This window comes from Falco biarmicus, chromosome 5 (assembly GCF_023638135.1).
Source record: "Falco biarmicus isolate bFalBia1 chromosome 5, bFalBia1.pri, whole genome shotgun sequence".
In the NCBI taxonomy this organism is placed as follows: domain Eukaryota; kingdom Metazoa; phylum Chordata; class Aves; order Falconiformes; family Falconidae; genus Falco; species Falco biarmicus.
In genome coordinates, this window is record NC_079292.1 from 53,129,404 (window position 1) to 53,706,119 (window position 576,716).

A 576,716-nucleotide genomic window follows, 5' to 3' on the forward strand; every position below is an offset into this window, starting at 1 on the left:
CAACATAGGCTTCTCCCAAGCTCAGTCACCTCAAATGCACCCTCACATTAAAACAACAAGAAAAAAGCAAGAAAAATGCATGTACTTCAGCCTCTTACTTTGTTCCCCATTTAAGTGGCTCACTATTTAAAGCATTCAGTCTTTGTGTACAGTCAGTGTGAAGTTATTTGTAAAAATAATGTGTGGTAAATTGGCAGACAAGTACTGTTTAAAATATAGACAATCTGTTGAGTGATTTAGGATAGCTGCCATAAAATTTCATTTCTTGCATTATAATATGTTTAACATTTTATGCAACATAGTACTTCAAGAAAAATTATAAAATTAAACAGTAAAGATTCTTTGAAAATGCCTTCCCTGCAGGGCAGAGCACACAGGGCGACTGTCAGGGCACAGTGGGGCAGGGCTGGGGCAGCAGGGACTCCCACCCGGCGTGGCAGGGTAGGGGGTGGCACCAGGGTCTGTCCCAGCCCCCAGCCAGGAGTGGGGCAGCCCCAGCCCCAGGCATCAGGGACTGGCCGAGGCTGGGACAGGACAGGGGCCCATGGGTGGCCCTGGCTCAGTGGGCCCATGGCCGGGCCGGGCTGTGGGAGCTGGAGACCGGCCCTGCTGGGGCATCGCTGGGGCAGGGGCTGATGGCCCTGGGGGGCTGCCATGGGGTCCTGGGCCACGGGCAGGGTGGGGGAGCCTCAGGGAGCAGGCAGGGACAGTCAGGGCTGATGGTGCCCTTGGGGCCTTGGTTTATTGAGCTTTCAAGGGAGGAAGAAATATTTACAAACAGTACCATTTTCACCTTGAAGAAAAGAAAATCTATAATTTATAATCTCTCTATATATAAAATAATAATATATAATATATTATCTATCAGATCTATTAGATCTACTATGTATCCATTATATCTTTTTTATATATTTATTTATATATATATATATATATTATATCTATAAATCACAGAAAGAGATCTTCAGTGTGCTTTTCCATGGTGAAGTTGATAGTATTGTGATCTAGTGAGTTTATGAAATAATAAGGTTCCACTACTTGCACTGGGCTAGGAAGACTGCAGTTATCTTTAATATCTTTGTGGCCTGAGGGCCCTGACAGCAGCTATTAACAAATGCTGGTAACTTTCTACCGAGATACACCATTCCTTAAAATTCCAGAAAGACTCAGAAAACAATAATCACTTTCTACTCTCAGAAATTAATATGGGAGTCATCATACCAAGTTGTTCAAAAACACATGAAGAAAAGAGAATACCCATTGTTTTTGTAATTAATAATTACATAGACATAATGAATGATTCATTTGAACATCTAAACACCGTGAAATCCGAAGTCTGTTAAGGCTAAAACCCATGCCTACGTAGAGCCAGAATTCCACCCCAGTTCTTCACACCAATATCCAGCACACAATGTAGTCTCTTTGTGGTGTTGTCATTCTGTATTAAAAACTACCTCAAGAAAAGCAGCAATTACTTTAAGAAAAGCATTCTTACTTTATTTAGTTAACCTCAATAGGTTTGATTTTTAAGGAAAGTAAATGAACATTTTTATTCAGATGTTTATTAGTTTGATCTTAAATAATAAACACAGGGGGAGAGAACTTTTCAGGAGCTTTCACTACCTGCAAACTGTTTGGCAAAATACTTAACATATTTTTGAGATCTGCAGAAACTTTCTCCATGTTTAAGCATATGACTTACTATTGGTTAGCATTGACTCCATTGTTTTTCGTGTTCCACATGTATAGGTTTTCCTTTGTTGGTAAAATATTTTCTATGCCAAACTCGGTTTTCCTTAATCTTTTTCCTGAATGTTTTTCCCCATGTGCATCTGTAGCATTGAAGACCCATAGCAGGGCAGTTCTCAGCTTTGTAAGATCTAATTGGCCTCACCTACTCTTTAGGTCTGAGTTAATTGTTACATGAAGAGAAATTGTTTCTGATGAGATTCACACAAGAAAATGAGCTAAGGACAGTTTTTCTATGCCAAACAGCAGGAGATGCTTTTAAGGAAAACAGGGTTTAGTCTAGTATTTTAAAGGGGCCATACAGCATCATTGGGTGAGGCCTCCCAATAAATATTTATTAAGTCAGGGAATGGGGAAAAAGCATCCTGTGCTTTGTCAGTGCTTTGAACACTGAACTCTGACGCTAGTAGTAGTCATTGTCTTTATTCTTTCTTTCCCTAGCAGAAGGAGAATTATGACAGTCATCTTTTTAACACAGCTTTAATTAAATTGGAAAATAAATGACTAGTTTTATTAATCACCCTATGAATGATAATGGTTGGTTTTTTTGTTTCTGGGAATGCTAGGTAAGACATGCTCATTGGTTGACTACATATCTCTTTCAATTTCCTGTCTGGTGTTTGAAATAATTGTTACTTGTGCAGAGCTTATTTTTTACTTCAAACTGTGTATTTTTCTCCTTTGCAAATTTCAGATAGTCTTTTTCCTATAATTGGAAAGATTTCAATCTTTTATTATAGTTATCTGTGCGTTAGATTTTATTTTCTTTTATCTCAGTAAAGGAAGATAGAAATGGACTACATGGAAGGAAAAGGTACAGTTGCTTTTTTTAAAAAAATATTAATAATCAGTAATAGCTCTTAAGAGTAATCTTCAGCTTTCCAGTTACAAACTGGAAAATTACTCTTGCCAAAATGAAATGAACGCTAAAAAATGAGGAACAAAAAAAATCTCCAGGGTATAATGGAGACATGGAGAAATAGAATGTGAACAAAAGATAATTTCTTAGGTGTGTAAAAATTTCATTCTAAAATGGAACTTCTATTGGTCACATTTTATAATAAGATCTGCTCATTTTCATGTGTTTATATTGAAAAAATACTTAAATAATATTTGGGATTTTGATAAATTTATCTGGTAATTTTCTGGAGAATACTTAGTGCATTGAGATTTTGTAGGCATGATTTTTTTTAAAATTCTCCTGGGGATCTGTTGGTAGGTATGTGTGTATGTGTGTGTGCATGAAATGTGACAAGTCTCCTTCAGCTAGGATCTTGAGTTCTACAAACAATGGCTTTTTGTTCATATCGGCTCTTCTGCTTGCCTTTCCTTTCCTTCTTCTGTTAACTAATGGTAGCAGAAGTGTGAAGCTTGTCATGCATACAGATGTTAAGAAATCTTTGCCATGACTGAAAATAGTTTGGGAGCAACAAAATAAATTGCTAGAAGCAATGTACATAATTAGCAGCAAATATGACTCACATAAAGGGTAAAACTTAGAAATATTGCAGATACATGTATTTCTCCCTACTACTAAATTTCTAGTCCATTACTATTTTCTACTGTGAATTTTTATCCAGGTAATTGAAAAAAAATGAATTAATATTTTTATATTTTTCATTAAATATAATGGACATTAAATAGCACTAAAAGTGAAGCAAAAGTAACATATTTGACAATAATATATTAGCCAAGTGTGTTCTAGAATAGATTACCTTTTGTTTAACGTAATCCATAACAATCTAACATATAGACAGCAAAATAAAGAGTAGGCTCAACATAACGGAGTTTTATGTAAATTTAAATTTGTACTGCTACATGTTTAATGGCACCACAAGCACTCATAGTTCTTTGTTCATGGGTGGCTGATGATTCATGTTACTGTGCAAGTACAGAGTACAGAAAAGAGCAAATCTAAGAGCCCTGTGCTGATGTGCAGTCTGACAAGGGGAAGCAGCTGAAAACTACCAGCCGTGTTGCAATGTACTTAATGCTGTTTGGGCTACATGATGAAACACACTTTTCTGCAAGAACAGTAGCATGAAAGCCACTTTAATTTCTCTCCCTTTTTTTTTTTTCTTTTTTTTTTTTTCTTGTCTGTCATTTTTCTTATTATTTCAGATTCTTTTTCAGGTATATTTTGTGGACAGCAAACTCAACAGGTACATAATAAAACAGTTTGTGTATGAAAACATGTCAATACATGACCTACCAAAACAAGGAATTAGTTTTGGCTTTTTCTAGTCTCACACCTTCCACTGTTTTTCTCTTATTGATGACTGTGAACCTAAGCTTGTGCCATAAAGAAGATGTATGGTTCATATTCTGACTTTTCTTTTTCAGTTTTACATTAAGTAAGAAAATATTTTGTACAGATAGAACTTTCACAGTCTCCTTTTTGTAGCAACAAAACTGGAAATCTCTCCAAACTACCTGGTTGTTAGTTGTTAGAATCCACATTGAATAAAGAATCCAGTTTCTTTTTCTTTTCTCTCTCATTTGTTTGGGTTTTTTTTTTTTTTAAGGCCTGATTTCATAATTGGCCCCAATTACTAAACTGAATGAATTTACATTGTCCAGAAAGCAAGAAAACTACTTTATTTTCCTTTTGCTTTAATGTAATTCCTTTAACAAAGACAAAAAAAAAAAAAGAAAGACTAGAATACAAAATGAAACAAAACAACCCAAGCTTTAGAACAGTGAGAAAGAGCCAGTACATGTATAACATGTATATGCTACAGCTAAAAAATACCTTGGTGGAAAAAGATTTAAATTGTATTGCTAATTTTTGTATCATAAACATACGAATTATTTGTTTTAAAAAAAACACTAAAAAAAAAGTTATTTTGCAAATCTGTGATGAAGATTTCCCAGCCACAACACAGCCCCATAAACAATTCAGCGTTCTTTGAAACTTTTTACACACAGTAGGAATGAACAACAGCAGATATTGGAATGCAGTGCTGGAATCTCCCAAACTACTGCCTTTTTCTATTGACAAAGCAAGGCTTTATTCTGTTGGCAACCAATTACCTTGTGAAGCTCTTTCCTAGCACCTGAAGTTACCATTCTCTTCACTGTACCAAAATCGAAGTGGGCATGCTTTGGCTACACATGAAAGCGAATCGTTGAAAGGTGGGGAAACATTTTTAAAGTAAACAGATCATTTTTTGTAAAAATCTGTTTAACGTTCCAGGTAAGGTATTTAACCTGTACAGTTCCTTATATCCCATTCTCTAGTATAATATTAATGTACTTTTGAAGAAATTCACAAAGTGCTTTCACTAACAATTGTTTTAACTAGCATCTCTTGTGCATTTTTCTCTTTATCTTGTCACAGACAGAAGGTGCACAATGAAGTGTCTTACTTCAGCATGTTTTCATCTGTGTCTTTGTATTGGCATGTTTATACACTGATACATTCAGCAGCTAAGAAAATCCCGTGAGGGTCCTTCATTTTACTATTTTTGCTAGGTAGATAATATTTTTCCCAATAATGAAACATTCTGTTGTAATAAAAGAACATGTGTCAAACCCCAAACTTTAATTAATCTAAACTACAGACATCCCAAAACCCCACAGAATATTTAAAAGTACTGAGAATCATAACTTGTTTTAAAATTCTATATCCCCATGCTTAAAATCTGGAACAAGGAGTGTTTATGTTTGCTTTCTCTGAGTAACTTATCTAGCTGAGGAGCCATATTGCATGCACCACAGCGCAGTATTGCATTTTCCTGATCATACAAGGATTTTTATCTAAATGAACAGCACTTTTGTAACAAAGCTGAAAGATTATTAAAGTCTAAGTAGCTGAAGCTATCTCATTGACATTACACTGAGTAGAGTTTACTAGCCATTTAGTGATGGAATTTTTGATTTGGATACTGCTTTCCATGGGTTTAGTGTAAACAGGTTCCGTTCACATGTGTGAAGGAGCCAGGCATAACCTGAAACACCTGTGAGATGACTCAATGTCTTGGTATTTCCAGACAGAGAGGTCATTCGTATTTACCTTCTTATCTTTTTCGGGTTCCTGATGGAGCAAGAATCTTGGGGTAGAAAGGTAGACTAATGGTGTCAGCTAGTTTGTCATGATGCTGGCTATGATGTCTGTTTTCTTGTCAATGGTGTTATAGATTGGATTGTTTCTTAATGGTAAGATTCTTCATCAGCATTAGTTGTGGCTCATATTCTTTGCTAATTCCTCTCGTCAAAATCTACTTTGTGGTCTTCATGCTTGGCTTTGGAATTAGTTCCCCCTTTAACTCACACTATGTAAGGAAGTGGATTACGAATTGAATGACCTTTAAGAAATGCATTATGATCACAAACTTTAAAATGTTTAAAGTATTTTTAAAATCATGATACATTGTTTCTTGGTCACAGTTGCACTTTTGATAGTTTACATGTTTTTACATTTCCATGGATGAAATGGAAGCTCCTTAACTGAGCAATCTGCATGGGACATGAATTTCTCTCTCACATACCTGGATTTCAATGGCTTTTAAAGACATCACTGTTACCCACTCAGATCTGTTCCATGCGCTTGGCAAAGACCGATTCAGACCAGTCTGTAAAAACCCTGAAACTAGACAAAAGGAAAAACTATGCCAAAAATGGGAATTTTTTTTCTTGCCTTCTTGCCTTTTGCTTGCACCTGTATATTAAAGATAATTAAAATAATAATTAAATTGTAGTCCAAGAAACTGATAGCACAGCTAGCTACTCTCAATACAGCTGAATGCCATTTTTATTTTTTTATGGTAATCATGTTAGAGTAAAATTTTTTCTTACACCTTAAGTATTTCAGTAGCAGACTGAACTAAAATGTTTACTCATATCTTATGCCATTTTAGTTATAAGCAACACTTCAGCTGAATAGCATGAGATATAGTGGAAAAAAAGCAGAATGACTGCTCTTAAACAATGTTCCCCATCTCAGATCACACACACACAAAAAGTTCCTTTTCAGTTTTCAGGTCTCATATACAACACCATGTGAGTAACTGGGATTTTCAAGCAGGTCTTATATCAGCCCTTAAATCACGTCTCCAGAAAAAGCAGCCTGAATGAGTATAATAAGACCAGAAGATTCTGGTCCAATCAACCATTTGGTAAGCAGGAACTAAAGCCTGCTCTGCAGATCAGACTGAGACAGAGATAAAAGCTCTTCTTTCCCAGCTGAGGACTTTCAGCTGTACTGAGAAGTGCTAACTATGCTATCAAGCTCTCAGGCTTGTCTTTTATTGGTCTTCAGCTGACTTTGAACAATTCACATCTAAGCTAAAGGTATGTCCCTGTTCTAAACTTTCTCTCTTCCCCCATCAAATGTGTGCAATGAGAGATTTTTAAGGTTATCATGATGATTTTTGAGGCCATGTGTGGAATAGTTTTTTTGTGTGAGAAAATCAAGTTTATGACAGTCTTCTAGTGAAACACAGCAATCAAGTTATGGAAGGTAAAGCCCACAGCTGAAACAGGTAAGAAATGTAAAGTGAGGAACTACAGAGGAACCTTAAAGCTATGATAATATGCAGAGAACCTTTGGGAAATAAGCATGACTGTAATTGTAAAGTACAATTGGAATTATAACTCCAGTTACATTGGAATGTAATTTATTCACACGATATTACATTTCTTTTTTCCAGTCTTAGCCAAGATCCTCTGAACTTTATTTTTGCACTCCTCTCTTAGTCTGTAATGACTTCTTTATCAAGGGAAGACTAGCTCTAACTATTGCAGCTTTTTTTTTTCTTTCTATGTAACATTTCTAAGACAGGTTCTTCTTTCTCCATCTTTATCTAAAAATCTTACGCAGGCCTTCATCATGCTGTAGTAGCCATTGGCAGGCTTTAACAAATGAAGTGCTACATCACTGATATTATTCAAAACAGGGTTACAGGAATCACTTTCCTTTCTTATTGCCTTGACTACATCACATATCTTTGCAACCATTACCTGCTCCTCAGTTTGCACTGTATGTCTTGAGAGTAAGGCAAATCTCTTCCAAGTTCTTCACCTCCCTGTATCATCAGTTATTCCTTGAGAGTGCAGTGGTGTCAGTTCCCTCCTTTATCTTATTCATAACAAAAGGTTTCATATGTCTCCCCATTATCTTAGTTTGTGACAGCATGTGAGAAAGACCCATGGCAAGACTTACACAGGGGTAGGAAGCCAGCTTTCAGATGTGTCTTTAAGGTATTTTTTATGTCATAAGATTGTATTTTCTATTTTGAAATAACCTGGAAAATAGTAAGGAGGACTTCCTATGGTAATAAAGAGTATAGTTCTCACTGTACTCTTCCTACCTGTCTTTACCCGCTTGATTTATCTCCTAGAAGTTCCATGTGCTCAAACGCCAGCCAGCTGAAATGCAGCCAGCTGACAGAGACTGGGCATTTCTCACTTTGGGAGTAATGAATAGATTTGGTTGGCATACCTGGAGCTTAGATAAGCAAACTGTTTTGGAGATCTGATGGTCAAATTTGATTCAGGGGAAACTTAAGTTCATTATTAAATGGTACATTCAGCATCTTTCACTACTGCAGTTTCTGTAAAATATATCATTATGCTTTTATGCTCTTGATCAAATTTTCCATGCAGTTAAGTTCTACCAAAAGATGCCCTCTGCTGTAGGGAACATTACCTTATTATGGCAAAGCCCAAAGGACTTGCTCCATCCCCATTTTTGTGGTTCCTCCATAGTTCTTCATTTTCTATTCTTTAGAGTTTTTCCTTCTTCTTCTTCCATATCATTGACCTCAAAAGCCTACATGCTTGAATAGAAGGAGACTCCTGTTTAAATTGGTACTACAAAGCACAGGCACTAATTAGCAGCTTCTGCACTAAGCAGTAACCTCTGCACTGTGAAACACAATACTTAGCCGCTGACTCATCTGTGAATCTGGCAAAGGAGAAGCTAAGGGCAGCAGGTCAACTAGGACCGCACTATCAGTAGCAAATAACAGTCTTTCTGTGCTGGGTTTTTGCTTTAGTGATTGAAAGGCAGTAGAGAGGATGGGCATGAGGAGCTGAGAGGCCAACAGATCTCCCAAAGTATTCCACAAATGTTTATAAATCAAATTACTGTGAAGGAGGCCTGTCTGCTATACAGCCTTGCAAATAATTGACCCCTCCAGTCCATGGAACAGGGACTGGAATCTTGTCCAAGGAAAGTGCTGAAAGCAACCATCTTGGGTGAACACAGTGAGCTCAGATCTCCCACATACTTGGCAAATGCTTTTATCAGTAAGTTCCCTGAAAGAGGGGGAAAAAGGATGTCATCAGTGACACTCAGCTTTATCAATACTTAGACGAATTTCCATGCATACAGATGCTGTTATAAAAAAGTGCTGATTCTGAAGCTGCAGATCCTAATCTGACCTACGTACCTTATTGTACAGAGAGTAGTGTGTTTTAACTCCAACAAAAGGAAGAAAACCCTCAATTAATGGAAAAAACCCTATCAGATATGCCCTTCTTTGAAGAAGTTCATACTAGCCAGCCTATGTGGCTGCTTGCTGAATGTGCTCGCTCTCACAAGCACTTTCTGAGCTGCTTAGTTTTTCCTCACTCATCTAACTCAAAGCTCAGATTTGTTGTGATAACTACGTGTATAAGGCTCTGATGGATGATGGATCTTGCCCTCAGCTACAGCCTGACTGTCAGGCGACTACTCTAATGGCTTGTATGCTGAAGATAAATTACACCAGGATAAGAATCTGAAATGGCCAAGAAAAGTGACAAAAAGCCACTTGGAATAGTGGCACAGTTGTAGAGGAAGAGGTATTTTATTTTGGCTCTTCTAACCCATGCATTGCACTGTAAGACCAAGCTCTGGCAACACACTGGTGTGGCACTGGTACTTCCCTTGCACTTTGTTTTTCTTTGGGTTTTTTCAAATGTTCATGTTGGCAACTCTTCTCAGCTATTTGCCTTCTACTCCTGGTGCATCCTCTGCACGTTTACATTTTCCACAGTACTGTGTCAAACCTACTGTGAGGCCAGCAGAGCAGCAAACATTGCTGGACCTGGACCCGCTGCTGGCTGTGGCTCCCCCGCCTCCGAGCCGCTTGCTGAAGTGGCCGGGCAGGACCCACTTTGGGCTTCTGAAGCAACAGTCACCTCACGGAGGAACCTCTTTTTGGAATGTGGGAGAAACATAAATACTGAAGTATTTCTGTCAAGAAAGAAGCTTGCATCGTTGACACCTGGACATCATCCTCAAACTGGGATGAACCTAATTTTGAACCAACACGCTGAAACCCGCGCTTTAAATGGTTTTCTGGTACTCATTTATTCGCGACGCCCAGCTCCTCCAAGCAGCCCCGCCAGCGCCCCGCCTCCCCACACCTCCATCACCCACCCGCCTGGGGCGGCGTGGGCCGGCGCCGACGGGCGAGGGGGCGCACCCCGGGGGCCGCGGCCGCCCACCGCCGCCCGGCGCCCCCCCTCCCGGGCCGGCACGGCGCGCGACACAGCCGTTGGGCCGGGCGGGTCGGGGGCTCGCGCGCGGCGCCGGGCGGGCAGGGAGCGGCGGGGGCGCCCCACGGACGGGCACGCGCCCGCCCGTCCTCCCGCTGTTCCTAACGGCCAGAGAGGAGCGGCCGCGCTGAGGAGAAAGCGCCGTTCTCCGGTTAGAATCGCGCCCTAGGGTCCCTTCTCCCCGTTCCCCCCCGCTTCTTTTTCTTTTTTTTTGTTTTTCTTAAAGGAGTGGGCGTGAGGGAATCGGGGCCGTGCGAGCTGCGAAGCAGCAGTACCAGCTGCATCTGGGGAGCCGCCTGCGTGAGGCAGCGGGAGCAGACGTGATTACTTCAGAATTTATTTAAGGACTGGTGGAAACCACTGCAGCGGCTTCCAGGGGAAGTCCCCACCGAGGAGGAGCGCGCCGAGCCCAGCAGCGCCCGTAGCGACTCCCACCGCCTCCACCCCCGCCTCTGCCGCGCCCGCCGCCGCCCGCCCTGCGGCGGGGCCGCCCGCCCGGGCTTCGGACAGGGGGAGCGGGACGCTGGCCCGCGCCCGGCGTATGCAAGTGCGTAATATTAATTACACGCCTAGACTATTCAGATTAGAGCACATTTTGCCACTGCTTTGTCACGGTCGGATTACAGCAGATGATACGTTTTATTACACTGTACATTCGATTAGATGAGGCGTACTGGCGTTTGCCTGAACTCTTCACATGCCAGAATGCAGCAGTTCGCGCTCTCGTACCGCGCTCAGTACAGGCATCACCGAGCAATCGGCCCGGCCAGGGCTGGGGCAGCGCAGCGGCCGGCGGCCCGTGGCGGGGGCTGGCGGCGGCGCCCCCGGGGCGGGGGCGGGGGGCGCAGGCCGGTGCGCGGTGTGCGGCGTGGCGCACGTGCCGTGGGTGACCTGCCGGGGCTGTCCCCGCTCCCAGTGCCGCGACGCCGGCGCCACGGCTTCACTCTGTACCGCCGACATCAGGCTCTACACGGTGTCTGGCCAGGCTGTAGGTTCCTGTCTGTAAAGCGGAAAACCGCGTTCGGTTTTCATCACGCAGGCAGTCGTTCGTGCGTGTGGACTTCAGTCACGCACAGTACCGCAGTTAGCTTGGCAGGTATCGAAGAACCACAGATGCCAGATATCGCTCAGTTAAGTTCAAAAAAAAAGATGGGAAATAAAGGAAGGATGCTTTTGCCCTGGCCACTCCCCCCTGTAATCGCTTGCCTCCAGCTGCAAAGATGCTGTTGCTGGAAAGGGGCTGCTGGAGCTTTAAGAGCCGTCCCCCCCCCCCTCCTGCTCCCAACAATGGTCTGAACCGAGCTCTGCTTCCCAAAGCAAAATTTGTAATATGCCATTTTCCCATGGATGCTTCTCCTCTTGGCTGCTGACGAAGTGACCGAAGAAAATGCTGAGGTGCCACGCAGCCAGTCTTGCCGGAGGACGGGTGCAGGGGCTTGGGGTTTCTGGGAGCAACGCCTGTGTCACCATTGCTAGGAAGACGGTCCAGGAGGGCTCGGCTGTGTGAGTCCCCGCTCGAAGCCGGTGGAGACTGCGGTTGTTATTGATCAAGTGAAAGAGCAGACGCCGAAATAAAAGCCACTAGGTACTGAACGTTCTGAGTTAGACGTTCCCTCCTTAGCTCTGATACCCTCTGGGAGGTGAGGTGCAAATGCAAAATCTTGCTGTCTGCCTCTTGCTGTAGTACTTGCGTGGTATTTAAATGCATTTCTGTAATGGGAGTTGGGGAATTTCAGACTAAAAGATGTGAAACCAACTTCTTTTTTTTTGGTGCGGTTGAGAGAGATACGAGGCTGGAGGGATGACATAAAGAATAATAGTTGAAATGAGTGCTTTTTTTATGGTACTGTGTTGATCACTCCTCCTGTGTGGAAGGAGTGCAGGATGCTTCTGTTAAAGGTGATATCATAGTTTAGAGGAGACTGGCAGGTAAGGAGTTAACTAGGAGGAGGAATATGCATGTAATGCAACTCAGACAATAGGAAGGATTTTCCTTATGGAATTACACTGTGCTGCCTAAAGAACAATCTTGCCGAGAACATCTGAGAAGACATAATTGCAGTAAGAAATTATTTTATCAGCCACCGTATCTATTTAACGATGGGGGGGGGGGGGGAGAAGCTTGTAGATGCAAAATATCTGGAATGATCCAATGAAATGAGTTTTCAAGCTGATGTCACTGTGGACAGGCTAGAACGTATGGTAGTTAGATTTCTACTTCTTTTTCTGCAGCAAAATTACAAGTAACTTGAAATGACTCCTCAACCTTGGTGTGCAAACCAAACGTCTGAGTATACAGAAAACATGCTTTTAAAACCAGTTATGGACAGAAAGGTGAGGGAATGAAATTTGATTCACATCTAAGGTGGTAGCCTTCAAGGTGAGCAAAATGAATGCTTGTCCAAGAGCCTTTGTCAGGCAAAAGCCAAGTAGTATTCAGTCTTCTCCTTCCCAGAGCTTGCCCAAGTGAAAGAAGTCCAGCTGGTAAATTTTCCCAGGCTACATGAGATCATAGAGGTGTTTGTTACGACGTTCACTTAAAAAAAAAAATTAAAAATTCCAAGTCTCTTGGACAATTGAAGTAACAGGCAATGTCAAATAGGGTGGGGTCCAATGAGAAGATGAAAACTTTTTTCATTTTCCACCTTTATAGGATAAGTACTACAGAAATTTCAAGTAGTTTTAGAAAAAGTCAGTATTGAGGATGCACTTTTACACCTGGTCCATACATGGTTATCAGCTTCTGTAGATAGAAGGTAATATATGAGAATTGCTATCAATGTAGTTGTTAATGGAGTAGCTGCAGAAAAGGAGATTTATATAACACTTAACCAAGGGTGGGCATATCGTGTGCTGTTTGTTGCAGTTTTTGTGCATTCACTCATCTGGATGCAGAATTTCAAATTGAGCTAATACTGAGTTTACTCTTGATGGAGACATAATGCAGCTAACGCTATAGATTTGCTGTGACATTTTTTCATACAACCTGAATGATCTTTAATGCAATGACAATGAACCACATTCTTACCCTCTCTCATAGAACTGATCACTTCAAACAGTTGTTGCATTTTGCCAGGTCAATGTTGTGTGGTTAGAGGAGAAACCTGTTCATGATTTCTCGCAGTACTGTAGCGCTGGTCAAGTCACATCCTGCATGCTCCCTAGTCATGTGTAACATACATTTGTGATTTTTATGCTCCTGTTCGGAGGTAGTGAAATGATAGGATGTTGATAGCTTGCCTATGTTAGTGACTTTTCCAACCATTTACACTGATAACAAACACACTGAAGTCCATGGTAGAATTTCCGTGAATTTATGCAGTTGTTGGATTAGGCTCCATGCAAATGATTGGAGAAAACACTGAACTAGGAACCAATCAACCTGGAATATATTTTGCAGTAGATGGTGTGGCAGATACACAGTGGACAAGGAGAAGAACTTTAATGTGGTGCTTCACAGGCTGCCATTGTGTATGGCTATGATACCTGAGCACCTCAGGTCTAGAGCCACTATTAAAATAAGTGCTTATGCTTTGTTTCAAATTGGAAGACTTCTAAAGTTATTACATTGCCTAAAAGTCTTTTTCTAGGGAGCATGTATGTGCTATGTGGATTTTAAGGGAAGCAGTAATTTGTTAGTATCCTGCTTTTCCTTCAGAACCTCTGAGAGGGTTTGGGATAGTTGCAAGATGCTACACAAGTTCAGTATTCATTGCATTCTATGAAATTTTTGGGTACTTCATGTGCTCCCTGAGCAAGGGAATTGCTCATGTCTGCTCCATGGCTCCTGATGAATCTAAGAAACAGTGTGTATTAACAGTAAAATGTTGGTGACCTAAAGTAAAACGTATTTCATTGAGGGATTGATTTAGTTACATTCAGAATACTGGGTAAAGTGGTAAACTTTTTACTGCAGAGATACTAAGTTCAATATCAATGGAGCTTTTGTTTTTAAAGAAAGGGAAACATTAAAAACTTATTCTTGTTGACTTAGATCAGTCAAGCACAGCTTTAATTAAGATATATTTTATAGGGCAAGTCAGCCTTTTTCTGGCAAGGGAACACTTTTTTTTTTTTTTTCTTTGAATAAAGAGGTATATAATACATGTTTAGGTATTAAGCATAGTTCACCTTGTTAAACGATTTCCTTCTACTCCTTCCTCTTTTTTGCAGTCCTGGCTGTATGAGAAGTATTGCATAGAATAATGTACTTGAGGGTTTATTCTGTTATCATGGACTTCTGTGGTCTTGAAGATACGGGACAGAATTGTTTAATCTACCACTAGCAGTTACTAACACCCACTGAAAGAAATTCCAGCTCCTGGATGCCTGTGTCCCCTCATATATAACTCGGCATGCCTGCTGTCATCATCTGACAGGGTGAGATGGCAGCCGCTTAGTAGTGGGTTACTTCTTTTGTAGTTATATGACCTGTTCTTCACTTAACCCTGAGGACCAGCATGGTTAATGGTCTTCATTATCTGTTCCCTCTCTACTTCCATTCATCCCCTAACTCCTTTTCTAATTCAGTTTTCTGGGGGCAACAGCCTGCAGTTCTCCTCTAGTGGCACAAAGAGCTGCTTGCCGTGCTAGGTGCATGGTTGGGCACCACTGCTATAATTTAGGATTTGAGGTACCAAATTAGGAGACTAAAGGTACCAAATTAGGAGACCAAGCTGAATGCCTGAAGTACTCCTCCTTCATCTTTTCCTCCTTATTTCGTGTGTCCAGATGCTTGGTAAAGAAGTGCTTAGTAAACTACTTCAGTGGGAATTGACTCAGTGTCTGCAAAGCTTACTCCTGATAGCTGGTTAGATTTCTGAGTATACTCAATTCAACACCATGTGTCTTTCTTTTCAGAAGAAAGCAAGCCTGTGTTTCCTGTGTTTCTCGGTTCTTCAGTTTAATCGAGGGTTAGATTGTTTGATTGATTTATTGAATGTTTTTGAGAGGATGATGTTAAGAAAGCTTTTTTTTTTTCCTGATGAGAATACGGTGTAGTCAGATTTTTATTTCTCATTAATGGCATAGTCAGAAAACTTCCTAAATGTACCAAGCACATTATTCCTTTATGTATTTTGTAAACATTGTCCTGGTAACAGATTATGATCTTGAACAGGAACAACTTCAACATTGGAATTCTGGGCAAAAATATTTATTTATATTTACTGTCTCTTCCCTTTAGATTCTGGAAGGAGCATATACCACTTAACTACTGCCATACTGTATATATGTGTTCCCCTGCCAAGCTACACTTCAATAGCTTTTCAATCTTTATTCTAAAACCAGTTTTTCATTATTTCCTTTACTGTGATTCACTGGGTAGGTGGAAAAATACAAAGCATTGAAATCTTTCTTCCAACCTTTCTTTAGTTTAAGCAAATTGATCGGTGAGTAAAACCAAAATGTGAGGCCATACAAGTTGCGTTACAAGACTTCTCAAACTTTTAAATTTAAAATGTTCTGAGACATGGCATTTTATCATCCAATATAATAGTTTATTTTTGTGTGTTTATTTTCTGACAAAGTATAGTTTCCTACATTTCCAAAAATAAGCACAGGGTTTTGTTGAAATTTGAATGTCTAAAAAGTACATGTTCATTTCTCATCCTCATGTGGTTATGGTTGGTTTTTTTAATGACACTCAGAGATTAGGATTTTTAGTGTAAATAGCAATATCTGAAAATGTGGCTATACTTGTAAACCCTTACAACTGAAGTTTATTTTTTATTTTTTAATGACAGTTTTCTTTACTTGGAAGACTTTGACAAAAGTGTATAGATCCCCAAATTTTCCACAAGGCAGGCCGTCCCAATTAAATCTTTTTTTTAATTTTTTATGAATGCAATGAGATGAGCCACAATGTGGGGTTTTCTGGGTTTTATTATTATTATTGTTATTTGTTTCAAATTTTTCTCCAGTCTTATTTAAATGTATATTAAATTTCAGAATCTCTCTGGTAAATGAGTGAATTCTTTGAATGTAAAGCTTTCTCCAGGCACATGGAATTATTGAGTATGGAAGGGACCTTCGGAGGTCATCTGTGCCAAACCCTTGCCCTGTGCTGGGCCACCTGCAACGTAAGATCAGATTACTCAGTGCAGGTTTGGAAAATAAAAAGAATATTCAGCGATCACTGTAAATTTCTGAAGTTTAAGGCAGATATTTATAGACTCTAATTTTGGTTATATTTTTTCACATTACCTGAAAATTACAAGACATGTTACATTGCAATTAACAATTATGGCAATGAAATTCAAACTTTCTGTTGTAAACCTCAGGGAAGGGATTTCGGTGCTTCATGCACATTGTTGTCTTCACTCATCTTTCCTCTGCTGTTACTGTCAGCTCTGAATTCTTCTTCCCTAATAGGACTCATCAAAGTTATGTGACTGTAATTGCCTTGTAGTAGATGATAGGAATGTATTGATTAGTGAAAGGAATACTACCCTGGGATAACTAAAATCTTAATATAGGAGCTGGCACATGCAGACTGAATTCAGAGATTAAAATATATGCACAGACTCAATGAACATATTGTTGCATCTGACTTTCAGTGTGCACATGGAGTTGAATGAGGAACTAACAGCTTATTACACCGTATAAAACGAATTGAGAAGAGTAGAGGGCTGGAAAACTCCCATCCTGATTGTTGATCTTTTGGGGCTGACTCTGGTTATATAGTTATATGCGGTCAGTTTTATGGCAGGGCAGCAGGATTTCAAAGCATTGGCTGATACAAACAATTAGAAAATATGGAATATCCAAATATCAGTTTATGACTGTATTTGGTCTACCCGATAGTTTTGGTTTAGAAGATCAAGTCCTATGAGCCTAACCAGTCTTTGAAGCAGTAAGAATGAAAGGCAAAAAGGAAGTTTAGAAATGTCCATTATTTAACCTGCTGAGGTCTGTTCCAGGTAGAATTGATACCTACATGAATTAGTAAGAACTGCGTACTTGAGGCAAATACTTGCCATATATGCATGCATCTGTTATTGCTGTATAGAATGCAGTCAGTCTAGGATGCATCTGACCTGTCTATATGAAAACTGATTCATGCATATATAATGAAATGTATCTGAGATGTATCAAAAGTTCTGCAAACTCACAGATCAGCCACAAAAATGCATGTGTCATGGTAGGTCTAAAATGTAATAGAAGTGGGCCTGGCATTAGCCTTATTCTGAGCCTTTAAGAAATGCAGCATTGAATGTGGCTGTGTCTTCCCTATAAATACAATTGGAAAAGCCATGTATTTTTCACAGAAAGCATGACTAATTCTGGTTATTTTACAAGAGAGATCACTTTCAGTGTCTAATGGTTGAAATCCTTCCTGTATAAAATATACTTTCACTTAACACCGATTTATGGTCTGCGGTTAGTGAGGCAAGAGTAGGTAGTTACAGTAATTCCTTCTGATTTCAGTGTATGAAATAGTTGATTATATTATATAAGGTTAACAGTTGGACTTGGTGGTGTTAAAGGTCTTTTCCAACCTCACTGATTCTCTGCTTCTATGTAACCAGAGTAAAAATTGTTGGGGTTTCGGCATTTTTTTGTAATCACCAAAATTTGGTTTAAAATTCAAGGTTACATAGAAGGAAAATCAGAAGTTGCTCTCTTTCCCTGTTGGAAATTTTAAAATGTAATTAAAATTACTCAGGTTATGACCACATTAGCAAACAGATCTAACTGTTCATAGCAATACTTTTTTATGTTTTAATATGAACCCCTCAGTTTGTTACCATCTGCATTGTGTTGGCGTGTCTCTATGTGCTTTTGGTGTGTACAAACTAAATTCCTTTCACCTGTATCTAAACTGGAAGCTTACTTTAAATCTAATGTCCTGACCCCATGTATGAACCCCATTATCATGTGGTTAACCAAAGGTTGTCTAACACGTGCACACACCTTCAGAAGGCTCTGGAAACTTCAAGACCTTGTAACTCCCTGACGTTACTAATTTCCTATATAAAGATCCAGCCACATATGTGCACTCTATTTGTCCTCAGCTGCCAGTCTTCCACTACTAAATTGTGATCAGCCTGTTTGCTGACAATCTTCCTTTACTTTTGTTGGTTTGAACTCCTCTCAGTGCTTTACCTACCTTAGCTTTTGTTGCAGACCCTCATGATGAACCTCCCTTTTCTCCTTTTTTCTTCCTTTTAAAATTCATCAGATATTCTCATATTTTGATTCCTTCCTGCTGTCAAGCAGAAAATTCATAAAGGTTGCAATAAGGTCCTGGGGAAGTGGCTCTATTCTTGAACATGTGCTGGAAGAAGGCCAGCATTTCTTGGGAACAGTCTTAAATGGTGGCAGCCTCAGGACATTGAAAGCATCCCATCTGCTGGCAGGTATAAGAGTGATAAATGCCAGATAAAATTTAAAAAAAAGGAAAAAAAAAAAGAATGCTTTTCTAAAGGCAAGAAGACACAAATCATAGTAAATCAGAACAGCATGACATATGTGTCTTTCACAAAATGCTATAAGAAATTTTTCTTTGGGAGCCCCACAGCAAACCTGCAGTTGTTTGAAATTTTGTTCCTTTTTTCTGGGTTGATGAACTAGGAACACCCTGAGAAATCGAGCTCACTTCAGAATTGTTTCAGGGTTCTTGTTGTTGGCTCCCTCAAAAGATCCATGTGAGGACATGGCCCAGGATTCCATTTTTCCCTGCTCCTCACTCTTGCAGGTATCAGTGCATCCCTTTCTGGCATGCTCTCCCAGCATTTCTGATCTAGTTTAGGGTAGCATACTGCTTTTCTATATTCACCTCCAACTGAGGGTGGGAAAGGGAGAGGATGCCTGTGGTTTCAGTGGAATCATGGCATTGATCTCTGAACTGCTGGAAAGCAAGGTACATCATCAGTCTGACTGCAAGAACTGCTGTACCTTCTAAAGATTCTCCTGGGGTTGTGAGCTATGGCAGAAAACTTCCAAACAGCGACTGCCTACAACAGGAACTGCTCACCCATTCCCTGCCTTCTCTGAGGTCTTACTCACAGCCCAAGCTTGTTACTTGTGCCGTGTTGGGATAATGTAGCCCAGGCTTTCAAAATAAGCATGCTGCATGGACCACTTCCCTCCCAGAATGCAGCAGCTTAGAGGGAGCAGATGTGGTAATACTGCCATGAACATTCAACTCATGGATTCCATTGCTGCCCCACAACCACCTATATCTATGGCTTCCCACATCCCCATAATGACTACAGAGGAGATATTCTATCTAGTTTGGATACAAAGTGCTAAGGTAGCAACAGCTCTCTGCACAGAGGTTTCCTTACTTGTTCCTGCACGCACACCACCAGCATGTGTCAAAAATTGCACCACTCTCACTCTGCCACTTCCTGTGAGCAGTAGTAGTGTCTGCTGTGCTGTTCAGAACATAAACTTGATCTGCATGTGCAGGACATTGGAGGTAATTGATTGAATGATGCAGGTTTACCCATGAGAATCCCCTGGGGCAAGAGGCATGCCTCATGAAATCATGAAATGTTGATGATCATGAAGCAGGAAAGGTTCAGTGACAATCTGAATTGTTTTCTTTGGTCTTGGAGAATGGTTCTTGGAGAACCTTGGTCTCTGGCCACCTGCTGCATACTGAAAAGTTAGGATTAAATTCAGCAAGTGGCAGATGGGCTTGGATGTTTTAGTTATGCCTTTGCTCACTGTGAACTTGACCATCCCAAACTGGTTAGCCATGAGTGGGGTCTGGGTGGAGACACTCGACAGAGCGATGTCCACTTCCCAAGTGAAATGTACTCCCACAACATTGTCGGAGATTCGTGGAGGCGGGACAGTGGCTCCCCCTGCTGATAGTCCCACATCTCAAGATACCTGTGGACTGTGGACAAAGCAGTTAGATAAGCAAGAGCTCCCCCAAAACTCTTCTGTCTTTGCAGGGAAATTGAAGTGTAGGAGGATGGGTGCTCATTTATTCAAACTGTCTTTTTGCTGATGCAGCTGCAGTTTAGTTACTCCCCATCTGTGGTGCCTCACAGTACACACTGGCCATATTCACAAGAGGAGGTGGTAGGTACCATGAAGGTCTTGCACCATGAAGTGGTGCAAATGTGTTTAAACTTGAAGTTTTTCATGGTGATGGAGGCACTGATGTATTAACATCATCTCAGTAAGAAAGGACAATGTAGTGCTTCCTAGTGAAGCCTACAATTTAGGAGGGACAAATGTTTCTGGAATAGAAAGTTTTGAACCTCATGAGTAATGGAAATATGCAGCATCAGATCGGATAATCCTGGGTAAATAAACCTGACCTAAATATATTGGAGATGTGAGGAACTTCTCTGTATCACTTCAAACTATTAACTGCTTCTCTTGCACCTAATTAATTAAGTGGATAATAGCCACAAGTAACCTTTACTTTGCCTCCAGTCTAGAAACTTTAGAAACAGGATCAAGACCTACCTCAAACCTCAGTAATGAAGCTATTGCCTGTGAAGGCTATGCAGAAGTAGCTGATAATTCACACTGAAATACCAGTGTTTGGTGACAACTTTGCTAGTTACCACATCTGCTAAAAAAGTGAAAATTAAGGATACTAAGTTCTGCCTGAACATTCAGAATACGATCAAGGCCAGCTAATCTTAGTGAAGCTATGTAATTTTCTCAGTAAATCTTAGCAGCAAGCAGTGTTAGCACAAGGATTTCTTGTGACTTAGTGATAGTAGGAGGAGTTGGTTTAAATGAATTAAGTACAGGTGCCTTATCTCTTTTGTTCCCTGGTGTATGTCCTGTCTTTAAGTTACATTCTGTAACAGCTAAATCTTCTGTTTTTCATAAATTCCACTTTTAGAAGTTTCATTTCCCTACTTTGGAAAGCAGCCCAGATTTATGACTATGTAGAGCTAATGCGTAATAGTATTGAGACTGAAATGGTGAGAATGTTACCTGATGCCACCTTGGGCATAGTGATCACAAAATGATAGAGTTTATGATTCTGGAGAAGTAAGGAGAGAAGGTCAGCAGGACTGCTACCTTGGACTTCTGGAGGGCAGTTTGGCTTGTTTAGGAGCCTGGTTGGCAGAGTCCCTTGGGAGGTAGCCCTGAAGGGCAAAGGAGTCCAGGAAGGCTGGACATTCTTCAAGAAGGGAATCTTAAAGGTGCAGGAGGAGGATGTCCCTATGTGCTGAGAGATGAGCCAGTGGGGAAGAATGGCAGCCTGGCTGAATAGAGAGCTTTGCCTGGAACTCTGGAAAGAAAGGAGAGTTTATGACCTTCGGAAGAAGGAGCAGGCAACTCAGGAGGACTACAAGGATGTCATGAGGTTATGGAAGGATAAAATTGGAAGGGCCAGAGCCCACTTAGAACTTAATCTGGCTACTGCCATAAAAGACAATAGAAATGTCTCTATAAATTCATTAGCAACAGAAGGAGGGCTAAAGAGTATCTCTATCCTTTATTGGATGTATGGGGAAACACAGTGAAAAAGGATGAGGAAAAGGCTGAGGTACTTAATACCTTCTTTGCCTCAGTCTTTAATAGTAAGACCAGTTGTTGTCTGGGTACAGAGCCCCTTGAGCTGGAAGACAAGGATGGGTAGCAGGATGAAACCCGCATAGTCAAGGGGGCCAGTCAGCGACCTGCTACACCAGTTAGACACACACAAGTCTATGGGGCCAGATGGGATCCATCCAAGTGTACTACTGAGGGACCTGGAAGAAGTGCTCACCAAACCACTTCTAGTCATTTATCAGGAGTCCTGTCTTAACTGGGGAGGTCCCAGTTGACTGGAAATTAGCAAATGTGATGTCTGTCTACAAGAAGGGCTGGAAGAAGGTTCTGGGGAGCTACATGCTTGTCAGTCTGACCTCAGTGCTGAGGAAGGTTATGGAGTGATCATCCTAAATGCCATCACATGGCATATACAGGACAATCAGGCCCAGTCATCATGAATTTATGAAAGGCAGGTCCTGCTTGACAAACCTGATCTCATTCTCTTGCAAGGTGATCTTAATGGATGAGGGAAAGGCTGAGGATGTGTCTACCTAAACTTCAGTAAAGCCTTTGACTCTGTTTCCCACAGCATTCTCCTGGAGAAACTGGCCACTCATGGCTTGGGTGGGCGTGCTCTTTGCTGGGTAAAGAGCTGGCTGGACGTCGAGCCCAAAGGGTGGTAGTGAATGGAGTTACCTCCAACTGGCGGCACGAACAAGTGGTGTTCCCCAGGGCTCAATATTGGGGCCAGCTCTGTTTATATGTCTCTATCAGTAATCTGGATGAGGGTACTGAGTGCACCCTCAGTAATTTTGCAGATGACACCAAGTTGGGTGGGAGTGTTGATCTGCTTGAGGGTGTGAAGGCTCTTCAGAGGGGTCTGGACAGGCTGGATCAGTGAGCCTAGGCCAGTTGTATGAGGTTCAGCAAGGCAAAGTGATGGGTCCTGCTCTTGGGTCGCAACCCCGTGCAACACTACAGGCTTGGGGAAGGGTGGCTGGAAAGCTGCCTGGTGGAAAAGGACCTTGGGGTGTTGGCTGACAGCTGGGTGAATATGAGCTGGCAGTGTGCCCAGGTGGCCAAGAAGACCAACATGATCCTGGCTTGTATCCGAAACCGTGTGACCAGCAGGACTTGGGAAGTGATTGCTCCCCTGTACTTGGCACTGGTGAGGCCGCACCTCAAATAGTGTGTTCAGTTTTGGGCCTCTCACTACAAGAAGGACATTGAGGTGCTAGAGCGTGTGCAAAGAAGAGCAACGAAACTGGTGAAGGGTCTAGAGAACAAGCCCTATGAGGCGTGGCTGAGGGAACTGGGGTTGTTTAGTTTGGAGAAAAGGAGGCTCAGGAAGGACCTTATTGCTCTCTACAGCTGCGTGAAAGGAGGTTTAGCAAGATGGGGGTAGGTCTCTTCTCCTAAGTAACAAGAATAGGACAAGAGGAGATGGCCTGAACTTGTGCCAGGGGAGGTTTAGATTGGGTATTAGTTCACCGGAACAGTTGTCAAGCATTGGAACAGGCTGCCCAGGGATGTGGTTGAGTCACCATTTAAAATACGTGTGGATGTGGCACCTAGAGACATGGTTTAGTGGTGGACTTGGCAATGACAGGTTAACGGTTGGACCTGATGATCTTAAGGTCTTTTCCAACCTAAACTACTCTATGATCCTGTGATTCTATGATGGCACTCTCAACAGTGCAAGTGTGTCAACGACATGTATTGTAGACAGAGTTCATGTCTGGAAGGTCCACAACAAACTCCTAAGTAAAATATTTTTAACTTCCAGTAGATGAACCAAAAGCACCTTGATCCCACTTGTTGAGACAAAAGGCTTTCAATAGTTACTACAAGAACAGAATTTCCAGAAATTAACTCTTAATTATTTATAAAGTTGTCTGCTGTACTTCTCGTCATACTAGAAAGACAATTTCTGATTCTTTGGGTGACTGTCATTGGGTAGATTTCATCTATTATTAACACAGTCTTTTTATTTTTTAAAAAAAGTCTGAGCTTTGAGATCTGTCATGTCTTTGGTTGTTTTTTTTTATTTATTTTTTTTCCCATCTGCTGGACCCAGTATTTCACAGCATAAGCTTCTCCACATGCACGAACTGAGATTTAGAGATTTATGTAAGAAGCTTTATAATCGAAGAATTTGACTAGATATTATTTACTCTTCTCATGACTTCTTTTAGGAAACCACAGTGATTCTTTCCCTGGTAATTCAGTTTGCACAAGATATCACAGGGATGGTAATTAGAAGAGAGTTTCTAGTTCTTGACCTCTTACTAAACGAGCTCACTGGAGAATAATTTCCCCTGAGGGTGGGAATAACTAAACAGAAAAATAGATTAACCTGGTATTGTTAAGGCAGTATGATACTGGATCAATGGTTAGCCTGAGCTGTACTGTAGAAATGCCTAGAGCAGGAAAAAATCTGGCAATTAATGGCAGCTATTGGTGTCAATACCAACAATTCAACAATGACATTAAGTAAGAGAGGGGAGAAAATCAGTGATAAAGGAGAGTACAATTGCAGAGGAGGTATTTGCTGTCATTTTAAGAGAACATTTTTTGCAAAACTGTTAATTTAAAATATTCTTTTACCTGCCATCTCCTTCCAGGCATTCTTCTCTCACTTTGGGAAGCACATTCAGTCTTTACTGTGTGGAATTAGTCACTGTATTTAATCCCTCTCTATCGACCATCTGATTAACATTCAAAGCACAAAGTTGAAAGAGGGAACAATGCAATAATCTACTACTGTGTCCATGTGACAGAGTTAATTCCTCTTATGAAGACCCCTCAAACGTTTTTCTACTGAAGAGCTTTTCCTTGATTTGTGTTTTTTTTTAAAGAAATGATGTGTGAAGTGATGCCAACGATAAACGAGGACACCCCGATGAGTCAACGGGGGTCCCAAAGCAGCGGCTCGGACTCGGATTCTCACTTTGAGCAGCTGATGGTGAACATGCTGGATGAAAGGGACCGTCTCCTTGATACTCTTCGGGAGACACAGGAAAGCTTGTCACTTGCACAGCAACGCCTACAGGATGTCATCTACGACAGAGACTCCCTCCAGCGACAGCTTAACTCAGCACTGCCTCAGGTATGCAATTTATCAAGATTTTTTTTTAGGTTCACCAGTTTTCTGCTTAATGTCACTTACTTTAACCCTAATCAGTATTTATTCCTTGAGGCCCAAATTCTGCTCCCATTGAGGTCGGCTGCAGATCTCCTATCAGTTTAATAGTACCTGGTTTGACCTTTTGGGGACCTGTCTTCTCTTAAAAGTTAAGAGTAGGAGTAATGCTGTTGACTTCAAGGAGAGCAAGATGAAGGCCTGTAGCTACTGGTTCTTTTGGCTGTTGCTCTAGCATTTACAACAGATGAGGGATCATTTAAATTAAAGATCTAATGGTGGCAATGAAGAAAAAAGAATGAGGATGTGTCCTGCAGACTCTGTTCCAGATACGAGTTTCTAACTAGCGTTGCAACAAATAAAACTAGCTTATGTAGGTTAAATAAGGTACTACACAAAACCACAAACACAACTGATTATTTTAAAATAATTATATAAATTTCATTATCTAAAATTACCTTGGTATTTTTTAGGAATTGCAAAAATAATTACTTCAGTTAAAATAATAATATTATATTAATTTCAAAATTATATATCAACATAACATTATTTTTCAATATACCAGAACTAAAAGCAAAGAAACATCTTAGTTCAGTCTGAATATCTGTCCAAAGGTTTGAAACATACCATGGTTCACAATGCAGTTTTTCTCCATATTATTTTCTTTATGTTTCCCAGTTGTCACATACTAGAGAATTTGATTGTAGCCATGAGGGCCTGGATGTGCTTGCCTAAGCAAAGTTGTATACCTATTAGACAGTGATTAGAGAGGAAGGAAGAGAGATTGAGCTGTGTGTTGTGAATAAGGAGGTGGTACGGACGGATGAATCGAATGAATGAGAAAGTTCTTAAAGACAGAAAAGGAAAAAGGCACCCACTGAAGCAGGGACCAGAAGCAGCTGCGCTAACCCCAGCAGGTTATTGGAATATCTTGGGGTAGGGCTGAAAAAGAGAGACTGAATCATTTGAAGAATAGCATTAGCAGCTTCAGTATTAGCTCCAGGCAATAAAAATGACTACACTTGGCTCAGGTCAAACAAAAAGGAGTAGTTATGATCTTGATATACAGTAAAATCAAGGGTTCTTTTTGTTTTTCTCAAATGTGTGGGCAGTTGAACTTCTTTTCCAGTGGTGTCTCTTTGTAGAAGAGTGTAAAACAATACGTGAAAAACAGCATAGATCATTTCTTCAAGGACTTACTGCTAGAAATCTGAAGAAGAGAGGAAGTTCTGCATCTGTGAACCCATATTCGGTGTGCCGCTTGGTACAGAGGCACTCTCCACTCAGCCCACATTGAAGTATTTCTGTTGAGCACTAGCAGGTGTCTAAGCTGTAATGTTTCTTTGTGTCACGTAAGGAAAACTCCTGCTAAAATGCAGAAGACTAGCTAAGGAAAATAATATTCAGCATAAATGTGATACAGAGTCTAAAAGAAACAGAAATTATAAGGAACTGGATTATGATATGATTTTAATCTTTATTTTTTGTGGTAAATGTGGGTGGTTTATGTTTTTGAATGAAAGTCAGTAAACCCCCTAAAAGTAATTAATCTGTAAGGTGAACACTTTGCACTGCCATGTACCATTATGAATGTATATTTCAGGTGGTGTTCATCCATATGACATCTGAGTGGAGATGTGAGTTTCCTGTGTGAGAAACTGTGTGACACACTCCTTACACTTTAAAGCACAACCAGATTTTTTTCCCTTCAATTAGGTTGTCTAGATCTTCATGTAAGTAATTAAATTCTGTAGTAACTTTTGTATATTTGTATATAAGTACAGAACATATAACAGTCTAGTAATACAGACTTCCAAGAAAATAACTTCCATATGACTGCCATACTATTTAGCTTCCTATCTGGACTTGAGATATTCTACATAGTACTTTTATCATTGTCTTTTTTGCTTATGGTTTCATGAATGGCAAGTTTACATTGCTATCTGCCTAACATAGCCCTATGACAAAATGCTACCCAGTACTTTAACCGTGAAGAGGAAGAATTCTGTGTTGAATCGATTTAAGAGAATACACGAATGTATGAGAACTACATGATAATTTTTAGTTATAATGTGACGTCTAATGAGTCTTACTTTATCAAAATATGATGGTTTTTAGCTCTGAATTTCTTGAGTAGTTTTCAAAATTAAATTATTTCTTAGCATTTACATAGTGCTTTGCATATAGAAAGTGTGCATTAACACAGTTATATTCCAAAGCTTTTTTGTTAGGATGTTGGTTTTATTTATTGTCTTAAACAGTTAAAAATATGATCTGGAAAAATCATTGCACTTTTCATAAATAGAATCTGAACAAAAAGAAACTGCTTGAAAACTGGAGTAATGAATGAGCCATTGAAAAATCTTGCCTGATTTGAAATAGGAAACAATTAATAACCTTAAATATGAAGCTTGAGCTATTAGTTATGCTGTTACAGCTACAGCTGTTAATGCTGTAGCCAAAATGCAAAGTAGGACTGTAAATGGCTCTGAAGTTTTTATGCTGATCTATACTGCAGCAGCAAATTGTTTAGTTAACTACATCTTTCAGATCTGACTTACAGATAGTTGTCTTGCTAACTGCTTCCACTGAAGTAATTTTTCTTTCTGTTAGATTAGCAGTCTTAACTTTATGAACATCTGTGATTAACTGAACAGCTATGTTTAAGGAAACAAGGAAAAAGTGAGCAGGCAATCACAGACCAGTTAGCATATAATAATAAGAGAAGACATCAAAACTTATTTTGGAGAAAAAACTAGTAATAAGTCAAAAAGTTAAAAATACGAAAAGGGCTCACCAAAATTATCTTTATACAGAAAAACTCAACAGTACTCTTTGGTACCAGAATTGTTAAACAAGGGAACTATGATATTGCTAAAATAGACACCTTTTGAAGTGGCCCCATTTAAATTACTAGTAGATGTGAAGCTAGGAAGAAAAAGTAAGATAATTGCTAAGGTGAGCAATAAAAGTGAGGGAAAATTTTTACTTACAGTAGACATTGACAGGATGAAGGAGGCTAGTAGTAGCAGTTGATTAAGAATGTGTTTTGAGACCAATTTTTGTTAATTTTGGCACAAGAAGGAGAAGCATGCTAGTGGAAATTTTGGACAACACAAGTGTTGAACAGTCAATTAAGGAAATGAATGTGATAGTACACAAGAACAAAAGTAACAGGTGGGATGATATTGCATGGTACAAAGATGAGGGCCCTACATCTGTCATTTAATAACAAAAATTTATGTTCTGACATTTTAGGTAGCAGTAGTAGAGAGGAAAAAATCTATGTTCATATATGCTTATACATGTTATACAACAGTTGTAGGCAGCCAATGGTGTGTATCATTCTGAAATATATTATGTAAGAGATTTCTATTAGATGTAGATAAGTATTAATGCAGTTAAACCAAGGGGTAGTTTGAACCTTATTGTCTGGGTTTTGGCTCAGTAGTGATTAAGAGTCAACATCAAGCTGGAAGAGATTCAGAAAAAGACTGCTAGAGAAAAAAGACAGTAACGCCTTTTGCATGAAAAGACAAAGTGAAGTTTCTTACTTCTGGGCAAAACTGAGTTGAGAGGCAATATGAGTAATTTCATAAATTTTCTTGGAGAGGCAGGAAGATGGAGCAACTAGGTAAACATGAAATAAATGGTTTAAGCCAAAAATAATGTTGATGGAGGAAAAAATGAATGTAGAATGCCATGAATAAAGATATATCATTCATCAAAAGTTCTTGAATTATCAAGGAATGACATTCAGGATCCATCTTTCTGAGACAAAAACAGGGTGAAAACTCCAAACTGTTTTCAAGATGGCATTGGTGTGAAAGACATTATATATCATAGTACCTTTGGTTAACCTCTGAACTTGACTCAGAACACCCCTTCCTGTTCTTTATTTCAGACTCACAGTGGTGAGATTCTACTTTGTGTGGGATCATTCACACAAAGAATGAAACATGAGACTGAATAGTTTTACTGAAACTATGAGAATTATGTGACAGTAAAGTTGAGAAGTGTTCTGTGTGTTGTAATAGGTCTTCTGATACTAAGAATCTGGTTCACAAGTAGTCTTGTTTATTCTTTCCAAAGCTGCCTTTTGACAGTGGAAACCTCTAAGGAAAGTGTATTTGGGTCTGCACTGCATGTTCCCTTAGAATAGGAGTTTATTGTATTTAGGTCGTGACTCTTGAGTCCAGCAAAAAAGTAATAATTGCTGAATACAATACAACTCTACTGTAATGGTGAAACATAGGAACTAAATACTTAGCATTACGGTTTTATTTTATTGGAGTAAAATTAGGTCTTTTACTGTAGCATAAAAAAGTGCTCTACTAAAAAGGTTAGTAACTGTAGTTAGAAATTAACTCCTGTGTTAAGTGGTAGAAAGAGGAAAATGTTCAGTTACCACTTTCTGAAGCACATTTCATCATAATCTTTTCTAAGCTGGATTGTCTAGAAAGTCACCTATATTAGTTGCCTTGTAAACAAACACTGAAAAAATGCAATTTATGTCATTGTAAGACTTACAACAATCATAGGAATTACAATAATTATAAATGTACTCTGATAAACAACACTGAACTAGGCTTGTTTAATGGTTATTTTGTTGTATCTTTTAGTCTTTCAAAAATAAGTTTCAAGGTATGGGAGATGCTGAGGTATTATTTTTATGAAGATGTTCATAGGTCATCACTCTCTAGTCAATTATGTGTGTTTTGTTCATTAATAATGTACTTGCTCAGTGATTTACTTGGAAACTAATCTAATATTCACAGAATCACAGAATGGTTGAGGTTGGAAGAGACCTCTGGAGGTCACCTTGTCCAACCCTTCTGCTCCAGCAGGGTTACTAAGAACAGGCTGCCCAGCACGGTGTCCAGATGTCTTTTGAGTATCTCTGAAGGTAGACTCCATGACCCCTCTGGGCAACCTGTGTCAGTTTTACTCACCCTTAGAGTAAAAAGTGTTTCCTGATGTTCAGGAGGGACCTCCTGTGTTTCAGTTTGTGCCCATTGCCTCTTGAATATTACATTACTGGAAACGGGCATAACAGGCCTCTAGCTGTGCATGATGATAAAGCAGAACGAGTTTGCAAGCACTTTAAAAGACTTTAAGATGCTAAAATGGATCCTGATGATTGTCAAAGTCAGGACAATTTCTCTGATAATTGTTAGTCTCTTTCCCCTGCCCTGCACTGGGAATTTAGCTAGACATCACTTTGCTCATTATTAAAGGACTGATGAAAATGTGTAAGATCTTTTCACTTTGAGTGAGTTACTTTCAGTTTGAATCTGGACTAGCAACAGAATTATATAATGGGTGATTCTGAGAAAATTACAAATTAAGTTTTCAAATACAGTTGTTTAATTTTCAATTTTAATGTTTATATAATTTTAATAAAAATACCAAATTCTTTTAAAGTCTTTTGAATAGAAAGAAAATATTGAAACTTTTTTTACAAAATTTAAAATCAATAATACTGCCACAATTTTTTAGTTTTGTGCTTATTTCATAAAATCAGCATTTTAAAATTTTAAATGTTGCTAAAGAGTTTTTACACTTCAGAGTCCAATGAGCTTAGAGAAATGCTGTTGCAAGGCTGAAAAGCCTGTGATAATCACAATTTGTAATCAGACTTCACAAGTAAAATATTCTTCCAATTGAAAATGGTAGATAATGACCTGCATTCTTTGACTAGTTCTTTGGTATTTACAGTCATACATTAATTTTGTTCAGTCTTTAAATAAAAAATCTGGTTTTAGAGAAAATTCATAGATAATGGAAATGTCATACCATCACTAACATTGCTGTAGTTAGGCTGATATTTTCAAGTGGGTAACAGATGTTGGTACATAGGTTTTGTTACTTTAAACAATACATAAAATATCTAATTCGTTATTTACCAAATCTTCCCTTCATGTGTTTTGATCTCCTTTTCTGTGCAGTTGCTGGATTTTTGTAAAGAAGGTCTAAGTTCTGAATGCACTGAGCATTTATGCTAGCAGATTTTTTTTTTTTTTCATGGCTATAACTCTTTTCATGTTCTGATGATTGGAATCTGCGCCTATGCTCTGTCTTTCATGGTACAATTCATTCTGACTAATAAAGCTGTCAAAAAGTTAATAATTCAGTCTTAATCATATAGCATCTCTATAAGAAAACGGGAAAATTAAGCCCTTCAGAAAGGGCATTTCATTCTGAAAGATGGGTAGGGTGAACCTGGAAATGCTCTGGTCTTGGTTTGTTTAGATAGCTAAACAGACATGAGGTTGATTCTTCTGTACATATGTATAAACCCCTAAATTTAAAGTGGACCTTTTAAAACTACAGCAGTCTAAATATGCTGTTCTTTGGTAGAGATCATAGAATAATTTATACTGAGAGGGACTATTGGAACTCAAGTGGTCCAAATCCCCTGCAAAGCAGGGCTAGCTACCCAGGTCTAGAAAGAGGGTGTTAACTGAAATACATATTAATCGATTCCATAGAATCATAGAATAGTTTGCATTGGAAGGGACTTCTGAAGGTCATGTAGTCCATCTCAGACAGCATCCTTCTCAGAGAAATCGTACAGCAATAATAAACAACTCTGTTAATACTAGCTAGCAAAAAAAGGTATAACTTTTAATTTGAATAATTATTTAATAAAAAATTACAACTTTATGAAAGACCTTCTAATATTACATGTAAAGTAGAACAATTGTCTTGCCTGTTTCTACGCTAGCCTCTTTAGAATTTTATTAGAAGTATCTTTAGTATGAATTTTTAGAACAGACAGGGAAATATCCAGTACCAGTTCAGAATTAGTCACACTTTTTTTTGTCTTAATAAGGAACATGGAAGGGAAGTGGCTCCAGTTTCTTTAATCTATGTTTGTTTATTTTTTTAATTTCCCACAACTTTGAGTAAATTGTCATTCCAGTGAATCACTCTGGTTACAGTTCTAATGAAGTATAAATTCTTCAAGATGTTGCAAAAATATTTTTTTTCTCTCTTAAGAAATATTATCATTAGCACTATTTGAAAATCTGTTTTTTCTGGATATAAATAGTAGAATTGTTTGGGGTATGGGACTGCAATGCTAAAAAGAATCCTATGATGTCTGCTAGTAGCCCATAGATTTCAGCTAAACTCTTAATTGCTAGCTACAATAATTCAGTAATAAAAACTAGTAATAGAAATATACTGGTAATCATTAAGGTTTCTTTCATCTAATAAGATACCACTTATTTAGAAATGCTTACTGGAGGCATGATAGAAGGGAAAATCCAAAGAGGGAAATGTAATGACCTTGCTTTATTGAACCAGTTTATGTAATTTGATCAATATTAAGCTTTAATAGGATTGTGATTAAAGAATTTTGATGATAGCCTTGCAGTTTCTTTCAGTACTGATGAACAATGAATGTTTTACTGCCAGGGACAAGAAAGGTATAGGAGGACAACAGTAAGTCAGTAGGGCCTTGTTCTGAGGTTGTATTTTCTGTTTATATGTGCATGTGTATAGTGCATAGATACAAAAGAGTGATATATATATATAGATACATATAGTGACATGGATACAAAAATAAAATAGCCCACCAACACACCCACCCATCCCCACCCCAAATAAATCTTGTCCATTTAAGACTGGACACTTGCTATGTAATTTCACGTATTTGCTGTTTGGTTAGACATAATAGTTTGATCCACAGAGTTGTTCATCACAAGAACAAGAGCTATTTTAAGAAGATGGAAGGGTGGCTTTTCTCCCCATTTTATTTCTTTCTGGCTGTGCTGAAGAACATGGAGTACCAATGATACCCTTTATATTTAAATGAATAATCAGTACTTTCTTTTTTGTTTAAGTACTGAAACCTCTTGGGTTTTGTACAAAGGGCTTTTGTAGGGCCTCTATCAATTTTCTTTATCTGGCAAAATAAAACATTTTTTCTCAGATTTCCACAGAATAATTTAAAAAGAATTTCAAGAAGTGAAATAGAGATCCTGTCCTATGGGTCTGAGGGGGAAGTTCCAAGTTTTCTGTCTCATAAATCCAGTGAGGCACTCAGTAATTCATATGTAAATATTAAAGCTTAATCCAGTGCTTGTTTCTAGCTCTAGATTTCCACTGTCTTAGAGAACAGTTGTTCAGTCCACCAAATAAAAATATTTTCATTTTCAAACATTCTGAATGCATGCAGTTCCCACTAAAGTAAGTGCAAGTAGCAATCTTCATGACTGCCAAAATCAGTTTAGATTGCTAAATATGAAAGTAAATATTTTCATAAACAAATTGGAAAGATGCATTTTTTTGCTAGTTATTTCAACTGTTCATATCATCTGAAGATATTAAGGGGAGTATATTGATATCTATGCAGAAGACTAGATATTAAACATAATATTAAATTAATTCTAATAGACTAAATATAGAGGTAAGTATATTTTGTTACAGGATTTAAATATATGATTGAGAGACAGAGCATCTGGAATTCAAAGGAGACTTGTCATTACTGAGTTACAATGCTTTAAATGGAATACAGTGCTGAAATACTAGTTTTGTCCAGCCTTAGAAACATTTAGGAAAAATTTAGGTGTTACCTTCCTCAGTTACTTTCAGAACATGTGTACATGGCTTTCTTTTTCTACATAAAAGAAATGTTGTTTGCATAGTATTAAATACCATTTTAATTAAGGTTGACAGTTCCTAACTAATATTATCTGTCAAAACAATAAATCAGTGTTGTAAGTAGGACAATGCTTTAGCTGGCTTCTTTCTAAGCTTTTTTTTTCTTCTCTTTTTAATCTGCCAGCATATTCCCAACAGAGCACAATCATAGGTATAATTGTACATATAAGTAATTACTTGAATTCTTTTCAAGTATGAGTTTATTTCCTTTCTCTTGTGATGTTCTGTGTATTCACTAGCATATTGCAAATATTTATAAGCAGGAGATTTTCTCTTGAAAGCTGTGGACTTTGTAATAAATACTTGATGACTGAAACAGACTGAGGTGACAGTCCAGCAGAAGAAAAAAGCTGAGATATGAGGAAAAAGACAGAAACATAAATATGTAGAGAAGGAGGAGCATGTGTTGAATGCCTGAAGCTAGCAACGAGAGACGGTACTCCCATTTCACTCTATGTCTGCTTCCTAAACATTGCTATCAGTTATTTTAGCTTGAACCAGGCACATCAACTGCTACATTAACTATTGATGACTCATTATCTGAATACATGACTGAATATGAGATAAAAATACAATGGTGCTGGTCAACAGAGTGGAGCACAGATGGTTATCCAAGTCCTTATAAATGAAGCTGTTCCCATGAAAATTGTAGACACCATAGTTTTCATAACAGCAATAGTCATGGGGGTTTTTTTCTAATTTTCGTAACAGCTATAGTCATGTCTGTCAGTGTTTAAGAGCCGTATGGACAATGGCCTTATTATTATTTAACTTGGTCAGTCCTGAAGTGGTCAGGCAGTTGGACTAGAAGATCGTGGTATGTCCCTTCTAACTGAACTATTCTATTCTGGTCTACAGAGGAAAAACTGGAAAAAATAAAGCGGTTTTGTATTTATAAATTTATATTTCTAAATCACTCTGATGGGATGCTCTTTGCTCATTGCCTTGAAAGTGGATGGTAGAGGCTCAGCCATTATCCAAGAACAGCACATTGAGACAACAATGCAAGGCAAAACTGTAGCTTCTTGAAAGTATTTATTCCTCCCTTAATAATTTTTCTATTAAAAGCAAAGAAAATGTAGAAAATATAAGAATCAGCTTTATAGAAGTGTCATATTCAGACTGTTTTCTATAGTAACAAATATTTGCCTATATGAACAGGTGTTTGCTCAAAATCATAAAATTCTATTAGGGACATGATTTTTTTCTAAAGCACATATAATTTAGCTCGCACGGAAGTATGTGTAGTTTTCCTGTTGACTCTGAAGAAAACAGGCTTGCTTGTATTGTTGGATGTGTATCTGTCACATGATCCCCAGGAATCTGAACTTTTATGGATAGAAGTTAAGGGCCAGGCAGAGCAGTAACCTTATTTTATATCATATTTCTACAGACTACTTAAGATTCTGCTCCAAATCATCATTTGCTGAGTATATCTTATCCTGTAAGTGTTGGCGTTTTTTTAATTAGGATCAGATTATGGGGTTTTTTTTGTTTGGTTGGTTTTTTTTTACATTATTATTGGTCTTCTATATTCTTTACCATATAAAAGTTCTAAAAAAATCCCCAATTAAACTGTGACAGTCAATTTGTTATGACAGTCAATCATCTGTCAAAACAAGTAATACTAAATAAATCTTGGAGACCTACAGTAAGGTCCTCTGTTGCAGGTTGGTTTATTTGAAATTATGAAGTACCAAAATTACAGATTTGGGTTTTTTTCCTAAATGAGGGTTTTTCTTGTGAGGCTCTAAGCAGAAGGGAACATAATGACAAATAAAAGGAAGGATTAATAATGAAAATGTAATGGACAAGTAGATAAACCATACCTGTGCATCAGAGTGGTAGAACTCATTAAGAAGGATAAAGCAAAAGACAATCTGCACAGGAAGTAAAGTCCTAGGCCAGAGTTCATGGAAGTAAGTATGGAAGTTTTTCCATTTATTTCAATCAATGATAGACTAGCCCTTAAAGAGCATGTAGTTAAGGAGCAAACTGAGCAAAGTAGCAGAGAGAGGCTGCAAATCTGTTCTCGTAATTTTTTCACTAGCTGTTTGGCATTGAAGTTACATTCATTATCAAATAATTGCATTGCCTGTTTAAACAAGTGCATACAATAAAAAACAGCCCTGCAGTTTTATAAGAAGAAATTCATCCCCTGTCTTGGAACAACCTTCCTGTCTATCATTCCTTTGGAGCCTGATCTGCCTGAATAGCCTGACACACATCTACAGTCTCAAGGGTTATGCAGAAGACTGGGAAAATTCATGAGAATACATTGCTTCTTGAAATGCATGCAGTTATTTCTGGAGTTCTTTGGACAGTGTTTTAGACATAGCCTAATGAGTTAAGGAAGAAATGTGCAGGGACTTCTGGAAAACATTTTGGTTGATCATGATGCGGCTTCTAGAAAATTTTTTGGTTGGGCAAGACCATTTGTGATTGTTTTAGCTTGCCTAGCTAAGCAAATGTGAATATTTGCACCGTGGCCACATCAAAAGTGCTCCTTGACATTGTCATATCCTGACAAGTTTTATGAGAGTAGTTGAGTCTGAGTGCAAAACTCTGATTTTTGGTTGTTTTGGTTTGGTTGGTTTTTTGGTTTTTTTTTCTGTTACAATGACAACTACTGTATAGGCATTGAATACTGAGATAAGTACTATATTCAGAAAATAGATTTTCTGATCTTCTGAAGAAAAGGTTACTCTTACTTTTGTACTAATAGTAACTGTGCCATCTAGACAAACATGTTTTAGAGATGGAATTTGGAAATTATATTTATACATTAAGTTTGTGTCTTATACTTCCTTTGCTTAATAGCATGAAATCCTTCATTGAAAATGCACAGAATGAATACCCAGGACACTAAGAAACACTGAACACATTTGTAATGTTTTCTTTACTAAAAGGTGAAGGATGAATACTATCTCACATAACTGGTGTGTTAGCACATTGTACATCTTTGGTAAAAAAGCACAGAAGACAGTATTTTTGAATTAATGAGCACTAGATAGATTTAATTGCCCATATCCAGTTAATTTGCCATTAGCAGTAAAATCTTGATATCAGAATATGCCAAGAAAAAATGAAGTATTTCAATAGAAAGTTTCTTATTGTTCAGTAATTACATTCATATCAAATCCAGATACCTGACTATTATTTGAGTTGATGTTTGTATCTGCTCTAAACTAACACAACTTATGTCAGCCAAAACACAACAAAAATTCTAACACTGTTTTATGTGGAGAATAAATCAATTGACTTGTCTCTTTTCTTTTTATCCTGTTTTATTGACTGTTCAAGTAAGTTCTGAGGCTCATTTTCCTTTCCATCTAACTCTGCTTAGTCTCTAGGCTGTAATACAAATTTAACTGTCTCCTGGATTAAGAAAGAAATGTGTATTTATTTTTGTGTGGTCCCACTGATCCATTTTCAGTGTGTACCACCACTACTTCTGGCCACAGCTGTGGCATGCACATATGAGCATACAGTCACAACGTAATAATATCTCGCATGTATTCTATAGATTCCCTACAGAGACCCAGTATTTGGATCCTATTTGTGGATTTCAGGAGGTATTGTTTGCTGAAAATAGTGATTTCAAGAAATCTGTTTTAAATTTCAAAAAACGCTTTCAAGAAGCACCACAGTTTCTTATAAAATTGAACATTTGATGCACTTACAAATTCTGAGAAAAAGTCTTCAGAAATAATACTGTGCATGGGCAGATGGAAACTTCTGCATACTTTGTAAGGATCAGTGAAGGTCATTTGGGAACCTAAATTTAAGTCTGAAAGTTGATAATCTGACTTCCGAAAACAAATGGTTACACAAGATCTCAAATAACCTGAATCACACTTGCTAAAATGTGTACATTTGCCACTAAAAATATCACTATATATTTCTAACTTCACTATTTCAGCTGGTTACAGTTCTTTATAATTTAGTCATGCTTGAATCTGAACCATACACTTAACAGTTATTTTCTGTTTGAATACGTCCTTGATAATTTTGCTTATTAATTTTGTATTACAGAGCTATGATAGCTAGAATTACAGGAAGATCAGTAACAATTTAAGGTAATAAAAAAATCAATGTTTTGATCTATGTTAGAAGATACAGAAAAGTAATTTTTTTGTTGTTGGTCATTAGTTGTATTCTTGGACATTATAGAAAGAGAAATGAGAAGGATCACTTTTGCTCTGGACAGAATAAAACAGAAAGTACTTGTCTCCTAGAAGAATACTAGCAGATAGGTATGAAACAACTAATATGCTATTTGTCCTAACCCAGTGCTGCATTGTTGAGACCTTTATGTCTCTTAAGTCCATCATGTTTCTTTATTTTCTAAAGTAAATTTTATATATTACCTAATTCATGATGATATGCTAATAATCCCCTCAAAGAAGCAACAAAACTGTTTCTTTTTACTCAGAACAAAGAAAGAGTTTACACTTGCAAATGTTTTCAGATGTGTTTTAAAGATGCCTACCAGATGAGAGTAACATTCTTATTTCTCACTAGTTATTTGAACATACAAAAAAGTACTTTATTTAATATGACACTGAAGTGAATGTAAGGCTGAAGTTTTCTAGGCATATACATTAAGAACTGTTCTAGTTTTACAGGGTTTTTTTAAAATTTTTTTCATAGATGGAAGAATTAGCCCTAGGTATAACATATAGGCAAGTGTTGCCCAGTTCATAACCCCGTGGTGTGCATTTCTATAGTGCACACACACCTGCTGCTCACAAAGAGATGTCCAAGCAGAGGCCTAGCGAGAGGAGTAACAACAGGACAAGCTCTGTACTGTGAGATCTCCAGAATGCTCTCCCAGACTTCTATCATTGCAGCTGAGGTCAGGTTTTCAAATTCAGTTTCTATGTTACCCTTAAGATAGAAGTGTTTGTCTTCCAAAACTGGTCGAGTCACTTTTGAGCCTATGTAAAATTTTAAAAAATCATAGCACGGACTTCCTACTTCCTCCTGCCTTTTTTTTTTTTTTTTTTTTTCTAAATCTATCACTTAGGACGTCACCAGCTGATATCCTCACCTTCACAAAGACCTCAATTATATGAAAAATCAGTGTTGCTATCACAATTTCATCAATAAAGAAAGTATTTAGATATTTGTAAACATGCCAAACGTACATGAATATACTTGTCTGCATGCAAGCAATGAAATAAATAAAATAATTAATATCTGTTATTATTAACTACAAGCTACTGATCCAGATGCACTTAAAAATCTGAAAACAGATGTGACCAAGTCCAGTAGCAAGTTAAATTTAGTGGACTCATCAATTCAAGTATTTCCTGCAAGTAAGAAGGAAAAATTAAAAGGTATTGATACTGCTAAATGCAAAATACTTTTTGGATTCTCTTAATGACTCTGCTTCTGAGAAGAGGAAGAGCACATTATACATTGTCCTTGCAAAATTGTTCTGTTGCCATTTTTTGCACAGAATATCATTGAGTAGGAACATAACCTGCCTACCTCCTGTTTTTCCATGAGTCAGTTGTGACTCATGACTATTGTACATTGTCCTCCAAAAGTGAGTTATTTGATGAGTATGAAGTTGCTACGTATGAAGAACTGTGGCACAAGTCAAAGTCACAGTAGATATTTGAATATTCAGAGGGAAGGTTGTACCTTAACAGAATGTTAAATGGCTTGTGACATTTTCTGGTTTGAAAAGAATGATGCTCTACATGCCGAAGATAAGTAATGTATTTGGTTTTCTGACAAGGTGACCATTGTATAATGTAGTAGTGTAAGTTACATAGTTTAGTTATATTGTGCCATTGGTAAATTTCAGGATCCTTCTTTTAATTTCTAGTAGTGAAATCAATATTATTATTTAGACTGTTATCAGAGATTTAGGTTTCTTTCCCCTATGTCCAATCTTTTTTCCCCAAAAAACTTCTGCAACTTGTTGCTTCTGAAAGCAATTTTTGCGCTCATAATATACACAATTGTAGGAAGCAATTTTAATTACTCATGAGAGTAGGTCTGTATGAAATATAGATAAAACACTGATGGCTGCACATGTCCAGTCTCGGATATACTGCCATTATTGTTGCTGTTCTTGTAGTAATAATAAATGTGTTCAATTAACTGAGAATTTCTATTAAAATTCAGTTGCTATTGCACAAAAGTTTCTACTGCTTTTTATTAAAAAAAATTCCAAAATTAATCTGATTGTGTAGTGATCTTGTAAAGTGTAATTTATAATCTAAAACATTATTTTAAAAATCATTATATTTGGGATTTTCTACAAAAGAGAAACTGTTTTAACTATTACCAGTCTTTATTTCCACAGTTTTAGAAGAATATTTTGGAAGCATTTAATATAAATGCAGCTTTGAAAAAATAGTTTACTGGGAAAAATTGCAATTTTAGGAGCAGAGGTTGCATTTCATGAAGAAAGAAATGATTCCTTAAAAATTATTGTTTTAACAGCCAGGCCTATTTTTCAGAGCATTTAATTACTGGGATATTTTTTTGTTAAGAAAAAAACTAACATTAGAAAAGTTAAAGACTTTTTCTTACATACACTGAAAAATTTCTGAACACCTTAATGAAATGTTTGTAGTTTCCATTTAGGAATATTATTCTGTTTTGATTTGCCTATTTTGAAAGAAAAATATTACTTTCAGCTGGGATTAAACATTGCAGCTGAAATGAAAAGAAGGTTTTGGCAATTTAGTTTTTGTTATCAAGAAAATTAGGGAAAAAAACCGTCTGTAGTGTAGAAGGTAAACACAGTTTATTAGAAATTAAAATTTGCAAACAGCAAATGGCTAAACTTTGATTTTAAAGCAGTGAAATCAACATGAATATTTTCTGTTATTTACCATTGTCTATTTCACTGAATTCTTCTTACTTGTGTAAGTATGATGATTTCAGAAAGAGGAGTAGCTAGGAGTTTGGCTAGCCAGTCACATTCCACTTTTGGTAATGATTACTTTAGGAGGATGTGCCACATATGTGTTGTTTTTTATTTTGTTTTGTTTTGCTTTTAAATGAGACATAAAATAGATTGATATTTCTTGAAGGTGTACAAATTCCTATCTGTCCATTTCTCTTCTGTTTTACTAAAACAATGAATGGCGGTTATTTTGCCTTCCAATAAAATTATGTCTCTTGTTAACTTTCTTCCTGGAAAACACTTCCTGGGCAAACGTCAATTCCAACTTTACTTGGCATTATTCAGTGGTAGGGTTGATTGCCTCTGTTCATAGCTTGAGAGAAAAAGAAGAGGAAATACTGTGGTGTGATTTGATCTTTGTAATTCTACCTTTTTTTAAAAGGCAAAGTATTTGGAAATAAGGAGGGCATGCTTCTATTTAATTAGCTGTTGTTCTGTGGTTTAAAATCAAATATGTTTCCTCTTTGTTTTTTTAATTGAACTCAGCCTGTATGCCCGTATAAATTTCCAATATTTAGATATTTTGCCCCTAGTTTATTTAAGAAACTGTCAGTGGATTATTTAAGGAGCTTTCTCTGCCCTCTACCAGCTAATCAGTCTAGTCTCCTAACCCTTTTTCTCCAAAGGTAATTAGTAGACTACATTTGACATGAGTGGATTTATTATTGAGTCAAATTCTAATGGGAAGTCTTTTCTACAACTACTGTGGCACATACAAAGCTTTTGTCTTGGAAATCTAATTAATATTCCGTTTCAGACTTCAGAGACAATTGGCCTTTAGGACCTTTGGGAAATGGGTAGGGTCATTTCTCATTGAACTTTCAGTAGAGATCTTTTGAAGATTATTTTACCACATTCTGTAAACCTGCAGTTCAGTGAACTAAAGCGATACCTTGCAGTTCCTTCCACATTTTGGTCATACTGCCAACCTTATTTCTCATTTAGTAACTGTGGGGTACTCAGCATTACTGAGGACTTGAAGAGGAAGGAAGGAGAACAGTTTATAGTTGAAAGGTTTGCAACTTCAGCAAAGCGATTGGAGTACGTTGGGAATAATGCATAGGATGTTGTCTTAAATTTTTGCCTTATAGCATTTTTGTAGGGAGCTTACTTTCAATTAATTGAAGCAGGTTGCCAATTTACATCTCAAAATATAATATGAAGTTTAATGCAACAATGTTTCATACTTTTTTCAGTGTTCTATACCAGGGTAAAAGATTATGGAAATTAAAATGCAATCTTTCTACAGAGCAATTTACTGGTTTGTTGTTGGGTTTTGGTGTTTTCGTTTTTGTTTTTGGTTTTTTTTTATTTTTATTACAACCTATTCTTGGTAGGAATGCCCCTGAAACAATTAAATTTTTCATTTGTCTAGCTGTCCCCTATAGAAGATAGCTCTTTTCCGTCATAGTAAACTGCTCTGAAAAACTGAAAAACTTGTATTTTTTCCTATCTTGAACACATAGATGTCGCTTCCATGCTTATTTTCATTTTAAATTTTAAAGTTTTGAAAAAGTTAATCTGCATTTCTACGGTAGGAATGAGGGGACAACCCACTGTAGATAATTTCTTACTTTCAGCTGGTAGAAACATTGCAGGAAAATCGAGAGTCATCTTGCAGCTGCAGTTAGTCAGTGATGAACAGATTGCCTTTGTAGATTGCAGATACTCTTTTCTTGTTCTAAACTGTCTACTGTCTCCTGCAAAGTGAAACTGAAGACAGTGAGGCAGTGCATTTTTTTGAAAGGAAAAATGTCTTAAATGTCCAAAAGCCTATAGGTCTCTTGTATTATATGAGTAATCAAACTATTGACCACTTCAAACAATGTTGCATCATTTCTATTTAGTTTTTAAATTATACTGATTTTTAAAATTATTGAAACAAGACAGGTACCTAATTAGAAAACACAGGGGTTTTAATTAGAAAACATAGAGGTTTTTTTAATTAGAAGTAAGAGTGGCCGTATTTTGAAAGAGCAGCCTTCTATGGAATGTGTAACTTGTGCTTACAGGATAAAAGTACACATATAATTCTTCATGGTAAGTTACAGATAATGTGACTTTGTACTTCTACCTACGTATTTACTAATTTAAATAGAGCAGTGAGGATGGCAGTATTCACATTTACTTCTACTAGTTCAGTCCAGAGGTAGTTTGAACATTAAAAAAAAACCAAAAACAAAGTGAAACTTTGTGCTTGGGAGTCTGTACTTGGGATATGAGTGCAGAGCAAGAAAGTGAGTCCAAGACACTAGACTGTGATTTAGAAAAGCTCAGGAGTATATAGGTTTGCCTCTGATGCCCTATGAAACCATAGGTCAGTCACTTAAATTTGCTGTTTGTCAAATCTCTGAAACATTTTCCTTTTTGTTTCTTTATCTTTTTTAATGTTTCTTTACCTTTTTAATGTTTCTCAGGTATAGCCCAGGCTTTGATCTAACTAGTCACTTATTTCTGTGTCACTCAAGGACATGCAATCTCTTCATACACCAAGATGCACATTATTCTAGTTTCTTAATATTAAGCTCTTCTAAGGTATACAGTAGTCTTCCAAAGAGATCAGCAGAGTGGTATCCACGTGTGCTGTGTGAAACCAGGCTGCAAAAGTATTTTAAATAAAACCTTGAGCTGGCTTTTGGAACAGACTGTGTAGACCTTCTCATATCACATTTGAGTACCTTTACTTGATACAACAAAGGAGCAAAGTTTTACTAAGAAACCTGTTATAATAAAGCTTTTAAGTTACTTTTGAAAGGGGAGATGGGGAGCAAATTAGTGTTAGCAAATAGGGAAAGGTAACCTGTGCAAAACCAGGAAGGTTTAATGCCGGTTCTGGATGACACTTAAGTGAAGCTGATGCTTCTGATTTATGCTGCAGGCAAATGAGCACTGTAGGGTTTAGGTTATGGAAACTACTCAAGAGATAGCTAAGAAAGCAAGATTTGTATGTCATAGCTTCCTTGGTTGGTTCATTGCACAGCTGAGTATTTTGAAAGATATACAATACATTTTGGAACATTCAGTTTTGCAGCAAGTACTAATATTTGTGCAGCAGTGACTCTGAAGGAATGGAGCTCTGTATCTTTTATTAATATATGGTAATGAAATAATTTCAGTTTATAAATCAATACACATTTTAAATCCATCTTTATGACCACAGGGAAATTTATACAGCATATAATTCCTACTTCATATTAATACTGATTCAGTCATTGATGCCATTCAGGTTTATAATAGGGCTAAATAAGTCTTTGCATTACTTAGTATCCCAGTATGGGTGTATACTTTTCACATGTTCTTCCTTTCATCAAGCTTTCTCAGAAAAATGCCACTTGTTTTGAAGACAATTTGCAAACATCTTTTCATTTCACATCTTTTAACTGTTCCATTTAGATGTCCATCAATTTTCTGCTTATTTTCAGACTAGAGTCTTAAAAAGAGGGAACTGTTTGCTGTCTTTTCTTAACATCACTTACTTCTAAGTTTAGGTGTATAAAATTTCTAGCTGCCTTAAAGCAATAAAAAAGAGCCACAGATATGATATGCTGAAATAATTGAGTAACTGTAATAAAAAGCAAAGCTTTAGCAGCATGGGTTAATGCAAAACTGTGTGGGAAAATAATTTGTATTCCTATTAAATGGGTGCATTTAACATACTAATTCATTTTCCTGATACATTATCTTGCTAGATTTCTATGATCTCTCACTCAGTATTCAAAAGCAATGCAAAAAATACAAGATGAGCTTTCAAAGTTATATACTGGTGTCATTTATATAATATTTTTTGTATTTTCAATATTAGCAGTCTTCGTATTTAGTGTGGTTCTGGGGTGTATATACTGTAGATTTTTTTTTTACCTTATTATTTTTAAAAAAATATATAATGCTGTAGATGTTTTTATGATATGGGCATATCGTGCCAAGGTGATACGAGAGCTGGGGGCTCCCAGGGATCCAGAGGTCCATCCCAGTCCCAGCCAGGAATGGGGCAGCTAGGGGTCACTGGTGCAGCCCCTGCCCGGTGCATCAGGGACTGGCCGAGGCTGGGCCAGGACATGGGCTCATGGGTAGACCCAGCTGAGCAGGGCAGGGCTGTGGGGAGCTAGAGGCAAGCCCTGATGCAGCATCACTGGGGCAGGGCTGATGGCCCCATGGGGGCTGATATGGGGTCCTGGACTGTGGGTGGGTGGGGAGACCTGCAGGGAGGGATCAGGGACAGTCAGGGACAGTGGTGACCTAGGGGACCTGATTTATTGAGTTTTCAAGGGAAAGAGAAAAATGCTATCATTTTAGCCTTTAACAAAAAATTCTTTAACTGTTACTCTGTAATTTACAGAAATAAAACTTCAGTGTATTTTTGCAGGGTGGAGTTGATAGTATTGTGATCTGTTGAGTTTATGAAATACACTACTTGCACTGGGCTATGAAAGATTGCAAATATATTGTGAAATGGGAAAACCTCTTTATTTTGCCTATATCAATGGCTCATGCTTTGGGATTAATATATTTTTTGTGCATTTATCCCCACATTTGAAATACACAATTCAGAAGGAATTTACTAATCAAGTTTTTCCACTGAGTTATATTCAAAAGCTATGATTTTGCAGGTTACAGCAAGTGGTAAGGTCTTCTATTCAGCCCATTTGTCTTCAGCGGGCTTCAAATAGCTGGTAGGGCAGTGCTCTTTTGAAGAAGCAGGGGGCCTTGGGGACTGCAGATAGGTAACATTATTAGAAGTTTAAGAAAACTTGAGTTCTGCCACCCAGAGACTTAAAAATTTGGCTGTCTTTAAACTCTGCTAGCAGGAAGATGATGAGCCAAATTATATGTGCCCAGGTGACAAACCAGTATAAATTAGTGTGATTTGTTATCAATACCCAGTTAGGTCATGTTTGGTTTGTTAGAGATGACGATTCTTACTGAGATTTTAAAACAAAAAAACTTTTCAACTGAGTCTTGAAATTCCTTCATATGGGATATAAATTAATCATTAATATACAAGTGAACTTGATCACAAATTATCTAGTGGTTTAGAGCTTAATGATTTGGAGGTGTTCCTTTTACTATACTAGAGATACTTCATGTAATTACTTGACTGAAGGCATGTAATATACTTAGGTTTATTAACCATATATGATTTTTACAGTCTTTGTTACTTCAGGGTTTTAGTGGTTGTCTAACATGCAGAAAAAAGGGCGCTTCCTTTAATACGGAAAAAGAAAATCATAGGGAAAAATACAGTATTATTGTCCCTATAAATGATGGTTAATGCATACTTCAACACTTCAAGATAACTGCCCTTCCCTTCAGAGCATTTATGTTGGAGGGATATGGTCTTAATGTGACAGCCCTAATTATAGAAGTGTCACTTCTGGAAATTAATAAAAAATTTCATTAAGAGTTCAGTGCTTGTATTTGTGAAGATTGTCTAGCTAATTTAAGTTACAAAGGTACAGGATGCTATTAAGAAATTGGAAAGCAGGTATAGGTTAAATCGCTTGAGAGGCTGGGTGATTAACCTAGTTATAAGGCTCATACAGTCATTGCTGCTCCACATAACAGCAGTCAGATGGGCATACATCAGTAGGGCGACTTTGTGTCCTGGTGGGACAGATTGCCCTCATTCTTTGGGGCATCTGCAGCATCCCTGTTAGTTTCACTGACTTTAAAAAATGGCCTAGATCCTTAAAGGTATCTTTTGCCTAACTGCCTTTTATTTCTCAAGGAGGTTAAGCTTCATATGTACTGTTAAGCATAGACAGACTTGTTACCCAAATCTCCAGTCTTCCTCTGTGAGCCCTGTACCTCAACTTTCACATCCACTGGCTTCAGTGAAATATTCCTCAGTGTGCCAATAATAAGCTCAGGGAACCTAGCAGCTGCAGTCTCTGCAGCCAACAGCCTACGCTGCTGCAAGTTCTTGAGCAAGGAACCTTGATTCTCATCTAAGTCATTGTCTGTTTGGGGAGAAATTAAAAACCTGTAATTTTGCTTCATTGCTTTAATGCTAAAAACTGCAAACCTTTTATAAAGTATAGGTCTCTAGAGTACCATATGTTTTTTTGTTATATTTTTGTTTTCTACAGGCTGGCCAACCACCTATAATTGGCTGATTATAGGCTCAAAACTGATGCTGAATTGCATGTGAGAGAGGTCACAGAAAGAGCGCAGTATTATGCTGGCTGTTCATCTCCTTTAGGTAGAGTTATGCAAATATAACTGCACTCTGTCATCTTTCTTTTGAGTAGATTTATTTCAAAAGAAAGTGGTCTTTTCTGATCTGTAACCATGACTTAGCTTGTAGTCTAGGTCACTTATTCTGTGACCAGCCTCTAAGGAAATGCAGTTGCATGTAAAGTAAAACTAACTTTTGGGAGTAGTATCATCTGAACTTGTTTTCCTAACTTTCGTGGGCTTGTAGTAATATTCACATGAAATGGAACCAACTAAAAGGAAAAAAAACAAAGCAAACCACAACAAATAATCTAGCTCACCACTAATGAACAATTTTTCCATGTCTTCCTTCTCTCTAGAGGGAGAACTCGGTATCAGGAGTATATAACTACTTCTCATAATACATATGTGTACAGTTGTAACAGAAACATGCTAACTGGACTGTTAGCATTGTAGAGCGCTGGTGAAGCAGTAAGTTTTTCTCAAAAGCTTTTGAAGTATAGGCTTAGGTTTACAATAACAGTTAGCTGAGTGTTATAGAATCTGAACTGATAATCTAATTTATGAAACACATTAACAGGCCGGATATGGTCATCAAAGTCAACCAGAAGATAGGAAAACATCTCAAAGCAGCATCTCTAGTAATTTTTTTTTTTCCCTAGGCTAGGGTGGGGAGCTGAAGTCACTAGGTCAGATGTGTTAACATGCTAATGTAAAATGCATCAAAAAACACACCGAGAATTATTTCTTTTTAATTAGTGGTTCATTAATAAGCCAGCTCCCATTTTCAAAATCTATTGAAATTATCTGTGTTTTAGATGCTAGAAGGATATTTTAAACAGGAAAAAAAAATATTTCTTGGATTGAGATTAACCTTAATCTGTAAAAAGAAATGCAAGACTAAGATTTCTGCTTTCTAATGGAATCACTATAGTCTCCTAACAAGACCTAGAAGTTGATGTACAGCTAATTCGGATGAGGTAGAATTCTTTGAGTACAGTCAGTGATGACAATACATCATTGGTGAGATAGTAAGAAAAATTGCCAGGGAATTTTTTTTCAGTTAAAGTGCTTCTTATTGAAAAGGAAAACTTCAGCATTTTTCAAGGTTTCCTCAATAAAAGTTTACATTGCATTTAAAAGCATATTGCTCCAAAATATTGGGAAAGTAGTAAGAGGATGAAATAATATGAAGTTATGTCAAATGGAATTGTAAACTGGCCATATAGCTAAGAGATGCTTATTGAAGGATATTTTACTTAACAATGAAAAGTTAGGAAATTACATCATTCATTCTCAAGTACTTAAAATGAAAATGTAAAGAATACAGTTGAAAAGTGACATCTGTTTTGAAGTAACAAATGAAGATTGCAACTGATGGTGGAATATGTAATATGGTATGAAATAGGATTTTTTTATTACTATTTTAAAGTAAAGGTAGAAGGGGATCCTGTGGTATGGTGGTGCTTGATATTGCAAAAGATAAAAGGCTAGAGAAATCAGATAACCATAAAATTTAGAATGTACATGAACTTTGAATATTCATGAAAAAAAAAATGATTTGGGTTTTTAGACTGGGTGGGTTAGTCTGCATGCAAATAAAAGAAATGTATCAAATAAAAAGAAATTTTAAAAAAAAAGAATGTAATGGAAATACTTTGTATAATACAAATATTCTGTTGAAAAGAATGTGTTACAAAATCATGTATAATAAAATGCAGCTAGTATCTTAGCAACTAGATGAGTGAAAATCAGAATAGGCGTGCAAATTTTTTTTTTGATTGTTTATGATGATACATTGTGGGTAGGAAAATGAATCAGAACTTCTTTCCAAAAGGTTGTTACATTTCTTCACCTGCCTAAAATGATAAAAATCTCCACCCTGAAGTTCTGCATAACAAAATGATGTTGGTTGGCCTAAAAGGCTATGTAAGGCTTCTGTAAAAAGAGAGATTTTGCAAAAATAAGGTCCATCAGTAATAATACTTTGCACAAAATCAAGCATTCAGTTCATACACTGTGAGGTGGAATTGCCTTGAGAAAGGCCTACAGGGGGAAGACAGTAAAAGTAACAAGTGAACTAGAAGGAAGTCACACTGATACTTAAAGGCACAGCTTAAAGCATTACAAAACAAAAATAATGAAAAAACCCTGATGCGTAAAATGGTTCCTTTGTGGATCAGTGGTTCTTTCTGCTGTTGATTTGTAACCAGTTTGGTTTCAGGGCCCTGAATTTATTAATGTGTTATAATAGTAGTCTGCATGCACGTTTCCATATTCTATTCCTTTTGTTTCTCTGTTATAAATTATGTATCAGTATTAATAAAATAAAGCTTTTCTCCTTAGGCCGTATTTTTAACACAGTGTGAGGACAGGAAAGTGGTGAGTCTGTCTCATGCACCAACCCTGCTCCTGCCATCCTATTGTACTTCATGTGTGCTTAAAGCAAATCCCATGGACCTATGTATAAATAGAAACAGCAGCTTCATGAAGTGTTCAGCCTCATTTCTTTCTTTGTGATAAATGAGAATGTGACCTATTCCAGAGACACAAAATTGCCTAGTTTAGGAGGAATGATTTTGGAAATTAAGTAATTTTTGATAGTTTGGTCATTTTATTCATTTTATATTATTATCTTTGCTTTTTATGGAAGTAAAAAGGTTTCTGATTTGACACATTTTATTCATTTTAAAACTGACTGCAGAAGTAGTGGACAATCAAGAAATGAACAGAGGGATATTTGACATTACTGATTTGTATCTCAGCCTCACTGACTGCTTTTCTTTCTCAGACTGTTGATTTACTGCTTTCAACCCACATCAACAACTGTGTGACACAGTTACCTCCAGGTCCCTTTAAATTATACATATCTGAATGTTCTTTTTTAAAATAAAAAGTGCTTCTGGCACATAATATATAGATATACTCCAGTGCAGATAAAATTTTGATATATTTTGGTTTGAGAGAAAGTTCTTTGCATAAAAAAAGCAGAATCTGCAAATGTCATGATGTATTAATTAATATTAATTAAAACGTGGCTGGTGATGGAGTAAAGAACCAATGATAGAAAATGATTTGGAATGAAATCACAGGTGCTTTTTTTTTATTTTTTACTCATTTACAGAAAACAGACTTCTTGCATCCAGCGAACTCTTGGTTTGCATGTTCTTGAAAAGTGAAAAGGTACATGGCAGGCTAGCTACACCTGAGCAGTTCTGATGTCAGGGGGAGGGAGACAGTAACCAACTGGCAAGCAAAAAACAAGGTGTGCAGCTGGGTGTGGGAAGTTCCTTGGTGGGTGGCTGGTTGCAGACTTGCTGCCTTGTTCAGGGAGAAAGCTGGCTTAGCCCGAGTCACCGCTTTGCAGAGACTGTTAGATGGGTTTCCACTGTCAACAGGGTGGTTTTGCGCTCAGTGTACTTGCAGATAAAGGAGTTTTGAAGTGGGATTCTGCAGCACCTGAAGTTAATTTTCCTTGAAGAAGTTACATAAAAGTAGCAGGAGGAATAATGGAGTGGTAGTAAAATGGTTATAGCTGCTCTCGTCTTGGTTATAGAGCAAACTTGTGCCTCTCCGCTGGCTCCTATGGGACTGGTTACTGAAGTCTGAGTAATACATCAGGGGTGATGTTGCCATGAGGGCCGGAAGATGCTGCTGGAGATCTGTTAAATTCCTTATGAACTACTGGATGGTGACATGGTAACATGGTGTCTTGTTGCACCATTGTCACACTTCTGCAACAAGTTAATACCTCCTCTGACTTCCCTCCCCCCCCCCCCCCCCCCCCCCGAGTACTTCTCTGTGCTAATGGTCTCTTTGCTTAATCTCTCATTTGCTTTCTTGTGACAATGCTGATATTATCATTAGTTTAGATTAATTTAACAGTGCTCCGCGCTGATTTAACTATAGTTACTACAATTTTTTAATAAAAGTTCTTAGGCATGATTTTTCAGGTATAAATCCACAACCCTATGTTTTAAAAGCTCTTTTTTTTATTCTGACCTTCCTTACAGTAAAGCCAAAAAAACCCCACCTATATCTGTGTTCTGTCAGCCTTGTAAGTGACCTTCTAACTTGTGGAGAGAACTTCTTATTTCGTTCCCTGGGGAAGACAAATTACCCATACCTAAACTTCAACTACCCTTTTTTTAATGACTTATTGATCATCCCAATAATTTGCCATTCTTTATGTTAAACTTGTAATTAAAAAATCTTGATGAAGTGTTGTTTCTGTTCAGAATCATCAGACAAAATCTTCTGTAGGACTATCCAACTCCATTATGCTGGCCTAAAACATGTCTAATTCTAACACTAGCTGGCTATATGCTGGTGGCAGTGAATTCAGAAATGTGTTACTTCCTTTTACACACAAAAGAATTCCATTAGAAGAAGAAAAGTAGTATTAGGATGTGCCCGTCTGTCTCTTTCTTTTCTTTTTCTGTTATAGAACAGTTGTTAGCCTTGCCTCTAATGACAACAGTATGGATACGTGCACACTCTTAAATTTGTTACTTCCAAAATGTGCTAGTTTCTTTTTTAATTTTCAGTTTTCCTTAAAAAGGACATATTCAGTTACCTTAAATTTTCTTCTTATTGTCTGGACATATGTATTTGTTTCATGCCTTATTTTAGTCAGGCAGCGACAGCTGTCTGCTTCCAATGGTCTGTAGAAATACATGCATTTTTTTCTAATATCACCTCTTTTAATATTTCAAATTAGTATTAATGTTTAATATCAAATTAAGAAGCTAAAGCCTTGTAGTCATATGTTTATGCTACCACTGAATTTCTGAAAGAATTAAGTATTTGGGATTTTGCTTACTGATGCAGTTTCAAGTGCTTTTCTAGAAAAAGCATTTGCTCCGTATTCAGTATCTAGTTCTCTGGAAATAATTCAGTAAGCACTGAAATGTCCTTGTGGAGCTGATGCAGGTTCTACAGTTTTACGTTGTATTATTTTGCATATGTGCCATGCCCTCCAAAGTTGTTTATTTTATTCTGTATTGTCATTAAGTTATAAAACTCCATTAATTAGCTTTATTACAGTAAGACCTTTACATAAAGTAAACTGCTTTGGATGATGATATAGTGAGAGGGCAAATGGAAGGGAGATAAATTTTATGTTTTAAGTGACTGTTCCTGTTAAAGATAAGTATAGATTATTCTCTGAATTTATCCTTACAGCAATCTAGTATTAACAAATTAAATAATGTAAAAAGCTTGATTAATCTGCTGTGCAGAAAAACAACTCTAAACTTAAATTCTGGTCATTTTGTTACATTTTTTCTATCTGTTTGTTGTAGAAATTTGTATTCAGCTGAATTGTACCACCAGGATAACTTTCTGTAGTATAGTGAAAGGAGGTTTTCTTACTGTTCACACTACAGCTATGCAAACCTGTAAGTAATGAAGTTAGGTTGGTATGTCTAATAAAAAAGTAAATCACTGTAAGTTTCCCTCTGGTTCGTAATGGAAATATTGGGGGATGCTAATTCTGATTTTTATATTGAAGTTGTTCTAGATTTGTATTTTGAAAATATCATGCATACTGCCACTGAAGGTAGTGGGTTGATGCACACCTAATATCTTGTTATGGAAAGTACAAAAGAAGAGAAATACTTAAACTGAACTGCAGGTTTGTAACAATGATACCTAATATGAAAGAGTCCAGTGAAAATAACCTAAAGAAATGTTGAAGAGAGCTTTTGGATTTGGCAGCCTTTTTCTTGTGCTTCCTCAATGTGGTAAGTAATGGACTCATAATTCCAAGGATTCTCCATTTTGGACACTGACATAATTTTTCATAAGGGTTTGTGGGTTTTTTTAGCCACGTAAAAATAGGCACTTGAAGGTGTTTCTATTGACTTATATTGGAGTCTGGAGTTCTGATAATGAAGCTTTCTCACAGAATGTAGGATGTTTGCTATCCTATTGAAACATACCACTTAAAAGATTGTTAGTGCTAAGCAGCAACCTGCATGTGTGTTATCAGGAGGTAAGCAAATGAAAATGCCTTTGTGAGTATATGGCTACATGTTTTTTGTTTTGCCCTTTTGTTTAGCTGCCTGTTGGTACATGGGGCAATTCTGAAAAGACTTGATTTCCCTTTTTGATTGTTTTACACTTAGAAATCTCGGCGATGTTGGGTGTTTTCTTCAATGAAATCAGCCTGTGCTTTTACCTCCAAACCTACATTGATACATTGAAATTTAAAGAATCAAATACTATCCTGCTGCTTGCAGTGAACGGGTGGGATGAACAATGCGTTCAGCTCTTATTAAAGCTGATAGCTTTTTGCTGAGGAGGACCATATCCAAGAAATTTCTTCCTGGGGGGAGTGAGGCAGTGGGAAGAAAACAGGAGGGTAACATGTCTTAGACTCAGTGGCTAAATAAAGTTCTGTTTTTCCCTTTCTGTCTTAATGTGCAGATTATGCATATTTGCATAGCTGTGGACAGTGTCAGTTCTGAATGATCGGGGAATGCAGGTTGTCTATTTCAGTGACAAACTTCATTCTTTCCCTGTAGTGTATTACATTAAAGTGATGAGATGCATAGTTTGTCTAAACTATTCTTGTTCTAATAAGGTACTATCCACAAAACTTACAACAGGAAGAAATTGAACCATTTTGTCTCCAACTGTCTGCCTTTCTTACTTTAACAAGATTGTTTAACAACAAATAACAAATAAAAAAACCCCACTGGGCTTAAAGGTGCGGTAATTTGTTCCTCAGTTCCTGGTAGGTAGCTTGTCTAGCATATCAAGTTTCTTAGATGTCGGTGAACTGAGAACACTCAATAGTGCTCAAAATCAAAGCCAGTAGCATTTTACCTGAGGCTTTTTACTTGCTCTTGTTCTCTGGTTTCTTTAACTATGGGAGGGTTTTTTCAAGGCCCATGTGTGTTGGTATATGTTACGTATATGCACAGCAATATCTTAAATTCTGGCCCTGATCAAAATTACTGTGGATACATCTATTCAGCTATGAACATATTTAATCACAGACTGGTTTTTTCTGTCTTTTTCACTTGGATCAGGAATTGTACACTGTGTTCCTCCTCACATCTAGTAGTATTTTAGTCATCTGCTCATTCCTACTAGCAGAACAGACTTATTTCCTTAGGAGGGTCTTTGGCTGCAGAGAAGAATGGTCAGCAGCCTGTGCTGTGTACTCCATGGCTGTCAACATTAAATCAAAACTCACTTTACTAAAAGCAAATCAGATGGGCAATTCAGACACTTTGGGTCCGAACTCAAAAAGACCTCGGAATTTTTTATTGTTAGAAATCGATAATGTCTCAACAACAACAACAATAAGTGATTGAAATTAATAAACCCACTGGATAAAGCTAGAATCATAGAATCATTTATATTGGAAAAGACCCCATTTAGGTTGGAAAAGACCCTTAAGATCTTCGACTCCAACCATTAATCAAACTGCCCAGTGTACTACTAAATCATATACCTAAGCACCATGTCTACACGTGGTCTTTTAAATACCTCCAGGGATGGTGACTCAACCACGTCCCTGGGCAGCCTGTTCCAGTGCTTGACAAGCCTTTCAGTGAAGAAAGTTTTCCTAATCTCCAATCTAAACCTCCCCTGGCACAACATTAATCCATTTCCTCTTGTCCTATGGCTTCTTACATGGGAGAAGAGACCTACACCCACCTGGCTACAGCCTCCTTTCAGGCAGCTGTGGAGAGTGATAAGGTCTCCGTTGAGACGCCTTTTCTCCAGGCTGAACAGCCCCAGTTCCCTCAGCCGCTCCTCATAGGACTTACTCTCTTAGACCCTCCACCAGCTTCGTTGTCCTTTGTACATGCTCCAGGACCTCAGTGGCTTTCTTGTAGTGAGAGGCCCGAAGCTGAACACAGTATTCAAGATACGGCCTCACCAGTTTACCTTATGAAGGATGGAGTGAGTGGCAGTATGTGTCAAAGCCTGATGGTTTTGATTCCCTAAGGAATGCTGAGAAGTTTGTAAGCACTGGAATGCAGCTTAATTTTATTTCTCTAATACTAAAGTCATTCTGATTATTTGTTTGGCATGCAGTATAAAGTGCCCTGTTTCCCTTCTTCCTGCACATCTAAACTATAGCTTGGTTTTTGTTGTACTTCAGAAGCACTAAGTCTATCTGTTAACAATGAAACATAGATTATCATGGCCAGAACTTGTCTAAACAGATGACACACAAGTGCAATTTTGTTTGTTGAAGCAGCTGGGGTTTTTGCATAAGAGAAGAATTCCAGCTTCCTTGCAACACTGAAAAGACACAAATTGCAATGTGGTGGTTCTGTTACCTTCTGAAATTAATACATTTTGACATAATATTTGCATAGATTCTAATGTCCTATAAAGCATAAACATTAAATATCTAATCATATGCAAGTTATGCTATGCTGACTGGGAGCAAAAAGTTACATAGCAGATGCTCTTGCTCTGCAATATGGGAATTCATAATACGCAATACTGAGCACTTCCTGAGAGGTGCATGAGTTTCCTCACTTCCTACTAAGTTCTTTTTAATGCATTCCAACTCTCACAACTTACCGTTCATGTTGTTCCTCTGTTTAGCATTTCTTCCTATCCCTAACCTTTTTATCTTGGAGATGCAATGACCCTTGAAATCTGATTTTATATGTAAAAATTTTAAAGGGTGATGTACACTGACATAGGAAAGCAGATCATGATTGTCTAGAAGACTGGAGATACTTCTTGTTGTCTTACTTACCAAGTTGTGTGCAAGGGATACAAGTGATAACTGCCAATGTGTTTCACACACATCATTACTCTCCCCCTGCCAGCCTTTACATGCCCACGACTTCCAGTTTGTTGACTTAGTAGAGAAGGTTACAACAGGATTCTGTATGTGGAAGTCAAAACAGGATTAACTACAGCTAGCAAATAGGATGTAGATCTATTTAGATTCAGAGTACCAAACTACCAAACAAATAACGAAGATAAATTATTGTGTGTCTCTTCAAACTGAAAGAAGACAATGTGTTTTAAACAGAGGGACAGTATTAATATGGTGCTAATAGGACTACCAGACAGACCTTAGAAATTCAGTCTTGTGGAGGCAGGGTAGTGGTGGTCAGAAAAGGTCACCTAGTACAATGTCTCCGATTCTTCACTGTTCAGACTTGATTTCATTTAATCAGGAACTGTTTCATGCTTCATTATGGTACTTGACTTCTGGTGAATGAGTAGCAGATTTGAAAGGTGACAGGCTCGTTCAATGTTTGTGATGCCATTGAGAGAAGCTCTGACCCAATAGTCCATTCCAGTCTAATCACAGGGTCCTTTCAGTCTAAGGGTGTAGAGTAACAGTGAAGGTGTGGAATGAGCAATGAAGCTTCATGGCTGCTGTGAGATAAAACCAGTGCAAACTGCACTGCAGACGAAGTAATTAATGCAGCTATGTCATATACTGGCTTTGCATTCTTCTCCCCCTACCCCTCCTTGACTATAAATTGCACTGACAAACCCAGAAGCAGAGATACAGGTCACCTGTATGCTTCTTGGCTCAAAGGCAGGAAGTCAGTTTGATCCAGTGTTCTCCTAAATGGGAGGTAAGGGATGATCATATACATATGAGAGCACTTGTGTTGATTTTGATGCTGCCAGTGTGGATTTTTTAACAGCTGTCCCCCCGCCCTGCAGTCACAAACTACAGTTGTGCAGAAATTCTTGATCTACATCTTATTATTCAAGGAGTGTGTTTAATTAAGCATTAACCATATATCCGTATCACTGCTTGACAGATCACTAATTTTATCAGATGTAATTCTCGCTCCTACACCCCCCCCCCTTAATTGAATTGTTCTGTATCTTGTGTTAGAAAGAGATACTGTTTAGAGCATAATCGAGGATTTCATAAAGCAACGATAAATAAACTGAACCTTTGTGTGTACAGTAGAGATTTACTGAATAGGAGATACTTATTTCCTGACTATGAAAAGTTTGAGGTTTTGGGGTTTGGTTTTGTTTTCTTTTTTTGGTGGGTTTTTTTGTTTGGTTTTGTTTTGTTTTGTTTTTTCCCAATAGAAATGGCTACATACTCCTCATGCCTTTAATTTATAATTCTAAATCATACTTGTCAATTAAAATTTGCTGGATCACTTAACATTAGCCTTAACTGTTTCAAGAGTCACAGGTCTTACCCTTCTTTCTCAGCTTCCAGTGGGTGAATGCCATAAGCTGGGTTAAGAGCTCTGAGCAGCTCTTTTTTATTCTCCAAGATGGTTTCTTTCCAGTTGATCTGTTAAATTTACCCCCTAATCATGGTGGCTGGGAAACAGAATGTGAGTTGGGAATCAGGGAAAGTTGTGTATGCATCTGTCTTTCTGCTCCTCATTTAAGAATTCTCATTAAGAATCTATTCTTCATTTGAAATGAACTTTCTTAATTAAGAAAGTTTCAAGTCTTAATTTAAAATTAGCTTTCTTAAGTTGCATGGTGCTGCTTTAGTTATAGTTGTCTGAAAATAGTATTAAAACATTATTTTTCATTGAATAGAGTTAATTGCTATATAATTATGTTAGATGTTTCTTCTGTAAGCTTCAGATAAAAAGTAAACGTGAGTTTGGGAATTGCTTCATTTAAAACAGAAAATTTTAGGCGCACTTTTCTGCTTCGTAAGCTACTTAAATCTTTCTTCTCTGCTTCTACTTATTATGTGATCTTAAAAAATTTGCCTTAGGCCTCTCTCATCCCACTGGGAATAGTAAGGCACTAAAGCAAAGGGAAGACAAGTCAAACGCCACACAAAATGGAAGTGTATCAGTAGATAATGCTAGCCCTGTCAGTTCATTTTTGTGGAATGAAGGGTTTATGTGACAGTGTTCATCACTGATGAATGCTGAAATATAGACAATTTGAATTTGGGCAGGGGAAGAGAGAGAGAGAGGCTCAGACTATATCTGGCCTTGTTCATTAATATTATTTGTAAACCTAACTGGGTTTATTCCTTGGAAAATGTTTCATAAGGTCTCACTTTTTTGAAATTGTTGAATGGTTATTGTATTTCTTGGTCTTTAACTGACATTTCCTGGTACATCAGTTTTGCAGATAAACCAACCTCTTAGTCAGGAAAATGCATTGACTGCATAATATTTATCACATTGTAAGAACAGATTGGTGTTATTGTCCGTTTTGCCTGACCATATGCTTGGACTTGAGCAGACTGATATATTCCCTGCCTTCTTAATACATTATATGTAAAAGTTTTAATGTGGAATACACTACAAATTAGGCAGGGAAAATTCTGAGGATTTTTTCTAAAGACATTTTAAACACAAAAGAATTATTGAAGTCAGGTAACCTCAGCTCATGTAAGCAGCTTGTAGGGTGAAGCAGTTGGATTGGCTGTATCATTCTTATTTTCTATGCATGCCCCTCATTTGTTTACCAGTAACAGACCTGGAAGTATTTTTATTTATTAATCTTTTACTGTCGTGAGCCATTCAGCATTGTAAATAGTTTCATGTTATGGAAGAATAGAATGGCAACTTTGTCAGTTGTTGGCTCCACTATGATTTGAGTACTTTGTGTGTATTGGTGTATTCTCCCACTGACAAATGAAATGGATTTGCTGCAGAAACTTTCATATTTAAAGTAAATCAAAATATTTGAAGGTGGGTTTTATTTACTTCAGTATAAAATTGTGTCTTTATTTCCTTATCCTGCATCTTTTTCACTATTAAAAAGAAATAGAAAATCAAAAAATCTTTAAAATCGGTAATTTTTGCTTTCCTGTAGAACTCTATAGTTGATTTTTAAAGACTAAAGATTCAGGTTCTACATTCTGTGATCACCTGTTGTTTGATTCCTAGGTTTGGGGTTTTTTTTACTGCTTCCCCCCACACACACCACCACCACCACCACCACCCCACCCCCAAACCTTCCCTCCCCATTAAATTAAGGACTGATTATGGTAAAGAGGATTCTGTTTGAACTTGTATAAAAAACTGTGGAATCGTTGAGGACAGAAGAGACCCCCCCCAGATTACCATCTAGTCCAATCACCCTGCTCAATGCAGAGTCAGCTAGAGCAGGTTACTCAGGGAAGGAGATTCTTCAGCCCCTCTCAGCAAACAGTTCCAGTGTTTTTATCACCGTTAGAATAAACCCCCCTTTTTTTTCCCCTCCTTATGTTTAAACAATTGTTTGTATTCCACTTTATGCCCATTGCCTTTTGTCTGTTCACTGTGCATCACTGAGTCTGGTTGCATCTTCTTTTCGCACTCCTGTTCAGTATTTATACACATCGGTAAGATCCCCCTGAGTATTCTCTTCTCAAGACTTAACAATCAAACTTTGAACTCTAAAAAATAGAGATATTACTGTTCATGTGTGTACCTTAGAATTTGCAAGTAACAATTTCAGGGAAAACATGATATTTTCATCTGTTTGGTAATTTTCTATTTGGCATTATGCCTGTACATTGTGGCTGATGTTTGCACAGCTGTTAGGAATTGCTTATAAAGAGACTTGCAATAGGGACTCTAGCTCATAATGTTAGATACATAAAACTAATCTTTTTAAAATCTACAGATTTTAAATCCAAAAAGATAAAAAGAAAATCTCTTAAAGTATTTTAAAGCCCATCCTTAGTAATGTTATTTCATTATATTCTATGAAGATTTTAAAAAACACATTAATATTTGCTGTGGAATTTAGGGATACTACTCACACCTGCTAGATGCTTTGCAAAGAACAAGGAGCTGATTTCTACACCAAAAATGTGCTATTAAGATAGGACAAGAGGGATTTAACTTGCTGGTGTTGATTGGCAGAAGACAATATTGATCATGGAGGAAATCCAGGTGTTCCCACATCAGCCCTTACATAAGTTTTTTATTCTTACTGCAACAAAACAGAATTGTATTAGTAGATTTGAAGGGAAGTAGTAAAGTCACAGACATTTGTGGGGAATTCCTTTCAAAATGAGAAATAATTTCAGATAAAACTCAAAGATGTAGATTATAGAACATCACAAATAAGCAGAGTTTTGTATTGTGGTATGCTTAATGGTCAGCTGTCACTGAACCCCCCACAGAATTCCAGTTAGGAATTTGGGTAGCTGTCTTACTAGTCTGTAGTTTGGGAGAGACAGAAGTCAAGAAAAATCATTCCTTTTGGAAGATAAATGCATCATGAAGCAAACTACTTTTCACACTTCGGTGCCCAAGAGAAGTGATGTGGGGGTTTTTGTTTTGTTTTGTTTTCCTCCTAGTTTAGGCAGTCTCTGTTATGGTTTTGTAGCCCAATTTAATGGATTGTTTTCTGTTGCGTTCAGTCTTCAATTCAGTATCTGGTATTATGGGATTGCTAACTTACTTACCAGTGGGTAATTTCACAATGTATTTAAGACGCTTCTCACAAATAAACATCAAAAAAGTGAGCGTGTGTGGGAAGGCTCAGCTGAAAACTGTGTCTGAATGTATTTGGTGTGCATATGAGACACGATTAGAGAGTTTCAGGAAGAAGTGTTTCTACTGATTCTGGGACTTTATTTTTAGTTTGATAACTGAATCATTTCCAGCCAAGTGGTGGAGGCTCCCTTCCAGTCTGTGTTTCTTGATGTCTTTCTCATGGATACTCAGAACAGAAAGGGGAATTTGAACATAAAAAATTCTTTCCCAAAATGAAACTCAGAAGCAAATCTGGAACTAAGTTCCTAGTTCTGCATGCTGGTGGAAAGGGATGGTTATATGTGATATATCCTTAAATTACAACTCAAAGTGAAAGAAAAATACAGTGTAAGGACAATCCATAAGTTGGTGGGTTTTTTACTTACAGATGTCAGTGTTCGTTTTTATAAAAGGAAGAAGAATTTGTATTCACAAACCAGTTTCTAATGCTATTACATGGTTGTGAGAGAGAAATGATTAAGCAGAAGAACAAAGAGAATTAAACATTAAAGGCTGCTGGGTGTTCTGTTTCTGTAAACATTTCTGAATTAAATAGCATGCAGCTTTTCAAAACCAAACTGTTCTAACTTCTAGGCCAGGTAGTGACAAAACTTAGTGAGATTTAGATATCATATTTGATGCAAAGTTCAGTTGAATTACATGTGTAATGGGCTGCCTTAGGGCCTGATCCAAGACCACTTTTGAACAACCTGTCACATCTCTTAAGATGTTCTGGCAAGAACAGCCAGATTGAATGAACACAGATTCCAGTCTATTGGAGAACATTGTAATTAGCATTTCTGCAATTTGGCCATAGATCTGAATTAAGCCCACACTATCTTTCTGTTATTTTCAGTGACACACTTATCTCTGCTCTGTCCTTTAGAGTTGTAAAAAGCTTTCAACCACAGAGTGGGCTCAGTGGAATATTCTTTTGCCTTAGCAACTTTGGCACTAATATAGAGAAAAGCATCAGAAGCAAGAAGGATGGAGTTGCAAACTCTTGTACTTGAGCTGTAGACAGCCCTGCTACCCAGGGGAGCCCGGTATTTCCTGCTGTAACTTCGATGCGCCAAAAGCCATTATGAGCACTGGAGCACACAAACTTAGGAGCATGCAACGACCTTGGCTCTCACCTCCCTCAGGCCTTTCAGAAACAGTAATAATACCATACAGTGAGATTGCCTTGTATTTCTGGAGCCAATACAGGCACCAGCTGACCTTGATGAGAGCAAGTGGTGCTCATAATGCAGATCTGAGTCAGGGAAGTAAAGGCTCTAGACTTGTTTTCACTCTCCATCCTCATCACTTAATACGTTAATCTATTCAAGTGCTGTCAAAAAACCCCATGGATTTAATCCCAGAACCTTTTAGTTCTGCTGTTCTATCTGTAAGCTATGTTCATTTGAATACGGGAAGACAGGCCAAACACAAATGAGTATTATGGGAACTTCCTCATCAAAGTTCCATTGTCCAGAGGAAAATAAGTTCAGACACTCTCTATGGGGCAGGTATGAAATGGTGTCTTAAAAAAGGCAATGATCATATATGTTTGTTTTTCTTGCAAACAAAAAAGAAGGAAAAAAAAATCAATTTAACTTCAAGATTAATTAGAGTGTAATTAATTAGGGTATGTGAATTGTCAATCATCTGCATTTTGTACGTTTTTTTGGATTTCTGTGTCTTTTTTCATTGAGAATCAAAATAGATTGCCTCCAGTTTTACTTGTCCAAAAATGTAAGTAATAAAAATTGAATGGGCATAGCCTGCTGAAATATCTCAGTGTAGGTATGTTCATACCCAATGAAGAATAAAGGACATTATATTGGGCAAACAGCCATGAATAATCAAACAAAAGTCTTCATGCATACTGGGACTTAATCAGAGTAAGAGAAAGAAAAAAATCATTAGCAAAAGAACAGCTGGCAGAAACACATGTTTATTCTTTATGTCTCTCATGAGATACACAGCTTTCTTCTCTTACTGGAAAAATTAAACTGATGCTGTCATTTGTAATAAAAACAGTTCATGTAACTTGAATTAATTTGATGTATATACAGAAAGATAGTAAATCCTTTACAGTTCTTCAGGATAGTAATATCTATTAATAAAAAAGAACACTTACTGCAAGCCACGTAGTGACAATTGCATACCGGCTCTTGTAGATGATTTTTTAAAAATGAAAATCTGGAATAAGTATATTCTTGTTCCTGTCTGAAGCAAGATGGTGTAGGGAGGTAAAATTATTTTCTCACAGCTTAGTGATTGAACCCTATTCATCTTTTCCTTAACCTATTCCACTTTAGTTACAGTCCTTCCCCGAAACTGTAAAATATGCTGAGACTGTGATTTTATTTTTTTTATTTGTAAAGATCTGTGAACTTATTTTTTGTAAATGGTCATGAATAGAGTTTCTATATTGATAATTGAACTGGAGTGACGGATCACTAATAAAAGACATTCTGTGCAGTGTCTGAAGGCTGTGATATTTTTCAGTATTAAAAAATTAAGAGGATATATCCTCTCTCTGTCCCTCATCTTTTAGTAGATACATAAAATGTAATTGAAGATGCTGGTAAAGTGAGAAGTTTGCTCTCTGTAATTTCTGTCATGTTCCGCCAAGATGGAAGAGCATGCTTGTATGAATAAAGTTTCTATCAAGAATTTATGATCTGGAGAGTGCAACTTACTGGACTGGTGGTCAAAAATGGTCAATTTTACATAACATAATTTCCCTAGAGTCCTGCTTGATTAAAGAGAATACAAACTATTTATGTACTTAATGTTTATTTTGTACATATTTTAAGGATGAGATGGGAAAATACTTCAGGAATTATTAATTTATCCTTCATTATTTAAAGTGGTATGACTTTTAATTACTTACGTTACTGTGCGTGACTGGGCAAAATCCAACTTTCATTTTTCTTTGCCCCAAAGAAAACCCCAAACACCTCCGAAATGCTGATTTTTAAGTCATTATGCCTCCTCAGTTTAAAATGCATTCTTTACTAGAAAGCAACTTAGTTATAAACGTTATTACTTTAGAACAAAAAGCCTTCCAAGAGCTATACTACATGACTGAGGATCCACTAGTGGACTTGCTTCCGCTCTGCCCCATCTGTTTTGCTGGTTATAGTCTGCCTGCATAATGCCAGTTGCTCTTATGAAAATACAGTTTAAAATTCCCCCAAAAGTAGAGAAATCAAGTCCTGAGAGTACTGTAAGGTTGGGGACCTTAGATCACAAGTGACTTTTAAGTCCCAGTCAGTGTTTCACTGAAGCACTAGAATAACACAAAGCAAATGTCTTATAAAGCTCAGAAACATTAAGCAGTCTCATCATTACTGAGTTGAAGAATGAACTCTAAAGTATGCCAGGGAATTTATGTTACAAGTTTAAAAGCAAAGGTAGTATTTTTTTAAAAAGCTGTCTACTTTTGAATATGTATTTTTGTTTACTTTCTATCACTTTTTCCACTGGTAAATCTAGTATTTTCTTTGTAAATGGAAAGTACTTAGAAGAAGGTGGATATGGAGTAGATATGTAAGACTTGAGTTTGTTTTCAGGATAGAAACAGCATGATCCTAAACACGTAAGATTCTTAATCCTATCTGTGGTATTTAAAAAATTATATTAAGAAGTGATCAGTCTTTAGCAAGTGTCATCTCTGTGAGAGGAGCAGAACTGATTATTGTCATCATACTTGAAGCGTAGTCAGGATAACTGTCTCCCCTTCACTCATCTGTCATCACATTTACATACCTGCAAAGGGCAAATGTACATACCCCCAGCATATGCAAAAATCAGGAAAAACCACACTAGACTGAATAAGTGGGTTTCAAACAGAAGCAAACCAGGCTTTAATTACTTCTTCAACCTTTTTTTTTTTTTTTTTTTTTTTTTTTGCAAGGGTTAATCTTTTGTTCTTTACTTTGGTGTATGTTTGTATTTCTTCTCAATTTTTATGTACTGAATGCCAGCTTTCAATCATATTTAAGGTGTTTTGATGAGACAAGTGAAACAAGAAGTCCAGCCTGAGAGGCAGTTTGAAGTAAATTACTATTTAAAGATGAAGTTAAATGTCCTACCTGGGCAATAGCCACTTTACAAAGGAGAGTGATATTTTTCTACCATATTACTGTGAAAGCAAAGATGTGAAACCCTTCAAGACAATTGGGTGTATCTTGGTAGATTATTTTTTCAGGATTGTAAATGCCATTGCTTCCTATTGATACTTGAAAGTGAGGATGATACTTAGTAAAGATTCAGCTAAAGAACTTTTGCCTCTTGCTGAGGCTTCTGGTGTTTTAACTGCATATATTTCAATACAAACCATTTAAAGGGAGTTTGGTTTTTTTATTGATGGGAGGCAAGATAGGTATCCCATTCTGTCCTGCTCTCCTTTGGAATTATTAACTCAAAAATTTCTGAAGTGATTTTCAGCACATACTTTCAAAACAAAACATTTTGGTGAAAAGAGCAAGTATGGAAACACGCAACTGCAGATGTTAATTTCTCCCACAATTATAAAATGGGAGAGGGTAAAAGAGCATTGTTATTAGAGGTGGTTTAATGTTGTTTGTCAAAGGCATTGTTCAACAAATTATTTGTTACTGCATAATTTGAAACACATATTTGATTATTTCTATAGCTCTTTGGAGGAAGTTCTCAAATTATTCAGTGAATTACAATTATGTAAATTGAATCCTTTGGCTGATTCTTTTTTTTTATTATTTTTCCCCTGCTATTTAATTTGTTTCATTAAAGAAAAAAAAGAAAAAAAAATATTTACATCCTTATTTATCAGGAGCTCCCAGGGCCTGTTTGAAATACATAAAATTACAAATGCTTTATATCTCCAAACCATGTTGTCAGTGAAGACTAATAACAACTGTTTCTTACAGTGGCAATGGTTTAGTTATTCTGATTCTTAAAGCAGAAGAAATGGACTGGTTAAATGATCTTTCCAAAGACACATAACTGAAGTAAGACCTAGATCTATGCACTAACTGTTGCTTTAAAAAGAGATCTGAATGAAAGGCAGAGTTTTTTCAAGTGTAATCTTTACGTTAAAATACTGTCATTTTCTGGCAAAGGTAAGCACCATGTTAGTGCCTCTGATTTCAAATGTTGTACAATGCGAACAAATATTAGATTATTCACAAATACTTTCATATAATATGAATGAAAAGTAAATAGGCTAAGATGGCATGCATATGAATCACTGAATCATTTAAAATTATTGTTCCTGTAAGTGGAGACTTTACTGTAAATTCTTCTCTGCTGCAGTCCCTTCCTCATCTGTGCCCTTGGTCTTTCCAAGTTGCCTTGTTACAATGACCCCACCAGTCTGCTCCTGTGCAGAGTGTTTGTCACGTGTTCGATAATTTATTTATTTTTTCTCCTGAGGAAGGTAACTTTTGGCATTTGATGGAAATTCCTCCTGGCTTGTTGGACAGTCCTGTACTGGGAAAGGCTGACTTCTTCATTTCCAGGCAGCTCTCCACCAAACTGATCTCTTGGTCATGTGTAGTTAGACCGTGCCAGGAGCTGCAGGCAGAAGAGCCTGTGTAGCATCCCTGCTGCATAAGCACTCGGGGGATCCTTTGGGAAAGGTACTGGGTGTTCAGCTTTCTTCCCTGGCAGTTACCAGGAGCTTATTTTTCCTTCTCAAAATATTTCTGGCCATAGCTTGGCAGTTTCTTCATTGGAAGAAGAGTATCGTCTTTAACAGTTCAGATTTGTTGGAGGAATTAGCAGCTCCTAAAACTTGGCTTTGAAGGCTGACCATGAGTCTGTTAAGTCGAGCAAATATACTACTCAGAGATTTCAGTGCGTTGTATGAAACATCTGGAATGAGTGACTGCTGTTGTGGCACAAGCCAACTGGGGATTACCAATGTACTGTGATTTAGATATGTCTCCTTCCAACCTTTTGTTGTCAGCAGCTGTTCCTGGGGTGCAGTGAGCCACTGTCTAGCAGTACCCAGAGCAGGATCTGCTGGGTTTCCATCACAAATCACTAGGCAGAAACTGTTGGCAGTGAATTGCACCTTTCCTTTGGGTCTACCATCATGGCGTGGAAGAGTATTATTCTTGTGTAGGTGGAGAGATTCCTTCTAAAGACCAATTTGTCTTCCTAACAGACTTTGTGGCTGTGCCAAAACTGCAGTGCTTTCTCCTAGTCAAAGACATGCCAAGACAGGATGCTCAAGGGTAGGATTTCATTGTAGCTAATGTTTTGGTTTTGTTGTCAGACGGAGATGAATTTCTATTTAAAGTTGTGTTTCCAGTGGTTTTTAATAACATGTAATGTTTGGGCTACTCTGAAAACTGTGCTGTTTTCTTCCAAATAAACATTATTTGCTATTTGGTCATAACTAATAAACACATAGCTAAGTTATTGGGAGACATTACTGAGAATTACACATGATTAGGGATTTTGTAATGCTGTATTTTTCTTCAAGTTGGGGCTTCATTAAACGCATTACTTCAGGATGCAATTGCTTTGTGCCTTTATACTAGAGTTCAGGAATACATACCTGCAACTTTGTCATTGTGGGTAACTTAGAAATACTATTACTGCTAAGACACTATAATATCTTCACTGCATTTGTATTACTTTGGTATGTCCTGTGTTTTCAGCATGAGACATTGATTTCTTATATTTTTCCAAATGCAACTGAAAATACGCACTTCCAAAAGAATTGTAATTTTATTTGCTGCTCTGCTAGATTATACTACATGGATTGATCTACCTTATAGCTTAATAAAAATAAGCATGAATTTGTTGTGGTAGTCTGCCTACATTCATTTTGCTTTCAAAATAGATAAGAAAATTAACTATTGGTTTGCATACATGTATTTAACAGTGTGGTCACAACAATCAACCCATTACAACAAATTCAGCCATAGTCCAGTTTACTTTTTATACACATTGGTGTTTATTTTAAGTTTGTGATTTTTTTAAAGAATTCTTTTTGGTTTTATATCTTCCCGTGTTTCCTTCTTTCAGTGTGAGTTTTAAAGACTAAGTAGATACTCTTGCAGAAACAGTGAAATTCCAATAGCTTTTGCAGTGTACTGTCTCTGTATGTGACACTTGTATTTAGTACATTTTAAAATATATATGCCCTGATTATGTATGGAAATACATTTTTAAGTAATTATGAACTAATATGTATGTACACTGTAATGGTAGTACAGTATGTTCTGAAAAATACATAAAAAGTGACATGGCTTTTCTGCTGGGTTGTTTTGAGGGGTGAGGTGGTGCTGGAAAACCTCGGTGTATACTACACTTCATTTGTTCATTTTTTAATGAATATCTGAGACCTTCTTAAATTGTGCATATTTAGATCAGCTGTATCTATAACCATGTTTCTGTTGCCTTCTCCTTTGAAGAAGATAACTATGGAATGATACTATAATGGTTGCACTTCAAGGATTATTAAATTAGTTATGAACCTGTGTGTTGGGTTTTTTTTCTTTAATCTTTTGTCATTTCCTAGGTATATGTATGTATCATATCAAATGAGTATTACAAATGGCTTTCTCTTGTGTTTTGTTTTAGCAACGTTCCTTGTTTGGCTGGTGTAAAAACATGTTAAAATAGATTCAGTAGTTTTACTATTCAGACAAGCTTTTTTTGCCTCGTGCTTAGAAAACACTTCCTTTTTCTCCTGCAAAAATTGTTAGCATCACTGTTACTGTTCTCAGTTATGCAACAATGTAGTATTTGAAACCTTACCATGTACTTTTCAGAGATCAATTTTCAAGCGCTAACATTGTAATAAGACACTACCCATCCAAATATGCATGTTTAGTATATAAAAAAGCATGTATAAATGGGTAAACTAGAGTTTATACTGATAACATGAAAAACTAATGTAAGACCATTTTCATCCAGTGCCTGCCTTTGTTGTGGTTGATATAACTGCATGTAAGTTAAAAGTTTTTGGGAGGTACTGATAAATCCGTGATACTAAGCCCTCATTCTTTTTTTATAAGAAATGATGTCTTATATCATATAAAATTCTATCATATAAGAAATCAGAGTCTGGATGTCTTAAATCATATAAATTCTATATCTAGTGAAAAAAATACTGGGTACTATTATTGGGAGGGGGAAAGAAAGAAAGATGGAATCTATCAGGATATTCATTGTTAAAATTGTTTTCCTGTGAAAGCTAGGAGGTATGTGATGTTCCCAGACCTCATGTGACTAATGCATTGATACAGGGAGAGGACTATTTGGTTAAAAATAAATTACAAAGAGCTGTACAGCAGAGCTCATTAAATATTGACTTTCTTTTGTGTTTTTAAACAGTGAAATGGTGGATAAGAGGATATTTAAAACTATATTGAAACTATCTGCTAGATTTTTCATCGAAAAATTCGAATTTTGATATTTCACTTTGAATTAAAAAATATACTTAATTAGATCCAAAACAAAAGCTTGTTTTAAACAAAGTGGGGGGTTTTGGTTTGTTGGTTGCCTTTTTTCTTTTCAGTTTAAGGCAGTTTTGGGCTAATGCTGATTAGGAATGGACAGGCAGATTTTTTTAATGAAGATTTCTGTCCTTCATTTCTATGAGTGTAATGAAAAAAACTTGTTTTCTATGATTCCCACTTAAGTTTTGTTACATGGCCATTTTGAATATTGAGAAAAACCATTAAGTGTACTCACTATACATCATCCAGAATGCATACATGCAATAACAGTAATGTTTCTGGAATTAAGATATTTAATTGGGTAGCTAACTATAGTTGGTATTTTAGAGTAGTTAATTTTAAAGCTTCTCGTGTGGTTTTAATGAAACCAAATGCACTGGCTTTTCTTGTCTGATGGGTGCTTGTTAACTCTGGACAAGTATACCTGGAGCTCCCCTCACACCGGTGTGAGAGAAAGCTGTTTCAATGTAGGACTAGTGAGGATTGTTTTAGTAGGAAAGAAGGCACAAGGTGAGGCCTAGGTTGCTAATTAACCTTAATTAGGAGCAATTTGTTTATAATCAAAAGTTTTATAGCCTACTTTTAAGTACTCCAGTTCTCTCTGTGGTGGCTCTTTTCAGCAATTTCACCAGGTGAGCCCTGTATAATGCTTTGAATGCATGTTGTATCTGAATGTCTGTGCATGTGAACATGTGCAGAGTACAAAACCTTCCATTCCACTGAAGGTAAACTATTTTTTTGTAGTAGTGACTGCTGCTATGCTGCATTTTTTATTGTGTTCTCTGTTACAAAGTTCACATCAGCACTGTACAAACATTTCAGAGGTAGAACTAGACTTGGTGCATGCTTATGCGTTTCAGTAAAAAAAATAATTTTAGGTAGTTTACAAAAGGTATTAAAAAGTCCCAAAATCTTTTGAGTAAGGACTCCTGAGTTTTTACAAGGTCTGAGATTTGGGCTGTGACTTTTATTTCTCTTCTTGTGATGTTCATTTTTTTGTACTTTCTACTTGTGAAGTTTGTAGTTGTGTCTTACAGAGGGTACTGGAGACCTTTTGAAAGAACAGTAGCTAACAGAGGAACAGTAGAAAACAAATGCAAAGACAGTGAGAGGGATTTTGGAGCTACGTGTAATCTGGCATATGTCATATCCAGATATAGTGGTTTCCATCCATGAAAATTTTCTTGAAGGGATTGAGGATGCTATGCTTTTATAGAAATTCTTTCTCAAAGATATGGGGTAAATATTTTAAGTACCAGATGTGAGGTACTGTAGGCACAGAAAAATGAAAGGGCATGTAAACTGTAGGAAAAAAGCTTGAAAAGAAATACAGTACTTTGTGTTATATCAGAGGAATGAGACCTGAAGAGACTGTTGTGTTTAAAGGATCCTTTTTTCTTTTCATTGATATCTCAGTTATCATCCTGTTAATCCAGATATAGGCGAATATCTCAATTATCTTGATTCCTGAAACCAGAAAATGCAAGCCAAGGAACAATTTACTTACCTGAATTAAACTGGAAGGAAAACCAATAACAGCTCTTTAGCACTTAAGTTACTGTTTTAAATTCAAAACTTATTTGGGAAAGTAAGAGTATAATACACATTTTATGGTAAAAGCAAACATGGTCACAAAAACATATACAAATATTTCTTCTCATTTTAAAAATGCTTTCATTTGAGATGGCACTGTAGTGGTCTGTCTGGTGCACAGTAAGAAACCCTGAAATGTTTCACCAAATAAAAATAAGAAATTAGGCTAAGGTTAAAGACTGGATAAAGTTGTATGCCTCTTTAGGGTTAGTACTGCCATTCATATTGCTACTTCCTTTTTAAATTTTCCTAATTGCTGTACCTTAAAAGCATGGGCTTTCATCAAAGTGTTTTTATGGGTGGAGGTGAAGGAACAGGAGTTAAGGCTTCTGGAGCTGAGACTTTCTGGCAGCAGATTTGAGCTTGCTCACCCTATGTGAGCTGGAACAATCCCAGCTGGTAGAGAGCATGCAGCGTGATTCCAGGCAAAGGAGCTGAACTGCAAGCTTAAACTTGGTCCCAAGATGCTGTCCTTGATGTCATTGTCCTCTAGAGAAAGGATTATCGGAACAGGAGTCATTGTAGTGCCCAGATCAAGACACCACCACCAAATTGCAGCAGTCAGTAAGCGCAAGCAAGAGCACTTCCACTGGGACAAACTGGCATGACACCCCACCGCACCCCTACCCCCACCCCGCCCACCCGCTGCAGTGATTCCGAAATCCAGTGTCAGCATGGCTGAACCTCAGAACGGACACCTTGCTTGAGGTGGAGCTGTCTTTTACCCTTTCTTGAATCATAGTTGGAGGAGCCTGCAGAGGGAACAGCCTTCAAGCAGATAACTTATGTTACAGTGCACTTACAGCCAGTGAGATAAGCAATGTCTAGCCCCAGATCTTCTCATAGGGATAGATGTCATCTCCCCCTCCAGACTGACCGACCCTCACAGTCTTACTCATATGAATGTTTGTGCATGTTTTAAAGTGAACTCAAGCTGCAGAGGAAGAAACTAGTACAGCCACAAGTAGATGGGAAAAGTACTAATGGAAATGTGAGCCAACAAGTTTATTCTAATGCCTCAGTCTCCTTCTTAGGAGGAGAATTGTCTATTACAAGGTTTGCAGGCAGACAATTAAAACAAGGTGGCTTTATGGAATTTCCCCATCCTATCATGCTTTCAAACCCTTGAAGCGCTCTTTATGTTATTGAGAATTCAATTTATTTCACAGTATGATTTAGTCTCCCCTGTCTTTTAAGGAGGATAGAGTAGTATGTTGACGTAAAGACTGTGAAATATTGCAATTCTATGTATGGACCATGGTGTTATTGCAGCACAGAGTAGTAAGATACAGTTTATCAGTTTTTCCACTACATATTCAAGGGAATCTCTACATTTTTAGGTGTATCACTTGTGTTTGTTTGTTCATTGCTGCTACAAGGCTGCAGGGTTTCCATTACTAACCCATCCCTGCTGCTTTCTCCATTCAAAATTCCTTTCTGTCACATCCCCATTCAAAATGCAGAGCTATATATTAAAGTACTGGTCTGTCTATTCCTGCTGATTGCCCTTCCTCCCAACCATTATATTTCTGTTGATGCAATAACTCTCACCTCAGATGACCTCCTGGCTATAATAAATGGTTCCTGTACAAATGAGAAAGTATTTAAAAAAATATTTCCTCACTCTGCTCTTTAGTCTGCAAAAGTCTGTAGTAATGCTGATTTCCTTGACTGTGAAACCCCTTGCATTATAATCCATTGGAGATCATCAGCAGTAAAGAATTACTTGTTTTCATCCTTTTCCTTCTGTAATCCCTTACATGCAACAGTGTCCACAGACAGACATGTCAGTTTTTGACCTAAGTAAACAAGAGAAAAAGGCAATTAGGAAATGATACGACAGTAGCCTGCCTCTGGAATATGCCACTTAATAGAGAAATGCTTCAAAATAACAATTCTCTCTACTCGGTCTGTCCACCAACAGAAACCAGAAACATAATGCTTGCTTACTGAGTGAAGAGATTGCAAAGGAATTCTCTGTAGCCTTGTAAGCTGAACTGGTGAATTAAATGCCACGTCTTCAATTACTCGAGAGATCAACAAACTCACAGGCAGGCAGGGCTAAAAACATGGTAGTCCAGATACTATTTCTTTGCCATCCTCTGTCTGAATAGATCATATATGGTCTAGTTTTAGGTAAAGCAGTACTCTCTACCAAAAGTCCTCCATATCCTGACAATAATTTTAAACATTGACATGGTGTTGAATTTATAAGAATTTCAACATACAGAATATTTTTAGTTGTGTGGTTGTTGGTTTTTTTTTTAATTGAATGAAAAAATAATGTCATAAAGCTTAATCTGATTTTAATGTATCATGTTTGTGTTAATGATCTTTTGTTCAACTTGCAGTTAAAACCTAAATATTGGGGAGTGTTGGTTTTCTTTGATGGCCTTCTGGAGCGACAGTTTCAGGCATTGATAGGGTACTGTCAGAAATTCATACGTTATCCCAGATCAGGGGTCTGCCTGTCTGGAATACCAGTAGATGGATATACAGATATGGAAAACTGACTGAAGATTTGAAACTTTGGGTGTCATATGTATCACAAATGGTTTTGTTTAAGATAAACATTTCTGTCAATAGCTTTTGAAGAAAGAAGAAAATAAACCAAACAAAAAACCACTTTCATTTTTTAATTTGCTATAACATTTTTTTCTTTTCATTTGACGGTAGAAATCAGTCACAGATATAACTACATCTCAGAAGATAATTTTGTCCTTTGAGGCAGAGGATGTTGAAATTGATGCTACATGCATTTTTCCTCTGCATTTTCTATGTGTGTGTTTTCTACGCAGATTTTTACTGTGGTAATAAATTATCAATATTGTTGCCTTTCAAATCTGTGTTCTTTATTTTTGGCAAGGTTCAGGGGTACTTAAAGAGATTAAACAGGGCAATTATTAAGTAAAGTCTCTCGACACTATCTATCTCGCAAATTATGTGTGCTTCAATTTAAATAAGAGATATGAAAACCAAGTTTTTAATATATCATAGTACCATAGAACATGATGTAAATGTGTTGGAGCAACATGATGGTATATTGAAAAAGGGAGTAAGAGTGGACATGAAGCAGCAAGATTGCTATGGGAATATCTATTCAATCTTTTCATTGCATGCTTTGTAGCCTTTGAGGAATTGGTGACCATTACATGGGACATCCCTGAATTTGTGTTTCTCCATTTTTTGGGAGGATATGAGTCCTTTCTCCCTGCCCTGGATGTGGAAGGCCTGATGCTGCAAAACATCAAATGAAGTAACTGCAGTTCTTGCAGTGCTTAAGAAGTATAAAGAAATCATTGAACACAAATAAGATCCCTTCTATGTCCTAGTAATTCTGACAAAATCAAAGAATGTAATGAGAGAAAAAAAAAGCTTCAATTTACAGGGCTTGGTCAGTTTATAAGATTATATAAACTGCTTGTCTTCATTGGCGCTAGGAGATGTGTCTTTCTGGCACAAGCAGATCTTGCGCAGTTCCATACTTTGCGGTAATATAGTTGAATTTTTGTCAACTTTTTTTAGGGCCAGGAATTGTGGTGATGGTTGCTTTTGTTCTGTCTTCTTTTTTTGCCCCCAGGGAAAGGAAATCAGATTGGTACCTAAATAAATAACACCCACTGGAAAAAAGTATGAGGTTAGAAGTTGAAAATATTTTTTTAAAAAGCTAAAATGGATATTATTTGTTACTGTTTGAATTGAGGAAGCATATATAATGTGATTAAGTCTATTTAGAGCTGTTGTGTAATAGTTCTTATTTATTAAGCTTGAAAAAAGAGTATAAATAAAAACTATTGCAGAGAATTTTGTAAGAGATTAAATCGTTGACTACTCAGTTTTTACCATGTCATGGTTTAACCCCAGCTGGCAACTAAATCCCACACAGCCACTCGCTCCCTCCTCCACAGTGGGTTGGTGGAAAAAATCAGAAAGGTAAAAGTAAAAAAGTAAAAAACCTCATGGCTTGAGATAAAGACAGTTTAATAGGTAAAGCAAAAGCTGTGCACACAAGCAAAGCAGAACAAGTTAATTCACTTTCTATCAGCATGCAGGCGTTCAGCCACCTCCAGGAAAGCAGGGCTCCATCACACATAACAGTTACTTGGGAAGACAGAGTCACTCCGAGCACGCGTGCACACACACACACACACCCACCCTTCAATCCCCAGCTTTATATGCTGAGCATGATGGTATATGATACAGAATATCCCTTTGGTCAGCTGGGGTCAACTGTCCCAGCTGTGTCCCCTCCCAGCTTCTTGTGCATCCCCAGCCTCTCGCTGTGGGGTGGGGTGAGAAACAGAAAAGGCCCTGGCTCTGTGTAAGCTCTGCTCAGCAATAATTAAATCATCCCTGAATTATCATCACTTTTCAGCACAAATCAAAAACATAGCCCCATGCTAGCTGCTATGAAGAAAATTAACTCTATCCCAGGCAAAACCAGCACAAGCCGTTATCTCCCCCTATGTCTGAAATTAAGTCTGTTTTAGATTATTACCACTACTTACTTTCACACTAGTAAATACAATAACACAACTTCAGTATTTTTAGCCATTAGAACCATAACATTCCAGCTAATTAAGGAGACAATCTCGATAATAGACAGAGTATTCAGTTCTGTGGATGTTGCAGCGAATATGTTGCACGGTTGAAATGATGTTAAAAAGCAGTCGAAACACAAAATAAATCCTTTTGTCTCATTGTTACATTGCTGCTTTTTTCCTTTGAAAAATTGAAGCCCAAATATCAAAGAAACAGAGTAGACAAAGGAGAAGAAAAATACTGCATTTAAGGAAGAAAAGAAGGGACTGTGATTACAGAAATTAATAAAAAGCAATCATACTTCTTGCTGTGCTATACTTCAATGAAATTGCTATTGTCATTTTATTCTAAACTTTTGGCTTTATCGAAGTTGTGCAAAAAGGGGGCAGTGCTTTATTAAGTCCAATGGTTGCGCTTACACCCACAAAATGGCCAAATAATACTTTGATAGAGAAATCTGCATTGTGGTAGTTTAACCGTTGTTTAAAGTATTTTCCATGTAAGCAACTATTAATATATTTAGGCTTTTTATTTTGAAAGGTTTGTAGTCTTTACTGTGGTTTGCGGGAAACTGAAAAACTTATTTCGCTGTAACTTTTCAGGGGAAAGAGAAGCATAGGAACTGTGTGCTCCTCCGTAGACTCTTTCTGTCGAAACACGAAGTATTTTGTCCCAAATGTTGTAATGTGTCTGGGTTTTTTTGTTTGTTTAGCCAAATGAAAGAAATATTTATGTATTTGACATATGTATTTCATAAATAAACATTTCCATTAGAGCACACCCATTTTCATTCCCATCCATAATCTCTCTGAATTTCTTTAAATATGCACGGGGGTCCGACATGTGCCCTCCCTAAGTAGGTACATTTATTTCACAAAGTCACAATGTATTTTTGAAATACATTAATTCAGATGTAAGAATTATGTGAATTATGTGCACAGAATAAACCTTTTGCAGAAAAGAAATCTGTGCCTTGTACAGCAGATGATGTTTACATGTTTACTGTGACACAGAGGTGATTGATTTTTAAAGAAGGGCGTCATCTGCTACTTACTTACATGCATTTTTTTCTTTTAAAGTGCTAAAATTATTACCGCATCAGAAACACTTCTTGTTAGCATTATGATACAATATTCACATGGAAAACTTGGTGCCGTCTTCAACACACTTTTATTTAGTAAATAGGACATAAGCTTCTGAAATTGATTTTTTTCCTATGCATGCCCCCTTGTCTATTTAAAAAATAAAAACACAAATTATTTTAAGATTCAGATAGCAATTAAATACTATGTGTTAATATTAATGTATTAAATAGCCTTGGAGCTGATCTAAAGAGTAATAATTTCAGTTATTTCATACTAACTTGATTTTTCAGGGATGTTTCTAGTTTCTGAGGGGAACCAGAAAAAATATTTCCAAATTCTATTCTGCAATCCTATGTGAGAGATACCCTGCAAACTAAGTACAGCTGAAGGATGCGCTTTGTTTCTCCTTTTATACTTTGATAGCTTTCTTTTGTTGTGCCTTATGTTTTACTTTATCATAATCAGTTATCTTTGTACCTGAGCATGAATTCTGTAACCTCTTTCAAAATTCCTTCTAACGTGTTAATGCCCTTTTTTAATAAAATCACAGTTATTGTGGATATGCATATAGTAAATTACTTAAGTTGTTAATATTTTTCTGCTTTAATTTGCAAGCAATTCTTTCCCAGTTTGTAACAACTTTCCTCTAGTTTGGAAGAGAGTAATGGGAGCAATATTTCTCTCTCACTTTCCCCCCCAGTAGATAATTTCAATTATGAGCAAACAAGTAATATGCTGCAGTGGAAATTCTGAAAATACGGATTTCTACTGTTTTTTTTAAATGTAGTACTTACTTCTTTAAAAGAGTGAAATACTGGAAATCACGGCAAAAGTGTCTACTTAACACGTACACTCATACACACACTTATTCTTACATCTGAACTATCTGGCATTTAGGCGAAGTATTTATTGTACCAAACTTTGTTAAAGTGAAAAAAGATTATTTTGTGGTAAACAAATTTTCCTCTGCATAAAAGCCACCAAAAGGTAATCTTGTATATGATGAAGTTACAATGATAGTGTGTGTTCCTGATCCTCAGTTAGGCAACCATGATTTTGCAAATAATTATTTAGAAAGAAATTTGAACTCCTGATTTTTGAACAGTATCTTTGACGCTTCATCTCAAAAGTTCTGCCAACCTTCTTTAAGGTCCTGGGCTTTTAGCCAATGAACTTCTCTGGTCTTGAAAAAATGTGATGGACTAGATTTAACTGCATTTGGTGACTAGCCATAGAGGAAATTGCCACTGTAGAAGACAGAAGTTTACAAGCAGTCCAGTTCATACATAAGTTAAAAAACAAGAAACCTCTTCTCTGCCCTGAAAGACTTTTAAGCATAGTTTGCAAGTAGAAATCAGTAGTAGAAATTAGTTAATTCAAATTTTGAAATAATATATTTTGTAAAAAGACAGGTGATTTTTTTTTTTTTTTTTTTTTTTTTTGCTTGACCCAATATCTAAATATTACATGATCTCTTCACAGCTGGGATATTATTAGACAATCTGAATTGTACCATTCAGGTAAATCAAAAAATCTGCTTTTCTCTGCAGAGAAAGAAATTGCATATTTTATGATACAGTGAGAAATAATAGTATACATTTATAGTGTGTTTAGAAGTGATTTTTGACAAAAGTGGGAAACTGCTGTTGAGGTAAGCAGCTTCCACTGAAATTGAATTTCTGATCCTCTGCTTGAAAGCCAGCTGTTACCAAAATGCAAAAAAACTGGGATCTAATAAAGCAAGTGACAGCCATTATTTTAATCAAAACACTTGGCAGAGATAAAACATTATAAATAAATGCAATATATATAGCAAAATCATAAATACCTACTAGGAAAACCAGATACCTGGTAACCTGGTGTAGATATGAAATGCTGCTTGTAGACTGTCACAGAACCTCAGGTCCTGCTTTCAAACCACCGATTCAAGAGAAGTTCAGGTAATTCAAAACCACTGCTATGAAGTCTAATTAATGATAGTTTCACAGGGCATTGAAGTGAGGATTTATGTTTGGCTGGTAGCTCATGTTTGTTGGTGAAACCTGAAGAGCATGAATAGAGCTAATGGATTTGGAACTTCCAAACTCTTGGCAGCTCCAGGAGGATGCTGTCCTGTTGGCAGAAGACTACACAGTGATTGAAGAGTCTCTTTAAAAATAGACAGAATGCCTGCAGACTTCAGCCTGTATTTTTAATTTTGATTGTAACATATATTTAATCTTTCTGTCCTTTTCAGAAAGACAGTCTGACAGAACAGTGTTTCTGTGGATGCTGCAAAGATCATGTGATACGCATTTACAGGAAACTCTGAAAACAAGGATAACTTTACCTTAAAATATGTCATGTCTTAAGTATTCAGCAAGACTTTGTCAGAGAAAATTACTTTCTCCCCTCCCCCTCCCCTGACCTCCCCTGCTTTGTGTCTAATTAGTAAGTGATGATGAAATGCAAATTATGAGTTAATAAGAGATATCTTATGCCAACTATAGCAGGTCTTAAAATTCACTAGCATTTAACTAGTTGTTTCTTTTCTCTATTGCATCCATTATCATGTACAGTATTTGGAGTGAATGTAAGGATGGATAAATATCAAGTGCTAACTTAATAATACATAACAGGAATAATAACACTACATGTGTTCACAAACTAAGAGCTTACTTGAATTTGTCTTTTAAGTAGCATAAAAGCAAGAGTACCATCTCTAGATTTGCCGTGCTCTGTAAAGATAAATTAGATGTTCTTTCTGTGTTGACAAATATAATAATGAAACACATCTGGTTTAGCTTTGCAACTTCTAAAGCCTTCATTAGATTTCTTCCTCTTATTAACAATAATAATACTCAAGATCAAATTTGCATAGAGTTGTCTGCAAAAAAATTTAATAAGTTCAGTCACTGCCATAATATGGATGCGTGTTACTCATGCATCTGCATAGTTTTACAATAGGCAGCGATTACTAAAGTGATCCTAAGCAGATTATTTGTCCTTAGACTCTTTGTTTTAACACCTTACTGCCTCCAAAAAGATCTCTGATATGGGTTTAAGGAAGTTAAATCATATAGAAAAGACATACTCTTTCTTTCAGTTTCCTGAGTTCATAATAGAATTTTATAGCTCTGTTAAACACACCTTTACTCTTCCACTTAGTGGCCTTGTGTTTTGATGGGAAAATCCTGAAGTATAGACTTGCACAGGAAGTAAACCATCACTGATAGACAGAAAAGTTTGGGATCTGAACATTCTAGGGACTAAAATTGTAACCTTTCTTGCAAATCTACACTTACAGAAGCACTTCAGTGTTACTCAATAATTAAACCGCTCAATTTTAAAATTAAAATATTTGAATTTATCACACTTCAAAAAATTATCAGTTATATATATTTTGAATTTTGTTTGCAGAAATTCAAAGTGTTTAGTTTGGAAAAATGTTAATGGAGTATTCAACAGCAAGTTCTGTGTGACCTTTCTGCTCAAAGTTCAAGTGAAGTAAATGTTGAAAATCTGTGTTCATATCAAATGGTTTATTTTCACAAACCATTTTTGGACAGAAGAATATCACAGAATCACAGAATTACAGAATGGTCAGGGTTGGAAGCGACCTCTGGAGATCATCTAGTCCAATCCCCTGCTAAAGAAACTTCACCTACAGCAGGTTGCACAGTCGTTTCAGGGTGGGTTTTGAATGTCTCCGGAGAAGGAGACTCCACAACCTCGCTGGGCAGCCTGTTCCAGTGCTCCATCACCCTCAAGGTAAATAAGTTCTTCCTTAATTCAGAAGGAACTGTCTGTGTTGCAGTTTGTGCCCATTGCCCCTTGTCCTGTTGCTGGGCACCGCTGAACGGAGCCTGGCCCCATCCTCCTGACACTCACCCTTAAGATATCTGTAGACTTTAATAAGATCCCCCCTCAATCGTCTCGGAAAATTATAAAATCCCCCTCTACCTAAATGGAGAATGAAAAAAAACCAAACCATTTTTAATCTTCTGGAGCAGTAGTGTCTCTGTTCTTGTATCTGCACAGCAGCATGTGATATACATTCACAATTTATTCTACTGCCCTCACTCCATCAAACAAGGTGTTTACGTTTTTCTCCACTGACATTATTTATTTGCACTTAAGTGATCAACAGCTGGGTTCTAATCTTTGCAGGAATCTCAGCGAATCAGTGCTTTGCTTATGCAGCTTGTGTATATAACACTATTCTCTACATATGTAGCACATGCTTTTTGCAACTATGAAGTGTGAGGTATACTTTGTGCTCTTCATCTGCACATACCATTTTTGTTTCCTGTCTCTTCACCCTTATTCTGCTGTACTAATGCACATCGTGATAGTATAGAAAAGTCCTCATTCTATCTTAAACAAACCTCTCTTCTTGCAACCATCTGTCTTAATCTGTGCCCATTCTGTGCATTGTAAGCAGTAGAGTTACCTGTAAAATAAACCTCCTGGGAGTTATGGCTGTAACACAAATTAAATTAAAAATTAAAAAGGAGAGATATTAGTGTAGAGCTATTAGTGCTCGTGGTCTCCTCTTCTAGGCTCCCAGTATGAGAGAATCTCTCCCAAGATAATTACAGCACTCTGAAATTGCATAAAGTTCATGAGTTACCAGCTAAATCTGCTACAAGTAAAGGAACTGCTAAGATTATTTTAAATTATATTGGCATTTCTGCTGTTACTGTTGCCTGGAGTTTCTCTCAGAGGTGTACAAGGAGTTTAACTCCTGGATGTAGCTTAGTCTAAAAGAAGTCTGAAAACATATTAGGACATATCTCTGACTGGCCACCTAGAGAAGGGTAAGCACAGAAACAGCCTGGTCAAAAGAGGAAAAACAGCCTGCAGCCAAAGAGGAAAAATGGATTTTTCACACTGATACTAACACAAGAAGCTGATGAGCTGCTCTGTGCTCATCAGTCTATTCCCTTATGTGAACCCATGTCCAAAGGGATAATGGTAATTTCTGCCTTGTCAAATTCTCCCCTTCTTCCTGATTATCTTTGCACCACTGATCCAGTCATCTGACATTCTGTTGCAGATTAATTCCCCGCTCATGGCTTTTTTTTTTTTTTTTTAAATGGAGACAAGGTATGGCTTCAATACAGAAATACGTGTTGAATAAGTGCAAGATTATAATTTCAGAAGATTCCTTTATGGCCAAATGCTTTTATATCAGCAGAATGAAAGCAGAATTAAAAGGGAAGTAGGAGGGAGACAAATTAAAGGACGTGACTAGGAAGGGACAATGTGATGGCGAAATTGTGTTCTGGATAAAATTTCAAGAGGATGGAAAGTTGCTCTGGTTGTGTCGCTTCCAGGATACTCCATGAAAGGATTAAATCACCTGTAAATATCAACAGTTTTGAGTGTTCCACCACTGTGAAAGGAGCACACACAAGCATTGAATTTTTTCAGTTATGTATAATTTCTTGTTTCCTGTAATCAATCAAAGGTGAGTGATGTCAATTAAGAAAATCAAGCAAGCTGTAGGCAATAATATACCTTAAAAACCTAGAGCAACTCACTGGTATTAATCACTGAGGAGAGTAAGACACAAATACAAAGGTGAAGCATGGATCTTCACATTCCATTTTTATGCATTCCTCTCACCAGTAGTATCCAAAAAGCTCAAAGAGAGAGAGACACACAAGTGTGGAAGAACTGGAGAAGGCCTGAATAACTGAACAGCTCCATAGATTATTGAGAGACTTGGGGTTCTTCAGCCTGGAGAAGAGAAGGCTCCAGGGAGACCTTATGGAAGCCTTTTGCTATATAAGGAGGGCTTCTAAGAAAGATGGAGAGAGACTTTTTACCAAGGCCTGTAGTGACAGGACAAGGGACAATGGTTTTAAACTGAAAGAGGGTAGATTGAGATTAGATATGTGGAAGAAATTTTTTTATGATGAGGCTGGTGAGACACTGGAACAGGTTGTCCAGAAAATTTGTAAGTGCCTCATCCCTGCGAGTGTTCAAGGTCAGGTTGCATGGGACTTTGAGCAATGTGATCAAGTGAAAGATGTCCTTGCCCATGGCAGGGGGGTTAGAACTAGATGATCTTTAAAGTTCCTTTCCAACCCAAACCATTCTGTGATTCTATGATTATTATGAGTGCTAGACATACCGCAATAATTTAGCTGTATTGTTACAGCTCAATACATACCGCAATAATTTAGCTGTATTGTTACAGCTCAATACAGTAGCGTATAGCACTGAAATTCGCAGGTTAGGTGATGCAACCATCTTTCGGGACTTCAAGCACAGCAGAAACTAACTGAAAAATTAGATGCCCTTTGAAAGCATTATCTACACATAGGAACTAACTGTGTATTTTTCTCTCATGTTGGTGGTCTCCAACCAGGAAAATACCAGATGTGTTAGTAAGCTCTGTCTCCTGATCTTATTGCTAAATCTTCATTGTGTAAAATCTTCACTGTATGTAACAAAGCTTTTCACCTTTTAGAGGAATTCAAGTGTAGGTATTGGAGAAGAGATTTAAGGATCAACAAGTATTAGTTCCATAAACTCCAGATGGAAAGAAGGCCCATAGCTCTTCTTTGGAATGTAGAACCTTCTCCTTTTCAAATACAATAGTTTGATTCCAACCAGAACTTTTTTAAACAAATATGTATTTTAGTCTTTCTTGGGAAGTATTCTTTAAACACATTAGAGGAGAATGATTGTCTTTTTACCAAATTTTTGGTGAAGATACCGTTGATAATAAGTCCTATCAAAAGGACCAAGCTGAAGATTTAATTTAAAAGTTCAGTGCCCTAAGTTATCATTCCACTAAAAGGGCAGCAGTTTTTACAAACATCTTGCTTAAGAGCTTTCATCTGAAAATAATTAATTACAAAGAATAAACACTACCACCCAAGAATGATAATAGGACTGTTTGCTTGCAATATACAGTAGATAAGGAATTTAAGGTAGTGAATGTATTGGTATAAAAATATAAAATTAATAGCCAAGTTTAGTGTCTTGCACAGGAAACTTTAACAGTTATGAAGATCTCACAGTTTGCATAGGCCCTCCAGATTTCGAATCCTTGTCTAATTAACCGTACTTTTCTGTAATCATCCCTACATGCACTGTGGCATCTGTCAGATAAATCGTGCATAGTATTGGGGAAGGTGAGAATAATTAAGTTATTAAACTATCAGGAATAAAATATTCCATGCATTAGGAGCACTGTGCTTTGTCCCAGTGAAACAATACAGTTATGAATCGAATGCAAGAGGGCAGTGTGAGATATTCAGCGTGGGAGATCCTCTAAGGACATAGGCTATAATAACTCCTGCAGTGAATCTGGGATGTTAGCTCTGGCCAGCAACAGCCACGTGTTGACAGTTTTAGGAAATCTCTAAGGCAGCCCATAGTATCAGCCCCAGAGAATATGGTAGGGGAGGAAGCCCTTTGCAGATCCTCTCCCAAGTTTTTCTGTGTGTGCTAGAACTTATATTTTGCAGTTAACACGGAAGGTTGGGTTCATGTGATTCTGCTATGATTCTTAATTGTTAAAAAAACAATTATAGCTTTTTTATTTTGATGTTTTTCATTTCCTAGAGAGATTTGTTCCCAAACATGATGAGCCAAAGCCATGCTCCCTATGAAGCTGCTAGTGCTTGCTTCAAGCCAAACTAGTGATTTGACTGACATTTCTCTTAATAATAAAATAAATTCATTTTAATGTATGTTTACATTAAATATAAATTTATTTATTTTATATTATTTATATTTAATGCATATTTACATTATAAATAAGTTAATACATTACATGAAAGGATTGTGAATACTTTATATGTTATGCATGAAGAATTGTTTCAATAATCCTTACTTTTCCAGTTATCCCACTTCCCAGTGGGAGCTGGGTATGTATTTCTTTTTGAAGAGAAATAAAAAATATTTCTACTTATGTATGATCTTCCTGATTTTGAATATATTTATAAATACACACTTATAAGGGGAATTTATAGAGTATCAAAGGAGCACATAATTTATTAAAAACAATGTAATATTATTTATGAAATCTGTATTTTTTTGAAAGAAAAATACAATTACATTTCTAAACAAAGAACTTAGGAACAGCTTGAAGCCTCCTATCTGGATTAAAGTAATTGTAATACGTAAGTGCAAAATATAAGGCAATGTTAGACACAATAATCAAAAGAGAAAATATGCCCAACATGAGGAAATTTTTGATTACTTCCTTTACATGCTCCAGACTCTTGCTTCTCTTCTTGTAAAGGACTTGCATTATTATTGCATTACTTAAACAAAAAATCATATTTTTATAACTGATCATCACAGGAGAATGGAGATAGTAAAATGCAGTTATATTTGCGTTCCTGCTGCTTAATTGCATATAGATATGAAGGGAAAGCAAGTTTGTACCTTTAAGACACAAACCCAAACTGGGAGAAGCACAGCCCCATTACCTCAGGGGAAATGCAGGGGGCATTGTGTGCCTCGGGGACTGAGAGACGAAAAGAACAGCTCATTCAAGAGGAAATTGCTTAGAGCAATGCCCTGAGAAAGGTGTCATCCACCGCAGGAGGTGATGGGGGAGAGGAATAGATTGCTGTCTCTAATGGCTTGCATTGTTTGCAAGACTACATTTCTATTTGTGCTACAACTCAGTGATCTGAGAGCTCCAATACTTACAGCTATCCTTCTGCCCGTGTACCTTACTTTTGACAGTGGCCTAAGAATGACTCCTGACTGTATAAAACACACAGAAAAGAACATGGCATGCCCTCCTCTGGTATTGGACCTCCTCTGTCATCAACAGCAGGTTGGAAGAATACAACAGGGGTGTTATAATTTGGGGGAAATTCACAGTATGACCGATCAGATTTTCTTTTGACATTTTAATCATCGTAAAGGCTCATTGCTGCTTTGTTGCACTGAAACCTTTGTTTCACTTTGTTGCACCGAAACCTATTCATGTAATAAATACATGTCATATATTTGAAGGATGACTCCTTTCCCTGAAATTAAGCTTGACTAAATGTTGAAAATGCTGCAGTGCTATCAGTTGGCAAATAGGTTTGTTTCTCAGGTGCTCTTAGACTGTACAACACATTTATTTTACAATACCATACGGCACTTATTTTAAAATCAATAGTGTGTATTTTCTTGACACTTAACTGCTAATGGACAGTTCATTTGAACAGGTAATTACTATGATAACCAACTTAATATACTATAGCTTTTCTGACAAATGGATTTCAGAACAATTTGCAGTGGATTTGGTAAATACTGGCAGGAAAAGAGATTAATGGCACATAAGGAGTTCTTCAAAAGTTGATTACTTGTAAATGTGGTAAAATATCTGAATAATTCTGCATGACATAACACAGCACCTACTCTGTAGATAGTCCTGTTCAAGCTACTGAGACAAGTAAACCAAGTAGATTTAATTTTCAGACATTGCTAACAAACTTCCTTATGAAAGTCACATAGGAAAGGGTCCTCAGACTGGGTGTCTTAAATCAGCAGATAGATTTTTGAAACTCAGGCTTAGGTGTTACTTTGTAGTTAGCTGTGTCTTGATTTATGAGTTGCATGTCTACAAGCACTGATAAAGAAATTTGGGCTTTATATTTTAATAACAAGCCAGACATTATTTCTAGAACTTGATATTTGCCATGAGCATTTAAGAGCAGTTTTAATCCCATTGTTTCTGTATGGTACTTTTTTTTTATATATATCCTGGTTAATATGTGTCTGCTTTGCAAACATATGTACACAACATACGTCTTTTCTGTTTGCTTCTTGTCCAAAACAGCTTTAGCACAAATTAGTACATAAATAGTGACTATTATTAATGTTGGCATTAGTCTAGGATAATTTGTTATATCTACTCATCTATATTTCGCATGCTGATCATGCTGAAAATCAATGAAGCATGTGAAATTGTAAACGACAAAGTGGAAGCATTTGCAATTCTATCCACTTCTGCCCACAGACTAGCTATTTTAATCTTCAAAAAATAAAATCCCCATGATACTGAAGGCCAACAATATGAGGTCTAGCCATGTGAAATTTGTCATGCCCACAAATGGAGATTTGTACCTGTTGTACCAAAATTTCACACCAAGGGTTCAAATTATAAAGTAGCTGTAGTGATGTGTACCCATTTCTGTTGTAGATGCTTTGCACACATTTATTTATAACCACAATGTTGCTTGTGTAGTATGTAAGTTTGTATTGGTAAAACAAGAGGAAAGAGAATGAAGCAGTGTGGCTGAATTGTTCAGGGTCACTTTTATGAAGTTAGTAGCAGAGGTGGGACTAGAAGTCAACCATTTTTGTAATTGTGCTGCAAAGCAGTCATTCCCAGAATCCTATCTAGGTGATCATATCTACCTTACATTACAGTGCCTTTCCTAAAGGGCATTGAACTCTAAGCTTGATTAATGGTGACACATTACTTTCTGTGACAGGAGCATAAGCTCTGAATGAACAATTATTTAAATGTTCTCAGCAGAGAATCATGCCCTCGTCATCCATGCTTGATGTACCAACATGGTCTCCTGACTGTCTACGCTTTTGCCCATCTGTTTGGATGGCATAATGCCTGTTCTCAAGTAGGTCATTACCTTGCCGTAGGGCATGTATGCCAGGCAACAATGGCTTTCAGTAGAAGACTGCATAACCCTGAAAGTGCCTCCACTTCTGCAGGAAGTCCTTCCTTTGGTGTGGGATTGAATCATTACTTCTTCAGGTTTATATACTTTCCTTCAGATATTGTAAAGCAGTATCTGAACAACAGGGAAAGAAAGGAGAGAACGGCCTAATGTGGTGGAAGCGAAGCAAGAAAGCATCTTTCTTAGTTTTTATCTCCTATGAACTCTGAGAATAACAGTATAGTTGTTAACGTTTTAAAGTATGGAACCTGCCAGGCCAAGAGGGATAATCTGGTATGGTGTCTGTTGCATTAAGTTTCTCTGTCTACTTCTACTCCACATATTCAGGCCCCTGATGCTGAAAAAAAGGGGGACATTGGTCAATGCACAGACCTCTGATTTCTCAAGACCACATACTGTAGGAGGTATAACATGGAGAACAGACTGTCTTAAAATAATTCTCATCCAAGAAATGACTGAGGATATGTACATAATTTTAATTAGTCTGACCTTGGGACTTGCCTTGTTTATATCTGGTATGTAAAAAGGCAGCACACAAAATGTAGTAATGGAATTGCTATGTCTTATGACTTGCTAATTGTATGAATGCTTATCTATAGACAGCAACATACATATGTCTTTGCAGGAGATAGTGAAATGAGTAAAATAGCTTGTATATGTTTGTCAGTGTTGGTCTTCTCTCAGTAGAGTAGACAGGAGTCGATATCCTGAGCCTAATGGCAGTTGTACCCTGCAAAATACAAGCTAAGCTCTTTTAGGTTATATTAAATAATGTTTTAAATTTTCTGTTACAAAATATTTGAGATGCTGTCACGTTTATTATATTTCCAGCCAGTGTATACTAGCATATCAATATAAGCATGAAAATAGTTAAAATTGTGGTTCAGTTTCAATGGCCGAAAGTCACTGAAAGGAGTTAGACTGGGCATCTGTCCTGGTTTTCCCCCTATGATTTAAGATCTTTGTGGTTTTCTCAGATAGATACTGATTGAAATTGATATTACATTAGTGTATTCATTGCAAAAAACCCCCAACAACACTAAAAGCGTTTGGAGTTCAAATACTGCAGAAAACTCCATACAGGTTATAGCGCACTAATTCCATGAAATATAAGGGAATAAGCAAAGTGTCCTCTAGTGTAAAAAGCTTAGCAATGCCTGGTTTTGGAGCAGGTATTTTATATATATACACACATATGAAACTGTCCACTCTATTTTTGATCTAGTAAGGGCATGGATAGAGCTGAACTTTCAACATTTTGCTGATAATTCATAACTGATCTTTTCACTAGCATGTTAAGTCTGATTGATTGATTGATTATAAAAGCAAATTCAGACCCACCACCAGGAAAAATCAAACAAAACAAGACTAAATAGCTCCAAAACAGTATTAGGCATATGCTGTCCTAAAGAAACATCGATTTCCATTATAAAATACTGCTGGTCTTTCTTTGAAAAATGTCAGTTTTGGTGGCCTCTGCCAATCTGTTGTTTCTTCCTCTCCTTCCGGCTTGCTCCATGCCATAAAGCTTGAGCTGAAGCTGCCAGTGTCGTTGCTTGTCTAGAACAGACGGAAGTTTGGGAAGAGCTAACATCACCAAGGTGTGTACCTAAGCTTCCTCATACATACTTTATAATTGGTCGGCTTGTTCCTTTCTACCTGTAATCCAAAGCAATGTTTTAGGTAAATTGGCCAAGTTCTCCATATGAACAATGGATACATAATTGTATAAATCTTCAGGTGCACGGTCCAAAGCACTTAAACCAAGAGCCCGAGTCTTAAGATTAATTTCACATGTGGTTTTGCTCTGTATCGATGCATCTGCATGCTGGCCTGGAAGTCTTAAGACAGCTGGTAGGAAATGTTTGTTACGTATCAGATATTTCTGTGCACACATGTGACTCAGTGTTTCTCAGAATTATTCAGGTCTTCAGTTACCTTCTGAGATGACAGGCTATTATTTAGTAGTCTAAAGACTAGAACAGGAGATCTGGAGTCTTGGTTCTGCTCAGCTTGGATTCATAACTGTGTCACCCTAAATGAATGACCTAGCCACCAGACTGCCAGCAGCTGTCATTAGGCCCCTCAGCATCCTGCCCAGAGAAGCTGCAAAACTCTGCAGCCACAAGTGCAAGGACCTTTCAGCTGGAGTGCAGCACAAGTCTGGTGAGACCAGCCAGCTGGGAAGGGGCAGCCCAACAGTTCCAGCAGCTGGTGCTTGGGCTGCTGGAATCACATAGCAAACCACTGAACTAACCTTTCAACCAAACGCCTGAATTTCTTATAGTGCCTTTGTACCAAGGTTCATCTTGCTGACCTAGTTTCTGGACTCTCGTATTGTTTTGCAGTCCCAGCATCAGCAAGAGCCAGGGAAGGAGCTCTCACACAGAACAGGCATTTGCCTGGAAGTTAAGGCTGTCTTCTTGAATTGGGAGCTCTGGTTCACAGCCTTCTAGGCTGTCTGAAGTATTTTTACCATTAGGACATGACTTCAGTAGAGTCACCTTATGTTAGTGTATTGTTTTGTCCATATACCTCATATACATCTAAACGTTTTTCAAGAACCTGCAGATGAAATCTGGCCTTCCAATAATGAAAAGAATAAAGGAGTAGGAAGTGCTGAGTCCTTGGAATTCATCACAGTATACCTCCATGAAACAGAAAACTGTTAGAGAATCAAAATCAAGTCAGAGTGAGTGATATAAATAGTTCCCTTGATGATTCTTCAGAGCTGCTTCAAAACCACTTGTCAAGCTTGAAGATATATGTAGGGGTTTGGATATTCTCAGAGTAGTTTAAAAGGACTTTACAAATTACCCTTTTGTCTGCTTTCTCTTGCCATATCCCAGAAATAACAGCCTCCAAAGAAGCCCAAACAGTTGTGCTCAAAATGTTAGACCAAATATTTCTTAACAAAATTCAGGAATGTGTACTGCAGATGTCTCAGGGTGCCTTAATAGTGTGTGGTCAGTAATGACGGCCTGTTGCAGCCCAGGGAATTGTTATGATAGACCATAGGAAATTAAACAGCCCACTCTGAAGCACTAAGGGAGAGCTGTTTTCTGTCTCGGTTGTCCTAATAAATGGTGGGCTGCAACAGATTTCCCAGTTTCATCAGAACTTTCTATAGGTTTATCTCTCTACAACTCTAGACCACCCTCCTTTAAGCTTAAGATTAATTCAAGTTACATAGTCTGGAGGTCAGTCTGCAGAGGAAGATCTATAGAGGAAGCCTTGGGAAAAGTAGCTGGCTAAATGTTAAGGTTAGGGACTGTGAATAATCCTCTAGTCTTTTCATCCTAAATTTAATCCTTTCAGTGGCAGCATTATAATAAGGGCCACTTACGGTTTGCCTTGCACTCCTGTTATTAATACTAAGTAGGAGCCAGCCTTTTTACAGATCTTGCAACTTCCCAGTCAGCAGGTCTGTATTTATGGATGCTATTCTGAGATACCTAATTTCCTGTGCACTCTGTGAAGCCTTGGTGCCTAATACAGGGTTTTGGATTCCACCCCAGTGACCAGGTGCCTCCAAGTTACTTGTATAAGCGCCTGACACTTTTTTTTTTTCTTTTTTTTTTTTTATGTGTGTGTGTGTAGTCATTAAAACAGTGAGTTAATCACTGTTGAAGTTCAAGGTGTTATGTCCAGTGACATGAGGCAGCTGCATGTTAGGAAACAATAAGGTGAAGAAGTTCCTGATCAGAGATAAACAAATTTTACATGAGGAAGCAAAAAAGCTGTAAGTGGAATTATTTTACTTTAAAAACTTCAGAATTGTAAAAATCAGAGTAGTACAGGTCAAATCTATGCAAAAGTGTGTCAGCCTTTGTTTAAACATATTATTAAAGAGATTTAATAGGAGTAACAGATAACGAAAGCTTGAATTGAAGAGCAACTCCTTTTAGAAGTATTTCACAGAATGTTGAAACTTTGTGTAGAAATCTGGCCTGAAAATATGCAGTACAGGTTTTGGTTAACACCACATTGAAACATGTGAAATTAATCAGTATTGATAATAAGGATTCTTGTAGATAATAAAGGAACTATTGTTCATATTACAGGAAAATCAGTCAGGCTCCTGAAATGGAAGCTTAATCATTCCTGGATTCACTGGGTATGTGATAAATCTGGTAAAATGTGATTTAGTTTCATGAAAATCATTCAGACCAGGTTGCTGGTACTGAAAATCAAAAGTATTCAATCTGTAGCCCTCTGTGGCGGAGAGCTCTTTGCAGTAAAGGTCAAGTATCCGTTCTGAAAACTGTCCTACTAAGTGAAACAACGCATGTTGTTGATATTCAGTAGCTGTATAAAATGGGGAAAAAATAATCATGCTGTCGTTATCAAGAAGCAGCAGCACAAACAAAGGCTTCTTTAAAAATGTAGGTTAAATCAAAACTCAGCAGGAAGGAGGTCTTTTATTTGGTCTTCCTGATACCATCCCTGCTACTTATGTTGTCTTTCCCCTTCTGTGCTGGAAGTGATGAAAGTTACAAGGTGAATCCCAATGTGCTGCATCTTTGATTGCTATTTTATTATATGCATCCCGTTTTCAGGATATTTTTTCCTTGCTGTTTATCTCTCAGCTAAATTTGGAAAGCTCTCTGCAGTCTGGTGTTCTGTTGAATGAGCTGGCTGCCTGAATAGATACGTGATGTGATTTTGCATTAGTTAGGGACTTTAAAATACTGTTCTCTGGCTTAACAAGGGCTTCTTTACATATATTAAATCTTGTCTCCTCATATCATGTGAAAAGGCAAACCTAACCAATAATCCATTTTTTTATTAATTTTCAGATTTAGCAGATAACTCATTTGGAGGTAGGGAGGAAGGGGAGATGCCTCACACTCTAAAATAGTGAACTCAGGACGTTGTTAGAAAGTAAGGCTAGAAAGGGACCACGAAGATCATCTACATAGATCTGCCCATCCTAGGTACAGTTCCTAGGTACTACAATTCCTCCTAGGTACTGTCGTATGTTGTGTCTGAAGTGGCTGAAACCTCTTCATTTTAGAGACTTAGACTGAATATACGAAATACTGTGGTAACTCTTTGATTTTTCATTTCTAAACAGAGAAGTGTTCTTGCATCTTAATTCTAGTCTCATATGTATACACTACAGTGCCAGAGACAAGAATGAAGCAAATGTATGTCATATTTTTTATTTTGCCCTTTTTTTTTGCATGACCAAAATTAACAAAATGCTTAGTTAAATTTCATATACATTTTCAAAGTTGTCCAAGCTTGAGTTCACAAAGACATACAATTTCACAAGCTTTCAACACAAAGCTGCTTCTGCAGAAAAAAATAAAGCCAAGCAAAACACAGGGCTAGAGAAGAGATGATGAGCAGGAGCAAATGATAGAGAAGACAGAAGCAGGGCAGAGCTCTGAGGCACTTGAGCTGTGAGGATCTTGCATGTGATACAAGAGTGAATCGGAGATGTCTTTGCCTGCCTCTCTGGCTAAGTTTAAAGAGCTATGCTTTTGAACTCCATACATGGCTCTGAGGGAGGTGCTTCTGGGAACCCTCTAATCTGTTCCTTTCTGGTCATACATTAAGCATCTTGTGAGAATGCCCTCATTTCTAGTCATCTTATTTTGAGAAATACGTAAAATACTGCTTTCCCAGTATTTCATTTCAGATACCATTCCCGTAATGTTTCCTTTATTAAGTGAAGGATCTATCATATAAAAGTCACAGTTTTATGTAATGTTGTTGCAACTCTATAGTACAATAGAAACAAAATGAAAACACATAACTTTTTAAAGGCATCAGTTATGACTACCACTGGCAGATACCCAAAAATTCTGCAAAGGAAACTGCCACATGGCTACCGGCAGCTCATAACAAGCATACTGAAATCTTTGCATAATATTTCCAATTTGAATATGCTACTTTTAACATCTGGAAGTAGTGCTGAAATTACTTTTCCCGAAATTTTTGCAGGAGAATACATAGAATTTTCCTAGTCCATGTTTGCTTTTCACATACTTTTAATAAATAAGTTTATTAACAGAAATGTTCAGAATATGAGCAATTTTATTAGTTATGCAAAGTGAATTTTGTAATTATAATTTTAAATGACATCATCAGAAATTGATTTAAGTTGTATAAAGATGTAAATGTGTCAGTTCAAAACAAGGGATGTCAGATGAGAATACTCATCCATTTTCAGAAAAAGCAACAACCAAGAGTTGTTCATAAAAATGATTAGAACCCTACCCAATATTAAATAAATACTGAAAAAAACTTCTTTTCACAGACTTCCAAAGCAGCAATATTATGAGTGAATAATTGTTCATTGTGTATTAGTCACCCTGCTGCAGTAATTATTATTACTAATAATAGCTGTCTCAGAATGTTTGGACCCTGAGTTTGGATTAACTTTTCCATCAGCTCATCAAATAAAAGCCCTTAATTAGGCAAAGACTTGGAAAGAATCATTAGAAACTGTTGATTAAACACAGCTAGGACTTTGTGGAGAAGTTCATACCTTTTTACTGTCTGTTCCAGAGCAAGGTCTACCCCAAAGTTATGGGAGATGTATTGTCATTTTCCCTATGTGGTAGCTGTAGCATTTCCCTTATCCTCTCTGGCTTTTGTCCCAAACAGATGTTCACAGTATCTCACAGGATAAAATTGATACTAGTAGTATGAGAGTTGTCTGCATCACACTGTATTGGAATTAGCTTCTAACCAAACATCATGGTTAGGAGCAGTATAACTTCTCATCGCATCATATGCAAAACAGCATCCCAAGTGATGTTTAAGGATTAAAGATTTCCTGTGCATCATGGCATACAACAATCCATGCATCCCCCACCAGCCCTGGAGGAACAGATCTATCCAATTACTTTATCCTTGTAAAAGGCACTTGCAGTTTGAGGAGAAAGGAAAGTAAGAAAATGTGTGAGTGAAGGAGAATAAAGGAGAATGGTTCATGGAACTTTTACTTTCAGCAGTAGAAAAAGAATTTTGTTTTGTTTTCTTTTGTTTTGTTTTCCAAGTCTCCAGAAAACAATACTTAAGATTAGAACCTTAACTTTAAACATGGGCCTGTGTTTGATTTCAAGAGTATACTATCCTAATAAAAAAATGTTTGTGTTTTGTGGTACAGCTTCAGACTGTTCTGTATTTCTGCAATTAAAAAAAAATAAAACATTTGGTTTTCATTGTTCATCAAAAAAATGGAAAAAAAATATTTGTACTAACTTCTTGTAGCTTCCTGCTCTCTCTCCTTGCTCCCTGTTTAATTAGTTTTCTCTTGCCCTCCCCAGCTGCTTAGAGGCTGTTCTGTCCCTGTGGTTTTGCTCCCTGTGGCTTCATGCTCCTGACTTGCTCTCTGCAGTTCTCTCCTCTGCTGCTCTGTTTTGCGTGTGAGCCACAGCAAACTGTCATGGGCAAATCTCAGAGAACATTAGAGGCTGGGATTTTCGTTTTTTCCCCTTGCTGTGCTTACATGTGGAAAAGCAAGAAAAAAAGGATGGGGAGCATGTAATGATGTTTTTTCTATTTCACCCTCTATCCTGTCTAAATGATGATAATGATTGTGCTTGTATGCGCCTAAAGCATAGCACAGTCAGGATACAGACAGCAGCAGTGTATTGAAACTAAATAAATGAGATAAAAGTTTCTCTCAAAATTTTTCAGTGATTTCCTTTAAAAGATTGCCATAAATCCCTATTTGCTTCATAAAAACAACTTTTGCTGCGTATCTGCAGCAAAGTTGCAGAGAGACTGTCTTAACACATTGCCAGAGGGTTTTTTCTGGCTAAGCCAAACCATGTTCATAGAAGAAAATTGAAATTATAATCATATTGGGAGATTCTGTGATCCATGCTGAAAGAAATTACATTTAAAATGTAGCATTTATGTTAGACAAACCTATTTCCACTGTTGATATTTTTATTGATACTATATTTCGAGATAAATGAATTGAACTTAATTTCATAAAATATGTTTGCTTAAATTTATTGAGAAGCAATAAGGTCCTGTGTGCTTGCATAAAGCTGTCTTATTTCTAGTATATTTAATTTAAAATGAAATAACACCCAAAACCTGTCTATAAAATAACATTCCTGCTTCGAATTTTTGCTTATGAATAAACATACTTCTCAGACATCAGCAATGCTCATTGCAGACAGTATAATAATATTAGGTGGAAATCTGGTTGCCAGAATACATGGAAAATTTAACTATATAAACTGTCATAGATTAAGGCAGGAAGTGACAACTAATTATTATTTCTGTGATTAATCTTTGCAGTTCAGTAGTGTAAAAAAATCTCAACTCTACTGTGCTGCTATATACATCTAACATGAAGACATGGGACTAAACCTTAAGTCTGAATCTTTCCACCCCAGACTGGAACTTTGAATTCTGATTTTCAAGAAGATTTAGTAATTTATCCATTGATTAATTCCCATGTTATTGTTTACACCTACTATGAATCAAAATGAATTTAAATTACAGTCTCAACAAGCATTTTGATGCTGATCGTCTATAGATGCAGCTGGACACAGCTCTGATGTAAATGGGGAAAATGAGCATAGACCTTGCGGTGGGGATGGCCCTTCAGTAGGAAACTTCAGTTCAACTTGGATTCCTCTCCTAATTCATGCTGTCGCTGAGCTGCCAGCACTCATGTTTACAAAAGCATTGCTTGATTTCTCTGTTATCTTGGCAAATCTGCGAACCGGCTGAAGCAGCTAGAGACCTGCAGTGTCCGCACAGTGTCAGGGGGTTGATGGGGGCAGCAGGGTTATAAAGTCCCGTTTCTCTCCCTCAGTATTTTCTGCATACTGTAGCTACAATGTTGGGAAGTTTTCCCGCCAGTTGAGTGCTCTTGGTACTGGAATTGAAAGCTACAGGAAACCAGCCACCTGCAGCATTAATTATTGAGACATTTACAGCTACTCGGAAAACTTCTTTAGCTTCCTGGCCCACATCAATGCTGTAATTTCAAACAATTACTGGGTCGTTCTGTTCACTGAACTAGTCGGCTTAGAACTAAGGAAGATTTTAAGTTAGCTGAAATTTGAGACACTGCAACTCATTAGTCATCTTGAACATTATTGATCAGAAAAGGATGTTGTAGTAAGCTTCCTGACATCTGACTTCTTTCAAAAAGAAAGGCTGAGCCACCAAAACACAATTCCCTTACCAGCAGGAGGGAGAGCAAAACTGCGAACAGCACCCTGTGGCATCAGAGGCAGTTGGCAGCTCTCAGCAACTGGCAGATGCTTGGAGCAAAGCTGCTTTCTTGAGGTCATGGAGGTACTGGTTGCATTCAGTGTTCAAGTGGGCATTTGTAATGGGTGATTGGGATGATCAGGTGATAATCCTTTCACATGCTGGCATCTTTTTGATACTTTCTTTGCAGGGAGAGGGGACAGGCAGAGAAAAACAGCATACATGATGGATAGAGCATACTGGAGCAGTTTCCTGCAGAATTAACTTAATATGTATTTCTCTTTACCTGGGTCCACCGATACAAGGATCAGATTGTTTTGTGCGAGTTGATGCAAGTTAGAGCCATCACAATAAAAAAGAAGTAGAAAGAGGCTTTCCTGTGTTTTATTTTTGCTCTGGATTACTTAACTCATTGATGCAAGTGAATCTCTATTACTATTTTTTTTATGAGGTCACCAAAGAGAAAGGTACAAGTCTGGTTAGAGGGAACTATGCCTGGGCAGAGAGGATGCAACTCTGCTTATTCCAGCAGGCTGCACACATTCCTACTGCTCTTGACGTGGAGATGCTGTGAAGAGAAGTGGAGCCAATCCTTGGTAGCATCAGAAGTGGAAGACATTGGTCTGTGGACTTCTGACTCCCAGTTTCTGTCCTTGCAGCTGCTTGTAAGCCCTATGAGAAGGAGATGGTCCTGTGCTGAGCCCTTGCTGACATCCCAAGGAGTCGGGTGCCTAGTGTTAGTAAGGAAAGAGGATAACATGGGGGAAGGTAGAGGAGGGAGGAGGGTGTTTTTTAAATGGAAAAAGAATTCCTGAAAGCGCACTTGTCTCCCAGTCTCCCTAGCTTCCCCAACACCTACCTGGCATACTTCTACTTCACATTCCTGTAGCAGTGTTTTACCCATGTAGCTGAGAAGTCTTAAAAGTATCTTTTAATTCTGCCCAGTACCTACTTTCAGTGTTGTGCAGTATTATTTGCTGTTTAACCTGCTTTTTCATAGCACTTTAACAAAAAAGTAGACTTTTGGCTGTGAAGATACGATTGCTACAGTATCTGTGTTTGTTACCAATTAGAGTTCAAGTTTATTTGTTGGTAAAAGAATTTTTCACACAGCTAAGGGCAGTTCAGGTCACAAGAGGAAGATTTTTTTTTTCAAGGAAAACAAATGTCAACATGTGCAAATGTTAAGTTAATGAACATGGGCTAAAATCAATAAATATAATATGACATATCCCTCACTGGACCAGAGGTTCCAGTTCCAGTGATGTTTGCACAATTCCCACTGAAGCCTGTCTTTTTCATCAAAAGTAGAACTTAACCTATCAATATTTTACTTTACTATGTATGCTTCTATTATTTATCTGTTACTGTAACTCACAAGTTTACTGGATTTGTGCTGACCTCATTCTCATAAGATTCAGACGTGTAATCATCTTACATTTCCCAAGCGAGGAAACAAAACGAAGAGAGATCAAAATCCCAGTTTTGACAATTCCGCTTACCCTGTAGAGTTCCTGACTCTGGAAGTAAGTCCTGTTGCTGCCAGTGAAGGTTTTCCACAGAGCGAATCACAGCTGTTACAGGCTTAAAGGGCATGTCTGAGTCTTTCTGGAACCCATCTGAGCCAGCTCCTTAGCGAAGGGTTCAAAACCAGCAACAGCAAATGGACTCCAAGTTCCTGATACTCAGTCTGATACTTTGAAACCAAGCAGCCTGTTTCCATCACACGGTTTTGTAGGCAGCCTGTGTTGCCTGTGAAAGGTGTGGGGAAACTCCCCAGGACACAGGAGAGCTGTCCGCGGCTGCTCCCTCTCAGCTCCACAGCCCCAGCACCCCAGCCCCACGCCTCGACCCCTGCTGCTGCTGCTGCGGGACCAGTGGCACCCTCCCTCTGCTTCCCATAGCTGTGCCGTGGTGAACATCATCTCGGGAAGTCAGGGACAAGGCACCTTTCATGTGATCTTGGCTGGATTGCCAAGAGGTCACTGGCCAGCACTTTAAATCCTGTTCCTGCAAGAAATTTAGCCTCCTTGCAGTCTTTTCCTTCGTTGTTTACCAGTCAAAACGTTTTATTGTCCAGGCTTCGGCGTCTTATCATTGAAAATACTTGCACAGGTAAAATGGAGTTGAACCTCATAGTTCCTTGGCATTTTAACGTGTTAGGCACATCGAAGTGGGATTTTTTTTAAGAAAGAGCACCATCTTGTGGAATACATGTTCCGAGCGTGCTGAGCGGCCACCGTCCTGTTGGGAGCTGTGTGGTTGCTTGGGCTTTGCAAATTTCAGCATCAGTAGTCTTTATAGTTGCAGTGTTACTGCTGAGAATTAAGGAAATAAGAAGAATCAAAAGGAGAAGGCGAGATAACACATTTCTTTTGTATTGTCTTAAGGAATAATGAAGACTAATTTGGAAGCATAAAATTAATTTTGGTTCATTGAAGCAGATAAACGTCAAGATTAAGTAAGGAGATACTTCTATACGTACTCTAGGATGACGGAGTGACAAAGCTATAATTGAGGTTAATTCCTGAGAATACAAACTTGGTGGTTATGATTCCTGCACAGAAATTATTTTAGACTGTAAGTTTAAGCTATACACTTGCATATAATTATTTGCTCTACCAAGGCAATAGCCTTAAAAGGGAAGCTATAGTACTGTCCTTTGCAGTAGAGCCTGGATTTAGGCCTATAGTTCATTAACTGTAGAGCAGTCGCTTCTGTACTTCACTATAAAGTGAAGTGCAGACTTTTTAGACCTTCTGTTAATGTTTGATATTTCTCTGTACCTCTCTGTACTCTCTGGCCTAGTTTCACACTTTGTTTTCCAGAGTCATTAAGTATAAAAATGACAAATAGAACTGCTACATTAAATGGAAATGAGTTGATAAATTGACTCTATTTACATAAACTGATCAGTTTACTCAAGCTGTCACTTATTTACATAAAATCTAAATAAATCAGCACTCAAAATTTACATTTTAGTACACTTTTTTTCATGTGTATGTGGCACTCTCAGGTTGTCCAGTGTAGTTGCTAGGGCTTTTAAAACAGAGCTGTCAACATAAGAATGGCTGCTGAAATCAGGACTGGTATTGTGTGCTTATGATCAAGTCTTTGTCCTGGCAAGATAGCATCATCCACCAGGCAACGGCATCACAGACACTGATCACTTGCTATGTCAGAAATAAAGCATAAGGAGCATAAAAGGATATTGCTTCAAAACTAAATACAGGATTTCTTTTGCCATCACTTAATAGCAGAAGAGATTCTCCTATGACTAATACTCTGTTGCACTGATATTATTTTAACGTTTTATATATATGCATACCTAAATATATATATAAAATACAGACATACATTTTCAGATGTATGCATATATAGACATTTATACATCTCTGCAGAATAATTCCCTAAAGCTGATTCAATGAATAAGCGGACAGATTTTTATTTTTATGCCTCTTTCCAACATATAACAACCGTGCAGTAACTTTTGTTGGTGGAAATGCAGTTCAAAATGGGTATAACTTAATGACTTGCAAAAGTACTCAGAAGTTGTGTTTCCAGAGCGGATTCATATTCATGAAAATAATTTTTATATCCCTATTAAATGTCCTAGTCATTTTATGCAGCCATTGATTGTTACTGTTATTTCATGTCAAATGGTGTGTGTTTAAAGCAAGTAGTAAATCAGACTGAAACACACACTTTCATATGTGAATCGCTCTTTAAGCAGAAAATTTCCTGAAAATTTCCATTTAAGCTTTTGAAGGAGTCTGATGATTTCCTGAAAAACTTCAGACTGTAGTTTTATTTTTAGAAAGCAGCTTGTTCTTATGATTGTTGAAAGGTAACAGGACTGATCATGGAGATACCTTTGTACCTGTTCAGGAGAGACAGGGAACTACTGGAGAGGGTCCAGCAGAGGGCTACAATGATGATGAGGGGACTGGGGCATCTCCCTGATGAGGAAAGGCCCAGAGAGCTGGGGCTGTTTAGCCTGGAGAAGAGAAGACTGAGAGGGGACCTTGCCAATGCCTGCAGGTATCTTAAGGGCGAGTGTCAGGAGGATGGGGCCAGGCTCCGTTCAGCGGTGCCCAGCGACAGGACGAGGGGCAACGGGCACAAACCGCAACACAGACAGTTCCTTCTGGATAAGAGGAAAAACTTTACTCTGAGGGTGACGGAGCACTGGAACAGGCTGCCCAGAGAGGCTGTGGAGTCTCCTTCTCTGGAGACATTCAAAACCTGCCTGGACACAATACTATGCAACCTGCTGTAGGTGAACCTGCTTATAGTAGGGGATTGGACTAGATGATCTCCAGAGGTCCCTTCCAACCCTGACCATTCTGTGATTCTGTCCTGGTAAGTGTGTTTTATCTGTGCTCTGGTAATAGCCGTGTGTGTATTTAGGATAAAAGTGTACATTAAAGCCTTAAAATTTGGTGTGTCTACCTCCGGTGAACACAGATCAAAATCAGCACAAGCTATACAATCCACTTTTATCTGAGAGATCAGTAAATGACACTTCTTGACCAAGTATGATAGAAAATCACAGGTGCTGCCTAGTAGAGGAGACTGGAGATCTAAGTCTGGTATGCCCTTTAACCATGCTTAGGGATACATACTTCCACAGAAAATGCAAGAAATTTTGAAGGAAATTTTGACTATCCATTTACTAATAGAAATTCCCTTTTTGCTGGTGGGGTTTGGGGGGATTTGGTTTTGTTTTAAAACTTTGAATTAAAGATAAAAATTAGCATTTTGCACTTGGGTAAGCTATGATTTTTTTCCAGGGTTTTTAAAGATCTATTTTATGTTACAATTCTAAATGTCCTGTGTATGTAGGTAAATTCTTCAGTTCTTTAACTTGAACTTTACAAAGTGCTGGAAGTGAGAACTCACAGAAATAGGCTGCACATACTCTAAATTCTCTGGGTTTGAATGGCTGTTCTAGTGGATTTGGCATTTGTTACCTTTCCCTTTTTAGTTGCTGCCACCTTGCAGTTTTGGGGAGAATTTTGTATCTTTTATTTTGCTCAGAAATCTATCAGAACGTGTTCTGAAATAAATGCCTGCAGCAGCTTCAGATATTGTCACCTCTCTACTTGGTGAAAGATACCTACCCTTAGTCTGGGTCACCTCATGTTTTGACAGAAATGAAGATGTACTTTTATCTCAGCCACTGCAATCACAATCCAGTGCAGCAGTGCAGATCATTTTTATTAGCTATTAGTTTGAGCTAATGTTGCAGCCTATGAAGTGTAATGTGTGTGAGTGAATTTCTCTTTGTGAAAAAGGCAGAATACTGTAAATGTGTGTTGTCATGACCGGGCAGACTTCCCACCTGCTACTCAGAGTGGGGAATCCGCTTCACTGGTTATGGGCCCAGGCGGTGCAGCCAAACACTAGGACTCACAGTGGATGTATCAATCTGTACACATGATAGATTTCCAGTTTAATTAGACATTCAGAACTGCTGTTCTACTCTGTTAGTCACATTTAAACTATATTTGCATGCAGCTGTCCCACAGTATTCCTGATAACTATGTAGGAATAGATTAGTATTGGAAAACAAAGAGGAGTAATATTAATTTATATCTACATCAAATACACCAAATGGTAAGCCTTTCCCAGAGCTGGTGGGCATAGTTAAACATAGCCCTTCCCCACTAGACATATTGGAGAACTTGTAGAAGCCTTTGATCATTTTGAATGACAGATTTTCCTGAGGTATAAAGATAGCCTTGAATTCCTGGTGTTTTCTTGATACATTTGGTTTAAGCATGATAATAACGATAACAAAAAAGATTCCTTGCAGGCATTCAAGTTCTGTCCACACAAGGCCATTTGCCCAGGAACAGTTGGCCATTATCTGCAGGGAGAACAGAACACAGCATCTTACTCGGTGGACATTGGACACCAGCTAGGTTAGAAAGAAGGGAAAATCCATCGGGTGTGAATTCAATGTGTCTTTCCCGATTAAACTTTTGCTTCCCAGCCATAAATATTTTTTTGGACTAATACCCTTGGTACGTTGCCAGTGTTAGGCATTTTTACAAAGACTGGTTGTCCAGGATGAAAAGGAGTAGGATATTGTCCTGGCTTGGGATTTGTTTCTAGAGTAGGCCAAGGAGCGTGGGGGCAAGGAGGCTCTCATTTTTGGACAGCCTCCACCACCTCCAGTGTTTTTCTAAATATACTGTCGTTGACAAGTGTAAATACCATTTGGGATTGCAAGTTTTGGCAAATTGCTTCACTAAGACATTTGTTATTTCAACAATACCATTTGCCTGAGGATAATAAGGGGTATGAAAATTCCACTGGATACTCTCCTCTTTGGCCCATTCTTGGACTACTGTGGCTGTAAAATGTGAGCCATTATCACTTTGAATTTCTTCGGGTATAGGTAAGGTACTGAACCAATCCTTTAAACACCCGACGGTGTGATTTCCAGCAGCAGCAGCAACAGCTGTAGCCATGCTAATACCAGATATTATTTCTAACCCTACTAATATATGTGTTTTCCCCTCAGAAGATCGTAATGGACCTACACAGTCAATTTGCCAGGTATGCCATAGTGTTTTCGAATTACTGATATGTAAAGGGGGTGTCTTACTCAGAGGATTTTATTGAGACATAAACAACATTGTGTGCAGGCAATGATTTGTCTGTGCATATAACTTTTTTGTGACTGGCCAACCTCGTGAAATGTCTTCCTGGTACAAATTAAGTAAACCAGAATGGCCACTTCTGGTGTGTAAGCACTCCAGCAAGCATTCCCACTCTTTCATCTTCAGCTACAGTTGCTGTGTGTATTCATGTGAGTTCATCTACTTGTTGGTTGTATTGGGCAGCTATGGTTTGTGAATGACAAGATTCTTTTACCCATCCTATATGTAGTGTTTTGCTTTTCCCTACTTGGAGAAGCTGTTTCCAACTATCCGTTTGCCAGCCTGGGATCCTGTTCACCTGCCAATCTTTAGCTTCCCAATGTCCAATCCATTCTGTGGCCACTTTGAAAACTGCATAGGAGTCAGTATAGATACAGTCAGCCTCCTTTTGAACAACTAGTAGAACTGCTTGGAGTTCTCCTACCTGTGCACTACCTTCTGCTATTTCTGTTAGCACCCCTTGGGTTTTAATTTGTAATGCCTCGGCTTTATATTTCCAGCGACCATTGTCTCTATAAGCAGAGGCATCAGTAAACCATACCCCAATCATATCACTGTATGCTGTAATTGGTGAGGCCTCTTTAATGGAGTATGGGGTGTTAGGTCAAACGTGAACTATTACATTCAGATCTATGTCCTTTTGTAGTTTAGAAATCTTAACAGGCCCTTCTTGAATAGGCATTGGTTCAGATATTCCTTCAAGGTGTGCATACAACTTTCTTACGGATGGCTTTTGTGCAATTGCAGCAGGTGGTGTGTGCTCTTTTGTACCACATCTAAGAGGTGGAAAGGTCCCCATATAATCATGTCTTGGTGGTATGTAACTGTTCAACCTGTTTTAGAGCTCTAACTAATGCCAATAGACCCTTTTCTAAGTCCGAGTACTGAGTTTTGGTAACCCTGAAAGATTGTGAGCTAAAGCCAATTGGTTTGCTGGGTCCTTGTGGTCCCTTCTCCCACATACTGCAGCACGAGCTGTGTTCACTAAATCCCCGTTCTACATGGAGAGGGTGTGCCAAATGTACTAGTCCTAAATGTTGAAAAGTTCTTAATTCTGATACTAAGGTTTATAACGCCTGATCGTGGAGATCGTTCCAGTCCTATTTATTTCCTTTCCTCAGTAGGTTATATAGACATCTTGTGATAATAGAGAAACCTGGGATATATGTTCTCCAGTGCCATAATTTTCCCAGTATCTGCTGTAGCTCCTCAACTGACTTGGGTATTTTCCCCTTTTCAGTTTCAGTTAGGGTGTCAGGGGGAAATGACACCTCTCCCTTTATCCACAAAACTCCCAATAATTTTACTTCTTGCCCAGGTCCCTGTTGTTTGGAAGTATGAATAATTAGGCCTAGAGTCTCCAACTTGTTTATTATTGCTTTCATGCTTTGGCCTACTTTTTTAGGATCATCCCCAGTTATCAAAGTATCATCGATATATAGATACACGACAATATTCAGGGGATGTTTAATTGTAGCTAGTGCCTCAGCAAGTGCACTGTGGGGAATCGTAGAGGAGTGTTTATACCCTTGTGGTAACCTGTTAAAGGTGTATTGGCTGCCCTTCCAAGAAAATGCGATTTGTGCCTTATCTTCTTTGTGTAGTGGGTTCATAAAAAAGCATATCTTTAACAACTACTTCCCTTATCATCGTCAGAGTCCCAAATGTCTCCATCCCATACACTTGTGACCAACTTTTGGATCTCTGTGGTACTGAGTGAAGGTGGGATTTGAGAGACTAACAGGTTTAATTTGTCCTGCAGTTGCCTTTCTCTGTTTTTGGCTGCAGCAAGGGCTATTCTTAATTCCTCCTTTTCCTTGTGTGCCGTGCCTAACTCTTTTCTTACTGCCTTATTGGTGGCTTCCAGACTTACAGTCTGTGTCCAACAACTGACTGCTTCTAGCTTATAATTTTCACACCTTTGCCTTTCTTGTCTGAGTTCCTCTGCTAGCAGTGATAGTTTAATTTTATCTAATTCCGCACATATGTCTCTGTATGTTGTGTTGTTAGGGGCTAGTTTCTGTTCCTCAGGAGCGCATGACAAACAAGCTCCCAAAATGGCACAAATTATCCCTTTTCCCTTGCCCGCCCTTTTTTTCTGCTCTTTATGGAGCACTTCTATCCTATCGACAATGTTATGGGGGTTTGTCCAATGATTTTTGGCCTACAGCATCCTCTCCTCCAAGGGCTGACACATGTATTTTTGTAGGGGTTTGCTTAGAGGCATGCTCGTCCTACTTCCAGTTTTCCTGACTTCACCCTGGGTACCACAGGAGTCAGGGTATGGCGAGTCCATGCTGGTTTTATGTAGAGGTGGATACACCGGTCGCGCTTTAGCAATGCCAGTCCACAATTTATTAGCACTATTAGCCCTCTTTCATCCTATGGAAATTTGGCAAGAGATGGACACCCTTGCATTCTAGCTGTTCCTCAGAGATTCGAGGGGCTGGGGGTGACTGGATCAATCTCTTGATGAGGTGGTTGTGGCACTAAAATAGAGGTTTTGCCTAACATCTTTCTTTTGATTGCCAGTAATGGATTCAGTGTCTGCACAATTTATAGCACTCTATCCGGGACAATCCTGCTGACTACGCCAATTTTCTGTTGTGACCTGACAGGCTTCCCACCTTCTACCCAGAGCAGGGAATCCTCTTCACCGGTTATGGGCCTGGGGGGTGCAACCAAACACTAGGACTCACCGTGTGATTAATGTGATTACTTTAATAAACACCACAAATCAATGCCCAGAAGCAAACCACTATCCCTATTAATATAATGGAGGCAGTGATCGTATGTTGATCACCCTTGACAGTATTATAATAAGCAGCACACAGAAAGGTAAAAAAATAGACTACAGATTTGGTTAAAACATAGTAAGCTACAAGCGACTATGTAAAATAAATAATGTAAATTAAATAGACATAAGACTGGCTCAGAGGGAAAGTGCAGCATGACACTGGTCGGGAAGCTGAGGCTGGCTGAGAGGGAGCTCCATCGAGCGCTCTCTGAGTCGAGATTTTATACGCTTGCAGTCATGTAGGCTTTTTGTATGGATAACTTTAATAGGCAAGCCTTTTTTATCAATTTAGGAACAACAAAAAGGTGTAACAACATTGGATGTGTGCTCCCCCTTAGCCAATATATAGTTTTTATCTTTAGGGTTTTGTTCCCTTTGAGATGGAGGGTGTTATAACACATGCACAGTAGGGCCTCAGGGCCTCAGAAAGGAGAAACTACCCGGCCTGCGCCCAGCCCGGGTCTTTTCTTATGGCTTCAGTGGCAGTTTCCCTTCTTCAGCACTTTTTTCGGCCGCCCCACCCCCCAACAACAGCCTGAACCTCAGAGGTATACATATCACTTTCTATAGTTTAAGAAAATCATTGCCTTTACTCACATATGTTCATGTTTAAGATGTGTGAAAAGTTTCTTAGTGTTAGGAACAGCTTTTTCTCTTTCGGTTGTATATGTGATGGGTGCCTGCTTCTGAAATCACACATCTAAATCCATGTGCCTGGAATCTAGCAACCACAGCTCTGCTGGAGACAGAAGGAAGGTAATTTTATCTTTATTTTGTCTGAGGGCTTTTTCTCCCGTGCCTCCTTGTTTCTTATTTAGAGGACTGCTTGAAGGTTTGTTCTGTTGTGTTGTCTTTTTCTCTTATGTATTCTGCAGATGTTGCGTAATATTGAGATTTCAGCGTGCACAGCAAATATACAAAAACAAAATTAGAAAGAAAACTCTTTCTTGTTCCCCTCCTTCCCCAAATATAAAAAAATTCGAGTTTCTATAATGATCCTGGATTTGTAGAGTTACTCAAACCCATAAAAGACTGTGGGATATGTATTCCTATCAAAAGTAGTTGTCAGCTTCCATTTATTCTATTTATCAAAGTCATTTCAAGAATCTGGCCCTGTATTATGTAATTTGTCAGGATTCATACTTGTCCAAAGAGGCCATTAAAACAATTACATGCAAGCTGACAAGAAAGCTATGTTTAAACATTCTACATGAAGCACTTACTTTTACATATGCTGAAGGAAATTTTTACTTGCCAAAAGCTGGGTCAAACTTTCGGGTGTGTTTTGATGAGGTGAATGTTAAGGTGGTGTCTGTTATTTGGTGAACAAAAAAAAAAGCAGTCATCAGCTGCTTAAATTTAAGTCATACTCTTTGTGTGGCCAACAAAACACAGATTCCCTACTGTACTGTGTGTTACCTTTGATAAATTTCTGTAGATTCGTGCCAGCCCTGGCAAGCACGGTCCCTGGTGCCACAGCCTACTGCTTCTCCCTGTTAGAACCTTGAGTCGATAAGCTTCACTTTGCCCGTTCTTGTATAGAGCAGTCTTTGCCCAATTTTTTTAAAATCACAGTTAGTTATGAGATCTATTTGCTTTCCAGTGGTGCCCACAAGTTCTTTTCCCTGATTATTCTTCTGCAGGCAGTCTGTGATTGCAGCTGGGCATTTGAGAGCTTTAAGAATATATGTAGAATACAACACATCTGTACATGTTTTATGCATAAGTTGATTACTTCTGGCTCCAACACAGCTAGAAGTCTAAGGAAACTGCATCTAACACAAATCACGCAGTTTCAGAGATCCCCATTGCTTCTGTTTTTTTAACATTCTCAAGTAGGGGTCTTCGCATTTCTTATTGGTTGCTGTAAGTTTGCTCAGTTCTGTTTGGCCTGGTTGGGTGCTGTGACGGATCCCCCTCCTGCGCCAAGCTGGTCATGCTCCATTTGATCCCATGACTCAGAGAAAAGGTGACTCCCACCCACATTTGCTTTCCTTCTCACGCGGTCTCATTGTATTTTGCCACCCACTTGCAGAGGAGAAAACTTTCTCCCACATCACCAGTCCATCATTTTGCTTAAGGTTACTGTAGGGATATAGGAATCAAGATTGATGGCAGCAAATGGCAGAGTCTGCATATTTTGATACTCTGGGATTGAATAATTCCACAGTAAGAAATTCAACAAGAAATGTCAGCACTGATCTTTCCTGCAAAGAGAAAATTTTTGAAACATACTCCTAATGCAGGGGCAATTCTGAGAAACTTTCAGTCTCATTGCACTTTATAGCACTGTCATATACAAGTAACATGGTACTACCTCTAGAGAACAGACATGATTATGTCTTTTTTACTGTGTATATTGCATGAAACAGAAGCACATATCATTCTGTACAGTTTTTTTCACAGGGGTTACGAATACTTGTCCCACTGAGGTGAGCTTTAAAACTCTTTCCAGTAAGACTATCATTTATAGTTGCTTTTTTAATGAGTTCAGTAGTCTCACAACAAACTAAGGAAAATTTATGAGAAGTACTTGGTATTCCTAACTATCAGTGATTTTGGCTTATCTTAAACCTTTACCTAAAGTATGTACTATAGACTACTGCTGGGAAAAGTTGCTTCTCTGCAAAGATGTTTGCAAAACTGAACCTCTGTAGAGAATTATCATGAGTTAATGTTTGGCCTTTTGACCAAACTTTAAAATATACAGAAATTAAGAAAACAATAATCTATAATTATGTCCCATATTTTTCTAAATTAAACATTTTATGTATGTATTAAAAATAGTTTACAATTTACCTTACTGCCTTTTTGCTTGAATGAGGCAACAAACCTATTTAATTGTGGTAACAGGCATAACACTTCAAAGGACCTCTGATTTACTTCCTCTGTAATTGCCTTCTGCTTCCATTAGAACTGTTTATCACTAATTTTAAGCAATACATAACACAAAGGGTTTCTAAACTTATTATAACTGTGTGCATTAGCTATGGAAGGACTATGAATTTGAATTAGCTAAAATGTTGGCATGCCTTTTTGGCAAAAAGAAATTAAGATACAGCTTGAAGAAAAGTTTTAGTTTGTATGTAGTTTGTATTTATCACCTCTCCGTTAAAGTAATAATGAAACAGTAATGGACCAGTGACTGAGTTAAAGCTTTAATAGTTAATATAAAGCTGCCATGCTGATACCAATGAGTCGGGACACACATTCTTAACTTTTTCCTGTTTCAGTGATCACCACCAACAATTATGGTTTGAAAAATCTGCATTATATAACAAGTGCCCATCTCTAAGCTGTGCATAGATTCCTTTTCCAAGAAGCAAGCGCTTTGCAGGGGAATGACGACCGGTGGAGAAGCCCCAAGATACGTAATTTTTTCCAACATTATCCTGGTTCCAATGAAAGACTTTACATCTCCCCAAAATTAATCTGTCTCCATTTCTCTCAACCCATTTTTCATTTACTGATGACCTGAAAAAAACATCCTTAAAAGATTTCCCCCTGCTGTGGAAGTCTGGGAGAAGACCCGTCGAGCAGCGCTGAGCAACACCCCGCCAGCACTCGTGCCCCCCGTAACAGCAACAACGCCCCAGCAGCAGCAGCACCCCACCAGCTGCCCCACCAGCAGCCGCCCCCCAGCGGCAGCGCTCGCAGGCGGCGGGCCGTGCCGTGCCGTGCCGTGCCGTGCCGTGCCGTGCGGTGCCGTGCCGTGCCGTGCGGTGGGGTGCCGTGCGGTGCCGTGCCGTGCTGTGCGGTGCCGTGCCGTGCCGTGCCGTGCTGTGCGGTGCCGTGCCGTGCCGTGCCGTGCCGTGCCGTGCGGTGCGGTGCGGTGCCGTGCCGTGCCGTGCCGTGCCGTGCGGTGCGGTGCGGTGCCGTGCCGTGCCGTGCCGTGCGGTGCGGTGCCGTGCGGTGCGGTGCCGTGCGGTGCAGTGCCGTGCCGTGCGGTGCGGTGCGGTGCCACTGCGTCATGCCTGACAGCAGGTGGCAGCCGCTGGAAGGGGATCGGGCTCGGCGCGGCTCTCGCCGTTCGTGGTGCTGCCGTTTGGGGCGTGCAGGAGCGTGCGGCCGATTTCAGAGCAGTCAGCCTTTCGGCTTCTCAGACCTGAAAACGAATGGGTTGCTTTCGTGCTTCAACATAGCATCTTTAACTAGAAATAATGCCTTATAATGTCTGTCATATATCTATATCTTACAGTTTATCGATGGTCACTTTAGGTTTAAATCTTGCATAAGATGCTGTATTTTGCTAGGAAGATGTCTGTTTTCTTCATGCCATTTAACGAGTAGCACTTGCCAGGAAGAAAATGAATCGTGCCCATAAATCCTCATTTCCATGTTCATTAAAATGAAAACAGGCCTCTAGCGCACCAGTGTCAACTTGGCTGTTCTTAATCTAAAGATTTAGTGCCTAAGTCCGTGTTAGATTTGTGACATACATTGCTGCATATTTGAGAAATCACCTGATTCACATGTATTGTGATGTTAGATGTTTGTAGATACCCGTTAACTGCATCCTGCTTGACAGTGATTAGAAAGTGGGCCCTAAGTTTTAAATAGGATATGCATATACTTAAAGAAAAGCCTACTTAGTGACTGAGTGGCCACTTTCTAATCTCAGATACATAGCATGGTCTGCCTGTTTACTGTACTTGGAAAACCATGATACTGAGCAGAGATTAGCCTGGCATTAAACCTGTGCATTCTGCAATAAATTACCTGTATGACAATAAATATTTTTAAGTAATTGGTTGAACTGTAGAGGTTTGGGGTTTTTTTCTTCTTTTTAAGTATATCAGCAGCTCACTAAGAATTTTCTAATACCTCTATTTAAAAGCCAGTATGCAATTGATGTGACCTTTGGTAGGATGATTCACAGGTTATTTCTGCATGAATAGTTTGATACCCACATGTGTTCTGCTTGTATCTGTAATTGCAAGTCATATGGGCATAATTAGTTTTCTTTCAGAAGCAACCCCAATGCAGTGGGGATGCTACATCTTTCACATAGGGAGAATTCCTTTAAAGTATCTTCCTTTTTCCTTGTTTTTTGCTTTGTTTTCCTTCCTTTCTTTCTGAAGACACATCCGCATCTTTCTGAAGACATTTTCAACACTGCAAAATCAGAAAAGGTTGATTTTTAAAATGCCTCAAGTGGTAGAAACCCAGTGCAAGACACAGGGGACAGCATCATATTTAAATATTTTAGAGTGTGATACAAAATTTGCATCAGCACAGAAGCCAAAACTTTAAGCTTTCTTTTCCCATGATGCCATCTTTCAGCAACAAGAAACAAAAAGTTATTCTGGATTTTTGGCTGGAACCTTGGGAGGAGCAGCTATTCACCCCACACAGTGCTGTTGTACTCATGTGCTGCTCCACAAACCCCGCCGCCCTCTGCTGCTTCAATAGTATAGAAAAAGACTCCCTCTGCTACCACTTTTATTATCTGAAATAGAAAAAGATACAGCTTCTTAACATTCATTGTGCCAGACAATTCCTTTAAACACCTATATGTACATTAAGATGCTCTATACTGAATTGCAAGGAAAACCCAATGCAAGAGGGGTAAGTTCTCACTTGAATGGTAGCTGAAGGTTTTTTTTTTTAGCGGTAACTGTGTAATTAGTTCACTGCTATTCCTTCATCCTTTTGTTTATGTAGCCTGGTTTCATGGAAAAAGCTCCTCATCTTTCAGTCTAAGCCATTTTTTTCCTTATGTCATCTTTACGATATCTTTGACCAATATTCTGTCAGCAGAAACACTGTTCTTGAGGCAGCCTTTGCTTTGTAACAGTTTTGAAATGTACTTATAGAGCATAACATTTGTTAAATGTAGCCTAGTTTATTATAATTTATTATGGGTTGCATTTGCTAGTTGTAGTGTTCAGAGGGAGAGAGAGTGTGCGTGTGTGTGTGTGTGTGTGGTATTTTGTGTATCAACTGCAGTACTTTCTTGTAGAGGAATGAAGCTGGGTTAATTAGCATTGATAAAATACAGCTGTGGGTTGGCTTCAGGGCCGGTGGGTTGATCAACGTAGATAAGGTGCAGCTGTGGCTGGTTCTGTTAGGTGGTTGAGAGCCAATGAGAGGGCAGCCAAGGAAGAAGCAAGAGGAGAGAGAACACATGTCCTGGATGAGGTGAGGTGAGGTGAGGAGAAGGCAGCAGAGTGACTGGTATGATGAGTATGCTGGTATGAGATGGTAAAAGACCTTGTTGCAGCTTGATAGTTTGGAGAGTGCTGTGACACTTTCTTAGTACTTTCTTTTCTCTGTGATGCATCCAGGGCTGATGTATCACAGTCTACCAGAAAGGGCTGCACAGGGCTGTACCATTTTGGACTTTTCTGTGGATAGTAACATGTCTGAAGAGCCATAGGCACAACTTCTGTGTTCTGCCATCTTCAGAACAAAACATCAAATGAAATCTGAGCAAACTACATTTTAATGAAGGCAGTATTTTTTTTATTGTTTCTGTAAAATCCAGTTCACTAAATCCTGGAGAAGCTGATAAGCAGAAGAAAGAAACCCCATGTTTATGAATGCCTAAACCAGAAGACTTGCATTGTATAACCTACCAAATCTATACAACAAAAACATTAATGTTGAAAATAACTCTTCTGGTGGAAAAAGTCCAGTGTAGTTTTGACAGCAGCATTTTTAAAGATGTTGTAGTTAATTGATCTTTTCTTACATGAATGAGCAAAAACTTTCAGTGCCCTGAATTTAGCTACATTATCCTAGCTGAAACTCAGGTCCTAAACTCCCAGCCAATCATGAAGTAAATTATTATGAATTCATATGTATTACAGCTATAAAGACTTGATTTAGGAAATATTGAAAACCGTTACATCATGAACATCCTGTCAGAAGTTGTTTACCATTATAACTGATGCAGAACTTTTTGTTCTGTACCTATAGATTTTTAGGACAATATTATTCACTACTGGAAGTTGTTTCTTTTAATGAAGAACTGATTACAAAATAAGAACTTATCAGTGAACACTTTTCATTTAGCACAGCTTGGCTGCCAGAGGAATACCTGTGTCCTCTCACTTATCATAGGTGCTGAGCACCCATCATTTCTGTGGAAGGTGATAGAATGATGAGGATGCTCAGCATGTATTGGAAGGGGTCTGTGGTCAGCAACACCTCCTGGCAATCATTAACTGAAACAAAAGGGGGAGAAAAAACAGGTTTTAATTAAAAATTGCTTCTCCAGAGTCAGCTGCTTGTAGCTGCATATTGCTGAAGGGTGAAATCATTTGTGAAACAAGCAGACTGAAAAAAGAAATTAAGTTAAAAAAACCCTCAACTTCTGCAAGCAGAGATGCCTACAGTTTTATGCAGTACTTCTGTCTGCAAGATTCAATACGATCTGTACTGTGGTGATTAAATCAGGAACACTTGGTGGAGGAGTATGTTGTCTTTTGGACTCTGCTGTGCCACTGAGTACAGCTATTCAGATGGTGGAGTGTGGCAAGAGAGCAGAATAACAGAAAGGCTGCTTTCTGGCTAAAACAGTTGAATGCCCTGCTGCTCCTGCTAGACTACTTGTGTGATTTTGGTCACATAAACATAAGTCTTAACAGACAGTCAAGAGCTGGTCTTGACACATGCTCTCCGTTCTTGACTCTTGACATCATCTAAGGTTTGCAGGTCTCAAGAACTCCCAGTAAGAATGTCAGAATTTCTTTGGGGATGTAATACTGAAATAGCTGAAAAAAGTTGTGTAGGTATGTCATGTTGGATATAAAATTAACTGGCATTATTTGCTGCAATTTGCCAATGTCACTCAATTTGAATTACTGATATGTACTGGAAACTTCAAAACAGCCTCATCTCAAGTTGTACAGAAGAACTGAGACTTTGAATGATTGAGATGCAATGACAAAATAGAGAAATACAGACTTTTCTGGGTGGGTGTTAGCAAGACCAAGTTAATTGTAAGACCAGGTCTTATGCAATTGAATACCTTTTCATTCAGAGCGCACCATCAGAATGGTGAATTTTAAATATTTTACATTCAATTTAAAATATGTAAAATATTTTTTAAACCCTGTCGGGAGAAAACAAAAGATATCAGGCCACAAAGAGTGTCATCATCCAGAGTAGTTCGTTATGCTAAATCTTCGGAAATTTTAAAAAGTCTGGAAATACATTCAATTTAGAAACTTTTCATGAAGATTTGTCCTGACAGGTCAAGAAAACAAGCCAACCTAAAAGCATTATGCAACTGCTGCTTTTTTATTTCCATAAGGTAATAAATACCTCCATATCACATGGATTTGATGCTTAGAATAGAATACATAAAAGGATAAAAATTATCAGAAGGAAAACACAGACAGGCTGGACCACTGGGCCGAGGCCAATTGTATGGGGTTCTACAAGGAGCAGTGCCGGGTCCTGCTCTTGGGTCACAACAACCCAGTGCAACACTACAGACTTGGGGAAGGGTGGCTGGAAAGCTGCCTGGTGGAAAAGGACCTGGGGGTGCTGGACAACAATGGCTGAATATGAGCCAGCAGTGTGCCCAGGTGGCCAAGAAGGCCAACAGCATCCTGGCTTGTATCCAAAACGGTGTGGCCAGCAGGACTTGGGAAGTGATTGTCCTCCTGTACTCAGCACTGGTGAGGCTGCACCTCGAAAACCGTGTTCAGTTTTGGGCTCCTCACTACAAGAAAGGCATTGAGGTGCTGGAGCATGTCCAGAGAAGGGCAACGAAGCTGGTGAAGGGTCTAGAGGGCAAGTCTTATGAGGAGCGGCTGAGGGAACTGGGGTTGTTTAGCCTAGAGAGGAGGAGGCTCGGGGGGATCTTACTGCTCTCTACAGCGTAAGAGGTGAAAGGAGGTTTTTATTGAGGTGGGTATCAGTCTCTTCTCCCAAGTAACAAGTGATGGAATGAGAGGAAATGGCCTGAAGTTGTGCCAGGAGAGTTTTAGATTGGATATTAGTAAAAATTTCTTCACCGAAAGGGTTGTCAAGCATTGGAACAGGCTGCTCAGGGATGTGGAGGAATCACCATCCCTGGGGCTATTTAAAAGGCATGTAGATGTGGCACTTAGGGACATGGTTTATTAGTGGGCCTGGCAATGTTAGGCGTATGGTTGGACTCAAGGGTCTTTTCCAATCTAAATGATTCTATGATCCTATATGGAATCTTTTATGGAAGACGGTAGCAAACCTTGGAATTTAAACGTTAGAATGTAGTTTATATGTATGGCTGTGTCCTGCAAGCCCTTCTGTCCTTCCCAAGGACTGCAATAGACTTCTGCTTCTGCAGGGCTATTTCTACGGTCTATGACGTAAGAAGTGCTATTTCTTGACCCAAACATATTCTGAAAGAATTAGTAGTTTTCAAAGGATGCCTTGAATAGGAACATCTTTCACCTTCTTGACCTGAAAAAAATGTGAAATGTTTTTATCACATATAGTAATTCTGCTCCTTTATTTCAAGAAAAGTCTCATTCCCTAAGAATAAGATCAAACATTTTAAAACTGAGCCAAACACCTTAAAAATCAACCAAACTACCACCAGCCCAGGAAGTTGGGTATGTTGCTCTTTGGCTTGGCTTTGGATCATTACATGATGATATATGATACACATTTTTCAGCCGTTTCTTTAGTACCTTATGCAACTGTTGTGGCATAGTTTTCAAGTTTTTTGTTATTTTTTCCTTTTTTATTTTTAGCATGTTCTTCTCATGTTTTAACAGCTTTATGTCATCCTTTTTTAATATTGCTAATACTTAGCTTTTCTAGGAATGTGTGCTTGTGACATGATCCCTCTTGGCTAGACCATGCACATTGTTGTATAAATTACATGTAATTTACATTAAAAAAGTTGAGTATTCTCCATGATCAGTTATTTTCCACACTGAACAACTGTTCTCCTATTTTAGGACTGAAATTTGCATCTGACTTCAAGATACTTTTAAGACATAGTCTTCCTTTGGCCAATTTTATTTCTCTATCATTAACTTTATTCACTTGAGTTCTGACATCTGATTACAAGGCACATGTAAACATTGTGCAATGTTTTATTTGTATCTTTATACATTTGGCTTTTCTTATGGGTTCTTTGAAAACAGGTTTTCTCTTTAACCGGAAAAATATTGTATTATCTTTTTAATTTGTATTCTTTCCTGCTTTATCTTCTCATTTTTGAAGATTACTAGGATATATTAGTTTCTAAGTACTTGCTTGAAATACAAAATATTTTCTGTGCTCTTGACAGCTCCTATATACCTTGCATTGTATTGGTTTGATTTGTTTTTTTCTCCTGCCTGTCTGTTGGGTTTTGTCCCTTTGCGTTTTCTGTATTTCGGTTATGTTTCTCATGTGCTTTTTAACTGCATAGTACGCATTATGTGCTTTGTGCTCTAGTTTGAGACCTCTGTGTGTGTTTCTCCTTATTTGCTGCTTGTGGTAAACTCATACCTGAATCCTGAGTCACCTTTCATATGCTGTTTCATTAACTGTAGTGTCTTCCAAATATTCTGCATGGATCAGCATATAAAAAATTGCGAAGTTTTGACAGCTTACACCTCCCCATTCTTTCAGGCTTTATTTCAGACTATGTGCACTCTGTTTTGAGGAGATATGATTGCAATATGTCTAGATAATTAACTTGTGCCATGTTTGTTCCAGATGACTTGCACATAAAGAGCCTTGAAGAGTTGGCAGCACAGCTGCCAGGAACCGGTGATCTTCTATAGACAACACAGGCAGAGCACATGCTGTTTTACATCAACAGCTAGGGATAACTAAGTGAATTAAAGATATCCATCATCTATGTGGTACTAATCTGCATTATCTCCCCAGTTACAATGTTGTATTCTTCAGTTAGAAATGCAACTACTACACTGCATCCAGTATGATTTATCTTGATTGAAGTATTAGAAATAACTGATTAATGTTGCTCATTCATATCCGATCTTTAAATATTACTATAAACACCAAATGGTTTTCAACAGCAAGACTGGAAATGCATGAAATCTTTTATTATATGCCATAACTTTAAACCTTCTGGAAAGGCTCGGTATGTTTATACGCTAGTAAATCAAAGAGTACTGGGAAATGTTTGTGGATGGTCAAACACAATCATCTGTAGTAATAATCTGCTGGCGCAGAACCCGGCACTCTTTTCATTCACAGATTTACACTTTTCCCAGGCGATTCCTAAGTATGGTGTGGGAACAGGGCTGTTGCAGGGACCATTCCCAGTAAACAGTTTGCATGCAGCCTCTTTGGACACTTCAGTGTTGACTAGCATATTTGTGTACTCTTCTGTGCCAGCTGGCCACAACGATTGGGAACTTTCCCAAGCACATGTAGTTTACTGCTATAAATAGAGCTTTCCTTTCCCCTCTAAAGATTTCACAGCCTCCATACCAACTTTGCTACCTCTTCTGTTTTAGCTTTGACAGGTTATGCCTGCCTCTTTCTTGCCCAATTAATGTCTTCAGTGACTCAGTGAGCAGCACCAGAAATGTGCTGTAACAGTGAAACAAAGTAATTTTTTGGATGGGATTGATTACGAGGTTGATCTTTGTCTAAACTGAAGAAACAACTGAGCTGAAAAAAGAGTCTGTGAAAGGGTTTCCATGAAACAGATTTGTGCTTGTTGAAAGTTACTGATAATTGTAAAAGCTTATTTTTAGCCCTCATGAAAAAGGAGAATTTTTAACAATGCAGCTTGGTATAACATGGCATTTTTAATCTAACATTCAGTGTTCCACAATGGACAATTTGTTCTCTAATAACTGTTTACCATTTTACCTTTTAGATGCATTAATTGCAGAAATGAAATTGCAGAAATTATGAAGAATTTTTCAAAGTTCTTGTAAAGCAAATGAAAAGTTCACTGGTTAATATGTGAACAGTTCAGAGACATATGAAGCAATAAAATACCTTGTTTAGCTTGAACAGAAACCAAGTTCATCTGTTCAAATATTATGAGGCGGAGTGTATGTAGTGAAAAATTATGGGGAGATATTCATGAATGAGTCATTTGGAATTTAAAAAAAATAAAATCACAAGTTTTATTTAAATTGTTGACTCATCTCTGATTTATTTTCCCAACTGTTCTATCTTGCTTGTCTGTCAAACCGCATCCATGGGTATTTTAGTTTTTTCAGTTAAAAAGGGAGTGCAATCGTAGAAAACTGTCGTTTACTGAATCTACTTTCTTGGTCAGTGTCCGAAAGCTTTCAGTTACAGTTTGTGTTTGTGCTTGTCTAACTTGGTTTGTATGCCACCTGTTTACTCTGAGGTGCAATGTTGTTCAATCTCAGCAAACCACTGTTACTGCAATTTCAGTGCTGTTTTCCGTGTGTCAACTAGAAGGTTTGAACTCTTGATAAATGGATGGGAGTAGGAGTAAGATAAAATGTTTTCTTTTGATTTCCATCTGGATGTATGGAGAAGGAGCAAGACATATTCTGTCATGGTAAGCTGCTATCTGGACATGTAGACGCAGATAGTGAAAGTAATTAGGGATAAGAAGGAATTTTTAAGTGAAAAGAGGCTGGCAGGATTAGCATTGTTTGGTTAAAGAAGAAATAAACCACAACATATTTAAGTAAAATGTAACTGCTCTAGAGGAGCTGCACCAAATATATCTATTTTCTTAACAGAATAGAGGCCAGTGAGTGAAGGTGAGATGAAAACATTTAAAACTGATGAAGTAAAATTATATTCTGTGTATTATTTTTCCATGGGTCTTTCCCATAAGATACTGTTAAGAATACATACTATGTCAGACTCAGGAAGGACTAAACTTTTATATGGTTAATACAAGTTAAATCTGTGGTTGGCTTGCACCATTTTTTTTTCCCCAAGTGCAAATTCTTCCTAATGCACTTCAATTAGGAAAATTTTCTACATATGGCAAATACTGTGATTTTACTCTTGTATTAGCCGTAGGTCCATATATTTTATATACATCTGAAGTTCATTATATGAAGATTAAATAAGCACAGTGAACATGAAATAAGCACAGATATAGTCCTAGGAATTAGGAACTGCCTGGCCTGATGTTGCTGTGTTAGTTAACCTTGTAGATGTGATTTGTTTGTGTCACATTATCTCCTTTTAAAAAACGTGCGTAATTTTGCAGTTAATTTTGCCATGCTCTGTAATGTTCTGTATCTTAGTCTAGAATGTTAATCTTGCATGTGATTATAACAGCAGGCTGAATCTGGCTAAGACTGTGAATTTGTTGCTGTGAATGTTGCTTTTCACATCATTTATTTTAGGAAAGTACAACAAGCCATTTTCAGGTTTGGGTTTTTGTTGTTTGTTTTTTTTTTGTTTCACATAGTTATAGGAATAGTGATTTCTAATATAGTAAATTTCCGTCAGGTGTACTTAACCAGTGGTGGGGCTTTTTGTCCTTGATCATAATATTTTCTTGTCATATTTTGATGACTTGTTTAACATTCAGTTTATGCTCCCAGGGTAGGATTCACTGCACCTAACTTCAGACACCTACAGTGTAGGCATTGCTGTCTTTATTGCCTCCCACCTCTGTGGTGTGATTCATTTCAAACTAAAATAGACATCTAAAATAGGTCAGAAGCAGTGCCCCTTGAAAGTGCCTGTCTATTGACTTTAAAGGGAGCCTGCGGTAACACACAAACTGGCACTTGTGCTCAAATAAAGCCCACCAGAAGATGCTGATGTTCATTCCTGCCATTGCTTCCTTGAAAGAAAGACATGGAAAAGCTACCTTACATACATTGGTTAGGAGCTTTCAATGTGGGGATGTAGTCCTTGCTTGACAGCAGCCACATAATTCTCAGCTTTCCGCCGGGTATCTCTCCACCTGAGGCTCTCTGTCCATGAATAATACTCTTTGTTTGATCTAGCATCTTTATAGTCTTACCGCTAAGCTTTCACTATTTTCAGAATGAGCTATGAGCACAGAACACCTGGCAGTAGTCATCTGCTACCATGCAGAAGGGACAAGATTCTGTTTAAAGATGAGAGCTGTACTGTGTCAGTACCACAGTGTTTAATTTAGGTTTGACTACATTTTTATGCTTTTGTCAAGTATCTATTTTTCCTGACTGTCCAGTCTGAGTGTATGTTTTCAGACTGTGATCTTTAATAATGACAGTTCTTTCTTCAGTTACTGGCACACACATTTCTTAATTATTGATCCATCTTCATCTTAATTTTCTAGCTGGAGATATGGCTTAAGCCATAAGAATGTTAAGAACATATATATTACACTGCTTATAGGTTTATGGCACTTTTTAGACACATGGCAAGATATATCGTGAATAATGCTGCTTAGTCAATTGCATGATGATTATAGAAAGGTATTTTTTTCCCCTTTTTATGTCATCTAGACTGAGTGCGGAAAAGGAATAAAAAATACTTTTGTTTTTTCGATGTCTTATAAATACTATGTTACTTAATATCCAGTCCCATTTTTTTTTCCAAAAAACATGTTTAATAAAGAACAAAGGTGGCTACTAAGATTAAGACTTATTATTTTTTTTAAGATTTAGCATGCTTTGAAGCCATTTAGCCCAAAGATTCAGAAAATGGTGTTTTTATGTTGTTGCCTTTCAACTTTTCTGTCAAAGTTTTCAGAAAGATAAATACGGTAATTGAAAACCAATATTAAATCAGCATTAATCAGCACAGCACATTGTATGATTACCCAAGTCTGAATTACGAAGGAAAAAAAAAATATTTTTATTTGAATTCACATTTCCTAACACTGGAAAAGTATCTTTCAGCTGTATTTGTATATCATAATTTTCTTCCCAGAAAAATGCAACGTTTGCTTCTAACTAAATGGGTATGCAGTTGCTGGATCATTCTGTATTTTTATAATAGCTTGTAAGGGGAAATGAAAGTTTGCTGAGTCAAGAGCTGGAACAGCCATTTGCCCTCAGGACAGTATTGACTGTTTTGTTTTATAATCCCATATCTTTTCTGTGTTGGAAAGATGATTTCTAGACCGCATCACTACACAAACACTCCCACTGACTTTTGAAAGGGAAAATGGCATCAAGAGGTTAAGGACAACTGCAGAGGACATAGGGTAAATTTTTAGAAGGGACAGGGTTTCTGCTTTCTGCCATCACTGCTTATCTCTATAAGGCTGTATGTATGACAATGAAGAGATGTGCACTATAGCAAAGTCTTGAAGTCTTTTCAAGCTAATATGTTATTGATTTGTGGTATGTACTTCTAGAAAAAAAAAAAAAGTGTTAGAAGGTTTGCATCATCTGTAGAAGACTACATTTTGTGAATAGAGCTGGAGCAACAGGTCTGACATATTCAGACTTGGTCAGTTACTCCAAGTAGTTGTCCTGTTACATGTACAACAGTGAGACCTGATGTTCAAAATGGCATATAATAGCATCAGCAGGGATGAAGGGACTTAGGAAGGCTGTTCAAAGACTGACCATCCTTGAAAATTAGAGGAAAGATGTCTTCAGTTAAACAACCTAATTAATTACTGCTTTTGGAAGTATGACTGCAAATACTGTTGTCTTTAACAGTCCTTAAGCAGATTCCAATTCCAAGGGTTGTAAACCCATTCAGAATCATTGCTCTACTTAGCTTCAGGACAGAAAAGGTACTAGGGTAAATCTACTTCTGGGAATTTTATTAGAGTGTCAGTGATATTTGAATTCTTGCACAATGTAAAAGAAGGCATGATTATGTAGTTTTATGGATTTTATTCTGGTTATTCATGTTCCTCCAGTTTATGTTCATTTCAATCAGAAATAAGTTCACTGACACTATGGAAGAATTATGAAATTTTAATCAAGACAGAAAACAAACAGACCTTTTTCTGCAAAGGCCTACTGATATCCACAGCCCTTATTCAAGTGAGTATTCCCAGTTCCCATGTAAAATACAGGACTAATCGGTTGTGAATTTTAGCTTTTGATTCAGACCTTTAAGTTCTTAGTCAAAGTACCAGTTTAGCAACCTGCATCACTCATTAAGACAAAAGATATTTTCCAGATGGAGCAGAAATAAATGACAAAGACAGTTGCCTTGGTACAAGCTTTCCTGACAACCTTTATTGTCTAGATATAATTCTGCTACTCATTTTCATTAGTAGTTTATTCTCTGAATAGTTTTTATACTTGTAGAACAGGATACATCTCACTGTATGTAAAGACTGCAGAATAGATATAAAATACATGGAAGGAGTGAAAATGAATAAAAACAATGCTGTCAGGAAGAAAAAAATCTTTTTTGAAGGCAGGAGAGGCAGGTTAGAGAGGATGCCTATTCATAGTGTGCTGCGCTAAATTGTAGTGCTTGAACACATTATCTCAAATTTGTATCTTCGTTTGTTTCTCCATCATAGGCCCTCATCCTATTTTTAACCTCATAACATAAGATGTTCATTTAAAAAGAAAAAAACCTCTCTGCTGAGGATGATACATAGACAATGATTATCCTCTCCTATGTACTTTCATAACTTCTCTCATCTTTAATGTACTGTGATCCTTTGCAGTAATTGATGTAATTTAGATTCTACATTTACTGGTAAGAAACAACGCTTATTTTGCCAAGTACAGTGTAAAACACTGTGTATAATGTTACAATATAAGCAACTGAAGGGATGTAAATAACAAAAGTGATACCTAAGTGATATGATGCAGGGTGAAATAACAAGCTGACTGTTTTCATTATTTCTTTGCAACATCTGGGATGACATTAGTTTGGAATTTTTTGGTCTTGATTCATCACAAGTTAATGTTAGATTTGACTGGAATTTTATTGAAAATACTCCAAAATGCAGTCACTGCTATGATTCTACATTAAAAAGTATCTTTAATTGCAAAGAGCCTCTAGACTTTTTCATGAAATATCTAGTTATGCCACAAAACAGAAACATAGTAATTCCTGGCATGAAAAGTGAATGGCAGACAACACAGGTTGTATACTAAATATAAGTAAGTATCTGTGCTTTTGGTAGTTGAAGCCCGAGTCATGGAGAAAAGCGTGTATCTTTTCAAATCAGGTAAGATACAACTTAGTGTAACACAGATAAATCTTCCCTCAAATTTTTTTTGTTTGTTTGTTTCATTACATATTCCTCAACTCTGCTATCCTCTCCTCCTTTAACTTTCACATTATGCTCAATGTGCAGAACACTTTTCTATGTTGAAGCATTATGTTTTCATTCAGTTTCTTTTTTAGATTCACTCAGTGAGTCACTGTCACCAACACAACTTAAAAATAGATAAAACCCAGCGTTTATATCAGGTTCATTTCAGTTACCTAATAAGCTTCTGTCTGTGTACAACCTTGATTTACTGGTGGTCAAGTTACTCAGAGAAAACACATATCCAGTGCTGAGAAATTGAAGTGTTTTAAGAAAAAACAGAATGGAACTTTGGATATTTCATCACAGCTTTGTTGAACCATGTGGAAAGTGAATCAGGTATAGAACTATTTAATCAATAAGCCTTGAGAGCGTGAAAATTTCTCACACCTGTGATGACCAGAATATTGTAGGCCACTGCTGCACAAGAGTCCTAGCTGTGGTCAACAATTGCCTGTCTACAATGCACAAAAGGAAGGGAAATTTTGCTTCTACTCAAGTAAACAAATTGCAAAGTCAAGCATTTTGGACTTATTTGCATTGTGGTTGCATTTGGTGATTGTTGATTATGGACTGCATACTTGATAAGTTGTAGAACACTGGATTAGCTCCTGTATTCATAAACTCACTTAGACATTGAGTCAGTGATTTTAATTTTAATGATGTGTTATAACATAGCGATAGTGTTAGAAAATGAATTCTGAATTTTGCCATTTAAAAGAGAAATTGTTATGAAATTTTGAAGTTGATTGGTCAATATTGACTCTGTTTTTTTGAAATTAATTGCAATACTTGGTAAAATGTCCCAGTATACACAACAAAGCAAGGGTACTTCAAAAAGGAATTACATTAATATTTGCATTTCTTCTCAAAACTTCAGTCACTGTACTTGTGCTTGAAAGGGAAGCCGTTGCACAGAATACACCTGTTGGGACATGTTTTATCCTCTGCTATTGCTGGCATACAGTTTATACAGCTAAAAAGATATTTTGTTCTACAGTGTACTTGCTTTCATGGGTTACACAAATCTCTGTTTGAAGATAAATTAGGGCTCAGAAGTGCATACTGACTTGGTACCAGTACTTCCTGTAGTAAGACGTGCTTCCTTGTACAAGCATTGGTATTTGAATATTCAAGATACAAAGAAGAATGATGGAAAATGTTGATAATCAGCTATTAATTACAGAAACAGGATGAGTAACAGACTTCACTTATCAATAAAATTAAACTGATCTATTTCTACAAGTCTTCCATTCTAGAAGTATTTTCTGATTGTACCAAAAGGCTGAAAGGGAGCAAAAACTTCCTTGTACTATGTTTCACTTTCCTTAATTCTCCCTCCCACTTCGCTTCTGGGAGCTATAGGAGTTGGGAAGGGTGAGTTTCTGAAACTTGATATGTATGAGTTTTATATGTTCTTTAAAGTATATTAACTTGTCAGAGAAAATGTTTTTTGCATTGCTTTTTTGATGGAAGAATGGAAATACTTTTGGTAGAACTTCATTAAATGAGTAAAAGGAATTGTAAATGAATTTGGATGTGAACAATTAGATGCAATGTAGATATTCACTGTAATTTGATATGTAATTTGAATATCTTTTGTCTGAACTGTGGTAAAGGTTTAACATCTTTTCAGCCACAAATAGTTGGAGATCAGAGCTCTTTAAACATTGCCAGTTTTCAGTTTAAACCAAATTCAGGGAATTTTAACCAGATGAATAATGTATCCTATAATACTCCTATATTGATGTCTATGACAGCAGATATTAAAGAAACATCAGTTGAAGTACAGTATTATAGATTTTAGCAGCTTAATAGGGTTTCTGTGACTGTGAAGTAGAAATGGTGCGGTCTAGGTTTAATGTCAAAGCTCTAATGTTCTGAAAATCACATGCTGTCTCTGCTCCCGGAGGAAGGCATGTTTCTTTAACACGGTTTTCCATGATAGTCAGAAATGAGAACAGTTTGTGATATAAAGTCCATGTTTCTGGATAATTACTCATCTAATTTAATAAGAGTTGGTGATTTAAATCTTAACTCAAAACATCTGCTTTTCTATTGCACTACATATTCTGAAGAGAAACTATATCACACAAGCACTAGCATATTAAAATGCTAAGTGTGTTTGTGAGTTTTAAAAAGTGCATCTTGTCTCCGCAGTCAGATTTCAAAGTACTTCACATAATGGTCTGATTGAATACATACACAATATATATACACACCTTTTTAAATGTGTAACTTAATGATTTTTCAATACATATATATCTACATGTGTCAACATATATTTATATTTTTGTATCTACTATAAAAGATAGTAGGCTATACATCGAAAAAGAACACCAGTTTTTTACAAGAAATTATACCCACACAAAGTTTTGGAGAGGGACATGTAATTAAAATGAAAAGTCAACATAACACATGTAATACAGATTCAGAGCTTGGTAAGTAATACATTCAAAAGTAATTGGAACTAAAGCCATCTCAGGAGCATTGCCTCATCTCATACTCTTAAACATGTTGGTTTACTTTTTATAGAGGAGATTTTTTCCTCCATTACAACTCTTCTACTTCATGTAATAATTAAATCATTCATTGGAAGACACCCTGGAGCAAGTATTTGAATTGGGAATACATCCTTTGTGAGCAATTCTACTGCTGAGCTGTGGTCATGGTCTATAGGCCTGTTTCTCCATTTTTCCTGTTGGTTCTCTTCAGTTTCCTTTATTCTCTTCCACTTTCTGCTTACTTTCAGGCTGTGTTGCTTGATACCCAGCTTAGTGGTTGTGGCATTCAATAAGACCTGGTAGACCTGGTTTCAGTTCCTTGTTTCGAGGAGATTGCTGAATCCCAGCTTGGGGCTGCTGGATTTTCTGAAATGTGACTGTCTTTTTCTGTAATCATGAACACACATTCCACCATTCATCAGATCATACTTTACTGAATTTACCTATACCCCAACTAATTCCTGAGAGGAGGCTGCTTGTAGGTTTTTCAGAACACCACTGTTTTGCACAATTGTTTTCAAGCTGTTTGAGTGTTACATCAAAATTTTATGTTCTGATTCTATGAGGGTCCTGCAAGAACATGGTGTTGGTCAGTTTCACAGTGAGCTAAAATAAAATCTATAGTCATCACTGGAAGCATTTCCATAATGAGGTAAAAGTTGGTGGAGAGATAGAACAACAGGTATGATGCCATGCCTTCTCTCCAGACCTATACTGAGTAGCTAGGGAGTTGTGTTTCTTGAAACTTAAATGCATGGGGAGGGGGTGTTGTTGGATTTTTATTGTTGGTGGTGGTGGGTTTCCTGAGTGCAAATTCTTTTACCTAAGCAGGAAAGCTAAATCAACAGATAAAAAGATTGGGAGCAGTATTTTGAAAAGCAGTAATTCTTCCAAAATAACAGGCAGCTAAGTCATGGTGAACAGTGATCCCAGTAAGAGCTCCCAGTGGCAGGCTGCAGCCAGAAGATGATATAAATTCCTTAAGGAACAAATAGGGAACTAGCGAGTAAAAATACAGCAGTAGCATTGCAATCATGGAAGACGTTATTGAGGCTTTCACTAGAGCACTTATGTTTAACTTTGGTATTGACCATTTCGTAAAAATGTTGACAATTTTTTTTTTTTTTTTTTTAGGAATGGATTAGCTTGAGGTCTAGGAAATGCTGATATGGGAAGATGAACTAAGTTTCCTATATCCCTTGTAGAGATGAGGATTAAAAAGTGAAAATTGAAGCAAGAGAAGATCAAGCTAATAGGCACCGTTATTTTGTAGTGAAAGTAGTTGTCTATTGGAGAAATGTACATGGGATTTTGCACATGAATTCTTCAAATTATGCATTTGATGAGGAAACTAAGAGGAAAATTTCTGTCATCTTTCAGGGCAAATGATCTTAAGTGACCATAAAATAAACTTTTCATTGCACTGTAAGGAAATAGCACACATTTGGTAGGTAGATTATAAAGGTGAAAGTATCAGCTCAGAACAAAAGATTGTATACTCAGATTACCAGCAATCTGGTATCTTTCTTTTGACCAGTTGAGAGGCCCCTTTGCTAATACCAGCATCTAGATCTTCTGGAAGAGAATTCAAAGAGGAGAGAATAATCTGTAATCTGAAATGTAGGTCTCAAGAAGATATTCCAGATATTAAGTTTTTACTTTAAGTAAATGTTATGGAAGCAGTATCATGATAATGATAAAAAATTGTTAGATATAACTAGGATCTAAGAAGATTTTTTTCTCTTTGCCTTACAAAATACAATTATTGTGATATGCACCACACTGACATATGCATTTAAATGGGCAGACATCTCTGCATCTATACCAACTCCTTTCATAGTCATTTTACTTGAGAAGCTGTATTATCTTCAGTTGCTAAAAGCATTAAGATAAAACAGAATAAAAAACAGAGGCAGCCTGGCAACTCACCAGGCTTTTAGATTTCTGACAAGTTTCATTTTGAAAGTGCTGTTTCTTAAGTGGTTTCTCTGTCTTTTAAATCTTATGAATAAAATACAAAGTGCTTGACAGAACATGTAGAGTTAGTTTTCCGACCACTTTACATTTTTTACCCTTTACTGAAACCTTACTTTTCAATTTTTGTAAATGGAACACTTATTTTTTTGTTGCTAAAAGGTGTCGAGTTCTTTGAATATAACTTTAACATCTTCACATAGTTCAAATTATCTGTGTGTGAAGAAAAAATGCAATGGATGTTCAAAGCAGGTTTTCACAAGTATTACTGAACTTAAAAAATAACTTTTTTTGAAGATACTGTATATAGCTAATGAGCTAAGCTGTAGGTCGATAGCTTTGTGAAACACTGTAAGGCTCAGAATAAAATTTCAACCTTATACTTAGTAATGTGAGGTAAGTATTTGTAAATAGAGATTCAGACTGAAAATGAGAAAAAAGAATGAGGAAGGACTGATAAAATAGTCTTATAATGTGTATTGCATTTAAACTGTAGCTCTGTAGCAGTCTCACAGATACTTATTTTTCCCACTACCTGTAATCCGTAGTAGTACCACAAAATTTAAGAAATGTAAAAAAAATATTAATTTGCAGAGCAATACATTGTTTCTTTTATCTAGGCAAAACAGTCAAAGCAAAAAAAAACCCCACGTTTGTGTTATTTAAAGCAAGCTGATATCTGTTAACGTAGCTGTCAGCAAGTAAAATGATAAAATTATCATTGTTATCAAATACAGCTATAAACTGAACACAAGACATGCTTCAGGTTAGTCAGAAGAGGTCCTCTGTTTTTCACTGTGCATGCTTGCTTGAAATGAAACTGTGTGTTATTGGTTAACTGGGATGCTTAGCATAATCACTTTGCAAGGCTGTGGTGGAGGGAGGTGATTATCACTGAGAACAGATGGGCAGGTCCAAAGCATTGCCAGATTCTGCACAAGCTCCACATACTGTAGGTTCTAGCCCTCTTTTCTTCGGCATTTCTGATTTCTATTCATTGTGTATATTTTGAAGGGCTAGCTGAGCTAGAGGTCAGGGAGTGATGACCTTTAGAGTTTAGCTCACAGATGTAGGAATGAGGAACTCAAAGTGCTGTCACTATACGTCTAAACGGATGGGGCAGACTGCATTTTGTACAATTGCCTCCCTAAATGTATGAAAGGATTTATCTCAGAGCTTAGTGCTCTACTCTGCATCTGTAGCTCACTGTGGATTGTATTGTATGTGTGACCAGAAATGATATTCTTGGATATGAACACTGTCTCTGCTTCTCCTAAAGTGCATCCTCCTAATGGGACCCGGTTTTATACTTTTCAGGTAAGTGAACTTTAATAAAACAGAAAGGATTTTTCTTGGTACTTAAAAATAGGTAAACTTTGAGTAAGAGTAGCTAATAGGTTAAGAAGCTTATGTGTTAATGAGTTTTGTATTGGTAAGAGAAAATATGTAAGAAATCAATATAATCACAGTAATTTTGCTGCCTTAAAAATATCAGCATGTAAATTGTTCCTAAACAAACACAAAATTGCATTCACAATGATTTTGCTATCGATTGTCTTTCCCAATAATATTATCATCTTAAAATTAATTAGATTTATAGTTGTTTAGATGGATCCACGCTGTCTTCTGTTTAGTTCAGATAAACACTGTGTTAACATTATACAGAAATTCTAAGTTCCTATTATACAAAAAATATTTTTAGAACTTTGTATGTTGTACCTGTCTGGATTTTTTATATTTATCCTGAATGTAGCTTCATGCTAGCTGATGCTTAATTTGGTTCATGTGGATAGTAATCATACACGTGCAATTGATAGAACACTAGAATCTATTGTTAGGATTATTGAGGTTCTCAGTTTTAAGCTAAGTTTTGCCTTGTTCGGGTAAATAAGCTTGTGTGTGTAGTGTGTATGTAGGTAAGAATTTATTACATGCTCTGAATCTCATGTGCAAACCAGTCTAATTAAAACCATCTTTCAGCAGGACTTAATTAAAAGAAATCTTCAGTGCCTTTGCTCTGGAAAATGATGTAATTCTACAGTAAGATTTAACTATAATAAACCCCCCCCACACACACCCTGCCCCAGCTGCTCCTTATAGCACTCTGGCCCTGCAGGGCAATTCAAACACTCCACTACTTAAAGTGGCAGCAGTAACTTTTTCAGCGTACCCTCTGATGCAGTTAGGATTTAAATAACCTTCCCATTCCTGACAGTGTAACATTTTTTTCTTTTTGGTTACTTTATGCTATTGTAGAGTGATGTCTTTAATAAGTAAAAAATCCTGTGTATGCTACCAGAGCAATCTGAGGCAATTAAAAGTTGATCATAAAATGCATGGCAAACTTCTTTCAGAAAAATACAGGTACTCCTTTCTTTGGGTCGAATGACTGCATTTATTCTTGTCTTCTTTTAATCCATTGGTTTTAATTGCACTACCTTACCCTTCTGATTGATTGATTGATTCATCAATCAGAAATTGAACTGCTTACAGTGATGTCAAATGATAGTTGAGGGCTGTGCAGAAAGAGTGCCATCCTCCTAACAGTGACGATCTGCTGGTCCTGGCAGTGATTCAGAGACATGAATGCCCCAGGCCTGTTCCTCTACAGCATGACTACCTTATTCACACACTGACGTCTAAATATTCTGTACAGCCTCCTCTAGCTATGCTCTTAAACACAGTTCCTGATGTCAGGTATTCTTTCTGAGTGTGTCAAGTTGAAAAAAGTCACTAAAATTAGGATGTTTTGCTGCGATACCAGGTTGGCTATTTTAGTGTGTGGTACTTTGTGAAAGTAGGCACTAAAAATTAAGTGTATATATGTATATTGTATTTTTTTTTTTTTTACAGTATGTATTGTTGCTACTGAAAATCTGCGTGATTATTGTAGACATTATCCCACAAACAAAAAAATATCTTTTAAAAATTATCTCCTGCTGATTTTTAAGCTGAGGGGACCATAAATAAAAGGGAAACAGAACTGAATTTCCTGTTGCCTTCTGGATACCTTGATGAACAACGTAGAGTTAAATGACCTTGGAATGTAAAGCTGCTAATTCAGGATAGTCTGTGTTGGTATTCTAGAACAGCTTGGTGTTATCAGTGCTAAAAGAATTCCTGAAGAATTAAAAAATAGCGACCAAAGAAAGGCCGTATTTTCCTGCGGTGCACTTTAAAAATTATTTTTTCTATTTATTTGTTTACATATGTGCAGTATAAAGAAAGAAATGTGAAGAAACTTTCCAGGTCTTCCCTTGGCTTCCTTTGTTCCTTATTTCTAGGTTTTGACCACCATGTTGGTAGTATCTTCTCTTTCCCTCTTGACTTACTTCAGCCCTTGCTTACAAATATAATAGTTGCTGAGAAGGACTTCATATGACTCTTGTTAATTGTTTTGGTCCATTTCAAACTACTTTCACCTTTTGCTTTCTTACCTATTCTATTGTTTCTGTATGTTACAGTGTAACCTCTATGAGACAAGTGATCTCTTTCATTTGAATAACTTGCAAAGTTATGGGACAGCTTAATGGTTCTTAATTTGAAATATATATGATGGTATTTAACCTGAATGTGTGAAAATAATCTTAGCAAAATGAATGCCCAGCATGTTTAAAACTGAACAAATAAAAAATTGAGAGATGAGGGTGAATTCTGACTGATGGAGGGTAGTGAGTGATTAATCTACTGAATTGATGGCACATTGATTAAAAAATGCAACATATTCATTCTTCAAGCAACAAAAGTGGTACTGAAAGAAGCACAAAGCATGTTTGCAAGTTGTAACTTTATTATCAGCATTTCAGTGATGTTCTTAGGAAATAAGACCAAATTGGCCTCTACTGGCCAAGGAATCAGACTGGCCATACAGGGATGCATGTAACATTGCAATTAGGCTGGGGAGAATCATAATTAGTGGATATGTCTACAAGATTTTGAGCATTGATTAAGATCTTTATCAAATGCTTTGAATAGTATATTTTAAAATCAACTTTATAAAGTGTGCTCACTTTATGAGTGAGCATTAATTCAAATCAGAAGTCTGCCATAAATTTTCAAATTCAGAGATTTTGTTGCCTGATTAACTATTTTTAGTAGATTAACAAGGAATTTCTTGACACCTAATTGGAAAATTTAAAATAATATTTTCACCTGCAATGACACAGGAATGAATAAACAGTATTTTCTGCTTCCCCTTTCTCTCCCACTTGTGTTTTATTAACTTCTTTGGTCTCCAGGACACCTAGTGTTTAGAAAAAGTACTGAATTTGAAAATTACATCAATATCTGCAACTATCTAGAAACTATGAAATTCCTAGTACCTTTGTTCTGTTCAGGGAATCTGTTCTGAAATTCTTCAAAAGTTGAAAGTGTGATTTTGTGATTTTGTTCAGTATTTTTGCTGAACCACCTGCTATAATTAAAAGAAGCTTAGGCTATGATCTCTAGACTATGTTTGATTAAAGCAATTAAAAAACTGTGTGAGAGGAGGTCATATAAAGTAGTTATATAATGTATGAAAGGAAGGAGTTGTAACACTATTATGAACAAGGTTTTAGTTTTGTAATACCAAAGCTTAGTGCTTTGCATTTCAGTATCTCTGTACTTCATCTCAAATTGCTTGTGCCAGCCTTGGCAGACTTCTGCAGCTATATTACAGAAAGCACTGATTTTCTTTCTTTTTGTCTTCAAGCTTGATGAAAAGATAGTGCTTCCACTACTCTATGTGGATAAATTAGTTTGCCAGCACTCTTACAGTGAGCATGTATCTTTCATGAACATTGTAAACATCAAAGTCCAAGTAGTAACATTGACTTGCTCTCTGGTTGGTCTTGTATTTCACTGTATTTAGCAGTTATTTGAATAAAATAATGATACAGGTGGAAAACGTTGGATTCAAAAGGAGATTTATTTTTTTGTTGTTGGTTGTGAAATGGGGAACAATGCACTGAAAAATTATTTTTTAATCAAGCTGTTTTTATAGAGAACCTGGGGGTCATTTCTTTTTTAATGAAAGCATAGCACAAAGGAACTTCATTTTGAAGTTTCAGATTTCATTTTTGAAAGTTGTGTAGTAATGCTTTGATCATTTAAAAACAACTTAAGTTTACGTTGGAGTTTATTGTATCCAGTAAATATTTTTTTGTTTTCTTAAATTGGCTGTCTACAGCAATACATGTGACTACTAACTTGCACAACTTCTAAACATTCAAGATATCTTCATATTGTACATATTTATTTGAACAGAATTTGAAATTGAAAGAGCCTTTTTTCTATTCCAGCATCTTTGGGAAAAAAATAAAAAACCCACCTTGAAATATTTCTATGAACAGCATTTTTAAGTCTTGTAACTTTCAATTATTAAGCTAAGCACACATCTAAAACACAGATCTAAGCACAGACCTAAATCAGGGCTAAAAGACTTTGCCAATAGGCAGAACTTAGGAACTAGGCATGTGCAGTAGAGTCAGACATGCTCAACTACAGCAGTACACAAGGTGTCATGAATCTGGCTGAATCTTTAGCTTTAAAACCAGCAGTATGTGATAACAGTTTCCAGAAATGATAAACGCAAACTTTCAAATATTTGCAAGCAATACTAGCCAATCATAGTCAGATGAGCTTTGTGGTTTACAAATGAACTCTTAGTACAAGTATACTCCTTTTTGCTAACAAGTAGTGAATTAAGGGCTGGTCTTTTCTGAAACCTTGGGAGGTTAAAGCAATTTTAAAAAGTTTTCTGATGATCAGAAGGTCTATAAAGAAGGAAAACACTTTCTTACAGAACTTGCAGAGAAATCATAAAATATTCATAAGACAAAGATGTAAATACACTATGAAGTACTGTAAAATTGCATTGCTGACCAAAGGTTTGAAACTGGGTTACTGGGAAACTGGGAAATGTTTCTATACATAAAACATATCACCATGATACTGATTACTACTGTGTTTTATTTCTTAGCAGATGAATGTTGCACTCCAATGATAGTGAATTAACAACAGAATACAAACAAAAATGTTACTTTCTGGTACAGAATGTGATTTGAGCTGTCTGACAAAAAGTATATTCTATAAGAAATACTAGATGCACTCATTAATTTTCCTGTTAATTCCAATATTAATAGTTCAAATGAACTGTATACTTAGGCAGAACTTGTGGTTTATACTGTCTTGTAGTTTTAGTGTTTCAGTAATCCTATTGTTCTTTCATGTATCTTCTTATATGGAAATAGTAAACGAAACAAAAAGCTTCTCCTATCAGAGAAAGTATCTTGTAAAAATTTATAATTGCCCTGGTTAGCATACATTTATTATTAGATTATGCTTTGGGCAGGTATGCCATGCTACTCCATTTCTTTTTGACTACTTTGTTGCCTTGCATATTTCTGTGCAACGTATTTTACTATTAAAAACAACAGCTTTTGAGTTTCTTTGCAGAAATCCACAGTTCTATGAAAAAAATATATGGTTTTGGTGATGGAGATGGGCTATTACTCACCTTGTATGTGACATGATAATTCATTCCACTACAAAATTGTTGAAAAATACGTATTGATTATTCTATTCCTACTCTATGCAGACTTAATTGCACATGTAGAAAATACGTGGGCTATAACATGCAGAATAGAGCCAAATATTTGTGTGTACTTTCAGAGCTGTGTCACCTGGTCCCCAGGAGAACTGTGGAATCAGATCTTATCTCAAAGCCTTCAGCTGGCCAAGCATGTGGGCAGCTCCTTCCAGCAACCCTCTGCCAGGCTTGGGATTTCTCCCTTAGTTTTGTGTAAATAAAAGGTTTTTCTCTTCTTACTTAACACAGTAGTGTGCTATTTTTTTTACAAATATAACATAAAAATACTAGAGGCATGTTCTTTGTGAAAGCTGCAAGTCTATAGTCGACTGGTAACTCGTATAAGCAATGATGGGAAGTAAATGTCACTAAAAGGCCAACTAGAACAGGAGTCAACTGAATAATCGGGTTTGTATGCAAAAAGTTGTGGCACAGATCATGTAGGTTGTTATAGACTTCAGAAGGTTTGAAAACTGTGTTAGTGAATATAAATAATAACAGTGGCAGAAAGGATGACAGTGAGGTATTTTTAAAGACTTCTGATACGTTAACAGTGACAGAAAACAGTAATGCTGGCCCTGTAGAAAACAGTGCTTTACCCTGTAGCTAAAAAGAAAATCATTAAAATGTCTGAGCGGTGTCAAAGGCAGGAGACAATAATAAAGTGATTTGCATTGCAAACAGATTGGAAATATTTATAGCTGTATAAGTGGGTTTTATATAATTTTGGAATTTAGGAATTTTAGAGGAATAGCATGATAATATGTTTACATGCTCTTTTACTCAGAAATAAATGACAAATGACAATAAAGGCTGGTCTTATGTTACAAGTGAGTGTTATTCTTATTTGATATAAGTATTTTGATATGTATTTTTATTGCCTCTTTTGTGAAGAACAAACTTAAAGCTTTTCTGCTCAAATCCAGACATGTTAATTCAGTATTAATCTGAATGTACCCCAAAATATTAATGCTGTCTGTATTCAAACAATTATAAAATTTTGAAGGAGAAATATTTACAAATTTCATACATTAAAAAGTGAAAAATGGTATACCAAATAAACTTCCAATAAGTTTCATCTGTTTCTTTCTTTTTTTCTCTCTCTCTTTTTTTTTTTTTTTTAATTTTGTAGAATGGAGAAGACTGTGAACATTTGTTAATCAGTCCAGTTATACTGACAAATAGTAGCTTTAATCATTTTACTGGGTTGGTGACAATGTGGCACTTGGACTCCAAAAACGGTACAGAATTATTCAGGCTGACATAAAAATAAGAACATCATCTAAGTGTTCACCTAAAAAGCCCTAGAACTGTGTTACTGGGAAGGGTTTAATGCAATGTGTCTTAAATACCTAGAGAAATAATTTTGTTTGCACAAGGGATTTTTTGTGTAATTCTGTTGTGCCAGAGAACTGTGGTTTGTGGCCATCAGAGCTCATGAAAGACAATATCCTCACCACTAGCAATCCCGTCCGTACCCATGACACGGAGTATTTTTGCAAAGCTACTTGTTTTCTGGTTAGCTTCTGAGTTTTAGATGGAATAGTGCTAAGAGCTGCACCAACTGCCACCACAGAAACTCTTCCTGATTAAAACTCAGTAGTGCTGCATGACCCCACATTTTCCATAGTTGTTGTTTGGTTTTGGTTTTTTTTTCCAGCCAGTCAATAAAATGGTCTGTTAGTTTTTATGAATATGCTGTTCTGCATGCAGTGAACTGGGAAGGGTGATCTGACTGAACATTAACTGACTGTTTTGATCTGTAGATACACTTGCATCTTCCTCTGGGTGGAAACACACATTGCTTAAAGAAGAAATGAGAAATATTATGAAGATAAGCCTAATTACCATTAATTTAGTAGTGGAAATCAGGAAAATAATCCTTCTCCCCAAAAGCCACAAGGTGAAACTAAACATATGCACACACAGAGACACATGCTTTCCAAAAAATAAGAAAATAATCAAGCATAGGATTCTTTCCATAGTACTTTTCAGTTGTAGAGACTTAGTAAATTGTTTGCTCCAAATATATGATAATTAGAGCAAGCAAAGAATACAGGACCTTAAAATACATACATAAAACAAAATAGAAGGGCTTTGTGTCTTAAGCCATTAATTATGTGAATTTTTTTGGTTTGTGCCTGTCATACAAAAATATTTTATGCACATAATAGCATTTTTTAATGTGTTGAAACCGAACAGTAACCAAGCAGAGCAGTCAATGCACCTTTCCCATGCAGATTTCCTGTCTTTCAGAATTTGGCCAATTCTGTTTTGCAAAGTAATAAAGAGTGAGAAGGTACCTTTCCTTTTTCTGCCAGGAGCACTAGGGCTAAAACGGAGATGCTGTTTCATTTGCATCTGAGTGGATGTGACCAATAAAAGCAGGGGACCAGTAGGAGGAATAGCAAGAGGAGTCCTTTCCTCCTGTTCCAGAAATAGGATCATGGTATGTTTTCTGAATCATAGCTAGAAACCATGTTTCTGGCTCAATTTCAGAAGTGCCTTCAGTGCTGGCTTATAAACCTGGGCTTCTTTCACCATAATAGAACGGAAAATAAAACTAGAGGAAGAAACGCACAGGTATTTTCCAGAATAGTAAGAATACAAATGACTATTACACAATAATGTTTATTGGTTTGATACTGGTTGGTCCATTCTCTCAACTGAACACAAGCTGTATAGAGTGATATAGCAGAATGTTTGGATAATAATCTTTCCTCACAGGGAAAAACAGAATAATACAGGCATAGCCTGTTCTGAGAGCACACATTGTCCCTGTAGATGGGTGTCCTGAACATCCAGTATCAATTGTGATGATAACCTGTGGAAATTACATGGATTTTCTCTTGATGATTACCAATCTTGCTGTGTAGCTCTGCTGAAGCTTTGCCGTCCCTGTCTGGGAAGAAAGTGTATGTGATGTGCTGATGTCATTGTACATTTCAAATATATTCCCAGTAGTTTTCTCAGATCTAGATCACGCTGCCTCCTTCTTGATTTGCTGCTGCACATTGGACCGAGCAGAGGACAGTACCACTTACTGGTCTTTGTTAAAAGAGGGTGTTTTGACTGGAAGCTTTTAGTGCTGTCTTGACTAGCTTTTAGTACCTTGTATAACTTCAGCTTCAAAATCCTTCTCAGTATAGCTTTTACTGTCTGAAAGCCTGAATTAGTCAGTATAAGAACATAAATGTAGCCCCCTACATCAGCTGATAAGCCTATGTTAATTAGCTGTGCTTCAAGAGCTGGAAATGCTGTATATCAGCACTTAAAATGTTTTTCATTTGGAGAAAGTTACTGTCTAAAGAAAGAATTAGTTGCACAGAAGCAACTTAGTGGACTTGCAAAAAATAAGTAAACGGAATTAGTATAATTACTAACTAGCACAGTATTAACTATTTTATATAAAGCATTTTGTCTTCACAGTCTTTTGTACATAATTAATAAATTTGTAAGGCAAGAGGATCTGTTGCTTGCATGTTATTCATGTAGCATTTACTCGTACTGTCTTCATTATCAACAGCATCAGCTTATGCTGTTGAAAGGTGGGTGATCTACCTGCAAATTTTGTCTTTTTCTTACATCTGTCTTAAGGCAGTGAAAAAAGCATGTGCAGGCAATGCAAAATACTCGGCATGTCCTATGGTTGAAGGCAAGCAATAAAATGCATGATTTTAACAGTTTTCAGTAAGCTGAGATGTGAATAAACTCTTTTGCTGAGGAGCTTGCTAGCCTATAGATATGTATATTTGGGGGAAATTACTGTGATAGAAGCATTAAAGTAAATTTTACCTTTATTCATAGGTTATATTTCCATTTTGAATGGAGTATCATTAATACACATCACAAGATTTTTAATACTAAATTTCATAATAGTGTTTTCAGTAAATAAATTGTATTTCACCTCATCTATTCCTGTCTAGTTCAATATTCAGTTGGCAGTTATTCTTAGAGTAACATTTATGAAGGACTATAAGGCTAGGGTGGTTTTGAAATGATAGCTGACATAATTCAGCACAGTGATTCACTCAGATATGTAAGCAAATGAGAAAAATATGGATTCATTATTTCCACTGCAAGAATTACAATTACTGATTCATGGAAATTTAAGTGATCTGTTTTGTTTTGTTTTGTTTTTTCACTAGGAGGAACTATACAGATTTACATGACTAAGAATGTTTGTTCCTATGAAATGTGTTATTTCTAGTGATAGGTCTAACAAAGTATGAATTGATTTATTTTTTTTTTTTAAATTAGGTATTCTAATACTGCTTGTATGGTGGTGGCACAGTGTGAGGAATGACGGTCTATACCATCAGCCATAACACTGTTGGTGCTGAGCAAAGCCAGAGTGGTGGGGAGACGCCGATGGCACTGAAAATGGATTGAAGGTGTGATTACACATCGAGATACACTTGTGCTATAAGCCTAGCTGAGGTGTAAGGGAAGGTGCTTGATCCAGATTCCTGTGCTCGTGTCTTCTTTAACAAGTAGTGTGAAAGAATAAAAGTTAGTCTCTAGAGCAAAAAAGGAGGATCTGATGTCTGTGTCATCCACGTTTGCAGACCTAGTAGGTTATTTTGGAATAGGTCTATTCAGGTCCCATTGGCTGAATATCCATGAATGGATGGAAAGCAGTATATGCACTCTCAGAGATCATCTTCCAGCTTCATTTTGTCTAGGAGGCATCCAGTTCAGGCACTCTGAAATCACTTCATGATACAAACCAAAGCAAGTTGAGACAAAGGGGAAATCTGCTTCAGACCTCCTGATGCAAACTAAAACACTAATGTAGACTTGATTTCTGTAATGGCAGGCTGTGGTAAACACCATTTCGTAATAAAGGCTGGGTTCTGTGAATCCTAAATTGTGGTATGGGAGAGCCTCTGAAGGAGCCCAGAATATGTTAAGCTAATATTTGTCAATATAACTATACTGATAAAGATTAAGTTGACTCTCTAATGTCATACAGTCATTTCAGATTAATTTTTTCAAGGTCTGCAGTGTGTTTTATTATTTTCCTAGGACTCTACTACTAAAATAAATATTATGTGGAGAACATTATTATTATGATGTTAAGTTTCTGAGCAAATAAAAAAATATTAATATACAGTTTTGAAGAAGCCAGAAAAAGATTTTTTGACATTGTTTTGAAACCACTTTTCTTTACCATGCTTTTATATTATTAATAGGCAGACAGAAAATTATTTCAGGTTAGAAATTGAGTCTCTAGTTTCAGGTTGTTGGGAACCTGAATTCCAGATTGGCTTAGTGGACAGATTTGATGTATCTTATCAGGTTTGAAAACATATATGACCCATGTTGGCCTGAAGCCTTGGATGGCATGGCTAGCACTGTAATGAACAGTGGAGCATAAAGCTAAATATCTGCTAAACTGTGCTCAGTAAAAGAATGAAATTAGTAACTTACACTAAACACACACATACACACACCTATTGCTTGAAGTAAAGCTGTCAACATTAACCTTTGTGCTTCAAATAAAGATCTGATGTCAGTAGTGCGTATGCTCATCTCCACAGGCTGGGAACATTGTAGCTTGCTTGAGGTGGTCTGTGAATTTTCAGCTAGTCAGTAAAAGAGACCAAAAGATTTTTAAGTTTGAATAAACTAAAGGGTGGTATTAAAACTGAATTTGGAATTCTCTATCAGCTTCCAGTTTAGTACCAGAAGAAACAATCCTCTGTCCTTTCAGAAGATATAAGTCACCATTATGTTTCTCACACACATAAAACTGATGCAGCTCACATACAAATATAAGTGAATGAAGAAATAGTGAGTAGTTTTGGAACAGTCTCAGAGACATGATCAGAAATAGTTTGTTGTTTGCTGTTTGGTGCTTTTTGTTGTTGTTGTTGTTTGTTTGTTTTAATTTCAGATAATGGTATAAACCTCAATGCATTTAACCAAACTATTAATCAAGGAGCCAAGGAAAAATTCAGGTCAGTAGGGAGCACAAACACAAAACTAAAATTTACCCATTAAACTAAAGAATCTGTCAATTCTACATAGATTGTCCCTCAAGAAATGTTACTTTTTACTTCTGTTTTTAAACATAATATCTTTCCAAGCACACACAAAGCTTCTCTATAGATAGCAATTGTAAGGGATTTAAAAGTATTCCTAGAGATATGATGGGAAGCTGTAACGGGTTCATTATGGAGGAGTACTGCTTTGAATTGCTTCTTGGAATTGGATTGCTAGAAAGTGGTTGAATACCTATCCTCTTTTAATCAAAGTAATTTTGGAAGCATCATTCATGCTTTTTGGTTAAAGCTTAATTGGATTTTGCATTTGCCATAGTATAATCATGTTTAGTACTCAGTATGGTTTCTTTTTCCTCTTTCAGAAGTCACCATTTTTTGTTGCATCCTTTTGAATAGTAAGAAAACAAAATGTAAAAGTTATGTTGAGATATTTTCTACTGTGTTCCTTTTTTAGAAAGATGACTGAGTGAATAATATGCAGAATACAGCTGCTACTGAATGCAGTAGAAGCAAGTATCTTTTCTTCCAATACGGTGCTCTACCAGCACAGCCCATCTTTGGTGACTAGAAGGTAGACAATACCTTCATACATTCATAAAAAAAATGAAAGGCTGTCCCAGTTTGTATGTACTTTCAAGGAAGTCTCACTTTTGTAGAGCTCTGCCACTAAAGAAGATGTATCTGAAGTCCATAATGAGTCTCAGCTTTGTCAGTATTCACTATTCACTGGCACTGATTCTGGTTTTCTGGGCAAAGGAACTTCAGAAAAGTGATCTTACCTTTCAGTGGCTCTCTAAAATAGATAGATGCAAATGGACACAAAAACTGCCTTGGTCAAGTAACAAAATTAATTTAACTTTTGTGTAGCAAATGAGTCCAGCAGTATTTTAAATAGACATTTGTTTTCTCCTGACAAGACAAAGTTCTTATTTTCCACTGCATTTTGTTTTACTCTCTCACTAGCAGTATTTCAGACCCAGAAGGACACTGTGTAGTGCCCGGCACCTTTGGTGTTTGTGGAATTAGAGCTTGTGAGGGTGATGTCCCAGGTGGACTAGAATTGTAATGTTTTTTGGCTGTTTACATATTAAATATTCTTTTTACATTTAACCCAATATTAAAAACCTCCTAGTCTGGTTTTGCTGCCTCTTAATGATTACTTTTAATTGGACTCTTTATGTAGTTTTTACTCATCTTCAACACTTTCACTATGAGATTTTCTAAAAACACCAAGCTTTGTGGCAAAGTTCCCTGATAATCATAATTTTTAGACTGCTGTCTTATAGGGCATTTTCTTCTCATAGACTTTTAATGATTTCAGGTCACAGTTTAAAGCCACACACCTTTGGTCAGGTATCAGTATGCAGTTGTTGTCAAGTATCATTTTGGGAGTTAAGACTGCAGATAGGCCAAATAGCCTTTATGCACAGTTACATTCTTAAGCTCAAAGCAAATCAGCAGGGACGGGGGAGCGGTGTGGAAAAGAAACAAAAACAACCAACAACAAAACTATTGTTGGAAGTTTCTCACAGTTCCCCACTTCCTTTCTTACTCTTCCAGGAACATCAATATATGGCAACACTTCACATCTTATTACCCTGTTCTGAGCAGCACAACTCCTTTGGAGGTTTGAGGTTCAGGACAAGTTCAATCCTCTCTCTCACCTTAGGCTTGTGAGGACATTCATAACAGGTCTCTCAAACCAACTCTCCTTGCATTACACATGATTTTTAATATCCATAGTCTATTTCTAGAGGGTTCTCTGGAAGCGTGAAAGTATCAGTAATGTAATAGTGTCGAATTTAATTTCTATTTTTTGTAAAACAACAACTGAGACACTAGTCAATCTTTTTAATTCAAGTGGAGGATTTCATTATTATCTAATTTGAAATGCCTTTCCCTCTTAATGTAGGTGTCTTTTAGTTAAATGTAATGCTTATTTGTAAGAATTTTTAACTGTGGTTGCTGGAAGTGGAAAATAAAGGAAACAAATATCCACACACACCCCCACCCCCCCCTTTAGTCTATATTTTGCTGCAGTTTGCATCAGCTCTTTGCTTTCCTGTATAAACAGAGAAATCTGATGTGCCTTGAAGTCTTCTAACACCAGCTCCTGTTTGAGTCTCATTGATGTTCACTAGAATATATTGACAACCTGTCTAAACAGCTCTGGACCCATAGTCCCCCGATTTGTGGGCATGGGCATCTTTAATTTAAAAACTATGCTAAGAAAATGTGGTGGCCTGACCCTGAAAATAGGCATTATTAGGTCTAATGATTACACCTTTAGGTTAATTCTTATCTCTAAACTAAAGTGAATGTGATTTTACCTCTTCAAACAACTGCTACTTTCTGGAGAAAGAGCAGTTTGCACTCTGTAGTTAATCAAAATCACCAAATTAAATTAACATGACTCCAGCATGGTCTGTGACTCTTTCTAAAGTAACAGTGGTGGCCTTTACTAGAACAATAGTGTATCTAGTGTATTGTAAGTGTTTAGGGAGAGAAGGAAATTCAGAAGTTCAAAGGAAATACTTATGAGAAAATCCATGCTTTTATTTATCAGTCTTTTAAAATAAAAGTTTAAAGAGTCTTTTAAATGAAAGTTTAAAGGGGGATATATCTGTCCATTTCTGTTGGAAAATTGATTGTTACAGTAATTTAATAAAGACCCTAACTGCAAAAAATGTAAACGCATGTAAATCTTCCCCTTCTGTAAGCATCTGTGTATCTTCATAGGACCAAAGCCCGTCTGCCTTATGAATTTGCTATCTATTCAGCTTATGCAAAAAATGATATAGTTAAGTGAAATCAGGAAGATTGTTATTTCATCAGATACTTTTTTAAAGAAGTGGCACTTGCAGGTATACCTGAAGCTCAGTTTGCATAGTCACTATGCTGAGTAATATAGTGAAACATGGCTGCTTTCAAATATTTCTTGCTTTCATTGCAGAACTTGTCTGCTGTTTTAGTTCTCTGGAGTTTTTTTCCTGAAGTACCATAATGATGCTGTGAAACTTTATCACAAGTGTTTTGGAGTAGTTTCTATGTCAATGGTAAATTAATCCATTTATGCTTTCAGGAGTATTGAATATTTTTAAATGATACATATTTTGTATTTTAAGGTAAACCATATGAAGGAGATCAGTACTTCCAGAATGTTTGTGAGCTGATATTATAGATTTTTTTTCTTGCATTTATTCTGAAATGACTCAGTAAAGCTTTACCTTGCAAAATTTGAGAAATGCACTTGAGAAATCTGTATTATGGCAGTACTTATGTAGTCACCTTTTCACTGGAATATATTTCCCCAGTAATTATATAGAAACTATATATATATATATACACACACATATGAATTTGAATACATGCATGTGTATATAAATATATTTTTTTTCACTCACTATGAAAAAATAGCACTTTGGAATCTGTTACAAACAGCAGGACATCAGAAATCATTGGAGCACTGAAAGCATTCTTAAGAGGAGGGCTTTTTTGGTAATTTTGAGGGACTTCATCAGTCAGAGTTTAAAAATACCTCTGAAAAAGCATGAGCTCTTACAGCTATGCAGCTGTCATTAGATGTCACAGACCACTTAAATATGGTTCTGAGTATTATTTAATTACTGATGCTATTCATAAAAGTTTTGTGCTTTTCCAGACACATTTGTTGGTATGGCAATCTAGTCTTGCTTTGCATAGGTACAGTCAGCTAAAGGTTTATTGTGTGGCCTTTGAGTAAAACAATACACTAATAAAATTCTAATGTCCTGGTGGAGGTGCAACGTGAGTGTCTGTTATGCCACTGGAGTAAAGTCCAGGATAGGAGCTTAGCCCTGCATGCTGGATGCTGTAATACCTCTAATCCTGTGGGCAGTAATATCATCTGTGTGAAATGCTTGCACAGTTCAGGAACTGCTTTCCACACTGTGTGATGCTTCATAAATAGGACTTTTCTATTCCTCAGCTTTTTGACTGCTTTCAGAATATCACTGGGTAAGGCTGTATAGAAAACTGGTGAACAGAGAGAGCTTACTTCCATTTCTCCAGAAAAGAATGGATTGTCCAGGCAGTTGTTTCTTATCCCCATTTATTAACTGAATGAAGCTAACTTCACATTAAGACTTCTACTTCTTGGAGACTCCTGGCCCTGAGAAAGCTGGGGAAAGTCAGCATATAGTAGGAGCTGATAGCTGACACAAGTTTGCATGTTTCCTGTCTGTGTCTGTGATTCATTCATAGACTGCTGTGTTTCAGAAAACTGCTTTTGAATACTTGATTTCAGTTTCAGTAAAAAAATCTATTAGTTGATCACCCATCAATGAAGAATGATTTCAGAGCTGTGAGATGAAGAGCCAAGGGCCAGATGCATAAGGAGATATTGGCTTGATCCTCACTTTGGCTCACAGCTTTCACTAAAAAGGTAGGAATGCCATTGCAAGTAATCATGAGAGAGAAAATTTGGATTAACTAAACAATTAAGCACCTGTAAGACTTGAAAATCACATTTAGCCTATCTTCCTTCCCCAGCCTGAAGAAAGGAGTGAGGTACGTTGGCCAGCACAGTTCCATCCATAAATATGTCAATACCAAATGCATTTGCTTTTGGCAAGTCAGTATTTATGAAATCATCTCTGGTAATTCCCTGTTCAGCAAACAAAAACTTAACAAATCTCCTAGACTTTGCAATTGAGCAAAGGGCTAGGGTTAGGTGTTTTGAAAATCACCATTCTTGTAAGAGAAAGAACTGAGAGACATAAATTGTTTTTATTAAAGACGGGATTTCACCAAGGAGACAATGAGCATTCATTTTGATGTTGAGATGCTCATGTGGGAAGGATGCATGGCGTGGTTGAAGAATATACTGGAAGCTTTCCTATGGCAGCTGCAGCATGTGAGATTCAAATCACAAACTGGATTGCATTTCTCTTTCACACAAAAAAGGATACGGGTCTTTTCAAATTTAAGTCCCACTCGTTTTGTGTACCAGCTGCTTTATCACCGTTTAGTCTCCTTTTATTCCACTTACTGTTCTGATATAGTTACAGTTCTTTTAACATCTCATTGAACATGACAAAAATATACATTCACATAGCAGCTGAGTATACAGTATGGTATGACTGGGTGGTATAATCTACTAAAGGAATAATAAAAAGATTTTCATTCCATATGTTCTGCATATTTGTGAAAACCAGGCGTGTTAGCTTTGATTTTTCACCTCACATTTGCATGAAACCAGTGTAAGAATGGAAAGTCAAACCCATTATTTCCTTCCACTTAATTTCTTCCAAATAGTAGTGTTATGTTATATCCTGACACAGTTTAATTAGTGGCTCTGGAGATATTTCCTAAACTAAGGTTTGAGATTCTTCAGAAAATTCATTGTGAATTTTTCTGACCAGGAGAAAGCTAGCAGGCTTCTTCTCATCATTATTTTATTTATAGTGTATATGTATCTTTGTGCATGATGTGTGAGAGTTAAAATCATTTCAGTTATATGTACAAATTTTATAAATGGCTAAGCACAGCTAAAACCTGGTTTTTGCTAAGAGAAGTTACAATTCTACTCTTTTCAGATACAAATTTGGATTACAATTCAAGGGAAATACAGATTCCCTCCATTTGTCTGTGTTTTGAGGTCTTCTGAGGACACATCTTTCTAATAGAGAAGTTTCACCTTCACTTTCAGGGCAAGGTTCATCTCACTTGATATTCTGTGTTGGTATTGTGAGGCTCTACCCAGACTTCTAAACCTACTTGCAATTCCATCAACCTCTTTTCTGTGTACTGCGTAAAGATATGAACTACTCTAAAAGTACCTGTTTCTAAGATAATAAGAACAGCTGAGGACAGTTATCTTTGATTTTTTTGTGCTGATTTTTTATCAGGTCAAACTTACTGGCAGTGTCCAGAGGCTTAAAAGCAAATATTTGTTTGGTTTTTAAACTTAGCTTTTATTTTTACATTTTGAAAATTTAAGGAGGACTAGGTTATTCTTGATAAAATTTTAGTTTGTGTATTTACTGTATACTTACTTGGAGGAAAGCAAATCTGAATATGAAAAATTTATACTCCAATCACCTTCTGAAAAAATGGATGGAGGTAAGCTGATAGCAAGGTTAAATGTGTGGTTTTCTGATTCTTTCTTGCCTAACATTATTTTAGAAAGTGTGATACATGCATGGAAAACTGACTTTGTGCTGCTGAAATCAACACCACTCAGATTTTTATAGTAAATGTAATGTATATAACCATTGTAAGACTGGGGTTTCCAGTGAAGAACAGATGTAGTTTGGGGTTTTAGATCAATCTTTCTTTGAAGAACACATCTAAAAATACTGTTTACTTACATTTGTAGTAGAATTGTCTATGCTTTCCAATTTGAATAATCTCTCTACAATATGTTTACTTAGCTTACATTGCGGAAGGAAATTTATGTCTGTGTAATATTAAAAATAGTTTTGATATTATCTGTCAAGAGTTGAGAGAGCAAAACAAAATGAATTATGCCAAAGTTTACCTATCAAGAAATTAATCTTGACTTAATAAATAATTGTACAGTATGCTTTATAAGAACCATATATTAAAACTGTCAACCTTTTAAAATGCTGTATGATCCTTTTTGGATAAAAACAGAGAAACTGTGGAGATCAATTTTAATAAGTCAGAAGTCAGAGAGTCTGAGGAAGAACTTGTTTGATGTTTGTACATTTTGTCTAATTTTGACATCAAACATCAACTCTAGGTCAAATGAAACCCTTCTGCTTGGTTAAAGGAATACACTCAGGTTTGTAAAAACAAAAATTAGATATATTATTGCTGAAATTCAATAGATTTTTTCCCTCTTCTAAAGTGATAAAGGGAGATATTTCTTCAGAATTCAAGTAATGATCTATTGAGCAAACAATACAGAAGGACTGTTTGGTTATGGAAAATGAACATTATAACTTGTATTAAAAGCATAATTTTAAAATAATTGTAGTTTTCAACATGCAATATGGCTGAAAGTTAAAAGCCATCTCAATTTGCTCTTTCCTGCTGTCCTATTGATTCCATACTGAAATCCATCATAGGAAGAAGATAGGAAAGTCTACAAGTGCATCAAATAAAAGCATATATCCAATAAATAAAAGCATACATCAGGCATAACAGATTGAGAGGCAACTTTCCTTTTGTCCTCTGGCTCTGGAAAGTAAACTTTTCCTTATGTAGCAGTAGAAAGACCAAAGAACTGCAGCTTTTTCACTATTTCAAGCCATCTCTGATGGTCATAGCAGGATCTACAGCAGCTTACAAATGCAATGACCTGCATGGCAAGATAATATATGTTTGGATCTACTTTGTTCTTGAAATCTTTAATGATTTGATTCTAGAGTAGTGTAGTTAGGTGGTTCGTAGCAAACAAAAGCATTTGCTTTAGATAAGCAGCTGCCTGGAAAATATTTTACCAGGTCTAGGAAACAATGACTGTTCCCTAAAGAAACCAACTCTGCATAACTGCATGGTCTAAGGACTTCTACTGAATCTAGGAACATCAAATTAGTAAATAAGTTAGTGCGTTACTGTCTAGAAAGAGGAGAACTGGTCAGTGACTGTCACAGAGTAAAAAATTACATTGACCCCAGATTTTCAGTCTGAGATTTTACATGCCTAGTAATACTTCAGTTTAAAAACCACATTCTTCAGTGTTTTTTTGTTTTCATTGTTAATGTTAAAACTTTCCTCAAGATCTCAGATATTTAAAAGTTCTGTATTTCAAGTGAGTTGCTTTGAATGGAATTTTTTTAGCATCTGCTGGTTGAGTATTTGATGCAGAAAGTGCCACAGTCCATTAGTCAAGGATGGCTTCTAGAGGGACAGAAAATGCAACTTGTTATCAAAGGCATTCTGTGGGATTTATCTTTCCAAATATCAGTTCTCTCCAAATCTCCCTTACTTAAAGCCAAAACTGTCTGAAACCCATATAAAACAGAAGGAAGTATGGGGGGATTTATAGATAAAAATATAAACTTTTTGTTCAGCATGGGGTGGCGGTACTTGAAGATTCACTTCAGGGGCTGGTTAGGCATGTAGCAAGATCTGTAGCTGTGACACTCCTTCATTCACAAATGCAGTTCACTCCCATGTAAAAATATGTGTCCTGAAAATGGTTAAAAACTGAATAGGGTCTGCCACAATATCAAATGTTTCATGCTTTTAAATCTATAGGTGAAAGGTTTCTTCTGAATATGTTGTTAGATAAAAGAAAAATTGATCACTTTCATTATCTAGGTCTTTTTCCAAGCTAGCAAGTAAATCACTTTCTTTAATGTCAATTTGAAAACGTTTAAAGAAGTTATTTTGTAGAAGACAGTAATGCTGGAGAACAGGGACTCCAAAACAAAATAATCATCTGTTCTTGCAAAGCAAGTGTTGAAATAGAATTATTTTGTTTGTAGACTGACAAATGCAAGAAATAGTATTTATTGAAGCCCCTGGCAGAACAGATGGAACTCTGTGCTTCTCAACTTGCTAATAAAACACAAATTAAATCTTGTTTCATATCGGGTATTGTTTGTCTTTCGCTTCGTTTGTTCAGAGCAGTGACAAGAAGGCATATAAATCTACTTTCCCTCTCCTCTGTCCTTCTGCCTACCTTATCTGCTGATTTCCTTACGAAAAGCTAAAATTGTACATTTTTTTTTTTTTTTTTGAAGATGGGAAAATACTTTAAGAAATCTAAGCTTCCTTCACAGCCTAAAATTTTTTTATGTTCTTGTGCTCTGTGCAGTAGAAAGTACATTTCCATTTGAAGTCCTGCTGTGGTAATAATTTTACCACATACAATGTAAGGGTAGATCTGTTGCAAGCATTCAGAATGAACAACTTGTAAGCCGACCCTTTCCGTCTCTCAAAGAAAGGGTTAATGGTAAAGGTTGGCATGTCTTCTTCAGATTGTCTGTTTTCAAAGACTATGAGCCCCCAAAGCTTTGCCACTTTAGTGGAGCTTACTCACTGTGTAAGTGACATATTACACAAAAAAAGGACTACTCTGTAGGAAAGCTGATGGAAATACATGAGAAATTACTTCCTTATAACTGCTTCTGAATACTTTTAATGTAAAATTTTATTTGAAACCATGTCAATATATTCAATTAATTGTTATACTATGAATTAATGTTACTGAATTTTCATCAAAAGACACAATAAAGTATATAGTATTTTCACGCTTTCCATGAAAATAAATATTATAGTCTGCTGTCATTATCTTTCTATTGTAAAATTACAAAGCTTTAAGGGTTAACTCTGTCAGTCTTAGAAATGCTGGCATTTGATGGCAGTATTGTAACTGAATTATAAAATGTATGAGATACCTTGGCTGACGTAGACCATAGCTGCCAAGGTCCATAAATATGTCATTCAGTTATTAATTTTTATGATATATTTCCTTAAAAAAAATCCATTGTCCTACTGTTTGCAGTTGTTGTAAATTAGCAATACTAAAGGTATGATATTAAAAATCAATAGTGGTTCTCTAACTTTCCCCATAATCATGGAGAACCTCTATTTCCAATATTCCTACAACACTGATATACTTCATTGGAGGTATTAGAAATGATCCTTATTATTTGCCCTGCCATAGTGCATTTTGTTGAGTACCAGATTAAATATCCTATATGTAATTTTTATAGATGGAAAATGGCAATTGACTTAAGGGGTCCTCTAAATGCTCCAAAATAAGCTCTTTTATATGTGTTTAATAGTGCTATTTTAAGACAATAAGACCAAATAGATAAGACATTAACCTAACAAAGCTACATTTGATTTTATTTCCTTGTTACTGTTTTATAGGATGTTAAAATGTTAGGGTATGTAATTTTCACATATTTTCCTTATATTAAATATTATTAAAGTATTTATATATAATAATTTAAAATTATTAAAAATTGTGCAGTATTTATATACTGCCTTTTATCAAAGGCATTTAGCTTTTTTTCCCTTCAATCTATATCAGAATCATAGTTTTATCAAAACCATATTTCAAATTAATATTATGAAAAAAATTAATATAAAAATGTTTTGCCTTATTCATGTACAGAAACAAAACTAAGAGTCTCTTTCTGAAAACACTAAATAATATTAGCTAGCAGTGCTAAAGTTTTACAAACATTTCTGCTAGAGAAACGTAAGCAACATTTTGTTATGTACTGTGTCTCCTTTGTGAAGAACACAAAAATGCTTGACACTGGTCAGTGTGTTGAGCAATGCTTTTGCTATCAGACACTTTCCAGAAGTTTTATTTGAACCCTTCACTTAAGTGGAAAAAAACAACCCAAACAAAAAGAAAACCAAAAACTGAACAACCAAAAAACCCCCACCCCTCAATAAGACAGTATAATTAAATGTATATATAAAATAAAATTAAAAATTAATTTTGAAGATTGATACTAAAGGGATCATTATTAGAATATAACTGAAGGTATTAGTGATTTAATGCTTTACCCCAAGAGCAAAATAAAATAGAAAGAAATGGGATCCTCCCTTCTTTTTTCCTTTCATGTATTTGAAACAAAGTATTTTCAAATGTTACCTAGACAGAATTCTTTTTTTTTCCCCCTAAACCAAGCTGAGCTGGTAAGCAGATGTGTAGCCATTAAGCATAACATTGCAATATTACCAGATCATAATCGAACATAAACATTAAATATTTCTTCAAAAGATTTTGAGAAATAGGGTAGATGTCTTCTAAAAACTGCTGCGGTTTTTGTCTGGTTCAGCTTGATATTTAATAGAAATGCATCCACGATTCAATCTAGAGACATATTTCCTGTGTATTGCCAAGGAACAAAGCCACTACAATAAACAAGCAGCTATGACTTGGACTTCATCTTCAGCATCATTGGGAGCTTACTGGTAATTGAAGACTGCTAGAACTGTCAAGCAAAATAGCTAAACTTCCTTTTCCAGGAGAGGGAGAAAAATGCAGGCTAGTGTCAGGAAAAGAGGCAGAAAAAGCAGTCAGCATGGATCTGTGGTTTATTGACTTTCTTGGCTACCTCTTTCAACTTTCACTTTCACTCTGCCAAAGGATCACATCCTATGATGCTATAATGACTGCTGCAGCTAGTATTGCATAAAGGACAGTATACAGAACAAGACAAAGAATTTACAAACCTCTGTTCTCTTTTATTAGGAATGTAAAACTTCCAGTAGTTTCAGCTGTTGTTTTTTCCCCTCTCTGAAGCTCGTCTTAAGAACAGACTAGGTTACTTCTCCTTAGGGGCCTTTGTGATCCAGGAGCAATGAGAGGCTTTTGTGTTTTGTACGCTATAAATACAAAACAAAATACTAAACCATAGGGGATTTAATCTCCCCTAGTTAAAAAAGAAAATTCCACTTTCCCAATATTTTTCATAATGCATTTAATAACAGTATAGGACTACAGAACAAGTCCATGAAATTTTTCTGGTTTCTGAATAGCTCTCTTGCTGTTTTTTCCTGCTTAGAATTTATATCCAGTTTCCTTCAGCACTTTGGCTGTATTATGAAAAGTATTTTAGATAAGCAACCCAGAAAGACCATATTTTTTTTTCTTTTTCCCTCTGTCTGTAACTGACTTATTTTATATATATATATATATATATATATATATAAATATAACTGTAGTTATATTTTATCTTTGTATACCATATTTTCCTTATTTTGGTGAGTGAGTTTTTGAAATATATTTCTTTAACTGTAGAGTTAAGAAACTTTTTTCTTTATATTAAAATATACACCTATAATTGCACACTGAAAATATGTCTTAGTTATGGCCTAATATGCCTGACTTGAAAAAAAAAAAGACAACTTTTTTAAAAAATGCAACATTAATAATACATGAAATACAATAACACTTCTTTTGCAGTAGATTATTTTTATGTTCTAGAGTGTGTGAACAGGTACTTTGATTTAAACAGTAAAAGCTTTCCAGCATTTACATGGAGAGTTTGAAAGCACACCACCAAATGTGGTTTTTCATATAATTCAGCATGTGTGACGAAGCTGCCCAGAATAATAAGTAAAAAGTTTCATCTCATTTTTGATCACTCTCCTGTACTTTAATTTAGGCTTGACAATTATAATTAATTGAATATTATCAGACTGCTACTTCAAAATTAAAAAATCTATCAGAAAAGTAAACTTTGATCTGTGAATGTACTTTGAATCTTCTGGAAGGAAAAAAGATTTACCAATTCCTCTAAATCTAAACTTTTTCAGTGTTAATTTCAGTAAGGTGTGTGTTGAGAGAATAGTGCAAAGCATTCCATATCTCCTCTACTTTTCTTTATTCACCTTACCAATTTTTCCCACTAAACCTCTTTTATGGTCTTCTGAGAACAGATATTTTGGAAAGGACATTATCTTTAGACATATCTAATGAAACATTTTCAGTGGGGTCCCAGCGTGAAAGAGCATGGAAATCTCAGAAGCTTTTAGCTATGTGAAAATTTTGGCACCTTATACTTAGTGGGAAGTTTTTTTGCCAGACACTAATGCTATAGTTCAGTTAAAATTAAGCAGGCATGAGACTGATGAGACAAAGCTAATGTTTTGAAGAAGCTGAAGTTATTCCATATTTGGAAGCCTAATTCTAGGTAGGAAGCCTTTTCTTGTATTAGATTAGAAAGATGGAAGCAATTTTAAAAAACATGTCCTACTTTTTCATTGTTTTTTCCTAATTTAGACCACATGGTGCAGTTTTGATTTCTTCTGTTCAAAATTTCAACTATATAAACTTTTTTGGAAGAATGTAATATACATCAGATGCACAGTTGATCTTCCAGTCTTTTCCTCCCTGCTCTGGCCTCCTTCCCTTTTAGAAGCAGAAATCTGCTACAAATTACTATACTTTTCTGCTTCTTTCATGTGCATAGGCTGACCTGTCTGTTAGCAGCAGGCTAGGAACTGGAAAAAGCTCCACAGCTTCTCTGCCCTTCTTCTGCACTGTTCAATCATTCGAATAAGGGACTTGCAGAAAACTGGTAAAGCACTTTGGAAAGCTATGCAGTCCAGTGCGTAGTGTGGACCTCTGTATTAAATGTGCTGTGATTGAAATACAAGACTTGCAGGAAGAAAGCTCCATGGTTGTAAGAAATACAGAACCTATGTATACTAGACAAAGTATGGAGCTATGTACGAAGTTCCATTGAACGCTTCCAGCAGTGATATCTATTCATGCTATTTTGCACTGTTAAACCCGAAGAATGCCCTTCAAGACAAGATAGCTCTGTAGCCTTGGAAACATCCAGCTGTCCATCGATAATCTGCCCAGCGCTTCTGCCATTTTTCAGAGCTTTTATCAATGTTTACCAGAACAACACCTTTGACTCAAGCTTGGTTATCCTGATGGAAAAATCACCATTAGCCACTCTGAATTTTTGATTAAACTTCAGCAGCCTGACCTGACAAAAATGAGTTTGTTCTGCAAGAGCGGGTCTTCCTGTCTATCCAAAGCCTGAATCTTCTTTCAGTTAGTCCTTCTTCAATCTCCCTATTCACTCACAGAAACTCCCATTATTGCAATAGTTTGAAAAAATTAGCCTTTTCCACTTCCTCAGAATGACCTGAGAGGAGGACATAATTTTTCTTGGACAAGTATCAAGCACCACTACTGTCATTTCAGGTGATAATTTACTCTCAACTTACTGTTGAGATCTGGAGTTGCATGTCTCAACTCTAACACAATATAGAGCACAAGGCTTCTGCCTGTTGCTGTCTCAGTTGAAATATGCACACTAAACTGAGGGACATCAGATGTAGAATGATGCTGTACATTTTTGAGAAAGGATCAAATACATTTTAAGGAAGGGTTCAAGGAACAGACTGGCTTCATGAATCAGTTAAATTGATTGACTGAGATGCAATCCTGAAAATCTGTTGCAAACTTCTTATGCAGACTCAGGCAATTTATTGACCTTCCTTTTCCTTCATTCTGCAGGTTTTTTTCCTTCTCAAGTTTTTGGTGAAAGTAATCCCACTTCAAGGGATTGACTTTGCCTATATGGTGGTATGACCAGTTCCTTAGAAAATGCTACCAAGGAACTGTAATTTCATTTGTAACTTCTTGGTTAGTCATAGACAAGGCATTTTCCTTATAGAAAAGCACAGAAGAAAAGGTCTGAAATAAGATGCTCCTCTGCATAGGCTTTTCTGAGGGCATGAGACAGAACAGCAAACCCAACATAGAAAAAGAACTGCAGAAGTCCTATTTTTAAAGTCACTTTCCAGCCTTCTGGATAGAAAACGTTTTTGTTTAGGATTTTTAGGATGAAGTACACCAAGACTTACCAAGTAAAATGTTCTAATTCTCTGGATGGACTTGGAGATATGTCTCATATTACTCTCTGTATCAATAGATGCTGAGAAAAATACACTAGCCTCTAGAGCCTGCGCTTTAGCAATGCAATAAACGAGACAATCATCTAGGGGACAGTCAATTCTAAGGTACATTGGAGAGATGCTATAGGCATCTACATTAGAAAAACAGTGGGGCACAGTGATATGGCATAACCTGGCATCATGGAGTAAAACCTAGTATGTAATACCTAATAGGTATTTAAAAATACGATAACAAACTGAGAGAAAATTTGTTTTGAAATAGATAAAGACAGACTGAATCTTGTGCATACAAACAGAGAATGTCCAGAGTTACTTATTGGAGCAGCTTGCCTATACATTTGCTATTTGGCTCCAAACTTTCATTGCCATGTTTTAGCCCATAATTAATTTTTGAAAAATCTGACAAAGAGAAAATTGAATAGAATCATTTTTTTTCCTTTGTGTGGTTGGTTATATTTAGATAAAAGTTTCAGAGATCTACATCTTGTGATTAAAAAATTGCTCATTTAAAAAAATCAATAAGAAAAGGGTATTGATCAGATTGTGAAATATGATAGACTTAGTTTTTATTTGTAATTTTCAGCATATAAAACAGATGTCTTTGAGCATCACATTCATATATATATATATATCTATATATATATCTAATCAAACAGCTAAGTAGACCAAGGGATGTCAGGCTTGCTTGGCATGTCTTGTATGCAAATCACGTCTTGTAAATTTATTATAATTAAGGTGGATAATTCTTTTAAATGGTAGAATTACATGAATAAATCCAAATGCGTTGCTACCACAGGAATTGAGTTCAAAGTCCACTGTAGGCCTAGGGGAGCTGGCAGTGTCCAATTAAATGAAAAGCATGTCTAATACTAAGTGGCTAATAGAAACATAATTACCATGGATAACTAGAAATAACAGGATTAGAAATGAAAATTTATGCATTGTAATTCTGATCCTGAATTTATTGTCCATGAATTCAGTAGTGAATCCATGCATAGCAAATATCAGGATTGGGACTTATATGAGAATGGATCAACTTTTATTGTTGTCTCTGGAGGAAATATGTACTAGTTGGTGTATACACATTTACCTTCCTTCTACTACCCTAGCTAAAACCACTGCTGTAACGCTATAACATTGCCAAAGTCGGGCTACAGACATGCTTAGACCAACACAGACCCACACTTCAGTATGGTCTGATTCACAGGTTTGTTCTTGCTAATAGCTGCAGCTGTGGGGAGCCTTTTTACTGCTATGTAGGATTTTTAGGGGACATTATCAGCTTATTGAAATGAAACTGCTTTTGATACAAAACCTGGACTGGGTGAACTAAAACTAGGGTGATTTCATTGTGTTGCCAAAAATACATGCTCTGATAAGGCCTATTGTGTGCTGCCTATGTGCACAAAGAAGCTAATGAGAAATAACATGTAGGTAGTGTAGTACTAGGAAAAAATATTTTTAACTCCCTTTTAAGAGGAGGAAGGGAAGAACCAGGCATGAGGATCCATCCTTCCTTTGAGTAGTTGTGAGAAATAGACTACTATTCTTGAATTTTACTTGTAAATTAATCTAGGTTGGTTTTTTTTTCCTAGATTGCTCTACTTTCCACGGTACATTACCTAGATAATCCATTATAACACTTACGCAAAAGACTGTATAATTTGCTCTTGAAACATTTCTATTTATACTGAGCTTATCCAATTAAAAATAATAAACACTTAATTCTTACAGCTTTATACAACATGGTTTCGTTACTGCAATATAGTATTGGCAAGAAAAATAGTAATTATATGTCTGTAATATACCTACAGGTACTAACAGATTCAATTTAACACTTTTTTGGCCCAAATGTTTATGTCCTTATCCTGAGGAAACTTCTGTCAAAGATGTCCATAGTTTTTAATACATCCAGAGGAAGATCCTGTAAATAAATTCTCTTCACATGCAGGAACAGCTAAATCTCAGTCTTGTGATGCTCTGTGCATAGATCATAGATCAGAATTTTATTGTATAAAGGAAAAGTACATCAAGGTTGCAAAATCAGAACATCAAAGAACTTACACATTTCACAAAGCGAATCTCTTATTTTACCTTCTCAAGGATACATTACTATTAAAAGGCACCATGTACTTAGTTTTGTTTTGATTCTTTGTTTATTGCAGAACATATGAAGTATTTGTAAATAAGCTAATACCTTCTATTTCTATATTCAGGCTTGTCTTATTCTCCTCTACATTCTTAATAGTTTTATCATTCTGACAACTAGTGTGATACTATAAATACAGCAAACAGGGCTTCCATGATGTAACAAACCCACCTGCTTCTGTAACAAAAATATTACTGAGCTTTCAAGTTTTGTGACCATGTGCCTGTAGTAAACAATCTTTGAGTATAACTTCTAGAAGTAAGGTGCTTCAGTGAAGTGGACTAACCTGGACATTCACCCAGGACCTGCTGCTGGGTTTGAGTTTTATGATGCTTGGCCTGAATTTGATTCGGTTTTCCCCAGGCTGATTGTGCTGCAGCTCTCTCTGTCCTTGCCCTTGTCCAGCTAGATGCCTGCTTTCCAGCGGCTCAGCCTCCTTGGCACGGGTACAAGCAGTGTTCCACAGCCCTCTCATCCAGAAATGTCTCCTGTCTGACACACTGCCCAGTTTCAACTGTTACTGAGCTTTGGCCTTTCATGTCTTATATGAACTGCATATACGAACCACAGCTCTGTAATTTTCCTGCAAAGCCTCACGTTGCTTCCAGAGGTTTTCCAGCTCCATCTCAGTCATCCATCTTTCCGAGCAGACTCAGAAGTCATGCAGGTATTACAACACTGATCATCTCTAACTTTTGCTAGCCCAAGAAAATAATGATTTAAGCAGAACAATGCAAAAGTTGAATGTGTTTTCTCACAGAAGTTAATTACTGCCAATCATACATTCTCTGGACTTGGAGGCTAAGAATAAACATCCAGCGGCCTTACTTTCTTCCTTTTCTTCTTTCAGCATCTTTTTCTTTTAGAGTATGGATCTCCACATTCTCTTCTTAGCAGTTGCTTTTTTCTTCTCTTATTGTAAACAACTGGAGAATCTTCCTTTATAGCTTCAACCTTTTTCAGATAGTCCTTGATTGATTTCAGTCAATTTCCTTACGCATCTGTTGCCTGACCCACTTCTCTGAGTTTTGAAAAGCTTCTTAAACTCAGAGGATTGTTTGTTTATAGTTTCAGTATATTACTATTGCATCATGGTTTCATACAAAAGTTAAAAAAGGAAACAAAAAAAGTTACACATTCAAATAAGTCTTGCAGCCTGTGATTGAGCCCTCCAAATCAGTTTCAATTATTAACTTGTACCCTGACAGGCTTCTCAACTGTCACATAAATGTGGAAATCAGAAAAATTGAATGCTATAGGAATGCAAGATCTATACAAACACAGCCTTTGAAGGTCATTTTTACTTTGAAGGTTAATTTTTGTCGCTTAATATCTGGCTATTTATTTAACCACACAATGCACAAACATAATTCAGTTAATTGGTACACGCACACCCTCCCTGCAATCCCCAAACCTCTTATTCTGGGACTCAACATCTGAAATAATCCAGAGTGTCTACTGAAAAGTTACCATGAAGGTAAAAGATGTCCAGGAGGAAAGGAGAAAAAAAGGGTTACAGAGCAGAACATTAATTATATCACATGGGTCCCTGCTTGTAACTTAAATGCCAAATCTAATTTCACCACCAATTAAAATGCACATAAGTGCTAATCCATGGACTGGCTGTCAGGGGAACAGGTAATTCTGAAAGAGGAGGGATGTGTGTCAGAGCACTGCTGCCAGGTCTAGCGGACTTCTCAGTACAGAATGCAACATGAAACCCAGGAGGCTTTGGTTATCTGACTGGCTTACTGAACCATAAAGATGAAAATGTTCAGCTTGGGGAAAGACTGAAAATTGGTTTTACCTTTTTTCTTGCCAAAAAGCAGGCTGAAGTGGAAGCATAACATAATGTTTTAAGTTGAACTAGGTGTTTCTTATAGGTATTTCTTCCAGGTGTGAAATACTGTCCCATAAAAGTTAAATACAGAGATCTTTTTTCAATATCTAAATTACTATTTTGAGATAAAAAAACAAATAATTTTGAAGACATCAAAATTTAGCAAAAATATTAGCAAAATCTGTCATCTAATGAAAGTAAACTTGTAAATCATTTTGTTGACCTGAACTCTGACTTTTTGGTGTTACTGTTAGAATGAACAATAGATCTGGTTCCTTCGATTATTTTTCCCATGACATGATGGTAAAACTATTTTTATAGGAGGTTGCCATGGGCCTACCTCTTTAAAAGTCTACAATAATGAAAAGTTTCATTCTTCTCATTGCTTGCAGTCTTTAAATACTTCATTCAATCTCAACCTCATACTTTAACTTCTGATAAAAAATTACTTCACTGAAATATTTAAATGATACTTTATGTAGTATTGTTAAAGTGTATAGCTACATTTGTATTAGAAAAATATATTTCTGCATTTTGTATCATACAAGGTAGTTCTTAATCACTCAGCTACACATTTTCATTTTTGCCCATCTCTGTTTTTCTCATTTTTATATTCTCTCTCTGGCTTGACTCTGCTTCAGAAAAAACACTGTAGCATGTGCATAAGTGCTTGCCGTAGCTGATTGAAGATGGGTTTTCATACTGCTAGAAAATCAAGTCTTCTTTCTTAGCTGAAGTCCCTGCATTCAGCTGCTCACACACTATGGGTCAGCTTTTCGGCCATATCACTACCTTCTCAGGAAAGTAAAAAATCAGAAACATTCACCTTGCAAGCCACCAGACCCATCTTTCCTTTCTACATTTAGTTCTTGCCTTTAGTGTATGCATACCAGAACCTCGATGATAGGGTTTTTTTATCATTTTATCCTGGTGGTAAAACAGCTATCAGCTGTGTCTGAAAGCTTGCAGGTTTATGGGGTCAAAGGGGCACCATCCCAGGCATCCAGTGAATATGGCTGCTTCCCTGAATTTGTGCCACTTTTTGTTATCTTATTCTGCCTTTTTTTTCTTCCCATTTTTAATTTTTTAAAAATTCTGTTGTTTGTACTTCAAATCAGGATGCCTATGCAAATTTATTTTCAAATGTAACATGGTGATTTTTTGTGCCATTTAAAAGGTAGTAATAGCAATTACTACTACCAGAAGGCTTACATCTGGGAAAGCTCTGAAATCTGTGTAACACATTATACCAAACTACAGTACTCTGTTAGTGAGACCTGGAAAGCTTTCTTGAAGCTAGCTGTGAAATCAAAGAATATGCAGGTAGTGAAATTAACCTCTGATAATAGCCAGAGCTAAAACTGTATGCTACCAGACACATCAGAAGAGAGTTAACTGAATTTCTGTATATAGACAGGTTTTTTAAAAAAATTATTTAGCCTAGCCACAGCTTCTTGATGGTCCACAGTCTGTAATTCACCTACTCTGAACTGTATCGCGTAACAGAAGTACCTGTTACTACCCAAACACCTCTACAAACAGCTGCAGCTGTGATTAAGTATAAACCAATTTACTAACCCATTGCTGCTTAATTTAATTTGAACATCCCTTATGGCTTTAGTAATCTAGTTTTATTATGTAATGTTTTATTTGATCCAAATATGCTAATGAAGGAGACTGGAGTGTGTATGAAGACAAGGGAAAAGTAGCAAAAAGAGAAAAAAATACAATAGTGGGAGAAGACAATTATATATTTGCTATCTTTCCTTGTGTTAGTGGGCTTTAATCCTAAAACAGATGTGTAAAGAATGTTGAAATATTTTTCAGGCTAATTCATAGTAAAGTGAAGTCACATTTACTATTTTTTAATCCACACATGGTTTTGATTGGACAAAAGAAGCCAGTTTTGTTAGTGAATTATAAAGACTGAAACTTCAGGTTCATCAAAGTGTATTAGACATCCTTGACTTACTTGAATGTGATGACCTTCTGAAGCTGATGAGATTCCATGTGCTTAAAATTAAGCACGTGGTCTAGTAATTTGCAAGGTCAGACACCTTAAAGGTTGGCACTCATAAAAAAAAGTGAAAGAGGAGTAAGTCTGGTGTGTCAAGAAGCTGTTAAAAGTATTCCATTTTTAGTAATAATACTTTTCATAAGCACAGAATCTCCTAAATGAACCTGAGGTATTTGTCTAACTTCACATAATTTACAGAAACCCTATCCAATCTGAACTCATTATCAGTCTACAAAACAATTCATTACAAAAATAAGACATTCTGGCTATAAAAAGGAAGGCAGAGCTAAGCATGAGACATCTTGGACATGTATTAAAAAAAAGCATCTGGTAGAGAATGAAATTAACCTTCAAAAAATTAGATAAACAAGATAAAATTAGGTGGTTTTAATCCAGGTATCATAGGAGGTTTTTTTTCTTTAAGGTCTCATTGCATATTGAAAAAATTCTTATGTAGCCTGTACTTGCAAGTAGATTTTCTCCCAGGTTTCTTGAGAAAATAAATTACTCTGTATCTTCCATATGTTGTACCTCATTGCATAACACCTACATAGTACATGCTGCACTGCTATATACTTCAGGAATGCCCCGTATTGAAGACAGGCGGTTTGACTACAAAAGAGGAAAAAGGTGCTTTAAAGAACAAGCCTGAATACCCTTTCTTTCCCCACATGCAATCAGTTTTCAGGTGGTTTGGAAGAGATTTTGGTTTCATTAACTGTCTGTTCCCTTTGCCCAAGACGGGCATTTGGCTGTTTGAAGAAAAGATTGAGTCCTCTGCGCTGACTCTTTCTGGGAGCACTGTGCAACATTTATCTTTTGCAGGGTGGACAAGCAGTTCTCCTTTCTTGACTGATAAACATGGCATGGATTTTCACTCTGCTCTGCAATGGCTTAGTGGTTTGATTTTATTTTTTTTCTTGCCATTGTTCAAGTACAAATCAATAGCTTATGCCACTTTCTTCCTTCAAAGCATCTGTTTGGCCAATTCCAAGAAGAATCAAGGTTTTTAGCTGGCTCTCAACAGTTAGAAATCACTGTTCTGAAAACTTAAGTGCTCCCACCTGTTGGTCAAGTGTGATATTTGACTGGTTTAAGGTCAAGTAAATGCTGCTTCAGCTCTCCACTGCATTGTGGAGAGGAGAGAGATTTTTGTTTCTGGACAGTTACAGAGGTCAGTGGTCAGGAGGCTGCAGGTATGGAATAAACAGTTTGTTAGCAGGAGGTAATTAAAAAAAAATCCTGTGAAAGCTGACTAGACATCTAGGAATATTGTTCTGTTGTTGTTGTTTGGCTTAATTTTCTGTATTTTTTTTTTTTGTTCTTGTTGACGGTACAAAATCAGAGAGCATCATAGTGCTCCAACTGTGCTGTGGCCTCCAGGCTAGGCTATTTGAAGTCCCAAAAACTAACAAGCTCTTGGGACTGCTGCAATCACAAGAGTAAGTACCAACAGACAAAAGTTGGTTGGTGGACCATGAGTTTAGGAAACCAGGTTAATGAATTTTAGGTCCAGCAAATGAAATATCTTACGTCTAGTGTCATCCCTGTGGGAATTAAAGGGCTTTTGCTCACAGGTCTATGCAATAAGAATGGTGCTTTTGTTACCAAGATCTGCATATGCACACCTTATTCCTGGTTATTATTATTTCATATGTGTATTCCAAGAGAGCTGTGGCCTCCCATTTAAGCTTTCCCCTGTGTTTGTGCCATGCTGCTTTGTGTGTCTAGGCCAGTTCAGCATTTTCAGAGTCCTCAAGTATTCAGCTGAATTCTGAGTACAGCTCTCTGGGATTGTTATTCAGGGGGTTGTTTTGATGTGTACTGTTATTGTTCTCCGCACGTTGGTTTTATTGCATGAAATGCAAAATTCCTTGTTTATTTTCTGACAAGGGATTAGCTTCATCTCGAGTAAAAGAATGCTTTGGATGAGCTTCTGCTGCTAACAGTGAGGAGGATCCTAAGCTCCAAGTCTTTAAACCTTTTTATGTGAAGCGATCAGTGGGGATATTTAAGTTGACTAAACTGATGGAGATTACCATACCGAACAACCCTCAAATAGCTGAAAAGGTTAGACATATGTTTCAGACAAATGTACATTGGTAATTGAAAATTGCAGTGTTGAAGAGTTACAAAATATCATAAGAAAACTATAGCAAAAATGGCATAGGATTTTTACAGAGAATTTTACCTGAAAATTAATGTGTTAAGTGTAATGTAATTATATATGATAAACAACATTTTTTCTAATACATTTGGAATGCCACTTTTTAATTGTAAATTGTATAAAGTTGCAATCCATTAGCTAATTGGATTAAGCTGTAACTGAAAAAATAAAAGATGCTAAATTATCTAGGTACCTAAAAATAAATGTCAAGATAATGTATTTGTTCAGTTAATAAAGCCAATCTCAGATAGATTTTAGGAGGGTTGTTATGAAATCCTAATTCACCTATCTTTTTGTAATATATCCACATAGAATTTATTGTAAATATATTCACTTGGAAGTTACTGTATTCACGTACTACTGCAGGACTTACTTAATGGCCAGTGATATTTTATTCAGACTTTAAGGTGGAATGACCAAAGGAAATTTTTAATAATGAAAAAGGTTACTTATGCATTGTTAAAGATATCTAAAGCCCTTAAAAACTACAGTCTACTCCTGCCCATACATTGCAAAGCTGCTCAAACCATACTGTGCATCTTCATTGCATTGGGATTCTAGACAGGAAAGTTGGTTGGGGAGAGGTTCCTCAATTTTGACAAGGTTAGACTCAAGTTATTAATGAAAGTGGTTTTCTTCACCAAGGTACAACTGTATTTTCTAGAGAAAACGGTAAGACTGAAGCTGCAAACTCTAAGTCTATATCTGAACAGTTTTAACTTCAGAAACAGCTATATTTCTCAGTTTGAAAGGGACTTTTTTTCCTCACGGAATGCAAAAAATATATACTAGAAAGTTTTAATTGTATTTTAAGAAGTTGAAATGAGGTTTACTACATACCATCACGAATCTTTTTCTTCGGCCTTCAGAACTTGGGCACTCAGGTTGACTTGTATGCTTAGATAGGCAGGGGAGACCCAAGGCTGCCTTCCAATGACACTTCTCGGGTGATCCAGCATAGCACACCTAACTCAAACTACATAGTTACAAACTACAGTAATTATTGTACTGTAGGGTTACACAAACCATTTCCAATAATTATAGCTCTCTGCAGAACACCTGTAAGATAATGTACTTATCATCAAATGAAGAAACAGTTGAAAATATCTGTGGCAAATGTAATATTATAGAGTTCATAGAGGGGAGAATGGTTTTCACTCTTCACAAATCACTGCTATATAAAAAATAAAAGATAAAGGTACTTTATTTATGAAGCAGTAGTCTCTGCTCTTTGCTGAAATGAATTCCATTTTTTCAGGATGCAGCAATTAGAGAATAGGAGAATGATTAGAACTCTGCTTTTCTTTTGGTATCTTGATGAATGTTAGTAGGGCTGTTAACCTCTATCAGCCAGATATCCACAAATTAGGGAAAGAACATGTTCTGGCAGGACTCCAGGCGTGCTACTGCCAACGGATGCACCTGTGTGCTGGGTGTAAGCTTTACAAAGGGTCCAGAAAGTAAAAGAGAATGTAATTCACTGTAATTGTGGTGGGGTTTTTTTGTTTGGTTTTGGGAGGCTTTTTTTAAGCCTTGTGAGGAATAAATTACCTTATGATGGGAAATGTCCCTGTGATATGAAATAACAGAGGGTTGTGTTCTGCTTCAAAATGAGCAAAACAGTCTTATTCTGCTTTATTACTCAAAAAACCAAAAAGGGCAGGGGCTGGGGAGATGGGATTATACAGAGCATTCCCATTGCTTTTGAGTACCTAAACAACGTATTCCATGCACACTTCAGTTTAGGTACTATTTGTTGACTCTCAGAGGTAATTTCTGTTTTTAGAATATACACTAACGAACATATTCCTGTGCTTTTAAGTGACTATGTCTTTGCAGAGTACATTCATTTGATCATACAACTTCTAAAAAATTACGCTGATGCTGGCCAAAAACATCAGGGTTTTTTAATTTGTAGATGTTCCAGCATTACCTAAGAAAAGTTTCAAATATATTATTCTCACCAAAGGTGTCTGTTGGTTTGGCGGAGGCATGCCAGATTGAGCCAAAGCTGAAACTCAGGAGCAGCTGTGAAATGTCTCATGCTCCCTTGGAGAATTGGCAGTATTTCTAATGAAAAGCTGTACTAGAATTTACTTCATTTATTTTTTCATTCTTCCAGAGGAACAAAGGGTGCACATTAATGAAGTGGTAAGAGCTGTGTTTATGCTTATGCCTACTGCAGAAGTAGTAAGATGGTACAATGTAGAAATGCAGACCCTCTCATGAGTAACCCTAAAATTTTGTAGGCTTAAGAGAACCTTCCCTGTAAGTACTTAATCCTGTGTAGAGTTTTCATGCTTTTTCCATGCAGCATCTGGGAGATTATAAACCTTGTAATTCTTGGGAGAGCTATACCTGCAAACTCCCTAAACCCAAAATCATGAACTGTGAGTAATTCTCCAAACTTTCCCTGTGTGAGGATATGACCTAACTGTTGCAAAAAGGTAGGAGGATAGGTGGAGGGTAGGTAGATTCATAGATAAGAAAAAAAAAAAAAGTGTTGATGTGTACTGAGATGATAGCTACGTTTCGTCTCAGTAGAGATTGTCCATATCCATGCGAACATATCCATAGAGATACTTGGATCTCTCTATTTTCCTATGTTCCCTGCCAATCCTTTTTGAAAGACAGAATTATTTGAAAGGATGTTTCACTATATTACCTTCTTTCTTTAATATTTCTTATAAGTAGAAGCTGCATAAATTTCTAATTTGTGTCATGCCAGTTGGACACACAGGGTAATAGAAATTAAGAATAAACTTTCAGTTATATTAAAAGAATATTAGGTTAAATTAAAAATAAAAAAAGAATTTACTGAAACAAGAGCATAATAGTGAGAACCTTGTGAGATCATAATCTGAAATTTATATATCATTAGCAAAGCAGTTTTAGAAAAAAAATACCAAAATAGGGGCTAGTTCTGAGATCATGGAGGTGTAATCTGGCCATTGGTCTGTAAGGGCATTAGAAGTGGGAAGGGACATTTTGGACCTCATTAGGAATATTTTCTGTCTGAAGATTAGTTACCAAGTTGATATAAGTTTGATTTCCACGGGTACCAGAGAATGGTGGGATTTGGTGGTGGTGAAGTTTAGGTTTGATTCACTCAATGCTTTGTGTTGATGGTGTTTCAGTGAGATAGCGGGGAAGGTACGTACACTGCTTGCATTGGGTGTTTAAAGTAGCTTTCCTGGTAAGGGAGACAGAGACGCTCCTCCACAAGACCAAATTTAGGACTCACCTGCCCTAAAACTGTGATTATGCAGCCCTCTAACCTGACATACCAGCTGCCTGCTGTCCGTGGGGCAGTCATGGACTCCTGTTTGCTGTGGCCTCAAGATTCTGGCTATCCGTGTGCATTGCCAGGACATTTTCTGGATGATTTAGATCACCAGTGGGGTGATTTAAGTGGCAGTTTGTTTGTTTGGGTTTTTTTCACCCTGAAAATGTCTGGGTTTTATTAAGTCGTCTCACAGAGGAGTCAAGTAAGCTGCAGAGGTGTATATGGTCAGCATATGGGAATGGGACCTACCCTTTCAGAACCTGTAAACTCTTATGTTGGCTTGTTATGTCCCCTGAAAGTGTACTCCAGCAGAAATCCACCTGGCCACCATCTGCTGGGGATGCTGCTGGGGCCATTTGGCTTCCAGCTTGCATGCCACTGTTAGGCAGCTTTAGTATTGCCTCCCCCTGCCAAAATCAGTGAACAAGTTGGTTTTCTTTGTGGCAGTCTTGCACTCTGCCACTCTCAAAAGCTGATGACCTCTTTCTAATCTACATAGAATCTCCAACTGCTAAACTTGTGTAATTTATCGTGTCATTGCAGCTGCCTCTGGAATCTTGTATGGGAATTTTGATTATTTTAATCACAACATCATTTTAATTGGCTTTATGAATGATACTCTTTAAAACTTAAAATTAATTACAGAGCATAATTTACATTTTTAAAAAGCACAGTTCATAATCATGAATGAACAATACATTTACTTGACCTGAAGCTTTATTGGTTATGGTATAGTGATACAGACAGCTTCTAATATATTTTGTACTCTGTGTTTATTCTTAGACCAGTGGGGTTTGAGTTTTTTTTTGAGGGGTTGGTTTTTTTGAATGTCAAGCCTCCCTAGAGGCTAAAGATTAAAAGAAAAGACTCCCTGAGGCACTTCCTGTAAAATAATGAAAAAATGTCCTTGCCTAACTCCAACCTACAAGCCTGCAATTAATAAAATAATGTAACTATTCTGTTACATATTCCCATATATAAGCTAATCTATTTGTTCCTATATTTTTATCAGTGTTTTGTAGTAGAAGATAAGATGCCAAGGATTTTCTAGTGTGCTGTTAACTTGAGTGGATATATTTTAGTATCAACACAAATCATAGATGCTGCCTCCTATACTAAAAATGTCATTGGAAACTGGCAGTCATAGAAAAATAAAAGATAAGATAAAGCTTTCTATAACTTAATACCATCTTTTCCTGTTGGTATTCTATATGTAATGAGACAAAATAAAATCTGTAACTTCTTTTCCCAAATAAAAACAGATGCTCCAAAATTAGCTCCTCCTAATACCCCAAATCTGCTTTTGGAAACCTGTGATTGGTAAGCACAAGATTTTATTTTCTTCTGCAAATAGATTATGTCCTAAACCATTAATATATAGATATTTATGCAGTTACAGAATGATCTGCTCAATTTTTTAATTTCTTTTTAAAAATATATTCTGAGATAAGGTCACAATTCTAAGATATTTGAACAGTTAAATTATAGATCAAATTATATTTCAAGAGGAAGCTGAGGGTCAGATTTTTCTCTGACCATGTATGAAGTGATAATAATTCTGCTGCTTATTTTCTGGCTATGTCATGGGAGTTTTTGTCAGAGAGGGAGTGGGCTCACTGTACCTGCATAGCAGATTGACACAGTTGCACTAAACTAAAGTTACTCGGAGACAATGTTAGAGATACTGTATAGGTATAAAGCCAGCTGCTCTCCAGCAAGTTTCCTTGTATTTCAAAGTCATAGTATTTTTTACCTTATTTATCTCTCAGAAATCTGACCTGGTGCAACTGGATTGAAACAAAACTGAACTAACTTGACTTATGTGATGAAGTGATGGTCTTGTAAATCCCACTCTACAATAGTGCAGTGCTTCCATGCTAGACAACTAGTATTCATTTTTCATTCGAATGATTCCATTTTCACCTAATATGAGATTATATTTGGGATATTTTTAGTTCTTAATCATTGGAAACAGCCTCCTTCCCCAAGCATATCCCCTAATCTTGCCCCCAAACCTCTTCATATTCTGAAGTTGATTTTTTTGATGTGTTGATAAATTAACTGGCAGGAAGTAGGTGTTGCTATAGCTTAACTGTCAACACAATTAGCGGACAGATATGAGTTTATATAATTTCTTTTATCTTGATGCTATTATATAGTCAAAGATTAGGCTAATAATTTTGACGTTTCCCCTGTTTCAGTTTCTGTAACATTAACATGCCATTGCCCTTCCTATTACTTCCATATGTTCTAATAAGAAAACAATAGGAAAGCACAAGTGCATGTGAAATGTCTTTATTAAAGTAGCATATGAAAGCAAATAAATGTTTTTCTAAATAGGTGCTTCAGCATTTGTTTATTTTATTTGTGGATAGAGTGTGAACAAACTAAAGTTATGTACTACTACTTCACAGAAGGTCTAAGATAGAATGTAGTCACTGTTAACTTAGTAGGCATAGTCTGGCCATCATGTTCTTTCCTTCATTGTTACTACCTTGTTCAGATTTACCAGAATTAAAATTTACTTGTATTACAGGAATGACTCTGGCTACATATAAAAGGGAATAGGGCTTTTGGATATTAAGACTAGAGTAGAGCAGTGTATCCATGAGAACATTAATAGATCTGACATTTCTTTTTGTAGTACATGGGGTTTGTCTGTATTTATAGATTACATCTCCCAAATGGATATATGTTTTGAGACAGGTGTAAGAATGGGCAACCTGTACCAGCTGTAGGGAGGCAGGCACTGAACAGCCACAGCTTGGCTCCAACTGGTATTTGCACATCTTGCCTCCTCTTAGAAGAAGTTGCCTTTCTTAACCGCATATTTACATTTGCTTACTGTGGCATATAGTTGTCTTTTGAAAGTCACTTTTGCACTTTTGTTAAGCATTTGTCATAGAAGACCATTTTTCACATATGTTCACAGCAGTAGGTATAACTAGATATTAAAAATAATACATTAAATGAGTTTAAAGATGCAATACAGAATTCAGCGATGCCTGTGTACAAAGCTACAGTAGGATACAGGATGATTCTAGAGCATAATATAATATGATTCATAATACACATGAAGTGCTAATTCTTCTAATTATATTTAGATACTGTTATTAATACCTTTATATACATTACTTGAACAACACAAAGAGACTATGGTAGTGATTTCTGTACAAAGGTATTTTCTTTGCTTTCAGCTGAGGAGGTGGAAATAGCAACAAAGAATAGGAGTCTACCAAAATGTCCCTTTGCAATTCTAAATAATGGTGTAAGCATGATTTAAGTACTGTCTCTCCAAACTACACATCTATCTGCTTGATCAGGTTGCCTGCAAAATTTTCGATTAAATCCGCCATTGTAATATCATATATATTTCCCACTGCTTCCTCAGCAAGCAAGTAAATAGTGCTTAGGGAAGGGGCATATACAGAGACTCGCAGTGCATGCATTAAGTAAACGATCATGTTATTTAATTTGCAGTATTTGTTTTAATGCAAAAAAACCCCTAGGTACTAGGTTTGTCACTAGTCTTATGAAATACTGTAGTAGTGGTAAAATTTCTTCTTTAACACATTTCTGAAATGAGGCATCTCAAAATTTCCTGCACAAACACATCCTCTTTCTTGCACAGCATGTACTTAAGGCTATATTTAGGAAATTGGTGCTCTGTATAACTATCAGCTTTACTGTTGTGAATTTGTGTGTCATCTGCTGAAAGTTGTCTCTGCTAAACATGATGGAGGAATGTGTTTAGGACTCAGGCTCTCAGAGTCCCCTGATGAATACAGACACCAACCTCTTTTGTAGGGAAAAAGTCAGCTTAGTTTTCATAATAACAAAGAGTGCTTTCAAGTATAACAATGTTTGCAGAAAGTGAGAAGTAGTAACTAAGAGGGCAGGAATGATTCCATTAATTCAGACACGTTCTAAATTTCACTGGAAGAGCTCTGCCAATGGTATCACAGTCCTCATCACTGTCAGTAGCTCTGAACTTTGAAATGGACTTTAACTGGTCTTGTGGTGCAGAGAAAGTCAAGGACAGATTAAAAAAAAAAAGATTGTGATGCTTTTTGGAAGATTTTTCATACATTCCTGAAACCCATGAGGCATTTTTGAATAGCTCTTGAACAAAGTTGGTTTCCTTCATGCCAAAGAAAATCCAATAGATAGAAGTAAAGAACACCCTTAGGAATTTGTTTGTAATGATGACAAGGAAGCAAGGAGCAGAGGTGGAAAATTAATAGAAGAACCAAGTGCTGATCTATAGCTCCTGATAGTACTTACCTCCATCGTATATTGTCATGGCTACTGGGTAGCTAACACCCTAATAACCTTAGGGTTATTACTCTGAGACTCCAGACTACTGACCAGTCCCTCAGCCCCACTTGAGATGGCAAGTTCTGGCCAACTTCAAATCTTGCATACGATGATTGGAAAACCAATGACATGGACGCTGCATGCACTTATTGCATATTTGAATGCAACAACTGAACTCAGCATCTCAGATGTGTCAAAAAACAGTGTTCTGCCCACTTTATAATCCCCGAGAGTTTTCACTGTGTTAGGCTAACCTGGGGTTGCAACATGAGGAGACAATCTAAGTGTGCAGCCTTACTCTGGTTGTAAAATTACCTTAATCTGGCTTCAAATAGGAAGGAACAAGATTCCTTTTTGCTCTTCCCTGATGCGTTTGTGCACATAATTGTGCAGAAACTACTAGATAAATATTGCAGGCTTTCTGTGTGTGCCAGCTATGACCCTTACTCACAAAGCACAACAGCCTGAATTTCTGTGCTGCAACACGTCTGTTACTACAGAGTTGACTCTCCATGGTGGTATGAATCTGCAGATCCAGTTTAAAGCTGATACTACTGTGGAGACTAGCTAATGGAAAAGTTAGTTCTGTTTTGTTTCAAGAGCTGGTGGCAGGTGTGGTGGTGATATCAAGTGATGGGTAAGTGCTTCAGAGGTAGAATTATGCTGTCTGAAATTTGATCTGATGTTGAATATATAGAGTTGAGTGGGTTTTAGTGCTCAAATTCTTCTGTTTGGCACAGGTCAGATGATAAAAACTTGGAAAACCAAAAAGGCAAATAATGTCTGTGAGGAAAATTGCATAACTTCAGAGCATTAATAGCAAATAAAACCCTTCTAACTTCACAGTTTAGATGCAACAGAGTTCCATTGACATCGACACTATATCCTAATGATTACCTGTGAAATAAAACTAATTTATATCAATAAAACACAAATAATTGATTGTAATCTGCTATTAAATAAATTTGTGTACTCATCCCCCTTTTGAATACTATTTTACAGTGGTAATTTTCTTTTTCTTTTGCCTATTAGTAATTCTAATGACCTGTATCTTTCAGTTAATAGAATGGTTTATATCTAAAAACAATTACTGATTTAAAGAATAACACACTCTTATTGAAACAAGAGAAAACATTGATTCTGAGAAGAAATTATGCAATCAACGCAAAAATAGGGCTAGCTACATTTACACCATTACTTCCTCCAGTTCTCCAAATCATTGATATCAAGGATCTTCCACATGGAGATGGGAGCAAGAGAAGTGCAATACAGCTCCCTCAAGAGGGAATTTTATGGAGAAAATAATGCAGAGGGAATAACAGAATCTTAAAAATAATTTCAGCCTTACAATGTCCTGTTACCATCATAGCTTTCTGACTCTGTTGTCAGGCACCTGATACCAGGAGATCAAGAGAGCAGACAAAAGGCTTTGTATATTAAAAACATACAAACTGCACTGAACGCTTGCACATTTATAGTTAGGGAGTATTATTGTGTGTTCCTGAAGGAAGAAACTCATGTGAATAAATACCTATTTCAGCAGAAAGATAAAGGAAAGAATTTTGCAGCTTGAGGAAGTGAAAGGGACAATATCAAATTTATGTATTTATATATGTTATAACTAAATTTAGCCTCTCGCTGTCACAGTATTACAGTAATTATATTTTTATAGTTATAATTGAAAATAATCTTGAAGCATGTCCTTTCTGTAAAGGAGCTGTGTATAAACAGCACCTTCTCATTCCACCGATCTGTCTCTTGCACACATTCTGAGTCATGCATATGCACTTCAGGGACAACTATTTTTTCTCTGTTTTTCTCTCCTCTGTAAAACTCTAATATCAACAGCACTCCAGGGAAGGGAGGTGCTGGCATATCCACCTGGCATATCATCACCGTTAGCACTGACTCCATTCTGATTCCAAAATGTTAATTGTTCTCAGTGAGCAAGATAAAATTAACTATTTCTAACTTTCAGATTCTGCTGTAAACCTACATGCAGTGGATTTCTCTATGGCTTTTAACTGAAGTATGTTTTTCATACTACAATTGGTTTTCCAGTAATTTTGAATAGTAATCATAATAACAACTGTTGTGCCTTTAGTGGAGAGAATTTTTGCTACGTTTCTTTGTGTTTTTCAGAAATCAGTGCAGAGAAAAAGCCCCAATCCAGCATTTATTTTGAAGAAAGTAGAATTTGAAGTACTTTCATCATCTTTCCCCTTTCATTTGCAAAATGATTCTTGAGGATTTTAAGCAGTTTTCATAAATTTAAAATTTAAGTACTTTTCTAAAGAAATGCATGAGATATAAGTATATAAGGCTGTAAACGTTTGTAGCCACACATACATACATACATACTCTGTAGGGTTTAATTGATATGAATAGTTTTCAGTATTTGCAGACTTTCATACAAGGTTTAAATTATTTTTGTAGTTCTGATACAGTTTCATGTTGTTAGACTTCAGAAGATCTAAAGAAATCTTTAGGAAGACTGCTCTTGGAGAAGTTCCATAGTCAAACATAGTCAAACACAGAAATTCAAAAGCAATCACTAATCTAAAATTATATTGTTTACTTTTCCAGCTGCACGCTGACTTACTAGTATACCTGAAAGAGAACGGAATATGCAGCTTGTTTCTTATTTTAATGCTTTGATGCTATCTGCAGTAGTATCAAGATAAGAATGGATTAGAAGTTAAACCACAAAAGGATTTTCCTTGGGAATTTTTTAAACTATATTCCTATTTTCTTACTTATTTCTGTGTTTAAATGAAATAGAGACATAAAACTGCATTCATTAGTAGCTCATCTGTTCAAAATCTGATGGAATTGAAAGACTTAAATGGTTGTAAAAGGAGGACGGCTGGAAATAGGTTGCTATTAAATATAAAATGTAAATCTATGTAATTTTGTTTTAAACATGAGGGTTAAGTAGGTTGCCAGTAGCACTGTTCCATTAAAAATGTCTTATATCCCATAGTTCTGCTATTAAAGTCTGTCTGACTTAATTCCACAATAAAATTGTTCTGTTAAAAATTATTGTAACAGCATATGGACAGGGTTTTTTGTTAGTCAAGCAGATGCACACAGAATTCTAATATGTGCTTAAGGAGATACCCTTTTAACAATATAAAGACTTAACCTATATTTACAGTGGGATTTGCATGAGGGTTTATTCAGTGAGGTATTAGTGGCCATCATCATGCTACACATGCAATTATTTTTTTTTTTTTTGTGGGTGTATTCAAGTAAGAAAAACTCAAATCAGCATAATGAAGATTATGTCAGAAATACGCTTGTATTTTGATTTATATATACGTATATTTATATGTGCGTATATAAAACGCTAAATCAAACACAGGCTGTGAACAAATAGTATGAATGCTTTTGACTAATTCAGCACACTACCAGCTGTCAAAAAGCCTTTAGTCTGAGGTATGTTTTCCAGTACTGCTCTAAAAAAATTCTGAATAGCAAGTGATGATGTTTTTAGAAGTGGCTGAGATGCCTAAACATCTTATAGCATCAAGCTCTCAAACAAAGTGACACTCATGAAGCTTGTGAGAAGGGGATACAGAGCAGTGGTCACAGGATGTGTGACATTTATATTGGGACTCCCTTTGAACTTTAGATGTTCCTGTGGGCCCCAATCAAGTATTTGGTTTTGCTGTGCTAGGCATTGGACACAAAGTACGTACAACCCTAAAGGATATGCATATTAGGTTAGACATTTTATTGTGGGGTTAGTTAAGACAATGTCTTTAGGAAAGGCAACAGGCAGTAAGAATAGCATAATGGGAAGTGGGCAGGATACACTACTTTTGGGGTGATTGGTAAATTACTTTTAGAGGTTACAAGAGAATATAAAGTGCAAGGAGCACCAACGCGTAAGAGCTGTGAATCTAAGTGGAAGACTCCTCAGGTGTTTAAATTGCTCCTGGGCAGAATGATTTACAGTATTTGAGGAAAAAATGGACTGATACATGACAGAACAGCAACTGCTAGGAGATTAGAAATGAGAAAAAAATGTTAGGAGTATTTCAACAAAAACATGTGCAATGAAACAAAGAGATAGCTACCTAAGCCCGTCTATCTCAGCAAAATAAAATTACCATTTTGACAGTATCTCTTTGTTCACGTAGATAAACCTCATGAAATTCTGGACATAATATTTTGGATTTAGTTTATAAAATAGAGTAGAATAGAAGATTTAGTTTATATTGTTTATGAGTTTTTAGTTTAGATTAGTTATGAATTCCTCTGAGCTTTGTGTGTGAGCCCAGAGAGGGTATGTGATGGATATAGTATAGGCATAATATATATAACGTAGCAGATATTTTTATTAATGTATTTGAGAAATAGAGAAGCACTCTTAGAGCCTGTGCATGTCACTTTTTTTTTTCTTTCATAAAAATTATTGTGTTTTGTTCTGTGAAGTAAAATGACACCATTCATTATATACTTTCAGGTTTAACCTAGCTGTGCAAAGACTGCAGTTCAACATATTTTGATTTCCAGTGGCACAAACTCTTATCTCCAAGCTGGACACCTATACAAAGGACTCTTCCTCTTTTTGCACATGTCCAAACCGATTCTTCAGCTTTTCAGTTCTTTAACTCTTGCAGAAATGCAGAAGTAAAGCTTTCTAAAATGGGCAGTTGGCCAGCAGTAATCAGCTGTGTTCAGAAATGCTGCCTGCTGCTCTGCTTCTGCCTCGTGATTTTATAGATCTCTAATCCACAGGATCCTCCTTAATCCACCCTTGCTGGCTTTCATTTTTAAGGTTTTATTATAAGGTTATACCTCGTGTAAAGACCTTGAACTGACTAAAATTTTTATACATTCATCATTGTGACATATAACATTTGTGCTCTTCGAAAATATCGCATGTTTTTAACATCAGGGTTGTTAAGTGCTCTGTGTAGTATACGCACTTTTCAATATTGGTGATACTACTTAGAAAGTCTGATTAAGGGTGAGGTCCCATTTTTCCAGGCAGGGGAGAATTGTAGTTGTGGCTACAAAGACCACGCTGTAACAATTTGACATGTCAAATTAGGGGAAGGCTGGAACAGAGGTGTAAAAGCAGAAAATAATACATTACTGCATAAGACATGTAATGCGTATTGTACTTGCAAAGAGTGTTTGCAAACCTGTTTCACAGTGGGATTTCTCAGCAGTGGATGTGTGTTTCTGGAACTATCAGTTGTACCCTTAAAGCTCAATATCCAATAGTAATTTAGGAAAGCTAAAATTCTGTTAGACAGCAGTGGCAGAATCATGTAGTTCAGAAGATAAAGAGTAATGAAAGTCTTAAGTGTAGTATTCAAAACCATAATAAAATGTGAGCAGTGAAGATGTGACACTTCATCCCCATCCAACAACTGTTAAACACTCCGTCTTGCTTTCAAAGTGTAAGTAGATTTTTCCATGGAAATTCTTTAACTTAGTGTCAGGAAGTGACATGGAAAAAACTATGCATGCAAATTTGTGGCTATCACAAAGGAATATCTGGGGTTTTTTTCAGTCTGAGTTCACTTGTAAGAAAGTGATTTTGTTCTAAACCAGTAGATTCTCCTGAGTGTGGTTTCAGAATGCTGGAGTACCAAGTACAGCACTGCAACCTCGCGTGTTTGGAAAAGCATTGGATCAAAATGGAATGGGGGGGTGGGGGGGGGGGGGCGGGGGTAGAGTTCATCACCTCATGCTGACAGCTTTGAAAGTTTTGGAGGTCTAGAAAAGATAGCGTATTAACTCCACAGAAGGGTATATATTGGTTACAATTCTTGAGATGACAGTCTCATCTTTCTCTTAAAAAAATGAGGTGAGCTGGCAGTAATGCTGATTGTTCTGACAAGACGGTTGTCTATTAAATCTTACAAAAGCAATAGTTCGGAAGGTATTTGTTAACAGCTTTTCATTTCACTTTGTGGAATAGCAGCATTGAATATATTGATTCTACCTCCATTTGGTTACAATAATGTGTTGAGCAAAAGTATGCGCTTGTGATGGCTTCAAATGTTAAAAGTTATTCTTGTAATCACCCAGGTATTTTTTATATTTCAAAAGATCAATTTTGGAGACATGTTAAATATTTTTATAATTTATATTTTAAATAAAATATGTTTTATTTATATAATTTAAAATATAAATATATATATTTATAAATATCTGAAATTCCCCTAAAATGATCCCCAGCTATTGAAAGATTCTGAGAACATCTCTTGTGATTTATGTTGACTTAAAGCTGCAAGTCAGGTTTCAGAACACATTTACAAAAGTAATCTTAAAAGTTATTTATCAAGAAGCAAAAATTGCAGTTTTTCTGTCTCTTACATGATTGGAAATAGACAAAAATCTGAGAAAGGAACTCTGATAATGGTTCACTCATAATATTCCTGAAGTTACTAAGAGTTTCTTGTTTCACTTCTCCAGAACTGGTGAACCCGCTTCTGCCGATCTTGAATTTGAAAAATGAGTGAGCTTAATTCGCATTTTTTCCATTTATTTTGCATTTCTGTTGATATGACAGACAGGGTGGTTCTTTTGGTTTCTCAGTATGCATCCAGTAATGTTAAAAGGAAAATTCTGGAAGCCTTAAAGCCAGTTTTTTGATGTATGTTCAAAGTGTTACAGGGAGCTCTTCATGCATCATGGTTGTATGAAGATGGCATGGCAATATGGTTTTGAGGAGTTGCACTATGCAGCCTCCTCTTTACTGCAGTTTGAGGGCCCAGATCACATACTTTGAAGTAGTTGGTTTGACTGTCTTACCTGTATTTTGAATTGAGCATGTTTAGAGCAGTTTTCTCATGTGGGTGACATGGTTTTATTCTGCACGGCGTGCAAGGATTTAGTGTTCATATTCCATATGACTTAAAGTTCAGCAGAACTGGTTCAGAGCAGTAGATTCTTTTGTTCTTCTTCTGACAGCTGTAGGGATTATTTCTTATCGAGAGCAATATGTGCAAACAGAACATTGATTTGCAACAGGTAATTCTATCATTATTGAAATGAAATGGTTAAAACTGAAGCCCTGTACTTAAAAACAAATATAAGCCTACATATATAGGTAAAAAGAACCATAGTATTTGATTTCTTATTGGATTAGTCAATAATATTTATACTAATAATCTCAATGATAATAGGAGTACTATTATATTCTCTAATCTAATATGATATACAACCATAAGAAGCAATGCTGGAAACCTGATAAAGTAAGTGTTTAAAATCTAAGGACTTTGTGTACTTTGCAGTGCTGACATTTTTTTTAAAAGCTTTACTTGGGAATCTCTGCCTGCATTTTTTTAAATGCAAGTTTCTGTCTTTTTTAGTTTTGAAGGTTATAATAAGAGTCAATTGAGTCATCAGAGATCTTAGAAACAACTAATATGAGGTGTGAACCATTTAATCTCTTTTGGAGCCTCATGAGTTTATACAGCTCACTGCAATCCCAAGGGAGCTAACACCTCAGCAGAGCACCGTGCAGAGCAGTGTAAGAACACCTGCTTTGTATCAAAAAGTGGGATGTTATTTTGTTGTTGCTCCTGGGTTACTGAGCGCTCCTTCTTCATAGGCGTCATGACCCACTGGTATGGCTATGCTGCTTCCCATGCTTCCCATTCTGGAGTTAGGTCATTCAGGACAAATTCAAGGGTCTTTATTGCACAACATAGCCGTGTTCAGAGACTCTAGTCTTTGCACTGCAGAACTGGTTTGTGTGTCTGTTTGGTACAGTCTGAGCTGAGCTTCTTTCTGACTCTTACTTTTTGCCTATGCGTATAAGGAATAAGTCATAAAATGTACTTTTTGTTCTGTGTGCAACTTGTGCTCCAGATGAGGACACTGAAGAAGCCTGGAAACCTGAGCAGCACCTGAAGTTTGAGGGCTGCTGGCACTGGCTATAGATACAAACCTTTACTGGTACATACTATTGCCAGGCTACCTGGTGATAAAACCTTATCAAAACTTAGCAATTTCCTCTCTAAAGCCTGCTGATGAATACTGCTATATGTGAGCAGGGTATTCTTGTTTTTCTGCTATGAGAGTTAACAAAATTTCATCAATGTGTAAACACTGTGAAAGAAAAATTAGCTATCCCATCTGCTTTCCTCTGACTAACATTTCTTCCATCACATGTTTACCACTAAGCCTCTCTGATGGAATTAAAAATAGATAGCTACATCTATTCATTGACACTCAGTCTTTGAAACTTACAACCATAAAATCACTGGAGTAACAGATCTAACCAGACATATATATATAAAGCAGATTTTCATTAAATGCTCCAGTTGCACTGCTTCTGTATCTTATCCTCTTGGGAAAATTCTGTTGGGAAGTTCAAATCTGAAGATAAATTGATGAGTCTTACACAAACTGGAAAAGTGAAAAGGGTTAATTTTAATTCCTCAGGATGGTGAAAGGCAGAAGTAAGAGCCCATCACTGCAGTATCTGATCACCTCAGAATCACTGTTATTTTGACATTGAATAATTGATCTTTTGTTTGGCAGTACAATGCAAAAATGGAAGAGGGTAACTGTTCCACTCTGAGCTTGTCACAGCCTACCTGGCCTGTGGGTGTGTAGAGATTGCAACTGTGTGTTCATAGGACACAGCTTAACCATTAAAGCTCTAGTCTATTGCAGATTGCCACAAATACCACAAAAGCTAATAAGTATACCTATGATTAATGATGCAAATATATGTATATTAAGCAATTACAAATTATCAGCAATAAATAGTATAGCAGCAGTCAATAATAGGAGCACCCAATAACAGCAGCAATCAAGCATATATATAGTATTATACATCACTAGAAACTTAGAACCAGTGAAGCAAACAATAATATAACAGCAAAAATACTTATTAGAGATTACTTATGTGTGGATATATGGTACCAAGTGCATTAAACAGATCCTGGAAGGGGCCAGCCTATCCCAAAAGAAGACCCAATCATCCCAGAAGTGGAATGGAGGGTAAAACAAACCTACTCCAGTTTATTTTATTTTTTTTCTCCAGACTCTTTTTCTGTTCTTGCAGTTAGAGCAGCCAATGGCAGTTACTGATTCTTACTTCCTTAGGATATTTTCCCCTTTTTTTCTGCCCATTTTTCACACTTTTGGATGGTAAATTGCTGTTACAGTTCATTGGTTTTGCGCTTATTGATGGTATCTCAGGATGTCTCTGGTTTCAGTGTACCCAGCTGTACTCCAAAGATGCCAGCTGCGCTTCTCAGGGATGCTTCTGGTTCACAGGCCTAGCTCCCAGGCTAACAGCTCTCAAGCTGGCAGGCATGTTCTGTGTCAGTATTTCAACAGACATTTTCTTCTAATTCAGTAATTTTCCCTTCTAACCAGGTTGTTTTTATGGCTGCTCACATCAGAGCTGTAAGTGCAAGTTTTAATTTTTCTATTAGTAAGAACTTCATCAGAAGAAAGTGAGATACGTGGTTTCAAAGTTGAGTTTATGTAGGTATTTTAAGTAAACTAAGAATGTGTGATGTGGTCCTTTTTTTTTTTTTTACCTTTTGGTTAGTAGCTGTGACATTGATCCAGGATCAGACATAAAATCCAAGCAGCCTTTAGATTCCTTCTGTGCTTGGGAAGATTCGCATCCACCCCTGCCATCCTCTGGCAGAGGGTGCAGCAGCTAGGCTGTCCCTTGACCTGTGCTGATCTCCTGCTTGGCCCCAAGTCATCATGCACAAACCATTAACAACCAAGTAGGGCAAGGACAAAAATCCAAGTGTGCCATTACTGTGGGAAGTGCCCCAACTGGTCTGACAGTAATTTTCTCGTCTGGAAGAGAGATGAGAGGTATGTAAAGGGGAATAACTCCAATAGGAGAGAGATTAAAGTTCTCAAATATTTTGTAAACTCAATCCCATGGATATTGCGTGTAGCAGACTTTGGTTCACACCGACATTCTGCAAATGGTAGAGATTAACTCTGACATGAGTGTCCCCCCTGTCGTGTGACTGTCTTAGCTATACTGTGTATTGACATGGGGATCTCTGTCTTATATTGGAAATGCTCTTAGTAATTAAGACAGAAGTAAAAAAGAGATACTCTTGCAGGGTGATAGTGGAGGGCAGGAGACAGGCAGCTGTAGTGCCTGAGTGCTAACTGAACTCCCACTGAAATGTCACATACATATTTTTTTAAATTATTTTTTTTATTTTTAATAACATAGTAATTCCTAACAGGATTTCAAGTGTATCAAAATTTTTGAATATTAACAGCAAACCCAAACTATGGACATAGATACATGGAACTGAAGAAGGTGCATAGCCACACAAACTTTCTTAAATAAATATGCATGTAATTTGTTTTATTCTCAGTTTCACTGAGATGATGGTTGAAACCATGTTTTCAAAACAGATTGACCTGAATTCTTAGCTATGATTTCCTTAAAATTCCTGTCTCATTGTAGGAACATTGGGATATTTCTCTTACTATACACTAATCATACAGTATCACTTGAATATTTTTTTTTCCTTATAGATGATCATCATTAATCCCATCATTGCATTTGAGACAGCTGGATGAGTAAACCCACAAAGCTGTTCAAATTGCATTGAAAGAGGCAGAGCTGTTGGTAAAAAGAGTGGGATTCTGAGGTAGAAAAGACGGTACTTCTGTTAAGTAAGGTTACATGACACTCATAGCTAAGACTATCAAATGACTGTACTTATTGATACAATGTATGTAATTTTGTTCCACAACAAATGTTGTGTTAATGATTAAAACCACCACACTTCTGACTCGTATATTATTAACTATGTCCTCTGCCAGTGTTAATCATGTATTCCTTTGATGCACACAATTACAGATGCCAAGCCATTGTCTGGGGAGAGTATTAATACATGTATGGTGAAATTCTTCGTAGGTTTGCTTTTTTATATATAATTTAAAGTTTATATACTGTATTTAAAACATTATTTAGTCAATTGCACTATTAAATTGAAATATAATGTATAGACTAAATATTAGCTTTTTGGTAACCATTTTTTCCTGAGTTCATTTCTTGTGACTACTGCTACAATTTGAAGTAGTTTCTAACTCCAAAAATTGTAGTGTCCCATTTTAATGAATGTCGTGCACCAAAGTGCAAGCAAAAAAACAAAATAGAAAAAAAATCATTAATTAATCATACTTTGAAGTCTTGTGAGTGGGTGGGTGGGTGGGTGGGTGGATGGATTGATGGATGGATGGATAGGTGGATGTAAGAAAAAATTCATAGTGCATACTAACAAAGCACCTTTTCCATCTACACAAAAATTATAATGATTAGAGAAATACACTTTAAAAAGTTAAGTTATTACTAACTGAAGATATTTCTTATTTATATGAGATACTTCTTTGCACTGATCCATTCATGTCTATATCAATAATGCTAGCTTCAGAAGTGAGCTCTTTGTAGCATTCAGGCCTATACAGAACTCTCACCCTTTCAGATACTTTCTTACAGTCAGTGGCAACTCACTTGGGAAACACTTGTACATGCGGATTTTGGAATGTGACTGCCCCATGCCCAACTAGCACTGCCTCTGGCTTTCCACTTTTGGGAACATCAAGCTGTGGGTCCCCCCAAGGTGTGGATTTGGCAGCTGTGCATCAGTTACCAACAGAAACTGCAAGATAATCATCTGTTTCCCATCTTTATCCTCCTCCCTACCAAATGCATAAAGTGTTTTCACTACTTTTAAGATACTCCTTTTAAGGCATTCCTGTGAGTTTGCCTAGCCAGGATGATTTATTTATGCGCACTGTTAACTGGTAGTACATGCAAGCTAATGCAACTTAGTTTAAACAGCAGTGAAAAAAAAGTTACTTGAATTGTTTCAAGTTCTACGAAGTCGAATTGCTTTACATTTTCCACAAGCCAAGAGCAGGCAGTCAATCTGCAGTGCCTCTTTTGGTAAATTTACTGTCATCTGCATCTGCAGTATTTTAATATCGATTAGATATATTTCCTTTTATGTTTTATGTGGGATTGTGATATTGCAGATTACATTAAAGTTAGCCTTTTAACTCCATTTGCAACTGAAATACAGAACTTCTTGGAGGAAGGTTTTAATACTGAGTGAAATTAGGGTTTTTTTGAGAGTTCCCAAGGTGGAATAAATTTGCTATGGTTAAAACCTGTAACTGTAAGGAATACAGTGTGATTTATTTTTTTATAGAAAATATCACTGTCACTGTTCCTCAGTAGTCTGATTGTCTAGACATTCTCTCGGTTTCTGAACGCATCCTTTACAAATAGGTATCAACTCATTTATATTTTGCTTGAGATGAGAACTCAGTTGAGCTTCCCTCTGACAGAGATGTAATCTTCAGTGCCAACCAGAAAATCCAGTGTATTTGGCACCTGCTAAAAATTCCTTCCCCATGCTTGCCTGTGAGCAGTGATGATGCAGCAATGGTGAGGAAACAGCTTTTCAAAGCAAAGTATTGTGTTTTGCCAAGATAAACGGAGTTAAATAACAAAATGCCTTGTTTGTAGAGGACTGTACTATATTTAAACCATCCAGCTTTAGGCAATTCACTCAGATGTTAAGAATCACCTTTGAAAGTACCTGCTTTTCTCACTCACAGGTCAGGTATCTTGAGCTTTTAACTTCAGGTGCTCTGATTTACGTTTAATTTAGATGAGATGTGCAAATAATTCAGTTTCAGCTTTCTTGGTACAGATTCTGGATCATAACTGCTCTTTATTGATCTGTGCTCTCCCCATGTCTTCTCTGTGGGACCGATCTTTTAACTGATCAGGGTATTTTGATCTGCCCTTTCCCAAGTTAGAAAACTTACCCTACTAACAAAGCTAAGATCTTCATTACATCATGATGGCTGGCTGTGTGTTTTAGGGGGATTCTTATTCTGAGGGCTATTAGGTCATATCTTTCTTTTCCCTTTCTAGCTATGTTTTATGAAGATTTTTTAGCTTACAAAAATAATACTTGAAGTACACATAACATACAGATAAAATCATATGATAATTTACTAGGTTGTTACAGTTGCCAACTTTTCAGTGACAATATGATGTAAAATTTTGATTATTTAAAAAAAATAATATTGGAAAGCTGTATTTCTTTTTTCTAGCCCCAAAATTATGTTCAACATATTCCATTTTTTTATTAAAATTACAAAATGTTTTTAGTGTTGTTGTCAGACCCTCATGGTTTAAATTTGGATTTTTATACTAATCAACAAAATACCTCCATTTTGCACAGTAGATTCTATATTTTTATATATATGCAGTTATATATCTGCAGTTATGATTTACTCAAAAATATTGGTTTTGTCTGGATCTGCAGTCTTTTATGTTGCTGTGTGGGTGAGTGTGAGAAAAAATATAGCCAATATTTATTCAGTGATGCTTTGATGCTAATTCTTTGGCTGTTTGAGTAAGTGTTGCCAGGGTAATGTTTTACTCTTTTTGTTATATTCTTTTCATCATAGTCAGTGAAGTGTATGCTCTTGAATTTAGCATTTTGAGTTGTGCTATAGTCTCAGTTTTATATGGGCATGATAATTATTGTTGTACTTTAAAATCTTGGTGCTTAGCTGGGTAGAATAGCTGCACACAGAGAAGCAAGATCGTAGGTATCAGGAAATCTTTTCTTCCCTGGGCCACTCCTTGGTCACTGCTGCAGCATCAGGGACTAGTGGCAGCGGAGCAAAAGAAACTGGGCTTGTGGACATATCCAGCTTTCTTGCTTACTTTCCTCAAGTCTCCTGGCATACATGCATAAGCACCTTTGTCATTATTTTCAGCATCCATTTCTATTCATTTTCATTAAAAAAATGTAGCTTTTCCAACATTGTAAGGAAATTTGGTCTGAATTATGCTTCAAGCGGCTGCAGGGAATATAACATGGAGGAAATAAGCTACTTAAATAAAAGTTCCCAAAGCTTTTTTTTTTTTTTTTTTCTTGGAACATTATAGATTTGGGCTTTCAGTGTGGTGCTGAATTATAAACAAGTGTCAAAAATGACAGTTAAAAAAGAGTTTTAAAAAGCTTTTTGTGAATAAACATGCTATTTTAAAACATAAAGATACAAAATCCTGTCTGCTTATCTTCATCTGCCAAGTTTCATATTTAATTTAAATCATAATTGTTTCAGTTCTTTCCTTTACAATTAGAATTTCATTTCAATTTTTAATGCGCTCTTCTTAATAATGCTTTTCATGAAACCTTTTGTGGAAAGACTGGGTAATCTCCCTGGCCTACGTAGCCAGGTCCTCAAATGTAGAAATCCACATTTGAGCTATAATTAATGGAGATAAATAAACAGTTTAATGTACATTACATTTAATCCTAAAATAGATCCTGACATAAGTCATATATATATATATATATATATATTAATTTTTTTTAAATGGTGTAGATTATTTGGGTTTGGGTTTTTTTGACTGCTTGAACTCTGTGGATGAACACGTTATGTCCCTGCCCTGGTGCAATGCAAGAGATTATACTATATCTAAGGTCTAATGCAAATAATCTTTCATTTTTGATCACATAGCTATAATATACTACTTTGGAGATTCTTTCAGGAGATAGTAAAATAGAGGCTTCTGTTTTGCCTCTCCCTCACTCACAGCTTCTTTGTTATTTTCAGTGGTAGTGACTCCACCTCCTTTCCACTGATATCCCCTACCTTTGGGCTGTCTTTCCAAGTAGTTTCACTGCCTGCATCTGACACTACTCATGGCTTTTTCAAGTGACATTAAAGTGAAGCTGAACTGATTTCTGACATCTGGCTGTTGCCCAAAGGGTTATGAACAGCTGAGAAAAAGACCAAAGTCTTGTTAATTTGTCTTTGCTGCTGCTTTGCAGCATCATAAGCAGCCTTAGTTCCTGAAACTGTGTTTAAATCATGAATGTATCATTGCACTGCTGTGTATGTTTGGTATCGGGATGTCTTCAGGTATCTCAAAGGATTGGGGGGAGAGGTGTGTATTTAAATGCAAAGAAAAATACTGCTGCTGAAGTCTGTGTCTTTGACTTCTATATTCACCAGGAAAAGCAAATAAAGCAAAAGCAGTGAAGTGGATCCAACCAATCTACACATATCCCAAGCATACATGTTTTATACATGTGAAATGTTCCCTTCTGCCTTTTTTCAAAGAAGAAAAATTCTCAGATCTGTACTTGCACAGTACCTAGCAAACATGGTGTTAAGTTAAAATATAAATTACTTTAAACAATAACTGCTGTAAGATAGCAAGAATGTGTGTGATGGCCCTGACCTATTCAGGACTTGCAGAATATTGTACAGTCATCAGTGAGACAGGGAGGGAGAGAACCAGATTGTTTGGAAACTGGCCCAATAGAGTAGCATTAAATCCCCCAGGAATTAGCATTATCATATGCCTGTCCCACTTGTATCTTCAAAAGCAAGCTATATTTTTTCAACAATGTCTTCTTTAGAAGGATAAAAATTTAAAACAAACCACGAAACTAAGAACAGTTCTACCAAAACACCATACAGACTGCAGGTATCTATGTATCTGTACATATTTTTCTCTGAAGGGAAAGACTATGAGAAAAATCAGTATGCAACAGTGTTAGCCATATTTAGTGGGCATGTATAATGAGGTTACAGTTGTAACAGTGGTTCTTAACTCCCACAAAAACAGAAAACAGTATTACACTCTTTTTGTGGGATCTAGGATTAACGCTGATAATCTCAGCAGACCTATTGTTTCTGGAATTAGAATTGGCAGAGCTTTATAAAAAAAAAACCAAACTCTTTTCTTTTGCATCATCAGGCAAGACAGAGCGTTTTTATGTACTTTTTGGTTTCCAGCTCTATAGTTTTGAAAACTGATTTGTCTATTCTCCAAAGAAAGATAGGGCAGAAATAAATTTTCTTAATCCCTGTGTAACTAAGTGCCAAAGGGGAAATCACAATAAATGAACAGAAACACGTTCTTTGTTGTGGATAGCTTTCCAAAATGTATTTCAATGAAAGGTGGGGAGAGGGAAGAAAGTATATGTTCATTAAAATCCTTTTTATATAGTATTTTCTCAGATAATGTTCAAAACTGTCTTAGTAGAAATTACCAATGATGTGATGATATCTAAGATTGAAGCTTGTTGTTTGAGAGGATGGTAACTGTACATTTAAAAACTATTTCAAGACTATTTTCAGTTATACACTCAATTTGTACAAAGTTGGTTTATTTCACTGTGCATTCGTATCCTTCATACTTAAAATCATCCACACAGTGTTAAATGTGGCCTTTCCTGTATCCCCCATCCCTGAGCTGTGTTGTAGTCCTGGAAGGCAGATGCAGAGTCAAAGTCAGCCTTGCTCTCGGTTTGTCCCTGTGGTGGCTGGAAGTTTTCCCCACTAACTCACTCGAGGTTTATGCAGGTCTCTTGACACAGCTGCACTGAACACAGGTGTGATGGAGGTATGGCCAGTCCTTCAGGACTAGCTCCCTGGCCACAGCGGGTGGACTGTGTCAAGTCATTTCTTTTTCATCCTGAACCACAGGACGGAGTTCAGGGAAGACTTTGCATCCCTCTTCCTTTGTAAAAGGAGCGAAACAGTAGTTTTCAACGTCACTGGCTGAAACGAGGACTTCTCATTACCTCATTGTCATGGTTTGGCCCAAGCCAGCAACTGAGCCCCACGCAGCCACTCACTCACTGCCCTCCAGTGGGATGGGGGAGAGAATTGTAAGGGTCAAAGTGAGAAAACTTGTGGGTTGAGATAAAGGCAGTATAATAGGTAAAGTAAAAGCCATGCACACAAGCAAAGAAAAACAAGAAATTAATTTATTACTTCTGATTGGCAGGCAGGCGTTCAGCCATCTCCAGGAAAGCAGGTCTCCATCATGTGTAACCGTTACTTGGGAAGGCAAATACCATCACTCCAAATGCCTCCCCCACCCCCCACCCTTCTTCTTCTCTCAGCTTTATACGCTGAGCATGGCATCATATAACATAGCATATCCCTTTGGTCAGGGGGGGTCAGCTGTCCCAGCTGTGTCCTTTCCCACTGTCTTGTGCACCCCCAGCCTCTTGCTGGTGAGGTGGTGTGAGAAGCATAAAAGGCCCTGATGCTGTGAACCACTGCGCAGCAATAACTAAAACACCCTTGAATTATCAATACTGGTTTTAGCACAAATCCAAAACACAGCCCCATAATAGCTACTATGAAGAAAATTATCTCTATCCAAGTCAAAACCATGACACTCATATGCCTTCTTTTAGTCTTACTAGGAGTCACCACCGGTTTACAGTTAAAGTCTGGCATATTGGGGGTTCGTAAACCAATGTAGCATAGATGGAACAAGCTCACGTGTGACAAAACAGGCAATGACTTGCAGATGGGATACAGTAGGAAGTTCCCAGACAGGAAACTAAACTAATACAAGTTGTATTGTTATACTGTTATGGCTCTTTTTTTCAATCTGAAGGATAAACCGTTACAAAAGTTTAGCTGTGATTAAAATCTCCAGACAGACTTATCCTGAAGACTGTTTCTGAAGGACCAGTTTGCAGTTGGTCAAAATAGTTCAGTCTATGTTCTGATGATTTGGTTTGGTGAGGATAGTTCAACTGGTTAGAGAGAGCACATTTTTTTTAATGTATATGTATGAACAGTTAAACAGTAAACATGTTAAGTGCCTTTGAAGAGTACTCTAACTTGTATATTCCTCAGTGAATACATAAGCCAGAAATAGCAAAACACAAATCTCATTTTACTTTCTCCTTGCCCATGTTAATCGAGAATTGAGGTATACCCTTCTGGGCCTCCGTAATGTAGATGGGGGGGTCATAATGTTTGCTCCTTTTTTTTTGCTCAAACTCATACAGCCTGATCATGGCCCAGAGTTCTCCACAGCCCAGGCAGAGCCGAGTATCTCCCAGGAGTGCAAGAAGTGGCTGCATTCTGCACTCAACCAAGGGCAGCTTTTCTTCTGCCTCGACTTTCTTCCAGGAGATCAGAGAGCTGATTGTCCCTCTGTTTGCAGGAAACTTGACATAGTGGCACATGCATTTAGGGAAATGAGGGAAATATTCATTACTACAAAATAAAAGCATGATTCACTCCTATTTTTTTCTCTACATAGAAATCTGAGGATTAGAACAGGAACAGATTTTTAATAGGCTTCACCTGACTTTTGTGACCAAATCAAAGTTTTATGCTGTTGTGTAAAATTATTTAGGCATGCTTTTTGGCTTTGCTGTCTGCTGCAGTCATACAGTAAGAATGAAACTACAGAAAGCAACATTTTCAAATTAGTGCAAGTATGATTCACTGTATTTTGAACATGTTTTCAGAATTTTGGCTTTATATTGCCTTTGACAAAGCTCTGATAGTCCCAGTGATTTATGTCATGTTTTTGAGGTTTCTGTCTCCCACAAGATCCATGAGGTTTCTGAAACCTATATAGGCTCCTCAGGTGCATTCAACCTCTGCCTAACCTGGATTTGTCAGAAGTCTGATCTCTTGGGACCATGCGCACATAACATAATTTTTAACACACTGTCCTAAACTATGTTTCTTTTATTCAGAGCAGTATGCAGGCATGCGTGAAATGCAGTATTTTCTTTCCCTACAGCCTGGGCTTCAGTGACAAGAGAGATTAATACTGTAGGCTGGGAACAAGTCTTGCAGCTGGGTGATTAGAGGAGCAGGATTTCAGGGAGTGCAGGAAAACACTGTAGGTGTATTTGGTTGGTAGTTTATTTTTTCTTTTCTTTTGCTCTTTCATTCTCTTCACCTCTCTTTCCTTCTTTCTGCCTTCCTTCCTCTCTCCATTTCCTTTTCCCTTTCCTTTCCTTCCTTCCTTTCTTTTCTCTTTTTCCTCTTTTGTTCCCCCCCCCCCCCCCCTTGCCTTGCCTTGCCTTGCCTTGCCTTAATACAATACAATGACTTGGAACAGCACCTGGAAAGTAAATATCAGGCTCTTCGTGCTTCACTAGATAGAGCAAAAGAGTAGTCAACATGATTTCCACAGACTTAGTTTGAAAACCAATTAGCATAACATTGCAACATGTTCATATATTTTCATATTTTTACATGATATTAAATGAGCATGTCCTTTGTTTTATACACTTGTAATAAAAAGCATCTTGTAGTTTGAAAAGACTTTATGCAAAAGGAATGCTGACAATTAGGCAAGGAAATATTTTTTCGTTTTGACTAAGAACTTACTCAGATGGTTCCTTTCTAGACTTTTTTTATTAACTAAAATTTTAATGATGGAATATAGGCCTGAATTGTTTCTTTGCCTCAGTACAACACAGAGGCATGATCTTGAGATATTTTAATGGCTATATGAACTCAAACTCTGCTTCTCTAATCACTGTTCTGAATCTTTATGTGCTATAATAAATTTCTTCTAAGTCCAATATATTTAAATCAGTATTTTATAGTGTAAATATAAGAGCTTATTTTAACTACAAAATCACATCATAAAAAAAACATTTAAAATTATTGATCGAAGAATAATTAGACAGTTCAGTCACTGTGAAACTGGTAAGCAAATAAATATGAATCTTATTATATCTTTAAAATGCTCACTTAATGATGTATACCTTACCTAGTATCATCCGGTGACAGTACTGTGTGAAGATTACTATACAGGTTGCAATATCTGTCTTTCTACATCCTAGGTTTTAAGGGCTACATCTTGCAGATTTTTACATGTAGATGTAACTCTGCAGTGATAAGTTCCCTATATGTCAGTGGGAATATTCCCATGCATGAAGTGTATGAAGGTCAATGTACACACCAGACAGCTCACAGTGATATAAATGGTTGTAGAGGGTGGTTTTTGCTACTTCTTTTTACTTTTTTTCTGCAGGCTATCATCATCAAGCATATGGTAGCTATTTTATGTGTTGTTTTTGTACATATATACATGGGGATGGATACAGGTGTGTGTGTTTATGTACAATGTATATCAAATATTAGAATCTTAAAATGGTTGAGTTGTGAGGGACCTTTAATGGTCAACTAGTCCAACCCTTCTGAAATGAACAGGGACATCTTCAAATAGACCAGGTTGCTCAGAGCCCCGTCCAGCCTGACCTTGAATGTTTCCAGGAATGGGGCATATATCACCTTTCTGGGCAACTTGTTCCAGTGTTTCACCACCCTCATTGTAAAAAAATTCATCCTCATATCTAGTCTGAATCTATCCTCTTTTAATTTAAAATCATTACCCCTTGTAGTATCATTACAGGCGCTGCTGAAAAATTTTTCCCCATCTTTCTTATAAGCCCCCTTTAAGTATTGAAAGACTGCAATAAGGTCTTCCCGGAGCCTTCTCTACTCCAGGCTAAATGTCCTTAGATACTTCTTTGTATATATTGCATCTTATATATGCAAAATTATTTATATGTACATGCACATGCACAGACACACCAATTATGATCATGCAAATGAGACTCCATTTGATTTGCTTAAATTCAGAATATAGGCACTTTCAACTCTGTTAGCTTAAAAGTACTAAGTTGGTAATTTAGGACCATTCATTTACTGCCCATATTTACAATATCATTATAGGTAACTGAATAGTTAAGTGAATGAGAAAGTATAGTTAAAGAACAAGGATCATATATTAAATAATTTCTTTATATGGAGGAAGAAAAATGAATTATATATACTTTGGTTCAACAATAAAAGAACACTTTCTGCACAAAATCAGTGGAGAGCTTTGGATAAGAGGCCTCTCACAAAGATGACTGATATACTATGGGCAGCTGATAGTAAGATGGAGCAACATAAAGCATTGATGGGTCTGTTGGATTTTTTTGAAGAAAATATCTAACATTGTCTTCCAGTACAAATGTTAAAAGAAATCACAGTGACATTATTTTTTGTTTAATTTAAATGATATATTAAAAGGTCAAACTCTTTTTCAGGGATAGCTATGCATTTCTGTGGAACAAACAGCAGTGGGATTTTACAGAATTTACTGAGAACTTGCATGCTATACAAGTTTCATACAGGCTGAGTCCCAGTGTTAGAGACAAAATCTGGTTTTGCTGTATACCCAGAAATGTATTTTACTGAGATTTAAACATTAGTTGTAGTTACTTTTTTCAATTTGAGATACCAATGCCAATATGTAATTTCCAGAAGAGAAAAATTTTAATGCATTTATGTGAGGGGCTCATTTTGAAAATAAATACTGAGTTCTTTAGTCAGTTAAGTCTTCCACTTGAATAGTCAGGACAGATTCAAATGTATCCTTTACATTTTTTGTCCTCCCTAGTTATGTGTCTGTTACACTGAAGGAGCATCCTCAACAGATCTAAGTGTGGCACAATCTCTCTTCCAACTTCTTTTCCACCCAAAAATCAAACTTGCAAGTAGGCTGTGAGTCTGAGCTACCTGGTGTCATTCAGCTTTCCTGGTGAGTCTCAGACTGTTGGTTTCTAATGTGCCCCAGAGGCTGCAGCCAACCCCTACCCGAAAGCATGCTGCATATGACTGGCAAGTTTGGTCTTCAGTGGGATTGCAAGGCTTGTCTTCATTGCTGCGTTGCTTTCTAAGCCAGCCTTTACAGACAGTTTTAAGACTTAACGCCTGCCAGTGGATCTCTGAGGTGGCTGCAGAAGAGGAATGACATGCCGTTTGTTCATAATGGTGTTGGCAATGAGCTGACACCTGAAATCACTTGTTGGTTGTCACAGACTAAATTTTTCCAGAGGAAGCTCCAAGAGCTTCATTACTTGCAACTTCAGGCAAGTGCAGAGCTGTCACTAGAACTATTTTCAGGGTTAAAATTCTGTCTGGATTGTTAGGGAGAGACTGGGTAAGGTGGCCAATTTTCACATCCTTCATCCTTTGTTCCCTCCTATTGTAGAAGCTCTCTGTCTTGCTCAATTTACAGGTACCATATCAAACATAATGAGAACCCTATGTCCTGTAACACCAAACAACATTTAGTATTGAAAAATAACAGAATCATAGCATAATTTAGTTTGGAAGTCATCTCTGGAGGTCATCTAGTCCATGCATGGCTAACTTTATAACTAGATCAGGTGTCCCAGGGTCCTTTCCAGTAAAGTTTTGAAATGGTCTTCCATAAATGAGAACACATTGATGGGATAATTGTTACAGACAGGTATTCAGTATGCAGTATGTGAATTTTAAATACACCTTTGAGACTATTAAAGTAATCTTTGCCAACATATGGATATCACACTTCTCTTTCTCTTTAGAACAGGAAATATGAATGGCAACTAAGAATATATTTTGTTACTGTGAATTCACATGATGACTTCTCAAAATTAGTGTAATAGATTCATACTATCAACAACAAATACTATCACATGTATCTGCTGTATCTGTGGTATAATGTACCATGATATGCCATGATGACCTTATTTGTTTTGTAGCATTACTTCCAGTCCAGCCCACACTTAAAAACCCCAAACAAACAAAACCAAAACCAAACAATGGATTCTGCATTAGTGTACATTTGTCTGCGTGTATGTATGGGTACAGTATAGATTAAACTGGTTTCAGCTTGAGTTGAAGGTACTGATTGTTAAAGTCATCATGTGAGATGCTTGGGATATTACGTGCAACAGGCTTCACTTAGGAAAGGCTTAGCTGAAGCCACTTTCTTAGACTGAGTGCAGAGAACAGGCAGTGAATTTCACTATGAAATATAAACTTTTTGAGATATTGTACCTATGCATAGTGGTAGTGTTCTTTGTGTTTTTATCTTTTTTTTTTTTTCTCCATCTACTAAAATAACAAATAGAATACTTTCTACAAGAATGGTTTTAGAAAATAGGGAACAGGTCTATTCCTTTTGGGTTTTTTACCTTGATGACTGTTCAGATGGCTTGCTAAGCATGACCTCAGTTAGCTCCCTCACAGAGATGATACATAAGGGAAGAAATGGTTCTTGTCTGACATTGCCTAGTTTCACTAATTAATGTGAGTAAATAAAATTTTCAATAGACTAAAACACCTAAATAGCATTTTGGACTCTGGTGAGTGATATCAGACTTATAACCACAAAATTCTTGTCAAGAAACATGAAATATTGCTCTGAGGGATTTTTTTATTATTATTATTTCTGAGAGCAGGTTTATCATTATTTTTCTAGTAATTAAGTTCCACCTACCTCAAAGAAGTCAAAAAATTGGGGAAAAATTGCTGGTTTCTTCAGTCTGTCAAAAAATTAGATTTATTTGGTGAATATCTTTGAATTTGCTAGCAGCTTTGGATACCACCAATTGTGAAACCCAACTTTCTTTTTTATTCCATGTCCTTATCTTAGACATGACCTTGAAATTAGTGCTGTACTGCTCACATCATAACTGAGAACAGGAGTTCCTGCTCTAGTAGAACTTTGACTGGGGACTTGCTAAATTTGGATTACAATGATGTTGGTATTTAGGAAAATACAATGTGTTTCATGTGACCTGTACAGCAAGATCACTTGAAAGCTCGGTGCAACTAACCAGTTTGGTGTAAGCTCAGGAATATCAAAGTTAGACTTCATGAATTTTCACCTGTTTCTCATAAGTTAATTTACAGGTTTAGCTAAAACATTGTTTGACTTCAGTGCTTCCACAGAAGCTTGAAATTGTAATCTCATGTATCCTTTGTCACTATTTCCATCTAGTTGTGAAATGCAGGCCAGTTTGGTGCCTATGTGGGCCGTTAAATGTGATTATTGTCTCATGCGGGCTTGGAAACTCCAGGAGGTGTAGCTTGGGTGTGTACATACCTAGAGGGCTTTTGGTAGGTGATGCATTTTCTGAAAATGTTTTCAGACATGCTACAGCTTCACACAAGACTTTTCTATGTGGAAAACCAAAAGAGAGAGGAGAAGGAGCCTGGAAACATTTCTGGGTCCATCATTTAGGATACAGCTTGAGAATCTGTCCCTGTGCATAACAAATAGCAGCTAAAGTGCACATCCCAAGCAAGAATATATGCACATTCCAGAGATTCATTTTCAGAACATCTCTCCCTGTTGACCCTGTTTCCTCCTCTGATACATTTTAATGCTAATGCATTTTCTCAAAGAGGACCAAACTGTATTAGAAAGTTTCAAGAATATTAATCCTAAAAGGTTATAGTTACTAGAGTACAAAGTACTCAGTAGATGCTATAATATTAGATGCATTCCTGAATGAAATAAATATTTTATCAACGTGCATGAGATGGGAATTGCTGCGTTACTTACACTGCATAACTCATTCATGGATTTGGCCTCTCAAAGGTTTACCAGGAAAATCTTCATGCCAATATGATGTATTTACCTTAATATGCATAGTTTGAAGACAAACGATTTTAGAATTAGTGCACAAATTTTGTAGTTTTTATTGAATATTTTTCTTTCATTTCTTTTACACGACATTTTAGGTACTATGAGTCCAGTTGGACAGGAAATTACCATCTCTATAAGGAAATAGCCTTACAGCATTGAAATACCAACGATCACTCATTTCCAATTACATAAAGTTTCTCATAGTAGGCCTGAAAAGTCAAAATACTGGATCAAACCTACCAGCTGCTAGAATTGAACACTGTTCATTTTATACCTTTCACCAATAAACTTTTAATCACAGTTTTACAAGAGGAAAGAGGGGGGAAACTGTTTACAAGATAATTTGAAAAATTAGGTTAACGTTACTCAGGGATTATTGCTGTTAGCAGGGATGGGCAGTGAAGATGAATTAGTTAACAGAGCTCAGATGCAGCAGTCAAAAGTATACAGTAGATCTACCTTTTCACACAAAAGTGCAAAATTATCAAAAAACATCATATAGTAGATGTACATAAATTGAGATGTGCAAAAAATGTGTAAACTATTTACATATTATCCAGTTGTATTTGTTTCTACCCTTTTTTAGTATTTTTATATGTATGAACATTGAGATTAAATTTAATAAACATTAAACTGTTATTAAAGATGTGTGAGATGAAGTAATGAATGGATAAAATTTATAATGTGTATGTATCCTTGTGCTGAGATATTGTTTATTTAAAACGGTGTCATGCTGACATAACATGGATTGTGTTTTTCTTGCAAAATTCTAGAGCAACAGAATTTGTTAAAGATGGTCTTAAAGATCCATCTATGATGCATGAATTGACCATGAAGTTGCTTTGCATGGAAATACCTTTTCAAAAGTAGCTGCTTTGTATGAATTGAAACCTCCTTTAAAAAATAATAAAAAAGTTTTCAAATCTTTAAGGGTGTTAATCTAAAGAAGGGAAATCTAACAGAAGCCAAGAACTTGCCAGCGTAATGGAGAGTTTTGTTTAAAATTCGTTTTTTGTTACCACTAATAGCATAATTCTCCTTTAAAATGTCGAAAGTTTAAAACTTTAAAATATTTAAAAAGTGGTACAAATCACAATGTGAAGATCATCAGCAATATTTGGCTTCTAGATAGATGAACATGGATACATGCCTGTGGCTGTTATTAAACATTAATAATGTGCACATTTTTGTTTACTGCAAAAGTAAGTCTTAATATACAGTCAGGCTTAAATTCCTCATAAATTATAATAGTAGTCATTATAAAACACATCTTGCAATGTGTTGTATTTTCCAAATGATATATTGTGCTATTAAAAATACGTGAATCCAAAAATACTGTCTTTTTGTCAGGTCTGAATTCCAGGTATACTGAACTGAGTTGGTAAATAGTCACAAAATAAAGCTTAGGTCAATGTTTACTTTGAAAGACGATGAAGCTCAACTATAATTAGCATGAATGTTGAATGTATTGTTACATATGCTCTCAGCAATAGAAAGAGTGTTTAGACATTTAGTCTAGAACTGTTTGCGTTTTTTGAATGGCAGTCAGGATAGATTGAACCAGAGGTTTAAAAAGTACTTCTAGAACTTTTTGAAAATTTCTGTTGTTGATTTCCTCTGAAGTAAATATTGAATCTGAAGAAATGTCATCTGGTCAGATTGCCTGCTAGTCAGGGTCTTTCTAAAGAAGAATGTTATATGTTGGGCTCTGCAAAAATAAATGAAGAAGTCATGAAAAAGGAGGAAAAATAATATTCAATGCTAAAATATATTCTTCAGATAGCTGAAGACACTTCCAGATTTTTAACTGCACATAGCTTCTTTCCTGCTATTTTGCCACTCCTGATTATTTGGTACAACAGAGAAGTATGAGACAACATGGAAATTTTATCAATTTCATAGATATATTCTACCTAATAATTTAATAGGTTTACTTCTCTTAATGTCTTTCCATAAGATGTTTTAATTTGAGGGAGAAGATTCTGCTTTCTTCAGACCTCACAAACAGTAAACTTCTTGCTTTATGTAGACACCTCAGATTAAAGTTAACCATGGAACTATGATTATTTCTCCATAGTTATCTGACTGTTTGACAGTGCTTCAGAGTTCGCTTCTGCAAATGCAGTACAGAATGCTGAGGTGACTTGCTATCTGGTTGTTCTCAGCACCTCATGAGCCAGGAGATGTAACAATACTTTCAATTTTTTTGTGTGAATTTCAGTTGAGCCACATTTTTGTTCTCTTAGATCAGCTTGCTTGAATGATAATAACATTCATCTTGTTAGCATGGTATAATTTAAATATAATGTAGCACTGTGCAAAATTCTGTTCCATTCAGGAGAATCTCTGTTGCCCCCTTTTTCAGATGACGGTTGCTGCTGGTACGAGCATTGAGAATAACATTCAAAGGACCATATCCTGCCCTAATGTATGTTCAAAATATCTTGGATTTTTGCGTAATTTAATTGCAAAGCCTCCTTATGTGAATTTGATATTTTTTTGCCCACTCAAGCTTGTGCATCTTGAGGTTACTTCACATTATATGTTTCAGGGTCAATGAATATTGTACTACAAGTGAGGTCTCAGCCTATCAAAATCCTGAATTACTGTCATTTTTTTCCATATGGTTTGATGGTGCAGCTGAAGAAAGACAATGATAATATATTCACTGTTCCTTCTGCATTTACCTTGCTTCCCACCCAGCTCAATGCTCCTGTCAGTTGAAATCAGCAGAACAATAGGCAAAATGAGGAAAGCAATGAGAGGCTGTATTTTTTCTACTTAACCTTGTTCTAAATTGGCTTTTGATATAAAGATGTGTAACACTAAATTTGGAAGGAAGGTAATTTCATTTTTCTTGCTTAAACAAATATGTCCCATGACTTAAAATAGAGGAAAGGAGGAGTTACTATTGCTCATGAAAGGCAGAATAAGAAACATAATTTGTTAACAAAAGAATCAAATCATTCACTTGTAGTATAATAGTTCATTTTTCTTTTTTTACTAAAACTATTCAGATAATGGCAAGTCATTGGGCTAAAATTGAACCTTTCTGCATTAGTAGGGTAAAATTAATGAGAATTTGGGATGTACCACTGAGAAAAGACCATGGTTCTGCATTATATAGAAGATATTTTTTATAATGTAATATGTTTAATAATTTATTTTTCAGCTAAAGATTATCATATTTATAGGGGAACTGATAGAAGTAAATCTGGATAAACATTTCCATAACCTTAAATTCTTTTATGATATAAAAATAATCAAAGTACAAGCACAATATAGTTAAAGTATCTAATAGCTAAGAGAAAAAATACTGTGATTTAGTGCTGGTAAGAAGTTAGTTTGTTCTTCCTATCTGAGAAAAAAATTCAACATGTTAAAACAATCTTTTTTCTGGAAAGTTTGTGCACTTAAGGGAACGTAGAAAAATTCTTTACACTGCATTCTTAGAAGATACTGCATCTTACTATCTGAATCATTGTTGATTTCTGAATACATTCCTTGAATGGACCAATATTATAAATTCTTGTCTATGATTACAGCTTCATGGAATCAGTTCAATTCCAGTTTCAGACTTGCTTCTATGCAGAGGAAAAAAAGCTTCCTTAATACATAGTGTATGATTAATCTGCAATATCTTCCAGATTTGTAACATGCCTTTAACTTCTCCAAGGCAATTTTAGTATTACAGTCTTTAAATAGTACAATTTTTAACAGAAGATAGTAATATGAAAGATAATAATATGTCAGAATTGACAAGCGTGAAAAAATGCAGGGTTTCAATTTTATTTATAGAGGTATATAAATATATATACCAGTACATATATCAGTATAAAAATATACAATATATATATAGTACAATAACAATTACTTCAAAATTGTTTGGTTTCTTTTAGTTTGTTTTCTGTTTTTGAAAATTTCATTAAGACAGGCTCTAAATAGGTGATTTCTTAATGAAATAAATCAAAAACTCTGAGGTTATCTGTTAGTCTTTGGAGTATATCCATTGCCATTAAGATCAGTAAGCAATTCATTAACCCATTGAACACAAACATCCTTACTCTTACCTTTAGAGATCACAAGAGCTGTCATTGTAAACTACAGTTCTTGGCTATCCCCCATTTTTTATTTTGTTCCTTCTCTTTGAACTGCTGTGGGGATTTTTTATCCCCCAAAGAAATATATCAACCTCCACAAGAAAAAGGATAAAGTTTAGAATTCATTAAATGCTTTTCCAACTCAATCTCCTGATTTTCCTGTCTAAAGTTTAGTGCTGAATTTAGCGTTGTTTCTGCTGTAGAGACAGTAGAGGCTAGTCAGTCTCACCTGTTGGGTCTCTGACAGTATCAGTCTTTTTCTGTTGACTAAAAAGAGAACCTAAAAGGCCATATTGGCTTAGGTACCTTGTTTGTAGGTGGTTAAAATGAATACAAACCCTGTTTTCCCAATTTAAGATTGTGTTTAGGACAAATATTACCTCACAAGACTGTATCCTCCTAAAAACTTGGTAGTCAATTGAGTTATGATGCAATTGCTTTCAATCAAGAAAACAAGGTATATACCATGTGAAGAATCATCCCCCCTTAAGACAGCTTGGATGGATTGTCATTGAGGGGTCTTTTTACTTAAGCAGTAGGTTAGGTGAACAGCTTAGCCTAGACATTAAAGACCATTCTCAAAGCTGAAACTCTGAAAAAAAAATGTTTCTATAACAGTGTAGACAAAAAAACCTGTTTCTATAACAGTGTAGACAATGTGTAGATAACAGTGAAACTTCTTGGAATTCAGTTGAAAGACTAGGTTTTAATATTTGTCTCTGAAATCTCTCCGTGAACTAAAAGTTATTCTTAAATAGTCTTTAATAAAAAAATAGTTCCCATTGTAGATTTCACTTTCAGTGTAAAAAAACTAAAAATAAAAACTTTCATGTTTAAAACTACTGTTTATTTCCTCCCCAGTGAAAAATAACACCATTCAGTCACAAAGGTGAAACAAGCTCTTGCCATTATTATTTATTTACACCCAAAGTCATTGTGAAGTGGTCACGAGGCCTAATTTTAAATTCTTACTTTATAAATAGGTGCAAACAACCAAAATTCTTAAATCTGAATACTTCTAACAAGGAGACACAGCATTCAATCCGTTTCAGGAATTCCAATTAATTCTCAGTGGAAGTTTATCTTATGTAGGTGGGGTTTTTGCATTTGAATTCCTCAAATTACTTTCTGGTTTTATTAGATTTTTTAATTTATAATTAATAATGACTAGAAGTCCTGTTTGATATGGAAGAATCCTTTTCAGAGACAGAATATAATCCCTGCCAACACCTACATGTCATCCAAATGCACAAAGTCTTCAGCAAGAGCAAAGTGTCACCCTTCCACCAGCATCTTGTGGGGACAACAGGAAGGGAAGGTAGTTCTGCTTTACAAGTACTTCTCCTGGCACAAGATCTTCTTGGGGCACGGTAACAATTGCAAAAGCAGATCCAGCTTCAGTTCAGAGAAATACTGTAACTGAAAAGTCATCTAAAACTTGATTAATAATTGGAAAGTGTTTTATTCATTCCTAAATCCTCTGGTTTCCTGATGACTGGAAACTGTTTATATAGCTATTCATTACTGAATAAAACCCAGCTCCTTAGGCTTTTTCATAAGTACACTTTTATATTATGAGTGATTGTTCTCATGCTAATTAGAAAAAAAATTGCTAAAGTAAAAACTTAATGCACTTTGTAATATATGAGAAAGAAAATTAATTAAACCATTTATTTTATTCCATTGCATTCCAAACCCACGGTTACCTGTGTGAACCATAGTTTTAATAACTGCCATTAAGGCTGTCAAATCTACAGCTGAAACTGTTTGAATGCATGGTAACTTTTCAATTATTGGGCTACATTATTCTGAAATGTTTTCTGGTTTCTTGTAATTACTGTTAATTTCTCAACTTTGTATTTCTGCCTTTTTTAAAAGGGATAGCTATAGAGGATTCTCAAAGGCATAAAAATTTTGGGTAGTATATATTGCGCTGGTTCAGCATTTTAATTACATGGTATTAATTATACAGTTGTAATGAATTCTAAAACTCAGTTGTTTAGCCAAAAAAGGGCACAATACATTTGATCTGAGTTTTCTGGCTCTTAATCTCAGACTTAACATACGTTTCTGGAAGGTCATCTAGAAGCAGAGTTTGAGATGCTAAAACTGTACAGAAAACATACATTGTTTGTGGGACATATGTTAAAATATTTTAGAAGTCTTTATTAAGCCCAAGTAATGTTTCTTAATGTTATTAATAGCAAATGTAAGCATGTTTTTAAATATTAAGGGTGTATAGTGTATAATTTTTCTTAGTAGAAATACACTGCAAAACCTGCAATATAACTGAAACTCAAGAAGAAACTGCAATATATTCAAAATTGAGAACTCAGATATTATGATGATTTTCAAGGTACAATTTTGTGGGCCGTTTCCCACAAATGAAAAAATCTAATTTGCATGCTGTTGCTCTGTGAAGTTTACACCTCCACAGTCTTCATTATAGGCTTCAATTTACCTTTACTCCCACACAAACTTTCTGTTTTCTATCATTCATTATTATAAATTGTTTACATGAGAGAAGCTGAGTGAAGAAACTGAGATTATAAGCAATAGTAATACCCTATTTCAGTTTATTCCTTTCTCTTATATATTGTTTAGTGGGATAATAAAAGCCACTTAACTGCTAGGTTTGCTGTCTTATCATGTACGATATCTCAAATCTTGACACTGTGTGTGTATGTGTGTGTATATATATATGTATGTATGTATTATTTTTATAGATTAGTCTTTACACAACCAATACAATTGCTATATACTTTGCAAACACTATTTCTTGATAAGAATTAATGTCTGCAGATGTACTCTTACATGTGTTCTAATGTGCCTGGACAGAAATTACTGATGGATGTAGAGTAATTTAGACAGAACAGTCTATCATACTTTGATATCTCAATGCCATTACTTGATGGCTGGAAACACTGCAAACTAATGGTCAGAACAGACAGAACACTTTGTATGCAGAGCCAGGTGCTGTGGTTGCATGACCTTGAGCTTAGTATTAACACTCCTTTTTCTTTATTGCTCTTTGAGGTCCACTTTAAAAATGTGAACAGCAAAACACAAAAGAAAGTGGTGGCAGGTATTAAACATGCTGTTTTCTTCATTCGAAACAGCAGAACTTAAGTCAATGATTTCTAAAATGAAATTGCTCCATATAATAAATGAAAACACTTAATGCATATAACTGCAGAGAAAACTAATTATTTGTTAAGTGCAAAACCAATGAATTTTGCTATTGCACTACTTCTTCATGGAAAAGTCACATTTGTTCTGTATAAAGGGATACATACCTTCAGGAATTCTTCATAGAGCTACTTACAAATTTTAGAGTAATTACTTTGAAAATACACCGCTTTTTTAATTCCAGCATATGTGAATCAGGCTGTTGTGTTTAGTTAGATATTTTATTACTTACATAGCTTAATGTGTGTAAATTTTTAACATATTTTTTCATTATTTTATGACTTTAGACAAGATATAGAGCATATATAGAGAGACATTTTCTACAGTAGTTCTGTAGGAAAACAGCAGTTTTCTTATATTTTATAAAATTTGGCTGTTAGAAGCATCTTATAAAACTGCTGGTTTTCATTCAGCAACAATCTTAATTCTTTACAATGTTTCAAAAGGTGGTTGGGGAGGGTTACATTAACTGGGGGAGAAAGACAGAAAGCTTTGTTAATGTATAGAAGCCTTAAAATATCAGTGTATTTCTTTTTCTCCCAAATGGTAATGAAACTATAATTCCTATGCTTTCTGGATACTTCTTTTTTTTCTATCAAAGATTAAAACCTGCTTTTTTTCATAAGTTTATGCACGTGAATAAGTTTATTCACGTGATTAAACTGAGCCTGTTTTTTTTTTTTTGAAGTTTAAGCCAAATGACTATATTCTTAGGTAAGCTGAAGCAGAAATTATATTTTCTATCCTGGGAACATTTCTGAGATTAGAAAGTAAAAATACTCCAGAACTACTACACATAGGAACAAAAAGTCAGAAGCCAAAACATAATTACAAGCCTCCAAACTTTCTCAGGTTGCTATGAAAGCCCCCTGAGCTTTCAGCTCAACTCCTTCAGCTCGTTTTTGATGATCAGATGATTCAGTGGTTTACCAAGTGGTGACCTACCCCCTGAAGCTACAAACCCATTTCATGTGATCACCTGGTACTTTCAAGTGTCAGACACTCTTGGCACTTGGCACATAGAGGTCTTAGTTTTTGTCCATGGAGGGAAAAAAAAAACCTGTAAGGAGGTTTCTTTTTTTTCAAGCTTTTACCCAAACTACATAGTTTAAAGTCTTCAGGAGTTACTTCATTAACAGTTGCCAACAGAAAAGCAATTTCAGTTTGTTCTCACTGCCAGTGACTGTGCAGCCTTATATTTTGAGCATGACACTAATCTTTTGGCCCTCATCTTCTGTTTCCCTGTGCAGCTCAATGTTTCTGCCTCTGCTCCAGACCTCTTGACAGGCAATTAGCTGGCAGATCTGCTGCCTGGCCAGCTGTGCCGAGTGTGTTAAATTGTAAGCTAGAAAGTGATAGCAGCAATGCACTGCAACCAGGAAGATGCATCACTGGCAAATTCATGTCTTAGCAACAGCATAGTGCCCTGCTCCGCAACTATGTGGCTCCATACTCATGGTGATGCTGTATTATGCACAGCATCAGTGTCCCAGCGTAGCTTTGAAAGCACTCCAAAACTTTACAACATTTTGGACTGACACAGGCCCAATGCATTGATTCTACTCATCTGAGAGACTGAAAATTGCAAAATCAGAATCAGGAATTAGGAGTTGTAGATGCGTTAGCAAGGGATTTGTCCACACTCTTTTGATTTTAATTTTCGTGTATGCACTGGGAATGGACACAGTACCACATGGTTAACTCTGTTTTCAACTACAGCGTGTCAATATATAGATGCTTATCTGTTGCATCCTGGGAAGCAGCTTTATAATCAGTACTCGATATCATTGCAAAGAGTATTATATGAAAAAAAATATTGCCTGGGTGGGTTCACAGAAACTAGATGTTACCAGACAGCTTTACTGAGCAGATCTGCTGGAGCGCAATACCCAGGACCCTTAGCTGGGCATTCCTGTCTCTGCGGCCCACTGAGGGGCTGAGTTGTCATTACAGGCTGACCTTTGCCAGCAGCCAGGTGCCCACCTTGCTGTTTTCTCGCTCCCCTCCCTCAACCGGACAGGGGGAGAAAATAGGATGAGAAAGTTTATAGGTAGAGATAAAGATTGGTTAACAATACCAGTTACCACATGGACAAAACAGACTTGACTTGGGGAAAATCAGTTTAATTTGTTGCCAATTAGAATAAATTTGGATGGCGAGAAACAAAGACAAAAATTAAAATAACACCTTCCACACACACACCCCCCTTTTTCCCAGGCCCAATTTCACTCCTGCCTTCCCAGCCCCTCCATCCTCCCCACCCCGAGCGGCAAGTGGGTGTGGGGGATGGGTGTTGGCGTCAGTCAATATCTCCTCTCCACTGCTCCTTCTTCTTCACACTTTCCTCTGCACGGCATGGGGTCCTCCATGGGCTGCAGTATGGATATCTGTTCCACTGCCTGGAGCATCTTCTCCTCCTCTTCCTTCTCAGACTTTGATGCCCACACTGTAGTTTCTCACTCCCTTTTTCTTTCCCTCCTCTTTGCACACATGGAGTTGTTTTGCCCCATCTTTAACACACTTTCCCAGAGCGGCCACCCCCACAGCTGGATCCAGTGGGAACTGGCTGTGTCCAGCACAGGGCAGCCCCAACCACACCTCAGGGGATCCCTGAGGGTCCCTGCAGCCCCCTGCAGCCCCCTGCCACAGCCCAGCACCTGCGCCCAGGACACATGTGTAGCCATGCTCTGAGCATGCCTCACACAAGTCTACACACCGTGTGAGCGCTGCCCACATCCATCCAGTAACTGAGATGGGAATCTCCAGCTTCCAGACTCCTCTGAGAGCCGCCATCTGCAAGAGCAAAAAAACCCCCAAAAACCTGAGGCTACATTTCAAACCAGCTTCCATGAGCTTTCAAGAAAGGAGCTGAAAAAGACAGAAAAACTTACCTAGGGTTTTCTGTTTTCTTCTAGACTTCCTCACTGGTTTTCTCTCTTCCCACCCCCACCCCACGCCTTTTTAATTTTTTTTATTTCCTCCCCTGCTTCTGAGATACATCTTAAGTGAGGAGGATTTCAAGACACAGAAGGAAGATCTAGATTTGGAAAGAACTATGCTTTGTCTGACTTTTAAAGGAAATCTATGCATATAAAGATGTCCTCTGGGGAGAAGAGCAGATTTTTATTGGTTTGGTAACATTTTGCCTCTGTATTACTAGTGACAAAATTCTTAGTCCTATTAGCAGAAAATAGATGGAAGGACATCGTTCCATGACAGATTTAATTCATAGGAAAAACATTTCTAGATAATAGTGATGCTCCTAGATACTTTCATTTACTACTGTTCTGGAATTTATATTTGTCTTAGAAACAGAGATACAGAAGAGCCACGAGCTGTTAGTGACTGAGAAATAACTCATTTGGCAAAGGCCAATTGGCAGATTCCTTTGCAAGAACAAAAGAACACCATCCATCCCTTTGCTGTACCCTCCTACTCTGGTCTAAATGTTACTTGCCTGACACTTTTCTGAACACATTTAAGAGAGCTAGAAAGAGAGCTTGACTTTTTGCTGCAGCCATTAGCCGGCTCAGTCATCCTACCCTTCTAATAACTCTATCTTATTCAGTTTCAAGGAGCTGTATTCCCTTCGACACCATCATGAATCAAAACAAAGTATACATCCCACTATTCTTACTGGTCCTTACAAAGAAAAACACCAAACACAAAGCCAGCAAAGGTCAAAACTGTCCCCCCATCAATGAAACACTGGGAGAAACTGTCCTCGAAAGGTGACTAGTGTACTTGGCAAATAAGAGCCTAAATGGATTTAGAAAAACTTTTAAAATTGTTATTTATCTGTCTTTGCCACGTGGCTGTCAAGTATTGTGATTTTATTAGCATTACAATTTAAACTAATTTTTAATCTATTCAAGGCATGGACAGTTGCTACTCACTATGATCAATGGAAGTTTGTGATGAAATGGCCACTGACTGTCCTCTGAGACTAGTATCTAGATTACTTGGGGTATCTAGCAGTTTCTTAGTCATAAACTTGTTTGTTTGTGTTAAATACTGTTTATATGCTGATATTTCAATTAAATGGAAGTATCTGACTAAACATCTTCAGCTCTCATTTTAGTAAAAAAGAATTAACTCCAATTACTTGTAACTCGATCAGTACATCAAATCACAGACTTACTTATCTGCAACATGTAGTGCTCTTCTTTCTTGCTTCAGTTACATCTAAATTTTTATAGCTACTAAAGATGTTGACTGACTCTTGGCAGTTTAAATAGCCAATTATTATGAAAAGGACGTTATTCAACATTTACAATACTTTTCAGTCTCCTAAAAGATGAAATCTCCCCAAATAGCAGGTTATGTCATTCCCAGCGTGTCTGAAAATGGGTTGACATTTCCTGTTCTGCACTTTTTCTGCACTGCAGATTTGGAAACTTGTAGCAAGTTAGGTTCTACTCTGGGTAAGTGAGCGAGCAGGGGCTTAAGACAGCAACGTGAGTGTCCTGGTCCTGAAGAGTTAGGACAAGGACCTGCAAAAAATAAATCACCTCAGGTTTAGTTTATTTTTATGTTCAGATCTTGAGGAATCCTTCCATTAAGCTAACTAATTGTAGTGGAATGAAGCTGGGCTAATTAGCATTGACAATATACAGCTGTGGGCTGGCTTCAGGGGCGGCGGGTTGGCCGGTGTAGATAAGATGCAGCTGTGGCTGGTTCTGTTAAGGGGTTGCGAGCCAATGAAGAGAGAGCAGCTGAGGAGGAAGCAAGAGGAGAGAGAACACGTGCCCTGGATGAGGTGAGAAGGCAGTAGAGTGACTACACAAAGAGTATGCTGGTATGAGATGGTAAAAGACCTTATTGCAGCTTGATAGTTTGGAGAGTGCTGCAACAATGAAAACTTGAAAGATCTTATTTTCTTGGGGTTTTAATTAACAACATAAGCAACTTATAGGTGGTGGGGTTTTTTCCTTCCTATTGTATTGAAATAAGTGATGGCAAAGAATGTAACTTTAAATAGCAATCAGTTGTTTTTTCATTATAATATTATAGAATGCTAAAATATAAAAAATATGCTTTTAGAACTAGTGTCCAATAGGTTGAGATTGTTTGAATTATACTAAGTCTCAAAACAGTTATTTGAAATCTTAATAATGATGAAGATTTAAGCTTACATAAAGTCATGGACATGCTATTTTCTTACAAAATATGATAATGAAGGTTTTGATTGAATCTTCTAACAAATGTTAGTGTTGAAATTAAATATATATATAAAGGATGAACAGTCATATTCTAATGTGTTTAGCCAAAGTTTAAACACACACACACCCTTTTTTTTTTAATCTATGTTGAAATCTTTAGTTTTTATTAAAATCCATGCCTAAGCTGGATAACGAAAGCATAAAAGCACAGCCACAAAATGACAGTAAATAACTAGTTCACAGAGCATCAGTATTAGTCATGTTCATGCTACTTACTTTTAATATTGGTGTTCAACAGTTCAGCACTGTTGTCCTGGTCCTGAACCTTCACAGGGGCAAATCATGGATTTCTCTTGTGAAGTCTGTTAACACAAGGGTTAAGTTGAAATTGCACTTCAGGTGTCTGATGGGTGATTACATCCTTCCTGTGGTCCTTGTTCGATGCTCATGGCTGTGATCAGAGCCTGTAGCTGTTCCTGCCTGCCCTGCCTGTAGGGGTGTTGTTCTCCCCAGCAGCAATGATTGCAGACCTAAACCACTCTGATTTACATGGGGATAGCTTGAGGCACATCCAGCCCCACAACTGGAAAGAGTATCTTTTCCCCAGCATAGGTTGAATATGTTGCCAGACAAATTTGCTTTAAAATGGAATCGGTTTCTAAAAATGCAGCTATAATCTATGTAAACCCATCTTAATTCCTCAAAAAATGGTAGAATGGTTTCTGTGTGACACAGATAATGAGAAAAATTAGTTGCTTTAGTGGGTTAAACCAGCGTTTCTTCAATCTAAATCCCATAACGTGAAATTTGTCATTTAAAATGGCAGTAGCTGCTGCTATTGTGGTTGCTAGCTATAACAGTACTAGGGGAGTTTGAGAATAACATGTGAGTTTTGAGGGCAATATGAGCCCTATATATGTTCAGAAAACCCCACTCAAGCCAACCTTTGCCTCTATGATGAGTGTTTAAAGCTACTCACAGAATGAAAATGAAAATCACTGTAGACTGTAAACCAAAGACATTTTGTGGATTAAATAATCAGAACAGAGCTAGGACTTCAGCACTGCTAATAGTTAATGTTGATTGATCCTGAAACCTACTTTTGGCGCTGGGGTCTCCTGGTCTGTCTTGCTTTTGGTGTACAGCTTTTGCTTAACCAAACTGGGAGCCTTTCTGTCTTCGCTGCTGTGGCAGCGTTGCTGTCACCAGGCGGAGGCAAAGGAGGAAGCTGTCCCAGGGAAAGGGGAAAAATCCTGGACTAGAAGAAAATAATACTTAGATTAAAAAGGATAGCCAAGAACTGTAAGGGGGAAAATAATGATGAATCATTAAACATGGAGTTGGGGCTAGTGCCTGTGGAGGAGGGACATGAACTGAGACAGGTGAGGAGTGGAGGAGGAAGTTTACAGTGCCACAGGTCTCCCAACTGAAAAAAGGAGATCACTGGAAAGAAAACTGTTCCTGGAAATGTATCAAGTTTTATACGAAAGATGTCTCAGGTCTAGAGACTGAGGGGGGAGGGAAGGTGAGTCAGAGGAGTCCTCTGAGAAGGTATCCTGAGTTCCAATAGACAAAACTGTGAATGATGGTATAATAGTGGCTTGTGTGTATGAGGCACTTCTGTAGACAACTGTAATCCTGGTACTGGCACCTAAATAACGCACTTGCGCTATTCTAATATAGCCTTTTTACTGTAATTATATATACATATAAATATATCACAATTTGAGTGGTGAGACAGAAATTTTGTTGTAATTGTTTCCCTAGCCAATAGTTCTGGTTTATTAAATTGCTAATAGTTGCCTGCTAAGAATAAACAAACATGGCTCAAGAAAGAAAAGGAATTATTTTAATAATTCAAATTAATATTTGAAATTAAAATTTCAAATAAAAAATAATTCAATTAAAAAAACAACTTAAATACTTGTTTTATGCTTAAAGCAGATTGCAGTTAGAAATAATGGGAAACCATACCAATATTGCAAGTGATGCCTCAGAGGAAAAAGCTTACACTAAAGATTGTTTTGAATTTCCTTAGTGTCTCAAGGAGGTCATTGGCTTGGGAATGCATAAATGCTTTATACAATAATGATTGAATGGAATACTAAGGCAGGAATTAAACTTGATTTCAGTTTCTCAAAGGAAATGCCAGAAGAAAAAAAATCTATACTGTGAGAACTCTGAACTGTGTATCTCAAATAGAGCATATTTGTTTTCTTTGTCTGAGGAACCATGATGACAGACCATTAAAAGAAATTTAAGAGAAACTCCCTCCAATGTTACCTTTACATTCTAATGCTGCTGCAGTGTGGATTAGTTTATGCTTGCAAAAATATAGGAGTAGGAATATGATCCTTCTGTAGAGTTAGAATTTCACCTGACCTTTGAAATGCACCGTTACGCTTGCTCCATATGAATGAAAAAGTATTAAAAGTTACCTGGGGAGGATGCAATGTATTTTGCAAATCTTCTCTTTTCTGACCAAATTGTTGATGCATTTTAATCTAGGTAAATAAAACAGCACAAAAAATCTTTAGGAGAGCTTGTCATCCATCAGTTATTAGTTTTCTGATCCTTGTATGTATGTAAATATTTTATTTTTTATCTAGATATGTTCATCCTTTGTGTTACACATCCTAGAGGCCCAACAATATCAACTTTATATAAACTGGCTTCTTATTCCATTATTCCTTATCTTGTATTTTCATCATAAAATGCATAATTGTACAGTAAGCATAATTGTAGGGTAAGGGAGAAGTGTGAAGAGTCAGACAATTTGAAATAAGAAAAATATTTAAAAATTAAACAAAGCACAAAAGGAAACATACTTAGGGACAAGTGAGCAGAAAGAAACTTCATAAAATTACTTCTAGAAATGCATCCTGCTATCTGCTAAATATATTACGCTTTTTCTCTTTTAAACATATACTTTTTCCACATGAATAGATTATTCCCTAAACAAATAATGAAAAAAAAAAAAAATCTACTGTGACTACTTTATTTTTTTTTTTTTTTGCATATTGGGTTACTTCTTGGCTTTATTATTTTGAAAGTTGACTTAATCCAAATTATATACAAATGGAAAAAGAATCCTTTTCAGATCTTAGTTTTAAAAACTTCTCAGGATTAGTTTGACTGTCTAAATTTCTGTTCTGAGAGTAGTATTAACATAATTCTGAAAACTGGGTAGTGAGAAAGCATAATAAATTTTACATGAAGTGAATAGTTTCTCCTTTTTTTAGATACTAATTTAAAAAATATCCTTGAAGAAATAACCTTATTTTATTTTTATAAAATAAAAAGTAAAATGAGTTCTTCTGTCTTCTTTATGGTCACATCCTCCAGGTAAGGATCAAAAACTATTAACAATTTTTTACTTTTGTCATGATTTATGGAATTGACTAGTTATGCATTTGAGGAATAGATTAATTTTGAGAGAATTGAAAAAGGATCAGTTGAGGATACTTTGAAGCATAGATCCAAGTTAGATTTAGATTTGGATGGTGTGCTTGGAGGCTGGCTTGCTCCTGTAAGTCCTTACTGTCTTCTTGTCACGAGCTCATTCTGTGCCTCCCCTTGAAGGACATGATCCCTACCAGGGAGAGGGGAAGGAGACCAAGAATGTATTTGGTTACAAGATTATAAGAAGAGAAGCAGAACTCTTTCCACTTTGCAAAATTATCAAAGAAATAAAAATAGCTTGTGCATATTGTGAAAAAAGCCTTACTGGATTTCAAGTGATAGAAGTATCTCTTAAAATAGTCTTAATTTTTCTGGCAAATTAAATAAGCACTTTGCTATTGACTTCAATATATTTTGCTCATTTTCATCAGATGAAAATTTGGCATGTTATCTCTTTGATCTACTGTTATAGTAAAGCAAAATTGGAAAATTACTGAAGTATTATTAGCTCAAGCTTACAGTGGAAATCTATTTGTTCTTGCATTCATGCAAAAGGAGGTTTATGTTTCCATTTAGTTTCAGAAGGATTTTTGCATTTTTTTTCAGGCAAGTATCATTACTGAAGCTTTATTAGTAACTGTTACCTTTTAAATTAGTTTTCTTTTCAAAATTCCATCCTTAAATTTCATAATACATGTTTTTGTTCCATAAGCAGTGTCTTTAAAATTTCTCTTAAAGCAGATGAAAATAGATACAGAACTAACCACTTGTTCAACTCAATTGATTTTAAAATAATGGGTAAGCAACAGTATTTATCTTGAAAAGGAGTCAATTTTGATTGATAACTATATGTTGTAAACAATAAATCTTGAGAAACTACATCCTTTCAAAGATATTGTTTCTATTTGATCCAGTTAATCAATGAATTACCTGCCTGACTATTTAAAAGACTATGGTTTGTCATAAATTACATGGACTGTAGCTGGAAAGTCTGACATGGGGCTATGCAGTCACACTGGTAGTCTTTCCTCATTTTTATTTTGTCACACACTTACCCCTGTTTTAACTCTGAAGCCAAATCCAAATTAAGTTGGTAAAAGCAGATGAAGGGTAAAAATTGGACTAAGAGGTCATAATCTGTTTAGTATTTCTAAATTGAGATATATAATGTGATCTATAAGACATAGCCTGTATCAAATTGCATTTTGCAGTCACAATTAGCCCATGGTAGTTCTATTTTTTTCTCCCGGAGGCAGGAAAACACTGGAAATGATCGTGAGTTTCAATCTTGTGAATGACACGTCACCAGAAGCAAGCATAGTACTTACACGTAGGAACAACATTTCTTCCTGGGAGCTACTGTAGGAAAAAAACCCCATGTACTTCCTTTTACATCTTTCTTCCATAGCACAGTCTGGTCTTGTGACCTCCTGCCCACAAACAGCATAACATACCTGTTAATTATCCTTTGTTTACATCTCTTTGAGGACAAGTTTGACCTGTTACAGTGGTACAGTTTGAAGGTCTCATTTAACCTCCAACTGCAGGACCAGCTGTCCAAGTGGCATATGCCTGACGGCAGCTTTAGCTCACAATGGATTTAGTTGTTTCTGCAGAGAAAATATGCCTCACAGGGTAAGGAGACAGGTTTTCAGGGACTATCTTGTGTTATAATTCTTTTTTGGTAGCTATAAATGTGTGACCTGTATCTTTACATTTTAGCTAGGCAAAATTCTCTAAAGGTATCCCAGAAGGCATGTCATTCTGTCCACTTCTTGATCTCCCCTTAAAATATTCTATTCTCACATGGCAAAAATTATGACATTTCTGTGGTTGTTCATTTATTAGTGTGTTTAAGGAACAGAAAGGGTTTGTACAGGGTCTCATGGAAAATTACATTTTAATGAAGATCTGACCTGCAGCAAACTGTGTGCATTTGTTCTTCACCCTAGAGCTTCAGACTATCTCTGTCACACCTCATGGTATCCTGCACTCTCCAGCTCTGAGCAGAGGAGATGAGGTGTTCTGATTGTACAAATGAACGCTATTTGTTCTGAGCAAAAGCATTTGCCCAAGATCAGAACCAGGAAGGAGAGTGAAGTGGCAATGCTATGGCAAACCCTCAGGAATTCCTAGCACAGTCAGGGAGTCAGGGACTGGAAGGTGCTGCAGGACATCTTGAGTATTAAATATCAAGCAGATACTACAGCTGCCGCCTGCAGATTATTTTTTTTTTATTCTGCCAGCCATGTGGACAGCTCATGATACAATCATGGAATTGCAGGCTATGGACACAGACATCTCCGTAGCTGGCATGAATGTACACAGCTGCTGATCCCAGAAGGCACCCGAAGGGAAGGGAAGTACAGAACACTTCTTTTCATGTTGTTGTATCCTATATTTTTCTATCCTTGGATGCGAGGATCTCCTAATTTGTCATTTGGTTTGGGAGTTGTTGTGAGCCAGAGATGGCAAGCCACTGAGCAATTCGCCAGTAGTTACCCTGTTTTGAAGGATGAGGATGTGTAATTAGCATAGGTTTGGCCAGAGTATGTAATTTTGCCTTTACCCTTGAAGTGTATCAAGTTTCCACTTGTAGCTTTTGGTGGGCTATAGAAGAACGTATTTGTGTTGTCTATGTCTTCATAAGCCTAAACAGGCACAGTTAATTCTCATGCCTGTCAGAAAGCCCATCTGCCTTGCAACAATATATTTGTATGCTCATACAAATCCTTATATTCTTCACTGCTATTTTAATATGGTTTTACTTAAATGTTACACACATTTAATTAATTGTTGTGTCATTCTGTTGTAGAAGATTACTGAAATCTGGAGTTTACTTTTGTTGAATTTCTTATCCTGGGATTCATTTGAGGATATTTTCACTTACAACACTATTAGCTGCTGTTTATATATTTTACTTTTATTCCCATCAGCTTCAGTTATTGTCATATTTCTGCCATTATTTTGTTCATTTGATTTCCTGCTTACAATTTAATGCATTTTTTCCAAGCTGCTTCATTTTGCTGAAAAGAAAACTTAACTGTTAATCAGGAAAAGGAGCAATGTATATCCTATGTTTACACTCATAATGTTATTTCAACTTAAGATGAAAAAGAGAATGGAAATGAGAGCTCCCTCTGGAAGGTGAGCTGTGTCAAAAGGTAGCATGGCCTGTGTTGCTGGCCCACAACACTGTCAAGGAAAAGTCAGCAATCAAAGCACTGAAGGAAAGTACACTCATTAAAGACCCATCAAGCTCTAGATTGTACTGTATGAAAGCCTGTAATTCAGCTCTGCCCTGTGATACTGTTTGTTTGTCAGCCCCAGTGGCTGTGATTTCTATCCTTTCTAATTTCTGTTGATTTATCAGAAAAAAATGATTATGCAGTATGTAGCTGAAGCCAATTATCTGTCATGTCACATTGTTTCTGAGTTGTCCTTCGCAATTTACTGCCTTTTTTTTTATGCCTAGATTTTAAGTTCCTTCAGAGAGAAACAGTATCTTTCTCTGTTTTCATACCACAGATTATGATGAAGTACTAGGCCTTGAGGTAGGGTTTCTAGTGCAAATTTATTAAAATTATTTAATATGACATAAATTTGTTCTGTGTAAGGAGTGTTATAGCATAAGGACTGAAGGGAAAGTTATGTTACTTCCACTTGGATCAGCCAGAGACAATGTCCAATATAACTGACTTTAATAAGAAAGTGTTTCCAAGTATTGTGCTGCTGGTGGCAAAAATTTACAAAACTATATATGCATGGGATGATATATTTGGGTTTCTTAATATTGTCAAATGACATAAAACCACCAGCATTCTTTGCAAATTTTGGTAGTTTAGTTCTTGTCCCTTCAAAAGAAGGTTACTGGTTTAGACTTCTAAAGCCTAACAGACTTTTGAGAGACATCTGAAGTCAGTCTCCTAAGTCAAGATAGAGGAATCCCTGCTATATAAATCAGTAACTCCACCTCTGAGGAGGAATCCATTAATTGGATTTAGGTATCAAGTTGCAGATTACTTTTGGGAATTTTTAATTCCCAAAATATAAAGGTATTCTTGGGATCTAGTTTAGCAAGATGTGCTATGACAGGCTAACTTTCTGTTGTGGTTAGCCTTGCCACATTAATAGGTCTGATGGAGGGTATGGCTGATGATGCACATCTCTCATCTGGGTTCCAGCATGATTTTTTTTTTGATTGAAAATAGTGCAGTAAGTGCTAGAAGCATTGCTGCCTGGTGCTTTTAAACCATGGGGAATCATTTATGACATTACTGCTGCCATAGAAACCTATTTAAACTCAACAGAAATTCAATTCATAGAAAAAGCTTTTCGGTCTTAATCACTCATACATTGTTATTCCTAAGAGGTTTGCCAATGGAGTCAGGATTTCTGGAAACATTTTGCAATCCCTCAGAGCAGTAGTTTTTCAGATGCTTTGAAACTGACTGTATCCGCAATGTGGTCCTGTGGTCTGTCATTTTAGTAGAGCCCAAACATAAACTAACATTCTACACACATGCCTACATAATATCAATTTCTAAAGAACTGAAGAAATATGAGCATGCTGTTGAATTTCTGCTGCTGAGTTTTCAGAATATTGGATCCCAATACTCTATGACCTGGCTCTTTTAGATATTACTTATGTGGAAGATTTAGTGTTTAATACCAGATTTACTTGTGTAAAGATATTTGACAATACCTGGCATTTTGATTTAGAAAAGTGATACAGCAATATTCTGAAATTGCAATGCAAGTACTTCATAGCAATTGCACTACACAGTGAAATTGCATAATGAACATAATTCTCATTATTGTTCTCTATGTGCTAGCTGCCATGTCACTGGGCATTCCTAGTTACTAGGAAGGAATATGTAGGTTGAAGCCAGCTCAAACCCGTTGCTCAATTCAAAGTCACTTCTGCTGTTGGCTCAATTTTTATACTCTTTATTGTGCTGAACCACATATGCAACTCCCCTATGCTGGTCTGTCTGGCTCAGGAAGATGCTGCTTTCTAGTGAATATTTTAGAGAGGTCCATTGACATAACCAGTTGACCCCTTTAACTGTTACAGCCGTTTATCTATGATAAAGGCCACCCTCCTGTCTCCTTGGTGTTGGCATAAGTTCAGCTTCCTTTATGATAGCTGTGGCCACTTCCAACATTCTTTTCTGAGCTTCATGAGCACATCATCCTTGTCTGTCTTCTCTGAACTTTCTTTCATTGTAAGCATTTATTGATCAATCACACAGAATCAGGAATATTGCAAATTACAGCAAACATTCTAGGAAGAACAAACAGAACATGTTAAACAGTTTGTACGTTCACCTCCCTCTTTCTTTAGCAAGTCCAAATGACCACATTTAGATAATAAAGTTTGTCAGATTCATGTTTTTGGTCAAGTCTTCTGGAATACAGAAGTCCTAACATGGAGATTTCAACAATAGACAAACAAATAAGATACTATATATAGGAAAGGTGAAGAAGACATGAGTCATATGAATTGTTTTTGTTATATATATTTTTATTTCGTAATTAATTCTCTAATACCAAAAGGAAGATTTTTTTTTAATGTTTTACAAAGGTATCTATGAACTACTATCCAGTTTTTACAGAGAAGGCCTTTAGAGAATAATTTAAAATAAATCAAGCATTTAATTTATATTTAAAAATTAATGTGTAAGCTCTTATGCAAACTGTTGTTTGAAGACCCAGTAAAGACTGCATGCTCATTTGTTTATATAGTTTTACTTAAGCTAACTAATAACAGCAAATAAAATTATTTAAATCTAGACATAATTTGTAGAAAAAGAGCAAATCAAGTCAAATGGGCTTCCTGAGGCAAAACAGAAGGTGCAACTTTATGCAAAGCTCAGCGTGATCAGAGGGGAAGGATTATTTTCAAGTATTTTTATTTTGGCAGATATGGGCTTATGTGTCTATGTACATAAAGTGTTAAAAAGGATAGCTTTTATTATCCCCTTTACTTTTGCTAAGCAGCCTCATTCAGTTCTCATGTTGAGAAAGTCATTTGATATGATTGCAATGCTTGGGGTTTTGGTTTGTTTGGGTTTTGGCTCTTGGTTTCCAACAAGCAGGTAATGAACACTGAAGTGTTGTCACTGCATTTTAATTCATTTAGCTGTGTTATTTTTGGCCACTGAATGCAACTGAAAAATAACTCCAAAATTAAAAGAAGGAGCTGTACTTTTCTTAGATGTCCGTTTACTCCCTCCCACGTTAGAATGCATTGCTTTCTTATTGTAGAAGGCATATATATTTCACTTCAAATAAAAATACTGTATTAACATATTATAGCTCAGTGGCTTATTCATAAAGGTGGTACTAAAATTTTGTGTAAGAGAGACTGGAAATGGAAATGTTAGTGCACAACTTTACAAAGTATTAAAAATCTATTGATTCAAAACAGATGAGAAGGAAAAGAGGTGCTTCAAGGTGCCACCTTCTGTTCCATAATAAGAAATTATTTTATTGTATTCCAGTAGTGCTAAAATAGATGTCTACCTACATAGATATCTTCAAGACTTTCAGCAAATTCATATGTGATGATTATATACTAAATTGAGTGCAGGCAGCTAGCCTTTTGGGTGACGAAGTCAGGTTTGCAGTTCATCAGGCAGGTCAAGACACAGACAGGGTGCTCAACCCAGATATACTGAGGCATTATCTTTCCAAGCTGTTTGGTACTTTAGCACCCAGGCGGGGATTTTGCCTGCCAGGTTACCTGCAAACAGTTTACAGACAAGCTGTGAGACAGCTGTGGTACTTGTGAGAGCTGGAGGTGGGCTGAGTTGCAGGCTGCATGGCCACACCTGGGACAGTGGTTTACGGCCAGCTGGGCATGTCAACTTTGGCATGTAACCAGAATCTCTAGTCTTACCTTCTGCTTTATTTTGGATGCCTGTGATTCTTTCATTTTTTATCTTCTCCTTGTCACAGACTTTGTAAAACAATATGAACTCAAAAGTGCTAAACTAAATGTCTGCCTGAAACAGATAATGTTAAAGATTTGTTGTAAACTAATGGGTGATGGCTATATACTAAATATATTCCAGGCAATTACCTTTTTGTGATGACAGAGATTTCAGGGCTTCAGACTGAGAGGATTGCATCTCTCTAAATCAAAGTTTAGTATAGTATAGTATGATTGCTGTAATTATTATTTATCTTTGCTACATTTAACTAAGTCCCACTGCTTTTATTAACCAGTAGAAAAGCACATAAATTCCCTAGAAAAGGGGAACTAGTGAGGTACCATTTTCTGCAGGATTTATGTTCTTGCTGTTTAGAAAAATCTTGCTTTTATGACCAGGAAATTTATTTCCGTGTATGAGTGGCATGATGCAGTGCTGTAGCCTTAATTCATTATCTTCTTTTTTTTTTCCATACCAAAAGTACCAAATCCCGTTTCTCCTGATTGAAATATTTCTCTACAATTATAGGAAATTTCCCCCTTTTACTGAGGAGCTATAAGGTAAATGTTTAATATAAGCATCTTACTGTAGAGTTCTGTTGATAATTTATGCAAACAAGCAGCTTCGGTTTTACCAACTTTAAACTAGTACAAGAAATTCTCTTCTGGAATATCTGCCATCTAGGAAGTTGTGCTTTTGACTGAATTTTAGTATCCTCTTAGTTGCAATGATCACTTTTTCCTCAGCTTTCTCACCTGATGACTTTTTTTTTTTTTGGTAGCTATGCCAAATAGTTAATGAGGGAAGGAAGACTTCTTTATTTACTCTATATACTTATATTTGTTTTCTGTTTTATTGAAGAGATTATTCCAGATAATTATTGATAAATCTCTTCCTTTTGCCCAGTTGCCCATCAAAGAAAGCATTAACCACACTCAGAAACCTGACGTAATAAGCTGTTTGAGCAAGTAAATTGCTATTAACTATTAATTGCTGTTAACTACTAATTGCTTAACAGTTTATGAGGACAAGTACAGCATTTAATAAAGGGTTACCATCATGGATACTTAAACCTAACAATCTTAATCTCATTTGTGAGTGCTGGCACTTACAATCAGGCTACGGTATCATGATCTCATGCACTGCTACCAGGCTGGGAAAGGTACCACAGTAAATCATCCTGACTAGAGATGGAGGAAAGAGTGCTGGGGTGGGCTGACCATAATGACATGGGCTCTAACTGTGGCTTTCTACTCAGCTACAGTAAAATTTTTCCTCTTAAGTTAATACATTTTTTCAAATATTGTCTTCAAAGTATTGATGGGTGGGGTCTAGGGACTGGCTTTTCAGAAGCTAAGTCTTTCAATTTTTCCACTGTTGTGACTGAGTGTGACTTCTTTGCATCTACAAGCTTCAGGAGGAGTGATACTAGGGCCAAAGAGGGAGAATACAGCCTTAAGGTTCTGAAGCGCTCTGAACTGCTATAAGACCCCAAGCTTCAGCACACATCTAGTTGTGTATGAGCGTGGTTGCTCTCTTGTGGTTTTCATAAGAAATATAAACAGCCAATTTAGGAAAGATAGAGCATTATCTGATTTAGCCATATTGCATGATGATATATCAGTTATGCAAACAACTTTGGGAAGATTTATAAGGTTACAGTAGTAATGCATTTCAACCCAGCTGCAATTATGAGCATGCTCTGAAACAAGTGTTCCACTTCTGTTGGAATTCTGGTGTTTGCCTTTGTTTGAATGATCGCTTGTTTTTTTTATAATGGTCTTGTTTCTGGAAATATACTGTAAATAAATATACCCAAGGAAAACTACGTATTTAGCATACACTTCTTTTTATACATGCTAGCTGGTTTGGGTTTTTTTGTTTTGGTTTGGACTGTGGAATTGGGGTTTTTGTTTGTTTTTTGGTTTTTAATTTCTGAACCTTTGGGATTAGCACATTTTGGAGAACTACATATCATAAACTGAATATTGTGCAGTAAAATGCAAGAAGGTTGTGAAGTATTTCTATGCAGTGAATCTGACACACGTATCTATGGAGAGGTAGGAATTCATCTGTACGCATTCCATTTCATGGGGGAGGTATAATAGATACATGGTTTGTTTATGTTGCAAATACACCAGAATTACTGAGAATCAGTATTATTAAAAAAAATGTTTTCTATTTCTCTTGAGGTTAGCTACTGCAAATGCAGAGTGATAAAAAAGGGCTAAGTAAAAGTCTGCATCTAGTGGGTTATGAGTTTTAAACATATCTGGTGAAAGTAGTCAATAGTCTGTATGGGTTTGTGAGTGTGCATGTATTTCACTGAAATGCTGCGTTAGAAAGGTAATTTTTGTTTCCTCTCCCCTTCATATATCTCTTTTAGAACTTGTGGTGATAGCTGTAATCCTAAACGGCTTTCCTGAGTAGAAGAGCTCAAAGTTGTCATGTATATTCTCTCCTGAACATTATCATTGCTGTTTAGTTAGTTATCTGGAGACACAATGTAGCAAGAGGGGACAGATGCAACATTGAATTGGTAGTTACATAGTAGGATAATGAACTTCAAACAGAACCAGTAGCTCTATAGCACCTCAAAGGTAACCGTACTTGTTTGATGTGTAACTTCCCTTTAAACTTTAGATCTGGATCAGCAAATCTGATTAGGTTTCGAAGTGACAGCCACACTTTAAACAAGCCCAATTACTTCTGAAGCATGCATGTGCAGATTAGGTAGCAAATCTTTCTATGACACATACTTGTAGCAAATATTCAAAACATAACTTAAAAAAAACCCAACCAAACAAAAAAAAAATCTCCAGGTTTGCCTGTTTCTGAGTTTTTCTTTTTATAGAGAAACACAGACAGTGTTAGGTGGAGTCATCTAAGGTATATAACTAAATTAACAACTTCTAGTTTATATATTGTGTAATGTTTATGTGAGGTGATCATACATGTGTGAGTAGCTCTGGCAATATGTGCAACAACTGAGGAATGTGCATACAGTTGTCATCAGAACAGATAACACACCACTTTAGAAATCATGGACTAGGTCCCAGTTTTTGGGTACTGCCCTGCTGGTAATTATGCTGTTCTCTGGTGTTGCACAGGGAGCATGCCTGAAGCTCTCAGTAACAAGATGTGGACAAAGAGGTGTGAATTGCCAGGGCTCTGGGGAGAGTCAGCCCCTGGACCACCTGTCCAGTGAGCAGCTCAAAAATTTATAGCTAATGAGGCCTTACTTTGATGTAAACTTCTTATTGAATACAATCACTGGTGTCCTGCGGAGCTTTTGATAAGCAGCACTTTTTCTTATATAGTGAACTACTTCTGTATTATTATTTATTGAACTATACCCTAGAATACCTAGAATATATCTAGAAAAAAATAGAAGTAATTTATATTTTTATTATCCTTTCATGAATGCAATATGCTATTCAACTTAAGTGAAAGCATCCTTTCATCAAAATTTCTGATTTAGTGTCCTGTTTTTCTGAAATGGAGAAGATTCTTTCTAGTATTTTTGCTGACACAAAATAAAAAATACCTTTAGGATAACAAATACCTTTAGTAGCATCTTGATTAACTACTGGGTTTTATCAACTTCTTTCTTTAGAAAGAAAAATAATTTTACTCACTAAATTTTCAGAATAGAAAAACTGCTATGTCTTCTACATCAGTGTAAAAACAACAACAAAAAGCTTTAACAATATATGGATGAAATTGCCAGTGTCTGAATGTTAACATCATTTTAAGACGTTTTATTACTCCTTTATCTTTAATATGTGAGATACAGAGGCTAATCAGATATTTGTTAGTTGTATGATTTCTGATATGGAAGATGCCATTACTTAATCTGGTGTTCTTGGCATCTGTAAGTACATTGTATATTTTTCCTCAGGACAAAAACTATGTCAGTAATTACCAGTTCATCATATTTCTTGATGAAGAATGCTTGCAATTATCTTATTTTCTCTACTGAATTTTTTAATGTTTATTGCAATAGCATAGACCAAATGAAAGACTACTGTTAACAATCTCACTATATGAAAAAAAGATTTGAGCAAATTTTATTGTTACTTCTATTGTACATAAAAACCAAAATGTTTTATTAGATTGCTGGAAAGAGCAAAACTGGGATTCCTTCTTGATGTACCTATTTGTATTTTGTGGCTATTAGATAACTGTTAAGACTAACTGGGAAAAAAGCAAATCAGCATAAGAAGAAATAGTAATTTGTTTTCAGTGTAAGGATGAATAAAACATTTCTACAAAGCAAACCATTTACATCTTACATTTCTTATCAAACAGAAAGCAAGCTAGTGAAATCCATGGCTTAAATTAACTCCAACAGAGACAAAGGAAGAGCTATGTGTAAATGCAATTTCATCATCAAAGTCAGCATCTAGGGCAGTCATGTAAATTACAGGATCCACCAACAGAAAGTAAAGTTGAATTCACAGCAGTGAAACTGTATATATGAATTCATTGTCGTGGACTCAAAAAATGGAAATGTCTTCCAAATGTTATTTGTTCCATCTTCATTCCTTGAGACAATAAACATTCACAGATATTTGTCTGAATTGTTACTGAAACCATGTCACTGTATAACCAGGTTTGTTGCTTAACTATTCTTATAAAAGGCTGTCCTAATACCACCCTGATCTGCTTTGACTACAATCTAACCTAATTATTTATGCCGCAATCTCAGTGCATGCAGAGAATAATCATTCTTGTCGTCATAACTGTTAAAGGAAAAATTCCCACAGACATGGGTACCTCTAGGCTTGCTTTAATCACAGCTCAGGTTTGGGCCACCCACTCAGTGGGTGGCAGAGAACAAAGGGATACAGCACAGCTTATATACACTTATCAAATCATTAGTCAATGTCCGAAGTTTTAAAAAGTTTCCTTTAGTCTTGTCAGTTCTGCAAATCCATCACCTGGCTGTCCCAGTGGATTCATCTATTCTGTTCCAGTCTCTGCCTTGGTTCCAAGCTCCTCTTTGGATCATGATCTTTCTGCTGCTTTAACTCACACAGTCCTTCAAGCACACTCAGTCTTAGAACAAGCAATTCCTATTCACATATACTAATTTTTCTAAGAGCATTTCTGAGAGCACCTGTGAACACAAACTGATCATCTATTGTTTTTCTATTCTCCTACGGATTAACTTGACTAGGTTTTAAACCAGCCTTGGATTAGAGCTACGCAAGGGATGAAGCCTGGTTTCGCCATTTAGCAGCTTCAGCACTTTAAATTTATTAATTCAAAATACATTTTCTTCAACAATAACAAACAATATTTTGCATATTGAAACAACATTACTTTGTCGGCAGTTAAACTTCTATTCTAGAAAAAAGCAATCTGTCCTTTTTAAATCATCTTACAGGCACCCTCTCCCCTACATTTCATTAAATTCTCATTAGAACTCCTGGTATTCATCCTGACTCTAGTCACTTCTCTTCTTGTCTTTCCCAAGAAACAAACTACCCCATAATGTTCCAGTTAAATACTAGCACCTAGAAGAGTGGGATAATTACTACCAATTTATATTTGTTATTTCCACAATTTTATTTTTGGGGGAGAGGTGGGGGAAGTGATTTCCACCAGTGATACCAAGTATAAAGCGGTCCCTGATAGCTAAAGTTGGGAATTTTATTTACTTCTCTCAAACAAGCTTTAGTTAGGCTGGGACCAATCAGACCAGAAGCAGACATCTGTAGTGTAGAAGAGGTAGTTTCCCCAGTTGCGTTTATCGAAGCCTTATGTAGAAAAATAAGGAATTCCAACATGCCGTTCTTTTCAACTCAAAAGAGATATCTAAATCATCTATCACATCCTGAATGATAGATACAGATAGCTATCACATCTTGAAAGTACCTTTAGTCCCCTTTGCTGCTCTTGGGTGACCAGCTTGGATACAGATTGTAATACAACATACTTTTCAAATTACATGAGATAAATGCAACACAGAAAATCTAAATATCTAATATCAAGCAACACTCAGCATTTGTCAAGAAAAAAGTCTGATATAATTTATGTGAAGAGAACAGTTGATGGATGGGGTCAGCTAGTAGATTTGTTTCTGGGTTTAGTATGAAACATTTTTTTTTTTGAGAAAAAGAAGAAAACCCCCAACTTCTTAAATTTACTGATTTTTTTATTAGAACTGAGTATGTATACTATTCTGAAGTTTGGGTGTTGTTATTCAAAGTAATAGAATTAAGCACATTTACATTTTCTCTGTCCTCCTTTTCTGTAATTCTTTACACACTGAGCAAATTCATGAAGAAAAAAAAAAAGAGTAGAAAACAGCCAAAATATCAGATGCTTTTCACTTGATTTTATAAAGTGATGAAAAAATATTTTTAATTTATAAGTGTATTAAAAATATTAAATTCATTAATGTCAGTTATTTAGTATACTATTTTAAATTGTGAAAACAGGAAAAAAAATATTTTACTGGGGAAGGATGTATTCTGAATCAGAACAGCAGACTTGTTGACCTATTATTAATAACTGAATGAGTGATCATGAATAAAATTTACCCAGAGACAGTGCTGAGGAAGAAGAGAAAGAGACAAGTGTCAGAACAGTATGTGTCCTCCAAAATGAGGGAGAAGGAAAGGTCATGCTGTATTTTGTCAAGTTTGCCTGGATATACTGCGTGGAGAAAGTCAAAGCTAAAGAAGTAAAGAGTTTGAAAAGTGAGTCAGGCATGGTAAAAATCAACCAGACTTCTAAGCTGGAATTGGCACCAAAATAAGCTGCACTTTCCTCACCAACATTATAAGACAAGGCCTATTGTGTTTACTGGTAAAGCATGTGTTGCTTCTTACAGTCACCCTTCATATATATCCTCTCTGTCAGGATTTAATTTAGGTTATTTCTCAGGGCCATGTACTGACCTCAATCTGCCTTATAATGAAAATTGTATATATGTGTGTATGTGCTGAAGCCATCGTACAGTCTGTAAAATGCTTCAATAATTTGCATATTGTCCAGTATGATTCCTGTTATAACTTCGTGTTTGTTTTAATTTTGGTGGAAAAAAAAAAAGAAAGATGATAAGCATAAAATGAGACACTGTGCTGGCAATGGGATATTGTCATCTTGTAAAACAATATAGCAATCTATTCTTCACTTACGCTACTGCTGTGACCATTTCAGCTATTTGATATTTAAATATCTGGAAAAATAGACTTTTGATGAATTGGAATAAAATCGATCCCATTCTCTATACAATTATTTTTAAAAATGGTTGTAGTCTGTTGGTTTAGACCATATTTTGCTCTTTATTGATAAATGATACATTTCTAACTGTGGAGGGGTTTTGTCATCAAATTGTCATCAGTTTTGATCCAGTAAGATATTTAATCAATCAGGACATCTTAAAGAGTATAACTTGAAAATAATGATATACTCTGCAACAGAGCTATATCTGCAAATTATTTATGTACTTTTAGAAGAGAATATGAATATCTATAAAACAAAGGCATTGATTATTAAATGGGAAAAAAAGTTGTCGGTGCAATTTCCCTTATTATATAGCTGATTCCCTTCCATACTTCAGTAGTATGGTTTGAAGAAAACATCATCGCAGCCCCACCTAACACCACTTCCATGCCCCTTCTGAAAAGTGTGCAGCTGCAGTGTCTTACATGAGTAATACTTCTACAAAATGGAGTACAGTATGTCTAGTAGAACATTCTGAAATATGGCTAATTAAAACACATTGTAAGGCAGTCTGCAGTTTCATCCTATGCTATCTATAATATTATGAGTTGTTTAAAAGTCATCCACCTGCAATACAAATTCCACTTTATTATATTTACAGATGTTTATCTAAGTGATGTTTTATCTCATTTCAGTAATAATCTGACAGCTGTTTAATTTGGTTATAGATCCTCTGTGCCTCTGTGTTTCTATCAGTCAGGGGCAAAGCACTGAAGACACAACTGTTGTTAATTTCAGAGTTAGAGTATGCTGTCCTTCACTGTGATATCTATTCCAAATTGAACCAATCTAGTTAACATGAAATGCAAAACAGGAGAATTTTAAATTTTCCATTTGCTGTTTTTTAGGGGAAAAAGAAGACTTTAATATCATTCTTGTTCATAAATATGGGAGGATGACTCTAGTTTGGTATAATTAGGTTTGCTATATTATAAAAGAAATATTAAAAGGTAGGCTATACTTTTATAATCTTTGAAATTTACCTTTTTTAGGGATGGAGGCTGTGAAGTACTTTGAAATCTCAGCTTTATAGTTTAATACTAAGGATGATAAATAAGGAATGTTGAATTTTTAGCATCTGCTGCCTTGTGCTTGAGATATTTATTTTAAAGCTTTTGTGAGCTCACATCTGTTATCATAATCTGAAGACTCACAGAGCACAGAAAATTTTAGGTAAAAAAGTAAAAATCTGTTGTCGATTTTATCATGCCCTTTTCCCCTGATCCTTCTGTTTCATTATTGCTATAAGTGTGAGACTTAGCTTTGTTTTAACAGACCAGTACCCACTGGGTGGACATTATTCTTCAGAAAGCATAAATCAGAGTGATCAGTATACAACAGGTAATACAGAGCACCAAATCTATATTATTTAAAAACAGAGTGGGAAAACATCACTAAACCAGCAAATTGCATGCTTTATTCAGAAGTTTTCCATTAAAGAAATTGACTCTGAAAAAAAACGAGAATGTGAACTGGGTACTTTTTAGCTGGTGTCGTGTAAAACTTAGATTTTTACACCACAATTTTGCAGGCTAATTTGGGAAATAATGGAACACAGGTTTGTCTTTGGCTGTTTGGTACTGATGAGAGAGCTGTACTTGGGTTATTGTTTGTTGTTGGACTACTTTCTAACAATGATTCTAAACCCACATGTATTATTAAGAAAACTATCATGGCATACTTGTGTCCATGTCTTCTGTGTGTAGTGTCAGATTTCTTCCTGAAGTAATCCTGTGTGAGAAGATCATTGCCAATAATTGACCCATTGTCATTATACTCTTGTCGCTGGGGAAATTTCCTTTGGCTTTAAAAATCTCTGGGAATTAATCATTATATGGCAAGTGTATATTACAGCAGGAAAATTTGACAGATGACAACACAAGTCCTGACAGTGATACATTCTTCCCATTACCTTTAAATCCATCGAGAAGTACCATCACACGGACTAACATGTGTACAAACATTTAAAGTTTCTTTTTGGTTGACTTTTGAAATACAATTTTGAATACTTTTGGTACTTCTAGTAAATCTTGGGAGTAACGTGATACAGCTGTTGAATTTAGATGACATTTATATAAAAGTCAGGTTACATATGCTGCAAAGCTAAGCCAAAATATGTATATCCACATTCATTCAGTATGTTCAGTGGCCTTAATCAGATATAGAAATTTTACCTATTGTAATCCTTAGTTCTCTATTTTTTTTTTTTTGGGGGGGGGGGGGGGTGGGTGGGTCATTTGTAGAAGCAAGGTTTTTTGTTTTGTTTTGTATAAGACACTGAAAGAGAATTTGGGGGATTTTCTTTTTGGTGAGAAAATACAATTATATCTCTTTTAATTTGGGACCACAGTTATAATGATAAATAATTCATTCACAATAGGAGGCTATCCACAGAGACGCTACACTGGTTTGAGATGATTTCTTCAACCTAGACAGGGATGCCTGAATCAGTAAATACTTGCAAGACCTAGTTCAAAATCCGGTGTAGATTCAACTGAGTATTTAAAAAGGAATTTCTTCTTGATGGAAAGCTGTATAGCCATTCCTCATTTGTCCAATTTTCTGTTTGGTGAATATATTGGGATTGTCAATTATTGTAGATGTTAACATGGGTTCTGGGCTTCTAAAAAGGTTTTTTCTTTCTTCCGAGAAGCACCGACTGTGTGCTTATGTGTGTCTACATATTTCAAAATTTCAGTCACTGCCCACATTTCTGAAAATAAAAATTTAAAATAAAATATAGAGTGTGGGGTCACAAGTCCACTGTGTTACTGAGTTAGTTCTCTCTCTTAGGTAACAGAACTTTCATTCTCTTCATTTCTCTGTGAATTAATGAACTCTCACATTGTCACATTTAATCACACTTTCCACATTTTAGATGTCTTGCAGACCAATAAATAACCCAAACCAACATTGGTAATTCCTTGATAGTTTGAAGCATGTTTAGTGGCAATGTAAAGAAATGCTGAGATCACACCTATGAAAGCATGGTGTGAAACTCAGTTCAAACTAGAGATTCAGTAGTTCCAAATAATGTGGCCCACTCACATCACACTATTTATTATAAGATTTACTAGTAGTGGACAATTTTCTTGAAGGTGTAAAAAAAAAAATCCCACTGTATAAAAATGGGGAAAAAAGAAACAATAAATTTTGCTTTACATTTATTTGTGGAGAAGTACAGAAAACTCTCCATGCTAACAGCACCATAGTGCAAATAGATCTGATAATACTTTTAAGAGACTTAATTCAGAGACTGTTCTACAATTTTGAAAGTATGACTTTTTTTATCTATGAAGAGACCAAAATTTTAGTACTGAGATCCGAATTGATTTCCTGCTTTACCTGGGTCTTGTTACAATAAAATATTTCAGGGTACATGTTTTCCAACCTAAAACTTGTGTGCAAATGAACTCTCATTTTGAGCAGAAATGTAATAATAGACATTTCAGAGGACTGACACCAAACCCACATACTTAAATCTTGCATTCAACCTAATCTAGAATCAAGGACTATTGTTATGTCTTTTCTGTAGTAAGAAGATAAACAGTGAATTACATTCAGAATTTTGCAGTGTTTTGTCTTGTTAATAGGAGTCAACAAGGCTGAAATCTGTGTGCTGTTAATGGCAAAATTTTTAAAATAAATCCTTGGGCATTTAAAAGGTCATTTAAAAGTGGAGAATTTCCATCAAGTGCTCCAAAGAAGGAGTAATAGGAAAAGAAAGAAGGCACATTTTTTTTAAAAAAAAAAAAGCATGAGAAATGAACAGTTAAAACTCTGAGGGCATTGTAGTAGATAGTAATTTCCTACATTAAATGAGTTACATCTAAAATTGTGGGAAAGCAAATCAGTTGACATAGCTTGTGTTGAATGTAAAACAAAAAAAGATTAAGCTTTACAATTTTTTTCTCCATGCAGAGATTAGTTCACTCACTCATTCCTGAAATGAACTGAGGTTCAAAGATGGAAAATCCAGAGGAGGAGATTTGAAGCTGAATCTCCCCAGTGTCTCTGAAACTGAATTTTATGGATTTTTTTTTTTCTTTTTGTCTTACAAAATGTCTTCTTTCTTTCAGTAGTTATTTTTTTGTGGGGATGTTGATTGACTGCATTTTCATTTCAACTCACGTTGTACTGGACTGTGTACAGATGCTGAACAGCTGAGCATTGCAGCTATGAGGTCTCATCATTTCTGTGGCATACCCTCAGCTTGGAGACTAATTATATACATTTTCTGTGGTTTTTGGTCGTAAAAAATCAAACCTTGTGGCCTTTCTAATGGTAAGAGAGCTGTGGTATGTCCCCTGCACAGTCCTGCTGCCAACACATCTGGCAGTGCTGTCAGCCCGCCTGCCCCGATGGCTTACCACTGTCGCGGGCACCCTCCAGCCTCTGCTCTGGCTGTATCTCAGCTGCTTCACCAAGGGAAGGCCTTGAGGTTTTTTTATTTGTAACACCTAGCAGTCCTTTTGGTGGCTATACGTTTCTGTTGAATTTGTTTTAAAGGCTTCTGCCCTCTCTTCAAAGATAAACATGGGATAAATGAAGAGCTGTCATTCCAAGTCAGCTGTTTTTCAGTCAGACAGTGTTATAGCCCAAGTATTAAGAAAAAAAGGGAAACAGCAGATAAGATAGGTTCTGAGATTATGTTTATTCAGATGCTCTTTGAACAAAATCATGAATGAATTTTGTTAGTGTCCTGATGTCATAGTACAGTATAAAAAAAGTGCAATCAACTGAATAATTTTCATAGTTTTAACTCATTTCAGTTCTTAATTAGCTTTTAAGCCACACAACTTCTACATAAGCTTTAAAGGTGCAGTTGTGCTTGTCAAATCATATTAGTTATGCAACAGATACTATTTTAGGGCTCCCAAAGTATGACTGACCAGGCAAGATTTCTGCAGTCTCTACAATAATCCCAGATGACAGTATTCCCTTGATCCTTGTATATATGGGAGGGAATTGCATGAGCAGAGGTCAATATCATCACATGTTATTTATTACATAACTGGATAAAACAAAAATATGCTATGCTTTGCTTTGCTTCTAGTATGTAGGAGATACATTCCCTGGAGCTTTACATTGTTCTGTCTCAGGGATACCTTGGATGAAAAGGGTATATTTAAAATGAGGTTTACTTGTAGTTTTGGAAGTATGAGTTGAAAATCAAGTTGTTGTGAGGTTTTATCCTAGTTATCAATTCACCAAAGCAGATGTGACAGAAATGATAATTTGTAAAGCTCTAGGGCAAACTCAATTTTACTTTGAGACTTTAACTGTAAAATGCTTATGATATGAAGACCAAGAAAAAAATCCACCCTCTTTCTGTCATCATTCAATCCAGAGAAGGCAAAGCTCTTGACAACTGAGCAGTCTCTAGTACTTCAGATGAAAGTTGGCCACTTTAGCTCCAGAGGTATGGAGATGGCTGTTGCAATTGCTAGTACTGTAGATATGTCAAGAGCACAGAGGAATTTCGAGAGCAGCAGCACCTGAATAGTTAAGAGGCCTGAAAGGTCTGTGTCAGTGACTCAAGTAAAAAGGTCTAAAATACTGGATGCAGGTAGCTCAGCTGAAGTGAACACTAACAGTTATTATGAACATAAGATAAAGATATTTCAAGGGTGAGAAGACACTGTGTTAGGAACGGGACTGTCTGGGAGCAGAATTTTGAATAATGATTTGCTTTTAAGCAAGGGAAAATGAAAGCTGGTGACCAAACAAAATTTCCCTGAGAATAAGTTCCATGCTTCTCAGCAAAATAGTAGGAACTCCATTCCTTAATTATTTGTGATTCTATTGACCAAAGCATTAGGGACTGTACTGCTGGTAGCTGGCATGCCTTGACATAGCAAAGAATGTACGTTTTCATAAACACTATCTTTTTCTGTTTCCAAGGAAAACAATGAAAGCATGTTATCAGACTGCTTTGCCTTACTGTAGTTAGGAACTGGAAGTCACTAGATGATACTCGTTATCCTTTTCACCACCTGTCACCCATATGGCATATCCAAAATGTCTATTTTAATTCCAATTGAAACAATACAAAGAAATGAGAAAATGTAAAGAACAACAACATCCTACATAGATTGCACAGAATATTTATTCTGTGAGATTCTGAAAGTATTACGGATATTTATACATGTCTATAAACTGTATGTAAATTAGTAACAAGACTTCTACCCTGTAGTGCTATAAAGTTTCTCTTAGAGGAATATGAAGAAAAAAAATGTGTGTAAATATGTGTGTATGTGTGCTTTTGCGCTTAAAAATTTTGATTTAGTCTGGCTTGAGATCATTGGTTTTATATTAAATATGATATTTTCATTTGGTATGTAACATTAGTTATAACCTACAAGACAGGAGTTTTTTGAACAAAATTCTGAACAGAATAACACTGCTGGACTGGCAGCTTCTGAATCCTAAAGTAGGATGTACAGGCAGAGTTTTAATGAATCTTTTGAAAAGTGAGAGAGGAGGTTTAAAATTTAAATCTCATTTTCAAAGCTATGTTAAGGGCTTTAAAAGCTATGTTTAAGATCAAAGTATGCTGCATAGCCTTACAAGATCTTGACCACTAGGTTGTAAAATTAAAATATTGATTAGGAGGTATGACACAAAACATCGCTACATGGTTCATGTGATCAACAGCTGATACCTAAAACAAAATCCACTGGGGGTATCAGAACAAGACTTTCCTTACTACCATGCAATTTTCATGAAGGTTTACTGTGCATCCAGTTTCAGCTGCTGATAAATGAAAAAAGAAAACCCTAGTTACACATTGTCAGAATACACTTGAAATCTATTTGAATATTTTTTATTATATTATTGATAACACCATATACCATTAACTATTTAGAAACTTGATTAAAGCAGAATGAGCCTAGGAATACCTACCAAATGTCTATTGAACAGCACTTCAGTTCAGATAAAGGCTGCTTTCAGCAACTCGAGGGGAAGCAGCAAACCAGACCCTTTTGAGACCATTGCTAGCTTTTGTCTTAAATAAGTAGATTTAGTCTCAGCTTCATCCTACTGGCTGATAAGATAAACCACCTGGACATGTTTTTTTCTTAAACTCCCTTTTTTTTTTTTTTTTTTTTTGGGGAGGGGATGGGGAGGAGGGGAATTAAGAACGACTGGCTGCTTGTGGGTCAAGCAGTCAAACTAATATTAACATTTTAAACTATGTATATATCTTTGGTAAGCAGCAATGCTGTTCATCAAGACATCTTTTCTTTTGTGACACATTATCACAAATTTAAAAGGCTTTTAAACCTTTACCTCACTGTTTTTAGAGACATGTAGCATCTCTTTGCTGTAAGGGATAAAACTAACCACTATGGTTTAGTATATGTTGTGCCTGTCAAAAGAAAACACATATGAGTGAAACCTTTTCAATATTGAGCTGAATGACAAATCTGTGACTGCCCTTTGTATAGACAAAAATTTATGTATATTGTTGAAGACTAACAGCAACGGTAAAATTAAGACATTTTAATAGGAATTTTGACAACTGAAGAATGTGTTTTTCAGAAAACCTATTAGTTGCATGTGTAAAACTTAACATCGGGAGCAACTTAAAATCCAGGTTTTTTTATGTTGTTATTTCCCAGGAAAATCACTCCAAACTAACAAACATGATTATTGTTCTGACACATCACAGCCTTTCACTATAATGCGCAAATAACTTTTAGTAGTTAAATTCAAAGTGAAAATAATGACAGTATTTTTTTCCACAATGCATATATTACTTATGTTAATCTGGTATTAGATAGATTTTGATCAGTGAATACATTAAGTTGTTTGTTTTTTTTTCCCATATTGCAACAGCTGCCTTACAGAGAGGCAACACTCACTAAGCAGATACATTGAGTTGAACTTCGTTGTGTGTGCAAAGTAGTGTCTCTGTTGCTATGAAATAGGCCAGTTCTGTTCTTCTCGTGTGGTTCTGACAGTTTACGTATGGGGGATATTGCTGTCATCTTGAACCTTCTTTTGTTTCCAAACTTAAATTACTGTTTTCCATAGGCACTTTTTATTAGATATGTCTCGACTTAAATTGTTTTGGTAGATGCTGATGCTTACATATGCTATTTTAGTTTGTGTTGATGATTTCTAAATATTATTTCAATCCTCAAACTCTAGAATGCATATGGATTTGATTATTCTAGTGCTTAGGTCTTGATTAACTTGAGTATATAATTTTATTTCACAGGAATTTGCTGCACTGACAAAAGAATTAAATGCATGCAGGGAACAGCTGCTTGAAAAAGAGGAGGAGATTTCAGAACTGAAAGCTGAAAGAAATAACACAAGAGTAAGTATACAGCAGACCTTTTCTGGATATTATGTACATGTAAAGCAGGAGGAATATACATAAATTTAGATCTTCAAAGAAGACAAAATTCCAGCCTTTTAATAAGTACATGAAACTTGTAAGGTTCTAAGTAAAAAGATGTATCTGCGCTGCTACAGTCCTGGAGGAAATGAGTGTATGTTAGCAAGATATATTACAAAGATAGCAGATTTTGTATATAACATGGTGAGTACATCAGTTTAAATATTTACTAAAGCAAGGGACTTATGCAGCCTTCCAAGCCCTGGGGCCTCCCTAAGTAGCTTGCACATATCCTCATCTTCTATCAATGCAAAAGGCAATGTTACAACAGACCCAGCTTTCCCTTGTGCCTTAGATTTGAGCTGAATAAGGATGAGATGAAGGCTGCCACACATAGCACAGTCTGTTGTTTAGTCTAGATGCAGCCATGTGACCCTTGAAGTAAATGTCATTTGCCATACAGCTGAGTGAGGACAAGATTTCACCCTTAAATTTACCATGTTCTACTTCAATCAGATGTTGTTCTGTCTGGGAACAAGAATATGTGACAGCACCTTCTGAAAATTCTCAAATGGCGTACAGAATGGTTTTCAGAATAAAATAATTTGCACATGCAATTGTCTGGAAAAAGGCAGAATTCATCAAGAAATGGAAGAAAGGAGCAGAGGAGGCTTTATGAGGGGTGGAAAGGTATGAGAAAAGAGATGAAACAGTCCCAGATCAGACAGGACTCAGGCTGGTAATGAATATATGGAATACATCTCAGACAGACTGATCACCTAAAGTGTTTTCTCATATCCATATTTCATTTCTCATATCCATATAACATTTCTGTGATCTGGGTAATTCTTCCTGTTTTCCTCCTCTCAGTAAACTAGTAGCACTTTGGCTGCTCAGATAGCATCTTTTCTTGGTCAGCTAATTTGCATTCTGAAAGAAATCTATCAATGTGCATAACTAAAGAACTGAGGGATGGTCTTTCTTCCTCCTTTCTTCTGTCCAACTATAGCACCAGAATGCCACAGACTTCAGAATTCCAAGGAAGGACAGATGCCTACAAAGAGGCAAAGCTGCCTCATCTACCTGCATGCTATCTTGGAGGTGCAGGAGATGATCACTTTTAACACAAAAGTATTAGAGGCGATGGGTTTGTGAACGGTGGCAGAAGACATAGGTGATACCTACTTTTCCCTCCCATGTCTCTCATAGATTCTAAACAGTCCAAAATGACTCCCACAAAAATAGAATTAATTACTGGAGAAGCACGTTGGAATTGCACTGCGTCATTTGTGTTTAGCAAGGCATCTCAATTACAATTTTGTTGTCTTTCTAGAGCTGCTTAAATTATCTAACTGCTACATGTATCGGTTATTTTAGTATTTAAGGTAAAAATAGGAAAGTCAATTTAAAAGATAATTTACATAGAATAAAGAGCTCTTTGTGTTAATTTCCAGCACAAACATTTGGATACAGAGATGTAGTTAAAATATACGCTCAATTATACCTATTCAATAATCTACATATACCCATTCCTGCAAAGAACATATATCCATTTGCCTTTCTTCACAGAAAAAATACTATATGAACTAAATTTGCAATGTCATCTTCTTGGTTATCCTCAGTTCTTGATAAGTATACACACAAAACTGTCTCCCTAGCATAACGCTTTATCCATTTCACTACAAAGCCCATTGAACACCAACTTTGGTATATTAAAACTGCAGTGTACCAACACTTACTGTGGGTCTGATATAATTGGCGCAGACTAGCAAAAATCCCAAGACAGCCTCATAGCCAAAGATAGTCACTTGCCAAACAACTGTGAGAGAAAAGGAAGATGAGTCAACTGCAAGTCATCAGCTAAGTCAGATTGAGCTCTGTCATAGGCACTTTCTTTGCAAATGAAGAAGCTTAAAGATCATCCATTCTTATGTTTCTTGTTTATATAAAAGAAAAATCAATAAGAGATTTTCCAGGAGAACTAATACCAACAGTTGAGAGATATAGAGTGTGATAATCCTTGCGAGAAGCCCTTGCAGTTAAAATTAGTAAACTCTACCAGTGTGTTTTCAGAATAAGGATGAAGCTAGGTATTGGTGATGAAGAGATTTAGGCCATGAAAAAAATATAGGAAATTCAGGAGATGTTACAGTAAACAAGAGGTTAAGTTATAGTCCACGTATTAAAGGGAAAGGAGGGATTAAAAATCAGAGACATGCCTTACTCTGACCTCTAGCATTTTCATTAATAATCACTCCACCATATATATATGTTCTTGCCAGGCTCTAAACTGCCATATACTACTTAGTTGCCAAAGTTTGCTGTAATAATCATGCTATCTTCTATAGGCTCCTGTACACTTCTTTTATAGGGAGAGATCAGCATTTTTGATCCAAAGCTGTTGTCTTCAGAATAGTCTCAATGATATGCTAACAATGAGGTGTCTAGCAACATTGATTGAGAAGACATCACCTATAAAAGGCACTTTTGAAAACTGAGATTTATGCAGTTATTAATGGAAAACAGCATTAATATTTTGTAAGAAAGAGTTGCTCCACATTTTTTCAGTTAATTAAGTAACATTTCTAATAAAATAATAATATTTGGATGACCACTGATACACTTTTGCAGTGAGGAAATTAAATGTCTTTTCTAAAACATAAAGTTAGTTAGGCCAACTAATGCTTCTTTCTTCCATCCCACTAGTGTTCACACTTAACCCAGCTGTAGCTTAGCTACACTAGCATTGCTTACCTGCCCTCCCAGGACACACTCATGCATAACCACATGTAGTGGAATGAATCATTACAACCACTTCTGTCCCAAGTAGCACTTCCTACTACTTTTAAATAAGGAGGTTCAGTTCCAAATTCTCAGATTGCTGTTTCTGATTTTTTTTTAATTCAGTCTTTTATCTCCCTGGTCTGAAGCTCCCTAGCTTAAAGATATTGTTTGAAGTACCTACTGCTTCAAACTGAAATCAGCAAGAAAAAGAAGTGGCAACTCTGTCAGGTTCTGAGTACACACTAGCTTTCTGGCTCCCTTTCACATTTTCAGTTATGCCTAACTAAATTTTTTTCTTTACTGTAGACCTGCATCTATGTATTTCTTTATTTCTTGGCAACAGCCTCCCTCATACAGTTTTTCCCAATCTCCACAAAAGACACACACACACCCAACACCCCCCCCTGAAAAACACCACCACACATTCTGATTTGCCACTCTGTCAAGCAACAGTGGCAGACCCTGACAGTAACATATATTAGAGAGAGACCATGATGGAATTACATTCTTCGGGACCCATACACCAGATCTCAGCCAAAATACCACCTTTTAAAACTTACCACAATATTTAATCAAGTTCCTTCTAGCAGAATTCTTAAGCAAAGCTTCCTACTGACCTTTTGCTGTTGAAGTTCTATTTTTACTGCCTATAGTAATTAACTTTTTCTGGCATATTACAGTAGAAATATTTTCATGTCAAGAACTTAGCTGGCAACTTAATCTGTCAGTTCACGAGGCAAAATAGAAAATGCAGGAGCATATGTATTTGTATTGATTGGTGTGGTGTTGCTGACAGGAAGACAGGTTCTCTCTGGAAAATCATTGCATGAGACTTTGAAAACATACATAAAAATATCGTAATAGAAACTGATACAGTTACTTCTCTAGATATTCTCTAGATAGAATGATCAGCTATAGCATGTGGAAAGGCAACATCTTTTCTGAAGCTGGAAAACAGGTCAATGTGATCTAGCGTATTATTTAATGGAAATTATAAAATAATACTAATTTGGATGTGCTAAATATAAATTAAAATTGAAAATTATTTTTGTCTCAGTCTGTATTCTGTAAAAGTAGAAAACGTTTGTAGGATTAACTTATTAAATCAGAATATGATTATGAGGAAATTTAGACTTTGGTTTGGCAGTTGAAACAAAAAATTATTACAATACCATTATGGATTAATCTGTGGGTTTTTCAATATAACAAAAAAAAGACACATGCATAATATTTTTGTATGTAGCATACAATGTTATTTAAATTAGTTCAAGCAGTTTCAGAAACAAGAAAAATTAAGCCTTTGTTCATGATGAAACAGCAATAACAGTGTCATCATCTTTCTTTTACTTAATACCTCGACTTGAAGCATTTATTAAAGTGAACAAGGCTGACTTAGATTTAATTTTATTCATATTTTATTGTCTCAATTCCTTAGTGAAAGCTTTATGAAATATCTTCAGTTAATCAATGCAGTCTCATAATACCCATAGATCAGAACTTAATCCTATATTTTATGATTAAATTTCCCTTTTATTGTACTGGAAAACTCTAAGAATATCTTTTAAATATGGTTTTAATTCCTTTTTTAGCTCATTTTCTTGGAGGTCCTGTTACATAGATCAGTTTGATAGCTGCTGAAACTAAACTGGGCACTCTGTTTTCTTTTTTCAACATGATAACAGGACCTCTTCCAGTCTGAAAGCACTGTACACATGAAAATAAATATAAATGTTTCCTAAAGTACTGTAAAGGCAAACGCATTATGTCACTAATGTAAATGACAGTAATTTTCATTATTTTTACCTCAATATTATGATCTATCTTCTAGACTAATGTGTTTCTTCTTTCAAAATAAGAACTTTGTCACAGAAAACAGGGTGACAATAGATAGTAAATGTAGTATATAGTAATTCTATACCTGTATCTTCAGACACTGTATAATCTAATAGTTATTATATTTGTATTCATTGTTCTTATAAGACCCATTTTATTAATTTTTATTACTTTGTGTCATTATCCTGCTTATTATGTTTTATTTCATACTTTTGCTTCACATGTGTGTGTTTCCATTAAGGTTTTTGGTCACCAGTATTCTCTTCTCTGTCTTGGACATACAGAAAGACAGACGCGGGACACATGCTATAGTTAGGCTGGTTTTGTTTTTTCCAAGAAAGATTTTCACCAGTAATTTACCAGTATAGCTGTCTGAGGTCACCTCAGCTGACCACGGGTGCAAATTGGTTTCCACCACTGTGGAACAATGCTGAAGAAAATGACTGGGTTTGTGACTGGTTTTAGAGATAATCTTCAACCTCATGTCTGCTGATTTTACCTGTCGTCTTTGCTTTCACCAGAGATGGAGATTCACTGAACAATGTGCATTCTAAATATAGACTGAAAGGACATTCAATTTTGCCTGTGCTGATTAAATATTTTAAGCTGGACCTTGAAAGAGAATTGTCTTCTGAGTGGGTTGCCCCATTCCTCTAAGGAATCCCTTAGCTGAGTCTGTCTCATTTTATTAAATCTCTTATCTTTTATATTTTTTTCCCTGTATTTCATTATTTATGCCTCTCCTTTTCTCTCCATCACCCTCTCCTGATTCTTTTATTTTTCCATTTATTATCCTGCTGTGAACTTCTTTTACAAACAGGTTTGCTGAGAATAAAGTTAAGATAAAATATTTTACATTGATTAAAATCCAGGTCCTGTAGTAATACAAACTCTATTGAGTCACGCTAATTTCAACTAACTGAGTCATCATTCCTAAAAAAGAATATTTTAACTTTTTTTCATTTTCCATATGTAAATCATTGTCCATGTAGTAATGATGGTATAGTATAATATAGGTAGGTGATAACCTACACCAATGTAGTTGATACTGTTAAATTTAAACCATGCATTTCCTTTCACAATAACTCACTTCCATAAGTGCTTTGGAAGTGATTTGAAAAATACAGGAAGCTGGGTATATTCTAACAATTTTCTCTATTCTTACTGTTTTAGTTCTAATTAACATTTCAAAGATGCTTCATTCACTCAGAAAATATGCACTAGAGCATTTTAAAGTTTTTAATTTATTATTTTTAAACATTCTTTATGTTCATGAAGGGTTCAGAGCTCTGGAAAACTTCATCCCATTTAGCTAAGGTACAATTATCAGCACAGCATCTTGAGCATCCTAAAATTTGCCCAGCATAAAAGAAAAATTCTCTTGTCAGATTATTTCATAATTCATTGTCAAGTTTATGCTTTCCAGTAGGAAAAGCATAGTAATGATGCATGGGTGATTTTGTCCCGCCTGCTGCTGTTGATCTTAATCTTCTTTTCCCTGCAAGCTGCCTGTCCCTCTGAGTGCTTGACAACAGTAGGAACTTGTCACAGTGTGAGGGAACAGAAAACGCTCAGTAGCCCATGTTCTTTATTAATGCCAGAGTTTAATTGCAACACGCTAAAATACCTAAAGATGTTTCTAACAATTCTTTTGTAGTTTAAATGAACTACCAATATCATTACAATGTTATTTTGACATAAAATTTTATGGTTGTTCTCACAGATATTTGTAATACTGATTCTTGAATTATACAGGGGAGAAAGTTCCCAATATGCCCCTATACCCACAAGTTATTGTGATTTCCTTCAGTCATTAAACTTAAATGTTACTTGAACACACTGTTACCTTCAATGCCAATTTTATATGTTTATATGTCCCTTCCGTCATCACTGTAGTGCTGGGACACTTCATAGATCTGTCAGTGTCATTTGCTCTTCCCAGGGAAGTAGAGGAGATCTGTTACCTTTTTTTTTTTTTTTTATTTTTCGGTCAGTATAATTGTAAGTGGGGCAAGGACAGATCAAACAGCAGTACCATTTCAGCAGAGCAGGGGGCAAGGCTTTGCCATCAGGTGCTCAGTCACAGTCAGATGTTCTATCCTTTGGGTTGTTCTTCCCTTTCAGCATGGCTGGGAGTAATGTGGCACTGGGAGACCTGGTTAATAATACTCTGCTCAGCTGTATTTACTGTAAGCAGTGCTCACAGAATTTGTGGAGAAATAAAGCTGATTTTTCCCGAAAAGCAAAAATAAGAAAGTTTTAGAAGCCAGAAACCTATGTCAGCATGTCTTCTTGATTATTCTTAGGGCTGATTGTAAGGAAAATTCCATTGTTCAGAGATAGTTTCCAGAAAAATGAACCTCTACATACCATTGGCTGAGTAGCCTGAGTGAATAAGAACAGAAAGAAAACATATCAAATGTTCACAAGTAGTGCAGAAATTCTTAACTGCGATGTCAACTCATCTGTCTTTATATGGTAAAATAGGCAACACAATATTTTGCACTTTATTTATTCAATAACTATGAAATATATACAGACATTGAAATATGGTTTTGTCATCTCAAAAGTGGTAATTCTAAGCTAAAGGCAAAATTAGCTTTAGTGTATATTAAATGGGTGACTTTCAATGGTTTACTTTTATGTTATGCATGTTTCTAACATGGCAGTAACTTAACCTAAAGTTAAATATGTTATCTCTCGTTCTACAAAGGGCCAGCTTGCTGCACTGTTCATCCCACATAGTAAACTCCTCCACGATCATCCCACTCTATTCTTACACTTGGAAACCTTGTTTAACTTTTTGTTTGCTCTTCATTCTTTTTGATCTCCATTCTTCCTTCTCTCAGTAAGGATCTTGTCTTTCTTCTGTCCATGCTGACTTCAAATTCCCTGTCAAAATTGTCTGTTTACATCAGTTCAAAATGAGGTTCTGGATGTATGTTAGTTTTCTTCTTGTGTTCCACACACAGACACAGACACACACACCCCCACACACACATTTCTGCAGAAATTCATAGCATTTTATCTGGACTTAGACTGTTCTAGAGGTAGCTATGATGCTATGGTAGCTATGAAAAGTTTCTGTATAAAGGCAGACAAGACAGACAACAGAGCAGGATGAGCCAGGCTCTAACAGGATCAGCCAGCAAGTGGGAATGACTGTGGAGAAATGTAAGTCCCCAGCATAAATCAGAGTCAGTATTTGGCGACCCCAGGAATACAGAGTGGGGCAGGGTCCACCTGCAGCGGGAAGGACATGTTGCAGTCACACAGTCTCTTTGGAGAGATGTGGCAGAGAGTAGGCTGTAGCATTAGCTACACCAGCTGTTGACTTGCTTTTCTCCAGCTATCTCCTAGATAAACTATGTGGCTTAGAAAAATCATGTAAATATATGAATTTAGGCCAAAATTCAGAAATTCAGTTCTATTCATGATGGCAATTAACTGTGTGTTTAAGTACTGCTATGAACAGAAGTACTCTGTAAGTATTTGGAAGCTATTCTGATCTCATTTGAGTTACAACCTTACCACAGCCCTGTACCAAGTTCCTGATGGCTCTATGATGAAGAGGTCTCTTCAAATTTGCCTGTTACTTTGGACTGCCTGAAATAATTAAAAATTTACCTATATCTGCTGCCAGCCCTACAGGGATTGGATGACAGAACTCATTGATTCCTTGTTCATTTGCTTTTGATAAATACAAGCCATCACCTGAATTCAGAAATGGTAGAAATACCCTCCTTGAATTGCATGGAGTCATTACAGTTCATGATGTATGAACATGGTTTGCATATGTGATTGCTGACTTTTTGTGAATAATACAGTTACTGTAACATAATAACCAGGCAAATCCAGACACAAGAACCATGTTTGAAGCAAAGATAACATCAAAGTATTACAACTATAATGGTATTACAATCTGGTTTTGCTCTTCTTTGTCTATTAATTCATGTAACAATAAAGGTCATTATGTGACTGTAAATAGCTATGGAGTACAGATAAATATATATCTGTAATAATAGTAACTAAACTAAAAAGCATATCAGAGGAGAAATAATAAACAATTATCCCTGTAACTTTCAAATTTCCAGTTCAGTGACTTAGATGTAATTGTATGTTGTAATTACAATACATTTAACATGCATTGTGAGTCATGAATTTAGCTATCCTTCTTTAACCTTACAGCTAACCAATTCTCTTTTATTTTCAGAGTAAGAACAGAAATGATAGCCCTATGAAAGTAAACACAAATGGGGAATTTTCTACACAATATCAACATATAATTTTAATTTTTCATTTCACCTCAGTAATAATGAAAAATAGTTATCATATGTTTTTATATTAGGTTATTTACAGGTTATTTTACAGATATTTACAAAAGCGTGAAATTTCTCTGTATGGACCTTTGTGTTTTCCATCGTGTTTGTAATACAACAGAGACAGTGAACATTTTAGAGCACATACTAGTGACAAACACTAGTAGCTGTGGCATTTAGAATGAATAGTCTTAAAAATTAATAAAATATACTGTTTATTTTCACATAAATTTGTTAAGTAACCTTCAGTATACATTGAAAATACATTAGAGTTAGGGTGCATTAATTATGAACTTTAGTATTTTTGCATGATGCTTTAGGCTGGCTTTGGTTGTTATTTGTTAATGCTCATTAATTGCTATCACAAATAATACTGTAAATATATACTTAAATTAGTGATCCTATGCTGAGTGATTTGTTGTTCTCGCTTTTCATAGCAGGGTTTTAAGTGAAATCATTAGTAGATTTCCTATTATTCTATTTATTCCACCTGATTTAGAATCATGAAATATTGTCAATAATTCCAGCAGTCTCTCCTAAATGAGGTTGCCATGAAAATTGCCATTTATTATCATGCATTTTGTAGTTAGAATTTCCAAAGTGTTTGGCTGCACAAAAATTAATAACCTTTTATATCATGTCCAATAGCTGTTACTGGAGCATTTGGAGTGCCTTGTCTCAAGACACGAAAGGTCACTGAGGATGACCGTGGTGAAACGGCAAGCACAGTCTCCCTCAGGAGTTTCCAGTGAAGTTGAAGTCCTCAAAGCTCTGAAATCTCTGTTTGAGCACCACAAGGCTTTGGATGAAAAGGTACAGTATGGAAAAAAAGCTTACTAAATACACTCTGTCTTACTTAACTGTGCCTTGTGACACAGTAGAACAATAGTACTGTTTATTTACTGTTTGGAATGTCTCCTATATTAATAGTATTTACACATGGCCAAAGAAATCCATACGAATGTATGACCAATAGCTGTAATCCACTTCAGGTCACTTCAGCTATCTTTTCTAGACAATAGCACTGACTTTCCAAAATAAGCAAATCATACACCTACCAGACATGCTTCTCCTATTTAGCACTAAATAAAGATGACAACATGGAATTTGCTGTCTGTATGATATGGTTTTAAGTTATTGTGGAGCAAATGTAGGTATCTCAAATTTCAAAAACACAAGAGTGAAAAGGCAGAATGACATTTCTAACTGCTTACAGGAACTTGTCTCTTAAAAATTTTTAGGAGGAACACCTCCTAAGTTTTAAGATGTTTTTAGCATTTACACATAAGCACAGTGTTCCCTCTACAAGTAGGATGACCTAAAATAAGTAGTAGATCCTTCTTTATCAGAGGTAATGAAAGGCTTGCAGAATCAAGATAAAAACCACCACAATAACTGCATCTAGTCATGCTAATTAAGAGGGTCCTTCCTTCCACTGAACTCCTCATGTGTCCTGGGCTGGAAAGACTCTTTTGTGTAAATGAAACTTTGTACAACTATGAGGATGTACAACACCTTGCGCATTGCTTATATGAATTCAGAAATCCAGTTCACATCTAGAAAGAATATGCTCAGAAGATGATGTATCTCAGTTAATAAGTGCCTCAAATCTACACATGCAGGGAACACATAAGAACTACCGCTGACAAGCAAAGAACGTAGTTCTTTGTGGGCTGTGTCTTGGCCAATTTGCTTGTGTTCATTGCTGTGGCTGAGTTGCTTCTCTGTTTGAGATGGTTGGGTAAGTCGGGGAGATGTGCAGCACAGCATCTGAAACCATTGACTGCACAGTTAAGCTGTGTTGTGTAGAACCAGTTCAATGGTCTCACAGTAAAAAAAAAATATTTTTTTTATTTCAGAAATCTACTCAGAAAGTTGGCTATATTTAAGGAATTACTATTAAAAGAAGCAGCTTTATGAAAAGGGTAGCTGTAGTCATTGGTAATAAGGGTATGAAACAGGGTTATGAGTCATATTGGGTTAACTATCGGGTTCAAAGTTAAATGAGTTTAAGGAACTTATGCTGAATCAAAACTTATTTTGTGTTTAGGCGTATCTAGTTGCATATTCTGTTCAGTTACATATCATGAAAGTATATTTAAAGAAAATCTAGAAAAAGAAATGTAATGACTTCTAGCCACTGTAAGCAATCGTAATAAGCTTTTGGATGTCATTAAGACTTACAAAATCCTGTGTTATTAAAAATATGTTTTGACGATTGATAGGTTTTATGGTCTGAGCTTTGATCTTTAATCCAACACTTCAAACATTGATACAACTATAGAGTAGAGAGCTCTCCTGCTTTTATACTTATTGACACTGTGCTGGATAAATATGAGAAATAATAAAAACTAAACTTTAAATAGTTTCTGAGATGCAGCAGTTGTATACTTCTTACACTTTTTCTTTTGTGAATTTTTTAGTGTTTAGGTACTATGCAGTTTACCTCTCATGTTGAAAATTATTGAACAGAATTAGATTAAAGCTAAATATAATATTTTGACTTATATTCTGAACATTCTTTTTTTTTTTTAATGTAGCAGGTTAAAATCAGTAGTCAGTTAATTTAAAAATGTTGGAGTATCACAGGTACATATCTTATGTATATAATGGGTCTCTGTACCAGTGGCAATGATAATTGCCAATATAGAAAAATCAGACATCTGCATTCATATTAACAGGAGATTTGTTGTATTATAAAACAAGTTTTAAAAGTGATTGGTCAAAATTATTTTTTCATATGTGCTACTCATCTATTGAATCGTTTTTATTTTGATATAATCATGGTTTTATTGTAAAACATTACAAGATCAATCAAGGACACAGTTTAGTAAATGATTTTAAAATAATTTGTTACAAACCTAGCACATGTTATTTTCAGGTACAAATCCTGTATAAAATTATGTGTTTATGTTGTAGTGTCTCTCTTTTAGAAGGAGTTTTTATGTCATCCAGTTACCTGATAATATAATGCTATCACATTATAGCACACATTGTCAACATTATTGAGATTCTTATTAAAAAATAATGGAAGTAAGAAAGACTTCATACACCCAAATTTGCAAAGAAAACTTTATGGCATGTAAGTCATCTATTCTATATTTTCTTTGACAGAAAAAATATGTAAATTACATTTGTTTCAGACCCTTCAGAAATAAGATATGAATCCCCCTATGAAAATTTGCTGAAATTATTCAGAGACTGGTAGAATAACGGAGCTGCTAGAGGACATCTGGCCCAACCTCCAGCTCACAGCAGGGCCAACTGTTTCAGGTTGCTTAGGATCCTGTCTAATCCACTTCTTAATATCTCCAGGGAGAAAACCTATTCTGGTGTTTCATTACCCTCATTGTATTATTTTTTTTCCCATAATACATAGCTGGAGTTTCTATTGCTGAGTCTTGCACCTGTTCCCTCTTGTCCTGTCACTGTGTTTCTCCAAGAAGCTAGCTTTGTTTTCTCCACGTGTTCTCATTAGCTAGTTGTAGACATGAACCTTCTCTTTTTGAGTTTGACTAGACCCTGTTCTCCGAGCCCCTTCTAATATGCCATATGCTCCAGCCCATGACCAGCTTGGTGGGCCCTCACTGAAGTCTGGCAGTGTCTTTCTTCTACTAGGGAGCCCCAAAACAGATGCATCCTCATAAGTTCAGAGGCGAATAATGATTTCCCTCAACCTGCTGACTGAACTACGTGTCTGGCCTTATTCACCCCTAGGTCCTTTCTGCAAAACTGCTCTCTCTTCCCCAGGCCTATCCTGTTCCCTGGAGTAATTCCATTCATAATAATGGGATGCCACTTGGACTTTGTGTCACTGATAACAAACCTCTGAGACTTGCAGTCCAGCCATTTTTCTTTGCAGTCTATAATACCTTTATCTAATTCATATCCCTTTTCTCCTAGAGGAAAAAAAGTAGACCTTGCACAAAGCTTTGGTATGGACAAAGTGAAAATCGTTCACTGTTCTCCTCCCCTCATCCATGGAGCCAGTCATCTCATCACACAAGGCAATAAGGTTGGCCAGATGTCATTTGCCTTTGACAAAGTCATACTGGCTCTTCCTAATCACTCTTGTCCTTTATGTGCCTGGAAATGGCTTCCAGGAAGATTTGCTCCATAACCTTCCCAACACTGGCCAGCTTGTACTTCCCTGGATCTTCCCATGATAATTCCTGCCTTTCATGAGGGTGGACACAACATTTGGGGTTTTTCCATTATCAGGAATCTCCCTTGACTGCTGTTAACTTTCAAAGATGGAAAAGGCCTCACTATGCTGAGTCAATCAAGTCTCTCAGCACCCTTGGGTGCAGCCAGTCTACTCCCTTTGATTTACGTATGTCTTTTCCTCTGCATTGTGGGTTATTTCTCATTCCCGCAGACTCTTCCACTATGCTCAGAGAGGCTTGAAGGCAGAACTTTGCAGTAAATACTGAAGTAACAAACGATGATATAGGATAAACTGATGTCATTACATAGGTTAATAGATAGAGTAATGAAAACTGTCTAAAGTGCTTTGAAAATGTATCACAACCCTTTGCAAATGAACAATGGATAAATTTATTTAATTTTTTTCTTCACAAAAATTGTTGATGTTGAAAGTAATAATTTAGTTGTTACAGCCTTGAAAAAGCATAACAACATATTTCATAAAAATATTTGCCTTTTAAACTTACAAAAATCCCAAGTCTTTACATTCTTCCTACATTCAAATTTTCTTTCATGTTTTCACTTTCTACACTGCAACAAGCTCTGCCGCAACACTTGACTGGTCACGCAAGAAGTCCTAGGTACTAAGTAGAACAACTACAAAAATGTCCTCATTACTGTAACAAAATACAAAGAAAAATATAAAAGAGACTGGAAAGTGGAAAATAAAACCTTTCAATTCAGGGTTCATATCTCCAGGGATGCCTGGTTAAATATAAGAAGCACTAGGAATGATCCCTTAGCTTATTTCAAAAAGCCTATTAGTCCCATATATATTATATGAAATCTGGGGTTTGCCTCTATCTTTTGCCCAAAAGAGAGATGGCCATAAAGAGATCCCAGCCATGATTGCATTAGTCAGAGAAAACATGACTGTCTTTGACAGTTATTTCAGTGTTTGACAGCTCCTTCAGCATCCCTTCAACCCCTGTAGAATGAAAGCTTGTCACGATCTTCCAATGCTAGAGAGTCAGTACACAGAATAGGTACATCCTAGTGCGTAGAAGGTAGTAGTAGTGTGCTGTTATTCTCACCCCATTCTCCATATGAGATCCTAGCATTTCCAAACAACAATCTTCATAGTCTGTTCTTGCATATTTGTAGTGCATTTTGTGAGAATTTTCATTTAAGAGCATGGGGATAATGAAAGAGTTAATTTAGTTTATAAATATTTATTATTTTATGTGTATCTCAAAGAAATCTCATTGTCTTTCTTTGGGTAAGTGACACAATGTCAATTATTGTGTCACAATGACATTGATACTGCACTAACTTTAGTAGTATTATTATTTAGAAATTTAATTTGACAGAAGGAATAAGTATTTGCAAACATCTTTATGTATCTAATTATGCTAAAATTTTTAGAAATCTGAAAACACAGAACATGAACAGTTCTGCTACCAACTCTTGATTTTCTTCATATTCAAAGTTAAATTTGGTGATTGTTTTTTCTAAGTGTAAGGTTAGGTTATGTCCCACAAACAATGAACATTGTTAACAAATGGGAAGTTTAACACCCTAGAGGTTAGTATTGATTATGATTGGGACCAATGTGAAATTCGGACTTAACATTTCTAATAGCCTTTGCTATTGCATAAGTCACTTTAAATTTGCAGCTGTATTGATAGGGAGATAGTCTGAGCGGAAATTTCTCTTCAGTTAATCTCCCCTGACCTCCTTAATGCTTCAGATCTCAAAGATTTCTCTTACTGCTGCTAAGTAGCTGATATTTTCCTTTATTTCATGCAACGAAAAGTTGTAGAAATAATATAAAACAGTGAAATATTTTGTGATATTATATATTAATATATGTGGAATAGTTTATAATAAAGCAAATTAAGGTGAGATTTACTAGACATCGTTAGACTTGAATAGAAAATAGAAGCTCAGATTAAGTTCATGGTTAGAATAGACATTGAGTATAGAGTAGGTCAGGAAGTACATGTTCCTTATATGCAATTTAGGAAGAACAAACCCTAGAAAAATGGTTATTTTATTTTACAATTTTATACCTATAATTGACATCTAATATCTGTCTGAACATGCTTATTTTCCTACAGACATTTTCCCTATTTTGCTTTAAACTTAGTGTTCAACATTTAAAATGTGCATTTGGAAAAAAGAAACTTTGAAGCAACTTCTCCAAGCCCCTTTTTTTGGTCGATTTTGGAAACAAGTGTCCCATTGATCTCCACAAAGGATAGCTACCAGGTGGTGTTGTCCTAGCTAAGATTCAAAAAACACTAGTTCTATTTAGGTTAATTCATGGCAGAAAAGTACACCTAATATTCTTGAAAATAAAACCAACCTATTCATGTCAGTATTTTCACTATCTTTTTATTCATTAACAGGTGGCTAGGAGATCTTTTATTCAATAGTCTTTTCTTGGGGAAAAAATGATTCAATTCTAGCATGTGCAAGTGTTTTTTAAAAGCTCTTTGGGGGCTGCAGATCTGGAGTAAATGAAGAAAGAATTTGACAGCAAGGAAAAAAGTAGGAAGCAGTTGCTAGGAGATGGAGAAAGATGGGTGGTGTTTTGCACTGACAGCAGTGCTAACCATGACATTGACTACGTTACATTTCAAGATAATGTGGTTGCATTTAAAAGCCAGAGGAATACCCAGTCATCTGGGCACATGTTGGATACACCCTCTAACACAGAGAGAGCAACCTCTTTCTGTTGTGTCTGTGGCATTGTAACAGCAATCTGGCCTTTAAAAATGCATATTATAGCATGTTCTGATTGATCAGGTGACATCTGATTAGTCTTACTTTGTCGAACCTTATTTAGTAAAGATTTATACCATGCCCAAGAGAATAGAATATACATTGAAGGAGTCCATGAAATTTAAGTAGCCTGTTATTTCTGAATTGATAAGCACAATCTCACTAAGATAATGCTTACTTCTATGAACTATAGTTACTCACTCACTTTCCCTTCCAGAAAAAAACAATGTAATATTCTAATCACTAACTTGCATTCATTATATGAAAAAACCCCAAATTATCAGATTAAAAAAAAGCATTTGTTCCAGCTCCTTTTTCTCTAGCAGGAGAGTGACCAGGAGCAACACCCTTTCCTACACCTCTCAGAAATTATGATGGTTCTGTTTGCTTTGTTTGCTGTAACATAAATTTGAAGAGGGAGTCCAATACAAAATTCTTTGCAATACATTTGTATATGGCTTTTCAGAGGCTTTGGCTGTCGCTCCATATTTAGATTCAAAGGTTATTCAATATGAACTTACAAAATTCATTAAAACATTGATACAACTACTGACTGGTAAATATTGCTTAGAGTAAAATATTTTTCAAAATGTTTGTGTACCACGTACATTAGTGTGGCATTTGTAGCCTGTATTCTTTCCTGGAATGTGAATGAACAAACCTGAAATCTTTATTCGGATTTTGCGTTCTTCCTCAAGTTTATTTTGAAATCAATTAAAGGCTGAGAAAGAAATTTAAAGTGAGAAATAAAGTTACAGTTTCTGGGCTGTAAACCAGAGCAGATCTCTCCTGCAGATCAGAACACTGATGTAGTGCTTTTCCTCTTTTTTCACTGATAGAATCAAAGATTTCCCTCAACTTTAACAGCCACTATGCGTGTGTTTGAAGAATTAGTTGTAACATTTCCAATGCCAAGGTGGCAAATGTGATTCTGAATTAGTTGTTCACTGGTCAGAAAAAGGAAAAGAGGTCTTCTGTGCCAAGGCAGAGTTGCTTTGAGTTCCCTTAGCAACTTTTATATTCAAAGAACAAATAAGGGCCATCAGACTTCAATTTTGGTTAGGTCATTATAAAAAAGGTAGTGCATTAACTGTGTACATAGAAGGCAGGGAAGGCAAGGCAAGGCAAAGGAAAAGACTTCCAGCTGTTGCTCTGTGTTGCACTGGTACTGTTCCATGCTGTTATTGATAATAGGCCAAGAATGAAAAAAAATGCATTTTAATATAATATCCTGATATTATATTCAGAATAAAGACATCAATTCTGTACCTATTTTTTTCTGGAGTGCCATGTAAAATATGCATCTCCTAAATTTTCTTTGAAAGAAATGCCTATTATTTTCAGGGTGTATTGTTTTCAGGCTTTTAAATGTCCATATAGAACCCACTAGGATTCAGTTCTACAGTGCCACAGTGTGCAAAGGTTAAGGATAATTTTTCTGGAAACAGCTCCTTGTGGAGTGTGACCTCCTCAGTAATGTGCCCTAGCTGGTTTGCAGTTTCTAACACTATTCAAAATGAATGCCAGTGTTGGACATATCATTTTTAAACATGCGTTCTTATTTATAAAACACTTAGGCTTGGATAAGTGAAAGTTTCAGGAAACTTACAAAAATTTAAGTAAAATTACCAACTCATTGCATTTCAGCTTTTAACAACTGCTGTCTTGTGATTTTTCTCTCAACCATCGTGTCCCTCAAAGGCACTTAGAGCTAAAAAGACTGAAGACGGAAAGATGACTGTCATTTTTCCTGTGTATTTTTTAAAATCTAAGCTGAGATTTCCAGTAAGAAATTGTTGTCTGCCAACTCCCACTGTGATTGAAGAGGTTGAAATCGGGCCTCTTGAAGACAGGACTACACCCCTCGCTGGTAGGACATGCACTTTAGTAGTGGAGTGCTAGTGAAAGACAGAAGTTGTGGTGGGAAGAGAAGAGGATACAGAGAGCTTTGGGATGCACAGAGGCGGGGGGCGGGGGGGGGGGGGGCGGGGCTGGGAAGGCAGAGAGCATGGAAGGAGCAGAGAGAGAAAAAAGATGTGAGTACCAGGTGTGGACTCATACTGCCTTGGACTTTTCATCCATCTGGACAGGGAAGCATGTCATTGAGTAGCCATGGAAGCTGGTAGAAGAACTGAAGAAATAATACTGGATTTCAAGCAGAAAAAGATTTAAAAAATAGGAAAAAGGAAAGGCAAATGAAGAAATACTTTTTCAGCTATTTAAAAAAATTTTTTTTCAATTACAGCCAGAATAATTGATGCATTATACATCTGGTGTGAAGTACTTTTATGAAAAATAGAATTAGCTGGAAATTATGAATAAATTATAATTAGTAAATTCAATATTTCAAATTAATTTTACATATTCCAAATTTGTTATAATTTAATAATAAAAAAGATTATATAAAAATGACTATGAATATCTTGTGTACTGCCATAAATCTGAAGCTTTATGAGGATGTTTCCCAGGAATTATGTAGCTCATTTTGAAAAGCAAGCTTTATTATTAAAGATTTTTATAGAAGTCTTTGACAAAAAGTAGTACAGACATTTAATAAATGGCAGGAACATTTTCAGTTCATTGCATATTCCTACTGCATTCTGTTGTTCTGGTGTATGAAAATAGTTGAAACAGTCATGAACATTTGTAGTAATTTTCACTCTTAACACAGAGGTGGCTCAGTCATTGCTACTTCAGGATGGCTTGAGCTTCATTTGCATCAGGTGAGGAACAGGCAGTTACATAGTCACACCCTAAAGGAAATGTTTGTTTAAGCTACAACATGCATCTCTGGGAACAGTAAGAGTTGATTTTCCTCAGTCTTATAGTGCTGAAGGAATAGAGGGTAATTAATAAATCAGAAATTGAAAAAAATAATTGAGGATTCTCTGTGATCTTTAGAGCATCTTAATATTTCTTATACCTTAACACTCTTCAACTCACTTTTCTTTCACTTCTTTGAGCAAATCACTTGTGATTTCTGTTCTGTTAAGGCTGGCAATATTGTTTAGTGCATAGTAAAACTATAGTTACCTGAGAGCATTCAAATAATTCTTGTGAATACATGAAATACATTTTTAATTTGTTTCTTTTAATAAAGCTGAAGTATGTAAAAAGGACCAGAAAGTGCTTCATAAGCAGCTATATTTGCATTTGTTAGAAAGACTGAATAGTTTTCTTTTTCAGTGTTAATTTCCTGAATATGTATTTGATCTTTAGATTTAGTTAGTTTTACAGTTTAGTGAACATGCTTTGTTATAGTTTTGCCAAGCAATTTTCATCTATTAAAGTCTAAGCCATCCTTGGAATGTAGTGAGTCTCTTTGCAAAGTTTCACTTCTGTAAGTAGTAATGGAAAATAAAGTATTTTCAGAAAGCTAGTATTTGTTAGACTAGGAGATGCCACTGGAAAAAGTATGAAAGCATTAGGACATACACAACATTTTCAAGGATCTCCTGTATTTGTCAAGGGTGTGAAAACCACTGTACATACATGAAAATGTACAATATTCCATTGTATACAAAAGATTGATTTTTGTTTTACTTTGTTGTTCAGCTGCATCTCTTGTCCTAACATAATATGCTAGCTTTCCTTAAAAACACTGCTAATAGCTTTAAACATACCTGGATCCATCAGCTGGAAGAGCATTGCCACCATGTAGCTGGAACATGTGTGTATATATATATATATATATATATATATATACTGAGTGATTAGCCAGGTTGTAAAGTCATACAGTGTGAGGTGCCTAATAAAGTTGTATAGATTAGGAGAGGAGTTGCCATAGGCTGCCTTCACAGTCAAGAGAAAGTCACCTACACACAGCACTGAAGATCATTGTAGGTCTGATTTGCTTTTGATCATGCTGGGAGACTGGCGACTATGTTGCCAGCTTAGATCGTCTTAATGCTACAGAGGTGACGCTGAGCCAGAGCGTTCAAACAACAGTAAATATGTCTTCAGAGGTATTAAGTTATTATTATTATAATTTATGAATAATCAACATTTAGTAATAATAATAATAATTGACTAGATCATAGGCATCCTTAGAACAGAACAGGTCATCTTTGAAACTGGTACAAACACAGCAGTCTTTTCTACTTATGAGAGCATATCTTGTTTATGACTTTTTGCAAAACCCAAAGAAACTGCATGATGATACAAAATATCTTAGTATGTGTGCCTGAAGGCAATGCCACGAGTTATTTTTTCAATGAATTTGTTGTTCAATTAATATGAACAGAGTAGTTATCTTCCATGGAATGAACTTAAAAAATCTGCAATGTTTTTTTCTTGATCCTTTGTAAAAGTTGCTTGCAAACAACGTTTTATTTTTATGACTAGTGTGGTTCTAGAATATTTGCATTTGCTGTGTATTCCATAAAACTATCAGCAAACTGTGGAACAGCAGTATGGCATTTAAAATTTGACACCTATTTTCATGCGTTAAATCTTCCTATAGTTAGGTTTAAATGTTTACTACACAGTATGTCTCATGAAAGGATGCAACACACATGCCTGCAGACTGGCAGGGCGTACAGTAGTGCATATGGGAGATTATATAATCTTTAAAGACTGATAGAAATTACGTTACTGCACATATTTTGATTTTTCTTCTAGGTAAGGGAACGACTGAGGGTTTCTTTAGAAAGAGTCTCTGCACTGGAAGAAGAACTAGCTGCTGCTAACCAGGAGGTAACATAAAACACTTTCTCCCCTTTTGAGGTTCAGTTTTTCTAATACTCTGTCCCATATGTTCTCTGTCACTTTTCTTAAAACTGCCAGGAAAAAAAAAAAAAAAAAGAAAAAAAGAAAAGATAAATTACGTTCTGATTAAGCTGCTCAGTGAGGTTTGTTTAAGGTGGTTGTAAGAGTAATACAACCTTCTGTTTACTGGTTTATTCCCTTCTGCTATTCCCTTGTGAGCAAGCCAAAATCCAAAAGCTAGTGACAGATTCCCAAATATCTTATTGGACACAAAAAAAGGAAAGAACCAATGAATATGTCAGATAATATAAACAATTCAATAACCTGAATTTCCTTTTTAACTATAAGCATACACACACACATATGCGCGCACATAATATAAATGTTAACATTGATGGAAGGATTATGGATGACCTTGAAATTTAGGTTTGTCTCTTCCCTTTTAATTGCAGTGTATCATGGTGAACTGTGGGGCCATATAACTATTGTGAACTTGAACAAGCGATATTTTTCCTGTATGGTAGTTTGCAGACTGTTCTCTTTTGTTTGAAAGGCTGAACAGCAACACATAATGGTATTGCACACGCAACTGTACACACATATACAAAGGAATTTTGCACACCAGAGAGTTGATTCTGAGGCAAGAAAATATAAATAATGGAGACTGCTGATGACTTTATCATTCCCATCATGTTCTGAATCTCCACCTGATGTGTGCTTCTCACACTGTTAAAAATAAGTCAGACAAGCAATAGAGTTGGATTAAAGCTATTTTGAGTTATGTCCATTTACTGGTGTCATTTTACGCAGGCTTACGGCAGAAGCTGAACAGAGCCACAGACAAACTTAAAGTACTACCAAATAATTCTGTAAAAATTTAATATCTATAATTCAGAATAATGTGTGATAGTGTAAAATAGAGAATCCTAAAGTGATTTTTTCCTAATATTAAGTTAGAAAAGTTACTTTATTAAAGTAACTTCTTTAAAAATAGGATCTCCAATTAAGATATTAGTACATCCTTTTTATGAACTACGAACTACATATTTGAATCATCCCTTTCTTTTCTGAAGTGACTGCACTTTATCCATGCAAAAATAAAATCCCTCTTTTATTTTTCCATTTCATAATGTCCAGAACACTTGGGTTCAAATGATTTAGTTACATTGTGTTGCATAATCTGTTACACTAGTGTTTATTAAATAGAATGCCGTTCTTTTGGCCAGTCAAGCCAACTGAGATGCATCACACTCCTCTAATCCTTCCCATTCATGGTCCAATTAAATCCAAGTTCACTTCACTGGGCAGGGGATCAGGCCTTCAGAGCACTGCCTTGTTTTTAAGAGTTTAAAAAAAAAATTAGTTATACTTGTATTGACAGTAAGGAGTAAAAACGTACACAATTAAATTAAATTGAAACAGGACTTTCATAGCATTTCTTGCCCCAGATCCTTAGAAATGTTGTACAAACTTTGTGTCTACATGATACTAAAAACATTTAGAAGGACATGTAATCAACCAAGCATAACATGACCACCAACACAATCTGAATACTGTTATGCCAGTTTCCTGTGAGGAACAGTTAAAGCTGAAAAATGGAAATTCTATTAAATAACAATGAAAAAAAGAGCCAGGCGGGAAGAGATGTGGAAGAGAATTAGGATTATTTTCAAACAGTTAATGCCTTTGAACAAGAGTTCAGATAATGTTCACAAAATTGGTTACTTAAATGAGACAAAATTACTTACAGAACTGCAATGCAGAACTGCCTGTTTTTATACTAGATTCTCCACCAAATGCATAGGCAATAAAGAGCTTTAAAAAATGATTGTACTATATATGAAAATAAATGGGCCAAGCTTCCAAGGGAATTGAATATATGTTATTCAGTAATTTCTGTATTCCTGTCACTCAGTGTCTGTTCTCCCAAGAGAATTAATATTTTCTTTTGTAGGTTTTTTTTCTCATACTGATTCTCAGAGTGTACTATATATTCAGGACTATATCTAACATAAAATAATGACAGTAAATTGGTCCCCTGATTAAATGAGTATATGATTAAGTATATAACAAGTATCAGATTCAAGGATAAAAAATAATAGAAATGCGTATTTTAAGATAGCACCTTTCTCTGAAAGCATATGGCTATGGCTCTAACCTAGAGCAACAATGAGAAACTGCAGACACTCATGAGTACTTATTGTAAATATCCTTATATAAATGAGAAAAATTGAGAGAGAGATACTACAGCTTTCCGTCATTGGATGGTAAATAAACTCACTTAACAGTCTTTGCAGCAGATTACATACATACCAAAGGGAGTGAAAACAGCTGTAGTTCTGGCAAAGCTGATTTCAGCTCTAGTAGCCAACACCATCTTGCAAAGCACTTCATGTTTGATGGGGAATAGTAACACACATGGGCCTTAAACTGCAGGGGCCAGAGATGGACAGTTGGACCCACTGGGTGAACTTAGCTCATTTAACTAATATTTACATGTAATCACACCAGAGTAATACAGAAGGGCTTTGGTCTGCAGTTCCAGCATTGACTATTGATATGGCATAAGTCACTGTTGGTTCAGTTGAACTTTTCAGATACAAGATTGTCCACCAATAAGTTCATTACTGGTTTGATTCTGTGAAGGCAATAGTTTCTATAACATAGTGAATATGTAGTTTATCTCCTTTTCATATAAATGCTACACATAAATTATTTTGATTTTATGTAATATTTGTAATACCAAAAATCAATTTTCACTATAAATTACAATATAAAATATACATCAATTTTTTAAGGGAATCCTTATGTTTACTGCAGATTTAACAACAATATTATAGGCACAGAATTAACCAAGTCAATTACATTAACTATTCTGAATATGAAGCCTTGGTTTTAAATTGTGCCAAGCTGGAGGATACTTACAGGGTACATCAGCTCCTTATTAAAACATGCTTGCAAACACTAAACGTTATAGTGTATTTTAGAGAGCGCAGGATTCGACTCAGAATTAGGACTTGAATTTGAGTTTCCACGTGTGAGCCAGTATTTAAAAGCTGACTAGTCTGTGGAGCTCGAGTAAATGCAGTCTGCCAGCTAACCTGGTGGTTAATCTGCCAGGGCTGCCAGATGCAACACAAAATTGATAGACAGCTGTGTCTGTCTGGAGCTATAGGTGGGGAAGGAATACCCCTTATCACTACAACGGCACCAAATGCCTATGTTAGGTAACTGACTCTCACACAAGCTCATATGTAGACACCTAAGGCACAGACAGCTAAATTTAGGAGCAGAAGCTCTCCAAGTTAGGCAGTGGGCATCTAGATATGAGGGAAATAAAAAATGGGCCTATATTGTGTTTAAAGAGTGGATTGAAAATTGTTTAAGTATGTTTTACAAGGGGAAAAAAAGTTATTTGACTGTATGTTTTACTAGGGGAAAAAGTTATTTGACTATGTTTTATTTTGCTGCAGCTGATTAGTGGCAGCAGAAGGGACCTTTAAGCATAACAGCAATCTGATTTGCTCTTAGTGATTTTTCATGCAGACTGGGGCAAGATAACAGTCTACAGTAATTAAATTCCATAATAGTCCTTATAATATTTGCTTTCTATCAGCAGTTATCACATGATGTACCCAGATTTGTTCACTTTTTTTTTTCTTTTATGCTTATACTGGAAGCCATTATTTTTTCACAACTGGTAGATATCCTATTCATTGTGTTTGTTGTAGCTAAGATGAATAGTAAATATTAACAATTTTCTGAAAAAAATTACCTCCCATTTTTAGTTAAAATTGCTCTAAAACATAGCTATATTTGCTTACCCCTCAGGTGCTTTTAAAATTATGCTGTTTTTCATCTGGTTCCACATAACCCATGATCTCTCCAAATAGTTTTGTGGCTGAAGGTTGTAATTTGCAATTAGCAATTAGACAAGCTGTGAGTGGTACATCCAATACCAAAGCTCAGTGGCCTGTCTGTGAACATTTTGTAGACAAATATGATGTTTTTCAGTGAATATGTAAACGTCAAAGTTCAACAAAGTTCTGCTAATCAGCTTTCTTTTTACACAGTAATTTGATAAGAATTAGTCTTATTTGCAAGGGAAGCAGGATGCAAATTTTCCTTCCCAGTTTTGTCATTTACTATTGTCATGGAAATAACTGACAAGATAACCACTATTGTTCCTCAGATTTTGAGATCCTCCTATTAGTGTTACAAGTGTGAGTTTTTGTTGAAAATAGGTTAAACTACAGCACATGCAAAGAGCACACTAAGATATTTCATCAGTGCCATATATCACCCGGAGCTCAAGGTTTAGTGGCTTCCACAGGGCAAGGATACATAGATTATGTACCATGGCCCATAGTGATGCTTTTAAATCCATTTCTGCTGTAATGTACAATGTTAAATGACAACTGTTGCCATTTCCATTAACAGATTTCACTGTTTCCCAGAACTCTCAACAAATAGTTTCCCCAAAAATGACCTTCAGAGATTTTTTCCCATTAGGCTTGTATGTAAATTGAAGCTATATACATAGTTAATACTATACTGGGAAAAAATATTTTTTAAAATGATTGCACTTATTATGCACATCAGTTTTCTCCTGCTCATCTTAAACATTTATCCAGCCCTTGTAAAGTCTTCCTCTGTTAATAACTGTATGATAAGTGGCATTCCAAAACCATTTTGTTTCTGGTTAATACGCTGGCTTTTCCAACTTTTCTCATTAGTAGAAAATGTGGCATGAAAAATACAGCTTTAATTACATTTATTATCTCAAAGATATACTTCAGGAACCTAGAAAACACTGGGACTGTGTAGAATACGAAATCAGATAAATTACTGGTTTGAGTTTATATATCACTGTACTACCATATGCTTTTCTTCATCATTTATTGAAAATGCCAATGGTGTTTGCAAATGCCAAATAACATTATATTTCTTCTGTCAATTGACACATAGATTATATTTAAAACACACAAGCTTCCTTTCAGAACCTCATTGTTACAATTTTCACTTGCTGCTACAGAATTTTGCTCAACTTTGAGGCTAAATTTAACTCCCAGAGCTATCAGAGTGCTTGCAGGAGTTTTGGACCACAGATCTCTGCTTCATGTAACTGCATGCATTCTTCTATTTGGGCAGTGAGTTTCTTCCTGCCAGTGGGTTAGTTTATTGACTAGGGTGCCCTAGTGCTATTTTTTATAGCATCCGTGAAAGCATTCATAAAAAAAATTACATCATTGAAGAGAAAGGATGATCTGTGATTTATGATTCTTTATATTCTATACCAAAGACACCAGAAAATGTAGCCATTCATTCACCAAAGAACTTTCAAATACCAAGTTAACTGCCTAACTTTTACTATGCAGGGCAAGTCAAGAAACCAGTAAAAAATGCAGATGCTTTTAACAATTGAGAACAATTTTGACTCTGACCATGAGAGATGCTGCAGACAAGACTGTAGTATTGTTACTGTTAATGAAATATTCTGTAATATTTAATATATATGTAAAACCTCATGTAATATATATGTAAAAGTAAAACCTCAGCTAACTGTGGCATGTCCTTTTTATCCATAGTTGCATGCGAAAACGTTTTTACCCCCAGCTGTTTCAGGTCCTATTACCTCAAAGCACTTTTCATTACAGGAATTTATTTGTGGCCTTAGCTTTTTTACATAAATAGAATGCAAAGTGATTTTTGGAGTAGAAATGCTGTTAAAAGAATAGTTTGTTGAGAAAAATAGCATGTGCGTTTCTTGAATGTATAATATAAACAGAATTTCACCAATCCGAAATTCAGAAATTATGTATGTCAAATCTCTGGATGAAACTAGATGAAGCTCAGTGATTTTTTATTTTTTTTTAAGAAGGCCAAGTGGATTGCTTACACCTATTTCTGATGACTTTAAGTACTTTTTTGCAAATCTGAAGCAGCCTTCATCTATACATTTTCTCAGAATGGTGTAACTGAAAGTTACTGCTTTGTAAACTTTCTCCTACAAATTAGGTTTTTAATTTTTATTTTTAAGCTAGAAATTTACACAGGTCTATCTCTGGAGAGATCTTCTTTGTGATCTGAACTTTAATTTTAATTGTCTATGTGATTGTGCCAAATTATATCTTTTCTGCAAAGTTGCACATAATTAAAAATACCTTGGTTTGAAATGTAATCTTTATGTGCTATATGTAGTTGGTTTTCATTCTGCCTTTAACCTTAGCCATCTAGTTAAATGTTAACTCTGCAAAAAGTTATTGTTGCTCTGAAGTTTTAAATACGGTAATGAAGCAGAACAATTTTTTGGTGGACATTTCTCATACTCCATGTTTGACAGCATTCATTTCTGTTGCTACACAATTCAGTTAGGACGTATGGTATGGTAGCTGAAGAAGCTGAAAATTACTACAGCACCACTACATCCTTCATTGCCTTATTTTTTTACAAAGTCAAAAATAAATGAGCACAAGAAATAATTAGTTAAATTGCTATAGCTATTTCATTTTATGTTTTCAACTAATTCTAGTCTGTTTCCAGAGGAAAAAACCCACTAAAATTCTTTGTGGATATTGAGACCAGCAGGGCTGATCTTTGCATTGCCATCAAAAGCAGATTAAAAGCAGAATAGGTCTAAAATTCAATGCATTTTTCAGATAGTAACTTAAGAAAGTATTTGAGACATCACTATGTCACTTGCACAAGTGGTTTCTCAGTATAATTCTCATAAATTTCTACAACAGAGAAAAGTTTTCTGATTTTGAGTATAAAACAAACATATATTTTCTACAGCGAGAACAGAAAATGATTTTGCACGTATTTTGGTGTTGGTATACAAAACTCTTGACAAAAATGCTTGTAGATTTAGTTTCCCCTTTTATAACCTTCCTTAGTGACTCAGTCCTGTTCATGGGTTGGCCAATGTGTACCATTGGTAACCCAGTAACATATGTTAAATAGTTTCAGCAACTTTGGTCTTCTCTGAAATGATTTTGCAGACCTGAACTAAGTAGCTGCCAAAATATTTCAGGGTATTTTCAAAAGACATCCTGAAATGCTGTGTTCTCGTACCCTTCCATTTAACATGTGGCCAATAGTATGTTAAAATTTTGCACTGACTTTTCATCTAATTTGAATGCCTCCTATGTATTCTTTAAAAGAAATTACTCTGTAAGACTGTGATTAATAGAAAGGACACATGGTCTGTGTTCATGGAGATTTTCTTGAGCAAAAACATAGCTGAAAGGGGAAGCTATTTGTTCCTTCATGAATCCAGTGTGATTAATAGTTCTAATAAAATCTTTGATCTTTATCCCAGTATATATTACTCTCAATATCATGTCATAAAGACGATTGTTACTTTCTATTTTTATTTTCCAAATATTCTAAGGTCTCAAATATGAATGGATTAGGGTGCTTCAGGATGTTACTGCTGTTAAGGAACAGATTCTTCACCTGAAATGACAGATTCAGACTGCTAAGGATCTCCACTGCATTTCTGATGTTTTTCTTAAAACCTTGTGTCATGGCCAATACTTCTCCTTCATTTTATTTACCTGTAAAATTTTTCATGGGATTTTGTTATATAAAGATTTATGACTACAGTGAGTCCCACTGTCACAGAGCTATCATTAAGAGTAGAGTTTTACACTGATTTTACTCCAGTTATTTACAAAACAGCCTGAAAGCTATTGCACCTCTCAGTTTTCTGCTATGGCACATCCCTATGTATCAATTAGCATACATACATTACTCTTATGCTCCTATAAACTGTTAATTGCACTAAGCTGTGTAAGATAATGTCTAAACCAGGAGTCCTCAAACTACGGCCCGTGGGCTGGATACAGCCCCCCAGGGTCCTCAGTCTGGCCCCCGGTATTTACAGAACCCACCCACCCACCCCCGCCGGGGGTTGGGGGGAAACCAAGCAGCCGCAGATGACTGCCTGCCTCTGCATCTGTGCGCCGGCCCCCTGGTTAAAAAGTTTGAGGACCCCTGGTCTAAAAGAACATGGGAAAAGGTAAAAAAGCTATGATAATTTTTGATTTGCTAATTCTTTCTTTACTCTTCCCCCAAACCTGCTGCACAGCTATGAAACAATTGTTTAAATATTAAAAGAGCAGACAGCTATATCTTTGAAATACATTTTGCAAATCTCGTTAAATCTACTTCATCTTTTTGTCTGACATAAACCTTTGACTTAATGAAACCTTGGTCCCTCATGATTAGAAACATGGGTGGTTTAATGCTTTGGTTTTTTCTCTGAATAAATGATGACTAGAGATTAAAAATTCCCAGTTTCCTCTAAACCTTGCAGCACAAACTCTCCATAAAATTAGCATCTTCATCAAAATGAGCATAAACTGAATCCTCTGTGTGAGTATGGATTAAAAATATTTCTAGGATGCTCATTCTGAGAACAAATCAGGTGCTACAATGTTACAATGTAATCTTGCTTTGGTGCACTTTCTGGCAAACATAGGCATGTACTAAATTCATTAATGTATAACAATTTAATTTGAACATTTTCTGCAAGAATTTGTGGAGATCCTCTTTCTACCTTCTTGCTCTGACTACACCTTCCATCAGCTGGATCTGCTGAGTTTCTCCTTATTCACTTTTTCTGAAAGCAGAGAGAGGCTTAGCTTTGCTTTTACAGTCTCACACTGACCTAAATGTTTTCAGTGATGTCACTCATTTCAGTCCTCAGCACATGAGTTCTCCTACACTCATTTCCTCTCTTGGATTTGCAGTGTTTTCTTACCTGTTGCTTGACAGCAGAAGAACTAGTTTTGAGTAACACTTCTTTATATCACTCCTTAAGCATCATTCCTGTCAGCTTCACTACTGATTGTTGTAAAGCAAGCACTGACAAATTTTTAGTCTTTCACATCTTTTCTGTTTTCCAACTCTGTGGTCCAAATAATTAAAGAAAAGTAACTAGGAAATCTATGACACATATTCATACTATTATTTTGTCTAAATGCTATATTCTCATTTCTATAATACCTGTGGCCTAAGTATTCAGACTTTTGCCTTTGGAGTGATACTGTATTTCTATTTGCATTAAAAAATGTGGCCTAATCTTAATTACAACTTAGAGTACTGCAAAGATATAAATATTTCTTGGTATATTTAGTAGCAATACATTCCATTTTCACATTTATATTGGAATGCTTTTATTGCACATTTTTGCTATGATTATATTGCATTACTACACTCCCAGCTGAGCTCTAATAAAGGACCAGGCCCTCATTTTGTTGTAAAAAAATATTAAAACATGGTTCCTGCTTTATAGTATAAATTTGCCTTTTAACGTATGTTGCTTATACACCTATGGTTAAAAACCATTACTGTAAAGCCAAGGTAGCACAGTAACCCATGCAATACATGTGGCAGTCATCATTTACCCTTTTTACCATCATAGGATCTCTGCAAATATCTCTCAGAGGACTCAGGTTAATCTGGTCCTTTTTTAAAACATTCTTGTCCCAACAAGCATTGAGGTTATTTTCACTGGGGTGCCTGGTTGACTATTCCTACAGCGCCAGAGGTATAGTGCAATCCAATAGAATTCATGAGTGCAATGATTGATTTCATAAGTATTGATGGATGAACTTGACTAATTTGCATAACTTCATTTTTTGACAGCTGATGGCTGTAGTAGCATCTACCCAGGTGCACAGTCTGCCACATAATTGTCCTGGTACACCGCATCAGCCCCACTACACTGCATGAATGCTGGTGTGCTCACTGCATCATAAATCTGGGCTTGGGAGTTAAATGCTGAGCATGTCCTCCCCCCTGCTCTGTGCCTAGTTTTTTAATGGAGGAAAGGCTGGGGCTGCAGGCAGGGAAGGAATGACAGTTCTGTCCATGAGGTCCTGAGTCCAAATAATTCTAGGACATAGTGTTAAGGGCTCTTTACATAACACAACTGCTCCGCAATTAATCAGCATGTATGGAGAGTTTCCATTTTCTGGATCTCCTGAGGTTGAGTTATTGGCAATATTTTGGGAGTCTCTACCATGTTCTATATTCACCAATAAATAGGGATCACAGAACATGCCTGATATTTCTGTGCAACAGCAAACAAATAGATCAATATATGACACAGCTGTGAATCTGAAGAACATACCTCAGGGAGTGATAAACGGATCTTCTGATATCTTCTCTATTTTATTCCAGAGAACTACAGAACAGGAAAGTGTTGAGTTTCTAGCACAGGTTTCATGAATTTCTTATTTATCACATATTCCTCACCCAAAGCAGGAAAAAGGGAGAAAGAAGAGATGGGATAGCAGCTGAGGAAATCGAAGCTGAGAGAACACAGGGATGGCAGGAGCCAGATGTGTGGCTGACTATACTTCGCAATCATTTGCCTACACACCTGAAAACTCCAGGGGATTAATGAAAATGGAAGGGTATTTGTATATGGTTATCTTAGGGATTGTTCATAGTCAGCATGAGATTAGACACTGGGATAATTTTAGATTGGATTTAATGTCATATCTGGCAGCCTATTTAGGAGGCTTAGCAAATCAATGGAATACAACTCTCAACAGCCTTGGTTTCATAAGGTTATGTTAACAAAAGCCTTATTCTAAACACACCAACTTGCTAAAGTAAAGAACATAACATATAATTAAAGGTATGCCTAGCTGATTTGCATTGTAGAGCTCACTATTAATTGTACAAAGGATATCAGTGAAAATTTTAATGTCTACTGTTTAGTTTGCTCAGGGTATGCACAGAGTGCCTTTCATGAGACATCAGAAAGACTACATCACTTCTCTTTGATCTGTTGTTTTGGGATTCATGAACTTTGAAATGTATGCCATTTTATCCCGCACTGGAGGTATAAATTCAGCTTTAAGAGCATAGTTGATTATCTTTCTGTCTGTATCAGCTTCAAGGTTATTTGTTATTTGTCAAACAAGATGTTCGTGTGGATCAAGGTAATTTCACTGCAAGAATCAGTCTTGTTGATTCTTTATCGTTAACAATCTTGCACATCCGTCTTGATGAAAATGCAAACCACATACCCATTATGCTTTGTTCTTAATCTGCTGGAATGATGTATTGTTTGTTTAATGTGCTTCTTTGGAATGATTATGCAATTTTGTGTATATTTGTTAAATATGACATGATTTGTTAAGAACATTTACATTCAGTAGCTCCCAAACCAGATTTTATATAGTATAACAAGATCATATTATGTTTTACGCCTATTACTCTCCATAATAATATTTTGAATGTATGACTAGGTCTTACATTCTGCATTTGAATAAAAGATTTAAATTAATGACATTAGCTAATTAATAAAATCAGCATTAAACTTCAATAGTTTCATATTTATTAATCAATACTTCCCTTATCATATGAACCATAAAATTTATCGTGCTTTCTTATTAGATCACCTGAACCCAACAGTGCACATGCAGCTCTAAGACTATTCTGCAAATTCATAATGTAGTTCACTAGCAAGACAGTAAAAACTAATGTCTGTGAGCAGTCAGCAATAATGTGAATTGAGTAATTTGCCACCCAGAGGTCTGTATTGGCCCTCCATTCTCAATAGGCAGAGCAATAGGCAGACCAAGGTCTGCAAGCATGACAAATTGTTTCCACATCTGTTACTGACAGACTATGAAGAAAATTATTACCATTTTGCTACTGGTCTGCTAATGCTTATAAAACACCTTAGTGATAAAATATTTGTGAGGAACAGAGACTGTGCTGGGGATATGCGAAGGATACATGTATCTTGGTAAATGCTTTCCTAAGTAACCATATCAGAAGATTTTTGCAATCAGGTTTCTTTTTAATTTAGTGCAAACAAGTTCCCAATACCTAAAAAGGGACAAAATTAGATATTCTTACTTTGGGATCTTGGTTGGACAATGTCAGCATTAGGAAATATTAAATAATCTTAATTCATATTAATAGGCAGTACCAATGTATAGATGGAATTGTTCCAAGAGGAGCTGTAGAAAGCTTGTTTTACTTGGTTTGGTCATAAGAAATGATCCAGCTTGTTTGACATTGCTCCTAGAGAGTGTAGTTTGGACATCTTTAATTGTGTAGAATCTATGGTTACAGAATAAGAAGATAAAAAAGAAACCGTATGTCTAATTCCTTTGCATTAGAAAATGGCTATCATGTTAGATTCTTTTCTGCAGTAGTCCTAGAATTAAAACATTATTTAGAAGTTCCACTTATTAAGAATGTTTATTATCATTAAAAATCTATATAAAATTGTATCAGTGAGGACCACATCCTTGATTTTCACTGGAGAAATCTGTAGGAAAAAAATTACTCCCTCTAAGAATGTCATTGAAAAGTATGAAGATGTTGACTAAAATTAAATGGGTACGTTTGGTTTAATATTTGAAATATGTACTTTAATTCACTCTACTGTGCTTTCATTTCAACATACTGGGGTTAGATTTAAATTGGGATTTCTTCAGTTTGTGCATGCAGATCAGGGCTTTGATATCCTTTAATTGTAGTTCTGGGGTGAAGTTCCTTTCCTGTCTGAATTTTCACACATATCCTATCTATCCATTGTATTTTCATGTTTTGTACAATCAGTATCACAGGTGGTGATTTTAATACAGATACGCTGTATAGGAAAATTTAATAAAAACTGACTACATATGCAGAATTGTGTTGTTTTCATAACAGATGTGTCCAGTCAAAATAAATCTAAACAATCGCAGTCTCTAGGTGACAATATACAGAGTCCAAAATTTCATTGTGGGAAGACTGTTTTTATTGGAGGGAAATATATTCATGTAATCAGAAGAGGAAAATGGATTTTCAGTGCAAATAGCTAAATACTTCATTTTAACCTGAGCAGGATTCCTGAAACCAAATTACATACCTTAAGCATGGGTAGTTTTCAATTAAATGCTTATGTACTAAAAGCAACTGCATAAAGCCCTAGAGGCACATGATTTTATTTATGGTCAGTGGCTTGGATACTAAAAATATGTTTGTATGATTAAACATATATAATCGTATACACAAGGTATATATAATTATATAAATAAAATACCTATACTATCACATATATCATATATATATATGCGCACTATGTATATATATTTCAATAACTCCTGTGTTGTTGAAAACAAAGATCATAATGCTTCTGACAAATCCATCCTCAGCTCTGACCACCCTGTACTACCAATGAATTCCATGGCTTTTGTATCCTGGTTTGGGTACGTTACTAGTGTCTTTGTGAGAGTAATAATGAAAGAATAATTTTGCTACCATTTTGTTGAGCTTGCTTAGGAAAAAAAAAAAAAACACCAAGAGAAATTAGTCAGCAGGTGTCAAATACGCACTATAATGCAACCATGTAATTGATATTTGTTATTATTTTTCCATTGTGCGAGTCTCTGTAAAATTTCTTTCAGTGTATCCTATTTCATAAAATTTTTGTGACAAATTAGAAGTAGTACATTTTTATTTAGTTAGATAAGGGTTTCTGAAGAAAAAGTATTGAAACGTACCTGGTAATCTTCTGTGAAAAATCTTGACAGATATTGTTTTTCATAATAGCAACTACACAGTAGCTTTAAGTGACTCCTGTTTTGTTTTCAAAGTGTTGCCAGTACACCACAGAAATAAATGGTATATGTGCTCGACTACATGCAATAGCACAAGACAGTTATTTACACAGTAACAATTTGGTTCAGAATTCATCATGAAGGAGACTAATAAACCCTAAAGTGTTAGTGTATTATTACATTTAAAGTATAAAAATGACTGTTGATCCAGGCAATTAGTGTTCAGAAGGAGTCAGGACTCAGTGATGGTGTAAATGGATATCAGAAGGTCCTGCAAGCAGTCCCCTCATGCAGCCAGCTGTGTGCCACAACTGTCAGCTACCCCTGGACCACAATACCCTTGTAATGAACAGAAGTGACCCTTCGTGTCAATAAAACATTGATAGCCAGAACCTGTCCATAGTTACCATGAGCATAAAGCACCAACAGTAAAGGATCACACGTGGTTAGTATGTTCACGTTTTCCAGTTAAAGTTATGAAGCTGCCACAGATTCAGAGCATCTCCAGTCATCTTTGCATGCATTTGTTATTTGCACTTCAGTGACATGAAAGCAGCCTGGAAGTGCTAGCTGCCATATAAGCAGGGTCACAGAGAGCAGTACCTGCATCAGTGTTATAAGAAAAAAATAATCAAGACATACCTAAGCTGCAGAAGCTAGATGTTTTAGCTTGCTCTGACAAAATTTGAAGCATAGAAGATAAAGGCTTACTTAAACCATAGAAGAACTGTAACTGGGGGCTGGAGCTCAGTGTACTACCTCCTCCTTTTACCACAAAATAAAGACCCTCCAACTTTTAAGTTAACTATCTTTTACAACGCTCCTCTGACTGACTTTAAAAGCATTGCTGTAAGTCTGAGTGTACGTTCTCTTGCAAGCTCGCTATCAAATGCTGGTTTTCTAGTAATGATAAGACAATACTTCCCGGCCCTTCAGAAGTAAGAATATAGAGGTTCTATTTCAATTTCTCCATTTTTTACTCCGTACAGCATGCAGCATTTAAACCCCATACAGCAGAAATGTACAAGATCTGTTTTCATTAGGCTTACTACTGCCTAATCTCCAAGGGTTAGAGAGACTCCCTCACGAAGATGATTTCACTGTAATGAGTATTACTCCATAGCAATGAAAGCTAAACAGTAATATTAATAAAAGTTCAACAATCTCAAAAAGGAAGAGAAGAATTTATTACGTAAAAATGTTGAAAATATATATTGCTTATAACTACTACAGGGTTTTTCCATGAATAAAGTAGTATTTTTCTTGATATGTCAGGACACATTTTAAAGGGCTCAATTGTATAAAGTTTCCGGAAAGCTCACTACTTAAATAACAATGAAATACACTGGCAAATATACCAGGCAAATATAAAATAAACCTAGCTGATATTGTCAGTCAGATGTGAACATGTAGTCTACAAGTGAATTTTCAGAGTACTATAAAAGCTCTACTTGCAAATTTGTCTAATTCTTTTTGTTTTAAGTAGTTGAATGGGAGAGAAGGTGCTGAGTTTAAAAAAACACAAAGCTTGTATATCGTTTTCTTCCATCAAAGTGAGCCCTAAGTACATTGTTAGTGCTGGAGGTTTCATTTCCTACCTTGCAAAGTTATTTTTGCAATCTGAAAAGGCTTTTTTTCTTTTTTCTTTCTTTTTTTTTTTTTCTATCAAAGTGTGGCTAATTTTGATTACAATGCTGTGTGGTCCATAGTTGGTTTAACTCCTATCTGTTTTGAAAATAAACTCTTAAATCCATACTTGCATTTTCAAATGTAACTGGCTGCAAAGCTCAGAATCTGCATTGCTGAATGGAAAACCTAAAGCATTTCAGCACTAAAGCCATCTTCAGGGAGATTCATTTTTATCTGTTTTTTTAAATGACTCTGTATAGATCTATGAGAAGTTTGGTTTATGAAGTCAGAAGGTGCGTTTATGATAGCCTGAAGGGCATCTTGCATTTACTCTCTCAAATGCTATGTATGTAGCCAGTCATCAATTCTAAATAGTTCATTTGATCATGATGCTGAAATATACTGAGATTTCACCTACCACTCTGGCAAGAAAGATCCCCCCACCGCAAGCCAACACCACCCTTTTTCATATATATTTATTAATTTAGTTTTGTACATGGATAGGTCAAAAATTCTGTTGGAGAAAAAACAAGGAAAATCTGTTTCTTGATTTAAACCCTTCTTTATCCTATCTACCAAAGTCAGACACTTTAGTAGATAAGAAGGAAATTACATTATTAGGCAGGGTTGTGAATCTTAGACTTTCAGCTACTGTTGCCTAGGAAAGATTGTCCAGAAGGTGGCTGAGCCACACATACCAGCTCTCCCCCAAGTTTCCAGGAACACTTTGGTGGTCTAATGACTAGACCATCTCACTAGTACATGTTTCATCACTGTTATTCAAAGATGAGGGAAGCTCCCTACTTGGGCTCTTCTTTTGATCAATGTAGAAAATGAAGCCAACCAGAATTTGTGACAATCCCATTGATTGCTGGAAATAATTGAAACATGGTTGATCTTTATGACAGGCTAAGAAAGTTGTCATTAGTGGATGACTAAACGGAGTGGATTTGGTCATGTTGATTAGTATAGAAGTTTTTATCCAGAAAAGTAAGTCTTGTGAGAATTTACATGGCAGTTTTCAGGATGATATCTGCCAAAACCACCTAGGGCAGTGCACTCATTAACGTACTGAATTTCAAATAGATCTTGTTGCAGTGCAGTCAAGCTGCTGATCCTGTGATCCTTTGTAGTGCTCCAAGTGTGCCTCTTCAGAGCAGCTAGCACTTGGTTGGTGCCTCTGCTTTTTACTGCAAGAGCTTGTGATCCAACGGCTGCCCTGCATGGCCTGTGGTTGCATCCATTTCCATGCTATTTGCTCGAAGACTGTGTAGCTTGGCACATGCAAGGCTTCCTCTGGGATCCTACAAGATGTGACAGCATGATGCAACTTAGAAGTCGTTTCTTTCATGCGCAATATGATTTATTGTGCCAAAAGGTTCCATGTCATGATTTTGCTACTCCTGTCTGGTTTCCTATCTCATTCCAGAGCACATAATACAACATAAACAAATATGCAGGGACATGTGCAATACTCATACGTATGAATGTAGGGGTTTTGCCTAGTTCTTTACCATGAATATTTTAAGCATATTTGAAAATAGAAGTGTTCAACTGGAATATTTTTAAAGCTTATAAATGGCTAATTTTCTTGCCAGAAAAAAATAAAAATCGTAATAATGTATCTGCTTTCAGGCAAAATTTAATTGCTCATCCAGAAAACTAGCCACTATACTGTAAAAGCAGACTCACGTTCAAATCCTTTTATACCAGTTTGCTTCTAAACCATCACATTATAACACCTATACAGTCATCTTGTGCATGATTTCCTGAGTGGTCTGTTGTGCAAACTTATCAGTGATTCATTCAGTAATGTGAATATGTGTCAAAACATATGCAGGTAAGCCTATACTATGCTATGCTGGAATTGCTATATTTTGGCAATCGTGAGGCTGCAAGTGATCACAGAGCAGTGGAACAAGAAAGGGCATAAGCTAGAAAGTGGGGGTTAGAAAGACTGACACCGCTGGGATAGTCTGTTTTGCCTTTGGTTTGTGAATTGCATTAACTTTGTAGAATGGAAGAATCTGCTAAGAAATTTCAAATCCCCAGTAGATTTTTCTCTGTATTTGTATAACATCCCCTACCCCTATAACAGAGAATGGGTTTCTTTACCTCAGGTACCACATTTCCTAGTGTTGCATCCCATATGAAACTGTGTATAAGTGGAAACTCATGACCAGCAACTCCTGGGGACTTGCTCATGATGCTTCTGATATCCTGCTGATAGACTCAGAGGATGGAGGCACAAAAGTACTGCAGCTAAATCTGTCACAACCCAGCTGACAGAGTCATTAAAGTTGCAGTAATAGCTTAAATTGTCCAGTGGGATTCTAATTAAATATTGAAAGTATATTTTGAACAAGATTATTAAAAGATCCCTTTTTACTCATGGAGAAATACAATTAAAATTAAGATTTTGACATAGCTACATTTTTTATGTAAGTCTTGTTTTTACAGTTTACAGCAGGCATCCAGGTGAGCCCAACTGAATAAGATGCATTCTTTCTAAACCTACCCTGAGGAGCACATAAAATCTCACATAATTATCTTAATTTGGTTAAAATGTCCTTCCCCTCATGAAAAATATCTCCTCTTATAAACCTGTTTCTTATTCAGATTCAAAAAAAGATCAATTTGTTTTTCATGAGAAGTTTTGCAAGTGTGCATCCCAAGCTGTGTTTTTCCAGCACCAGAGAATGAAATATAGTACATTGTTTATACAAGATCCTGATAATACAAAATAACACAAATTAGAAATGTAAAAGATGATATTTGTGTTTATGACTCAGGATTTAAATTTCCATTGAGGCAGTCAGTCTCTAAGCATCCTTTATTTCCCATGCCACACTTAATATTTATGGTACAAAGTTATAGACATTGATTAAAGCTTAACACAAACTATCCCTGTCAAAATCAAAGCAAAGTCAGAAGGTGTACCAGAAGTCTGAATTATGTTCTCAGTAGACTGAAATCTGATATTTAACACTGTTTAAATATAGACACTTATGACAGAATACTGTAGGAGGACATCCAAGTAGGCAATTTCACTGTTCTCTGAAAGACTTACATAAATAAGAGCTGGATGGAAAGCTGACACAGTATAGTCACTAGAGGTTTGTTTTAGCATACTGTCCATGTGAAAAGAAACACCTTCCTGGTAAGAGGAGATTACAAAAAAAGCCTTCTAGATCTGTCAGCTGTAGCAAAGTAAAACATTTTTATCAGTGAGTTTAGTTGCCTAGGACAGGTTTGTTTCAGTCTTGGAAGATCGAAGAAACAAGCTCAGTGGTTTCAGGTATGGCAAGTTCAGAAGCTTAAAATAATTGTTCCCCTTTAATGCCATGTATTTTTGAAGTGAACCAAGTTCTTACTGGTTTTAGGAGACTGTCTAACATTATATATGTGTGTTTAGAGCCTCTGTTAACAGCAGAAGAGTGTATTTAACTTGTTCCAAAACTATTGAAATACATTAAATAATTTGAAGTTGAAAAATTGAAGTAAAAAAGATTACTCTTAAATATTAGAAAGAAACAAAAAGAAACCTCTGTGAACATTTGGCCTTATATGTTTATTAATTAAATTACGTATCTTTATATGTCTACATACTGTAATCATTTATTCAATAGAGAACAAAATTAAATCAAGATGGTTATAGTAATTACATTTAAATCCTTTACTGGTAGATGGTTTTAAATACAATTTAAATAGCAAAAATGTTAAAGTCAGTAGAGAAATTGATTATGCAACTAGTTTAAAAATTAGAATAGGATTTCATTTAGCCTACAGAGAGGCCATATACTTTTGAAAACATCTAACTATTTTTTTTTCTCTGTACCATACTGCGTACAGTATTCCATACATACACACTGTGAGAAGGGAAGTATGCATCCATAAAGTAACTGGAACAGTTTTCCCCACTGTGTCTGACAAGTGGGCAGGACCAGGTTAGTGTATAGTACCATATTACAGGCATGCTTTTTACTTCATAGAGTTATTTCTGGAATTTCTTCAGTGTTTGATGGTATTTATTTTGCTTAAATGTAGCTATTATGGTGGGAGCCTCTTAGTTTAAGATAATTGACTGTTTTCCCTTCACTCAGGAGAAAATATATGTATGTCGTTCGTTCCGCCTTTGTCACACATTAAAGATCCCCTGGTGATGTTTCTCTCTCCAACATGTATCTCTCCAACATTTATAGAAGGAATCAGATAACCACTTTAATCTAAGCGGTCAACATTTTGGCTTTTCAGTGCCAACTCTGTGCCAGCCTGAAAAGGTCAAGATTTTCAGCTCAGTTATTGTAATTCTGCCTTAAGTGACCAGGTGATACAGGGCGCTAAAGATTGAAACAGTATTTTTGCTCTAAGTAGACCATGCTCTGCGCTGGGGTCAGGTACGGAGTGCTCACTTTTTACAGAACAACAGCACTGGGAACACAGCCCCAGAGAACAAGATTTCAAGCAAAGGAAATTGCTATGGATAGGAAAAGTACCCAGAATACCATCTTTGTAATTTACAGTATATTACATACATTGATAGTAACTACAGCTTCTCCCTGAGGATGTCCAAACACCTACAGAGAAAGCCTAGTGGCAAGGAAGTTATTTTGCCTGGTCCCTAACTAGCCAATATTCTCTGATTCACCCCTAATCTTACCAGCTAACACCACCAGAAATCATCTAAGACTTCCAAATTCTGAGACCCCCTGAGCTTTCAACTACAAAATCATTCTTCCTGTCAACAGTGATCATTCTTCCTTCCTGCAGTTGTCAGTGCTACTTATGGACCAACTATCACCATGATCCCTAACAGAAAAAGAAATGCATTTAGTTCCTTTCTACCAGTCTGGAGGGATTTTAACTTGATATTTGAACAAGGAAATATTTTCTTACATATTTATATCTAAATCATATCTAACAAATGTCTTGGTGTTTTGTAGGTTATGTGCTGCTTTCTTACTTGGTTTAAAGTAATTTGACCAAGAAAATAAGAAATTAATTCACATTTGTTCTTACACATCTGGTTGAAAAATAGCAGTCATTTGTCTTTTAGTACATGCTCACAAAAAGCCTAGAACACTAAAACACAGGGCAAAAAGCAGCCAAAGCTTCATACATCTCTGAACAAAACCGTAAGGTGTTGGAGAATGCTTACGCTTTGAGAGAGTCTGGCAGTGAGACAATTACTGGTCTAGAATATCTAACAAATTGATGCTCAAGATATCTGTACAGTAGGAAAGAGACAAGACCAAAGTTCTGTAAAGGTAAGACAGATTTTTGAATGACATTACACTATAAAGACCAATAAGTGTGTGATTAAAAAATGTATCTATAATAGGCAACTGTTAATTAAAAAAGTGTAATAAATTGGTAGTTCATTTTCATTGCTGTTATAGGTAACTATACAAAATATTCATAGCAAAGTTAATTACCTGAAACCATAAAGAGGTAATGAATGGCCACTCAAACAATTGGAAGCAGAGAACTGATTAAGTTTCATTAGGAGAGGTACCCTGTCATTTACAATTTGTATGCTTAGAAATGGATTTGGATTTCACACCTCTCAAACACTTTTAAATTGATTATTTTGTAAAATACCCAAAGTAAACATGTAGAGGAAATGCTTCTCCTGCTTCATTTTGTATCTTGTGAGAGACTTTTCACTGTGAGTAAATCCATTGCATCTTCATGCATGTATAGTTTGTGTGTTCCAGTTTACTTTTATTTTGTCCAATGAGCCTAGTTCAATTGTGGTCATTTTTTGTGTACTGATTTTTCCTTTCCCTTTGGGTTATCCTTCATTAGATTGTAGGTTTTGCAATTGCAATGTGAATCTTTTATTTCTTTCATTTGTATGTCTTATTGTCCTACTGTGGATAGTAATCAGACTGTTTCCCTTGCTAAATAGATGGAACTTATGCTATTGCTTACTGATTTATAGTCTTACGTAATCTGTATTGATTATGAAATTATTGGCTTACTACATTGCCCTTTTCACCAGCATGGGTAATGGATATAGTTCTATAACATCAGGTACTTTTTCAGATCAGCTCTGGCTTATGTATTGATATTGTGTTCTATGCTGTATTTCACTGTTTTAAATGACTAGTCCCTTAATAGCTGAATTCAGACTATTTTTATTTTTTTTTCCCACGTGTATAGATGTGAGATATAGATTTGGTCATGTATGAAAATGAAGACCAGTTCTAATTTTGAATCTGAATTTTTGAATACTAACTTCATAAAAAACCGTATGATTCAGTGATGTCTATAGATAATGGACATAAATTAGGCTAAGATTTTGAAGGGAATTTTATGGATAATATAGGAGGAATGTTTCCCAAAACTGTAGTTCAAAAAGCTGGACTTTAGGAAAGTTGAAAATATTTTAACATTGAGACAAAAAGGTAAAAGTTGTGTATATGTTCAGAATGACTATGACAGAGTGGAGCTTTAGCAATTGTGCCATTTGTTTCTATGGGCATTTGAAATCTCCAAGTCAGATTGTAAATTGATGGAAGTACTTTGAAGTTTCAAAGTTATAAAATTGTCCCTTGTCAGTCATAAAAACTGACTACAAAAGTGAGAAGAATGTTGAAGATTAACATGTCTATGAGAGGAGAACAAGCTAAGGGAATGTTTCTTTCGGTTATAGGATATTTTCATGGGGTTAAGCCACAAAAGTTAGATATTTTAAACTAGAAAAGTAACAGTCTACATTTTAATCTTCTTAAATTCACAACCATTGTTTCATTTTTCTCAATCAAAACCAACTTTTCAGTTCAGCTCACTGTTTGGCAAAATTAGCCCGTAGCCCAATTTAGACTTGCAACAGGAAGCTATCTTTCGACTTAACTATGGAGAGACTAGAATGTCTGCAATTTTGCACTCATCTTAGATTAGAGTCACATTGAAATGTGTTCCTGTGGTCCAGGTCAAATGTTGGCAAGCGTGCTAAATACGAAAATAATATCTGTGCCAGCAATTTAGGAAAGGAATCTATCATTTGAGGTCCACAATCACAAGCTGATAAGGAAAAAAAATGTGGTATGTTTGATAATGTTTTAGCAGGTATTATTTGGACTTGAATGTTTAGGTTGAATGTCCAGTTTGGGGTACAATAGTGGGTATTTATCCACATTTATTTTCTATTAATCTTTTAACTTTTTGGATTTTGTTTTGTTTCGTTTATAACAGATATGACTCCATCCTCAAGAATATTACCTTTTACTTTTTCGAAAGAGAACTTGGCATGAAAATCATTAAGAATTTAACCTTAGAGGGTTAAATAGTATGTAGGTACTTGGAAAGCTGTCTGTAAACATGTTTTGTAGTAATGTTAAGTTGGATATCACAAACATAAAAACATCAATATAAAAACTAAGCATCTCTCAGAAGTAGTAATACTGAGTTTTATCTATGTTGAACAATTGGTTTCTTACTTGTGATATTATCACTGTCTGGTGTTGTAATGATCATTAGACTTTAAGAAGATTCAGAGGCTACACAGGAAAAAAATTAGAGTTGTCTGTGTCTTCATGTTCACCTATTTCATCATTATCCTCCATTCAGCTGTGTTTTGGCTACCTATGTGGAAAGTTACACAAATTGTTCAGTGATTAAATTAGCATATTTACAAATAATTTACAAATTATTGAAAGTTCAAGTTAAATAAGAAATGAGTAATAAACAAGAGTGTGGTAGTAATTAAAAATCTTTTGCTTCAGCAAACTGAAAAGTAAAAAATTGTGTTTATTTGTAAGACACAGGAGAGTTCCTATGCTTCCTTAGGAGCATTAATTCCACCTTAATTTATTCTTTAAATCAAAAACAGAGAACAAGTATGAAAGCAATTTAGCTGTGTGGTTCTTCACAACTTTGATCTGTTATCTGATGATTACCCTAGTGATGAAACTTGTAAGATGTGCCAGACTTCAAACTCCATGTTGTTGCTTTATATAGTCACTCTGTATTCATTACCATAATAAAACCATTGAAACAATAAGCTTTAACAATGATGGATTTTTGGCAAGGAAATTGCTCGAAAACATTAAAAAAAATCAAGTGAATAATCAAAAATAATGATACACAATATTGTGTTCTTTTAGTTGCCTTTGACTTTGAAGGAATAATTTAATTAATTAAGACAGTGGTAATCCTAAGGTATCTAAAAACCAGCAGAGGCTAAGAAGAAATAAACTGTTGTGGAATATATGATGAAATGATAAAAACTTGCAGTAGCATTTATACAATATTCTTATTGACCTAAAGGATGATTAAGGATTTGTATTAGATTTGATCATTCAAAACAAAGGCATAGTGAAGTCTGTGTTTTAATGGATCAATGAAAGATTATCATATGAAAATTCAGATCTATTGGCTGCCAGTTAACATATCCTGTGATATTAGGTTTGTTTCACGTGATGTATAATTACTCTCCATAAATCATGATTTTATAATATACACATTGTAGTATATCCCTTAATCTGCCTGAAAGTCACACTTAGCATTAATTGATGGCTACTTTTGCTTGGTGGGAACCATATTTTCTGTATTTTAGATATGAGAACCATTTGGACCATGAAAAATAAATCAGTGAAAGTATTCAGAAAAACTATTAAATTACTGATTACTGTGTACAAAGGGAGTCAATACTAATGAGGTTATAAAGAACTTTTTTTCTGTTATTTAAGACAGACCCAATTGTCTTGTTTAAGCAAAATGCTTTAAAGCACAGTGTATTTGTACAACTCCAAAAGACACAGATTGTCTCAGTTTTAATTCCCACTCTTTTATGTTTTCCTATAATTGCTTTGGGTGAAATGTTGCCCTTAAGCCTTGGTCTTGGCACTGAAATCAGTGGGAGTCACACAAGTTCTACAAGGGCTGTAACTTGGAGTTTAGTGAGCAGTGAATCAGCCTGACTCATATCACAACAGTTTTCAACATTTATATTAAGGAAAAGTTGTTTAAAATGGTCCGTTCCTAAATTCTATAATGCTAGTCAGAGCTGATTCAAATGGTCTTTGCAGTCAGAATTTAAACATAAGTTAAAAAACACATTTGAAGAAGTTTTTTTATTATTATTATTTTCAAACTAAATTATTCAGATCAAAGTAAATATATTTTTAATGTAAATTAAAATTTAATGTCCCACAAAATCTTGGCTGCTGTACATGCTTACCAGGTTGTATGTAGTACCTTAAATCTTGCCTCCATCCCCACTTTTTTGTATTGTAGGACAGGACAGTGTTTTAGGGTGTTTCTGACTCAGGATTTATGCTGACACATTACAGTGACAGAAGCCTTTAAATTTACACCAGCTTTGCAAAAGTGGCATCTATATACCCTATCAGTGTTTTACTGTGTTTAATACACAACATTATCCATTCAATAAATCATTCATTATATGTGCTCATGAAAGCAGAACACTGCAGAGAGATCTAACTGTGCAATTCATCAAAATAAGTAAGTTTTATGTTAGACAGATCTTCCAACTTCTAATAGTATACCATGTAAAAACAGGACCTGAATCGTTCCATCCTGTGTATTGACTGGGAGGAAGCTACAAAGTCAGAGAAAGCAGCTTATTTTCCAGTAGCTGCATGGGATTTTTAATGGCACTACCAATAAATACAATAATTGTTTTAATACAATAAACCCTGCTTGTATATGCACTAAAATAGTCAATGGATACCTCAGTAGAGGACTTTTACGTATATGTTTTTCTTAACAAAAAACACTTAAAACGAATATTGCAGTTAATATCAGATGGGAAGTTGGCAGAAAGCTAGCACTTCATTTTACATCACTTGGTTTTGCTTCATAGCCCTTTGGCGCTGTTTCCCTATAATGACAGTTTGGCATCCATTGCGTTCTGTATGAAAGAATGAGTCCTGTTCTTGTAGTGTTACAAAATCAATGCCTAACAGCTCTTTCATCTTTCAAGTTAAGAAAAAAAGGTACCCTAGCACAAAATAAGGATAAAAAGATAAAACAAGATAGTGTTGACTATCCTCTCATTTATTGGTACATTTCTGTCCTTAACAGCCTTTAGTCATTATTAACGTGTTTGGGTTTTAAACCTCTCTGCATGTGCAGACATAATTTTGCAAATGCTACAAATGGCCAATATAGGATGGAAGTGTTAAGAGATTTAACAAATTGTCTGCTCAGTAGTTTTTCAGTTTCTTATGTGTTTTGACCACTTATTTTCTTTCTTTTGCAGATTGTAGCTTTGCGTGAACAAAATGCACACATTCAAAGGAAAATGGCAGCTGGTGAAGGGCCTGCTGAATCAGAGCATATTGAAGGAATGGAGCCAGGGCAAAAGGTTCATGAAAAGGTATAAAATATTGGTTTTCATTGGATCAAACAATCAATATGAGAAATAACCAGGTGTTAGATTTTTGTGATGAGAATATTTCATGGAATGTATCTTTAGAATGTTGTCTGCCTACTGAAACCAGTATCAAACAATGAGTTTGTTTAAATGGAAAAAAAATATGCAAATTGACATGTCCTTGCTCTTTGATAGGGTATTGAGATAGACCCACAGCTTATAACAAATTTTTCATGTAATGCTATAATTAAGGACACTATGTCCTACTGAGTAATGCTCCGTATGTCACGCAGAGAAGAGCAAAGTGTAGTGGCATGTATATGTGAAAGGGTATATAGGCAAACATTGCTGCCAAAATAGTCCATAAGGGAATGACAGAGACCTAAAAACTAGAGAAAGCCATTTTCCTCTGTGCTGCCTATAGATACTCTCCAAATTCATGTCCATGTTGATATAGTGAACAGTGAAGAATATTTCACTTACTTAGCACCCTTTCAATAAGAAATAGGTATACAGAATTTAGGCTAAGTATTTGCCACTTAAGGCTGAAAGAGAAAAATGTTGGAGAATATGTGATATAGAAACGAGGTTTTTTCCTAAGCCTTAAGTTTGCAGATTGATAAACAAGTTGCATGTCTTCCCCCTTTGCTTCACTATCATTAATTTAAAATGCAAGCATAACATAACATTTGGCAGACAGCTGAAATGAGAAGAGCTGCTGCTTAGATCTTTAATTGTGCATTTTTGTCTAATGGCATGTGATGAACAGTGACATAAATCATACTTGTAAAAAACAACACTCATCATTATTTATTTATTTTATATGCAATCCAATTTACAAGGGCACGCTTGCACTGCAAGCATTAATTTTACGTGTTTTGCTGTTTATTTTATGTGTCTATTTTTCTTCGAGTAACCTATGTGGTTGAGAAACCTACAGTAAACAAATACTGTTTAGCTACTTTCTTCTTCCTAGCAAAATCTTACTCTTTGACACATCTGTGAAATTTTGTTAAAACAGTGAACATCCCGCTCACTTGTGCTTTTAAATACAACCACGCTGCTTAGCTGAGTATCTCTATTTTTTGCACTTTCTTTGCAAGTTATGTCTTCTGATTTGAGCCATTTGGACCATTACTTATTAGCAGAATTAAGTGGAAATAAGATCCTCTGTCCTTTAAGAAATCTGTATATTTAAATATTAATGAAATATGAATAAAAGCCAAAGTAACACATTCTTATCATTTTATATGAAGTTTTTCTAGAATATTATGTCCAGAAAACATCTAATCAAAACAATTTAAGTTGGTCTTGTTAAGCTGAATTAAAGGCTTGTGCCTAGTAATTTTTGCTCCTTATAGTAATGGAAGCATATTGTATAGGGAGTTAACAGGAGGCTAGATTACCACCAGATCAGCCAGTACACTCTAATTCACATCCTCCGCACTAGCTGCTCTTTACCTTTCTACTATTACCTCAGTGCCTACCATCAGCTCCTTTTTTTTTTTTTTTGAAGACAAGACCCCACTTGATAATATAATTCCGCTTAAGCCCAAACTGTAAGCATCCATTTAGAAAATATTCCTTCAACTTCAGCAGTAGGGATGAGAACAAAAAGCTATGAGGTAATGGTTTGCACCCTCTAATAACACAGGAGATCAAGGTTCAGTTTCAGTCAGTCTGAGTAGATCCAGCATTTTAGGTTTCAACGTTGTGGCTGAGAGTCACAATTGTATAGGTAAAACTTAAGCAGCACCTTCAGGAAGCCACCGCATTCATCATGCTTATCTTCTGGGACTTCCCAGGAGATACAGACATGGTAGTCTATGCAGACAACAAAATAGAGCTTGCCTAGGTTCCCAGAACCGGTAGTCCCAAACCGGTATAGGCAATTAGAGGATTCCTCGGGTAAAAGTTACCTACAGAAAGTGTTACCAAGAAAATGTTTCCATGGCTAACATGGAAAACTTGAAGACTGGACTGTTCCCTGAAATTTAGGTGTGTCAAAGTTTTACATCCATTCTGAACCTGGAATACCTTCTCGTGTATTTAGGAAAAAGGTGTCTACATAGATTTCAGCTTATTTGTAGCATCAGTACTGAATGATTACTATACTCTTGGGAAAAAGAAAATATCTGACTGCATTTCAGAGCAACACAGAAATATTTTGTATTACTTCAATGCTTAGAATAGGTGCTAAAAAAAGCGGTTATATAATTTTAGGCTAGTTCCTATCAAAAGGATAGAAAGAACAGTCCAAGAGCTTTTCTGGACCACTCATTTTCTTTTTTAAAAAATCTTGGAAAAACGAGACATTGCCAGAGAACTGAAAAGTTAATGTAATGCCAATAATTAAAACAATATGACCAAAGTTGTGTTAGTCTATCTACACTGATGTTAGCAAAATTATAAAAAAGCTAATAGTGAAAATTGAGGTTTTTTTTTAAAATCTCTAGAACTTGAAAATCAAAGAATATTAAAATGAAAGTTTATACATTTTATAAAAAGTACTTTATGTATATATATGTATTTTATAAGACAAAAAATTTGGCTCAAAGGAAATTTTCCTACTATACCATAAACTGATTTCTCTAAAGCAATGGCTCAATACATAGTATTTTGTCTTTAATTAGCAGTAAGAGAAATCAAGGTAGTTAATCTTTAAGAAATAAAAATCTTATTAATGGTGGCAGGGTGTAATTTTAAAGGGAGACTTATTATCAAGTATAAATGAAACATCTCAAAAGAAAATAATGGTAAAATAGAAGTCATGAGAAGTATTAACTATGAATATTTATTACTTTACAAAAAAAAAAAATCCCAAAGGAAAAATTGTAAGGGAGCAAATGCCTTTTAATTATGATTTCACAAAATTCTAAACTTTGTAAGACATCTGCTGTAGGAAAGTATTAGGGATTTCAGCATGGAATTATCCTCATTTAAAACAAAATAGAACGGAAAAAAAAAAGCTGCTTAGGTCTAGCTTTTTGTGCCTGGAACAGACTGCAGATCATGCTGCAAGTTGCTTTCATTGGCAGGTGGATGCCAGGTCATTAAACAGGTAAGGTCACACATGTTCTCTCAGGGAAACCTTGACCAGGTATATTAAAGTTTCTGCTCTATGACAATAAAGCTTCTAAGCTATATCAGCTAAGCAAGAGAATTTAAAACTAGCAAATACAGAAGCGTGCAAAGAGGCCAACTTGCACAAACAAAATATATTTAAAGACTTTGAAACATTAAAAAAAAAACAAAAAACCAAACAAAAAAAAAAACTAAAAAAACCCCACCAAACCCTGCTGTTGGAATTAATATACAACAATTTCTATTATCAGATATTCTCCTACCTAGATCTGTGACCACCAGACACCACTTGCCACCACCCAGATCCTTCACTTGATTTGTAAAGGCAGTAGCCTGAGTTCTCCACAAGTGAAAGGCAGTATTCCCAGTGAACAAAGTCCTCATTGGAAAATATGTTAGGAAGCAAGTAGGGAAGCTGCAAAGGTGGAATCAAACAGCCTTTGAGATCAAGATGATACAAATGAAAGATGCATGCAGAGATGTTAAAGAAGCTGGGCATATGTGAAGCTCTGCAGTGGCACAAACGGTGAAGGAGTTTTCCATTTTGCAGAGGGGTAGCTTAAGTGCACCTTTCTCAGTATTGATGGTTTCCCATCTGAAACAGCCAGCAGCGAATGATAACAGGTGAGCCCCTCCTAACAGTATGAGCAGGGTTTATTAACTACACCTGATGTACCTCTGGAGAAACTTGAGTTCAGGGGGTTAGTAAAGTATTACCAAATTTCATCTGCCACCTCAAAATTATTGCAACATTAATAGTACAGGAGGTTATTCATCCTAAGCGTGATGATCATGATGATCCTAAAATGATTATGAAGTTTGGGTCAGGAAGGGTTGGCATTCTCATCAGTCCTTGATAAGCTTTGTAGCTCAGAAAGAAAGATACATCCTGGAGATGAAAATGTGGCTGTGCAGATGGTGTTGCCAAGTGACCTTTGGTTTTCTTGGCTCTGGAATAATGCTTCAGGAGCTGATTGACAAAACCAGTCTATATCTCATGTAAAAGCAGGAATGTCATTGACCAGTAAATTTCTACCTTAGTGAGAAAGAACCAAAAAGGGAAGCTCACAGATGCATTTTACCACAATGCTTAGCTTGGAAGTATATGAGTTTTCATAAAAAATCATAAATTTAGATGCTTAATGGGGCAATGTAGAAAAAGATTGTTATCTGGTAGAAGACTAAGTAGGAAAAACTCACTATCCATTCAGGTAAGGTTCTACTGTACATCACAAAGTGGGAAAATGAAATGGATTAAGTGTTTTATAAGCCATAAGCAGATTTATTCAGAAAATAGAACCTACACTGAAGATAACCTAGGGTGATGTGACTGCTAGTGACAAAGGTAGGATCTCAACCTCAGGTAGGAAATAAGCTTCATCTCTTGGTATGGAAAGAGCTTTCTGTTGAAACCTCATGGTTATATTTTAATTCATACAAGATCTGGGAAGTCTAGAATGAAGAAACATAGAACCTACATGATATGGTAAACAGGCTTTTTGTAATAATTTTGTAATAATTCCGCAGAAATGGCTCTGGAGATTAATGTGGATGATAAAAATATAATGGATCAATACTATAAAGGCAAATGCCATGATGGGATAGTTAAACATAACTAGAACCTGCAAAATGTGAAATATCCCTGGACTTTCCTGGGCACCAATAAGGCTTCAGCTGAAGTCTTTTATCCAGCCTTGGGTCCCACTCTTGAAGAGGGATGTGGACTGTCTTGAGAATTCAGAAGATGGCAATTAAAACAGTCATCAGAAATCTAAAGAACATAGCTTGAAGAATTTTCAAAATGTAGGTTGAAAGCCTAGAGGAGAGACTAATGGACACAGTTATCTTCAAATACATAAAACGTGCCTTCACACATACACACATACAAAGAGAACGGATCAATAAATCTAGTGAAAGCAATGAAACACTAGAACAGACTGCTGAGAGCAGTTTCCAGAATGGGAAGCTTTAAAGAATTTTTAAGAGAAATAACCTACAATTGAGATAGGGTACAGTGCTGAGGAGCTGGTGGGCTATGTGGCCAGCTCTGTGATTCTGTGTCACAGGGCAGCTGGAGCATCGTTTTAAATTCTGTAATCACAAGCACTGTCCTCTGTGTGAAGCGCCAAGGCTTCCAACAGTAATATATTAATTCCCAATTTAGTGGAAAATATATTCAGTAATGGCTTCAGAACCCTGAGTGAATACAAAAGCAATTTTGTGAGATGATAAAACAAGGCTTGTGTCCTTCGCATTGACAACAACATGGACAATTCTCTTGTATGAAGGTTAAGGGAAACTTTAAAGTAGAGAAAACCGACAAAAAAAAATAATCCAATGATTAAACTAATGAAACAAAAACAAGTACTAAATATGAGAAACAGTAAGTATTTAGAGTAATCCAAGCATATACAAAACTTCAGAACTGGCTTTCATTGCCAATTACAGTATCACTGTAATTGATGTGAAATAAAGAAATCATATTAACCATTTAAATCTATAAGAAAAATTTCAAAGGAAAAAGGAAATAAAGAAATGTCATACCAGTGATCCAGTTATGCTAGCACTTTTTATTCTCAGTTCCAAACTGTGACATGTTTAGAGAAAATCCTTCAAAACAATTATTTCGGATTGTTCCTATACAAGTTTTTTTCAGAGTACTATTTTTTCATGTGTAGAACTATATCAGAAACATTTTTTCTGTCCTATCTGAAGTCAGTTTGAATAGTCTTATTATTCAAATTATAAACAAAATATACATATCTAGAGAGGAAGATTCTACATTACCAGTATAAAAAACATATGTATTTTTATGGAACTTCACTTCATCATTTGTTAGTTTGCTTTGCAGGCAAATGACTACACAAAGGCTAATGTTTTGGTTTGCAGAAAAGAAATTGTACATACCAGACACCAGCATCAGATTATTCATCCATCTAACTCATAACCCATTGTGCTGTTTCCTGTGTAAATTTGTCAGTATGATTCCTTCTGATTTTTATCAAAAAGCAATAAAAAAGTCCTTGTAACTGTATGAAGTAATGAGTTACTCGAGGAATCCAGTGTTTCTACTTTTATTTGCCATTTTGAAGTAGCAATCATTTTCATCTGTATCCAATCAATGATCATGGTCAGGAAGGAAATACTTTTCCACAGTGTTTGAAGGATAATTTGTCAAGATACTCCAAATATAAGATTTTCCATACTAAATAGTAACTAGCATATTTAAAGACACATCGGGATGCCTGAACCTGTGGCTGAATCTCATTCACCATTTACCATGTGTAATTGGAGCAAGAAATAGGAATGAGTCTCAGTTGCTGATAGGAAGCCCAGTATGCTCTCATTTCTGGCTATAAACTGTGTGCCTTTAAAGTGGTGCTTGCTGGATGCCCCAAAATAAGATGCTGTGAACAAATAGTTTGTTTTCAAATAAAGGCATTATTTCATACTTGTAATTATTTCATCTTCCACAAAAACAATGGAAATTTGATTTTTTAATTGGCAGACAGAATGTTTTTAAAAATGCTGATATGCAAATTGGGAAGGATTGAAGTTTCTTTGGAAAACATTAGATCTTCTGATGTTTGTATACCTTAAATGTCCACCATTAAAGTATTCTCTTCACTTATAATGATCTCTTTCTTTGACGCTCAAAATTCATTGTCTGTTTCTGGCCTGTATTGGAGGATTTTCCTCCATGAGTTCCATGCCACATCTTTTATTTCAAACATATAAGAAATCATTGCTATAATTCTTCTGAAGTTAGTGGAGCTTTACTAGAGATTAATTGGCCTGGGGAATGACTATTTTTATCCTCAAAATTGTTTTGTAAGCATAGGATCGTTCCTGCTTGACAAATCCAATTCTGCATGGATTTCTGTTACACCAAAGGCATGAAAGCTGAGCATTTAAGTAGGCTGTATCAGAATGTTTCTCCTTGGAAGTGCACTGTTTCTATTTTAAACTTTATTGCTGACGTTTGTAACTGCAACTTGTAAACACTAGTAAAATACAAAGCTTGTTTGTCCCTATTTGGTGCCCTTTTGTTTGGGTTTTGGTTTGTTGTTTGTTTTTTTTTTTTAATCTATCATGTCCCTGTGATACCTATACCCTGCTAATAAGGGAACTCTTCCTTATTCCAAGATCCATAATTGTACCATTAAAACTTGTTAACTAGTTTTGTGGTTTTACCTACTTTTTCTAACAAGTATACCACAGTGGTTCTACTACAGTAAGGGCAGTTATACCAGCATAGTTGTTCACTTCCCCTCAGAATAATAAACCAGAATATTTTAGGCACATGGAAACATATATATATACCAGGATAGGTAAAACAGTCTTGTAGTTCTGGTGCAATAAACAGCTTTCTTTCCTAAATTAATGCTGTGTTTTATGAGGAACTTGGAGCTGTATATAATGACTTCTTATATGTATTAAACAGCTGGGGGTGTTTTGCTTTATAGTATATCTCAGGAAGTCACCTTCAGCTTATTTAAGAGTCACATTTTTTCTTCTTACTTATAACACTAACATATTCCAATAATTAAATCAAATGCCAGTAGTTTACTAAAATCTGTTAAATCAGTGACAACAGTTATAGACATTGTATCCTGCAAGAGTAAAAAGTGTTTCGCCAAAGCAAACACCATGGCCTAAAATGTTCAGAGTGCAAATCAAATACAATTAAAATTAAATAATATAATAAAAAGTAACAGGTCTCCTTCAGAGCAATCATCAGAACCTGTTCCAGTTTTGGACTTGACTATTTTGGGATTTTCTGATAATTTTGTATGGTTACTAGAAAAATGCAGAAGAAAACCTTCCATTTCAGTTTTTACTTATGAATGTGTAACCCATGTGCTCCTTTGTTTTGGATTAATAGATTAAAAAGAATCTTTTGACTGACAGCATAGTGGAATGGCAGAGAAAGGAGCGAAGGCAGGACATATGGGGCCCTCATCAGAAGCACCAGTTTCAAAGAGAACTTAGCAAGGATTGAACACCAGCCATCAAAGGGGTGTTTGTAGCTTAGAGAGAATTTGCTGTAAGGGGGGGGGGGGGTATTTTGCTATTTACTGAGTGCAGTCAGAATGCATGATGTATAAGAAACAGTGGGAGACACGATCCTTGCCCCAGTGCATTCACATTCTGAATTAGAGAATTAACACACTTCAGACACAAAACACATTTGATAACCAGATGATGGGTCAGTTTCCAGGCAGTGCAGGTATCTTTCTGGCTTCCTAATCGTCTCTTTCTGAATTAATATTGATAAAGCTAATTAAAGAAGCATGTGCTGAGGGGCACTTAATGAAGATTGATGGCTTGACCCACCCAGGGAGGTGAGGAGTTTTCAGAGTGAGAGGAAATATGGTTAAAGGCTTCAGCTGGGATTAGAGGTCTTCATGAATCTAAGGAATAAGCCTAGGAGAATATGCAGTACTCTTTTTGAAAGACTCGGCAAATATTTTGTAAGTACAGTTCTGCTTAATAGTCTCATATGTCTGCATGACTATGAATATTTAGTCCTCAACACTGTAGCACAGGGATTTTATCGTTGAAGAGCTGCATTACTTGTACGTTACTTACAGGATAAATCAATAGATTCCTCAGTCAGATCTCTTAATTTTTCAATAAATCAACTCTTTGTTTCAGCTCTTTGTCTGTTTCATATAAATTCATCTTTCAGTCATACAGACTTCCTTTTTACCTAATAGAAACCCCATATACTTCTACATATCAAGCTGTTAAAACACTGCTTTAAAAGCCTTGTTACCTCCCCAGGGGAATTTTACACTTCAGGCACTGTGGTAGCTGACAGAATTGGCTGACTGACCTTTGCTGGATGATTTACTGCGAGGAGTCACCAGGCCACTCATTTTTAATAGCAGGCTGGTAAGACTTCTAAGAAAAAGGAGTTAGTCAAGGCAAATAGGGGTGGGATTTGCATGTATAATTTGGTTTGGGCAGCTAACTAGCCCTTATAATAAAGAAGCAGTACCTGATTTCTCTCTCCTGTGCAAGATCTCAGAAATTCTTCTAATAGTGTAAAAGAAAAATAGTCAGGTATTCTGGAAGAGACCAGCAACAAGAAGAAAAATGTCCACCCATCAAGTAAACCTTGCCCCCCCTCCCATTCTGCAAAATAACTAAAATGTGACAGGTGATTACAGGCATTGGAAGGAAGAGTAAGAGCTGAAGGCTGATCAGGAAGCAAACTTACACCAGATCTTTAAAGTAGTAATATAAGGTGGAGTCCTTTGATGGCTTGGTAGAAAAAGCAAGAAAGTGAGGAGATTTGGAGAGAAAAGTGCTGGAGAAGGTAGTTCTTTTTATATCAGTATTGGGATGGGGAAGAAATATTTCAGTGGAGAGAGAACGTTGGCTTTGATAGTTGCTTAGAGTTTGAAGAAAAATCAGAGTAAATTAAGAGGAAACCTCTAATGATTATGAGATCGTTGCCTGACACAGAACAAAAGATGTAGAACAACCTAGAGAAGTAGCATAGCCATCAAACATAATGAGGCAACCAGCCACTTGGACATGACTGTGACAGCTTAGGTGTAATGGTATTATTTTTGGCATAGCTTTTCAAACTGTGTTTTCCGTGCTGATTATATGAATGATGATCATACCGCTTTTGCTTGTTTAGTTGTCACTTGTGATTGGGCTATTGCATAGCTATGTACTTGTTAATATCATCTACTTTCTCTTAAAACTTTGGCATGGGGCATTTGGAAGGAATAGGAGTAGGATTATAAACTGTAGTAAAAAGCATCTCTTGGTAACTTGTTCATTTATTTTTTACATCTTAAACAACATCAGCAACCATTACTTTTTGCAGCATTACATTTATCCTTACTCTCATAGAGTCAAGTGTTATGTATAATTTAGCTTCCTTTGGTGATTATTTTACTTTCCTTTTAGTGTTTCTGTAATACGATATTCAGACAAGTTTATTTGACCTGAGAAATATACAGTATTTCTGTCTTTCCCTTGATGATCTAGCCTTCATGGCCAGCTTTTCTAAGTCAGAAGGAACATCTCCACCACTACAGAGCTAAAAATAAACTTTTTTCCCTGGGATTTGGGACAAAATTTGCCAATTTGTCTGCCAAACTGTTTTAAAAGCTTTAAAACAAACAAACAACACCCTCTTTTGAACTTTATATGGCATTTATTTCCTACTCTTCCTCATGTTCAATTTTTTATATATGTATTATTTGTAGGAATTATCTGGCTTCAAAGAGAGTCTAAACATAACTTAGGTTTGAAAACTGGCACTACTACTGATCCTGTTATATTTCCAAAATATTTCCAAAGTGATTTATATCACTGAAATTCTGTATATTGCATATGAAGTACAGGAAAGCTTTCATATCTCAGCTGCCACATAGGCAGTTGTCTGAGCAAAAGTCAGAGCAACTAAACAAATGCAACCATATTTTATAAAGCAACAGCTGGCATCTGCCTTAGTAGAAGATGAAGGGAGAAGTCTCACAAAATGAAGTGAGTCAGTGATGTTTCTGTAGCTTGAGATGCCATCCTAGAATAACAGGGAGTGAAAAAGGGGTATCTTGAAGTTCAGTCACCATGAGCGTTAGGGTCACAGGCTTATGGCAGATATGAGGATATGTCATATCTGGAGGCAGGTAACAGTATGTTCCCGTCTCCAATAGCTTCTGCAGCAATGACATTCTTTTATTTGGAAACAATTCTGTCTAATTTTTATAGCCTTTTCTAAATATTGCGATTTTTCTGAAAACAACTCCTTGCTGTAACTTAGCTTGTATCCATTGCTTTATTTTTTATGTATGCTTTAGATCATTGCTTTCCTGTACAACTTCATACTGGCCAAAAAAAAAAAAAAAAAAATGCCCGGATTAGGCATGTTGTAAGGTTCAGAGAGAACCTGCATAAACTTGTGTTCTTTGATTAAATGTATTTACAATATTTATATGGACAAATAAACCATCACATATTTAGTAAATGAACTTACTATATGCAGAACTTTGAAAAGCCATTTTAATATTAGATTTTCTGTTGCATGTCAAGAAAAAATATGTATAATCAAAAGGATGTTTTTAACAAAGGTATTCATGTTTTTAAAGATAACTTGATTCTGACATAACTCTAGTATAACATGGTGCTAGCAGTCTTCTGGGCTATGCTATTTGCCAAAGGTAGCCAGCCAAACTTACACAGACAGTTGCTTTGAACATTAGTAGATCCTGAGAGAAATTTGTTCAGAATGAACTCTCAAAAACCACAATGACATTATACTGACTTGAGAACATGGTGAGGACCTCAATTTTGACACTAGGGATTTATTGTGCAATGAACTTGCCAGTACTCCTTTAAAAAAGAATTTAGGGAGTGCCTTAGTAAAGAGTAGGCATAAGGCACATACTTCTAGGGTTTAAAAAAAGACAAACCACACACACAAAAAAAAGAACTAGGACCCAGTCCTTATAACATAAAAATACCACTTTGTTCTATGAATTCTAAAAGACTGGACATCTGAATTTTAAGATTACTATCAATTATTCAAAGTTACCTTATGGTTAGACGGAGCTTAACTTAGTCCTCAGGCATGGAAATGCTTATGCACAAGGGCATCACTTGAATTGCCTGCACTCTTACTACCACAGGCTGAGACACTGATGTGGAACTCTATCAAATAAATGAGTTCTGTCTCCACTGCTGATTGTTCAGAGGTAACCCCATGACATTCCCCCCCTACCACCGCCACCATTGTCAGGTGGTATCAGGTTAAGTTTTGGCACAAAATACATAACTGAGTACTGGTTGATAGTACTTAAACCAAACATATGTGTGTCAGATGTTTGACACGCTTGGAGATTTTGCTGTACTTGGGTTTTGCCTTTATAAAATTAGGTTCCTGTGTATATTTTGCCACGTATGCAGTTCACTGTGAGGTTCTTCCTACAAAATAAAATAGACAAGTACTTTGCAATCAGTATCCTGGGACAGTTGTACAATTTCTTTGCCTACGGCTGTAGTCCAGTGCCCTTACTTTTTTTTTTTTTTTTTTTTTTTTTTTTTTTTTTTCACTTAAGCGTACCTCCACTCAGTCTGCCTTCAGTATTATTGCTAAGGATTAACTGAAAAGGCTATATGAAATGGAATAACAGAAGCTACAATATTCTGGGTTAGTCTTGTTTATACTCTCTCCTGGTGTTCCTTTTACCATCGTTCTTGTTTTTTACTAGTAAACCAGTCCACCACTGGTTTTCCTTTGATTATTTCATAGGGGAGAGAAGCAATGATCTAGGGCAGATTTATTGCTATGTGTAATGCTCCAGTTTGTGACCTTCTCCCTGCTGATTCTCCTATACAAGCAGCAGATAGCCTTACTGCTGTGCTTTTTGTATCTTGAAAGAAAGAAAATCTGATACCAGGGATGCTGGTTGCATTTTCATACTGTTCAGTGTTAGGGAACATGAACATTTATTTCCCTCCTCCATTTCCATGGACCATAAGCAGTTCAAAGACTTTTATTTTTATTTTTCCCCCACCCAGGCATTTCTTGTTTAATCCACATTACCCTTTATGGCACTTGGTCCTACAGGGTATTTTTTGAAGTTTGATTTCCTCTGCAGTATGCTGCCTCTGTTACAGTTAGTACCATCACTGTCATCAGATTTACTTGATGATTATTTCATCTGTTTCTCCTCCTAGTGTATTTTGCTGTACTTCAGTAAACATAAAAGCTTTCTTTATCAAGTAAGGGTATGTCTGAAGCCCTTAGTACAGACTGCAATTTCTCAGTTATTCATCTGGCGTATGGTGATATACCACAAAAGAAAAAAGCAGCCCTCCAAAAACCCACAGCAGGCCTTCCTAGTGCTGTTGCTCTTTCCCTTGTTATTGCCACTGATGAGAAAACAAAGTGCTACATGGCTAGGTGCAGATGTAGTTGCTCATTTACCTTTGTTCTGAACTAGTCCAAAAAAACCCAAAACAAAAAACCAAACAGACAAAACTACCAAAGAAAACTTCTGAGGTTGTATTAGGTCTTTCAAGGTGATGCCAACCAGATTTCTCATCTGGCTGAAAAACCCAGGGAAGGGGGTAGTGGGAGAGGGCAGAGACCCTTACAGTGTGTGTAGCAGGCATGCACATGTTGCAGCTACGTGTACCTATTGTGTCTGTAGAAAGCAAAAATGGTTAAGTCAAGAATATATGATGATACCATTGCTGCAGCATCAAGGTCTAAGTAAGTAAATGTGATAGAAACAGATGGGCTGTCTTTTATTAGATAAACTAATTAGAAAAAAAAAAGCATTGGAGCATGTGAGCTATTTGCTTTTTGCCACGTTTCTTTTTTCAACAAAAAATAGCCATTGCTAGTAGATATTTTTATGTGAAATCAGTGAAATTAAGGAATGTGGCCATATGCACCTTTTTCATGAACACGTTTGATAGACAGCATAATGAAATTTTTTGAAAACTTCATCTGGATGACTAACTTGTAAGCCAGATCTGGGCAACATGTAAATTATTTTTTTTCTCTGCTAGAATGTTTCAGTTGGTTAGAAAGTTTTCTTTATTGTCCTGCCCTCCTTTAAAGACTTTCCAATTGTTTCAGTTCACTTTCGGTATTCCCCCTGCCCCTCTACTAATCTGATACAATAACTTGTCTAAATTGGGTATTTTGGGTAGTGTAGGGATATAACAGTTGGGAATGTCTACTTTGAAACTTTTTTAGTGCATGCCCTTTTGAGAAGTTTTCCCTTAGTGCTTCAGGTAGTAATTAACAGAGATCTATTCAAAGCTTAGACTTCATTATTATAAGCATTTGTCTAACTGTTTATTTACAAATGGATCACAATTAATATACAGCATCATCAACAGGAAAGTCTTTGAGTACCAGGAAATATTTCAGCACTAAAAATTCAATAAGATTAAAAAAAAATACTATTCAGCCAGTAAAAAAATATAAAAAAATAATAAAATAAAGATAGATAAGGGACATGAACATTCTACACAAAATCAATAATAGAAAAGATGCTGCAGTTCTGTCCCACAACTTATTCTGTAGGGAATTCCTCTCGGGCAGGGGATGTTCCTGCTCCTTTCACTAATTCAGAAAATGTGTTTGAATCAGCATTGTCTACAGAATGTCTTTTGCTGCAACCAGCATAGCGTATTTTCACATTCTTATTCAAGTTTTTTTGTTTGGAAGGGAAAGTATGACCACAAAACTGTTGGTTAAAACCCTCCTGGGAACCTGAGGTATGTTATATGAGATAGTTCTTGAATTAATGCTTAATAACTTCCTATCTGTGGTCTTCTGGAGTGATTACTTCACAAGATGTACCCATATAATGGATATATTGTAAAACAATATCAAAGCATTAAAATAGACAAAATGTCAGTTAAAATTCCTAGGTAAACTTTTAAAGTATGGTTCCAGCTTCCCAAAATACCAAATTTCAAGCTGATCTTTGTATTTTTAATTGTATTTTTAAAGAAAACCTGGTTTTATTCCAATCATACTAAGAAAAATTAAAATGTCATTTTTGGTAAGTTAGAAATTTTAAATACAAACCAGCTCTAGATAAGAATACAGGAATAAGGTAAAGCAAAAGTGAACAATGGCTAGAATTAAAGCAGCTTGTACAAAGAGCTCATCAAAGAATTATGAGGGAAGTTTATGTGCATAAATCAAAATATATTGTGCATAAAACAAAATATATACATGCATAATTGGCAATCATAGCATTTGTCTAGTAGTGTGAGATTAATTCTAATTAATTTTTATTTGTTTTTCCAGGAACCTCAGATATGAATTAAATTATAAAATAATATATCTTTCACATTTAATTTCTATGTGTTTCGGTTATTAGTATCTTATGAAAAAAGTTTTGTTAATGAAAAGAAAATATTTCTCTGCCACTGAACATACTTTTAGATATCACAGCTTGCCATTTCAGAATAACCATGTTTTATAGCACATAAGGTACATGATCACATGCCATTTATTGTTTTTCAGATTTGGTATTTGCTTATTATAACTTTACAGCAATTCCTGGACCACTGTTTCAACAGTTGTAGGGCAAATGCAATGCGAGATAAAATTTGTTCATCTGGGACAACTGCTAAAATTGCTGTATGAGATTAAAAATGTAAAATAGATAATAGTTATCATAGATAAAAGAGTTTCTTAAATTTACACAATGGAATAAACTATGATGGTTAAATGTTTTCTCCTATTTGAGTACTATTTTGTTTACATGAATGACTGCTGTATATTAATGGGGTTTTGATTCAAGTAGATTAACTATACACTTTCCAAACAAAAAACTGAGTACAAACAATTTTTTAAATTACTATTGTCATTTTACCATGGTTTCTTGAAAGTAGATTAATGATGGTTCTGTAGCTATCATAAAATGTCAAGATAATATAATTAACTAGTATAAAGAAAGCAATTTTGGAACTGAGTTATTTGATGTAATGAATTTTTAGAGTAAAATAATTTTATTCAATGATCTGCAGAGAGGCAGGTGGTCTGGATCTGGGTTCATTTTATGGCTGATTGGGGAAAGAATGTTGTTAAAGCCATTAAGCAAAGTAATATTCTTTGAATTTGCTAGAAGATTTTGGTATAAATATATTTAGACAATAATAGCACAGAAGTGCTAATTAAAGCAAGCTTGGTTTCCTCTCAGATCTTGCTAGGAATATTTCATATGTACATTGCTATACAACCTACCATCTGAAGGATAACAATCCCCTTTTAGGACCAGTATTCCTCTATGATGCTCTTTGAGGTCCATAACCTATTTAAAATGACAGTTACAGCGAAATACTTTGTTCCCATACTGCATAATATAAATTTAACTCACGAAATTGCACCTAACCAAGAGAATTAATGACAGGTTGGACTACTTTGATGTTATTTTTTCATGTTATAGGTCAAAATCCAATCATTTTGATTTTTCTTGTTCTTTTTGCCTATTTTTTTACATGAAATCTTTGCGTTTATATGAAGCCTCTGCTGAAAAAGGATAGTGTGAGTATTATCATGACACGATGCCAGCAAGTCTGGCTAGTGAACTCACTTCTTTCCTGAAATAATTTATTTGCAATATAAATCATATTCCTGAGATTATATTCCAAATGCAATGTGAGTTCTGGACTCTTGATTATTTTATTTTTTTTTCTTTATTACTGTAGTCATACCAGGGCTTTCAGCAGCACACAAATTACTTCAGCAGACCTTACTTCTAATGTAGACCTAACCAGTATGTTGTCCAGTCTCCAAGCACTTTCTGGTGCAAATTGGAGAATTTGTGATTTTTTTAGTGTTGCTTCCTGTCTACAGCGTGGCCTGTGTTGCAAACAAAATATATTTTGATGAAGTTTAAATGCTGTGTAAGTTTAGCTAAGATGTATGCATGCAATTTGGTGCTTTTTAGAAGTAGTATTGCTGCCATTTCTACTTGAATAATCATAACGTCAAACTAAAGCTATTTTTGTGTGTTATTTTGCTCTTAATGCAAACCTTTACTTCTCTGTGTGATGATGCATTCTGGAATTCCTTGATATGAATGAATACTAATCTTTTGCAATTTTTTTATAACTACACCTGTCTTATCTACCATGAAAATGAATGTGCTTTTCCCTTCCTACCTAGTTGCTTTTGCAATTTTTACAATAATCTTTGGTTTAGAAATTCTCTAAGTAGGGTCCATGTTTAAAGATAAGTAATGTCACTTCTCTATTAACAGCGCCTATCAAATGGCTCCATAGACTCAAATGACGAAGCCAGTCAAGTTGTTGAACTTCAGGAACTACTGGAAAAGCAAAACTATGAAATGGCACAGATGAAGGAGCGTTTGGCGGCACTGTCTTCCCGGGTGGGAGAGGTAGAACAGGAAGCAGAGACTGCCAGGAAGGAGCTCATTAAAACAGAGGAAATGAACAGTAAATACCAGAGAGACATTAGAGAGGTAAGGAGTTCACTACACTCGCCTTGTATTTCTGGACTTGTTCCTGTGGTACCCACTACAAACTGATAGAGGCCAATGAATATAAGCAGCAAAAGTTGAGCACTGATAAAAGCCCTTGTACATAGGAAACACAAAATTTACATTAAGAAATAGTACTAGAAATCTCTTTATAAAACCATGTTCAGAAAAATGGATGTGTATATGTACTGATAGGGGGAAAGCCAAATCCTTTGTGGTTTAGCATTACTAGAGTGCATTCTGGCAAGTTTCCAGCTGTTTCAGATTTTTAAGATGGACTCTCAAATAGAGATTCTGGTCATGTAGGTAGTCTAAAAATGTAGGTAGTGAAAAAAGTACATTTTTAAAACTCCTGGGCTGTTTTATAAAGCAATGTTGTTTATATGATCAATTATAATATTTACTCTTGTGTGATAACTTCATTACTCCTGTTATAATGCGTTATTCCCTTCTTTCAAAAAATGCAAATATAATTCAATTTTCATTTTCTTTCCTCCTCTTAAATTTGTGGTGCTCTTTAATACCTTCCAGAGGACCCTCTTTTCCATGGATGTTCTCAATATGTGTGGGTGGTTGGCTTCTAGAATCTATTTTAGTTTTCTGAAATTAGAGTAATTATCTTCCTGTTACACTGCTTCCTACAATACAGATATTTCATATGTATTTATATATGTGTGTATGTGTATATAGATGCATTTGTATGTATGTATTTAACCTCTTATTTATAGCATTCTGGAAGCGAAGTTCCTTCAGAAGTTCTGATGCATGACACAGTCTAAGTGTCTTCACACCTTTTGTATTCTGACTCTTTTGAGTATTGTATCATTGTTACATGGTTACAAAGAATAGTTTGCTCTGTTTCTCCTTTTCCACCAATGCCACATTATAGCACTAGGGGTCTCTAACCACTGTCTTTTACCATTTGAAAATACTGCTGTCTCAGGGACGCTTGATTGCCATTTGCTGTTTTTCTCTTAAATAACACATTACACCAGCTACAGGCTTATTTGCTTTCAGCCCATTGCTTCCTAAGCAAAGTGGCTGCTAATACATTTACATCTAGAATAATTACCAAATGTCAGTGCAAAATCTGCTGCGAAAGGTATTTGTAAACGTGGAAGTATCTGTCTTTGTTATTTCACATTGCCACAAAAGATAAGTCTTCCCAATGCAGAAAATGAAATACGTGCACCAAGAGGTAGTTTAGCATTGTGTAACCGGATAAGTTACTGTATTTTTGTGTGTGTGCTTTTAATTAATTACATACATAATTACTTTTTTTTATGTGTTTTTTTGATGAACAGCAAGACATGCTCATCAGTAAATGTTTTCATTGTGAAAGATTACATGGCAACATGTAAGTCTCCTCAAGAGCCAGGCACAAATTCAAAACTATATAAAATTTTCTACTTTTGCTGATATTAATTGAAGATAGATAAACAATATAATAGACTAATTGATAATCTACTAAATTACAGCTATTGACTTCACTGAGGCCAGCTTGTAATACTTGAACAAAACCAGCTCAAGATTTTAAAGAAATTCTATCCATAACATATATGGATAACATACCCATATTTTATGGTTATGTTATGTACCCAACATTGTAGTCACTTGTTTTCCTGAAATTTCAGGACATTTTACACGTTGTCTATTACATGTACTTCAGCAAAAAAATTTTAGCAGGATCCAGGAATAAGAGTAGAAATGTGCATACACTTTATTTTCCCCACATCAGTGCAGTATGTTTCTACTATCATGTAACTATATCAGGTTTTCTATTTTCTGATCAAGGGTGCTGTTGTTTAAGAAGCAAGAAAGTAAATGTGAGCTGCATTCACTATGGTTTTTTTGCAATACAAAATATAGGAACTAGAAAAATATAAAAAAGGTGAGGGTTGTTTCTGTTTGCTCTATTTAACTACTACTGCTTTAAATCTCATAGTTGCAAGAAATCCCAGATAAAATATATTATCTTTAAAACAGAAAAAAATACTGCTAAGCATGCCTTACATCCCTGTCTACTGTTAGCATGAAAATTAAACTGGTATAAAATTATGTAGCATGGTTCTTGATAGTTTTTTTGTCACATTAGGCAATGGCACAAAAGGAAGATATGGAAGAAAGAATAACTACTCTGGAGAAACGCTACCTCAGTGCTCAGAGAGAATCCACCTCCATACATGACATGAACGATAAACTGGAAAATGAACTGGCAAACAAAGAAGCCATCCTACGTCAGGTACGGTATCTGCATTAGTTGGTTGCTTTCTTCATACACAATGAAAATTAATGCAAGAAAAAAAGGGGGAAGATCTACAGTAGGAGGTTTCTATTAATCTGCTTAATTTTGATCAACAGATACATTAATCTAAAAAAGAAACCCTAAGTTGTTCAGTGTCTCTAAGCTTCATATCAGCTACTGCAACAGTGAATACCAAATTAATGTGTATTCCAACATTAGAAAATAAGCATTTTCTGATAGTGTCTTGCATAAATGCACAGTCACATCCCCTAAGTGAAGGATTATCTTTGCTTCTTGCATAACAATTTTCTGATTATTTTTTTTTAATTTTCAATAATAGTATTAAACAGAAGAAATTCCCTTCTGCAGGAAAGATCAAAATTTGTATACAATATATTCTAATGATTTCACATATTAGTAGTGTGTAAGTAAAATTTTACAAAGCTAAACTATCTGTGAATATGTTTTAAAAAAAGAGCTTAACATGACTGTGTAGCTTTCGTGGTACTTGGTTTCCACAGTGATTCCAAAAGCTGAAGTGTAAAGTGAACAGAAAACACTGCTTTGTAATTTGAAGAACACAATGAAAACTGAAAGCTAACATGAAACCAATTTAATTCAAACTGTAAAAGATGAAATTGCTCCTCACTGTCAGTATCAGACTACTGTATTTTTTTTCCTGTGGTGTCTTCAGATATAAAATGCTATATGGGAAATAAGCCTGTATGAACTGATAATCTCTGCTTCTATGACTGTATGCAGATATATTTATGCACCCATGCACACTCCCTCTGTATGTGTGTATATACACGCACATGGCTATCTCCTCAGGGAAATTAGAGCATCAGAACTCAAACTCGTCAGCTTCCTTTGATTATTTTAAGTGGTATCTTCAATTGTTGGAGGCAGGGGGGAACAAACCACACCCAATAATGGAAAAGTAAGGTCCTGAGTCTGAGGTTTTTATTGCTGCCAGTGTAAGTCGTGCTATGCTGCAGAGGTCTCCTACTCAAAGCAGTGATCGATAGAACTATGCTTAGAATATATACAGGCAGGCTTAAAGTTGATTTGCAGCACTGTGATGTGAAAAGCCTACCTCTTCATGCTTTTGAAGGATTAAGAAAGACTCTAAAAGCACACTCCTTTTTCATTGTGTCTTCTGTTACCGGGAATGGACAGGAAAGCATGAAATCCTTATCAAGCCATTAAAAAACTCTTAATCATGTGGTGTATCTCAGTAGGCCAGAGAATACTGCAGTTATTGAAAGTCCTCCTGTTTCTCTTTAATGGTTATGACAGATTAATCAATTTCACCTTTGTGAACCTACAATTACATCTCATTTCACAATGAACAATACCACTGCAACCTTAAGCAAATAGCAGCCAGGTTGTGATCATGAATAAAATGTCAGTTTTAATATTTCCTAATGTATTATTGGCATTTGGCAATTTGCTCAGAAACTTTGCTGGGAATTCCATCATTTTGGAATTGTACTTATTCCCATTTTAGCTCATACATAAACTTTTCTGTGAGTGGACTCAATATTTCCATTTAGAAAATTCCCATTTTACTGAGCACCAATACTTTTATTTTCTTCAGATAAATAAATTGATCAGAGGAGCTTTCTGTTCGTCTTCATTAGTTCCATTTTACACTCATTTTCTTTACCTTCATTTGATCCTTGAGCCTCAATTCACTCATCATTAGGAAGGCTGGCAGCCTACACTGTTCCATGCTTGAGTTAATAGCTCTCCAATAGTTCTTCCAGGTTGTGGAGTATCTGTGCCCATGTAATGAGTTTTGATTGCTTCCCCAATACCAAAGAAACTGAAGGAAAATCCTCATTCTGATCTTGTTTGGGTTTTGGGGTTTTTTAATACCTGTTTATCTGTCTTTGGCATTCAGCTGGAAGACAAAAACAGACAGCTGCAAGAGCGACTAGAGCTGGCTGAGCAGAAGCTGCAGCAGACGATGAGGAAGGCTGAAACCTTACCCGAAGTGGAGGCTGAACTGGCTCAGAGAATTGCAGCTCTGACTAAGGTACTGCCCTGAGGAATAGGTTCACTTCAGAAGCCCCATTGTTTAACATTGATTTGCATCCCAATTCCTCATCTCAAGGACGAAAGGAAAAAAGTAGTATCAAGCTGATTTGAAAGAAGAAAATGTTTCCTCATAAGTATGTGCCACAAGTTTAATCAGGAATGGTCTCAATGCCATGCTTGTAATTCTTAGCATTTTGGTAACAGGAAAAGTAGTTGTCTATAAGTTAGCCTAGACTATATTTACAGAGGAGTCATATATGTCCAATAGACATGAGCATTATTTATCCTAGGAGGATTCCTTTTACTGTGTAACAGTTTCTAGTTTAAGGGGAAAGGAGTGGGGGGAACTCCCATTCCTACACTCACTTAATTCTTCTGGACAATTTCATACACCATGTATATTAAACAGCAATGATTTTCCTTCCAGTAAGTACTTTTAAATCAAATCTTAGTGCCTGCTGGGATCATTTGTACCACACAAATGAAGCCAACTTGCAGTGCATACTTACAAGGTTTGTTTTGAATGATTCTTTGTATCAGGTGTCTGCAAAGACAAATGTGAAACTTTGAGAGGACTTCAAATCATTTTTTCTGATTAATTTATTACATGGCAGCTTTCTTGCAGAAAAACAAGAAGATAAAAACAAATTTCCAGTTGTGTGGTTTTCATATTTGGTCTCTAATACTTTCAGGTTTGCACGTAGTTAGCACTATAGCTCAGGTACTGTCAGCTTCATAAAGACATATAACAACAATACATTTATTCTTTGTCTATTAAAATCCAACAAATAAAGAAAAATGCATTTAAGAGATTGTATTACATATCATTCTGATCTATCTAAGCTTTCCTTTCTCTATTGCCAAGGAGAATTTCTAGCTATTTATGTGCGTAGCTATTTTTAAATATGATGGATTTTTTTAAATTCTCATGTTTTTCTATTTATAGTGAAGCCTTAAGTGCTGAGCAGCTCATTAATAAAGTCTGGGTTATAAATAATTTAGTTAAGAAGTATAACGAAAGAAAGAAAGAAAGAAAAAGAGAGGCTTTGGGGGGATTTGGGTTATGGGGTTTTTTTATTTTATTAAGGCAAGGTAATCAAGATTTTGTGCTGTCCACTTTAGGTTCATATGAATGGGTGGGAATGTGAAAGAGATACTGAAAATGGTGGGGGAAAAGAAGAATCAGCAAAAGTACAACAAAGTATCTATAATGCCAAACAAATATTGCATTTTATTAAAACCTGAGGTGCACATAAGAGCAATCCCTTGGCATTTTAACATATTTTTTTCAGTTTTTTCTTATTCTACAAATAATCACATATTCTAATGCCCTCAGTAGCTTGAAAATATTGTTTTCTATTTTAAGAGGATTTTTCCTGAATAATTTCTCCAGCAATTAGGCACCAGTAAGTATTTTGCAGTCTCAAGCATGTCTTTTCTTGCAACTGCATTTTTCCTTGAACATGTATTAATGAAAAATATTGAAAGCAGAAATCCCATTTCTACCATGCAGAGCACTCAGGGACTTCCATGAGATACTGTTGTTACTGTGACCATAAAGCTACAGTATACATCTCTGTTTGTCTTCTTACATTATTTCATGGGATGTGGTTAGAGAGTTGTGAACAGAGCTGACTGTCTACCCCATTTTACTTTGATGTACTTTATCAAAGTTTTTGCCAAGTGGGAAACTCTAAGAAGTATATTACACTGTAATGCCAGTCTGTTCACTTCTCTGTGATTGCGTTAAAAACTGAATAAATTTATTTTATTTAAAATTGTATCTTCTTGGAATACATGACATGAAGAAGAATGTCAGAATTTGGCCAAAAGACCAAATGAGCCTGTGTTTTATTTATCTTGTATACAACTTTGCAAACTGTAGAGCTTATTATAGTGCTGATTTGACAGCTCTGCAGTTTTAAAGTTCAGTACTTTTCATGGATCACATAAACGTAGCTTGGAACCAAGAACAACACTGCAGCTTATTTAAGTAGTTTTAAATTAGCTAGCTGGTAAACTGTTACCACACTAGCTATTCAATGAAAGCTGCAAGATCTACCTAAGGGGCTGAATGATGCTTAATTGATTTTGCCTTTGTTGAGCTTTGTGCCAGCATACATGTTGTCAGTAGGCCTCAAATTAGCTGGCTTCAGACTACCTTAAGTCTGTCTACCTGAGCTATGATCACTGCAATGTCCATGTATGCGAAGTAAAGGATGAATCGCCCAAATCAGCTAGTCTTTCTGCACTGCAAAAAAGTCAAAACTCATTCTTCTTTTTTTTGTACTATCTCAATGAAAGTGGCTTCTCTGAGATTAATGGGGTTACAATCATATGAAAGAGGTGAGTTAAGCCTAATATGTTTTACATGTTTTTTAAAGCAAAATAGTACGGGATAACTGAAAACCATGACTGCTTCACTGTGGGTAAAATACAAGACCAATTATTTTCACATGGAGATAAAACAGAGCAAACGTTCTGGATTTGGATGTGATTTTTTTTTTATTTATTTATTTTTTCCCCCTCATGTTTAAAATATGCATGTTATAATTCTGCATTCAATTTATTATACTCGTAATAAATCTGGGTTGGGATTCTGCAGTTGGGATTCTGCAAAAGAAGGATATAGAATGAGATCCTTCTATGGTGTCAGTTTTCAAAAAGACTTGTTTTTCTTTTAGATATATATATATATATGGGCTAGTGAATGTCTTTTGCTACTTTTCCATGCCCAAACTAGTTCATAAGGAGTGAACTTCCAAAAGTTTGGACTATACAGTGAACACAGATAAGTACACATAAATTTACCTGAATCATTTGAAATTTTCTTTGGCTTTGTTTTCACTGTGTTCTGCCCATTGGGTGAGCAACTGGAGGGTTAGTTAGCCTGTGGCAGACTAACCTGGAACAGCATGATCCCATGTACTGTGCTGTCCTGCCTGGCCGTTGCACTGGTATCTGTCTAGTCATGACAAGTAGCACAGCTCCTGGCATGTATCCCAAGATTTAGGTTGTCATGACTCATTGAGCCACCTTGTACTCACTCTCAAAGTATTGGTCTGTTTGCTTGCCCTGGAGAAGAGGCAATCGGGGGTAGAAAGAACCTCTCTCCAATATTAACTAAACCTTTCTTTATCCTGCAAGATGTTTATTTTCCTTGGAAGGGACAGATATTGGAGCATCCAGAATCTTCAGATGGTTAGTCTGTCAAATACTGTTTCTCCTTGCATGTATTCAAGGAGGGGTCTAGTAGAGACAACAAGCATCCACCTACTTTCATTCAATCACTCCCACTAGTAGTCACTCCTCCCCTCGGGTGCTTGTGCAGCAAAGGTACCATGTCACTGCTCTGATCACAAGACAGCAGTCAGCATTTTACTCCATCATTCCTGTATGCAGGTCACCAGAAATATCAACAGTGCTTTTTAGCTGCATTAGAGAAGCACTGAGATGGAGAAGAGGAAACCATAACCGTAATAAACCACATTTAGCATAGTAACACCTTCAGCTAATTTTAAAGGTGATAAAAAATTACTTGGAAGTTGGAGGCAAGTGGGACACAGTGCTTGTTTTGTGATAATGTGAGAATATGGTTTGCGTGAAGTAGGGAAGCTGCAGTAAAGTGGCAGGAGAAGGTCTGCAGTGGGAAGGATGGAAAGGGAGGAAAGTAGTTCTCCTGCAATAGGTGGATGTGGCTAAGAGAGAAACCTCTCTGAGAACAACAGAGCAACAGATGTAATCTGGAGAAGGAAGCTGATAAATCATCTGGAGGGGAAAAAAAATTATCTATGGGGAGGGAAGCCTGAGAAAACTCCATATTTAAGTGATGATTAAGACATCACTGTCTTCTCAAACCACCCTCTTCTTGTGCTTTCCTTCCCACAGAAGATTTTTTCCTGATGGGAGGAGAAATGAACAAAGCAAGTCTGACAGACGTAAATGGAAGGAGTTGCTTACTAAACCTATGAGATGTAGGAGGTAGTGGGGAAGTGAAGGAGGGGCAAGAATCTGTAGATCTAGTGACTGAAAGTTTGAGTTTCAGAAAAAGGGGTGACTTAAGCCAACATATTTTGTCACATTTGTAATAGGTTAGAAGTGAGCATGTGAACAAGTAGCTGATAACTTTGTGAGCTGTTGTGACTCAGTCACCATGATCACCTATTTTCACTTTCAATTACATAGCTCATTTCAATAATGCATTCTTTCTTCTTGAGTAACTCACTCATTCAAAGGATAGCCAAAAGAATGTGTTCCATAAGAAACCAGCAGAAAATCTAGAGACTGCAGATGTTCAAAAGCCAAGGTCTCAAAACTGTGGAAATTGGCTTGTGCAGTTAGAAAAGTTTGATTTGTTCCTGCAGCTCAGCACGAGGAAGAAAAATTATAGTGCCTGTACTGTACAGGTGCTTTCTGCATCTGAAATGGGATTTTTTTTTTTTTTTTTTTTCAACTAAGATGCAAAGACCTAGAAAATGTGCAGTGCCAACAGTTAGAGATGATGTGAAAGCAACATTCTTTTTGTGGGCGCATTAGCAGCAGGAGCAGCAGCAGAGTTTTAACAGGGTTAGAGAGCAATAATACAAGCTCCTTTGGTATTCCCTCAAAGCAAAATTTTTCCATTACTGTCTTATACTGGCTATTTCATAGCATATATGCAAAGTGAACATTAAGACTCATGCTGGTATCTCATAGGTGTCAGACATTGTTAGTTTTTGTCCATATATTTTTAATCCAGTCCAAGATGCACCGTTTCACAAATCTATTTATAACTGGCTAAATGGTTGAAATGCTAGTTGCTGAATACCATGCCATTTTTCTTACTAATCCTCCTGTACGGTATACTAGTGAGCAGGCATACAAGTCATATATTGAAAGGAAAAACGTAGAGTAATATCTGCCAAGCAAGTAGTCACACAAGTTCCACTTTAGAAAGTTTTTAACTCAATTCTTAGCAAAGCAAGCTGGAAAAAATCCAACTTCTGTTTCTGAACCTCAGACTCTATAATTGTCCCTTCTGTCTCTCGTGTATCCGAAATTCTGCTATGGGAACACAGCTGTCACTGGTGGCTCAGCCTCTACCTTGTCCCTCAAACTGCACTGCAGAGATGGAGACATTCAATATTTTTGTGGTAGGCTCCAAAGTGTTTTAAAAAGCTTATTCAAGTGGCAGTGTCTGAGGCTGACTAGCACACATGGACAACAAAAAAGCGTAGCCACCACAGTCATATCAGTCCTAACAGTATGGCTTGGGGAGGTTTGTGCAAGAGGCATTTGCAAATCCCTTAGGGAATACCTGAATTACTAGGTCTTTTTGTCTGAAAGGGTCTCTTTGAGACCTAGGTTGGGGCCTTCCTCAGCATAAATGGCAATGAGAGGTGTTGAAACCCTCATTTTGGGAGCATGTTCCAACTAGGCACACCAGGAGATGGAGGGGCTGCTCTTTCCTATTGCAGCGCTTTGTCTACAGATGGATTTCGGCAAGTGAGAGAAAAAAGAAGTATGTGCTACGTGTGTTTCTGTGTTTGTAGACCTTACAGATGACACCTTTGTGATTTATGTCCCTGCTGCGGGGGCTGCTCATGCATTTGGCACACAATAAATTAAATCCTTAAATAATTAGAGCCCAAAGTAGGTACTAAGGCTGCGTACATGTTCTCTACCAGACAGGCAGTTGAGCCTAACTGTTTAACATCTCAGTTATAAAATAATTTGGTTTTTCAAAGTAATACAGAATACACTCTAGGAACAAACAAATGAAGTACAAATAGATGAAGGAAACAAAATATTCAAATACATTTTAAGTGTTTAGAATAATGACATTTATTTTGATTCTAAGGCATATTGAATTTTAACTACAGTCTTTTTTATCCTACTAAAGAGATGTAAAGGGAGATGAATGTGGAGATCAGGTCTGTTTTCTTTTATGCTGGAAAGTGAAGTACAGGTACTCTGAGCTATATTCAGGAAGATTTTTTTAACGAGAATGTACCTATGAACATTTTAATACTCTTAGTGAAATAACTGAAAACTATCATGCAAAAAGATTTAAATATACTTAACCATATACCTAACTGAATTATTAAAGCAGTAGGAAGTTATGAAATAACAGAATCGTATAGCTATAAGAATCTTAAAAGAACACCATGTTCTTTCAAGAAAGTTTTCTGTGTAAGAGTTCAGATAACATACATAATTCTGACAGCAGTTTTATTCCTCCTCTTCCAAATAATAGTTAGGCCTAAAACCACAATTATTTTATGCATTGAAAAGACTGTTTCCTGCTATGGAATAAGGTGTGGCATGGTTTGGACTGAAAATTTATTTTTTAGTTTGAAAAATAATTGTAAATGACATAGCTAGCTAGACCAGCTTCTCAAGGACAGGTTATGACAGCACCACATTTCAGAAGACTTGGATGAGATCCCCTTTGAACCTAGAAGTATTGGTTTGGTTATCTTCATATTTTGCATTAACCTGCAATTAAGTGTATAGAAGCAGTGAAGTTTATGTAACTTGCTTTTAACGTTTGTAGTCAGCTAATGAAGCTTCTAAGTAGCTTAATTATGTAGGATGATACCTGCAATGGGTTCTGTATCCTCCTCAATGAAAATGGTTTCAAAAGAGGTAGAATTACTTTAAGCCTTCATCATTAGCTCAGAGCTTTGATGATTTCAGATCTTCTCCTGACCCTTTAAGACACATTAAGGGAAGGCCTTGAAGCAATAGTGCAGCCAGGACTCAAAAAGGGGGAAAATTTATCTTCTACAAAGGAGGATAAAGCTTGGCCACTTTGTGGAAGGGATAGCATGATCTGGTTTTCTGCAATCACAGGTACATAACTTTTTCAACCCTGGCTTTCTATTTATCCAATTGGGAGAGGAAGCAGTGCATTAGCACTGGTGTGTTGACACAAACTAATATGTAAAACTGAAAGTTAAAGTAAAGAAAAACATAAAGGGATTGTCACTGGTCCAAGTCCTAATAAATAGACAAAATAGTTTCAGATAATTAATAAGTTCAAATATGCCACAATACACCTGCTTTATGATCAGGAACAATAACTGGACTATTTGATAAGCTTAGTTACGAAGTATACTGACTTTCCCTTAAATTTTGCAAGAATCCGAGTTTGGTGAAATAGACAAGAATAGTAGTGATCTTCAAAGTTAAGCATTATTCTTTTGTATATACAAAGTAGGATTTTCTCATATGGATGTCTTCATATCAAAAGCTGCAATTTATATTTATAAATCAGTAGATCACAGGTTTGTGTTCTGTCTGATCTTTCAGTCTTGATAATACTACTGATTTTAAGTTATGGGTATTTTAAATTATGATGTACATCTGGAATTATTTTGGTATCTATTCCTAATTATTCTGACAGTTCATTAGTAGACAACAGTATGAAAAACAATCTCACTAAAAAAATACAGTTGTAAAATTAGTTGAAAATTGTATATATTCAAGTTGGCTCATCTGAAGATGGAGTTCAGGATCTCTTTCTGAGAGAGGGTAAATTTGACAGAGTAAAATGTCATTTGACAAGCACAAGCTCACAACTCAAAGTCATCACTAGCACTGTCTATATGCCTTATGCATGTTCCTGTTTCCATAGCAGCAAATCCAATACAGCATTTCCCTTTCTATAAGGGTCTTTTTTTTTTTCATTTTGAATGATAACACAGACTTGTTTGATATGACAATAACATGAATATTCATATTTTGCAACAAATGACCTAATTAAGGTCAACTTCTGTCAGAAACAGTAATGAATCTTTGGATGGATTACAAATTCTATACTCAGTAATGACTTTTCATTCCTATTAATGAGTTTTTATTTATAGGTTCTTCTTTTATCTGATGACCTTGATCTTCCAAAGAGATCCACCAGGGTGGATCCTTTCAAAGGGGTGAAAACTATACTGTCTATTTGATTGAAAGGGCTTATGTAGTGTATTCTAAAATGGAATACTAAAGCTTGAGCCTTTTCTCTTTAGACCTTCTGTTTTCTAGAAGTTAGGGAATGTACCATAACATTGCATAGTTCTGTAACTGACTGATCCATTATTTTAGTATTTATGCATTGTGTTCATTCCTAGAAATGATAGAATTATAAAGGATTTTCTGACATTGGCCTCGCAGAGTCCTGTTCCGGTGTTTAGTTTGCCATAAAAAAAAAAAAAAAAAAACCTAAACCAAAAACCACCAACCAACAACATTAGATTAGACAGTATTGCTTTGAATCCACTCTGTAGTAATATGTCATCAGCCAGCCATCACTAACCTTGAACTTCCATTGTAGGTTGATAGCTTTTTTAGCATTCCATTATTTTCAGTTTCTCCACATCAACTGCATCATATTCACCAAGTATCAGTGTAGTTTATTCCATGTAAAAATCTGTCAGTTAAAAGTATGAAATTTTCAGTCACACTTTTCTTTTAAGCATTCTGTGCTGTGTTCTGTTCAGTGTCAGTGTCTTTAGTTCTGATTTTTCAATTTTGTCCCTCTCCTTTTCCTTGACTTGTTAGTCTGATCCAACCTCTTCTACCTCATCTGATGATTATCAATATGTTATGGAAGCTAAACTACAAGAAATGATCTCCATACGTAGGAAGGTAGTCCTACTGGACTTTACTTTCTATTGCTAAATAGAATCCATCTGAGTTGTTTTCATTTTCTTTAACTTATTTTATTAATTTTTTTTATTGATAATCAACCATCGTGCAGTTCAGTGCTTCAGGAGCTTACAATTTTACGATGGCAGGTTTGTGTTCAAACCATGCACAGTCTGCATGTTACATTTGGCTGATTTCATTGCTCATAAATAAATCCAATGTTTTGCTGATGCTTGGATGTAACAGGCCTTTGTAGCTGACACATTTCAAGCAATGCTGTTCAGCTGCCTGTTTAAATAAAGTTTCTTTTTGGAAAACTAAGTTTGCAGTTAGTAGTAGCTTGCTTTATGTTTTGTTTAAACTTTACTGAGATAAAAACTTACGAAGTCACTTAAATTATAGACAGAGTCTTTCTATTTTTTTTCCAGGCAGAAGAAAGACATGGAAACATTGAGGAACGTATGAGACACTTAGAAGCTCAACTTGAAGAGAAGAATCAGGAACTTCAAAGAGTATGTGTATTGCAGACACTTTCTGTGCACTTTTGTCAATGTAGTGCTAATTATACACTCCAGCACACAAATCTATCTATCTACTAGTAAATGTTTCATAGCAGTGATGGCAGCATCTTCCCACTTTACTTAACCACCTTCATATACTAGTTTACATCTAGCTGCAGTGTTCAAAGTATTTTGCTGATACAAAAATGAATGTGCATTAATCAGTAACTTTAATTGTATTTCCTGTAGAATTTCTTCAGTTAGTTACCATAACTTTTTTTTATTTATTTTTTAGTGATACAAGTCTATACTGTTTAATTTTGGACCCTATCAGTTTTTCTCTTCTATTCTATATTAAAGGCAAGGCAAAGGGAAAAAATGAATGAAGAGCACAACAAAAGATTATCGGATACCGTAGACAGACTTTTGACAGAATCCAATGAGCGTCTGCAGCTGCACTTAAAAGAGAGAATGGCAGCACTCGAAGAAAAGGTACAGTGCAAAGGGCAGTATAAAGTTCAGCTTAATAAGGATTCTCCTGTATGAAACATTCTACTTTTATCATGAAGCATCACGCTGATTTTGTATTACCAATTACCACAGTGATGGTTTAACTTATGCATTCAACTCTTAGTTCAAGAGTGCGCTCAAGCACCTTTTCAAAACTACTGAAAACTGGATACGCTGAATATTATGAGTCCTGTTTTGTCAGGGGGAGCCTGGTGGAGAGCCTGTGAAGGCCCAGTGCGCGAGGTGCCATGAGGCAGTGAGAGGAAGCGGGTGGGAACTGAGGATTGGCCACACCTCAGACATGCTGTCGTTCCTGTATTTTAACCTGCTGATTTTACCCAGCTTCCTCTGGAAAGCGTAAAGTCCTGTCACCACAGGAGAAGGACCATCTACCATTGGAAAGGGAATTTTATTGACAGGTTTTCTGTCATGTGAGACACACTAGGCCTGAAAAATTCAAGTGCCATGACCTTTATGTTCACCCTCCTTAATCCCTCCCTCTTCTACTTATTCACCTTCAGTTTGATTCTGAGGGGAATCTTGCAGTGTCTTTCAGAGAGATATTTTAGAATCTTACAGAGGATTGGTTTATATCATTGAAACAAAATGTTGTACAAAGGAAGAAAAAGGCCCGCCAAAAGCAGAACCTGGGAAAAATCGTTGTGTCAGAATGTGACAGTTACTCAGTTCGATGAAGATGCAAAGTTTTCGCTGTTCTTGAAGAACCATGGTCCTACATATTTGGATTATTTCCAGTGTTTAAAATGTAATATATACTCAAACTGGAGCATTAAAGGATTTTAATTTTACACTCCAGTGAATATGAACTTTGCTAACATGTACATGGAGACTACATGTATATGGTGATAAATAATATATTTCTATATGGACATATAATATTTAACATGTCTCTAATTTCTTTCTATTTTTTCTTTTCTTCCCCCCCTCCCCCTCTTCTTTTTATTTCTAGAATGTTTTGATTCAAGAATCTGAAAGTTTCAGGAAAAATCTGGAAGAGTCTTTACATGACAAGGTACTATAAAATACAGTGATTTTATCTTTTTGTCAGAATTTATATATTTATTGTTTGGAGATAAGTATATGGTACATTAATTATTCATCTAGCATGTAAAAATTTCCTGGCATCAATGATAATTCCTTTAATTACCCAGATGCCTTAACTAGCCTTTGAGGGTCTCCAGCAATTGTTCTGAGCTAAGTTCATGGTTGAGATCCTGGCCTCAGGAAGTCAATACTAAAATTCATATTGATTTTACTGACTCTGGAATTTTTGTTCTATCAGTTTTAATTCTGAAAAAGTCTTGTTTAACGGAGAAGTATGCATAACTGGTTACACTTTCATAGTGAAGAATGTAATTGCTTGATTTGATGCTGTTCTTCTTAACAGGGGTGGTACATTATGCTAAATACAGCTGAAAGTGACCTTTCTTAGTCCATTGCAAATTAACCCCTAATACAGTTTAGTAAATCAGTCTAATTATAATTATTTGTTCCAGTCCCAAATGTTAGGATTCTGTTTTGAAGTTATACTTGTCTTGAGTTCAGTAGAATACACAACTGTATTGGCATTCAGATTCACAGAAGTGGTTTTGTAATGTATGAAATCCACTTAAAAGTGATTGTACAGAATTTAAAAATAGCTCCATTCAACTCAAATATATCATATGACATCAAAATCAAGAACTTTGAGAAAAATAACAAAAGAAATATCTGTTCAAATAAATTGTCATTTTCATCTACATTCAGTAACCTTGTAGACAGGCAGCAAGATTATAAAGTCTGAAAAAGGAGCTTATAGTGCCTTTTAAATAAAATTTCTGTGCTGTACTACCACAGTTATAAGGTGATTCAGATGTTGCAGAATCAGGATCATACTTCACCATCAATTTAGATGACAAAAAAGACAGTTCTAAAGCTGTGTCAATGAAAACAAAAGTTTCTATCATTTTGCTACCAGAGAATCTAAACCTGAATTACAACTACCAGTTTTGTCTGTGAAAATAAGGCATTTTTCCAATATTATATCCAAAAGAACTTTGTTGTTTTAATAGTGTTAGAGTGGAAGTGAATACAGTGGCTAATTCTTTTTCAGTCTGTTTTCTGGCTTGAATGTACTTATCAACTCTTGAAAAAGATGAAAAATCTGGTACAAAAATCTACATTTGTATCAAAAGTATTTTTGTGAAGATATTTTTATTTATCATTTTTATTGATTCTTGCTTAAGGGTGGGAAGTGAAATAAATAGAACACCTTCACTGCCACTCTGTACAATTGGAGGTGAGTTCTCTTCACACACAACCACATACATCTGATTCCAAGGCTTCTAAGTTCCCACATGGAAACATTTATTTGTTCCACTGTGATGAAGCAATTTCAGATAGACGGACACAACAGCAGATGTTAATAATTTCTAAATGACTAGTGAATGATACAAATAGAGTGACCACCAAGTCATCTCAGTAATTCTATTCAGCCCAGAAACAGTGTAAAAATACCGTGTAAGAATTACTGAATTTGATATTACTTAAGTGGAGATCCTTTTGCTTCCTAGCATTTTGGAATCCTGAACATTTTAAACTCTAGGAATGGCAGTTTTATGTCTTCATCCCATTTTGTCTTTTAATTTCTTTTTTAAATTCTTTGATTTCTTTTTATTAGTAGATGATAATTATTTGTACAGTTTGGGAACAGGTGCTGTTTTCCCTAGTGGTTTCTGTCAATAGTCTTATTGTTGGTTCCAAAAATCCAGCTTTTTGTGGCATGCTGTCATTTTTCACCAACAGGACCTGATACTGGAGTTTTGTCAGCTCCCAAGAACAAGCTGTAAAGCTGCAGTTCAACACCTAAAATGGGGTTGTCTCTCAATATGTGTCTCTATCAGTGAATAAAGAGGCTGGGACACAATCTTGGTCTCTAAAGGGCAAATCGCTTGTCACACACTGAAGTATTGCTGGCATGGAGAGTGCAGTTAGTACACTACTCAGTGCTAGTTGTTCTTTTCCTCACCCTAGCTTTATAAGAAGAAAAAAAAAAAAGTTTCAAGCAACAACTTGTCCTGCCATCCCTTCCAGTAGTGTAAAAACAGTAGAGTGCTATAAAACTTCCTCTTGACATATGTCTTATTAGCAATACTGAGACTTGAATGAGTTCACTGCCTTTTCTTATAATCACTACATTCAGTGATGCATCTTTTATTACTTGTTTAGTTTTACAAGAGCAGGATCTCATAAAGTAAATGTATTTTATATCACAAATAAGTATATCTTACTATTTTCATTTCCAGGAAAGACTTGCTGAAGAAATTGAGAAACTGAGATCTGAACTGGATCAAATGAAATTGAGGGCTGGTTCTTTAATTGAACCCACCTTGTCAAGGTATTATTTAATGACAAAAGTTTCCTCACTTTGAGTTGAAGTCTAACATAAATATGTGTCAAGCCTTTACAACAGGGATGTGTTCAGTCCAAGCATAAAAAGAGCCATTCATTACTTTTAAAATGTAAAATCTGTGCAATTATTGTTATTATTACTGTTGCTTTTCACTCTTTTCATAGGTAAACGGGGCCTTATAACAGTAAGTATACACTGAAATATTACTGAGATTAAGGAAAGTCTTTTAAATTATGGAATGTTTTCAAAAGTATATCCAAAGACTCATTTTTTCCCCCCAGGAAATCTTAAAAAATAAGGTTGAAACATTCATCTTTATGTTTTCAGTGCTGAAGCTGATGAGCATATTTATGATCATATTTATTTATTCTATCAATTATATCTAATAATTATTTTTTATTAGCAAGAAATCTCAGCTTTGCTTATTGCGTAGCATAAGACCACATATCTTCAGCTAAAGGTGAAGGCAGTATTCAGAAAGATCTGAAAATATCATAACAGGGCATGAAATTTTATGCCTCTTTCTGGCAGAAAAGCACTATGGGAGCAATAGTGAGACAAACAGGATACTAAATTATAAATCTAGAAAGTCCTTCTTGCCTAAAAGTATCCCTGAAAATAAAATTGTTACTCTATTGATAATTGTGCGCTATGTTCTATTTTGATAACAAGCAACATGTAAACTTTGGAAGTCTGCCAGCCAAAGCACGTGGACAAAGACTAAATTCAGATCTCTGTAATCCTCTAAAATTATCCTTGTTGGATTTTTTTTTTTTTTTTGGTTACATCAGGTATTGTCTGCCCATTGTTTCCACAGACATCTTGCTCAGTACCTGCACATGGTTTCTCCCTCAGCCTTTTGCCATCTCTTGGAATAAGATTTTTCTACACATGGAAAAGTGTAAATTGATGAAATTCAGAATATGGTGCTTTTAACTGTTCAAATTTTTGTTCCTTTGGGAGTGTAAGTGTGACTACAGGCAGAGACAACTTTTCAGAGTACTTGTGAGGACACAAACTATTGAATTGCTGGGACAAACAGCAGAGATTTTTTTGGAGCAGCTATCCCTTGTGAACAGCAGCGTTTTTTGCTGGGTAGATGAGTATCATTAGCTTGTGCTTTGTAAATAGGAGTCTGATTAGCCCTTGTCAAAGGACTCTTAGGACTTGATAAGCTGTCTAAATGTCTTGGGAATTCAGCAGGTTCCCCTAAAACAGTATAAGTCCCCTTCTATGGTCTCACCTCATGAAGCTACCAGCCCTCTCAGGAAAAGAGAGCTATTAGCATTAAATACTAATTGTTCTCAGCCCCTGTTCAGTTCTATATTTGCAGGAGCTTGTTCTTTCCACAGAATAATTGAGCTGGTCAGCAGATAAATATCTGCTGCCAGAGACTGGAAGCTGGGCTGTTTCTTTTCTCCTGCTGACTGGCTGTACAAGTGCTAAGTATCATCAATTATTGGAGCAAAGTTCTATCACAGAAAATACTGTACATAGAAAATAAAAAGCAGTCGCTGCCCTGTAGGGTTTACTATGTAACAGATGAGAAACATACAGACAAACTAAACACAAAAATAAAAAAGATTACTGTCTGGTGCTATAGAGGGAGGGCTCAGGATATTGGTAGACGAATTGTTGTCAAGTTTTCTTATTAGTATAATGATTAATGAGTTTTAGAGATTTTTTTAAAAGATAAATTCGTAATTTTTGTAATATTATGAAAGTTTCTACCAGGCATGACAGGAAGAATAAGAGAAGACAAAGTGATGGTTGTTCAGAAAAAGACATTTATGACAACAGTGTGAGCTCTGATGTATGCTTTACCCAGAATATAAGTTCTAAAATATTATTCAGCATCTGTGACATTTTAATGTATCTGATTTGATTACTATGGCACATACATTTCAGGAATTCTGGTACATCTTTTTAAAATTTGTTTTCTTATGGTATTTATTTTTTTGTAAAACAAACTGTATTGGTGCTTGAAATCCTTTCATTACTATTTTAGATTTGTCACAGTACTTATAATACCAGACAGTAATTACATTTCTTCATACCATTCTGTTAAGTAGCCTGTAGTAGAGACTTTCATGTTTTTCCATTATCTTAATGCATTTTGCATTTATCAATAAACAGGCACCACAGTTTTAATATCTTATCTTTCACTTTTACTTTATTAAAATGACGTTTGAAACTAGAGACCAATGCTTCAGTCTTCCAAGAGTATGTTTTAATTTAAACTAGGTTCTTCGCAAGGAAAATCTCTACCTTTAGAAACAGACACAGAAGCATAGCCCAGAAAAACAGTCATACTTTCAGCATAGATATATGTGGTTTTCTGAATTATTTCCTTCATTGTGGGAAGCAGACATTCTTTCGTGTAGCTTTTTTATGTCTAGGATTAAAGCCATCATTTTCTTAAACAGCATTCTTTTCAAAAACACATGTTTAAGGACAAAACTTAGTCCTATTTTGTTTCCCAAAACTGATTCTTAACATTGTTGTGCACCCTATATTTTTCTGTAGGTGATTGTGAGCATTTTTCCCAAGTTTAGAAAAATGAACTCTCAGTACAACATTGACCTCTCGTTATGCTCTTACAGATAACGAAATGTCAAGCATAGTATGTATTTGTTTATAGCAAATCCTAAAATCAGTTGTCTTATTAGTGTAGTACTTGTTACATTTCATTTTTCTACTATAGTCATACTATTCATATATTTTTATGTGGAGATAGCTTATGTGTTAAGAACTAGAAATGATTCGGGTCTCCACTGCTGTGGTTAGATGCTGAAATGGTGCACAGAGCCTTTGCTCTTCTGAGTCAGCTACACAGCCGGCCAGCAGATGCTTTTATTGTACCACGCAGGAAACTACTGCTGCTGTTTGACAAAGGACAGAAAAGCCAGGGGCCTTTGCCTGCAATCCAGAAAAGATATGATGAAGTCCTCACATATATGCCTCACCACAATGTCCCAAAACTTACCAGGACTACAGGAAATATTGGGGTTAAAACTGTCAGAAGCATCATCAAATGAAGATGAATCATTCATAACTGATGTCATATATCACAGGGCAGTTCACTAATATTTTCATAATGTAGAGCACAGACTTACAGTAGGAAAGCATAACAGATATCCTTACTCATGAACTTGTATCGTGCTTACAGTAACTTCAGGTGCATTTATTCATGATTGTAATGGTAGAAAATATACAGGACAGTACATTCAGCAGCCAGTTCTGTTGTTAATCCTGAAATCCACTTGTTTTTTCATGGCAAAGCTTTGGATGATAAGTTTTACCATGCAAGTCCTTCACTTTGAAAAATCAAAGGGTTTGTTTGTTTGTTTCCTTAATTTTCTGGTAATGTGATTTCAAGTTTTCACTTTTAAATTTTAATTTTATGTGGATTTGTAATTTATTATATGATACATAATAATTTGTTTTAAAAAATATATTCCTAGACTGAAGGTCATTGGATTGTTGTTATTCCTATTACTCTCTCAGTCTACTTATGTGGTCCTTTTTATAGGCCTCACCTTGACACATCGTCAGAGCTGAGGTACTCTGTGGGCTCACTGGTGGATACCCAGTCTGACTATCGGTCGACTAAAGTGATAAGGCGACCTAGAAGAGGCCGGATGGGAGTACGCAGAGATGAACCAAAGGTTAATCCCTAATTTCTTCTCATATATTCCCTGATAAGAGAACGTTTCAGGCTGTTAAGCTTAGTTTGTATTTTTCCAGAAAAAAATAGCAATAAAAAACCCAACAACCCACCAAACAAGAAAACCCAACCCAAATGTCAGGGTTATTTTCTATACATGCTCAGACAAGGGTACTGTTGTACTGAAATGAAGGCAGAAAAGGTTGAAATTCAGACATCAAAGTTCAAGCATGCTTCATACTCTATCTTTTCTGGGTATCTTTTTGTGTAAATTTTCCTAATAGCAATTTTACATACCATGAGAAATAATTTACAAAATTTGCAGTAATACTGCAAGTATTAATGGAGAATTAATCTTTGAATAAGTATTCTTAAACGTTAGTTGCTTTCCTTTCCCATGTTATAGAAGCTCAACTACGCAGTTGTTTTCTATAGAATAAGCCATATACATCCTAATTCCTGCTCAGGTGAAATCACTTGGAGATCATGAGTGGAATAGAACCCAGCAGATTGGCGTTTTGAGCAGTCATCCATTTGAAAGCGACACTGAAATGTCCGACATCGATGATGATGATAGAGAAACGCTTTTCAGCTCCATGGACCTCCTGTCACCAAGTGGCCATTCTGATGCCCAGACTCTGGCCATGATGCTTCAGGAGCAGCTAGATGCAATCAATAAAGAAATCAGGTATGTAGCCTGAACCAGCTGAGATGCATTTATGAATACAGCTTCAAGCTTCCTTTAGTGCATGAGTTTAGGCACATAGCAATTAGGAAACAACTTGTACTTTTAAAGGATTGATAATATGTCTGCTTTTTATAGGATAGTATTGATTGTGAGGCAATAACAGTGACATCTTCATTTCCTAACTATAGAAATGCCTTTCAGAAAATGTTCCAAGTGAAGAACTGCTGGCCAATTGAAAAGAAATACGTTAGAGAAGGCTAACACATGGCAGATTTGACAGATTACTATTCATAGTCCTCTTTTCAAGGTCTTTTTAACTGTTCTGCATGACTCCACTTACTCAGTAATGACTTTCTATCAGAAATATTTTATTTCAATACTCTTCAGGCTTTATTCTGGTAATTATTTCTATGTTGCATCTAATGTAAGCCATGTTTTCTAAGACATAGTTTTGATTTTCTATGGAGACATAGAATGTGATTTTTCATGCTCCAGGTTGGGTTATAGTGCTTGGAAGTAGGTGGTAAATTGAATGTATGTAATAATTTCTGTACAAATGTAATTGAGTGATAGAGAATCCAATATCATATTTTAATTAAGTGATTTTTATAAATGAAACCATGTTTTAGGTTTAAAGCGTTCCTATATGCTTTTCAGGAAGGGTAACTTTAGAAAAACTTGGTGTATGAAAAACATCCTCTCATTAGTGACTGTTTCTCTAGAACGAGGTGAAGGAGAAAATACTAAATGTTTAAGTGACTTTCTGGTAATACTATAGACAGAAAAGCTGTGGTTAGAAATATAATCAAAACCAGATTAGTTTTTTGCCAGATCTGTCTTTATCTGACAAAGTAATATTAAAGGGAGAACTCTATTGGAATATATTGAATTTGAATAACTTTTCTATTCAGAGGGAAACTTTTTGTTGTAGATATACAGCTTTTCTTTATTCAGATAGGATTACACTGCAATTTTCTCAAACGTCTTATTACCCCTGTCCGAATAGAGAGTCAAAGAGAAATTTTGTTGTTGGGAGGGTAAATATCAGTAAAACAGTGTACGTAAAAGAGAGAATCTTAGCCATATTTTCTGGTTTTACAAAGAAGTCAGCACTGTGACCGGTTCAGGAAGCTGTTAATGCCGCAAATGTATTTGTTTTTCAAAATACTTATATTTTCACATTACAACAGGTAATTATGTAATACCGTAAAGTTTTTCACACAGAGTTGTACCTGCAGGTGACATAGTAGGATATTATATGTGCCGCCCTAAATCAGATCACTGTTTTACTTAACAGAGGATCTTGACTTAGATGTTAGGTATTTTATCTCAAAAAGGAAGCAAGGATGCACATTTTATATAGGCATTTTTGAGAGTAGTTTATTTCCCCTACTGCTAAGCTTATACTGAAGTATAAGCTTTTATTACCATCACCATCAGTATTAAACAACCAGGTGACTAATTTTGTGGGGTTTTCTTTATGTGTTTCAGGAAAAAATGGTTCTACAAGGATACTCTTAAAACTGTACTGCATTTAACATTTTCATGTTTTTTCTTTTCTTTTTCTTGACAAACGCTGTAAGGGTTTATAAAATTATTGGAGGTACCAAAGGAGATTAAAAATGTATTTTGCCTTTGATTTGTTTTATTATACAAGATCATTCAGAATTTAGATTACTCAAATAAAAAAGACTGTTATAATTCCCTTTCAAAATATTATTTGCCTTTAAGTTTCTACCACATCTCATTTCAGAAAGAACTGTAGCCATTTTATAAAATTTTTGAAATGGAGGTTCAGAAGAAAGATTTATCACAGCATGGAAATTTGTAGTTTTCTATTTTCAATGTATTATGGTTTCATTTATTGTACTTGCTTCTTTTCACTCGGCAAAGCCTGATTCACAGTTTCAGCCTTCCCTATTGAGGCTATAGATGTTTAAGCAGCTTATATTTGTTGCTGACAAGAAAACTATTTTAATGAAATTTACTTTAAAACTCAGTGCTTTTGAAACACCTGTCATTTTTTCATCAATTTGTGGGGATGAAACTGACAATTTGTTTGGTATACATGGATTATCTTAGCAGTTCCCTTCTTACAGGCCCAATTTCATTTGACTTTAAATTTGTGTTTGTGCTTTAGTAACAGAAAATCAGATAAGACCAATTTAAGGTTGGGCTTTGTTTCCTATGGTAAATTGGATTGCTAACACCCTCCCTTGTACTTTCTCCTTTGCGAAGGAACCAATATTCCTGAAATGTCATATGTCAAGTCTTGTTGTTGGGCAGATTCTTCAAACAGTTTTTGAGGATGGAGGAATTGAGAAAAAGAATTTTATAATTCTGGTGATCAAAAAAAATACTCTTTTCAGTATTATTTTGGAGTTTATCTAAGATACCCATCTTTGTTTTCTTTTACTTTCAAATCTCCTTTGAGATGAAACATGTTTTAGTTTTCCTTTTGGAGTATGCAGAGACAAATACAACCACATTATTTTATTTAATAAGGTTAATCCAAGAAGAGAAAGAGTCGACAGAACTGCGTGCCGAAGAGATAGAGAACAGAGTAGCTAGTGTGAGTCTGGAAGGCTTAAATCTAGCCAGAGTCCACCAAGGTACCTCCATTACTGGCTCAGTGACAGCATCATCACTTGCGAGCTCATCTCCTCCCAGCGGACACTCGACTCCTAAACTCACCCCTCGCAGTCCAGCCAGGGAGATGGACAGAATGGGGGTTATGACGCTGGTAAGAAACTTTGTGATGCCAATTTTAGATGTGAAGTTTCTAGTATTAATTACTTCATATTTTCACCGTATGAATGGCTTATCTCTCTGATTCTTTATTCACTTCATCATATATACAGATATTAAAGTACTTAGAATATGGATGTTTGGGTGGGTTTGGGTTTTGTTACTGTGCTTTTGAGCATTGCATGATTCACCAGGGATATAATGATCTGAGGATCAATGGCCTTCAGCACACAGGTGGTGGAATTAGTAAAAAGAGAACTGATCACTGGAATACTGCAATTACATATAATTACATATTAATTTACTGTTTAATTAATTAAACTGTAATTAATTTATATGTAAAAATATTTACTAATTAAAAGCTCTGAAGTTATATAGTTATTACACAGCCATCTGTGGAACTATTGCTGAGTTTAAACCTCCAAGGAATGCCTAGAAGACATTAAAACCTTCTACTACTTCATACATATAATCATTAGGATATACTTCTATATTTGGTATACTCTTTTGTACTTGCAGCATGCATTTTTCATGACAGTGTATCAAGGACTTGAAATAAGTGCTTTGTTTCCCAATAATTAATTTAACTGATATATTTCAACATTACAAGCAGCACACAAACAGATACCAAGCCATCAAATTATCATGCAAAGCATTTCTAACATTACAGTACCTTTGAGGACATATTCTGAAATGGCTGGTTGAAAAGGGGTTTGCAAAAATTTTAATTTTGGACCTAGACAAAAATAAACAGTACAACAGTCAAGTAAGTGAAGGTAGTATGTGTTGACATACTCAAGATGTACAGCTCTGATATTCAGTAGAGTGCAGACACAGAGTTTGTTGTCCAGTCTGTGCTGCAACCCAGTCTGGATCCTGGACAAATTCATCCCTTTAAGCACTAGGAGAAAATCAAAGCAGCCCACGCTGCTGATCTTCACATACAGGGAGGAGAACAGGGTATGTGTAGCCTCATTTTTTTTTTTGCTGTTTCTCCAATAATCATAGTGTCACCCATATCCCCTTATGGCCCATTCCTGGGAAGCAGCAGCACTGGTTCCCTATGGAGCCTCTCAGCAAAGGGGAAATGAGCCTTGATCTCAACCAGAAAGCATAAATCAGCTCTTCTTGCAGGAGAAGGTTGCTCAGAACAGCTGGGAGTGGAGCCTTGCTGTTTATTCTGCTTTTCTGGGAGTAGGGACTTCTGTTTTACCATCATCTAGCTGACTACTCCCTTTTCCTGGGAGCAGACAACTACTTATATCCACCTCTACTTCTCCCAGTTTAGGATGGTGTTTGCTGCCTTCTTGGGAACTAAAGACACCAGAGTGGAGGTCAGGGCTGGCACTTGTGGCAGGCTGTGGCACTGATTCTCTGCTGCCCCCAGTTCCCACTGCCAAAGTGCAGAAATGAAAATATTGGTGGTGCAGACCATTGTGAAGGAGGTGGGTGCACAGACAGCTGTGGTGCCACACACTTCACTGAAGCAGCACCTTCCCAAATATGCAGTTTGGCTCCATTTCACCAGCTATTTAAACTAAGCCATCCCGCTACAGACAAATAGCAGTGGTTAAAACTGACCTTCCAGCAGACACCTGCACTGCCTGGTTGTCTTGGTTGGGACACAGCAGCTTTGGGTCAGTAGGTTGCTCAGATTCAAATACAAAATGACAGCACAGTCCACAACTTTGCTCACCCTCATCAGCCATTTCAGAACACTTCTGGACTGCACTGTTTCAGCAGGAGTTCATTGTTGAATACTCCTCCTTACTGACTGGGGACAGACACAAAAGGCTATCAGACACCCTCTAAGTAGAAACTTTGAGTTGGGAAGAGTTCTGTAGAGATCTTGTCTCCAGAGCCCAAATTGCCAAACGATCCTGTAGAGGTTGGCTGGAGAAGCGGTACTGCATGAGTTTCCACAGCCCAAGTCCATACATTAATAAATTCTACAGAGTATCTTCAGCTTTCCTTGTATGAATGAGACATCTACCAAAAATAAAAATGAAAAGAGGGTGGAACTAGACACATTCTAGCAGCCTTCTTTTGCCAAATAATGCTGCAGTACAGAACATCGGTGAAATTGTATCCATTGACTGAAAATGCCAGTCACTTTAATGTGAGATAACTGGAGAGAAAAACCCCTTTTTCAGGCATGGTATTTGCTGATGATATTTTGTGTTTATACTTGGTGAGACACCAATATATTTGTAATATTAGATAAAGCTAAAAAAACATATTAAATTCCCTGTGTTGGGGATAGTAGAAGGATTTATATGAAAACTCAGAAAAGTGCCACTATAAGCTTGCAATGCCCTAATGTTCGCTAAACTTATGAAAATGAAGGAGATTGTAACTTTAAAAAAAACTTGTTTTCCCTGAATGGCCTGTTTGTCAGGGGTTGTCTTATGTTATAACGCCAAGTGTATAGTTAGTATATTATATGGGTAGTTTTAAATTAATGAAATCTCTGCTTCCTACTTCTGAATGTGAGAAAAACAAATGTGTGGCATTTTGATATGCTTAAATAAGATTTATTAAATTCCTTTTTTGTTGTTGCTGCTTTTGTTACCAATCTAAGCCAAGCGACCTAAGGAAACATCGGAGAAAGGTATGATACTGTGTGGTTTTTTTTAAGTTTGAGAGAACTCATCTATCATATTCCTCTGCTAACAGTGTTCCTTGTCAGCCATTGCATCCTCCCACTCCTTTTTGTTTGATTCCTGAATATAATCATTTTAATTCTACCTGGAAAAGCTTGCAGGGATCACAGGTAAGCCACAGAATCAAGGCCCACAAGCAATACCTTGGCATAGTAGCCTCTACAGCACAAACTTAACGATATACAGTTTTTTTTAAAAAAAAAAAAGTATGGACACAAAAGAATTACTTTCAAATGTATTTTGGCCATTCATCTTGCTGGAGGAACCAGAGTCAGATTACTTGAAATCTTCTGGAGGAATATAAAGTCGTTTACAGAATTGGTACTGAATATGGGATTTATATTTACATGAGACTGTATTTAAGATAAATCATTATATGCTGTGACAAAATTCCTTTTCTGTTCATGCTTATTTTCAAGCATTCTGGCCATGCTGTTAACAAGCTATGGAGAGAGTCATCCTGTTTCTGTCTCTATTTACTTTCTCCCTTACATCCTGAGAAACTTTATTTACTTGAACAATCCTGTTTAATGCAAGAGACCTGTTCATGTCTGAGGTTATTTTCATGTTTAGATTTTCACTGAATCAATCTGTTTGGCATAAATGGTATTAATTTCTCCAAGTGTGATTTCTTTTCTTTCAAATATGTACTGTATGCTGCCATATCTAGGCAATTGCTCTTTCCCAGTAGCCTCTTTCAAAAATAACAATCCTTACAATTTTCTCAAAAAATTGTACTCGAAACCATATATCTTTCAATTCACTTGACAAATTCATGCAGGATACATTTAAACTTTCTTGAAAAGCTTATCTTCTTTCAATGGAATCTCTCTCCCCCAGATTGCAGTAGTTGAAGAAGATGGGCATGAAGATAAAGCCACAATCAAATGTGAAACTTCTCCTCCTCCAACACCCAGAGCTATCAGAATGACTCATACCCTTCCCTCTTCATACCACAATGATGCCAGAAGGTAAGATGTTTGTAATAAATTGGCACTTCACAGTTTTACTGCTTATTATTCTTTTTAAAATATGCTGTTCTTTAACTATTCCAAAATGACCTGATTTTTTCCTGCTTCTTCTTGGCAATTGTTTCCCCTGCCATGAGAGAGAAAGCCTTACCCTTTGTCTCTTGCATGACCTGGAGAATGTCTGTCAATGCTAAAGTACATGCTGGATATTTCTGGTTTGAGGTACAGTTTTGATCACTACTAGAAACAGTGATACTGCAAATCCTACAAAGACAACCAGCAGGCTGATTCCTATATTTTTCATCAATTGTTCTTAGCAATTTAAAAAGATTTATTTTCAGCCTTTTTTTTTTTTTTTTAATAAGATCCAGTCAGTCTGAGGGAGGAAAAAGTGATCTTGTATTGCTCTACATGTTGCTAAATCATTTATAGAAGAAGATATGATTGTGTCAGTTGTTGGGAGAACATAACTAAAGTATAACCAGTTAATTTGTTTGCAGAGCTCAGAAGAAAATAAAAATTACCTGCAAATGCTGGCATGTTATCTATTCCATTTCTTTATTATCATTTTGTAGTAGTTTGCCCGCTTCACTGGAGCCAGAAAGCATTGGTCTTGGCAGTGTCAATAGCAGCCAGGACTCCCTGCACAAAGCTCCCAAGAAGAAAGGAATCAAGTCTTCAATAGGACGTTTGTTCGGTAAAAAAGAGAAGGCTCGACTTGGACAGCTCAGTAAGGAATTAGTGGTAACAAGCCAAGGTCACCATTTCACAGTCTTTTTCCATTTTTAATTTTGCTTCTTTTCAGTTTCCGATTTGCTTATTTTTCTGTTTTGTCTAGCAGAACTTTCCCATTAAACTTCATTGCTATCAGCAATTTTATTTGTCAAGAATTTGCTATGACTATAATGCAAATGAAAGGAGGCTTCCAGCACAAAACTAGAGTCATCCTCTTCACTGAACCTACTGCCTCAATAGTCTCAAATTAGGGTAGAAGTGCTAACAGTGTACTCTCTAATAACCAAATAAAGAGGAGGTGAGAAAGTAGAAAGTAATAAACCACTGTAAGAGTTGTAACTATGTGCTATGGAAGGTCCTTGCAAGTAAGTGTAGCTGCTGTCCAGATTTCAGTGTGTCAATTGATGTCTGCTAGTGCTTATCACTGAATGTCCTCACCATACTCTTTCAATTACTTATGCTGCTCACGGCAACGCTTTGTTTTCTTCCTACTTCTGCCCTTTTCTCTTGCCGAGACCTTAGTCTAATTCATTCCTAGTAAAATTTTTTCCTCTGTGATTATTCCATAGGATATGTCTCTATGACATGCAAAAAAAAAAAAAAAAAAAAAAAAAGCATAACTATAAGCAATGGAAAGTCAAGCGAGAGTCTTCAGCAAAGGCTCATAGTCTGCATGCCCAGACAGGCAAATACATCCTTATCTACAGTCTGTATTGTTCTAAATTGGTCTAAATCTGATTTAGCTAGATTAAGGTTAGCATATAGACACATGCCAACACAAGCATCAAATTGGAATAGATGTGTCAGTAAAAGAGAAATATTAGCTCTTTGCTAGTCACGAACTGTCACATAGTATGAATTTGTGAGGCATTAAATTTTTACTGCCATGGTGACCACATAACACCTGTAAAAGAATTTTAAGGGTTTGCAGTAACTGTAAATGCTTAAGCAATATGTAAGCCTGAAATTAAAAAATACTGAATTCATATTAAAACACATCCTTATCACAACTAGCAAACCCATCGCTAAAATCGTACAGAATAAAGTAAGGTAATAGTTAGGTCAAAGTATCAGAGTAAAATCAAAGAACTGAGCATTCTGCATTTATATTCCAATATTTCTCCTCTCTGCCCATGAGAACCTTGTGCTCTTGAAAAAAAATAACTAATTTCTAATCGCAATTTAAATTCCTTTTTTTCACACCATGGGAAGAATAGAACTGATTTATTCAGTATTTTTCATAGTTTAATCTATTTCAGAATCTATTAAATGAATCTCTCAAATACACCTGCATGTAACCATGTGCACTGATGGAGAATTTTATAAATTTAGACTACATTATTAATTCCTGTTTACTTTCCATAAAACCAATTTTCTGATATTGATGGATTATGCATAATAATCTATGATTTCACTGTAACTCAGGAACACAGAGGAAAAAGATGTAACAAATGTGTTAGCCTTCCCTGTAGTTCCTTGCAATGTGGAACAAACATAAAATAACAACTTTAAATATTACCTCAGGAGCCATGTAATCTGTCAATAGATTAATTTCTTAATACTCACCATGATTAATAAGACATATGTATAATTGGATAAAGCCTATTTGTAATCCCAACAGTAGCTCATGAAATCGCAAAAAGATATTAGTGAAAATTTGCAGTTAAATGAAATTTTTCTGGTTTACATCCTTTAGTTCCACAGCAAAGATTTCTGTAAAAAGCACATTTTAATTAAGCAAGCTAGGTTTACAAGTATGTATAAAATTAACAGTAGGACTGTTAACTGACTAAAAAGTGGGAGCAAAATATTTTTAGAAATTGAAGTGACATTGAACAGCTGAATTATAGGGTGTTTTTTCTCATCTTTTAAGATACCAGAAGAAAAACAAATATTAAGTGGCAATTGCCATTCAACAGCAGTACTTTAAAGACAAAACAAAATTTAAAAACCAGCATCATGGTAGTACTTGAATCAATTCCATGACAGGTACGCTATCTGTGCAGCGATATAATTAATAGTTCTATTTATAAGAAGATACTATATCACAGAAATTTAAATAGTAAGTCCTATCATTACTGCACTGCAGTATATTTGTACGGTTTTCATAACCTAACCTTATAATGCAAAATTAATAAAAGAATCTCATTTAATTTATTGCTTAAATTAAACATTCTAATTTGATATAGATATGTATTTCTTGTATTTTTTAATATGTAAAATACCTTTTTCTTCAATAGCTTGTCAAATACTAAAAAGATAATAAATGTAATTTTGAGCCTCAGAAACATTAATTCATTTTCCTATATGCATATTTGCACATGCACACAATTACAGTTAAAGGAACACTTTAAAAGTTTATGTCAATGAAGAAGATATTAGGGATATAAGTACACATAATACTTCTGTAACTAATACTATAGTATCTCTAAAATACCAGGTAATAGTTATTCATACTTAAGAAGCAATATTGGAACTTCCCAAGTTATATCACTAACTTCAGCAGCCCTGCAAAACTCTGAAAGCATTACCTTTCAACTGCTAAACTTGCCAGAATTTTTTTATTTTATAATTTGCTACCTTCAGTGTCTCTGCTAAATCAATTGTGTTATTGTTCAAAGGCAAGTTCATTCCTTAGGAGATCTTAGAATCAAGATTTCTAGATCCTTCACGATTTCTTTATGTTATTGGAGAAGGGAAAAGGAATGTTACAGGGAGCACAGGTTCCTTTTATTTATTGATTTATTTGATTGATTTTGAACTCATCCAGTCTTCTTTCACTTGTGGAATACCACACTAGACACTTACATATTCTTCTTCCCATGTTACATTTAGAATATTCTCATCCCTAAAACAAACAATACATTGCAAGTATTTTTAGCCCTGCCCAGGCAAGCTGGTCTCTGTGGTGTATGCAAAGGTCAGCTTGTTAGGGAACATTTATTGTGGCCATCTGCATGCCTGAGATACTGACAGGCACAATCACCCTGGTTTATTCAAAGGGACAGATGTGTTTGTCTTACGGTGAAGTCTGTTATGCCAAGAATACTTTCCAATCTGTGATAAACCCTCATTGTACTGCACTCATACCATCTCTGTCTTAACATACTGTGAGCTGCTCTCTCAGAAAGGTGTGGTATATTGATACAGCAGTTTGCTAAATTAAAAACTTACTCCAGAGTCTGCAATAAACATTTCATGAGATATTCTGTAAAACTTTGAAAGGCAGATGAAGTAAAGCAAAGTATACATTCATGTTTAAGGTGTTTGTGAATTGCATGCATCGTTCTGGTCATAAGACTTGCAGAAGTTGTGTCCTCTTTAATAATGAAATGCGTATAGACAAGCAGGAGTGTTAAAACTACACCTGCTTTGAAAGGACAGCTTAAAGCCAGTCTTTTCTAAGTTAACATCATAAACATGATGCAGCAGTAGGTTTTGTTCTCACTTGATAGAGGTGCATGTAAATGTTACTTGTAAAAAGGAGTGAGGCTATTTCACCATGTAAAATTTATACATTGTTTTATGGTTAAAATCAATGAATCAGAATACTATGCTTTAATTAATTAAAAATAATTTTATTATGCTTTCTTAATTATACCAGTGTTTGCTCTACAATTGTTCACTATCTATTAGCTGAGAAATGAGAAGTTGCCATTGCCAAATGGAGTCAAGCACCAACATTTACAGTACTGTTGTCTTCTTTCTTGTGCCAGTTACACACTTTCTGTATGTATATATATGAATAGCAGCACAGGAGGAAAGCCGCCCTGAAGAAGTGCTGCAGCCCCTCTGTCTGCACACATACATTCAAATGAGAGGACAGTATGGAGCCAGGGCCAGGAGACCATACTGACAGCTCCATGAGCAGGTCATTTCTTCCTTGAATCCAGGCAGCGACAAAAAAGTCTGAGCGTCTTTCCACTTCTGCACTAGGAAGGTCACATTAATGGACATATTGTATGATCAGCATGGATCATACAATAGCAGTCATGTCCTTAGTTTACAGTATGATTTTATTTTGGTCCAGGTGTCCTTGCTTGCTGCAAGCTTCCCTTGTCACTCTATGCAAGTTATTCAAGTTCCCATGACTTTGACAGGAATTAGATGCCTACAAGACACCTCCAGAGAGACCTATGAGGTTTTTTACTTCTCTGACAGATTCTTTATGTCATCTCTAGCTTGGGAGTTAGCAGGGATAATGACGTCAAAGACTCAGACTGTCTATGAAAGCAAAACAAAAGCTTTAGTATTAGGAGACTAAGTGATGCCTTATTGTCTATAATGAGGCAGTTTTGTTTGTATATTTCCCAAATAAGATTTAAGAATTGTGAGAGCCTTGCTTACTTAGGACCGTGAGTCTGAGCCTCCGGAGGCAAAGAAAAACAGGCAAAGGAGATCAGGGTGCTCTTCTCATACATTTCTGCTAAACGCAAGGAGGAGAAGGCGGCAATTTTCACCTCTACTTCTACTCTTTTCCATGTAGTAAACACTCGCCAGAATTTACTTTTGTAAGTGATAGCTGTTCATTCACCACAAACACCAGATGTCATGGCTTAAGGAAATGAACACAGATGATGGTGGCAGGTGGGAGGGGGATTGAAGAGTTGAGAACGGAACAACTGAGAAAAAGCTATAGGAAAATCCGGTGGGATTTGTTTTGTTTTGTTTTCCAGGAGGTTACATGGAAACAGAGGCAGCAGCTCAGGAATCTCTGGGATTAGGCAAACTTGGAACCCAAGCAGAAAAAGACCGAAGACTAAAGAAAAAGTGAGTACCTTTTTCGTGTGACTTTCATTGGCTCAAACTTGATTCAAATGTCAGATTTTGTGTTTGCTTTACACAGACATGTAATGACAAGCAAGATCATCTACTATGGCACTTTAGCACTTAGTGTGGGTTTTTTTCCAGCATAGAAGTTTTTAAAGCTGCATATGAAATATAGTGAAAAATATTTAGTCTGTCAATTGTACATTATTGTTTCATTTGTGAAAGAAGATAAGTTTATGAGAAAGAGACATATTCTATTTCACATCGTGATTAATTCCATGCCTTTTGCCTTCCGTGCAATTATTGAAAACTAGGCAGGCATTTAATGACTTACTACATAGACTTTTTTCAGAAGGGAGAAAAAGACTTTCTGCATTATATATTGGACACATGATAATTTCTGTCTATAGAATTCAAAGGCTCCCCATAAAACCTAGCAGCTTCGCTTTCTTTTTACCTGTCAGCAAATGGCAACCTAGCTTCTTTTTTTTTTTTTTAATTTGCATAAATTATATAATAACTTAATGGTGTCTTTGGTGCACCTCTTGTAAAACCAGTACACTGACTCATAGTAGCTGCCAGGAGCTATGGAGAACTATTAAAACACAGATACAAACACAAAAGAAACCTCTTGGCAGCATCAGTTCCAGTGTAATTAGAGGGTGTCAGAGAAATAAAGATGGTACTTAAAAATTACTTTGCAGATCCATCCTGAAAACAAACAGGTTTGGTTTTCATCCATAACCATTAAATTTAGTGCTATTATTTGGATTCTGAAAGCTTCATTTTTAAAATTTGCAGGGGTTTTTGGTTTCTTTCAGTCTTTAACGTTCCTTTGCAAAGTTTGAAGAGAATTTGCAAGTCTAATCCAAATAATTCAGTCATAATGTTTCAGGTTCTCTTTAAATTTTAAATTTATATGTAGAATATTTTTAATCGCTACTTTCATATCAAGCTCCTGATGAAATATAACTTTAAATATACACATCCATGGAATATACAGATGTGTTCCATTCAAATCAGTCTTTACTTAGCAATTAAAGATAGAGAAGCAGTCATTGTGCTAACTGAGAGGGAAGAAACATTTTAAATTCAATTAAGAAATTTACAATAACATTCACAGGGATAATTAAAGTTGATGAGTCGTCCCTGTATTTCTTATCTATGCATTTTTATCATTCAGTCATTTAGAAATATGTGGATGTAAAAGGTATGTTACTATACTTTTTTACTAAATCTATAAAATGTCTTTGAGACAGTCATTGTAATTTGTAAAGAATATCATTGAATTTTCAGCAGCCTATTTTTTGAAGGCCCTATTTTTCTTCCAGCTCTAAGGACTGAAGGTACCACAGTTTCAAAATCACTTTGAAGAGACAAATGTCTTCACTTTGTTTGCTTTCTCAAACTAAATTATAAGTTCAAAGAACTAAATAAAATAACCTAAGACTTGACACACCACTGCATTCATGACATGACTACTTCATATATGAGAGTGCCAACCAGTTTATGGTCTGGAAGTAGTAGGTGTGCAGGTAATCTGTTATTAGACTTCTGTCTAATCTCACACAACCCGAGTTTTCCATGCTTTCTGCTTTTCAAGTCTTTCCTTTTTTTTTCTCCTGTGTCTGTCTGTCCTTGGATTAGATTCTTTATGAATTAGATATAATCAAAACGTTCTCTGCTGGAAGGAGAGGAATCGTTCCTTTGTGACTATGAATATTCACCTAGTCTGAACTACATACTATTTATCCTAAGTATATGTTATATACCTATGTCATGAAGACTTTCAATTTTTTTCCCCTGTTCCTTTAGATTTATCTGTCTTCAGAGTTTCTCATTTTGGAATCCTTACAACTGCTTTTAAGATTCCTTTTAATTTAAGGACAGAGAAAGGTTAACATACATTGCTAGTTTATATATATATGGTATAGTTGTAAAGGAACTGTAATATAGGAAAAATGTAATTTTTTAATTAAAAATTTTGTTAGACACACACATGAGATTCTACCGAATTATAAAAATCATTAGGGTGCCAAGCTATCAATAGGGTATAAGAGAATTAACACTTCCTTATAAAACACGCAGTCATGTATTTGCATGTTTTACCTTGGAAAGTATTAAGTTGAAACAGTCCAGAAAGTCAGTTAAATGAAAAGTTTGTCTCAGTAAGTCAGATTCCTTCTAACCAACACTTAACAACGCATAACTCCCTCTGGAAGTAGAGCCTTCACATATACAGTAGTTGCAGGATTACCAATCTGGGTAAGGTAAATTAAAATACTATGCTGTGTAACATTAAGGATGATAGTAATGTATATAAGGTCTTTATAAGAGGTAATAAGATAAGTCTGAGCATCGTATGCCATCTTGTGATGTAGCAGTGAGATTTACATTCAAGCTTTTGATTCCTTTTTGCTGCTAAACAAAACTGCCCTACGAATGCTGCAGAGACAGTGAGCCCCCAGTCACTGGAACAGAGCGAGCAGAGCACTTCACCTTGTAAGAATTTCTATGGCTAACTTAGGTTAGGACATAAAGCCCCAAGAGAAACAGGGCCACTGACAGTGTAGTTAAAGGATAGGCTAAAGCAGAGAAGCACTCCTTTGTATTACAATTTGGGGGTGTGAGAGCTTCACTTATACTGACTTTGTCACTTCCTTAAAAAAAACCTCCAAACCCCAACCCACCCCACCCCCAAAAAAACCCCAAAAATCCCCACAAAAACCTCAAAATGGCATCTCTCCTAGACGTGAAAGCAGAGGTCTGGTTCATCAGTGATCAACACATCAGTACTGTGAGCAGTATGCATGAGTTTCACCAGAGCGCTTTGGGTTAGTAAATTAAAATTGTATAGAAGTGATTATAAAAGGATGTATTCCTGTTAAAATGCTATCCATGGTATTTATTTCAGTTGAATTAATATCTTAAATGAAAACTATCTTAAAATGCTGAATCTCTAATTTTGCATTTTTGAACATATTCAACTTCATCAGTTATTCAGCAAGGGTGCTCCTACCCCAGGGATGAAGCACGATTTTTCAAATTGTCAGCTGCTGCAGCCAGTAGGTACTAAAGGTCCACCAGGTCTCCTGGCCTTCTGCTCCCTGAGTAGCAAGCACGTACACTGAGCCTGTTCTAGCCTTGTGGAGTTACAAACACACTGCAGCATGCTATAGTATTTTAGCGCCATTTATATGCATGGAATAGATTACTGAATAATACATTTCCCTCTGAAAAGTTTCATGAGGGAACATAATTCTGGAGACCAGTTCTCTCTCTGGTGATTATAGTGTCATTAACCCAAATTTCAATGTTTTCCTCCTTCTTGCTTAGAAGATGCTATTTAGATGTAAAATTTCATTCCATTTCAATTGACTACTTAGGCATCATTAAAATTTAATTAGTAGTTTGTCTTAATGATATGCTAGACATTTATAAACCTCAAACAAGAGTCTCTATTAATCCAACATTTGTTTATTACAGTAGATTTATTAAGAAGGCATCAAAGAGAAATTAGGGAAGCTGTGCAGAATTTTTAAATTAGACCCAACATGTTCCTAAAATAATCTGAAAAGATGAACTTAAGTTGTCTGGTTCATCCATAGATGTTTACTCTCAGACATTAAATATATGACAGCTCTAGTTAACGTTAAAACTTTTAAAGTCTTGCTATTTGTAAATTGAACGTGGAGTCCTAGAAAACAAAAAAAATAATGTCAGGGATATTTGGAGCATTTAAGGTATTATTCCATTGTTCTGTAAAAATAATTGATGTCAGGTGTGACAAAGGATAATGCACTGCATTTTTTTAATTTAAATTAGCCTTTTAACTCTGCTTCACTTGTTCTATACAAAAGCTGTTAATATTTTGTATATAATGTCTTCTGCCTTTTGTCTGATTCTTAGAGCCTGTTTGCCTAATGAGTAACTTCTTCAAGAAAACTCAAGAGTTTAGGACTAAAATTATTAATGGCACTGATACCCTCTATGTCACCATTACCTTCATTTAAGTGTCCTAATGGTTCCAATAATTTGCACTCATCTAAATCATAAATTTTGATCAAGGTATACTTTCCAGAAGGCACCCATCACTGAAATGAAGAATGGAGCTTTTCTCGTAGTATTTTTTTTCTAGTGATTAACTAGTCTCCCTCTGAAAAATGGTTACTTAATTTCCAATTCTGAATTTTGTAGTCAACTTCAGCTACCATTTATCTGTGACAGTGTATACGCTATCCCAGCTGTTCATAGCATCATCTCTCGTGGGTATTTTTGCACCAAATAATATGACTGTGCACACTAACTTGGCCTTGGCATTTGCTCAGCGTTGTCATGATAGCCCAAGCTGGGACTCAGCATAGGGTGTTTCAGGTCAGTCCAGTTTCTATTGCAACACATAAAGGTTTGCAGAGGGTTTGGACAGAGACATAAGTACCCCCTGTATAGCAAAGTTGATCAGCGTGTATCCTACAAAATGATTCATACCTCAGAGAAAGGGTAGATATAGCACTGTGCCTAAAATCAAATATTCTGTATCTCCCTTAAAAATGCATATCCCCACTGACCTCACCTCGGGTAGAAAATTAAGACACTTAATGAAAGCTGTATAAATGTTTGACTGTCCTTTTCACTAAAACACCATATGAGGAACTCTTTATAAAATCTTCTTTAACAATGAACTCGGCAAAACTTGAAATACTATCAACCAATATAGCCACGTTTGCTTCCCTTTTTGCTGTACCTGTCCTAGTGAACGTCGATTGTGTTCTCCTTGTCTACAGTTTTTTTCAGGAGTTATGTCAAATAATCCTTAGCCAAAAGCCTCACCGATGGCAAATACATCTCCAAAGAGTCTTGCTTTGTCTTCCAAAGTGCCGTATAGCTCTGAGTGCCAGTAATGTATATCCTTTTCAAATGTAATGTTTGATTTGATCTGCAATATGCAATGGAACAGCAAATAAGAATCTGCTTGTAGAAGGGAGCTGCTGAGGAAAGACAAGACATGTCTTCTATGTTGCATAAAAGTATGTAATGATTTTTTTTTATAATCAGTGATATTTCATAGGATGTGTTTAATTCATCCTGTGCAAAGCACTAACATAAGGCAAGATTCAAGAGACGAAGTGCTATGTAGTCCTAGATTTGACCTTGTGCATGCTGCTAACACAGTTTGAGATTGCCCTATGCCATTGCTTCCCCAGCAATCCCAAATACAAATCTTCGCCATGAAAAAAAACTTTGCATGCATGTCATCTAGTCTGGATCATACTGACAGGATTCCAGCCCAGAAGCTGATAAATTCCCCAGTTTATTATTTTGAGTGTTGGAATAACAATCACAACTTACCTCATAGCTGATGAAATAACTGCACTGTGTCATAATGCCATCACTCAGAGTCATCTGGCAGTGCAGAGCTTTAGCTTCACTGTTTCTTCAACTTTGTTTGATTTGATTCTGGAGAGGAATCTATTAATTCAACATTTTAAAAACAAGCATAAGATGTGAGGTTTCCTTTTTCCGACGGAAAAAAAAAAAGTAAACCTTTCTTTCCTGTTTTGGGGAGATTTACTCCATAGGCACAGGTGTGTGTTTGCCAGATATAGCCTCCCACCTTCAAGTGGATCGCATAAAAGCCTTGATATACCAGGACACGTATATAAGCTTGCATACATGAATAAAGACTTGTAAAATCGAGGCCTAAGTAATTTTCATATGTAAAATTATGGTGTAAAAAAAAATAAATTCGTATTTGTGGCCTTATCATTAACCTTGCAGAGAGAATTGCAATGCTGTTAAGTCTCAGATGACTACAGTGACATACATATTAAACAGCAGTAACTTCTACATGATCAGAAGAGCATGTTGTATTAACTGGCTCTTCTTCCTTTCTAACTAAAAAAAAAAAAAGAGATATAAATGTTGGCAAGTTCCTTTGATAAATTTCTTTGATAAATTTGACCAATTCCTCGTTATGCTTCAGCCCTATGCTTTTGTTGGTTTTCAGTTGTATATATCCTTCAAAAATTGGCAGGTGATAGAGAGAAGTCACAAAAAATAGGCCTCACATTGTGGTTATCCACACTTAAATAAAATCAGTAAAAGAAAAAAGAACACTGTGGCTTCCATTTTTTTATGGGCATATCTAACTTTTAGATTCCTGTCAACAGGCTACTTGAAAAAATGTCTGTGTAGACCTTTTGTGGAATAAGAGTTTGAAACACTGTAGTTATCATTTAGCTGTTCTTGAATCCGCACAATGTCCATTTAATTAGGCTTTATGTGTGCAACTGTAATTAGAATTTGACATAGTGTATTTGTGACTAGAAATAAGCTCTCTTTGCAGTATACAAATAGGTGTTTCCTAGTAATTTTCTTAATTGCACACATTTTGATAAAATTAATCCAATTGGTTTAATTAAGATCTTTTTCTGTGCCATCCATCTAATGTTCCTATATACTTAAAGTTTACTAAACACCATTATATCCTAAAGGTACATGATTCATTTTTTTACAGTAGCACTTAAGAATATAATGCTTTTTTTTTTCTCCAATCTTTTACTTACAGATTCTTCAGAAAAATTCTGGTTTTGCGTTTAATTTCTTCCCTTCTTATCTCATCTATGAGAAACTAACTGATGTTAGTAGTTTTCAGACTGATCTTTAGTTCTTCCTCTAATTCTAGCAAATAACACTGTCTTCAGTAGCTATTTATTTGCTATTTTCTTATTCCAGTGGAGGAAGGAGTGGTATTCAGTGCTCTGATATGTCGTTTAGGATTGTCGGCTGTGTCCACCATGGTGTTCTCTTGGCTGGATCGGTGTCTAATCCTTGAGACATACATAAAGATGAATTCTCTTTTTCAACTTAATACCTTTAGCAAACATTTTTAACACTATCTGGAAGATCCTTTCAAATCATTAGTCAGTCAAAGCTTTTGCAATGTTAAAAATGTATCTTGCTATTTCATTAGATACTTGGAGCCTTTTTAGCATTACAAATGTAAGGATATATGGGTATTTCTCTTGCAGAGATTATTAAACCTTACTCAGATTATTCTGAAGATTGAAAAAATTGATACAACATATTTTATGCTATGTCTAAGTTAAATATTTATTTTTTTTAAAATCTTGTATTTTAAAAAATAGTATTTTTACCCTTTGCCAAGTTTTTTTTATTCTTTTCCTCATAAAAGATAAGGATATGTGTATCAAGTTGCATGTTTTTGATCAAACAAAAGCTAGACCAAAGCCCCAGTCCTTGACTTATCTACATGTATAGGCCTATCTATTACAATTGTGGATAAATATAAGCATCTACCCTCATGCATGCAGCTGTCTCTCTAAAAGATGATCTCCAGCAGATGCAAGTGTCTTGTCAGATTAACTGTAGAAATAGGATTTAAGGGAAGAATAAGTAAAACACAGCAGAGGAAAACCAATTCTACTTAACTTTTAGTTTAATGTATGCCTAAGGAAAATAGTGTTCCTTCAATAAAATGCTGATAAAATGGTTGTTCTATAAAATGGAGAAGGCTAGAATTTAAAGATCCATTTTTTTCCTGCTGTATTTTATTATTCTGCATACAAGATGCTCAGGAAGTGAAGGAATGTCCCTTGATCCTCTGCTTCTATAATGGGGGAGACCGGAATGGCCTTCAGGTCCCATAAGTTATCTCCAAGCAACTGCAAATTGCCAACTCATTAAAGCCGACAGAAAATTACTTGCATTCCAATTAATCCCCCTCTTTATTTCTCTCTACCCATACCCAAAGGAGTATTCAGGGGAAGATGTAAGAAGCGGGAATTCTGGTTCAATAGGCTCTAGAAGGTCCAAAATTAAAAGCTTTTCCAGCTTTTTAGTTAGCTCAGTAGATTCTACTGAGCTAATTTACAGTTAGCTCAGTAGAAAAGGAGCATGAATCATGAAAGTGTATTCAGTTCTAGTGCTACTTCCATCAGATTTGGTAACTGAATAGTTCTCTAGTCCTTTATTTATATTGCATACCTTCATTGTCCTTCCCTTCCTTTATTTCCCTTTCTTAAGCTTTCTGTGTGTAAATTTGTCGTTTGTTTCCATCTACTTTTCTATATCGCCCTTTCCCTTCTTTCTCCCAGCTGTTCTGCTGATCTCACACACATGAAAACCAAAATTTAAGATATTGAAACCAGGGCCCTGCGGAACTCACTGAAGTGTCTGGAACCTCTTCTTTTCACCCCCACATTTTCTACAGCTATGTCTACCAAACATTTTTATATCTCTGTAAATCATTTGTTAATAGAAATATAATATTCTGAGATGTCTGAGTTTCATTCAGGCATATAATTTTCTTTTTATGATGGCAATTAAAGGAAGCTGAAGAAGTTTATTATTGGCAACAGCATCCTGCTTTCTCCTATAGATACTGTTACCAAATATATTGGCAAGAATAGGTTGCCTAGAGGGCAATTCACTCATACTAGTATGGGTACTGATCTAATGTTAGTATGACTGCTTAAATTAAAACACTGCATGGCATAACTAACTATTACAAATGTTAGTCACCTATATACATAAACTCTGCATAATTAAGGGGAAAAAAAGAACCAAAAAACCAACAAAAAAACAAACACCGCAGAAACCCCAGTCTAGGTCATTTATCATTACTATGAGCTATTTTGCTAAAATATTAGTGACTTCCACATAGAAAAGTAAACCTTGGAACTTACTTCATTCAATTTTACTGTGTCTTTATGGTAATTTGCTTAAATCCAGAGGTTTGGGATTTTCAGGATTTTTGATGTTACGGAAAAATCATTATGAAATCATTCAAATCTGGGTGAAATGCTTTGATTTGAAAATCTATTCAACATTCACTGTTTACAGTTCTTTGACACAAATATGTATTGTACATGGAAGATGTGCTGTGCTAAGTGGTACCTAATAAATAACCAACATCAGCATAATGAAAATCTAATTTGAACAGATGTACTTGCTCTTCACAAGAACATTTAACTTCTTTAAAGCATTCAAAGACCAGTTAGAAAGATTTCTGTAGTTATAATGGTGGTGGTATTTTACCTATCATATGATTATTTTTTTTTTCGGGACTACTATATGTTCATTAACATTTATGTGCTTTTTTTTTTCCATTAATCTCTCTCCATCTCATGAAAAGCATATCTGGGTAAGTTAAAACACCATGGCTGCTGAACATATTAATTTTCAGCACCATGTTTATTTTCTATGTTTTCTTCTTATTTCTTTTTGTTCTTCTGTGAACATTGCAGAAAACTAACTCAAATGAAACCTTTCAAAGTATTCAAAATAACGGTATCCTGCGAAAGCATATGCAAGTACAGGTCAGGACTTGCTTGTGCAGGGCTTAACAGGATAGTTAACTACATTGAGAATAACTTCTGTCATTTTTTTGAAATAAATGTGTTTTAGAAAGTATGAAGCCCAGAATCACAAAGATATTTGAAAGTTTAAGTCAATAGAAAAATTTTGATTGTGAAGGCCTAGACTAACAATTGCTGTTAAGGCATAAATTCTGTTTAATTAAATCACAGAGGACTCCAACTCATAAACACTCCAGTAATCTGGAGAAAAAAAGTCCTTTTTTTCTGTTTGAGCCTTCATGCTCTGTAGTCATACAATAATATTTCATTTGTGTGTATAACTTACTATTTTCTTTTTTACAAGTTCATTTTATTTTTTTTTTATGTTTGGGCTTTGGGTTTTTGGGGTTTTTTTTAGTAGTTAACCTGATAGCAAGTTTAAAACCTTCACCTCCTCTTTTATCTATCATATAAATGTTATTTTCTTCTTGAATAATTTTTGGGTCTCGGGGAGAAAATTTCCTCCATTCAAAGCATATATGCACTATAACTTTCTAAAGGTGTAAGGATAAAAAACTCAAAGAGAACAGGGATTACCACATTAATTTAGAATATGTGATTATGAAATAGTGTTATAAAAATAGATTTGATAACATTTAATCAATCTGGGCACTCCAGGGGTCTTTAATGTTGTACAGTACATTCAATATTGCAAGGCTATCTATTATGCAGGTCTATTTCACTGGTGGTTGTTTGGTTGTTTTTTTTTTTTAATAGTGGCTCTCTACAGCTCTAATTTGTTAGGGTCTGTATTAAGCATTCCTGAACATGCCCCACTTTGTTTAATATACATCTTCAGAAAAAAGAATGCTGCCCTTCAGTTTGCATACGCTTAAAATGTACACTGTTAAATGTGCTTTGCTAATCTGTGTTATCTGGGTTTATGTTAAATTTATCCTTCCTGATTTTATAGATTTAAAAACAGATTTATTAGCTGTATCTTGATTTCTGTTTCAGTCATTTTTTCTGAAAACTCCTTAAAGTTTGATATAAACATTTTGTAAAAAAAAAAGGGAATTTAATTTTGTCCATTGTCCTGTCTGACTATAATATCGAATATCCAAAAGGAGAAAGAATGAAGATTTCAAATGGTTTAAAAACCAATCACTTAAGTGCCAAAGCTGAAATAAGATCTGGCCTAATTTTTAATTAGTGCAGTCAGATGGATCCTTTCAGATTAAATTAAATCAAATCAGCACTGTATGGCAATATCAAGTCTGAGTCTCTTCTCCCACCACCACCACCACTTTAAAAACATCTATACTATTGCAGAACAAAAATAGATGAAATATAGCTTCTTATTTTTTATTAGACACTTATTATAATTATGAATTTATACAAATGCAACTACCTTTTGTCATGTAATGGTCTTAGCTACAGGATTCTAGACTCTCTTGACTATTTATCAAATGACAGTAGTAAAGATGACATTCAAGACCATATTTATACATTAGAAATCCTCTCTCCTGAATTTTGAAGTGTTTCAATGTATGTTACCTTTCAAGAGGCAGGTGCATTTAATTTTAATATTATGATATGAATATGAAATCATAGGATTACTCAGACAAATACAGTATACTTGGTCTTTCCTTTCTGTCTATTTCTCTTCTAGAAACTTATCAAGTATATTTTGTTGTAAACTAAACATTTTAATATTGATAATAATAAAAGTGATAGTGTCAGTAATAATAATAATCAGACGATCTGCTAGGTAAACAATTTCATCTGTTGTCTTCTTAAGAAAATGTCTGGGAGTAAAGGCCATTTCATAAAAATACAAATTAGCAATTAGGCAAATTTTTTTTTACAAAATCTGCTTGTATTTTACAAACATGATTTGACGTTTTACTTCACTGTGCCTCCTTTTCAATTTATTTCACATTTATGATTACATTTTAACTAAGAGACATTACAATATGCAGAATATAATATCCCATGAGGGCTCTTCTCCACTAGAACTATCAGAGTAAATGCTATTATTTGCAGAAATACAAATATCTGTGCTGAAACACTGTTCAGGTTTCATCAGGACAGTGTCTGGACTTTGTGTACTACACAGAGCGTTTGCTTTATGTGTATCAGAAATACTATGCTGTTATTCGTTGTTTGCTTCATAGGGGTAGCCTCATCTTTGTAAGGAAAATTGAATGTCACTGAATGACGTGTTTTAAATCAAGATCTTGTTAACTTCCCACACATGTCTATTTAATGATTATTCTTCTTTTAATGAAGTTCATTGAGTTTTATGCAATGAGTTGGTTAGGGCTATCTATACAGTACTAGAATTTTCCTGGTGCAAGGGAAAGATAAATATAAAATAGAAAATTTGCAAAATAACAACATAGTTTTGCTCTTATCATTTTCCCCTTCCTTTTGCTCCCATGTACCTCTGTCGTCCAGAGGGATACTGAAGCATTCATAGTCCGCATAGTATGAGACAGCTGTGCTCTCATCTTGATAGGTTGATTTGGGCAGCTGCACCTGGCTCTCAGCAAAATGGTGCCAAAGAAAATGGCCCAGTGTAATGGTATCTTTAGGAAGGAATTTTGGGGACGATTAGACATTAGAAGTCAATGCTAAGGAGGCAACCCTGCTTCTCTGACACACAACTCTACAACACAACTTGATGTGATTTTTCTTTTCTGTCTTTGATAAAAGAGTGAAGACAGCCTACTTTATGAGGCACTCTTTCTAAAACAAATACAAGCATATCTCAGATTTTGGATGAATGCTAAACAGCTGATGTTCACCAAATTTCCTTGCTTTGCAAAACCAGGCTCAGAGTGATGATATCTTTTAAATAGGATATTGCACTTCCTCCCGTAATGTCTCCAGGAAGCAGATTTTATTCTTGAACAGTAATAATGTTATATTTAAAAATACAGCTTTAATTTGGAATTCATTTCAGTGGTAGTAAGTGGTTTAAAGCCCTATCAGCAAAATAATAGCATTTATAGTAATGCCTAATTCATGTAAATTCTTCCTTATTGGTTTGTTTTCATATGTTGCCAAAAACCGAAATGAGCATGGAAATAATTACATTTTAATTCCCTACCTCCTTACCAATGTGAAGTGGACACATTATAACACGTAGTACTCTTCTGACAAAGTCTTAGGAGGAGAAAATCCCTACATTCCCTTGTAAAGCATCTTCCAAATAAGAGAAACTGCGTAATCCTATTCACAATCTCCAAACCCTATCTTTGTAATGCAAGAAAATAAGATGAGCTTTAGCGTATTCATCTCTTCTTCCTCCTGTGATCAAGTGTATGTCTTTGTAAGGAAAACTGAACTGCAGTAGCCAATATTTGGCTTTAGGGACCTTCTGTTTTCAGGAAGCCAGTGACTATCCCACAAGGACAATAGTACATTCAAGCTGTTCCAAAATATTTGGGTTATATTCCAAAATAGGCAGATCACTGGATTAATTTTTCTGATAATTTGCACTATTGATCAAAGCAATATTTCCCCTGCCCACCCACCCACCCCTTACATGGCACTTTGAACTTATTTTGAAAGAGTGGAATGTTTTCTGTAGTGCTAGTTCATATAAAAAAAATCCCCAGAATTCTCTTTGACTGCTGACTGAAGAATATCTCTCTCAGTCAGAAAAACAGAAATTCTGGGTTTAGTTCTGGTTTAGAAATTGAAGGTTCGTGTTCTTCATATCTTCTAGTGTGTATTAAAAAGTAGTCAAAGAATACTGTTCAGGAAGTAAAATATAATTTAAAGTAATCTTTAATATTTGAGAGGTGTTTAAACATCTAAGGGAAGGAAGCATAAGTTCTGAGGCATAAAATTATTTTTTAAAGGGAAAGAAATATTATAAAAATACTTTTAGTCTTCCACACCAGTAAGTGAGGCACAGGCCTTATGATGGCTGTAGTCCGTGTGCATGTCAAAATATAGGATTTTAACTTTACACTAAAAATATTTTTAATCTGAAACACTTCTACATGCCAAGACCCTTTGGATTATGTTAATCATACTCTAGTCTTTGGCTATAGCATATACCTAGGGCATTCCATTTCTTGCCTGGCCCCATTTTCTTCAGGCAGAATCAACAACCACAGCTAGATTTGCTTCCAGCTCTGTGAGCCAGGCTGGCTCTGAGGTAACAGCAGTGCTTTCTGACTTTTGGAGGCTGTATTTGTTTGAGAAGCGCTGGAATAATGCTAAACTTCCACACCAAGCCTCAGGCCAGTTCAGATGTTGCAAAGTCACAGAAGACTGTCTAGAAATACATACTTTATAATTCCAGCATGAAGGAATTAAGTTTATCATGGAAGTGAGACCTTAAAGTGCTAATGCCTCTTCTGGAGGCACCTCGGTTCCTGAAGCCACACAGGGATTTAACACCAAATCAAAGAAATAGGCTAAAACTTTGTTCCCATCTCCTTGTAGACCATGTGCTGCTGCTGCAGGAGACCAACACAAGCAAAGGCAGCCAGTGGCCCTGAAAGACATAGCCTCCTTTTTTTACTTACTATGTTAGCCAGCCCTGCTCTTTCAGCTGGGATGGGTGAAAAGAAAAGCCTAGATAAGGAAAAATCTGAGGTCAGATTCCTCCAAGGACGGTGTCTCCATCTGCAGAAGGTGCAGATCCCTGGGCTTGGGCTGACTTTGGGGAAGGAGCAAGTTGCACAGGGTTTTGCACAGTTCATGCTCTGCCTTAGGTCACCAAAACCAGCCAGGTGAGGAAGAGACATCCCTGAAAGCTTGGCTCTCTCTCAGGGCAACCATGCCAGCTGTAGCCCTGTTGTGGCACATGATGGAGTTATAGCACTGCTGTAGCTTTGCAGGCACCCTGCAGAACCAACTCCAAGGGAAGGCTGCAACCCACATACCTCATCCACAGGTAGCTGGGAGGTGGCCAAGTCTGGACGTGCCTTAATTCTGCTTTCCTAAGCAGCTCAGTGTATATGTCTCCCTGGGAATATGGGATTCCTGCACCTCCACCAGCTACTGAAGGTAACATGGTGTTTGTATACCCAGAGAGCAACTTCTCATTTTACTGGGGATTATGCTTTCACAGAAAGCAAGGATAGCTCTACAATGTCTTTGGACATCTGAGTGACAAAGGATAAAATACGCTGCTAAAGATGTATGGGAGGAGAAGTCAGATTAACTTCGATAATGCTGTCAGGTATTTGTAATGTTACGTATTATTACGGCATAAACACAGAAAATCAAGCAGCTGTCTTTCTATTAATATCCAGAGCCAGGGACTTTATCATGTATGCAAAATGGATATTTGAGTTCCATTTACTACTAAAGCCAAATTCTCTCAATCTGGCCCCTTGGCAGTGCAAAAATCCCGGAAGGGAGTACTCCTTACAAGTAAGATCACCGCATCGCTTTTATCTCCTGTATTTTTATAGTACATATATTTGAAAGGCTGGTAATGCAGTTAAAAATTGCCAAGGGATAATTGAACCCCAAAGGCTGCAGTAGCGAAGGAGGACAGAGCAAAACTGAAGCTATAATTCCAAGGTTTCCTTGTTATATGGGAATGTAAGCAAATTTTAATACTACATTAGCATAGTCCCTGTCTAATTTGTTTTTCACTACAACTTCTTGCTGAGAGCATCCTTTTGTGTTTCACTCAGTAGGAGGCAGCTGAAAATATGTTGTTAAATACCAGGGAAAAAAAAGACTTCTGAAGGACTGCTTTTTCTATGCTGCCGCCACAGTGGGTTCTTCATTCCTGCTCCAGGAACAAAAATGTCTGGTCAAATGGTTGAATGTGTTTAATATAGACCATTTTCCTCATATTCTAGCTGGCTGGTCTATACATAACTTTACGAAATATTTAATGCCACTATATTAAAAGTATGTTTTAAGCTTTGAGAATTATGTTTTATATACACACTCATTGCAAACCAGAGAAGCTGCAGATGCAGGAGGTGGATTGGTAGCTGATCAACTCAGTAAAAATATATCTATGTATATATGTATATGTATAAAATTGAGAAGCCACATCAATTCTATGATTATAAAAACAGATATATCAGTAAACCACATAGATTTATTTTGTATATAAGCAATAATGAAAAAAAATAACATGGAATTATTAAAGGTACAACCAACTCTTAATTAGCCATGGCTGGCTTATTTAAAATGCAGAATAGCTGTGCTCTAGAGACCCTAAAATTGTGCATAGCTGGTCCAGCAAGTTTACTGTTTCAAATAGAGACCTCTCAGAGCCGGCTGCATTACATCCATGCTTAGCTCAGATTTAGAAGTTGACAATTTCAGGTCTTCCTGGGTCACTACCAAATCAGAGCTAAAGGATTCAGATACTCAGGAGGAATCCTTCAGTTTTGTCTCATCACCAAGGTCTTCTATTATATGGATGATCCTTTTATACAGGTTATCCCAATTCTGTATTGCTTCATCTAAGAAAGGGCAGAAACCTTGCCTTTTCTGTGTTAGTTGTTTAAAGGGATGTCAAAATGCACCAAGAAAAAAAAAAAAAAAAAGAAGAAAAAAAAAAAGAGGTGGAAACAGAGAATACATTTAAAAAGGGGAAGGGGCTGTATTATTCACTGGTGTTTTCTATGCCTTTTCTATGCCATTTCTATGCCTGCCATCATGCTTCACTGTTGTTACCCTTAACAAAAAGGCACAGTTGCATCTATATTGTCCCTAAACATACCTCTTGGTATTTAACATTTTCTTCATCCATTTTCAGACATGAACTTCTGGAAGAAGCTCGGAGAAAGGGTTTGCCCTTTGCACAGTGGGATGGGCCAACAGTGGTTGCCTGGCTGGAGGTAAGCGTCGGCCATAACTTGGAAATGTGAGTCACATTTGTAGACTGCTTCTATGTGCTCATTCTTACAAAATCCAAAAAAGACTGTAAAAGTCTCCTTCTCTCTCTCCTGCGCACTGTCCCATGAACACTAAGCAGATTTTGACACTGGATGGTGTAAATCAAAGACAAGGCAGAAAGTAACGACGTTCTTATACAAATACACAGTCACCCTTACGTGGCAAGGCTGTGTTACTTCAGCAGACATACAAGCTCTTCGTTGGCTCAAGGAACAGGTGTCTATTCCTTGTCTATATCAAGCATCCCTGTGTATTCACACCTGTTCTTTTTTCTGTTGTGGGTATCATCCACTGATTATCAGATAGAATTCACAGAGTTTTCCCCTTCAATTAAAAAAAAGGTCCCTTTCTAAAGCTTTAAACAGGAATATGTTCAGGGAATAAAAGACTGAAGAATGAAAGCAGCTGATGTCTACAAAATTTCTGCTTCATATTAAAATTTCTGAAGGTACCTAATGAAAAAGATGAAATGAAAACTGCAGAAAGGCAGCTCAAGCATTTGTGCACGACCTTGGAAAATGGGATGATATCTTCCTTCCCAAAAATTATCTCTGTTAATATGGAACATTCATTAATTTGGCTGCTACCTGACTTTTTCATATGACTGAGAGTTGTATAACCAGATTTGTATCAGTAGGAAATATTCAATATTACAGTCAAAGTGGATTTGCTGGAAACATGAACATACAAAGGTCTATACATTTCTGAATACTGAGAAAAATCTGCCCTTGATGTCCTCCAGGGTGATCCAAAATATGAAGATATTTCTGACAAGTTAAGCCCTAATCTTTTTTTCTTTGATTCTTAGCTGCAGAATAGGATATGCTTCCCACTGTCTCAGAGAGGGGCTGTAAAGAGAAATTGATGTCTGAACTTTTTGGGAAATATGATGAGATTAGCACAGGAAAACCCATGAGGAAGTTTATGTTGCAGTATTCAATGGAGATTGAATACTGATGATAAAAAGATATGAGGCCAGAAGTACTGTATTTATGCAGTGAGCATCAGTGTATTCAGTCAGCAGATGGACACTGTGCATTTCATACTCTCCTGGGGAAAATATAATTTGTGACCCTTTGACTAAAAAAAAAAAAAAAGTAATATTAAAAGAGACAAAGACCCAAATTAAAGAAGTATATGTGGTCACAGTTGTGACACTTCCAAACTTTTCAGGATGTGACATTTCAGCCTTAGCATATTCTGGACATTCCTATGTAGCACAGCCATAGCTGAGATATATTTTAAGAACTGTGGCTTTTCTTAGCTAATTCTGGAAAAGTATATCATTCTTGATATCTGGGTTCTCTGCCTAGAACAATTACTGTGCCTTCTTTTTAGAAACTATTTTCATCTAACCTCATTTCCTGGTAGAGACAGCTGTTTGTTAAAGAACTAACTTACCTAATTTGTTAAAGAACTAATTTACCTAATGAGTGGCAAACAATTGAATCTATTTCTGCAGACTGAATAACTCCCAGCATTTATGCTTTCCTGCTTTTCAAGTGCATACATGAAAAAAATAATGTCAAATTAAATGAGAATATTAAATACATTTTAAAGGTATGCATAGATTCCTCATGGTCCTTTGTTTAAGCACAGCTGGGTGTAATCTACATAATTCTTGGTTACATTTTTTTACTTTCATGAAACTTTGTATTTTGTTATTACGGTTAGTTGGAATTATATCATACTTTTAAGGTCTGTACTAGCATGGATGAAGGGCAGCACCTCATCCCGTCAGTGAGAATGGCTTTTTGAAACACAATGCAGTCATCCCTCAAGCTCTGCAATGCATCAGGGGTCAGTACAGAAAAACCTGACTGAGTTTTTTTGGCATCTGATATTCAAGTCTGTTTCTCTGTGACATGAAAGTGATCGAACAGCTGTTTTAACTAAATATTTCCTAGATAAGGTATAGACTTGTTAATAACCACGCAGTACTTCCCTGTATTTTGAGAAATTAAATAAAAATCCTTTCAAATTGTCACTGCTTTCCAGATTTATTGGTGAATTTACTGATGGCATATTTTGACTCATTCCCTTGACCTTGTGTCCTCTTTCAGTAAACCGTTATTAAGAGAAAAAAATAAAATAACAAAACTGGCTAATTCTGATGGCCTATTCAAGATGCACCTAGCTAGGTCTGTCTTTGTGTTCCATTGTGTTATCTCAGTGATTATGGCATTCACTGCTTATGTCCTTCTCACAGTTTTTGCTATAGCATAATATATTTCATACTGTGACAAAAACTTCCCACATGCATGTATTGCTGCTCTGGAATTACCTCCTTCGGGAGCAAAGAACTGTAGACCCTGACAGTCATATTAATGAGGCAGCGCAAAATGAGAAAGCTGAGAAAACCAAGAAGAATTCATACTCGATAGGTCCCAGGAAAGACTGCTAGGAGTAGAGAGTACCTCTTACAAGGAAAGACTAAGTGGTGAAGTGAGAGGCGGTTGCTGTCCTAGGTGGCAATGTAGCTGTGCTCACATTGTCCTGTAACTTCTAACCAGTATTTCTAGTTAGTATGTGACACCATACCAGATTGATCCCAAATTTACAGTATTCTCAGTCCTCACTAAGTTGGTTTTCTGAACTGTGCTTGGTTCATTTTTACCAAGAAAATAAAAGCTGAGGAGTGTAAGATTGAGTACACTATGGGGATTAACAAGGAAAAAGAAAGCCAGTTTAGTACAAAAGTGAAAAAATTACTTAATTCCTCTTAGTTTGTTTCCTGTATATGATAAGACTATCAGATGGGCGGTAACACTGACTTTTGCCATTACTTGCTCATTAAAGACCTAGGAAAGGAGTAGCCCAGGTGATAGAGGTACACAGCTCTAATAATAATTCAAAGTATCCCTTGCTATAAGGTTCTGGTTACAAGAAAAGCAACAAAAAAGAGTTCACATGAAGCCATGGCAATTTCAAAGCTTCTGAAACAGTTTTGTTTTGTTAAAGACTATGATATACATACTCATTTTTGTGTATTACCATGCTTCAGGTTGATAAGTGCCTTGATGATTAATTTTATTTGAGAAATGAAGCAATGCTTTGGATGAATGTGTCCTTTCTCTCAACAGCTCTGGCTAGGCATGCCAGCCTGGTATGTCGCTGCCTGCCGTGCCAACGTGAAGAGCGGAGCTATTATGTCTGCTTTGTCTGATACTGAGATTCAAAGAGAAATTGGAATCAGCAATCCTCTTCATCGCTTAAAGCTTCGACTAGCAATCCAGGAGATGGTATCACTGACAAGTCCATCAGCACCTCCAACATCCAGAACAGTGAGTCCTGTTCAGCTAACTTTTTCTTCCCTGCCTCACCCTGCAGGAGTCTGCAGAAAGACTTTTGCAGAATGAGTGGCTCTATGGTAATACACACTTCACAATCAGTGAGAACTGTCCTATAGAGACTTAGAAGGACCTGCTCATCACTTGCTTGATAGTTGATCACTGATATCTTTCCTTTAGCAGATATTATTCTTTTTTTTTAAGCCGTGCTTTTGATTAACCTTGATGTTATCTAAATGATCAGTATTGAGCATCTTATTTGTAATTTTACCTGTATTTTTTTCCTTTCTCTTCCTTCAAGTAATTTCTCCCAATCAAATCAGATTGCATTTCTCTTTTTTTTCGTTTGTTTGTTTCTCTCTCTATTTCTTTCCTTTTTTTTTTTTTTTTTTTTTTTTTTTTTTTTTGAGGGAGTGCAGGGGGAGGGGTACGGGTGGACAAGGCAGGAGGGAGGAGAGGTTATGTGGGAACACAGCTCTTTTGATTCTTATTTACGTTCCCCTTTTTTGCATCCTTTCAAATGTTATCTAATCTGAGTAAATTCTTTATGCTTTTAAGAGAATCAGTGATTGGAGGTATGAAGGGAAAGTCTGGAAGGGAGAAGTGGAGCATGTGCATTTGGTGAGGAAGGGAGAGAGTGGCAGCAGATGGGAAGGAAGCAAGTAAAGAAGAAACACAGAGATACAAGTCTGAAAGGAAAGGGGAATATATCAAAAAGAGCAAGAAAGTAGATTAGGGGAGAGTAAGAATATGTGCCGTAGATAAAGGAGTACCTTTTAGTGGAAAATGAAGAAAACCAGGCCAAACTGATGAGAAAAAGAAACAAGGTAACAAAAGGGGAGTTTCATTCTGAAAGGCTCATGTTGATAGCCATGAAAGACCCAATAGAAACTGTAACAAAACCAAAAGCAAACAAACAAACAAACAAATAAACAACAAAAAAAAAAGGCTTGATCAGATGGGAATCATGGTGTAGAAGTGAGGCAAAAAGACTACTCAAGTAGTGCAGCCCAGACTTCTAAAAGTAAGACAGTAATAATAATGATGTTAATAATAATGATAAGAATGATGATTTGTAATCTCTTCATGGAATTAATGGAGAATCTTTTGGTGGAAATTAGAATTGAAATACTTTTGAGGGTGCCAGATCCACTGAGCTACACAAGTAACTGGGCAACAGGACTCTAATGTTCCTATTGACTGGCCTTTTATCTTCATGTTGCTAGGGTTCTTGAAGTATTATAGTTCCCCACCTGATTATTTTCTCGCCTCAGAACAATTGTATATGTCATAACCATGGTAATATTATGAATCATAATGGATTTCACCTATGTAAAGTGGTATGTATTCAACATGATGTTGAATGCTAAACAAAATTCATTTTGATTTGAAAAGCATAAGAGCATATTTCAAAGCCTAAGAGCACTGACTGACACTTACGAAATGAGAAAAGGGTACATTCAAGCTAGTAACATTGGGAATAACTTTGCCTTGTGTTTTAATTTTTCCTGAGTAATTGGCAGCACAAAGCTGCCCTGCCCTGGAACGTGCATTTCTGAGTCCCAAGTCTTTCTCAGGGAAGGAGCTCTTTTACTTCAGCTCTCAGGAAAACACAGCAGACTTCCATACCCCCTCCCTGCCTCATTTCATTGTCCTAGTAATAATCTGACTGAAAACAATAGGATGAGGAAAAATAGTTTTTCAAGTGAATTCTCTTGACGTTTTTGATTTACAGAAACTTGGCAGAAGCAATCATTATTTAGATGACAATATGAGCATGTGATGTGTGCAGAATATTTAGGCTGGAAAATCTTTGAGAACTGAAGCTTACCTCCAGACAGAGCTATGAGCCAAAGGTTATATTTGCCACTTGAAAGGCAGCTTAAATTATCATTCTTTCCTTTGTGACGGTGCTCTGCTGGACTTCATCCATCTGTTCTAGTTGAAATACTCCATCACATCTGTTCAGAAACCTCTAACAAAATATATAAAACAAGTTGTCTAAAGTTGTCTCTAGTTGCAGCTCGGTAGAGGCAAGAACATGGTTGTGCTGATGGTGATGCTATACGCTGTTAACTTACAGTGGTGCTGCCTTTCTTCTTTACCACTGCTTACCTAATGTGGATCCCACCTGCCTTCCTGTGGGCCTTGTCCATAGCCCTCAGGCAATGTTTGGGTGACCCATGAAGAAATGGAAAATCTTGCTGCTCCAGCTAAAACGGTTAGTCTTTCCACTTCCATTTAAAATGGTTTCAGTGCTTGAAAGAGAACTAGGATGTATCAGCTTTAATGTATATGCCGTATCTTCTGTAGGATGCTTCCCAAGCATGCCATTAGAAAATTGCAGAGAGTAGTGAAATTGAATTTAAAGAACAGTTACATTATTTCTCAGCAAAAGACATTACAAACTGTACTGCAATCACAAAAATTGTGTGAACATAAAACTGGTATTGGAGTTTGACAGTACATTATAGTTTCACTGCCAGTGTGAAACCACATTTAGTGAAATGAAATTGTTGCAGTTACAGCTGTGACATTTCCCCTGTACTCTACTCCCTAGTACCTCTCTAAATATAGTTTTATATCTGCTGAAATAGAAAAATAAGTAAAGGCTTGAGAAGGGTGCATTACACAACTTGGTGTTTTCATTAATGCTGGGTCTTTCATGTCCATACTTGTGAATTCATGCTCTTTGATTTAGGGTGCATGGTGTTATTTATTTATTAGTTTTTGTCAAACCTCTCCCTGCTTTGCAGGGACATAAATAAATATTAATGGATTTTATTCAATAGTTCTCTCTTTTTCCTTTTACATTGAACATATGTTATTTTAGGTTTTGTTTTTATCATAACAACTCCATAACAGTGCTTATAAAACATGGTATAACCCTACAGTGAGTCTGGAAACCTGTCTTCAGTTTGGAAAATTTTGTAGTCAGCCAATTCATAAATGGTGGAGGAGGTACTGAAATTAAAATTTGATACAATAAAGACTTATTTCTTAGAAATTTATGCTTGCTATGCTATTTTAAGTTTTGTCATAAATGTTCATGAAGCAGATTCTCATCGATAATTTATTTTTGTTTACAACAGAGCTCATTTTTAATTATATTATTCTTGGTAAAGATAAATACAAACATAACAACACTGAACTGACCAGAAATAGAGTTGATCCTGTTTAACTGGCCAGCCAGGAAATCTAATTTTGCCATAAGAATTGTTACATAGAAAGCTCCTTTACAATACAGTCACAAGACAGCTTTTTATTGTGAATGTCGCAAAATCTAACTAGAAACAAAAAATGGCATCTCTAATGCCCAGCTTTGTAAGTAAATGGTTGTGATTTGATTGTGAAACCATAAAAAGTGTTTAAGATAATGCTGTAAAGTTTCACCAAGCTATAATGATTTTATATCCTGAAAACATAGTGAGATTTGCCCTACTAAGATTTTATGGGTTTGGTCTTGTAATTTTAAAGGTATAGCCTAGGGCATTGCCACTGCTGGAGTTACTTTATCAGCACATCTTACGTGTGTGTTTTCATTTGTACTAAGATTAACATACACATGAAAACCACATCTTTTTATAACTCATTTTTATTGTCTTTTTACCTGCTTTACTAATTGCTTCTTGCTGATAACACAGAAAGAGTCTGAAGAAGGCAGCTGGGCTCAGGTATGACACTTTCACATATTTTTTTTCAATGAAAAGCCAATAATAATGTAATTAACAGTGTATCAATATGCATAGAGTATAGTATTATGACAGTATCTCAACGATTGAATTATGATTTACACATTTTAGAGTTCTCATACAAAAAAAAAAATATTCTCTGGACAGGTTTGCTAGGTAAAGCACAAAGAGGCATATATGCTGCAAATATTTTTCTTGAAAGAAATGGTTACATTCCAGAGACCCATTCTACCTCCCAACTAAATCTAAATAAATATTTTCCTCATTTTTGAGAACAGGCTAATAAAATATGCCAACAGTTTGAGATCTAACATTTCTAAAATTACACTGGAATTTTTCTAGGACAACAGTATAAATCACACCCAAGTATCAGTCTACAAATAGTCTTGTATAATTAGGAAGAAAATTTTTCAATTTCATTAGACTATTAGTTAGTTCTATTTTTAAACTTCTTTCTCTGCCTTTAACATGCACACTTACACAATCTTACTGTCTTTACTTATGGCATTTCTTTCTTCTTCAAAATCTCACCAGAATGAGAAATGAGGGGACTGTATTTTCCCCCATAGAAAATACATCCAGCTCACACTGTGTTATCCTTTTGTGTGTAATAACAGGATACATTAAAAACAAAACCAGAAAAATAGTTAGGCTTGAAAGCGATGCTCAAAGCTGAGCGCGATCCTATTGAGAAGGTGTTAATCTTACAATTTATGAGTTCTCTTTTCTGTTAAGCTTTAGTATTACAAAATAATTGGCCATAGCGAGATGTAAAATCTATTTTACATCTTAATTGTGAAACTCCTATAAAAATAGCTCAACATGCATGTGTTTTTTTCCTTACCCTATTGAAATTTCAACTGAACAGCGAAGTAGCTTAATGCCTGAATACTGGCTTCTAGGAGGAATCTGATTTGCTCCTACCTTAAAGAATTAATCTCTTGAGCACCACATGTGATGCACTTAGGTTTAAACTGTTCACAGTTGAAAATACCTGATTATTAGAATGTGTATGCTCACCTGCTCTGACTGATGGTGAACAAAAGCCTGGCTGACAAACAACTGAAGCTAACTTGTAGTCTTGAAAGGACTACATGTGTGTAACCATGAAGTGTCATTAGATCCTATTTAGGAAATCCTAGCCGCCGCTTAAACAGTGACACAAGCTTCAGTTGATTCCCTGGGGCCATGTTTGTATTACCAAGTTCAATGTAGGATTTGCCTAGCATAATATTCTAGAAGGTCAATTGAAAGCAAGATATGAAACAAACACATTTTGATTGTGTAATGTTTGCTTGCATTTAAAACTCAAAATTGAAACTATCATTTCTTATTACAAAAAATTGCTTAAAATTTACAGATAGAAAACAAGCCACAACAGTCAAAACTGCTGTCAGTAATAAATATCTCACAGTGGCTTCTAGCCCCAATGCCAAAATGATGTAAAAACAGAATGTTGGGAGGTTTTTAGACAGGGTTTCTAAGCTAGGAAGTCTCACTAGAAATGAGCATAGTAGAGAGATAGTCTGTCTTTAGTCTGTGGTGCAACCTTGAACAAACTCAAGAATTTATTCCCCTCTACCTTTTTTTTTCCCTGTAGACCCTGGCTTATGGTGATATGAACCACGAATGGATAGGTAACGAATGGCTCCCCAGTCTGGGTTTACCTCAGTACCGAAGTTATTTTATGGAATGCCTCGTAGATGCAAGGATGTTAGATCACCTGACAAAGAAAGATCTGCGTGTGCACTTAAAAATGGTGGATAGCTTTCATCGGTATGTTGGCATAAAACTACACCTATAAAGAAGTTTGTGTCTGACATAGTGCTCACTGCTGCACAGAATAAAAACACTTACTTTCTGTTGTTCTGGTGTGGAAAACCACACAGATAAGTGAGTGCTGAGTGTCAGAAACCTGAGTTGAGAGAGATTCTTTTAGTAATAGCAACCACATGGCAATTATGTCTCTCAAAACTGATACCGATACAGATAAATTTCACAGTAAGTGGGAGAACCATTAATATATAAAGACTTGAAATACAGAAATGGTAATAATTTATTAAGTGCTTTAAAATATCAGAAAGTGGTAGACTAAGATTTGAAGCCCTGAGTTCTCATAATAATGAAAAGCTACTGTGTGTAGTACATAAAAGCTGTTAACAGTACAAGCAAATTGACAGTTGTTCGGGTTATCTAGGGATATAGCCAGGAAGCTAAATTGGAAATACAGAAATAAAGGCATTTAGACTTTAGGGAGAATGATGTTTATGTGACAAGAAGTGGATTTTTTTAAACATGGTGTCTGATTTGTCACTTTTTTGAGGCCTGATTTGACAAAACATTTGATGGCTTGCAAGGGCTGACCTTTTCTGAATATGATTTCTAATGTTTGGGGTTTCTTATGCTAGAAAGAACATTCTTGTTTTGGTTTTGTCCATTTAATTTTTGAATTTGGTGGGGTTTTTTGAATGGTTTTGCTCTCCTCGCTGTCCTCAAGATTTGCTCTGTGGACACCATGAAATACCTCATATGTAATGCCAGAAATAACACCCTACGTACATTCCCATCTTCAAAATTCTCTTTATTAACTCTGTAAATGTTTCTCTTTAAATAACAGAACAAGCCTACAATATGGAATCATGTGTTTAAAGAGGTTGAATTATGATAGAAAAGAACTGGAAAAGCGAAGAGAAATGAGTCAGCATGAAATAAAAGGTGAAAGTTCCTGGGAATGAATACTGGGAATGTTTCTTCTCTTGAAGCTTGCCACTGTTAATCCATTGTCATGCCATTTTAGCAGAGCATTTGAGCATGCGTTTTACTTAAAACTTAACGTAAGTCCATCTGTCTTCAGAACACAAAATTCTCCTTAAATCAGGCACAGTCAAGTACTTCACTAAATTGGGGCTGCAATTCCAAATGGTGCTTTGATACATGCATTTTGCTAAACTGGATTGGGGGGATGGATCTTATCCTAGCCTCTTTCAGTCTCAGAAGCAGAAGACCAAATAACCTACAGCTCAATAGGATGTGCTGGGGGCAACAGTGGGAAATGGGAGCACTCAGGACCCTGATACTGTGCTCCTGCTTTTGAAAACCTTTGTCTGTGATTTCTTACTTCAAAATGCTTATCATAAAAACGTTGCTTGGAGGGGTAGCCACTGAGGCAGCTGGTTGGATATAAGAACAAGTTCCTAACAGAAGTGGCCTTATTAGAATAGTTAACAGCTGATTTTAAAGTATTTTTCTGTGTAAAGCTCTCTAGAGCAGTTGCAGGCTCATAATAATCAGAGTGGTTGGGTTTTTTTCCATTATCAGAAGTGAATCCTTTGACTCCTTTAGGCATTTCCAGCTCTAGCAAATGTAGCAGTTAACACTTCTCAAGCACAATGCTGATTGGAAGAGCTAAAAAAAGGGGGAATTAATTAAAAGGAGGAATGGCTACAGTGAAAATGTGCATTTGGTCAAGGCAGATGATGGCATGCGCTGATGCAGACTTTGCCTTGGATGTGTGAGGCATCAGTTTCAGTACAGCTGGAGACTGATGCGGGAGCATCTCAGATTCTGGTGTTGCTTCAATGCTAGCCACTGCTAGAACAAGGGTACTAACCCATAGCCTCTTCTATCTAACTTTCACCCTGTCATGCATTGGTCAGTTAGACACAGTCCCAGGTAGAATTTGGTTTCAGTGATCCCTGGCTGCCATGCTGTGTTTCAGCAGATCCTGACACTAAAGTCTGGGATGTTCTTGGCAGGCAGTGGAGAATGCCCATTCCCAGAACAGCTACATTCGCTTGATTTGCAAGATTTCAGGAAAAAGCTTCATCACTTAGTAACACAAAACTCAGTATTACATTTCCACTTGCATGTGAAAAGATCAGTATAAGTAACTTTTAGTCTTACAGGCAGGATAGGATATTTTTTAATATAATAGTCAAATCCTCAAAAATGGTTTCCTAGCTCATTTTGTTGCCTTAGCTTTATAATTGGCATGGACCTTAACAGCTCAACCAGCTTTCTGAGCTAAAAATAGTTTTAGTCTCTAAAACTGTGAACTTGTCGTTTGCTTTATGGCATGTTATAAAATGGTAGGTGCTGACCTGGTGCTCAAAATGTTTAATACAAAACTCTCAAGTAAAGCCTCGAGGAATGGATATTTTTCCTGTGCCCTGGCACTATTAAACTGTAAAATCTTGCCTAAGAATTGAAAAGGGTATCCATAGGAGGTGGGAGGAATTGCATTCTGGAGATGCCCTCTGGAGGCACATTTCTCATTTGGAAACATTATTTAGAATACACATTTAACTGGAAGGTAGCTCAAATCACCCATTTTTTTGAATAGCTATATGAATAGCTTTAATACAGATATATTAATAGTTTGCTGGTATTCCTCATTTAAGAAATAAAGCAGTATGACATCCACAGTGCATGCACAACTGCATGCATTCACCTGTACAGTTCAGAGGTTACTGGGTATCAGGAGACTGAACCAGTGTTATGTCCTTACAGATGTGCTGGTATGGAGCAATGATCGAGTCATACGCTGGATACAAGCTATTGGCCTCCGAGAATATGCAAATAATATACTAGAAAGTGGCGTACATGGTTCACTTATAGCACTGGATGAAAACTTTGATTACAGCAGTTTAGCTTTATTATTACAGATTCCAACACAAAACACCCAGGCAAGTTTGCTCATGCTACTTCTGGTTAATCTGTACCCATTATTGCCTTTTATTCATCTTCAAAAATTTTAATTTTTCACTTTGGTATCTCTAGGCACGGCAGATCCTTGAGAGAGAATACAACAACCTTTTAGCACTAGGAACTGAAAGACGACTTGAGGAAGTAATTAATTTTATTTTCAGTATTTATCAAATATCACAGTAAAATATAAAAATTAAATTGAATGTATAAAGACATTTGCACATTGTTAAAGAGTCAACACTGTTAAAAAGTCAGTTACAGCTTTAAGAAAAAAATTAGTAAATGCCAGGCAAGGTTTTTAAAGTAACCTCAGTATGGCTACATATTAATCTAATTTTGGATGCTAAATTTGGCACTGCACTCTTACCTTGAGATGAACATTTTCCATAGAGGAAACATGCAGAAAGAAGTGGAAGATTCACTGGCCAGAGCAAGTGGCAGGGGGGTGGGATACCTGTGCAACCTATTCTGTAGGACCCTTACACTCTTTCTTTAAAAATAAAGAAGAAAGAAGAAAAGTGGATTTTTGGTGGGGTTTTGGTTTGGGGGTTTTTTGGTTCTTCAAAGTTAATCAATATGCAATAGAATGGGATTTGGGGTAGTTATCTAGGATGGAGAATCTCAATTCCACCTATGGAAAATACCCATCTTAAGGTTTAGAGTCCAGTGCAAAAATGTTCATCTTGGACTTCTGCATGTGAGGAGAAATAAAACTTTTAAGGACTTGCTGAAAATGTGAGATACCTATGAAATCTGTGCATGCACATGAGTGTTTAATTCTTTATTAGCGCTTTACATAAGCCTCCTATGCACTAACAAACCACTGAGGTATCTGTCGCTGTATTTGCAAGACAACTGCAAATGCTTTTCTACTTTAGCTGATACTAAAACCCTCTAAATGTATCAAGCCAGAGATTTAAAAAGAGTTTTCCACCCTAGCATTTAATATTTTCTAAAGCATTTACTTTTACAAGAGTGTCTCAAATGCACTGCAGTTACTGGATGCAATGCAACAGAGCATGTAGTCATTGTGGAACACATTTGACAGTGGGAGAGGCAGCAGACAGCAGGATAATTAATCAAAAAAATTCATTTTGCTTTATCAAATACAACTCTTGTGTTGACAGAGCGATGACAAGAACTTCAGACGTGGCCCATCCTGGCGACGACAATTTCCTCCACGTGAGGTTCATGGGATCAGCATGATGCCGGGCTCCTCGGAAACGCTGCCAGCTGGGTTCAGATTAACCACAACATCAGGGCAGTCACGGAAGATGCCAACTGATGGTATGCAGTCATTTCTGCACTTAACTGTTGAAAAGCAAGAGGCTTATTCTAAATTGACATTTACCGCCTGTCCATATTGCACCAGAAAGACTGCATTCATGCAACTAGGATGAGTGGAGTCTGGGAGAGTTGATATAGGGAATGGAAAAGCACTGACTCAGCCCACTATTGATTTTTTCAGGTTTGCTTTGGACTGTCAGTGTTTGTTTAAAAATAAGAAAAAAGCCATCTAGCCATCAGAAAGAGAGGAATTAATTTACTGACTTTCACCTAAGATTGCACATAATGTCTAAACAATTTTTTTAGCTCGTTACCCTCTCTAGCAGGTGGAGTGTATTTTAGAGAATGAATTAAGAAATGGCTATCACCTTTATTTTCCTATTTAACTTTTAAACTAACTAGCTTAGCCTTGACCATCAAATAACTCAAGCTGATAAAAATTAATAACAATCAGACAGGTGGTATAGTTAACAAATACTGAATTTCAGGTACTGAGTTACTGTATACCAGTCTTAATTTTCTCTGAGAATCTTTTAATTTCCAAAAGATTCACTAACTCAGCAATGATTGGAAAAGTAGCAAGCAGATCATATATAAAAAAAATAAGTAAAATTTGGAAATCATTGCAAGAGAGCAAAGAGAAAATTCCATTCCAGCTACTCCTTCAGGTATGTGGATGAGAAAGCCATGTATACATGCCTGAAGTTCTGAGAAGTACTAGTACAGACTGGCCCATTTGAAATACTGCTGTTTATTTCCTCATGGGAGAATTTAGGTCTATGCATAGACTTGTCCCAAAGTAATTTAGTACACTGCTTGTAGTGTGCTTGTAGTGATTACATTCTGTAACTCTTGAATGAACTTGGTATGACAATATTGCCATCTATAGAGCCATCTAAATTCCATTGAAGTTTCTCACCTTTAAAAACAACTTTGTAGTTGCAATTACAGATTGAATAATTTACTGATTGCATCACTGATTTCCATTTTCACTGCTCATATGCACGCTTTGCTTTTAATCCTGCACTTTTTGAAAACGATGAAGCTGTAAGACAAGAATCCTTTCCAAGGCACGTTCCGTGTACAAATGAAGTTACTGGCTCCCTAGGTGTTTCCATGGCCTGCATTACTCTAGTAGCTAAGAACCTTCCAAACATTCATCTTCTAGCCATAATATGATGTAGAAGATATTATTACCATTTTAAAGATGGGCAACTAAGACACAAGGGAGGTTTAGTGATTTACTTGAGGTCTTCCAGGCAGTTTGTCATTGAACTGGGTACTGAACTCGGTAGACTTAAAGGTAGGTGTCTTTGAAGACCTACGTCTTCATCCAGGATCTCACTTCCTACCACCCAGTGCTAAGAAAGCAGCAGTATTTAAACAGCACGATAGGTACAGCATTAGGACTTCCAACAAAATAAAGACAAAATTGATTTTTAAACTGTATTCACTTAAGACAGATTTCAGTAGTACACCAGACATGAAGAAACTGAGTTCTGAACTAGACCATGCCCAGATCATGTTATAGTAAGCCACGGAGCAATTTAATAGCCACCCTTGCAGTGGGAAACAGACTGCTTTGTTTTCTTCATGATTCTAAAGAGGTTCTGGTTTGTTTCTTTTTTTTTTTTTTTTTTTTTTTTGCAATTTGCAGTTGCTTCATCACGACTGCAGAGGTTAGACAGCTCAACAGTTCGCACATACTCATGCTGACAAGGCCTAGCAAAGAAGCCAGCACTGAATTGTTGTGAGTATCCATAAGGGGCCATCATGAAAGCTCGTTGTAACTGTATGCTACACCAAATAATCCTTGCCATCATTCAAGCAAGAGACAGAACGGAGCAGAGGGCTCACTCAGACTCGCTAGGGTGGTCATTTGATCACAAGAGTCTCAAGCTCAGTCCAGGAGATGCTATGCTATTCTTTTCCCTATCTCAAAGAGCAGGTTCCTTCTGCTGGAACCATTTTAGCAGATAAGACAAAAGTTTTCAGAGAACTCTGTTCAGATGATGGCTCACCAACCATAATGTATTTTGTATGCTCTCAAACTTAAAGCTAGAATTGGAGAGACAGCAATAGGCACAGGGAGTCAATTTACTTCATGAGATCTTGAAGGAGTTCTGCCAGTAGCTAGAAAGGGGGAGGGGTGGGTGTGCGTGTGTGTGAGAAAAAAAAAAAAAAAAAAAAAGCTAGTAAAGCAGAAGCAATTTACTCTCTTTTTTTTTTTTTTTTTTTTTTTTTTTTTTTAACAAGAGATATGGGTCACATTAGAACATCAGGTAGCTGCCTAAAGTTTGAACAAAACTTCCCCTATACAGAAAATCTTCCGAAGTTACCTATTTCAGAGATTCTTGTAGTTTTCAAATCACTCAGAATTGACCAGTGACAAAGAAAGGATATTCCTAGCTGGGTGCAACTTTGGATCACATTTAGTGATGGAATTCATGTTGCATTTCCCACCACTTATCTTCTGAATGTGGCTATGAGTCTCACATATTCACATTTCCAGAGCTCTATGGGAACACACTGGTTTCTGCTACATCACAAGTTTTGCAAAAAATACTAACATGATGAGCGCTTTCATCAGTCTGGCACCATTTCATGCTAATATTTTGTCAGTAAAACTGTTTTCCATTTAGTTACTCAGGGGATTGTAGGGGAGCTGGAAAGAATATTTGGATAGTGTGCTTCAATAGCTATTACATATTGTAGGCAAGACATGCCAGGATCTGCAACAAAGGCCTTTTTTTTTTTTTTTTTTTTTTGAGATCCCCAAGTCTGGGAGAGGCTTGGGGCCATCAAGATTTTACTAAACCTGGGCAGGTTCAGAAAGTGCTTAGGAACAGTAAATGTTACCAGTGGAAAATGTAGATTGCTCAGGATCCTGCTGATGACATGAGCCTTCATAGATCTTCAGGAGACTGCAAGAGTATAAAATCTTAATCTAGTAAAAAAGGAACCTTTACATGTCACCACTTAAAAATAAGTATAGGAGATATTTTATCTTTTTTTTCTAAAATAAGTAAGTTTATCAGCTAGTCCTACAAAGATGATGATGAAACACTTAAACTATATAAATCTTTTTATGTGTATGTATGTATAGATTAGAGGTTGGTGTTACGTCAGGAAAGTCAATAACAGTACTCTCACTGTGTTCAGCAGGGGTAGAAACTGATAGCAGAGATGCATATATTTTCTCCTCTATGCTTCAGAATTGCAAAATTGAAAGCAATAAAGTATGACCAAGAAATTAAGTTCAAACACCAAGCTGTCTATTAGGCCAATAGTAATGGGTCAGGCACGTGAGATGATGCTTTCTAATAGGTCTGAAGAGTGCAACAAGGGCAGAAATTGAAAATTGGTAGCTTAACAAAAATTAATTTAAGATTATCCAAACTGTATATTCCTGCTGCATTCAAAAATTGTCTAAAAAGTAGCAATCCACAAACAGAAATAAAGTAGCAAAATTTGCTGGCACTGTAAATATGGGAGTTATGTATTTTGAGCAAAAATATGTTTATACAAAGTTATACAGGCTATAAAAACTGAAATTTCTATAGCAGTATTAGTAATGTTTCAAGTATCATTCAATTAATAAGTATCATATCAGTACTTGCTGCTTGTCCACTATTTCGCTGATTACACTCCAATCTTAAATGCTTGAGAGATTCGTAAGAACATCAAATTTACCTCTAAATTGTAAAGGTTAATATATGAGGATGACTGACACTAATATACTGCTATTTCCTTTAACTTACCATATATACTCCTTTTAGAGAAGCAACAAGATGGTATGGACTAGAAAGTTAGAACATACACTGTTACTGTTCATAAGTGCAATTTCAAAATGTCATGCAGGTTAGAAACCAAAGAGCAAGTTTGGATTTCAGTGAATTATATAAAAAATATGTAGGGAAAAATTTCCTTCGTTATTATATCAAACTTAAAACCCATTACCTGACTCTCAAGGATGAATGCATAAACAAAATCTGCTCATATGGGGGATGTGAGGTTGGTTGAAGGGCAACAGAAGAGTTTTCAGAATTTTGTGATCACAGTTCCTGAGTAACAGTTTCTTCACAGGAACTGATTGATACTGGGACAAAAGGGACAATTATTTATTACAACATGCCTCCTGAAATTTTCCAGATCCAGGTCAGACTGAGACCCAGGCTTATAACACCTTGCCTAGAATACAGCAGAATACTGTGTTACTCTGGTGACTAAACCATCTGCATGCACAGAATCAGGGACTGATTCTAACTGAGAAGCAGAGGGGATGGACAGCTGGATGAGCTATCACAAAATAGCAATAAAAGAGAATTTCTAATATAGCAAAAGGGAATATGCATGTGAAGAGCAGACTGAAAAAAGAACTGCAAACAGGTTGCACGTGGAACAAATGAGATGGCCTGTGATCACAGCAGGTGCATTATGCTACTCACCTTTCTCAGAGAATGTCAAAGCCTCATATTTCAAAACAGTTTATGCCAACAATATCAATTGGATACAACCTTACAGTGTCTTACAGTGCCTTCACAATAGCTGTGTTCAATTAATATGCTTTCAAGTTGTGTTTCAGGTATTTTTTTTAAACATTTGTTGAAACCACCATGACAAGCTGCCAGAAACCATGAACTGACATTCTCAGAACAGTTACATGAGCATATTCTGCACAGTCCAGTTAAGAACTTTAAGACTGCTGCTGTCTGGCCATTTAATCTTGCAAGAAGTTTACCATAGAGCACATGGGACAGGTAAAGCTTTCTGCTGTGGTGACTGTATGTTGCCCAGCTGAGCATCTGCAATGCCGTTACACAGCCAGTGGATGTGGCAGTCACACTGTCTAAGCTTTCCCAACACTCTTCTCTTATTAAAACACTTGTCACCACCAAGTCAGAAGGCTCAGCCAGGACAGTTTCACTGCCATAGGCTGGGGCAATAGAAAACACTAGTTTCACTTCTATTCGAACAAAATGTCAAAGGAGATTTGGCAAAAACCAATGGTGTACGTAACAAATGAAGGTTTCCAAGGAGGATTTGTAGACAGATGGAGAAGAAGAGTTCCAAAAAGCTGTGACTGATCATCTGGAAACAGCTGATCCATAGCAGAGAAATCATCAGGGTGAAAAAGATAAATGCTATCAAGCTGCAGTGAACATGAGAATCACAGAGTACATCAACAAGGTCTATACACTTAAAATGTGTGTTCAGCCTTGTGCCAAACAGGCAAAGGTCTCCAGATGCAGGAAACAAACTGCAGTGCTGAATCTAAACAGCAAGAAAACAACTGTAAAATTAACATAAGCAGGAGCCTATTTTGATCTAGGACAACAAAAGATTAAAATGCATTATTAATAGATTTATGTTGCAGAGCTAAAATTAAACAACAAATGCATGTCTCCCTCAAACACTCAAAACCCATGTTTTAGTAAAACATTCAATAGCTTACTTAGTCCTATAATATTTTTCTGGTGTCATTGCATCCTAGACCAAATTAGAATCAAAGAATCTTTCTAATTAATGTTTGTTTATTTTTTCTCTTAGATGTCATCTCTTTCTTCTACTTTACCTGAAGTGCACTACCACTACTTAGGAAAAAAGAGCATTAAAACTCTCTGCAAGAACAGGGTAATAGGGGAAGAGAACACATACAGATTATCAGACAAAAAGTTATGATGTTCCTTTCATGTATTGGTTAGTTTAAAACAAGAATAAAAAAAAAACAACACCTAAATTACTACCAAAATAAAAGAAAAACAAAACACCCTCCCCCTTTCCTCTCAGCATCTCTGTCATCAGAAATTTGGCAGTAGTGCACATCCAAAGCTTTTATCAAATGAAGCCACTCATTTTTACATTGTTCCATCTGTTTTACTGTAAAATACTAGACATTTATGTATTTCCTGTGTATGTATTTCTTTTAAAATGTGTAAGTCTTATGTAAATGGATATAAATATGATTTTTTAAAAATAAAATATATGGTACATGGGGTCTCAGTGCAAACATTTGACAATACAGTGTCAATAATACTGTTTGTATCTTTTCATTTCACCATTTTTACAGTTTTTGGATTGTAACAGTCAAATTAATATGTTTAGCAGAGTTAGAAGCTTCAACATATTCCTACTGAGAAAATCTGTCAACACTTAAAGGTGAACACCTGCCTCTGATGATGTATAACAGAATGACATAACCTGGAACTGGAGCCAAAATGGATCTCTAAAGACAAAATGGAAATGTTAGCTATCTATAGAGAAGCACCATGATGGCTCACCTCTTAAAAACAAATAAACAAACCCAGAAGAACTGTTTACAAAAAAAAAAAAAAAAAAAAAAAAAAAAAAAAAAAAAAGGAAAAAAAAGGCAATTTAATAAAACATGATTTATACAAAAAAACAAAAACTTTCTTCTATGTTACCTGCGGACCAAGAAGAATCTTGCTTTACCAAGAGCCACCTTTTTGTTCCAGGATCTTCAGACACCAGCCAGCATTGGAAAATTAAATCTAATATGTGCATAGAATCAGATTCTTGTTTCCAGATATATTCAACAAAGAAAAAGAAAAGAGAAGCCAACCCCCACCATTTCTTCATTACAACAGGGCATTAGACAGGCTCCTGTCTAATGTTACGCTTTTAGCCAAGATGGCCTTGCTGAGACTTCACAGAAGTCAGTTTTATCAGAGGAAATAACTGAAAGACAGAGTGATTAATATATAGTGTATAAAAGTTTAGAAGAGCAACTATTACCTGCTGTGGCTTTATTTGGTGGTGTTATTGTTGTTTATTCTTTGTTTAAATGGGAAGTTTCAAAGTAAGACCTACTTAATAGTCATTTACCTATTTGCTATTTTTCTGCTGCTTGATCTTAGCACAAGACCTGTCTTTTAGTTATTTCTTTTAGCAGTTTGATCTGCAATGTTTGCACGTACATAAACATTTGTTTTGTCTATTTTCATTTGGCAAACTTCAGTTGATCAGATGGTGAAAGATTCCCCCCCACCCACCCACCCAGTGTCAATAAAAAAGAATTCAGTGCTATCTGTGTTTATAAGTCTATTAAGCTTGGTACATAGTAGCATTAAAATAGTTTGGATGCCAGATACGTATAGCTAACCACAAGCACGTTTTGCCACTAACGAGTTACGACGGATTTACTGGTCAGAATCTGCCACGAGAGGGAGCACTAAACTTGCTGATGGGTACGCTATGAGGGCTTGGGTTAGCACACAACTCTGTAAAGACACCGGCTCTTTCACTCACAGTTGCTCGGGCTTAACTGACATCATTGCTGATGCTCCTTCTTCTCCTCCCTCAGCCTCCTTTGGAATTATTTTGGTCCAGAACGTCACGAAGTAAAGCACTGCAAACACCATGCTGAGTGGTTGCGGTATCATTTGAACACACCTCCCCTTGTAACCGCCAGCTCCCATTTTATGGAATTTATTTTGCCGCCTGCACTGTCATAGCCCACGCTCAAATTCGGGGGGCGGAGGGGAATGAGGTGTGTTGAGGAAAAGAACGAGCAAGATCTTGCAACCAAAGCTGCAGTTATCCTGCCCCATGAGTACAGCACCCCCAGATTATTTATTTCACAGTAGAAGAAAACAGACCGAAAGAATTAAAAATATATATTGAAAAGACTATTATTGTGACTACAGTTTTGATCTAATGCTAACATATAAAATCTCCTAGTACATCCTTGTGTCCCCCACGTGAGCTGAAGCTGTACTCTCAACAGCTAGAAATTATGGCCATGCTAAATGTTGTCTAGTTAGCTCCAACCCTTTCAGTATGCTGGGAACAATCACTACATCAGCCTCTTCCAGCCAAGTTTCCATAACCCCCTGACCATTCAGATCTACCTACATGCTTCTCCTCTCTAAAAAAAAAATTAAGAAAATGAGTGCTCTCCTACCACTTGTTAAAGGGGCTTGTTCTTCCTTGCTGGTATAACCAGGTTGTTGGGCAGCACCAGAGCTGTGTCCTTCTCCCTTTCTCCAGCTTGGCACAAAGCTAAAGCTGTAGACAAAGCATCTGCAATCACATTTCCTCAGCAAAAGGCTGCTTCTGGGAAAAAAAAGCAATGCCTGTAAAACAACTATTTTTCCATACTGTACTTCTGCAATAAGGTGGCTTTCTTTGCCTGGGTTTTCTGAATGCTGATGAATGAGACATCTGGCATTTCTGGAATTCTTCACATTACCAGATCAGTAGCAGAGTGAGTACACCTGACCACTCTGCTCCTCTATTTTATCCCAGTCTTGACCTTAAATGATTCCCACCAAAACAGAAAAAAGAAAAAAAAAAAAAAAAGAAAAAAAAGGGAGGGGGGGGGCACGGCATGGGAGGTTTCTAAAAAAAACTAAAAAAAAGCTGCTCAGCCTTCCATAGAAAGCAGAAGTTATTACAAATATTTTCGTCATGGATTAAGAATGTTAACTATTCAAGCTCTTCACAAACAGTTCAGAGGACAGAAAATTGTTTATTGTCAGTATTAATATGAGCAAATAGCCCCTCAGAAAGGTAAGTGCCTAAATATCCATTACTAATGTTGTTGTTGGGGTTTTTTAAAAAAAAATATCTGATATTAATTCTCTCTTCTTTAAAGAAAAAGAGCCCCAAACTAGAAAACAGGTTACCTTTCCTTACAAACAGAGAAACTGGTGTAGGAACATAAGATGTCATTGTGTAAACCATACAAGATCTAGGAAATTATTCTCTGACATCTTTTTGCAGTATCTTTACTAGAGGGCTTGTGCTCTCACTAATTAGTTCCCCTTCCCTGCTTATGCAATTACAACATGATGGCAGCAGCCAGGATAACTACAGCAAACATACACAACATCTCAGCTTTCACTGTATAAAAAAGTAATAGCTATGCACCTCATGAATGTGCTACAGTTTCTCTGTGATAAGACCCTTGAGGTGTCTCATTGACTGAAAAAAAACATCAGTGACAACTCCCAAGATCTCTCTCTTGCCCTGTAGCTGTTCAGCACAGGTTGCTAAGTTGCAGCACTGTGAAACTAAAAAACACTCAGTAGTCTCTGCAAGGCATTCTGTTATTTGGCATGGGCCTCCTACTAAAGCCTTGATATTTGAATAATCCATCCAGAAGAAAATAATACCTTCAACAAATTGCAACTTATATAAGAAGTATTTTGGGAAAGTTACCAGGACATCTCTGAGGAGCAAAATATACTCCCATATATAAATCACTAATGTGTAGAGTTAGCATATCTACTGTAAAGCATCAGTAGCCTTTACTGAGTCTTCTAAGTGCTTTTGACTCCCTGTTCAGATTATGATTTTCAACTCAAACAGCTGAGCCAGGTGGCTATGTTATGCAATTATCTGGCAAAAAAACAAGTACAGCACAGACTCAGTCTAGCCTGGTTTATATGACTGTACAACCTGGTTCAGCATGGTTGGCTCAGCTGCATGCAGTCCCTGGCGAAAAACCACAGGCGCATTTTATTTATTTCCTACGTAACTAACAGAGCTCATTGACTACAGAAGTCACAGGCACAAAGCAACATCAGGGTTTGGCTCATGTTAATTAGCACTTATCACCTTCTAGCTCCTACTATCTGCCGATTTATTTTGTCACTTAAGAGGCCTATCATCCTTACCTCTATCCAATGGGAGATAACTATTTTTGGACTCTTTCAAGGACACACTAACATAGCAAAATAGGTCTAGACTTAACTTCCACCTTAGCTTCACCAAAGTGTGGAACACCTCTCTTTTATACCATCATCATCTGAATTTGCGTACTGCTTACTGTTTTCTCCTCTGGAAAGCATTGCCCAGTTTGAGTAACTTCTGTGCTTTTAAACTTTTCTATGAATGTGTATTTTAAAAAGGATTTTTAAATGTATTGTTCAATTAAAAGCCTGCAGCTTGAGAAGTAATGGATGCAGCGAATGTATCCTCCATCCCTTCGTTTGTTGAGAATCCTGTAAGTACTATGAAACAGCCTGTAATGTCAAGAATGGGCTGCCTAGTATCTGTATTTGCTGAATTTCTTGCTTATATATATCTCAGTGAACCTGAAACACCTAATTATGTCAGCAAAAGCACATTTTGGTTATCCTTATCATAAGTGGTACAAACCGCAACAAAATTATCAGAAAATGCAAAGTGTAAATTGCCTGTCTTTATTTAAAATACATGGGGTTTACTGAATATTACTATGGACAAATCAACATTTTCACAGATCCGAAAGCCAAAAATTATCCAGTATTCTACAAAAAAGACACTTCAGAAAGTTACTGAGTAAAAAACCTATAGGAATCTAATTCATAGCAGAAATACTTCAGCAAAAAAAATACCCCGGAATCAAGAAAATTAATTATAAAATTTATAAAAATTTAAAAGATGTAAAGGCTCATAGTTTACAAGTGAGGACAATTTATGTCTGCAATAATTTTCACATTCAAATTCCTATTTATGCTGTCCTCAGGCTTACTTTTTGTAAGCTGTTTTAGCCAAACTCAAGTTACTGTTCACATTATACAATAATGGACTGAAATGTAAGGTTACATGATATCATATGAGACAGATAATCCAGTGACTCCTTCCTTTTAAGGCTATAGAAATGTGTGAATTCTGTTTGCAAGTCTTAGCAATCTTAATATCCAGCATATAATGACAACCTGCAGAGACTTCAGTATGCTTCATTGCCTGTGACAATATGGTAAAGAACACAGTAAAATTTCTGAAGTTAAAAAAATTTAGCCCAAATCATTACTAGTTTTTGAAACGTGGTATTTCCTAACAGAAAGGCTCTTTGTATACTTCAGTAATTTGTTACCAGCGTTATTATCCCATTTGATTTTTCTTTAGCACTTCTTCAATGTGTTTAAACACGCTGGCATCTTCAATGGTCGGTGTTACCTGAAAAGGAAGAATATACAAAAGCATGGGATAGTAAATTGTGGGCCTTCAACAGTGAAACAGAACTTCATTCAGAGAACCTTCTAAATATAGCCTTCAAAAAATCAAGAAGAAAGTATCTGGAAAGCCCTGGAACATTAAATTACAGTAGAAACAAAATATAACGTGCTACCTGAAGTCACAGACCAGTTGCAGAATGGTCTAGAGAACTGAAACCATAATGTTGTGTCTTCAGATGTGCATGTGTGCCTAATTCATGAAAGAATGCATCTCCAGCTTACCTTATATGGCTTCCCACTGACGACGGCAGAAAGAGCTGAGCGTGGTATCTTGCCAGAGCGTGTTTTTGGCAGCTGTTTTACAAACACCCCCTTCTGGAAGGCTGCTACTGGACCAATGTTACTTCGAACTTGCTCAACAATCTCTTCCAAAATCTTCTCCTCTTCTGTCTTTATATCTAGTGAAGAAGTTCATATCCTTTACTTTTTAGGGAACTTTTGCAAATCTTAGTAACATCAGCACCAGCGAGCTCTCACCTTCTCGCAGTACACACAGCGCAAACGGGACGTGTCCTTTTAGCGGATCCTCCTGGCCCACCACAGCACAGTCTGCCACAGCAGGATGGAAAAGGACACACTGAGGGACAGAAAACAGAACTAAACTGAACTAAAAATAACTGAACGCTTCAGTGAAAAAAATCCATAGGCATGGATGTAAAAAACAGGCTTATTTCTTACATTTTGACAGCAAAAAGTATTTAGTCAGTACACCTCAGGATTCTAACTACACGTTGAAGATGCATATGCGTATACTTTCATACACACTTATGTGTAGTTTGTGAACAAACATCAGAAATAAAAACTATGGCAGCACAAGATACAAATACAGAACAAAGCAAAGGCAATTTCCTTACAGCTTTGAGAGAACATCTTTTGTTTTGCTAGTGAGATCTTTGGTGGAACAAATAACATTAGCCTAACATTACAAATAACATGGAGTTAAGTGCGCGGAGTAAAGACCAAAACCACAGAAGTGCTCCTACTATAGGGCTATAAAGTCATACTGGGTCATTCTCTCTGACTTGTATCTTTTTCACTCCTTGCTGCCCAAAGGCATAGTTTCAACAAAAGCCAAATCCAGGCCCTACCCCAGCTTGCAGCCGGCCTAGTTCAGCTCACTCTGGGAAACACTGAGTCAGCCTCCTTAGACAAAAAAGGGAATCAGACCAGAGTCCCCTCCTTCCTACTGCACATTTCTGCAATTATACAAGTGATGGACAGTAGCACTGATATCTCAAACTCTCTTTTATGAAATCAAGTGAGAGATTTTCTTTTCATTCCACTCAGCTAAGGTTCTCATTTCCTAGGGAAAAAAAGTCACCAAGATGTCTCAGTACATTCTGAGATGTGTGTCACCAAGTCTGGGACAAAGCTGGACTTAAGATACTAGCAGTTGTGAATCCTCTTCCAAAGCAACTGAATCTTTTCATGTAGGTATCACTGTCCCTTGGGGCATCTTGCTGTCAACAGTACTTTCAACATTTCCTCCGTACTCAGCCACACAGAGGACCTAACGTGACCCTGTACACAGGCCACACAGAGGCCAACATAATGTGACTGTGCATATTAATTTATCTGTGCATACAAGGACTACGTCTTTGATAATAACAGATCTTCACATAATTTGTTGTCAAAATCAGACAGTGGGATGACGGAAAGGAAGACTAACTAAAATAAGTTTTAACAATAAAGGCTTTTTTTTTTTTTAAGTAAGTAGGAACACATCATTTGCATTGCCTACTCAGACAATGCCGTCAGCATGAGGAAGATGACAGGAAAGGTACAGAGAAGACAGAAGAAAAAAATCCTGAAGGAATGGAAAGCTGAATCACTGCTGTTCCAATTAACAACGGGAAGGCTCTTGAGTAACCTGGCTGTGAAACCAGTGGTGGCAAGAACAATTCAAAGGGTCGCCCATAACCCATCCTCAAAACAGATTTTAACATCCTTTGGATTTACAGACACAACAGGAAGGAGAAACTGGCTGTCTCGTGTCATGGTTACGACAATACACAACAAGTAGTTTTTAGCAAAATAAATCTGCACAGTGTTTCTCGCATACTTTGACTGAAGCTATACTCATTTCACAAACTACGCTCCTAGAAACATCCCATGCTACAAAAATACAAACAGGAAACAGTTAGCTTAATAGCAGAGGAATGCTCTATCAAAGCACAAAAGCATGACATTTTACATGCAGCTTTTGAAACTGTGTATTTTTTAGAGGAATTAAATGGGACATGCATAAGCCATATATAGAACAGCAAGCACAACAGACAAGTTAGTTCTGGCTGGGCTTATCCCAGGACTAGAAGGGCAGAGGAGCCTGCTGCAAAAATGCTGAAGCTAAATATGCACACGTACACTTGAATTCAGATGCAGCCTACTTTGTCCCAAAGTCATTGTATCCAAACTGACAAATCATACAGGAATGAGTCTTACACAACTCCAAATCTCCATGGTATTTCAATGCATCACATATTTATGCACTTTGGTTGCTTCTAGTCCAGAGCCTCAAGAACTCAGTCCATTTCCTGCTATAAATACCCATTCTTTGCTGATCTGACTTCTTGACCCTGACCACAGCAACTTGATAGCCATATATAACCAAAAAAAAAAAAAAAAAAATAAAAAAGAGGGAGGAATGAATTATGGAGAAGTGGACTAGTAAGGTCTTCAATCAAAGTAACTATTATTTTCCACAGCAACACAGGAAAAAGGTCTGTAGTAATCCAACATTACCATCAATACTATAATTACCTATTGGGCATTAACAGGATGCCTATGGTGGAGATTTAAGTGTTGCCAACTCATTTTGTAGTAGCTTGTTTGTGTTACTCTAGTCTGCCACTTGTTCATAAAACTATTATGGTAAGCTGCAATATTGCAGTCAGTGTAGTATTTTTCTTCAATCTATCCAAAATCCTATCAACTTTGGGACAGCTAATTTTACATGATTTAAAATGTAAATATTAATCTAAAACTCTCAAACTTTGTAAAAAGCTGAAAAAGACTCATCACAGTTTAAAAATTGTTTACAATTAAGAAAAATCTCAAGGAAGTAAAATGGCATTCCTGGAATGATCACTGGGCACAAAGACAGATGTCTAATGCAGCAGCAGACAGAAACCCCACCACGATGAAGGGGATTTCTCATCCTAAATTCCTTGATTTCAAGTCTGTAGCCTCAAGCAGGCAAGGTTTGATTTGGGCTCTTTCAGAAAGAGTCAAGGCAAGCCAGGGACACCATAGATGTACAGAGAAAAATGATGCATGGATCAGCGTAAACTGAGGTTATCATCATTTTTAACCTTCACTGACTGGCAAGGTAAACGGTAACACATACTGCACTGCAGTAAAGATGAAGTTCCAACGATACTAACAAATACCTTAGACAAAAACCCTAAATGTTTGGAACATAATAAAGCTAAAATTGTTAGTCAAAGCACTAAGTAAAAACTCATTAAGCTTGTAATGCAGCTATAATGTAAATGCAGACAATACACTTGCTGAACAAGGTGACTGTCACTTAATTAAATGGCGATTCAGTGAACGCCTAATTCTATATTTACCAATCTTACTGAAGAGCTAATTGTAGTCTTGTTAACGCTTTCCCATTTAACTAGCAATTTGCTGTGCACACATCAACAACACTTTTTAGCTTTGTTCAAAATGTGAATAGAAAACCTTCTAGAATTTTGTAGTGATGACACATTTTTTGTTTCTAGCAGAAAGACTTAACTAGCAGGGACAAAAACAGACAAAGCTCAGGATTGATGGATACGAAGGTAATACAGCTGAGGAGATGATCCAATTCACCATTTGTTATATTACCTTCAGATTCAGCCTGAAGCAAAAAAGCAATGCTCAGCTCAGCCCAAGAGCAGTAGAGCAGTAAGGAGTGGGGATGAGATTCCCTGCTGTACCTTAGTAGAGCAACACCAAAAATATTACTTCAAAGAGGTTTAAGCGGACTGAAAGCCACCTTTACATCTCCATAGAGTCGAGTCAGGGCAGCAGCTGGTTCAGCTCCCTGGCTGACCAATCCTCCAAGGATTGCCTATGTTTATCTGAATTTGTTCACTTCTACGTAACTAGAATTTCTTCTATTCTCTTTTTTTTTTTCTAGCCTTTTAAAAAACAGTCACTAGACTAACAGACATTATAAAGCAAAAAATGACTAACAGATTAGTTTGTGTTTTAGTGAATAGTTAATTCAGAGTTCTTAAAAGTGTATTTTTCCCTTGTACATGTCTGGCACATCTCTTCCTACGCTTCCTGAATAAGCAATTGGTATGTTGTCAGGGAAATTTGTAACTGGCAATCAATCCCAGTGGTTCCAGAGAGGTGAGGGAACAAGGGTATGAAATTCTGGTACTGTTATGGACTGCACTATTTTCAACTTTTTGACTTCCATGGGTATTACATTAATGACTTTCAATTTAACAGCAGGGGTTCTTTTACAGAAATTTTCATTGTTCGTTTAGTACCGCTCATACAGTAAGAGACAAAATAGCTGTCAAGAAACTGTGATGGAAACACTTCAAATCAAGAAAATGATTTGAAGAATCAGTTACCAATATTCGAGTGAGCGGAGGTTATCTTTATTCAGCAGTGCTGGGTGCATGGGGGATCGCTCCACCAAAATCATGCACCTCATACAGAACTTATTCATACATATTCATTAAGTATTCATGCATAAACATAGTATTTCCCAAAAATCATTAACATACTCTCGCTTTGTATGTTAATTAGCTTATCCGTCCTTCGCGCTTGCGCAAATTCTTCCAAGAATTGTGGGCAGGGGTCTCCGGGACGTAGGCAGTGGTCTTTGAGAGGAAGGCCATAAGTCTTCCTCATGGTGTACTTTTCACCTTTTGCCTGGTATCTGATGGTCTTGCAAGTTTGCAGTGCTCTTATTGGTCTGAGCTAATTTATGTCCTTGTCGACCATCTGTTTCTTCTGCTTGTTTCTTTTACTCGCTCCCTCTAGATAACTGATGAAAGGAGGAGTCTGTTTCTCTTTCTTTAACTTTCTCTAACAAGGGGCCTGTTTATAAGTTATTTCATTAATTATTTCCAACAAACTATGGTTACATGAGCTAATTACTATACCTACATTCTTTGAGTAAATATAAGTTCTTAGCCTTGGTACAGGGCTGTACAGAGGATTTCATAGCCACTTTTGTTGTGCAACTACTAGTTTCATTAGAATATATTTCTTATTCCTCTGTATTTCTATTAAAATTATTTTAGCAAATCTGTAACATTTCCCCCCTTTGAAAGTGTTGAAAATTGTTATTTCAATACTTTCGCATTATTTACATAGCAGTTGTTTCAGCATATTTTGGTGGTGAACTGTATCTTGGTGGAATGGTTGGTACTTTTCTCATGATCATGCGATTGACTGCAATTCTATTGATAAACTGTTTCTTCAAACAAGCATATATTAGCATGATCATCAGAAAGACAATCAGTAACAGAAACAAAGTTTTGATTATAGATTGTATCCAAGAGCTTAGATTCCATCCCAATTTGTTAAAAATTTTCCCCAGCCAACCTTCTGACATTATCTTCTTGAATTGATTCTGTTTCCTTTTCAATTTTACCTAATAGGTCTAGATCATGTTCCACATCTTGAGTTACATTTGTGTACGTAACTCAATGTGAATGCAGCAGTGGTCCTTCCCATTTTTCTTCCAAAGGTTTTCCTGAAAAAGTCTTTATATACACATAGTTACCAGGTTTAAAAGGACTGGATTGGTTGATCTAACCCTCTGGCCCCTGTTCCCAATACTTGTTTAACTGTCGTTAAGAATCAAGAATCAGGAGCTGAGCATTTAAATTTTCATGCCCCTTTAAGGTTGGGTCCAATTTGTGGCTGCGCATGCGTTTTTCATTGTGCAGTTTTGGTCAGGGTGTTAGCCTGAACCTCGACTAGGAGGATCACGGAACAATTTGTTTGTCTCGCCACAAACAATCTTTACCATTTGAAAAGATGGGAGCAGGAGATGACACACTCTGCACGGTTTTGCTGTTCAGCCTTTGCATTATCATGACTACAGTAACCATCAGTATGTGTTTCTGTGAGTGCTTTTGGTCACGCCGGTATAGAAGAGTGCGATCTCCTCCTCGCAATTCGTCCTGAACAGTGGAACGCGTGGGATATCAAAGGAGAGTGCGAGAGACTGTTATATAAACAAAAGGAAAATGTTGATCTCCAGCGAAGTTACCATGTGACTTGTTATTCGTTTCTGTTCATCTTCGTCAATTCGTGAAGAGAAATACCAAGGACCAGGCACAGACTACCATGGAGGGAACAGATGGACCCCGACATTATTCAGGACTGTGATGGATTCACGAGCGAAGTAGTCTGGGTTTTTTTTGCATTACATGAGACTTTGCTGGATTGTTATTCCATTATCCAATTTCTAGTTCATGTTTGTTAATAAATTGTTATTTGTTGTTTACTGGCTGTCGAGGAGTTCATTACATTTATTGGGTGCCTAACACACGGTTTTCAAATCAAATCAAAAGGGTTGGGTAACCTATAAAAAAAAAACTTAAACCAATACTTAGAGCAAAAACCAAATACTATAGTTGCTTAACACATTCCTTTTTGACATGCGTCACTATCATGACTGGACGGACTATAAGTATTTCGCATGCGCAATCTTTCCAGATTTTTCTAATACATTCTGTGGGGTTTAAAAATGCGCATGTGCATGTTCAAAGGTATACACGGATCATTCGTGTGATAAAAAATGGCTACTGCGTGTCCAGATGAAGTCCCAAACCCATTTCCTGACCATACCACTCCGGTAAGTCTGTTAATGGTAACATTTATGGCACTATGGTCAAACGACAGGTCCCTGTTTTCAATGTAATGTTTTCTCACCACCAGACCACCGCGTCACCTGCCAGGGAAGAAGGGTCTAGAGTGCACATTTCCCCCTCTGAACATTCTGTACGGTGAGTGTTCTCAAAACGTTTAACCTATATGGTTCATTAGAAAGGGGAACAAACCTTTTGTTTTTCTTCCTGTTGTTGTTTAGGCAGAGGGTGCATTTTTCTGCTGTCACACGTCAAGAACTTATGGCGGAGGTGGAAAAGTATAAAAGGCGTTACCATATCCTCATCTATGCTTTCCTGGCGGTTTCTTTCTTTGCTATTCTATTTTTATTTTTAATCAGCCTACATTGTTATATGAATTGTTAATAGTATTTCCAGATTCTTGTTTGTTATTAAATTGTTATTGTGTTAACTATATAATCTGTATTGTCAACTGTACATTTCAGCATACTACTCAAATTTGTTTAACACCATTGGGTGAAACCATAGTAGCAAATTGCATGTTAGTTATAACATGTTGAATTAATCTTATAAAACATGGAACAGCACATGGCAAAAACAATAAGGTGGCTAATCCACATAACAAATAAAATAAAATTCGTTTTACCCAGGGGCTCCTGGGAAGCCAGGAAAACAAGTCAATGTTCCAGTCTTTCCAAGTTTGGATATGTGATTTGTTTAACTAATTCATGATTGTCATCAATTTTCAAACAACAATTGGAAACATTTAATTTACCACAAACACCTCCTTCTTCGGCTAGCAGGTAATCGAGAACCATCCTGTGTTAATAAATTGCATTTCATATTTGAGTTGCTTGGTCTGTTAGTAATAATTTCCGAGACAGCCTGTAGACGAATGACACTATTCAGATTGTAGATAGGTTCTCGAGCACCACTAATGAGTTCATTAGGATTCCAAGTTGCAGGTGCATAATACTGTATGATACCTTGGGGTGTCCATTCATGTAATAAATATTGCTACCCCCCTTGGGAGTTTGGAAAAATCAGCTTGCCACTGTTGCCCTGGCTAATTTTCAAACACAATTCACATTGCTGAGTCACCTGTTTTATTACAGTATACAAGTTTCGCCCTATCAATTTCTGATTTAGACTTTTATATAAATTATCAGCTCCCCAATGTGTCTTATTATGTTCTGTTAGGGCTGTGGTCCATATTAAATTGGATGGTACCACTATACGACCATCCCTTAAATAAGTCCACTTATTTTATCATTCATGTCCTGAATTAGCTTTAAGTTTTCTTTAGAATAGTTTGGCTCCTGATCTGTACTTATAGTTTGGATTTTACCATCTGGTATTAAGGATAATTCCTCCTTTCCTACATCCTCTGCTACTTGTCTGGCCTCATGGTTGGCCAGGCGGTTTCCAATTTCCAGATCAGTGCCTCAGTGGGTCATCTTATGTTCTTCCTTCCTGGATGACCCTCTTATAACGGAGGGGGCCACTCCTCACATCAAGGTCTGGCATGGCATATGTTCCCACCGCTCAACGCCTACTGGGTTGCAGCCAACAGCAGAGCTCAAGATTCTTCTTGGTGGCAAATACAGAGGCCAACCCAGTCTTGCCCTTGATTGTGGCAGGAGGCACTTGACCAACCTTATTCCTTGTACTTTGTTGTCAATGCAGAGTTTCATCTGTGCACCCCATAACAAGTCACTGTCATGGTAAAACACACAGATTTACATCAGTAGAACTACTACAGAGTGTATTTTATTTTAGTTTTTATGCCAATAACCCCCACAGCCCAGCCGCACCTTCGAGGGGGTACGGGGGGGTTGTACAAACTCACTCCAATACTTTAACACTTTCACACAGTCTTTGATTCTCCAACCCCCCACCCCACCCCCCTCCCGCTTCAGATCTTACATACATTAGTACAAGTTTTTATCTTACAACCTGTTTCATTCTGGTTGCTCCACAGAAGGAACCACAACCTGAGCTCTCTTCTTTTTTTCTTTTTTCTTTTTTTTTTTTTTGGTACACAAATATTTCAACCAGAACATCTTTCTAGTTTAGGTCTCAGTTGTTTTTTAGGTTTTTTTTCCTGTCCTTTTCTAGAGCCATAATCAAAGATCAGGTGGTGTTAATCCCACACTCCTCCTGTCACAGAAACATATCAGCACACATTACTTCATCCCATTTTCCTCTCACCTCAAGAATAACATTTACTGTAATGAAACATTATAATTCAGTGTCCCGTTTAAGGGCCATGTCTCTCCATCCCTCAACTTATACAGGGGCCACCACTGATTACAGCACTTAACCAAAGTTCTCTTATTCACACTTCTCCCAGGCAGCCCCCCCCATTTCCTTCCAGTGACTTAAAACACATCCCAACAGACTCTTTCTTACTATTCCACCACTTCGTTATCTCAATCCCTATCCCAGCCACAGACGACTCTAATTTCACTTACAGCAGGCCACTCTAATTTCACTTACAGCTTTCTCTCTTATCCCAAGGCATCCAAACCTTACAGTTAGGGCATTCAATTTCTTGTCCCCACCATACATACAATAATTCTTTACACCATATACACTTTAAAACATATAGAGGTTCACATTCACCCCTCAGATGTTCAAGACAATAACCACATACCAACATTTATAATATACTTAATACAGAAATGTTCTCACATTTCCAGCATAAATGATTATAACAAATATTAATAACCTTATAATTATTAATTAAAAGGCCACTTTTCTCCACATTCCAGCTTATAAAGCGGCCACCATTGATTACAATATTTTATCAATGTTTTCCTATTCACATTTCCACCAGCGGATCCTCCAATATCCTTTCAATGACTCAAAAAGGGCTTTTCTTTAAAACTCCACCACTTTGTTTTCCTCCCATTTTCCCACTTCACACTAACAGAGTACACTTAACACTTACAAAATGCAGCATGCAGGTATCTCTCTACAGCAACACCAAGAACCCACTATTATTACCAAGAATATAGTTGTTGTGATTTTGGCTATAAACAGAGTCAAATTCCACATACCGTAAGTCAGAAAACCGGAATAAGCGAGACTGTACCAAACGAGCCCTATAAGCAAACTTGCCAGGCTCCAAATGGCAACTGAATGCCAACAAAATCAAACAAAACCAAACGTATACTTAAGGTGCTAGCCACAAAAGTATACACCACCCTGCAGAAGTTTAACTTTTGACTTACGGGCAGTTCCAAATGACCGGTCTACCAAACAAACAAACCAAAATAAAGAATACCGTCACTTACAGCAATGGGGTCCTTGTCTGCCGCCGCAGTGATCCGTTGAGTCAAGGAGTCCCTCTGGGAAATCCTGGGGGTACCCTGGGGAGTCCTATCCCCAGCGGGTCCTACAGCCCGGCAGAGAGGTGTCCCACCTGGGTCGCCAGATTGATTTAAAGAACAAAGTCAAAATTTCTTAGTGACTAAGTATCCTTTATTGGCAGCGCTGGATGCACATTAGGCGGAAGGATCCCCCGGGCATCCAGCGCTGCCAATAAAGGATACTTAGTCACTAAGAAATTTTGACTTCGTTCTTTAAATCAAAAAAGCACTGAGTGTCAGTCTATGTAAATTCAGCCAACAACAAGCAATTAAAAAAACCACAACTAAAACCTGTATTTTACGAATAAAAGCTTCTGCACCTAAGTAACTACAGTAGCTGGTGAAACTGCTTGGCACACTGACCCTAAATTATCTTAATGTATTCCCAAATAAATACGTTATCAGAGTTTACAGGAATGCTTTCCATGCTACCATATTGCCCCTTAACTCCACCTTCAAATGTCAAATCACTCCTGTCTTATCAATCCCATGGAACAAACTCCTTATTATTGACTAGATTTATTATGGAAAGCACCTTAATAGGAAGGACTTGAAACAATTGTTTTGCTTAAAAGCACCAATGGAAATGCAAACAAAAAAAAGTAGAAAGAAAATGAGAAATTTTGTGAGATTTTCAGTCTTAGCTTTCTTCATTCACTCTTGTAAATTCACTCAGGCAATGCTAACCTCTTCAATTGCACCTGCAGAAATTCTGTGTCCGGCAACATTGATCACATCATCCGCTCGAGACAGGACGTATAAATAGCCATCTTCATCCATATAACCTGCATCCATAGTATCATAATATCCCTAAACACAACAAAACCAAATATAAATTTAGAAACAGTACTAGGAACATCCATTCATTTCCCATGAAACCAACAAACAAAACTGATTGTTTCAAATGAAACACGCTTTTGGTGCCTGGAAGTTTTAGTTCTGTAATATTTTTCGCCATTCTTATGTCATAAGTGTCATTCAGTGCAGCTCCCTTTCCAGAAAGGTTTTGTAGTCTTTGTTAAAACAGAACATAAGACAATACATAAACCTCAGTTTTTTCCAACTCTGCTTTCTTTGATCCCTGACAGCCTGGAGAAGGATGTTGTCTGAATCTACCTAAGGAGAACGGAATTGCTACAATATAACAACAGTTGTCCAATTGTTCCTAAAGGTTGGGGGTTTTTTTGCTGGATCCCAACATACATCATCATCATTATGATGCAAGTGCACACAAAAAAAAATATCTGCCTTATCAAGTCACTTATTTACTTTTATTGAATTAAACCTTCTATTTTGGACATTGACATAGGACCAATCTGTCTATTTCTAAAAGGAAAGGAGGAAGCCAGTCCTTGGATAGTTCATCTGACAAGGAAACTAATGCAGTTAGGAGCATTAGATGCAAGGTGGGCAAGTGGATATTTTGGACTGATAGTATGTTAGAATGACTGCACATCAACAAAAGTAGTGTTATTTGAAGCTGTGATAGTTTAAGGTTGCGAGGCTTACATCTTTTATTAGATCAAATGACATAAAACAACTTTTAGGTTCAGAAGCTTGAGGTTTGCCGCCTTCTGTTTCAGATCTGAAAAAATAAAAAAACCCAGCATGCCCAAAAGCTTAAAGTACGAATGAAGAAATTTTTACCTTGAAACATTCTTAATTGTATAACACATATATCAAAGGTCTCTCATGAAAATAATGCATGATAATTTTGTATGTTATGCAGTTTAGATCTACTATCATTCAGTTCTGCAGGATTATGAAAAGTTTATATAATCAATTTCATAATTCTTACTGGAAATTTCTGGAAATACAACTTCTGGAAAGCTTCCTGATTTTCCCAAAGACCTGAGAATGCTCCAGGAGGCAAAGGCAACCTTAAATTAAAAAGAGCAGAGGCAAGCAGTAAGAAACTTAGATATAATTCACGCTCTCCATTCATACTTTATTTCAGATAAATAATTGTTGGCTATACAGTCAGAAAAGAGTTCAGCTTAATAATATGCTGATAACAGACCAAAAATACCATATATTTGTTGTGATCACATGCATATAGCATTGAACTGATTCCAGACCATACCTTTTATGCAACATAAGCACCTCTGGCATTCAGTAAAATAATGTTTGGTCTAGTAAACACTATATAGCATACTATAAATATGTTATCTGCATTCATCTTTCAACATTTCCAAGGATTAAGTATCTGTCAGAAATGTGTGCATGTATGCTATGATACAGACAACTTCAATATTATAGGTATCTGTCCTTGTTTCAGCTGGGGTAGAGTTAATTTCCTTTTTACTAGCTGGTACAGTGCTGTGTTTTGGATTTAGAATGACAACAGCACCCTGATGTTTTAGCTGTTGCTAAATAGTTCTTACTCTAAATCAAGGCATTTGCAAGGTCCCCATGCTCTGCCAGTGAGCAGGGGCACATGGAGCCAGGAGGGAGCAGAGCCAGGACAGCTTACCCAATCTAGCCAGAGGGATATTCCATAGCATAGAACATCAAGCTTGGTATACAAACAGGGGGAGCTGGCTGGGGCCTGCCCATCACTGCTCACAGACTGGCTGGGCATCGGTCGGTGGGTGGTGAGCGGCTCCACATGAAACGATTGTGCATCAATTGTTTCTTTTATTTTGGGTTTCATTCCTCTCTCCCTCTCTCTCCTTTTCATTACAAACGTTATTATTGTATTTTAATTATTAAAAAAGTTCTTATCTCAACCCACGAGTTTTACCCGATTCTCCTCCCCATCCCACTAGTGGGGGCTGTGGGGAGTGAGCAAGCAGCTCTGTGGTACTTGCCAGCCGGGGTCAAACCACAACAGCATCTCACTAACACATGTACACATTCACACATGCATAGACGTATGAATTGAATTATCAGACACACAGAACTTCAGTTTCTGTAAAAAAATATAAGTCAAATTACTTCAGTCATGAGAATCTGAATAAAAATACTTTTTTATTTAGATTGTGTATAACATTACTGGAATTATTGGAGGAGTTGTTTGAAAGTCTATCACTTTTATAACTTTCTACAATAACTTATTTTTATTTTTTTAGGTGAAGCTGCAAAATTCTGTATTGCCTTATTGGTTGAGTTTTCAATGTGTACCATACACTCATTCTTCAGTCCACAATACAGGCATGACAAAATATGGGACACTTCCCATACAAACCTGCTGAAAGAGGAGAAGCTACAGAAGTCTTAGCTAACAAAGAAGTGGTTGTTTCTCCATTCAAAGCCCTGACAGGGTTAAACACAGCTTACTTGAACTTCCTAAGAGATGTATATTTGGGCATATCAACACAAGTTTTATGAAGATTAACCCTAGTAACAGAGAGAGAATATGCTTGCTTGCATGATCTTTTATATAGACAAAACCAGAAATGCCTCATACACATTTTAGTAGCATATGCCTGCATTCCTAACCAGCAAATCTTTAGCCAGGGGTATTTTATTTTCTACTCTGATAGTGTCTCTGTGACACCAGAAGGCAACACCTCTAGCAGTGAAACAGCCCTCCATAGCATTGCCACACTGGTATCATTGTAAGTCTCCTATGATGTTCAAGTCACAAGAACAGGTGCTACCAGCTCAGTGACATGTACATTCCCATCACAAGAACAGGTGCTACCAGCTCAGTGACATGTACATTCCCATCACAAGAACAGGTGCTACCAGCTCAGTGACATGTACATTCCCAACACTACATTTACAAAGAGTTATATATATATATAAATACATACACAAACTTTTTTTTTTAATCTAAATATGGTATAAATAGTACAAGTCATGTTAAAAGGCCATGTAATCTAGTACAGATTCAAATCCATGTTTTTTTTAGAATCCCAGGTTTTTTCAGCTTAATTCAGCTTGATTAGCATAACAGAATACACCACTACAAATACTACTACTTTCTCTGAGGATTCTGACTCAACACAGCCATAAATCACATTCCCTAAAAGTATGGTTAAGGTAAGGCCAGAAATGCCAAAACACTTCCCAGGTAGTCACCCTGGCTTCAGCAGGGCAGCTTAGCTTCTGCCCATCTGGAGAGAATTCACTGGCCTTTTTGAAACCTTGCAAGCTTAGTAAGAATCTCTGCGGTACATAAACATGACCTGCAGAGAAATTCTCTTGGGAAAAAAAATTAGAAAAACAATATATTGATCCTAGTATTTGTGCATGTATAAGTTTAAAAGAAAAATCTCTTGTTTAGATTCAAGAAAAACTACTAGACAATGGTAGTTACTATGGTTGTTGCCTGGTTGCTAATAACACAACAACTTACAAAAGCTTACGTCACTGCAAATTTTGCACTTTAAATATATTTACCAGTCTGAAACATCCTTGTGATGGGAGAGAAGGGACAATTCGTATTGATGAAGTCCTCTATCCACAGTACTTTGCAGTTAGTAATTAAATAGAAAAACCAATTTTATTGCTGAAATCAGAAAAGCATTTTCCTTTCTGCAACTGTAATGGTTTAGAAATCCTAACACAGAAGTATGTAACATATCACCAAAAATCTCTGCTCCCACCATTTGGTTTTGTTTGTGTTTGGTTCGTTTTGTTTTGTTTTGTTTTTTTTAGGGAGGGTAGCTTTTGTCTTTTGTTTCTTTAAAGGAAAATTGCATTGGTAAGTACATCCACAGTGCATATTTCAAGAGTCTATGAAAACCAGACTGCTAAACTACTGGCTGCCACAGATACAGCTACGGTGCAAATCATAGCACAATACCAACACAATCTGAAAATGCACTTCCATGACTCTCTGTAAAAAATTACTTGCAGTTAGGACTGCATTCCACCCACTAAGCAAAAACTGAATGCTGTCTTCCATGTATCCATCTTTCAGGAAAAATAATTCCAAAGCAATTGGCACATACAGTTCTTCAACAACAGTGAAGTTCTTAGCATTGTGACTGAATAGAATTTCTAGGTGCTGTGCAAAGACAAATAATTAATAAAATTAATAAAGGTAGAATTCAGCTTGCCAGAACATAATTACATGTATTGCAATTTTGCCAGGACATCAGAATGAAAATACCCAGAGCCAAGAATACCTCCACGCTGCTGCTGTCAGTAGGAATGCTGCCATGAATTCCAATGGGAGCTGAACTGGATTATAATTATGTGCAAGGAGCCACAAGAGTAAAAATGAGACAGTCAGAAAACAACAGCAATCTGGAAGAAAACATTTCTTCCTTTTCTCAGCCCCTCCATAAAAATGGAACATTTTGAGATGTTTGGTTTGGGTCTGTTCTCCCTAGGAAACATAACACACACCTACAAAAGTTCTATAACACACACCTACAAAGGTTCTATATTTAAAAACTGTTGCCTCTTTGTCCAAACACTGAGTTGTCAAGGTCTTTTGGGGTTCTTTTTATTCAGAGGATATATTGACCAAAAAGTGCCAGGTACAAGAAAGTAAGCATGATCGCCCCAGAGATGCTCCTGCTTCCGTTTCACAAGCAACAGGACCACAGAAGACCAAGACAGGAGGAGGTAGGTTCCTTTGTCATCATTTTCACAATATACAAAGAAGTTGCTTTGCTTGGTTTCCCTTTGGGACATATTTACTGTATTTCTCTAGCTACCCGTTAACTTTTCCCTCTCTCATCCTGCATGCCAAGCCACAAACCAACCAGTGCTGACCCTCTGCACCTGCTATCGATTCAAAGACAAGCCCTCCCTTACACTATTCTTGCCTAGATTTTACATGTGGTCATAACTTTAGTAGCTTCTTCTGTCTCATCATTGTTTCTTCCTTCTGGAGAGGACAGTCAAGAGCCTCAAGAAACACAAATTCAAGACAAGCTTGCCAGCTTTTTCTAAAATATGAATGTGGTACCAGCTATATTGGAGCAGGCTAACTACAGCCAACTCATCCCGTTTAACTAGCAAAAACCAGGCACCGTTTCAAACCCAAGTTGAGGTTCGAGACAAAAACTTACACTGAGCTGAATCAAAACATGTGAATGTGAGAAAGTTTAGCTTTGAATTTCAAACTTCAAAAAAGATGTATAGGTCTGAATTTTGATCTCAGTCATGCCAACTTTTCACCAGCACAGCAACAGCAGTACAAATAATGCTATTCTCCGTTTACTCCAGTGAAATTAAGATGACGATTGTAAAACTACAGGAATACAGTTCCAGGCCCATTTTGCATTTCAAGGTTGAATACATTTAGAACAGCATCAGGAAAACCAGGTAAACTGTGTAATTAATTATGTAAATTATATGGGTTCATTTTACAAAGACCCACTCTAGTTACATTTTATAAAGATAAGAATGTAATTTCATTATAAATTGGAGAAACTAAGATTAGGTGAGCTTGGCACCATTACACAAAAACTCTGAAGTACTTCCACAGTAACTGTTTACTGCTAGGGAATTTTAAATTACAATCATTATCTGGTTTTTAAGAACTCTTTCACAGTTCATTTATTTTTCATAAAATGGTGGCTGACCATTTTATGAAATCACATAGAAAATCACAGAACAGCCCATCTTTAGCTTAGCCCAAGAAAATCTAACTCCATGTGTCACATCCTTTCAGGATGCCACTCATCAAAATTCCTTGCTGACAGAACAAAGTAATTATAGACACAGCACTCAAAAGATAATTTACACAGAAGAACAAATTTCTGAAAGTACAAATGAAAGTCAAAAACTATTAGAGATGGTACCTTGCTGAGTTTCAGAAAAGACATCCTTTTATTTTATGGTAGACAATGGTACTCACAGGCTGTTCATTACAGCCAGTCAAAGCAAGTATAAGCCATTGTTAAATGAGTTTGGGCTTGGAACAGAGCTAAATCATTTTGATTGGCAGCTATATTATTACTTAGCATTTATGTAGTGCTGTGTATAAACATTATTCTTAAAAAAAAAATTTGATTGCAAGTTTGAAAGCCATCTGGAACCTGGAAGCTTTTTCAGACAACAGGGACAACAGCACAGGAAAGAGGGTGGAGAGGAGGTAAGAGAAGAGGATCTCTAACATTCATCAGTCTGCGTGAAATGCTACTTTAGTTAGCTGAAAGGGCTCACAAAAGTAGTTGGTCTCAGTGTGGATTTTACAGGGAAAAAAATATAGTTTAGTGGGGAAGACAGAAATCCATTAAAAACTAGTGAAGTGCTTGGAAAAGGTTAAAAGAAATTTCAAATGTCTACTCACAGGTACTCCGCCTGAGATTTGGTAGAAAACTCATCTATAGCTGAATTGCTCTCACATTGGAAGTCCTACTCACTGTTCCACTTGTAAAGGGAAAAGACAAAGTTGATAAATATGTGGAAGGCTGGCAGGGAGAGAAAGCTTTTGCACAGATTCTTCATTATATGTAATCTGACTTCCCACACAACATAGGCTAAAAGATGCCATCTACTAAATCCTGCCTCAATCCCATAACTTTTGGTTAAAATAGATACCCAGGTTTGACCTAGAGGTGTCAAAGAAAACCACCACATTCCCAAGAATATTTATGTGATTCTGTGCAGAGGAGATTGGTAAAATAAATTTGTAAATACTTATCCCATAAACCTCCATTATTATGGTACAAAATTAACTATACAAACACTAGCACAAGTGTAACTAGGATCTAGCAGGAAATTCACTGGCAGGCATTACTCTCTGGATAGAATGAGCGTAAGGCAAATGTAGTTCTCTTGCTGTTGTAGGTGAATATAAAGAATAATGCTAGCTAATGAGACAGTGCTGACAACTGCTTCATAAAATAAACATAATGGGTTTGCGATCCTTACAATGTACAAGAGCAAAACTGAGTTTCCCACTGCACTGGAATTTAAATGGGATTTCTCTTTATTGATGTTCCTTATGAGAACAGACAACTTAGAAAATTCTCACAGGTAATCACGATTACACATACAGACATACACACATTTTCAAGTTTGTATTAATTACAGGCAAGTCAGAACAGTGCAAGCAGAAATATATCACTAAATCAGACTGGTCTTGCTAATGGAAATGGAGGTCATCACTGCTATTATTTTCACTTCAGAATAAATTGTCAGAATCTTTCATGCCCAAAGATTCTAGCTAAAAAAAAAAAAAAAAAGGAAATTTAGAAAGAATTTGTATAAGCCCACCCTCATGAGCTGCAGTCATATTCATTTTCCCTTGTCCTTTCGTCACAAACAGTGTGACACTACTTTTCATTACTTTATCTTGAAAGACTTGTGAAGTCAAACCTGTTATTGCATTGCCCGGGTAAATTAACCCATATAAGAATTCCTGTCAGCAAAAATCTTTCCAAAGGGCATAGATGATGGTTATATATAGAAAAAAAAAAAAAACAACAAAACCAAGAGGTATCAGTTGGCAGATGAGTGAAGAAAATAACATACTTAGAGCAGGAAGATGGAGTAATTAGATATAAAAATTACTGTTGTACACTACTTCACTCCTGCAGGATAAAATTAAAGTTTAAAAATCTGTTTTAAGAATAGATATTTTAAATACTATATTTATGAACACTGCAGGTCTCAAGCAGCCCCCAACAGTCTACTGGGAGTTAGACTGGGATAAAAATAATCAAAAGCAGCAGCACACCACTTGTGCACAGCTGCTATTGTGAGCAGTGTGTGGCCATTCTCCTCTCCAATAAATACCAAATAATATTTCTCAACTCACATATGCTGCAGATAAAGCAAACACCTGTGTTTTTTTCTGAAATGGTACACCATATTTTGCTGCTGAGTGTATGGCTGAGTAAAAGTAAAAACTATCCTGACTTCCATTTTCTTCTGGCTGCATGAGGACGTGTCCCTGGGGTGACAAACACACACTGCTAGTAACAAGGATCATCCCCGCTATATTTCAGGGGTCTGACCATGCAGAAACTTGCTGAATGATGCCTTGACCTAATGGCCACAAGTTTTTATGACCAAAAAAAGCAACTAAACACTGCAGCAACTTGTCACTTACCAGAATGAAACCTGGAACAAAATGTTTAGACACTGTGAACCAACTTCTGTTAACAGTCCAAAGTTTCAAACATTAGAACTGCTAAAAAACCCACAACTGGCCTCCTAAAGCTCATCAATACCCTTGTCTTGTTTACTTGGTCTGGGTTTGTTGTTGTTTTTTTGTTAAGTGAGGAATGAATTTTAAGAGATCCTATTGTTAGGACTAACCTAAGAGGTTAAGTCAGCAAAAAGGCTGGATGTTTAAGAGGGGTGATAGTTAAGCTACCTCAGAACTGGTTTCATATTGACAATGTTAAATGCTACAACGTAATTTCTTTCCCCCCTACCCCCCCACCCCCAGTCATTTTAGAATGGATATTACAATAAACATGAACATGATAAATCAATATTGTCCCTGTGCCATTACTCCTTCTTGAGTGATACAATGCAAAGAAACAAAACAAAACAAAACAAAACGCCCCTCTTTTCGCCCATCTATTTATTTGACTGCAGCAAAAGTCATGCTGGGCAAGATAAAAAAAAAAATCATCATCAACAACAAGATCAAAATCAATGTATAAACACATTTATAATCCCTTAAGATAAATGCCTAAACGCGGAGCCACATTAGGGAAGATAAATTCTGGCCTTAAGAGTTGGACAATAACCCCAAAGAAGATCTTCTAATATAGCAATATATACTCCTGAGTGCCATTTAAAGATAAAGACAGAAATGGCTCAGGAATGTATGCACATGTCTACCAACATTACTTGTTAGTAGATATAATTCAGTCTGTTTGGCAGAATTGGTGAAGGTGGAGTTCATTTCACTTCTCCTTTGGCAGATAAGGCTAAGTACCCACCCTAGGCCAGCCCTGTCACCCCTGCAGTCACTGCAGAGACACGAGCCCGTCTGGAAGGCAATTTAATCCATCCTAGCTGAATGCTTAAGACAGCTAATATTGATTTTCATACAAAATACCTTTCTCTCTCTCCATTGATTACATGACTACATTTTAGTATGGCATCAGATACTACAGAGGTGAGAGTTTTGAAAGATAGCCCTCCACTGTGACCCAAGTGACTGATACTGCAGTTTTAATTGTGCATTTCCATTGCCGGGTATGAATAATGTCACATGTGTAACGTGTAACATGAAAACTACATCTAAATATGAGCCTGCTGATTCCGGGGAGATTGTGTGTGCACTTAAACACATGCCTGTGTGTCCCGGTGATGTAGCCTAAGACGCTGAAAAACAGGCAGGGTACAGACTTCACCCTGAAAACACACATCTGTGTCACACAGTACAGTAACTTCATGTCATGCTCACTACCTTAGTCTCTCCACAGTGGCCTGGTTACATTAGATCAGTAGTAGAGCTGAGCAAAAAACCTCCACCCCTTGGCAACTCCAACTCCCAAGCAAGTGCCATTGCAGCCCAGCTGCCCGCATCTCCCATGCCACACACCCACAGCATGCTCCAGTGTCTGCAGCTCTTACGTGGCTCACCCTCAGCTCACGTGGCCACTGCCCCAATCCTCAGCTAACTTCCCTCTCCAACAGCTCATCACAATTGGGACATCTGTCCCAACACTTTGGCTTTTGACAGTATTTCAGTTCACTGAAGGTTAATGCTAATCTTCATATTTCCTTCCATTCATTTAAGCAAGCAGCGAAGGCTGAGTTACCGCAACTCCCCTAAATTTTCCCACAAAAGAAGTGAATGAAAGCATCTGTGACTTGTATTTGCTGGCAGTTAGGAAGGGTTCAGAACTGAAGTATTTTCTGTGACTGAAAACTGAGGCAGCTACAGCTAAAGTATTAATCACAAAGTAGGTATCTGTCCAAGGAAAATGCCATTTGCCTAAAAGCCCATGAAACACCCAGAACACAGAGCTGGCAGGGGCTGTGGGGAGCTGCAGTCTATCAAGCTTTACAGAAGCAAGGAAAGGTTCTGGCAACAGCGAGACTGCAAAAGGCAAGATAAACATAAGTGATGCTCACAGTGCTATCCAAACAGAGGCCCCTTTATCTAGACAAAAGGTGCTAAGAAAGATGTACTTTCAAAAAGAATATTAAAAGCTTAGGGAATTCATCTGACAGGAGTCTGGTAAATGGTAATAAAAATCACCTACATGATGCGTACAGCAGGGGTTCTTTCTTCCCTTTTTTTTTTTTTTTTTTCTGGAGTCTTTTACTGTATGTATTTTTTCAAAGTACTACCATAACAGAACACCATTTCATGCTAAGCACACGCAGAGACATCTTGCTGTTTTTACAGAAAACAGAAAATATACATTCTCCCTCTAAAAATGTGCATCAGTTGGGATTACAAGGTAGTGAAATAGGCAGCATCACAGACAACGCATGTCAATCTGCACTGCTCTACTATTTCACGAAACTGAAAGACAAAACAGTGAAGAGAATGATTCAGTATCTTGCTCACACATCACAACAGGAAGGCTTCATCCTGTTCAACGAGCTGGTAATTAAGAAAATGGTAAACTTTGCTGTAGCCTAAGCAAAAAACCAGCAATCCACACTCATACACGCACACAATTTCATCTGCAACTTTCCAGCATTAATGGACATTAAAAGTTACGGCAGTTTGGTATCAATATCAGAGACAGTCGTTGTTTTCAACCCTCACTACTTCAATTACTGTTTTAAACATATATATATAAAAAAATCAGAAAAGTCTTCCGTTAAAAGACAACCAATGCATGTAGGGAGTTTCTCTTAACTGTAAGATACTTAGTTTGCTTACTTTACCACAATATTTCCCAAAGTCTTCTCCTTCACTGGTTCCTTATTTTCATCCAGAATCATCACTGTAAAAAAGTAATATAGGAAGAGAACTCCTGTTAAGAAGTGTATTTTTAGGTGAAGGACAGCGTTTCTCTTCATGGCTATCAACTGAAGTCACACTTCGGAATGGCAATATACCAGTGACAGAACAACTGGGATAGGAAACTGAAACGATGAACGGACATACAGAAGACACTTATGAAAAACAACAAGAAAGCATATATAAACTCCATTTATAAACTGTAAACACTTTTTTTTTTAATATATTTTTAGATAGCGAAGAACATAGCACCATTAGATTTGGAGAACTGTGGCTCAGAACACACAACGAAAAAGACCTACTCACATGTAGCTTTCAATGCTTTCTCTCCTATTTTTTCCTATTTTTATGATACTAAAGTAAATCTAATCAGTTTATTGTAACTGTTTTATCAGGGTAGCAATTCCAGCATTTATCCTCCTCCCTGCAAGCAGTGTATTCAATGTACAAAAATCTGGGGAAAGGAGATACACTGCTCACTCCTGAATTACCGAAGAACTGACTTAATTCTTCAAAATGTGGGACTTGCATCAGTTTGAAAACAATGCAATGAAATGATCTGAAAAGTGTTCAAGTAGATCAAAAGGAAAACACAATATAACGTCTGATTTAAGGCAACAGAATCAGAAATTAATATGGTATCTTGATTCACTTTTAAATGCAATTTGTGCCACTGCACTTTGTTATCATAGCTAAATGCTGCTTTTATTCTTTACATTCTAAAAATCAGCAAAGAAATCAGTTTATCTGAGCAATACTGTGACAGGAAAAAAATTGGCTGTATTCAAAAAAAAAATAGATTCTGTAACTTTCTATTTGTATTGCAGCATAAATACAACATAACTTCAGCAGTGTCCAAACCATTAAGACTTGCATGTATAATTTAAAAATACAGCATCTATCTTCTATGGCATAGGGATCTCTTCTAATTAACATAGTAAGAGCAATAAACCAACATCAAAACCAAAGTGGGTGACAGCATGACAGCTGCCAGTATAGAGTAATTTCAAGATGCACTATTTCATGAATGGCTGCATTACAGGACATAACTGGCCTCAAACCAAAGACTGAAAGAGGTAAAGTTTTTTCATAAATCTTCAGTGACTTTCAGTGCTTATTTTATGTTTCCCTTTTAAGGCATGCTAAAGACATTTCCTTCAGTCTATGTGAAGAAATTCTTTACTTACACTAGCCCCAATGTTCTAAAAAAATTGAGAGGAAATTTTTATACTCTTACTAATACTTTGTTCTAGGCCTGACTATCATTTGATAGCATGTGTGATGAAAGTACACTCTTCCACTCTTCCCTGTTTATTACAACTCTGGACAAACTTCATGGGTTTGTTTCAGTGTTGGTTTTAAGCTATTGCTTGTTTTCATGCCATAACTGAACACTAAAACCCAGAGCTGCTAAAAATGTTTTGGTTTTTTTTCTTTAATGTTCACTTCCACTTGTATGTATTAGAAGAAAAAGCAGCTTGGTTCTTTCTGCCCAATGATGTGAGAACTTCTCCTGAAGATGGTTTGATCTCTGAAGTAACTATTTTTCTGACTTCAACTAATTCTTGAAAACTGTGTTAAAATCAGGGTTCCCAGGTATGAAAATAGTTTTGCAATCTTAATCGTCTGGCTGCACCTTCTGCATGCAAGTACCTTCCAGATAGTAAGTGCTCATCCTTTTAAAGTTGGTCCATAGCCTACTGTTTATCCCAGCTGGAAATAAAAATGCTCCACAAGTACTTCAAGATAATGTGCTTAACAACTCTCTCAAATATGTGAGTTCATATACCTGTACAAAAAGGTAGAAAAACTACTTTGATTTTCTTTTTAAAAGTATTGGATGAGTTCAAATAGAAGATGTATATCCTGGCCAAGCTGCTTGTTATCTCACTGTGATGTATTTGTGGAAGACACAGACCGCAGTAAGAATGTTCCTTATGCACTTCAGAATACTTCTTATATAAAACTGTAGGGCCAAAAGAAAATCTAATCACTGTGTCTCTGAGACATAATTATTCAGTGTGCTTCTCCCAAATCAAAACTATTTAGACTCTGAAAATTGAAAATACAGGTATAACAGAACACTCCGAGTGCAAGTTACCGCTATTATTTGTCTAGTTATAATTTCCTCTTTTGCTGATGGTTTTTACTAACATTTTCTTCCTGACTTGCAATACAAATTCTACTGCTGCTCTCAGTTAAAGCAGTGCAACTGTAGATAAAGCCTTAAAGCACAGTATATTTTTCATATCTTTGCTATATCCAGTGTAGCAGTATGTGCTAGCCCTTGTTAAGGAAAACGGCACTGAAACTGTCTGGAGTTAACTGCTTAGCGTTAGTAGCTGCATTTGCTAAAGCCTTAGGCCACAAGCTGTGAACTTTCACCCAGGTATGTCAAATTTTTACCTAATTCTGTGAAAGTGGGCCTCGAGCCTGTTGGGGCTGGAAGATAAGGAAGCAAGGAAGGCTGCTACACTCATCAGTAGAAGCAGTAGAAGCCACTTCTTAGATAAGAAATAAGAAATTGTCTGCCTAGGGACAATGAAGAGACCCAATGAAGAGCAAGACGACCCCAGACCCTAATATTACTACTGGTTGGAACTGTCACAAGAGAGGTGGAGAATTTAGATTGTAAAGGTATAATTTCCCAGGAGTTTCTTTGTTCAGGGACCCTCCCCAGAAGCACCCAACCTGAGCGGTTTCTACCACTGTACCACTCAAATAAATTACCCTATTGGACTTAAAAGCCAGGGACTGTGCTGCAGGATACCTAGGGTGGAAAAACTTCTTTAGCACCCTTTCATGTAACAAAGGTGGGTGTAGTTTACCAATTTTCTTGAACATAACTCTGTATTATTTCATTATTTATAATCATATTCCACAACACACAAAAGAGCAGAGCTTCCCGTTACAGGGAGGAGGAAAATGTGTTAGTAGTAAGGCTATAATTTCCTTTCCCTATGAGGTATGAAAATTAAAGACCGCTTACTCAGGAACATAATACCCTTTTCTAGTAGGATGTTTAGTACAGTCTTACCATTGTATCCTGGCACTGGTTTTCCTGCCTGCCCAGGTGGAGGTGTTGTAGAATTCCCCAAACCAACACAGGAAGCAGTAATTGCAGAACCAGATTCTGTTAAGAGAACACAAACATTGTCAGTTAAGGTTGATCCTACTGCCATTTAGTATTTATTGGTTCTGGATTTTGCTTCTAGTTCAGCAAATAAAAAAAAATAAAAATCCCAAACAACTGATGTAAGATTTAGAATTCAGGAGCTGTTATGTGTTATGTTATGTATGTAGATTCATTACAGAAATTTGCATCCTTCAAAGGGGAAATTTTTCATTCCATAGAAAACAGTCAGAAATAAGTATTTTCTGTATTATACCTGCAAGTTATTCTGCTATGGGCATAAGGTTATACCACACTACTAAGAAACTGCCTACAGTAAAGCCATTATAGAAATACTGCATAGAGCAGATGTAATTCAGGAGTTACTTCACATGCCAATATGCTTGGGAAGAACAAATTCCAGAAGAAAAAGCAAAACAAAACAAAACAACAAACACATCAATCCATTCTTGGTCAATTATCCCTGTAAAGCAGTATCAAAATGTCTGTTCTTCTGTTTTGGAGCTACACACTCAGAGGTCTGGAAGGTGAATAAATGCCAAATCTCTATGACAGTATCGGTCAGGAAGAGGTAGTGTCTAATAAAATTGACTGTAAATAATGAAGTAAACAATATCTTTTTTTATAATCTTGGAGATCTCACCAGTATTTCTTGGTGAGAACGATTTCAGATGACAAAAAGGCTCAAAAAGAAACAGGGTTGAAAAATCATACCTAGATTGTCAGTGCTGTCAAATAAACTCAAAAGGAACAATCTAAGGAATAGGAATCAAACTGCTGCCAGATTTTGTGATCATCATCCAGATGTTTTCTCATTAAAGTTTTACTAACCACAGCATTCAATTGGTTTGTTGTTTTGCTTTTTTGGTGGGTTTTTTTTTGTTGGGTGGGTTTTGTTTTTTTTTTTTGGGGGGGGGAGCGGGGCAGGCAGAATGGGAGACAAATATCTCTTGGTTTTCGAATCTTGGGAAGATACTCATTCATCTAACTCCTGACAGCTAAAATGAAGACTGGCACTGCATGCCTTTGGTCCCTGCAGGTCTGGAATCCCCGCTGAATCATCAATGTGAAATACCCTGTTTGGAGCTTCCAGATGAGACAGCACAAATATCCCCTGTAATGCCTATGCCTTCCAAATTATCCCCGCAGTTAGGCAACTAGAAATTCCTCCCTTTTTTCTTAAGAAAGCTCAATTTCACATAGCATTTTTATACTACAAGAGTTGTTGTTATAGAGGAGAAATAAAAACTATCAAGTAATATGACAAGTCTAAGTTTGAAATAAGACCAATTGCTCTTTTTCCCTCTAAGAAAAAAAAATCTATAGAAATTAATTTTAAATGCTGCTGTAACTCTGGGCTACAGAAAGCAATTGTAAATATTAGCAGGAACGCAGTATGAGACTATTGCTTTAAAAATGTGGCTTTATCATTCCGGAGATGTCCCAGATCTCAGGGCACTTGGCCTGAAATTCATAGTCCATGCCACCCTCAAGTGTCAGCACAACACAGTAGGTTTTTCTTCAGCTCTGTATTTATATCTGATCTGTACAGTCAAAACTATTTTCAGTTCCCTTGCATTAGAAAATTACAGTTGGTTTTGCTCAGAATTTTCTCAGCTTCCATAGCATTCATCTGCCACTGCAGAAGTTGTTAAATGACCATTCAAGTACTAAAAGAAGCAAGAACAAGAACAAAATTGGAGAAACCTGTGGTGGTTTTACATTAGGTGTTAGTAAGTAGCTGAAGACTAGCATTAACATATCATAGTTAAGCTGTGGGGCAGAATAAGAACTAGCATCCCTCAATGCTAATAAAGACAGGCTAAAAAGCTTACTTAGTTGTTTCCCCATCTTGTCCCTTTCTTTCTTCTATATAATGCACATTCCACACACAATCGTGGATCTTGATCTTTTCTTCCTACAAGCAGAACACTCAAGCTACAACTACAGTGGTGGCACAGTATCAAAATGATCTAACACAGCCCATCTATGATCCCACTGAAAGCTGCAGGAAGAGAAACACAATTTATTCAACACTTCAGGAGCTTCACATTCTTTCTGCATAGTACCTATACTGAAGACATTTTTCCTCGGAACAGATTGAAAAACAGTATTTTTGTTAGACTACAGTGAATCTGAAGAAAGTGGAAGAAACAGTTTATTTTTTTGACTGTATTAGGAAGAAAACAAGTGGTAGCATGGAGTGTATCTTGCTTTACACATTGCATGGCAAGAGCTAAAAAACATACCATAATGGATCAGGTAAGCAAGGTATTCACCAAAACATGGTAATTAGGTTTGCTACTGAGAGGTAGGAAACACAGCATCACTGTTAACCTGATGTACCAGTAAGATTTGCATGAACTGGGAATTGAGAAACATTTCTAATCAAGAGCTCTCAATCAAAAACTCTGAAGGGAGAGGGAGAATCTGAAAACTGAAAATTAGTTTGATTTGCTTGACTCTCTGATACTATTGTTTCCATTAGCAGTGTAACTAGAAAGGAAACCTCATCGTACTAATTTGTCTGTATTTGCCCCTGCTTTTTGAACAACAGTGAATAAGACTGAATGAAAGTCTACTTATTCTAAACAATAATCACAAGTTCTAAAACTTTGTGAATAGGTATTTATAATTGCTGCTCTGTCTTCTATTGTCTTCTCAATTACCAGCGGATACATCATTTTCATATTTACCCAGTGCGCTAATCTCTCAGCCATACACTCCGTTCCCATGGGTCAGAAAGTTTTTATATACATGAAAAAAATACAGGGTTTTGGTGTACAGGGTTTTGGTGTTTGGACCACATATTAATTCAGAGAGGGAATCCCAAAAGTTTCTGCTCTTTGTGCTCAGTTAACGGTTCCTGAATGCTTAAGATTCCCTTACAGTGTAGAAACACAAGGAAGTACTGTCGAAGGACAGCATCAATGTGCGCCGCATGTTTCTTGAGAAATCAATGCATATCTTCCAAACGGGATGCTGGATTGAAATATCAATTTCCCAAACCTATCAGAAAACAGCAACCCCTTTCTAGGACTGCATTTTTTATTGCGGAAAAAAAGTTTGACTGGGAAGCGGAATTCAATTCAAAATCCTGCTGAAAAGAAATCATCACTATTCAGAAGAATATGGAAAACTAAGTACTGATGAGAACTTTTATTTGCCAATTATGTTTAATACAAGTACTGTGTGGTCCTTTTATATATTTCCAATAAGTTGCTTAAAAATCTTTGGTTTGAATTAAGGTTGATTTCTTTACAATGGAAGTCAGGACCTATATGCAGGTTACAAGACCTAGGTCTGAAAGTTAAAACAGCGACAGTTTGAAGAAGGGTAACACTTGTCAAATGGACATTGTATTCCACATACATCAGATTTCTGAATGTATAAATAGACATCCCTTACCTGACACTCACTTGTCTATAGTTTCAGATTCTCTGAAATTAATGCACAGCATCTAAACAGATGCCCAATGTTGAAGTCTTTAGGAACTTCCATATTTTTAATATAAGGAACAGAACAGTAGATCTGTCTTCCAGTCAGTCCCTTCTGCAAGCGTTCAGCCACTAACCTTCCACTCACTAGGCTAGCAAGTTAGCTCGCCCTCCAGCTATGGAAGGCTTTTCAGGGACAACTGGATCATAAAACCAATTTCCTTCCTGCCTAACACCTTATCATGTGACGGTGCAACAGCTATTTAGAAGAGCAATGTTTTGCACCAGAAGAGCAATGTTTCACAGCTACTCTGGTAACTACATTCAACATCTGCTCTGAGTTATAATAAAATGAACAGAAATACCTCTGAGAATAACAAAAAGCACCTCGCTGAGACTTGGAAAACAGAGTTAGGGAGAGATTGCCTTCAAACCATAGCTGTTAAAAGTGTCCCAAGTCCCTCCTTACATTTTTACTTTCAGGATAAGGGCTGATGTAAAGAAACAGCCCTCAAAATTCAAAGATTTGACCTTCTTTCTTTTGTCCCACTCCGCATGTAAGTGAAAGATACTATTTTAAAGATATTTCAATATCATTGAGATATACTGGACAGTTAATTAACAGTCCAATACAGCAATTTTTTTGCATTTGTGCCTCTGAAAGAAATTCTTATATCCGAGAATTGCTGCTGATGCAGAAGGAAAAAGTACCCTCTCTGGAGAGTAGCAAGGGGAGTCCATAAGGGTACGCCTGACTTCATTCATCAGAAAGCTTCTACATCCCCATGTGCCTGAGTTGCAGAAGCTGTGTTCTGCCAAATGATGCAGAGCAACAGCCAGCATATTCTGTGCTCAAAATTGTCTTGCCCATTCACAATCAACAGTCAACTTCGATCAAAATAAACAGTTTTGAAATAACTGAGAACTTTAAAGATGAAAAATGCCCCACAACCACTTACATTCCTGATACATTATAATTTCTACACCATGTTCCTCAACATAGTAGACTGTCACACTGCTGAAATATTGTATTTTCTGCTAAGAAGTACTTAGGGAAAATACATTGCATTCTGACATTAGTATTTGAGTTTGGGCTGCACCAAGTGAGTAATGTAATGCTGTCTGCTTGAAATTCTTCCAATGTAACAGACAGACACTGGATGCATGCAAAAGAGGTGGGAATTTTTTATGTAGCAGGGAAAAAAAAAGAGGAAAAAAAAAGCAGCAATTGTCATTGACTAACACATTAATGAATGCAATAAATAGAATACACTAAAGTCTCATTGTGGCAGTGCTGTTTCGAGCCATTCTCCAAGCGAAGCTGTCATTTTGCTTGAGGAATATTAGAGGAATTACTATAGCAGAACACAGCATTAATAAAACAGAGACGAGGGTCTACGGAAGAGAGCTTAGGCAGTGACTAGTAACAAATCAGACCACCTAGCAAGACTGCAGCTCTGAAGAGACTCCTTGCACACGCTCCCTCCACACAGTAGTCATTTTAATTATGCCAAAAAGGGTGGAAAGAAGAGTTCGATAAAGTAACAGCAACATGCTTTCTAGTATGGCAACAACTACTGGGCATCCAGGAACAGAAAACCACAGTACCAGATGAAATACAGCACTCAAAATCTGCATCACAGCACACCATACTGCCTCCTTACAATAAAACCAAATCTAACACATCGCAGAGACAGTATGTACTGGGAGGGTCCTGAAGATTCACGGGATGGATCACCAAGTATTCATACAGACCTCCTCTCCTTCATCCTTCACCATAGGTCTTTTCCCACCTAAATGATTCTATACGACTGTACAGAGCAAGGAAGTCTTCGTCACTAAAACGCAAGTTTCTAACTGCACTAGCAGTAGGTGGCCTCACTCAAAGCTTGTGATTTAGTGCTGTTAACCCTGACAAACTCTGTCTAGACAGTCATGCTACAGGCTGGTAGCCCAAGCACCACTTTAGCCTCATGCTTACTGGTCTTGGAAGATTGTTTTAGATAATTGTTTTAGCCTTTGTACAGTACTGCTCAACCATGCCTTCAGTAAGGACTCAAAAATAACCACTGTGTAATTTTGCCAGGAAGTTTTCTTCATCTCTTCCCTAGAAGAGATCTATGCTCTCTGCCAGCTCTAGGTTAGTGCAGTAAGACATGATACAGTATTAACATGTAGAAAGACCAAGTACACCTGCCTAGTGTTTGTGTACTGCAAACACTTGATGCTAATTATCCATCAGCACTAAAACAAGATGACAACACCTGGCCACTATTATCCCAGGGCACTAAAGGGCACAGTGGAGAACAGGTTGGATAATCCCAAAGAAATGTGATGTGTGCTGCTGGGCTGTCAGCTGGCAGACTGCCACAAAAGTCCACAGTACAGCTGCACCCACATTGTTAGTATATGTAGATATGCCATGATTTTACCACCTTCTAAGAGTAAAGGCTAGTGAAAATTACTTTTCAGATCTATGGTAATTATATCATGAACTTCCCCATGCATTTTACTCATTTCCTCTTCATTTTCCTTAAATGTCCTCAAATGAAGTAAAATTTAATGATAGGTTTTATATTTAATTAAATTCTCATCTTCTAATATATTTAGCATGGTATTGCAGCAAATTGTAACAGAAAAGTGAGAGGAACCACAAGGAGACAATGACTGAAGAATCTGGAGAACTGTAAATTCTTAAGGATTCCCTGATTCAGTTTTACTAACTGTCAGCAAGCAAGTGAGCAAGTGTGAAATTAAACCAAATTCACACATTATGCACAATTAGGTTAGATTAAAGGCAATCTGTCATCCTAAACTGTGAAAGGTTTTGCTAGCTAGTAGTGAAACTTCAAAAATCCTTTCATGCACCATTTGGTATTTCATGCACCCATGATTTTTGAGGAATATGACAGATGCAACTAAAAAAATTCTTGAACAGTGACGATAATTATAATTTATTTTTTCTCCATCTGACTGCATTCTTAACTTAATTCTTATGAATTAAGTACGTGCAGCATCAACACAATAAATATCAGGTGTATACAGAATGCCAAAATATGGTAAAGTGAGTAGCAGGGGTCTATCTTAACAAAACCCCCAAAAAGTATCAAATTTTAGGTGAGGTTATGCAAGCTGAATGATTTGCAATCAAGATTTTCATGCTAACCTTATAAGGAGTTTTTCCAACTCCTTACAGACTTAAGTAAAGGTAGGGTAAGGAATATGCAGTAAACCAACTGGGAAGAATCTCATGTAAGACTTTCTTACTCCAAATATTATTTAGAGACAGTATCACATCTAAACAACGATCAGGCTGCTTACAATGTAGATTACAGTCATTCGGCAGAAGATCAGAACAACTTGTTACCTTGAGGTGGGATGGCTGCAAAACATGTTCTTTCATCCCACTAGTACTCTACAACACAGAATGTAAAACCTCTACAAGTTAACTGTAAGCCTCATAGAAAGAACAACAGTGTTATTCACCTGTTGTTCCAAATTAAATAAAACTTGACCTTTCTCATTTGGTTAAATTGTATATGGAGCCTTAAAAAAACTCTGCTTAACTTTCTTTACTCAGAAACTGTAATGCAGAAACTTCACTCAGAAAACATGGAAAAGGGATATAAACAGGAAATGAACCAATGCATTTTTTTGAAGGGTGCCTAAGGAAACCAGAAAGATCCGTTTATTAAACAGACCCTCCAGTACAGATGTATTTGTACAACAGGACCAGTGCACTGCACAAAAATTTGCTTCTTTTCTGGTTCTGACTTCTCACTGTTCAGGATTCACTTCCACTTGAAGTTCTCCTTATTCTCTATATTCTTATTGTATGGTAGCACCAAGGGTATTCAGTCAACAACAGGGCCATACAATACAGACACCACAGAAAGAAATTACTGTCTGAAAGACAGCATAGACAATAGCTAAAGAGGTCAGTGATGTGGCAGTCATATTCATTTTCATTATCCATTATATGAAGAAGGATGATTTTGTAAGTAAAATGTACAACTGGACACTGCACAGCTGACAAGCTAATTTAAATGCACATCAGTGAAGATAACTGTAAAAAAAAAAAGTGTGGTCTCATTATCCTTCTACACCTTGACTGTACATTCCCATCTTCCTTTTCTCCCCATTTTTACATGGAATTGAACTGATTCAGATTTACACATATACACACACAGAAACATACACACATATTCTTTCTTTGAGCTAGGTTAGTTTTTGCCAAATCAATGCTCTGACTCCGCTCGCCATGCAGCCACACACATAGTAGGACTGCCCTAAGAGCAGGGTTGCAAAGGCAGTGAAAGACATGAAGGCGGGATGCTCCACTCCCTCTTTCACTGGTGGTTTGCACTCACATAGGCTTAGACCTTTCACAAATCACACACCCAGTTACACACCACCACCACCACCATGCTATTTTTCTCAGTACGTTTCATTTAAAACAGGAATAGTATCACAAATATTTCCTCCCCCCCCCAATCAATTTGTGCATTTAGTCTAATTCAGGATTTAGGATATCACTTTACATTTAGAATGTCAAATGCAACACAGGTACACTTTTAAGTGCTTTCATAAACCAGACTTTTTCTGAAACAGAGCTTTAGTGACAAATAGCTTTCTGAATGCTTATCTATGTAGTTACTCTATTGGTTGAACCTTATATAATATCCTAACCTGCAGTGGTATTCATGAATATCTCCCACCTCAGCTGGGGCCCTATTTCCAATCTTTAACAGGAAATACTGCATTCTATTCAGTGTTGCACTAATTAAAGTATATTCATATTTAAATAAATGGGCAAGCATTCCCATATTCTTATGCAGGTATACCACACTGTGAATGACAGCTTCAAGCTCATTTGCACAACCTAGGAATTATGACGTTAGCATTAAACTGGCTGTGGAGCCACATTAATAGCGTACAACAACAGTTGTGTGCAGCTAGCGAGAAGCAGAGCGTTTCCCTCATTTCTTGCAGATGGACAGAAGCATGGGGAGGGGGGGATAACTACAAAATAAGCTAAAGGCATTTGAAAATCTGAAGCCTGTTTCTCAAGATAAAATCATTTTTGTTTATAAATTAACGTATTTTCTAAAGTACCTGAGTTTCCATGTTTATTGTTAGAATTTAACATCATAAGAGAAACATGCAATTCTTTTAGTATTTTCTGAATGCTTCAAAGCACTTGTAGTCATAATGCATTTACTACCATGAATATATATTATATTTGTGAGGGCCAAATACTTCTTGTATAACAGTTCTATTGCTATATTCAATTCAATCATTTGAAAACAAGAATCAACCCCCCAAAACCATTACAATTCCGCCAAGGCTTCTTTTCACAATCCTATCCGAACACAGAATATATTTACAAATTGTGCTGCTTGTGGTATCATACATATACATAAGGCTTATGAAGATTTCAAAGCACATCCAAACAAAATCTGCAGAATAAATGTACAAAACGTAACTGTGAAGAAGCTCTAACTAGCTTAAAGGTTGGTGGGCCACGATAAATATTAAAACCAAAGAAGGAAATAAGTTCAGTTACCATGAACTGGCAAGCCAATCATAAAGCACTAGAAGTTTATGCATTCACTTTCTAGGTATACCAGGCTCCTTTGCCTGCAAATGGTAATTTATAATGTACGTCTTATAAGTTGCCTATAGCAAAACGACAGCCAAGATAATCAGAGGAGAACAGAAAGCTTTTGGGTCATATATTGAAGATGTCAGATGGCATGTTTAAAGATGTATTCAGCCGGGCAATGCATTGAATTATATTTTCAGACTAAAAATGAATTTCAGATGTTTATTTTCCTCCTACTGTAACAGATACATGATGAAATACTAAGAGATAAATGGAGATTATAAAAAGTAATTACACATCTCAGTGCTAACCATTTACTGTTTAATCATTTTGGGGAATCTTAATATATTGTATGCCTAAGTCCTCGTTTCAGCTGGGCTAGAGTTAATTTTCTTCTTAGTAGCTGGTGCCCAGCTGTGTTTGGGATTTGGTGTGAGAATAATGTTGATGGCACACTGATGGGTTTGTTGCTGCTGGGTGATGTTTATACCAAGTCAAGGACTTTTCAGTTTCCTGGGCCCTGCCAGAGAGAGGGCTGGAGGGGCACGGGGAACTGGGAGGGGGCACAGCCAGGGCAGGTGACCCAAACTAGCCAAAGGGATATTCCATACCATATGACATCATGCTGAATATGTAAACTGTGGAAGAAGAAGAAAGGAGAGGGATGTTCAGCATTATGGCATTTGTCTTCCCAAGTAACTGTGACTGAGCCCTGCTCTCCTGGGGATGGCCAAACTCCTACCTGCCAATGGCAAAGAGTGAATGAATTCCTTCTTTTGCTTTGCTTGTGTGCATGGCTTTTGCTTTACCTATTAAACTGTCTCTATCTTGACCCACAAGTTTTCTCATTTCTTCTCTTCCAATCCTCTCCCCACCCCACTGTGGGGTGAGCAAGCAAGCAGCTGTGTGGGGTTCAGTCACCTGCCAGGGTTAAACCACAGCAGCATAGTAAATACTGCCAAGGTGGAAAAGACAGATAAAATTACTACTGTGCAATTCCATTTTTTTTTTTTTTTTTGTATCAGGGTCTAGCATGTTAGAAACTCGTGTTCTCTCTCTTTCTGCCTTCACTGGGCAGCCTTAAATCCTGCAAATGATCATTCCTTCAATGCAGCTTACTAGTAGCTTTCCTGTTTTAAATCATCAGGAAAATCATCTACTTTACATTAATAAGGACTTTATTCTCTGAGCAATGAAAAAAGCACTTGACATATGACAAGAATGAGATCAGCAGCTGGTAACATCTTCACACACTTACAAACTGGAGGTGCTGTCAAAGTTTGTCTCCTTCAGGCAGATCAGACTGCACTATTATTTAACATACCCATTCCTAAAGCTGTCCCCTCTTCTCCATTTTTCTATTCAGTGCACACTAAACATTGTTCATGGCTCAATTCTTTAACTTAAGACTGCTTTACAGTTATTTTATTTTCAATCATCTAAACTACATCAATGAAATTTTAAAGAGGAGGAAAACATTTAAAATACTTCATTCATATTAATGCATGTCCCTGGCTGCATATGGAAAGACAATCAGAAAAGATTAAGATTAATAAGCACTGAGAAACTGAAGTCAAATGGGAACAGAAAAGCTTAATACATAGTTTCTATCAATTTTAACTTAGAAAATGTCAGCACAAAGGAGACAGAGTGGCAATGGCACAGCTGATACAGAATTTGTATCAACACGGAGGAGATGTTGACCGGTGGGAAGAGAAAAAAAACCAAAAAAACCCAGAGTACTGGCCAGAAGGGAAAGAGAACCTTCCCAGCAATTTAAAGAACAGAGGTGGGTGCATGCTTTTTTTCTACTAGAAGGACCTAGTGTGCTTACTGACCTAACCATGTCCAAATCGTAACCAATTCCACAAGTAAAAGGGATCCATCTTTTTTTCAAGCCACAACACTCCTCCATCTCTGGCCCAGTATCATCTTTGTGACACGGCGCATTTCCCAAAATGCATAGAACTGAAAGGAATACAAAATACACATCTGAAATAACCCTCAAAATTGAGATTATTTTGGAGGACAAAACACACTTCTTGAAATGGGGGAGAGAGTGAACAGCACTGAAGACCACAATAAACCTATGCAGCTGTAATGATTCATTCAAAGTAAAAACAGCTTAAAGAATATGTATATAATCCAGACATACATTCTTTCATGTCCAACACACACATAAGCAGTACATAGTAATAAACAAGACATTTATGTAAAAAATATTTCTCAGCTAAACAGATACAGCCTAAATTTCTGAAGGAGAATTCTCTTCACATGGATTCTGCAGAGAAAACTCATGAAAATTCAAGACTGGAAGATGAGTATAAATGACTGTAAAACTGAAACGCTACAGAGGCAACATAACCAGGGAAACAACGTCACCTATTCTACTAAGGCATGTCATGAATCACATACGATGGAGATGCTGAACTGCGCTGGCATGAGCAGAGGTTCAATATTTTACCATCAGATTAACAAGGACTACACCAATAAAATGCCCAGTTCTAAGCACCGTCAGTCCTCAACATTTAACTGTCTTCTCTACCTGCCTGGAAGCAGGGCGCTCCAAGGTAAGGTTTTCACAAATAAGCAATTATTTTTTCAAATAAAGGTTCACTTAAGAAACTTCTGTAATTCTAACATTCCATGGGACTGTCCATACAAAGGTCCAAGTAGTTTACATCACAATTAAACACCTTTAACAAAAAAAAAGGTGGGGTGAGGAGAGTGAGGCTGAGGAAATTTTGTCTCTGCAATCACAGCACACTTCTGGGATGTACACACAGACTGAGGGCTCCAATGTTCCACACTGAGGAGGGGCAGGATTCCCCACCCTGCCCCCACATCCGAGTGCTAATGTTACTGGAATACTGGAACAGAGAGGTACAACTGCTTGTCACAGGTCTAAGGGACTTGCTGGATATCCCAAAGCGATTTAGCCCAAATTACCCGCCTCATTAGAAAACAAGAGTGCCAAATACTCATTTAAATCCATATCACTCCTTTAAGTTATGTTAAATTAAGATAGTAAGATATTATTATGTGTTATAGAATATGTTAAAATAAGATAAAAATTTCAAGAACTATCAGTGCTCCAACCTCAAGAGAGAAGCCAATCATCAGGATATGTTAGGAAAGAGCTCCCTGATTTTGAAAATGGTTGACCAGACAAAGAAAGAGATACATACAAATTCTGTTCTTTTTCCTTTCTCTGAAGCTAATGGCAAAGGCCACTGTACAGAATGAGACAGCCAAACACTACTGAAAGGTCAGTCTCTGTGCATGGCCCCTGAAAAAATTTTCCTCTTCTCTCTCCTCCAATAAGGACAAACAAAAACGCATTTGAACTGGGTATCCTAATGTGACACTGAAGGAATGATGAGCTACTGTAACTAATGACACGCTGTCCATATCTGCACAGGTCTGGTTACTAAACAACAAACAATGGCTGAAACAATCTTTATGTTCACACCTTTAAAGGACAGAATGCAAGCCCCCCTGCAGAGACATGATAAATGACCACTTCCCTCCTCGTTCTCTACATGAATACCTGATATAGGTTCAGTTATTCAGAAAATTATGCTCAGAGGACTCTTTCATTTAGAGCAGCAGAGCCGTTGATGGTGCTGCAGAGTAATTCCCACTTCTGTAGAACTTTTCTGTGGGATATCAGCTTCCACTAAAAAAACATGATCTTAGTCTTGACAGGATCAACATATCTTTAAAAAGCATGAACTGCATCTACACTGAGGCACCACCTGATAACCTAAACCAATAGCCTGGACTTTGGAAGAAATTTGTTTCATCTCTTTCATTTCAGCTCCAGATTCTTGGGCTTCATAGCTCCATAGCTGAGTTTCTGGCACTCAAAAAAAAAAAATAGTTTAAGAATAGACTTTTTTTGCTGCAAATTAAACAGCCACCCTCTGTGTAGTTTACTTTTTCTGCTGCCTCTGAAAATTTTACCGTATTAAAGAAATGCACTGGACTGGAATGCATCATATTAAGGAATGCACTGGACGGATCTGCACAGTTTGGAATGGGGTAAAGCAGAAGATGACTGAACAACAAAATCTGGAATCCAGTTGTCAAGTGTGGGGAGACAGAGATCTAGATTGACAAGGTAATTCACCTAAAGAACAGTTCTGTAGTGGAAATCTGGAAAAATTAGCTCACAGAATTCAGTTGCAAAATCCATCTTTCTGGATACTCATGAGAAGAAGATTCTGCACAACGTTGCCAAGACAACACAATGGAAGCTGAAGACTGGGGACCACAACGTGCTGCCTGGGACCACATTAATACACTCTTCCCCGTACATGACTGTGGTAGGAAGTAGTTCATTGAAACATACCGAGTACACTCAACTATGATTCATGTTTTACACTGAATTCAATGACACAGTTGTTTTGTTCGTACAGTCCTAACAAAAGATCTGTATAACCATTAGCCCTATGTGGAATTACAGTATGTCCTAGCAAAAATATTACCAACATAGCATTTGAATGTTTTAGAGGTAAGACACACAGAAGGAACAAGAACAATTTAAAAAGTGATAAAGTATATTAATTAATTGAACTACTGAACTTGGGGAATTCCTACCAGTAAATTGTATCACACTACGTCTCAGAGTATCCAAGATGTCATTACCATGTGTGCATGCTATAACTTTCTGTTTCAGCAGCTATAATGTAGCAAGCGCTACGTGATTTTTGTCCTAATGCCTGTTGCAGACACTGGATAAGGCAGCTTATTTCCAACAGCAAATGCGCACAATCTTCCTCAATACATAAAGAAACGTGAGTCTGGGTTACCTTGGTTTTGGAGCCGACATTCAGGACATAGCAGATATCTCCAATATGAACCTCCTACGCCTGCAAGCTCTGTGACCTTGATACCTTGATTCCCCTAGTGCATGATCAAAAAAAGTTGTATGGAAACATGTCTTTTGACTGAGATTTTATGCATGTCAAATTTTATCACTGAATTTTCAGTCCAGTTCTGTTTCATCTGAATATTCTGTACATCCTCAAAGACAGAGTCTCAAAATATTTTTATTTAAAAATAGCAAGTGAAAAAAACTCTTTACATCCTATACTTAATATGAAGAAACAGAAATCTGACTTCTTACCATTTTTTTAAATGTCAAAAACAATGTGGTAGTTTCATTTTATTTCTTTTTACTACAACTTACTTAATAGCTAACATAAAGGCAGTTAAGGTTGTTCAACACCAGCTTCCAGAGCCTCCATGCTTCCACAGCTCATCACCTCATGGCCGTTACCACTTTTTTCTTCTAGAATTCAAGGCTAGCTTCAAAAAGGTAAACCAAACTCACATTTTGGTGTGTGTTGCGGCCCCTCCCAAGGATGGGACACAGCAGGTACAACCCAAACACTATTTAGGCTGTTTCAAAAAGATTTGGTAAGGTGCCCTATAATGTACTTACCTGGAATACTGTAACTGTACCATTTCCTTAAAACATAACTACACACAGAGACAGAACAAGGTCCAAAATGAGTATTCCTGTTACCTTCCAGACAAAATATCACAAAATATATGTAAATATGAGAAGAAAATTTATCTCTGAGCAAGAAAAGCTCTGTTTTCTAAAACTGAATTTGCAATGGCTTCCTGGATAACTTGAGGCAAGATATTTGTCTTTCACAATTTAATGTCCGCAACACTGGAATAACTTTGCTTCACAGAGGTGTCAAAAGAATTAATTGCTTATGTTTCTACAACTACCTTGAAGATTAAAATTGCTATTTAAATGCTAAGTAGCATTTCATATAAATAAGCAAAAACTAAACACCTGCAAAATTCCAAAACAAAACTACCCTCTCTCCATGTACAGATGAGGATCCGAACGTAACATCCTTTCATCCTTTCCCATGTCTCCAAAGAAAACAGCAAGTTCTTATCAGTTCTTACTGCCTCAAATCCTACTTGCTGCTCATTGATCCTGTGACATACATTTCACAGCTTGTAAGATGTGCTTGCTATACTCGTAGCACAAATATTAACATTTAAAATGAGTGTTATTGATGAAGGCGTATTGACACAAATCCAAGTTTTAACCAGTCAGGCACTCCAGGTGTAGCTGCTTTGAAGTCCCCTTAATGAAAGCTTTCTTCTGTTTCAAATTACTGTTTCAGCACACAGTGATTTCATATACTCCATAAATCTTCCAAAGACAAAATGAAAGAAAACTCTATCTACATTTCTTTGTCCATACACCTTTATTTCTAGTTTCAATATATGGTAAAGGGGCCAAGAGCTTTGAAGGTAACTTAATAAACCTGAAGAAGCAAGTGGTTTACAGTCCCTTTTTATTTCATAATACTTTTGTTTGTCAGCCTTTTGTTTCCCTTCACTCATACCCATTTCCATTGCCAAATAATGACTCAGTCGTTTCTCATCTCTACAAAGCTGATCTTTTCCCTAACAATGCTGATCTTTTCTCTGCTTTTCTCAGTCATAAACAAGGGAGTAGAAACTACCCTATCATAAAAGAAACACTAATTACCCAGATACTGGGTTGCCCTCCTCCTCCATCTTCTGCTTTAGCCTCAGCTGAAAGAGCCAATGACTAAGACATAACTGCATAACTAAGATCTACAGTATTCAGGTAAAATTAAGCTGCCAACATTTCTCACATTTGCAGTGCTCTTGTTTTGGAAGAATGCAGACAAAAATCAAATTGGGGAATAAGTAACAATTTGCCAGATTATCAAAGGTCTAAAGTGTTTTCTTATCTAGAAGCCAGAAGCTTTCAGTCTTGGGCATAACAAAACAGCAATTTATAGCTTCAGCTGCAATTTCATTACAAAATAGGTAATTCATAAAATTCAATAGTTTTTCTATTTTTAATTTATTTTTTATTAAAAATTCTATTTTAAAAACTTACTAGTTCTACCTAAGATAGCTAATTGTCTCAACCTCTTCCTGCTAGAAATTATTAAGGGGTTTTATTCTGTGATTTTAGTTGTCATTTTTTATTTTAGAGATAGTTCAGAGAATCGTTATTTCTGAACTTTTGGGTCCTCTATTCTGTCATAGGTCACTAAGCTTGCATATTTCTAATATGAAGTGAAACAGCCAGTTATCTACTCTGTAAAATACTTCACATTCAGCATGCACAGGTTTAACCTAGTGCACTGAAATCCAGCACTACTGGATTGAAAAGGCTTTTCCAGCACAGAAATCCGCTTTCAACAATACTTTACTGACGTGACACAACTGCTTGTTTTTTTCATAGTTAATGGGATACATTTTGTATTCTGCTAAAAAACAAGGGTGACTGAACAGCAGAAGGGAATGCTCCTTTCACGTGCTGCCCTGGCTGCTGTGCTCCAGGACAAGCTAAGCCTTGGAGGAAGGAGGACTCACCTCTTCCCCCTGAGCACTTGAGCATGTTGTGGTGGTGTGCTCCCATCCCACCCCTACATCCTGACCTTTGTTTCCATGGCAATGCTCAAGGGATAACCATCAGTAGTGGTCGTAATGGATACGTCTGGAATGGATGGATCTGGTCGTGATGGCTGTATCTGACTCAAAGTGGATTCAGGGGAGACAGACAATGACACAAAGTCAAGGGCTAATTTGAATAATGTGCCCACCTAATAGTGCTGGTCAAGGTCTGACTCAAGCCAAGCTTGAAAGAAACTTAACTTCTGCAGTCAGGATGCAAATATGACTCAGAGGTAATTACCTTACGCCATACAGAGTGGGCAGCCCAGAGCCCACTGAGGTCTCCTGCACAGCAGCAGCCTGCATGACGGGATCTCCTCTAGAGCAGGGATGCCTCTCAGGGTTACTCCTCACGTTTCAGAGATCATTGGTAAGTGATTATAGCACGCTAAACTTTGAAATCTTAGCTAAGTGGTATAAAGGATTGATAGTGCGCATATAATGCTTTAGATATAAACTGCTGACCAAGTCTGAGACTAAGTCTAGATCTAGCCACACCTAAACGCCCCTCTGAGGATCCTTTCTGGGGTCCTTTCTGAACCCCATGACTCAATTCAACAGGAACCTCAGGAAGTTAATAAAAGGAAGTGCAAAATCCAGTATCTGAGAAGGAATATCCCAGGCACCATGCACGCTGGGGACCAGCCAGCTGGAAAGAGAAGAATCTGCAGAGATGGACTTTAGGATCCTGGTGGACAGCATGATGACCATAAGGTAGCAATGCATCCTCACAGCAAAGGCAGCCAACAGCATCCTGGGCTGCAAAAGGAAGAATGTTGTCAACAGGCTGAGGGAGATGATTCTTCCTGTCTGCTCAGCACTGCTGGGATTACATCTGAAGGGACCAGTTCTGGGTTCCCCAGTGCAAGAGACTGAGCTACTGGAGAAAATCCAGTGAACAGCCAGGAAAATATCGCAAGAGGCTGAGAGAGCTAGGACTCTTCAGTCTGGAGATGGCTCAGGGGAGATGTTATCAATGTGTATAAATACCAGATGGGAGGAAATGAAGAAGAGGCAGACAGGCTTCTCAGTGATGCCCACTGACAGGACAAGAAACAATAGGCACAAACCAAAACACAGGATATTCCAGCTGAGCACAAGAAAAAACATTTTTACTGTGGGCGGTCAAACACTGGCACAGGCTGCCCAGAGAAGTTGCAGAATCCCCATCCATTGAGATATTCAAAACTGGATAGCTGTGCTGCTGTTCAGCGAGACCCAGGCAGGCTGGAGAGTGGGATGTGGAGGAACCTAATGAAGTTCAACAGAAGTGTAAGGCCCTGTTGAGGCCTGGGGAGGAATAACCCCACGCACCAGTACAGGCTGGGGGTTGACCAGCTAGAAGGCAGCTCTGCAAAGAAGGACCTGGGAGTTCTGGTGGACACCAAGCTGACCATGAGCCAGCAGTGTGCCCTGGTGGCCAAGGAGGCCAGTGGGATCCTGGGGTGCATTAGGAGAAGCGTGGCCAGCAGCTCGAGGCAGGTGATCCTGCCCCTCTGCTCTGCCCTGGTGAGGCTGCACCTGGAGTGCTGAGTCCAGTTCTGGGCTCCCCAGTTTGAAACAGGGAACTACTGGAGAGGGTCTAGTGGAGTGCTATGGAGATGATGAGGGGACTGGAGAACCTCCTTTTTGAGGATAGGCCCAGAGAGCTGGGGCTGTTTAGCCTGGAGAAGAGAAGACTGAGAGGGGACCTTGCCAATGCCTGCAGGTATCTTAAGGGCGAGTGTCAGGAGGATGGGGCCAGGCTCCGTTCAGCGGTGCCCAGCGACAGGACAAGGGGCAACGGGCACAAACCACAACACGGGCAGTTCCACCTGAATACGAGGAAAAGTATTTTTACCTTGAGGGTGACAGAACACTGGAACAGGCTGCCCAGAGAGGCTGTGGAGTCTCCTCTGGGAGACATTCAAAACCAGCCTGGACATGATTTTGTGCAAACTGCTGTAAGTGAACTTGTTTCAGCAAGGGGCTGGACCAGATGATGTCTCCAAAGGTCACTCCAAACCCTGACCATTCTATGATCCTGAGCAACTCTCTTTGACCCTGCTTGAGCAGAAGGGTTCAACTAGATGACCCCTGGAGGTCTTCATCAACCTCACCGATTCTGTGATTCTTCTTTTTTTTTTTCTTTCTCTCTGGAAATTCAGTTCTCTGATAGGAACTCTGACTTCGTACATTTTTTCCTTTCAGACTGAATACCTTGCTTACATTCAACAGCACACATTTCTACAGAAAACACTTGGAAATAAAAATAGGTCTTTATTCTAATCAAATTATTAAATGCTCTCAAACACCGTATTTGAAATGGCCTTAGCTCATTAAGTCCTGCTACAATTTAATTTAACAGCATGGCACGAATATAAAAATCAAGAACCTTACTGTACTCTGAGCTGAGCTCATGGTTGTCTTTGAAAAGTCTCTCAAACACAGTCTTACCTCTACACATTATGACACAACTGCAGCCACATACTTAAGATCTCTCACTGATACCTGAGATACATCTGAATCAATGCAGTAACACTACACCTTTGTGTTAAATGTATGTCAGAGCTATAGGCAATTACATATCTATGTACACAGACATAGATAAAAACCACATGCAAAATTACACAGTTGCTTACTCTCCGTTCAGTTCAGTAGGTAGCCAAAGACAGTATTTGATCTTTTAACCTTTTTCAATTAATTGCTCAGTCTGCATCAGTAAGGCCTGTTCTTGTCTACACACATGAGGACCATAGAGAAGTGAGCAAAATATAGGTCTCATCTCTCTTCTTTATCAATTAATTAGCAGATTAAGTCAAGATTAAATACAAAATGACACTACTATTTTCCAGTACTTTCTCAGTACTTGCCTTAGACTGTGGAGTGTTCTTAATACAAATGATGTATTTTGAACCTCTTCAGCTAATTTTATTACATAACGTGTATTATAGATGAACTGAAGAGTTTTCCACTTTTTATTCTAATCTTATATATCTGTTATCTGACCCATCAGAGGGGAATCAAAATGGTTTCCTCCATAGAGAGAGAGAGACCAGAGAAAATCTGTATCTCAAAACAACAATGCATGGGAAACAGAATAGGTTTTCTTGGAAGGGAGTGAAGGACGGAAGGGAGGAGGGAGCTTTTGTAATACACTTCCTTAGTTTAAATAACAATAATGTGTGTTAAGAAACAACATCAAAATCTCATCTTGTAATAGTGAAAATTAAAAATATATTAATCCATAGTTATAAGGAGATACATTTGATCAAACTTCAATCCAGAATTCAACTGGGATTTTTCCAGTTACACAGACATTGGTACTCTGATTCCCTTGTTGCAGTCCAAGTATCTAATATCCTCCCCAGTGAAATAAATGGGAGACATTCAAAAATAATCAATAGAAGTTGAATGAGATCCATACAGAACAATATTAAAGATCAAAGAGACTATGCTTCAGATTGATTGTTTTTAATTACACAAAAATATACATGCAAAAAACTTAAACCTGAAAGCTTCCCTAAATACCAGATTTTATGTTACAAAATAGTCACATATGCAGACAATATAAAAACACACCTGGAAAAAATAATGATGCAAACTTTTTTTAAAAAAAAACAGTCATCAGAAAATATCTTTTTTTGCTACACAGCTTTTAAAAATGTTGTGTTTTAAATATGTCCTGAAGTCACTTTTCAGACCACTTCTAAAAACATTCTTCCTGTCTGAATTTTTATTTTCACACTTGGTCCTGCCTGTTTAACTGTTCATGGAAAGAAAAACCAGTTCTACCTGCAGACTTGGGAAACAAGACTGAAAATATCCCCTTCACTGTATTTTAAAACACTCACCAGTTTGCCACCAGTGGTCCAAGACAGGCACTTTGAAGACCTTTTTTGACCATTCTAGTGTGTCCACATCACAGTGCTCGCCAGCTACAAATAATGTTCTGCACCTTTAAATAAAAATAAAAATGTATATATCTTGATCTGATGGGGAAAGGGAAACAAGGTAACAAATTCAATAAATATGTCCTGTCAGTACCCCAGATAAGAAGGGAAGAAAGATTTTTACTCTTTGTATGATCCTTCCTACTAAGTAACAATTAGAGTCTTAGCAATATTACTTTATGCTACTTAATACATCATGTAAAAGAAGCTTTCCTTTCTGAATGCAATAACAGTGGAAGACCAAAGGCAAGCAGCTGTCGATGGAAGTGAAAAATAATTAAATGCTCTGTAAACAGGAACTAGGTAGATATCCGTTAAGGAAAAATAAGAATTAAATACCAAAAAAGGGTCAGAAAGAGACATCAGAACAATTAATAAAAAAATAAACAGAACTAAAAGGAAATACCCGTAGCATAACTCTTAGTTTGAAGTTAATAATGTTTCATTTAAACAGATTTTAGTATTTTTTGAACTGTTGAGCCACCTTTTTATAGGCATTTGGAAATGAGTTTTTGGAGACAATGGGACATAAAGCCATTTTCCTGTGGAGAGGCAAATTGTATGTACATAAATAGAAAGAGTAAAGTAATCATTCTAGACAATGCCAGTCAGAACAACATTCAGCAGCCTTGGGCCCCTGATTGCAGCACTATTTCTTCAGCTCACTTGGCTGGACATTCCACAGCCAGCTTTGGCAGAAAAGAGATGCAACGCTCAGCAGTCCTGAAAGATGTGATCTGCATGCTTGTACCGTTAAATTAGGCAGGGCTATATACCTGAGTATTCAACCCACACAAAGACTTTAACTTCATAATCTTTTACTGGATGCTTAGTCACATTTTATCATCCTTCATTAAGCATTACAAATTCACTTCACACCCTGTTTAGAAGGATAAGGTCTTTCTTCAAATCTTTCTTCAATCAAACGATCAGTACTCAGAATCTAGACATTACCATACATTACTGCATGCTGCTAAGGTTTTGATCTAACATTTGCACTATAACTTTATTCACGTCATGGCAGATTTTTTGCAATTACTTCCTAAAAGGCAATTTAAAACCGTGTTAAACTGCAAATGGTGTGGCCTCACCTTGACTGCTGCGTGCAGTTGTGGGCCCCACAATTTAAGAAGGATGTGAAGGTGCTTGAATGCATCCAGAGGAGGGCAACAAAGCTGGTGAAGGGCTGGAAGGCATCTCCTGTGTGGAGCAGCTGAGGACTTTGGCTTTGTCTAGTTTAGAGAAAATTAGGCCAAGGGGTGACCTCATTGCTCTCTACAGCTTCCCGAGGTGGGTGGGTGTGGGTGTACGCGTGTGCATGTGTGTGTGCGCGCGTGTGAAGATGGTCAAACACTGGAATAGGCTTGCTAGAGAGGTGGTCGATGCCCCTTAAACACTGACAAGGCATTTGGACAATGCCCTTAACACACCTTTTTGGTCAGCCCTGAACTGGTCAGGTAGTTGGACTAGATGACTATTGTAGGGCCCTTCCAACTGAAACATTATGTTCCATTCTATAGTCACAGATACTCGACACTGGCCAGTCACCATCACCTAATAAGGAGTACTAAAGAGAAGAATTATTTACAACCTTGCCCCTACACCTTCAATTAAAAAATAAGCAATCCTCTTCAGGTAGAAACACGGAACAGAAACATTCAGGTTCATGACATACAGATGAAAATGAACAGCCAACTTATACTCAGATGAACTGCTGATTTACATTCAATACTTTGTCATTAGTACATGCCTAGCTTTACAGTCTTTGTTGTGACAGCATGATTTCTATTGAAAGCAATGCATGGTACTTATCTTACTTGGCTCTTATCCAAAAAATATGTCTATGCTGAACTAGCTCTCTAGGCTTCATCTATAGTTCACAAAGACAGGCAACCTTACGGAGCAATTCACCTTTAAGAAACTCAAAAGGGTAAGGTTTCTTTTTTACATAACAAAACCAAAATGAAAACCAAAATGAAACAAAATTTAAGGCCCTAGAGTAACACTAACAAACACATGCCTAAGCCACAGTATAGAGACTTTGTTCAGCTACTGTTTAAAAAAATAGCAATAGACACAGCTATTAAGTTATTGCAATATAACTTGGAAGAGATGTTCCTGCACCTCAGAAAAAAAAACAAAATCAGGAATGTCTGAAAGTTTTGGACATTCTTATTTTGCTGCACACTTAAACATGTTCCTATTTAAGCAAGGCTTTGAATAGAAATCATCTATTTGGGAAATAAAATCTAAAGGGAAAGTTAAGATATAACATTTCTGACTTCATTTTACAGATAAATCACAATAGAAAACCGCACTTCCTTCCCTGGAAGGCTGGTGTGGCAATCTGAAACACTTCAGCCATGTCAATACCTGTTTGTAACTACCAGGTGCAATCCTGCCACGAGGCATGATGTGAATTCTGAATGCAGAACTGCCATATACATGCCCTGTCACTACAGACCAAAGAACTTGCTTCCCCTTCTGTAGTATCCACACAGGGTGGGCTGATGCCTCCGCTCTCCCAAATTCCCCCTGCTCAGCATACCACCTACAAAGCACTTTCATTTTACACAGAAATGCAATTTAAAACTTCAAAGAGTTGAGGGAAGAGAGGAAAGAGGCAAACACAGATTCAGACTCCACATCAGAAGAATTCTGTTTACTAGCAAATAACCTCATCCTTTCTTAGAGTGAAAATGTACAGGTATACTCGCGCTACAAGTGACTGAACATTCCACAGCCTGTCACGCCAAAAGAAACTGCAGAGACACTCTATCAAGTACAGCATTAATCCTCAAGGCTTCTGAGATGAAAGAATATCTAATTAAGATATGAATGGAGCTTCACATGGCCCAACATTAGACCCTAGGATTAAACATACTTCTCAAAAATGTCCCCTTGTAAGGATTGCAGCACACTTTACCACAGCCAGATCAATGTCAGTGACAGCTTATTTCACTTCCAAGTCTTCACACAGTCCACTGTGAATGAAGACAACTGCCGAACAAAGGGCTTGATTCTTGTCCTTCAGCAATGGACACAAACTGCAATGATTTTGTAAAACTTGTAGACTTGTGGCCACCAAAAAAGAAATTAATTCTTAGACATGGTGGGCATGAAACAGACTTCACTTCAGAGGCCTGTAATTTAGAAAGAAAACTATGAGATTCATCTTTCCATGTAGATAAAATTCAGAAAGCAATTTAGGAAATTATGAGAAAAATCAGAGCAAGTAACTCAAGGGTGTCAGAAATGAGAAAGAGAAATGTACAGACCAGCCTGTCTGACCACAGAACTGGGAATACCTCTAAGAGGGAACCTAGATATTGACCTCTTATCTAGAGACCACAGACATCCCACAACAAGGCTGCCCAAACCAAAAAACATAATTTGAATATTCACCCCCTGTTCCTCTCCAGAGGATAGGTATATCGCATCGGCATAAAAGGCAGCCTCTCTCAGTGTAAGGACCAGTGACCTGCTTGCTGTGTAGATGCAAGACAAGAAAATGTGCAGAGTAAAGCTACATCTGAAGACAATATAAGTAAAACATGGGATGAAGCATCACAAAGTGCAATAAACCACGTGCCCTAAAATTGAACAGAGTTTTTTTCACAGCGATGCTTGGCCTAGACATAAAAAATTTGGTAAGTTTACATCTCTTAGATCCATTTACAAATCCAGAATTAGAATAAAGGAAAATAAACTTCCACAAGCAAAAGATTGCTTGTGCGCATGGCTTTTGCTTTACCTATTGAATTGTTCTTATTTCAACCCTTGAGTTTTACATTCCTTTCTAATTCTCCTCCCCATCCTTCTGCGTGCTGAGGCAGTGAGCGAGTGGCTGCATGGTGCTTGGTTGCCAGCCAGGATTAAATCATGACTGGGAATCCTAATTACCAAGGTAGCGACCCCTGCACCAGCTAAATATTACAACCTGAGAACGGTCTTACCTGTTAACTAAGCAGAAGTAACAATCGTAGTGGTAGCCATAATAACAACTCTGATATATGAACATCAATTCACTGCACAACTAGTTACAAACTTATGAAAGTCAGAAGATCTTGAAAAATATTACCATGTTGAACCTGAACATGCAGAAGAAAGAATTCAACTTCCTCAATTTCAGGACAGCGTTACAGCCAATCCTCCTTTCTGACACCCCAAGATGACTTGGAGTGTCTTCTTTCTTGGAATAGAAGGCAGGGATTCAAATGTATAAGCACCTTTCACATCAAATAAGCATAGTTTTCTGCACTCAAATAAACAACATCATTTTGGTAAACTGCTTTCTGAACACGTCCCACGTTAGCAGATAATAATTATGAGTGTGACCCCAATCACTATCTTGCACCTGAATGTTTTTTATTGTAAAGCACAAGCTATTGCTGGTAATTATAGTTGATAGCTAACTGGAAGATATAACAGATAAAAGTTTATGATAGAAGAGAATGAAATACTGTGTAAGTAAAACCCACAAGTATTTTTTTTTTTTTTAAAGTTTTTTAAGACTCACATTCACATGCAGGGCACTCCTGTTAAGGACTGAGCAATTTACGTTACATGGAATGTTCTGCAGTTAGGGATGTTAAACACAACATTTCAGCTATGATGTAACAATTCAATTTATTAATTCATTGTATCAACTGCAGAAAAATAGTGTTAAGCATCCTTGTTTTAAAAATAGGGCTATTAAAACACCAAGAACATAAAAGACTTGAAAAAGTGTCCTGGTCTTGGCTGGGATAGAGTTAATTTTCTTCCTAGTAGCTGGTGCCCAGCTGTGTTTGGGATTTGGTGTGAGAACAACGTTGATGGCACACTGATGGCTTTGGTTGCTGCTGGTTGATGTTTACACTGAGTCAAGGACTTTTCAGTTTCTTGGTCCCTGCCAGCGAGAGGGCTGGAGGGGCACGGGGAACTGGGAGGGGGCACAGCCAGGACAGGTGACCCAAACTGGCCAAAGGGATATTCCACACCATGGGATGTTACGCAGAGTATATAAGTGTGATATCCGGAGCCTGTGGATCATTGCTTGTGGATCACTGCTTGGGGACTGGCTGGGCATCGGTCAGAGGGTGGTGAGCAGCTGTGTTGTGCATCACTTTTCTTTCCTCCCTTCCCTTTGGATTTCATTCCTACCCCTTCTCCCTCCTTTTCATTATAACTGTTATTGTTATTACTGTTGTTCTTTCATTTTTATTTTATTTCAATTATTAAACTGTTCTTATTTCAACCCTCAAATTTTACATTCTTTTCCAATTCTCCTCCCCACCCCTCTGGGTGAGGGGGCAGTGAGTGAGCAGCTGTGTGGTGCTTAATTACCGGCCCAAGTTAAAACATGATGAAAAGTTAAGACATGTCACCACCTGAGCCAAAAGCAGAATCCCTCTCTCCTGAATTGCCAGCTTTAGTAATCATATTGCATAATCTGCAGGCTCAAGAGCAACCTTATGTTGCAAGAAGGACAGGGATTAGCTCTTTGGCAAATTTATAGCACAAAACCATCAAAAAGAATATCAGTGTCGCAAGTCTAACAAAGCCTAAGAACTATGGACTTATTTTCTCCTATCAAACAGCATGGCAAGAAAGAGGTGGCAATGGTTATGAAATGTCCCACTATGAACAACTTTTTAACCATCCACTTAAAACTTCAAAGCATGTCAGTGCACCTATTACTGCAATCATCTATCTCTGCAATGCAGTTAATGGGGAAGAAAGATCTTAAAACCTCTCTTAAATAAGTATGTGCTAAGCTGTTGTTCTGAAAACCTACATTCCTAACATAAAATTCAGTGCAATCAAGCTTTTGGTGCTATTCAAAAGTCCAGCAGAGTGGACTTGAAGTGTCACCTGACACATGGGACAGATCAAAGTCCCTAATGGCCTTGATGCAATCCAAATTGTTCAATACAGCATGTACATTTTGGTGTCACTCCAAGCACAAAAGAAACTGCATCTCCAAACCACTTCCCAAAAGCAGGAGTTTTCACATGGGTAATAATCTGAGCTGCACTTTTCCAAATTAAAAGATCACAGAAGTGTTTTTTGTTCTGGAACACATACACCAGCTTTCTCTGGCAAAGAAAACCTCTATCTGCATCACGTTAAATAAGCTTTTTTCCTGAAAAGACATTGAGGAAGGTTCATTTGCACTTGTTAACACAAACTGGAAACTTACTAATTCTTTATGCACCTGGAGACTGCAGACACTTAAACATGTAAAATAAAGAAGTAATATTTTCAGGTCTCCTGATTTTTCTCCATTGACCTGTGTGTGTGTTTTCCTCCTTGAACAGATTTCACCTTGGTCATGAGAATCTGAGCACAGGAGGTGTGGGTGACAGTCAAGAGAGATGCAGAACACAACTGCAGCTCATCTTCTCACAGTGTGGGTGAAAGGGAGCCCCACAAAGGCTCTTCACAAACACAGCTCAGACCTCCAACAGGAATGGCCAGAGCAGGGGGTAGCAGGAAGACTGCACAATGTACTTCAATTGTCCTACATTCTGCGTCTTAATCACATATCCTCTAGCAGCACGTGTGAGACATCAATTATATGAGAAAGTATTTTGATCTAACAATTTTGCAAATTTGCTACTTTAATTTCACATCCTCTTGTTCCTGTGTTATGAGACAGAAAACGGGAGTTTCTAATCTACTTTATTGTATTATTTCTGCACAGGTTTTTATGCAGTCTCATATTTCTTTCTAAAGCAAGTGTATTAATACCTGGTATCAGATGAACAACCTAGAATCTATAGATTCTCTTGACATAAAATGGCAGAATATACACAATTGACCAAAAACCAAAAAAGCCACAATCTGCTGAGTTGTTGCCCCATTTCATGCAAAACTGTCAGTTGCCAATCACTTGGAAATCAGACCTAACCAGTTCATATAACAATTATGTCAATTAAAAGATGAAGCGTGATTCCAAATATGGGAAGAGCTAATGGCTTGGTGTTATGGAGTTACCTCATGAAGATGTGAACAGATACCAAAATCTGAACAGAATATGCTCGGGTACATGAGGGTTGCAGAATTTGAATGTTAGTTGTTTTTCAAGCACAACAGGCAGCAATAAGATCAGACAGACTGCTTAGCAGCACCGTGTATTATTAAAAGCTGGGTCTTTAGATCCTCTAGCAAGAGTTTTTCTCCTAGAGTACTATAAAGGGAACATCTGTTTTACTTAAGACACAGGTGATGTTTTGTGTCAAAGGGAAACAAATCTCATTATTTGACTCCAATAGCCAACAAGGAATTTGAAGCATACACACTAGAACCTTTGGAAACCTCACAAATAATTTTGTGCAGAAGCCAGTGATGCCACCCACATCAGTTCTTAACAGAAGTCTATTTAACTTATGTCATTTCAAAAGAACATAAGTCTGCTTATAATTCAACTTCTGTAAATCAAGTACTCTTGTATACTGGAAGATGGCTTTGCCTACCAACTCTGTACTTTATCAGTAATTGTCTTTTGTAACAGAATTTTTTAAAAGTGACATTAACCTTTATCAGTTTTTCAGTAGAATTTTCCAGGAATGAAATGTACCACTTTCAGGACTGCATTCCTGGACATGTGGTTTAGAGTCTAGAGTAAGTAAGGATACGTCTGGCCCAAGTAACAGAAAGACATCTCATTTCAAAGATTCTGCACCATGTAACAGAGAAAAAAGCATCACAGATTAAGTAAATTAACTAAAAGTAAGACCGACTTCAATCTGAAACAGACAGAACTCACTTGACCTTGGATAGAAAAGTCCATCCAAGTAACTAACACCCAAACCCCAGGATTTTCCTAGAATGGAAATTTAAATCACCTGTTGGACTCCATTTCTTAACAACTACACCTACTATATACTAAATGCTGTGCTAGACAGTTTATTAAAGAGAAGTCACATACCAGTGAATGACATGGCGCAAAGCTGAGTGAATTATGAGACAACTAAACCTGCAGACAAATGGAGAAGCTCATTAACTATGCACTGAATAGGAATGATGAAATACCTCTTTATATCTGGGGCAACTGATATAGCAAGGAGACTTATCTGGAATTCTCATTTGGCCAGAAAATGTGACAGCTTACAGAGCAGGTTAGCAGATTTTCCATTAAATGAATGCTCTAAAGGCAGATTAAAGTCATTTTACTCATTGCTCAAAAAATGCTGAGGAACAGCAATTAAATTTTCTAGCATCTGAATCACTTTCTTGTCAATAAACAACATAGAAGAATGGTGCATTAGGGTCTCAAATGAGCTTGTTTCCTATTTCTAGGAGTGGTAAGAATTGATGATAGCACTCAAAACAGATGGAAGAAAATAATGACGAACTTGTAATGAATACCTCAGGAATAAATTCAGCTTACTAATAAATAAAACTTCCCTGAGCAATTAAGAATATAGAGGTCTGATGAAGTTACATGGCTTTGCATCTTCCCCTTCTCATTGGACAAGTGTGATAAAAGATGTTCTTATGACTGAATACCGCCTATACAGTCTGACGGAGTCCTTGTTTGATGCTGAGTAAATTACTCAACTTCAAGATTAGATGTAGTCCAAACCCATGTATTTTTAATTTTCAGAATGTCTGCCATAGGATACAGAAACTTGGTCTGTAGAAGTACTAAACACTCACAGATGCAAGTCAGCGTGAGAGGCATTTTATTAATATAATGCTAATAACACACTTGAACCATGTAATGGTAAGAACTCTGAAACAGTGGTCGTTCAGCAGCTCAGACTGGATATTCAAAACTAATAGACGACTTTGACCTTAATCTCTCTGTAACTCAGCTTCCCATCTGCAAAATACAGATAATACCACTCTCATCTCACAGGGGATTTGTGAGGATGAACTCAGTCATGATTTTGAAGCATGCTGAGATAGTATAGTGATGGACACCCTAAAACCAGTACAAGATAGCAAATAGCTCAGTCTTTGGAGCACATAACCATAAACAGTAACTAAGTTATGGGGAGAGAAACAAAACATTGACTAGCTGATGATGAACACTAAAGATTCTGCGCACTCAATGAAATGAGAGGTCATGTGGGAAGACAGTACAGGATCATGTAATCCAAGACAGTATTACAGGGTATAAGCACAGTGGAGTAAAACTGAGGTTGAGCGAATAATCCTAACTCAGTAAGAGCTCTTAACCTTAGAATTGTAATCTTTTTAACAGCTTTCACCTCCTCCAAAATATCAATATAAAATTACAAGCAAATAGACAAACACCCAAATTGTCAAGAACACACTTAAATTCTGCTATACAGAGGTGGGCAAAGTCCCAGACACTCTGCTATTCTTAGTTCATCCAGCCCATTTCTGTAAGAAACTGTTTCCAGTGTATCCTTAGTTTACCTTTTCAGAGAGTACTGCTTTCCCAAGGCTGCCTCAGGGTCCTGCTGACGGATTGCTCTAATTGCGCTTGGTGAAGTAAAGAAGGCAGCTACCTCATGCTCTGCTAGCACACGGAAATAGGCACCAGCATCTGGCGTTCCCACAGGCTTCCCCTATGGAAAGAATAATTTAAAATGTCACAGAATAAAAATACCTCATAATTCCTTGACAGTTCAAGGCTTCAAAACACAACAGTAGTGGTAGCACAGCAACAGAAGTAATTTCAAGTAAGACTTTAAAGAAGTGTTTGTTAAAAATAATAATAATACTGTGAGCATATTCACTTGTAGAAATAAATTCACAAGCTTTGGGCACAATCTCTTGAATGAACACAGCCCATACTAGTTGCTACTTAGAAAAATAGGACAAACAGGCATATGAATGAAAAGACAGCCAAAATGAAAAGCCATGAAAAGAGCTGTTACCACACTGGTAGCAGAGGGAGTCATGTCTACATCTACCTGTACTGCAAAACAGCCTGTAAAGCACCCAGAAGTCATCCCACTGAACTAGGAGTCTCTGGACACAGTGGCACTGCAGCTAAATCCCCAAGCACAGGTCTATGGAACATAATGTCAGCTTTTTCTCACCTAGAAATTTCCTCCCAGTTCTGGAAAAATTCCCACTTGGCTGCTTACAACTAGTTTCCTGGAATCTTTGTGCTGCTACTCTAGATGAAGCCTGGACAGAAGCTGAAGACGCTTTTCTGTTTTAGTGTGCTACCAGTGTGGTCTGGTTTGTGGTTGGTTTGTTTTTTTAAAACGAAACATTGCCTTGAGCTAAGGGACTTAGTCAAGAGAATTGTAAACAGAAGTAATCAGATGTGACAAATTGTCCAATGGTAAGTAGTAAAAATAATAAAAAAAAAAATCAAAAATACTTTTTCTGTGGTGCTGCAAATATGAACAGCAATTGGCACAGGATCACACAATCACTATTTTACTGTATATAATTAGCACGGTGTATGACCTGCTCCATACATATTCTGAAATTATGAAAAGATGACGTTAATGTGGAATGAGTTTTAGCTTTACAGGTATTGGCATAACTGTTTCACCAGAAAGGCCGCACTTAGAAGATGGACTTTGACAGAGCACACAAGTTAGAGACATACATACTTTTCATACTGCAAATAGGGCTTTGTCAATGCTTTATCAAGAAGCCACAAATACAAAGTTTCACTCCTGAAACATCACCATATTTACAGCAGTTCACCAGTCACAAGACAAAGTCATACCTTCACCATACTTGTGTACATGCAAATATGAAATGGATAAATAGGTCCAGTGGGAAAAAAAAGCAGCATACAAAATAAATAATACTTTTCATTTCACCAAGATGCAGAAGTAACAGAGGCATTTGAATACCCTGAAGAATTTACCAAATACAGTATTTTTCTTCTGATAATGAGGCACTAGTAAAACAGTACATGCCTTTATGAAAACACACACTAATCAAGTTAGTTGCCCCATCCCAACATAAAAAGCAGCACACTGGCTGTGATGCAGGCTCACATAATTCATCCCTTGCCCTCCCTCCCATCTGCCTTCCCCACTGCAGCCTTCCCCACTTGCTCTGCATCCAGCTGTGCCTGAACATGGGCAAGAGCACCGATGAACCATTTGGTAGATTTAAAGAACACAGGATGCCTGAGGTTGGATACATACCATTGGCTTTACAGCCCTATGGCGAGATACTGCTGGTGAGATGAGTGCTGGAGCAGAGGATCACCGTAAAAAGAAAAAAAAAAAACAAAACGACAAAACAGAACGTACAATTGAAAAACCTTTTTAAAGGATGGAGCAGGCGGTGAGAAGCAAATGGAGAGAAAACAAATAAAAGAAATGGTTCCCAGCCGAAGCAGCAGGAAAAAGTACCATCAACACCACCACCCCCCTTTTGGCTAATAGCCTATCCTACACTACCAAAAAGAAATGCAAAAGAATGCGATCTGGTTGCTGAAAAAGTGAGTTATGTCCTTTCTTTCTGTCAAATAAGCACAGTTCCCAAAGAAAAATCTTCCACCAGACTGTCTTCAAGTATCATCCTTGCAATCTTCATCACAACTTTCATGTGTTCATCAGCATTTGTTCATGAACAATTATTCAAGTTGATGTTTTCTCTCTATAACGTTCACTATACCTGCAGGTCTGTAACCACCCCGTTAGGAGTTCAAGACCACATCAGTAACTAATGCTAAAACAAATGGTCTCAGATTGAAAATTTCCAAATTTCTATAAACTTCTCATTAACTAATTATGTAATTGAACTAGTATCAATCATCTTGGACAGTAAAAAACCTAGCTGTGGAGCAATCTGAAATTCATTAGTCTGACACTAATGAAGTAGGTTGTTATTTTTAACCAAATGGAAATGCCCAGAGCCCATAAAAGGGCTGTCTGACGCTGAGCACACCCACTCCTTCCCAGGGGCTTGGCTGCCAGTGCTCAAGGCCAGGTTTGCCGTGGTACATCTGCGTAGCCTTGGATCAGACCACTAGGAAAACAGCCGAATTATGATAAGAGCTGAAAGGAGCCTACCCTTCTTCCTTGGGAGGTAATTTATGCTCAGGCCCTCACCCTTGACCCCAGCTCGAGCTACATCGCAGCTGTGCCTGTGCCTCACACTTGCAGCAAGCTCCAGCCTGAGCCTCAGCCCGAGCGCATCTTCAACACAAGCAGCTAAACCTTTAGGCGTGCATGGATAGGCATGCAGGGCTCTGACAGGCTGGTACTGTCACAGCTAAGCTACAGCAGCTTTGGTTTGGGGAAGTACAATTCTCAGATCTACGAGAAAAACAAAACACAAAGAGTGGAAGAGATAAAAAATTCACCTGACAGCTGATAAGAAACAATACTCAGAATAAGGCAACACTTAAAATACTCATTTAGGGGAAAAAAAAGTCTGGCCCAGCTGTAAAATATTCTTACTGATTCTGCAGAAAACCTTCCCCAGCGCCTTGGCAGCAGTTTTATGCATTTGCTAAACTGAACAGACATAAGCAAAACAAATCTGAGACACTGCAAATTAATTTCAGAGCCCAAAAACCTACAAATAGAATTGCCAAAGAGAGTTCTTATTTATCATACAAAAATTTTAAGAAGTACTGCAAGATGCCATGAGAGGCTTATCAACACATGCCATTTTGATTTATACAAGTTCGCAATATAAACCATAAAGCAGAGGGTAATTGAATTCATAATAGGCTGACAGATTGCTGAGTCAATTGGGGACTATGAGCAAATGAGATGCTTCCACTGGATTTCTGCAGGGATCAGTTCAAGACCTGTTGCTATTCAGTATTTGCATCAATACTGGAGATCAAAATTTATTTTTAAAGTTACTGGCAATAATATCTGTGGTTGGCAGAAACTAAGAGCATGGTAAACAACCAGGCAGGCAGAGAGTGATCTGCCTCATCGAATTTAAAAAAGAAAAGTAGAAGCAGACACTTCTTGCATCAGCTAGGATGATTCAAGTAGAAAAGATTTTCTTTTAATAACCTACCAAGACACTCTGAGACAGACAGACAGACAGACAGACAGGAACATTCTTCTAGAAGTACCCAGATTTAGCCTGTAATTTATCAGATGTCTACCAGCTGAGCAGACATCCTGAGGCAGAATGTCCTGATGGATAACACATGATTATGAAAGAAGATTCATAGTCAGGCAGCAAGAACTATCAAGGGGATAGAGAGGTTCTCCTATGGAAAGTCAGAGGCCACCAGGATGGGTTACTTGAGAGAAAAAGACATGAGAGGAGCTATAATAAAATAACAAACAATGCATCAGTGACAGCACAGCAATTCCCTTTCTGTCTGACCTCGAACAACAAGGGGCTCTTCAATTAAAGATAAACTCGAAATCATAAGAGGAAATTCTCTCTGCATAGCACATATTATACATGGAATTCGTTGCCTCTAAAACCTGCCGACAACAAAGCACATACAAAGTCCTGACATACCAGGACTCAAAAGAATATGTTCATAGAGGCATTCACCCTTCTGCTGCTGACCCTGCTGCCAGACCTCCATTAAGGACTCGAGATGATCCATCCTACTGAATTCACTCCACAAATACAATCACTATGGGTCATGGCAGAAACATCACAAAACCGGCAAACTTCAGAGACAGTGCTTGCTTTCTAAGCTGATGATAATGGCTTACAAGAACGGCAAAAAGGCTGGATGCCTCCAAGAACTGTGCGAAATGAGAGTAATTTTAAACCTGTTGCTGTTGTTATTTACCGTGCAGATTTGTTGCAACAGCAGGGACTGGAAAGACCCCAGCGAGCATTGTAAGGAACGCTCCATGTGCACATGGGACAACAGCTCCTTCTCTGTCCTAGTCTACTAGTCCTTAATGATGGCTACTTGGCAAGTGTGGGCATCCTCTTCCTTACCTTAGCTCCAATTCAAAGTCCCAAGCACTGAAACTACAGCACTGCCTTCTTCCTGATGCCACAGGCAGTAGCTAGACTTTCTCTTCACACTGCCCTGTTGCTTAAGCTTGCGATCCCATCAGCAAGAGTAACCCAGAGTGAGCTCTGAGACTTCAAGTAGCTTATTTATAGCCGAAGTTTATCATGCCTTGGAAAAAACAATCCAGGACAGATTATTAAAAGGAAAAAAAAAAAAAAAAACAAAACCCAAAAAACACCCAGTCTTGCTGTATTCAAAGGAATTCGTTACTGTTTTCACATTCCTGACAATGGTGTTACAGCAAGTAAAAATTGAAAGCATGAGGTTTCCATAGCAATTGTTAAAATGACAAGTTGCACCTACTAAGTAATTTAAAAATAAACAAATCACTTTAAGAATTGAGGGTATGAAGTTAGCACAGTTTATATTCAATATCGGTTGTCCTTAGGCAAAGGGGATGAGGTGTTCTTTCCCCACATCTAAACAGCATATTGACACTCCCTAACCCAACAGCCATCATGCCGCAATCATTTAGGAAACTTTGGCTACAGATTTATTAATATCCATTGTTAAGACAGTATTCTGAACAGAGGAAAAATGATACACTATTTCTCTTTGTAAATATTATTTTTCTCCCTGTGTGTACAGAAGCCTTTCTTCCCATTTTTAAGCCTCAAAAAGACAACACTGTTGTCATGAACACTGTCTGAAGACTTGACTGGTGGCATCTCAGAGAAAGAAAAATGAGAAATGTACTATTATTGTTTAATAATTTTCTCACCAAGAGCAAAAATGTAGACATGTAGGTCAACCAGATATAAACTCTGATTTCTCTTTAATATTCACTTTAAAGAAAGAAGGATCTTTACTCCTTTTACTTTCCAAAACCAACACATTTTAAACTGAGGTGCCTTTATAATCACAATAACCATCTCGACCCCCACACATTTACACAGAGATAAAACTTCAATGTAAGACTGTGTGAGAGAATGCTGAAGGAACTCATTGCTTTCCTCCCTGTTCCTTCTTGTCTTACTCTGCACCTGCTAGAATGAAAACCTCTTCACTGCAGTGGTTCTCTTCTGCTAATTCATGCAACAATTTTATTGTGGCCCACTATCAGTGGTCAAAAATAGTGACTATAAAACTATCAAAGTCTTTTATCTCCAAGAAATTGCAGTTTTTCTCACACTGCTTTCCTCTCCTGCTTAACTAATGGGGTGGTGATAAGTTAGTCCCTTTGGAATGAAGAATCTAATTAACATCTATTAGGTGTTTAAACATTAAATAGACTATAGTAATTTAATATTCAAGCTAATATGATATTTCATTCTATAAATGTGCGTTTCTGCTGTTGGGTGAAGTTTTTGCTCTTTGTTATTCAGAGTCTCAGAGAAGTCAATCAGAGTGGTCCCCAGCCTTACAATTCTATGAATTTACACAGAATCACAGAAGGGTTCAGAGTTTGAAGGGACCTCTGGAGATATCTAGTCCAGCCCCCTTCTAAAGCAAGTTCACCCAGAAGAGACTGCACAGTCACATCCAGGAGGGTTTTGAATGTCTCCAAAGGAGACTCCACAGCCTCTCTGGGCAGCCTGTTCCAGTCCTATGTCACCCTCAAGGTAAAAATACTTTTCCTCGTATTCAGGTGGAACTGCCTGTGTTGCGGTTTGTGCCCGTTGCCCCTTGTCCTGTTGCTGGGCACCGCTGAACGGAGCCTGGCCCCATCCTCCTGACACTCGCCCTTAAGATACCTGCAGGCATTGGCAAGGTCCCCTCTGTCTTCTCTTCTCCAGGCTAAACAGCCCCAGCTCTCTGGGCCTTTCCTCATCAAGGAGATGCCCCAGTCCCCTCATCACCTCCGTAGCCCTCCGCTGGCCCCTCTGCAGTAGTTCCCTGTCTCTCTTGCACTGGGGAGCCCAGAACTGGACACAGCCCTCCAGATGTGGCCTCACCAGGGCAGGGGGGAAGGATCACCTCCCTCAACGTGCTGGCCATGCTCCTCCTAATTTATTTGGAAATCACTGGGGTTTTCCCAGACAAACTAGAAAACGGAACTCTTTTTGTAATAGAATTAAACTTGAAAAGGAATAAAAACTATTTCTTTTTTTTTTTTACTATTTAATTTCTATTTTCTAGTGAAAGTCGTTTAACTGCAGTTCTCTGTTTAATTATTTGTGGAGATTCTGAAGCCCCCCAAAACTGCATACCGGAACTATACTATATTGAGCATATGGAGATGAAATAAAGATGGAGATGGGGTTTGAAAAGTATCCACTATTAGGTAAATAGTGCAAGTTATAAAATCAGCCTAGAAAGGAGCTCAATTTTTTTCTTCTCCAAATTTCAGCTGAACTCACACATTTAGTGTCAATGCACTCCAAATAGGTATGTTATGTGTCCACTGCCTCCAAAAGTTCTTGATTAAAATGCAAAGGAAGTTAAAAGGAGATTTTATTGCTCATAAAGTAGGATTCTAAAATAAAAAAAAAAATTAAAAATTAAAGCAATACTTTTTGACTAGTGGATAGAACGCTTGAATAAATCAACTGAAAACTGTGGATAATTAAATACACTTAGAAATAAAAGGAACAATCATGCACATGAGGGGGAAAAGAGATTACTATCTATACAGGTATACTTACATAGTATATAGGCTTACCTTTATGAACACCCATCCGCATATGGGAACGCACATCTATGACACACACTGACACTGCAAGGACGAGCTCTTAGCAGCATATGCTGAATTTCTCACACTCCTACACATACAAATAAGAATGCAGTCTACAAACCCTTTAGTCAAAACAGTTAATAGTGTACTATTTCGTGTACTGCAAAACCAGCAGCAATCCTAACTAGCGGACTATTATATACTGCACAGTTAGCGATCCACGTAACAGCTGACTTGAGAAGGTGCAGCCCTGCGCTGTGCTTGTCTCTCTCTTAACTTTGCCCAGATCATCTACTCTGTGGGAGTCTACCCAAGCGAAGAAAGCAAAGATTTCCAGCATATGTGTAGACCATATACAAGAAAATTAACCTTACGTATTGGTCCATCCCATCAAACACAAAAAATGCCATCAACTGTAAGATCAGCAAAGAATAGATATCATTTTCCTAAAGTATACTTCTGCTTCATAAATCCTGAATATACTTATTAACTCTGATTATCTACATAAATAATTTAAGTTCCTGGGAAAGTAGAATCAAGATTGAAGGATGGCATGTTAGTACTTAATTAAGTATAGCTTACAGTGATGTCCAACATCCTTTTAAGCCTTCATTTCCAGACAACAGAACAAGGTCAAAGTAAGTAACAGGGCTTTCTTGTTTAAGGATACTGAATTTCCAAAGATTTCACAGGGTCTTTACATACTGTAAAGATGTAACAGCAAAGAGAAAGAGACAAATGGAGTCTTGTGGGATTTAAATACAGCACACAGACTGTTATCCCTCACCCTTTCACCTCAGGAAAAGGCAGGTGAAAAATCCACACTGAATACCTCAGTATGTAAAGCCATGCATACTTCAATTAATTTTTTGGAGCCAAAGTTTGCTTCTCTTGTTCACAGTGGTCTCTTCTGCCACCACAATAATGCATAAAATTGTCCAGACTGTTTCTCTTCTTTACAGGAAAAATGATCATTTTATACACAACACAAAGAGCATAGTAGTGATTGCTCTTTAATAGTTAATTGAGAGCCTACATGACTTAACTCAGGATATTAAAATCAATCCCCCAATTATTTAAGTGAACTTTTAGCAGTTCTCACAGATGTATCCATACTTGTCCTACATAAATTAATACCACACAGGAAGAATCTGACAAGCATGACCTCTGGAATGAGTAAAAGATGTAGGACAGCTGTACAGTATGTACACATGTGCTACAAAGTATCACAAATCCACCTCTGCATCTGGAGTTATTTGCAAGTTCAACTACACAAGTATCTAGTGTTAATTCTTCTGGACATTTTTATCCATCTACACAAATGTATGTATTTTAACATACAAACTGCAGTAAATTTACCATACTCAGTTTTCCATAGAAAGAAATATTTAGTTACTGAGGAAACCCTTCTGCAAAGAAGTCTACCTCATGAGTTCAACGTACTCTCTCACTTAGCTGTTCCTGTTGAATTCTGCCTTTTTTTCTTTTCCCAGGATTTTGCACTACTGCTTTTAAACAAAGACCTTCCTCCTTTTTTAAAAAAAACTACTTGATTAGTTTTAGTTTGCAGCATCCTAGAAATAACCTGGTTTCCTCATGTCCTTCAGAACTTGTATGTGTACTACGAACCAAGTGTTACTCCTGTAATCAGCAAGCTGGAACTTCTCATTGACTCAAAAGCTTTCAGAAGTTCCACAGTGAGCTGGTTTGAAAATTCACAGAAGCAAGTGGATTCCACCAGATCAGAGACTCTTTTAAAAAAGAGCTAGGCATAAGCAATACTCAAACGAATGGCTGATTTTTATTGCCATAGTTGCACTGTAGATATTCTCTGCATCATGTATTTCCATAATGCATTCATTGCAAGCCTTCATGCTGAACACCGAAACTAAGCAAGTCAGTAAACTTTACCTGGACAGCGTACATTGAGATTCAAATTAAGAATAACCATTTGTTTAAGTTTTCTCTGGCTGCTGCAATCATTGTCTGGGAGTTTTAAGGCATGTGAGCTTCTCTGTCTTAGCCATTTAGGGAAAAAAACCCTTGTACTTGTTATCACTTTGTGTACTTAAATATTTAATTAAAAATACTTGTTTTGCAAACCTGCTTTTCTGAAAGATTATTGAAAAATCAGTCCAATGACTAGAAGCTAAAAAAAGTTATTTGCCTCAGATCCTACAAGTCATAACAGATTTTCCTATCGCATAGAAAAAATTAACACTACCCACAGTCCTTCCATTAAGAGAAGAAAAAGTTAACATATTCCAAATCATATTTTAAGACCTCAAGATTTGTTTTGCTTTTAAACACTGCATTTTGTTTCTTATTTTACATTTTTGTTACAAAACCAATAAACAACAGGGTTTTTTACAAAGAAACATACACAGGTGTCACCTAGTCACAATCTGCCATCCTATGAGAGATTATCAGTCTTCTTCCTACTACATGCACTGGTAAAAATAAACTCAGTACCATGTGAAAAAAGACCATGAAACACAAATATGAGCACATATGGTGTCACAGACTTTGTTTACATAGCAAGTAGTGAGGTGAATTAGAGCAGATTAGCAGATCAAAACATTTAATGCCAATGCTCTTTACTTCTTCCATTAGATGCTCTTTGAGGTTTATTTTAGACTAGACTTAGACTTGTTCATTGGACCAAAAATGCAGCTCAAAGTTTTATGATGAAAAGCTATCCTACAGATCTTTGTTCCTCGACTGAAGGGACTCCTCTTCTAGGAAGTGTCACACTGCCCCTTTCATGTTTCCTGCAGATGACAGTAGCATGTCAGTTCACGCACTGCCAGTAGACTCCACCATAAAGTTTCTATATCCCCTATGTTCCATATCTCTGGTCACAGAACCAAAACATATGCCAGTGCCTTCTTGCCAACAACAGACAGGATCATTCATGATGTCCCCAGTGCCAATGAGCATCATGAGTGATACTACATACCCTTGCGGCCCTCTGCCAATGGTGCAGCACAGGCCTAACTTAACTGTGCTATTACTGAATGCATCATGGAACCGCAATCTACATTTGGTCATCTGAAAGACACTGGGCTACATAGGACAAACACTGTGAAAACGTTTCCAATGCCCTCCAGATTCAGGGTATCGCTTTTAGTCTGAATGATCTAAGAGGACATCTTTGAGACCTTCCTTCAGACTGAAACACTCAGCACAGTTTCTGCAGTACCTGTATGCACAGTTCTCTGCTCTCTTTGTCATAGGTGGGTCATCCAGAAATCCATTTGTATCAGGACTTTGCTCCTTCACTGCAAACAGTCATCAAGCCACTCAGCATTCACAAGTGCATGGAGTGGAACGGGAGGAATACCACTGGACATGAATGTCTCTCAATTCAGCAAATGTTATGCAACGATTAAAAAGGAACTGATTCCCAATACTTCTCTCTGTCCTTAGTTTTCCGCTTCTCCACAACTGTGTGCTTCACACATTCCTTTGATGCATTCAATTGATTTTTTGGGGGTAAACCTTGTTAATTCAACTATGCCTTACCACAGCCTGCAGTGCCCTTCCCTTTATAGCCTTTCCAGAGTGTGACTTGAAGCACAGGAAGAGATAATTATATTGCCAACAACCACTATCTTAACCACTGCATTTCAAAGAAATAGTATCATTCTGAATGATATTTGTTGTGCAAGCAGATAACTGCAGGGCAGGGACAGGATCTGACACACCAGAAGTACCAGCACCACTACCACCACAAGGTAGGTCCTTTATACACTGCGTTTGAGGAGAGACAGACAGTGTGGCTGGGGTTTTGTGCAGAAGCCTAGGAGGGCTGTGTTATCGAGGCACACCATGTACATGACTTCTGCAGTTGCCAGGACTATGCCTGGCACACCGGCAGAGCTGGGATGGCGCAGGTGGTCTCTGATGGAGCTTGTTGCTCCACAGAACTTCCCTCACAGCTCACAGCCCCTGAGGAATCATCTCTCGAGGCACAGCAGCTCTCGCAGTCAAAGCACACACTCATGTCGCCTTTCCACAGCTCTGGACCAGTGCCCTAACTTCACCTGAAACCTCCTAAGCACAGTCCCACACTCAGTACGTGTACAGGAAAGGAGCACGCACACTCACTCAGGCAGGCATCTGGACCACTGATTTTGCAGTTCCCATGGCCTGCCTTGGCAGAGGGAGGGTGCTCCTACATGTTGTCTCGTGGGTGTCCTCTGGGAGTTGCAGGCATGTAGACATGTAAAACACTGTAGGTATATTTTTCCCTGGACTTTTCTCCCACACTATTGGTCCTGGGACTGAGGGCATGGATGTTCTCTAGAGCACTGAGTTTGGTGGAGTGCTCTCCCCTCCCCTAAAGATCTGTTCAAGATCTTTCTAGTAAAGGCACATGCACCATGCCAGCTCTGAAGCATGGTCTTCCCACCTCATCAGGAACATGGTCTTCATCTACTTGAAATGAATGCAGCACTGCTTGTCAGTCCTCTCTCACTCTGCAGCAGGCTTGACATTGGCAACAGGGTGGTTTCTGGAAAAACCTTTGGGCCTTTCAAACCACAACCTGTCAAGCCTTGGGTTGCCCCTGCTCAGCATTCTGGGAGGCCAATGCAACAGTTGTCACTATTGCAAAATGCAGCAGTGTGAAAGGAGGTAAAAAAAGATGTTCATAAAGGAGGAACAGCAAAAGAAATAGGATGGGCGAAGATGACAGAAGCAAAAGCTTGGGAGCAGCTGAAAGTCAGAACAAGCAGACATCTGGCAGTCATTAGCAAATATGAAGTCACACATACCATTTGGCCCTTTTGCATAGCACAAGAAGCACTTCAGAATAAGGTGAGAGCTCTTGACAGTTTTAAAGCTTTCTGTTGGGATATGTACTTTTCATTTGTTCTAGAAATCTTCACAGCAGTGCAGTCCCACTCATTGGATCCTTCCCTTTTATCACAAGTGGCAAAACTTCTCTCAGCTTTCTCTGTAAAGAGTCATTCATATGTCTAAAACCCCTCTGTGAACTAAATCAATAAGCATGGACAATCACAGGACTTACTTCAGAACTGCACTACTTCTGTGATTTCAAGCATCATGTAGACACCCCCCTAATGATCGTTGCTTTTCTGGACTTTAGGATTCTTGACCTGCTTCAAAAGGTGTCTTCTGCTTGTGAGAATTTCTCTTCTAAGTTTATAGAGTGAACTTCCAGCAGTCAAGTATACTTCTGTCCTCCAAAACAGGATGCAGCAAGCCACAGTCCATTCTGTAGTGCCTGATGCAGTACTACCCAAACAGTTTTGGACACAACCTCACCTAACTGCAACTGCCCATGCTTCCTCAGTATCCCCAGGATTCAGAAACATACTTACTCAAAATTCAGGCACAATTCCAGCACCAGCTATCCACCAACAGCAGCGTGTAAGTTCGTAACAGTGAAACACATTTCAAGCAATACCAACTTAACTGGTTGTGCAAACACCAAAGGGTTGTTTTGATAATGCTTGTTCCTGAAAACAGTAACAACCCATTTCTGTTCTAGTATGGTCATCTTCAGTTGTATGATGTAATAGCAGGAAAATGGAGAAAGTTTAATCATAATACCCACTTCCTCATGCAGAACTTCTGCACCTATGGAGGTCTGTAAAACAGTATGTTTCCACGATGCCATGCTGACTCCCCTGCTCCAGAAGCACCAGGTACAGATGGTTCTCTAACAGTTGCTATATTCACAATATCATCAAAGCTTGTTTCATCTGCTTTTTCATGTCCTCAGTGTCCAGTACATTCACTATACTTTTGCAGTTCTTGGATGCTCTGAGTTACCATTGGATTTCCCTTAATGGTTCACATGTTTCTCATTACCACCACAAATCAACAGAGGTGATTAACATGTCACGACGGCAGAGCAAAAACAACTTCTGCCTCCAGGACAGTCGGAAAAGACAGAACAATTACAAGGTGGCTGTCATGCTGCACAGCATTGGAGAAGTCTAGATATACCCAGAATTCCTAATGTCAGGTGAATGTAGACAACCAAGCCTCGGCATGCTGAAGAGCTAACAACATTGGTGCTTTTACATAGAAAGTCTTTCACTATCATTGGTGGATACTGGATTCACTCCCTGAACAATAAAGAGTAAGGTTCAAGCAACACTGTATCTTCTTGCCTGGTGATTAGACAATCAACAATAACTTCTCAAAAAAATAACAATGTAAGGCAGCATGATTGCTTTTTTGAGCATCAAAGTTAGGATGCAGCAGGCCACTCTAACTGGACTAGTCTCCTCTCCACCTCACTGCGTTTCATCCCCCAAGGAGAAGGACCAAGCCCTGAATGTCATCTGAGTCTTGGCTTCAGATGCTTTGAGTGATAGAGGCAGGAAAGAAGAGGTAAGTCTCTTCACAAGTTCTTGCTCCAACCCAGATCCAGCAAGAATCTGTCACCTCCAGACATGCAAAACACAACATCCTCTCATAGATCCATAATAAAGATAGCCTAATGGCCTGTGGCTGAAGCCTCAGCAACACAGGTACTCTCCACCACCCGCCATTTCTAGGTTTGTTGTTTTGGAGTTCCTTGCCCCACTGAACATCACCAGTCACACAGATTAAATAGACAAGTTTGAAGAATAGTGAAGTCTTCCTTCAGAATTACTGTAGCAGATGGGAGAGTATAAACATTGAAGATATACACACAATTTAAACATATGTGGCATGAAGAATAGACAGGCATAAACAGGACCACCAACTGGAGGAGATGCTGCCTTTTCAAAGGCTGGCTTTTTAGAATGGATCATACCTCATACAAAACTGTAGTATTCCCATGAAGGAGAGGCCCATAGCAAATGTAGGAATGACCAACAACCCAGCCTAAATCAGAAGCTGCCCACCACACCTAAAATGAAAAGAAACCATAACTACAGTGAGGAGTTTTTAAGAGGAGTTCAAAAACATTTACATGACATTTAAACAGAATTACCTCACCAGGTTTGAGTCCATATACAGCTGACATTGTCCAGTTCAGCATAACTGCATAGCCACCTGTTGGTCTGACAACACCCTAAATGAGAAAATGTGAATATTTAAGATCATTTGCAGGATGCAATGATATTCCTGTCTTCAATGAAATGTTGGGGTTTTAGCAGCAATAGACTTAAAGTCTAATTCCAACACCTCACTTAAGAAAAGGACCCATTCCAACAAGTACACACGTGTGCTAGCATTCCCACTGAAGAAGTAACTTTGGAAAACAAGCAAAATACACAATAAAACAAACAAAATCCCAGCCCAAGGCCTAGATGACAATAATTTTCAGAAGATAACGAACAAAATTAGAATTCTGTCATTAAAACATACAAACATTTCTTCAACCTATGCTGACAAAAAATAAGAGACTATTTATTTCACTGAAACTATGGCCATCTAAATGCTAGGCATGTTTTAACTTCATTGCCTACACTCTCTGTATCATCACCAGAAAAGAGGAGCACCTGTGGTATTGCTCACCCCAAAAATAACTGGGGAAAATTACTCCCTGAAATGTACCACTCTTTCTGCACTGACTAATTTTAAAGATGTCAGAAAATTGGCTTAAACAAGATGTCTGTTCTTGAAACATCTAATATCTAGCCTGAATTATACATACGAATGCAAAACAAAGAACATCCCAGTCTTAGTCTAGAAGAAGGATTTGAAAATTAGAATGAGAGAGTATCAAATAGCATCATGCACCTTGGTAAGCCAAAAACAGGCTCCGGAACACTGTTAATAGGAAAAAAATTGAAATATTTTGTAATATTACATGTCTAATACACATTTCATCATCTTCTAGTATAGTGTTTCTGGAAGAAATAATTAAGTAAACTATATCCTGATGTTCTGAAGTAAAATTCAGATGAGATTAATCGGACCAAACAAATGTCTACAGTACAGACATTACAATGCAGCCGTCCGTGCTAGGCACAGTACATTCTCTTCATATAGTTAATAGGATGAAACAGACACTTTCAGGCCTTGTCTAAGAAATGAAGGACTGTAGAGACATATTAACTCATTAAAATGGATATTGCCACAGCAGAGAATGGTTAAATAACATTTCACAAATTTCAGAAAGCAGATTGCCTTTGTTAGTCTCAGCTTCTAACTTAGTCCCTGCTCTGAGATCAACAAAAGTTTTTTGAAGGTGTTAACTGAGTGATTTTACTTACATGGTGATTTAAAAGCAAGCTCCTTAAATGAACAAAAAAGTTATTTTATTCATTAAGTTACTCACTGTAGCTTAGCACAAGTTGACAAACTCCCTCGTATAAGGGTGACCCTTTCAAGGTGTCTATGTTTTCCTCCAGAGAGCCAACACTGTGAAGTAAACTTCTGAGAACTTTTATCTCTGAGATACTATATCTTGAAACTAACAGTCAAGGAAAATACCTGTTGTAACAACGGATGTTACCGTGGACCTTTTGACAGTATAATTAAATAATTCAAGACACATACGTTGCTTTGAAGTGCCCACGTTCAAGGCAAAAGCAGAAGACATTTTTATCAGCAAAACTGATGTTTGTTTTCCCTTATCTCCCCATAAATTCTGAACTTTATAGACAACACCATTAAATAATTTTCTAGTAGCAGTCTAAGCACTGCCATACGCAGGGATGCATGATACTGTCTCTGAATTTGTACTGCTAAGACCACCGCTAGAAAATTATATTGAACTTGTCTTCTACACTTCAAAAGAGAATTGTTAAGTACCAAGCAAACACTCAAGAGTTTGCTTTTAAAATTGATCATTAAGACTGAATGACATTTGAAAGCAAACATTTTCAATGGATGCCCTATGTTATTACTCAATCTGAACTTTCATTTTCATGGGAATTATGTTCTCAGAACTATTCAGTAACGCAAACCTTCAATACATGCTTCATTCCATTTAATCTGAAATGTCACTGACTGCATCTTATCGATGGGAAGATTAGCTAATATGTAAATAAGGAATAAGCAAAGACTATTCAGCAATAAATGCCATCACACAACTGATAATATTAACTAATGTTGCAGTTAAGTGACTATATTAGGCTTCTCTGAAACTGTTAAAACACAGAAGATACTAATGGATAAAAAACATTCTGCTGTCCTCAAAAGTTTATACTGCACAAACATTTTGATGTAAATGCAGTTTATATTACTCTATTTAAATAAACAAGCATGATTTATTCCTATGATTTTAAAGCAGTGAAATGTGAATAAATTAGATTAAACTATTTCTAGCAATGTTTATCATTTATAGCAGTGAGCTCTGGCAAGCATTTTCAACCTTTTTAATTAAATGTTTTCTCAAGTGGAACTGCAAATAGGTTGGACACAGACAGACTACAGATAATCCTTTACCTTGGGCAAGCCTGTTGTTCCAGATGTATACAGAATATAAAGTGGATGGTCTGAGGGAACGGAGACACATTTACAACACTGTGCTTTTGCAAGCTCTTCTTCCCAGTCAAGATCACGACCTGGGGCAAGAGGAACATGGCCCTGCCCATTGAAAAACAGAAAATTTTTGAAAGAAAAACAGATGGAATAAATGGAATTGGGTCAAAAAACGTGTCCTATGCAATTTTTTGTACAGTAATCTCTCTGCTGAATTAGTTATATTTACTATTTAAATTTTATGAATAAAAAGTTCTCTCATAAAATTAAAAAAAAAACTACAACAGATACACTAAAAATTTTACTTGTAAAAGAGAAAAGGCACATGCGATACATACACATCTGAAATATAACAAAGGCACAACAACTGTACACCCACCAAATTAGGTCGCTTGTAAATGAGAACTTTGTCAGGTTTGCTCTGTACCCTTGCCAGTGCTCCTTCTAGAAGGGATATGTATTCCACTTTCCTTTTTGGTTCTACTCCAAAACTTGCTGTTACAATAAGTTTGGGCTAAAATAAAGAAGTTAGATTGTTAATATACACATTTGAAATGTATTTTATATAGGTAAGCTAATAATATGTTTTCCATTAAGTCCTTTGATTAATGATGCTCTGCATATAAGATCTTTTTTTACATAATCAGAAACAGAGGGTTTCAAACAGTTTTGTAAGGAAATCAAACCTGTGTGATCTTGCATCTGGTTTTTTGTTCAGGAGCGTATCAATAACTTCTGACACTTCACTATTTTCAACCAAATTTGAGTAATAAATTAACAGTATTAAGTTCTTGCAAGCTGCACAAAAATTAATGAACAGAGAGAAAAACCCATCTCCATTTTAGCCTCTCCATTAAGGAAAAGTGGTACAGGGATGTCAACAATCATCTGCCCCGTTTGGCCTGCTTTCTAATTATCTGCCTGCACTCAATGGTGTATTTCAGAACTAGCTGTAGCACTTTGCTGGCTCTTTTTCAGCCTGCAATTAAACAGCACTGGAGGGAAAACAGGAGCAAGAGGAAAAAGAAGGCAACCAAGAGATGACAGAAAACTAGAAATACAGGAAGAGAAAAAGCTGAAGTCATAAGGCACATGAGGGAAGTAAAGCTAGAATCTTTCAAGCGATGGTTGCAGGACTCAGGATGCAAAACCACTAAAAATCAGATTTCCATAGTTCTAGGGTTTTTTAGGATAACTTCTATTTCCAAATGTGGATTTAGCATATTTGTCATTAAATTAACCTCAGCTCTTACATAAGATTTCTTAAGTCAAGAAATCTGCATACAAGCTTGTCGTGGTTTAACCCTGGCCAGCAACCAAGCACCACACAGCCGCTTGCTCATTCCCCCCTCACCCAGAGGGATGGGGAGGAGAATCAGAAAGGAATGTAAAACTCAAGGGTTGAGATAAGAACAATTTAATAAGTAAAGCAAAAGCCGTGCATGCAAACAAAGCAAAACAAGGAATTCATTCACTATTTTCCATGGGCAGGCAGGTGTTCAGTTCAGCCACCTCCAGGACGGCCGGGCTCCATCACCCGTAACAGTTACCCAGGAAGACAAATGCCATAATGCCATATGTCCCCTCCTTCCTTCTTCTTCCCCCAGCTTATATACTCAGCATGATGTCATATGGTATGGAATATCCCTTTGGCTAGTTCGGGCCATCTGCCCTGGCTGTGCCCCCTCCCAGTTTCCCTGTGCCCCTCCAGCCCTCTTGCCGGCAGGGCTCAAGAAACTGAAAAGTCCTTGACTCAGTATAAACATCACCCAGCAGCAAGTGAAACCATCCCTGTGCCATCAACATTGCTGTCACACCAAATCCCAAACACAGCTGGACACCAGCTACTAAGAAGAAAATTAACTCTATCCCAGCTGAAACCAGGACAAAACTATTTTGACTTAGATCCCAAGATACAGTATTTTTATTTCTTGTATTTCAGGAAATAAAATGCAGCACGAAATAAACTATGTGTTAGAACACATTTTAATTGGAGAAGACTGAGTCTTCAATCTCCTTGCTTTTGGAGTTTTAGAAGTATATTTATATTATGCTCCTCAGTTTGATCAAGCTAGTTTACTAATTGTATGCATTAGCATAAATCTCATTAACTAGGCACAAACCGCAATGACACAGTTTAGGCTGCATTAAACTCAGCACAGAAAGCACAGATTAAATTGTTTTCTTGTGCAATAATAAAACATTTCCTGTCCAAATGTGTCATTCAGGGAAGTTTGCTAATTAGTGTGTATTCAAAATAAAGATTTCAGATGAGCTTTAAAATTTCAGCATTTGTCATCTTTCTCTTTTGGGATGCACTGATTTTAATAAAAGATGATACAATACAATGCAGTTAAACTGAAAATTAATCTGGAGGCTACCCTGAAATTAGACTGTAATTAATGTAAGATATTAACACAGTTCTATTCAATTGTTAAGATGAAAGGCTGTTGTCAACAGCAGGTTTACAGTCATTTGTAATTGGTGCCACCTCTGCTTATCAAGTGCTTTGAATGCAGTAAAGAAGCCTGAAATAACCAATACTAGATTGGCTAAGGTGGCGTATTTCCCAAGTGAGGGTTGCTACTTGGAAGCATCATGGATTGCAAAGTTCCATTACTGGCTTCACCTGCTGTTTTCTAGTGTTTTACCTGTCTGCCTACTGAGAGTATTTCCCCTGCATCTCTGCTTCAACAGTGCTTTTATATATCAGTTCCCACTTCTTCATGCAGCCCTACACAGTAAGATTAGATAGGAATATAACTAGTTTGAAGAAAACAGAAAGTTCAAAGGTTTGCTGAAGAAGGAATGCTGGCAATAGTGAGCTGTAGGAAAAAAAAAACCAAACACACAACATAAAAAGGTAGAAATGAGATAAAGCAAGGCCCAACAGAGTGAGTCCAACAATTTTACTCTGTTGTAAACATTCCTCCTACAAATTCTTCTATAGTCTCTAATAGCATACAAGGTAAAGTTTAGAAAAAAACAATAAATACATTTTATTGGGCCAGTTAATAAAGCTGCAAAACAGCCAAACTGAAAACCAGCTAGCTTTGGGGCACAAAACGTCAAGACTGTCACCAAGATGTTTACTGAGGTTTACAGCACTCAGGCCCTCATTACTGAACACACAAAGCTCTTTCACCTTCATGCCCCAGCCATACATCTGATCATAAGCCTATGCTCAAACTTACCCATGCCTTTGTTGTGCCACACTCCTCATTAAAAAAAGTGACACTCATTTTAAAAAAATCCAGTGCTTATGCAGTAATTATATAGCTCCACTGCACCTGCTGGTACTGCACCAGCTTCATTGTTAGATGATCCATGCCAGACTGCCATGCACATTAAGTTCTGTCAGATATTATACTGTGGTGTAAAGAAGGAGACCTGAATCATACCATACAAGTAGTTAAAAATAAAATGCAATGTATTGCCTTCTAATCTAATAAACAGTGCTTCAAGACAAGAAAAGAGACTGGACTGCAAGTACGATAAGGCAATTGTGCATCCTAAGTATCAGCAGCTGAGCTTGCTGCCTAATCACTCCGAAGGTTTGATCATCTAATGATGAGAAGTCAGGGTAACCTATCATAGCTATACCTGTGCACCAGAACGATGTTTTATTCAGAATAAATGAAACAGAATAAATGAAACAAAAAAATAAAGAAAAGAAAAGAAAAGAGAAAATAGAGCTCATTTTTTCAAATAAGTCTTGTTAAAATTTTCAGATATGTCAGCTGTACATAAGTGAGCAATACACTGCTTCCAGCCTCAATAAAAGACAGTAACACTTCTGAGCAACTTGGGTGTCTTGTACATATTGTATTTCAAAGAACTGTTGTCCACTTGCAAATCGTAATACTGCTTTAGTGAAGCATCTTCAAAAAACACATCTGAAAAAACTTACTTCTATTTTATTTTGCAGGGTTTGGATTTAAAATCTAAAAAGTCCTCCGGAATTGCTATACAATTATTGTGATTCAAAAAACATGAGAAAAATTGATTGTTGAAGACATAGCAACTACCTTATTAAATAGGTGTATAAGCATACTGTTCTTAAGTAGCCTTCTCAGTTTTCCTGGTTTACTAAGATAAAGTCCTTAAACAGATGTCATGTTCATTTCTCAAAATATAGTTACTGTCCTTTTCCATCTGCTGGAAAAGCTGTAGGCAATCCAAGAGACTCCTGGAATGCACTGAGGATAACTTCTCAAGCCAGGTAATAGATAGCCCTACCAGAGGGGATGTGATACTGGACCTGTTGGTCACCAATGCAATTATCATTATGATAAAAATAACAAGTTTTTATTATCTAAAATCAATTATAATGATCTCAATCAGTGACATCACGACTGGAGGCAGCCTGGGATGCAGTGACCATGCACTGGGGGAGTTTGCACTCCTGATGGATATGGATCAGGCAGAGTAAAGTCAGGACCCACAATTTCAGGAAAGCAAATTTCCAGCTCTTCAGGGAGTTAGTCAATAGAATGCCCTGGGAAATCACCTGCAGGGGCAAGGGAGCAAAACAGACCTGGTAGTTCTTTAATGACATTTTCTATAAAGCATAAGAGCTCTCAATCCCCAGGTGTAAGAAATCAGGAAAGAAAGGCAAGAGCTCAGCATGGCTGAGTTGAGATCTGCTGGTCAAACTGAAGGACGAGAAGGAAATGCATAGACAGTAGAAGCAGGCACAGGTATCCTGGGAAGAGTATAGGGATGCTGCCCTATCTGGACTTCCGTAAGGCCTCTGACACAGTCCTCTCTCCAAACAGGAGAAATACAGATTTGATGGGTGGATTGTTCAGTGGATGAGGAATTGGTTGGATGGATGGTTACATCCAGAGGGTAGTGGTTAATTGTTCCATGTCCGGATGGAGATCGGTGACAACTGGTGTCCCTCAGGGATCCACAGTGGGACCAGTACAGTTTATTATCTTCATCAGTGACACAGACAGTGGGATTGAGTGCTTACTCAGCAAGTTTGCAGACACCAAGCTGAGTGGTGCAGTTGACAGGCCTGAGGGATAGGATGGTACTCAGAAGGACCTGGGCAAGCTCAAGAAGTGGGCCCATGTGAACTTCATGAGGTTCAACGAAGCCAAGTGAAAGGTCCTGCACCTGGGTCAGGGCAACTCCTGGTATCAATACAGGCTGGTGGATGAAGGGATTGAGAGCAGCCCTGTGGAGAAGGACTTGGGGGTATTGGGTCAATGAAAAGCTGGACAGGAGATAGCAATGTGTGTTCACAGCCCAGAAACCCAACCATATCCTGAGCTGCAGCAAAAAAACCATGGCCAGCAGTTCAAAGGAGGTGATTTTGCGCCTCTACTTCACTCTGGTGTGACCCCACTTGAAGTAGTTCATCCAGCTCTGGAGCCCTCAGCACAGGAAACACAGAAAGACATGGACCTGTTGGAGCAGGTCCAGAGGAGTGCCACAGAAACAATCAAAGGTAAGGAACACCTCTCCTGTGAGGAAAGGCTGAGAGAGTTGGGGCTGTTCATCCTGGAGAAAAGAAGGCTCCGGGGCAACCTTGCTGCAGCCTTTCAGTACTTAAAGAGGGCTTATAAGAAAGATGGGGACAAACTTTTTAGCAGGGCCTGTAGTGATAGGACAAGGGGTAACGGCTTTAAACTAAGAGGGTAGATTTAGACTAGATATAAGGAACAAATTTTTTGTGGTGACACACTGGAACAGGTTGCCCAGAGAGGTGGTAGATGCCCCATCCCTGGAAACATTCAAGGTCAGGTTGGACGGGGCTCTAAGAAACCTGATCTAGTTGAAGATGACACCATTCATTGTTGGGGGCTGGGGGGGGTTTAGACTAGATGAGCTTTAAAGGTGCCTTCCAACCCAGCTATTCTATGACTCTATGAAAGTATCTTGTTTCGATACTGCGAACTCTGCACTCCCAGATTCAGGTGAAAGATGACAAGAAATGCCTGTTCTCCCATTCTGTACCACTGCCATCACAATTCACCACAGATGCCAACACTTGACAAAAGTAGAAACTCCTAGACCTGTTTAAAATTCAAGATAAACTAGTAAAGCATATGTACACTTTCATAGTCACTAGGATGTGCTTGTCATTTCTTTCACTTAGATCTTCCAATAAAATGTGAAGTTTGACCTTTCTTCCACAAGAGACCCTCACAGCCAGCCTTCCAGTGCACATCTTTAATGACTTCTAATTAATCTTACCAACATTAGGTTCTATACTACAGCATCTAAACCAATTCACATAAAAGCCTAACAGAAAGGTTAGGGTGTTTTGACACTGATTCAATTAACTTCTGGGTGCAGCAGAATACCATCTATCACAGCTACTTATATACATAACTTAAAGATCATCTCAGTAGTGTCCAATTCACTTTTCAAAAAGCCTTACTGTGTTACAAAACTGGGGCACGTTTTCAAGTTTAGATTGCGGGTGTGCCTCTCCTCTTCACTTATACTTTCGTTACACGTCAGATGGGCCAAAAATAATCCATAATATTTAGATCTGTCTTTTAAAGAAACAGAAAGGCAACATAAATAAGGATTTAATCAATGGCCTGCAGTAATTCTATAGCTAACCCTTTGAACGCCTTGCTATGTGACCTTGGGTGAATCACTTAAACCTTCTCCATTTTATTTTTAATGATTAATTAATCCTGAAGCAAGGATTATGATTACTGCGCCTTCTCCCTTTGCTCCTCAGAGAAAATCCATTGGGATTAATTAGTTAATATTTGTGAAATAAAGTAAACACACTGGATGATTTGTATTGTACCAACCTTAATTTTAAGAGTTTATAATTTTTTCTTCTACATTACTTTTCCCTAATTCTATGAGTTAAAATTATTTTTTATAGCTTGCTAAAAAAGTGGGACAGTGGGAAGAAAGACAGAGAAAACTATGGAGCTGTTGTTAACTTTCCCCCAGCTTTTTTTTACAATTCTAACAAACCACTTCAGCCATTTCATGATCTTCTTTGTTAAAATATCATGGCGGAGAGGGAGAATCCATTCAACTTTCTACATACAGATATTCATAAAATTCAAGCCTTGGTGATCTGAAAAGCACTTCTGTACACAAAAATCTAAGCAAAAGTTCCACAAATCCTGTGGACTTTACCCTGCGTAATGTTTTGGCTTACACATCTAACCAACATGATTCAGTGTTAGATGGCTATCACAGATGGTCTGAATGATCCACGTGACGAAGCAAGATGACAAAGACTTTTGTCTTGTTCACTGGCAGAAAACAAGAACAGAAACTTCCATACAAACATTGTTACCTCGTTTGAAATTAATGCATAAACAAGCTACTAATACACATATAAGCTACTAAGTAGGTTAATGAAGTACTATTTGCATTTTCATTTACAAAGACTTAAATAATGCTTCATAAGCTCAACTTGTGCTGAACTTGGAAGCCTTTAAAGTGTTCACCTCCATTAATTAAGTTCTCTGCAGAGTCACTTAAAGCAACTGGTTCCCTAGCTGCCTTGATTCATGTAGAAATTAGATTATATAGATTTGTAGCTGAAAAAATGTATTATTTAATTTGTGTAAACATCAAGTAAACCAACAAAGTAATTTAGGATTAGCAGCATTTTCCTCACAAACTTGAGGAAAATGCTGGGTGAAAAGCCAATTTTAAGGTGATGCTTTATAGAAAAAGATTGACAAACGGGAAAAGCAAGAATGCTCTAATCAGACAGCAGCATATTAAACTCATGCTTTTTTGAAAGAGGTCAAAATTTGCATCTCAGTGTCTTCTGCAAAAGTATCAACCTCGGCTCAGACATAGTACTTTGTTCATATTGCCATGTTAGGTATTATAAACAAATTGAGACTGCGTGCCACACAAAGAGAAATGTTGTTATCCTCTGGGGAAAAAAGAAACAAACAGGTTTTTGACATTGATTTATATAAGTAACTAATGAGATGGTTTTGTTCCAAACATGTATTACCTTTGCATGATCAATGCGAACAGAAAGCTCTTTAGATGCAAATCCGCCAAAAATCAGGCTATGGATGGCTCCTATTCTTGCACAAGCCAGCATACAGTACACTGTCTGTGGAATCATGGGCATGTAGATGACCACACGATCTCCTTTCTTCACACCATGTCTGACCATGACATCAGCTAACTTGGAGACCTGTACTGACAAAAGATTCACAACATATTAAAAGTTTCTCCCGATCTGCTGTTGCCTTGTAAAAGCCAACTTTCACACAATCAAAAGATGCAGAACATTAAGGAGACAAGCCAGTATGATATGGAAAGCTGATGAATGATGCAACCCAGATTCCATAAATTTAGGACAATTTCCTTGTTGCAAAAACCACTACAATATGCTTTTATTTTGTAAAATGCGAATAGACTGAGGTTAATTATTTTACACACTAGAGCAAAAAAAAATCATTAGCAATGTTTTGCAGATTTTTAAATGAAACTCTAACCACTCATTTTTTTATCTGCATAAGTGCTTATATTTCTCAATTTTAGCTTTTAAGAATGGATGTAAACAGGGCGTTTCCTAACACAAATTCTGTCCTAACTAGCTATGTTTGAAACATAAATCAGTATGTAGTATTTTCTCTACTACAGTGTTGTAAACTTCTCAGAATCTGAGACAAGAAATCTTACTCCCTAAACCAAATGTAAATACAAATTCAGATAAACACATTTAGATTTAAAAAGTCATTTTTCCTCTCATTTTCACATTTCCATTTTTGTTATGCAGAAGCCTGAAGACTGACTATGCATGGCATAGCAGCAAAGCTCTGGAACTCAAGAAATGCGACAGATCAGCAGCAAAGTCAGCCAGCTGTATCACCATAAGAAAATACTTATTACCTCGACAGTATATAGTATTCTGTCACAAAACTAGTACTGAATGTTTCATTAGTACACCAGGACAGAAAATTTACCACATAATAAGTTCTGTAAGAGCATGGGAGCCTGTGACAAACACCGTGCACTTGCCCCAAGCTGCTTGTTGCAGCATGGAAATGTGACATCTTCTGAAAGAAAAGCAAATTTTTTTGCTGGCAATGGTTCTACATTAGTGGTAAGATTAAAAGTTGAATTCTCTAGGAAGTTCTTGGGATATCTGAAAACATATAAATCTAAGTTCAGAACAAAGGAGTTGCTTTGTCTTACAGGGGCACCTACAGTAGTGAAACTCTTCTTCAAGAGGTTGCCATTCAGTAGAAAATACTACAGTAAACAGAAGATGTCCAAACATTCTAATTTCTTTCACTATCAATATAACATGAATCTACTCATATATGAATTCCTCACATTTTACCTGTACTGCATTATTCCGTGTTTACTAATTATATCACATAGATAAGGTTTCAAGTAAAATTTACTCTCGTGAAAGACACTTTTGTTCAGGTATTATCAGACTGGAGAGAAAGGAAAGGGGAGATAAACTCCTGGGAGCAGCAAGGGGGTGTTGCCTGTCAAACAAAATACCCAGTACCTAAATACTGCTTCTGAAGCAGTAAGAGATGTTTTCAGTGACCCAGCAAATAACAGAAAATGATCTTTATCTTCACTGCTCATGGGACTCTCAAGCACAATGTTGAAAAAAAGGCCAGAGGCAGTGAAGACAATTTTAAAGAGTTATTTTATAGTCATTCTAAGTGTGGATCATAGGCAGTAAGTCGTTAAACACAATGGACAAGTATTATTATTCATTATTATTATTTTATTAGTGATGATAAAAAAGGCAATGTTTTTCTGCTAAAGGAAAAAGGCATCATTTAAAGATCATGATTAGTAATTTTGTAAGAGAAGACTCTCAGTGTCTGTAACAAGCTATATAAATTTGGTACTTGGCTGTAGGAGGGAGATGTAAGGAGATCTGCATGTACTTAAGTAAATTTTATTGAAACCTATCATAGGCAAATATTGCTTAAAGCAGAATATATGTAGCATGTCGCAGACAGGAACCGCATGTCTTACACGCAAACCCAGTAATCACTTGTCTGCATTTAACCTCCCCACCCTAGAGAGTTTAATGTCAGCAAAGACAATAACCCAGTACAACACATGGGTATCTATGATGTTCCTTGTGCCCTTTCCCCTATCCTTCTGACAGCCAGGGAACATTTGGCCTACATAATAAAACACTGTCTCTATCTACAACTATTTGGAAGACTAGAGAACATCAAAAGCAGATTTACATTGCCCTTAAGATTGATGTGGATGGAAACCCTGAAACACCCAAGCAATCACTCTTTCTAAAGGCAGGGGGGCTGGGGGAGAAGAGAGTAGTGACATTTCATTAAACTGTTACAAGCCACAAAACCTTCCACTTTGCTACACTGTGTTGTCATTTACAGTTTACGTTAAGACAGCGCACCTTATCACTCAAGATTTTACAGTTTCTATTTTCCTACCCGCATGCTATTTCTCTGCTTTTTTTCAAGTTTAAGATTGCTCTTTCACTTTAATATATTTGACACTTCAGAAATAAAATCACTTGAGACCAAGTGATGTAATAAGAAACTCAAGTAGGCTTTCAGCTTTGAAGATCTGGGCTTAAATTACACTTCCATCAAATGCAAATCCCCAGCGAGCGTGGCTTTATTTTCACCCAGCCACCAAACAAATACTACATCTGTATTAGCAGTTCAGGTTTGGAGAAGTAATGCAGTTCTGAAGTATATTACCCAGCTGTCCCTAGCAGTTACAAAAAGCAGTTTTGGTCCATGCCAAAAGAATTCTTCTGAGAAGATACTAAACCAGAAAAGCACTCAAAATGCTAAAAAGAGGTATTTCAAACCTTCCTGGCCTGAACAATGACCAGGTCTCACCAATATGGAGTCCTTCAATGCATCTAAACACAAAAGGATTCTTCAAATACCAAGAGCTCCTTAAACATCCTGAAATGCATTTCATGGTGTAAAAAGAACCACGTCACATACGTATTCCTCTACACCAAAGGCAGCAAGTTGCCTTATGCTCTTCAGCTTCTCCACTGTGTTGTTTATCCAAAATTACTAAAGAAAGTACTCCCTATTCTCCCCACTTTCTTGGACTCTTCACTCTTCTATTACTCTTGTTTCACCCTTTCCCTACTGCTGGCAAAAGGTTCTCCAGCAACTGCACCTCCCTGTTGCCAATGTCAAGCCTGCTGCAGAGTGAGAGAGGACTGACAAGCAGTGCTGCATTCATTTCAAGTAGATGAAGACTATGTTCCTGATGAGGTGGGAAGACCATGCTTCAGAGCTGGCACAGTATGTGTACCCCTATTACAAAGATCTAGAACAGATGTTCGGTGAGGGGGTAGAACACTCCACCAAGCCAACATGCTTAACCACAGACATCCAAGGACATCCATGCACTTCGTCTCAGGATCAGCAGTCCTGGGACACATTCTAGGCAAAAGCATGGCAACAGTGCTGCAAACATCTACATGCCTGCAACTCCCAGAGGACACCCACGAGACAACATGTAGGAGCACCCTCCCTCTGCCAAGGCAGGCCATGGGAACTGCAAAATCAGTGGTCCAGATGCCTGCCTGAGTGAGTGTGCGTGCTCCTTTCCTGTACACGTACTGAGTGTGGGACTGTGCTTAGGAGGTTTCAGGTGAAGTTAGGGCACTGGTCCAGAGCTGTGGAAAGGCGACATGAGTGTGTGCTTTGACTGCGAGAGCTGCTGTGCCTCGAGAGATGATTCCTCAGGGGCTGTGAGCTGTGAGGGAAGTTCTGTGGAGCAACAAGCTCCATCAGAGACCACCTGCGCCATCCCAGCTCTGCCGGTGTGCCAGGCATAGTCCTGGCAACTGCAGAAGTCATGTACATGGTGTGCCTCGATAACACAGCCCTCCTAGGCTTCTGCACAAAACCCCAGCCACACTGTCTGTCTCTCCTCAAACGCAGTGTATAAAGGACCTACCTTGTGGTGGTAGTGGTGCTGGTATACTCTTCCACTAATAAGAAAGAAATACAAATCAGGATGATTTCTATTTCTTTCTCATACAGCCAGACAGCTTCTGTGATTGCAGTTAGTTGCGGGAATTTCTCCTTCCTTCTTTCAGATGCCAGGAAGTTCTTTGGGTTGAGAGGAAGCTGGGGATTTTTGGGAAGGGCTATTTTCCTTCCTGGTTTGGGATACTGGCTGTGGACTGTGTGTCTCCAAGGAAGGAATGGGATGTGACGTGGATTCTGTAATACTTACCAGCTTAGCAGGGATTTGATGTTTGATCAGAAGTGATGCCATGGCATTCACTCCACAGAAGAGATGGGTTCCAAACAACTATCTGCCTCAAAGGAGTTTCTGGTACTTGAGAAGGATAGCCCATAGTATTCTGCACAACTCCTACAGCATCTATGTTCCCCTAAAAGGCCATTATTCGGACAACATCCACTGGGAGTGGAGAGAGAAATCAGGCAGAAGACAGACAGATTGGGTGAGCATGGCACTTCCTAAAGGAACCCACAAGTCAAGGAAGCAAAGATTTGTGGGATACCCACGTTCAGATGGCTTTGAAGTGAGCTATGGGACATTCGGTTCAAAGGATGAAACTAAACCTAGTTGAAAGTAAAATTCACAAACCACATATAGTGGAAAAGTCAGGAGCCTCAGCAGTTAATTCAGGATGGCTTTGCTTCACTTAACTGCCCAAGCTGCACCAAATAAGACTTCACCGTAGGCATCACTGACATTGACATGCTGCAGTATAACCATCCTCAGTCAGGGGAGATCAAGTTCCAGGTGCTTCTTCAGACTTTTACAGTGTCATTTGGAAGTATTTTGTGTGGAATGCGAAAAACCCAACACACCACTCTGTAAGCTCCTGATTAGTCTCATCCTTTAAAGAATATTGATATTTTTGAAGAGCTATCCAAGTGACATCGCAGTTAAATCTTTCTAGGACATGCAATGAAGAATGCCATTTGAGATTTAAATAAGATACGGAAAACCAGGAAGAAGTTTCATCAAGACAAAGGATAAAAGTTTGGGTTGTAAGTCTCAGTAGAAGTTTTCTGTCTGTATTATAGTTTTCGTTCTAGATCAGCTCTTAGAAAAAATATCTTGAAAGAAAAGTCACTATTTCTAGATAAGAAGGAACTGGTCATTTTTCAAGGCAGAAGGCAAAGAAAGAAGATGGAGTAAAGCATGAAGAATGGGAAAAACTAACAGAAAGAGAACAATCTGGGCAATTCCCCGGGCATATACATAGAGGAGATACGAGCATATCAAGACAGACAGACACATAAAACCAAACTGACAATGGCTAACACAGCTGTTTTGGAAGAAGATGTTTTTAGGGTGGGTAATTATGGAAAAAAACTTTCTAGAGAAGAAATCACATCCTAGCCCATTGTTGATAACCTGAAACCGTTCTTTGTCACTCATGTTTTTGCAACATTCAATGCTGTCAGAGGTTTGGAGGGATATTGGTTTTACTAATCCCATCATGTTACTGCACTCAGAAATTACTTAGGAGTACTGAATTCAACATGTTAACTGTGCATTGCTATTGAAAAGATTCACAGAAAGAAGTCATAGCGCTTTTATGTTCATGATTCATCAAGCATCAGCAACTGCAAATAATATGACTCTCATATTCCTGAGATTTCTTTTTAGCAGGTGAGGCATTCTAGAGAATACAACCAATGATGTAAACAGAAGGGTTTTTTCACCTACCTAACAACCTTTGCCTTACCTTGAAAATGGCTATATTTTCCAACACAATCAGAAAATTTGTTTTTAAATTAACAGAAGCCATTGGTCCTTATTTCTTGCTGTTATCTTTATATTTCCCTAATACTACACAGCTTCAGAAATATTTCTAACAGAATTTGTCTTTCCCTCATCTTTTCCTGCCATCTCACTACCGGTATTAGAGTCTCCCAAGGCACTGTCAAAACTTTCACTTACATCCCTATTTCACTGGCTTCAGTTCAACACCGTAAGCCTCATTTAAAGGCCTGTAACAGGCATCGGTACAGAAAAAAGACCGATCAGTACATCCTGGAAGACTGTTATGTCTTAAAGTTGCCAAATTCCTTCTCTCTGCATTTTGAAGATTTCATCTGTAAGTACATATAATTAACACACTGAAAATGCAACTGCATGCACTACATACAATCTCACTTTAACTGTAATTCCCAAGACTTTCCAAGTGTGAAGTCAGTGCATTTGTACAGAATATGAACACAAACCGATTTTGCGATTATTTACATCAATGAAGAATTGCTGAAATTACCCTGCAGTCCTCCTATTCCAGCTCTTTAAAAAAAATAATAAATAGTTTCACACAGGATGGGCACTAAATATCCACAAGCTTCCAACATTTCTCTCACTTATTTCTAGTTCAATGGTGCTTAACTTCAAAACTGCAGCATCACTGTAGCTCTTAGATCTCAACAGCAGTGCAGGCAGTTAGGATAGAGATAATTTTAAAACAGGCTCCCTGAGCACTTCTCAAGCTGTCCCATGCTTCCTAAGGGAGCCTTCTTATCTCCAGCCAAGCATCTATTTTTTTTTCATCCTTACCATGAGTTTGATCCAGCCATCATCTTACCATGAACAAATGATCCAACCTGCCACAAAACTCTGCATTTTCCCATCCTGTGATCCACAGTTATCCTATGTAACTTCTGGTGAATCCCTCTAAAAACTCCACCTTTATCACCAAAAGCCAGAAAGAATTCCACCACTTCAAGTGCTGATTTCTTGTAGAGACATTTTGAACATGCAGCCCTTCTGAAAAGACATCTTCATTACACTATCAGCTTACTGGTCAGACAGACTACTAAACATTCGTTGGACGTGGACAGTCCAAACAACAGTTTGAACACAGACACACACCATAAGGCTATTTTAAATCAGGAAAGAAGGCAAAAGGCTTCTTTCCCCACCAGGAGGTTTATCAGCTTTGGACATATGTCTGATGTGCACTCACACTGATCTATAATGAAACATTCAGAGCACTGGAAGTCTATTTCAAAATGACAAGATGCAACACTTTTAGTTTACACTGAGCAGACTAAGAACACAGTGACAAGAAGTGACTGAGTGTTGTAAGCCAAACGACATCACCCACACTCCACAGTGGTTTTGGTAAGCCTTTTCTCAAAGTCTCTCCTAGCACCTACAAGACCTATGACACAAAATACACCAGCCCACAACTCTCCCATTTTCATTAACTTTGTGAATACCTTTGTTATCAGGTGTCCAGTAGTTACCAGGCAAATCAGTTAAGTATATTCCACAAGAGTGGACTAGAAAGCTTGGACAGATAAGTTATTAATCTCAAATCCTGCCTTTCACTTATATTCCCTTTTGATTAAGGAGAAGAGCAAACTGTAGAGAATTCAACCACGGTATTTAGACAGGACTCAGCTACCAGTAAGATTATATGAACTCCTGAAGTGAGTTCCGCTACATACCCCCAGAAAACTTAAACCAATTCTTCCACTCAGTTTAGTAATACTGATGTAAGAGGAAATGTGGAAGAAAGGATGTGTATGTCAACTAGCAAAATATTCTCATTCTGGATTAATCTGTCATATCCTAAAACATTTAATATGCTTCTAGAGAATACAGACACAAACTTAGGAGACTTAATACCAACATGAAGCTCAAAAAGCAAAACAAAGGCTACTTTTCAAGTGCTTTTCAGACAAAATTTCTAGAGTTCACGTAAGACAATTTACATTAAAATGTTGCATTATTATGTATCTATGTATAAACTGATTTCATATCTACATATATGTATATATTTGTGATACAAAAAATTGTATATAAAATTATAATTTCATATTTTATATATAGAATATGTAAAAAAAAAATAAACCAGATAAGGAGCTATACCCTTTCAAAGTCTTCTAATTCCTTAGAACTCTGAAGCTAGTTGTTCTAGCTCCACTTTACTGTGCAGTAACTTCCAAGTTCTTTTCTGGACTTAGTAAATCAACAGAAAACTGATGAGGAGTAAATGTTTTCTGTATTTTCCTTAAAAGGCAGAATGCAGTACAGGTTTATCATTTTTTGTAGCTGTATGACTTCTCTTTTTCTTGCAACAGTAGAATAATGCTCAAACTGAATTACTGGTTTGGGGGGGGGGGGGGGTATTTTTTTTTTTTTTAATACAATTTCACATTACCCCAGGCATTACGTGCTTATCTGAAGCAGACTATGTTCCATTCACTGCAGTCATCTTGCACACAGAAACACATTAAGGAAAAATATGAGTCTGACTCCAACATTTCTTTATAAACACTGTTAAATGCAACTGCTACATATAACTGGAAGAAAAAAGTCAGCTAAAGAGAGAACCAATGTGAGGGCAAACCACCAGCTGAGAGCCATGAGAGCAAAGAAACGTGAATGGAGCAGACTTCAAACAGCCATGGTGGCAACAACCCACGGTCAGGCACTGACTAAATCTCAATGTGCTACTGCAGAAATGGATATTCATGACCCCAGCTGGGGGTAAGCTACCTCAGCTGACGGGCAAGTCAAAATCCACAGACTGTCCAGACAGAAAACCAGTGCAGGGCCACCAGCTCCACCACTACAGCCTACAATGGAGCAGGTGACACAGCTTTTTTTAGAGCTCCTCCCTGTTAAATTTCACTTGGTTTTACACTCGGTTATGTGCAGCAATAGCCAAGGTACACATCTTCATTTTTACATAACTGTATTTTTGTTCATCACAGCAATGGTCAAGTGACTTGACTAATAAATTGCTTTACCATTTAAGTAAGAAATAAGAAATGGGTGGAGGGATGCATGTGTGTCTGTAAGAAATCCAACAGAGAAAAGTTTAAAATTTAACCAACAAGGAAAAAAATTATTAAACTGCAGAAGAAAAAGATCAACTAGAAAAAGAACAAAACCTCTTAGATGCGGTATAATTGGGTGCAGCTACTAAAGCTTACAAATCAATATATGAGCGCAACAAAAGGAATAAGCTAGCAAGGTAGACCATCTCTATCTCTGTAGTATCTACCTGCTGTGCAATATTTACTGCCCATTTTCAGTAACAAGGTTATTCTCAAACATACCTGTTCAAGAAGTTCCTTATATGTTATTTTTTCTTTGGTATTTGTTACAGGACTGTCATAAATAATGGCAGTTTGGTCTCCTCGTCCATTCTCAACATGTCGATCTACAGCATTGTAACAGATATTCAGCTCTCCACCTACAAACCTAAAAAAGAAGTTGGAAGAATGTAACAACCAGCCTTCCAAACCAAAAGACTATTTTTTTGCATTTTTTGTTTTGGGGTTTTTTTATGGAATGAGAACATTCAATTAAAATATAGCTCATAAAACTTTATACTCAGTTCAGGAAGTGATTTTTTATTCTATAACTTCACAATTTGCTCAGAAAGCTATATGCCTATCAGTGAAAATTGTACATTACTGTACCTTAATTGACTTAACTAATAATCTACTTAACTTAGTCTTGATTTAACTTATTCATAGAATCACAGAATCATTTAGATTGGAAAAGACCTTTGAGATCATGAAGCCCAAGCGTTAACCTAACACTGCCAAGTCCATCACTAAACCATGTGCCTAAGTGCCACATCAACGCATTTTTTAAAACACCTCCAGGGATGGCAATTCCACCATGTCCCTGGGCAGCCTGTTCCAACGCTTGACAACCCTTTCAGTGAAGAAATTTTTCCTAATATCCAATCTAAACCTCCCCAGGTGCAACTTGAGGCCATTTCCTCTCATCTTGCCATCACTTATTGCTTGGGAAAAAGAGACTGACACCCACCTCACTACAACCTCCTTTCAGATAGTTGTAGAGAGCAATAAGGTCTTTCTCAGCCTTTTTGCCAGATTAAATAACCTCAGTTCCCTCAGCTGCTCCTCACAGGACTATGTACTCCAGACCCTTCACCAGCTTCTCTGCCCTTCTCTGGACACGCTCCAGCACCTCAGTATCTTTCTTGAAGTGAGGGTCCAAAACAGAACACAGTATTTGAGGTGCAGCCTCACCAGTGCCGAGTACAGGGGGGCAATCACTTCCCAAGTCCTGCTGGCCACACTGTTTCTGATACAAGCCAGGATGCTGTTGGCCGCCTTGGCCACCTGGGCACACTGCTGGCTCACGTTCACCCGGCTGTCAGCCAGCACCCCCAGGTCCTTTTCCTCCAGGCAGCTTTCCAGCCACTCTGCCCCAAGCATGTAGCACTGTGGGGGTCTGTTGTTACCCAAGAGCAGGACCCAGCACTTCACCTCATTGAACCTCATACAACTGGCCTTGGCTCATTGGCCCTTGGCCTGTCCAGATCTCTCTGCAGAGCCTGCCTGCCCTCAAGCAGATCAACACTCCCGCCCAACTTGATGTCATCTGCAAACTTACTGAAGGTGCACTCAATCACCTCATCCAGATCACTGATAAAAGTATTAAACAGAACTGGCCCCAGTACTGAGCCCTGGGGAACACCACTTGTGACTGGCCACCAGCTGGATGTAACTCCATTACTGCCACTCTTTGTGCTCCACCGTCCAGCCAGCTTTTAACCCAGCGTAGAATACACCCCTCCAAGCTATGAGCAGCCAGTTTCTCCAGGAGAATGCTGTGGGAGACAGTGTGAAAGGCTTGATTAAGGTCCAGGTAGACAACATCCACAGCCTTTTCCTTATCCAGTAGGCCAGTCATCTTGTTGTAGGAGGAGATCTAGTTAGTCAGGCAGGACCTGCCTGCCATGAACCCAGGCTGGCTGGGCTTGATCCCCTAGTTGTCCTGCACATGCTATGTGATGGTGCTCAGGATGATCTGCACCATAACCTTCCCTGGCACTGAAGTCAGGCCAACAGGCCTGTAGTTGCCTGGATCCTCCTTCCTGCCCTTCTTGTAGATGGGTGTCACATCGGCTGACCTCCAGTCTTCTGGGATCTCTCCAGTTAGCCAGGCCTGTTGATAAATGATGGAGAGCATCTTGGTGAGCTCCTCCACCAGCTCTCTCAGTACCCTCAGGTGGATTCCATAGACTTGTGCATGTCTAAATGGAACAGCACGTCACAAAACGCTTCCTCCCGGACTGTGGGGACTTCATTCTGCTCCTCCTCATTCCTGTCTTCCTGCTCAGGGGGCTGAGTATCCAGAGGGAACCTGGTCTTGCTATTAAAGACTGAGGCAAAGAAAGCACTAAGCACCTCAGCTTTTTATTCATCCTTTGTGGCAATGCTCCCCACCGCATCTACTAAAAGATGCAGATTATCCTTGGCCCTCCTTTTGTTTTTAATGTATTTTTAAAAACCTTTTTTGTTATCTTTTATGGCAGTGACCAGCCTGAGTTCTAGTTGGGCTTTCGCCTCTCTAATCTTTGCCCTGCATAACCTCACAACATCCTTATAGTTCTCCAGAGCTGCCTGCCCCTTCTTCCAAAGGGGATTAACTCTCCTTTTTTTCCCTGAGTTCCAGCCAAAGCTCTCTGTTCAGCCAGGCATTTTTTGCTAGCCATACTTTGCATCAGTCATTCTGATTTTTATTGCTAAGGTTTCACAGGAAAAGCACACATTCACGTAAAATAATTTGACATTATGAAAATGTTATTACACTACTTTTCATAGGCATGCACACATATCCTTTTTAAGAACAGGTTCAGGACTCAAAATATTCTTATTCATCTCTTCACAATAACAGTTAAGCATACAAGCATCTGTATCTAAATGAAAATGACCCCAACAGTTATATAATCTTGTAAATTTGTCTGGCATTCATAATGCATTTGACATTACTGTGCTTTACACTAGTGATTCAAAATCTCCCGTAAAGCCATGTGAGTCATAGCCTCTTCAACAGTCAGACATTTACAGAAAATTCTCATCTTCTAATTAAAGAAAAACACTTCACAAACTCAGGTTTCATTTGTATTGTCATTTTAAAGAGAAAAAGAAAATACAAGTGCAGCATAATCCTCCATCAAGAAAACACAGAAGGCACCAGACACAAAGATAACTCCACTAACTGAAAGATGACACAGAATCTAAAAATTAAAAGTTCAGGCTGAATAATGCTTTTTGTGGTTTTTTTTTCCTATCTGCACATATCTCTCTACAGCAAAAACAAGAACACCACACAAAAAAAACAGCTGAGAGTTTCCAGAAAGTTCTACGGGAATGCTCTACTTGTTATAAAGTAACTAGAAATAAAGATGACCTAAAGTAACCCACTACTAGTTAAAAAAGTATTTCCTTCTTCACCTTTCCTGTCTAGTAAAGAACTAATATAGTATTATTATATATGTTATTCATATATTCATATGCACAGATGCCATGGGATAGTCTTTATTGTCAAAAAATGGCAATTACTAAATCAAAACCAGTTAGGACACTTAGGATGCCACAATCTTTTATTGCAACTCCATTACAATGCCATTAATAAGGAAACAGTGGGGGACCAGGAAGGTAACAAAAATGTGCTGTACTATAAACCCCTTCCCACAAAAGAACTTATGAACAATAAAGGATTGGGAGTTGTTTCATGTAATACAGAGAAACTCTGTCTTACTGTTACAAAAGTTGTGTAGGATTCAAGTCATCCATTGATTTTATATCAAATTACTGTAGGAAGAGATGAAGAAAGGAACAGGAGAGCGCAGTACCTGGACTACAATGCATAACCACTTAAGAATGGTCAAAAAATAAGCAAGCACAGGAGCTTTGATTCTTCTAAAGATACATGGCAACATTAACACTACTACATAAATTTTTAACAATCACTTGCTAGGAGGTATGTGAAAACGACATGACTGCAGGTTGAAACAAAAAACAAGACTGCCTGGGATAGCGTGATGAGAGCTTTTCTACCCCGCTCAAAAGGAGCAAGGCTCTTACAGGATCAGAGAAGCAGAGATGCACCTACCATGACAACAAGCACAAGACACGCTTCTCTACAGTCACCCAAGGACATGCTCAAATACCTCATTCCAGTTGACAAATAAAAGCTGTCTGGCTTTGAAAAGCTGGCCTGGGCTGCTGCAAACTTCTGTTGATCCAGTGATTCTCAAGATGAATACCTGTGAGGAACTCTGATTTGCCTGAATAAGTTTTAGTTCGAAAGAACCAGCAACATGAAACCAGGACCCAGTCTTGGCATAAGGACATCAGTGAGATGCCACTTAAAACACAGGTCTAGAATCAGAAAGTAAATATTCCAATAGTTTGCAGAAAGATCAGAGGTGGATCTGCAGGATGTTTGTCACAGCTGCCAGTAAATGTTGCCATAATAAGCAGGACCGTAAAATGCTAATCTGTTGCTACCAGACAATTATCTCAATGCAGCTTACCAACTGAATCCAAGTCTGAAGAACATTGTCTTAGGCTGTGTTCCTAATGCTGAGAAATTAATAACATCAACAAATACAGCAGAGGAAAACAAATAAAAAGAGTAAACAGTAACAACTCTAATACATAAAAGAAACTGCATTCAGTTCACTGGCAGTCTCTCTGAAGAGTTCATCTACTGTCCACTGGTGCCAAGGTGGAAAAAAAAATGACAGGTTTATTCCCATCAAAAATCACATCATTTATAATACACATTATATTATATCACACATTATATATATATATAAAAAATACACACACATATATAATATACATATATATTATATATAATATATAATACACACACATATATAATATACATATATATTATATATAATATATAATACACACACATATATAATATACATATAATACACATTTGATATTATAACACACATTGTTATAATATCAAAACAGCTTGCTTCACAGCAACATTTTAAACCAATATTCTGACAATATCAACCTATCCTTTTGATAAGTCTTTTTTCCTGTCCATGAAAACAGCAGCCTTTCATAATCCACGTTACGCATAACTTCGTTCTAATAAGGCATATCTTTTTAATAATTTGAGTCTGGTTACCCACATTAGGACCCTCTTTAAAGCTGCCTACAACAGTAACCTAGGACTTACTGCCTGTTTATGACTGGGGCTCAGCACCTTCAGTCTCACCGGGGCCCTGAGGTCTTGCAGAGTTTCTGTTGTTTTACAAACAGGAATCTCGTGCATATGTACTTACCTCTTTAATCATACTTTAAAATGACTACTATTAATCTTTTAGGAGTAGAAGTAGAAGAGGGTACAAAAGCGCTGATCTTCTGTTCAAGTTTACTCCTGGCAAGTCAGTTACTTGGGTCTTCCACAGCAGGACTCCTGTTACATACAGCTTAACATCCTCTCTATGGCCTGGGAATTTTTTGTACTGCATTCAGTATTTTCTTCAATGTGACAACAGCCTACTTGTTAGTAATAAAACAAGTACAGTAGTGAAGAAGGCACCACATAATTATGCCTTAATTCACTCAAATATTCAAAAGTTTTGAATTCCCAACATTTTGATTTCCAATATTATCTGCTATCTTAAGAATCAAAGTAGCTGTATTTAAAGACAATATTTAGTCTTCATTCAATGGCTCAGAAGCAAAGATAATTAAGAACAAAAAAAGAAAGTAAAGGCTCTGAATAAAAATGGCATATATGCAAAAGAAAAAACTACATTAAAATTAATTTGCACCACATCTAAAAAAAAAAAAAATTATAGTTAACATCCTTTTATGTCATGCAGGGTATATGTACTTCACCAAGCCAGATTCCCAGGAATCAATTGGATTTTTTAAAAAAAAATTTCTAGATGAAGTGAGAACAGAACCTGTTAGACAAAACCATGACATTATAAGATATTTTGAGATAATATGTTAACTGATCCTGCCACATTTTTAAGTGTAAGCAACACTTGAAGAGCAATCTGTGTAACATTCATAAAGTTCAAAGGGGATTTTACATTGCACTTTTATGACTTAGAGAAAAAACATAACTTGCAAAATTGCCCTCTGCCTGCATGTTAGGAAAAACTGTTTACACATTCCTAAAAAGATCCTTGCTTTAACCTTTCTAAATGGGATTCCACAGGAATCCAAAATAATTTGTTCAAGAGTTTCACTATCTTTAGCATTAAAACCATTTTTCTTTCTAACATCTAAAATGTACATATCCCTTGTTGCAGTTTAAGACTTCTAGTTTTGAACTCTTCAAAGCAAACTCAAAAGAATATTTTTCCTTCAACTTTGTAGCCAAGTTCTACATGGTTTTAAACTTAGGTCTCATTTTGGCTTCTACAGTGAACAATTTTAATTCCTGTATCCTTTTCTTGACTAATCATGCTTTTTTGCTCTTCTCATTACTTCTGATGTGGGCAAAACCAGATGATGTTTTGCACTATACCAGCCACTGATGCAGATTAGAACAGTCAATGGTACCCAGGATTACTGCTTCAACAAAACAGTCAGGATGGTGACACTGATCACGTACCTTTTGGAAATTATTTTGCATCCCATTGAGAGAATATTGGTATTTCCAATGGCAGAGACTAAAGACAACACACTCACACTAGGGCATGCCGGACATTTCTTCCATGCTCTTACAGTATTTAGAGAAGTCAAAAATTGGCATTTGCCTTATAGCTACATTTTAAATGTTAAACCACCTCCTTCAGCTTCTTCAACCCAAGTAAATGAGACTGGAAAATATATGAAAAGTATCTGTTTCCATAAGTCTCAGGTTTGGCAACCAAAACCAAAGATATTGGGGGAAAAATGGATATTTATTAGTGGACCTAATAGCATGTCTCCAAAATAGGAGATGAAGTCTAACTCATGAAGCACATAAATGAACTTCTTAATACCGTTTTTAAGGTCTCCATAAACTGCTTCCTAAGTAAGCCTAAGATTCAGAACTACATCCTCACCCTGTTAGACCAGCAAGCTATGTTATTCTTGAAAGCCTGGCCTCTTCCTCAGTTATGTTCCGTCCTCTTCGCTTTCTCTTCAGCATGTCCTCTGAAGAGCCTCTTGTATACTCTTTCATATATTCAGCCTTTTCCTCAAAAAACATACCTACCTGTCATCCTGCTGAGCACACTGAATGCTGGTAACTGTCTGGGACTTCAGAGGCATTACAGTGCTACACTAGTATCACATACAGCCTGTTATTACTTAAGGGGAACTTAAATAAAAAAAAAGAAATAAAATTGCATGTCACATCTTAAGACATTAAAGAGGCTTATGCAAACTTGAGTTGCTCAATGTTCTACTATCCACAACAAAGCGACAGACACCTGACACCCAAACAATAATTAGGGCCTGATACTGAGTCTTCAGAGGTTTGCATCTTTGTATAATCCCACAGAATCACAGACTGGTTGAGGTTGGAAGGACTGCTGGAGGGCACCTGATCCAACAGCCCCAGAGGCAACACAAGGACCTCCAAGTATCTCCAAGGATGGAGACCCCACAACAAATTCTGTGCCAGTCAGTGCTCAGTCACCTTCACATTAAAAAGGTGTTTCCTGATGTTCAGAGGGAACCTCCTTACGTGTTTCTGTTTGTGCCCATTGCCTCTGGTTCTGTCACTAGGCACCACTGAAATGAACCTGGCTCTGTCTTCTGTACACCCTCCCTTCAGGTATTTGCCCACATTAATGAGATAATTCCAGCCTGTGGCAATCTGCATTCACAGAGGGAGAAAGATGCAAGTGAGAAGTGAGCCCAGAAAATACCTTGGAAGACAAGCCTCATTTCAGCCCATGAACCTTTATCCAGTTATCCCTGCCATAAGGGCAAATTATTTCCATCTGAGAAGTCACAATGCTTTACAAAGGCCTAATCATGTAACTTTCAGCAAGCAACCTCATCATGCTCAGCAAAACAAACCACATTTGTTGACAGAATCTAATAGCAAAACCATGCTCACTAGGGTGTATTATACTCCCATTTCTGAGTTCTTTAAAAGTAATCGTTGTATTGACTTCTTTGTTATTCTACTCAGGAATGCCAGAGCCGGTGACCTTTACTAGTCTTTAATCATAAAATCACAGAATCACTCAGGTTGGAAAAGACTTTTAAGATCATCGAGTCCAACCGTTAACCTAATACTGCCAAGTCCGCCACTAAACCACATTCCCAAGTGCCACATCTACACACCTTTAAAATACCCCCAGGGTACCCCCTCAACCACTTCCCTGGGCAGCCTGTTCCAATGCTTGACAATAAAATGCTTTCGGTGAAGAAATTTTTCCTAATATCCAACCTAAACCTCCCCTGGCACAACTTGAGGCTGTTTCCTCTTGTCCCGTCGCTAGTTATCTGGAAGAAGAGACCGACCCTCACCTGCCTGCAACCTCCTTTCAGGTAGTCATAGAGAGCAAGAATGTCTCCCCTGAGCGTCCTTTTCTCCAGGCTAAAGAACCCCAGTCCCCTCAGCTGCTCCTCACAGAGCTTATTCTCTAGACCCTTCTTTGGACACTTATCATACAGGCAATCCTATCTTCGCTTTTTGAATTGTGCTATGACCTATAAATGGTCAGTGGACCCTATCCATCCATTTTTGGACTTTTGACTGTTACACAGCCCTGCTGACTTAAAAGAGATTTATCTTGGCTGGGTGCTGGTTAATATACAGCTTAACACATATAAACAATTTTCACTAGTAGAGGTGTCAAGCAATAAGATCAGACAACAAGAAAGCAAGCTCCATTCTGCTGGTTCTTTATCTCTTCATTCAGGCAGATTTGAGAATTATTAATATTTTTTAATATATTATCAGAATTATTAGTATTTTTACATTAAAATCAAACCAGAAAAATATAAAAATGCGAAGAAGGTCAATGTACCAAAGATGACCCTCACCCTGTGTTGCCGTTTTTATCCTGTATCAGCTTCTCTTTGAGAAAAGATCAAAGAGCATGATGTAAACTGGCTGAAAAAGAGGCAATGGTGGTCAACACAAAATTTTAACAGGTAAATTATCTTTAAGAAAGTACTGTAAATCCTATCCGGTGATTTATAAGAAGGGTACCATACCCTGTCTTCAGGCAGTTTGCTGTTCATCAGATGGATTTATGTATTACGATGCCAATGCTTTTGCCAAAGATTACCGTAACCACATCCTCTGAATTATGACCTACTGCGTTTCTAAGACTAAACAACTCTGAAAGCTACCGTTTCTGTGTTTTCATAGCTGAAAGTCACCTGTTACAGTGTACGCTAATCCCCCCTCACCCCAACACACTCGTCCACGCTGGTTTTAATCATTAAGCTTAACCAAATATAACCACTGAACTCCTCCATGCTCTGCAGCCATCTCTGTCACCAGCTGCAGCCCGCTGACCCCGAACACGGCCTGGGGCAGCCCTGTGTTAGGCACATGGCCCCCGCACCCGGCACACCCGCAGGCGGCCCTCCCCGCCACGGCTGAGCGGCACCCCCGCGCCCCGGCCCGGCCCCCAGGCGGACTCACCAGGAGGCGCTCCCCGCGCGGCCCTTCTCCAGGGCGCGGGCCCAGGGCTTGTACCACTGGATCTGCTCGGCGGCTGCGCCCCAGACCTTCTCGGGCTCCGCCACGGAGGACCTGAAAACTTGCTCGTACTCGCCCAGCGCCCGGGAGGAGGCGGCGCGGCCGCCGGGCGGCGGGCGGCCAGCGGCGGCGGCCCAGCCCGGGAGCGGGCTGCCCGCGCAGGGCTCCCCCGCCCGCCGCCAGCCGCCGCCCCGGCCCGCCGCCGCCCCAACAAGTTTTGGCAGCGCCGCTAGCCTGCCCAGGAAACCCATCTCCCGTGGGGAGCCGCGCCGGCTTCGTTACGGCTCCAAAAGGCCCTCGGACGGCACAAGACGGCGCGGCCGCGGTTCCCGGCACGGCGGGGCACGGCGGGGCTGCCCCCGCGGCGGGCCGAACCGCCCCCGCCCGGTGCTGCCCACGGAGGCCGGCTCCCCTTGGCCAGGGGGCGCGTAAGCGACTGGGAGCGGGGCGGCGACCGTCGCCTCCGCCCTGGCCGGAGCTGCGGCGAGCAGGGGTGGGCGGGCAGCTGCCGCTGCCGGGCCGCGGGAGGGCCCGGGCGGGCGCCATGTCGCGGCGCCCGGACCTGTCGGCGCTTAGCGGGGACCGACGGCGGAGCGGGGCTGGGAGAGGAAAGACCAAACACCTGAGATTTTTTTGACTTAATGATTTGTGTGACACATGGCCGTAATGCTCCCTAAATATTTATCTTGAAGTACATTCCTGCTTTGAGGAAACATCCCTGTTATAAAATGAGGCATCCTGTTTGTACTAGGAAAGAAAGTTTATTCCTTTTCCCAGAAGACCTCCATCATCCATAGTGGATCTTTTGTTTTGCACATTTTAGCATATGTTTAGAAACCCTTACAGAGTTTCAGTGATAAAGTTTCACAGTATAATGCACAAGGCCGCTAAGGCCAGCTTGAAAGATGTTGATTTGTCGCTTACAGAATTATTTTAGTGCTATAATATGTCTATCCATTACGGGTCTCTCAGGAAATTCTTCCTGTAATCACATTGTAAAAATGCCATACAGCTAAGGGGAACTGCATAGTATGATTTATATTCATGGTTGAGGTAGGCATCTGTTACCCGACTGTTCTTGAATTAGAGCAATAGGAACATAACAATATATATCACGTTACAGGTAAAGGAATAAGAGGATGAGATGAACTAGACTCTTTACCCACTACAGTAGGTTTAAGACATTAAATCAATTTCTTACCCTACCTCAAAAAAACAAGAGGGGTGAAGGATTTGGCCTGTAGACTTCCAAGTTCATCAGAACTTTTAGGTCACCTTCCAAAATCACTAGGAGTCTTTCACCATAAAGATTGGTGGCTACTTCTGTTTCTGAGGTAAATATAAATAACTTTGAGAGTTTCCCATGGCTTGCAGAGGCTGTTTGCGTTGCCCAGTGCTGTATCAACTACCTGTCCCATGCTGAACAGTTCACCTCGCTTTCCTCCCCATTAGTGCCACCATAGAATACAGCCCTGAGTAGCATAATGCTGTTTCCAAAATGTCCAAGTTAAGGATCAAATGGTTATTTCTAAAAGAAGTTAATACCCCCAAAACCTAAAACACCTGAAGGGATAAGTGGACATTTCATGAAAACCTGTTGTGGTTTAACCCCAGCTGGCAACCAAGCACCACTCCACCCCCAGTGTCAGGATGGCAGGAGGAAGAATCAGAAGACACCAGCACCGTAACTCCAAATATATATCCCCCCTCCCTTGTTCTTCCCCAGCTTTATATACTGAGCATGGTATAGGCTATCCCTTTGGCTAATTCGGGTCATCTGTCCTGACTGTTCCCTCCCAGTTTCTTGTGCCCCTCCAGTCTTCTTGCTGGCAGGGCCTAGGAAACTGAAAAGTCCTTGACCTAGGATAAACATTACTTAGCAACGAGTAAAAACACCGGTATGTTTTCAACATTATTCTCACACCAAATCCAAAACACAGCACTGCACCAGATACTGAGAAGAAAATTAACTGCATCTCAGCCAAAACCAGGACACTTCCCTACTGCAAGGTAAAGGCTACAGCAAGCCAACAAAGCAAGAAAATGAAAAATACATTTCTTAAAAAAAAAATAAAAATGTTCTCAAATGTAATAATTTTAGATTATATTTGAGAACACTGCTTTCTCACACACTTTCACTACTGTGACAGGATAATTACTGTCAATAGAGTCCACTAGCCAGAATTTTAAAAATAAATATAGATAGAGGAGCTCACAGAGACTGTAAACACTGCGACACCGTGATAGTCCTGAAATCAGATGCTATTGCTGGATGCCTGGTAGTATTTTATGCATAGTACAAATGTGCCTGAAGAACACAACTTCTGGTCAGGTCACACATAGTTGATCTTAGCATTTTAAAAATATTTTGAGAATTACATCTTTTATTTCCTACCTTTATGATGGCTAGGCTCATTTTGACTTAAAAGAGCCATTCTGACTGAAAATTGTTACAGAAACATGATTAATCTTTTTGATGCCTATTCAGAAATAGGCATCATGCAACCGTAGATTTGAGGGTGTTAACAAGCCCACCATGTGGCTGAATCCAGCGCAATGACCTGAGGCGTGTATCTGGTGGACTTAACGAGAGGTATCAACTTCCTCAGCCCAATTTGTGAAGCCCATTCCCCTCAATCAAATTGTTTGAGATGTATCATGTTCACTCGTGAGGAATAACCCTTCATTAATTGCCTTACAAGCTACTTTGTCTGGATCAGCAACACTTTGATGCCTATCTAGTTAGGAAGGGACCGATAGCAATTGGAAGCAGCAGGCCTCTGGGTGGTGATAGCAATCTGTTTCTCAGCTGGTACAACATCTCCCTTTTCCCCACTGTGGACAAAACCATCCAGACCAGACTAGCTAAAATACTTACATATGTGTATTCCATAACATGTTAGTTGTAGGCACTAACACTGAAAGAAGTATCCTGAGATTTAAACACCTAGTGGGTTGTGTCTGGTGATGCCTGATATTTCTTGCAGTGTTGAAAGACAGTGCTAACCATTTTTCCAGTGTCCATAGCATGTGTTTAATGTGAAGGCATAAGCATTTGACAAAGGAATTTGCATTGCAACAGTAAACACTCTTGTATTCATTTTGAATACACATCCTACTAGAAAAGAGACCCTAGAGGTGTAAGGGATACAAATGAACTTAATCGGAACATGAAGTACATTAAATTCCTATTTTAGCTAAATCCTAATATTTGTTTCCTGAAGGAATATTTCTAATGAGTACCTGTGAAACATACTTTGTTAATTAAACTCATGACAGCCAATACCGATAGCCAAAAGGGTGAAGAAGGGATTGCTAGTTCTCCCAATTGCATGCTAGTAATTCAAGGTTCACTTACAAATGCCATTATAGCAGACTTCTGAACGGATGAGTTTTCCCTCTAAGGATTTTTTTTTCTTTTTTGCAAAACTTGATGCTCCTGAAATTTGTAGTCACTCACAAAGAAATTTGAAGTAATGTCAAGTGATATCTGTAGCAATTACCCTTGTAGGTGTAGACCTCATTGAAAAACATATGTATGTTTCTAGGCATAGATCTAGCAAAGAAGAAACTGTGACACATGGCCTGGGTACTTCTGCAATAGGAAAATAATTTATCTGAAGCCTTTCTTTCATGTAAAAAAATGTTTTTTTCCACAACTGTATCCTTTAGTGTAAGGCATATGTGTTTGAAGATATATGTACATCGAAAAAAGATTAGCGGCAAAATATTATAAATATCATCTCCTGTATATTAAATATTCTGAGTGCCCTAGTGTGTAAGACTTCCAAACTTTGGTAAGTCAAGTTTCAGTTCAAGTCCTTCTGTAAGCACAAAGTAAAACTGTAGTTAAAGAATTAGTACATATGTTAAATCACTTTGCTATGGTTCTACACCACCTTTTGTCCAACTCTTAAACTGTATGTATCCCAAGAACTGCCAGTCTTGTACAAATACATTTCACAGTCCTGTATACCATTGATGTTTAAAAAATAGAGGTAGTCACAGTTTTCTACAATATTCAATATTGTGCAGAGTTAAGTTCAAGTCAAAATAAACTTTTCCATTTTCCTGAAAGGTGATAGAAGTAGTAGTGGTAACCAGCACCTTCTAAGGTACATAGATAGATATAATTATTCTTGCAGTTTAACATCCAGTCTTAGAATATTAAACATATCACAACTTTACTTGAAATCCACTAAAAATATTTTACAGAATTCAAAATAATTAAATCGAAAAAAATACATATTTTGATAGAAATTTTCAAGGAGATCTTTTGACTGTTTTTAGTGAATATAAAAGATAGCATGGTTTGTTCTAAAATAGTAGGATCTGGTCATAGGGAAAACCAAACCAAAACAAGAAAACAAAAGCAAAACAAACAAAAAAAAACTCACAGAAATAGCTATACTCACTGCTCTTCTTTGTTTCACTGCTGCCTTCCAGCCCAAAGATGCCTTCATGTCAGAGGTCTGAGGTACACTTAGTTTTTGCAGTACTCAGTGATGCAGTGCTGAAACCAACGAGTCCATAGTGGACCACCATGTGTCTGCTGAAGTGCTGGGAATTCATGACCTTCTGTTTATTTCTGTCTTCTGGAAATGAGTGTGTAGTGTGCTAGGAGAAAAATGATGAGAACTTATAAAAATGCTAAAATATCTGTCTCTGCAGGCAGAAGCCACTTTTTACAGACTTCTGGAAAGTGCTGAAATGAAAGTCTGACTCAATCCAGGTGACAATGAGTTAGAGATCCTCTGGGATGAAAATGTGATTTTAGTATCAATTATTACTGACATTATCATTTAAGTCCTCCCTGAGGAGGTCTTACAGTTCAGGACAAACTGTATTTCATACATATATTTCCAGATCTAAGTTCTGTTTCAGAAAGCTTCTTGGACATATGCTGAGCTTTATTCATGCAAGTAGTCTTACTCACATGAGACCCTGGCTAAATCTGAGTCAAATGTTCAGACAGCTTTGATAAACCTCTGGGGGACAATGAACTTTCATACTTCTAAGTTCTAAGAAGACTTTGAAAATGTGACAGACAAAACCAGACAGATAACAGGGATTTCTTAATTTAAAAAAAAAAAACAACACTAAAAAAACAGCACACCACCTAACAAATCAAGCACATGAAAGCAAAAAAGTTTCATGCAAAAGCAAAATTTATGATACGTTCTTCAGTGTTTACACACTTGAGCAAAAGAGTCCATGGTAAATTTCATGGAGGACACGTACAAATTTAGCTTCTGCTTTGCATTTCTGCTGTTGTGGTTTTAACTTACAAACTTAAAGATGTAATTTTATAAAGACTGACATTGATTTTTAGGTGATCCATGTCCCTGAACTACCCAGCTTCTCAAAATTGCAGATTATTGATTATTTGTCTCTACAGAAGTAAAATCTGCTGTTTTATTCAAAGGTATTCCTAGGTTTTTTATATGCCTCTACCACTGTTTTCCAGACCGCTGCATCAGAACTATCACAGGCACAAGCACTGTTATTACAAAATCTTCAACATATATGTTCTATAGCTTCAATATATATTCTTTGAAGGGGACAAAAGGACTTCAGGCCCTGGCATTCTTATTGATATTCCTTTTGAACTTGATAACAAAAATAACCACGGATTTTGCAGACTTTTTTTTACCCACAAATTTGTCTTTTTCACAGAAGTACAAAAGAGTCAATCTTCATGTTACTGTCACTATTGGCATAAAAATAAAGTCATTTCAAAACTACCTGTTATTTCATTATTTGTTATCAGGAACACTTTCTCAAATTGAGAATACTGCTCAAGAAGTATGAAGTAGTTAGCCATTCCTGGAGGAACTCTGTGCTTAAAAATGGCAATGACACTGAGTCCTATTTTTACCTTCCTTGCCTAACATAAAACAGGAAAGCTATAGTTTTACCCAGACTTGCCTGGGTCTGAGGTACAGAGATTCTGTCTCCTGTCTTGAAGACATTAGGGAGGGTGAGGGGGATTTGACTTGTGTGTAGCTAAAGATGGAAAGAAAAACACATGTGCTTGACATTTTCAAAACAATACCTAAAATCTAGTACTGAGCTGCTTTTGCACTCAAAGCTGGTTTCACATGAGAGCTCTGGGTGCACGAAGAGTGTGGAACTTCCATTGTTGGCTGGGCTAAAGACTCCTAGGACACAGCTAGGAGCACAAAGTTAGTTGGCACAGCTTTAGTACTTATCTTGTTGCCTGTCACATCCCTCTGCAAGAAGCTATCAGTCATATTGCAAGGGCAGCAAACTTGCCTAGGGGTATGGCCCATGGCAAATTATGGCTCAGCATATTAACATATATGAAGGGCTTCTTTTTGTATAAATTATATTGGCTTAGTCTGCACCATTTCTGGTTATCTCCCAAAGTTTCATTCTTGCAATCCCATTCTCAACAGTGGTTTGGTTTTGTCCTTGTGACATATTTCATTATCCTTACTCTACTACCTAACTATATTCACTGCATGACAAGAAAAGCTAATGTTCAAACACTGTGGCAATGTGCTCGTTTAGTTCATCTGCAGAATTATCTTGCAAGCAAACAAGAAATTAACACCTAAATAGACCAAGTACAAAGTCAATAGCATATTTCATTACAACTGTAATTTATTGATGCATGTTATATTTTTAAGAATGAAATTTCATCCAGAGCCATGCAGCAAATAATTCTGTGAATTTCTTGAAGGATCTCAGTTTTGAGCGGCTTGGATTGGTGAAGAGTGGATGAAATTTCACAGCAGCTTAGGGAAGAAATAGTAGCTGTCACTCAGTTTGCCCCAAATAACATCAGTAATAATCTCTGGAAATAGCTTTTTCTATCTTGCAAATTAGCTTCTCACAGGATTCTGGAAAAATCTGAATAAGAAAAATAGGCATGAATTCAGGCCCAAGAATCATTATATGAAGTAGAAAAACTCCTCCTGGTAAGCCAGCAGCAAAACTATATGTCCAAATACGTTCAGTTGTACATTCAAGTCCACATTTTTTTCACGGCCTCACTCTCTTATGGTGCTGAACTAAGCTGCCAGATATTTACATTTGCACCCTCAGAAATACAATTCCAGAATTGTGTTTCATGGCTATGGGGATTTTAGATTGCAAAGTAGAATTTTAGGTTCACTAAATTTAGAGGCCAAAAGTCATTGATTATAACAGAGAAGAGGCTACATGCCCACCCTCAAGATACTGGTTTTTATTAATTTACAGTCTCTATGGTTATTTATACTAGCATTAAGTGAGTATAGCAGATTCATGGACACTGACCCTACTTTTCACACATCAGGGAGAAATTCAAGGTAAAAGCAGAATCTTCTGCCATCAGATAACCTATTTAAGTAAGCTCTCTGGAACTGGAAAAAGGCAGGAAAACCAATCCCTCTGTCAAACCAGTATCATAGAACAGGAATTCAATGAGGCAGAAATCCAAAATTGAAACCTGGTCATTTGCCTTATCACTGATGTCCTATTTTTCCTTCTCCAAGCACCGTGAAGTTTACTCAGAAGTACCTATATGGTTGTGCTTTTTCAGGGTCAAAGGAAGGAATTTGAACGTGCAATATGCATGTTCAAATATTTGCTCACTCCTGTTAAGGGAAAACCGTGAATGACTTCTAGGTATATGTTTTAGTGCACAATATTGGTCTTTCGGGATTTATTTTTCAGTAATAGTTTTAGGGGGCTTATACTCAGTATTTCTGCTCACTGAATTAGTTGGGTTACTTACAAATCTAAAGGACATTCAGCTGGTTCTTGCTCAGTTACCCAGTATATATATTTAGAATTATACAACAGATGTTATTTTACTGTGTAATTTAATAGCAGAGGCTAAATTTCCCATTCATTTTGAAGGTCTGTATCTCTAGTGGACTCTTCTTAAGCCATGTAGTTGTTATCACAGCATTTGAGAAGACTGAATTCATTAATATTTGTGTGAAATGTTTAGATGTGCATTACAGAGAGCAGCTTAAGCATCCAGTGTGAGCTTGGGAATTTGTTAGAATTTTAGAACCAATTCTTAGACTACACCTGAACAGGTTTTTTTACTGGCTGTCAAACCCCAACAGCCCATTTAAATTGTCATGTCCGTCTATAGTGGTCTGTAGAAACCAGAGTCCAAAGTTTGACTTCTTGGCATCTGGGAATATTAGGCCAGCAAAACCAATGTCCAGCCTTTACAGCTCATGGTGAATATATAGAAAAAAATAATCCCTGAGTAAAAGCTAAGTCCTTACTTTTCAAACAGATTTGGATTTCATCTTGTATAAAAATTTTATATGAAGTCATTAACAGCTGAAAATCATTTTTACATGCAGTTAATTCTTTGATATTTTAAAAAGTCTCTTTACTTGTATAGACCCACCTTGAAGGATAGCTCTCCCTCTATAGAACACTATGATATTTCATACAAAACAAACAAAAAGGCATCCTTGTAAAAATCAGAAAAGCTGGATGGCATCTTCTGTAAAATTAAATTCCCCAAAGTTGACCTATTTTCTTGACAGATCACATATTTAATGAAAAATGAACTAATGGGATTCTATTTTCCCAATAACAGTATTTGCTCCCTTTTTACACCATTTATGGTTTGCTACTAAATGTCATCTTTCCTTTTACTTAAGTATACGTAAATGTGGGGGGAAAAAAGCTAAAAACCTATCTCCTCTCATTCTGGCACTAACATAGACATGACTAGGTAAAACATTATGAATAAAATAGAAAAGCTTGCTGTATTTCTCCTTGCAAACTACACCATAACCCAGTATCACAAAGTTCAGTATTAATATCTATACAAACAATCTAGACCCTGTGAGCCACACAATCTCTGACCAACATGAACTACTCTTTAAACTGTAAGAAAGAACTTGTTATAAAGAGTATGAAACTATTGTGGATATTTTCTGAGTCTAATTTGATCAACCCTTACATTCTATTTCTGGCAATCAAGAGTTTTGAACACTAGCAAAAATGATGAAAACAAAATCATCTCCCCTTCCAAAGCTAACAGCATGCTCTAATATGTTACCTTTTTTAGGACAACTATAGGGTGGTTTTCTGTGCCATTACTACCTAATTTGTTACAGGATTTTACCAGTCTTAAAAACCTTCAGATCCAAGAATCCCCATGTATGGGAAGACATTCCAATCATTTACATTTCTTTACATTTTAGTAACAAAACAGCTTGACTAAGCACAAAGGATAGTAAAATATATGGATGAACTTAAAGAATTAAACTCATTTAAAATAGATTAATCAAAGAAAAAAATACTTTTTCATAAACTCTGTCTGATGCTATGTGGCAGTAACAGTCTTATTTACCTAGCAGCTCCAAACATAAGAACAAAATCACAGTCTCAGTATCAACCAATAGATTTATTTCCAGCCAGCAGATCAAGGATTTGTTAGCGTAAGGAGCAATCCTCTCTGATTTCTGTCTCAATACCTGTAGTGCTAATGAAGCAACAGGCTTGCCTAGACCAAACAGCTGAAAAGCAATCATTGTCCTCAGCTTTACCCCTCAGTAAAAAGGCTCATGATAATTCTGTTGTAATTTCAACTATGATATTTTGAGAAGGGAAAAATCCTTCCTCCTCATACACTGAATTTTTTTGCATACATTTTCAAGGCTTTTAGAATTTTTGCAAAGTTACCTCTAGATCTATTAACATTTTGCAGAAGCATGTTTTAATGAGGAAAAAAGGCTTTGTAATATATAGAATACAAAACAGTGGCAAAATCACAAGCAGTAGTTTTCTTAATAACTTACTTGCATCTTAGCCAAAGGAAGAATTACTCCATTATAATATGTCTTCCCAGATATTGGCCATCAAATTTTGGTTTCTTTCTGCACTTCTACATCAAAAGGATTAGGTAGTGTCACATAGCAATAAAAAAAAAAAAAATCAGACTGTAGTATAACTTCAATTTAACAAGCTCCCCTAACTTGAAATGTCATTCTTTGTCACAAACTTGGCAACAAAGCAAAGAGATGCCAGTTCCACTTTCTACATTCCCCTACACCTTTGAACCTAAGACAGAAAGCTCCCTATGACAGAATTGTTTATGATCCAATTTCACCCATTCAGTTATGCAGAACGTCTCTTAATCTTCCATATTTTTTTTCAGCTACCCTGACCTTTTGGGTCTTCTGACAGAGTTCAGTTTTGGCATTATTTTCTTGTTCTCTGATGGCTTAAAACCCTTCTCATTTTCATTGAACTAGTATATACATGATTTAGAGTATTTCATGGTCAAGTCCAAACTGTTTTCTTCTTTCTTGGTTTCTGTGAGCACTTCTGGAGCTCTGACTTTTGATGTATTGCAAATGGTCATCACTGCAGTGTGGAGAAAAATACAAGGGCTTGAATATGCCTCTGAGCACTTTCCTTATATTCAAAATTAGCTGTATATTGAATATGTCAAAATATTGCCATTTGAATGTTAAATGTCAAGATTCTCTTAGATAATAGCTGCATTTTGAATGCCTTCATTTAAGAACCATAACCATCTTAATAAATTTATTTTCACAGTAACCCTGTGAGTTACTATGCATTAGAACCACATTTACATTAAAGTAAAATATTAAATACTCCAGTGTTATATGAATATAGCTCCACTAGCCGTTACAATTTTTTTCCCAATTTACAACCATCACAAACTAAAATCAGTCAGGCACTGCTTCTTAGCCAAAATCAAATAGAAGGGCTGATGTCTAAGAAAGCATTTAGTTATGTATTCAAATAAATATTTAGGCAGAATTTCTGCATCTAAATTCAAGAGAGCTATCAAAGAGAGCCCTGAGGAACCATAAACTATGCTACCACATTGCCCAGTATGGTTACTGATGACACGGAACATATGGGATACCTAGATCCTTCTCAAAGGCACTAAGCAACATAAGTTGGGCATCTGAGTTGCTCCCTAACTTCATCTCCTGCTGTATGAGCAAGCAAATCAGATGCAATCCAGGCTGCGGACAATATACCACCTCCTTCTCTTCCACCCTTAACAGCAAACTGTGAGTATTCTTCCGTTACTTGAAAGAACTTTTGCACACATTGATTTTTCAAGAAAAGGTTTGAGAGTCAAAAACCAATGGCAGCCAACCTTGACCTGGGTGCCTAAATTCCAGGAGCAAGAAGGAAGGGGAACTCGGACACAGATTTCTACTCATTATTTTCTTTTGGCTCTCTGTAGGAGGCTGTTCTGTTGTTGTGGTTGTCTGAAGAATGTAAAGATACGTATGAAGGGAAATCTTTGTCAATTAAAGAAACCTGACTTTCTGTGAATCAAAAATAACTGAAGCAGTCCTTCATATGAAGCAGCTGCAGCCTACACCTCCTCTCTCCTGATTGCCATAGCTAACCTGTGCAATGCAATTAGGAGAGTCGGGACAGGAGGAAGAAAAAGTTTCATTTTGTTGTCCAGCGGTAGGACAGTGACTTGGGGATAGGAGCTGGGTTTGCATCCCAGGCTTATCTGTCAGGGTTATTTCACAGAATTACAGAATGGTTGAGGTTGGAAGGGACTTCTGTAGACAAAACTGGTCCAAACCTCCTACTCAGGCAGGGCCACCTGGAATCAGTAGACCAGGACTATGTCCAGATGGCTTTTGAATATCTCCAAAGATGTGCCAGTGCTCAGTCACCTTCACACTAACAAAGTGTTTCCTGATGTTTGGAGGGAACCTCCTGTATTTCAGTTTGTGCCCATTGCCTCATCTCCTGTAACTGGGCACCACTGAAAAGAATCTGGTTCTGTCCTCTATACAATCTTCTTTCAGGTATTTACATACATTGATGAGATCTGCTCTGAGCCTTCTCTTCTTCAGGCTCAACAGCCCCAGCTCTCCCCTTTCCTCAGAGGAGAGATGTTCCAGCCCCTTAATCATCTTAGTGTCTCTTTGTTGGACTCTTTGCAGTATGTCCATGTCTCTTGTACTGAGGAGCCCAAAAGTGAACACAGCACTTCAGATGTGGCCTCACCAGGGCTGAGGAGAGGAGTAGGATCATTTCCCTCGACCTGCTGGCAGCCTAGGACACCACAGCAGCCGTCTTGGCTGTACAGGCACATTGCTGCCTCATGTTCAACTTGGTATCCACCAGGACCCCGAGGTCCTCTTCTGCCCAGCTGCATTCCAGCTCAGTGGTCCCCAAAATATACTGGTGCATGGGATTTTTCCTCTCCACGTGCAGAACTATACACTTCCCCTTGTTGAATTTCATAATGTTCCTGTCAGCCCATTTCTCCAGCCTGTTTGAAGTCCCTCCAGATGGCAGCATGACCCTCTGGTATGTCAGCCATTCCTCCTGGTTTAGTGTCATCCATACACTTGCTGACGGTACACTCCGCCCCATCATCCAGACCACTAATGAAGATGTATTGATGCCTGGGGTACCCTGCTAGTTACTGGCCTCCAATTAGACTTTGCATTGCTGCTCACCACCCTCTGGGCTCAGCCACTCATCCAGTTTTCAGTCCACCTCCCTGTCTGCTTATTCAGCCCATTCAGCCATCAACAGCTTGTCTTTTGAGTATGTTACAAGAGACAGTGTCAAAGGCCTTACTGAAGTCCAGGTAGACAATATTGACTGCTAGCCCCTTGTCTACCAGGCCAGTCATTTCATCATAGAATTTATTCAAGTTTTCCAAGCATGACTTCCCATTAGTGAAGCCACGCTGATTACTCCTGATGATTTTCTTGTCCTTGATGTCCCAGGAAATGTTTTCATCACCTTCCCAGAGACGGAGGTGATACTGACCAGCCTGTAGTTCCCTGGGTCCTCCTGCTTGCCCTTTTTAAACATGAGTGACATTTGCTTTCCTCCAGTGTGTGGACACTTCTCCCAGTTGCCATGACTGACTGAAGATTATCAAGAGTGACCTCACAGTGGCATCAGCGAGCTCCCTCAGCGCTTGTGGGTGCCTCCCATCAGGGCCCATGGACTTCTATATGTCCAGATCACTTAAGTATTCTCTGACCTGATTGTCTTCCACCAAGGGTACATTCTCCCTGCTACAGATTTTTCCCATGGTCTCTGGTATCTGGGATTCCTGAAGGACAGTCTTGCGGGCAAAGACTGAAACAAAGAAGGCATTTAGCATCTCAGCCCTTTCCATGTAAGCAGGTGCCCTATCTCACTGAGCAATGGTCGCACATTTTCCCTAGTCCTCCTTTTGTCACTTACGTACTTCTAGAATCCCCTCTTGTTGTCTTTGACATCCTTGGATAGATTCAATTACATTTGGGCTTTAGCTTTCCAAAATTCACCCGTGGATGCTCAGACAATGTTTCTGGATCCCTCCCATGTCACCCACCCTTCCTTCTACCCTCTGTATGCTTCCTTTTTTGTGTTTTGAATTTGGCCAGGAGTTTCTTGTTTGTCCAAACAGACCTCCTGGCATTTTTCGGTGCCTTGATGTTTTTTGGGATAGAACTGTCTTGAGCTTGGAGGAGGAGATTTCTGGGTTTATTCTATTTGTTTTATAAAAAGTCCACAAATGGGAAAAGAGAGAAAGCCATTCCTCACTTACTGCCTTGTCCACAAAAGACACACTCATGCACATGAGGGACAGTGCTGGAGGTACTTGGTTCACTTTGCAAATTACACCACCTGCAGCATTTCCCCAGCCCTTAAACAGAGGAATTTCAGACTGCAGGTTTGGACTTAATTGCTTCATCTACCTAAATATCAATTTGGACACCTTAAACCTGTTTTTAAATTTTTTAAACCCCTTATTGTAGTTGCACTTCAGTCTGCTGAACCTGAGGACTTTTATATAGAGGGATGTACATTTAGATGGTCTGTTGAACTAGAACTCTCAACAGCCTTGTAAAAAAAAGGTGTACAACACAGTCATGTTAGAATGTGTCCTCATTTATACACAGTACAGCATTTTTATGCCTGTTTTGCATGGGTCTCGATTAAATAAAGCACAAAGCAATAACAAATAAGTCTTCTTTTTTGTTTTTGAACTTGTGATCTAGAGATGATTAATGGCAACTCATTAATCAGGCTGAGTTATTTATTTTGCTCAATTCTAAGACTCACGTTCTAATGAATCCTTTACAAGAAAAACATACTGGTCATGTTATAGCTGTATGTGCTTGAGAGGGCATTTGTGCATGTTGTTGCTTTTTAAGCACCTTTAAATTTACTACTTCTTGTGGTGGACACTTGTGTATTTGTAACAATATTCTGTTCACCCCTTAGATTATTCATGCCTGAGCAGCTAGCCTACTGCAGAAAAAGGTTTAATGAGGTTCAAGGGGATAGCACTGCGAAAACAGGGAAATATAAAACAAGTGCCTGAATACTAATGTAAGCCTCTAGCTAAAAAATATCATCCAAGCCTATGATAATAGACAGTCCTCCCATGATGTACCTCATTTTTTAATAGGATAACCTTATTCTTAATTGTACAGTATCTCCTTACAGAACGTCTTTCTAAATGGACCACACTGTAGCTAAGGATTTCAACAAAGCACACCTTAAAACTGAGATAGTTGCCCTTATCCTGAATTTTTTTACATAGAACAGCTCCACGTATTAGCAGTCTTCTATTTCACATTTGACTTTCAAAGAATTCCTCTGTTTTGTCATGGTGACAATGGACAACTGCCACAGTGAAATCCAATATTGCCATATTCATGTTTGAATTAGACACATTAATCCCATAATTTGTTTGCTTCTATTGTTTTTATTCAGGAAAATGCAGATTTCACTAAGCTACTTATTTCTTTTGGTAAACTATGTTTATTGTTTCTCCCAGTGCTAAATTTATATTTAATCTTCACAACATTTTATCTAACTATTTTTTCACAGAGCTCAATAACTTTTTTTTTTCTCAAAAATGCAAAATCAGAATGTCCTATTTGCCACAAAACTAAAATCTATATATTCACACAGGTGGATTATATTTCCTATTTAATTCCTTCTGTCACTGACCTACAAGGATTTTGAGATTTCTTGAAGTTTGTATTTCTGCTCTCCTCTAGGATTCCTGAAGTCTTCTCTGATCTTGGTAGTGCCACAAAGCATCCTGCAATTGGCTTCTAAAGTTATTATACATGTTAAATACACTATCACAGCAAACTCTTCTGATCCTGCATTATCGCAGGCTCAAAAAATTTTTTGTCACTTCCTCCAGTGTTAATCTGGCCTCTCATCCTGCTGTCTTTGAAATGTAAAGTTTATTTCCACTGACTGCTACACAAAAAACTTCACAGTGCATGCCATATCTTCAGCTTTTCTTAAATGCACTTCAGTTTTTCCTGTTTCCTTTTCACTCACGGTTCTGCAAATGAACAGAATGAAATCACCTACATGACATTCTCATCCACCATCTCTTGATGTCCTTGCCTACCTCTTCTTATTTCCAAAGGCTTTTTGTCTCCTTCTCCAATCCTTCAGTAAAACACGTTGAAATTGAGGCTACCCTATCCCTTATCCCAGGTTACTGAATACTTCCTCCCTTGCTGTCATTGCACATCTGAAGAAACAATGCCATGAAAAACTGGAAGAAAATATAGAAGTTTTGGCTGTCACTTGAATCTGATACAAGATCTCATGTGCTACTATGTGATCTTTTCTGATCAATAAGGTTTTGTGTATTTATAAATATATATATACACATATATATACAAGAGGCTGCAGAGAAAGGCCTTTATTCTACGTTGTCATTATACTGCTCTAACAAAAATAATGCATAGTAATGAACAGAAAGAAAATCAGTTGAAGTAATCATATGTGTCATATAATCTGCCACCTCCCATTTTAAGCAGATCTGGAAAAGCTCATGTTAATCTATGTATAAAGGTATTGCAGAGACACCATAGCCAAAGCTTAGCAATAGAAAAGCACAACATGGAGAGTCCTATCCATGACCCTGTTTGCTGAAGACCTTGTCAGAGTTTTGTGTAATTTACAGCCTGAATCCTAAGCATTTGTACAGTTGATCCATTCATGGTCGCCCAAAATAAGTCAAGATCTCTGTGAAAAGGCACTTTCATAACAGAATGCCAGTTTTCTAGTTGTGGATGAAAGCTGACAGTGGGGGTGCTACTTCCATCTATTGCCACTGCAGGGTTGCTATATATGACCACATAAAATGAATCCAGGGCCATAGAAACCACAGGTTGAATTAGCCTCATGAAACTGCTGGCAAGCTAATAACCCTCCGCAGAGGAACGTCATGCATCTACCATACTTCTGAATTTCTGATACTTCCACTTCATCCAAATCCAGATGAATGACTTTTGATGGAATTCCTGCATTGTGGGGGGAATACAAAAATATTTTTAGCCCTAGGGCCCCTTACTATTGTTGGAAGTGGTTATGAAAATAAGTGTGTGAGATGCACTCCTGAAAAGGGTTTTTTTTATGGCCAAGCTTATACCTAATAGCTTTGTCATGGATTCTTAAACTGTGGTAAGGCTTCAGAGAACTCCAGAAGAGACATGGTAATATCAGTAGTACAATGAATAGACAATTGATAGGATGCAAGAGACCAGTGTTTACCACTGAGTTGCTAGCAAGTCATTTAAACTCTGTGCTTTAGCCTCTTCCTCTATAAAAACGCGGGCTTGACAGTTACCTCCCTTGAAAGGGTTTTCAGATCAGTTGGTAACAATGCAGTGCAGCAGCCTGGCAATAGCTGTGCTCTCTACCTGCTGGTTTCAACATCCTGCATTTTTCTTTGCCACTTCCTGCAGTTACCGTGGGCCACCAACATTAGGACTATTTGAGTAAGTTCATGCTAAAAGTTAAGACACCTCTGGCTGCTTTGCTTTTACTGTTGTGCTGGTTTTACATCAATAGTGCTTTCCCCCTCCTTCCACATTACTCACAACAATGCAGCCAGACTCAGGGATAACTGCAATGATGAATGACTTCTCAGTTGTATTAACTGGCTTTTGCTTCTGCATACATTTAGTACAATCAAAAAATAATCTAAGTCAAGAAGACTCAATCACAAGCTAGACAGCAGATCCATTGCTTCCCTCAGAACCAGCTGGATTAACTAACAAGAAGTGAAAAATTCAGAGTGTGGTGAGAGTCACAAGAACACAGCCTTCTCTTGCACAGCCCAGGAAAACTTCTACATGAAGTTTCACTCCAAAATTCTTTTCTATTTCTCATCTGGAAATCCGGGAGTTTTAACAGATATTAAATGGATATTTATAAGTCACATGATAAATTATAAACATAACCTATAATCACAAGTATTTTAATTATAGGGGTAACCAGCCATTAGATGTGTGCAGGACTATATATGTAAGTATCCCAAACCATAATGCATTATTAGAAGAGTTTCCAGGAAACCTGTCTTGGGCAATAGAGTTTATATTTAAGTTAACAAGTCATGGGGCACAACAGGAATAGATATATAGGAGGGAAAAACTGGTGCTGGGAACCCTAAAGGCTAAAATATACTTTTCTTTTCTTATCTTTTTTTTTTTTTTTTGAGAATTCTTACATTGGCTTCCCTTTAATCTCATCCCAAACATTAAAGTGCTGTTAACAGCTGAAATGTATGTAGTGCACCTTGGAGCCTATTTTCTGCTTCATCATCATCTGAAAGGAATTCCACTTGCTTGCCCAAGGTCCGGTCTGTCATGTGAAATTCCAGAAATCTGTCATTGTCAGAATATGCCATTGCTGAATTTCTTTCTGAACTTGTTACAGAAGTATTGAACTTCAGACTCTGGTTTTGCATAAAATCTTAAAATAAGGTCTTAAAGGTTTTTGTGGTACCAGCCTACCTCCTCTCTCTAACAGAAGTGCTGCCCAAGGCCATGAGCCACAGCTAAATTCACTACTGGCCAACTGGTGCTCAGTCACTGCTCAAATGTGTGACATAAGAAGGCGCACTGCCAAAATACTTTCAGGACTTGAATGTACTAAATTGTTTTCTGATTGCTTAAGAAATAATTTTCTGGTTGACAAACAAGAAGAAACAGCTGTTAATTTTAGTGTGCATTTTCTGTTATTTGTTTAATATGAGTTACAACACTAATAAATAAAAGTCTTATTTCAGTACTGTTCTTGAAAAGGTGTCTGATAATAAAAGGCAGTTTCCTTCTGTGATTTTATCATCCACTTTCCTCTTCCTTATTAGTACTAAGGTGTTTTTATATCAACCAGCACTCTTCAGCAACAGAGCATTTGATAGCCCTAGTGCTGATCATGGTGCAAGAAATGAGGTAAGTTGATCCTTACTAGTTCTGATGGAAGATCAAAATAAAGTGGCAAAGGAGCAAGAAACAAAAGTTTTTCTGACAAATCTAAAGCTCAAGAAGTCAGTATTTAAAATAAAGATACTGAATATATTGAGTTGGACTGATACAGAAGAGAAACTTGGTGAATCTTATGCAGACATAAACAAGGGGCAATCAGAGGCAGCCAATCTGATTCCCCTTCCTAAGAGCAAAGAAAGAAGAAATTCAGTCATCCTTCAGCAGGTACTACAAAAATCTGTCCAACCACAATGAAAATTAGCACAATTAGAAACAGTTCTTTTTTCTGAAACAAACTTTCAAATAGAAAGATACATTTCAAAAAATTCTTTGTAGAAATTACTTTTTTGTTGTAATCTATGATTTTAATATCTAAGCTGATGCAATTTGATTCCTATTTGTGACGGAAATGCTTAACTGCAAAATTGAATGTTATATTAAGATAGCTTTATAGCCAATCATGGCAATTATTTTGCTCACATTAAATCATCTGCTGCTGGTTTTTTCTACATGACATTTTTATAGGCTATCTTTGAAACATTTATAATTTCTAAAAAAAGCCCTGATGAAGTGATGTGGCCAGAAGAATATTTATGTAATCAAGCTTGCTTTTGGCTAGTATCTGCAAGTTTTCATTTAATCCAAATATAAGAAATGCAAAGCCTGCCCATCTACAAAAAGCAATCACTTTTTCTACCTTGGACTTGACATTCAAATGTAAGGTGAATCCTAGTAGTGAGGAAACACGGGACTTCAGTGGAGCCCGTAGCTGCAAAAAGTTCACATTTCTCCATAACACAGGGAATCAGACATCTTCATCTTTCCTCTCATCTCTCAGACCTGAATTAAAAGCTGAGCACTTTCCAAGGCACTAACTCACTTCCCCAGCAATACTTTGGGCACACTGTGCTAGCCAAGAGAGCTCCACTTTCTACCGCCCATTACTAATGGTCAAAACTGCTAATGCATTCCACCATGCTCACTTTTATGGCCAAAGCACTACCAGTGTATAGGATATTGCATTGTAGAGTTCTGCCAACGCGAAAATGAGATGTTACTGTGACTTTTGTCACCAAATCAGATCTCCTATTGTTTTTTCCTTTGAGCATCCTGCATCATTTCACAGCAATACATTGCATTGTCTCAGTTAAAAATTACTGGATTCCCATGATAATTTTGATACAAGCACCTGTAATGAATGTGTGAACCTTTCTGAACCACAAACCAAAACATTTATGGTCAGTTAATCATAAAATGCATACTTCATATGTGGAGGTCTAGGGAGAGAAAACTCAGAATTGCATGAGCGAGGACCATAGAGCTCATCATTCCACCAAGAGCTGGGACAGAATTGAGAAGTAGGGTCCTAGGGCAAACAATATCAGCTGTTGGATGCTCACCTGGGAGTTCAGAGTATTCAGCAGCTTCCCATGTGTCATAGCGCCGCTGTCAGTTACAGGAGCTGCATTTTATCTACTCGTACAAGTATCCAAGACACACATGTGGGTCACCCGGATTTTGCTCTTGCTCATTTGAATCAATGTCTACAGAAAAAGTATGGGACCATCCTAAACCAGTAATGATCCACAGAGTCTATTTTTAAATCAGTGAAATAAATCGATTAGATTTGGTTCAGCAGCAGAATGGGATGCATGCATGGTGGACAGAGGGGACTAGAAACACCATAACATCCTTGCCGGCAGAAGTGCTTCAATCCATGCCATTTAGGATAATCAGGATACAGGGAGGGATTTGGAGTAGCTCCTTTTAAAAGTAAGTGTTGTACAGGTGTAGATCCTTTATACAAACTTCTGTCAAAATCAGTTTACAACACTTTTAATTATATTTAAAAATGCACTTTTCCTTTCCTATTTTAAGTAGAAAACTGTCACGTACTTTATACTAGTCTTACGTTTACCAAATCAGTACAAGTATAATCAGCACTCTCCTTATGAAAAAATGAAGTTATCACAAAGACCAGGCAGTATTTAAGTTTTTAATTTAAAACAGCATAAAGCCTAACTTTGAAATAAGACGTGTCAACAAACCATACATCTTTAATTAGATTTTCATTTATTTGCATTTAAAAAGAATAAAAACCTTTGAGATACTGTTTTTCTCATTTGAAATTCTTGAAGTGTTTCTAAGGATGAAGTAGTCTGCTTCTTTGATATTGCTGCTACTTATTCACAGAATTATAAAACCTCAAGCCTTAAAAATTTACTACTTTTTCCCTAAAACTAACAGTATAATCACATTTTTTTAAATTGCAATTTTAATTTGATGCAGCAGATATATAATTTATATATTATATAGAAATTATTTGAGAATATTTTCTCAAATCATTAAAAAAGAAAAGTCAAAGTAAACTGACTTCATAACACTGTACTTAATTTCTATTCAGTGGTATTGGACAAATTCATATTTGTTTTCTTTCCATTTTTTTCTAATTCTTGTGTATTACATTTCACTGGTGACTTATTTGTCCTAATTATAAATTTCCATGCTGCACTCTCTCCATGTTCTTTTTAAAGGGATGAATGTCTGAAAAGTTTTAAGGTCATCAGAAGAATAGCAAGATGGCCTATTTGGCTTTGCCATTTTCTAGTTATTTATGCTCTTTGTCTTATTTTAGGAGTACAGTGTAGCAGAAATATTTGTCAGATTCAAACAGTATTTTCTAAAGATCTTTCTGGAATAGAGATCCAGTGGTTCATGCCTTCTGATTCATTTGTGATGCCTAAACACTCATCAGCAAACACTGACCCTCTTGATTTTTGTTAGGCTCATTTTAAAGTTTCCTAAGAATTCCATTGCACTGAAAGGTTTTTTTTTTTTTTTTGCGGGGGGTGTGAACTTTTTTGACAAAACATTGAATAGTCTTGCTATGGAAAAATCTAACATAGAAACATAAAGCCCAGAAATGCATATATAATGACTGAATCCCTCCTTTAAGAATGCAACTCAGACAATTCAAACATGTTTTTTTTTCATTCAAAGCTAACCTGGTTTAATGTTCACCTTCATTCTGTTTATTTAATTTGCTGAACTAGAAATGCTTTTGAAATATATATTTGAATATACATTTTTTTTCTTCTCATTACAGATATTTCCTGAGAATTAGGGTAGTACAGTAAGGATAACAATTGCTCAGTGTCTAATTTTCTTTCCCTCCTAGGAACAGTGGATGCAGTACTTTACAGAATAACAGGACTGTTGCTGCAGCTGACGTATTTTGGACTGTTATCTCTGTCCCAATGTCAGTGTGCAGCACAGGCTGGTGTGGGGCATTCCAGCAGATTTCCTTACAGCAGCTGCTCATGCTGACATATGGACCACTCCAACCTGAAGTGCAAGGGCAAACAGAGCAGACATGGTCTGGTCAAGATCACTGACTAGTCAAATACAATGTCTTCTGCAAGGCTCCCTATATAATGAAGGACACTCAACAGTGCACTGTTGATTTCAGACCATTTCTTTAGTTGTATTGAAATAATACTCTATGTGAGCACCCAAGCCAACTTTTCAGAAGCTTCCATGGCCTCCCATTCATAATGTTCTCATTCATTCACCTAGGTGAATATGCATAATAGACTTCCTGAAGCATCTTCTAGGAAAGAGCTTGGCATCACCGTTATCCATGATGTTTTTATCTCATCAAACACATACATGGGATGGTCTTCCCTATCTGTAGAGAAAAATCAGAAAATCCACTTTCTTATTTATCACTTTTGCCCAGTGTTTTTACTGTGGTAAGATGAAGGATTCAGAAATGTGTGTGTTTTTTCTTTTTCCTTTGTAGTGACAAAAAAAGAAATCAAATAAATATTCAGCAGGACTAAGAAAGAATTCACTTGCTCTCTTAACATCTTGAGCTCCTTTAAGTTTCTGTCCTTTCAGAAGTCTAGGAATGGCTAGGGATCCAGGTAGAAGTAATCAGTTCTCCTGGTAATAGAACTGCAAATGTTATTCTTGCTTTTCAAATTCAGAATATGGGTTCTCTGCTTAGTTTAGTACTTAAAGACTGACAGGTACTGCAATCAAGAAGTTACATCTCTGCAATTTTGCAAAATACAAAGATGATCTTTATGTCAAACAGAGGAAATGTGGATTTGTCCAGCAAATTCTGTAGTACTTCTGAAACAGGCTCAAAGTTTGTTCTTATTGGGTGTAGATTTCTCTATAAGCTATTGAACTTCTGCTCCTGAAAAGATGTCAGAAAACTTACACAAAGAGAAAATGGAAAAGTAGCATGTGTGGTTCTTTAATCCAGTGCAAGGTGAAATAAGGAACTGAATAGATTATTTTTTTTCTTTTTCTTTGTTGCTTGAGTCTAGTGGGAAGGGTCCTGCAATGCCGGTCTCAACATACATATAGTAAAATCAGGGAAGAAAGTCAGCAAGTATTTTACTAAATGTATAGAAATACAAAGAAAATATTCAGAAAATACTAATGGAATGTCATTACATAAATTAAAACATACACCTTCGACTGCAATATCAGCAGCATCAAAAGATACTAGAAATGAAAGCAGAATGCCGTATGACTTAATAACAAAAGAATGTGAATTTGTAATTCAGAGAAAGACACGAAAGAAACCTGTTAGGAGTATAGAAGAGAATGGATAGTGTAAGTAGGTTACTTAGATTCTCCTATGTATACTCTCAGAGTAGAAAGGTAGGTAAAAGGTGCTGAAAATGAAAGAAAACACCTATCTGGTTAAGGATCCATTTCATTCTCACCTTGTCATAAGAACAGTTTTTCCAGACTGGAAAAAGTCCTATAATATATCTGCTTTTCACATGCTCTTGCAAAGCCAGTTCTTTGATACTTCGTCTCAGTTCTGCCCATCCACGCACCTATACAACACCGATTAACTCCGTAACTACATGAAAGATTTAGCAGTAAAAGGGATACCCGCTGCACCTGATCTGAGAGCTTTTTCTGTGGCAAGCGGTGGTAACAGCACAGGGAACCCTTTCATCCAATTTTGTAGAGCAGCACAATCAAATCATAGCTGTCCTGAGGACTAGGTATTTCATTGTTCACCTTGCTTCACATACCTCTCCACCATAACACTCTTTAGGTGGACATCTCCAGTTTTGTTAAAGAATTGAAAACAAAAGGAACCCCAAAGGAAAGCTCATTTCTGCGTTTTCGACAGTCTCATACAGATACCATACTCACAATGTGATAGTTCATTGGTCTCCCCAGGTGGCACCTGTTGAAGACAAGAAGAATTTTTATATTTTGGGGCATATATGCCCCTGACTCGAAAATAATTGAGCTGCTTCAATGCAACTGACAAGATTCTTCTTTGTTTAGAAGCCAGAACTAGAAAATTACAACCCAAGAGCTAATAAGTCACAAAATGATTACATGAAATCAGGTTTTAAAGCAGAAAACATTTTGCAACCTCAGTATCACTATTGCCCATGCAAGAATACAAGTTATTAAAACCAAAAACATAAGGAAGAAAAGCAGGACAAGCAAGATAGGTTGTTTTGAACCTAGATGTCTGTAACAGCACCAACAAGAGTATTGCTTATAGGTGTTCTCAGCTGGAAAAAAGAGAAAATGGAACTGTAACATAGATTTTCTTCCTCGAAACCTATTCACATTTCATTGTGGAGGTTTTCCATGAGCAGCTTTAGCTTTATTTGAGCATATAGTTATCAAACACAGAGTGAATGAAAGAGAACATTTAGACAGGAGCAGTAGCACAGATCCATAAAAGGATTTTGTTGGCTAACATGGGGTGTAGTCTGAAATGGAAGTCAAATGCGCTCACTGTTACCACTGTCCTGTGGGATTTATACAAAAGTGACAGGCTCATACAGACTGGGTACTTTTAATAAATAAAATTCAAGCACAGGATTGTATCTTTCAATCAAAAACACAGTACATGGAGTTCATTCTGCTGTTTATTCAATCAAAAATCTCTTACATATTTTTGCAGTTCTAAGATAACCTTTAGGTAATTTCTTCCACTATACTAAAAGACCATTAGGAAGGCAAGTTTCTAAAAAAAAAAAAAAAAAAAAAAAAACCAAAGAAGAAAGTACTGAATTTTCACATTCAATCACTGAAAGAAAGGATTTCAAACACAATAACACAATACACATGAAAAAGAATTTCAATCCTTTCACAGAAGGCAATATGATGTAGTAATGATATAAGGAGTGTTGAAAGGGGACTGACTAAATGTCATTCATTTGTTTTGAAATTAAAATGAAAACATTTCTCCCTAAAGATTGATATTTCCATTTCAAGCACCTAGAACTAACATTAAGTCATCTTTTAAAGCACTTAAGCCCTGCCACACAGCTGTAAAGCTGCGAGATTTTATAACTCAATCAAGACCCTTCTGTTCTCTCATTGAAACAAGAAAGGAAAATGGAAGAGTGTAGGTGATGCAAAGATGAAAAGGAAGGTTCAAGGAGACCACTGGGCAAAGTGCATACTAGTTCCTAAAATTTCCATTGCATACCTTTTTGTCAGCTTGCATATTATATTCAGGGAAAGACTCTCATCAAGCTCAATTGTGCCTGTTCCTCAGCCTGCGTGTGGAAGAGAAATATTTTAAGCAGAGCCTGCTCAGGGCAGCAAAGCTTACCTTTCTCCAGCTGTTCAGGGAACATTTTCAATCTAGGCTACAGTTATGAGGTCAGCCTAGATAGGAAGTATACACACGATGAACAAAAAGTAATATTCCCTGTTAATGTATTAAAGGGAGAAGTTGCACTGCTGCTGCAAATGCTAGATAACTCAGTATCTCACACCAAATTCTTACCCATGCGTTTGGCTAAGCAAGTCTACAATGACACAGGCAAATTTTTTCAGCTCCAGATCAACAGTTGGGTGCTTCTATCCCCACCATAACTTCCTTTAATGACCCGAATACATCAAGTTACTTAATCTCTAGGATTTCTGAACACAGTTGCAGAGTAAAAAGCTCCAAAAGAATAATCATCTTACACAGATTCCTGAAATATTAAAAGTTGCTTTATTCAGAGATATTATTTCCTTAATGCTGGGTCTGGCTGTTCCCAGGCATGGAGCACAACAGATTGTAAACTCAATATAAGGCTATAAAAATGTATAAATGCAGGAAATTTTAAATTTTGCATGAAATTTCTTCTTCCACTGCAATAACTTTCATGACTTAATTTCTAATTAGAAAAATCTTCAATCGTAAAGTACATAAAGGTGTGTTATATGCCAGAATTTGCCTCAGGTAGTGACAATATATTTTCTTCTTGTGCTTCAAATATCTGACTGTTTGGGGGCATTTTCAAGGACAGCAATTACAACTTTGTTTTTAATTCAGTTACTAGTACTAGTTCTATGAGTTCAAAAATGCTCAAATTACTATCAGAAAATGTTCTCTGTCTTACCTTTCACTTCTGAGAACCCCATATAATGGTTTTCACTTTGTTCCTGTGATTGAAGATATGGTGAAAACATAAAATTCTGTATCAGTGCACAGTTATCTGTATGTCAATCTATCAATCTTCCAAATTATTTAATGCTTTATGTTGCAAAAGTGTCCAGTAAGCACAGATTTGCTGTATTCCTTGAGAGGAAATAGATTTTTCAAATCATGCATTTCTTCTCTCTCTTTTTTGGATCTTAGTTTGGACTTCAATAAGAATTTTGCACCAGAGATTTCCCCTGTTAGCATTAAGTCAAAAATCCCACCCATTGTTTATCATCTCTTAGAAACCTGTAATATTTTTTGCTTTTCATTTTATGGCTCTTCCATATTACTGAGTGCTGTTTTGAGTCTTGTAACCTAAGATCTTGGGTATGATATGTCTACAGCAGTTCCAGGTGACTTATCCTGTATTATTTTAGTGAACACATATTACAGCAGGAATATCTCTAATCATTGAGAAAACACTGTAACACAGTATTGAAGAAGCACCAAAACCAAAACTGCTACTGCAGAATAGCAAGCGATGTATATGTATATATACATCATATATGTTCATATATATGTTCTTTACCTTTGAACCAGATCTGCACTGAGATGAAATATTTCACTTTCACACTTTAAGGGGTTGAGTTCTAGTCTAGGCTTGACATATGAAAGGAACATTGCAAAAGGCCAACTTTGCTTACTTTGGCCATCACCCTAGCCTATCCTTAGTGGGTCTTTCTCATCAGATTCTGCAAACCAAGAAAGGTCAATATAAAATCTATAAAAGCATCTCCTAGAAAGTTGTTACAAGTAGCATAGTACTGACAGAAAGCGCTTACTCAGCTTTTCCACTGAAAATCTTAGAGAGGAATATGAAACACTTATATTCAGGAAAGCACAGCATTATAATCTGTGTAACATGCACAATAACATGGGGATTCACTGGACACAAAGAGTATCGCTATGTCTGAGCATCACCAGGATGCATTTCTAGTCGGGAAACAGAAGCCTGTGCTCACCAAGGATGTGAAGGACAGGGAGCATGACAGTGAGAAAGGCTATGAAGAAACAGCATTTTCTATGGATACACAAGGTAACAGCGTTTAGTGCAATGAACAGATCATATACTAAATTCTCTCTTCCTTACCTGTTCCATGTCAATACAAATGCAGTCAGACCTTCACTACTATTGCAGTGAACAATAAATAGGTTTGGGACAATTTAAAACAAAAGCATCAGTGATAGTCTGATAGACAAGAAACATATTATAGATGCTGAATTTCAAGGAAAAAAGTAAACCAAATAATTTTATCTGAATTTTTTTCATGACAAGGATTTTTCAGTAGTCAGCTAGATTTTAAGAATATTGTGATTTGGAAGTAGAAACCCACAAAAAGAGAGGTTGAACACAAGCGAGGTGGGAAATGAGGACAGGAGAACCCCTGAGCATGTTATGGAAAACTCCTCTGTCTCTCTCCCGGAAAAGCAGGAAAAAAGGCTACTTTCCTGCTAGGTTTTATTTAGTTTGGCAGCAGACCAGCATGTCCAGTATGACTGGGGTGGTCCAGGGTCTTATTATTAGCATCTGTCCACCTAACATTACTACTATTAAAGGCCATTCCAGCATTCCAAATAGGAAGATTAAGCTGCTGTAAGGGGAAATATACGTCATTCTTTTTTGCCCACATGTTTTATTTTTTTGTTTTCCTTTGGCTACTGATCAGGACTGCCATTTTCCTACTACAGCCACCCAACGTGAGTACATAACATAACAGTTCACAGTACTACTCACAACAGACCCTAACCTCATCTTCCTGATTGCACAGGTTAGCAAAGACAATTTGCATGAATAATTACAGCCTCAAAAGCAGCTAGAAAGAAAACTAACCTGTACTTGCCTACCATCTCCATAGAATTTTTATTTATTTTTAGTTTTCCTTCAGAAACAAAACAAGCCACTCACCACAGATAAAAAAAAAAAAAAAAACTTGACTACCCCGAATTCAAAGGGGTTGTGTGTCAAAGCAGCATTTCTGGGGAACTCTTCCTCCCTACCAACCCCCTTTTATAGTTTACACTTGAAATTTCCAGCTCAAGGTTCTCAGTTAAATTGTTTCAGCTGTTCATATTAAAAGCCACCCACTCATAGTAAAAATGACTACTACAAAAATAAAATCCTGACAGGAAATTAATTAAATTCATAACTCCCAGCACACAACTAGTGCTTTATTTTCAAAAGTAGCTTTTTTCTTTTACTAGTTTGCTCTTTCTCCATTAAATAAGTATTAATTATGGTGTTTATCTATACAAATGTTTCATTCTCTACCACCTGGAATTTGCAGTTATCCTTGGATTTGCAATGAAGAAGAGTGCTTTTAAGCAGAATTGTATTTTTTCATATGACTTAACAGTTTTATAGAACATAATGAAGCAGCCAGGAATCTGCATGTATTTAATTAAGTCTACCAATCTGTCAGTCCTACAGTATTCACCTTTAATTGTTTTCATTATATAGTTTGATTGTGTTTGATGCTGTTAGGATTCTGAAATAGTATGTGCTGTAAATAGTGTTGCCCATGGCACAGGTCTCTTGTGCAGTGTTCAGGTCTCCCTGCAATACTCAGGTCAGCAGATTTGCAGTTGTCCTGTACCATAAATGAAAAAAAAAAGACATTGAAAACTGACCTTTCTAGTGCACACATTTTTTCTAAATTCACAAATTTATTCACAAAGCTGACTGGATATGGCATGATAGTTGTGTCCTGTAAGAAATTCTCCACATCAAACAACTGATAACATGTACAGAATGTCTTGCTATGTTAAAACTTTTTTGGGGTTAAAAAAAAAAGAACTCAACAAAAACATGAGACCAGGATTTATTCCAAATCCTGTTAATGATATTTGCAAAGAGCTTTTATGAGTCAGAATGCAAAGTTTGCTCCATGGTGGCTTAATTTGCCAGCCAAGAAGTGCTCTCAAGCTCTGCTAATCAAAAGACTGAAATGCAGCCTTTGGGATCAGGCTGAGCCTATTACTCAGAAACTGAAGGAATTTAGTTGAGTTGCCAGACCAACCTTAGAATCTTTCTTCCAAAATGCAGTTAGTGTTTACATTTTGCCACTCCAGGAGAGTGAAATCTCAGCGTAATGCGAGACAGATTAGACATTCAAATGCCTATTAGTAATAAAGACAGGTAGGTGTGTCTCTTTCACAGTTCAGGAAAATTACCGTGCTTTCTGAGGGCCTTTGATACTTCAGGAGCATATTGCTGAATATACCATAATTTATTTAAAGGTTAGATGACAAATCAGTGAGACAGTTGTATGAAGAATTTTTTTTTTCAAACGGATGTCTTCTAATGCAATTATTTTATTACCTTCTAACATAATTCTTATTTTGCCTTGTTTAGAAATTTAAAAAACATAAGACATCTCTCCTCTTACTCATTCTCTCATGTAATCACATATAAATATCCATCAAAACACTCTTAGTGTATGTATTAGATTACACTGCATCCTCTTCATAATTCATGACTGCCAGTTGCAGTCTTCCTTTCAATGCTCTTTGTCTTTTCAACAGTGCAAAACCAGTCTAATTGGCATTAGCAGTACTACTAACATATTCTGCAGGGAAATATATGCAAATTCACAGATATGCACCTATAGCTATGACTAACTGGTAGACTCACAGACTGGTTGAGGTTGGAAGGGACCTATGGAGGGGATCAAGTCCAAACCCCCTGCTCAAGCAGAGCCACCTAAAGCTGGTTGGTTGCCCAGGACTATGTCCAGGTGGCTTTTGAATATCTCCTTCTCTGGAGACTCCACAACCTCTCTGGGCAGTCTATGTCAGTGTCCCATCACCTTCACAGTAAAAAAAGTGTGTTTCACTGTGCCTCTGGTCTTGTCATGGGCATCACTGAAATCTGCTCCATCTTTTGAAGCCCATCTTCATCTTCTTTACAACCTTACATCATGATGAGATCCCTTTTCTTCAGGCTGAACAGCCTCAAACACTTTCCCTTACAAGAGAGATGCTCCAGTCCCTTAATCATCTTAGTGGCCCTTCATTAGACTCTCTCCAGTATGTCCATGTCTCTTTTGTACTGGGAAGCCCAGAACTGGACACAGTACTCCCAAGTGTGGCCTCACCAGTACTGAGTAGAGGAGAAATGCACCACTATACAGTACTTCACACTTTAAACATATACCAGCACTTTCTGAAGTTGCTTTGGTACTTCCAGGTCTCAGGACCAGTATTTCTAAATTTGTTTTTAAATCACTGTACTAGATAGACTGAGAGCAATTATTTTAATAAAGCATACTGTGTGGTATATTCACCTATTACATATAACATACACATTGTATTTCATACATTCACTTATTACATACACATTGTATTTCATACAAGAAAGAGATATTCAAAAGACCTCAGTTATGCTGAATTTAGTCTCATTTTATGCAGAGTCTCGGCTTGCTCTATGTTACCATAGGGTTTAAGTCTTTGTTAAATAATTCAACACTACACTTTTCACTGTTGGAACTTCCATTTATGCTGCTATTAGGTTCTCATCTGACAGACAGCTATGGTCCTTGTAACTCTTCTTATCTGGAGAAGTAATTTTATTTTCTTACTCAGTGCTTATGCCAACCATGCATATAATTTCCCTCCTCTCTCCTTCTGTAAAGACATTTTTCCTGACATTTACCTCTTACATTTCTTAATTTTAGAGAAGATTCATGCCAGTAACTACTTAAATAATTTTCAGGTATATGCATTCTCCAGCAGTTGTTTCTATTGAACCATGCTTGAACTTCAAGGAATGGTCTATGAGAGCCCTGTATAAATTTTTTTCTGCTGATCTATAAAATCATGTACTTACTTGAGTTTTAATATCTTCTCTTTCACAGTTGCATAGCCCAGCAGAGGTCTGGTAGTAATTCTTGGACAAAATTTTAAAACTGTTGCAAGATTAACATGTAAACAAACAAGTAAAATAACATATGTCTTGTGTACAAAGAAAGCTTAGCCCTTTCCACTAACAACCACCAAAGGAAGCCCTGTGAGCATTGTGCAACTCTCAGGAACTAAGTGGTCTGTAAAACAAACAACACTGGGACTTTTTTCTCTGAGGACTCCTGTCAGGCATCTATGTCATTTAGTAAGTACCCAGGCAAATGGTCATGACAGCACTAAAATGTAACCATCCTCAAATGGTGAATCAGGGTTTCAATATCCTCCTGCCATCTGCAAACACTTAAGATGACAGGTACTTTCAGAATTCTCAAAAATGCTTTGCTGATTTTTATCACATTTAGATCACCAACATAAAACTTTATCAGCAATGTGTCAGTAAACATAACAACGGGTAAAACTGGAGGTTTATATATTTCAGATTACATCTGTCGGTGTTTTATGTTTAAATATATAGTGAATCAACCTGTCTGTGGTGAACTGATGGTCTTTATTACCTCAGTTCTATATGAGATAAATGTTTGATGGAACACAAAATTTAGATATATTCAAAAGACAAGCTTAACAGCAATTTATTCATATTGATTTCAGGGCCATGCAAACACACAAAGGACTCATTTCTTCTCAGAAAATGCCCTGTTATCAGGTTTTCTTCAGATGTTTGCTACTTTGCTTAGATTATATTAATAAAATAACTTTGAAAAACACTCATTTTTTAATGCTATGATAAATTCTGCCAGGAAATGATCAGGCAGGATCTGAATGATAAGCAGAGACAGCATACAGAGGTTTTATATTACAAGTTCCTTTACTTTTAAAAAAGAAATACTTTGCTAATGGAATAGTTCAACGAAGCACTCATCTGAAATGCCCAAGATTAAAAACACCACATAATTACTACAACTACTTGTTATGAGGAAATACTATAAACAGGACCAATAAGGAGATGACATTTTGTCCCCTTGTAACAAGAATCGTACTGACAGGACGTAGAGGGACCTATGCTCAACGAATACATAAAAGCTAAAGCTGACAAACTTCTATTTCCAGAAAGGACAATAAAAGGAAAAGTAGTAAGTTTGATCATAGAAGTCAGTCATATTGAAAGCTGAGGAAAAATTAGCAAGCAGTAAAAATGAAATGTTATTAATTTTAATAAATACATATTAATGGAAAAATGACATTTGAAAGAAAATTAGAACTGATTTCAGTCTTTTGCGCTTTGCTTTACCACTTGAGAAAGAACACATTAACCTGCACAACCACAACCCATGTACCATTGAACTTCTAGTTTAAACCTCATGCAAGATCCATCTTACACTATGAAATAATACCCCAATACACTGTGCAAGAGATCTAGTTATATTATAATCCAGGTATTTTAGAATAACTGTGATCTTTGTTATAGAAGACTTCTATAATGAGGGAAGAAGTTTACAAATGGCAGATTAAATGGGACTTAAAATGATGCAGGAATTGGGTACACATATGCAATCCTGTAACATACAGATAGAGCAATCCAGTCAGTCATCCTCACATCCTAAACCGGATTTTCTCACCTGCCTTTGGCTTGACACCCTGTCTGGTAGATATTCTCAAAACACACATACAGAACTGCATCTGGGAAGGTGAGAAGGCAGCCCACACCTGATCTGAGATCCCTCTCGGGTCTCAGACATGTTCTAAGCAGCCAAGCAGCATAAGCACATGCATAGCCACGTTCAGGATAACTAGCAGAGGCTTGAGCACCTGAAAGTTTCAATGGAGCTGGGATTTCACGCCTTTCATGATGCCCAAATACTGCTTTTAACTTTCTGTAGTAGTATATAATTTTCTTGTGGGTCTATTCTCAACTTCTGGGAGCCGGTCTGCAGCCTTGTAGTCCATGAAATAGGGGATTCCCCCTGGTTGTAGACTACAGTCATCATACTAAGCTACTGACAATCCAAAAGGAATAAGGCCTAAACACCTAAAGACCCCCCCGAGAAGAGTCTCAGCCCTCTAAAAGCCCCATTCTGTCTTGCAAAATTGCTCAGCTCTTGTTACTGAGGAACCATACATAGCATGTTGTGCTGAATCGCCCTGTTCTTGCTCACTGTACCCAAGCCTAAGCCATTGTTAGAGATTGCTGTACCAGGTACTAGAATTCATAAATTAGGTAAAGTTAGACATATCAATAGAAGAAAATGGTAGCAAGCCAAGATTTTTTGTACAAGATTCTGGCAGAGCCACTTATGAAATAAAGTTGAAAAGTTCAACCCTGAGGAAGACCACCTGAGCGGGGCCAAAGGCTGGAACGACCCTCCCAAAACCGATGCCAAGAGAAGACTCCACCTAAACTCCTCCCAGGCTCCACCTAGACTCCGCCTATCATTAATATGCAATGAGATTTAATTACATGAATAATGTATGTAGAGATGTTGCAATCATGTATGTCAAATGTGTAAATTAGCCTGTTTCGCACCTGTGCTTCAGAGTGAGTTTCTGTGGTGCGAACTACCCCCTGCACAGATAAAACTTTGCTGCTAAAAGTACAAAAAGTCTCTTAGCAGTTTTCTTCATTCCGAGGTTTTTTGGCTTCACAATGACTTCAGGTCTTGTAACACTTTTGTCTTGTCCTGGACTGTCTGGAGCCATGTTTTAGTTTATTTAACTGTAAAAGCAGTTATTGAACAACCAGGTGACTCCAATTCTTTTAGTTTTCACTAAGAAGTCACAGAATCATAGAATCATTGAGATTGAAAAAGACTCTTAAGATCATGGGGTCTAACCATTAATTAACATTGCCAAGTTCACCACTAGACCCTGTCCCTAAGTGCCCTGTCTACAAGTCTTTTAAATACCCCCAGGGATGGTAACTCAACAGCTTCCCTGGGCAGCCTGTTCCAATGCCTGACAACCCTTTCAGTGAAGAAATTTCTCCCAATATCCAAACTAAACCTCTCCTGGTACAACAATTGTACAACTGTGTGGCGAAATACTCTCACATATTTGTCATATATTTCTGTAACTAATAGATTACAATAGCAACAGTTACTGTAGGGGGTGAACTACTTTTTAAACTAAAATAATGTAGTATGGAGGAGTACAAGCATGAGATGACAGCAGGGACCTTGAAAGTGTGGTCACAGGTTCATACTGGAGGCTCCAGGGCTATAAACAACTCATCAGTAGTAAGCTACCGCTTGTTGAAGGAATGCAACCTTGGAAGCTGTGCAAAACCAGCATTACTCTTAACAAAACTTACGCATCTGCATCATATGTAAACCACAACATATATTGCAAACTCAGATGTAATGCCATGTTGCAGATTAATCAAGAAAAAGTTGCAGTGTGTTTTAGTAAATGCATGAAAATGAACCCAAGAACGAGGAGAAAGAAGCCATTAACAGCAGCATTGTACTCATCTTATGAAAAGACCTGGGATGCTGAAACCTTGCTGATTAGACTGTTAAGACTTCAATTAGATTAACAGTAAATTCTTCTTGTCTACGCCTATGACATCCTCCCTTTTTCCCATAACAAGATTTTGAGTGCAACGCCGTGGAACTTCAAGCACCTATTCTGTAACTCAGATGCAACAGATTGGGAACAGATTGAGACAGTTTGAGATTGCAAAGGGGTGAATGGCTGGAAGAAAGATAAATTGCATCAATGCACCATCACAGATTAAAAGGAAGAAAAATATAGCTGCTATTTTCAAACTTACAGAAATAACTTTTATTATTTATATCAATATAAATAAATTTGTGTATATATATATCTCCCTATATTAAAGGGGAAAGTGGTTTTTTACAGTGTGCCAAAGTAACAAGTACTCTTTTCTTCAAGATCTGGAGAAAAAGAAAACATCAGGCCTCATAATATTCAAAACTAAGATATAAATGACAAAGGGGTTTGTAAGAAAGGGAGAGGTGATATGTAATTCATGTCATTTTGCTGACAGTCAGCCTCACAGCCTGCTCTGCCAATCATCAAGGATAGCAGCAGTCACCCAGCAAGGAGAACTGATTACAGGCAGTGAAAGGTAGGGACAAAGAGTTTGTTCCTTTGCTGGGATTCCTGTCTCCTCAAATGCTGAATATTTATGTTAACTTATCACTGCAGTTCACATACTTCAAATGCAATGCATAAATTATTCTGTGTGTTACTGAAAAATAAATGGCATTTTCTTTGTAGTTAGCTATTCTGGACACAATAAGGTAAATTATGGTTAAATAACTGGTGTATTTGTTGCTGTCTTTTCTAATCCTGTGAGTGGTTAGTGGGAGCAGTGACTTAAATTTCTAATTTTGATTAATGTCTCTTGCCTGTGGAAAACAGATCAGAGCATGAAAGAAAACACACCATTTTAGGTAGCTGCTGTCACAAGCCCCATGCAAGATTACATCATCCAGTGCTAAAAAGCTACAAACACAAAATACACTTTAGAGGTGCATATACCCAATCAGTGTGCTATTGCCTGAGATTGTGAACATATGCATGTTGCTAATAGAAACTCCAAAGATAATTAGAAAAAGCCCCACAAGCGTTTCCTTGCAATTTTTGCTGTAAAAGGTTACGAGATACTTTCTTTATTCTGGAAGACTTCAGAAATTACTCAGATCCTTTCAGAATGAACACTTAGAGATCCCTTCATTTCCAAAGCTCTCATCCACGCAGTTTCTCAACTTTTCCTCAACCAGTCCCACATTTTTGGAACCTTGTTGGACTGCTGACAGAATGAAATACATAACAGTTCACATAGACATTCCTTGCTTCCCATAAGCTATGTGAAGACAGCAGTATAATTCATATTTCTTGATACATCTCAAAGTCCAACAGTCTCAAACGTTACAGCAGTTGACTAAAGCTGAAGCTCCACTGTGTTCAGAAAGGAGTAAAAGAAGAAACCATTCTGAAGAATTTGCCTCCTTTGAAACATCCTCCACTACTGATGATCTCTCCTGCCATATTTTAAGTCTGTCTACACCCAAAAAATCCTTTTGGGTTCATTCAGTGTTGCTTGATCCCCAGATATGTGTCAGGAAAAAAAGAAAGAAGTATGAGTAATCAGAAGGTTGTAATCAAGTGTGATCTATCGTTGACACAGTGATGACCACAGTCAAGATACTTAAGCCTTGTCACTGCAACCCAGACGGAAACAAAGGCCCAAAGTAAGCAAAATTCATCTCATTACAGCTGTCTCATTCCTTTACTAGTGATGTGATGGAGCCCTCTGCAGCAACACTTTCTGTAACTAGATGTCATGGCACTCTTTTGGATTGCTGAATGACCAAGGATGGATCCTTACAGGAAGCCCTCTGAAACTGAAGAGTCATGCTAGATCCAAATATTGCTCAGAGCAGCTTGAATGTGGCCTCTAGACCTAACACTGACTGACCAGTCCAAAGCAGAAAGCTGATCATTACCATTTCTGAAATCTCTGGCCATCTGTTCTCTAAAGCTTTACAATATTTATATTCTGCGCATCTCCAAGCGACACAGGCCAGCTTTTTAGCTGACTCGTAATCTCGCTCCCAGAAATTACTTCGTTATCTTAGGAAAGTAGTCTTAATAAAAATGGGGGTGGGAACCTTTGCCATTTTAAATTGCTACATCCAACATCTGGAACATACCCATCTTTATGCTGTTCTATATGATGGAAAGCAAGTCCTTAATGAATATCATTCAATGCCTGCAGCGTCCTGACATTGCACTAGTAGAAATATTTAAATTCCCATTTTTAAGATAATTGAAGCTTGGCTTAAATGGGCTCCACAACATTCATTTTGGTTGGAACAAAACAATCATTTTTCTCTTTTTTTAATTCTCAGTGATGCAAAGCTAAAAAGCCTTCCAGTGCCAGCTACATTTTGTTTTGGTGTTAGTGAAAAATGAAGTAATGTCTTTAAAATGCCTAACAGCTGGTGATGGAAGCTTCATCGAGGAGATTCTTAACACCTGCAGTTCTGCTTTGCCCTAGAGCATTGACCTTCTCTGTACTGAAACATTTACGAAACCACTGATGGGCAAAACACATCTTTGCTTTGCTTAGTCTCTTGGATTTCTTCAGTTCTTCTGTCCCTGTGGATGCTAATAATCTAATCCATTACTAGTAACATCAACCCTATAAACTAATGAATGCAATTGATAAATTATGTCTCAAATGTTACTTGCTATGCTCAGCATAAAGGCTAGCTGTTCTTCCTCGCTTGTCCACAATGCTGTTTTGTTTAGTTAGCCTATCAAATAATGCCCATTCTATTTTCTTTAGCTTGACTCCATGTAATTTGTATTTGCATGGGGGAACAGGAGTGGCTTTGAATAATGCAAGTTCAAAACCCCAAAAATTCTCCAGGAGAGCATTCTCCTACTCAGCTTTCAAGAGAATTAGCACAGCTCACTATCTTGCAGCACTGGATCCTAAAATATCTTTCATGCCTCACTGCAATTCATTTGTTGAGCATACACATACACAGAGATTCAGTTCCTGCATGTGTCACCAAAAGTGGTTTTAGACTTCATTTCTCAGGGCTTGAATGCCATAGAAACACAGTTCAAAACCATTTTCTGCACTTATTATTAACAAAGTCCCTTAGTAGGCCAGTCTCACAGCACAAACTCCACTTAAATACCCTATTGAATACACTATAGTAGATTTATGGATGTAAATAGCCTTTAGCCTTTATCAGAAATACCAACACAGGCATTAACAACAGTAGCGTTGAGACCTCTAAGTATATCAGACATGGTATTTTTAACTGGATTGGGGGAAGCAAGGAATAATAGCATCACTATCAAAGAAAGGGGGAAGGGGAATCAAACTTTCACAGTCTGTCTCCAGAGAGACAGTCATAGAATCATTGGTTGGAAAAGACCTTTAATATCATCAAGTCCAACCGTTAACCTAACACTGTCAAGTTCGTCACTAAACTATGTCCCTAAGTGCCCCATCTACACATCTTTTAAATACCTCCAGGGATGGTGACTCCACCACATCCCTGGGCAGCCTGTTCCAATGCTTGACAACCCTTTTGGTGAAGAAAATTTTGCTGATATCCAATGTAGAGAGTGATAAGGTCTCCCCTCCAGACTAAACAACCCCAGTTCCCTCAGCTGCTCCTCAGAAGACTTGTGCTCCAGACCCTTCACCAGCTTTTTTGCCCTTCTCTGGACACACTCCAGCACATCAATGTCTCTCTTGAAGTGAGGGGCTCAAAACTGAACACAGTATTTGAGGTGTGGCCTCACCAGGGCCAAGTACAGGGGGACAATCACTGCCCTTGTCCTGCTGGCCACACCATTTCTGGTATAAGCCAGGATGCTGTTGGCCTTCTTGGCCACCTGGGCACACTGCTGGCTCCATTCAGCTGTCAGCCAGCACCCCCCCAGGTCCTTTCCCCAGGCAGCTTTCCAGCTGCTCTTCCCCAAGCCTGTAGCATTGTGTGGGGTTGTTGTGACCCAAGGGCAGGACCCGGCACTGCTCCTTGTTGAACCTCATACAACCGGCCTTGGCTCATTGGCCCAGCCTGTCCAGTTCCCTCTGCAGAGCCTGCCTGCCCTCAAGCAGATCAGCACTTCTGCCCGACTTGGTGTTGTCTGCAAACTTTGTGAGGCTGCACTTCATCCCTTTGTCGAGATCATTGATACAGATGTTAAACAGAACTGGCCCCAGTACTGATACCTGGGGAACACCACCTGTGACTGGCTGCCAATTGGATTTAACTCCATTCACCACCACTCTTTGGGCTCGGCCACATAGAGTTTTTTTACCCAGCAAAGAGTACACCTGTCCAAGCCACGAGTAGCCAGTTTCTCCAAAAGAATGCTGTTGGAAACAGCATCAAAGGCTTTATGAAATTCTAGGTAGACAACATCCACAGCTTCTCATTCACTCACTAACCGGGTCACCTTGTTGTAGGAGATCAGGTTCATCAAGCAGGACTTTCCTTTCATGAACCCATGCTAGCTGGGCCTGACCACCTGGTTGTCCTGAAGTCCCACATGATGGCACTCAAGAGATTTGCTCCATAACCTTCCCTGGCACCAAGGTCAGGCTGACAGGCTTGTAGTTCCCCAGATCCTCCTTCCTGCCCTCTTGTAGATGGGTGTCACATTTGCAGTTTTACTGCATCAAGTTGTCAGACCTGACACAGCTATCCAAGCAATATTTATTGTGACACAAAAACAATTAAAATTTACTTCTTTATAAGAAATCATTTGTCTTTAAGCTCACTTGCCAGACCTTTTGAACCATAGCCACTTCCCAACCTGCAATATGTTTCAAGGTTTAACAGGTACCAGTTTTATCAAACATTGTATCAAATGCCCAGATCAGCTGTAGACCATCCTACTCCTCTGCCAGAAACACATTTTGGCAGAAAGAGAAGGAGATAGCCAATAGCCCTCTTCCTTCCCGATGGGAAACCCCTTCAAAGAGGAAGGCCAGCCAACACATGAAATTTGAGCAGCATGGTCTCAGGAAGTGAAAAGGTGTCATCTTCCAATGACAATATTGCTGCTTTTTGGGGTCCTCAGCCAGGACCAGCTGAGGACCCTCTGTGATCCATGACACAGCAATTTAGCTTGCTTCATTACTCCTGCAGGCTTTCTCAAGCTGTTTCGGAACATTCTTTAATTTTAGGATGTTCCTAATGAGAACTAAAGGCAAGGGCTCAGCTCTGCCCCCTTGTGCACGGGCCTCACGGTATGACCATATACCAGCTACCACGTTACTCTCTATCAAGCCATTTCCTTCAGTACAGAGCTTGCTCACAGCTGAAGAAGAGTGAATTTTGGTGTCTTCAGCCCTCAGCGTTGCAGTATTTGGTTTTACAGCACTAGAAAAGCAACAGCCACAGAAGCTGAGGAGGCCCATGCAGGTCCAAGTAGCCAGAAATGCCTCCAGGGCTGTGGGCTGCTGATGAGGTCCCACACTTTCTTCTCCTACTAAATGAAATAAGGATCTACCCTGTCAGCAGGCAGCATTTTGTCATATAACACAGATAGGGGCTGTCAGAACCCCTGTTGCGACTGCTGTCTCTCACTGCACAACAGTGTTCCCCTCCAGCAAGGCAGCGCTCCCCTTTGCCATGATGGTAAGTTTCAGGAAGGCAGTCACAGGGCAGGGGTACACTATGTGCTGCTCTCTTTATTTTGTTGACCAAGTTACTTATGCTTGAAGCCAGCTCAGCTTCAACATTACCAGCCTGGAAGATGGGCAGTGTGCTGTGGGAAAAGATTCTCCTTCAACAGCTACACAGAGTGAAAATGTAAAGCACATAATTAATGGGGGATGGTGTTGCAGGGTCTGGATATAGAGGAGAAAATCCTTCCAGCTCCACAACTGATGGTTCTAATCCCACAGCAGAAGATGAACCTGAATCAAGATCCTCAAATCCCCCTGCTCTTCTGAAATTGTTTTCTGATCATAATAATAGTCCTGTTCTCTTGGAAATACCCTAGAGTACAGCCAGGTTCAGCAGTTTTACATAAAGACAGTTCCAAAATCCCTCACAATCTAGGAAAAGAGACACAGCTTTTCTTTTGCATGAATAATAACAATCCACAGGTATCTCTGGAGGGAAAACAGAAAACAGAGTTTAAATCCCTTACTGGCCCATCTATGAGATAAAGAGTTTCCCTTCTTGCTGCCAGAGAACTCAAGCTCAGAATAGTTTGTTCCGTCTCGCTTCAGGAGAGGAAAAAAAAAAAAGAGGAAAAAAGAATCAACTGCAAAACTGAGACCTTTTGCAGGCAGAAACCAAAAGAAAAAAATGACAAGTCTAGCAAATTCCCATCCCACAGCCTGCTGATAGCAGTGCCCTTCTCTTCTCTTGCTATTGTCCTCACTTAGTTCTGGGCTGTCTGGTGTTCTGATACCCAGTTCTCCCCATCTGAAATCCACTGACATGGCCTTAGTGATGCAGAACCAAGGCAAACCCTGACTGCCCACGCAGGTTTCACACACAGTACTGGAGAGTGCAACACAGATGTTCAACCCTATGAAGTCCTTTTGGGTTCAGCAACACTTATTTAGCTCAGCCTTAGTAAATGACAGACATCATACAGGTCTCGTGCTCCATTGTAGTTATTAACTCAGAATAGTAGGGAAGGTCAGGGGACATTCCCCATCTGGCACAGCAGAACTGGATCTGGAGACAGGAGGCAGAACTGCTGGACCCAAACTTATTCTGATCACCCAGACTTAGAAAGTTCTTCCCTTTCTCCTAGAATATGAGATATCATCAAGTGATAACAAGAGCAGCTCACATGACAATAGGAAGAACTGTAGTAATAGGCTATGGTAACAATATTATGCCATTCCAGGTGTTTTGCAGCTGTATGTCATCGCATGTGAGGCCTCATCCTGGAGGATTTTCAGCAGTGCAGCTCCAGTACTCACTGGTAGATAGCAGATGAGGTCAATGGGTGTATCTAGTAGAGATGCACTGCCAAATTAAGATCTGAAAATACACTCTAGATCCCAAAAGGGCTTTTTAATCATATTTTAATTTTTATGGCTCAAAAAGGTACTTACGGAGTATACTAAAATCAGAGTTAATTACAATAACTCCTTGCAATCATAATCCCACCCATTTTCAGATGCATATCATAATGTCACTGATCTCACATGAAAATTAATGCATGACTAACAGTTTCAGGAAATACAGACTGATAGCCAGTGTTATCTGTTGCACTGTTCACACTCCCAAATTAATTAGCTGTGGTGATTTCATGGAATTGTGATTTGTCTTGCACTTTTTTCCCCCCCTATGCCTACATACTTGACTATGCACCTTGTAACTATCACTATTAGCTCACCACTGGTAATTCTAAAACTATTTAAATTTACATATTCTTCTGCTGTTTCACTTCCTTTAAAGTTAAGTATCTATTTCACAACCACATATTCTTTCCCTGTCATCCTTCTGTACAGGGATGTTTTGATGGAAACAATGAGAAACACAGTGAAGCACAATCAATAAACATATTCCCATGGGTAAGTCTACAATTTTATTATTTTTTTCCCCTCAAACTGTTCTTTTAAGAAGTCACATAGAATTTTTGAATCAATCCAACATATGTATTAATAGACTGGACAAAGAAGGTAGGTGGATAATTCTTTATGCTGGTCTGTGAGGAGAGCAAATCAATGTCTTCATTCAGTTGTTCAAATCACTGAAAACACTGTGTGAATTCGTGCATTATGGGCATGTTACGACTACAGGTACAGTGCTCACAGATGAAGCCTGAACTGCCATTAAACCAGCTAACTGAAGATGTCTGTGGCCTCACAGAGGATAACTTACACTTTTCTAAAATGTCCTTAGTACTGACAAACTTTAAGTCAAGATCCAATCCTTAAAAAAAAAGTCAAGCTAAGTAAATCATGGTAACAAAGGGCAATAGATTCAAGTTTCAGATTTCATGGGTATCCAAAGGTGATCATGGATTGAAGGTCTGATTTGTAACTGCTTTTAAACTGCCTCCCTGCTTAAAAGAAAGGGTGGACCCTGCCCACTAAGACACAGCTCACTTCCCCAAACAGCAAACTTAAGCCTACCAACAGGTTTGTTTTTCTTAGCTTTTGCAGTAGTTCTTTTTAAAAAGACTACATAATTACAAGCTTTTATAGACTATAGGTAGAAACTCACTGGACTGAGTAGATCCTACACCTGAATTTCAGTGTAGCGCAATGAGAATTTCAGCAAAGCTTGATCCTGTTTGCCCTGTTGTCAACTGCAGCCGAATCCTTAACAAAACCAGAAAAAAAATAAAGCATTTTTAAAGGCCAAATTGGTTTCAATGTTCAGGAAAACAGTAATTGCACTACCTACAAAAAATAACCCATTACACTAATATTAGAATGTAAAATGAGTCCTGTAGGAAAGTATGGTCCTGTGGTACAATGTAGTAACAGTAGAAAAATACTGAACTATACACAGCCATGCACCCATAGTAGGACTTTCCAGCTCACCTGAAATATTTGTTGAGATGGCATGGCTCTCCTGGGACAAAATTAATTGTACTTGTGAAAAATGCATATAGTTCTCAGAAAGCACTAAATCACATTTCTTATGGGTAACTGATGCAGTTCTTCACCCAATAAACTGCTGTTAAACCACTCGATTTCTCAAATAGCAAGCTCTGCCATGGAAACTGCATGGAAATAACAGATTTTTAAAAAGGAAGGACTCTTCCCCCTGCAGATGCAAAATGCCACTCAAATATCAAATCTGAATGATGACAAAAATCCTCACTCTTCTGAGAATTCACAACAACTACTGCAATCTTTGCTTTTCAGTTGTGCTAAAGTGCAAGGCACAAGTGAAGTACAAAAAAAGAAAAAAGGCTGAATGAATGTTCTGGTTCAGTCCTACGAGGTGATCTAGAGTCTTGAAAGTTCTCTGTACCTGGAATCTTCTCTGAAATATCCTGGAGTTTCACACATGTGCAAAGTTAACCAAACTATATTTAACAGGGGAATGACTGACAGAGCTGATCATCCTGCACATTGAGTATGTGACACTCCCTAGAGCCATCAAGTCAATAAAACAATAGTGGAATAACACATCGCATTTATAAAAGAGGGGCATAAACAAGATGTAACTATATAATATAGTAAAAAAAATACTTTTTTTTTTCACCTTATTCACCTCAGGGTGAAATAAAGCAGCTGCCCAACAAAACTTCCAATGTAAAGCTGGATGTGAAAACTCCTGCAGCAAACTAAATTTTCACAGGAAACATAGGAACCCAAATGTAAGTACCCAAGTGTCACAGCACTATCCAAACGAGCCGGCTGCAACAAGGCTTTTACCATCCCATAACAGGTTAACTTCAATAAGCAGCTCCTGCACCTTGCCCCAGCACAGCCATCAATCCCCTACAAGGTTTCAAAACTTCATCTACTGTTCGTGCTGTTTCTCCATCCTCTTCAGATCAGTCCACCCTGCTTCTTGCCTCTACTGCATCCAGATTCTTCCTTCTCCAGCTGCTGCTCCTCCTCCAGCCAGCCTCCCCTCATCCCACCTTCTTCTCCTAGGACCTCTCCTTGTCTCTCCTGGAGCACACTCTCTCCTCCCTTTGCTTCTTCTAGGTCTCTCCTCATCTACAGCTCCTCTTCCCTACCCGTTAGAGCTATTTAACTACTTAGCAGGAACCAGCCACAGCTGCACGTTATCCACATCAGCCAACCCACGGCCCCTGAAGCCAGCCCACAGCTGTATATTATCAATGTTAATTAAACTGCCTTCATTCCCCTATAATTCCTCTACACCCAAGGTGAAATTTAGCCCTGGCAAGACATGTAGTCCAGTGATTAATATCCAGAACACAGCTAACAGGTATAAAACAGTGCTGTGTAACTCACAGATTTAGCTGTACCACTGTGGTATGGCCTCTTGCCACACACCTCTGTAGCCATCATAAATAGGGCCTCCACCTCTGGTAGGGGTGGCTCTAGTATTGAAGCAAATAGTTTCATTTACCACGGTATTCCAGTCATAGGGTGACATCTTAATTAATTATCCCACGCAAAGCTTTGGATGAAAGGACATGTGCTACTCTGACAGCCAACGAGTTCATTCAGAGCAGTGCTGGGTTTTCCCACATTGTACTGCACTGTGCTGTGTAGAAATAATTCTCCGGCCCTTGTAGCACCAATTCTTGAGTGAAGCCAAAGGGTCTTAAGAGTCATGAGTAACAGATCACAATCATTATCTCATCTAACCTCCTGAATACTTCAGCCATTCTATTTTTCTTCAGAAGTTAGATCAAAGCAGGCCTTTTAGAAAGACCTCTGATTTTTGTTAAGATTTCAAGCAACAGTGAGTAATTGGTCCCTATGTTATCCTTATTGCTAGAATAGTACATCTTACTAAAGGTTGAAGTTGTTAAACTTCCAGTCGTGGAAACACCTTATGTTATAAGACTATAAATTTAAAGACTATAAATCCCTCCACTATTATGCCTCTTCCATATACATGGACCTATGCACTGTGATTCAGTTCCTTCTTAACCCTTTCTTTGATAAGCTTTGACTGAGGTCCTTAAAACTCTCATCAAAACTGATTTTCTATCTTGAAAGGCAAACACCTTTCACAGCCCACCTCCCGTATGACACAGTATTCCAGTCAGTTTTTTTATGTACACATGGCATGTTGTGTAATTTCCCTAGTTGCATTTGCCATTTCTCATTTGTATATTTAATGATTACTTTAGGCCTTTTGGCAACATTGCACCAAGAACCGACACTGAGCCTGCTACATAAGAACACCCCTCCCCAAAACAATCTCTAGTCCTGGAAGTAATCATTGTGTTCTTCATCACTTGCTTGCAGCGGCATTAAAAAACATTGCTTTTTTTGCTTTTTTTTGCTTTTTTTTTTTTTAATATAACAATTTAATCCAGCTACTCAGATAATTCTTACCAGTAATTTCGACAGTTTATTACAGAACCATAGAATAATTTAGGTTGAAAAGGAGCTGGAAAATATCCAGTTCAATCTCTCGCTCAGAGCCAGGCTAACTTCACAGTATGAGCAGGTTGCCCAGGTCCTTTCCCAGTCATGTTTGAAAATCTTGAAGGATGGAGATTTCACACACTCTCTGCATAACATCCTTCATGGTTTACTATTTTTTTCTAATAACCTGTGTTATCTAAAAGCATAGCCACTGAAGCCTTTATATCAACATTTTAGATCTTTGAACAAAATACTGAATTTGGTTTAAAAATTTAGCCAAAAGAGGTCTATGGGTATCTTATTAGCAATAGCCTTGTTCACTTGCACCTGACCACTGACTACATTTTAGACATGTCAGTTGGCAGTTTCCAGTCCATACAATTTAAAATCTGTTAATTCAGTCCAGTTTCATTGGTCTGGTAAACATCATGTGATACTGGATTAAAAGTTCCAATATAACCCAAGAAATCAACAAGAAGATGAGAATTAGACCAGTTGCTTCTATCTAAAAAGATCCACCCTCCAAGACGGACACTGGCTGGCACTCATTCTTTTTGACTGCTGACTTCTGCTGTTAAGGTCCACTATTTCTCATGGACTTGGCAAAGGAAGAGTTACTGCACAGCTTCCTGCCCCATTCCACTCCCTTTCTCCAGTTGATGAATTCAGCTGGACAACTGCAATTTTCCCATTTCAGCCACTTAAAGTGTTCCTCAGCTAGGTCTTTAAAAGTATTCCTCAGCTAGGTCTTTAACATTCTTAAGCATTAACTGTGCAGCTATGCTGATTACAAAATGTTTAATTTCAGCAAATGCTGCTTTTCATCTTCCCTGAGTGCAGCTAATACTCCCATTCAAGTCTCTCATCCAAGTGCCAATTACCCCCTGTGGCAGAGCACACAAAATCTGACCAGTGGTAGATGAAAAAGGATAAACCCAGAATAAGATTGTTGCTTTCCACAGGCACCCTGCTCAAGCCCAAACATTGATTTTTCTAAGTTACATGTTTCTAAAACTTTATATATTTGGCATTAACACTACATATTTATTGATAGAAAAGTTAGTGTTATAACTGTATTTTGCTTCTAAATGTCTGTTTGCAAAATGGCAGTTTAAAAGAGCAAGTCTGAGGGTTATGAAGCCCTATATGGAAAGCAATTTGGTTGACTAATTAACTCGGCACCTTGATTTTAATATTACTTAAGCACACTTTTATATCTTTAATAGATTTTTTTTCAAGTGTCATAAAAGTTTGGGAGTTGTCACAGGTTGTTACAGCTCGAAATGTGTACTTCTCTGCTGAGGACTACAAATCCAATACACAGCCATGTGACTGCGTAAGAGGAGCTGCTCACTTTATGTCAATCCAGCTGCTATGCAAGTACATAAGAAATACATAATATACACCCTTATGTTAATCTTTATTTAAAAAACTGACTGCTTGCCACAAACTTTGGTTATTTTAGCCAGCTGAAATATTTTCTTGGCAAGATACCCAAATGGGTTCCTGTTTATTGTTTATTAATTAGAGAAAATGGTGCTGAAATCAGTATGTCAGAGGAAGTGGGTGGTTCACATACGCTATTTAAACTTCTCTAATTTCAAAACGGCTTGAATGTATTTTTAATCTCCTCTGAAGACTTTTAATGGCCACATTTCCACAGCTTACCCAATTATCCATACTAGTGCTTAAACACCCTTGCAGTTGAAAGACTTTACTGACACACCGCCTTGAACCGCTGCACTTTCAAGCCGCCTGTAGTTTGTCAGACGGCGCTGGGCAACATTTCTGCTGCCTTCCCTTTGGAGTGACACTCCACCCCGACCCAGAGCTCCGACACTGCACCCCGACCCAGAGCTCCGACACTCCACCCCGACCCTGCACAGGGCAGTAGTCCAAGAAGACGTCGTTCCTCCACGCCGTAGGGAAGGCAGCAGAAGCTCTGTGGGACTCTGCCACACCACACCTTTCTCGGAGACGGCAGCTGACCAGGTTCCCTTGACTTCAGGTGAACAACGAGGGCTGACACCCAGAGGGCCACCGGCAAACCTCACAGAGCTCCGGTGTGAGCTTCCTCCTTCACGGATGGTCTTCTGCGAAGGCCTCAAGGTCACGCAAGCTGCAGCATACCGGCAAGAGGCAGCCGCCACACACCGATGAGCACTGCCGGCTCTGCAGATGCCAGGACCGAGCCGCACACCGTGTGCCGTGTGGGCGGGGGCTGGGCTCCCGGCGGACGGGCGGGCCGCACCTGGCAGCTGGAGGTGACGGCCGGACCGAGCGCGGTCCGGCCGAAAGCAGCGCTGCGGGACGCTCCCCTCGGCCAAGGCCCGGCGCAGGGGCCCGGTACCTCCTCCCCCGGCTCCGCACGCGTATTCCACCCCCGCGGCCACCCTCGGAGCAGCGCCTCACCCAGACGCACCGTATTCCACCGACTCTGAGCAGGCCCCCAAGCCCGGGACGGGGCGGGGCGCCCCGCCCCACCGCCCCCGGCCCAGGCGAGGCCGGGCCGCCCGATCCAGCCCCCACCGTCCTCCCCGCCCCGCGGCGCTGCGGAGCTCCCCGCCCTCGCTCCTCGCTCTCGCTCCGCCGGCCGCTGCGGCATCCCCGGGCGGCGGGACCGGCGGCGACCGGCGACCCGCCCCCCACCCCCGCGCACGGCCCGGTCCCCCCGCGGGCCCCGGGACTCGTCCCTGAGGCGGCCGCGGTGTGACGGGGGCCTCCCGCCGGGCCCGGCTCCGGAGGCGCAACGATGCCGGCAGCCCGTGCCGGGCCGCGCAGGGCCGCCCTGCGGCCGCAGCACCGCGGCGCCCCGTCTGCGGCGAGCCGCCCGCCCCTGGGCACCCTCTCCACCCCGCTCGCCTCCTCCTCCCACGGAGCCACCCTCCTCCTCCGCCCCCTCTCCCTGGCAGCCTCCTCCCCGCCCTTCCCCGCACTCCACGCCGGTGCCGGAGCCGCGCGTCACTCGGGCTCCAGCCCCGCCGCAGACATGGCGACACTGACAGCGGTCCAGCCGCTCACGCTGGACAGAGGTAAGCGCGGCGCCTGCCGCTCCCCGCTCCCCGCCGCTCGCCGCCCGCTCCGCGCCCTGCTCGGGGGGCGGCCGCGGCGCAGCGCGGGGTCCTGCCTCGCAGCCCCAGCGCGGCGGGCGCTGCAGCAGCGGCTCTCCCGGTGCCGCCGGCCGTGCCGGCGGGCGGCGGGGGCGCGCCTCCCCGCGGGGCTCGGGTGGGCGGCAGGAGAAGGGCTGGCACGGAGGACGTAAAACTTTGCCCGGGCAGGGAGTCGGGGTAGGGCCGGCATCCTGCCGGCGGGAGCGCGGCGGCGCCGCGGGCGCGGGATGTGGCTGGGCAGCCAGCGCTCCTCTCCGCGCCGCGGGGCCGCTCCGCCGCCTCCGCCCTGCAGGGCTCCCCCGTGGGCGGCCGAGCCGGGAGCCCCCGCGCCGCCGCCCCCGCAGGTGGCTGGGGGGGGGGGGGGAGGCGGGCCGCGGCGGGGGCAGCGACTCCGGCCGGCGGTGCCCACTCTCCCGAGTGGGGAGCCCCAGCCTCCCGGGGAGCCACGGTCGTTCGTCGGCAAAATGGGGCGTTCTGGGGGGCTGGCGGGGGGTGACGGCAACTTCTCTGTTCGCTGGCCGGAATGATGCTGCCCCACAGAACGGCGCGTCGTCGCTTTCCTGTAGACGAGCCCCCGGCCGGGATAGGGGGAGCGGTCGGTGTGTTGCCAGCCTTGGGGCTGTGTCAGTAACCTGACCGAAGTGATACAAGAGGGTGCTGAAATCTTGAAGTTATGTGAAAATTCGACTTTTGCCTCCAGGCTGTGAAAATTGGACCTCTCCTTCCCAGTGCATTTGTGCCTGTAATAAGGCTCAGCAGAAACGTTATTAGATTTCTGTGGGTTACAGAGGAGAGTAACTTACCATTCTGATTTGGTTTGCTCCTTCAGCTCCATTCGTTAGAGATGTCTAACAGCTCCCAAGTTCAGCATCCTGAATTGCCGGGGTGTCCTTCTTCCTAACTCTCATCCCTGGGCTCCAAAAGGCTCCCAGCATGCATAAATCTTGTAGTCTTGAAAGCATGATTGAGGCCAGTGCCTTGGGCTTTTAAACATTTTGTTGCAGAGGATTAAGATGGGCTTTCTAAGCAAAACAGAGAGGTTGTTGCTGTAAATCCTATGCAAAAGAAACCTGACAAACTCAGTTTCAAAACAGTAAAGGACAGGTAGGCACCTTTTCTAGAACCCATTTGGGAACAGAACAGCCCACAAAGTACTCTAAATATGGCTAAAATTCCAACATTAGTAGAAAAGAAGGATCTAAAGTTAATTTTATTGAAATAACAAAATGCTAGCATGCACTTCAAATTAAACTGCTCAGAAATCCACTGTGTAATCTACAGTTTCACCCTAATACTGTTTTCAGTAAGCAGGACAAATCTATTTCCTGGCAAAGGGTTGAACAGATGGCAATCCATTAGCAAACCTGGCTTTTCAAAAGAAAGTATTACTATTTCAGAATTACACATTCCTTTTCATTACTAAAACTATGCTTTAAAACATCCACAATACACAAAAATGCAAATTAGTCCCAATTTAAATACAAGCATCTGTTGTCTCTGTCCAGGATATGCCTAACCATTTGGCAGAGGTGCCAACATTACAGTTTCCCTGGTCATCAGCCAGGGCTGATACCAGTGCGAGTGAGATATAACAACACAGAATGATAGGATGTGGTGTGCAAAAGGGAAATACAGATAAGATGTAGATGTAAATACTGCACCTGGCCTGCAGAAAGCCATTTCGTCAGAGGGATACACTTCGTCATCTGTAACATGTTGCTCCTACGTCAGTTGAAGATGGTGGGCTGAAGCAGCCCCAGAAGCCACTAGACCAAGCCCACTGCTTCCAGGTATTTGCTGTCATCTTTCACAGCCGTGAAAAAAGGAAAGTGTGACATGGTGAGATTTTCCAGATTTCTGTTGCTTTTATTAAAGCAGACGCAGCTACGTTTACTGTCACTGTGTTTTGCACAGCTTTGCTGTGATCTAGGCACAGCCTCGAAAAGTCTTGTACACTCATATCCACTTTGCCGTGTCCCATGGAGAGCTCAGCGCAGAAGAAAATAGCGAGCGTTTCAGAAGAGGTGGCATTAATAACCTTGCATTGCTGGGGGAATTGCTGCTTGATCTCTGTCCAGGAAGGGTTCTGCATTTGCCTCGCTAAGGGTCACCGAAACAGTAAAACATCATATAGCTACATACATTAGAAATCCGAATTGCAGTCTGACATGGTCTCCTCCTGGCCAAAAACTGATACACAATATTCTAGTGTGGAGATAGGAGCTTTTTTAAAGCCTGACATAAATGGAATTCAAAACCTGTATGGTAAAATGAATTTCCATTTAAAGGTGAAGGGCATGTTGTGTGTGAATGATTGAAAGCCAATTACATTCTGGAAGATTACTTCAGTCCAAAGCACAGGAATTAATTTCCTTAATTCTTGTCATCATGTGCCTTTCTACCTGCACAAATGTGTGCAAGTTCCATTAGGGCTCTTTAATATGTGGAACAAGTTCACAAAATAATGGAAATTTTAATCACTTACTATTTAATCTCAAAGGCTTTTGCCTGACCTTTGTGTGGTGCTCTGCTGGGGGGAGGGGAAGGAATCAGCAACTGTTTCAGAGAGGAAAACTCAAGCAGTGGAGCTACATGTGAGTACCACTTAGGGAGGATGGCCCCAGTGTTTGGGTGCTTTGGGAGGGTGAAGAGCCTGCCTGCTGGGTGTCTTCCAACAGCCAAGTAAGTCTTCTCCATAAAAAAAAGTGCACCCTTCTTATCTTTATTGCACATGTCTCACATGCTAAATCGATACCACCTCATTGGCAATCTCTGGTGTCCATCAGAGCTAACTGGGGGAGCTTTTTAGGCTGATTCGAAGCTTAAACCCTGAAGGTGTAGGGAACTACACCTTGTTCCAGGTTGAGTCAGAAAGTTACAGTGCTGTCTTTCATAAAATGGCAAGCAGAAAAAGTAAGGTTGAGATTTTTTTTCTTTTTTCATTTGTTTAAGCTTATGGGCTTTTAAGTACGTTCCCAGCTTAATTTACCTCCATAAAAAAAAAACAAAAAAACGAAGTGGTCACTCCAAACCAAAAGGGAAACATTTAAAAATATCTGTACAATTTGTTTTTTACTTCTTCCACAGGTATGTCTTTAGTAAGAACTTGGTTGACACTGATTTTTGTTGCAGAGTGCTCTAGTTGCAGTGAGTTGGCAGTTTCCGACAGTATCTATTTGTATTGGCGACAGTTTCTATTTGTATTGGCACACCACTCCTCACATCTTACATCTTGTCCTTCTCTATATAGGATGGGCAGTGCTGCCTTTGCCTCTTCTCTCAATGTCCTTTGTCTTCCCTCAGCCCACCCCATGACCAGCACTTTAGTAGCCAGAGCCCCGCACCTCCCTTTGCGTGCCATCTTCTGTTGCCTTGCTCTTCTCAAAGCCTCAGAGCAGTTAACTCCATCGCTGTGTGCATTGCCCACAACCCTTACCCGTTTTCACTGTTCAGAAACCCAACTTCCTTCTCTAATATTCTGTTGTTCTGCTGTCCGTGACCATCAGCACCTCACCAGCTTAACATCTCAAATGCTGCATGCACATCCAGTGGCAATGTTCTGCTTTTCTCCAAGGGTAATGGCATCTGCCCCAGTCAGCTTGGCATCTTTGTGGTTCTCTGAGGATCTCGTGTGAGTTCCTGTGTGCTGCAGGTACATGTTGTGAGCAATTAGGAATTAAAGGAAGCTTGTTGTGGTTGGGATCACTTAAAGGGTGTGTTAGCAGCATCTGATGGAAACATTTTCTGCAAGTACCATTACGCTCCCAGAAGTACATTGGGAGGGAATAGATTTCTGTGCTTCCCTTGGCACTCTTTCCTGGAGTGGTCATCTGGAGGCGTGCAAATTGAAGCAGATGTCTTTCTGGCTATGTATAATTGATGTTCTTCTCTGTCTGAACTTTTTTATTTTGTTAAACTTCCATCAAATTTTTCATAAAGCTTATCTTTGATTTTTACTTGTGCTCTACCTTCCAAGATGAGAATCTGCTTTGAAGGAAAGCTGACCATGTATTTTTCCAGATTGCTGCAAAACCTCATCCCAGTTCACCTCTGCATAGGACCATGAAAACATCAGCTTTAAAAGGGCACTTTTGAAAAGTTCTTGAAAATTATAAAATTAGCCTGCGCAAAGACCTTCTTATGATTAAGAGCAAGGGAATGTCTTTTCATGTGAAGGGGGGATTTCAACTGTCTTTTGTTAATAATCCGTGTCCTATTATGTTTTTCCTTATATAGTTACTATTCGTGTCACCGATGGTTTCACTTCTTCATGTGACTGAGGATAAAAGAAGAAATTTGAATAGACTGACTATACAGGGCTGTTATTTTGATCCCTGTGAAGTTTTCTAACAAGGTCATAGCTATTAGCTATTGCCAACCAAATTTCTATTGCCTTCGAATACATCCTTGGAAACTGGAAAGAACTCTTGCTCTTTGGTTGTAATGTGTAACTGAGTTCTGTTGTTTTTTTATGAATTCAAGCAAGTATTTTTCCAGTGGAGTGTGTGTCCCAAATCTTCTTGAAAATCCTTTATAAAGCACCATGTTCAGTGGCAGTAAATAAAAATATGAATGGATTTGGAATTGCCATCAGCTGTTAGAGGTGGTAGGCAAACCCTGCCAGATGTGGTACCGGATGGCACCTGACCATTAATATACATTGGTACTTGCTAGAGTACTCCTTCCTTCCTTGTCATCTCTTCTTATAATTTTTCTTCTCATTACATCCTCATAGCCTACATAAATGGGGATTTTCCCCCATCTGTGCCCATATATATGCATATAACAGAAATTATATTGAACATAGATTACAGTAGACTGTGCATATTTTAATATAATGTATGTTATCTTAGGGGGAAAAAAATGCAACGTACTCACCAGGAAGAGAAAATCAGACTCATTAAGTGTGAAATACAGTCCTTGACAGAGGAGCACCATAAGGCCAGAGCTCTCTCATGCAGGGTGAAGGCCTGTGGAGCAGTGCTAAGCGATGTGCTGCTCCCTGCCTGGCTCCCTGTCTGTCACAGGGATGTCTTCTCTTGCTCTTCAGCCTAGCATGCTAAAATTGAAAAATACTTCTGCAAGTGCCGCACGCTTTAAGTCTTAACGTTTCTGTGCTTGGTATGCCAACTGAGGATACATAAATAACCAAATTCATTCTTCCAAGAAAAAGAAAAAAGCCTATTGTTTGTAGGAACAGAAAAAAAAGTGACAATTGTAGTCATAGGCTGAAATGTTTGTGTTTTTTACATAAGTCTGTCAACATGTACTTGATTTTTTAAAATGTGTTTTTATGAAGGCATGGATTAAGATATTTATGGGTGATGACTGGGATGTTTTGTGAGGATCTGTGCAGTTCAAGTGTTGGTTAGTTAAGTGTGCAGTTTAGCTGCCTCCTGGAGCTCTGGAGCTGGAGGCGGAGCAAGTACCTACCTACATGTCATCTTCGGTTTTCATGAGCAGTGTAAAAACACATGGTTTGAAAAGTTAATTGGATATGACCAGCTTAAATGTGTCTGGCAGCATGGGTTTGACCTGAAGAGGTACTGGGGCACATGGTGGCACAGGAGCTCTATGCTGGGCTGGACATGCTTGAGATGGGCTGGGTGCCTACGGGAGCATCTTCAGCTGGCCTCACCTGCTCAGAGGGGGACCCTGTCCTCCAGGCCGGAGCAACTTCAGGTGACGTGCAAACTGAGAGAACTATACCTGTACAGAGACACACGGAAACACCTACAAAACTCGTGGCATCTTTTAACATTGTCATCTTTGTTTTCTTAAATTTCTTAAATTTCCAGTCATGTTTCCTTCAGAAACATGTAATTGATAATAAGACGCATCTCTGCAGAAGCTGGATGTGCAGTCAGGAAATGTTTGTGAGGCACCTTTGAAAGAGTGACCACACTTTGGCCAGCCGATGGCTATGCAGGGACCTTGTGTTCCTCCTGCTCTGTCAGGCTGAAAATATTCTTTAGACATGGTAGCAGTGAAGTAATCATTTTAGTCTAATTTATGCTGTGTAGAGCCACGTGGTAAGCTGAGCTCACCTCTGTGTGTCCTGCTTCTCATCCCTCATGGGGACCTGCTCCTGCAGCTGGGTGAAGTGGATGAGGTTTTGACAAGCCCCTGCACAGGTGCAAGATTCACCAACAAGTTGCAGGAGTGTTAATGATTAGAAGGCACAAGAGATGCTATTTTTGTATGTAGTAAGTGTATACTTTATCTACATAATGTTGAAAAAGAAGGATTTGTTTTATAAATAACATCCCTATGCTGCTTCAGTTTCACACTGATGTCTGAGAGATATTTGTGGAACTACAGAAAAAAAACATCTTAATGTAATTGTAAGCAAACAATTTGCTTAATGCCATCCTATTGCTTGAGTTGGACCCCTCTGTTGATGTTATTAGACAGAAACTTTCTTAAAAAATGTGACAGGTTACTGAAGTCATCAGCTTTGTGCAGAGGATGATCTGTCCTTTGAGTTCGGTGTTTCAGGACATGTACATGCATATCTTTAATGAAGATGACACTTGTGCAAGTGCAAAAAGATACAAGCTTTTGGCTGATTGGTGTTATTTAGATACAAAATAATGTTCTTGTAGATAATGCAGTAGAATTTGAAATACAAATTATGTAAAGCTATTTATTTTACTCATCAGAAGCACAAGTAATGAGAAGTTGAGCATTTAAGAGGAATCCAAGCAAAGGCAGACACAGGGTTTTGAGAAGCATGTAACTGTACATTTGTAAGTCTATTCCGTCATGCATCATGCACAGTTGTTTTGTTTCACATGATGCATTTTTGATATTTTAAAAGTAATGCTTACTAACGTGCTGTAAACAGTACATGTATGTATAAATCCAGGCATTTTTAAATTTAATCACAGTCAGCTTAATCTTCTTTTGAGACTGTTGCTGGAGAGTCAGCCTCTGAATTAGAAACATTCAGCTGTTTACTCTCCATTCTGATGAGATGATTTGATTCAGAAATGTACATTTACATACTAACAATGTTTTCCTAAGTATTTCAACCACAAGCTTGGAACTTCGATATGTTAAATACAGAGGGAGATATATATATATACATATTTGAGAACTTGTTTTACCAGGGTCCAAAATGGAGTGGTTAAACGAACCCAAAATTTCTCAAATACAACTCAGCTAAGTTACCAGAAAACTGAAGAGAGAATATTAACTCTCTTCTTGTTACCTGAGCCCACATATACAGTCCTTTTAGGTATGTGTATGTAACAACTACATTGTATCCATTGTATTGCCCAAATGCCATCTTTTCACTGTTGTCTCACCAGTCTCAAACCACCTAGAAAAACAGAAGATAAAATCATGATGCTAGACTTCAAGTGGCAATTTGTATTGTCACAACGTACGCACAACTCATAATGTGTTGCTATGCTAGTGCTACTTTACTAATAATTGAAAGAAAAATAGAGAAAAAATCTTGATTAGGAAGCTGTGTCTCGAGAAGAGATCGGAGGAGTGATTGTTCTTTATTATTTAGAAGATGGAACAGTGAAGTATCCATGAATACACAGAGCATCAAAGCATTGATTTTAATTGTTTCTGTATAAACATGGATAATTGTATAAGGAAAAGCGTTGCCCAAAATAGGCTCTTAATTTATTTCTGCTGAACAAAAATTACATTATTACTGGTTCTTTTCAATAAAAGCCCATGTTTAATCACTAATCCTTCACATCCACTAACTCTTTGATTTTCTTCTTCAGCCATATTTTCTGAAAAAGAGTAAATCTCCTAGACCTTAAGATATGAATCCCTTTACAATCAGTTAAGCATTGGGGAAGAATGTACTTGAAATAGATCAGGTGGATGACCGTGGCCATCAGCAGCAGTCTTAGCCCTCAGAAATTTACTTACCATTATCTCTTCACATTTCAATAGATTTGGCAGCAGTGTGTTTGTCAAATGGCATTTACTGAATCAGCACAGGAACAAAAGAATAATATAGCTGTTCTTTGTTATACAGAGCCAGACCAGGGAAACATGAAGAGGGCATGACAGCTTTAACACCTATGAAGCAGTCTTAGGAAAAAGAGGTGATTGTATATCTGATCCCCTCTGTAGCCTGATAGTCTTGTAACTCAAGAGTAATAGCTCTGGAGTTTCTACTAATTTATACAGCACCTTTTGCATCCTAACGGTAAAACTGTGTCAAAGTATGCGGGGGGCTTCTCATATCTTAAGTAGGTACTTTGTGAAATCAGGCTGCAACCCGAGGTGAGTTCCAGATCTGCTCCTATTCTCAGCGTCATTCAACATGTAGTACACAAAGCAACAGCACTGCAAAGGTGACAGTGAGCTCTGTTTCTCACAGGGGCTTCTGTTGCAAAGCTTTGTTAGTAACTTGCAGCAGTGCTTCAACATAGTCACAGCTTTCTTCTAAGATCGTATTTGTTTCAAAGTTGAAAGTTAACAGTGGTCAGTTGTTGATACTTACCAGCAGTGTATCTGTACTGCCTAGTTTTGTAGGGATTTATTAACAAAAGATTTTATTTATATTGCTTTCATCTTGCTGTCATAGCTATTCACATACACACTTTCAAAGAACAGGGTTTTTTTCCTTTCCTGAGAAATGACTAGTATGTAGCCAGCTACCAGAGGGATTCAATCTGCAAAAAGCAATATCCTTAAATCCACTAAAATCAAAGAGAGAATATTAACTCTCTTCTCGTTACCTGATCCTACAGATAAAGTCCTGTTAGGTATGCGTACGTAACGACTACGTTGCATCCGTTGTATTGCCCAAATGCCATCTTTTCACTGTTGTCTCACCAGAGTCTCAAGCCGCCTAGAAAAACAGAAGATAAAATCAGGATGCTAGACTTCAGGTGATGGTTTGTATTGTCACAGTGTACAAGTGCCAGTAGCCCACAGCCATCTTTCTGATCTTTCTGGTAATAACAGAGAAAGATTTAAGACTAAGATTAGCTGGAGAGATAAGAACTGAGGAGAGGCAGCAGGAGACTCTGGTAATGACATACGAGCAGAGAGGTGAGAGTTACTGCTTTGGCTCAGACACAGTGCCTGTTGTGAAGGAGAATTAGCATCCCTAAGTTAACCTTGCCTCCCTTGGCGAGGCACCTGTTGGGGCCTTTTTTCCCTCTTCCTGTCTTCTTCCCTGCCAACAAAAAATCTCTGATGCAAACTAAAAACACACGCTGAAAGTATCAGTGTGGGAAAGGCATGAGGTTGCCCATATGGCCAAAACTTTTGTTTTGTGATGTGCACATAGGATGCATAAACACTTGCTTTTGCTTAGGCAGAGGAGCAAGAGAATGGATTTCAGCTAAAAGTGTGGTTTTTTCATCATGTTTTTCTTTGTTCAGCCAAGAGTATTCCTTGTAATTATTTGTTTTCTGCTTCTCTAGCTTAGTCAACTTTTTAATTCCTTCACTGATTTTCATATTTTTCCTATATGCTTGCGAATTAAAATGCAAAAACAAGTATTCTGTTAAGTAGGGTCCTTGGGGTATGTTAATGTACCAACCTTTTCTTCTTGTAATCTGGGATCAGAACCTCTAAAGTGTTTACCTTTGCAGTTTCAGCAAAGTGTCCAGGGTGCTTTTGTCTGCTGTTTAAAGCAGCTCCACTCCAGCATGGTGAACAGAGTCCGCTGAGGCAGAACTGATCCTACAAGATCAAGTGGCGTTGTGATCAGGAGACAGATGAGGCTGGTGGAGAGTTATCAAAGCATCTCTTTACAAGATACCTATGGCTATGGGAGGCAGCAGACAGCTTCCTTGCTTTCACATAGTTGAACTTGTAGGAGCTTAATTCCCAGGTCTGTTCACCATACTGAATTTCTCAGGGAGTTAAAGCTTGGCTTCAAAGGATTTTCTTTCTGTCATTTCATAGTTTCAGGAAGTCAGACAGAACTCCATTTTAGATGTCCTGTGTAGGCAAATAACTGCTTTAAACACCTGAGATCTCTCTTTTTAAAAAAAATTGCTTAAAGACTGAGAATTAAATAACAAAAAGTCTAAAGTGAAAAAATATCCTGCTTCCTATGGCAAGCAAAGGCTAATTTTTTTATTTAAGGAATGAATATATACTTACATATTCACTGTATATGTAATACATATTTATTTGAATACAAAATAAACTTTTTTTTTAAAATGTTGCTTTTTATATCATATTTGTAGCTGACTCTCCCTAGTCAAAAAAAAGGGCCAGAATCATGTCTTGTCTGTTCTGTTCAGCGGTGAGTGGCTAGCTATAAATCATAGTTACGATCACAAAAAGCAGGTATGATTAAGCCATATAAAGTCTAAACTATATACAAAGGGCAACAAAAAAGGAATTTTACCTTCCCTTCCCTTGTCTCTACAGCTAATGCAGGGGAAAAATCATAACATTCTGTTTTAAGTACTGTGTTAAAAAAATTTCAGTGCTCTTCTATATGCATGATCAGCTTTATTTTTTAATCTTTTCTCTTAAAGGATAATTTAGTAACTTGTTTTCATGTCAATGCTATGTTCAATACCTACTATACAAAAGCAGTTTCAAATGTAAAGGGTTGGTGTATCTATAATGTCTTATTTCTTACAAGTGGCAAAATGTTCTGGTGAAAATTTTTGAATTTCTATTTATGCACCGTCTCATCCTGATTGCTTTAGAAACTGCAATGAAACTAATAATTTGGAGGAATAAAAAATATATCACTGTTTAAAAATTATCATGTTTTAAGGTTAATTTTAAATGCCCATCTTTGAAAATTCTGAATTGTATTGTTACTCTTCAGGCCTCAAATTAAGCCAATGAAACTCACCTTATTGAAATGATCCTGAATTACGCATTAATTCCATCTTTACTGTTTTGTGATTTATGGTTATTCCTTTAAAAAGCAATAATGGAAATGTGATAGTAGATTGATATCTCTTTCTGTCACATGCACACATGCATGCACACGCATGCACACAAACCAAATCTGAAAATTGCTGACAAAATTGGTCCAGTGACTTACATCGGTTATGTGAAGGCTTCGAGGAAAAAACAGAAGACTGGGTCTATCTATGTAGAGTAATTAATATTCTAAGATGATTGACCAAAGTAAAGCAAATCCAGTTCTCCTAGTTTGCCTTCATGGTAGGTTAAGACTATGAAAAACCCTAGTTGAGGAGAACAGAAATCACTTGTTAAAACTTAGAAGAGTGGGAAGCAGCGAGGAGATTACTGAAGACGTTGTAGACATTGTGAGGTTCAGAGAACATAGAGGAGCATAATTTTTCATTTAAGGGAATCTTTTGAATGTTGCATTTAAACAAGCTAAGCAGAGTATTCGGGAGCAGTATGTCTGAAACAGCAGTATTTCAGTATTTCAGGCAGAACGCCTGAAACGGCAAAAATGACTGAAATGGCTGGAGAGCCCTGAAGGGCTTTTGTGGTGTTGAGGGTGCTGGATGGAGGGGTCTCCACATAGTTTGCTGTCTGTATGTGAATCACAGGTGGCACTGCTTTCTCTGCGAATAAACTGTGTCCTTTCTATAAGTAATTTTGCTAAACGTCTCAAACCTTTGCTGTCATATTCACGTGTTCCTGCCAAAACTGCTTGGAAAACTCATGGTATATAACACTGCCGTGGGGTGTGCAACAGCTGGGTCATAGGGTCTCTAAGAATGGAGTGAAGCAGAGAACTTGGATGCTCGTGGTGTGCCTGAGAAGCTACACCCAGGCAAAACCTGGGTGCGGCTCAAACACATAGAAACATATAGACCAAAACATGGTCCGATGAGCAGCCAAAGAAAATGAGCCTACCCCAGGCAGTGGGGGAATGTATGTAGAAACACATGGGGATGAGCTGTTAATGTCATTGGGGGCAGTCAGTTCATATCAGGCAAAAGGAGACAGACAAGAGAGACACTCAGTTCTATTTCATGGTTGATTTTTCTCATACATAAGAAGGAAAAAGTCCATAAAACCATTGGTTAAGACATATTTAAAAGCATTAACTAAAAAACATGTTGGTCTGCCTGTTAATGATGCTGTTCTTGTCAAATGTAACTGTTCCGAAGTACAGTGTCTCCTGGACCACATGGAGATAAATTTGCATGAGTCATTCACTATATATCCGGACAGTAAGAGTGGGTTTCATCATACTGATGTAAATGTCTAATACGTAGGATGCAGGCATGTACATCTCAGCTAATCATCGAGTCTCCCTTTTTAGTCAACAAAGGGAACAGGCACTCCCAGAGTATGATTCATCTCATCTAAAATAGGTCAGATGAATTGTAGCCTCAAAGTGTCTGTTTTTCCTCATTGACTGTAACAGCAGTCGAGGGTGAGTCGCTGAGCTGTCAATGTCTACATCAGAAGCGTGGAGGCTTGAAACCCTCACTGCAAGATGAATCATGAGAGCTTTGTATGGTTGTTCTTTGTCATATTTATTTGTGCATTCATAGTGATGCTTAACCAGGGGAGTATAAAGTGACACTGCGTTAAATCTGTAACTGCTACCCATATCATCTAAACTAGAGTATGAAAGCACTGGTAGTATTATTTTTTCTATAAACCACTATAAAGTCTTGAATAATGTTGCTGTTTTCTAACAGCTTAGCTCATTGTTCCCTGCACATCAAGTCTGAATTACCATGATGAGGTACACCTTTATGCTTACTGATTAGCATGAAATTTGAGGCAAGATAAATATCAATTTAAATGGGCAAAAAAAAAAGCTGTTCTTTGCTTTAATGTTTCTGAACTCTCCAGATTAGATTATATAAATATATTAAATTAATAGAAGAGCTTTTGTATTCCAGGAGAGCACTGTGCTGATAGTAAGGAACCAAAGAGGTGAATGGAGGCATATTGGACAATCTGGTATTTGACACCAGAGTAAGAATTGCCATGTGGTACAAAGTAATGACTGACAGCAGAGCTCTAGTAATACAGAAAATTTTCAGAAGATACATGCTGAAAATTTTCCAAAGCTGGTACTTGAACCATGTAGTCACATAAACAGTTTGATAGAATGTACTGGGGCTACTGGCTATGAATTATGAATGAACTTTGCTAATCACCATGGAATTCTAATTGCCCAACCATTGATTACCTCTGCCATTTGTTAGTGTTTGGGGAAGACTGCTAAACACAATAAAGCATCCTGTATCGGCTTTGGGAATTATGATTAAAAGTTCACAGAATAACATTAAGAATTCTGGAATGCATTCTCATGATCTTAAAGGAATAACTAAACCTGAATGGAAGTATTGGAGGAATGAAAAACGACTGACATTTGAAAGGACCTGTTATATCATGGAAATTCTTCACCTTCAGCCTTATTAAAGGTCTTCAAAGACGATGGAACAGAGCTTAAAAATTCCAGGATTATTATTCTGTAATGCCATGGTGAAGCTATGAATATTTTAGAGACTTACTGAGTATCCTTGCTGTCAGTTTGTAGTGATGTTCTATATCTCTGAGGTACCAAAGGGTGGTGTTGATGCAGCACATTTACTTTTCCTAGTAACTGGCATACTAATTCAGTGAAGGTCTCCAGAATTAACAGGAACAAGGCGTAGAAAGACCTCAAGAGGATGAGAAACCTGTTCTCTAATATCTTCTTAATAAACAAGTGATCACTGTATTTTGGCTTTGGGAACAACCCAACAACATGATTTCTAGAGCAGTTATCAGAGCAAAGAAATACTGTGTTTCTGAGTGATTACTGTTTGAACCCAAACTAGTATTACACAGCATTGTTGCTACTATTTAACTGCCTAATAGTCTCATAAGTCAGAGGATAATACATTTATTTTAAGGACTGCAGCTCACTCATAGACTAACACAAGAGAGAAAGGTTAGACATTGGTAGATATACCACAGTTTTCACATTTTGCAGTATAAAGCATGCACGTGTGTTCTTTTTCAAGAGTCACTGTAGTATTAGATGGGACATATTTAGCATGCTAAAATAATTTGCTACATTCTTCCTAATAATTTTCAACCTATCTACTAAACTGAAACAAACAAACCCTGCACAAAATCTACCGGAGTGAACCCCCAGACTGGACAACTTCCACAGAATGCTGAAGCCTGGACTACCCAATTTTAACAGTAAAGTGAAAGAGCACCGAGTCCGGACCAGCCAGGTTTCTTTCTGTGGATTCATAATCTGCTTTCAAGTTGTAAAAGCTGAATTGCAAAGTGTTGGAAATAGCATTGACTTTTCAAAGAATTCAGCAAATTAAATATATCAGTCTACATTGTGCATTGCTAGCTATTTGAATAAAAATCAGCAAGTGAAAACAATATATAACAGAACAAAGTGATAACTAAGCCAGATGACTTTTCTTTCAACTGCTGTATGGCTATGTATACATGATTCAACTTTGTTTAGTATTACATGAGAGTGTTCCACTTGTATCACAGTATGGTATTTTGCTAGTTCTGTGTTCTAGTGATTCCTCTCTTTGTTAGGGTTTGTATAGTAGTAACTTTCTGCTTGTGTCCTGCTAGCAACGTAAGTGAAACTTCATTCAAATGAAAATACAGAAGGAACATTTAAAATGAAGATTCTTTTTTCTGAGAGTCATGCTTTTCTTTTGATGAGTGCACTTGATAAAATGTGTTCCACCCACAGCCCCCTGCCTTCTATGTATTTCACTGATAATGTGACCCACCATGCTGAAACAGTATTATTTACTGAAAGGCTGTAGGCAAGCATGATGATGAGAAGACAAAAAGGGAAGTGAATGTTAAACAGAATGGGAGAGAAAGGAATTGTGCATATTATGAGGAAATCAGGAAAAAAATGGTAAAACAAAAAAAGTGTGGTTACAGTTGGATATAATAAGTGCATATTGCTTTTAAAATGTATGCATCTTAGTATACAGAGGAATAATGCTACCCACATTGTTACTCAAAATTCCCACTAATTTCGATGGGAAATGAAGATAGATTTCAATTATATTGGCATGAGTTTAGTGTTAGCATAATGGAGCTCATATTTTGGAAAATGTTTGAGAGTAGGCAAAACAATCCTTTTCAGAAGTTGTGTTTAAAAACACGTGCTCCTAACAAAGCATCAGCTGGCAGCAAACAGCTTTGGCCCTGAACACATGCCTCATTTTCATCCTGTAATTTTATCCGATGAAGCTCTATTATTCTGTATTCTACCATGAGCAATATCCCACTAGCCATTGCCAAACTGATCAAGCTGTGGGCCTAACTGTGACAAGAGTAAGAAGAATAAGAGTAAGCTCATTCTTAACAGATATGATAGGTGAATAATAAATCAAAGCGAGAACTTGGGCAGCAGCATTCATGTATTTTAGCATGTTGGATGAATTTGGAAGTGTGGAGAATGAGAATGCTCTTGGAATATTCTGCTTTTTCTGTACTCCCAACCACTTCTGAATCACAAAGTTAAGTAATGTAGTATTAGCAAATAATGACAACTTGGTGCCCAGTTTTGCCTGTGAGACTGCATACTAAACACCTGTGCCAGACTTTTCAACCAGAATTTGAATTTATCATTTGTGTTGTAACACTTGTCACTTTAGAAGTGCTTAATTGTCATCTACAGTCTGGTCCATGCCCTAGGGAAATGTTTAGACCCATATTTAGTCTTTTAGATCGATTAACGTGCCTAAAGCTATTTATGTTTCCTTCTGGATCAGACCAGATTTCTCAGTTAGTACAAATTTTTCATTGAATATCATTTCGTTCAGGACCACAGAAAATATGGGGTGATTCACAGAATTTGCAGGTGTAGTGATGAAACTTCTAAGCAACTGCAAAACAGCAACCAATCTGTCAGCTGTGGCACTGACCTTCTACAAGTACAGCTTGTGAGACGGTGAGTTCGAAACTTACCTGAACTGACACTGGAAAAGGCCCCAGTCTGATTTAGAATTACTGAGTAGCTATCATGTATCACATGAATTTTAGAGGCCTTATCTGATCTATTATGGTAGGCTGTTGAAGCTCCTTCAGAATTAATCACCTAATTGCTTTGTGCTGTCTGACATAGCAGTTTGCACCAATTGGTACTAATAACTGGGGAGTGTGAGTTTAGTATTTAGCTAACTGCAAGTCTTGGGTGGCAGATACAGACTTAAAAGAAAAAAATCCAAAGTAAATTGTTTGATAGTTTTGTTAGAAAATCATTGTGACATTATTATTACCAAGAACATTAAAAATCTTGTTTGTTGCATCATATTTTTTAATGCATTGCCATTCTTTTGCACTCCATTGACATGGTTCTTGCTAAAGAGTGTACTTACCTCTTCTTAAATCTCAAAAACATCCTTTTTGAAGTATTTGCTGCCATCGGTCATATTCTTCTTTCTAGAATCTCATTTTTTCTTGATTTGCATGGCCACCTTATTTCCCAGATCTCTTCTTAGCTTTCTGATCACCACTTCAGTAAGTGCTTTAGAAGGGCATTACTTGGTACACCTCCACATCATCTCTTCCCTTTCTATTTGCAAATACAGCTTCAACTGGTGTCTCCATACATGTACCTCACAAACCTGCTTCATTAATCCCTCACACCAAGGTTTATGTCTCTCAGATGACCCCTTTTGAATGATACTGGCTATGTCTCTGCCAGCAGATAGTGTGGAGTGGAGAAACAGGCAGATCAGGAAAGCAAACGAGGTGCTGAGGACCTCACGACCACATTGTGTGCATTGTGCAGAGATTATCTCAGGCGAGCTGTGATCTAGTAACATGGACTGGGTGCCCACTAGCAGTTGAAGCACTGCTTGGAGAAAAAGCGCAAGTGCAGTCTTTGAACATGGGGTTAGGGTTAGTTTCATCTGAAAGTTCATGAGCTCCAAGACTGCTCTTGTGATGCAAACTACAGCCCAGTAAGTGGAAATATCCTTCCAAAAGAAACACTGCATGCTTTCTGCCATGCTTCCTCTCAGACTTAGAGCTATTTGTTTGGCAGATGCCAAAGCCTGAGAATTCTTTGGGTGTTAATCTACTATGGCACAACCTACCATGTTGACCAGTTGCCTGGTCAAAAAAATTAAAATTTAATTTTTTTGAGATGTCATCTTCTCTTTTCCTAACATTGATGCAGCTGGATATTAATTATTTTCTTATAAATGCAAATATACAATTATGATTTTGTTCCTGTTGCAGCTCATCTACTGTCATCTCTTTTCTATTTCCAGAAAACTTCTCATGTCTTTGTTGTATATCTGGTCAGTATAGCTCAGCTACAAGCCAAGGATTGTAAGAACTGTTTCAATTAGCATAATCTCCCAGTCACAAACAGTAAAATCTTTGTCATCGTAAAGGAGAATTATATAATGTTGCTTCTAGCCATCGTAGTCATTTTGGATTTGTGTAGTTGGCAGGGAGAGCATTTATTTCTTTATTCTGTGTTAAAGCAGAGAATTAAATGCCTCAACTGTTGTTATATCATTTAGTACTATGCGTTCATTTCATCACTAGGATACAGACCTATATTTAGTAGAGTGGTGTGACTGGCCAGTAGTGGCTCTGGTGGCTATGCAAAAGACACTACAAGATGTAAGAATGACCACACATTCAAGACTTGCCATGTTCAACTGTACCAGCAAATCTACAGAAAAAGCCGCAAGCCAGCATTAAATGACATGAGAGGAGAAAACCCTGTATTTAAGCTCTATCATCCTGAAGACTGACCAGGATATGTATTGCTCAGCTCAATCCTGCATGGAAGTCAGTGTGTCCCTGACATGACTAGGCTAGCCTCCATGAGACTGGCCAGTATTTCTTATGCCCCTGTGTCCCCACCCATAAAGGATCGTTGAGCACTTCATGGGTTGTTTGGGTTTTTATATATATATATGTGTCATAGTAATTGTGTAAATTAGGAACTAGTGTTAAAGAGGAAAAATGCTGTGAGAGTGAGGGTATGAGCACTGTTCAACTGGATCACCAATATGGCTAATCACTTAAGCCCTCTGGACTGTGCTTCAGAGACACTTCGATCTTTCCCTTGACAGCACACAAGCGCTTAAGGAGAATTCAGGCCACCAAAAATATTCCATGTATTTCTGTGGGTCATATGGGGTTTGTGTGGCAGGTCAGGTCTTTGGAGACCTAGACGAGAGCCTTACGTGTTTACCCTTCTCTAGCAGACTTCCCATTCTTCCCTAGCAGACTTTGCTTGTCTCTAAAGGACTTTATTTATCAGTAGTTGATATTTAGATTTAGATTTATGAGAAGATCAAATATTTTTCTTCGGTGTTGTCACCCTGAAGGCGTTTACATGAGTACTCCAATTTTCTGAAAGCAGCCCCCATACTGTTCCTGTGCTGCTTTCTCTTATGCAGAAAGTAAGAAATATTTTAGGTCTGCTAATATGGATTAGCTGCTTTGAACTGGTAGCTTTGTTCTAAAGAATGTTTGCGACTAAGACTGAACCTCTGTGTGTGTGTCTGTTGTATGTGCACATGCTGTTTGTCCATACTTTGGGATTTGGATCTCTGAACAGCAGTGTTGTTGCCTAGCTGAGGCTGGTATAACAAAGATTAATATAGTATGCATTGGTAAAGCTAATGTTAAATTTAAAATGCCCATCAGTGTGTCCCTTTAGTCACTTACTAGTCACTGTTTATACTGATCTGTATTCCCTTTTTTCCCTGCTCAGATGTTGCAAGAGCAATTGAGTTGCTGGAGAAACTGCAAGAATCTGGAGAAGTACCAGTACACAAGCTACAGTCCCTAAAGAAGGTGCTGCAGAGTGAGTTTTGTACAGCTATCAGAGAGGTATGAAACTGAAATTTTTTGTTACTTCTCAGAATAACATCCCTCTCCTGAAAAATGTACTTGCCTTTCAGTGCTGGAGAAGCAGAAGTACCTTGTGTAAAGGATGATGGATGTGAGATGTGTCTGTAGCTGCCTGCTACTATGCAGAATGCTGTAGTTACTGAAAAGCAGACACAGAACAGTTGCGTCAGCAAGGCATCAAGCCTGAGGCAATTAGCCGTGCTAAGGAGAAAGGGTGATTAATTAGTACTTTAGTATTCTGGTCATGCTGTTTCAGGGTCTGTGCTAACCTGTACAGCACTGTGCTGGGATATGGGGACGTGCCAAGCTGGGTCAGTGCAAGCTTAAATGCTTCTCCTTGGAGCTCAGGTGTGTGATAGGGATGTGCTGATAAAATCAGAACACTGCGAGAGACAAATGGTGCAAGCGCTGCAGTTAACTGAAGCCGACAGGACTCTTGCCGTTGAAGTCAGTAGCCAAGCCCCCGCGGGCCTTGCTCCACATGTCAGAAACCCCTGTCAGATGGCTAAGAACTGTGATCATGACCCTGCCAGCCATGGTCTGGGCCTTCCTAAGCTCTGCTCAATAGCAGATAAATGATGACTGTTTTCTTCTAGTCAAACTAGAGAAGCAGCACCCCACTTCCTGCATGAATACACGCAGCATCTTTAAAGCGGTTAAATTACAAACACTTCTGTTTCTTAGACAGAAACCACGAGTTAATACAACATTTTGTCAGACTTCTTACCTGCTTAACTGAGTGCCAGACAGAAGCAGCTTGAAATGCCCTAAAGAAGGCAACATCTTTTCAGCAGAAAATCTGTAAAAACTGTTCCAGTTTATCTGTCTGCTGCCTGGAACTAATGCTCCCTCACTGAAATCAATGGGGAATCTAATGTTCCCTCCATGGTGGCAGAATTGAACTCCTGATAACTAGGCGGCAGCAGCAGCAGCACATTGATTGAGTGGACTGCTGGGTGGCTGGAAGAAAGAAAGAGAGGAACAGACATCAGCTTAATAAGCAAAATGCAACATACTCTTTGTTTTATGGAATATATTCTTCAATGTGAGAAACGGAGAGGCTACCACTTAATTAAATGGCAGTTGTCAAGGCTTTTTAAAGGGAATAGTGTTCCATGACAATAAATAATGGTGCTGTGTACCCTGAAAAGCTGATATTCTGACTAGTCCTTTCAGCTGACCTAGTAAATGCTTCTTTAATTGACCACAGGGCGTTGAAAAGTTGTGGGGTTGCTTTTGTGGGGTTTGGGGACTTTTTTCAGATAGCAGAGCCTGGTACCATAATTGTTAAAGGCAACTTTCAGTCTTTGCAGCATCATCAGTGAAATCTTACTAAATTTATATTCATCTCTGGAAAACAGTCTTAGCAGAAACAAACACAAAGCTTGTTGAAACAGGTACAGTGCCTAGGAAGTAGGAAAATGAGTTAGAGAAATGCACTCTCAGTTCAGTGAACTGAAAGTAGATTTTGACAAAATAATCTCAGTGGCACAGAAGTTCTTTATAGAGTGGCGTGTAAAGACAACCTGCACGTGACAGACTATCTAATAACTGTTAGATTCTTACAACCAAATAATAGTCACTTTAGGAAGCCTGGAGCTACTTATTACACAAGAACTGAGTGATGATGAATTAGTAGTTAGATCAGTTCTAGCAGCTTCATAAGCAAAAACATTTATTTCTATTTAAATACTTAATGTGTTTTATCTGTATATAACCTATCTATCTAATAGATCACTATCAGAGAACAAAATTTCTACACCCAAAAAATTATTAATGCCATTTATCACGATGTATGTAAATATTTTTTTAGAAAAAAATCTTCAAATATAAAAGTCCCAGTAACAAATATTTTTGTTTAGGGAGAGTAGGAGAATTGCCATATATATTGATAGTACTTAAGGTTGTTTAACATGTGGCTCCTCTTTCCAGTTGCTTACATTAAGCCCTTGGCAAATATTTAACCTGTAATGCTCTTTATTTTCACCGGTTGAAGAGTTGTTGGAAAATTGCAGAAAATAATTTCTACCATTTAAAAAAAAATATTTAGAAGGGCATGGACTATTTTGGTCATGTTACATTGTTAGACATCTCCAAGCACTGCAGCAAGGGCTTGGAGGATATCTGAGCTGGGTCATGCCGTTAATCAGAGATGCCCTTCTTGCATGTTCTTCATGTACACTGGAGTTTATGAAAGACTGATAGCTACTTAATTGAAGAGCACATTCTTTTCTGACTGTATTTGAGCTTGAGGTAGCTGAGGCTAGACAGAAATAGGTCATAGGATAATATAGGGCAAGAGAAAATGGCCTCAGGTTGTGCCAGGGGAGGTTTAGATTGGAGATGAGGAAAAATTGCTTCACTGAAAGGATGGTCAAGCACTGGAGCAGACTGCCCAGGGAGGTGGTAGAATATCCCTTGAAGTGTGTAAAAAACACTTAGATCTGGTGCTTAGGGACATGGCTTATGGTGGACTTGGCAGTCCTGGGTTGATGGTCTTTTCAGACCTAAATGATTCTATGATTCTATGAACTCTCCCTGCAAATGGTCCCTCCCATTGTTTATCTTCACCCAGGTGCAAGATGTGAGAGTGTGGTGACTAGCTTCTAATTCCCTCTATTAGCATCTACATACACTAGAGGAGAAAAGTTTTTGACCTTACAAAAGAAGGCACAGCGAAGTAAGGAGAAAAGTGGGAGTTGTTTGGAACACAGGAGCCTTCCTGGAGAACACAGTGAAACAGACCAGGTGTGAGCGGTAGGTAGGAGTAATCAAAATGGGATGAAGGGCAGTGGCAGGCTTTGTATTAGTACGCAAATTTTGTAAGAGGCTATTATATGTATGCAGAGATTCAGATCTGCAGTGTGGTGTGTTCATTGTATAATACAAGAGCTGAGCCTGATTTTCTTTCGTCATAAAACCTAGTAAAAGAGGTTAAGGCTGACTGCGGTAGTCCTATAGACTCTGTAATTGAGGAGCTTTGGAAAATAAACATTTTCTTTTCCAATCTAAAAAATTACAGACACTTAACTATCCAGTGAGTTTGATTGTTAAAATACGTCCCAGAGAAACTCAGTGCTGGGCTGAGTGCAGGTGAAAAGATCAAAGATAAAATATAATCCACACAGTATTGATTGAATGTGACTTGTCCCTTCTACAAGTAGAAGTTCTTTACAAAAGCAGGAGGTCACTTTTATAATCAATTAGCCTTTGAAAGTATGAGATACGTTGTTAGATGGCATACATTTGAATCTAATATGTAGGAATCTATTAAATGACTGTAATTAATTGTATTTATGGGAACTTATTTAGTAAATCAACCTGCCAGTTCAAATCCCTACACTAATATCCCATAGAAATAAAATCTTCTTAAAGTGACTGAGTGAATGAAATTTAAATAGAAGTACTTTGGCATTTTTCTAGGATGCTATGTCATGAAATGGTGATTAATGGTTCTCACTTAGCTAAATAAAAGTACCACCAACTGAAATACTCTGTCTGGCACTGGGCAAGAATATATAATAGCTCTGAAAATAATGGAAAAAATTGAAGTATGTAATGGCCTCAGTATTTCCTTTTCACCTGAAGACCCCTAGACTAGGAAACAAGTTAACCGAAGTCTGGTCACATTAAAATTGAGTTCTGAAGAAAAAATTAATTATGCTTTAAAATTACTTTTTTCAAAAGCTCACTAGCTATATGAAGATTAATTAGCCTTCTGTAGCCTTGTCACCCGGCAAAAGATGCATGAATCTTGTCCATTATACCATTAAGTCCTTTACCCTTCCATGTGTTTTTGCTGTTCATTCAAAGCTGATGCCATATTATAGTCTTCTGATTCCCAGGGGGTTACTGGAACAGAAGAAGGGCAAGGCTCCAAAAGTGAATGCATAATTGAACTGCTGAGAAGGTATATTCACATGCAACATAAAACTAGCCAACCTGAAATGATAAAAAGACTTTAATTATTGTAAGTCAGTAAAAAGGAAGTTACGAGAACTATAAGATAAGGTGGACTTCTGGTCTGGCAAGAAACCTTAAAGAGCTGTAGGCACAGAAGGCAGAACAAACAGTCGAGCAAAACACAGTGAACTGTCAACAAGAAAATGTGGCAAGCCTTAGCATATTACGGCAATTTCATTTACTGTTAATGTCTGGTAATCGGTACTGAAATGCCAGGAGAGTAACAAAACAGCTTGATAAACCACGCATCTCCTGAGGAGCAGAAGTTTTCTTTCAGGTTGATTCTCAAGTTTCTATTTCTGTATATTAAATGTGTAAAATTCAGGTGTATCTCACTTTCCTTCCAGCCTTCCTTCACTACTCCATTTTCCATTTCAAGATTAAATCTAATGTTCTTCTGTGTGGATATTATTTAAAAGAAAATCTGACTGGTAAATGCCTGTAGGGAAACTTTTATTAATACCAAAAGTAGTCAGATCAGAAAGTCCTTATAAAAATGTGGTATGTCAACCAGACACACAAAAATAACCATTATTTCATCCTGTTATCTTATGGCCTCCACCAAAATACCAGGTCATCACAGAAGAGCACTTTTGCAGGACTGGGTCACTGGCAATCATTTCTTACAAGGAGGAGCAGTCAACACAAAATGCTGTTGTGTATTTTGTATGAAATTAATTTGTGAAACAGCATATGTCTTGGAAAATAGTTCAGTTTCTACTTCAATAGTCTAAAACTTTTAAATTTAATATAACATTATGTTGTGGACAGAGCATCCTGGACATTTAAAGACCACTAGTGACTTAACAGGCCAAAAAATGGCAGTGGCAGAACACTGACACATTTCTGATGAGTTCTGGATGCCCCCCACTTACTTTAGAGATACATTTGATTATGTTCTATAATATTAAAAACATAGTTTCACTACATGCTAGGCAAGACAGTTCAACAAACCTAGTCAGTATTGGAATGGTTTCCTTTAATTAATAATTTTCCTTTTTGTGCCTTAGCAATCTGAACACCTGGAATCCCAGTGCTGCTGATATGCACCGCATTATTATCTGGTCATTTCCTCAAGCTGCCTACCTGCACTTTTCGTTATTAACCCTGATACATGTCTTTGCAAATATTAGGGAACCAAAAGAAGGCAGCTGAGTGTTGAAAGCTGAGTCTGGTGATAGTGTACTTGTTACTTTACAGTGTGATGCAGTGTGTGACAGCAGGAGGCTGGCTGGAACCCATAGCTGTTTATTTCAGATATCCCAGTATGGTGGTGTACTCCATTTTAAAGGGCTGTACTAAATATAACAATTTAACTGGACTCAGGTGAAACTTCTTGTTAATACTTTTATTAAAATCATTAATTCTGGATTTTAATGTAGAGGTCATTTAAAATCCTGGTTTCGTTGTGTTTCAAGAATCTCAAGATGTCTTTGTTCAGTTTGCAATATAATGCTGTTCCTCTGCCTCCCAGACCTAGCCTCTGAAAGCGGGGTTCCATTGTTTCCTGCCTGATGAATCCCATTCCCTGTAAAAATACAGGTTCACCAGGCCAAATTGTCTTGGTTGACACTGAGAGTAGCCCCAGAGTTCAAATCTTGCCTTTTGTTACTCTTTTCTTTTCACAGGGAGCTGAATATTTGTTACAGAAGGAAAAACACAATTCCAATCAGTCTCTCATCCCCACAGGGCGAGCCGAGCTTGTGAAGTTTTTGAATTATAACAGGCAACTCGGGGGGGGGGGGAATTTTTTTTTTTTTTTTTTGAGAATGCTTACAGCTATAAATCACAGCACAGAGCTGTGATTAAGGCTCAGTGGGAAGCCTGACATCGAAAGTTGCCTGCTGTCACTTTACCCATGCAAATGCAAGTGTTGGTCAAGATTAAGCAAAAGTGGTATGTTGGACTTACTAATAAGGCAATTAGTAAACAAAAGGGCAATAGGACAACTCATACGAGTAAAGTGAGCAAGATTTATGAGCTCAGATTTTTAACTCAGGTCATAAAAGAGTTATGGTTATATTAGCATCGTACCCTATTAGACTGGCTGGGAAGCAAAGTTCTCCGTAGGCTAATCTGATACCTTGTTATACCTTGTTCTGGTATTCCAGACAGCTCATTCAAAATTACTGCACATTAATTTAGCAGCAGCATTCATGTAGTAGCTAACATGGGATTTTGCAAATTGACCAAATTTGTTCAGATTTTTACATGCTTATGCATGGATTGATTTGTATCTTTTCATTAAAATTTGCATTTCTTGATGCTAATTATAAAGTTCCAACATTTTATTTTCTTTTTAGATATCAGGGTGGATTATAATGTCAGCTGAACCAGTCCAGTTTACCAGAATTCTGGGGCTGTGTAGTGTTTGCAAGAATTTTTTGCTGTACCTTTCCATCCCTTTTCCATTACCATTGTCCCAGCAATGAAAACCCACATAAAACAGTGATAAAAATGTCCACTAAATAAGTACCTCCATCAGTGTTTGAAAGGGGAATTATTCAGCTTTATTCAAAGATGATGGTATGACAAAGTAGCAATGTTTTCATGTTGTACAGAGTTTTGCTTTCCTTCTCCTCGTTAGAAGTACTGTATCTATAATGATGAGTTGAGAGAAGGATTTGTAATGTATCTAAATTAGGGCAGGAAAAAATCAAATTTCAAAAGATGGGCTGCCTTCTTTTTGTCTTGCCACCATGCTGTATTAAGCATCAAAAAAATTCACCAGAAAATATTGTTAGAAGCAAACACAGGAAATATTTTGTTAAATAAAATTACCCTACTGTTAAAATGTATGCTGTTTTTCAGGATGAATGTAACCAGAAATAATACAAAAGATAAAAACTAATGAAGTTCCATTTACCACTTTACCATAAGTGATTGAAGCATTACTCTGTTGCTTGCAAGCCCTAGATGGCATGAATGAGAACTTCTGTAATGATTACCTTGTAACTCAGCAGACGGCCTTCATTAATGGCGATTATATGAATTTACCGACCTGCCCAAGCGTTATTGTCTGAGAGAAGGCATTATTAAGTCTCTGTGCAATTACTAAGCCCCTACACTTTCCATGACTTCACTGCAGGAGGTTAAAACAGCTGCTGTTGTCACTTTTTTTTTAGCTGCCTATAGCTACCTACATTGATTTCACAGATGTAGTACCCCAGTATCTGGGGGCAGACCCTTTCACTGGTCTCTAATCAGCGTGTTCATCCATTGGTTTTGATTAAAGATCAATTTTCAGAGTTGGCTGATGGCTGTGTGTCTACTCACATTTGCCGTGCTTACGTAGTTGTGCCTTTCACAAAAGATAAATATTTCAGTGCTGCAATGTATAGAATCAAAGAAATAACATACCTTGTTCATATTACAGTTTATCTGGATAGTTGTGCCCTATATCCTGAAACTCTGAAGAATGGTGCTCAGGGGATGTTCTTAGTTCTACACACAGCTGAAGTTGCATGTACTGAAGAAGGTGACTCCAGTGGAACATGAGTGGTGCATCTCTGCATCTCTTTTGTTTTCCTCACATTATCATTTTAGTTTATTGTTGCACTATCATACTTGATTACATAAACTCTTAAGAATAAACAGAATAGGCTCTGCTGCAGTTCATCTCAAGCCTGCTTCTTCCTCTTGAGAGAAATCAGGTGAACTACTGAGGAATATATATGCTGACAGGTTGTTGGAAGCCACTGCACCACTGTTTCCGCCCTGACGGAGCCTCAGTATCCCCCTGCTTCTGCTTAACTGATGTCAGTGAGGAGGCTCCTGAGAAATGCTGCTTAATCTCCATTTTTTAATTGTGCCTTCAAAAAAGAAAAGAAATTGTAAAACTGTTTTTAAAACTCCACTACATCTTTTTTTTGTATTTTAGACAAGAAACATCAACAGTTTCCTTCCTTCTCCCTGCCTTCTCAGCTTGATAGAAACACTTGAGATGAACTTGCATGACGGCTTCAGGTTATGTCATTTCATCCAGGTGCTAATTTTGGCAAGGTTTTGAGAAACCTGTTGAAGTTGGGAATATGGGTATTGCATACAGCAGCCCCAACAGCATATACAGACAGGGGGAACTTGGTGTTTATTAATGCTTGGCTTGGCATATTTTTGAACTCAAAAGTAACTGGCAGTGAGGTCTAAGAGACTTTCAAATTATAAACTATGAGTCACACATTAGTATTTCTTTTAATCCCAGTATATTGCAGTAGAAGCAGCAAAAGAGACTTTCAGGACAGTATTTTTCTAAGGTTTAGTGACTGTGAAGCATACAATTTCTGAGACACCTATAACATTGTCCTCAAAGACTCTGGCCCATAGTTGCCATTGACTTAGAGCAAAGTATAGAACAGTGTGTTAGGGACATGAAATAAACTAAATGACCCAATCACACTGTTGATGTTCCTCATATAAGTAATTTTTATTTGCAAATAAAAGTCTGTTTTTCATTACTCTTAAAAGGGTGCCAGGCAAATTCCTATTAACTTTATGGTATCAGAGTGATGTTTCCAGCCAGAATCAACATTGGAGGGAAGAAGAGGGGGCACACAGAGGTCTTGTGTGTCCTAACAGCAACACCAGGAGTTTTTCAGCTGACTTATCCAATATGTGCAGAGGATGTGACAGCATGCATTTCCTGGTACATCTGCTATGTTCTTCTGCTCATGCAGAAGGGAGAAAGGAGATTCTGGCCCCAGCCTGTAATCCCTGTTGCGTTGTTTCTTGGACAGGCACAGCCTCCTATGGCAAGGGACCAAAACTTGGTTCAGCTTTCAGACAGCAACACAGATACCATCCGAGCAGAGTGAGCACCACCCTTTTCCACACAAAAAAATGAAAAAATGACAGAGCAAGTAATATTTTAACTGGAGGCTCCATAAAGTATTCCACCCTAAATTAAAATATTATACCCTTACGGTGATTATACTTCATTTATTTTTAACAATGTTTCAGGCCTGTGCTGATTTTTTTCCTACTGCCTAAGGACAGCTTAATAATGCATCAAGATTCAAATCGTTTTTTTCACTTTGGTAAAACTGACCTAGTTTCCTCTATAACCCCTGCCCCCCAAAGAAGGAAACTTTTCAATAAAATATCCTCTATGAAAATGTAAAAGCCAACTTTCATAATATTTCTTCCACATGTTCTGAAATTAAAACTATCTCATCTCCTCAGGTTGTTAAACAAGACTGAGTTTCATTTACAGGCTTGAGCTTCTTAATGGCTTAGCAGCCCTGTTGCATGTGGCAACATCCGTGCAGTGTTACTTCATGGAAGGGGATTGGTAGGACAATTGTGAAAATAATACAGATGTTTTGTTTTGAAAATAGACACCAACAGTTATCCCGATGCAAACATAACTGCTCACAGGCTAATGAAAGCTTATATAAAAATATTCAGAATGCCAGCAACCTTGAATGACCACACTCTGTCAGATATAAATAGCTCATTAATACTAGTTGTTCACAAAGCAGCTTTCTCTATGAGTTGTCTAAATTCTGTACCTGCAAGAAATAATTTATGTAACACAGACTTTTTGGTACTTCCAGTTAGCTCTGTAATGCAGCACATGCCTTCCTCTCAAGGGTACTTTTCAACCATTTCAACCTCACAGGCATCGACTGACTTGTCCTTTTGACACTGACAAAAGGCGGCCTTCTGTCAGCGTGCTCTCAGGGACAGAATGAAGTTGATGTGCAGTATACACTGTGTGCCTGGGTGTGACATTGCCTAATTCTGCTTCTGTTGGGATTAATCAAAGATGTGGCATAGGCCTATAACAAAACAGGCCTCTGTGATTGATTTGCTCAAATGAATTTGCTGAAACAATCTTGTTTAAGAAGAGTCTTAAGTTTATTGTAGCCTTGAAGTTGTGGTTTGTATACATGGTGTCTGTGGTGTTCTTCCACAGACAGTGGTTTTCTAAGGTTGTCAATGTCCCTCGCAAGGACTGTGATTTAGAAGGATAGGCTTCCAAATTCTCTTTCTCTTCAGTCTTCAAAAATAGTCCCTTCCCCATTTTTTTGTTATTAACTACCAAAGATAAAAGCAGCTATTAATACAATGAGAAAGAATATTAACATTTTTTCCTAAGTCAACTTGATAGATAGAAATGAAAATCAGCCTGCTTTTAACTTCCCCATGGCACTACTGTCTTCTGGACTATGGTGTATGACTGTGTTTAGTAGAGTATCTTAGCTAGAGGCTGTAGCTCTGCTGGAGAAAACATGCTTTTATGATGTCGCTGTGCTTTCCTGAGCACGCTTATCATATGAGATAATTTGAAAAAGCAGAACACAGGCACAAACCCAGAAATTCACTTGATATTCAAAAGATACAAAGCTAAATACACCATCACTACAGATTTTCTGATTTCATTGAGCTACCACGGGTTTATGGCTGAAAGGAAGCACTCCACTATGCTGGTTGTGAGCTTGAGTAAAGTTACAGAGGTAAAAAGTCATCATGAAAGAGGAAGAATGGTCTGGTAAGCTGCATACCTCCACACTGCTTACATATGCTTTTGGTTGTGTTTGACTTGTTTTCCTTCTCTTATGTCCTCATCCTCTTATGTCATCATCTGTTCAGATGTCATCTTAAGTGGACAATTGGGTCAGTTTGTGGGTTATTTTGTAGAAAAGCAAATACTGTTTGAAATCTCAACAAACCTATCATAAAGGACATAGGTATCCAAAATGAGACAAAGACCTACATACACTTCCAGTGGAGGAGAAGAAGGGAAGATTACTGAAAGAGATTAAAAATACTCAATTACTTCCAACAGTTATAACTTGAAATTGAATAAATTTAGCTTAGAAATAATCCATTTTAAATGGGCATGCGCTTAACCAGTTAACCAATTTCCTAAGCAAGCTGGAAGCTTGAAATTCACAGACGTTTCTAAAGACTCCATAGTTCGAGCAAAAATTTGGATTGGTGCAGAAATTACCAGATGAGACTGCATGGTTTGTGGTGTGCAAGAGGTTAAAGGTGAGCAGAGTCCCTCCTGATCTTTGTAGCGTTTAAAACGTCCTTGCTCGCTGGTGTGGTAAAAGTGTGATCTGAATTGAGTGTTGGAAGTACAGCTCTTGGGGTGTCTATCCAGGTACACAAACCAATGCATTCCCCTTCACAGACATAATGTATTGGTTTAAGAATGAAAAATCCAGGGAAGAGGTTGTGGAGAATGGCAAAATGCCAAACAGAATGTGAAGAGGCAAAAAGGATGAAAACAAAGTAGGAGAAAGAAAGACAACTGGCTTGTGCTGCCCATGGAAGTTTGCCCTAGAAACAAGGCATTCACAGGCACCGCAGTGGAGGTCAGCAGCTCTCCAGGGCACCTTTGCACTGTAACGTCTCCCTGTCACAAGGGCAAGCATCCTCCTGCCCCAAGGACTGATACACACACACCAAACAAGATGATATGTGGGTCTTACCTCTTAGGTTAGAAGGAGGCTGAAGGTCTGATAATCGGCTGCAGATTTTGGGAAGAGGGGAGGAGAGAGGTCAGCAGCTGTGCTGAATAAAGCACATATACACAGACATGAGCCCTTTTCACCATGGTAAAAGACTGATTGATATATTCCATTCCACTTCACATCATAGAAGGGAGAAATACTGCTTCATCCTTTCCAACATATGAAGGCAATTAGGAAAACAGGGATTCAGCGTAGCTGATGGCAGAAGCATTATGCTGAGGTGTAAGTAAATAACAATGTATCTTTTATAGCTTCACCTCAGTTCTGCAAGGATGCACACATGTATACTGTTCCATTGACGTGACTACCTAAATGGAATGAACCAATTATGTCTTCCTTGCACTGGTTGTTCTCGTGAATTCTCCCTTTGTACTGTCTGTCAGGCTCCTGTCTTCCCTTCCTTGAAAGATTTCTTCCAAAAATAGATACACAATTCTTTTCTACATTGAAGCAATAAAAAATATGGCAGAGGAACTGAAGAAACTAAATGCAGATTATGCCAATATATGGGTTAAACATTATTTATCAATCTCTTTACGGGTTGCTTACCTATGGCACTTAGGTTGTGACTTCTTGAAGGAAGGGTTTTATGTCATTTTATATATTATCATAGCACAAGCACTGTGATAGCACAGCTGCTTACTACTTACATGTGCTACGTTATATGCTAAGAAACTCTCAACATTTTCAAAAAACTTACTTCCTCACAAATCTCAGAAAAGTTTTATCTGGGCCTGCTAATTCACAGGTCTGAATTGCAATGTACGCTGTCTTGGCTTTTGTTTGTGGGATTTTTGAACACTTGTTCATTGCTCTGAAGTGGTTTCTGCCTCATGCCTCTTCCTTTCTGCTGTTCAGACCAAATTGTCCTGAAGTCAATTGAGCATCCTTATTGCAGGTACAGTTGCCCTTAGAATTACCTAATATTTCATCAGGGATGAAGCATTGAATACCTCTCACGGAAGTTAATGGAACAAAATCTGTTTGATTACATTGTAAGTTTGAGAATTCAGCAGAAAAGATGCTGCGTCATTCAGGTTGTAAACAGAATGCTGCTTCTGGCCACCTTTATAAAACAGGCTGCTAAGCGCACTGTTGTTCCTGGACCTCCTCCTAAAGCTTCGTGTTGACTTAAATAGGCCAGCCTTGTATGTGCTGCTTTGTTATGAGTCCCTATGGAGTAATTTTTGTTGAGAGGCTAGCTCCTAAAGTACCTGTAAGGCAGTACCCCTTCCTGTGTTTCAGTAATGCTAAACCAGCTGCTTTACCTCCCAGCTGAATGCATGGGGATGAGGACCATCGTCGTAACAATAATACCTGCTGCATCTGACTCTATACAGCTCCTGCTGGGAGAAGTAATAAAATGTACCTTTCTCTGTGCCAGCAAAAGCTGCCACAGTACAAGGAGGATTCACTTCCAAGTTCAGATATTCTAGGTGTAATTTTCCTCACTCATTCTTTTTGTATTTTTTGAGTACTGTAGGAGAGTATCTTCAGATTATGGTGTCTGAGGAGACTACCTGCAGAAGCTGAAAAAGTCTGAGATCTGTATTCCTGCTTTCAGGAGTATTTCTTGATGCGAGTGTTGTATTCTCTGCACCACAGGAAAGAGAAAACAAAGCCAACTACAACTAGCTCCGCAGCACAAATGAGAGCTGTGTAAACAAACCCCTGTCTGCAGCATGATTTTACCTGATGAACATTCAGTGTACAGGCACTGAGAATCTTGGTAGATATGGGGAGGGAAGGGAATTATCTGAAACATTACCATTTACCTTACAGCTGCAGCTTTGCATCTTGAAATGCTGACATTTCACCTGTAATTTAATCTCTATCGTTAATGAATTGTGGAAACTCTTTTCCCTAGGCACTAGACCATCAGACTGTGTATGAAGTCTGTCAGCAAATACTAACACCCATGTAGTCTTTTAGACACTCTAAAAAGAAATAGCTGTATGTACAAAAATAGATATACTGCTCTTTCTCAGATTAGTAATATACAGTAACCGTCTAGATACTATCCTGGGCAACTAGCTCAAGGTTACCCTGCTTGAGCAAGGGGTTTGGCTGAAATGACCTGCAGAGCTCCGTTCCAACCTCAACGGGTCTGTGATTCTGTGATATGTTAATTGTCCTCCTTCAACTCATTTGTATTACACAATGATGTCTTTCAGAACGATTCATCTGTCATGGTCAACAAAGGTCACTGTTTTAAAAGACTTCTTTAGTAAATATCCTAAAGGAGCTTTTCAAATACTTACAGTTAAATTCTGCATCTATGTCTTCCTCTGTATTGATCATTTGTCCAAATAACGATATCTACAGAAGATCTTGTAAGGGCATTTTAAGGGTGACATTGTTAGATTCAGCAGAACCACTGTAAGTTAAAAAAGTAATCAGATGTACAGACAACAGTAGGCACTGAAAGGAATGATTTTATAAAACAATTTCAACAATTTCTCATATACAGTTGATTGAACAAGAAGCTGTATTCCACTCTGGGAGGTTTTAAATGCCACCTTATTTAGTTTGAGAACAAAGAGATTTTCATTGTATCTGTTCTCTGTACATAGAAAAGGCAACAGAATGGATTCGTTGTGCCCAAGTCATGGCTAAGGTGGTGCTGAGAACAACATAGATAAAGGGGTTAGTGTGGCTACAGGCAAACAACAATTATTTGTGGACCTCAGTGTGCTTTTTGTGCATTGCTAGAATGAGTGATGTTTAGATCTGAACCCTACAAAGAGTTTAAGGAGCTTGGTGGAACAGGTACAGTCAATCTGTGTTTAGTTGTTAAACTGACTTAATAATAAAAAAGTTCTGTAGGTGTATATTTTATACTTCTTAAACTCAAATTGCATTAAACTTTATGTAACAGTCAAATAGGAGAATTAGATTGGCAAATTCCTCAAGCATATATTCAAGACTGGTTGCATCTGTTGCTTATAGAGAGTGAAATTTGACATGCAAGACTTCTTTTCCAAAGAAATGTGCTATAGGTATTATGATCACTGATAATTATTTGAAGAACACCATTTAAAATCTGTTATCATTGAGAATTTACAGTTGAACTCAGGGATTATATGATATCATTGATCATATTTTTCACAGGCTTTTGAGTCAGTTGATTTCTTAACACATTGGTAACCAATCACACACTAGTGAGCTTGTTCCTTCACCAGTGTACAAATAGTTGCCAAGATGTTGGTAGCTAAATACTGGTAGGGTGCAGGCAATGTGGAGTTATATGACATCAAACCTAGGAAACAGTCACATGAATGTATTACTATCAGCTCGCCTTTCTGATATTCTACCTTAGTAATGAATATTTTAAAGAACTTTTTAGTAACTGTTCCTATCGTGACCTGTTTTCAAAACAATTTAATGTCATAATCATTCAACAATCAAATATATGCTTTTAGACATTATAGCCAGCCACAGCATTTATAGCTGTGCAACCAAAAACAGTATGTACAATCTGCTTTCATGCTTTAAGACGAAGGGGAGCCTGCAGATAGCAAGAAAATAAGGTATTATCATTGGTTCAATACAATATGGATTTTGAAGTAAGAAGTACTTGATGCAGTACTGCAATTACACTGTATTCTTCTTATATAGTGTAGTAGTCGTTCCCATATAAGAATATGTCCTACAACATAACACTATAAACGTTGCACTGATCTGTGCAGGATAATGTGCAGTATGTGAACTCAACCCATTTTTATGATGGCACCATCCAGTACAAATGTAGAACAAGCCAGAGATCTTTTAGAGGCTATAAAAGAGCTTTCTTTTCCCATATTTTTAAAAATAAGGGCAAAGTCCTGGCCTCCTCTGAGGTCAGCATCAATTTTACCAATGGAAGCATGATTTCATTTCAAATAGGGAAAGCAGGAAACTTCTCAGCACGCTCCCCTTGTCTCAGTTTTCTTCACTGGCCCAAATTTTTCTGAATTAAGTCCTAAAATGACTTATGTGCTGATAATATTTAAGGCAAATAATCTTTTTGCTGTACTTTCAAAGTGTTTAGCGTATTTTAGATCTCCAAAATGGATCACATTTGTTATCTCCTTTCCTTTTTTGCTTTTCTCTTGTGTATGATATCCTTCAAAAAAAGTTTGGAGATCAATCATCCCAAACTTTTTACTACTCGAGAGTGTTGTGATTTCCACTGTGCCTGTCCACTGAGATCAGAAATAAGCCACGCATCTTAATTCCGTTTAGATGTTTGTAGCAATATGTTCATCAGTGTGCAAGTTTTACAGTAACAGGCTCGGTGGGGAGAGATAGATCATTATGATACTGCATAACAAGTCATCAGGACAGAGGCGCGGGGAAGTTTTACCTATCAATGGGACAAGCCATTGTTTTTAAAACAATGAAGTACAGGATCTGACACCTTCTCTGCCAAAGTAACATTTACATTGCCAAAGAGGGAAGTTTTGGCACTCCTGCTAAAGTATCACCAAATCAGGGAAAGGTAAATATATTTTAGAAGGTATAATTGAGTACAAAGCATTCCTCAGGGACCCTAAGAAAGAGATTGCTGTAAAAGCTAACATACCTTGCCAACAAAGGTTCTCTCTGAGGAGTTCAGCCTGAGACATAAAGCACATAAAAAGACAAAACTCCTGATGAAGTAGGTCAAGAAAATGGCCAGAGTAGATCAGTGGCATATAGGAACATTTTTTTGCAGTTTGATGGTTTTATAAGAAAATTAAATAAAATGTTTTATTTCTTTGCATTCACCTTTGTCTTTAAAAAAATATTCCATGTGTCATATATAAATATTTTTATTTTTTAAGTTTGCTTTCAAAATAACTAGCTGGTATCAAGGCATTTTATGATATTTTTCATCTAAGAGCATGACAAATGTAGAGAACAAAGTCAGTGTGAGAGAGCCTTTTCCTTTCTCCTTAAAAGGGAGAATTAAGGACCACAGAAAGGGGACCAAGAGTGTATACCAGAAAAAAACAATAGACAGAAAGTTGTCCATATTGATAATGTTGATTGTATGCTATTTATGTGAATGTACAATTCCTTTATAAAGAATAATCTTACCATTGTCCCTGTCTGACCTACTGGACTGCCAGCCCTTTTTGCCTTTCCTGGCTATGGTTGGTGGAAACCAGTACTGTGAACTTTCTCCAAAATTTAATTTTCACTTCCATTCTTCAGCATCTGTATGCTGAGCGGCTTGCTTACTTATTTTTTTTAATGTCAATCTCCTAAATCTTTAGTTCATAGGAAAGTTCAGAGAACAAAGAAGCCACTGTTGGAGGCTAAGACATCACTCAAATCAATTCAGATCGTTTCCGTTCAAATCAGTTGCCTGGAGACACCGATTTTTTATAACATAGAACCTAATTGGTTTTGGGAAATGACATGGGAAGGGAATCATGCTGGAAGACGTACAGTTACTTTTGCAAAGTGTCATGAGAAACACAGATTGATGTTATCTGTAAATCTAAGCACGCACAAGTTTAGCAGACCCTTGACTACGTGATTGCACAAATACAGCATTAATGAAACATAGTCTTATGAGGGAAAGGGACTGTCCTGTCTGGGTTAATATAAAGTCCTTGTTTTGCTTCTATAATTAATTCTGTTTTATTTTCATGAACATTTTAGGTGTATCAATACATGCATGAAACCATAACTGTTAATGGCTGCCCCGAATTCCGAGCCAGGGCCACTGCAAAGGTAGGATACGTGCAACTGTTGAAATACATGTTACCAAAGTGACCTAGTAATTGACTGTGCGCGTGTGTGTTTCAGGTATTCGTGTGTACACTGTAAGAAAATTTAGACATCAGTGGCAGCCCAGAGTCTAGAACCAGTGCTACTTCCCAGGTAACAATCATAATGGAAAATTTCAACCTTTATGCTGCTTCTGTAGCTTAAGAAAAGAGAATGATTTTATGGAATTTAATGCTTTTTGACAAGTTGCTTTGCAAAAGCAAATCTACTGGTTCATTCTGTAGACATCTGCCTGCAACAACCAATATCTTAATGGACTATTTTCCCATACAGATCATCCAGAGAGGACACAATGATTTGGGAGATGGATAGAAACTAAACAGTCAAAATTCCAGTTTTAATTAATGGGAACTGTAGGTACTGAGCAAGTGGTAAGGATGAACAGTGACAAAAATAGCCTGATCAAGAGACTCCACAGCCAAATGCAAGCCCATTTTTTTTCTGATGCATTACCTGTTTTAATGAAATGTACTGTCTCTCCATCCATGTGGATCTGCCTTTCTCATATCCTTGGACTACGACAGCTACATTACTGCTACTACTAAAACAATAATTTTCTAAGGGAATTCACACAAACATAAAAAAGCCCATTCTATGTGCCAGTGCGAAATATGCTCTGTATTTTCATAACATGCACAAAGCTAGATGCTTCCAGAGAGATCCACCATGGCTTTCTTTTTCCCATTATAATTTTGTACGCAGCACTGTCTTCTGGGTAGTATAGCAGATACTATGCAAAACAGGTAAATGTGCAAAAGCCATAAATCTTTTTTTAGAGATACTTCATTATGGTCCCACTCCTGTGAAGTTAGTGACAAAACTCCCTGAAATCCTAATGGACCTAAGATCGTACCATTTTCATTTAAAGCTGTATCAGAAGATGAAAGTTGGGAGTGTGTTATACAATGATATCTACAGTATTTTAAAGAAGCAAGCTGTATAGTAGCCAGCAAATAACCTAATATACACTAAATTGCAGTGTATTTTCCTTACTAAATAGAACGTTCTTTTCTGTAGGCTGTTGTTCTGATTTCAACCTTTTTCTAGTTGGAAGTTAATGGTCAATGTAAATTTGTAAGCTCTATGGTTCTGTATAGAGAAATGTTTATATGAAATCCTGATTTGTCTACACTGCAGGTAAACATAGAAATTATTGCTATGTTGTATAGTAAATGGGTAGAAATCCAATTAGTGTTTGCCATTCTCATTTCTTATTCATATAGAACAGCAGGGTTACAGAGCAATGTTTCAATATCGCAATATTTCCTGGTTATTTCTGGGCTGTCTGCATTGCATTCTCCTAGTGCATTCATGTCTGACATAAAATGTATGCATGATGACAAGGTCTGCATGTGCAAAAACATGTAACTGAGAATGATCCATTATGTCATGTCATCCACTAGCTTCTACTAAGCATAAGCATTATTAAGATGCTCAAAAAACATTAGTGTAACACGCAGAATTGTCCAAGCAATTTGGACTACAAACACATTTTGAAAAGGATAAAAGGTTTTCTTAATGTTTTTTTAATGATGTAGTAAGATCTATAAGTACAAAAAATACTTTTAGTGAAAAATTAACTAAAAGATGTAATATTTTTCTGGATGCAAGCTTTACAGCTTGTTACGTGGTGGGTTTTTTTGCTAGAGTAGCATTAACCATATAGGATTTTTCCACTGTCTTGAGATTTAATTTTTCAGTAGAAGCTTTGATCCAATTATATTCAAAAAACTCGTATTCTTGTTTCAGGAGTTACTTAGTTTGCAAGATTTCACAAAATTTATAAATTAAACTTTTAAAAATAAGAATATCCTTCCAGGGATTTTTTCTGTGCCCAAAGAATGAAATAAGTAATTCCATACCTCTGAAAGCAGAGCAGAGAATTAACAGTTCAGTTCATCCATTTTATTTCAACTAGTAACACAGCAGAGATCACATTATCTTTTCCCACAGTAATAGATTTTCTTCCTGTGAAAAGGCAACGAAGAAATGCACTAGTGATCGTAAGGGTTCACCACTACACAGTCAGGCTTACTCACACAGTGCCTACTTCTGGCTGTGCTGCTTACTTTCCGTGTTATCTTTGACAAGTCACCAAAATTCTGTATTCCTCTGCTTATTCCTTCATTTGAAAAGCATTGGCATGGAACAATATTTTTTAAATGCTCTCAGATAATCAGAAAAAGTCAGAGTAAGATACTAAAATGTTCTCTCAGGAATTAATTCTTCCTGCAAATGAACAACACAATGTATATCAGTGTTCTCCCTACATAGCCAAATCACACATTTTTTTTCTTCCAGGCAACAGTTGCTGCTTTTGCTGCAAGTGAAGGCCATTCACACCCACGAGTGGTGGAGCTGCCAAAGACTGATGAAGGCCTGGGCTTTAATGTCATGGGAGGAAAGGAACAAAATTCACCTATTTATATTTCTCGCATCATTCCTGGAGGAGTGGCAGAAAGGCATGGAGGGCTCAAACGGGGGGACCAGCTACTTTCGGTTAATGGAGTGGTATGTGGAAATTTAATAGAACTTTCATTTTCATCTGGATTTTCATTTTTCACATCTGTTCTAATACTGTGTTTTAAAATGCAGCCAAATGAAACAAAAAGAATGAGCTCCGTGAGAGACCTTCAGTGTGCATTTATGGTGCAGCGAGGCAAAGCTGCATCGACAACTTTGTGCCGCTACAATTCCTGTTGTAATGCAGGGTGGTTGTACAGCTTCATTTCAAATCCACACCACGTGCTTAATTTCCAAGAAAGCTATGTCTTTCTTAATTGATAATTCTGCAAATTCCTTTTGCAGTAAAAGCGTGATAGCAGACTTTGATGTTCTTGCACAACTTAGCATCTGAGCCACACAGCCCTTTCCAAGCACAGTGATGCCTCAGTGGCACTTGTGTAGTCTTGTAACCTTCAGAGCCTTTGAGCACATAAAATGAAAAGAAATTTGGTAAGCACGTTTGGCACTGATTTGCAATGGAAGGTGCATTCCAGATATCTTTCAGTAACATTCATCCAGCTATATCATTGTCAGAGAAATCAGCAGTACAAATGTACACATATGGGGAGCATGTATTCTCGATAAAAAGGTACATTTTTTACACAGCCGTTTTTCATGTAAGTCAATACTTCAGGGCGGAGTGTTTCGCAGTAGTTTCACTGTGAATGTCAATATGGATGTAAAAATAAAAGGGCTGTTGGAATAGACAGAAAAAAAAAGCTCTGACTACATGATACGGGTCACATTCTGCCTTTCATTTTGCTTTTTGTTGCCTTTTACAAGGGAATGTGAAGTACTGAAAAGGTAAGCATAGTCATTCATATAACTCTATACTTCTCTTAATGAAAACATAATCCTTTTTCATGCAAAACCTCCATCTAAACCTCATATTTAAATGCACCAAAGGCACGTAGGAGCAATTCCTGAATCCAGTCATAAATATCGGACTTTCCAACTTAAATTTCTTCTTTGTTGTAAGCCCATAAAGAATGAAAAAAATGCTGGGTTTGACATTCTTTCATGTTATCGTCTGTTTCTTTCAACAATAGCTATTCCCTTTCTCTTGAAACAGAATGCTAGTGCAACACTTCAGACTTTTTACCACTTCTATCAACCATCACGTTCTCAAAAGAGAAATAATAGGTCTGGAAGCTTGCTTGCCTCAGTATGCAATGAGAAAGAAAAGATACCAAAAAAGTAAAGAAAACCCACTGAAAAGATTATTTAGTCTCAAGCAAACAGAAATCCGCTGAACATTTAATGAAGTAAATTGCATTAACTTCACTGATTGGAAGTAGATCAAATAATTCTGTTGTTGTTCAGCACTTCTTTCAACAGGTGAATAAAAAGGCAGATAAAAAGAGTTTATATTCACTAATTGATGGATGGTTCTTGAAAAATACTTTTACTGTCAACAGCATCTAGCCAAATACCAGGGAGGGAAATGGTGAACTTTCAGATGTCAAAATATATTGAATTTGAGTCTGCTGTCATCTCTATGTTATGATACTCTGTTCAAAAAAAATCATGAATGTGCTCTAGAATGTGTATTAAGCTAATGTAGCAAAAAAACCCCACAATATAAAAACCCCAATTACATGTAAGCACACGGGAAAGTTAATTCAGAGATGCAAAAAAATATTTTTGTGTTCAGAGTCTAAATAACAGAATTTGAAGTTTGGATTGCAATTGCATACTTGAGATAATGCCTCTGAGCAACTCTTCATAAACCAATCTTGGGCTGAATTATGTTCACACAATATAATTCATAAAAAGGCAAAAATTAGAGAAGTGGTAATTTGTTTGCAGACAGCTTGAGAGTGGAAGAAAAAGGTCTAAATTTAACATTGTTCACTGGGACTAGTTCACTCTGTGCTTCTCTTAATGTAGCTGGAGAAAAGCAAGTAATATACAGTATGTACAATACAACAGACCGCTCAGCAGTGGAACATGAAATGAAAATGAAATATCTGTAACCTGTTTGTGCTCAGCAGTTGATGGTTATCCAACTTTATAATTATCAACATAAAATTAGAGCTGTGTGTTCACAATCCACATTCTTCATCCCAGCACGACTGGATGACTGTTTCACCAATGTTTAAAAAAGTATTTTCTTATTTTCCTGAGGATTTTGTTGCATACTTCTGTCCCATACCCCCTAAATGTAAAGGAAATTGAAAGCAGTAAGCCCTGCAGATGGCTCAGCAAAGACACTTGCTGGTGGCTGTTCATATCTGGCAAATATTCTGCATTTCTCAGATACCTGGTGTGAGTCAGATACAGGGAGGAATGCCAAATAGGTTTATAATGGCTAATTTGTCACCCAAGCATTTGTTCACAGATACCTAATAGAAATATTCTCCTTGGTTTCTCAACTTGTGGAGTAGCAATCGGATTCTCTTTTTTGTCTGCAAGAGTGGGATTTTTTTCTTTTATGTTTATGACAAGTCTGTGAACATGGATATAGTAATGTTTTGTGTTTTCCCACACCATATTTGCAGTCTTTTAGCTGTACTTGTCTTTACAGTATCTTGCATCCTTCTTTTTGATGCAATCTGCCAATGCAATAATGGAAATAAAGGCTTAAGTATATATAAATATATGTAATAAAAATTAGATATTAAATAAAGATATACATTCTGAAACAAATTTATTAAATCCCATGTTTGGTGGGAGGTTCTAAAGTAACAGGAGTGTCAGATCCTCACAATGGCCCCAGCCAGCATAATCCAGTCAGCAAAATCCCTTGTACAGACATGACTGATATAGCAGGAGTCCTCTCCCAGTGCAGTTTCAGAGGTTTGCAGAGGTGGAAGAATTCGAACAGCAAAACAACTTCCTATGCTGGTATGAGCTCTTTTCCCTACTCCAAGGGGCTCTGCTGTTTCAGTTGTGCAGTTGTCGCTGTGCAGGTGAAGCGTTTGTAATGCCTTGGAAATCATGAGTGCAAGCAGCAATGAAGAGGTTAAGAGCAAGTATAGCAACTGTATTAATAGCAGCTGAAAACTGTAGTTAAGACCTGAGTAAAGTACATTTGGGGAGTAGGATTCATATTTAGCAGCACTATCTTTTACTTTACCTTTGTTATTTTCCCCTCTTAAGTTATGATTCAGAGCTTTAGGCTTAATTCTATATCATTACTATTCGAGTCAATGGGAGTTTTCCATTGACCTGGATAGCAACAAAGTCAAACCCTTCATTTCCAATTAGAAAATACTGGCTGTAAACTGGAAGAACAAAGCCAGAGGTAAATGGGAAAGAAAACAGGGAATCATTAATTAAATGCAATTTACTAAGTTGTATGAAGTATTAAAGTACACAATCTTGTTATTCCCCTACAGAACAGATACAATCAGAGTTGCTGATTGAAGTCAGAACCATAAAACTCTTTGAAAGCCAGCCCTCAAGTTTCCCAGACCCTGGAGGCAATAGAGGAAATCTAGAGAAAGGGAGACTTGTCCCTGGTTGAGGAGGATCTTGTTACAGATTATTTAAACAAACCTGACACCCACAAATCCATGAGCCCCGATGGGATGCACCCCCAGGTGCTGAGGGAGCTGGCAGATGTTATTGCTAAGCTACTTTCCATCATCTTTGAAAGGTCATGGAGGACAGGAGAGGTGCCTGAGGACTGGAGGAAAGCCAATGGCACTCCACTCTTCAAAAAAGGCAGGAAGGAGGACCTAGGAAACTACAGGCCAGTCAGCCTCACCTCCATCCCTGGAAAGGTGATGGAACAGCTCATACTGGAGGTCATCTTGAAGCATGTGGAGGAAAAGAAGGTCATCAGAAACAGTCAACACGGATTCACCAAGGGGAAATCATGCCTGACCAACTTAATAGCCTTCTACAATGGAATGACTGGCTGGGTAGATAAGAGGAGAGCAGTGGATGTTGTCTACCTTGACCTCATCAAGACTTTAACACTATCTCCCATAACATCCTCATAGGTAGGCTCAGGCAGTGGGGGTTAGATGGGTGGACAGTGGGGTGGATCGAGAACAGGCTGAAGGGCAGAGCTCAGAGCTGTGATCAGTGGCGCAGAGTCCAGCTGCACGCCTGTAGCCAGCGGTGTGCCCCTGGGGTTGGTACTGGCTGCAGTCCTGTTCAACTTACTCATCAGTGACCTGGATGAAGGAACAGAGCGTACACTCAGTGAGTCTGTTGATGATACAAAACTGGGAGGAATGGCTGATACACTAGAAGGCTGCGCTACTGTTCAGTGAGACCTGGACAGGCTGGAGAGCTGGGCAGGGAGGAACCTAATGATGTTCAGCAAAGGCAAGCGTAGGGTCCTGCACCTGGGGAGGAATAACCCCGTGCACAAGTACAGGCTGGGGGTTGACCAACTGGAAAGCAGCTCTGTGTGGAGAAGGACCTGGGTGTTCTGGTGGACACCAAGCTGACCATGAGCCAGCAGTGTGCCCTGGTGGCCAAGGAGGCCAATGGGATCCTTGGGTGCATTAGCGGGAGCATGGCCAGCACGTTGAGGGAGGTGATCCTTCCCCCCTGCCCTGGTGAGGCCACATCTGGAGGGCTGTGTCCAGTTCTGGGCTCCCCAGTGCAAGAGAGACAGGGAACTACTGCAGAGGGGCCAGCGGAGGGCTACGGAGGTGATGAGGGGACTGGGGCATCTCCCTTAGGAAAGTCCCAGAGAGCTGGGGCTGTTTAGCCTGGAGAAGAGAAGACTGAGAGGGGACCTTGCCAATGCCTGCAGGTATCTTAAGGGCGAGTGTCAGGAGGATGGGGCCAGGCTCCGTTCGGTGGTGCCCAGCGACAGGACAAGGGGCAACGGGCACAAACCGCAACACTGGCAGCTTCATCTGAATATGAGGAAGAACTTATTTACTCTGAGAGTGACGGAGCACTGGAACAGGCTGCCTAGAGAGGGTATGGAGTCTCCTTCTCTGGAGACAATCAAAACCAGCCTGGATGTGATTCTGTGCAACCTGCTGTAGGTGAACCTGCTTTAGAAGGGGGCTGGACTAGATGATCTCCAGAGGCCCCTTCCAACTCTGGACCATTCTGTGATTATGTGAAATGGGTATTTCATGTAGCTTGGGAGCTTATGATTTTTGTTCATAGCCTGTTCTAGATTCACACCGTTGTGCAGCAATCACGACAACACTGAATACACTGTTATTTCCTCTGAATGTCCATGTTGTGTCATACTGACCGCGATTCACAAGCAAAACATGAAATATAGAAAAATGCCAAATCTTACAGATTTCCTCGTAAGGTCAAGACTGTGTTTACAAAAGCCAGTATCAAAGCCAGTCACAAAGCAGTGGGTTACAAAAGACAGCTAGTTACAATATGTGTCAGTTATTATCACCTCTTCTAACATTGAGCAGTTACAGGGTAGGGGACATGGGAAAGTTTTAATTTGTGTCTGTGACTTGTTCATTAAAGCAATCTCACAAAATTCTATTGCTTATTATTTTAGCTGTCTTTGGAGCATTAGACACATTCACTGTTTTTTATCCAACAATTAACTCTTTTTCAAATATTTGTAAGAAAACTCTTTTTTTCTTCAAGTTAATTTTTGGTATCAGTGCTTGTTCAGCAGATTTATCCCAATCACAATTTCTAACAAATCTGGTCATCACAGATAATGAATTTTCTTGACCTTCTTTGAATAGGAAACATGCTGGAAGAATTTCATGAACATACAGTTCAAAAACATGAAGTCATTTATTTCAGCAATCAAATTTATATTTACTTCAAGGTTTTCTGTGTTTCTGGCAATTATTCCAGCACCTGAAATGACATTCATTTTTTCTATAAATTGCATTAAAAATTTTGAAGCATCTTAACATTTCTGTAGAACTTTTAGTTCAATCCGTTAATCCAGACATGAAATAATTGTTTTTATTAGTATGTTGAAGGATATTTAACAGGAGAAGGAAGATAAATAGGAAGGCAATAAGCTTGAATTGTGTTGTTTGTATTACTCATGTAGAAGCGTATTGTGTCTACTTTTTGAAATGTTAAAATCATTATTTCTAACACAGTGTGTGCCACTGCAGAAGTAATTCTTATTCACTGTTCTCGTACAAAGTTACTCAGTCAAATAGGAGAGATTAAAGTAGAAAGAATTTTCTTCTGACAGTTACCATAATGATGCTAAGGTATTCTTTTCACATGAATTGAAGTTAAAATATTTTGAATGCTGCTGCTTCTCTTTGGAAGCCTATGGGTATAGTTTCATTTTAAATAGCATGGTATACATAAGAGTTTTGAAACACAGCATGTAGTAAGACTTTGATTTATTTTATGTGGGTAGAAAATTACTTGTTCTTAAATGGTCTAAAATCCCTGTGAAGATCTCAGTTGTGTGGGGGTTTTTTTCTGCGCAGAGATACTTTCATTTCTTGGAATATGTCCTACAACACATGTGGGCCATCATACACCATTAGAAAATTTAAGGTGTGGAACAATCCACATGCCTGAAAAGCACTCCAGTCAGTCCAGCTTAATGGTAGAAATTAAATAACTCTTTTCACAGCCAAGCCACTTCCCCCTTTTGGAAACTTACTGTTTCAAACAATGTTAGCGTAGAAATCAAAGCTTGAGCCCCTTTGGGAATGCTTTTGATTTCACAGTAGATATCATCTTACCGTATATAACATTTTCCAGAAAGGGAGGGAAAAATGCATATTCCTTCAGCCAGAACTTCCAGTGTTTCAGTCATTAGTGTTTGATTGCTTACAACTAACCAGATAAAGACTAGTTTATTTCCAATAGAGAACCCGTATCACATAAACAGCCAACGCCTGAGCAATGCCCTTAACCCCAAGACGTGGGCTGCCCCAGGAGCAGCAGACATGCTCCTCCGCCTGCCGCTCAGCAACTGCTTAATCACCACATGGCGTTCCCTGCGGGATCCAAACAGGGCCAGGGTGTAAAACAGGAATTGCCATTTCAAACTTGCAATTTCTTCATTTCTTTCCAACGTTTAAATAGGATTTTATTTTTCTACTGTGCAATCAGTTTATTTGAGTTTGTACTGTGGGGTTTGGGGTTTTTTTTTAACTTTCTTTTTTGTTTGTATAAAGCTCGTTGAGCATTTCCCCCCCCACCTTTTCACACAGATCAGAAATTAGGTTTGTAACGTAACCTAAACCAGATTTGTGTTATTTTAAAATATGAAAATGAATACGTTTCCAGCAGTGCATAAATCATAAATCTTACTTAACCCAACACTTTCAATTAGTGATACCTTGAAAAATGTAAGGTATGGAAACTTCCTAAAACCCCAAAAGCTTTTCTGTATGAAAGAGGGCAGAGCTCTTGATCAAAGCAGAGTTTTCTTTATTAATTCTGTTCTCCCTGCTCCCAGAGCGTGGAAGGAGAACACCACGAGAAGGCAGTGGAGCTGCTGAAGGCAGCTAAGGACAGCGTCAAGCTGGTGGTTCGCTACACTCCCAAGGTGCTGGAGGAGATGGAGGCTCGCTTTGAAAAGCTGAGAACAGCCCGGCGCCGGCAACAGCAGCAGTTGCTCATTCAGCAGCAGCAACAGCAGCAAACTACACAGCAAAACCATATGTCGTAGGTGAGAGGATTCATTGGTCTGCCCTAAGTCCAGCGATGGCATGCCCTGCCTGGGCCAACAGCTCCTGGGGGTCTGGGGGTCCATCAGGGCAGGGCCTGGCTGGGCTCCAGAGGCCATCCCAGCCCCAGCCAGGAGCGGGCCAGCCGGGGGGCACCAGGCCAGCCCCAGCCCCGGGCATCAAACACCTCCCTGGGGATGGGGGCAGGCTGGGATGTGACCTTGCAGGTGGCCCAGGCTCAGTGGGCCCATGGCCAGGCTGGGCTGTGGGAGCTGGAGACCGGCCCTGCTGGGGCATCGCTGGGGCAGGGGCTGATGGCCCTGGGGGGCTGCCATGGGGTCCTGGGCCATGGGCAGGGGGGGGGACCCCCAGAGGGGGCTAGCAGTACCCTCGGGGCCCCAGCAAGCACTTGCTGTGGTGAGGATGGGAAGAACTCATTCTTTGGCACATATCCACATGGTCTATCCCAGTAAAAATGCATTTTGAAAACAGGCAAAAGACGCTAATAAATTCTGGAGCCAATTTCCAACTGATCACCTTGAGACCTGTGCAGCTCCATCTTATCTGCGAGCAAGACTGCATAAGCCTGTAGTTACTGGGAACATTTTTTTTAATTATAAACCAGAGCATTTATGACAAGTAAAAATATGCTATAAGATTTAGACACAGTTTAATGTATTTTCAACTAGCCTATTACCACTCTGCAACAGAACATCAAGATTTGCTGTTGGTACATGAAGAAAAGTCTTCCTAGTCCCTTCCCTGCTACAGGGAACCCAAACTTCACTCTGGGGTTACTTTGCAGGGAACCTGCAAGTGCTTACTGAACTCCAGTTGGATAGGAAGTATTTCATCCACTCGACTGACATTCAATACTGCAGTAGCTTCCAGGAGACTTTGCAAATTTCCCAGCATAGTCAAAATACATGGTGTGTGAAGTACAAAGATTCTCCATATACACAGTTTTTCTGAAATCGGTGAGTGCGTGACATGAATACATTTATAAATATGCTCTATTTGCCCAGAGGAAATCAAGTAGGAAGCATTTGCCAATGACTTACATCCCAATCCTCCACATCTCATACAAGGTGTTTCCAAAACAGGGTGTTTGTACCAGTAAGAGTCTACAAGTGACTCATAATCCCCAAATGGTCAGAAACCGAAGCTCCCAGGGATGGTTTCATTGTTATTAATGTTGACGCTGATCTCTTGATATTTAGAGAACATCCACCTTATAGACCCTCTTGTCCTGTGACCACCAGAATTCCAGTTTTGTTGAGGCAAACAAAGGCTCTGAGTAGGATCTCAGTCCTACCTCAGGGCCTCAACTTGGACAGGAGGTAAAAACAGTAGCATTTCATGAAGTAAGTTTTGGGTTTCCGTATAAAATGTGGCCATTGCAGGAGGCATACACATGGCAGTCACATGAAGTTTTTCATTTTTTTAACTACTTAAATCTTCTCATTAGCGAATAAGGTATTTTAACTGATATAAAGTTTTTTCTTTAAACTAAAAAGGAAAAAAGGCAGGCAGAGACAGCCAGCAACTTAATTCCTCGATTCCTTGTGCTTGCATTGAGAAACATATTTCTTTAATTCTAGGCTATTCTCAAGAAAAAAAAAGCCTCGATCACGAGTTCAGTAATCAAGCAACCGGAGCTGTACTTCAGTATTCCAGCAAAAGGAAACAACTACAGGAACATGAAACAGAATTCATCTGGAGAATGTGCAGTACAAGAATAACATAGTTAAGACAGCCATAGGGAGGGTACCTTCATGATAAGGCTTTTCAGCACGCAGCAGTCACAAATATGTAGTACTTCTGTGACTCTGTTCCTAATGAGAACATGATAGGTAAACCCTATGAAATAGAGAAGTCCAGGGCTTCCAAATAATTCTGTTTGATCTAATCTTGCACTCCTTTCTCTGAAAAATTGGCCAGTTGGATTTCTCTAGTCACTGAAAGTTTTGTTTTAAGGAGACCAAGATTGGCTGCTTTTAGGAACAGAATCTTTCTCTACAGTTATCTCCAGAAATGAACTACATCAGTTCAAAATTTTGCCACAGACATCAAACTCATACATCACGCTTCATAGCCACTTTGTACTATATATTGTAGAGCTGTTTTAACCTAACTTCCTGTTTATAATTTTCAATTTTCCCTCTGGAAATAGCAATTTACTATATTTATAAAGTATTCCATTTGTAGAAGCAATTGGCTTTTTACTCTTGGTGTTTCCATATATTTTATTATGCATCAACAGAGTGAGAAAGTTTTAGGTCAATTTTAATTGTATTAGTAGTAAAGTTAGGGAATCCTAGAACTGTATTTTTAAACGTAGGTATTGCTTGTATCTATTATAGTTACTATTCAGAAATCTATAACTGGATATATTATATATTTATTCCATAAAATATATATTGTCTGAATGTACCTGTTAGAGAATTAGGGTCTTTGCTTAGCATGTATTGCAAATGTAGTAAGCTAATGTTAGCAAAAGACCAAGCTTTGTTTGGCAAATATTACTGTGACGGCATAAACTCAGCTTTTCTGTATTCTTTAATTTATTTTCCAGTCTAATGTTAATATATTTTAGAGAGGAGGAAGTGTAAGTTATTTTAAGACTTGCACATTATTATTTAAAAAAAAATGAAGTTAAAATTCTGACTTTTTTTTTGTTTGTTTAAATCAAACCAAATTGGAATGTGCAAACAAAATATATAACTAAGTTCTTAAGTTTACACGTCTGCTTTTCCAAAGAAAACAGTCAAAGCTGGAAGGCTATAAATGTCATCTACTTTCAAGAAAATATGAAAGTGGAACCCCCAAATTCTAAAAAAATAATCATTTTCAGCATGCCCTGTATGCTTCATTAGAAAAGATGGGGGAGAAAAGGAGCTTAGGGGAGACGTCCTTGCACGTTGAAAACTCCAGCTGATGTCAGTGAAAGTTTAGTGATGTGAAGAATGTAGAAATGGTCTGAACCAGTGCTCTGGTTGTGAACTTGGAACAAAGTCAGAAACAATTAATATTTTGAAGGATCTGTTCTCAGAGTGAGGCAAATCAGAACAGGGGAAATTGGCAATATCATAGCATATATTAGAAACCAAATGCAGGCCAGCCAACAGTCTTGACAGTGTTTGATTAGTGTAAGTAGCCATAGAAAGGAAATTACTGTATTTTTAAAACCAAACAGCATGAATTTATCCAGAGAAGCCTCATTTTATGCAGAGGAATAATACTATCCAGTGGTCATTGGTGACAATATCAATTAAGACAGTGGAGTTTGAGAGAATTAAAGATGAAATATATTATATTGTGCTCTGCACGGTGTCTTTTTATACTTAATAAAATTGTATGTACCTATTTTAAAACTGTATTATCAAACAGACACTGCTATTAATATCGACAGTACATAAATTGGTATTATGACTGCGTATAGCTGTTCTGTATCTCATCAGTATGATTTGAATTACACTGATAGCTGCATTTTCAGAGACCAAGTATTCAGATTTAGTCAGCCCACTGTACTGCATTTTTCCAAACTGCCTCTCCACCTCCTCCCCTCCTCTTCCTCAAAAAATTTAGGTTTGATGCAGTGGAATGTGCTGATTAATAAATTTCAATAATAGAATGTCATTCATATAGAGAAGCATATCAAATTCATTTTCATATATTATTATTCAATAAATTATTTATACACACTAAAATTAACATTCTAGTCTTTGCCAACATTTAACAATAAGATGAAAGAAAAAAATAAGCAAAATACAACTGTCAATGAATTTGAAGTGGAAGCAGGAAGAAATAACTGTGTAAGGATCACTTTTCATGCCCCTTATTGATCAATAAAACATATAGCCACTTAATCACAGGATAATGTGTCCCTAAACCTGTCACCTGCATGTAGTTGTAGACAGACTTCTCATTTGTGGTTTAAATGTCTTTGGTCCTGATGCAGCAAGGCATTTCACACATGCATTGCTGAATTAGGACTGAAAAGAAGGGCAGGGAGGACAACATTTCCCACATGCATGTCTGCAGGTACCATGCATTGTATTTTAACTGAATGGTCTCCCAGCATTTGCTGTTTTACTGCACTGAATTGATATTCCTTCAGTCAACTTAGTGAATTTTATCGCTCACATTTACCCTTGGGGCTCCCTTATATTTCTCTGCACTGGAAGCAAACTGAGGTAGGAGATCCAAGAAGTCTTTTCTGTCTCTTTATTACAGTAACCAAAGGGGTGCCATGTGATTTTTACAGGTTCTTGCATCACGTTCACTTATGCCAGAGATCCAGATGTAAGATCTAATAATAGAGATTCATGGTTGGTACGATTCACTTGCTGAGGTTGGTGGATCTGCTATGCTAGCCATTGTTTTTCTGTTTGTGACATCTGATCTGACTGGCACTTTACAGGGGATCAAAGGATTTCGTAGCCCTTGATAAAGTGAAAAGCTCACCAGCTTGCATTTTCCTCTTTTCTTTCTACAGTGGCAAGTCATACAGGAAAGGTCAATGAATGCCCATGGGTGGAAGAAATGACATAAAAATCTACCTGCAGTTCCCTGATGAATAATACTGCAGACCTCTTGGTCCTATACATCATAACTTTTGTATATATTTACCTCAGCCAAGCTTCCAATCTGATTTAGGAACCTTTGGGAACTCTTGCAGAAAACACAAAATTACATGCCACATCTGCAGAAGAAACTGTTTATTCATCTACTAACTTCAGGGATTTTAGAGTTCTCAATGAAGTTAATATCTCATGAGTAAACAAGGTTTCTAGAATAAACACTAATCAGGAAGGGTGGTTTTGCCTGCATTTGAAATAATACGGGATTTTAAGCATAATTTCAGAATTTAAAATAGTTATTATGCTGATAGAAGATGTATTTTAGTACAGGATGAGACTGTTTCAGAAAGTAGCAATTCTTTCTGATTTTTTCTGAAAATGGGATAAAAGAAAACTAACCAATCTCCTAATGCTTAACTATGCCTAGAAGATCTAAGGGGATCCTTCCATATGTAAGCAGAGGATTATTAGCTAGAAGTAATACTGTCCCTGCATAAGCACTAGGGAGACCATTTCCGTATCCAGCATTTAATAAAACAAGTTTCAAACCCAGAGAGTATTCTGGGTCAGTTCGCAAGAACGTTCTGCCTGCTGCGATACCTGTCTGATGAGAAATACAGCCCATTATGCTGAGCCATGAGAAGGTCAGTATGAATTAGGGATGCATTCAGACAGTCTTGCAAGCAGACCCAAGCTCACCCTGCTTGCCATGAAGCAAATGTAGTCTGAACTAGCTGAAATATTTAGGTAGATGTCTGATGGATTCATTGCCTCTACCATCAGCTGTCTAAAAGCAAGCTGCAGAGCTTACACTGATTGTTTCCACAGTCAACAGAGGTAGAGACATCCCTCAAATGTGATTCATTCCACCTGTCTCTGACATATATCTTAGAAGAGGACAAGGAATCCCGTAAAAGGGTTTATAAGCAGAGCCACTGACTAAACATTCTGAACTACTAGCATGAAGAAATGTCTTTGGGGTTGTTTTTTTTTGCTGCTTTGCTCATACATCCTAATAAATAAATAAATAAATGCCCAGCCCCCAGCGTTTGAATTCCCTAGTCTAAAACCTCTACGTGCATAGCTCAGATGACTAATAGGCCCTACAAGCGATCAGGTTTGTAAGGAGGTTCCTGTTGCTGCAGATGTCCGTTCTGAAACATTCTAAGAAATGGAAGAGCTCGGTGCAGGTATCGTTAGCAAAAGGCTTTGGTTGTGGTATATACAGGAGCAGGCTACAAGCTTCAGTTGTGAATGCTAATAGCAGAAGTCTGTACTGACACCTGTAACACTGGACTAACATATGTGTGTTTTATAATATCTGCAGCCAAAAAAACCAAACAATTGCTTTTGATTTTTTAGTTACGGAGGCACAAAAATGAAAGCCGGCAAACTTCCAACGTAGGAGTCTGTGATACCAAAAATCATAGCAAGGCTTGACCAGATCTGAAATCTAGAAATCTGCAGCTATCTACAATTAAGTAAAAAGATTATGAAAACAAGATGTGTATAAGGCACAGCCAAAATCCAGGAGAAAAAAATATCCCATAGGGATTAAATCTCTGATCTGCTTTTAATTTACTTTCTTATAGTTAGTTTCACTACTGTCAACTCATCTGACCAAAAGGGAAGCATATGATTTAGCAACAGCAGTGACTTATCAAAACTGTAAAGAGCTGATAGGGAGGTTGATACCTCTTCCCTTCCTTCCTCTCTCAGGCTTGGATGAAGCTGGATTCTGTCTGCAAAAAGGTGACACCCAAACACATTACAGTGCTGCAGAGAGTTTCTTCCTCCCTACCACCAATTCTCAGCATGTTTCCTCAAAATGGACATGTTTTATCTACCCACAAATTCATGTTTATTTCAAGGAAAACTCGATGTTAAGCCTGAAGGTGTAAATCTTGCCCAACCTTTTCATTTTGACATCCCAAACCAGACCAACAATTGCACTTGTAATAATCTATCTGGAAGCCTGGGATTATCTTATAAAATGGTCCAATTAAAAACTATCCCAGGAGTCACTTCTCTAATATTTCTGCTGAAATGCCAGAAATGTAAAAGACAAACACAAAGTGTAACTTCTGAAGTACAGAGTAGCCAGTGCAGTGCTACAGAAAGGAGAAAGTAAGATTTTTCACACATGCATGAAAACTTCTCCAGGATTGCAGAATATTATTTTTCTCTAAACAAGTTACTTTTCTATGTTGGGATGAGAAGCCACTTCTCCAGTACCAGGTTGTGGTAAGAATAAGGCAAGGTGCGTAGCCAAGATGAGAAACAGCATAGGAAGAATATTTGGTATGTTAAAGTAGGCATGAACAATTTGGTGGGTAAAGGGTGGGTCCAACTCGGGTGAGAGTAACTCAGAGATACTCCTCCCACTGATCTCCCAAGTCTTCTTGTGTGTAGTCCCCCCACACTTTTTTGCCCCCCAGATTCCCTTTGATGGAGCCCAAGTATCACCACAATGCTATTCCAGCTCTCCCACTGCAGCACTCCCCTGCCCTTCTTTCACATGACTCTTCCCTTAGCCAAGCAGTGACAGGTCTTGACCACATGCAACCTCCTCAGCCAGTGACAGCACTCGGGCTTTGCCAGGCCTGCCTCCTGGAGTGCTCTGCTACCTCTTTGCACTCCTATCCATTAGCTGCCCCCCATGGCCACCATAGTCAGCTGTCTTGCTTCCCACCCACAATAATTTAAGGACCTATGAGGAATAGCGGGGGGTGGGGGGTTGGAAATATATCGAGGGGGTAGAAAAATTGTAAATAAATCTGGACAAAAAAAATTTCAGGGTACACTGAGAATGTCCCCTCTTTCCTGAGTCAGCCCCTTTCCAGCAGGTGACAATTCCCACTTTCATTTAGTTCCTTGCTGACAAAGCACTAATTGCGATTACACTGATAGTGTAACAGCCATACACACTCGTCTGCCTGAAACACCTCCTTGTCCGGAGCCAATGGATGTCTAAACCTGCTTGAGTGCATTACACAGTGAATTCACACACACCAAGTGCGTGAGTAGGTCAGAGTTACTCTGCATACACTGAACACGTGAGTTGTACAGGTGAAGAAGATCTATCATGTCTGGCATGCAGACCCATGTCTGCCTGGGATTTCAGAGATGGAAATGTGGAACTAACCCCCAGCAATATCCTAACAGAGCTAAAGCCTTCAGCCATCCAGTCTCGAAGTGTTTGTATTATAAAAAGACACCCAGGGAGCAATGTTTCATTTGTTCTGAAATTCTATTTCAAAGCAAGTTTTCAACAATAAGCAATTATTATTTATTATATAATAAACAAGAACCTTTCTTAAACTCTGAAGTACCAAACATGCAAAGAACTATTAATTTCTCTACTAACATCATGCTTCAGGTACAAAACTCATGTCAGAACCACCTTTCAAGCCTTGGTTTTGTGCATGTTGTGCTTATCTTCTCTGTAGTGTTGACAGAAAAAAGTTAAACTATTTGCCACTGGGTCTTAGTACCCCTAATGGAAAACCTAAACTTGACTGCTTACGGGAAGGGGGATTAAGCATCAATTAACTCAAACTAAAACGGAGGCGGTGACTAGGTCTTTTGTAGCAATGTTTGTCTCCACTGTTTCATATTGCACCAAATATACAAATTCAATATTTTTTTTTCCAAAACAAGTTAGATTTGTTTCCTCTGCATAGGTAGCAAGTTTACTGCTCCATTGTACAAATACACCTAGCTGTCCTTACCTACACCTGATCGCTATGTTCTGTCGGACAGTGGAACCCTACAGCACTTAGCTGAATAAATATTTGTGAATAAATACGTTAAGGGAGACGCCTAGTGTGGAACGATGCTCATAGCAGCTGTAGCTGCTTGTTCCAGCGTCATTGCTGCAGATTCCTTTTCTGCGAGCATTACAATGCGGACACGCACAGATGTATGCAACATTCATTGAGCATATTTCCACACATTTTACAGTGAACGGACAGTTCAAAAAAGGCTCCGTTGAACATGTGCAATCACATCACGAGTGAATACTCTGTGTGCTAAGAATGGCAGATAGCAATAAGGTAACAGCAATAAAAGCAATATTCTTACCTGGGTAAGAATTCTATGGTTAATGTAAATATTGCTTAATATGGTTAGTGGACTGCACGCAGTCAGGGTCTGATCATACTACACTTGCTGTAGCTGCTGCTGAAAATTATACATGTGCTGATGAAAAAATTATGCAAAGCACCATTTGGGCAAGTGTATCACCCACACTGAAATAAATGAAATATGAAGCACATGTCTTCATGCCTTGCTGAAGGGAGTCATGTGAACCAGGTGCAGTAAAAATTTGATGCAAGTCATAAATCTCACACTGCAGCAGCTGCTCTGCTTTCAGGGGAGAACTTGCCAAAGATAAGCATCAAATTGGGTTTCCCTTGTAGCTGTGATTTTCTCAAAGATGCTAACAGTCTGTACCACTGCCTGGCACTGTGTTCCTCAGAGTGGCACCCAAACATAGTCCAGATTATTAGATTATATCCAGGTATATCTACAGGCTAGCTGTAGAGGCATTTTATTTCTCCTTTTCTAGACACTCTATAACTTTTTTCCTCTTTCTCCCTAAACTCTAACCAGGGCTTTTATATTTAGCTTAAGTAGACAAGTATTTGAAAGTTTTCCTATTTTTCAATAGGGAAAACAAACTAGGAGCTACAGTTTGTACACCACAGCTTATATTTTCAGGCAGCTTCCTCTCTGAAAGACCTGGGAGGAGGCAATACCCAAGAAGCACGAGCCTGACAAATACAAGGAAGCCTCAGAAAACTGGCACCAGTGTTTGAAAGAGAAAAGGAAAGGACATCACCAGAGGAAGGCAGCGAGGATGATAAAACAGTTCTGCCTTCAGCAAGCTCCAGTGATAAAGTCCAGACACCAACAACCTTCACAATTTTTCCATGAAATGTAAGGTGCAAAGACAGCACCTGGGAGGGAGGCAAGGGGCAGCTCTCCTGTTCAGTCTTCATGTTCTGAATATGGGGCTTAACAGCAGCTCAAATTCTCCAGTTCTCTCAGAAAGGCTTTTATTCCAATAAAGATTATAATCCTGGACAAAGAGTGGTAAAACAAGACCAATGCTCATCCTGGAATTGGCCAATGTGACTACATAACTGTTAGCCAAATTTAAAGTCAAGGACTTTAAGGCTAAGTAAGGCCAAAAACATATTTTGACAAAATGTGTGTTAATTGCTTCAAATAATAATCTTCTGACATTTGTAAATCAGTCTTCTACTGAGGCTGGTGCAACTGAGACTGGTTTCTTCCCTGTGTCCCTGCCTAATCTAGGATGATTAGCTTAAATCTGAATGGAGCAAGGGTGCGAGAAATAAGTAATTGACTCTAATGGAAGTGTGAGTGCTTTTCATGAGATACTGAAGAATTTCCAACCAGATTCTTTGCTGAACTAATAAGCCCTTGGCAGTTATCTGCATAACAATCAGTACACCTCCAAAGCATGATTTAGAAGCAGTCATCTTGCCTTTAGTAAATTATTCTGCTCAGCTACTCGGGAGTAATACTGATCTGGTTTACTAAGGAGGTGAGTGCAATCTTAAGGCAAATTTGCCCTGCAAGCTAAGTCAAAGAATGACAATCTTCAAAGCTGGAGAAAAAAATAGGAGGGAAAAAAGAATAGTTCTAAATGTCAAATCAGATGAAGATGTCACAGATTTCTCTGACTGTTGAAGTGGCTGAAGTACCTCAGGAGTCAGTCAGAACGCTTGATTATTTTTGTCAGTGGAAGTGTGATTAACTGCAGCTACCTTCTCTAAAAGAGAGGTTTCTGGTCTAAGCCAAGCATAAGCCTGTGTAGTTAATGGAGGGAAGAATACTCTCCAAGGGGTGAGTCACCTCATCTGTGTAACCATTACTGACACAATATAATACTTTTCTTTTTTTCCCAGTGAAGACAGTGGAAGGATTTTCTAATCAACCTCCTCCATCCCTCTCACCTCTGCATTGCCAGTCTTTATTCCCACCCCAGCTTTAACATGTTTCTGCTTCATCTGTTGAAGCAGTGTAAAACCTTTCTCTCACCTTCCCTATTAAAAGTACTGCGGTTTCTCTGTAGGAACATCCTATTCTCAACCTGTCACTGAAGAAACCATATTAGGTAATTATCTCCCTCCCGTGTGAGAATATTGTTAATGGGAAATGGCTCTTTTTCTTCATTCACTACAGACAGAACCTAGATGAATAGATCAGATAGGAAGCCTAAATTTTAGATGCTACAGAATGCAACAAGCTAGCTGACAAGCACAGAAACATTTTCCACCAGGACAGTAACTGCCAAGGATTAGGGCACAGAAGCCAAGCAAACTCTCTGACTGCATGAAGTGAATGAGCGATAACTATGACAAAGAACTATGCCTGCATGTTGTCTGTAGCATACAGGTGATATAGAAGCAACAACCACTAGGATGTAATTCTAGGAAGTTGCATGCTATCTGGCTATAAAGCCCTCAAATGATATGTATTTTGTTGGTTTCAAGAGAACAGAACATTAAAGACCAGAGAGATCACACCACCTAAAACCAGGGCTAGGAGCCTTCAACCCAGCTCCAAAGAGCGGAAGGTGGGGCAAGTGTTGCAGTGAGCTCCTGCCCCCCATAACTGTATTCCAGCTTCCCACAACTTGGAGCTTTCTCAGAAGCTTCTTGAGCCAAAAATGGGTGCTGTTGTATTATTAGCCCTTGATGAATTTATTGTACATGAATTTTTCTAGGGGCTTTTTGAAACCATGTTTTCAGCAACCACCCATCCTGCAGCAGAGTTTCATGGTTTACTTACATCTGGTGCAAACCATTTCCTTTTGTTTTGAACCGACTTTTTTGTTTGGTTTGGGTTGGGTTTTTTTGTTTGGTTGGTTGTTTTTTTGTGGGTTTTTTTTGTGCCCTCTGATTGTCTGCTGGGACAGACATTAAACAATCATTCTCCCTCTATCTTTCCATGCCATTCATGGGCTTTTATCATGCCCTTATCTTTTCTCCAGGTCTTTTAATATAGAAACGCATCTTCCTTGAGTCATCAGTCTTCTGATGTTGAGTAAATGGTAAGAATTAAAAATAAAACAGAAATCCTAGGTTACTCTGCAACCTACATTCCTTGTAAAGAAGCCATCCGGGAATCTTAAATCACATTTGTTGCCTTGCCATGAATCTTTTCCTATTCTGCTACATAGGTTTTCAGATGGAAGTACTAGACAAGCCTGTACAGACTCAGGGCACACTGAGATTTGTCTAATAGCATAGTGGTATTTTCCAGTTGCTCATTATCTCTTTCTAGAATGCCTAATACCATTTATTATAACTCTCAGATCTCTTTCCCAAGTGGCAATTGATAAGACAACCCACAATTTTATACGTGAAGTTAGCAGTGTTTTTCCCTGTGTACATCATTTTACATTTATGAAAACCAGCTTTCATCTGCCATTTTAACAGCCAGTCAGAGTCCCATGAAGTCCTTCTGCAGCTCTTGCAGACAGTCCTGATTTATTATTTATCTACCTGATTTATTAACCTTAATAAACTTTTTCTCCTTGCCAGTCACAACTTTTTCCAGATCCCTTATGAATGTGTTATACCGCGCAGATCCTTGCAGGACCTCACTAGTGACTCCACTACCAAAAATAACCTTTTACTTCAACCTCTTCTTTTCTAACTTTTCTCCAATTATTTTTTCCACGTACAAGAAATGACAGGATTCCTATACAATTCTGATTACTTTTTTTAAATGATGTCTTTTTAAGCTATTTATTCAATTATCTTAAATTGCTAAAAAGCAATTTCCAAGTGTAGTAAAATTTGAGGGCTTAAATACAAAGTTGTTTGTGGTGGTTTTCTGTAACTCTTCCTTCCTCCAGAGAAGTTTCATATCTCCCCACAAATCTGAGAGCTGCTGGTTGAGGGGGCTCATATGATTTATGCAAGGATGTTGCTACCTGCACCTCTCAATGCTGAGTTTCTTCTGGGCATGCACATAAAGAAAGCAATATGGAAAGGAAGATTTGTCAAAAAAACAGGCAAATCACGTAGTAAACAAAATACTCCCTGTATTTTATATACATTTTGCTTTGTGTAACGGGCATTTCCCTCTTTTTTATTTACAAAGCAACACTAACAACAAAACCCTGACAAGCAGAGCTTAATCTTACCAACAGACTGAAAGAGACATATGGCCAAAAGAAAAAAGACATTATTTCATTAAAACTTGAGCAAAACAAATGTTTATATTGCAAAAAAAAAAAAAGATTTCATTAATTTTAACTGCTTGTCTGGTGCCTTCTAACAGTTGCTTTGAGAAGAACTAATCAGAATGGCAAAAAAACACAATGACCACATTTACCATAACCCACTTAACCTGCTACTGTGCCTGGTGGCTTCCCAACCCCGGCAGGCACATTATTTCGCCATTGCTGCTGTTGTCTGGTGGTTTGGGACCAGCCTTGGGCATGCCACGCTCCCTGAGGAGCTGTCCTGCTGCCTCTGCTGAGCCCCTGAAGCAGCACTGCTTCTGGAGATGCTCTGCTTGCTGCACACACGCAGCTCCTCACAGCACTGTATGTGTGCTGCCCTATAGGGCTACAATGTCTGTACAATGTTTAATCCTCCCTTCTGCCTGCATACTTGTCCTGAGGCCAAACACTGCCTGTTTTCCTGTAGAACTGCAGTCACACTATTTTATATCTTTAAGCTATAGAATTTGTGATGCTTCAGAGAAAATCAAAAGCAAGTGAGCAGGAGAACTATTTGCTCATTAAATGGTGTCTTTTACAACTAGACCCCCAAATCCTCTAAAAAGACAAATCCAAACTCTATCTGAAATCCATTCCCTAAGTGTTTGAAGCACCACCTGCCTCTTGCTAAAAGAAAACACTAGAGAAACCAACTTCATACTGAAAATGTTAACCATATCTAGGCAGGATAAATTAATTTTACCAAAATTCATAGCAGATGGCACATAACATCATAAATAATTCTGCAGAAGGTTTACCAGTATAAAACTAGATACAATAGCCAATTATCACAGAAACCTTTCACATACAGATTTTAAGATACTATAAAAAAAGGTGACAAAATTACACTTATGCAACCAGCATATGACCAAATGTGCTTAAAAAAGCACAGTTAAAATGCTATTATTTATTAGGTAATGATTATGTCTTAAAGATGAAAACTTCATTGCAATGTATGATACTCAAAAATAGAAGAAATTATTGCCATCTATAGCCCGATGTACACAAGCACACATTTGAATTTATAATGCATGCCCCTGGCTTCACAAGTGAGCTCATGCCATCATAAGCTGGCCATGCACAGAAACGTCCTATTGAATTGAAATCTTACAGACAGATTTTCTAAGATATTCAGATGCCTATCAGTAGAGGCAAGATCCAAGCACTAGATCTCAAAGGCATCATGGCAGCTAGCAAAATCCTTCCTTTCAGCCATTCAAGATCAAAAATGAGATTTTTTTCAGGATAATCCCTCAGATGCCAATAACCCTGAGGGCACCAACATTTACCAGCACCTCAGTTTCTATGGGGAGGTTTCTGGAAGCATGCTCTTCCTGACAGCACCCTTTCTCATCTCACATCCTTTCCCTCCCTGGTGACCCTGAATCCCAACCAGAGAAGCTCCCAAGTCACCCCCTTCCCCAAAAGAGGCAAGTGGCCACTGCAGTCCTGCGTTCACACCTACTTTGTGTGGCCCTTTACCCCTTGTGTAACCAGAATTGCAGGTGCGGCATCATTTACCCTGTACTGCTATTACACAACCCAGCAAATGGATGGTTGGATCAAACAGCTCCTCCTTGTTAAGCATTTCTGTTGTGGACAGCTGCTCTGTATGTTAACAGAGATGCTTGTTTAATAGCCTGGCATGCTTGGAACAGGCAGTTGATGAAAGTTTGGGTCAGGTTGGAGATAATGATTTCAGGAGGGCTGGTCACAGCTTTATCAATGCCGTGAGCCAAGATACAAATATGAATTTTTAAACTGATGAATTACAATTTAACAAGCTGCAGCAAGCCAAATGGTCAGGACAGTTAGGATCATCTCCAAGGGTGGGGTTTGACACTCTTTAATTTGCCACTTTTTGAAAGACTTCTGTTCCTTTCTGTAGTTCCCCAAAAAGCATCCCTTGTTAACCCATTTCCTGTTCACAGTTTTAAAACACAATCTAAACAGCCTGGTTTGTGGTGTTTTTGGGGTTTTTTTATTTCAAATATTCCTATCATTTGTGGGGTTGATTTTGACTGATAAGTTCTTTGTAGATGCAGACATTTCCTAGCTAGAGTGGAGCCATATAATGAACTTAGTTCTGCCCATCTTTACTCCAATGTAATTCCTAATACTTGCAGAACAAAGTCCTGGTAAACATGAGAATGAGATTAAAGGACAGTTTAATCTGATGAAGTCCAAAATTTCAAAAGGAGGACTGTGGAGGGAACCATAATTCTGAGAGACAGTACCATTTGGTGTATCAGCATTATTTATAATTGAGAAGATTGGGAAGCAGCAGAAAAAAGGGCTCAGTTTAAACACATGAGGACAGCATCAACATTCATTAATCTGTTTCCCCAGTGACTCGGGTGGAAAATAGTTTTGTGCATTTTTCTGCCACTCCACCTCACAACTTCTGAAAAGTATAAGCAGCAGCCTGGCTCTTTGTCATGCATTAGTAATAGCAGATGGATTTATTAGGGCAGTGTACACTTTTCAAACAGTTTTTTCTTTGGGGGAAGAGATAAGCAGACACAAGCAGGATAAGCAGTTAGAAGTATCCTCTGTACTGCAAGACGGACTTTGCTGCTTTAACATCCTTAAATATGCAAGATTCCAGGAATCTGACATGGGTGACTGCCACCACTAAGTCACTTCATCACAGGATTTTAAAGGATACAGGGTAAAAAAAAAAAAAAAAAGAAAATGACAAATGCTGGTGCCAGAAAAGTATAGGCATGTAGGGAATTGTGCCACATTATACTGCCTATGATGCAGAGAGAGAACAAAAAAAATCTTCCTGGACATTGCTGTATCCTTCAGAATAACCCCATGAGTGGCTGCCCACATACACATTCATTCTAAGGG

At 37.4% G+C, this 576,716-nt stretch overlaps 3 protein-coding genes and 1 long non-coding RNA gene across 18 annotated transcripts; 2 read left to right on the forward strand and 2 right to left on the reverse strand.

Moving 5' to 3' along the window:
* Positions 1 to 11,574: 11,574 nt before the first annotated feature.
* On the forward strand, positions 11,575 to 363,683 carry PPFIA2 (PTPRF interacting protein alpha 2). Of its 11 annotated transcripts, none has more exons than XM_056341426.1 (32): positions 11,575 to 11,821; positions 24,555 to 24,805; positions 195,945 to 196,007; positions 231,837 to 231,938; positions 241,544 to 241,708; positions 252,449 to 252,523; positions 277,976 to 278,092; positions 294,937 to 295,158; positions 297,272 to 297,418; positions 299,328 to 299,462; positions 308,512 to 308,595; positions 308,944 to 309,075; positions 310,064 to 310,126; positions 312,399 to 312,490; positions 316,038 to 316,173; positions 316,640 to 316,860; positions 319,366 to 319,603; positions 322,190 to 322,219; positions 323,112 to 323,242; positions 323,818 to 323,999; positions 328,654 to 328,747; positions 344,822 to 344,903; positions 348,045 to 348,245; positions 350,410 to 350,472; positions 351,896 to 351,925; positions 353,544 to 353,719; positions 354,561 to 354,658; positions 356,453 to 356,628; positions 356,723 to 356,791; positions 357,778 to 357,937; positions 359,595 to 359,687; positions 363,488 to 363,683. In XM_056341426.1, exons 2-31 carry the CDS (start codon positions 24,557 to 24,559, stop codon positions 359,651 to 359,653), a joined length of 3,792 nt encoding a protein of 1,263 aa, XP_056197401.1. In that variant the 5' UTR covers positions 11,575 to 11,821; positions 24,555 to 24,556; the 3' UTR covers positions 359,654 to 359,687; positions 363,488 to 363,683. The 11 variants fall into 11 exon arrangements, with proteins under 11 accessions (XP_056197401.1, XP_056197404.1, XP_056197409.1 ...); XM_056341429.1 differs by having other exon boundaries at positions 323,818 to 323,972; XM_056341434.1 differs by lacking the exons at positions 195,945 to 196,007; positions 363,488 to 363,683 and having other exon boundaries at positions 359,595 to 361,820.
* Positions 363,684 to 364,726: 1,043 nt separating this feature from the next.
* Positions 364,727 to 366,242, reverse strand: LOC130150447 (uncharacterized). The gene is made up of 2 exons (XR_008822235.1): positions 365,862 to 366,242; positions 364,727 to 365,306 (listed from the first exon to the last, which is right to left on the reverse strand). It is a non-coding gene; the product is annotated as an uncharacterized LOC130150447 (long non-coding RNA).
* A 1,843-nt stretch (positions 366,243 to 368,085) lies between these two features.
* Positions 368,086 to 467,119, reverse strand: ACSS3 (acyl-CoA synthetase short chain family member 3). 5 transcript variants are annotated; one of them, XM_056340879.1, is made up of 16 exons: positions 466,703 to 467,119; positions 457,408 to 457,552; positions 448,341 to 448,529; positions 440,757 to 440,891; positions 440,342 to 440,482; positions 437,937 to 438,017; positions 437,757 to 437,852; positions 423,843 to 423,994; positions 414,369 to 414,472; positions 393,925 to 394,020; positions 390,807 to 390,870; positions 380,889 to 380,970; positions 379,778 to 379,900; positions 369,382 to 369,481; positions 369,127 to 369,302; positions 368,086 to 368,845 (listed from the first exon to the last, which is right to left on the reverse strand). In XM_056340879.1, exons 1-16 carry the CDS (start codon positions 467,008 to 467,010, stop codon positions 368,771 to 368,773), a joined length of 2,067 nt encoding a protein of 688 aa, XP_056196854.1. In that variant the 5' UTR covers positions 467,011 to 467,119; the 3' UTR covers positions 368,086 to 368,770. The 5 variants fall into 5 exon arrangements, with proteins under 5 accessions (XP_056196854.1, XP_056196858.1, XP_056196859.1 ...); XM_056340883.1 differs by lacking the exon at positions 466,703 to 467,119 and adding an exon at positions 466,267 to 466,424; XM_056340884.1 differs by lacking the exon at positions 466,703 to 467,119 and adding an exon at positions 466,267 to 466,424 and having other exon boundaries at positions 448,341 to 448,534.
* Positions 467,120 to 514,469: 47,350 nt separating this feature from the next.
* LIN7A (lin-7 homolog A, crumbs cell polarity complex component) lies at positions 514,470 to 564,722 on the forward strand. Its single transcript, XM_056341890.1, has 6 exons — positions 514,470 to 514,894; positions 533,607 to 533,725; positions 550,822 to 550,893; positions 553,252 to 553,461; positions 560,798 to 561,006; positions 562,610 to 564,722. The coding sequence occupies exons 1-6, from the start codon at positions 514,615 to 514,617 to the stop codon at positions 562,650 to 562,652; spliced, it is 933 nt and encodes a 310-aa protein (XP_056197865.1). The 5' UTR covers positions 514,470 to 514,614; the 3' UTR covers positions 562,653 to 564,722.
* The last annotated feature ends 11,994 nt before the right edge of the window (positions 564,723 to 576,716 follow it).

Coding starts and splice junctions, on each gene's coding strand:
- LIN7A (XM_056341890.1), top strand. CDS start 514,615: ATGCCGGCAGCCCGTGCCGGGCCGCGCAGGGCCGCCCTGCGGCCGCAG. Junction 533,726..550,821: donor TTTGTACAGCTATCAGAGAG/GTATGAAACTGA, acceptor TGAACATTTTAG/GTGTATCAATACATGCATGA. Junction 550,894..553,251: donor GAGCCAGGGCCACTGCAAAG/GTAGGATACGTG, acceptor TTTTTCTTCCAG/GCAACAGTTGCTGCTTTTGC.
- PPFIA2 (XM_056341424.1), top strand. CDS start 24,557: ATGATGTGTGAAGTGATGCCAACGATAAACGAGGACACCCCGATGAGT. Junction 241,709..252,448: donor ACAAGGCTTTGGATGAAAAG/GTACAGTATGGA, acceptor TTTTTCTTCTAG/GTAAGGGAACGACTGAGGGT. Junction 328,748..344,821: donor GACCGAAGACTAAAGAAAAA/GTGAGTACCTTT, acceptor ATCCATTTTCAG/ACATGAACTTCTGGAAGAAG.
- ACSS3 (XM_056340879.1), bottom strand. CDS start 467,010: ATGGGTTTCCTGGGCAGGCTAGCGGCGCTGCCAAAACTTGTTGGGGCG. Junction 394,021..414,368: donor GGACCACTGGTGGCAAACTG/GTGAGTGTTTTA, acceptor TTCTCTTAACAG/AATCTGGTTCTGCAATTACT. Junction 380,971..390,806: donor TTGGGAAATATTGTGGTAAA/GTAAGCAAACTA, acceptor TTTTAATTTAAG/GTTGCCTTTGCCTCCTGGAG.